Consider the following 489,655-nt stretch of genomic DNA (forward strand, 5'->3'; position numbering starts at 1 on the left):
ACAGTAAACGATTTATTGTTTGTATGGCTCTTAAGATTTATGTAATGCAGGGTTTTAAAATTATTTATTGTTTAGGGTGTGCTTTGACGCTCGAAGACATTTTGTCTGTTTAGTAATGTTTCAAATTCTGGGGCAATTATTTATTGTATATTGTTCCGGGGTAACAGCAGTTTGCTGTTGTCATGCAATTGTTAAATAAAATCTGTTGGTGAGTAAAGCCAGAATTTCTACATCTACATCTACATTTATACTCCGCAAGCCACCCAACGGTGTGTGACGGAGGGCACTTTACATGTCACTGCCATTACCTCCTTTCTTGTTCCAGTCACGTATGGTTCGCGGGAAGAACGACTGTCTGAAAGCCTCCGTGCGCGCTCTAATCTCTCTGATTTTACATTCGTGATCTCCTCGGGAGGTATAAGTAGGGGGAAGCAATATATTCGATACCTCATCCAGAAACGCACCCTCTCGAAACCTGGACAGCAAGCTATACCGTAATGCAGAGCGCCTCTCTTGCAGAGTCTGCCACTTGAGTTTGCTAAACATCTCCGTAACGCTATCACGCTTACCAAATGACCCTGTGACGAAACGCGCCGCTCGTCTTTGGATCTTCTCTATCTCCTCCGTCAACCCGATCTGGTACGGATCCCACACTGATGAGCAATACTCAAGTATAGGTCGAACGAGTGTTTTGTAAGCCACCTCCTTTGTTGATGGACTACATTTTCTAAGGACTCTCCCAATGAATATCAACCTGGTACCCACCTTACCAACAATTAACTTTATATGATCATTCCACTTCAAATCGTTCCGCACGCATACTCCCAGATATTTTACAGAATTAACTGCTACCAGTGTTTGTTCCGCTATCATATAATCATACAATAAAGGAACTTTCTTTCTATGTATTCGCAATACATTACATTTGTCTATGTTAAGGGTCAGTTGCCACTCCCTGCACCAAGTGCCTATCCGCTGCAGATCTTCCTGCATTTCGCTACAATTTCCTAATGCTGCAACTTCTCTGTATACTACAGCATCATCCGCGAAAAGCCGCATGGAACTTCCGACACTATCTACTAGGTCATTTATATATATTGTGAAAAGCAATGGTCTCATAACACTCCCCTGTGGCACGCCAGAGGTTACTTTAACGTCTGTAGACGTCTCTCCGTTGAGAACAACATGCTGTGTTCTGTTTGCTAAAAACTCTTCAATCCAGCCACACAGCTGGTCTGATATTCCGTATGCTCTTACTTTGTTTATCAGGCGACAGTGCGGAACTGTATCGAACGCCTTCCAGAGGTCAAGGAAAATGGCATCTACCTGGGAGCCTGTATCTAATATTTTCTGGGTCTTATGAACAAATAAAGCGAGTTGGGTCTCAGACGATCGCTGTTTCCGGAATCCATTTTGATTCCTACAAAGTAGATTCTGGGTTTCCAGAAATGAGATGATACGCGAGCAAAAAACACGTTCTAAAATTCTACAACAGATCGATGTCAGAGATAAAGGCCTATAGTTATGCGCATCTGCTCGACGGCCCTTCTTGAAAACTGGAGCTACCTGCGCTCTATTCCAATCATTTGGAACCTTCCGTTCCTCTAGAGACTTGCGGTAAACGGCTGCTAGAAAGGGGGGGGGGGGAGTTCTTTCGCATACTCTGTGTAGAATCGAATTGGTATCCCGTCAGGTCCAGTGGATTTTCCTCTGTTGTGTTTGATTGGTAATCATTGCCTTGTCTTTATTGAGCTGAATTACCTATGAGCGTGTGTCCCACGTCTCAGGTGAGAAAAGCTTTCCCTAAAGTCTGTGGGGAAACTGCTCGAAATTCTAAAGTGCCAAAATCTGTCGCATCATTGCGAATAGAGGAATTTCGAGTACCTGAAGCGACGAAAGTGAGCAGCAGGGTGGTCTAGGTGGTGACGACGGAGATGAAGCCGGAGACGACGGTCAGGTCTAGGGTGAGCGCCCCCAGTAGCGTGGAGGCGGGGCGGCGGACAGACACCTGCAACGCCAGCAGCCGCGCCTCCCTTTGCGCCGCGCCGCCCCCACTCTGCCCCCTCAGCAGCAACTGACAGCATAGCCGCGCAGTGCGGCCGCTCTCTGACGTCACCAGCTGCGTGGGCACCACCAATAACGCCAGAGTGGTCAGGCTTAACGTCAGGCCGAACCAGAACTGCCACACACATTCAGTGTCACCAGCGCACTTCGGCTTCGTTGCGATAGAGTACACCGTTTCCACTGTACACGACGATATGTTTGCCAGCGACAGTATCAAGACATTTTCGTGAACAGATGTTACCACCACGGACAACTCGCACAGTGATGCGTACGCTCGAGCTACTCGTCGCACTGAGGACGGCGGGAAACCGGAGCCTGTGAGTGCCGTATGTGACGTGACACTCGGGTCTCGGCGTACATCTGGTATCATCCTTCTACGGAGCGTCCTGCCCCGTTCGCTTAACATGCTGACCAAACACAGATTCAGTAACGACAATCTGTGTCGTATAATCAGTTGCAGATTTGCAAATCTTACCATTGTCATTATAACTGTTCCAAATGCGTTCAAGCTTAAAAACGTCTTTAATGTGTTACATAAGCTAACATCTCCATTTAACATGACGCTGAACAATGAACAATAAATGGCGAGTAATGAGTAGAGCTGAAACCTCACGAACTTTTCTGGTGATGTTCTCACCGCTCCTAGATGGTCCACCAACGACCGGTCAATCGACGCTAACAACTGGAGTATTGTTCTGTACTTTCTCACACTGAGAATTAGATCGGAAACCACTGAAATTACTGTCGTTAGTGATTGCAGCAAAATTCGTATGTACATAATGATATCCATTGCAGAATATTCTAGAGACAGGAAGAAAAAGTATGACGATGCGCAGGCAGAAAACATCTGTATTGTACCAGAGACGGCTGCAACGACAAAACCCGGTCCCGACCGCTGAATAGTTGCTGTCCCTGTATCAACCGAAAACGGCATCAGACCAAATATTTGGCATGCGACGTGAAATGGCTTGCTGGCCAAGAGGTGCTGCCTAGTCAGCTCTGTCACAGAGGTGCCGAAACCGTTTCCTGGCGACATCTGAAAAGAAAGAATAATTTTACAGGAAAGAATGTCTCCATTTGTTTCTTATTACTTTGGACATGAGAGAAATGCATACTTATGCGTGACAATGTCTATGCAAAACCGGCAGTGTGTTGACTGTAAGAGAGTTTTTATTGATACTATATTCCTTTACACACACCTAATATCAGCGAAGACACTTCTTGCTATTAAAAGTGTTTCTGAAATTGAATATACCTAATTCATTCTAAACAGACTTGTCTTGAACTTATACGATATCAGCATTCGATTTTTCAGTCGTTAATAAAGTCAAATTTTCACTTATATTATAAATGTAACAGTACACAAATGAAAAAAGTTACCACGATGAAGACGTAATAAGTAATGACTGTTTCTCCTCGGTGACTGAAACACTTTGGCATCAGAGTGGAAAGACAACTATCACACTTTTTGCAACAATCTTTGAATTGCAATTTGGGATATTTTTGTACTAAATCTAGACTTTGAAAGATGGTAACAATGCTCTTCACCTAGAGATATGGGAATCTTACCAATTACTTAAGCTTTTGTGACAGGATGAATTATTTAAGCTTTTGTGACAGGTTGTTCGGAAATTCCCATTACAAGCTTCTAGTACTTGTAAAGGGGAGTGAGTACACAATATTTTGAATGGGAAGCCATGTCGGGAAACGTGATATTTCCGTTCTGTGACGGTTTCAATCCAGATGTTTAACTTATCCATATCTGCTACAAGAATTTAATTAGGCATGACGCAGTACAGTTATTAGGTAACAATTCGAAAGAAACATAACAAAACATCCATTTATCATTGAAGCACATTTGTCTGTACTAACACTTAAACATTACGTGTTTACATTGTTCCAAGACACAAAAGAAACCAGCATACCGTACGTACAGAACAATACTGATGCATTACAACAGCTCAGTGTGGCGACCACCACCACATTGTACCCACGAAGCAGGATCTGGTACACACACTCCATCCCACCTGGTGTCTCTTCATTTTATACTACAGCGGCCAGAAATGGTGCCAGCAGGTCTCTACAGGAGTCTCCCAGTAATGCAGCCGTTAAATGACATCAGATGACCGCGTGACGTAGTATGGTTCAAATGGCTCTGAGCACTATGGGACTCAACATCTTAGGTCATAAGTCCCCTAGAACTTAGAACTACTTAAACCTAACTAACCTAAGGACATCACACACACCCATGCCCGAGGCAGGATTCGAACCTGCGACCGTAGCAGTCCCGCGGTTCCGGACTGCAGCGCCAGAACCGCTAGACCACCGCGGCCGGCCGTGACGTAGTACACATCACCCTGTCTATCCTTTTGCATACCAGGACAAGCAACTGACAAGCAACTCTGACACTTATCGTTTTCCATCAATATACTTGGACGCTTTAGAACAGAAACGGTACGCTACCGGACATAGGTTCCTACTCATAATATTACGTTCTCGCTCCACCCTAGAAGCCCTAGAAGTTTGCAGCGGGAACTACCGAGCACTCTGCAGCATTCTTCTGTAGCACCACATTTCGAAAGCTTCTATTCTCTTCTCGTCCAAACTATTTATCGTCCACGTTTCACTTCCATACATGGCTACACTCCATACAAATACTTTCAGAAACGATTTCCTGACACTTAAACCTATACTCGATATTAACAAATTTCTCATCTTCAGAAACGCTTTTCTTGCCATTGCCAGTCTACATTTTATATCCTCCCTACTTCGACCACCATCAGTTATTTTGTTCCCCAAATAGCAAAACTCCTTTACTACTTTAAGTGTCTCATTTCCTAATCTAATTCACGCAGCATCACCCGACTTAATTCGACTACATTCCATTATCCTAGTTTTGCTTTTGTTGATGTTCATCTTATATCCTCCTTTCAAGACCTTATCCATTCCGTTCAACTGCTCTTCCAAGTCCTTTGCTGTCTCTGCACAGAATTACAATGTCATCGGCGAACCTCAAAGTTTTTATTCTTCTCCATGGATTTTAATACCTACTCCGAATGTTTCTTAGGTTTCCTTTACTGCTTGCTCAATATACAGATTGAATAACATCGGGGAGAGGTTACAACCCAGTCTCACTCCCTTCCCAACCACTACTTCCCTTTCATGCCCCTCGACTCTTATAACTGCCATCTGGTTTCTGCACATATTGTAAATACCCTTTCGCTCCCTGTATTTTAGCCCTACCACCTTCAGAATTTGAAGGATAGTATTCCAGTCAACATTGTCAAAAGCTTCCTGTAAAAATCCTAGGAACGTAGGTGTGCCTTTCCTTAATCTTTCTTCTAAGGTGAATCATAAGGTCAGAATTGCCTCACGTGTTCCAATATTTTTACGGAATCCAAACTGATCTTCCCCGAAGTCGGCTTCTATCAGTTTTCCCATTCGTCTGTAAAGAATTCACGTTAGTATTTTGCAGCTGTGACTTATTAAACTGATAGTTCGGTAATTTTCACATCTGTCAACACCTGCTTTCTTTGGGATTGGAATTATTACATTCTTCTTGAAGTCTGAGGGTATTTCGCCTGTTTCATACATCTTGCTCACCAGATGGTAGAGTTTTGTCAGGACTGGCTCTCCCAAGGCCGTCAGTAGTTCCAATGGAATGTTGTCTACTCCGGGGGCCTTGTTTCGACTCAGGTCTTTCATTGCTCTGTCAAACTCTTCACACAGTATCGTATCTCCCATTTCATCTTCATCTACATCCTCTTCCATTTCCATAATATTGTCCTCAAGTACATTGCCCTTGTATAGACCCTCTATATACTCCTTCCACCTTTCTGCTTTCCCTTCTTTGCTTAGAACTGGGTTTCCATCTGAGCTCTTGATGTTCATACAAGTGGTTCTCTTATCTCCAAAGGTCTCTTTAATTTTCCTGTAGGCAGTATCTATCTTACCCCTAGTGAGATAAGCCTCTACATCCTTACATTTGTCCTCTAGCCATCCCTGCTTAGCCATTCTGCACTTCCTGTCGATCTCATTTTTGAGACGTTTGTATTCCTTTTTGCCTGCTTCATTTACTGCATTTTTATATTTTCTCCTTTCATCAATTAAATTCAATATTTCTTCTGTTACCCAAGGATTTCCACTAGCCCTCGTCTTTTTACCTACTTGATCCTCTGCTGCCTTCACTATTTCATCCCTCAAAGTTACTCATTCTTCTTCTACTGTATTTCTTTCCCCCATTCCTGTCAATTGTTCCCTTAGGCTCTCCCTGAAACTCTGTACAACCTCTGGTTTAGTCAGTTTATCCAGGTCCCATCTCCTTAAATTCCCAACTTTTTGCAGTTTCTTCAGTTTTAATCTACAGTTCATAACCAATAGATTGTGGTCAGAGTCCACATCTGCCACTGGAAATGTCTTACAATTTAGAAACTGGTTCCTAAATATCTGTGTTACCATTATATAATCTATCTGACACCTTCTAGTATCTCCAGGCTTCTTCCATATATACAACCTTCTTTTATGATTCTTGAACCAAGTGTTAGCTATGATTAAGTTATGCTCTGTCCAAAATTCTACCGGGCGGCTTCCTCTTTCATTTCTTATCCCCAATCCATATTCACCTACTATGTTTCCTTCTCTCCCTTTTCCTACTCTCGAATTCCAATCAACCACGACTATTAAATTTTCGTCTCCCTTCACTACCTCAATAATTTCTTTTATCTCATCATCCGGTCTTATGAGATTTCCATTCCCTAGTATTAATAACAAAACTGCGAAATTTCATAGTATCACAGAAATAAGTGTTGCATGGAACATCAAATGGCCATCTGGGTCCATTCACTAGGCAGTTATTGCTTGCAAAGTAATACAACCAGAACATTAGGACGACCTACCGAAAAGCCAAAAAGTCCACCTTTGGCATGGATAACAGCGGCGACTTGCCATGGAATGGAAGCAGTCAACAACACATATGAACTCACAAGTCACCTGATTCCCGTGAATTACGGAGAGAGTGGACGGACGATGAGCTCAGACGCCACGTTCAATCACATCCCAGATGTGTTCGATCGAGTTCACATCTTCCGAGTTGGGGGGCCAGTACATCAACTGGAAGTCGTGACTGTGTTCCTCCAACCATTCCACTCACTCCTGCCCTTGTGGTAGGACGCATTATCTTTTTGAAAAATGCCACTTATGTCGGAAACATGATCGTCATGAAGGGGCGTACGTGGTCTGCAGTAAGTGTACGACACGCCTGGGCCGTCATTGTGCTTTGCGCGAGCTGAACGGCACCAACATAAAAATGGCTCTGAGCACTATGGGACTTAACATCTATGGTCATCAGTCCCCTAGAACTTAGAACTACTTAAACCTAACTAACCTAAGGACAGCACACAACCATCACGAGGCAGAGAATCGAACCCAGGAACCCGGGCATGGGAAGCGAGAACGCTACCGCACGACCACGAGATGCGGGCAGGCACCAACATATGCCACGTGAGTCTTACCCAGAATATGATGGAGCCTCCGTCCCACAGTACAGGTGTCAAGGAGCTGTTTCCCTGAAAGATGACGGATTCGGGCTCTCCCAACTGCACGATGAAGTAGGTATCGGGATTCATCATACCACGCAACTCCCTGCCACTGCGTCAACGTCCAGTACCGATGGTCATGCGCCCATTTCAGCCGTAATTGCCGATGTCGTGATGTTAACATCGGCACATGCAAGAGTGGTAGGCTGAGCAGACCCATCGTTAGGAGTTTTCGGTGCAATGTCCTTTCAGGCACACTTTGCCCAGCATTAAAGTCTGATGTTAGTTCCGCCATAGTTCGGAGCCTGTCCTATTTTACCAGTCTGCCAGCATACCGCGTGAGCCGTGGTAAAATTTGCTGTTTTTAGAGTGCGCCGCAGCGCGTTGTGTGAAGCAGTCGCCCTCCGTTTCTGGCGATGGCACCGCTGTGGCAATCGCAGTTTTGTTGTCTCCCTCTGGTGGATTTAAGGGGCGCTATGAGCTTGCCAGTGGCAGTTGGTCAGTCGGAGTGAGTCTGGGTCAGTCACTTGTCACCCGTTGCTGGTCTGTCTCTCGTTCGCATTTGTGCGGCAGTTAGTGTCTGTCAGTCGTTCGGAGTGCTAGTATGTCTGTCGTTTGGATCAAACTTTAAAGCCGGCAAAATGAGAGTCTTGCCACTCCACCAGTAACAGAACTCAGCTAGTGGTAGCCCGGTCGGGGCTGAGTTCCTGCATCTGAGTCTGCGCGTTAGGCAGCCAGTTTGCTCGAGTTGCTCGGGCAACGGTCATTGGCGGTTGGATCGGTCGGTTGGGCTGTCGCGCACTGAGACACCAGACGACTTGTCCACCTTGAGCGTCGGCGCATGTGAGGTCCCCACGTGAGTCCAGTGGCCCGCGCCGTATTGCGAGGGGTAGTGGCTTCGCGGTCGACACGAGAGCAGCAGGAGTCAACCCACGACATCGGTCTGGCCGGTGCGAGCTGCAACGCCGTGAGACGGGAGATCGGCGCGCCTTCCTGCGTCCGTTGAAGCGGCTGGCAGCGGACGGTTCGGGAGAGCGTTGGGGGTGCTGTGCCAGGTCTTCGCCAGAAATCGCAGTTTATTAGAAGTTAAGTGATTGGAGATATGTTGTTTCATTTACTTGTTAAATTCTACTTGTTTTCTTGGTGAGGTCTCCAGCCGCTTTGTTTTGGGGTCGTCCCACCATTCTTCTCCGTTTGCCCACCAGCGGGAAGGTCGTTATTAATGAATTGGGTGGTCCATTTTTCCCTTGTGGAGTAGGGGCGGGTTAGAGCAACCTGCGGTTCGGGTTGTTCTGCAATCTCCCTGTCAATCTGCCATACGTTAATAGCTGCCTCTGTCATGTTTGTCGGATTCAGTGTTAACGAATTTATTGCTTGAAGGGTGACGGCCGAATTCCTGAAATATGTTTTTATCTTGCCTATCATCTTGAGACGCGGTATATGTGTAATGTAGAGTATGTTTGGCTAACCTAGTATATTTTATTTAAGACTGTATTTCATGGGTTTTTATGTAAATGGTTATTTTAGTATATAAAGTTGCCACCCTTCCACCGTAAGAGTTTCTTTTTAATAAAATCATGTTGCATCTTTGGTGGCAAGTTAATCTTTTAATGTTAGTGTTTTGTACCATTTCCATTCCTCCTACGGGGTGCATAGTTTATGTGCTTGTGTGAGTTGTTAAAATATTTTTAGTTTAAAGTAATCTGGTGTGTTGCAGATTTGCACCGGTGTAGTCTTTCAGAAGTTGTTGTGAGCGGTCGTGACTACGGCCGTGTCAAAAGGGAGCGGCAAGGTTCTCAGCCCGAAAGCTCCTACTGTCAAAAATTTATTCCTTCTGCCTCTGAATAAATTGTAACTTGATATTTAGAGGGTGCTTTCTGATTATAATTTTAAATCTCTTTCTTAAAAAAGTGCTTTTAGGAATAAAATTTCCATTTGTTGAAAGAAATTTGATTTGTTTTCATCAGTTACCCACTGGCAACTACTTGCACGCTCACATAGTGTGATTAAATGTAGTAATGTTCTTGATGAATCGCTACTAAATAAAGTAAATTCCTAAGAAAAAGTTTTGAAAGTAAATTCACGGTTCACAGCGTCCGACATCTCTAATAAGTGGTGGCCGCCAAACCCCACGATGTCTGGACGTGGTTTCACTTAGCTCTCGCCACGTGTTGAAAACACTCACCACAGCACTCCTCGAACACCCGATAAGTCGTGCAGTTTTAGAAATGCACGTGCGGAGCCTGCGGGCCATCACAATCTTCCCACTGTCAAAATGAGATAGATCGCGCAACTTCACCTTTCTACAGACGGGCAGAAGACTCACTGATACTACATGCACCGTGCGTGCGTCTGACAAGCAGTCACTCCTCGCCAGGTGACACTGCTATCGCCTGGACGGTTTTATATCGATAGTGAATGTTCTAGGTGATCAGTGTAAGCCGAAACAGAACTGAAACTGACAGTATGTTGTCATAACAGTATGTACACTCAAACTGATAATTAACCGAACTAAACAGTTTGGCGGAACAATCACGAAAAGTAATTATCTAGAAAACATATTAATTGATCCAATATTATATTGCAATAAAGATTATGAAAGTCGAATACATATTGTTTGTGCCGGTGGAATCTAGGATACTTATAGCTTCGTCAGTACAAAACAGTACAAGAGAAACTACAGTTTCCTAGGGACTGTCTCTGATTTCGTTTCGATGTAATTACGAATGCACAGCCACTTACTTTCAGGACGCTTAGCCTCCACGATATACGAGGTGCATTCAAAGGCCTCCGATATTTTTTCTAATTAACTACTCACCGGAAATCGATGAAACTGGCGTTACTTCTCGACGTAATCGCCCTGCAGACGTACACATTTTTCACAACGCTGACGCCATCATTCCATGGCAGCGGCGAAGGCTTCTTTAGGAGTCTGTTTTGACCACTGGAAAATCGCTGAGGCAATAGCAGCACGGCTGGTGAATCTGCGGCCACGGAGAGTGTCTTTCATTGTTGGAAAAAGCCAAAAGTCACTAGGAGCCAGGTCAGGTGAGTAGGGAGCATGAAGAATCACTTCAAAGTTGTTATCACGAAGAAACTGTTACGTAACCTTAGCTCGATGTACAGGTGCGTTGTCTTGGTGAAACAGCACACGCGCAGCCCTTCCCGGACGTTTTTGTTGCAGTGCAGGAAGGAATTTGTTCTTCAAAACATTTTCGTAGGCTGCACCTGTTACCGTAGTGCCCTTTGGAACGCAATGGGTAAGGATTACGCCCTCGCTGTCCCAGAACATGGACACCATCATTTTTTCAACACTGGCGGTTACCCGAAATTTTTTGGTGGCGGTGAATCTGTGTGCTTCCATTGAGCTGACTGGCGCTTTGTTTCTGGATTGAAAAATGGCATCCACGTCTCATCCATTGTCACAACCGACGAAAAGAAAGTCCTATTCGTGCTGTCGTTGCGCGTCAACATCGCTTGGTAACATGCCACACGGGCAGCCGTGTGGTCGTCCGTCAGCATTCGTGGCACCCACCTGGATGACATTTTTCGCATTTTCAGGTCGTCATGCAGGATTGTGTGCACAGAACCCACAGAAATGCCAACTCTGGAGGCGATCGGTTCAACAGTCATTCGGCGATCCCCCAAAACAATTCTCTCCACTTTCTCGATCGTTTCGTCAGACCGGCTTGTGCGAGCCTGAGGTTGTTTTGGTTTGTTGTCACACGATGTTCTGCCTTCATTAAACTGTCGCACCCACGAACGCACTTTCCACACATCCATAACTCCATCACCACATGTCTCCTTCAACTGTCGATGAATTTCAATTGGTTTCACACCACGCAAATTCAGAAAACGAATGATTGCACGCTGTTCAAGTAAGGAAAACGTCGCCATTTTAAGTATTTAAAACAGTTCTCATTCTCGCCGCTGGCGGTAAAATTCCATCTGCCATACGGTGCTGCCATCTGTGGGACGTATTGACAATGAACGCGGCCTCATTTTAAAACAATGCGCATGTTTCTATCTCTTTCCAGTCCAGAGAAAAAAATCGGAGGCCTTAGAACTTGAATGCACCTCGTAGTTCATTTCTACTAGAATTAGTTTCTCTCCATTCGTAATTGTACTTAAACTCACCAAGCGTGCCGGCCGGGGTGGCCGAACGGTTCTAGGCGCTACAGTGTGGAACCGCGCGACCGCTACGGTCGCAGGTTCGAATCCTGCGTCGGGCATGGATGTGTGTGATGTCTTTAGGTTAGTTAGGTTTAAGTAGTTCTAAGTTCTAGGGGACTGATGACCCCAGAAGTTAAGTCCCATAGTGCTCAGAGCAATTTTTTTTTTTCACCCAGTGTCGTTGCATTGAAAACTTAACCAAGCAGAATGGACTCGTTAGAGCGCAGTTGACTGATAACTTCTCTGGACGTCAGATGAGTTTAACAGGTGAATGAAGTGCACCTGTTCTTCAAGGACGCAACATTGGCAGGTGGGTCAGTGTCCATATAGGGTCAATGACCGCTGTAAACTGCCATCTGCTGAAACAGACCTTAACGTACCTCGTCAATTAGGGATTGCCATTCCATATTCTCTCAGAGTCGACTGATGTATTTTTGTTGAGTTTGGCACCAACATGAGTGTTAGAATCATAGAAAAAATTAATCTCACTGCTAGAGGATGTTGGAAAAGTTAGAGTGATAATAATGTCTAATTGTACAGACACACAACGACGAACTTACATTTAACCATTATCGATGTTAACACTGATACTGTTTGTGGTGTTGGAATTTAGGATAGTTGTGTCTTCGTCAGTACAAAATAGTACAAGAGAAACTACAGCTTCATGACCTACTCACCAATAATTACGGTATTGTACACTGCTGCAAAATTCTCTCTATAGATATTCCCTACATTGCTCAGCTGTCTAACGGTTATGTATCTTCTTGAAAACGAAGTTGAACACATGGGGACAACACTGCAACGTTTCAGCACACGTACAGAAAACAGACATGCCTATGAAAATGAAATGAAAATGGTCAAATGTTCAATTATGCTATGAAGTTGCTATCTTTGAAGCATTCACTTACGATCCGTATGGTTCTATCATAACAGCGTGACGGCTTCAACAACTGACTGTTAGGACTGAAGGCCAGGCATATCTCTTAACGCGTAGGGAGCTTTCGGTAGTATTAACTGGGTAATCGATGCAATCTACCCGTAGCTTTCCGCTTAATGACTCACAGCTTAGACATTCACAGAGTGCCGGCGAAATCGTAAAAGATGTTTATGTCGGAAATAAAAGACTCGGCACTGTAACCAGTCATTTGTTTCGCCCGTTGAATGGCAGGCAAGGAACTTTAATTAAGATTATTAAACGGAAGGTTGGGCCCGAAGCGAAGCGGACTGCGATTGGCTGGCGAAGTGGCGTCACCATAGGAGCAAAGCGAGACAGCGGCACAAATAACTACTTGTAAATTCAGTAAGTTCTCAGAAAATTACTTAAAACATTTGATTTACCTGGTTAGGTGTTAGTGGTAGATGAAGAGCGCCAGTGGCGGAATTTTTGCTTTTGTGCTCTTGCTGCTGCCTTTTTCACTGTCAGCTTCATATTTAGGAAGCGTATGCGAATGAAAAGTCTTGTTGTAACGTATAGTTCAATATTTTCGGGTGAAAAATCAGCATGTTGGTTTGTACAACAGCGCAGATAGTATTTACTACGCTACTGACCATTAAAATTGCTACACCAAGAATAAATGCAGAATATATATTCATTGGACAAATATATTATACTAGAACTGACATGTGATTACATTTTCACGCAATTTGGGTGCATAGATCCTGAGGAATCAGTACCCAGAACAATCACGGCTAGCCGTAATAACGGCCTAGATACGCCTGGGCATTGAGTCAAACAAAGCTTGGATGGCGTGTACAGGTACAGCTGCCCATGCAGCTTCAACACGATACCACAGTTCATCAAGAGTAGTGACCGGCGTGTTGTGACGAGCCAGTTGCTCGGCCACCATTGACCAGACGTTTTCAGTTGGTGAGAGATCTGGGAATGTGCTGGCCAGGGCAGCGTTCGAACATTTTCTGTATCCAGAGAGGCCCGTACAGGACCTGGAACATGCGGTCGTGCATTATCCTGCTGAAATGTAGGGTTTCGTAGGGATCGAATGAAGGGTAGAGCCACGGGTCGTAACACATCTCAAATGTAACGTCCACTGTTCAAAGTGCCGTCAATGCGAACAAGAGGTGACCGAGACGTGTAACCAATGGCACCCCATACCATCACGCCGGGTGATACGCCAGTATGGTGATGACGAATACACGATTCCAATGTGCGTTCACCGCGATGTCGCCAAACACGGATGCGACCATCACGATGCTGTAAACAGATCCTGGATTCATCCGAAAAAATGACGTTTTGCCATTTGTGCACCCAGGTTCGTCGTTGAGTACACCATCGCAGGCGCTCCTGTCTGTGATGCAGCATCATGGGTAATCGCAGCCATGGTCTCCGAACTGATAGTACGTGCTGCTGCAAGCGTCGTCGAACTGTTCGTACAGATAGTTGTCATCTTGCAATCGTCCCCATCTGTTGACTCAGGGATCGAGAAGTGGCTGCACGATCCGTTACAGCCATGCGGATAAGATGCCTGTCATCTCGACTGCTAGTGATTCGAGGCCGTTGGGATCCAGCACGGCGTTCCGTATTACCCTCCTGAACCCATCAATTCCATATTCTGCTAACAGTCATTGGATCTCGAGCAACGCGAGCAGCAATGTCGCGATACGATAAACCGCAATCGCGATAGGCTACAATCCGACCTTTAACAAAGTCGGAAACGTGATGGTACGCATTTCTCCTCTTTACAAGAGGCCAACAAGTTTCACCAGGCAACGCCGGTCAACTGCTGTTTGTGTATGAGAAATCGGCTGGAAACTTTCCTCATATCAGCACGTGGTAGGTGTCTCCACCGCCGCCAACCTCGTGTAAATGCTCTGAAAAGCTAATCATTTGCAAATCGGTTAAATTTCGCGTCTGTAGCACGTCATCTTCGTGGTGTACCAATTTTAATGGTCAGTAGTGTATATTTCTTCCTTCGAATATATCACAGTAAGTGGAGAGGTCGGAAGAACCAGTTGCTTTGCCCGGCAGATCTCCAGCTATTAACCGCCGGATTTCTACCTTTAGGGCCGTCTGAGGGAGCTCGTGCGAGGTGTTGCAACTGGGAACGTAGCACAACTACAGCAGCGAACTGAAAATGGCTGCCTAACCATTCACAATGAGATGAACGGATCTTGCAACATTCCGAGAGCTGAAACAAGTCGAGCACGTCACTGCCTTCGTCTACATGGACATCATTTTAAACTTGTCCTGAGGTAAACGTGCAATACGTAGCTGAGATGAATTTCGGGGCCCTTTCGTGTCGTCGCTTTCTGAAAAGAATTAATTTTGTGTTCTTTGTGTCGTACTTGTGATCGCTACTCTGCTGCATAACTCTGAAATAAAACAATTTCAGACAAAACTTTAACGATTCACTCTTATTTTGACGCATACATTACATCCAAGAAGTGTGTACAGTTACTTTTGTATATTAGAGTTACATGGCCTACGTCCGTTCTAATGTTCATTAGAATATTGCGTAAAATTTCGTAGGACTCGGTGAACAACTTTCGGAGATTTAATTTACTGAAGAAACAAACATTTACAGTTTTATATAGATATCGACAATAATTATTATCTATTTATATATTATATGTAGCAGTCTAGTAAGTATGGAGAAGCACGTGCCTACTTGAATGAAACATTTTCTCGAAATTACAAAGCAATCGGGAAGAACTTTCGGAGATATACGTTTTGGAATGAACGAACAGTTACTTTTCTATTAACATAAATTAAAGAAACTTATACATAATGCAAGGTTGATTTATACTGAGAGATTATTATTTCAATGTGTCAGGGATAAATCGTGTTTTTAATATCCTTCCACTGGCGTTTTACATAGAAGTGTAAAAGGGGAATTAATACTTTTATTTTCAGTTAGTGAATCACTCGACAGTAATTTGTCATAGAACAATGTAATGACATAGAGAAGACGTCTGAGAGATTCCTTATTTTAGTTTGTTAGAATTAGCTAGTGCGTTAGTGCTGGAAGGACAAGGGTATTTTACCGACGTAGAGGTAGTTACAAGCCATCCGGTGTGGCCGAGAGCTTCCAGGCGCTCCAGTTTGGAACCGCGCGACCGCTACGGTCGCAGGTTCGAATCCTGCCTCGGGCATGGATGTGTGTGATGTCCTTAGGTTAGTTAGGTTTAAGTAGTTCTAAGTTCTAGGGGACTGATGACCTCAGATGTTAAGTCCCATAGTGCTCAGAACCATTTGAACCATTTTGAGATAGTTACTGTCTGTTTTTTTGAGAACTCTTAACACTGCAGCGCGTCAGCCATCGTGAATAATTTAATGATTATAATGAATCCACCTCGATTGCACATAGAAACCGGTCGTTAACCTAGGTTTCGGCGTGAATAACCATGCCTTCTTCGGAACACACTAAAACTACAAACTGCCTAAAGAGGTGTGGTCCAACATCAATACAGAACGCCCAAAAGGACAAAAAACTCGCAAAAAATGTAAAATAAACGGTACGTGTGTTCTATGTGAACAGCTGCACTTAGCTCAAACTTCAGAACCGTGCTTCCTCACCCCAGACAGCGTTCAGTGGGCTGCGGTCTCTCAGGTAAACTGAGTTTCGTAACACGTCTCCAGCTGGACGACCACCAAAAAGGATAGTGGAGAACATTCAAATGTCTTGGTGGAGCCGACTCTTAAGTCGGCCACACGCGTAACTGCATGCTTGACAAGCACGCATCCACAAGCGTGCTTCAGCAGACTTGCCTGAGCGTGTATAGGACAAGCCTCACGATTGTCCCAGGCGGTTACAATGACGTCGATAGTGTTCTGAGTGCTGCAGGGCGGGTTGTATACATCGCAGGATGTTGCGACATCACAGGTATGTTCATTAACCGGACCGCTCGCGGAGTATGCTGAGAAAAATAATAGTTCCACATTGTGACCAAGGTGAAAATGTGGCGCTTTAGGCGGTGAAAAGTTTCATGTTTTGACATCACTGTGGTGTTTGTCGCTTGGCGACGCGTGTTGGTTTCTTTTGTGAAGTGACCGTTGGTGTAACGGGTACAGAAGTTTGTAGTTTTCCATACGAAACGCAATGACTATTGAGGAGCGTGCACTTCTGGTAAAGATGTTTTATAAGAACGTCAGCAATAGCAGCGCTGCATTGCGGGAATATCGCCGACAGAAACAGCTGTAAAGAGTGTCAATAAATTGACTGAAGAATATAATCAAGAAATTTGAAGAAACAGGTAAATTAGCTGGTGCAGCAAGCAGACTGAGGCGGCCATTCTCATGACAGTTATTGATGAAGTTGTTGCAGCTGTAACCGCTGTACAATTGATGAAACTGTTGTAGCTATACGGCAGTGCATCAGATTCTGCAGGCAGTGCACGAGCTGTGTCACGGGAACTGTCTGTCCTCTGGTCAACAGTTAGAAAGCTTTTTCGGCGCATTTTACGCTGGTATCTCTACAAAATTGAGAATGTGCACCAAATGAAGCCCTATAGTGGGCTACAGCCCACTGACTTCGGCTTTCGTTTTTCTTTCACGCGTGGAAATGGATCACAAGCGGCTGGGGAATATTCTTTCGACGGACGAGGCAGATTTTGCTCTGAATTGTGCCATGAAGGCACAGAACTGCAGCATTTGGGATTCTACTCCGCCACATGTTGTGCAGGAACATCTACTGTGTTCACCTTATGTGACTGTGGGGTGTGGTTTTCATAAGCTCCTTCAATTTCGGTAACTTTTCCTTGGAGGAAAAGACACGTCGTGGGTCTGTTAGGTATACAGTCACATCGATGCGCTATAAGGACCTCTTTGTGCAACATGTGATTCCAGCGCTGCAGGACCACAACGGTGTCCAGACCGCTATTTTCATGCAAGACGGAGAGACACCATTTGTCGCTTTCCAGGTGAAAACCTTCGGTAAAGACCGCATCATCTCCAGGCAATTTCAACATGTGCGGCCTTCCAGATCCGCCGACCCAAATCCATGTGACTTCTTCTGTGGGGATATCTGAAATACACTCCTGGAAATTGAAATAAGAGCACCGTGAATTCATTGTCCCAGGAAGGGGAAACTTTATTGACACATTCCTGGGGTCAGATACATCACATGATCACACTGACAGAACCACAGGCACATAGACACAGGCAACAGAGCATGCACAATGTCGGCACTAGTACAGTGTATATCCACCTTTCGCAGCAATGCAGGCTGCTATTCTCCCATGGAGACGATCGTAGAGATGCTGGATGTAGTCCTGTGGAACGGCTTGCCATGCCATTTCCACCTGGCGCCTCAGTTGGACCAGCGTTCGTGCTGGACGTGCAGACCGCGTGAGACGACGCTTCATCCAGTCCCAAACATGCTCAATGGGGGACAGATCCGGAGATCTTGCTGGCCAGGGTAGTTGACTTACACCTTCTAGAGCACGTTGGGTGGCACGGGATACATGCGGACGTGCATTGTCCTGTTGGAACAGCAAGTTCCCTTGCCGGTCTAGGAATGGTAGAACGATGGGTTTGATGACGGTTTGGATGTACCGTGCACTAATTCAGTGTCCCCTCGACGATCACCAGTGGTGTACGGCCAGTGTAGGAGATCGCTCCCCACACCATGATGCCGGGTGTTGGCCCTGTGTGCCTCGGTCGTATGCAGTCCTGATTGTGGCGCTCACCTGCACGGCGCCAAACACGCATACGACCATCATTGGCACCAAGGCAGAAGCGACTCTCATCGCTGAAGACGACACGTCTCCATTCGTCCCTCCATTCACGCCTGTCGCGACACCACTGGAGGTGGGCTGCACGATGTTGGGGCGTGAGCGGAAGAAGGCCTAACGGTGTGCGGGACCGTAGCCCAGCTTCATGGAGACGGTTGCGAATGGTCCTCGCCGATACCCCAGGAGCAACAGTGTCCCTAATTTGCTGGGAAGTGGCGGTGCGGTCCCCTACGGCACTGCGTAGGATCCTACGGTCTTGGCGTGCATCGGTGCGTCGCTGCGGTCCGGTCCCAGGTCGACGGGCACGTGCACCTTCCGCCGACCACTGGCGACAACATCGATATACTGTGGAGACCTCACGCCCCACGTGTTGAGCAATTCGGCGGTACGTCCACCCGGCCTCCCGCATGCCCACTATACGCCCTCGCTCAAAGTCCGTCAACTGCACATACGGTTCACGTCCACGCTGTCGCGGCATGCTACCAGTGTTAAAGACTGCGATGGAGCTCCGTATGCCACGGCAAACTGGCTGACACTGACGGCGGCGGTGCACAAATGCTGCGCAGCTAGCGCCATTCGACGGCCAACACCGCGGTTCCTGGTGTGTCCGCAGTGCCGTGCGTGTGATCATTGCTTGTACAGCCCTCTCGCAGTGTCCGGAGCAAGTATGGTGGGTCTGACACACCGGTGTCAATGTGTTCTTTTTTCCATTTCCAGGAGTGTATATCTATTCGGGATATATCCAGACTCTGCCTGATCTGAATAGTATCCGATGAAATATCGCTCTGATTGCGCTGGATACGCTGCGAGCAATTGTTGTCTGTGCCGTGTTATAGATGCAGCACGTTGCTGAGTAGGCAGATCGTATTGAACACTCTTTGTAAATTGTGACCATACCCTACTAAACGTGACAGAATCACCGTTATCAAGTATTCGATCGTTCCTCCTCTTTTTCTGCACCCACATCACATTCTGTCTGCTTACAGTGTCGAGCGGGAAGGCGCGCCGGTCCCCAACACGAATCCGCCCGGCGGATTAGTGTCAAGGTCCGGTGTGCCAGCCAGCCTGTGGATGGTTTTGAAGGCGGTTTTCCATCTACCTCGGCGAATGTGGGCTGGTTCCCCTTATTCTGCCTTAGTTACACTGTGTCGGCGATTGCTGCGCAAACACCATTTCCACGTATGCATACACCATCATTAGTCCACCACGCAAACATTTGGGATTACACTCGTCTGGTGTAAGACTTTCGCGGGGGGGGGGGGGGGGGGCTTCCCCTGGGGCCGAACCGCACAATAACCCTGGGTTCGGTGTGGGACGGCGGTGGGGTGGGTGGACTGCTGTGGCCTGTTAGGTGTTCTACGGTGGGATGAAGCCTCTCCGTCGTTTCTAGGTCCGCAGTTTAATACATACATACATACATACATACATACATGGTCGTCGACCGTCGCCCTGATGTCCTGCAAATCGTGATTACCGAAAATATAGGATGGCACCTAGAACTCAGAAAGATGGCATGATGTCACGTTAGGTCACGATCCACAAACAAAGAAACACATGCAATACATTGGGTTTGAAAATTGTAAATAGTTTCTTCCCACGTAGATGGATACATAAGTAAACGTGGTAGAGTCTTTCAAGAGATTTGAGAACATCATACAAAAGAAGAATTCTAGACTTGGGGTGAGTGGCATTAGCGTATACAGAAGCCCACAAGGTAGCCCCGACCACTTCTTGCTTGGAGCAAAAGTTTGTCTTTCCACCATAGGGGTAAAGGGTCCCTCAGGCAGATATGCTCCTATTAAATTTCTGGATGCTGCTAAATAGTTGGCGAAAATGGAAATGCTGAAGAGAAATATCAATAAATCAAAATATGCAAGGCACCATATGAAGGGGTCAGCAAAGCGATGAAAGAAGACTAAGCGCAGCGTGGTAGACGGAGAACATGGGCAGAAAGATAAAAGTGAAGGAGCAAATGTATAACGGTTGAATGAAGACGAGAGAGACGAAGGATAGAGCAAAGTATATGGAAATAAACAGGGAGGTTAAAAAGAAATTATTAATAGCAAAAAATGTGGGAAAGAGGATTTGGACAGACCGATGTGAAAAGACAGATAAGGGGGATAAAAGATAGAAGAAGTCCGTAAAACAGTGAAGTGTTTAAGAAGAGACGTGAAAAAGGGGATATATATAACATTAAAGAATAAGAAAATCATTTCAATACACTACAAACGGAAGAGAGAATCGGGTATGAGGTCATAAAACTGGATTTCGATGATGAAGCATTTGTGGTAAACATAGACCCAATAACTACAGTAGAAGTTAGAAGATCTGTGAAAGATCTGGAAAATGGAAAATCTTCCAGACCAGGAAACATGCCAAAAGAATTGGTGGAATATGTACTGAATGTGTGTGTTATGGGTACCATTGAGCAAGTTGTTTAATGCGTGCATGTTACAGGGAGAAGAAGTGCCCAAGGAATGGACTTTGGAATTTCCAATTTATAAGAAGGGTAGTAAGAAGGTATGTGGATATTATCGTGGAATCAGTATTACAACTTCTATTGGTAGATTGTACAGTCAAGTCCTAAAGGACAGAATAGAGGGACTGTCATGGATGTTTATCAGGAAAGTACACTGGTGTCCAAAATTAAAGAAACAAATGGAATTTTTGCAAGATTGCGCGTATTTTACCGTCAAACAGTATAAATAGGTGACAGAAGTAGAAACAATGTAAAGAATACAGAATGTAAAAAACTACAACATGCGTAATGGTAGACAATAATGATCTTTGTTTTTCTTCCAACTGAACGGATTTGCACACGCATTCTGACAACTGGTTAATGCGCTCAGTATGAAGTGTGACCACCTCTGGCAGCAATACAGGCCCGACAGCGGCGAGACATGCAGTGAACGATGTCATCAATCTCTTATTGAGGCAGTAACGCCCAGTCTTCCTACAGAGCTGCTCGGAAGTTTAGGGGAGTGGTTGGTGGATGCTGACGCGATGGAACCCGTCTCCACAGTGCATCCCAGACATGATCTATGGGATTCAAATCGGGAGGGTGAGAAGGCCACGCCATGGGTGCAATATCTTCCAAGAAAACATCAACCACCCGTGCTCTGCAAGGTCGAGCATTATTGTGCACCAACACGAAGTCTGGGCCCACGGCACCTTGCAACAGCCGTACATGAGGTCCCAAGATCTCGTCACGTTATCTGACAGCAGCTAAACCTTACCCATTCACCCGCACAATTTCATGAAGAGCTATTCGAGTGATCAGCATAATAGCTGCGCACACCTTTAGGGATCTTCCTCGGTCTCTTTCCACAACGTTTGGGTCCACCTTCCCCCCACATTCGAATCCGTCGAGAATCACTCTCCAGACGAAATTGGGATTCATCTGAGAGAAGAACTAAGGCCTACTGTTCGACCGTCCAGGTGGAATGTTGACGACCCCACTCTAGATGCTCCCCTCTGTGAAGACGCGTCACAGATACAGCTAGTCTCGGACAGTAAAGGCCACTCTGCCGAAGTCTTCTCTGCACCGTTTGCCTCAATACAACGAGTCTTGTGGATGCTGCGAGGTCAGATGCTAGTTGCCGTGCAGTATTAAGGCGGTACCGTTGTATCCTTACAGCCAAATAATGGTCTCTCTTTCTGATGTTACAGATGGTCAGCCCTGCCCTGGTCTTTTGGATACGGTTTCGATCTCTACAAACTGTCGCCACATCCAAGAAACAACAGAACGATTCCAGAATGAGATTTTCACTCTGCAGCGGAGTGTGCGCTGATATGAAACTTCCTGGAAGATTGAAACTGTGCGCCGGACCTTTGCCTTTCGCGGGCAAGTGTTCTACCAACTGAGCTACCAAAGCACGACTCACGCCCCGTCCTCACAGCTTTACTTCTGCCAGTACCTCGTCTACTACCTTCCATACTTGACAGAAGCTCTCCTGCGAACCTTGCGGAAGTAGCACTCCTGAAAGAAAGGATATAGCGGAGACATGACAGCCGCAGCCTAGGGGGATGATTCCAGAATGAGATTTTCACTCTGCAGTGGAGTGTGCGCCGATATGAAACTTCCTGCGAAAGGCAAAGGTCCCGAGTTCGAGTCTCGGTCCGGCACACGGTTTTAATCTGCCAGGAAGTTTCACAACAGAACGATTCATTTATGCCATCGCACCAGTACAGCTTCCGACTGTCTTCCTCCCATGCCCCCTATGCCCCGCCACTGCAGAGTCTGGCAAGTGTCTTCTCTGTGCCATGCTGCACAGTCTGTGGCTGCCTACACAGTGATTGTGGCTTAAGGACCAACTTGTAAACACTACCCTATTTGATGGTTGCCCTGACGTCACCGCGGGGTGCTTGTCCGTTGACCAGAATGCGATCTTCCGTGCAGAGCACGATGTTACGGACATCTGTTGACAGTTAGTAGAATTATACCGTGAGTTAGACACAGGAAGGGGAAATGGTGGCTTGTTGCTTTAATTTTGGACACCACTGTAGGTTCCGGAGGGGAAGATCTTGTAAAGAGAGCCTTTTTACTTCAACACACAACTAATGGCAAAGAGACAGGATAGGAACCTGAGTAGCCATTTAGTGTTCATAGATCTCGAGGAGGCGTATGGCACTGTATCGCTGAAGGAGCTGTTTGAAGTCTTGAGTCATAAGTATACGAGGTGTGGCTAGAAAAAAACCGGACTAGTACTGGTGAAACAATAAAACGAATGCAATCAGGCTGAAAGTCGCGTGGTCTGTCACGTGACTCTCGCTCCGCCTACTGCTCGAGTTTCATCTGCCTCCTGCACTCAGTCTGCCCATGGCGTCTGTTTTAAGTAGTTGACGTTTTGTCTGTGCGTCGGAAAATGTTGAGTGTACAGAAAGAACAGCGTGTTAACATCAAATTTTGTTTCAAACTAGGAAAATCTGCAAGTGAAACGTTTGTAATGTTACAACAAGTGTACGGCGATGATTGTTTATCGCGAACACAAGTGTTTGAGTGGTTTAAACGATTTAAAGATGGGCGCAAAGACACCAGTGATGACACTCGCACTGGCAGACCATTGTCAGCAAAAACTGATGCAAACATTGAAAAAATCGGTAAACTTGTTCGACAAGATCGCCGTTTAACAATCAGAGCAGTGTCTGAGTTAACAGGAGTTGACAAGGAAAGTGTTAGGCAGATTCTTCATGAAAATTTCAACATGAACAAAGTGTGTTCAAAAATGGTTCCAAAGTGTCTCACAATTGAACAGAAGGAACGCCGAAGAATGATTTGTTCTGACATCCAGGAAAACATTGAAAGTGATCCCACCTTCTTACAAAATGTTATTACTTGCGATGAATCGTGGTTTTTTACTTACGATCCCGAAACTAAACGCCAATCGATGCATTGGAAAACTCCTGGTTCTCCACGACAAAAAAAACCACGAATGTCAAAATCGAAATTCAAGGCAATGATGATTGTTTTTTTTGACATCAAAGGGATTGTGCACATTGATTGGGTACCAGAGGGACAAACAGTGAATCAGCATTACTACATTAGCGTCCTGGCTACCCTACGTGAGCGAGTACGGAGAAAACGGAACGATTTGTGGAGAAAAAAGTCATGGATCCTTCACTAAGACAATGCCCCAGCTCACAGTGCGTTGTCAGTGAAGACGTTTTTGGCAAAACACAACATTCCCATCTTAGATCATCCACCCTACTCACCTGATTTGGCCCCCTGTGACTTTTTTCTTTTCCCTAAAGTCAAGTCAGCTTTGAAAGGAACTAGATTTGAGACTGTTGAAGCAGTAAAAGAAAAAGCGACGGAAGTAATGTATGGACTTACCGAAAATGATCTGCAGCATTGCTATGAACACTGGAAAATTCGTATGGAGCGGTGTAGAGACCGAGGAGGAGAGTACATTGAAGGAGATAACATGAAATTGTAAATAATTGTAAATAAATGTTTTTTTTCCAGCATCAGTCCGGTTTTTTTCTAGCCGCACCTCGTACAATAGAAGAAGTATACAAGTTTGGAGAGTGTGTAATCAAAGTCGGGAATAAAATTTCGTCACAGCTCTTCAGAATTACAAAGGGATTATAACAGAGATGCTATTTATCCACTACATTGGTTAAAACACACGTCCAGAAAGCCTTCAACCTGTTGAGCAGGAAATGTTGGAGATAGGGGATTTGGGTATCAAATTATCAATATTTGTACACTTTGTACTTCACAGATAGTTAGGTAAGAGTGTCCAGTGAAGATGATATCCGCATTATGCTAAGAAAATTATTAAAAGAATATGACAGGTGGGGCTTGAAAGTAAATTCTCAAAAGACTGAATGCCTAAGCAGTGGAGAAAATGTAGGAAACTTAACATTAGAAGGCCAGCACACCAAGGCTTGTAAAAAACTTCATGTTTGAGTAGTGTCCTATCGCAGAAAGTAATTGCGATACACAACAATGAGGCCCGCATCTCGTGGTCGTGCGGTAGCGTTCTCGCTTCCCACGCCCGGGTTCCCGGGTTCGATTCCCGGCGGGGTCAGGGATTTTCTCTGCCTCGTGATGGCTGGGTGTTGTGTGCTGTCCTTAGGTTAGTTAGGTTTAAGTAGTTCTAAGTTCTAGGGGACTTACTACCACAGCAGTTGAGTCCCATAGTGCTCAGAGCCATTTGAACCACAACAATGAGTAGCCACGGGAAAACAGGTACCCAGAACTTAAAACCTTTGTTATGCTCTTCTAAGGTAATTTGGAAAGTAAAGAAGATGCTCTATAGAAGTATAGTGGAGCCTGTAACGAACTATGGATGCGACTACTGGGAGCTAGCAAAAGAAAATTGAAACAAACTGAGAGTTGTAGAAATAGACTGGATAAGAAGATTGTGTATAATATCTCAGCGAGGCCACGTAAGAAATACAACGATTAGGCAAATGACACAAACTCAAGAGAGCGTCACAGATAAAACAGAAGGGCAGTTCGCCTAGTACGGACTGAACGCCGGCCTGGGTGGCCGAGCGGTTCTAGGCGCTACAGTCTGGAACCGCGCGACCGCTACAGTCGCAGGTTAGAATCCTGCCTCGGGCATGGGTATGTGTGATGTCCTTACGTTAGTTAGGTTTAAGTAGTTCTAAGTTCTAGGGGACTGATGAACTCAGATGTTAAGTCCCATAGTGCTCAGAGCCATTTGAACCATTTTAACGGACTGAACCGTGATTTATTTTCAAAGAATATTCTTAAGAATTTATTTTATTTACTAGCGATTCATCAAGAACATTAACACATTTAATCACACTATGTAAGCATGGAAGTAGTTGCCAGGGAGTAACTGATGAAATCATAACCAACTTCCTTTTAACAAATGGGAATTTTATTCACTTTAATAGTGCCTAAAAGCTTTTTTTTAAAAGAAACAGATTTAATATTGTAATCAGAAAGCACCCTCGAAATATCAAAGTTACAATTTATTCAGAGGCAGAAAGAAACAAATTTTGACTGTATGATCTTTCGGGCAGAGAACCTTGCCGCTCCCATTTGACACGGCCGTAGTTACGACCGCTCACAACAGGCTCTGAAAGACTACACTGGTGCAAATCTGCAACACACGAGATAACTTTAAACTAAGAGTTTTAACAATTTACACAAGCACACAAACTATGCACCCCCATAGGACGGATGGAAATGGCACAAAACACTAACAATTAAAATATTAACCTTGTCACCGAAGGTGCAACTTAATTTTAACTTCTAAGAAAAGTCTTACGGTGAAAAGTTGGTAAGTTTATATACTAAAATGATCATTTAAAAAAAAGTCCATGAAAAGCAATCTTATATAAAATTCTACAAGGTTGGCCAAACAATATTTAAGATGCTCTACAGTACACAGATACCGCCACTCAAAAACATAGGCAATAATATCAAAGTTTCCAAAGATCAAAACATATTTCAGGTATTAGGCCGTTACACTCCAAGCAATAAATTCGTTAACACACCAAATCAGACAAACATGACAGAGGCAGCTACTAACGTAGGGTAGATTGATAGGGAGATTACCGAACAACCCGAACCGCAGGTTGCTCTAACCCGCCCCTACTCCACAAGGGAAAAACGGACAACCCAATTGATAAACACCCACCTTTCCGCGGGTGGAAAACGGAGAAGAATGGTGGGACGACCTCAAAGCAAAACGGCGGGTGACCTCCACCAAGAAAACAAGTAGAATTTAACAAGAGTAAATCAAACAACATATCACCAATTGCTTAACTTCTAATAAACTGCCATTTCTCAAAAACACCTGGCGCAGCACCCCCAAATCGCTCCCCCGAACCGTCCGCTGCCAGCCGCTTCAACGGACGCAGGAAGGCGCGCCGATCTCCCGTCTCAAGGCGTCGCAGCTCGCACCGACCAGGCCGACGTCGTGGGTTGAGTCCTGTTGCTCTCGTGTCGGCCGCGAAGCCACTACCCTTCGTTATACGGCGCGGCCACTGGACTCACGTGGCGACCTCACATGCGCCGACGCTCAAGGCGGACAAGTCATCTTGTGACCAACCAATCGATCCAACCGCCAATGACCGTTGCCTGAGCAAACTCGAGCAGACTGGCGGCCTAATGCGCAGACTCAGATGCAGGAACTAAGCCCCGACCGGGCGACCACTCGCTGAGTTCTCTTACTGGCGGAGTGCAAAGACTCATTTTGCCGGCTTTAAGGGTTGATCCGAACGACAGACATACTAGCACTCCGAACGACAGACAGACACTAACTGCCTTACAAATGCGGACGAGAGACAGACTAGCAAGCTGGAGATGAGAGACTGACCCAGACTGACCACTGGCGATTTTTTTTTTTTTTTTGGTTGGTGGTGCTGAAGTCTGATCAGCTTCGTTGATTTTTACTTCTGTAGGGAATGGAGGGGTAAAACTTTTCTCTTTATTTATTTATTCTTCTTTCAGCTTTAGTTTGGGCACACAGAAGGGTCCTTTAACTCGCTGCTTTTGGTGTGTGTTTGAAAACATGTGTGTAGAAGTGCTAAAGGACTATATGTCCTTAAATTATAGAGAATTACGTAGGGATATCATTTACGGAGGCTCAAATACTATCGCCTTCGGTACTTTATATTTGTGGTTGCGTAAGGGTTCTACCGTACCTACTGTGGTGAGTTGTGGTGTACTGTCACGTATCATGTCCAACTTCCGAAATAAGGTTCGTGCCTTCTCCTTGACCTTGTCTGAGAGGTAAGATTCGCTTAAGGCTCGATGAATGTCATGATTTCGGATCCACCATTGGGCTCCTGTGATCCATCGTAGGTATCTGCTTTGTACAACCTGTAACTTCTTGTAGTTAGTGGCAGACGTAGTACCCCAAGAGGTCGATCCATACAAAATAGATGGTTCGACTGTGGCATGGTACAACTGGAGTTTCGTGCGTTGGCTGAGGTATGAGATCTTCAGAAGTGGGAGGAGAGCTCCCAGCATTTTGAGGCCAGACGTCTTCTTCTCCATAATGTGATGACTATACAACCGTTTGGCGTCCAGATGCACTCCCAGGGGTTTTACAGTTGTTGCCCAGGGGAGTGGCTGGTCTGATATCCGTAGGCGTTCATTGACGATGGGTCTCTGACGTGTGAAGACAATAACTTTGGTTTTCTTTGCATTGACCGTTATTTTGTTCATGTGGGTCCAGTGGTCCACTAAATCTAGTTGGCGCTGCATCCGTGTGACGAGGTGGTCCATTCTGGTGCCTGCAGTCAGGAGCGCTGTGTCGTCGGCATAGAAACTGGCAGTAACATGTGGCACCATCGGGAGGTCGTTAATATATAAATTAAACAGCAGTGGAGATATGACCGATCCTTGTGGAAGTCCTTCAAGGACAGGCCGTGTTGTTGAATTCTTGTCATCAATGCGAACATATAATCTGCGATCCTGAAGAAAATTGTCGAGAACTTTTAAATAGCAGTCTGGTAGGGGAGTGGTACGTCGGAGCTTGACGATCAAGTTGCGTCGCCACACTTTATCGTAAGCCTTCTCTATATCGAGAAAGACTCCAACAGTATGTCGTTTCTTGTTGAAATTGTCTTGGATAGATTCCGTGATGCGCAGTAGTAACTCAGCCGATAGCTTCGCCTGGGAGCCAAACTGCTCTGGTCGGATGATGTTGTGTGCCACAAGGATGTCCAGCATGCGTTTCAGTATGACACGTTCCAGTACCTTTCCCAGCGTCGGCAGTAAACTTATGGGTCCGTAGCTGTCAGGGTGTGAGAGATCCTTGCCCGGTTTTGGTATTGGCACTATTCTGGCAATCTTCCATGCCTCTGGGAAGTATCCGACCACTGGCGAGCTCATAGCGCCCCTTAAATGCACGTGAACAGGCAACCTTTCGGCTTTCCCACCAGAGGGAGACACCAAAGCTGCGATTGCCACAGCGGCGCCACCGCAAGAAATGGAGGGCGACTGCTTCACACTACGCGGCGCGCTCTTCAAAACAGCAATTTTTACCACGGCTTACGGACATAGAATGCGAATGATAGATGGCAAAGGAGATCTTGATGGACCGTCCTCAGAGAAGAAGGAGAGGAGGAAAGACCGAAGGTTGCCTGGTTAGGTGGGATAAAGGAGGCCATAGGAAAAGGAGAAATATAAGAAGACGACGAAGCACGGGAAGATAAATACCGATGACGAGAGATATGTGGGATGGGGCGCCAGCTGCAGGAACCCACAGGAGAGAGTATGTGTGTTGTGTATGGAACCACAACTGTTCCACGAAATTGGATCAAGAAACAAACGAACCGGGAACAATAGTCTAATGACGTCATGTGGGTAGCAACATCTGGCGTACTAGATCCGTTATAATGACAGAGGAAAATGATACGGCGATTGACTACACAACCGTAAAAAATCAAGAACGCAGACCACCTGACATCGATAAAGTTAATGCAATATTAAAGTTACTGAGATCCCATATTGCCCCTAGCAAGAATGCAAGGTAATTCGTTACGAGCCCAAAACCGCATACAAATGCACTGCCTACAATGGAAACTTAGCAACCGTTCCACGGGGAAAAAAAGAACAATGGCGGAACAAAATGACCAGTTTCTTGCTACAAACGAAAGACGAATGGAGACTTGCGAAGAAACTATGTGGCCAGAAGGTACCGAAATTCCCTCTGCGTGCTCCACGCCTTTTTGCGGACCCTCTGACCACATCAGACACCTTTGCCACGACGTTTTGGGAAGCGAATACCATTCATAAGAGAACGGCTCATGGTTGTAGAAAGAGCATATCAACCCACTACCAACCAAACAGCTGAGTGAATTTGTACCGACGCTCGAATTGTCCCACCAAAAATCAACCACAACATCCGAAATGAGAACCATTGTCAAATTATTCAAAGGTATCGTGAAGGGGAGTACTGCAGAGCCTCCCACCTTAGATGAAGCAATACGACCAGAACAATTTGGATTCCGGTCGAAGGTCTCCACAGAACCGTAAACGTGAGTACACCACTGTCATTGTCTTTCTGGACACTGAGCGTTCTTGCGGCCAACTTGCTCAGGAAAATCCACGTGTCCATGAATATGGCAGACAATTACAACAGGCGTCTCACAGTCCTTACCGAATGACAACACCTAGACACTAAAATTCCTATCGCTGGCCTGTCACAAGAATCAGGGCTGTCTCTTCTCCTGATTGCTTTTTATATGAGCGACATACACAGAGCAGTACAGATGCAAAGCGCCCACCTCACCCATGATACCACCTTGCAGGCCAACAGAATCCGCCTACTCCGACGACAACTCGATCTAACACTCTCTTCCCTGGGGAACCACTGGGAATTGATCAAGGTGGCCCACAGGAATTAAACAATGCAATTGTGCAACTTCTGAGAGGTTCCATGCCCTCTTTTGCATTTCGCCTCTCATTTTCATCTACACTCCTGGAAATGGAAAAAAGAACACATTGACACCGGTGTGTCAGACCCACCATACTTGCTCCGGACACTGCGAGAGGGCTGCACAAGCAATGATCACACGCACGGCACAGCGGACACACCAGGAACCGCGGTGTTGGCCGTCGAATGGCGCTAGCTGCGCAGCATTTGTGCACCGCCGCCGTCAGTGTCAGCCAGTTTGCCGTGGCATACGGAGCTCCATCGCAGTCTTTAACACTGGTAGCATGCCGCGACAGCGTGGACGTGAACCGTATGTGCAGTTGACGGACTCTGAGCGAGGGCGTATAGTGGGCATGCGGGAGGCCGGGTGGACGTACCGCCGAATTGCTCAACACGTGGGGCGTGAGATCTCCACAGTACATCGATGTTGTCGCCAGTGGTCGGCGGAAGGTGCACGTGCCCGTCGACCTGGGACCGGACCGCAGCGACGCACGGATGCACGCCAAGACCGTAGGATCCTACGCAGTGCCGTAGGGGACCGCACCGCCACTTCCCAGCAAATTAGGGACACTGTTGCTCCTGGGGTATCGGCGAGGACCATTCGCAACCGTCTCCATGAAGCTGGGCTACAGTCCCGCACACCGTTAGGCCGTCTTCCGCTCACGCCCCAACATCGTGCAGCCCGCCTCCAGTGGTGTCGCGACAGGCGTGAATGGAGGGACGAATGGAGACGTGTCGTCTTCAGCGATGAGAGTCGCTTCTGCCTTGGTGCCAATGATGGTCGTATGCGTGTTTGGCGCCGTGCAGGTCAGCGCCACAATCAGGACTGCATACGACCGAGGCACACAGGGCCAACGCCCGGCATCATGGTGTGGGGAGCGATCTCCTACACTGGCCGTACACCACTGGTGATCGTCGAGGGGACACTGAATAGTGCACGGTACATCCAAACCGTCATCGAACCCATCGTTCTACCATTCCTAGACCGGCAAGGGAACTTGCTGTTCCAACAGGACAATGCACGTCCGCATGTATCCCGTGCCACCCAACGTGCTCTAGAAGGTGTAAGTCAACTACCCTGGCCAGCAAGATCTCCGGATCTGTCCCCCATTGAGCATGTTTGGGACTGGATGAAGCGTCGTCTCACGCGGTCTGCACGTCCAGCACGAACGCTGGTCCAACTGAGGCGCCAGGTGGAAATGGCATGGCAAGCCGTTCCGCAGGACTACATCCAGCATCTCTACGATCGTCTCCATGGGAGAATAGCAGCCTGCATTGCTGCGAAAGGTGGATATACACTGTACTAGTGGCGACATTGTGCATGCTCTGTTGCCTGTGTCTATGTGCCTGTGGTTCTGTCAGTGATCATGTGATGTATCTGACCCCAGGAATGTGTCAATAAAGTTTCCCCTTCCTGGGACAATGAATTCACGGTGTTCTTATTTCAATTTCCAGGAGTGTATGTCTGGAGTACAGCATTGGATGGTGGTGAAACATGGACTGTGAGAAAACCGAAACAGAAGAGAATCGAAGCAGTTGAGATGTTGTGCAACAGAAGAATGTTGAAAATTAGGTGGACTGATAAAGTAAGGGGTGAGGAGGTTCTGTGCTGAATAGGAGAAGAAAGGAATATGTGGAAAACGCTGATAAGGGGAAGGGACAGGATTATAGGACATCTGTCAAGACATGAGGGAATGACTTCCATGCTACTAGAGGGAGCTGTAGAGGGCGAAAACTGCAGAGGACAGAGATTGGAATACATCCAGCAAATAATTGAGGAGGTAGGTTGCAAGTTCTACTCTGAGATGAAGAGGTTGGCACAGGAGAGGAAATCGTGCCGGATAGCATCAAACCATTCAGAAGATACACGAAAAAAAAAATTCTTTTTCCAAACACTGCTGAATATTCCTCCTAAATAAATGAGGATGCTGTAGGAAAGTTCTTTCTCCTCTCTCAGTATCAAAGGGACGTAATAATAGTTCGTTCGTCAGACATGTTACAACTGTGGATCTGGTACATACTACTGAATCAAGACTGGGAGACATGGTTGTTATTTACAGTTTCTAAAACCATCAAAAATTTTGCCTCTCCCGTAGATTTTTACTGGTATGTTAAGAATATTGGGGGGGGGGGGGGGGGGGGAATCTAGTGTGAGTAATTCTGATAATCCAAAGGAGAGGCCTGACTGTTGGTTGATAGATATCTAAAGGCTGTAACGTGTCGTCCAGGCGTATATTGGGAGGTTGAAAGGATAGCGAACCTGTATGACCAAAACTGCTTCCTTCTTTAGCCGGAATGTTGTTTTCCGTCATCGATACAAATAATCGTCATCCTGTATTTCGCATACAAAAGATCACACGTGAAGGAGAGAAGTGGTAAATACTATGACAGACGGATGTGAGATCTGAAACACAACATTCCAGGGAGTCAAGGAGGATATGGGTGACGTGTAGAGTCACACATATTGCTAAATAAAATATGGCGTTTCAGTCTTCGATCGCTATTCTTTATTTTCAGTTACCGGTTTCGGGCTAGCCGCCCATCTTCAGATCATATATTGTAGTTACAGAGTAACTTGTCCGTACAGAACACTTGGTTCGCTGTCATAACTTTAGTTATGGTAAGGAGAAATGCCTAAATAACACCTCCTGCAAGAAGACTATGTCCGTACGTGAATCATAAATGAACTGACGCAGCGAAGCTAATTGCAATTCTGATTCCACACGGTTAACATTTAAGAACAGGAGGGATGTTGGAGATAACTTCTTCGCCACTCACCGTACCACGGACGGGAGGTGTCGTAGCATCGAGACGAGCAGGGGACACAGTCGATACGGAGGAGGTTGGCGCAGAAGGCACAGCCAAATCCTAACCATCATCATTCGAGTGCGACGTCGCATGTTTGTCACCGTTACATGTTCTGTCCTGGGGCAGTAGGATTCTGAACCTGTCGCAAGGGGAAAGACGGAAATTCATTGACACGATTATCAGAATTGACTGTTTGTTCACTATAATCCGAAGGAGAAGTAGGTCCGACGGTGGTAGTGGAAGGAACAAGATCAGCAACCGTCAATTTGCGACGATGCACTAATGATGGCTTTAATACAAAAACACCCCGCGGACAATTACACCGAACGTGCTCTTTCATTACATAGGAAGCAGGTTCCCTCTTGACGAGTATAGATGACATGGACGCGGTAACCACATACTTGTAAATGTGATGGTATATTGCGATTGACGTGCATTTCCACGGAATGAATTCCACTATAATACTGTAATCTGTGGTGAGTAGACCAGCATTCACGACGGACGTTTTTCACGTTACCATAAGGAGTCAATATGTCCAACTTCCGTTGGGAGGTTCGACACTTGAACATTGGTATATTCGAATTCAGCATCTGCGAGTGACACCATACTAACGGAATTCTTGAACGGGACTTGAGAACCATGTCGCGACAGTAATCTTTCAACATAAAGGGGACCCGTAAATTTCACGTAAAACACGTACTCGTCTGCATCAAAATAAGCGGTGTGGACCTGATCAGAGTTCACGTGAATTGCATCGACGACCGAGTGGTGGATTACTAGAGACACGGGCTGCACGTTTCGCGTTGTTTTATCGAAAGTAAAGCTCAAAGTACCTTTTTCGTAGAACACACGTGGAAACCGTGGTAGCCATAGAGGAGCGGCCGACGCCGCTTGAAGCAGACGAACAAAAACAGACAGGGGCTACGACTCACTCGGCAGGCAGAACAACACTAACGAGGAAAACTTCACACAAGCGACGCTGCGGCAAGTGACATAAACAAGAACCTTTCCGTTCGGCGGTCGAAGCGTAACTGCACTTGCACACAATACACGGGACACAGTGTCATCGCAAATGCACGCGCTATCTGGACACACCTCACGGCCGATATACATTCCCAGCGAACGCCACCTGTCCACAGTCCCTGTACATTATACTCCTGTTCGCTACTCCGAGATCCCCAATGGAGGCGAGACGTGTGATGTTTAAAGCTTTCCCGGCGTACTGATTGTTCCATAAAAACACGGGAGAACTGCCGGATATCAGTAACTTCCTGCCACGATATTTCGGCGCAGAGTCTTCTGGCCATCTTCAGGTGAATGCCACTGTAGTAGTACTGGCGAGTACGCTTTTTTTTTCCTTTATTGTGTTTCAATTCCCCATCGGGGCGGGCTGGCAGCAGCATAGGCGCTGCTCTTCAGCCGAAAGCCAGTACAAAACAATAGAAGACATTGAAAAACAGCAATGGAGAGAATAAGGTGAACATAGATATAAAAAAAAGGGGGAACAGCATGGAAGACAAAACAAAACAAAACGGGGTGACTGTAAAATGGAGATAACAAAAAAAAACTGTTTAAAAGTAGCGCATATAAAAAGCCACACACGGCGACGGTTAAAAGAACACAAGGCACAGTATGACAGGAGCATAAAAGTAGCGACGGATGGCATAGAACATAACGTAACACTGACGGCGAATCTCAAGGCAGGACACAATTAAAATCACATCTCTTGACGCACACGAGGAACAGCACGAAACACAACACTGATGTGGCACACTGATGATGAGCAATACAGAGGATCTGCCAGGCGCTAGGAGATGAGGGAGACCTGGAGAAGGGAGGGAGTGGAAGAGACGGGGGAGGTGAGCAGGGGGCGCACGGGAGAGGGCCAGGTAGAGTGAGAAGGAGAGAGGCAGGTATGGGGTGCAGGGTCTCAGGGGTGGGGGGACGGAGGGAAATCCGCTCTGGGAGAAGAAGGAAAGAGGAAAGGGGGCCCTGGGGAGGGGGGGGGGGAACAAGGCCAAGTTATAGTTGGAAGGAAGGGTAGATGTCACGGCGAAGTTCGTCATCCGGGAGGGGGAGGCGTTGGAAATTGCCCTGATGAAGGAGATGGAGGGTGTGGAGGTGGAGAGAGGGAGGGATACAGCGATAGAGGCGCGGCAACGGGCGGGGGGTGGAGAGGAAGGTGGAAACCAGAGGGTGGGGGGGATCAAGTCTGCGAACAATGTAGAGGATGCGGAGATGTTGGAGGAACAGGAGGAGGTGGGGGAAGGGGATCAGTTCATACAGGAGCCGTGTGGGGGAAGGAAGGCGGATACGGAAGGCAAGGCGGAGCGCATGGCGTTCAAGGATTTGGAGGGCCTTGTAAAAGCGGGTGGGGGCGGAAATCCAGGCCACGCTGGCATAACAGAGGATAGGACGGATGAGGGATTTGTAGGCGTGGCGGATGGTAGAAGAATGCAATCCCCTGGTCCGGCCAGACAGGAGTTTCAGAAGGCGGAGGCGGGAATGGGCTTTCTGCTGGATGGTCAGGAGATGAGGGGTCCAGGTGAGGTGTCGGTTAAGGGTGAGGCCAAGGTATTTCAGGGTGGGGGTGAGTTGGATAGGACGACCATAAAGGGTGAGGTAGAAATCATGGAGGCGAAAGGAGCGAGTGGTGCGACCTATGATGATTGCCTGGGTTTTGGAGGGGTTGAGACGGAGGAACCACTGGTTACACCAAGTGGTGAACTGGTTAAGGTGGGTTTGGAGGGTATGTTGAGACCGTTGAAGGGTAGGATAGAGAGCAAGGAAGGCGGTGTCATCAGCATACTGGAGGGGGTGGCTTGGGCATATCAGCTGTATACAAGAGATAAAGGAGAGGGGAGAGGACTGAACCCTGGGGGACGCCAGCTGTGGGATAAAAGATACGGGAATTGGTGTTGTGGAGGGTGACATAGGAAGGACGGTGCGAGAGGAAGGAAGCGACCAGATGGACAAAATTGATAGGCAGGGCGTAGGTTTGGAGTTTAAAGAGGAGACCTGGATGCCATACACGGTCATAGGCATTTTGGAGGTCAAGGGAAACAAAAATGGCGGAGCGGTGGGAGTTGAGCTGGAGGGACAGAAGGTGAACAAGGTGGAGGAGTTGGTCGTCAGCAGAGAAGGAGGGTTGGAAGCCACACTGGGTAAGGGGGAGGAGGTGGTGTTGAAAAAGGTGCTGATGGATACGGCGGGAGAGGATGGATTCAAGGACCTTACTGAAGACGGAGGTGAGGCAGATGGGACGATAGGAAGAGGCCGCAGAAGGGGGTTTGTTGGGTTTGAGGAATAAGAGGATGTGGGAGGTCTTCCACAGGTCAGGGTAGAAGCCAGTAGAGAGGACGACATTATAGAGATGGGCGAGGACAGTCAGGAAGGAATAGGGGCTTTCTCGAAGGTGACGGTAGGTGACACAGTCGTGACCAGGGGCTGTGTTGCGTTTGGACCGGAGGATAAGTTTAATGTCTTGTGCCGTGATGGGAGTGTTTATGTTGGAGGGGGGCAACTGCCCCAAGTACTGGAGACTAGGAGCAAGTGGAGCGACTGAGGTATCGGCACGTTCCATGACGGTGGGGAAAAGAGAATAATCAAAGTGGGGATCATCGGGGATGGAGAAGACCTCGGAAAGGTGGGAAGCGAAGTGGTTGGCCTTACTGAGGTTGTCAGGAAGGGGGCGATCGTTATGGAGAAGGGGGTAGCTGGGAGCAGAAAGGGAACCAGTAAGACGTTGGAAGGCGGACCAGTACTTGGAGGAGTTGATAGGGAGGGTGGCGTTGAGTCATGTGCAGGTCTGGCGCCAGTCTCGGCGTTTCGTTGCTGTAATAAGGTTCCGTACGTGTCGCTGTATTTGCCGGTGGCGTTGGAGTGTATCCCTGTCACGAGTGCGCAGGAAGGAGCGATAGAGGCGGCGGGATTCGTGGAGGAGGAGGACAGCCCGCGGAGGGAGAGTGGGACGGTGTGGTTGGATGGTCTTAGTAGGAACATGGGCCTCCACGGCGTCAGTAATTACCTTCGGAAGGAAGGAAGAGGCGTGGATGATGTCGTCAGGATGGCGATAGGTAAGAGGGTGGCTTTCGACCTGGGTGGAGATGAAATCCCGGTAGGCATCCCAGTTGGCATGGCGATAGTCATGGACGACCTTGGGAGGGGGTGCAAGGTGCGGAGCCGGAGGGGGGCGGTGAGCAGACGTTATGGTGAGAAGGACAGGAAGGTGATCGCTACCTGTGGGGTCAAGGACGGCGACAGTGATACGCCCAAGGAGGTTGGCGGAGGCAATGACAACATCAGGGGTGGTGTTACTTTCGGGTCGGGTGTGCTGGGGAAGGGGAACAAGGTCACCTTGGATCGTGGAGAGGAACTGATGCCACTGCCGAAGGGCAGCAGGAGTGCGGCTATGAATGTTGAGGTCGGCGGCAATCACATAGGTGGAGAAGGTGCGGTCAATATGTGAGACGAAGTCATAAGGAAGATGAGCAGTGGAGCGGACATAGATCGTGGCACAGGTAATGGTGAGGGAGGGGAAGAAGACGCTAAGGATAAGGTGTTCAGTGGGGTCATTGAGGAGAGGTTGTGGCCAGACGGGGATATGCTTAAGGTGGCCAATCGCGACTCCACCCTGCGCACGAGGACCAGGAGCGTCAGTGCGGTGGAGGATATAGGGGGAGGTGCGGATAGAATGGTGAGGCTGGAGAAAGGTTTCGTTCAAGAGGAAGGTGTCGACCTGGTGGTGGGAGAGGGTGTGCATGAGGAGGTATTTGTTGGAGCAGAAGGAGCAGATGTTCTAGAAGAGGATGCGAGGCTCGTGCCGCGCCATGACGGGAAGGAGGGGGGGAAGAGAGGGAAGGGAAGAGACTTAAACTAGGGTGTCGAGACGGGTGAAGGTGAAGTGGGCTTGGTTGTGGGAGTAAGTGGCGAAGGTGTTCAGGTGGAAAACGGAGCAAGCAGCAAGGGATATTTGGTGGAAGGTGTGGGGGCGCTGAAAAGGGTGAATGTTTTGGAGGACAACGGTAATGAACCGGATGACGTCCTCGGCTGTGGGGGGTGGACGGAGGGAATTGTTGGGATGGACAGGGGGATCGACGGGACGAACTGGGACTGTAAGTTCAGGGGTGGCTGGAGGGGGTTTAGCTTTACACTTGTGGGAGTAAGTGGGATGGGGGCCATTGCAGGTATTACAGGAAGGAGGAGCATCGAGGTTGGGGCAGTTCTTAAGAAAGTGGGAGGCCTTGCAATGGGGACAGGTGGGGGGTTTCTGCAGTTGGGAGTCAGGTGGTCATTGTACATCAGGCACCGCTGGCAACGGTAGGATTGGGGAGGGGATTTGGAGGATTCAACAGGGTGGCGACGGTGGTATATCAGGGCACCCTGGGTGAAGAGATGGTCTATGGACGGGGCGGACTCAGAGAATACCTGCATGAGGTAGGTAGGGCCAGAGGCATTGTGGATACGGCGGGCCGAGCGGATTTCCAAGTCCGGGTGGGAGTTCAGTTCGACCAACACCTCATCCTGGGCTGAGCTTGGTGATCACAGCGGTGTAGGTGGGGGGGCGACGGGGAGGCTGGGGCTGACGAGGAGTGGAAGCGGAAAGGAAGGGTGTCAGAGAGGCGTGGGGGCCAAATATAACTCGTGGAAGTTTTTGCAGGAGGTCTGTGTGAAAGGATGGGGACGGGGACTTGATAAGGACTGAGTCCCTGCGGGGAATGAGTTGGGAGATGGGAGCACCAGGCAAGTACTTTCGTATTTCCTTGGTGAGGGTACGAGCATCGAGGAACTTAGGATCGGAAGTTGACAGGACAAAGGTGTGGAGGGTGGGGGCCAAGGGATGGTTGGCAGGAGGAGGGGTGGTGTCCATGGTGACGGCAGGGGGAGGGGGAGGTGGTGTTGATTTTTTGTGGGAAGTGGCGGGAGCAGAGTCGGGAAGGACGCGCTTTTGGGGTTTTTTGGAGACAGGAGGCTGGGAGGAGGGGAGAGGGACGGGGAGGAGAGGGAGGTGGCGGGTGGCAGATCCCAGTGGCGTAGTGGAGGCACCGGGAGAAGCAGCTGGTTCAGTGGTGGCGATGGTGGCTCGGCGCGACATGATGCGTGCAGGAGACGCAGAAGACGAAGCGACGGGGTCGGCTAGAGACGGGAAGCCAACCACCTGAGGGGCGGCAGCAGAGGCGGCAACAGAGGCGTACGTGAGGGCAGGGGTAGGAGTGGGAGCTGTTGAGGATGTAGAGGATGGAGGAAGGGTGTAGAGGTGCGGGTATACAGCAGGGGAGGAGATAGGGGCATGGGTAAGTGGGGGAAGGGAAGGGGAGGTGAAAGGAGGGAGGCCAGGGGCGGCACTCCAGGAAGTGACTGTGGGAGAGGGGGAGGGGGAGGTGTAGATGACGGTAGAGGTGGGAGTACTCATTGCAGACGAACGGCAGCGAACAGACGGACGGACACCAGGCGGCAGCGGCAGGCGGCGGCGAGCACCGGCAGGCGGCGAGCACCGGCAGGCGGCGAGCACCGGCAGGCGGCGAGCACCGGCAGGCGGCGACGGCGAGGACCGGCAGGTGGCGACCAGGCGGCGGCGGCGAGCACCGGCAGGCGGCGACCAAACGGCGGTGAGGACCGGCAGGCGGCGACCAGGCGGCGACGGCGAGGACCGGCAGGCGGCGACCAGGCGGCGGCGGCGAGCACCGGCAGGCGGCGACGGCGAGGACCGGCAGGCGGCGACCAGGCGGCGGCGGCGAGCACCGGCAGGCGGCGGCGGCGAGGACCGGCAGGCGGCGACCAGGCGGCGGCGGCGAGCACCGGCAGGCGGCGACGGCGAGGACCGGCAGGCGGCGACCAGGCGGCGACGGCGAGCACCGGCAGGCGGCGACCAAACGGCGGCGAGGACCGGCAGGCAGCGACCAGGCGGCGACGGCGAGGACCGGCAGGCGGCGACCAGGCGGCGACGGCGAGCACCGGCAGGCGGCGACCAAACGGCGGCGAGGACCGGCAGGTGGCGACCAGGCGGCGACGGCGAGGACCGGCAGGCGGCGACCAGGCGGCGGCGGCGAGCACTGGCAGGCGGCGACGACGAGGACCGGCAGGCGGCGACCAGGCGGCGGTGGCGAGCACCGGCAGGCGGCGACGGCGAGGACCGGCAGGCGGCGACCAGGCGGCGGCGGCGAGCACCGGCAGGCGGCGACCAGGCGGCGGCGGCGAGCACCGGCAGGCGGCGACGGCGAGGACCGGCAGGCGGCGACCAAACGGCGGCGAGGACCGGCAGGCGGCGACCAGGCGGCGGTGGCGAGCAGCGGCAGGCGGCGACGGCGAGGACCGGCAGGCGGCGACCAGGCAGCAATGGCGAGCACCGGCAGGCGGCGACCAAACGGCGGCGAGGACCGGCAGGCGGCGACCAGGCGGCGGCGGCGAGCACCGGCAGGCGGCGGTGGCGAGGACCGGCAGGCGGCGACCAGGCGGCGGCGGCAAGCACCGGCAGGCGGCGACCAAACGGCGGCGAGGACCGGCAGGCGGCGACGGCGAGGACCGGCAGGCGGCGACCAGGCGGCGGGGGCGAGCACCGGCAGGCGGCGACCAGGCGGCGGCGGTGAGCACCGGCAGGCGGCGACCAGGCGGCGGCGGCGAGCACCGGCAGGCGGCGACGGCGAGGACCGGCAGGCAGCGACCAGGCGGCGGCGGCGAGCACCGGCAGGCGGCGACCAGGCGGCGGCGGCGAGCACCGGCAGGCGGCGACGGCGAGGACCGGCAGGCGGCTACCAAACGGCGGCGAGGACCGGCAGGCAGCGACCAGGCGGCGGTGGCGAGCACCGGCAGGCGGCGACGGCGAGGACCGGCAGGCGGCGACCAGGCGGCAATGGCGAGCACCGGCAGGCGGCGACCAAACGGCGGCGAGGACCGGCAGGCGGCGACCAGGCGGCGGCGGCGAGCACCGGCAGGCGGCGGCGGCGAGGACCGGCAGGCGGCGACCAGGCGGCGGCGGCGAGCACCGGCAGGCGGCGACCAGGCAGCGGCGGCGAGCACCGGCAGGCGGCGACGGCGAGGACCAGCAGGCGGCGACCAGGCGGCGGCGGCGAGCACCGGCAGGCGGCGACCAGGCGGCGGCGGCGAGCACCGGCAGGCGGCGACGGCGAGGACCGGCAGGCGGCGACCAGGCGGCGGCGGCGAGCACCGGCAGGCGGCGACCAGGTGGCGGCGGCGAGCACCGGCAGGCGGCGACGGCGAGGAGCGGCAGGCGGCGACCAAACGGCGGCGAGGACCGGCAGGCGGCAACCAGGCGGCGGTGGCGAGCACCGGCAGGCGGCGACGGCGAGGACCGGCAGGCGGCGACCAGGCGGCAAGGGCGAGCACCGGCAGGCCGCGACGGCGAGGATGCAGGCGGCGACCAGGCGGCGGCGGCAAGCACCGGCAGGCGGCGACCAAATGGCGGCGAGGACCGGCAGGCGGCGACCAGGCGGCGGCGGCGAGCACCGGCAGGCGGCGACGGCGAGGACCAGCAGGCGGCGACCAGGCGGCGGCGGCGAGCACCGGCAGGCGGCGACCAGGCGGCGGCGGCGAGCACCGGCAGGCGGCGACCAGGCAGCGGCGGCGAGCACCGGCAGGCGGCGACGGCGAGGACCGGCAGGCGGCGACCAGGCGGCAATGGCGAGCACCGGCAGGCGGCGACCAAACGGCGGCGAGGACCGGCAGGCGGCGACCAGGCGGCGGCGGCGAGCACCGGCAGGCGGCGGCGGCGAGGACCGGCAGGCGGCGACCAGGCGGCGGCGGCGAGCACCGGAAGGCGGCGACCAGGCGGCGGCGGCGAGCACCGGCAGGCGGCGACGGCGAGGACCGGCAGGCGGCGACCAGGCGGCGGCGGCGAGCCCGGCAGGCGGCGACGGCGAGGACCGGCAGGCGGCGACCAGGCGGCGGCGGCGAGCACCGGCAGGCGGCGACCAGGCGGCGGCGGCGAGCACCGGCAGGCGGCGACGGCGAGGGCCGGCATGGGGCGACCAGGCGGGGGCGGCGAGCACCGACAGGCGGCGACGGCGAGGACCGGCAGGCGGCGACCAGGCGGCAATGGCGAGCACCGGCAGGCGGCGACCAAACGGCGGCGAGGACCGGCAGGCGGCGACCAGGCGGCGGCGGCGAGCACCGGCAGGCGGCGGCGGCGAACACCGGCAGGCGGCGACCAGGCGGCGGCGGCGAGCACCGGCAGGCGGCGACGGCGAGGGCCGGCAGGCGGCGACCAGGCGGCAATGGCGAGCACCGGCAAGCGGCGACCAAACGGCGGCGAGGACCGGCAGGCGGCGACCAGGCGGCGGCGGCGAGCACCGGCAGGCGGCGGCGGCGAGCACCGGCAGGCGGCGACCAGGCGGCGGCGGCGAGCACCGGCAGGCGGCGACGGCGAGGGCCGGCATGGGGCGACCAGGCGGGGGCGGCGAGCACCGGCAGGCGGCGGCGGCGAGGACCGGCAGGCGGCGACCAGGCGGCGGCGGCGAGCACCGGCAGGCGGCGGCGGCGAGGACCGGCAGGCGGCGACCAGGCGGCGGCGGCAAGCACCGGCAGGCGGCGACGGCGAGGACCGGCAGGCGGCGACCAGGCGGCGGCGGCGAGCACCGGCAGGCGGCGACCAGGCGGCGGCGGCGAGCACCGGCAGGCGGCGACGGCGAGGGCCGGCATGGGGCGACCAGGCGGGGGCGGCGAGCACCAGCAGGCGGCGGCGGCGAGGACCGGCAGGCGGCGACCAGGCGGCGGCGGCGAGCACCGGCAGGCGGCGGCGGCGAGGACCGGCAGGCGGCGACCAGGCGGCGGCGGCAAGCACCGGCAGGCGGCGACGGCGAGGACCGGCAGGCGGCAACCAGGCGGCGGCTACAGCGTGCAACAGTGATGGCGAACAGACGGCAAGGCAAGAAAACGGTGGGGATCTTCCACGTCGAAGGTGCACCCTGAGAGTAGCCCAGGCAGTGAAACTCTTCAATGAAGAAGTGAGGGAATCCAACCATCGGATGGCGAGTACGCGCTGAGCTCCGCTATTTAAAGCCTTCTGGGGTGACATTGCGTATGCGCTGCTCAGCGCGCGTGTTCATAACGGCTCCGTGCGCTGCGCCTCGCGCCCTCCACTGCGAAAGCCTGGCGTATCGGTGTGAGGTCGATTTCCATCTTTGTGCAGATAACTACGTCGACTACGGAGTTTCTCTATAATAGGATTCCAAGCAGAGTTCAGCTGATAACCGCTATCTCGATTGATGAGAGTCTCGTTGTCAGACAATCTTATTTCCACAGATTCATTGATAATCGAGCTTCAAAAGTTTGATGTATGGACCAAAATTTTTGTGTCGTCGTAATTCACGGAATGGTCTGTGGAAGTACAATGTTCGGCGATTGCAGACTTGGTGGGTTGGAGAAGGCGAGTATGCCGTTGGTGTTCCACAATGCGTTCCTGCACAGTTCGTGTTGTTTGCCCTATATATGATTTGCCGCATTCACATGGAATTTTGTAAACACCTGGTTTACGCAGGCCCAGGTCGTCTTTAACAGATCCCACCAGTGATGAAATTTTGGAAGGAGGGCGAAAGATGACTCTCACTTGATACTTTCTCAATATTCTGCCTATCTGTGAAGAAATATTCCTAATAAATGGTAGATAAACAGTCGACCTGAAGGCCTCTTCCTCTTCCATGTTCCGTCGTTTGTAGGTCTTCATCACTCTGTTCACTTGCCTAGGTGAAAAGCCATTCTTCAAAAATACTTTTTGCAGGTGTTTCAGTTCCGCTTGAAGACTGTCGGCGTCAGAGATAGTATGGGCACGGTGGACCGAGGTTTTGAAACGCCCATTGTTTGTGCTGGATGGTGGCAACTAGTAGCTTGTAGATACAGGTCTGTATGAGTGGGCCTTCTGTACACCAAGTAACCAAGTGTGCCATCACTCTTCCGTCGCACCAAGACGTCTAAAAATGGCAGACAACCATCTCTCTCTATCTCCATGGTAAATTTTATCTTTTCATGTATGGAGTTCATGTGACGTAAAAATTCTTGGAGACGGTCCAGACCATGAGGCCACACTATAAAAGTGTCGTCAACGTACCGCCAAAATACTGTCTGTTTAAAAGTGGCAGAGTTGAGTGCTCTCTCCTCAAAATCCTCCATAAAAAGATTGGCCACCAGGGGAGACAAAGGACTCCCCATGGCGACACCATCAGATTGTTCGTAAAATTCGTTGTTAAATATAAAATATGTAGAGGAGAGAGTGTGCTCAAACAACGCTGTAATGTCTGCACCAAACATATTGCCAATGAGGTGTAGTGAGTCCACCAGAGGTACCTTTGTGAACAGTGAAACCACATCAAAACTGACCAATAAATCACTACTTTGCAGTTGTAGTGACTGAAGTCGACTGATAAAATCACCAGAATTCTTTATGTGATGTGCACACTTGCCTATCATTGGTTTGAGCAAAGATGCCAAGAATTTTGCTAGGTCGTAGGTGGCTGCCCCAATGTTACTCACAATTGGACGTAATGGCACATTTTCCTTGTGGATCTTAGGCAGTCCATATAGCCTAGGTGGAACTGAACTGTTTGGTTTCAGTCTCTTGATGAACTCCTTCGGTAAACTATTTGATAAAAGGCCAGACGTATTTGTGCATTCGCACTGAAGAAGGTGGATCCATTGCCCAGCTAGACTTATGAACTATATGAATGCGTGGTGACTGTTCATTCAGAAATGCCCGAAAGAACAGATAGGATAGGTGGCGCTCGGTGGGAAGTTGGATCGGCCGTGAGGCCTGCCGATAGTCCGTGCAGTAGCGATAACTCTGTCTACCGGATAGCGCAGTGGTTACCGAACCCATCTAATAAGTAGGAGATCTCCGCTTCGAATCCCGGTCCGGCATATGTTTCCGCTCGTTGCTGCTTATTCCGGTTAATGTCCTGCTCCAGATGCAGCTGACAGCTGTGATCCCCATTCAATTTCCACTCAGCATATTTGTGACTTAGTAATTTGTTTGCTGTCTCACAGTTCCGCCGTCTACCTCAGAACACCTAAACCTAATTCGGTGTGTGCGAGCCGTTCTACCCAGATGACCCGTACACATCATCTGGCGACGAGAATTCCGAACTCACTGCGCTGCATCATTTCCTGTGTCACTTTGCTATTCCTTGCTTGTTTGTTCGTTAACTTTTAGGGCATGTGCAAATTTTCTCTTACAGATTGGTACTCTATTTAATATCTGTGCTACCAAGGTAGCTTTAGGATTTCTTGTGTGCCTGCAATAGCATTTATTTACCATGCCAAACCCAGCGCTCCAAACCCCTCATTTGTCTGCCTCACAATCAGCGGTGCCACAAACGTAAATGCCTCCGGCACCACCGCTCCATCTGCACTGAAGCGCCAATAAAACTGGTGTAGGCATGCGTATTCAAATATAGAGATATGTAAACAGGCAGAATTCGGCTCTGCTGCCAGCAAAGCCTATATACGACAACAAGTGTCTGGCGCAGTTGTTAGATTGGATACTGCTGCTGCAATGTAACGTTAGCCAGATTTAAGTGAGGCTGAACGTGGTGTTATAATCGGCGCACGAGCGATGGGACACAGCATCCCAGAGGTAGCAATGAAATGGGGATTTTCCCGTACGGCCATTTCACGAGTGTACCGTGAATATCAGGAATACGGTAAAACATCCAGTCTCAGACATCGCTGCGGCCGGAAAAAGATCCCGCAATAACGGGACCTACGACAGCAGAAGAGAATCGTTCAGCTTGACAGAAGTGCAACCCTTCAGCAGATTGCTACAGATTTCAATGCTGGACCATCAACAAGTGTCACAGTGCGAACCATTCAACGAAACATCATCGATATGGGCTTTCGAAGCCGAAGGCCCACTCGTGTACCCTTGATGACTGCAGGACACAAAGCTTTACACCTCGATTGGGCTCATCAACATCGACATTGGACTGTTGATGACTGGAAATATGTTGCCTGTTCGGACGAGTCTCGTTTCAAATTGTATCAAGCGGATGCCCGTGTACGGGTATATGTCAGCAGGGGACTGTTCAAGCAGGTGGGGGCTCTGTAATGCGGTGGGGCGTGTGCAGTTAGTGATGTGAGACCCTGATATTTCTAGTTACGACTCTGACAGGTGATACGTACGTAAGCATCCTGCCCGATCATCTGCAACCATTCATGTTGTTGTTATGGTCTTCAGTCCAGAGACTGGTTTGATGTAGCTCTCGATACTACTCTATCCTGTACAAGCCTCTTCATCTCCAAGAAACTAATGCAACCTACATCCTTCTAAATTTGCTTACTGTAATCATCTCTTGGTCTCCCTCTACGATTTTTACCCTCCACGCTGCCCTCCAGTACTAGATTTGTGATCCCTTGATGCCTCAGAACGTGCCCTACCAACCGATCCTTTCTTCTAGTTAAGTTGTGTCACAAATTCCTCTTTTCCCCAATTCTATTTAGTACCTCCCCATTAGATACGTAATCTACCCATCTAATCTTCGGCATTGTTCTGTAGCACCACTTTTCAAAAGCGTCTGTTCTCTTCTTGTCTAAACTATTTATCGTCCACGTTTCACTCCCATAGATGGATATATTCGATACAAGTACATACAGAAAATATTTCCTGACACTTAAATCTATGTTCGATGTTAACAATTTCTCTTCTTCAGAAACGCGTTCCTTGCCATTGGCAGTCTACATTTCACATCATCTCTACTACGACCATCATCAGTTATTTTGCTCCCCAAATAGCAAAACTCATCTACTACTTTAAGAGTCTCATTTCCTAACCTAATACCCTCAGCATCACCTGATTTAATTCGACTACATTCCATTATCTTCGTTTTGCATTTGTTGATGTTCATCTTATATTCTCCTTTCAAGACACTGTTCAACTGTTCTTCCACGTCCTTTGCAGTCTGTGACAAAATTGCAACGTCATCGGCAAACCTCAAAATTTTTATTTCTTCTCCACCGATTTTAATTCCTACTCCAAATTTTTCTTTCGTTTCCTTTACTGCTTGCCCAATATATAGACTGAATAACATCATCCCTGCCTCACTTCCTTCCCAACCACTGCTTCCCTTTCATGCCCCTTGATTCTGGTTTCTGAACAAATTGTAAACAGATTTTCGCTCCCTGTGTTTGACCGCTGCCACCTTCAGTGTTTGAAGGAGAGTATTCCAGTCAACATTGTCAAAAGTTTCTCTTAGTCAACAAATGCTAGAACCGTAGCTTTGCCTTTCATTAATCTATCTTCTAGCGTAAGTCGTAGGGTCAGTTTTGCCTTATGTGTTCTAACATTTCTACACAATCCAAACTGTCCTTCCCCGAGGTCAGCTTCTACCAGTTTTTCCATTCGTCTGTAATGAATTCGAGGTAGTATTTTGCAGTCTTGATTTATTAAACTGATAGTTCGGTAATTTTCACACCTGTCAACACCTGCTTTCTTTGAGACTGTCATTATTATATTCTTCTTGAAGTCTGAGGGTATTTCACCTGTCTCATAGATCTTGTTCACCAGCAGAATTTTGTAATGGCTGGTTCTCCCCAGGCTATTAGTAGCTCTAATGGAATGTTGTCTATTCGTGGGGCCTTTTTTCGGCTTAAGTCTTTCAGTGCTCTGTCAAATTCTTCACGCACTATCATATCTCCCATTTCATCTTCATCTACGTCCCCTTCCAACGATAATATTGCCCTCAAGTACATCGCCCGTATATAGACCTCCTACATACTCCTTCCACCTTCCACCTTCTTTGCTTAGAACTGGTTTTCCATCTGAGCTCTTGATATTCATACAAGCGGTTCTCTTTTCTCCAAAGGTCACTTTAATTTTTCTGTAGGCAGTATCTATTTGTCCTCTATCCATCCCTATGTAGCCATTTTACACTTCCTGTCGATCTAATTTTTGAGGCATTTGTATTCAATTTTGCCTGCGTCATTTAGTGTATTTTTAAGTTTTCTCCTTTCATCAATTAAGTTCAATATCTCTTGCGTTACCCAAGGATTTATACTAGCCCTCGTCTTTTTACCTACTTGATCCTCTGCGACCTTCACTACTCCATCTCTCAAAGCTATCCTTTCTTCTTCTACTGTATTTCTTTCCGCCGTTCTTGTCAATCGTTCCCAAATGCTCTCTCTGAAACTCTGTACAACCTCTGGTTCTTTCGGTTCATCCAGGTCCAATCTCTGTAAGTTCCCCCTTTTTCAGTTTCTTTAGTTTTGATCTACAGTTCATAGTCAATAGATTGTGGAGAGAGTCCACATCTGCCCCTGGAAATGGCTTACAATTCTAAACCTGGTTCCTAAATCTCTGTCTTACCATTATATAACCTGTCTGAAACCTTCCAGTGTCTCCAGGTCTCTTTCACGTATACAACCTTCTTTAATGATTCTTAAAACAAGTGTTAGCTAGTAGTAAAGGAGTTTTACTCTGTGCAAAATTCTACCAGGCGTCTTCCTCTTTTTCCTTACCCCCAGTCCATATTCACCTACTACTTTTCCTTCTCTTCCTTTTTCTACTATAGAATTCCAGTCCCCCATGACTATTAAATTTTCGTCTCCCTTCACTACCAGAATAATTTCTTTTATCTCAACATACGTAATGGAATAAAGTCGAATTAAATCGGGTGATGCTGAGGGAATTAGATCAGGAAATGAGACAAAGTAGTAAAGGAGTTTTGCTATCTGGGGAGCAAAATAACTGATGATGGTCGAAGTAGAGAGGATATAAAATGTAGACTGGCAATGGCAAGGAAAGCGTTTCTGAAGACGTGAAATTTGTTATCATCGAGTATTGATTTAAGTATCTGGAAGTCGTTTCTGAAAGTATTTTGTAAGGGGTCCGTAGGCCCTTACTGTAGGTTTGCACTCGGCACAGGTCGACAGAGCAAACTATCGATAGTGTGTCGGGTTGCGAGAGCGAATGAGTCAGTAGGTTCCCGTGTGGCGGGCCGAGCTGTGCGGAAGCCAGCAGTGGCAGTAATTCAAGGTTCACCGACAAAGGGAGTGGCCATCGCCGCGGTTTAACCCCTTTGTGTTAATATAATACGGGAAAGTGATAAAGTATAGTTACGAGAGTGATCAGTGATACTTCTGAGCCGTTATTTGAGATTTCGCGTCTACCGCGCCGGCATCATTTGGATTGCAGTGATTGTATTTGGCGTGTGACGATAATGAATAAGGAAGGAGCCTGTGCTGAGATTAGCCGTAATTAGAAGTGTATGACGAAGGCAGTGGCTGTCTCCTTCTACTTGTGTTTTTTGAGACGAATATAGATTTTGATTAGCGAAGCTGTGTTGGTGTTCTCCTTGTTACCAGACATTTCATTATTACAGCATTGAGAAGGACAAAATGGAATGTAACAACTCCGTAGCAGTCCATTCCGATTGCCAGCCCCATTAGGTACACGGTCACATTAATTAATAATTATTTGGGCTGCTATCAGATCCCGATCGAGCGGGAACGTAAAATAATCGGACGTGTTACACCCTTGGCGACCGTGACAGGACTAGTGCAATTTTCGGACGAACAGTAAAGAACAATAGGTAATTTTATCTTGCTTAACGCAAGAAAATATTTTTTCAATTTGGATCGAGGCAGAGTATAAACTTTGAAATCGCGACAAGGAACAGTGCATTATTGAACAATACGAAGTAATAGCATCTTGCGATTGTGACTAAACTTTTTTTCTCGCCATATTTGATAAGAACAATAGTGTCGATAAACTGTGTTATAATGTGCAAATGCGTAAATCCGCACGAAAAACTGTGAAAAGTGAACACCAAAGAAAGACACGTGTGAACATTATACAAGCAAAACGAACTAAGAATTCGTGACGAAAGCTTTTACAGGAGTGTTTAATAATGACATGATGACTGAAATTGTTTTTTGAGTAGTGAAAATCGGGCAGCTTCTTGTGGACCCATAAACTGTTATGCAGACGACAATATATTGTGGCGACGCAATTGGTGAGTGACGTCACGCCGACCCGTGTAGCAGCGGCGCCAAAGAGCTTCGATCCGCGAGGTGATTTCACACGTCATCCCAGCTACCTGTCCAAGGAGTAGCTTAGTCGCAGACGCACTACACCGAGCGCCGACCCGTCATCTAGCGGCCGGACTACAAACTACGCCCGCCTGCAGCGTCACAGAGCGGACGGCTGAGAACTACGACGTCCCGCCGCAGCGAGCAACGCGACTACACGCGGCTCCAGCGGCAGTACAGCGCCACGCCCATTTCAAACGTCAAAACATCGCGACTCGTGGTAACGTCGGTTCGTGAGTGAAGACGACTGGTTGGCATAACATTTAATTGCAGTGTGCAATCTTTGCAGTAAATAAACAATTTTTTTACTGGTTTTTTACATTAGGGAAAGTGCTCAATTATAGTAATTTCTGAAAAGTTTGCGAGATATACTCTGAAATATACCATACTTATTTAAGCATACTGTGTTGTTTAAATGGTAATTATACAGGTATGCTCATTGTCTTTGGGGAGTTTACATTGATAGATTCTATGAATGGTGTGATTTATCTTACTTAAAACATTTTGCATAAACTGTGTATGTGAAAATTGATATTTGAAGTTATTAGGTTTGAGGGTTGTTCTGTTCGGTACTCATGCGTATTGTATCAAGTTGAGATTAACTGAGAATACTGCAGGTACTGTTTAATTAGTTCATGGTAATTAGGAGTGTTTTGGGTTACTAGAGGTTATTTTATATTACTTGCCTATACATTAAAAATCAGCCAAACATGTCTACTGAAGATAAGCAGGTTTGTGAGGCAGTAGTGGAAAGGAAAGGGATAGAACAGGAAGACAGAGATGATTCAGGAATCAGTGATTGTGGATTGTCATTAGATAGCCCATTAGCACATTCAACTAGTTATCCCGAGATACCGGAACAAACGACGAGAGCTAGGTCAGTTTCAGAGGATGCAGATAGATGGTTGATGTTGGTAGACTTGATAAAGAAAACTACCGCATCATTAAAGGAGGATTCACAAGAAACTACCGAATCATTAGAGAAAGGTTTACAAGAAACAAGAGAATCACTAAAGGGTTTACAAGAAACTACCGCATCATTAAAGGAAGATCTACAAGAAACTAGAGAAAGGGGAGAAATGTACGACGCATCACTAAAGGAAACTATAGCACAAGAGATCAAAACATCGCAAATGAAGATAGAATATAATCTGAAGAAGGAGATGCAAGAGCTACAAGAACAGTTGAAGATGGACATCAACGAAAGAGAGAGTAAGCTACAGAAGAGTATAGACCAAGTCCAGGGAGACGTGGAGAAGATGGAAGGAAAGTTGACAAAAAAGATAGACGACGATGTTGAAGAAGCTAAAGCCGAATTGGGAGAAAGGATCACCGAGGTGACGCAGATGCAGAAACAATGCAATGATGCGGTTAAGGGAATAGGAGATAGGCAAAACCAACTAGCTGTCAATCTGAAAAATGCTATAGCTGTGCAACGAGAAGAGGATAACAAAAGGGTAATATTGGAGGTCAGGCAATTAAAGCAGGGAATACAGCAATTGGAGGGCAAGACAGAAGAAATTGATAAACGAATTAGCAGTGCCACTTTAACCGTTGGGGAAGGTAAAGTCGTTACCTTAATGAGCAGTGATAATCGGTACGTCCAAAATAGTGCAGGGCAGAAATTTAGACCGAAAGGAGGGTTGCACCCGATGATATTTATGAAATGGTTAAAAGGAGTTTTACCAGCACATCTTACAGACTCGGACAAGATTCAATTTGCAATAGGTAGAATGGAAGGTGAAGCCTTCACTTGGGGAGTCAGGAAGAAGGAAGGGACTACTAGTTTTGATCAATTTGAAGGAGAATTCTTGAAGAAATACTGGTCCAAAAGTCATCAGTGTGCAGCAATTGAGGACCTACTACACCGCAAGTCACTTAGTACATGGAGAGGAACGTTGAGAGAGTTTGCCGAACATTTGTGGGAATTGAACGAGACCTTGGAACAACCCCTGAGCGATGACGTAATGATATCTGCAATAAAAAGAAGATTGAGCCGGAAAATGCAAGAAACTGTATCCGGGAGCCTAATTAAAGATAGGGAGGCCTTGATGGAGATACTGGAACAATTGGAGTCTGTTCGATCACAGGAACACAATCAAGCTAATGATCAAAACCGAGGGGGAAGTAATGACCCAAGGAATCATTTTGGTAATTCGTCTAATTATAGAGGAAGAGGTGGTGGCCATAGGTACAGGAACCATGGTGATGAACGGCAATGGAGAAATGATTGGAGAAAGAGTGAAGGACCAAGATATCATGAGAGAGGATGGGATAGGCGAATGAATGACACAGTGCATATAGAAGAGGCGGAGAGACCGGAAAACTGAGTGGCACTCCAGATGAGGTCCGGTCAGGAGTGAGAACTACAAGGACCAGAGTAAACCTACTAAGACACGACAATGGTGGAGATCTGAGAGAAGATCTACTGGAGGAAAGCAGTAGGGTTCCCAGAGAACCCATGTTACCCATGATAGGGATCAAACTATGTGGACTGAATATCGAGGCATTAGTAGATACAGGCAGTGAAGCATGTGCAATATCCAAGAGGTTATATGAACAAGTACTAAAAACAAATAATAGCTTACCTAGTTTCCCGGTGAGTGGAGTGAGAATTGTGAATGCGTTGGGTGCAAGGAGTAAACCTATTAAGGAACAAGTGTTGATTACATTCGAGATAGAGGAAGAAGAATACGAAGCAACATTTTTGGTGGTGGCTGGATTGAACACATCAGTTATTTTAGGGATAGATTGGTTGAATGAAGTTGATGCAGTAGTGAGTTTCGATGAAGGTACTATCAAGGCCAAAGGAAGAAAGGGAGAAGAGAAGAGGTTAAAGTTTGCTGAGGGGAGTGCAATCGAAGAAGAGGAGGAATTCAGAAGAATAAATTTGTGTCATGAAGAGGAACCCACCATGGGATACGGGGAAGAGGAACTGGAAGAAGAAGTGTTGATATACCTTGAAGGATTAGCACGAGAGGATAGATATAAAGAGGATAAGGTCAGGAAAAAGTTGGAGGAGATGACACACCTAGATGAGGGGACTAAGAGGAAATTAGCCACAGTATTATACAGGCGTTGTAAGGTATTTTCTCAACGGCCAGGTATCATGAAAGGGGTGGAGTGTAAGCTAAAGATAAAGAACCATAAACCGTTCAATATAAAACAGTATTCCATTTCCCAGGCGAAACGAAAAGCAGTAGATGAAGAGATACAGAGGATGATGGACCTTGGTGTTATAGAAAGGGCCAACAGTCAATATAACAACCCCCTATTTGTTGTTGATAAGAAGGATGGAAAGGTGAGGATAGTTCTGGATGCACAAACAGTGAATAAAATCATCGAGCCAGAGCGGGACAAACCTGAGACTATAGAAGAACTGATTCAAAAATTCCGAGGAGCAAAAGTGCTTAGTAGTATCGACTTAACTGCTGGTTACTGGCAACTACCATTGGCCACAGAGTCCCACCAGTATACAGCATTTACTTATGGAGGGAGGTGCTATCAATTTAGGGTGTTGCCATTTGGGCTTAATGTGTCAGTGTCTGAATTCATAAGAGCTATGGATAAGGTACTAGGTGAGGAGTTACTTAAAAAGGTCACCGTCTACGTGGATGACCTCTTGATAGCAAGCGAATCATGGGAAGAACATTTAAATAGATTGGATGCAATCTTGGCAGCTTTCGAAACCGCGGGGTAACTGTAAACCTGGACAAGTCGGAATTTGGCAAATCAAAGATAAAATTCCTGGGCCATATAATATCAGAGGAAGGTATCTATCCTGATCGTAGTAAAATGGAGGCTATTAGAAATTTTCCGGCCCCCCATAGTAAGAAGCAGTTGCGAGCATTCTTTGGGGTTTGTGAGTTTTATAGAAAATTTGTCAAAGGATCTGTACTTAATGCTCCGAATATGAGGGAATTCACCAAGGCGAGGATGCCGTGGCATTGGAGTGCAGAGTGCCAAACCGAGTTTGAGAATATCAGGGAAGCACTATATAGTGCAGACATATTGTACCACCCGGATTTTTCCAAGGATTTTTATTTAGGAGCAGACAGCTCTGACTATGGACTAGGAATACATCTGTACCAGATGGAGAGGAGCGGAAATGGTGAGACTGTAAGAACGATAGCGTTCGGTAGCAGAAGTTTAAATGCTTGGGAGAGGAAATACTCGATTACTGAAAGGGAGGCATTGGCAATTGTGTGGGGATTTAAGCGTTTCCGGTATTATTTGGCCGGGAGGCATGTGAAAGTAGTGACTAACCATAAGGCTCTTACATTTCTGACGACAAGCAAGTTGAGGCATAGCAGACTAACGCGATGGGCCCTGGCATTACAGGACTATGGCTTCGAGATAATTTATGAACCAGGGGCAACACATATAATACCTGATGCTTTATCAAGATTACCAGCAGACTCGAGAGGAATGTTGGTGGACAGGCCAGAAGGAGAAGGAGTTAGAATTAACCTGATGAAGGGAGTACAGTATGAAGAATTCATAAGGAAGTTCCTAAAGAATGTGCGCAGGGAACAGAACGAGGATGAGAAATTAAAGACAATTAAAAACAAATACAGGTGTGCAGGAGAGGAAAGAATTCGCACATTTTATTATATTCACAATGGAATACTTTATAAAAGAAACAAGGAGAGTGAGGAGAACTGGAAACTCTGTGTGTCTGAGCATGTGGTAGGAAAGTTAATTTGGTATACGCACTATGGTAATGCGCATTATGGACCGAAGAAGTGTCTGGAAAAGTTGAAGGTAGATTGTGCATTCAACAACATGGGAAGGCGTATACGCAAGATACTAAGTACATGTGACACCTGTCAAAAATCTAAAACGACTACAGTACAGCACAAAGGATATATGCATCCAATTGTACCAACAGCAATTAAGGACATAGTTGCAGTGGATCTTTTTGGGCCACTTCCTGCCTCACGAGGGAATTACACACAAATCTTAGTAGTGGAAGAACTGGTTTCCAAATACATAAAATTTTACCCGTTGAAGAAAGCCACTAGTAGAGCCATCATTAACCATTTTGAAAAAGACTATTTTCAAAAGGTGTGTATTCCTAAGCGAATTTTGAGTGATAATGGGTCACAATTTAGGTCAAAGGAGTGGACAGAGATGCTAAATGAGCACAGAATAGAACAAATTGCCATTTCTAGATATAGGCCAGCTTCTAATCCAGCAGAACGAACCATGAAGGAATTGAACCGTTTATGCCGAACATACTGTCATAGGAAGCATGGTTCATGGAAAGAATATCTGGAAGAATTTGAGCAGGTCAGGAATCACCTCCCACATGATTCTACAGGGTTTGCACCATGCGAAGTATTGCTCAATCAAGAACTCGAAAGTATTTTTCGTGAGTTGCTAGTCTACCTACCAGGAAGTTCATTGACCTGGGAAAGGAAATTGGAGCTAGTGGAATTAAGTATGAAGGAGAAGGCTAGGAAAAAACAGGAAAGACATGACAAGCTAGTGAGACCGATAACTTACCGAGTGGGAGACTTGGTACTAGTAAAGGTTCATGCAAAATCAAAGAAAATAAACTCTGAAATACATAAATTCAACCACGTTTATAAGGGACCATACAGGATTATAAAAATTGGTCATCCTAACACTGTGGAGTTGGAATATGCACGGACGAAGAGAGTGCATGGTAAGGAACATGTGCAAAACATAAAAAGGTACTACTCACACGAGAACAGGAATAACCCAGATGAGGAAGGGGAACTCGATTAGGTCGAGTGTCTGAAATGAGAGTGTTCAAGCTCCTTGATGTAGTGGGATAATACATGTTTAGAACATTTTAGTTGTTAAACAGACATTTAAAAAAGAGAAATGTTTATTTACCTCGTGTTTTATGATGTATTATAATTAGAATTGCATATTTCATATCGACGATTATCTGAGAATGGGTATAAAACCTGTAATAACTATTTTGTAGTATAGTAATTCATATATCATGTGTTCAGGTAATAATTTTTGATTGTAAGTTGTGTGTTTCATTCAACATTGGACTATAGAGGACTATTGCTGTTTGATATAAAAATTGTAATTTGGACAATGCCATGATTATGAGATGTAATAACCTTTTGTAGAAATTATTGTGGAGGCAGCCCACTACCGGAGTCGAGGGATTATTTGGTGAATTGTAATTTCATTAATTAATTTGCACTATGTGTTTTGTTCAGATGTAGTAATGTCAAATTCCCTTGCCGATTCTTTTACGCCGGAGGCTTCAAAGAAGTTTTCGAGCGCGGGTATGTAAGGGGTCCGTAGGCCCTTACTGTAGGTTTGCACTCGGCACAGGTCGACAGAGCAAACTATCGATAGTGTGTCGGGTTGCGAGAGCGAATGAGTCAGTAGGTTCCCGTGTGGCGGGCCGAGCTGTGCGGAAGCCAGCAGTGGCAGTAATTCAAGGTTCACCGACAAAGGGAGTGGCCATCGCCGCGGTTTAACCCCTTTGTGTTAATATAATACGGGAAAGTGATAAAGTATAGTTACGAGAGTGATCAGTGATACTTCTGAGCCGTTATTTGAGATTTCGCGTCTACCGCGTCGGCATCATTTGGATTGCAGTGATTGTATTTGGCGTGTGACGATAATGAATAAGGAAGGAGCCTGTGCTGAGATTAGCCGTAATTAGAAGTGTATGACGAAGGCAGTGGCTGTCTCCTTCTACTTGTGTTTTTTGAGACGAATATAGATTTTGATTAGCGAAGCTGTGTTGGTGTTCTCCTTGTTACCAGACATTTCATTATTACAGCATTGAGAAGGACAAAATGGAATGTAACAACTCCGTAGTAGTCCATTCCGATTGCCAGCCCCATTAGGTACACGGTCACATTAATTAATAATTATTTGGGCTGCTATCAGATCCTGATCGAGCGGGAACGTAAAATAATCGGACGTGTTACAATTTGTATGGAGAGTAGCCATGTATGGAAGTGAAACATGGACGATAAATAGTTTAGACAAGAAGAGAATAGAAGCTTTCCAAATTGTGGTGCTACAGAAGAATGCTGAAGATTAGATGGATAGATCACATAACTAATGAGAAAGTATTGAATAGAATTGAGGAGAAGAGGAGTTTGTGGCACAACGTGACTAGAAGAAGGGATCGGTCGGTAGGACATGTTCTGAGGCATCAAGGGATCACCAATTTGGTACTGGAGGGCAGTGTGGAGGGTAAAAATCATAGAGGTCGACCAAGAGATGAATACACTAAGCAGATTCAGAAGGATGTAGGCTGCAGTAGGTACTGGGAGATGAAGAAGCTTGCACAGGACAGAGTAGCATGGAGAGCTGCATCAAACTAGTCTCATGACTGAAGACCACAACAACAATAACATTTCTTCAATCTGTTCGTCATCTGTGGAGCTAGTTGGCATATATACTTGTCATACTGCGGAAGCGTGGGCTTCGTGTCTATCCTGACTACAATAATGCGTTCACTATGCTGTTTGTAGCAGCTTCCCTGGGCTCCTATTTTTTATTCATTATTAAACCTACTCCTGCTTTACCTCTGTGTGATATTGTATTTATGACCCTGTATTCACCTGACCAGAAGTCTTGTTCCTCCTGCTACTGAACTTCACTAATTCCCACTATATCTATCCTTAATCTATCTTTTTCCCTTTCTAAATTTTCTAACCTACCTGCACGATTAAGAGAGCTGACATTCCACGATCCGATCCGCAGAACGCGAGTTTTGTTTCTCCTGATAGGACGTCCTCCTGAATAGTCCCCGCCCGGAGATCCGGATGGGGGATTATTTTACCTCTTACCTCCTGGATATTTTACACAAGAGGACACCATCATCATTTAACCGTACAGTAAAGCTGCATGCGCTCGGGAAAAATTACGGCTGCAGTTTCCCCTTGCTTTCAGCCGTTCGCAGTACCAGCACACAAGGTCGTATTGGTTAACGTTACAATACCAGATCAGTCAGCTGCCCCTGCAGCTACTGAAAAGGCTGCTGCCCCTCTTCCAGAACCACTCGTTTGTCTGGCCTCTCAACAGGTACCCATAGATTGTGGTTGCACCTACGATACGGCTATCTGTATCGCTGAGGCACGCAAATCTTCCCACCAACTGGGAGGGGGGTGGCATTCTTTCATGTCCATTGTGCATTCTGACGGACTTAGGCAATTTCGACAGGACAATGCGACACCCCACACATACAGAATTGCTACAGAGTGGCTCCAGGAGCACTCGTCTGAGTTTAAACACTTCCGCTGGCCACCAAACTCTCCAGACATTGAAAGCATATCTAGGATGTCTTGCAACGTGCTGTTCAGAAGAGACCTCCACTCCCTCGTAATTTTACGGAATTGTGGGCGGCCCTGCAGGTTTCATAGTGTCAGTTCCCTCCTGCAGCACTTCAGACATTAGTCGAACCACGCCACACCGTTTTGTGGCACTTATACACGCTCACGGGGGTCCTACATGATATTAGGCAGGCGTACCAATGTAAACGAGTTTGTTCAGTTAGAGATGCAGTAAATGAACCAGCTTACAGAACTGATGAAGGGGTTCATCCAAATGCAGATGGTAGCATATGAGATTCGGAATGAGACCGCATCACCAATTGCACCACCACAAGCAGCACAGGCTTCGCTGCTGCCTACATTTCGACAATTTGAAGAAGGAATGGAAAACTGGTCGGAATATTTGCCACAATTTGTAGCGCTCCTGGTCGCCCACGAAATGCAAGTTACTGTGAAGCAGTCTTCTTTTCTATCCACCGTTGATGCCGTTTACCACATTTGTGCGAAGTTATTCCCTACTATGACATCAGAACTAGTTAGCTATGAGGAGCCTATTCAAGCACTGAACAAATATTACAACGATAAGATCAATGTGGAGGCTGCCTGTGGTGTGCGTACTGTAAGACCTTCACTACACACACCATCAGATTATTTGACTTGTCGCTCTAGCGAGGTAGGCGAGTGTCAGCAATATGTCTCGTGGTCTTATCGTGGCGTGTTTATCTTCTGCCGTTAGGTCAGACGATAGAAATGCCACTTGCACGCTTAGAGTAGCAGATTGACGGTGACCAACTTTAAACAGAACTTGATTAATTTTCACACACATTTATTAAAATAATAACTTGATTCTGGATGCTATTTACAATTGACAATCTGAAGTTCCTTTGATCTTGGTACGTTAATCTTATTCTCACATATCTCTGATACTTGACAGAGTGTCTATCTTCATAGCTATGTACAGGAATATGATAATCTTATCAGGCGCAGACTGAAACTTGACTATAGACTAATGCAGACTGACTAATCGGAGGTCTGTACACTCGTTATTATACCTCGCGCGTTCAGGTATCACTGTGCGAGTGTGATCCGCGAGGAGAAAAGGTTCTACGTTAGCAACAATCTCATTGGCTGCGTTAAATATTAATACGCAGATCGGCGGAAGCAGAATTTGGTCCGTCTCTAAGACAGCGCCATCTCGTAGTGTGGAGACGGACGAGCGTTGCGCCTGTGCTGTTGTGCTTAGCGGGGCGCGCTCTAGTGGGAAAGTTGTGTACGCGCTGTCTACGCGGGACTATATACACAACACTGCCGCATGTAAATTTTGGAGGCTCAAGGAACAACCAGGTCAAACCTATAGGCAGTAGGTGAAAGATATGCAGGGGCTCATAAGGCAGTGCCAGTTCAAGTGGGAATGAGGAAAATTTTATAGTGACTTGACGATTCGTGACGCTATTACATAAAACATGGCAGATAGTTAAATCCGTGGACAGATTTTAAAATATCCTGACGTCACGCTGCAGCAGATTTTGCAGATTTTCAAGATTCGTGAGGTAGTTTTCAAGCAGGCAACATTTATAGCGAAGCCTCAAGAGATAACATTGCGAGGCAGCATGAACAGCCCACTTCGAAGGCATCACACAGCGGCCCAGTCGGGTATGCCATAGATGGCCACCCAAGCAACCTGGCCGGAAATCTACCGGTGTGAAATCTTGCCCGCACTGTTTCAGATCTCACAAATGTGACCTGTGCCTTACACTGTTTGTCTGCAGGTGACAAAGACTTCCGCTCAGAACAAACGCCAAAATAAGTCGAACTTTCAAGTGAATGTTGTTTATTCTGAGCTGAGCTGTGATGCTAGTGTAGAACGTAACAGTGAAAACGTGCAATACAAAGAACCAGTTGTTTCTTCAGCGCAACGCCACTCCAATAAATTTTGTGTGGACCTCGTTAATGCTGACCAAAGTGTACAGTCTCAGTTAGACACGGTTACTCGAGTGTAATTGCTAAATCACAATATGTACGATCCGCTTCGCAAACCCACGTTACAGAAGTCAACAACTATGCTGACAGCCTAGAATGGATACGATATTCTACATTAGAATATAGTAGCTTTCTTGCCGACTATCAAAATTTGCTGAAGACGGTATCATTCCAGGTTCTGCGTTGACAGGACAGTGCTAATATTTTTGGCTTGGATTTGTTTGGATTGCGTATTGTAGACAATATTCTAGGAGTTACTTCCGTTTGACTCAAGGGCCAGCGTTGCTCAGTTGTGTGACGAATTTAAAAAGTTGTTTGCTTAAGGGTCCGGTAAAGCTACCAATTTTGTTGCTCATGTGACGTTGTGAGACAATGCACTGACCCGCTTTTGCAGGGCTCGCGAGGTACCATACGCGCTCCGAGAACACGTTGCAAAGGAACTTGCATAATGGCAGGAACAAGGCGTCATTGCACCCATCACGGCTAGTTTGTGGTCATATCCGCTACTTTTCGTGAATGTTGAGGACCTGCACGGACAGTGGATCCTCAGACAGTAGTTGATCCACTCCCACTGCCGTGACCTGATGAGTTATGGACGGATTAGGAGCGGGTCGCTACTTCTCCATAATCGATTTGCGCAATGCCTACCTGCAGATTCCACTATCTGAACCGCCACAGGAAGTGTTTTTGATTGATACACACGCTTGCCTTTCGGTAGAGCATCTGCACCAGCGATCTTTCAACGCCAGCTGGAACACTTAACTGCATCTGTGGCTCCATGTAAAATTTACTTGTGTGACGTTGTGGTTTCAGGCTGCACGGCCGAAGAGCACCTCAGTAATTCGTGTAGCCTATTCAGAGTGTTGTCAGATGCAGGACTCAAATGTAACAAAGACAGTTGTGTCTTTTTCCAGAATGAATTTGAGTACTTAGGCCATATGAATCAGTTCCCGAAGTTTTCATCCAACGCAATTGCACCTGCGGACTATTCGTGGCCTCGAATCTCCAAGAAATGTCTCCGAAATGCAATCAGTACCGGGGAAGGTAACCTACTACATCTGCTTCATTCGTCATGCACCTCAAATCGCGGCGCCCTTATGATGTCTTCGGAGCAAGAATGTATCTTTGGTATAGTCCCACGAAAGTGACATTGCCTTTCAGAAATTGGAAGTCGCTTTGTTCAGCGATCATTGTCTGGTCCATTTCGAACCTGGAAAAACAGTTGGCCATGGACGCATCGTCGTTCAGCACTGGCATGATACTTTCAAACAGAACTGGTTCTGCAGACAGACCAATAGCTTTTGGCTCCAAACTTCCCAACGAGGCTCAGACCAATTATTCGCAGATAGAGGAGGAGGATCTTGCAATCATTTATGGAGTGACAAATTTTACCAATACCTGTATGGAAGGAAATTCTACTTAGTCACTTACCACAAGCCACTGCAGTCACTTTTCAACCCCGCAAAGCCTATTCCAAACTGCACTGGTGGGCTCTTATTGCCCTGCATTATCAGTACAAGACAATTTACAAACCCACATCGAAGCATACCAATGCAGTCACACACTCGCATCTTCCCGCCAAACCGGATGCAGACTTTGAAACATCGAAGCAGCAAGTTGTAATATCGATGCATAGGAGTTGGATGCTCTGTGCCAGTTCCCCTTAGATCACTGGAAGATCGTCCAGTCAGTGGAAGTGGACCAGGACTTGTCATATTTTGTTGCACAACGTGTGCACAGGTTGGTCTTGCTCAGTGAAATAAATCACTAGCCCGGCGATTCGCCGATACTTTGCATGTCAGCATGACTTGTCAGTGGTATGAGGTGTTATTTTTCTATGCACTGAATCAGAACAATCGCGTGTGGTGATCCCAATGGCTCTCCAGAGACATGTTACACAGCTTGCTCCACCAGGGTCACTGAGGCGTGGTCCGCGCGAAACTATCAGCTCGCAGACCCTGCACTTAGTTCGGCATGGACGCTCAAACAGAACAGACGGTGGGACAGTGCCATAATTGCGCAGAACACCACCAACCCCTCATCAACGTTTCTTTGACTGGCCAAAACATCAAGCACCTTGGCAGCGCCTTCATTTGGACTTTTCCGGACCCGACTCGAATGTTAGTTGGCTGATTGTCGTCGACACATATAGCAAGTTTCCTCCTGTCATGCCCGTGAATTCAACACGTTTCACACTCCAGTCTTTGCAGTCCATATTTTCCTTCGACGGTCTTCCAGAGTTGCTAGTGACTGACAGTAGACATCAATTTGTGTTGGCGAATTTGACGATTTTTGTGCAACCAATGATATTCGTCACATCACCAGTGCGCCCTTTCACCCTCAATCAAACGGAGAAGCGGAGGACTTCGTGTACACTTTCAAAAGGCGGATGGACAAGCTACGCATCCACCACACACAGGAACAAGTTTTACTGCTCTTCCTCTCGATTTACCACTCCCATCCCATCCCCACAACGGCCCTTAGCAGCGGAGTTGCTCCGTGGACGGCGTCACCAGGCACTGATTCAGCTGCTCCACTCACACGGGCAATATACAAAACTAACCAACAAATTTTTTTTTCAGACAGTACGGCAGACGGAAACCTGGGAGCACGGTAGTATTGTAAAATCATTGGGCAGACCCATCTTTCTTGTAATTTGTGTGATCCTGCTGCTGAGTCTTTGTTTACAGATTTATTGCCTCCCCAGATGATGCAGCCTGCACTCGATCCGGCGACCTGCGGTCCTGTGTCGCCACTACCTCACCCCGACCCCGAGGACCTGCACCCGTTGCCTCAGCCAGCACCAGCTGGACAACAGACGTCCTTCAATGATGGTCCACTCTACGCTGCAGCCTACCAAGGCGCTGCCATTCCACATCCTGACTCCATTGCAGGTGAACGCTATGAAGACTGCGCTCCACTGTCAGATGCAGAGGTGTGCCCTCCACTTCATTCTGGGGCAGTCACAAGCGAAAGCTGGGGCACGAGCGTGGTCTTGGCACCAGCTTCAGATTCGGCTCCTGTTCTCTCATTGCTTGCTGCATCCCCCCCCCCCCCCATCAGCAGCAGTCGACACTACACGATGTTCCTGAAGAGGTTCCTGAGAGGAGGAGTGTTATTTCCTCGCCAACGGACGCGACAGTAGCTGGCGTACTGAGACAGTTTCAGCTGGCACCACAGGTGATGAAAAGTTCAGTGCCACGCACAACTCTGGACCAATCAGCAACCTCCGCGCCGCCGACAATGAGATGGGCTTCCTTGTTGTGAGAAGTGGAGGCCAGTTCATTTTCAGCATTGGTGTGTGACAATTCGAGAGTAGAGTTCCAGGGTCGCTATTCGTAGCTACAGTTTGTAGTGGAGATCAGCCTGTGAGACAAAGTCTACCAGTGGAGTCGCCTGTGGACTGCACATATGGACAGGTGTTTACTACAGTGATTGACAGTGTGGTGCCCAGGATGGACAGAGCCATTCTTAACACTGTATTCAGTGGAAGTTCGTGGCAGATTAAAACTGTGAGCTTGACCGAGACTCGAACTCGGGACCTTTGCCTTTTGCGGGCAAGTGTTCTACCAACTGAGCTACCCAAGCACGACTCACGACCCCTCTTCACAGCTTCAATTCTACCAGGACCTCGTCTCGTACCTTCCAAAGTCTCGGTCCGGCACACAGTTTTAATCTGTCAGGAAGTTTCATATCAGCGCACACTCCACTGCAGAGTGAAAATCTCATACTGTATTCAGTAATGCACACATCGACAGGCCACTACTTGTTTGTATCTGTTCGCAAACACATCCAGTGAGTTGCTGTACAACTTTAGTTAAGTACTTACAGCGCAATAAAGTGTATATTTGTGTGTAACTATTCGTTTGCACTGTTATAGTTCCTCCGTCCACCTCAGAGCATTTAAAATGTGTGCGAGCAGGTCTACCCAGACGACCCATACGCATCATTAGAGCCTGCAGTAGACTGAAATTACTAAAATTACTAATTGGCCAATCTTGGATTTAGTACTCCTATAGTATCCTACACACCTACAAATCCTGTGTGCATCTGACTACATTTAAGCACAGTTTGACAGGCACCAATGCGTCTATTGTGCAACGGTACCATCTATTAGTATTTTAAAGATATTCTGCTGTTGCTTGATCAATAAATGACCTCTGTAGGCTACTGACAGCCAATTGCTATCCTTTTACATGAGAATAAAATCACTTATACATTTATTCATATGTGGACTGACAAAAACACCACCTGAAAAGAATAAGGTGGGAACTTGGAAGGTACACCTTAGTCATTTGGCGATGTGACTTACATTATTCTTATAAAATTGACCATAACATACAGCTGTGACTCCTCATATACATAATACTCGGGCAGTAAAAGTTAATAATGCACACTAAAATAATTGTAAAACATCTATTGATTAGTACTGAAGAAAATCATCAAATGGGACCATTAGCATGACCACGGTAAAGAAATCGGAAAATTAAAGTAATTTTTTTATTAGAATAATTATTACAAGAAAACCTAACATAAATTAATACAACATGTACCTTATGCCACATTTAATAGAATTACATTTGGCTCTACTCCTGAATTGGCAATATTAAGAAAATAAATAAATATTTCCAATTGTTTTGTGCATGAAAACAATGTTTTACTAACTCCCAGTCACAGGTTAAACATTTCATGAGTATGTAACCTATTCTAAATATTGAGCTCAGCCTAATTGTCACTCTGCTACATGGTTCATCAAAAAAGCTAATCAGCTACACTGCCACTAGATACGTGCCAAGCTGTAAGAAAAGGGAAGCAGTAACACCTTACCTCAGATGACAGCAGAATCCATTTAGAGGAGCAACATGTGCTTGTCAAAGTCCCTTTAAAAACATGGCTTGCTCTCTCAGAATCAACATTGCAGCCATTCTTGGTATCAATACCAGTATCATGCAATTCTTCTCTTCAACAGAGAGGCAACAGAATCATCAGACCACAGTTGGTCTGATAGAAATAACTTCTAAGTGGTGTCTTCTGGGTTAGCACTGCCTGCTCTCACCAACTCACAGTAACATGCAGTTCTTGAACAAAACTGCTCAGCACTGACTTACTCACAATAAAATTCACAATAAGATTCACTGCACTACATAGCAATCCAACTTAGGACTGCACTCATCTGACAAAAAGCTGACTGCCTCAGTACAGCTGCTTCCATACAACTGCCTCCATACTCCACTAGCCAATCTAACACCTACCGTCATCTCCATGGTATCTATATTTTTCTATGGGAAGAATGTCAAAATTTCTGCAGTGCATCTTAAATATATGTTTTAATCCTCTAGTCCTTAGAAATTAAATTTCATCAACAAAGAAACACAATGGTATTGCTGTTGTCATACAAACACCAACAACTTTCATCCTTTTTATACTTTTTAAAACCATTTGTAAACTTTTCATATTTTAATGATATTTGTTTCCATCTTTGTTATGCTTTCAACATCTCTTGTTGGCTGGAGAATAGAATGTTGTACTGCTGACAACCTACCACCATCCCATCCTAAACGGAGTGAGGGGAATAAAACAATGATCAAGAAATTTAAATACAAATTCTTCACCCTTTAAATATACTCACATGATTTTCTTTACTATTTCTTTGTTAGCTTTTGGTTCAGTTTAATATATGCAGTTTTCTTTAATGAAAAGATGTAATTCAGTAAATTACCACAGTATCACCATTGTGATTAACATTGGTGTGGTGATAATCAAAATTACTACATTTCATGAAAAAGATACTTACACATCAAGGTTTGTGGTAAAATTATGAAAAATATAAATGGCTTGAATTGCAATACAACATTCTTAAGTCATGCATGGGAGACATCCGTTTTTGCCACTGTACAACAAGAAAGTAAACTAATCACATTATGCCTGTTGAGAACTCAGTAGGGACATTTTAATATCAAGAGAGGACGAAAAGAAACAGCAGTTACTGTTTGGACTGTGATAAAACGCTTATGAAGTGTCAGAATATGATCTGACATTTTTTTACAATAGGGTTTCTTGTGTTGCAGCTTTTTTAAATGTTTGAAGGAAATGAATTTGAAATGATATTAACTTTTGAATATTAAATGTTGTCAGCACACTTGCAGATACAAAATAATAAAAAAATACATAAATGAAAATTATTATTGATGAAAATCTGACAGCTTTCCCATTCTTTTTTGTGAACATTAGTAGTAAATAAAAATACACTGTTTATTAAAGTCATTGTGAAAGTTTTCTTATTTATTTTAATTTTTCAGTAATATATTTGTTGTCAAATAAATGTCTTCAAAATTTTTGTTAACATAGAGTTAATAATTATTGAAGTTTTGGAGTTTCTGTCCAATAGTATATTGGAAGTAACAAACAATTGATCAGTTTTATCATTTTCCCAAAAAAACTGATATGTCAAGAAAAATATACAGGGATGTGAGAAATTCCTGGGTAGGCTCCTATATTGTGAGATGAGGTAATTTTTGGTTGTATTCATATGCATTATGATTAGTAAATGTCTAGGACTTTTTAAACACAAATCTGGGTGAATGAAGTTGCAATTACTATAGTGTGACTACAGAAATATTCCCTAATTTTTGGATTGGTGGAAGTTACTTTACCAGTTAGAATATCGCCTGATTCAAATGGTTTGTTTTATCACCGTGTATCCTGTAACGAATTCCTATAGTTTTTACTTATATTGTACTACTGCATTGAGGGTCGTGTTTCTTGTGATGCAAAAGTGGAACTTGTCCTTTGGCTTTTTTAGCTTCATACAAAATTTCAATAAAATGTCAATTTTACATAAAACTGACTGATGTTAACATTTACATTATACTCTATCACACTGCTAATTGAAAAAAATAACGTAGTTACATATCAACAGGACAACTAGTGCGAGAAAATCTTCCATTGTGAACAGCAAGCAATCATCTGGCTCTATTGGGCATCTCCATTCTCGAAACAGCTGAGTGTCTCTTGACCAGAATATATGTAGCTTTAGAGTGCACGTGGGTTGTTGTTGAGTGCAGATATTAATCCAACTAGTACCTTACAACTAGTTTCAGGTGTTTTCAGTAACATCAGCATTGCAACATCAATACTTCAACATTAGTACTGAAACAGTATCAGTAATTTCATCATTAACTACACAGTGATAAGGATGGTACTGCTGAAAATGTAAAAGGAGAGGTGCTTGTTACGAATTTGTTTCTGGGGAACACCTTAACAATAACTGACAGTTTGCTTATAAGTATTAACACTACATGCAGTGGGAAGCTTCACGTATCACAAGTTTCTGACGGGACATAACTGAACACATTTACATTTGAAGGAACACTAGAGTAATTGTAAGGTAACATTTCCTTTAATTTCACTTTGAAGAAAGAATTAAAAACAGTTATTTTGATACATATAATATTTACACACACAAAATATGCCAAGGGTCTGCAGACTGGTTATTTGTGTTCCACAGACATTGTTGTTCTCTTTCTAATGGTAGCACGATGACCAAAGGTAGGTTCCAGCATTGATGCATCATGTCTGTGGAAAAGAAAATATCAACTCAAAAACGCAGTAAACTTCAGAAAACATGTGGTGTAAAAAGTTGTGGAAAAAAAGTCTGTCCAGAGATAAAATTTTAAAGTTGTCTTGCACTACAAAGTACCACTGCAGTGTCTATGCATTAGGAATGAAGAAGGTGCTTAAGAAAACAAATGTATTAATGCAACACAATAATACTTTGCAACACAAGTCACAAGACTGAAAGCTATACACATAATAAAATAAAATTTTCGAATGTTCTCCTTCAATGGCTTTCAAATTTTGGCACTCATGCATTTGATTAAGTGTGTATTTTTGTTTTGTACACCTACTGGAGCGCCACCTGTTGAAAGTTAATCCAAACATATACACATATATAACAGGGAACCATTGTTAGCAAAAATTTGTTAGTAAATTTTTAGACAATACTCCAATACGAATTCGCATATATATTTGCTAACAACTTTTCCCCATACATATATATGGGGAAACGTTGTTAGCAAAAATTTCGAATAGTTCTTGACTTACTTCCAATTTTTGCATGATACTCTAATAAACATTCAGGCAGACATAGGATATATACTTCTATAATATAAATACGAGCCGCTGATGGTCTCAAAAGTAGCGACAGCAGCTTCAGTTTCTAAGTCACAACATCAGCCCTGAGCGACTTTCGCACCCGATACGGGAGGCAGAAGCACTGTGGGACCAGATCGAGCCCAACATTCGGCAATCGCTTCCCGCGTGGGGTGGCGTGTGATAGGGTAGTGGGACAAAGAGCATAAAGAAGATACGATGTGCAAAGACGTTCCACGACAATTAGCACTTGAAGATGATGGCACGGTGTGTTGTTGAAAGATCACATTTACAGTACCTGGCTGGAAACGTGAGAGCAACACAAACAGCGGATGCACCAGGAAAACTTTAAGTCACTCAATAAATATATCGCCAGCAGAAAGAAGTTGCCTCCAGTCATTTTTAAACTTTATTTGCTACATGTGAGACATTCCCATCTCCTGTGTCTTCACATTCAGGTGCATGGTAGCGAAATTACACACATGTGTTTACTGAAACACATTTTTCGGTACATAAAATAATCTTAAATGGATTCTTAAAGATTAAACATTACTTAATTATTCATTATGTACATCTTAAAATTCTGTACAATATCCAATTACAAGTATCAGTACACCCCCATGTAATGTGGAACTGACCGCTAGATGTCACACGTGTTGGACCCATCTACATATCTGGAGACGAGGAGTAATGTCTTGTCAAGAGAGAAGGGGAAACGGAAGTAGAGTACAGTGGCTTCAAACGTGGATCACCCATCGGATGTCACCTGAGTAACATATCCAAGAGCGACATTTCAACCCTTCTACATCCGTTAAACTCGAGTGTTGCTACTGTGATTGTGAAGTGGAAACATGAAGAAACAATGAAAGCCAAACCAAGACCAGGCATTCCTCGCATACTGACAGATGGGGACTGCCGAGCATTGCATAGTGTGGATGTGAAAATCGCGTAAATTCAGTGAAAGGAATGACTCATGAGTTCCACTTGCTACCAGCAGTCCAAACAGCACAATGACTCTGAGTAAGGCGTTAAAAATAATGGGTTACACAATGGTCTAGCAGCTCTGAATAAGCCACATTTATGCAATCAATGCTAAGCGACACTTGAGGTTGTATAAAGACATTGGATGACTGGAAACGAGTGACCTGGAGTGATGAAACACGCTATACCATGTTGTAATCCAATGGGAAGATTTGCGTTTGGCAAATGCCTTGAGAAAATCACCAGCCATCATATGCGGAGACAATAGTGAAGTACCGGGGGGTGGTGTGACGATATGAGGGAGTTTTTTGAGGTTATAGCATGCTCCTCTTACACTACTGGCCACTGAAATTGTTATACCAAGAAGAAATGCAGATGATAAATGGGTATTCATTGGACAAATACATTATACTACAACATACATGTAATTACATTATCACGCAATTTGGGTGCACAGATCCTGAGAAATCAGTACCCAGAACAATCAGCTCTGGCCGTAATAACGACCTTGATACGCCTGGGCATTGAGCCAAACAGAGCTTGGATGGAATGTACAAGTACAGCTGCCCACGCAGCTTCAACACGATACCACAGTTCATCAAGAGTAGTGACTGGCGTATTGGGACCAGCCAGTTGATTGGCCACCATTGACCGAACGTTTTCAGTTGGTGAGAGATCTGGAGAATGTGCTGGCCAGGGCAGCAGTCGAACATTTACTGTATCCAGATAGGCCCGTACAGGACCTGCAACATGCTGTCGTGCATTATCCTGCTGAAATGTAGGGTTTCACAGGGATCGAAAGAAGGGTAGAGCCACGGGTCGTAACACATCTGAAACGTAACGTCCACTGTTCAAAGTGCCGTCAATGCAAACAAGAGGTGACCGAGACGTGTAACCAATGGCACCCCATACCATCACGCCGGGTGATACGCCAGTATGGCAGTGACGAATACACGCTTCCAATGTGCGTTCACCGCGATGTCGCCAAACACGGATGCGACCATCATGATGCTGTAAACAGAAACTCGATTCATCCGAAAAAAATGACGTTTTGCCATTCGTGCACCCAGGTTTGTCGTTGAGTACACCATCGCAGGTGCTCCTGTCTGTGATGCAGCGTCAAGGGTAACCGCAGCTATGGTCTCTGAGCTGATAGTCCATGCCACTGCAAACGTCGTCGAACTGTTCGTGCAGATGGTTGTTGTCTTGCAAACGCCCCATTTGTTGACTCAGGGATCGAGACGTGGCTACACGATCCATTACAGCCATGGGGATAAGGTGCCTGTCATCTCGACTGCTAGTGATACGAGGCCGTTGGGATCCAGCACCGCGTTCCGTATTACCCTCCTCAACCCAACGATTCGATATTCTGCTAACAGTCATTGGATCTCGACCAACTCGAGCAGCAATGTCGCGATATGATCAACCGCAATCGCGATAGGCTACAATCTGACCTTTATCAAAGTTTGTAACGTGATGGTACGCATTTCACCTCCTTACACGAGGCATCACAACAACGTTTCACCAGGCAACGCCGTTCAACTGCTGTTTGTTTATGAGAAATCGGTTGGAAACTTTTCACATGTCAGCACGTTGTAGGTGTCGCCACCGGCGCCAACCTTGTGTGAATGCTCTGAAAAGCTAATAATTTGCATATCACAGCATCTTTTTCCTGTCGGTTAAATTTCGCGTCTGTAGCACGTCATCTTCGTGGTGTAGCAATTTTAATGGCCAGTAGTGTATTACACTTAACAAAACGATAAGTGGACAAGTATATGGCCACATGTTAAAACATTCTGTACTGCAAACAATGGAGAAACAATTCAAAGATGATGACTGTTTTTATCAACATGACGAAGCACCCCATCATAAAGAAGGATCTGCAAGGCAGATATTTGTGGACACTAACATTTCTGAAATCGACTGCCCTGCCCAGAGTCCTGACCTGAACGCAACAGAACAACTTTGGGATGAGTTAGTATGCTGCTAAATCTACACAGCAAGAAACAACTCGATTTGCCAGCTTTTGGTTTATTAAGGAAATTACAATAAACCTCTAACTGTAACACACTCTTAAAAACCAGAAAACAATAAGGATCCCTTCTGCAGATCAATAAAATAACAACTAATTCCTATAATCATTGATTCTATACCTGTACAACTGTTCCACATCGAAGTCGGCTGTTAGCATCTGGTAGATAGCCTAACATGATGGAAGCAACATATCACAATCATTGCGGAAGAGAGAGTGATCGAAGTGCACACCGATGAACCGGCCGATCTTCTCCACACTGGTTGAGTCAAGAACTACGTGCTGAATAGCTGGGCGCCAGCTTTTCTAGCGCTGGGCAGAAGGACATTTCCAGTACTATTTGCACGCATGTGATCACCAGGAAACAGTTCGTTGATCGTTGCATCCCATTCCTCTGCTGCTGGTTGATGCCCTCTGATGGATGTTGGCCGCACCTATGTGTTTGTTGTCGACTGTGGTACTTGCTTGTAAACACTCCTGCATCTGTCAGAATTTGCAGCGGAGTCGGCAACCCGCATCGAAGATCTGTCTGCGGAGATGCCGCTGCAGTAGGCGTCTATGGTGACTGCAGCTCCAGACCACATCGTGCAACATCACTACCTTCTCTGCTTTCGGATCCTGAGGAGCAATGGGCTGCCATTCCTTCACAGATAATAATACCCGGGAAAGTCATAAGGGGAAGGGTGGACACACCCAGTAGCAGTGACTGCTAATAGGTGGCCGGATACTTTTCATCAGATAGTGTATGTGAGTTTGTTGGACAGGACGTCTTATAAATGAGCTCATGCATACCTTTCTAAACAATAGTTTAGCATGGAAATGGCTGTTAGTATTGGCTGGTGGGTATTATGAGTCTGTTGGTGTTTCTGGTATCTGCCATAAAAAGCAGATGCATGCAGTGTTTGAAATAAATTGCAGATATAATTTCGCCATTTGCTACAACCTTCCCCATGAACCATGGACCGTGCCCTTGGTGGGAAGGCTTGCGTGTCTCAGCGATACAGATGGCTGTACCGTAGGTGCAACCACAACGGAGGGGTATCTGTTGAGAGGCCAGACAAACGTGTGGTTCCTGAAGAGGGGCAGCAGCCTTTTCAGTAGTTGCAGGGGCAACAGTCTGGATGATTGACTGACCTGACTTGCATCATTAACCAAAACGGCCTTGCTGTGCTGGTACTGCGAACGGCTGAAAGCAAGGGGAAACTACGGCCGTAATTTTTCCTGAGTGCGTGCAGCTTTACTGTATGGATAAATGATGATGGCGTCCTCTTGGGTAAAATATTCCGGAGGTAAAATAGTCCCCCATTCGTATCTCCGAGCGGGGACTACTCAAGAGGATGTCGTTATCAGGAAAAAGAAAACTGGCGTTCTACGGATCGGAGTGTGGAATGTCAGATCCCTTAACCGGGCAGTTAGATTAGAAAACTTAAAAAGGGAAATGGATAGGTTAAAGTTAGATATAGTGGGAATTAGTGAAGTTCGGTGGCAGGAGGAACAAGACTTCTGGTCAGGTGAATACAGGGTTATAAACACAAAATCAAATAGGGGTAATGCAGGAGTAGGATTAATAATGAATAAAAAAATAGGAGTGCAGGTAAGCTACTACAAACAGCATAGTGAACGCATTATTGTGGCCAAGATAGACACGAAGCCCACACCTACTACACTAGTACAAGTTTATATGCCAATTAACTCTGCAGATGACGAAGAAATTGAAGAAATGTATGATGAGATAAAAGAAATTATTCAGGTAGTGAAGGGAGACGAAAATTTAATAGTCATGGGTGACTGTAATTCGAGGGTGGGAAAAGGGAGAGAAGGAAACATAGTAGGTGAATATGGATTGGGGCTAAGAAATGAAAGAGGCAGCCACCTGGTAGAGTTTTGCACAGAGCATAACTTAATCATAGCTAACACTTGGTTCAAGAATCATGAAAGAAGGTTGTATACATGGAAGAATCCTGGAGATACTAGAAGGTATCAGATAGATTATATAATGGTAAGACAGAGATTTAGGAACCAGGTTTTAAATTGTAAGACATTTCCAGGGGCAGATGTGGACTCTGACCACAATCTATTGGTTATGTAGATGAAAACTGAAGAAACTGCAAAAAGGTGGGAATTTAAGGAGACGGGACCAGGATAAACAGAGTAAACCAGAGGTTGTACAGAGTTTCAGGGAGAGCATAAGGGAACAATTGACAGGAATGGGGGAAAGAAGTACAGTAGAAGAAGAATGGGTAGCTCTCAGGGATGAAGTAGTGAAGGCAGCAGAGGATCAAGTAGGTAAAAAGACGAGGGCTAGTGGAACTCCTTGGGTAACAGAAGAAATATTGAACTTAATTGACGAAAGGAGAAAATATAAAAATGCAGTAAATGAAGCAGGCAAAAAGGAATATAGACGTCTCAAAAATGAAATCGACAGGAAGTGCAAAATGGCTAAGCAGGGATGGCTAGAGGACAAATGTAAGGATGTAGAGGCTTATCTCACTAGGGGTAGGATAGATATTGCCTACAGGAAAATTAAAGAGACCTTTGGAGATAAGAGAACCACTTGTATGAATATCAAGAGCTCAGATGGAAACCCAGTTCTAAGCAAAGAAGGAAAAGCAGAAAGGTGGAAGGAGTACATAGAGGGTCTATACAAGGGCGATGTACTTGAGGACAATATTTTGGAAATGTAAGAGGATGTAGATGAAGAAGAAATGGGAGATACGATACTGCGAGAAGAGTTTGACAGAGCACTGAAAGACCTGAGTCGAAACAAGGCCCCGGGAGTAGACAACATTCCATTAGAACAACTTATGGTCTTGGGAGAGCCAGTCCTGACAAAACTCTACCACCTGGTGAGCAAGATGTATGAGACAGGTGAAATACCCTCAGACTTCAAGAAGAATATAATAATTCCAATCCCAAAGAAAGCAGGTGTTGACAGATGTGAAAATTACCGAACTATCAGTTTAATAAGTCACAGCTGCAGAATACTAACGCGAATTCTTTACAGACGAATGGAAAAACTAGTAGAAGCCGACCTCGGGGAAAATCAGTTTGGATTCCGTAGAAATATTGGAACACGTGAGGCAATACTGATCTTACGACTTATCTTAGAAGAAAGATTAAGGAAAGGCAAACGTACGTTTCTAGCATTTGTAGACTTAGAGAAAGCTTTTGACAATGTTGACTGGAATACTCTCTTTCAAATGCTGAAGGTGGCAGGGGTAAAATACAGGGAGCGAAAGGCTATTTACAATTTGTACAGAAACCAGATGGCAGTTATAAGAGGCGAGGGGCATGAAAGGGAAGCTGTGGTTGGGAAGGGAGTGAGACAGGGTTGTAGCCTCTCCCCGATGTTATTCAATCTGTATTTTGAGGAAGCAGTAAAGGAAACGAAAGAAAAATTTGGAGTAGGAATTAAAATCGGTGGAGAAGAAATAAAAATTTTGAGGTTTGCCGATGACATTGCAATTTTGTCAGATACTGCAAAGGACGTGAAAGAGCAGTTGAACGGAATGGACAGTGACTTGAAAGGAGGGTATAAGATGAACATCAACAAATGCAAAACGAGGATAATGGAATGTAGTCGAATTAAATCAGGTGATGCCGAGGGTATTAGGTTAGGAAATGAGACTCTTAAAGTAGTAGATGAGTTTTGCTATTTGGGGAGCAAAATAACTGATGATGGTCGGAGAGGATGTGAAATGTAGACTGCCAATGGCAAGGAAAGCGTTTCTGAAGAAGAGAAATTGTTAACATCGAGCATAGATTTAAGTGTCAGGAAATATTTTCTGTGTGTACCTGTATCGAATGTAGCCATCTATGGGAGTGAAACGTGGACGATAAATAGTTTAGACAAGAAGAGAATAGAAGCTATCGAAATGTGGTGCTACAGAAGAAAGCTGAAGATTAGATGGGTAGATCACATAACTAATGATGAAGTATTGAATAGAATTGGGAAGAAGAGGAGTATGTGGCACAACTTGACAAAAAGAAGGACCCAGTTAGTAGGACATATTCTGAGGCATCAAGGGATCACCAATTTAGTACTGGAGGGCAGCGTGGAGGGTAAAAATCGTAGAGGGAGACCAAGAGATGAATACACTGATTCAGAAGGATGTGGGTTGCAGTAAGTATTGGGAGATGAAGAAGCTTGCACAGGATAGGGTAGCATGGAGAGCTGCATCAAACCAGTCTCAGGACTGAAGACCACAACAAACAGAGTGATATAGCTGTTGAGTTTGTGGGATAAGTAAATTTTATTTGTTTCTGGGATTCGAATGGTGTAACTTTCAGTGTAGATTTATACTTTTCGAGATAGGAAGTAATATTATCATACTAGGATGAATAATGAAGTAGCATAATGTTGACTGTACAGTAATAATGAAAATAAGCTCACTCATGGCCGTTTCTGTTTCCATCATGTTTAATGTGCAGTGTCAGTCGGGCAGTACAGAATATACCAAAGTTGGGTGGAATAGGCCATATAGGTAATTTTTTGTTTTTTTGTTTTTAAGGCACAGTATTAAGGTTGAAGAAGATGCTTGACAGTGAGGGCTGAGGAGATTGGTTTGAGACTACAATGAAGCAAGTTGTTTCAAGTGTTTTGGAAGGTGAAATGACTGAAACGGCTGCTGCCAATAGTGGTAATGTTCCAACAACTACAATGCAAAGGGAATTAAAATCATCATAGCGAATCAGCAGACATCTATGACACCTCAAGATAGGGTTCTTAAAACTGATATTGAAGAAAGTTAGAAATCAAAGATTAAAGCACTGTTTTAGAGGCCAGGTTAAAGCCGCTAGCTAGAACTGAATGTCAAAAGTTGGCTCACAATTTGGCGGAAAATTTAAACATCCCTTAAGAATTTAACATCGAAAAGAAATTGGCAGTAAAAATTTCTATCAAAACTTAATGAAGAACCATCCAGAACTGTCTTACAGAAAACTTTACTCCACAAGTTTAATGCATTGTATCAGGTTCGATGAAACACAAGCTGAGAGGTTTTTCAATCAGCTGCTTTTTTTAGTATCTTGTATTTTTGATACACAAACAGATTAATTTGTCTGTGATGCACAAAAATGTCCTTTTTGTTTAAAGACCTATGTTTTGTTGTATGGGCCATACTACCCACACTGTTCTTAAAACCTTGAATTGTATGTCTTACAAAATCTTTTCCCTCTGTGTGTCAGTTTCATGAGAAATATTTTTCTCACCATGTACACAAAAAAAAAATAGTTCAAGTGAAGGTTTTACGTTGTTCGAAGCAGTAACAGAAGTTTCATACCAATTTTGGCTTATGTGGCCCTGCTGTTTGCCTATAATTAGAATACATTTTAACACATGCAAATGAGTCAAAGAACAAACCGTATACATAGCTATCTCAGCAACAAGGACATGCTATATACAAGCAGGAGCATTTTGAATGCTGGTAAAATCTGCTCTTAAAGTTTCATTTAATTCTCACCACATAAGATGACTTGCTGTTCCTGCAGCTAAGTTTGTAAATACCGCTGCCCTCCATCACGGTGAGAGTATTCATCAACATTGATGAATAAACGCATTTTTCTGAATCCCATTGCAATTTTCTGCACAATTGCTTCTAAAGGTATAAACATATCTATGTATTGCTTACAGTGTTTAGTGCAGATTTAATTTCTGAATGCAATCTCAGTCTTAATGGACAATTCGACTGTGAACGGTCCGAACCCGGTAGCTGAGGGGTCAGCACGACAGAGTGTCAATCCTATGGGCTCCGGTTCGATTCCCGGCTGGGTCGGAGATTTTCCCCACTCAGGGACTGGGTGTTGTGTTGTCCTCATCATTATCATCTCATCCCCATCGACGTGCAAGTCACCGAAGTGGCGTCAAATCAAAAAACTTGCACCCGCCGAAGAGTCTACCCGACGGCAGGCCCTAGTCACACGATGACTGTAAACTTTGTCGGTAGCTCCTGGTTCCTGACAGAGCTTTGAGAGTCTGTTTCATACAGGCGTGCTTTGTTTTAATGTGGTGAAGAGTGTGTCTTATCCTTGCTTCTGGCAACACCATTCCACTGAAGATGTAAGTCAGTTCCTGGGCAGATGTGTCACACAGTGTAAGACAGATTCTACAGAATATTACACAACTTCTCATTCAGTCTTCCTCTGTTTGTAAGCCCAGCACACACCTTTGAGCTATTCTGATCTTCCCTTTCGGTGGATTCGTTCTTTGACCATCTTGCAACCATGCTAGGATGCACTGGTCATAAACTGTTTTAATGATAATCACTTGCGCCCCCAATCTGAAGCCCACTGAAGCTTGCCATCCCAGTTTGACGTAACGCAACATTTGAGGTCGTACATCGCCTCCCATGTTAACAAGCTGGCCATAATGGATGTAACAACATTTTCTCACAGGGCTGTTGCTACTTTTAAATTATGTCCAAAAGATGAGTTACAGCAAGAAATGGTTGCTTTTACTCCTCTGTGCAGGCTGTTGTCTGGACCTGTCATTGTGAGCCCTATGGGAGCATTACGCAGGCGGATGCATTGTACTGATAGATTCATCACTTTAAAATGATCCTTAAAACTTACTAAATATATTTTCCAGGCTTTGTTTGTGTCGATCCTGAAGTGTTTGCCAGTTCAGTTCTTTCAACATCGCAATGACACTCTCCCGCAAGTCAAACAAATTTGTGAACGTTCGTGCTGTCCTTCTCTGTACACATTCAATATCCCCTGTTAGTCCCATCTGGTACGCGTTCCCTTACCATTGAGCAGTATCCTAGGATGGGCCACATGCTAGTTCTGTAAGCAGCCTTATTTGTATTGTATTTCCCTGGTATCCTACCAATCAAGCCTGCCGCCTGCTTTACCCATGACTGAGTTTACATGATCCTTCCATTTCATATCCTTACAAAGTGTTACACCCAAGTATTTGTCTGAGTTGAATGGTTCCCACTAAGACTCATTGATGTGTAATGATAGGATACTACTTTCATCCATTTTGTGAAGAGTAAAATTTTACATTTCTCAACATTTAAAGCAAGTTGCCCATCTTTACACCACTTTGAATCCTACCAACGTTAGACTGAATATTTACGCAGCTCTTTCCAGGCAGTACTTCATTACAGGTAGCTGTATCATCTGCAGAAAGCCTGAGGTTAATATTAATATTGTCTCCAAGGTCATTCATATAAAACATGGGCAGTAAGAGTCCCAAAACACTTCCCTGTGGAACTCCTGAAGTAACCTTTACATCTCTGAAAGACTCTCCATCCAAAGTAACATGCTTCGTCCTCTCTACCAAGAAATCCTCAGTCCAGTCACAAATTTCGTCTAATACAACATACGACCGTACTTTGGATGATAATTGGGTGTGTGGGTGGTACTGTGTCAAATGCTTTTCAGAAGTCAGTAAAGATTGGATTGCCTGACTACCTTGGCCAATGACTTTGTGTGACAAAACTATAGAGTCTACACAAAACATGCTTGATTTCCAAATGTGTGGGCAGAGAAAGTTACAAATGTGGAGTCACTGCTGGTTATGAACAAAGATTTAGAAATTCTCAATACCATCAAGAGAAAAAAAACTGAAATACTTTGGTCATATAATGTGCAATAACAAATACAACCTGATGCAACTAACACTTCAAAAAAAGATTAATGGCTGACTTGCTCCATCACGTAGAAGTTTATTCTGGCTCAAGAGCTTAAGCCAGTGGTTTGGACTGAACACAGAATCGCTGTCCTGAAAAGCAATGGACTAACGACCGATCATGCTACTGGTCTCGAGTATTCTTGGGGGATAATGCATCTGCAGAAGAAAAATTAGAAAAAAGAGCTTTGAGACATAGATAGTTGAGCTTTGTGGCCTTACATAAAGAAACTCAAAAAGTTTTGTGTACCCTTTTTTCCAAACGATTTTTTTTTTCAGATGCTGTAGAAGTACTGAAACCTCACGACAGAGCTCAATGCGCGGCGTGATATGCAGAAACGGAGTCACCCATTGGTGCCAAAAGAAATTACTGACATGTATTTCAAAGGCAGCCACCAGACCTTAAGATGATCAGGCTTGGTGTGGAAAGCTCACAGCCACTGGGAGTGTAAACAGAGAATCAGGTACTGGCAGAAAACGCACATCTGTTGAAATGGTACAGCAGATCAGGGAGACCTTCGAAAGAAGCCCATCAAACTCAGTTTGCCGAGAATAAGGAGGGCTAAGCATCCCTCGCTGAGTAGTTCACAAGGTGTTGCATCAATGATTTCGCTTTCACGTTGGTAAAGCCCAAACTGCGCAAGCACTGAAGCGGAACGACTTTTAGCTTCACCGCGAATTTACTACCAACTGACTGAGCATGTGATCTCAGGCAATAGCTCCTCTGGATTTCTTCCTGTGATGTTACGTGAAAGACATTGAGTAGGCATTGCCTGTACGTCATCTTGGCGAAGCTCGCAGAAAGATTGTGGATATAACAGCCTCCAACACCCAGCCATGCTTGTGTTGAGATGGAGTATCGTCTAGACATTTTACAGTTTACAAAAGGAGCCCACGTGGATGTATATTAATTTTTGGTACAAAGCTGTTTGTGTTGCTTTATATGATGCTGTAAACTGCATGTATTTATGTCGTACATTTTTTTATTGCACTGGTTCTTTCATGTGGACACAATATAGTTTCATTAAATCAACTACTTCTGTAATCTCGGGGAACGACAGATTTCTTGTTGGTTTACATTTAACGAAATTGTTTCTATCCGCCGCTTCCACATCACACATGCTGCGGCGTCATGGCAGCGTGTACTTGTTAACCTGAAATGTCAATAAGTGATTTTTTTTTTAAATTAAGCTCCACATTTTCAGGGGGGAGGGGAGGGGGGAAGTTATCCAGTTTGACCGAGCCAGGTGGTGCAATGGTTAGCGCACTGGACTCGCATTCGCGAGGACGACGGTTCAAATTCGCAACCCACCACCCAGATTTGGGTTTTCTGTAATTTCCCTAAATCATTCCAGGCAGATTGCGATGTGATTCCTTTGAAAATGCACCGCTGATATCCTTTCCCATCCTCCTGTAATGCGAGCTCGTACTCCGTGTCTAATGGCAGCGGTGTCGACGGTACGTTTAATCTTCCTTCCCTTCCTTTAGTTTGCAGACTTTTAATACATAGTTCTGCAATTTTGAAAACATAATTTAAAAAAAGAAAACTAGGTCGGAAGTATTCTGTTATAATTAGAACCAATATTCTCACTTAGAATACGCTATTATGTTTTATCACTGGAAGACGATGGGAGCCAATTTGCCACCGCCCGAGACCCCAGAAACATCTTTCTGTTGTTTCCCGTTCATCGTCCGATAAATGTGGAGACTCTACCCTTATAACATGTTGGTGGCCGACTTGCAGTCTATATGTTTACAAAAGGAAAATTAGAATTTAACATCCCGTTGACACCGAGTGCACAAGTTCAAACTGATGGGGAAGGAAATCGGTCGTGCCCTTCCAAAGGAACCCGTCATTTTCCCGGACTGATTTAATCACAGATAATCTGAATCTGGATGGATGGACGCAGATTTGAGCCGTCATCCTTCCGAATGCAGGTTCATTTATGTTTACCGAGTCCTTTTCTGGCAGCTAGAGGGCGATAATTTTCAACGCGTTGTTTTGGTGATCAGTGCATTAGTAATGCAGCGGACCGTCAAAGTGACACTTTACATAACTTGGTAATACATTAAATTGCAGTTCCCGGAGGAAAATGTGTACTTTAGATTCTCCACATTTTTGTTTGTATCTGCAGTCTCGGTGTAGTGGTTCCGATCTGGTTTCTTCGATTGAAAAAGTTCAAAATTGTAAGTCTTCCTGCCGAGATACATAACTGATTACTGCACCTATATATGCTAACACCGTAAGTTGCATACGGGGGACTATGTTGGACAAACTGCAGGAGTAATACCATCTGCCTCCACTCGATGGATTGCTGACTGTTTGATAAGAGACCGGCTTACATTGTATCTTTTAATGCTGCCTCATTGCGCCATTAGCAATAATCTCCGTAAATAGGGGGATTTTAACATTGCTATTTTTTGTAACAGTGAAATTCAGTGCAGCTTTTGAGATTCCTACTACTTTCACTGCAATAATGACCCAAACATTCGCTTTAAGAAAAAGGAATGTCATGAGATATTACAGAATTAATGCTAGACCAGTCAACATCCACAAATCAGTCTGAGGACCGCAAGTATAATCACAGTACCTCAAACACCACAGATGTGAGACATAATTTCACTGTCTTTCCATCAAGTCTTTTCATGTGAAGTTTCCCAAATCAAGATTATCGTTTATATCACTCTGACTTACAGAAATATAGCAAGTCCATTTGGTAATGAGTAGCGCATCACCTTTAAAAGCATCGCGCCTGATAGTGAAATGTGTTCACATATGGCTGATTGATGACTACTTCCATGGCGCGTTTTGATGATACCTCAGCCACCTACATCGACATTCGTTATATTAACCTTCGTAACATTTTGCAACTTAATGTTTACTATATCATATTGCAGCTATAAAGAAGAGAATCGTTCAGCGTGACAGAAGTACAACCCTTCTGCAAACTGCGGCATATTTCAGTGGTGGGCCAGCAACAAGTGTCAGCGTGTGAACCATTCAACGAAATATCATCGCTATGGGCTTGGGCTTTCAGAGCTGAAGGTCAACTCGTGTACCCTTGACGTCTACGACACAAAGCTTTACACCTCGCTTGGGCCCGCCAATACCAACATTGGACTGTTGATGACTGGAAACATGTTTCCTGGTCGGACAAGTCTCGTTTCAGATCGAGCGGATGGACATGTACGGAGACAACTTCAAGAATCCAGGGACCCTGCATATCAGCAGGGGACTGTTCAAGCTGGTGGAGGCTCTGTAATGGTGTGGGACATGTGCAGTTGGAGTGATATGGGACCCCTGATACATCTAGATGCGACTCTGACAGGTGGCACGTACGTAAGCATCCTGTCTGATCACCTGCGTCCATTCATGTCCATCGTGCATTCCGACGGACTTGGGCAATTCCAGCAGGACAGTGCGACACAAAACACGTCCAGAATTGCTACGGAGTAGCTCCAGGAACACTCTTCTGAGTTTAAACACTTCCGCTGGCCACAAGACATGAACATTATTGAGCATATCCGGGATGCCTTGTGCTGCTGAGATCTTGACCGCCTCGTACTCTTACGGATTTATGGACATCCCTACAGGATTCATGGTGTCAGTTCCCCCCAGAACTACTTCAGACATTAGTCGAGTCCATGCCACGTTGTGTTGCGGCACTTCTGCCAGCTCGCGAGGGCTCTACATGATATTAGGAACGTGTGCCAGTTTCTTTGGCTTTTCGGTGTGTATCACGTTATGTACCATCTGTAGCATAAAATAATTCGTAATCTGCTTGATTTGAAACTAAGTGAATAAAATATTTGTAGTAAACCGAAAAATGCTTTTAGTTCAGATAAATGAGCTTCATACCAAACATTTGGATCGTTTTCAGGTTTTTCTTTGTTTACTTTTACTTTATTCCATTTCAATATCATACTCAAAATATCGTCAGTTATAAGCAGATTCCAAATTGTGAGAGGATCTTGATGGTTACCTACTTGAGTAGGTGGTCGTACTGTCGGAAAATGGATGATGATGTGCTGCAGAACACGAGATCGCTTTAGAAGAGACTTTGACGACCAGCGACATTTGTTTCGACCAAATACGTTTCTAGCAGAGTGTTTAGCTGCAACTTGTCTCTACATTTCCGTCCTCATCATTCTCATCACTTGCTGCATTCAAGGAATTTGCAGGTGGCAAAACAAGTTCTTCTTCGTTTTCATACTGTTCCGATTGATAATTATGTTCCCTTTCAATGTCGTTGGCACGTCTGATCCACCATTATGTCCTAAACTGTCCTCAACCCATTTTAAAACAGTACCCTCGAAGTCAGGATCTCTAACACGAACAGTAGACGAAGACCTGGCTACTGAATTCACAACGCAAAAATTCCAGGTGCGGTCTCAGAGACCGCTAGCTCGAAAGAAGCAGTAATGGTATAGGTCCACGTCACGTTCAAGGGGTCACTGACGTAGGAAACAACAGCAGCTTCGGGAAAGAACAACCAGACAACGCTGCAATCACCTGCCCCACCCCTATTCATTAGCAACAGAGTAACAATAAACGCTAGCGGTGTGCGAGACCGCACTTGGGACGACAAGGGTTGAACCTTGTTCGCGGAATAGTCTTAGTGGGGGACGACACACGTAACTTATTTTCTGCTGTCCACTTGTATATAACGGAACATAAATATTCACTACACAAACTCCTATACATTACAAAATTTAATATTAATAAAACGAATCTTTTTTACCATTAAACTCAGTGAGTATTTGGGTAGATGTGCTCGCCGCTTTAACTAGCATAAATCGTCCAGCTTATCTGATGAACACGAGGAAGTGCGCTGACTTTGTGCCGTGCGAACAGCTTCTGCAGGCTCAAAGAACATGGCTATCAAGTAGTACACTGCAGCAAGTACCAGCAGAGACGCTAATATTCTGCGAGCCACGAACATCATGTTGTCGGTGTCCAGATAATCCATCACGGCGTATCTGGCGGCTTCAACAGCATTCATATATTTGTCACTGCAACAAACGATCATTATATAGTATTAGATCGTCGAAAACTGGTAAATAGGTTCTATGTAAACCTACGTAATTATTTAATGTTTCTCTTAAATACGATACTCAAAAACAAGAATGATCAACAGAAAAATCCTTAGTGAAATAAATTATAAGCTTCGAGCCAAGTTATACATAATTTAAATTATAGTCTAGAATCTTATTAACAACAACATTAGAAATAGAGCGTACAGCCTCAGCTGCCCAGTAACAGGGGAAAAAACTGACCATGATTTAACAATACCCTCCTGTTGCTATTGAACTGCAGATCATGTATAGAAATAATATGGCAACAAGTGGGGGAATTCCTCCGTACAACTTTTCAACACAAATGATCACAAATTTTAATGTGTCGAGTGCTAGCTTGTGAGCCAGTGAGTTTAGTCTCACATGGATTTTTATTTATTATGTCGTCTGCATGAGGAGCTACTCAAAAGGAACGCGTTTGTGACGCGAATTGTGATCGAGTCGCTTGAAAGACACTTCCTGTGTGATTCAGTGTAATGTCACACAGTGCACTGCCAGGTAGAAAGTCGCAAGTGACGGTATTGTAACCAGTTCCAGGTGAGTTAACGCCCCGATCACCAGATTAATTACAGTTCCTCGTCTGCGAGAAACCATGTGCGCTTTCACGCCACCTAGTGAACAAGCTGTTAATAATAAACATCTCTGACGCGATCTGAAATGCACGTTGACGCGTTTTTCTTTCTCTGATTTGCTCCAAACTCAACCGTCAGCAGATACGTCAAAATTACTATATTTAACAAGAACGTAACATCGGATAAAGGTAGTCACTGGAAGTCAGTTCACAACGCAGTAACTCACAATCGTTATGCTGCTGGAAACACGTTAGTGGGTTAAAAATGCCGTTCATTACCATACTCAAATTGCTTTAGCTGTATTCAAATGGTTCAAATGGCTCTGAGCACTATGGGACTTAACATCTATGGTCATCAGTCCCCTAGAACTTAGAACTACTTAAACCTAACTAACCTAAGGACAGCACACAACACCCAGCCATCACGAGGCAGAGAAAATCCCTGACCCCGCCGGGAATCGAACCCGGGAACCCGGGCGTGGGAAGCGAGAGCGCTACCGCACGACCACGAGATGCGGGCTTAGCTGTATTAGTGGGGCATATGATCAGAGGTAAACTGTGGAAATTATCATACCTGATTTGGGAACGTAAGAGTAATACCGATATGCAAAAAATCACGTGCCACCAGTCTTCTGTAACACCTCATCGAATAATCGGAAATATCCGTTCAAATTGAATTCACTCTGCAAATTTAAAATTTTTGCGGGTTTCTTTTTTCCCGTAAATATCTTCAACTCTTCTAGCGTATTTAACAACGACCCTTTACCTGCTGTGTGATTTACGCCTATGATATCACGAATTTATACCATGCTTTGCTTGGGTGCGTTTTAGTGTTTTTCTTACACCGTAAGTTTGAACTAGTGTTACAATATTCCTTACAGCGTACATGATGGTCTTCCCATCTCTCGATGGCCAACTGTCTGACGAGTTTCGTATCGAAAATATTTCATAACGAATTTTGTTAAAAGTAACCAGACTGAAAAGAGTAAATACTTTATCACTACAGTATAGTTTTAATTAGAGGGAATAAATAGCTGTTGGATGAAGTAATCTATAAGCTTAACCAGTTGTACCCATTAACCACGTTTAAGCTTAGACATGAATCGAAAGGCAGTATCAGCTTTTTCGATGTATCCTTTAGCACATCGGAGAGGAAACAAAAGTGCTATCGACAGGGGATGTTAAATTGATTCCATATATTTAAATTTCCAGAAGGCTTTCGGCACCGTTCCTCACAAGCGTCTTCTAACTAAACTGCGTGCCTACGGAATATCGCCTCACTTGTGCGACTGGATTCGTGATTTCCTGTCAGAAAGGTCACAGTTCGTAGTAATAGACGGAAAGTCATCGAGTAGAACAGAAGTAATATCCAGCGTTCCCCAAGGCAGTGTTATAGGCCTTCTATTGTTCCTGATCTATATTAACGACATAGGAGACAATCTGAGTAGCCGTCTTCGATTCTTTGCAGATGATGCTGTCATTTACCGTCTTGTAAAGTCATCAGATGATCAAAACGACTTGCAAAATGATTGAGATAAGATAACTGTATGGTGCGAAAAGTGGCAATTGACCCTGAATAAGGAAAAGTGTGAAGTTATTCACATGGGTACTAAAAGAAATCAGCTAAATTTCGATTACGCGATAGCTCACACAAATCTGAAGGCTGTAAATTCAACTAAGTACTTAGGGATTACAATTACAAATAACCTAAATTGGAACGATCACATAGATAATATTGTGGGTAGATATTGGCGGAACACCTAGACGGTGCAACAGGTCTACTAAAGAGACTGCTTACACCACGCTTGTCCGCCCTATTCTGGAGTATTGCTGTGCGGTGTGGGATATGCATCAGGTGGGACTGACGGATGACATTGAAAACGTACATAGAAGGGCAGCTCGTTTTGTATTATTGCGAAATAGGGGAGAGAGTGTCACAGACATGAAATACATGAATTGGAGTGGCAATCATTAAAACAAAGGCGTTTTTCGTTGCGACGGGATCTTCTCATGAAATTTCAATCACCAGTTTTCTCCTCCGATTGGGAAAACATCCTGTTGGCACCCACTTACATAGGGATAAATGATCATCACGATAAAATAGGAGAAATCAGGGCTCGCACAGAAAAATTTAAGTGCTCGTTTTTCCCGCGTGCCGTTCGAGAGTGGAACGGTAGAGGGACAGCTTGAAAGTGGTTAATTGAACCCTCTGCCAGGCACTTTATTGTGAATAGCAGAGTAATCACGTAGATGTAGATGTACGAATGCGTCCTAAAAAGTATTGCTATGAATTTTTGTATGAAAACTCTTAAAGCATTTTAAATAAAACAAACATTATTAACATTATACACATTTATTCCTCATATTTACATATCTGAAGCTCTCTGGCGCTAGAGACCTCCCATCTGCAGCATGTAACATCGCGGTCGATGGGTGAAAAGCAGCGTGCTGTAATCGAGGTTCGAGTTGTAAGAGTTCGTCCGCACAAGGACCAAGGAGAACCATCTCCTTCAGCACGACAATGCCATACCAGTCACGGGCGCTTCGACATCTGCCACAGTCCGACACTTTGGCTTCACTTTCATCAATCATCCTCCTCCATACAATCCCGATGTGGCCCCACTCGATTTTCACGTAATGTGCACTACCCTTCTGTGAAATGTGTAAACTTCGTTTTGTATGTTATCGCATATGGTTCAAATGGCTCTGAGCACTATGGGGCTTAACTTCTAAGGTCATCAGTCCCCTACAACTTAGAACTACTTAAACCTAACCAACCTAAGGACATCACACACATCCAAGCCCGAGGCAGGATTCGAACCTGCGACCGTAGCAGTCGCGCTGTGTTAGCGTATATTTTAACTATTTGTGCATCGTATTTTCTGAAGTAGAAGATGGGGAACAGCCTAGCATTTGGCTAAGCGAGCGTGGGAAACTGCCCAAAAACCACACTCAAGCGCCGGCCGGGGTGGCCGAGCGGTTCTAGGCGCTACAGACTGGAACCGCGCGACCGGTACGGTCGCAGGTTCGAATCCTGCCTCGGGCATGGATGTGTCTGATGTCCTAAGTTAGGTTTAAGTAGTTCTAAGTTCTAAGGGACCTTAGAAGTTAAGTCCCATAGTGCTCAGAGCCATACTCAACCTTGCCACTGCACAAGCCACGGTCGTTAATCCGCACCACAGATTCGATATGTGTGTGATGCACTTTCCTGTTTCAGAAGCTAGCATGCTTCGCATTAGTGTGTCGATCCAAAGGAACCCGATGGTAGTCTGCGTGGCGACTGACTGTGCTGTCCGGCGCAGCACAGGTGCACAGTGAGAATGGTTGATCCATCAGACGGTGAAGTAGTACTGTAGCACCAACAGCGTCTCATACACATGTCACCTGCTCTGCATCATTTTTCAAATAATTTTATAGAAACTATTAGGTAAAAAAAATTAATTCTTTCGTTTCTTATAGCTTTATGATGAACTACCGACCTTTTCGTTAATGGTGATAGCTACTGCGATACTACCAAATTAAGTAAGCCACAGACGAAATTGAATAATTTACAATAAGTTTGCGTTTAGTACATGCTACGCCTTAAATTACTGCATCTGAAATGAGTCAATGAGTCACTGTATTTTTCTTTGGACTTGGGAGGAAGTCTTGGTAAATGGTAGCAAACAAAGAGCAGAGTACGCTACTGGCCATTAAAATTGCTACACCAAGAAGAAATGCAGATGATAAACGGGTAGTCATTTGACAAATATATTATACTAGAGCTGACATGTGATAACATTTTCACGCAATTTGGGTGCACAGATCCTCAGAAATCAGTACCCAGAGCTACCACCTCTGGTCGTAATAACGGCCTTGATACGCATGGGCATTGAGTCTAACAGGGATTGCATGGCGTGTACAGGTACAGCTGCCCATGCAGCTTCAACACGATACCACAGTTCATCAAGAGTAGTGACTGGCGTATTGTGACGAGCCAGTTGCTCGGCCACCATTGACCAGACGTTTTCAATTGGTGAGAGATCTGGAGAATGTGCTGGCCAGGGCAGCAGTCGAACATTTTCTGTATCCAGAAAGGCCCGTACAGGAACTGCAACATGCGGTCGTGCATTATCCTGCTGACACGTAGGGTTTCGCAGGGATCGAATGAAGGACAGAGCCACGGGTCGTAACAGATCTGAAATGTAACGTCCACTGTTCAAAGTGCCGTCAATGTGAACAAGAGGTGACCGACACGTGTAACCAATGGCACCCCATACCATCACGCCGGATGATACGTCAGTACGGCGATGACGAATACACGCTTCCAATGTGCGTTCACCGCAATGTCGCCAAACACGGATGCGACCATCATGATTCTGTAAACAGAACCTGGATTCATCCGAAAAAATCACGTTTTGCCATTCCTGCACCCAGATTCGTCGTTGAGTACACCATCGCAGGCGCTCCTGCCTGTGATGCAGCATCAAGCGTAACCGCAGCCATGGTCTCTGAGCTGATAGTCCATGCTGCTGCAAACGTCGTTGAACTGTTCGTGCAGATGGTTGTTGTCTTGCAAACGTCCCCGTCTGTTGACTCAGGGATGGAGACGTGGCTGCACCATCCGTTACAGCCATGTGGATAAGATTCCTGTCATATCGACTGCTAGTCATACGAGGCCGTTGGGATCCAAGATGGCGTTCCGTATTACCCTCCTGAACCCACTGATCCCATATTCTCCTAACAGTTACTGGATCTCGACCAACGCGAGCAGCAATGTCACGATACGATAAACCGCAATCGCGATAGGCTACAATCCGACCTTTATCAAAGTCGGAAACGTGATGGTACGCATTTCTCCTCCTTACACGAGGCATCACAACAACGTTTCACCAGGCAACGCCGGTAAACTGCTGTTTGTGTATGAGAAATCGGTTGGAAACTTTCCTCATGTCAGCACGTTGTAGGTGTCGCCACCGGTGCCAACCTTGTGTGCATGCTCAGAAAAGCTAATCATTTGCATATCACAGCATCTTCTTCCTGTCTGTTAAATTTCGCGTCTGTAGTACGTCATCTTCGTGGTGTAGCAATTTTAATGGCCAGTTGTGTATTTAAGAGTGTGCTTAATATACTTTCATACATATATCTCTATAGAACTAACTACAGATATTTTTCAAAGACGTAACGCTTATTTAGCACTATAGATAGCTGGTGAAATGAGAAATTGTATGGGGGTGTATAGTGCCGTAAAATGCGCAGGAATTTATACATTGCGGCAAATGCCCAGTATAAATATCTGGGCAAATGCCCAAATCATAAATGACCAGGCATTTATGCATTTTAAAGATTAATTAATAAGCTGCGCTTGTAAAAAGTTAAGCTGATATCTTGTATTGGGAAGGTGTTTAGCAACAATGCTTCTCTATTGGTTGGATAACTAAGTTGAAAAAGCTGCTGAAGATATAAGGGAGAGTTAGTAGAGGAAATAAACTGGACTACAAACGTAGCTTTTTACGTCTTTAATGAGTTTAGTTCTTTAGTTAGTGCACAATAAAAGAAAATGAAAATTCGAGCTTCAAAGTAACATTTTGGAATAAAGCATATTATATTAATTAGCTAGTCTGTAGTTAGTACTTTAGATTATGCTTTCCTACTGCAAAAATATTAAGAAATTGTTCTCAGTTTCTTGATCTTCATAAGTGGAAGAAGAATCATCAAATTCTGACTCTGCCTCAAATTATCCTGAACCTAATTCCTCACTGGCTACTGGGTTTCTTTCCATTTTGTCTTTGTTTGGACTCCTTCGGTGTGGGTTTTTCCTTGGGATCAACAGGCTTAGTTTGTGCTGCTTCTACATCCATCAGCTACCAGTTATACGAGAGGCAGGTTAGTTTCGGAAGTCTTTCTGATGTCAACCTCTTTCTTTTTTTACCGTGGATCCAACAAAAAGTGCTGAAGGAACACACTGAAGCAGCAGATATAACTTGTGCGCCCAGAATTTTTACAGCAACTTCTGCCAATTCACAAGTTCATCTTAAGCCTCACCACCACAGTAAACGATTTACATGATGATTTTTGTCTTTTTGAGGGTGACGACCCACTTCTTTCCATACAAATTGTCTGGACCAAATAAGATGAATAATATTTGGTCCAGTGTTCTTTGCTATGGCACAAAAGATTCTTATTCAGCCATGCATCTCAATAGGCTTCAGGTTGTTACCTTCTACTGCCAGATCAAGAAGATTTGCTGCAAGGTGGATATAAGACACATCGAATTCCTTCGTAGCTCAGAATTTTGAGGAAATTGACTTTTCTTCGGCAGACTGCAATGGAGAGGACAGTAGTTTCTTGATGAGTACTTCTTGCAACTTATTGAACTATGTGGCTATTTTGTGAACTTGAGGCTCATTTAACTCTAAAGCTGAAATCAAATGCATGATTGGATTGATGATCTCTATCATTTTCTCAACTCTCACCCAGGAAACATCAACATCCAAGAACCTCTCTCTCATTTAAGGCTGCACGTGTGATTGCACCTTTTTGTTTACAACTGAGATTTGTACAACAACTTTTTTTTAAATGCAAACTTTCAAGACCAAAGAAATGGCTGCGCCATCTTCTCTTTCCTGGAAACCTCAGTGTAATCCTTACTTTGAATTTTTTTCAGCTGTTATTTTATAGGGCTTTTCCTTTGAAGAAGTTTCTGAGTCACTGTACCTAACTCAAGCACTTTTCTTCAAATCCTGAGGGCACTTGAAACACTTTTGCATATGATTTTTCATGTTGTTGAAATGTGATTGTATACCATAAAAATTTACAAGATACTCGTTTTCCTTTTAAACTGAAAAAGTTCCCAACAGGTCTTTTTTCGTACTCATCTTGCAATTGTTCAGTAACCTATTTTCTATAACACTCTAAGTAACACACAGACGAGGTTATGTTGCTTTTCACTCAGTCACACAAACTAGGATGACTGTTAGACAGACCAGTGTGTCCAGTTCCTGTTTAATAAATAACCAACAGAACTGCATGAATTACCTGAAATTACCAGCTATTCAGTCAAAATTTCATCTACTATTTGCAATAATAGCAAAAGCACTAATATTTACTCAAGATAACTGGGAATAAAGTGAAAAACGTTTATCCATAAAGATTTTAATTAGGGATGTCGCATGTCCCATTTACAATTCCGGGATTCCCAGAATTGCCAAATCTGTAGGAATCGACTAGTATCGGAATCTAACATTTCCAGCATATTGGGCATTGATTCTTTCTTATTAAACCTTTTTTATGTTAGTGTTCTCATTTTATCTTCGCAGCAGTGCAGCCCATATGAAAGCACATAAAGGTAGGAGCAGGATAGAAAACTCTGTGTCGGAAGATACTATGCTTTTTGCAACTGCTGGAGAGAAGGAATGCTGATTGGACATTGTTTTCTTTTTTTTTTTTTGATCAGATATTTGCACATAAATGTAATTTGAAGTACAGAGGAGGTACAATTTGTAATCGCAATTTTCTAAGAATAAAAAATTTCTCTTGTGAAAAGGAAGGTAAATATCGTCTACGAACTTTTATTCTATGTTGGATCCCCGGACCTTCATAAAACGATTAGTGTGTTTAGAAATATGGTGCATAGTGATTTCTTCGCAAATTAACAATACTGGGCAAATCTGCTACTATCACGATCCGAACGACGCGCAATATTTCGCCGTCAGCTTCTGTTTTCAAGACGTTACCTAAGCGACCAGTCTGTTAATCAGAAGACATCACACTGCGGATGTGGTTCAACCTTCTCACTCTGAAAAGTGTTTCCAGAAAATCTTACGGCGACTGTGTGTACTTTAGCTGTCAAGAGAGACGGAATCTTCAGCGCGAGTCGTAACAGTATTCTCCGACATCGCCTACGAATAAAAAATCTTAGACAGGTAAAATTTTTTTAAATGTATGCACCAGGCAAAAAAATAAAAATAAAGTTTCAATGCAGTACCTGTTTTACATGTTTCAAAATCAAAAGTCATGTTAATTAATTTTTTCTTTATGAAAGAGCAGTTCATTATACAACTGTTTAGCCGGCCGCGGTGGTCTAGCGGTTCTAGGCGCTCAGTCCGGAACCGTGTGACTGCTACGGTCGCAGGTTCGAATCCTGCCTCGGGCATGGATGTGTGTGATGTCCTTAGGTTAGTTAGGTTTAAGTAGTTCTGTGGATTGATGACCACAGATGTTAAGTCCCATAGTGCTCAGAGCCATTTGAACAACTGTTTAATACATTCAGTAATAATTTTGCTATCAATAACCATTCTTCAATAACACTCAGAGATTTGACATGGATTAAAAAGTGTGTTAGACTACAAAGTAGTGACGTACAGACAATGTTTTTCACATTGGCTTATCACTGCAGAGCTGTTCAATTAAGAGTTTGTGTGTGTGTGTGTGTGTGTGTGTGTGTGTGTGTATGAATGTAAGAGAGAATGCTACTAAACAAAACCATGCTTCTCTCTTCTTTCCCTTCGTTCTTAGTAATAAATGCAATGAATGATATACATAGGTGTAAGTATAAACATTTACTAACTTTTAATATTGGGCGTACTGCCCCATGCCTTATTTTAGTTGGTTAATTATACATTCTAGCAGCAAAAACCTTAAAAAATTCTTTGTTATATTTACCCAGATTTTCACACCAACAGGTGGTGCTGGCTGCATTGACTTTATGATAGTCTGTATATTTAGTGTATCATTGTGAACACATTCTCACAGTTGATTGTGTGCTGTTGACGTGTTGTTAAAGTGGTGCAACACTTCGAAGCCCATCATTTTCCTAAATTTAACATACCTGAATTTGCTGAGTTAATGAAAATTTGTTATTCAGTAATTTTTTAGGTATACTAATGTTTTCACCTAATGAAAGAACTGAAAAAATTACTCTCATCTTTTACATTTTAATTAGAGAAATATTTCGGACTGTGTCATAAAAATTTAATTTTGTTCAATTTACTGGATTTATACATTGCTTATTTAAATTAATTTTTAACCTTTTCTCTATATTGTTATGTGTTTATTTGTGTTAAGGGTGTTTTTTAAGGCTGTCATAATTAAAAAAGGGAGCTTAAACATGAAAATTATTGTTTCCAGATTCAGGGACTTCACACCAGTGAGAAGTCTAACAACAAGACTGGTCAGACATAGGGGGTAAACCAAAAACTATTAGTCTTTTGATTAACAGAGATGATGGTAATGTTACTAACAGGAACAGAGTAGGACAACCAATAAGACTCACACCAAACACTAAAGACAAAATCAGACATATAGCAAAGAACAGAACTGACATCGGTAGTTAGGCAGTTGACAGATTTCTAAGATGGCTACCAGCAAAGACAGAAGACCACTGGTGGGATAACTGTAAAAGATTTTGTTCGCAAACAGTGCTTGGAAAGAACATGCTTATGTCTACCCGACAAAACAAAAGTTGTTGAAAAAATATTGTTCATCATTGGACATTTTGTAGAAGAACAATGTCTCATGGTTTCTGTGATGCCAAAAGTGAAGTAATATCCTAAGGCCTGTAGATCAGATGTGACCCAGACTACAGAATGCAGTGTTCAACGAACCTCATCCATGCAACACAGACCTTATTGCATGTGTTTGATAGGAACTCAACTCATTCCTGGAATGACAACAATGCTTGCAGGAGTTTTGACAGATGAGTTGAAAAATTTCTGCATAATCGGAATTCCATACAAAATACTTAAAAAAGCAAAAAGATGACTGTCCAAACGACTCATTGAAATGTGGAAACGAATTTTTATTAAAAAAAAATTATGAAATAAAAATATCCTTAAAGAACATTACAGAGATTCCATCAACCAAATATATATAGTAATTCTCATTCAGACAGTATTACTGTTTTGTAGATCTAAAGCTGAGAACACACTGATCTGCAGCAATCTACTTGTCCAGGTGAAAATCGAAAACCAGTATCTCTGACAAGCTGTAAGACATTTGAATGGAAAAGGTTCACTCCTTCACTCTCTACAGGAATAGGCACAAAATGTTGGCGTGCTATTTGCTGTGAATTTTCTTTTATTTAATTTTTTTGTGTTTTATAGATTGCTGAAGTGCAGAAAGAAAATCATTTAGTAAGATTCAGTTCCAACTATTCACTAGCAAAACTTAAGTTGCAGCACAAGAGACAACTTATTTTTACCCAACATTTTAAATTTTTCTCCTTTCAGAGAGGTGTCTTCAGTGATGAAGTTTCAGTAACATACTTCTGTCCTAACAATAATAAATTGTACTTCTTTTTTCGAAACATAACAGAGTTTACACTACTTAACTTTAGTTTTAATTGTGGTAAATGCTAAATCACTGTCTTTGATTAAACAAGTAACTGAGGACAAGACAGGTTAATAACTTATAGAACAGCTCATTGTTGGTTTGAAACAATTTGTAATCTCTTCACCATGTTATTGTATATCCAGACAATTTCTCTTTTGACCGGCTATTGCTAGCCCGTAAAAAACATGGTTCTATTGAAAATCTGTGAATACTTTTATTGTTATGTATTTGCAAAAATGCTTTTACCTTTATGTGTTACCATTTGCCAAAAACTCAATGTGATAGCTTGAACCATTTATGAAATGTGATAGATATTATGAATAATTCACTACAGCCATAATGTTTGTGCGCACAGGTGGAAGTGAGTGTGATAAATAAGATCCATTTCGTCAGATTGGACAAAGAAACAGACCTTCTCTGAAGTCTATCTCTAATGATCTCATTGTTGATGAGATGTTAAATCCTAATATTCCTTTCTTCTTTCTTTCAAGTTTGCAAAAAAAAATGATGTTGGTTACATTTTGTGTATAGCAACTTATATCCTAATGTGCACAAAACACTAACTCAAAAGAATGGCTCTGAGCACTATGGGACTTAACATCTGTGATCATCAGACCCCTAGAACTACTTAAACCTAACTAACCTAAGGACATCACACATATCCATGCCCGAGGCAGGATTCAAACCTGCGACCGTAGTGGTCATGCGGTTCCAGACTGAAGCACCTAGAACCGCATGGCCACACTGGTCAGCACACAAACTCACAGCGGCTTCTATTTTTTGTTACAAACTATTCGAGTTTTCTACTGTCACTCACTTACTTTCGTAGTATAGCAGTAACTATGAGCAGTAACACAATGAGAGGCAGTTTACCATGAAGCTGACATATAAGGGTATAAGTAACAAAAGAATTCGTTTTATAACAAATAGTTTCTGTAAAATCGTTTGCGAAAGACTGAAGATCAGTTGACGGGCACCAGGCTCGAGTTTGGCCACCTGCTGTGTGGCCGGTGCTTGTAAACTGTAGTTAGTGCTGCCACGCAACTGGTGCTGTGTGTTGCCCCATGGGATAACACGGGGATATTCTTCATGCTGTTTCATGCGACCTCCTGGTTCTATACTATGCCACATGAACCAGTCTCAACACTGAGATGCATACATCTCATCTATCTCATATATCCCTTGACTCCGTCATTGTTCTTTGCCACTCGATATCTGTTTGCAAATGTTGGAAGTCATTCTATCCCTGTATTTTCATTGGCCGCTGTGCACCTGTGTCCTTCCCATGCCCTTGTCCTACAAGTTCACCCACTGACTAATATGAGTGAACGTGAGTTCTCATGAGAGTAGCCAGTATCTGTTTGCTAGGGCAGTCTTGCGTATAGTGGCAGCTTATGTGGAGAGGCAGAGAGGTTTAGCTGGGCCATCAGAGCTGGTGTATAGCAGGTAGCTGTTGTTACATTGGCAGCCAGGTCCCATGGGTATCTCTGGTGGGTACACCCCACCACAGCGTGAACATACGCAGTTAGTGCTCAGTCTGTGCTATATACACTTTGCTGGAAGAACTGGGTGAAAATGGGCATATTTTAGGAGTCTGTAGATGGAGTTGTTTGAATTAATTAGTCGTAAAATTTAACCACTTTTATTTCAGTTTTTTGTATATTATGGGAAAATCATGTTAATTATCGTAGTAGTAATTTCGTGTGTGCATTTAGCGTTGTTTTTGCATTTTTGGTAGTGCATACATTGTGTGTGTGTTAGGTTCACATGTGGCAGAGTAGAACAAATTTTACTCTCCCACTTAGTTTGATGGAGTCATTCTCAGGGTATAAAATAAATTCAATGAATGTAATAGGAAGTAGTGTGGAGCTGAATTTTATATTTTTCACGAGTTTTATGTACTTGTAAATCAACCGCTTCATTGAGATACAATGCTACGTGGTTGGTCGTCGGATTTATGTCCATCCCTTGTTAACTTTTGATAAATCTTCACACGTTCAGTGCGTAAGTGATGTCTGTAGAAAATTCCAGACTTAAATTGGTTTTCTTTGTGCAAATAATGGTATGTTCCACCATGTGTTGCTCAGAATGCAGCGTACTGTAATTCTTTATTCATCATTACATCAATCTGCAGAGAAGAATGAATCTTATAGGCCAAACGACTTTTCATTACTTGAACTTGTGTAATTTAACAGATTTCAGCAGTTTGCAGGCTTGCTCAAATTGATTTTATTCCTTCATTAATTTTTCAGCAAACGCTTACACTTTCAGTGTTCATGTGACACTTGTGTGCAATACTAAATTTAATTTCAATTTTATCATGGAAAATATGGCATTTCTTTGTGTGGATAGTGGCATGTTTCGACCATGAGTTGCTCAAAACACACTGAAATTCATTTCTCTATTGTTCATTGGATAGACTGGAATCCACAAGTTACAGTGAATGTCTATACAGGAGGATCTTTTTCTTGACTTCTACTTTCTGTAACTCAATGAATTTTTCGTGGTTTGCGCCCTCTTCAGGGTTGATTTACTATTCTTTCAGCTGAATAAGTAGTGGGCTTGATTTAACTATGAAGCAGGGAGCAGGCCAATGAGTTATACTGATCAGTGCACTTTCATTGTGTATATTTGATCCATCCTTAACTTGTTTAATTAATAAACCATTCAAAACACAATTTCTGTGTAACAGTCCTGTCCCTATCCTTAATATATTTGTGTCGAGGAATGAGATGAAACATGTTATTAGTAAAGTATGGCATGATATTCTGTTTCTCTGGTGGAAGAAATTGAGGAATGTAAAGTTGTCAGCTGCATTTTTCTAGCACAATTGTCAGATTCAAGTCATACATGTTGGACAGTAAATCACTTATCCAAGTAACGAGAATTAATACGTGAAAATGACAGTTTGGTTGATAATGAGACTAAAAAATAAATATGTTATGCATCATTAATCTTAGAAAAGTAAATGATACAGGAATTTTTATGTTGCTAATCTTGTCTAGAGTGGGACACTTAGTTGGTGGATGCTAAAAATACTTTGTGTTGTTTAAACTTATGAAGATGAGGTTCTATTGCTTGTCATTTTTTGAACTGACACCTTCTGCCAAAATCATACCTTCGTAATTATCTCTAATCTTTTTTTGGCTGACGATCTCAGGATACGCTGTTTTATTCAGAGTAGTAAGTGTTTAATTGTATACAATTTTATCATTGTTTTAGTTTAATGGAAGTAGTGCATTAATAAGATAATGTGTACTTACTAGTTTAAATACATCTGCTTGAGAACAGACACATTTTTAATTGGTTCTGCATCAGGTGTAGTGGTCCCGTCAGCATCATCACAGCAAGGATGCTTCAGACTGAAACAAAAAAACAAAATAAAATGGAGATGCACATCATTTCTTAATTATGAGATGAGAAAAAGGATAAGGATATGATGCTTGCTTTCCCTGTGGGGAACTTGTTCTGGTCGTTAACTCAGTGGATTAAGTGTTCTACATACCAAATGTGTAACTGTATGGTGTAGTGTCGTGATAGTGAGGTTGATGACATGAGAATAGTGAGAGGATGAAATCTACTGTTGACAAAAAGGGTACCACCTGACCCCCTGTTTGTGCTGAAAAATAGTTCATTAGTAGTTGGGAAGTGGGAAAGCACACATAGATGCTGTTGTTGCTGTACCATTATCAACAGGGTGATTCACCCTCTCTCTATGAGTTGCCATGGTCAGTACCATGTGGTATGGAATGGTACAGATGTATGTATGACTAATGTGCTCAACATTCAGATCATGTATGTACCCGATAACTTAGTTTGAGATGAATATGACCAAAACATTTCTAATTGCATTCTAAAACTAATCTGCACCTGAAATCAGATGTACGAGGGAAGTTCAATAAGTAATGCAACACATTTTTTTTCTGAAACAGGGGTTGTTTTATTCAGCATTGAAATACACCAGGTTATTCCCCAATCTTTTAGCTACACAACACTATTTTTCAACGTAATCTCCATTCAATGCTACGGCCTTACGCCACCTTGAAATGAGGGCCTGTATGCCTGCACGGTACCATTCCACTGGTCGATGCCGGAGCCAACGTCGTACTGCATCAATAACTTCTTCATCATCCGCGTAGTGCCTCCCACGGATTGCGTCCTTCATTGGGCCAAACATATGGAAATCCGACGGTGCGAGATCGGGGCTGTAGGGTGCATGAGGAAGAACAGTCCACTGAAGTTTTGTGAGCTCCTCTCGGGTGCGAAGACTTGTGTGAGGTCTTGCGTTGTCATGAAGAAGGAGAAGTTCGTTCTGATTTTTGTGCCTACGAACACGCTGAAGTCGTTTCTTCAATTTCTGAAGAGTAGCACAATACACTTCAGAGTTGATCGTTTGACCATGGGGAAGGACATCGAACAGAATAACCCCTTCAGCGTCCCAGAAGACTGTAACCATGACTTTACCGGCTGAGGGTATGGCTTTAAACTTTTTCTTCGTAGGGGAGTGGGTGTGGCGCCACTCCATTGATTGCCGTTTTGTTTCAGGTTCGAAGTGATGAACCCATGTTTCATCGCCTGTAACAATCTTTGACAAGAAATTGTCACCCTCAGCCACATGACGAGCAAACAATTCCGCACAGATGGTTCTCCTTTGCTCTTTATGGTGTTCGGTTAGACAACGAGGGACCCAGCGGGAACAAACCTTTGAATATCCCAACTGGTGAACAATTGTGACAGCACTACCAACAGAGATGTCAAGTTGAGCACTGAGTTGTTTGATGGTGATCCGTCGATCATCTCGAACGAGTGTGTTCGCACGCTCCGCCATTGCAGGAGTCACAGCTGTGCACGGCCGGCCCGCACGCGGGAGATAGACAGTCTTGCTTGACCTTGCGGCGATGATGACACACGCTTTGCCCAACGACTCACCGTGCTTTTGTCCACTGCCAGATCACCGTAGACATTCTGCAAGCGCCTATGAATATCTGAGATGCCCTGGTTTTCCGCCAAAAGAAACTCGATAACTGCCCGTTGTTTGCAACGCACATCCGTTACAGACGCCATTTTAACGGCTCCGTACAGCGCTGCCACCTGTCGGAAGTCAATGAAACTATACGAGACGAAGCGGGAATGTTTGAAAATATTCCACAAGAAATTTCCGGTTTTTTCAACCAAAATTGGCCGAGAAAAAAAAGTGTTGCATTACTTATTGAACTGCCCTCGTAGTCTGCAGCATTAAAAGGTCAGTATCATCTAGATGCACATAATACATAAACACAAGAAAATATTGTACACCAAAAATCAATGCAGAAGGTTTGTCAAAATAAAAAATGCTATAACACAGAGCACAATCTTCTCATCAACACTGTTCAAGATGTAAGCTATGTACTGTTAACATGTGGTATACAGAAATGTGTACACTGTGAAATGGTGCATCCACTTGTCTCAGCAAGCACATGTACATCACAGAAGACTGCCTCACCCAGAGACATGATAGCATTACTGTTTTCCACATTAGTGGCCAAAGGAAGGAACATTGCGACTGGACCATTGGCGTCAGCGCCATCTGAGCGTGTTGTTTCTTAAACGTAGCACTTGTCCATGCCACTGGCTAGTAATCTTCTTGCTGTATGGCAAGGTGGCTGCATGTACAGCTACAGTAAACTGTGCTACGTATTCTCTGTACAGGCTTCACCTGTGACCTTATTTTCCCAAGTTCGCACATGGCGTCTGACTCAGCAGAATGACGTCCCTTTCCCCTGCCTCTTCGGGCAGAGAGGCGTTTTACGTATTTTCCGACGGCACGTAAAACGTCTGTCTGAAGGGGCTGTAGGGAATAGAAGACGATGAGGGACACAGTGGCAATGTTACGTCTCCTGTGCTGCACTTCAGTCAGCATTATATACGGGTCTTCCTTTGGGTATCCTCGCCTGAGTAATTTTAATGTCCGCCGCAGAGCATGGAATTGGATCTCAGTTGCTTGGCAGAGGCGTTCACAGCCGCGAGCGCTGGTAGCATCAGCGTGCCGCGGCGCCACACACCATCCTGCTATCCAGCACACCGATCTGCTGCCCAATTGGAGCTCGCAGCTGCCCTGTGATCTCCGTCGTCCAGCGACAAGGGACTGGTTTTGGTCTCTTGATGTCCGCTTTCACTACGTTTCAAGTTTTCTCTCTCCTCATTCCTTTTTGGACTTTGTTGATCTGTAGTGTCGAGTGCACATGTTCGTTTTCTTGTTGTTTGTCTCTCTGTTCGCACTCGGCGAGTCGTTGTCGATGGCCCCAAGCTGGTTGCTGTAGCCTCCAAGTTCCCGATATTTCATCGAATTTAGGTAACAACGTGCATCACAAGTAGCAAATTCGCTTCGTAAGTGACTCTTGAGGCAACGTCCAGAGTATACCACAGAGTAATCGTTGGTATCCCTTCTTTAGATCATCAGTGTAACCTACAACAAAATTACGGTGTTCAGATAAAATTTGAAGAGCCGGCATTTGAAAACGTGGTTTGCTCTATAACTGTTACCTCGACTGATAAGTTAACTGCTGTAACATTGTCATCATCAAGTCCTGGTAAGATATGCTTCGATGGAATCCCAACATCAACGTTTGCGTTAGATACATAAATATGTACTCAATTAGAGAGTAAGCAATGTTGTGGCACATCTCTTCCGCTCGCCTGCCGATACACTGAATCTTTGACAGTGTCATGACCAGAAACTAATGGTTGTCGATGCAGCATTTTTTCTGCTAAGCACCCACTATGGCGGTTTCCTTTTGGGGGATACCTTATCTGAGTCGTAAGGCAGCTGGGAAAGTATTAGGTTTAAGACAAGTCGTGGTTAGATTCTCTTTCAGCAGTGCCAGTGTCAGCAGGATCGGGCAGGAGAGCAGGATGGTCAATGGTGGAGAATCACCACGTCGTTCACTGAAGTGGTTATAAGCATCTGTATTTTTTTATTATTTTATTTCTGTATTTTTTATTATAAGCATCTGTATTTTTTTTTTTTTTTTTTTAGAACACATAGACAAGTAGAGCTCTCCACAACTGCCCATATGGACCCTATGACGAAGATGCGCATATATTACACTGGTGTGCAAGACTTCTACGTCTACATAATTACTCTGCAAATCGCATTTAAGTGCCTGGCAGAGGGTTCATCGAACCACCTTCACTCTAATTCTCTGTTATACCACTCTCGAAGCGCGCGGAGAAAAAGAACACCTATATCTTTTCGTGGCGCTCTGATTTTTACTGTGATGATCGTTTCTCTCTATGTAGTTCGGCGTCAATAAAATATTTTCGCGTTTTGAGAAGGAAGTTGGTGATTGAAATTTCGTAACAAGGTCCCGCCGCAACGTGAAAGGCCTTTGCTTTAATGACTTCCACCTCAAATCCAGTATCATGTCCGTGACACAGCCCTTCTCTCAACTTTCTCGATGTAATGAACTTTCTCCTATTTTCTGTGTGTTCTCTACAATTTAAGATGTAATTGTAATTCCTAGGTATGTAATTGAATTTAAGGACTTTAGATTTGATCGATTTATCGTGCGACCGAAGTTTAACGGATTCCTTTCAGCACTCATATGGCTGACGTCACACTTTTCATTATTTACCGTCGATTCACAATTTTCACACCATACAGATATCTTTTCTAAATTGTTTTGCAATTTGTTCTGATCTTCTGCTGACTTCACTACACGATAAACGACAGCATCATCTGAAAACACCGTAACACGATTGCTAGATTGGCTCCTAGGGATACGGAACATAGGGATACGGAACAGTAGAATGCCTATTACACTGCCTTGGGGAACGCCAGAAATCACTTACCCGATGACTTTCTGTCAATTACTACGAATTGTGGCATCTGACATGATATCACGAATCCAATCGCATAACTGAGACGCAATCTCGTTTCAAGCAACTTCAGAGGTACGGTGCATAAGCCTTATGGAAATCTAAAATATGGAATCAATTTCAGATCCATTGTCGATAGCACTCAACATTTCGTGTGAGTAAAGAGCTACTTGTGCCTCACAAGGACGATGTTACCTAAATTCATCTTGACTGTGTGTCAATAGACCGCTTTCTTCGAGGTAATTCATAATGGTAGAACACGACATATGTTCAAAAATATAGAAGTTAATGATATGAGCCTGTAATTTAGTGGATTACCCTACTACCTTCCTTGAATATTGGTGTGATCTGTGCAAGTTTCCAGTCGTCGAGTGATCGGTTCTATGTGATTGTAAAGTATGAAGCTATTGCAGAACCATACGCCGTAAGGAACCTAATTGGATACAATATGGACTGGAAGACATCCTTTTAATAAGTCATTTAAGTTGCTTTAGTACTCCGAGAATATCTAGTTCTAAGTTACTCATGCTGGCGGGTGTTCTTGACTGCAATTCCAGAATATTTACTCCGATATTTAAGGACGAAGATAACTTTTGCATTACGTGTGACTGTCAAGCAACATAGCTCTACAAAACTTGGACCATACATAAAAACAGCTGCTACAGCATAGAACAGAGGGTAACTGAAGGAAATACGCAATGAGACGAAAAGGAATGACACTTTTATTCAAAGACTATAGTAACACAGACGTCTCCGCAATTTATAACGATGCCCCAGGACGTTAGAGACGACAGGACATGTTTCTTAATATGGTGTTAATCACTACGGACGACGTGGTAACATACCAGCCACATGTCTGGTAAGGAGTTACTGTGACGGGGCGTTTCATTCCTCCACCAGCACGGTTGACAACTGTGGATGGTGGATGGTGTACGTGCTCCCCAAAGCTTCCCACTCTAGCTCGATGGAATTTCAGTCGGGAGAACAGCGTGGCAGTCCATTCGCCTAATATCCTCTCATTTCAAGAGCTTTCGACCTTCGCTGTTCGATGTTGTCATTTACTGTCATCCACAAAAACCGGCCGTGGTGGCCAAGCGGTTAAAGGCGCTACAGTCTGGAACCGCGCGGCCGCTACGGTCGCAGGTTCGAATCCTGCCTCGGGCGTGGATGTGTGTGATGTCCTTAGGTTCGTTAGGTTTAAGTAGTTCTAAGTTCTAGGGGACTGATGAGCTTAGAAGTTAAGTCCCATAGTGCTCAGAGCCATTTCATCCACAAAAATTAAGTTGGGTTCGAATGCACCCCTGAAAGACGGACGTGAGGAAGGAGTGCAGTGGGAACGAAGTTTTTCGCTACGGCACTTATATATAAAACATTCTTGGTATTCAGGAGACGAGATACTGGCAGAAGTGAAGCTGTGAGACCGGGCGTGAGTCGTGCTTCGGTAGCTCAGATGGTAGAGCACTTGCCCGCGAAAGGCAAAGGTCCCGAGTTCGAGTTTCGGTCAGGCACACAGTTTTAATCTGCAAGGAAGTTTCATTCTTGGTATTCTTGCCGCGTCAGTTCTGGATAAAATCTCGAGCTTTCGTCATCGGCAGGAGCTGGCTGTCTTCACTGCTGCTGTGGTAGCACTTTTCTGTAGCCCGTGGACGGCTTCTGATTGGTCGGGTTATGATTGGTCGGCGATTACGTACTGCTGTCGCAGACGGTGTCGATGTGAGCGCCGGTGGCGCCACCGATTCCGTTGGAAGGAACGTCTCTGCTGCTTCTCTGCATCAAGTGCTCGTTTCCATGCACAGCTTAGATGGTATGCGCTATCGTGGTTAAAGTTATTTTGGCTCATTCTTATTTAAACAGCCTCCCTAATAACAGAATCCCAGTACGTGGAGGCATGGGACAGAATTTTTGTTTCATAGAACAATATTTTATGTTTGTTCGTGAGGCTATACTCCGCAATTACCGTCTTCTCCAGTTCTCTATTTTTAATATGGCGTTGGTGTTCTGCATAGCGGTCGGAAACGGTACGAATGGTCTGACCTATATAAGTGCTTCCACACTCTCAGGGTGTACTATAAACTCCAGGGACCCTGAAGCCGAGATTGTCCTTAACAGGGCGCATCATCTCCTTACTTTTCTTAGAAGGACGAAAAATCGGTCTTATACCTCGTCTACGCAGGACTCTTCCTATTTTGCTGGAAATCGCGCCACAAAAAGGAAGAACGTTGGCATAGAGCAAAAACTGTTTCTGACGCGGACCACATAAGGTCCGAAATTAACCATTTGAAGTACGTGTTCCGAATGAATGGCTATAGTGCACGCGATGTAAAGGCAGCGTTCTCCAAAAACATGAAACGTGAAAATGCTGCACACCCATACGATGAAACACCGATTGCGGTTCTTCCAACGGAAGCAGTGGCGCCTCCGGCTCACACATCGACACCGTTTGCGACAGCAGTACGTAATCGCCGACCAATCATAAGCCGACCAATCAGAAGCCGTCCACGGGCTATATAGAGGCTACCACAGCAGCAGTGAAGACAGTCAGCTCCTGACGATGACAATAGAGGTAATCGTCGGAAACTCGAGATTTTATCCAGAACTGACGCGGCAAGAATACCGAGAATGTTTTATATATAAGGAGTGCAGTGTTTACAGTGACGCTGACAGATGAATGTACTGTGTTCAAAGATTTGTGATGTTGGCAAGAGCATCGGGACTGGACCAAAGAGGACTGAGTTCGAATTCTTTTCGTGAACGAGAGCTAATTCAGACTTCACAGTGATTTTGGATGTACCCTCGTATGGCAAGAGCTAGAAATACGTAATGCATCCAGCAACACTGTCGAACATGGTGGTTTTGGTGATACAGGCTTTACAATGGAAGGCATAGTAGTGCTTCGGCGTACTGATCTCCAAATCTTTGGACACAGTACACGGTGGCACTGTAGTCTTTCTCCATGTGCGTCTCTTCGGGGATGCATTCGGCCTAGACTTCACTTTCATCGACGAAAATCGTCGACCGCTTCGAACAACGTAGGCAAGGGAGCTCTTGGAACGAGAGGATATTCGGCAAATGGAATGGTCCGGCTGTTCCCCGACTTACAGTCCATCGAACACGTGTGGGATGATTTAGAGAAACGTATTGCAGCCTGTCCAGATCCACCAACGACCAACCAGGTGTGGAGGAATGGGACGGCCTACCACAACAACTTCTTACCAACCTCGTGGCTAGCATGGGAACGCGTTTCACGGTATGCATTGCTATCTGTCGTTAACACACGCCCTATTATGAACCGTGTCCTGCCCCTTGTAATGTACAGGAAATCATCATAAATAGCGGTGACTTCGGTGCGATTATTATCTTTGAATGAAAGTGTCATTTCTGTTTATCTCACGGTATATTTCTTTCAGTTACGATCTGTTAATATAGTGTTGTAGTTCTATCTATGTATGGTACTCATCTAGTAAAACAGAAGTGATTTCAGGCGTTCCCCAAGGTAGTGTTATAGGCCCTTTACTGTTCCTTATCTATATAAACGGTTTGGGAGACAACCTGAGCAGCCGTCTTCGGTTGTTTGCAGATGACGCTGTCGTTTATCGACTAATAAAGTCATCAGAAGATCAAAACGAACTGAAAAACGATTTGGAAAAGATATCTGAATGATGCGAAAAGTGGCAGTTGACCCTAACTAACGAAAAGTGTGAGGTCATCTACATGAGTACTAAAAGGAACTCGTTAAACTTCGGTTACACGATAAATCAGTCTAATCTAAAAGCCGAAAATTCAACTAAATACCTAGGTATTACAATTACGAACAACTTAAATCCGAAAGAACACAGAGAAAATGTTGTGGGGGAAGGTCAACCAAAGGCTGCGTTTTATTGGCAGGACACTTAGAAAATGTAACAGACCTACTACGGAGTCTGCCTAACAACGCTTGCCCGTCCTCTTTTCGAATACTGCTGCGCGGTGTGGGATCCTTACCAGATATGACTGACGGAGTACATCGAAAAAGTTCAAAGAAAGGCAGCACGCTTTGTATTACTGCGAAATATGGAAGAGAGTGTCACAGAAATGATACAGGATTTGGGCTGGACATCATTAAAAGAAAGGCGTTTTTCGTTGCGATGGAATCTTCTCACAAAATTGCAATCACCAACTTTCTCTTCCCAATGCGAAAATATTTTGCTGACACCGACCTACGTAGGGCGGAACGATCACAACGATAAAATAAGGGAAATCAGAGCTCGTACGGAAAGATATAGTTGTTCATTCTTTCCGCGCACTATACGAGATTGGAATAATAGAGAATTGTGAAGGTGGTTCGATGAAACCTCTGCCAGGCATTTAAATGTGATTTGTAGAGTATCCATGTAGATGTAGATGGTCTAAGTTTCAGCGAGCTATATTTTTTGGCAGTGACACACCATTGAAAGATCGTTTCTTCCTCATTTTTTGCTGACCACTGTGTATTATACGCCTTAAAATCACCGACAAAACTGGTTGGAGTAATGGAATATGGTCAATGAGATTCTCTGCACCTAGAGATTTATTGGGTTGCCATTAAATGTCGCAGAGCCGCACATTACGTGCTGTGAGCAACTTCGTAACTACTGCTTGGACAGTTGTGGCGAGACAGACAGAGGTCGTGCGGCATGTGTCATTTTTGGGGAACAAATGCACAAAATATGAACACAATTTTCAAACTCCAGAAAAGAGCCATAATAATAATAACCAATAATAGTAGTCGAGCTCATTGTAAAGATCTGTTCAAAACACTGGGTATTTTAACTTCACCATGTGAATACATTTACCAGTCAGTTGTACACATCAAAAATAACATGGTAATTACTGCACAAACAGCTCTGTCCATGACCATGTAACAAGAGCTACACTCAACTTACATTTGCCCAGAAAAAATAAACATAAAACTCAAAACAGCGCATTCTACCAAGGAATGAAACTGTACGATAAATTACCAAAAGAGATTAAATAAATTGCAAAAATACGCTTGTTTAAAAGGGCAACTAAAAAGTACCTGTTATTCAATACATTTTATAATTGAAGCATTACTTAGCTAAAACAGAGTAGGGGTTTGATGAAAAATGTTATACAAATAAATAATAATAACAATAATGAGTATAAAATATCCAACAATCCATATAATGCCTTCACTTTATGTTTTTTCCTTCTTTTTTCCTTCAAGAAATACTTATCCCCAAGCTATGCATAGCACAATACTAACACTTCTTCCTTTTTCTGAGCTCAACATCTCACTCATTGTGGAAGGATGCTGACTCAGTTTTTCAGGATAACAAATGGGAAGTTGCGGTACAGAAAATGGCCCAGAGATCACCAATGTGTGTGTGTGTGTGTGTGTGTGTGTAGTGAGTGAAGTATTATTAAACAATGTGTGTATAGTGTGTGCAGTGACTGGTAGTGAGATATGACTGAACAGTGTGGCGTTACATTATGTAATAAGTTCTTTGTAAAAAAAGTATTGTATATCAGGAATAAATCTAATGATTGTCTCGAACTAGAAGTCTGTAAATATTATACCTCATTTTTAACTGGTCTAAACTTGTAAATACTTTGACATGTCCAATATCCTTGTAAAAAGAGATCTAAGGATGAATAAAACTACCTCTACTACTAACATAGGCTGGCAATGAGGCCATTTTTCTAATGGTTTCATATCCTCCACACGTGCTCTGAGCCGATTCACATTTCACTGTTGTCAAAGGGCCGTTTCTCAGACAAGTTTCCGTCGAGAGCAGGAGCCATTTGTAAATGAAGTGTCTGTCCTCCTTTTCACTTCAACAAGTTGACGAATCTAAAAAGGAGGAAAACAGACAGTTCCCTCAAACAGAAGTCAGTGTGCACCACAGCGTCTTTATTATCTGAGACCTGCATTGATACAAGCATTCGCCCACGGCTTTACTTGACTGCGCCGCGCGGGATTAGCCGAGCGGTCTAAGGCGCCGCAGTCATGGACTGTTCGGCTGGTCCCGGCAGAGGTACGATTCCTCCCTCGGGCATGGGTGTGTGTGTTTGTCCTTAGGATAATTTAGGTTAAGTAGTGTGTAAGCTTAGGGACTAATGACCTTATCAGTTAAGTCCCATAAGATTTCACACACATTTGAACATTTTTTTACTTGACTGCCACCATGAAAGAGACTGTGAATGCTGAGTGCTGGAGACACGTTGTCGTATTTTCTGCATCTGATAACAATCTCAAGTGCACCTCCAATTTCTGTCTCGATGCCTCCCGCTATAAATACACTACCTGCATTTGTCATTAGCACACCCTTTGGATGTGCACTTAGATTTGCAGTAAACATCTCACTGCTCTCTGTTTTGGGTTTTACTCCACATTCCGTCTCCACAGCTGAAAGATCAGCGCGACTGACTGCCATACAGGGGGATCGGGTTCGATTCCCAATACTGCTTGTGACCTTTTGCCTTGGTGGGAGGACGGTGCACTCAGCCTCGTGAGGCCGACTGAAGGGCTGCTTGACCGAGCCGTACCGGCTCCGACGTCAAGAAACCTGACAACAGGCGGGAGAGCGGAGTGCTGACCACGTGCCCCTCCATACTGCCTGCGATGACGCCACTGGCACAGGATGACACGAAGGTACGAAGGTCGGTCGAGATCGACTGCACCGTCCACGGCCAAAACGCGGAACTTTGCCTCTGGCTTATGATCATGTAAAGGGTGACAATTATTGAACTATATGAAAAAAGCGTAAATTAGGTACAAACTACGGCGTGCACACTGTTCAACATGAAAACGTCATTACAGATATTAGGATTTGGGTTATGACATGTTCGATATGCCTGCCATCATTGGTGACGATATGGTGCAGAAGAATAGCGAAATTCTGCATGCCCCGCTGAAGTGTCGGAACATCGATGATGTCGATGACCCTGAATGGCTGTTTTCAGCTCAGTAATGCTTTTTGGCTTATTGCTTGTCTTTAATATAGCCCAAAACATGGAGACGCATGTGTTCAGATCCTGAGACTTCGGCGGCCAATTGAGGCCCATGCCAGTAGCCTCTGGGTACCAGAACGCGGTTCCCAAATGCTCCTCCAGGTCATAAAACACTCTCGGTGCCTCGACGGCGTCGATCTCAGTCTTGCATGAACCACATCTTATCGAAATCTACATCTACATCTACATCTGCATGTACATCCGTACTCCGCAAGCCACCTGACGGTGTATGGCGAAGGGTACTTTGAGTACCTGTATCGGTTCTCCCTTCTATTCCAGTCTCTTATTGTTCGTGGAAAGAAAGATTGTCGGTATGCCTCTGTGTGGGCTATAATCTCTCTGATTTTATACTCATGGTCTCTTCGCGAGATATACGTAGGAGGGAGCAATATACTGCTTGACTCCTCGGTCGGTATGTTCTCGAAACTGATCGTCTCTCCTGCAAAGTCTTCCACTGGAGTTTACCTGTCATCTCCGTAACGCTTGTAAGTAGGCTGTTTATGTTTTCTTATTGGCAAAGTTACATAGCGCTCTGTATGAAAATCACTGGCTGTGCTGTGTGCAGTCTGTGGCTAGTTTGCATTGTTGTCTGCCATTGTAGTGTTGGGCAGCTGGATGTGAACAGCGCGTAGCGTTGCGCAGTTGGAGGTGAGCCGCCAGTAGTGGTGGATGTGAGGAGAGAGATGGCGGAGTTTTGAAATTTGTAATACTGGATATCAGAACTGCTATATACATTATGACTTTTGAGCCCTATTGCGGTAAATACATTGTTTGTTCTCTATCAAAATCTTTCATTTGCTAACTATGGCTTCCGTAGTTTGAATCTTTTATTTAGCTGGCAGTAGTGGCGCTCGCTGTATTGCAGTAGTTCGAGTAACGAAGATTTTTGTGAGGTAAGTGATTTGTGAAAGGTATAGGTTAGTGTTAGTCAGGGCCATTCTTTTGTAGGGATTATTGAAAGTCAGATTGCGTTGCACTAAAAAATATTATGTGTCAGTTTAAGCACAGTCGTGTATAATTGTTCAAAAGGGGACGTTTCACGCTTTCACGATTACCAAATGATCCCGTAACGAAGCGCGCTGCTCTCCGTTGGATCCTCTCCATCCCCTCTATAAACCCTATCTGGTACAAATCTGCGCCACTTTGGATAATAGGGATGACATCATCTTCCAAAACCTTCAAGTATTATACGGTAGTCACTGTACCACCAAGGAATACCACACTGATTATTCCGTGACTGGACAATGGACACCACACACTCACCCGTTGAGTGTTAAGAGACTTCCCGATCACGAAATGCAGATTCTCAGAACCCAAATGCGTCAATTTTTCTTATTGACGAACCCATCCAAATGAAAGTGGTCGACAACAATAACGAGCGTGCGCATGCGCTTACTGATTCCCATCATGGCCCGCAGCCAACCATGTAGTTTGAACGTCCTAACGCAAACCGTTCATGAGTTACGTAGATTTTGTTTCATAAAGTTCAATAACTGTCACACTGTAAGTCCACTGGCTTTTCAGAAGCGCTTCAGAGCCTTTGACTTTGTTGCGAATGGTCGAGTAAGTCATCACTATGATGTTGGTAATCTCATCCAAGAGGGGATGGGAAGGGGCACGTCTTTGGATCTCACAGTAAAACTCTGGGGTCTTCGGCAGCTCTCATTGTCTGAACTGAATGGTGAATCCTCTAATCAGGTAAAAGTCTTGTGCGCATCCCACGCACATACTCTGCTACATGAGCAACCCCTGATGAGAGCAGCTCTGATATACACTACTGGCCATTAAAATTGCTACACCACCAAGATGATATGCTACAGGCGCGAAATTTAACAGACAGGAAGAAGATGCTGTGATATGCAAATGATTAGCTTTTCAGGGCATGAACACAAGGTTGGCGCCGGTGACGACACCGACAACGTGCTGACATGAGGAAAGTTTCCAACCGATTTCTCATACACAAACAGCAGTTGACCGGCGTTGCCTGGTGAAACGTTGTTGTGATGCCTCGTGTAAGGAGGAGAAATGCGTACCATCACGTTTCCGACTTTGATAAAGGTCGGATTGTAACCCATCGCGATTGCGGTTTATCGTATCGCGACATTGCTGCTCGCGTTGGTCGAGATCCAATGACTGTTAGCAGAATATGGAATCGGTGCGTTCAGGAGGGTAATACGGAACGTCGTGCTGGATCCCAACGGCCTCTTATCACTAGCAGTCGAGATGACAGGCATCTTATCCGCAGGGCTGTAACGGATCGTGCAGCCACGTCTCAATCCTTGAGTCAACAGATGGGGACGTATGCAAGACAACCTTCTGCACGAACGGTTCGACGACGTTTGCAGCAGCATGGACTGTCAGCTCGGACACCATGGCTGCGTTTACCCTTGACGCTGCATCACAGACAGGAGCGCCTGCGATGGTGTACTCAACGACGAACCTGGGTACACGAATGCAAAACGTCATTTTTTCGGATGAATCCAGTTTCTGTTTACAGCATCATGATGGTCGCATAAGTGTCTGGCGACATCGCGGTGAACGCACATTGGAAGCGTGTATTCGTCATCGCCATACTGGCGTATCACCCGGCGTGATGGTACGGAGTGCCATTGGTTACACGTCTCGGTCACCTCTTGTTCGCATTGACGGTACTTTAAACAGTGGACGTTACATTTCAGATGTGTTACGACCCGTGGCTCTACCCTTCATTCGATCCCTGTGAAACCCTGTATTTCAGCAGGATAATGCACGACCGCATGTTGCAGGTCCTGTACGGGCCTTTCTGGATACGGAAAATGTTCGACTGCTGCCCTGGCCAGCACATTCTCCAGATCTCTACGTCTGGTCAATGGTGGCTGAGCAACTGGCTCGTCACAATACGCCAGTCACTACTCTTGATGAACTGTGGTATCGTGTTGAAGCTGCATGGGCAGCTGTACCTGTACACACCATCCAAGCTCTGTTTGACTCAATGCCCAGGCGTATGAATGCCGTTATTACGGACAGAGGTTGTTGTTCTGGGTACTAGGCCACCAGCGGACAAGACTGCAGGCTGCAAGTTCCTCGGAAATTTTGTAAGCAAGACTGGTCTTCGTCACTCACGTCTGCCAGTCGCTGCAGTTATCAATGTCCGACCTCGGGACTCAGACGACGGGCAGCATTCTCTCCATCTGCCTACCGGAACTGCGTCTCTGCACGAGGCCCCCAGCTACACGCAAGGTGGTTCTTACTGTCCCTTGCCGTCGTTTCCTTTTCGCCAAAAATTCAAACTTACGACGATTAAAAGAGACGTACCGTATAAAAGTACGCAGCATCATTGAGAACAAAAATAAACGACGGGGACTGGACAGGATACAGAGCGCCAACATGCCACTGACCAAACGAGACCGTGGACTGGGGCTTCATATCAGTCCTCAATAGCCTTTTTTCAGTGCACCACGATTATCCATTATTACACAGAATTTTATGACGGAAACATCTCTTATCAATGAACTGGCAAAATATTAAGGTGGATTGCATATTGTGTAATGAGAAAAAATTTTGATCCGATCATAGTTTCGTAAAGAGAAACCATTCTGTAATTCTTCACGCTACCGACCTGTTGACATCTTCAGGTATTCTACCAGCACTGTTTATGCAAGATCATTGGATATTCTTCAAATGGTTCGAATGGCTATGAGCACTATGGGACTTAACATCTGAGGTCATCAGTCCCCTACACTTATAACCACTTAAACCTAACTAATCTAATGACATCACACACATCCATGCCCGAGGCAGGATTCGAACCTGCGACCGTAGCAGCATCGCGGTTCTGGACTAAAGCGCCCAGAATCGCTTGGCAACAACGACTGGCATTGGATATTCTGCCAGATATTAACATCGTTCATGCACCAAGATTTCAGGTATTCTGCCGGATATCAGCATCGTTCAAGCACTGAAGTGTCGGGCATCCTGCTGAATATCAGGGTCGTTCACGCACAGATGTCGGGTATTCTACCGAATATCAGGTACGTTCACATATGAGGTGTCAGGTATTCTGCAGGATATCAGCACCATTTGTGCAATGAGAAGTTGGATGTTCTGCTGGATATCGACGCCATTCACGCACTAAGTGCTGGGTATTCTGCTGAGTGTCAGCATCGTTCATTACAGATGTGACGTTTTCTGTCAGATATCAGCATCGTTCAAGCCCTGAGGTGTCTGGTATTCGTCCGGATATCAGCGTCGTTTATGCACCATGTGCCGAATACCAGCATGGTTCATGCACAGACGCCACGTGTCCTGCCAGATAACAGCGTCGTTCATGCACAGACGTCAAGCATTCAGTCAGATATCAGCATCGTTCGCGCACTGAGGTGTCACGAGTTGGGTTGACGATCGTGCAGCATACTCGATGTGGTGTCACCGCCAGACACCACACTTGCTAGGTGGTAGCTTAAATCGGCCGCGGTCCATTAGTACATGTTGGACCCGCGTGTCGCCACCGTCAGTACTTGCAAACCTAGCGCCACCACATGGCAGGTCTAGAGAGGCGGACTAGCACTCGCCCCAGTTGTACGACGACATTGCTAGCGACTAGACGTACGAAGCCTTCCTCTCATTTGCCGAGAGACAGTTAGAATAGCCTTCAGCTAAGTTAATGGCTACGACCTAGCAAGGCGCCATTTGTAACATTGCGTGTATCTTAATGAGTCTCACTTGTATCATCAAGATTGCTGTATACCAAAGGATGCATAAAAGTTGTGTTCTAGTAGCTACGTTCTTTTCTTTATCGCATTCACTAATTATCCCATTCCAGAAATCACGCCAGTCGGCGTGTGTGTACGCGTGCCTTTCTATCGGCTACCCGTCACTGTGGACTGGCTGCCTTGACAGTCCACAACATTGGCGACGAGGATGGGATAGAGACTTTCGCGTTCGTATTGTATTAATTTGCTTGTGACATGGCTTCGCCACATTCTCCAGATGTACTGTCCGAATTTTATCGCTTGCAGAATCAGCAGACGCAGGCGTTATTGGATGCCCTTGGACAGCTCGTCCAGGGTCAACGTGCGCTGCAAAACGATGCGGCCGCCGCCGCTTCATCGCTACCGCAGCCACAACACGCAGTTGCACCGCAGTTTCGCCAGTTTGATCAAACCCACGAGTCTTGGACTGAATGGTCCCGCCAGTTTGGATTTCATCTCGCCGCCTACAGAATTCAAGGTAACGAGCGGCAGCCTCACTTATTGTCTTGTGTCGGCGTGCAAACGTACCGTGTGATAGTGAAATTGTTTCCCCGACGCGACGTAGCAACTCTGTCCTACGAAGAAATTGTGTCGGCTTTAGATGCCTATTTCAAAGAAACAGTTAATGTAGTTGCAAAAAGGTATACGTTCTTTCGTACAAAGCGTACGGCCGGTCAAACTAATAGGGAGTGGGTTGCAACTTTACAAGGCCTTACTAGGGACTGCGCATTTGAATGTGACTGTGGCCTTCCTTATTCAGATACAATGGTGCGTGATGCAATAGCACAGAACGTTTCTGATGTTCGCATAAGAGAACAGATTTTGAAACTAGTTAATCCCTCCCTTCAACAAGTGATAGACATATTGGATAGGCAAGACACACTTGACTTTGCTCAGGAATCATTTGCAACTTCGCCAGCTGTGTGTCGCATTAACCGGCCCGCCGGGCGCGCTGCAAGGAACTGTAAACAGCCTTCGCGCACGTCCGCACAAACATGTGTCCAGCGAAAGCGAGCAAATGCAGTGCTGAAATCATGCCCGCGGTGTGCAACTCGACATTCGCGTGAGAATTGCCCGTCACGCCAAGCTATTTGCTTTTTCTGTAATAAGAAAGGACATGTTCAAAGTGTTTGCCAGAAAAAGCTTAGATCGGACGCTACCACCCATTCCAGGCCATTTGCTTCGCGCCGGAATCGAACCAAGGACACTCAGGCTCTGGAACCGTCGCCCATGGACATTCATGTAGTTAATGCCACTCCGCCCAGTGTTCCTCTCTCTAACTGTGACAGTGTTCGTCCCGCAAAAAGTGTGCGTCGACGTCGATGGCAATCCCGTCACGTCGCAAGTCAATCTGTCCCAGTGTCTGTTCAAGTTGCACAAAACAGTCGCTCTTGTCGTCAGCAGGACAATAAACTTTTTGTAGATTTGGACTTTGCCGGACAAGTGATACCATTCCAGCTCGATACCGGAGCTGCAGTTTCATTGCTCAATTACGCCACGTACAAACAACTGGGCGCACCGCCGTTGCGTGCCGCAAAAGTTCAGCTCACTAGTTATTCAGGACAGCATATCCCTGTGTTAGGACAGTGCAGCCTTCTTGCAACATATAAGGGACAAACAAAACTTGTGTCATTTTACGTTCTTCGTTCTTCTGCTGCAGTGAACTTGTTTGGTTTAGATTTATTTCAGTTGTTTAACTTGTCAATAGTGAATCAGGTCCTATCAGTGAACCAGACTGTGCCTTCCGCCAGTGTTGCTCGACTATGTGAGGAATTTGCAGACATTTTTGCACCGGGCCTTGGTTGCGCTAAGAACTATGAAGCACATTTGGAACTAAAAGTCAACGCGCAACCGAAATTTTTCAGAGCGCGCAATGTTCCCCACGCATTGCGTGATGAGGTCGCAAGAACATTAAACGATCTAGAATCACAAGGTGTCATTGAACGTGTGCAGGCTTCTCTCTGGGGCTCACCCTTAGTAATTTTGCAAAAACCTTCCGGCAAATTGAGACTTTGCGTGGACTTCAAAGCAACAGTGAATCCACAACTAGTGACTGCTACTTTTCCTTTGCCCCGCCCGGAAGATCTTTTTGACAAACTATTTGTGCGTCGGTCCCTACTGCAGCAAACTATCTGGACGATATAGTGATCTCCGGAAAGACAGAAGCGGAACATTTACAAAATCTCCGAACATTATTTCAGGTCTTGCGACAGAATGGTCTTCGCTTGAGGAAGGACAAATGTGTGTTTTTTGCTCGTGACTTGCCATATCTGGGCCATGTACTTAATGCCCAAGGCATACATCCGAGTCCAGAGCACCTCCGTGCCATACAGGACTTGCCTTCACCGCAAAAATTGAAGCAGCTACAGAGTGTGTTGGGAAAAGTTAATTATTATCATAAATTTCTTCCTCATGCCTCTTCCATTTCAGCTCCGCTTCATCGCTTACGCCGTAAAGGTGTTCCGTTCGTCTAGTCGACGGAATGCGAACGCGCCTTTCGCCAATTGAAATCGGCGTTGCTTTCAAATACTTGCCTTACGCCATTCGATCCCCGGAAACCCCTTTTGTTGATGGTAGATGCATCGGATTTCGGGATCGGTGCTGTGCTTGCACACCACGATGGTTCGCATGATCGCCCTATTGCCTTTGCGTCCAAATTGCTCTCGTCAGCGCAAAGAAATTATTCCCAGATAGAGAAGGAAGCTTTGGCTCTCGTGTTTGGTGTTGCAAAGGTTCACGATTTCTTGTATGGTCGTCACTTTACCATCATCACAGAGCACAAACTTTTGACATCGCTTTTTCATCCGAACAAGCCTGTACCTCCACGTACAGCGCAGAAATTCATTCGCTGGTCTATTTTCCTCTCGCAGTACCGCTACGGTATCTTGTATCGGTCCACTGCTAAGCACGGAAACGCAGATGCGTTGTCCCGTTTGCCAGTTGCTGAGGATAAAGCATTCGATTCTTCCGAACTTGCTTGCATGTTCATTGATACGGAAACTGATGACGTGGTCGAATCGTTTCCGATTGATTTTCGTCGTGTAGCTACAGCAACAGCTGCTGACCCTGTCCTTGCTACCGTTTTGCGTTTTGTTGCTACGCAATGGCCCTTGTCAAAGTCCCGGATCGAGGATCCGATGGTTCGCCGATTTTTTGCTCACAAGGAGACTTTTTGTACGACGTGGTGTTTTGTTGTTGCGTTCTGATAATGATCAGTCTAGGGTCGTGGTCCCACATTCGTTACAGTCCTCTGTCTTAAAGCTTCTCCACCACGGACATTGGGGTATAGTGCGTACGAAACAACTTGCTCGTCAGCACTGTACTTGGTTCGGCATCGATGCTGCGATTACGAATATGTGTTCTTCTTGCATGGCGTGTGCCGAACAACAATCCGCACCGCCGCGGAAATTCTTTGTATGGCCGAAAGCCACTTCCCCTTGGCAACGCTTACACATAGATTTTGCTGGTCCATTCTGGAATGCTCGATGGTTGGTTGTTGTCGATTCCTTCAGTAATTTTCCTTTTGTTGTCCGGATGTCTTCCACGACGTCATCTGCCACCATCCAAGCGTTGTCTGCTATCTTTTGCATTGAAGGTCTTCCACAGACTATTGTTTCCGACAATGGCCCACAATTCATGTCCGCAGAATTTCAGTCATTCTGCAAGGCCAATGGTATTCAACATCTGACGTCCGCGCCGTTTTCGCCTCAGTCAAACGGTGCCGCTGAACGTTTGGTCCGGACTTTCAAGTCCCAGATGTTGAAGTTGAAAGAGTCGCATTCTCGGGAGGACGCGTTGTTGCTCTTTTTGTCTTCGTATCGCTCTCAGCCCCGCGATGGTCGCTCGCCGGCTGAGTTGCTTCACGGTCGTCCTCATCGAACCTTGATGTCTTTGCTGCATCCGCCGCATCAGGTTCCTGTGCAGCGGCAGACTCCTGCTTTTGCTCCGGGCGACGTGGTATTTTATCGTAACTATCGCGGTTCACGGCGTTGGCTCGCAGGGCGCATTCTTCGCTGCCTCGGCCGCGCGATGTATTTGGTTATGGGGGCCTCTGGTGAGGTGCGTCGGCATCTCAATCAGCTGCGCCTCTGTCGTCGCCTGGGTTCTGCCGCTCCCCGTCTGCTTTCAGCGACGGAGCCGTCCGGTCAGCGCCCTGGGGACCCATCTACTGGCTCGCCTCATCCCCAGGTGTTACCGACGATGCCTTCGGTTTTGCCTCATGGCGTCGCGCAGCCGCCGCCGCCGCCGGCGCAGCCTGCAGAGGACGCTTCGCTGCAGCCGCCATCCGCCTCCCTGGGTCACGCGCCGCCGATCGCTTCCCGTGACCAGCTGTCCTCCGCCATGGAACTCTTGCCCGCTCCGGACCACATGGCGTCATCGCGCGTCGGATACCCCGACGCAATGGAGGTCGATCCTTCGGCCACTCATGTCTCATTACGGGCGCATACGCCGCATGTTGACGTGCACCCTGGAGTAGGTTTCCAGGCGTTTCCTAGCTCCCCTCGGACCGAATGGCCGGGTGCGGGTGGCACAGCCTCGCCTGTTGTTAGGCTCCCCACCTCCTCGCATACGTCAACATGGGGCCCTCCCCACGGCGGGCGGAAGCCTTATAACACGACCGTTCGCCGATTTGCGGGGGAGGAATGTGGTGTCACCGCCAGACACCACACTTGCTAGGTGGTAGCTTAAATCGGCCGCGGTCCATTAGTACATGTTGGACCCGCGTGTCGCCACAGTCAGTACTTGCAAACCTAGCGCCACCACATGGCAGGTCTAGAGAGGCGGACTAGCACTCGCCCCAGTTGTACGACGACATTGCTAGCGACTAGACGTACGAAGCCTTCCTCTCATTTGCCGAGAGACAGTTAGAATAGCCTTCAGCTAAGTTAATGGCTACGACCTAGCAAGGCGCCATTTGTAACATTGCGTGTATCTTAATGAGTCTCACTTGTATCATCAAGATTGCTGTATACCAAAGGATGCATAAAAGTTAAGTGTTCTAGTAGCTACGTTCTTTTCTTTATCGCATTCACTAATTATCCCGTTCCAGAAATCACGCCAGTCGGCGTGTGTGTACGCGTGCCTTTCTATCGGCTACCCGTCACTGTGGACTGGCTGCCTTGACAGTCCACAACACTCGACACCTCAGGTTGTCAGAAATCATTATCTTAATTCCCCACCGAGCGAGGTGGCGCAGTGGCTAGCACACTGGACTCGCATTCGGGACGACGGTTCAATCCCGCGTCCGGCCATCCTGATTTAGGTTTTCCGTGATTTCCCTAAATCGCTCCAGGCAAATGCCGGGATGGTTCCTTTGAAAGGGCACGGCAGACTTCCTTTCCCGTCCTTCCCTAATCCAATGAGACCCATGACCTCGCTGTCTGGTCTCCACCCCTAAACAACCCAACCCTTAATTCCCCAACAGATGAGCGAATCAAGCAGTTTGTTTACCTTCGTTGATGACGAAAAGGAAAAGTATTTTGCTTCTTCAACAGATAATAGCATCATGCAAAGTCTTCCTACAAATCAAGAAGTATATCATGTACATAGTAACACGTTTTGCAAATTCAATAATCCTCCATGTCAAGTGAGTTGATGGATACTGAAATGATCTGAGCCAGAAATCTATTTTAATTTCCACAACGCAGTTATGCAACCGGCAGGAATTCTTCACATTTAAAAACGAGCTGTACGACAAAAAAATTGGTTCAAATGGCTCTGAGCACTATGGGACTTAACTGCTCAGGTCATCAGTCCCCTAGAACTTAGAACTACTTAAACCTAACTAACCTAAGGACATCACACACATCCATGCCCGAGGCAGGATTCGAACCTGCGACCGTAGCGGCCACGCAGTTCCAAACTGAAGCGCTTAGAACCGCACGGCCACACCGGCCGGCAGCTGTACGACAATCTCAGATCGCTGACATATGTCAAATTTTATTAATCTGACGCATAAATAGCTGTCTTCTTCTGAGTATGCAACCGTCAGTACTCCAACAGCATAGCTGTAGAGAAAAACCAAGGAAGTCATCACGTCCTGTAGACACCTATACCTTTAACATTTTTTGCTTACTTACGTTAAAACAACATTGAAGGGATGTAACAACACATCCAATCTTAAATTTAGAATATTCATTACTCTGTATACTTCTGCGGAAACATATTTTCCTGTAAGATTTCACGGAAAATATTTATGGGATTTGAAGTCAGATTTAAAAATGTTTATTCTAAGACAATAATTCCTGTCTGAATAACTCTAAGTCATTTGCCATAGATATTTTTGTGCAACACTTCAAAATCATTCGTACAACACATACAATTTTTTTCAGTCCACATATATAATAGGTAAAAATTTTAACTATGATAGGACATACCCATAATTATTATTTCCTTCTGGCTCCACATTCTCCAGCTCGAGTCTACTGCTGCAACTTTCTCGTCTTGATTCACTAATTTCCTGTATGTTGTCCATAAAGGTATTTGTTGTATTCCTTAAAAAAAGAAGTGCAATCAGTAAGCTGCTTTAGTGGGTGAAAATTAAATTACATGAATTAAGCATATTCAAAGTTGCTCTAATGGTGCGTAATCCTTGTCAAAATGCAAATAGTGTTTTGTGATATCTGTTTTAACCTGCATTTGTTATGTGATAAAACATTTTACATGGACTGCCTTCCTGCATTGCGCTGAACTTTAGATCATGGTGAAGAAAAATTAACCAGTCCTGGAGGCTTTAGAGATGTGGGCGCGGTGGAGGATCAAAATATACGTTGGATGTACAGAGTGAAAAAAGTTGAGGTACAGAAAAGAATGTGAGAGCAGAGCACTTGTGTAAGAACACGAAAGTGAGATTGAATAGATCATAGTGTATAAAGTAAGAAGTAGAAGGGGCAGTCAAGCGAAAACGAGACAAATGGGAAAAGTAAGTAAACTGTTTATTAAAGTAATCCCCAATCCCATAGTGAGACAAGACGATCGATGGCGCAATGGAAAAATATTTGAGGTTGCCTATGGAACAATGATTGTACACAGGCTTGCATATCCTGGTCCGAAACAAATCGACAGCAACCAATGTCTTTCTTCAGGGCTTCAAAAGTGTGCAGATCGCATGGGGAGCGATCGGGACTTTACGGGGAACGTCTATTGATTCCCAGCGAAACTTTTGCAGCATACAAACTGCCTGCTGGCTTCCGTCTCGGGTTCTTCGGCCGATGTTCGTCTGATGATTTTTCTGACGTTTCGCCAGCATGAGTGGTCGGCACTGTCAAAGCTGCACTGTCCACTGCCGGTGGTGGTCTGGAGCCGAGCTCGCGGCCGCAGACTATAGGTACCTGGCTCGTCAACGTCCAAAGGCATCTCCGCGGTCGTTGTGGTTGTCCTGTCGCTACCTGCAACGGTCGTTCGCTGCAGCACGGGAAGCCAGGATCCGTTCATCTTGCGGCTTTCTTCTTTCTTGTTGGAGCTATTCTCGTGATTGTGTATTTCTATAGCTTCTCCGAACAAGCGGTTGCGATAGCTCTTCTCTACAGCCAGAACTTCCGTGTCGGCGAATTTTACTACGTGGTCGGTCTCACACAGTGCTTGCTCTGCCACGGCCAATTTCTCCACCTGCCCCAACCTGCCGTGCCTCTTATGTTCTGAGATCCTGGTGCTGACTGATCGTCCAGTCATTCCAACACAAAACTTTTCCGCAAATGCATGGTATGAGGTATATTTCCGACACTGCAAGTGGGTCCCTTTTCTCCTTTGTCGATTTGAGACACTTTTTGATCTTCTTTGTCGGTTCGTAGTAGTCTGCAGGTATCAAGAGGATAACCGCACCGGAAATGACCGCGAAGAAGTCCTTGAACGTTGGCGCGCCAGGTAGCTATAGTCTGCGGTCGCGAGCTCGGCTCCAGATCACCACCAGCAACGGAGGGTGAAATTTTGACAATGCCAGCCACTCGTACTGGCGAAGCGCTAGAAAATCATCAGACGAACGTCGCCGAAGAACCCGATACAGAAGCCAACACGCAGTTTGTCAACAAGCCTGACCACGAAAGCCTAACAATTTTGTTCAAAAAATGGTTCAAATGGCTCTGAGCACTATGGGACTCAATTGCTGTGGTCATAAGTCCCCTAGAACTTAGAACTACTTAAACCTAACTAACCTAAGGATAGCACACAACACCCAGCCATCACGAGGCAGAGAAAATCAACAATTTTGTTCTGCAGCGCAATCGAAGCAATCTCGGTAACTTGTGGCCCTATATTTTTGGAGTCCTAAACAAAGACAAAGAGGTCGACGTCCGGATAAAGCATGGCTCCGTAGGCAACTCCAAATATTTTTTCATTGAAAGTATCGATCGCCTTGACTCACAGACGGATAAGTGTTGTTATGTTACGGTGAATAGTTTTGAAAGAATTAAGATTAGATACTTTTCCTGTATGTGTCTCGCTTTCATTTGCCTGCCTCTTACAATAACGGTCTTGGAAGCGTATGTGCAAAGGGACAGGAGATTGCGCAGGAAGAGATTTTAGATTCTGGATGATGTTCTGGAGGGCGGCATACACACAGCATCACTAAGAAGGAAGCAATGGACAGCTTGACTCTGACCTGCTAGCACAGCAGAAAACTGCTGGCTTGTTTTAATTGACCTCTCTTAAAAAATAAAGGACCTTATTCCGTCCTATTGCTGAAGATACAAATGACATTAAGTTTTGGGCTGAGAGATTTTCACCGCCTCGTAACTGACAGTTTTGAGTACACAAATTGCCACTTTTGAAAGTTGACGTTTAGTTAGAGCCCGCCCTAGTGGCCTACTTGTCTTCATCCAACTTATTTAACCTCCAACATAAAGCTACTTGAGAACTGTTTCATCCATCTCTTTGACTTCTTTTACACTGTAATTGTGTATGATTTACAATGCGTTTTCCCAGTACATTCCAGCGGTCAAGCATAGTATATCCACTTCATGGACGCACACTGGATGAACTTAATATAACGGATAGCAAAACATTGCCTCACTTGCTCTACGACAGCATTCGCAACTTTTGACATCCTGAGGCTTTATTATTATATCATTAAGAGCCAATCTGAACAATAGTTGGAAGACCTCCATCACATGTGACACTGAAATGCTATTGTGCAGCTGTCACAGTTTTGATGCGTAACAGCTATTTTGGATAAACTACAGTTACGATCACGTGATACATTAGTGTGTTGCTGTGTGAGTTAAGGCCAGTCACAAATAACGTTGTTGTATGTAGGGAAATCATAATGGCAGTAAATAGTAATTAAAAAGTGCAAGGAATAGTAGCTCAACTTTAACAAATGTCACATATTGCTTATAAGAAGCCATGGAAACTCATTATCGTCTGATTGTTGCATTGTCGATCAATTCTCGCAAACAAAAACAAGAATGAAATACCAACTGGTTTTTTTTTTTTTTTTTTTTTTACGGACTTGTAGTCCGGGGTGATATGTTACAATACAGCATCACCGGTCTATTGCGGTCTAACTGTGTTGGTGAGGCAGCAAATTTCCACAGGGCAGTGACTGCGTCACTGCAATTCACTTTGGAGGTGTGGCGGTGGGACTTGTAGTCATGTACCACCCTCTGACGGTGATAGTACTACATGAGTCAGGCAGAAAATTTTGCCTAACATGGGCAGGTGAAGGTGTGGAGGTGGGACTCGTAGCCCCGTACGGTGCTTTTGCATAGTACCAACTGGTATGCAGCCAGAGAGATTTAGCGTGGAAGACACATAAAAGTAACTGCGGGAATGGCAGATGTCTACTTCAGATTCGTTGAAGAAATCATATAAGAAATTTAATTAATTCAAGAAAGAGATGGGTTGCAAAACTTTCATTTTGATCAGCCTCGAGTTTTATTCACCAGAATGATACTCTCACCAGGCAAAGTTAATAAAGGGAGGAAAAGATTAAAGGATATACTTACTGCGTCATATGTTCTTTTGGTCAGCGACAAGTCATCTTGTAGACGCTCAACCGAGTGACAGATGTTACAAGAGAGGCATTATGCATCACGGTTCCAATTAGAATGCCACAGCAGTTAATTTCGTCTATATCTGACAAAATAACTGTGATGGTAGAATTAGATTCTTTTGAGAATATACAGCGTTACTTGAAGACAGTCAACCAGCACACAGTTTGCCAGTCAGAGAGGAGGGGGTGGTGTAATAGTAGTGTTGTACTCCTCTTTGTCAGACACAATCGCGTGGCTTGAAGAGCTTGCGTCAATGGACCTACATTTAAGCAATGCGTAAAAGTCTAGCGTATGGAATCATGAAAACTGTCTTGCAATTTGCGTCTCTCTCGTGATTCAGTTCTCGGGATATGTTTCTGTAATTTATTTATTTCCCCATTTCCCCTTTCAGATTTTGGTTTCTTGTCTGCTCTGCGCACCCGCCAGCCTTGCTACAGTTAATCATTCTAGGTTCAGTGGTTGTTAAGAAGATGCACGCGTTGTGGACCAGATAATGTAAATTAGTAATATACGCCTTAAATAAGTGTAAATCAACGCTGTTATTTCATTTCCTTCTGCAAATTTCCATACAGGTAATGAGTAATATATGAAGAAATTGATAATTTTATGGTAACGGATAGTTACACTTGTAAACTGAAACACAACTTTTACTCACTCAAATGTGTCGAGGTTTTCGGACGAGCCCCAGCTGGTGGTGGAGGGACTGCTCGGAGCCGCAGACGGAGTCAGCGAGGTGCGTCTCGGGAAAGAACCGGAGCGAGACAGCAGCCTAGGGCTGGTGCTGCCGCCGTCCTGCAATTGTTTCACAATGGCTGTGTAGCGACAGACAGCTGCTGGTGTGCACAATATCAAATTTCTAGTCCCACATTTTTTGTTAATATTGACAATATTTCCCATATGCGCTATAACACTCACCGTCCAAGAGTGAGATTCTACTGTGCAAATCAGTGGCGGCTGCTGTTTAAGAGCACGTGAAAACGCTAACTTTTGACACCTTGCGGACTGGTTGGTTATTTAACTTTGAATGCTGTTTAAATGTAAAGTACAGGGTGTTTCAAAAATGACCGGTATATTTGAAACGGCAATAAAAACTAAACGAGCAGCGATAGAAATACACCGTTTGTTGCAATATGCTTGGGACAACAGTACATTTTCAGGCAGACAAACTTTCGAAATTACAATAGTTACAATTTTCAACAACAGATGGCGCTGCGGTCTGGGAAACTGTAGTACGATATTTTCCACATATCCACCATGCGTAGCAATAATATGGCGTAGTCTCTAAATGAAATTACCCGAAACCTTTGACAACGTGTCTGGCGGAATGGCTTCACATGCAGATGAGATGTACTGCTTCAGTTGTTCAATTGTTTCTGGATTCTGGCGGTACACCTGGTCTTTCAAGTGTCCCCACAGAAAGAAGTCACAGGGGTTCATGTCTGGCGAATAGGGAGGCCAATCCACGCCGCCTCCTGTATGTTTCGGATAGCCCAAAGCAATCACACGATCATCGAAATATTCATTCGGGAAATTAAAGACGTCGGCCGTGCGATGTGGCCGGGCACCATCTTGCATAAACCACGAGGTGTTCGCAGTGTCGTCTAAGGCAGTTTGTACCGCCACAAATTCACGAAGAATGACCAGATAGCGTGATGCAGTAATCGTTTCGGATCTGAAAAATGGGCCAATGATTCCTTTGGAAGAAATGGCGGCCCAGACCAGTACTTTTTGAGGATGCAGGGACGATGGGACTGCAACATGGGGCTTTTCGGTTCCCCATATGCGCCAGTTCTGTTTATTGACGAAGCCGTCCAGGTAAAAATAAGCTTCGTCAGTAAACCAAATGCTGCCCACATGCATATCGCCGTCATCAATCCTGTGCACTATATCGTTAGCGAATGTCTCTCGTGCAGCAATGGTAGCGGCGCTGAGGGGTTGCCGCGTTTGAATTTTGTATGGATAGAGGTGTAAACTCTGGCGCATGAGACGATACGTGGACGTTGGCGTCATTTGGACCGCAGCTGCAACACGGCGAACGGAAACCCGAGGCCGCTGTTGGATCACCTGCTGCAGTACCTGCGCGTTGCCCTCTGTGGTTGCCGTACGCGTTCGCCCTACCTTTCCAGCACGTTCATCCGTCACGTTCCCAGTCCGTTGAAATTTTTCAAACAGATCCTTTATTGTATCGCTTTTCGGTCCTTTGGTTACATTAAACCTCCGTTGAAAACTTCGTCTTGTTGCAACAACACTGTGTTCTAGGCGGTGGAATTCCAACACCAGAAAAATCCTCTGTTCCAAGGAATAAACCATGTTGTCTACAGCACACTTGCACGTTGTGAACAGCACACGCTTACAGCAGAAAGACGACGTACAGAATGGCGCACCCACAGACTGCGTTGTCTTCTATATCTTTCACATCACTTGCAGCGCCATCTGTTGTTGAAAATTGTAACTACTGTAATTTCGAAAGTTTGTCCGCCTGAAAATGTACTGTTGTCCCAAGCATATTGCAACAAACGGTGTATTTCTATCGCTGCTCGTTTAGTTTTTATTGCCCTTTCAAATATACCGGTCATTTTTGAAACACCCTGTAGATGCGGCAGTCTGAAAAACACGGCACTAAATCTACCTCGCTGTGCTATATACTGCTCGTCTTAGACTCGGTGAAATTTGGCATCAGGATCGCGAGCACACCTTCACTTGTGCAAGTTTTAAGGTGTTTCTGCGCATGCGCAACTAGCGCGATGTAATGGCCTTATGGGCCACATATAAGGGGCATTCAAATGAAACCTGGACACTAGCGTAAAATAACGGTAACGATTTTATTAACTCAGAAACGTAGTTATACATGGTATACTTACTCAAAAATAATTGCCAAAACTGGTGGCACGTTTATCCCATTGCGACACTACTCAGTCGATACCATTCTTGAAGAAGCTAGTAGGCTGTTGTCGGATCCAGACCTGGACCCAGTCACACACCTAATCGTCCGCTGCGAATCGACGTCCGCGAATAGCATGTTTTAGGGATCCAAACACATGAAAGTCACACGGTGAAAGGTCGGGACTGTATGGTGGATGCTCCAGCGTGTGACGTCACGATGAGCCTGTCCAGGACGAACATGGTCTTCCAGTGACTCGCGCCCCTCAAGGAATCGTTTGCGCCATTCCACGACACTTGAACGACTGAGTCTGTACTCTCCGTACACAGCCTTCATCCGTCGATACATTTCACAGCCTCCAAGTCCCTCCGCCGCAAAAAATTGAATCACTCCTCGTTGTTCCTGCTTACTCACCTGCATGTTAGGTAGTGGGCGATAACTTGTATGACCACCTTCTCTTCGGCGGAACAACAGTGGCGCAATGCAACATCAAACGATGTGCACGCGTCAGCCTCTCTACCTATAGATGGCGCTACCATACCCGCAGTTAAGTGGTGCCACCTTACAAGTAAGGCAAAGGCAGACGCAGTGACCAGATTTCATTTGAATGAACCTCATACATACAGCTTTGACAAACAATGTGCACGGTTCACGGCTTGCATTGCTAGCCCTTACCGCTCAACTACAAGTTTACGTCAGTGCCACCAAGTGGTAGCACACTGCAGCAGACTTTTTCTACGTTTGCCATAAATCCCGCTAGGCGATAGCACACTCCGCAGATATGCGAATGCACTGGCTATATAGTAAAATTAGATCGCTCATCAGTGTATGTTACTGTTAAACTTGTAGAAAAACCTACTTTGTGGGATTCTGAATGAGATATAGTGCATTAAGTCTTGGATTTTACCCTAGAGTAATGCATTTGAGGCGCTGAGAACCATGAAGTACATCATCGTCGATTGTTAGATTGTAGCATTTATTCACGCTTCTGACATCAGCTGATATTATGGTGGGTCAGGTTTATCTCTACTGTAGGCTGACATTGTACGTATATCTGAACATTCACGAAAGCTGTCTCACAGGTTCTCTGATATTCACTTAATGATGGGGGTCGAAGACGGTGTGCCTTTGGCGCTTATGCCTTTCAGCGCCTCATTTGTATTCTAGTGAAGTGACCTTGTTGGTAGGCAGTACTACCTGAATTTAATCATTTCCGGAAACAGCAGTTTGTGTTTGGAGTTGGTTGTCTACAGCGCAGGAAACGCCTTTCCTGTGGAGTGTCAACATGAACTCTGTTGAACGTATGTTAAGCGCTAACAGAAAAGAAAATTAACCGGAAGAAATGTGTGTGCATTCCTAAGGGACCAAACTGCTAAGGTCATCGGTCAGTAGACTTACACACTACTTAAACTAACTTAAACTAATTTGTGCTAAGAACAACACACACACACACACACACACACACACACACACAAAAGCCCGAGGGAGGACTCGGACTTCTGGCGGGAGGGGCCACGCAATCCGTGATATGGCGCCTCAAACCGCGCGGCCACCCGGCCCTGCTAACCACAAGAGTTATCCACAAAGACAACAGGGCATTCCACACGAAATCCGTTGTCTGAGAAAGTGACGAAATCAAATAAGCGTGACTAAAAGCGAACGTTGAATAAAGAAGTGTGTAATAAGCGCAAGTTGTTATGTGGGTGCAACGTAACAATGCATGATTTTCAGCCTAGAATTTAATTCGTTAACTAATTCATGAACTAGGGATCTTGCACATTTGTCCGAAAGAATAAAAAAGCACGAAAACTCCCACTGACATAAAAATACAAAACGAAGAGTAGGGAAAGCTTAAACATTATTTCGGTCTTGCCCTAAACTTTACTTAATGATGTACGAAACAACAAAATTCCACAAAAACAATTCCTCCTTTTTTCAGACAATTTATGCATGCTATAATTATTATTATTGTATTTGAAGTAAAATGTTTAGCCTTTGCGGATGATATGGCATTGATAACTGAAAACCGAACAGACGCAACAGTTATGCTTGATGTGTTACACGAGATTGCTGAAAAGACTAGGCTAAAAATATCCTACGAAAAAACCGAGTATATAGAACACAAACATAATGCAGAAAAGTTTATGAAAACAAAGTATGGAAAAATTAAAAAAGTTGATAGATTCAAATACCTGGGGGAGTGGATCCAAGCCAATGGACTGGATAACACAACAAATAAAGAAAGAATAAAAAAGTTGGAATTTGCATATAAATTAACACAAAACTACTACAATAAGAAATCAATATCCATACAAGCAAAGATTAAACATTATAATTCAGTTATTAGGACACAAGCAACATATGGATCAGAGTGCCTAACACTGAATAAGAAAGGCGAATTAAGAGAACTAGAAAAAAGAGAGAGAAAAATATTAAGAAAAATTCTAGGTCCTGAGAAAAACAAGGAAAACAGGTGGATTAAAAGGAGAAATGAAGACCTATACAAAAATACAGAAAAGATCACAGATACAATGAGGAAGAGACGGCTAAAATTTTATGGACATTTAAAAAGAATGGAAGAAACACGAATTACAAAGAAAATTTTTAATTACGTTAGTAAGCTGAAAAACACCGTAGGATGGATAAAGCAGTAAAGAAGCCAACAAAATAGGTGTTACAGAAGAAATAATACGTGACAGGAATAACTTTAGGCTACTTATAGAAAACGCAAACTGTGAAGAAGATGCGCCAAAACCTCGACCCAAGAGAGTGTGGACAGATGAGCAGAGACGAGCAGTTGGCGAGAAAATGAAGAAGTACTGGGAAGAACGGAAGAAAAAGAAAAACCATAAGTCTTAAGTTGTATGCGGTCCATAGCTGGCCAAATTCATAATTTAAAAAAAAATTATTATTATTATTATTACTGACAGAGGTTGAAGTATAAATACGTTGATAGTCATAACTATTATATAGCAGATGCTATTAATTTCGCTCTCTCATATTTATCTGAATTTAAAAATTTGTGAAAGCCCAGAATGTACAGCTACGAGCCGCCACTGTCTGCAGTTTACTTATAAGTGCCTGGCAGAGGGTTCATCGAGCCCCTTTCAAGCTTTTTCGCTACCGTTCCACTCTCGCACAGCGAGAGGGAGAAACGAACACTGAAATGGTTTCGTGCGAACCCTGATATCTGTTATTTTATTATGATGATCATTTCTACCTTTGTAGGTGGGTGCCAAAAAATACTTTCACACGCTAAGGAGAAAGTTGGTGATTGTAATTTCGTGAGAAGATCCTGTTGCGACAAGAAACGCCTTTGTTTTAGTGATTGCCACCCCAACTCGCGTATCATATCCGTAGCACACTGTACCTTATTTCGCGAAAATACAGCACGAGCTGCACTTCTCCGAACTTTTTCGATGTCCTCCGTCAATCCTATCTGATGCGAATCCCACACCGCACGGCAATACTCCAGAACAGGACCAACAAGTGGAGCGTAGACCTGTTACATTTTCTAAGAGTTCTGCCAATAAATCGCAGTCTTTAGTGTGCTTTGTCCACAATATTATTTATATGACAGTTCCAGTTAAAGTTATTCGTAATTGTATTCCCTAAGAATTTAGTGGTATTTACAGCCTTTAGATTTGTGTGACTTTTCGTATAACGGAAATTTAGCGGATTCCATTTAGTACTCAAGTGGATGACTCCATACTTTTTATTGTTTAGAGTCAATCGCCACTCTTCGCAGCACACAGATATCTTATCTAAATCATTCTGCAATTCGTTTTGATCGTGTGACGACTTTACAAGACAGAATCATTTGAAAACAATTTGAGAAGGAAGGCTGCTCAGATTGCCTCCTAAATTGTTTATGTAATCAGGAACAACTGATGGCCTATAACACTTCCTTTGCGAACGCCAGATATTGTTTCTGTTTTACTGGATGAATGAACTGTTACCTTTCTAAAAGGAGACCACGAAGTACACAATTCCATAGGCACGTAATTTGATTGGAAGTCGCCTTTGACGAATAGTGTCGACGGAAATTCCTCGAAATCTAAAAACGTGGAATCAATTTGACAACCCTTGTCCATAGCAGTCATTACTTCGTGAGAGTAAAGAGCTCGTTGTGTTTCACAAGAACGACATTTTCTGAATGAGTGCTCACTATGTGCCAATAGACCGTTACCTTCGAGATAATTCATAATGATCGAACACAATATATGTTCGAATGTCCTACAGCAATTCTACGTTACTGCTACAGGTCGGTAATTCACTGGATTACTCTTCTTTCCTTTTTCGGTATTGGTATGACTTGTGTAACATTCCAATTTTTGAGGCGGATCTTTCTACAAGTGAATGCATCTACTCTGAATATGTAAGAGTACGACGATGTGGAGATCTCTTCTCAACAGCACGTTGAAAGGCATCCAAGATACGTTCAATAATGTTCATGTCTGGGGAGTTTGGTGGGCGACGGAAGTGTTTAAAATCAGGAGAGTGTTCCTGGAGCCACTCTGTAGGGAATACGGACGTGTGGGTGTCGCGTTGTCCTGTTACAATTGCACCAAGTCCGTCGGAATGCACAGTAGGTACGAATGGATGCAGGTGATCAGACAGGATCCTTACGTACGTGTTACCTCTCAGAGTCGTATCTAGACGTATCAGGGGTTCTATATCACTCAATGTACACATGCCCAACACCATTTCAGAGTCTCCACCAGCTTCAACAGTCCACTACTGACGCGCAGGGTCCATGGATTCATGAGACCTTCTCCATACCCGTACACGTCCATCCGCTCGATACAATTTGAAACTAGACTCGTCCCACCAGGCAACGTGTTTCCAGTCATCAACAGTCCAATGTCAGTGCTGGCGGACCCAGGCGAGGAATAAAGCTTTGTGACGTGCAGCCATCAAGGGTACACGAGTGGGCCTTCGGCTCCGAAAGCGTATCGATGATGTTTCGTTGACTGGTTCGTAAGCTGACACGTGTTGATGGCCCAGCACTGAAATCTGCAGCAATCTGCGGAAGGGTTGCACTTCTGTCACGCTGAATGATTCTCTTTAGTCCTCGTTGCATCCGTTCTTGCAGAATCTTTTTCCGGACGCAGCGATGTCGGAGATTTGATGTTTCACCGGTTTCCTGATATTCACGTTACACTCATGAAATGGTTGCACGGAAAAATCGCCACTTCAGCACTACCTCGGAGACGTTGCGTCGCATCTCTCGTGCGCCGACTGTAACACCACGTTCAAACTCAAATCTCGATGATCTGCCATTATAGCAGCAGTTACCAAACTAACAACTGCGGCACGCACTTGCTGTCTTGTATAGGCGCTGCCGACCGCAGCGCCGTATTCTGGCCCTTTACATATCGCTGTATTTAAATACGCATTCCTATGCCAGTTTTTTTGGCGCTTCAGTGTATATGAGTCCCAAGTATGGAGCTATTGTATGAGCATACTCTAAAAGTAGCCATGCTACTACACAATTTGTACGAGGGGCCATGCCTTTATTAAGTGATTCACACTGCTTTGGTACACCGAGGATATCTGCTTCTAAGTTACTTGCGTTAGCAGTTGTCCTTGATTCTTCTTCTGTGATTGAAACCACGTTTAGTAACTCTGCTTTATTGGCACCGTCATCAGTGACATCACACCTGTTGGTGTCCACCACCCGCCGCACCGCAGCGGTCAACGTCTGGCGTACCCTCCAAGTCACCCGTCCGACCGTCGGCGACATCGCCTCAGTTGCCTTGATGTATTGCAACGCGTGGAACATCTTAACATCGACGTTGTTTCCAAACTGGCGCTCATAACAGACGTCCATCCGGTGTCGCAGGCGACTGCTACTTCCTAACGGCTGGTAACATTTTTAAGGTCAAATACTATACACTCACCATACCCGGGAACTTCGTATTAACAGTATCACTACCCTACTGGCATAAAACGCCAGTAAGCAGTAACAATAATTTGTACACAACTAACGACAAACTACCACATAAAAGATGTAGTACAGTGATTACAACGCCATCCTTTTTGTGGTGTCACCGCCAGACACCACACTTGCTAGGTGGTAGCCTTTAAATCGGCCGCGGTCCGCTAGTATACGACGGACCCGCGTGTCGCCACTGTCAGTGATTGCAGACCGAGCGCCGCCACACGGCAGGTCTAGAGAGACGTCCTAGCACTCGCCCCAGTTGTACAGACGACTTTGCTAGCGATTCTATACTGACAAACTACGCTCTCATTTGCCGAGACGATAGTTAGCACTTTTCACTCGAGCAAATTAATTTTTCAGGGTATAAACTATGCATATTTGAGGTTTGAAATAAACCTGGGATTTCATTCCATAGGTTTCGAGCTACGAGATCCCAGTTATGGTATTTTCACTCTCAGGGTCCCACAAACTCACTCTTTCTTGGACTAAACTTATCAGTTGCGCACGCTCCATATTTCGTGTGCGACAACGTCGGTCGATTTTACAGAAGAAAACAAACAGATTTAACTTTCACCCTTTGTCGTCCGAAGTCTGTACGTTCGGGAGATAAGATCGGCTAAAGTGTGACCGCGGGCATAGTGGCACACTGACTTAAAAAGATCGGCCGTCTTCGGCAGATGTCGGTCATCGGCGGAATGCACGGATATCGGAGTGTAGGCACCGCGACCGCAGCCTTATATATGAACACCGTGAACAGACAGTGGTCCGGCTCAGGGAACTCATTCGTGCCCTCACGCAAGAACTCTTGGATGTTTTCACGCCGTCCACCATCTACCTGCCGATGTCTGTAGGACACGGTGCGTTTCTGTTCGCTCATCTGTCTGTCTTCTTCGTGGATTTTAGCCGCGTACCCCCCCCCCCCCCCCCTCCGTGGATTTTAGCCACGTACACCCCGACGTTCCACGCATGCTCTCTCCACCCTCCTCCCACATGTCTGAAAGATTTCTACGTTGAATTATCGCGCGGCGTACCTTGCAACAACGTTGAGATCAAGTGTCCGTTAACTAACTTGTCCGCGGTATGGCGTCCACTTTACAAGCTGTATCTTCCGACATCAGTTCTGAGCAACATGGTACCACATCGTCACTTACCAGCGTTTACATGTGATTGGTTTATGCTACACCCGTCACCCGATAGACGATCACAAAGATTACATAACCTGCACCAGTGGTCGTGTAGTTTGGATGTTGTGGCGGAAAATGGTCGCCTGTTTCCTCCACACCCTCGATCCGTGGTCGAACCGCGCGCTTTCGTTCATTCACCCAGAGGATGTGTGTTTCCTTGCAGGCAAGAGTCAAGTGATAGTCTGGGTCAAAGGATGGATGGTCGACTATCTTTATGGAGTCAAATCGCAGCTGGTCTTTGGACCCAACTACACAATGCACATCACTGAACGACATAGACGTTACTGCTAGGACTGTTGATATTATAAAAAATATCGGCAGTGCTTTTTGCCGATGACCTGATGTTATGGGGAAATTGCGAGAAGGAGGTGCAAGAGCAGTTAGATGCATGGGAGGTAACGGCAGCACAATATGGAATGCATTTCTCTGCAAAGAAAAGTAAAATAATCGTCACAACAAGGAAGAAGAATAGGCCAAATGTGGATATAACTTGTGGAGGGGAAAAACTACAAGTGGTAGAGAACTTCAAGTAGCTGGGAAGCGTGATTGAAAGTAAGGGGAGAAACGCAATGGAAATAAATGAAAGGTGCAGGAAAGCAGCGCAGTTCTATAAATGCATTAGGGGGCTTATTTGGTGCAAGGAGGTGCCACAGAAATCCAAGGGAATTATATACCGAACCTACTTTGTCCCCATATTGGCATACGGAAGTGAGACATGGGTAATGCACGAAAGCGACAAAAGTAGAATACAGGCTAGTGAAATGAAGTTCCAGAGGAGCAGGTTGGGTGTAACAAGACGAGACAGATTGCGAAATGTGTATGTGAGGGAAAGACTAAAGGAAGAACCAGTACAGGACAGGATAGAAAAATCAAGACTGCAGTGGTATGGACACATGAAGAGAATGGACGAGGGAAGAATTCCAAAGAGTTTGATCTGCAACTGGAGGGGAAGAGGCCCAGAGGAAGACCAAGGGATAGATGGGTGAAGGGAGTGAAGGAATGTGTGATGAGAAGAGGAGAGAACTGGACGAAGGTGGAAAAGGGGGAATGGTGGAAAGACAGAACACGATGGAGAGGCTTGTGTTCCCGACAGACCCAGCCAGTGGCTGGAAACTGTCCAAGATGATGATGATCGGCAGTCGGATATATCGATATTTAAGAAATATTGGTACCGGCCTTCTGTACACCGATAAGAAGCATCGATACAGTGACTGAAAAAATATCGACGAGTCGGCCTACAAGAATATCGGTTGCACATTGTAAATATACTGCCAATTTTAGAGCTGTATATTTAAGTGTTTATTTATTATTAGATATTCTGTACATCAACAAGCCAGCAGCCTACTTATCCCCCTTTAGAGCAAGAATTGAAAGGAAAACGATGCACGTTCACGCTTGGCGATAACCACTTTGCTAACAACGGTAACTGTAGGTAAGTGGCGCAATGAAAGGTGTCCAATGGAATCGTCGTTCGGTTTCTTCACATATAGGATTTGTAAGGAACACTTCATATCGACTTCCCTGTTTTTTTCATTTCTGAAAACACCAGCGAATTAGAAGCAGTAGTGTCACAATTGGGCAGTGAAGTTAATCGTTGCAGTTTTTGTTGGTAGCGCCGAGCGCAGATTATGTCAGCATTTCCCCTCACACGTCACTGCCCACCGCAAAGATCGATCTCGTCATTTTGATTTTAGTTCATCAATTTCAGCACCTTTCTTTTTTTTTATTTATCGAGTTGAGCCTCTATGGACTGCGTGGTAAAAACCAATTTCATTTTAGTGTCTAGGTCTTGTTCTTGTTCCAGCTCTGACTTCCTGTCAGTATCTTCTGAGCCCATCAAGAAGTGCCTGTTTATGCTCTTCAGACAAAGATCCTCTCCGTCTATTGGACGTTGATGCCATTTTAAAATCTTGGTAGTTGTTCACCAATCTTCTAAATTTGTTCCTGTCAGGAATTTCTCTCTCTGAGATACCAATCTGCCTAAGATATTTTTGACATTCTTCGAACCATCTCGGCCTTGTTAGATTGGATGAAACTCCATACTCTTTGCGTTAGTCAATCATCGTCCATCCTCATGAGATGACAGTAAAATAACAATCGTCTCTTCTTAATGGATGCTGTGATAGCTTCTGTCTTGCTGTACAAGTCCTCATTTTCTCTCACTCGCCATTGTCCATCAACCCATCTATTACCTAGGATTTTCCTTAATATCCTACGCTTTCGCTTTCCCAGCCGCTCAGCTTGACCTTGTTTATTCATGGTCAAAGTTTCGGACGCATATGAGCCCTCAGTTTTTACAACTGTATTAGATACCTGAAATTCATGGTGTCTTGAGTCTCTCAATTTACTAATTATGGCACACTGTGGATTTCGAGTGAACTTTTCAGATGTTGACCATCTCGTCACTTTGGTATTTCCGCAGAAAACCATTCATAACATGGATTGACAGACTGTGGCCGTGTTTTTTGATGGGGAGAAAGTGTACGACACCTGGCCCCTATACCCATACACTTTTTGTTATAGATAATCTTTGTCAGTTGGTATGCCTGGTCTAACGTCCTCATCCTGACATTAATTGCTTCTTCTTCTAATCCATTCTCCTGGATGACTTCATCGAGATACCTGAAATTCTTAACTCGCCCGATTTTTCCCAGATTGGTGATCATCTATTCAGGTCCATCGCAGATGTTCGTCATATATTTTGTCTTTTGAACAGAGATCTGGAGTCCAACTTTTTCAGCAACTCTTTTTTTAAGAATGGCAATGTGAAGATATAGCACACCAGTAGCGTTAAAAATTGTTTTTTTAATGCAACTGGTATGTTATTTCTTCACATCGGATATATTGTTATTCCAATCACACTGCGACCTCCAGCCCCCCCCCCCTCACCCCCCCCCCCCCCCCCCCAGTGCACTCGGAGTTCTTCTTTGTGTCGCATGTACTTCCTTCACACAGTGAAAGACTGGACATCAAAAAGTAATAAGACTCCTTCACGCAATAAATTATGATCTACATCTACATCTACATCTACATCCATACTCCGCAAGCCACCTGACGGTGTGTGGCGGAGGGTACCTTGAGTACCTCTATCGGTTCTCCCTTCTATTCCAGTCTCGTATTGTTCGTGGAAAGAAGGATTATCGGTACGCCTCTGTGTGGGCTCTAATCTCTCTGATTTTATCCTCATGGTCTCTTCGCGAGATATACGTAGGAGGGAGCAATATACTGCTTGACTCTTCGGTGAAGGTATGTTCTCGAAACTTTAACAAAAGCCCGTACCGAGCTACTGAGCGTCTCTCCTGGAGAGTCTTCCACTGGAGTTTATCTATCATCTCCGTAACGCTTTCGCGATTACTAAATGATCCTGTAACGAAGCTCGCTGCTCTCCGTTGGATCTTCTCTATATCTTCTATCAACCCTATCTGGTACGGATCCCACACTGCTGAGCAGTATTCAAGCAGTGGGCGAACAAGCGTACTGTAACCTACTTCCTTTGTTTTCGGATTGCATTTCCTTAGGATTCTTCCAATGAATCTCAGTCTGGCATCTGCTTTACCGACGATCAACATTATATGATCATTCCATTTTAAATCACTCCTAATGCGTACTCCCAGATAATTTATGGTATTAACTGCTTCCAGTTGCTGACCTTCTATTTTGTAGCTAAATGATAAAGGATCTGTCTTTCTGTGTATTCGCAGCACATTACACTTGTCTACATTGAGATTCAATTGCCATTCCCTGCACCATGCGTCAATTCGCTGCAGATCCTCCTGCATTTCAGTACAATTTTCCATTGTTACAACCTCTCGATACACCACAGCATCATCTGCAAAAAGCCTCAGTGAACTTGCGATGTCATCTGCTACAATTTAAAAAGAACAGTTTCAAACATTTACTAAAAATTGTGAAAAAATATTATATGAAATAAAAAAGTTTGCACTCGATATTGCCATTTTGATATCGCTACATCTGTGAAAAAATACTGCCGGTATATATGTATCTTTTCGAAAGAATATCGATATTTTATCAACAGGCCTAGTTACTGCCCATTTTTCACCAATTACCTCCGCGGGGTTTTGCGCGATCCCTCGCTCAGCTGGAATGTGCCTGGTGCGTTTAGCCCGACTGCTGTCGATAGGGAGTCACAACCGGTTCGAGAACATTTTTCCTCATAAGCGACATATAATTTATCGCCCCCCACCCTGTTTTTCACGCCATAAGACAAGAGATGCCGTCCCGTGGTCTCATGGTAAAACTTTTAAAAATAAATCTAAATCTAGTGACGACGCAATTGTCTGTAGACGCTGTGTACAAATTTTGCAGTGGGGACGCCTCTGGCGTCCTCTTCGATCTGAGCCCCAAGCGGCCGCTCGTGTTGCCTGGACCTTAAACCGACTCTGGGCGCACTTACAGAACCTCGTCACGATTCTTCCATTGTCTTTGTATTCCATCTCCACTATGTCCGAACAACAACGCTTTGATTCACTCCGAGACGCCTGGATACTTCCATTGTTGAGAGCCCTCACTGGCACAAAGTAGCAATGCGGACGCGACCAAACCGCGATATTGGTTGAACTACAGACAACGCGAGCCGCGTACCTCCTTCCTGGTGAAATGACTGGAACTGTTGGGCTTGTCGGACCCGCTCCTTCTAATAGGCGCTGCTCGTGCATGGTTGTTCAGATCTTTGGATGGGTTTTGTGACGTCTCTGAACAGTTAAGGGACTGTGTCTGTGACACAATATCCATAGTCAACGTCTGTCTTCAGGAGTTCTGAGAACCGGGGTGATGCAAAACTTTTTTGATGTGTGTATTATGAATTACCTCGAAGACAAGGGTCTATTGACACACAGTCACCACGGATTTAGAATAATGCGTTCTTGCGAAACAACTAGCTCTTTATACACACTAAGTGTTGAGTGCTGTTGGCAAGGGATTTCAAATTAATTCCGTATTTCTAGATTTGCAAAAGGATTTTCATATTGTACGACAGAAGCCGCTTGTTGTGAAACTGCGTGCCTATGGATTATCGTCTCAGTTATGTGACTGGATTCGTGATTTCCTGTCAGAGAGGTCAGAGTAACTGATGGAAAGTCATCGAGTAAAGCAGAAGTGATTTATGGCAGCGATATAGGCGCACTTCTATTCCTTATCTATATAAACGATTTAGGAGACAATCTGAGCAGCGACCTTAGGTTGTTTGCAGACGATGCTGTCGTTAATCGTCTAGTAAAGTCATCAGAAGATAAAAACAAATTGTGAAACAATTTAGAAAAGATATCTGTATGGTGCAAAAATTGGCAATTGACTCTACATTATGAAAAGTGAGACTTCTTCCGCTTGACAGCTAAAAGTAATCCATTAAACTTCGGTTACGCGATAAATCAGTCAAATCTGAAGGCTGTAAATTCAATTATATACCTAGGAATTATAATTAAGAACAAATTAATTTGGAAACAACACATAGAAAATGTTGTGGGCAAGGCAAACCAAAGACTGCATTTTACTGGTAGAAAACTTAGGAGATGCAACAGATCTAGTAGAGAGGCTGCCTACACTACACTTGTCCATCCTCTTTTGGAGTACTGCTGCACGGTCTGGGATCCTTCTCATATAGGTTTAATAGACTACATCGAGAAAGTTCCAAGAAGAGCAGCACGTTTCGTACTATCCCGATATGGGAAAGAGGGTGTCACTGACATGATACAGGATTTGGGACGGACATCATTAAAACAAAGGCGGTTCTCTTTGCGGCGTGATCTTGTCACGAACTTTCAATCACCAACTTTCCCCTCCGAATGTGTAGATATATTTCTGACGCCGACCTAGATAGGGAGAAACGATCATCATAACAAAGTACAGGAATTCAGAGCTCGCGCGGACAGATAAAGGTGTTCGGTTCTTCCGCGCGCTGTTCGAGATTGGAATAATGGGGAATTATTATGGTGATTCGATGAATCCTAAGTGTGATGTGCAGAGTATCCATGTAGATGCAGACGAGGATTTTTTTTTTAGCACTCAAAAGTCTTTTAAGTCTGGTAATGCTTGCACGGATAACACTTTCATAAACAGATCAAGTAAGAACTGCCGTTGATGGTTCTCAAGTTGCAGAAAAGCAAGCGATATCATCTCAAACTGCATCGTGGTACCAATAAGCTCTGGTTTGTCAACTGACTTTTGGGTTGGTGGATAACTTATAAGGGGCATTGAAAGGAAGACCGAGGTCCACGCATGTCTCTCTTCAGGTCGTCTAAGACGTGAAAAGCACGAAGTGGAGGATTGGGGCTGCACGTCAGATTGTCAGTGCAGGGGCGGACGTTGCCGTCCGACAGGATGATTCCGTCAGGCAGCATTCCTCAGCGTTTTGACTTTACGGTGCGTCACAGTTTCTGCAAAGTGTCTTCGGCAAAGTGGTTCCACCCTCGAACAACTCGACGAGCAGAAGGCCCCTAGAGTCGAAGGAGGTCCTCATGACTTACCGCAGGCCCGAATCTACCGGGCGGCAATTTCAGGGGGCGCCAAATTCATATTCTTGAAGGAAAAAACCTTGTTTCACAAAGCGCCTGGCATCCTGCACATGTTGGTCTATCGATTATGCATATGATTTTGAAACTCACCGCCGTTGGTTTTTGAAGATTTCTGAACACATTCTAAGTTGATTTCTGAACGAATCATAAGCTGATTTTTTTAATGTGTGCATAGTGCACGTGATGTCTCTGCCAGGGGAATCCCCGCCGCATCAAGAAATAAAAAACTGTCCCGCAGACAAAAGCGGACGGGGCTATAGCAGACGAGCCGAGTAAACGTGAACGGGTGAATACCAATCGCTGTTTGTTTATGTGACTGATTGGGTGTTAGAATGATACGCGTTGTTATAATTACTAGCGAAATACATAGATTCAGACTATCAGAGTGGAAGTAAACTACTAACAGGGATAAGAGGTAAAAAAGACTTCATCTTCTCAGTGTATCCAAGAAAATGAAATTTTGACAGAAGTTTTTGGCAGATCGCTGCCTTACTAATGGCTAGTCGCACAGTCCCCGGTTAGAAAATCGCGCGAAAAACGCGTTGTACAAACACGTAATAATTGGCCCTGAGCACTATGGGACTTAACATCTCAGGTCATCAGTCCCCTAGAACTTAGAACTACTTAAACCTAACTAACCTAAGGACATCACACACATCCACGCCCGAGGCAGGATTCGAACCTGCGACCGTAGCGGTCGCGCGGTTCCAGACTGTAGCGCCTAGAACCGCTCGGTCACACCGGCCGGCTCACGTAATAAATCCCAGCCGGGGAATAAACACAGGATAACTGAAAAAGTGATTCTGGCAGTGTTAGTGAAGTTAACTGGAGAGTAAGTTGGGGCAATGGTAGGAATAGTTACAGGCTTAGTGATGACAAGATTGTTTCTTAGAACGTGGAAGGAGAAGAAACTGGAACATCACACAAATTACATGGAAGAATATGACGATTCCAAATTTGTATAAAAATTTCGTACTACTACTTCCCGAGCTCATGCTTGAGAAATTGGAGAATATGAATGAAATGTGAAACTACTTCCTGACAGACAACTCTTTGCTTACACGCGAACTAATAGGCATTTGATTGGTACTTCGTGAATTATATTCTGTCATCTTATTTATGTAAATGAAGTATGTAAAAATGATAGTCTCGCTTATTTGGCGTGTGTTACAGTTACTGCAATATTTGAAAGGCCTATTTCGTTTTATGTAGCAGACAGTGACAAAATAGACATAATCAAACCGTGATACCACAACAGTCTTGGATACTATTGGTATTAACAGCTTTTTAGTATGAGTCAGAGACATTTTGATTTTTCATGCCGTGCGGGTTTATCCGAGCGGTCTTAGGCGCTGCAGTCATGGACTGTGCGGCTGGTCCCGGCGGAGGTTCGAGTCCTCCCTCGGGCATGGGTGTGTGTGTGTGTTTGCCCTTTAATTTAGGTTAAGTAGTGTGTAAGCTTAGGGACTGATGACCTTAGCAGTTAAGTCCCATACGATTTCACACACATTTGAACATTTGAACATTTTTCATGTAGCAAAACGTTTGACGAACTTTGATGAGGTAATAGATTCTTTCGCAGACAGGACAGCACGCCTTGTAAAGCTGTAGCAATATTAGAGAGAAAAAAATGATGGGACCTAAGGATAGAAGAAATGTGTACTGTCTTGCTTGTTTCTTGTCTTTACTGGTTTTATGTTTCCTACATGTAATTTTATGTCGCACAAAAGAGAATGTTATTAGCTGATATGCAATAAGGAGTGCAGATTTTCTGAATAGTTCTTATTCTCCCAATTACAATGTACCCACCCAGTATTAATACTGTGGGGGAGCGGGGGGGGGGGGGGGCGGTGGTCTAGCGGTTCTAGACGCTCAGTCCTCCGGAACCGCGCGACTGCTACGGTCGCAGGTTCGAATCCTGCCTCGGGCATGGATATGTGTGATGTCCTTAGGTTAGTTAGGTTTAAGTAGTTCTAAGTTCTAGGGGACTGATGACCACAGATGTTAAGTCCCATAGTGCTCAGAGCCATTTTTTTTGGAGGGGGAGGGGGGGGCATGACGTGAAACGGGCCGACTTGGAGTAGGAGAATCACCGCAAGACATTTTAATTTCCACTGTCCTGAATATAGTTTTGATGCCTTCCACAGAGCGAAATACAGTGACGCGTGATAGAAGAATACTGTGTGAAGAGGCACACTTAAGACCAAATAACATATCTTACATTTCCTCGAACATATGTGTTTTATACAACAAAATCTACAGAAATATGTACGCTACAAAATGAACATATTTCTGAAAAATCGATTTTTTTTTACATTTTTGTTGTCTTATCTCAAAAGCTCGAAGTGGCAGGGGGGGGGGGGGGAGGGGGGAGCTGGAGGGTACGGGATCGCCACTATCAAGTTTTTGCCGTTGTTGGGAAGTATCGTGAATCCGGGGCTGCCTGACTGGAACTTGTGTGAGAGAGATTGGATTTCTTTGGTGGGGCAGATGTCGGGTGTTTCTTTCCACTGTTGCCTTTGCCTCGGGCTGTCAGAAAGCTGTCGTCCGGAATCATGCTGTTGCACGGTAATGCTCGCCTCCACACTGCCACTTGAACGAAGTCTGCGATCTCTTTGCGGAACACTGCTCTGTACAGCCCAAATGTTATACCGCGTGATTTTCATTCCTTTGGCGATCTGAAGAAGGACGTGCATGGACGTCAGGGAAGTCCAAGTGTGGACGCGGTTGCGGAACCTCCAGCGACCGACCGCGTTCTACAAAAGAGGAATTAATCATCTCGTCTGCCAGCAGGATAAATGTCTTAATGTGCGTGGTGATTAGATTTGAATAGAACCATTCCACGGTCTCGTTGTACTGGGTATTAAGTTTTCATCCGACTGCATCTCATATTTCTAAGAACTTTTCCTTGAAAATTACATAAAGGTCGAAATCGTCCGATTGCGCAATTAATAAAGAACATTACAGCCTACTACGGACCATGTTTTCATTTATGAATTTTTTGGTGGCTGTAGACCCACTAAAAAAATTTATATTATTTTTATGAGACACAATGGGATTTATAAGCTACTTCCAGCATCTCTCATTTCATGAAAAATTTCCATATTAAGTCATAAATATATTGTACCAAAACGAAAAGAAAAAAATAATGCAGCTATATCAATAATATATTTAACAACACAGAGTAGTACCAACACTTTTTCCTTTACATTTACAACATCAGTTGCGAACAAAAATCCAGAATAGAATGTAACAATATGATGAAAAAGATAGTTGCTACTCACCATATAGCGGGATAATGAGCCGAAAAAAGGCGCAACAAAATGATTCAAATGGTTCAAATGGCTCTGAGCACTATGGGACTTAACATCTGTGGTCATAAGTCCCCTAGAACTTAGAACTACTAAAACCTAACTAACCTAAGGACATCACACACATCCATGCACGAGGCAGGATTCGAACCTGAGACCGTAGCGGTCGTGCGGTTCCAGACTGTAGCGCCTTTAACCGCTCGGCCACTTCGGCCGGCAACAAAATGACTGTCGGGTATTTAGCTTTCGGCCAACAAGGTCCTCGTCAAAAATACACACACCCACATACACACACACACACAGACACACACACACACACACTCAAACAAACGCAACTCACACACACGCATGTCCGCTGGCTCCAGCTGCCAGAGACTGTGATCACGTGTGTGTGAGTTGCGTTTGCGTGAGTGTGAGTGTGTGTGTGTGTGTGTTGTCTATTTTTGACAAACGCCTTGTTGGCCGAAAGCTAACATTCCGACAGTCATTTTGTTGCGCCTTCTACTCATTATCTCCGCTATACGGTGAGCAGCAACTATCCTTTTCATTTGTTGTTACAAAATCAATTTCCTCTTCCTAAGGTCAGTGTCCTGTTTCAAATTTATATTACTGTACATACCATATACAAAGGAGAAATGCTGATGGACGCCCTGGAAGGTTCTATGTAGTTAGCAGCTGCTCGAGGAATTGCCGCTATGCTAGCCCTCCGCTTCGATCCCTGTAGGAAAAGAAATAAGAAATGTACCAGCATATCCATACAGCTTCTTTCTACAGTTGGATACTAGGTGCAATAATTCTCGTCTTGCTGACAGCAGATCTGAGAGGTGGCGAAATTCGCCAGTGTTTTACACGGAAAGCTATTAGGTGATTCCAAGTTATGCTTCCTGAAAGTTATCAAATGTCAATATCGTCAGTTTAATATCAGAACAGTATCAGCCCTATCAGCCGGTAAATATTGTCGGATGTTGTAGTAAGTGTTTCGTTCTCCACTACACCCATGTTTATGTAAACAATACAAACTACTGTGGAAGGTCCACAAACCATTTTCAAGGAAACTGCCTTTGCAGTTGTACTCTACTGACCCCTTCAACAGCTTTACATCAAATGTCAACAGAATTCTGTGTTTTGGTTTCATGAGTTTCGAGAGATATTCAAAAAAGCAACTGAAAGAAAAGGAGGTGCAGCATAAAAATTTCCATCGCGCTATTTCAACAACGCACAAAATAAGATAAATGGAACATTTTAGAATCTATATAAGAACAGATTTCATATCCTATGAAGAATTGGGAAGACTCTTGGGTAGTATAAGTTTGCCATTTCCTGTCGTTTTGTTGAAATTAGTATAGCAAGGAAGTGTAGATACCAGTTCAAACCGAGCAGCATGGCACCGCAGTAAGCCAGACACACGACTCGTATCCGGAAGAACGATGGTTCAAATCCCCGCTACGGTATGGCACTGCCTGTGTGGCAGCCAAGTGCGTTGCAGTGTTCCTTCGGACTTGCATGAACTGAATCTCCGAAGAAACAGGCACTGTAGCGACCACAACCGTTATAAAATTCATGAAATGTATCCGCAGTTGCGAATATGGACAACCATTAGCTATAAAATGGAATGACGACAGTGAAAATTTGTGCCGGGGGACCCGAACTCGGAATTCCCGCTTCTTGCGATTGACCGCCTTACCATTAGGCTATCAGGGGATTACGCACGACCAAAACCAAAACCAAAACCAAAATTCTATATGCCATATACTACAGAATAGAGTCCCTTTCGTTCGCAGTTCTACTGTATTACTGCGAGAGGTCGGAAATTACTGAACATCTGTGGTGAAAGATCGATATGCCATCAGATGCATATGTTATGTAGGCGTGGTTTGTGTTCTTTCAGATCTGCATCTGACATTACTGAGAATCTGAACTGCAAGGTCGGTATGCCATCGGACAGAAATATTATATAGGTAGAGTGTTTGTTCCTTTGGACATGCATGTTACGTTATTAAGCTTCTGCACTGAAAGACCTATACGCCGTCAGGCACATACAGGGTGTCCCAGCTATCTTGTCCACCCAAAATATCTGTGGAACAATAACAGCTATTGGAAAACGACTTTCACCGGTATCAATGGGGCCCATGAATGTACATATTTGGAAACATTCTAAAACGAAAGCATATGTGTTTTTTAACACAAACTTATGTTTTTTTTAAATGGACCTCCTATATTTTTTCTTCAGCAATCCATAGCATGACAAAGCACATACACAATGGCGTTGATTGCGTCGCAATATTCCCATTACATCCCGAGATATTAAGACGCGAAGTTGACGCTTGAAACACCCGACATGCGCTGCTAGCGCACGTCCTGAGGCTCAGGCGTGAACCTCATGCTGCCCGTAATCGCGATGTGATTGACATGCGTAATCACACTTCCATACTTATCAAGAGGTCCGAAACGAATAATACGGGCTGCTGCCATCCTGCTGCGATTACGCTTGAAACACCCGACATGCGCTGCTAGCGCACGTCCTGAGGCTCAGGCGTGAACCTCATGCTGCCCGTAATCGCGATGTGATTGACATGCGTAATCACACTTCCATACTTATCAAGAGGTCCGAAACGAATAATACGGTCTGCTGCCATCCTGCTGCGATTACGGGCAGCATGGGGTTCACGCCTGAGCCTCAGGACGTGCGCTAGCACCGCATGTCGGGTGTTTCAAGCGTCAACTTCGCGTCTCAATATCTCGGGATGTAATGGGAATATTGAGATGCAATCAACGCCATTGTGTATGTGCTTTGTCATGCTATGGATTTCTGAAGAAAAAATATGGGAGGTCAATTTAAAAAACATAAGTTTGTGTTAAAAAACACATATGCTTTCGTTTTAGAATGTTTCCAAATATGTACATTCATGGGCCCCAGCCGTACATTGATACCGGTGAAAGTCGTTTTCCAATAGCTGTTATTGTTCCAGAGATATTTTGGGTGGACAAGATAGCTGGGACACCCTGTATATGATATAGGTATGATGTTCTTTCAGACATGCATCTGACATTATAGAGCTTTTGCACACAAAGACTGATATGCTGTCAGGGGCATATATTATATAGTTATGGTGTCTGTTCTTTCAGGCATGCATTGACACCATAGAGCATCTACATTGAAAGATCGATATGCAATTAGGTATATATATTATACAGGTATGGTGTCTGTTTTTTTTTGGACAAGCATCTGACACTATTGAGCCTACGCACTGAAAGATCGATATGCCGTCAGGCACATATATCGCATAGGTATTGTGCCTGTTCCTTTGGACATGCATCTGACATTATTTAACCTCTGCACTGAAATATCTACATGCCATCAGATACATATATGATACAGATATGGTGTCCGTTCTGTCGAACATGCATCTGACATTAGAGAGCATCTGCACTGAAATATATACTTACTGTGAGGCACATATATTATATAGGTATGGGGTCTATGGAGTCTGTTATTTCGGACATTGATGTGACATTACTGAGCATGTATGTCCAAAAGGACAAACACCATACTTACACAATATATCTTAATGGCGGTACATAGATCTTTCAGTGCAGATGCGGCACAATGTCCGACTTCTTGCGGAAGTATAGTAGGGCAAGTGAAAAGAAATAACGGACAGGGGATACTACTCTGTAATGTGCAGCAGATGGAGATTTGAATCCGACAAGAGACATGTTTAGATACCCGAAGCGGTCAAGGCTAACGCTTGGATGCAGTGGGAAGTCTGGATTCGAATTCTGGTTCAGCACAAATTTTCATCTGTCGCCACTGACTTATTTTAATGCCCCCATTGCAGTGAAACTCGGAAACTTCTTTCATGAAGTATCCAATGCCAATATCGTAGACGGGATCTTAAGTCCTAAGGTTCCTTTCTCCTTTCATTCCTTTCTTCTTCTTATTATTATTTTTGTTTAAGCATCTTGGAAAGAAATATCTTTATTTGCACATGATTTTTTTTGTTAAAGACATGAGCAGGAAAACAAGCAACTGCTGTGAACATCGACACTTTAGGTAAGCCGGCCTACTTACAGTCTTAACCATTCCAGGCAGGGCTTGCAGGGACCTCAAGCGCACTGTCCGTGCCACAGTCTCCTCGGCGTCAGTTAAGTCATCACTTTGGTTCTTCGATCGTCTGAAAACAAAGATTAAACTTTTCATTACATGATTCTGTACGTATAACACCTCAAAATTACTCTAAAAGTTCCCATTATTTAGTATGGTATCATGTATTTTGCATCTCAAGAAGTTGAAAAAAATTCCTCTGAAAAAATATTGCATATGGTTTGCTATGTTCCAAGCCAATAATTCTCTAGACACGCTGTCACTTCTGTCTAAGTTACTCTTCTAAATTTTTCTTTCCTTAAACCTGCACTGCGCATTGACTGCTTACAGCGCCGGTAAAACAGAGTATTTGCACTTTTAAATGAGCATGAAAGTATTGGAACAGCGCTTTTACGTAACTTGTGTGTGTCAAAACACACACGGGCCATTATTTTAAGGAATGTGTATTGCTTTCATGGATTCACAATGATCTATGCCACTTTCAGTCTTCAGTGAGCAAAAGGTACTTGGCTTTCATCGATTATGACAAGTCATTCAACCGTGTAACCTGGAGTAAATTATGCGAACAATGGAAACTACAGATGACACTATAATTTGAGCTGAATAATTCGACTCCATTATAAGAGGTCAGCCGAGTTATCGGAAATCAAAGAGTTAAACAGGGATGGCCAGTGTCACACCAGTGTCATACATTCTGGCTAACAAATAGAAGGGGCGAGGAAACTAAATAAATCTTAATCGGGTGAGGTTATATGTTATTTTACTTTACTGGCTATAATATCAAGTTCTAAGCAAAGAAGGGAAAGCAGAAAGGTGGAAGGAGTATATAGAGGGTCTATACAAGGTACTTGAGGGCAATATTATGGAAATGGAAGAGGATGAAGATGAAATGGATGATACGCCGTGAAGAGTTTGACAGAGCACTGAAAGACCTAAGTCGAAACAAGGCCCCGGGAGTAAGCAACATTCCATTAGAACTACTGACAGCCTTGGGAGAGCCAGTCCTGACAAAACTCTACCATCTGATGAGCAAAATGTATGAGACAGGCGAAATACCTTCGGACTTCAAGAAGAATACAATAATTCCAATCCCAAAGAAAGCAGGTGTTGGCAGATGTGAAAATTACCGAACTATCAGTTTAATAAGTCACGGCTGCAAAACATTAACGCGAATTCTTTACAGACGAATGGTAGAAGCTGACCTCGGGGAAGATCAGTTTGGATTCCGTAGAAATATTGGAACACCTGAGGCAATACTGACCCTACGACTTATCTTATAAGCTAGATTAAGAAAAGGCAAACCTACGTTTCTACACTTAGAGAAAGCTTTTGACAATGTTGACTGGAATACTCTCTTTCAAATTCTGAAGGTGGCAGGGGTAAAATACAGAGAGCGAAAGGCTATTTACAATTTGTACAGAAACCAGATAGCAGTTATAAGAGTCGAGGGACATGAAGGGGAAGCATTGGTTGGGAAGGGAGTAAGAGAGTGTTGTAGCCTTTCCCCGATGTTATTCAGTCCGTATATTGAGCAAGCAATGTAGGAAACAAAAGAAAAATTCGGAGTAGGAATTAAAATCCATGGAGGAGAAATAAAAACTTTAAAGTTCGCCGATGACATTGTAATCGTGTCAGAGAGAGCAAAGGACTTGGAAGAGCAGTTGAACAGAATGCACAGTGTCTTGAAAGGAGGATATAAAATGAACGTCAACAAAAGCAATACGAGGGTAATGGAATGTAGTCGAGTTAACTCGGGTGATGCTGAGGGAATTAGATTAGGGAATGAGAAACTTTAAAGGAGTTTTGCTATTTGGGGAGCAAAATAACTGATGATGGTCGAAGTAGAGAGGATATTAAAAATAGACTGGCAATGGCAAGGAAAGCATTTCTGAAGAAGAGAAATTTGTTAACATCGAGTATAGATTTAAGTGTCAGGAAGTCGCTTCTAAGAGTATTTGTGTGGAGTGTAGCCATGTATGGAAGTGAAACATGGACGATACATAGTTTCGACAAGAAGAGAATAGAAGCTTTTGAAATGTGGTTCTACAGAAGAATGCTGAAAATTAGGTGGGTAGAACACATAACTAATGAGGAGGTATTGAATAAAATTGGGGAGAAGAGGAGTTTGTGGCACAACTTGACTAGAAGAAGGGATCGATTGGTAGGACATGTTCTGAGGCGTCAACGGATCCCCAATTTAGTATTGGAGGGCAGCGTGGAGGGTAAAAATCATAGAGGGAGACCAAGAGATGAATGCACTAAGCAGATTCAGAAGGATGTAGGCTTCAGTGGGTACTGGGAGATGAAGCAGCTTGCACAGGATAGTGTAGCACGGAGAGCTGCATCAAACCAGTCTCTGGACTGAAGACGACAACAACAACAACAATATCAAGTCAAATGTGCAAAGAGCTTGGGCAGCATGTGTTCTGGCGTAACGACAAGCGCCAGCAAGACGGTGAAGAACGGAAGAGCAGAGAGGGCTGTGAGACGACGTCAGCCAATGACGCTGACTAGGACGACACCACGACGGGAGCGACCTCTACACGAAGAGAGTATGAGTGCCGCGCCGCCTAGCCGCGACCGGACTGGAAGACCGGCCGTCATACAAACGCTATAGCAATGACTTATGAACTACACTCCTGGAAATTGAAATAAGAACGCCGTGAATTCATTGTCCCAGGTAGGGGAAACGTTATTGACACATTCCTGGGGTCAGATACATCACATGATCACATTGACAGAACCACAGGCACATAGACACAGGCAACAGAGCATGCACAATGTCGCCACTAGTACAGTGTATATCCACCTTTCGCAGCAATGCAGGCTGCTCTTCTCCCATGGAGACGATCGTAGAGATGCTGGATGTAGTCCTGTGGAACGGCTTGCCATGCCATTTCCACCTGGCGCCTCAGTTGGACCAGCGTTCGTGCTGGACGTGCAGACCGCGTGAGACGACGCTTCATCCAATCCCAAACATGCTCAATGGGGGACAGATCCGGAGATCTTGCTGGCCAGGGTAGTTGACTTACACCTTCTAGAGCACGTTGGGTGGCACGGGATACATGCGGACGTGCATTGTCCTGTTGGAACAGCAAGTTCTCTAGCCGGTCTAGGAATGGTAGAACGATGGGTTCGATGACGGTTTGGATGTACCGTGCACTATTCAGTGTCCCCTCGACGATCACCAGTGGTGTACGGCCAGCGTAGGAGATCGCTCCCCACACCATGATGCCGGGTGTTGGCCCTGTGTGCCTCGGTCATATGCAGTCCTGATTGTGGCGCTCACCTGCACGGCGCCAAACACGCATACGACCATCATTGGCACCAAGGCAGAAGCGACTCTCATCGCTGAAGACGACACGTCTCCATTCGTCCCTCCATTCACGCCTGTCGCGACACCACTGGAGGCGGGCTGCACGATGTTGGGGCGTGAGCGGAAGACGGCCTAACGGTGTGCGGGACCGTAGCCCAGCTTCATGGAGACGGTTGCGAATGGTCCTCGCCGATACCCCAGGAGCAACAGTGTCCCTAATTTGCTGGGAAGTGGCGGTGCGGTCCCCTACGGCACTGCGTAGGATCCTACGGTCTTGGCGTGCATCCGTGCGTCGCTGCGGTCCGGTCCCAGGTCGACGGGCACGTGCACCTTCCGCCGACCACTGGCGACAACATCGATGTACTGTGGAGACCTCACGCCCCACGTGTTGAGCAATTCGGCGGTACGTCCACCCGGCCTCCCGCATGCCCACTATACGCCCTCGCTCAAAGTCCGTCAACTGCACATACGGTTCACGTCCACGCTGTCGCGGCATGCTACCAGTGTTAAAGACTGCGATGGAGCTCCGTATGCCACGGCAAACTGGCTGACACTGACGGCGGCGGTGCACAAATGCTGCGCAGCTAGCGCCATTCGACGGCCAACACCGCGGTTCCTGGTGTGTCCGCTGTGCCGTGCGTGTGATCATTGCTTGTACAGCCCTCTCGCAGTGTCCGGAGCAAGTATGGTGGGTCTGACACACCGGTGTCAATGTGTTCTTTTTTCCATTTCCAGGAGTGTATTTTGTTTTGCTTGTATTTAACTTGTATGTACCGAAGGACACTGATTATTTTGCATCTCGCCAGTTACTTGCGACACACCTTTGTGAATACACAAGTATTGTCAATTTAACTTACTGTAATAAACTCCATTAATATGACTTGCTTTAACTGTTGTCTCGCGAGCCGGGAAACAGCTTGCTAGGCACGCTTTATTACACGAGTGGGCAGGATACTGCTCTGAGCACTATGGGACTTTACATCTGTGGTCATAAGTCCCCTAGAACTTAGGGATACTTACACCTAACTAACCTAAGGACATCACACACATCCATGCCCGACTCAGGATTAGAACCTACGACCTTAGCGGATCTCGCGATTCCAGACTGTAGCGCCTAGAACCTCTCGGCCACCCCGGCCGGGTAGTCTGTATGACGTTGCACCTCTAGTGGTCCCGATGCATGCACTCATTCGGTTGCGAAGAGCGTCGTGAAGCCTTTGTATCCTCACCTCAGGAGAGCTGGCCCCCACAACAACTGTAACTCGTCCTGTATCCTGGAAACCGACAGTAGGACGAAAGTGACGTCCGAGCTGGTCCAACACATGATCTGTCGCAGACAGATATAGGTGTCTTGATGGAATGGGAGTATGTCAGCATCAGGCAGACATTCCATAGGGTCACGTGCCTTGTGCAGACGAGTATTGTCGTGGTGAAAAATGGCACCACAGTACCGTCGCACGAGAGTCGACGCAAGAGGACGCAGGGAGTCTGTGACGTACCTGTGCGCCAGGAGTAACACCACTACGTATCTCCAGAACAACGGAACAATGGGACTACTTCCCAGGTCAGCGCCATACTATGCCCTGGGTAGCGCAGAACCACCACGATTCATCACCTAAAACAATGTGACGCTAGTCGACAGCAGTGTGCGCTTCCCAGTCAAGAGAGAACACCAAATGTAGCCGTTGTGGTCGAGGCTCAAGATAAAGACAGGCCGTGGTGCGTACGTCACAGCACGTGTCACTGCAGGTGTTACAAGTCTCAGCAGCCGTCTCTGGCTGGGAGCGAGTAACTATTTCAACTATTCTCAACTGCGTGTTTAAATGCATACAAGTACTCGATAGTACACGACAAGATTAAGATGTTTAGCGGATACCGTTTCAATTAAATATTGATTTCCCGTGAGTCCTGCAGGGAGCCGAACGTTCACGAAGTGTGGCGGACAAGCCTACTAGTGTGACGTCACAACTTCGTTGCAGGGCCTGTGTACGAGGTGCATTCAAGTTCTAAGGCCTCCGATTGTTTTTATCCAGACTGAAAAGAGATAGAAACATGCGCATTGTTTTAAAATGAGGCTGCGTTCATTGTCAATACGTCCCAGAGATGGCAGCACCGTACGGCAGATGGAATTTTACCGCCAGCGGCGAGAATGAGAACTGTTTTACATACTTAAAATGGCGACGTTTTCCATACTTGAACAGCGTGCAATCATTCGTTTTCTGAATTTGCGTGGTGTGAAACCAATTGAAATTAATCAACAGTTGAAGGAGACATGTGGTGATGGAGTCATGGATGTGTCGAAAGTGCGTTCGTGGGTGCGACAGTTTAATGATGGCAGAACATTGTGTGACAACAAACCGAAACAACCTCGGGCTCGCACAAGCCGGTCTGATGACATGATCGGGAAAGTGGAGAGAATTGTTTTGGGGGATCGCCGAATGACTGTTGAACAGATCGCCTCCAGAGTTGGCATTTCTGTGGGTTCTGTGCACACAATCCTGCATGACGACCTGAAAATGCGAAAAGTGCCATCCAGGTGGGTGTCACGAATGTTCACGGACGACCACATGGCTGCCCGTGTGGCATGTTGCCGAGCAATGTTGACGCGCAACGACAGCATGAATGGGACTTTCTTTTCGTCGGTTGTGACAATGGATGAGACGTGGATGCCATTTTTCAATCCAAGAACAAAGCGCCAGTCAGCTCAATGGAAGCCCACAGATTCACCGCCACCAAAAAAACTTCGGGTAACCGCCAGTGCTGAAAAAATGATGGTGTCCATGTTCTGGGACAGCGAGGGCGTAATCCTTACCCATTGCGTTCCAAAGGTCATTACGGTAACAGGTGCATCCTACGAAAATGTTTTGAAGAACAAATCCCTTCCTGCACTGCAACAAAAACGTCCGGGAAGGGCTGCGCATGTGCTGTTTCACCAAGACAACGCACCCGCACATCGAGCTAACGTTACGCAACAGTTTCTTCGTGGTAACAACTTTCAAGTGATTCCTCATGCTCCCTACTCACCTGACCTGGCTCCTAGTGACTTTTGGGTTTTTCCAACAATGAAAGACATTCTCCGTGGCCGCACATTCACCAGCCGTGCGGCTATTGCCTCAGCGATTTTCCAGTGGTCAAAACAGACTCCTAAAGAAGCCTTCGCCGCTGCCATGGAATCATGGCGTCAGCATTGTGAAAAATGTGTACGTCTGCAGGGCGATTACGTCGAGAAGTAACGCCAGTTTCATCGATTTCGGGTGAGTAGTTAATTAGAAAAAATATCGGAGGCCTTAGAACTTGAATGCACCTCGTATCTCGTTGGCCCTGATTGTGGTTTTAACGACAGCCTGTGCATGGGGCTGAAATCCCCGAGTCCGGCTGCTCTGGTCGCCGACCAATAACGTAGGATAACACAGCATGTTGCAGGGATTACATTACATGTCCTCAGATGGCAGGCGCTAGTGTAAACGGATTGAGATATGATTGATGCAGGATCCCCCCTTGTCATAGCCATGTGCGATCAACCGGAACCTTGTCCTGCCTGCCCTTAAGTTCCCATGCAGTCCAATATCGGGCAACTACCGCATCCGAATGCTCCACAGGCCTGGTTATTGCACGATTCGACGAGCTGGACAAGTGGAGAGCCACAATGTGACCCTTTTGAAACCCTGGTCACATGTGAGTACACGGTGTGTCTGTGTTCTTCACAGTGATCACTCGACAATATCTGACGCTTTTCACGCCTTCGTATACCCTACCATGCCAGTTTACACATGATTAACACTAATGCATTATGGCCGGCCGTTGTGGCCGAGCGGTTCTAAGCGCTTCAGTCCGGAACCGCCCTGCTGCTACGGCCGCAGGCTCGAATCCTGCCTCGGGCATGGATGAGTGTGATGTCCTTAGGTTAGTTAGGTTTAAGTAGTTCTAAGTCTAGGGGACTGATGACCTCAGATGTTAAGTCCCATAGTGCTTAGAGCCATTTGAACCGTTTTTAATATATTATGGCGGCCATTATGTCACAGACATTTGTAACTCTGACCATTTACTTGTCCGTCAATGGTGTGTACGTGTACGAAGTTACGCTGTCATATTATCATAGCTTTTGGCTGCTTCAATACTTTTTTTCAGGGATGCGGGACTGGTGTAACAAAAAATTAAAATTTAAAATGCCTATTTATTTCTGCATGACAAAGTTATGTTTAGCTATTTGTGAGACCACGAACAATTTGAAGTGAATAATCTGTGAAAGAAAGCCACAGATTTTAAATTGTTGACATTAAAAGATTATTAAAAAGGGAGAATCTAGAAATCAACACAAAGCAAGTTTCACGACGTGAAAGCAATCCTTGATGTACCGTTGTTGATATTCCACTTATAACAGCGTTTCAAGGTATTATCCATTTTGTCCTACTGTCTGTGAACAGAATTACAATGTCATCGGACAATCTCAAAGGTTTTTCTGTCTAATTCACAGAGGAGAACAACATGTTTCTGCTTAGTAGATAAGTTCAGAAGAAAACAAATACAAAATAAGCTTAGAATCGCCGAATGGAACCAAAAACGAGACTGGCGCAAATGATGCAAATGGCTCTGAGCACTATGCGACTTAACTTCTGAGGTCATCAGTCGCCTAGAACTTATAACTAATTAAACCTAACTAACCTAAAGACATCACACACATCCTGTTATATCCTAGCCAGTAATGCCAACAGAGCCCGCTGCCAAAAGGTTGGCAGCATCAAAGTCCGGACGCCGTCCGCATAAGCAGCGCCAGCGATACAGGAAATCGCCGCAAGTCTGCGCGCGCCACCGCTGGCTTCTGGCTTCTTAAGCGCTGGAGTCGCGAGCGCTAGGACAGTTCTGTATTCGCCGCTCAGTTGTATACTCGCCACCGATTTGTGTACTTGCTAGTCAGTTGTGTGTTCATCGCAGCAGAGTTGTTGTTTGTCGTCAGCCGACGCTGACCTAGCCGCTCCGACTCGAACTAGACAGACACGGAGTTCACTACTGTGTTTCTGTATCTTCGTTAATAAAGATAAGTACCGACTTTTATTTAATCAGAGTGTTTGGGTTTTCATCTTTCTGTTCACTGTTCCAGCGGACCGGTCGGCCCGCTATTAAAAGTGTGGCGGTGACTTCGTAAGCCGTTTCTACAGCGAAGTGTTTGTCGCTACGAACGCCGCCACAAAACTGGCGACGAGGATGGGATTACTGGCTAGGATATAACACATCCATACCCGAGGCAGAATTCGAACCTGCGACCGTAGCGGTCGCTCGGCTCCAGACTGTAGCGCCTAGAACCGCACGGCCACTCTGGTCGTCAAAACGAGGCTGACACCGTTTATATCAAAACACAAAGAACGTGTTCAGGGAATGATGGCGCTAAGCCACTGCATCCTGTTCTCATAGATTGAACGAATTCCTCTCTTCTCTGGCCTTATCGTTGAGGAAGTTTGATTAAAGCGAGTCAAACGCTTTCTCGAAACCCATACATGCCGGACCAAGTGGTAGCTTATACTTGTAAGTAGGCTGTTTAGGTTTTCAAGTTGGTAACGCCACGTAGCGCTCTATATGAAAATCACTGACTGTGCTGTGTGAAATCTGTGGCTGGTTTGCATTGTTGGAATATTTGCTATGGTAGTGTTGGGCAGTTGGATGTGAACAGCGCGTAGCGTTACGCAGTTGGAGGTGAGCCGCCAGCAGTAGTGGATGTGGGGAGAGAGATGGCGGAGTTTTGAGAGCGGATGATCTGGACGTGTGTCCATCAGAAGAGTAAATTTGTAAGACTGGATGTCATGAACTGATATATATATTTTGACTTTTGAACACTATTGAGGTAAATACATTGTTTTTTCTCTATCAAAATCTTTCATTTGCTAAGTATGCCTATCAGTAGTTAGTGCCTTCAGTAGTTAGAATCTTTTATTTAGCTGGCAGTATTGGTGCTCGCTGTATTGCAGTAGTTCGAGTAACGAAGATTTTTGTGAGGTAAGTGATTCATGAAAGGTTTAGGTTATTGTTAGTCAGAGCCATTCTTTTGTAGGGATTATTGAAAGTCAGATTGCATTGTGCTAAAAATATTGTGCGTCAGTTTAGTGATGATCAGAATAAGTAAAGAGAAAACTGTCTGAGTACGTTCAGTTTTGCTCATCTGTTTGAAAATCAAATAACGTAAGAGGTTTATCAGCACAGTCATTTATAATTTTTCTAAAGGGACCTTTCACACTCACTGCTCTGTCGTGTAACATCGTTCATGAATTGCAAGTGAATCTTTGCGCTACATCTCCTTAGAAAACCTATTTGCCTCTTTTGCCTAATAATAAGCAATTTTTTTCTATGCAACCGGTGTTATCTGTAATGATTATTTGTGCGTTTGACTCGGATTCAACTTGACCTCTACTGTCAAGTGTACAGAAAAACTGTGTTCATCCAATGCTTTAGAGAGTACTACAAAACAAATACTGGAAAGGCACAGCTTCTGTTCTATTTCTTAATAATCCAGGGATATGCAGGAGACTCCACATGAATAAAATTACTCTCAGCAGTTTCTGACCACGAACTGGCAGAACGACAGAGCAATACGTGTTAACGGAAGCCACTGCTCACCTGCCTTCATTCTGGCGGTGACCTCATCAGTTCGTCTCTAGTCAGGTAAGCTTCAACAACGGCTGAAGTAGATTAATAGAGAACGACTGACATCAGGCTTCAAATTCAAGTAGGGCAACACTAAAGTAATGTATAATAAACAAAAATCAAAATGAAAGTAGCGCAAATCAACAATGACCAGTTGGTGGGGTTTTGTATTTATGGCAGCTGAAGGCAGCAATTGCTTGGGCAGCTACGCAAACAAACTGGACGTGAGCTCCCGAGGCCCACCGCACGGCTTCCATGGAGACGAGGCGCACGCCAGAGCTTAAGTCTTGGTGTTGATTTAGTACTTATGTACCGCATTTTTAATGTGACTACGCCTATTCAGGCTGTTTTAGTTTTATTTCTAGACCATGCCCTCTTAGACAAATTATAGATTCAGGTATATCTTCTGAAGAAGGCTCAATTATTTGGGCTGAAACCTAGGTAAAGGTTGGTTTCATTACCGCAAGCGAGGCTGATAGTTTCTTACATATTCTTATATATTGGCTTATAGTGCTTTTCGTAAACTGGTCAGGGTTCCCACAGCGAAAATTCCAACTGATCTGAATCTGGAAGTGTGCTTTAGGAGTATGGACAATTTTTGGTGGCTGTGACACTAACAATTTGAATACGAAACACGGAAGGATACTCACAGAGAGGCAGAAAGATATGTGATGGGAATTACCAGGTCATTTATTCATTTATTTATTTACTCTAGGCCACTTCATGGATGACAAAATGGTTCAAATGGCTCTGAGCACTATGGGACTCAACATCTTAGGTCATAAGTCCCCTAGAACTTAGAACTACTTAAACCTAACTAACCTAAGGACATCACACACACCCATGCCCGAGGCAGGATTCGAACCTGCGACCGTAGCAGTCCCGCTGTTCCGGACTGCACTGCCAGAACCGCACGGCCACCGCGGCCGGCATGGATGACAAAAATGGGCCGTTAAATACAGTATTACATTTATGTGAATCATTATGATGATCCATTTTTTTCCGAATACTTAACTACGTTCGCGGCCTCTATCATATCATACTGCACGACGTAACTAAACGACCACTTTTTCCAGACGCTGTAATTGTCTCCCCTTGCTGTACACATTTGAAATTTGGCTTAAAGGTGCCTGCTACCTTCCTCTGTAATGGTGCTAAGGCGAGGTGACCTGCTAGGTCACCCTCGGGCTCCGCTGCGCTTCAAACAGGAACATTTCGACACTTTTGCGAAAAATATACCAGAGCTTATAAATTCTTGGGAGCTGTAAGACAGGTTAATGAGATGACACTGACGATACATATCATCATCGTCCTGCCCAACACTATCGTGGAGGTAGCACATGATGGGCCGGTCGTCATACCCATTCTTATGCACATTTCATCCCTTCTTTCGACCCTCTGCGATGGTGGTCAGAACCGCGAATCCCAAAGTTGACATCCCACACTTTAGTAATGGATGGCCGAGGAAAACATTCCAGTCACGCCACCGCTCTGGATCGACACGAAGAGTTCTCAGAGACCGCATGAAGTGCGTCAATGAAACAACCCCTCTCCTTGGGCTGTTGATTGCTACACATTTCGATGTCGAAAACGAAATTTTGCAGTTTGATGAGCAACAGGACGGCTTTCTTGACACTGCTGACACCCCCTGCCCCCGCTTCTCTAGCGACATCGTGGGACAGCAACCCCACCGAACGTGAACGAGGCCCTGTGGAGTGCAGTGTGACTGCAGTTTTCGCTCTGGTGCACACAGTGGAACCAACAGGGACTATTCAAAACCATTCGACGAAATTTGAACGCAGTCTGAAGCAGCGAAGGGTGTTTACGCTTTTTCAGCCCCTCTGTATCACGATCACGCCCTCCTGTGGCAGGTTATGGGAGGGAGGGAGGGGGGGATGTTGGCACATTGACACACACGCGTGAATCCGCCGGACACCTCTCTGATTCCATCGGTCCACTAGCAAGGGCTGGAGCAAAAGGTGTGCTCGCCCCTGTACAGGTAGATCTTGAAAATACTCAACAAAGGATGCTGCGTGGCACATAGGTGTTGCTAAAGTGGGTGGTCTTAGAGATATCCTTTGCCGATTTATTTATGCATGCATTAATGTTGCATCTCTGCGTTCACGCCGCAGCGAGGCGTGAAACAGGAAGGCTGAAAAAGTATAAGTGGACTTTGGTGCTGCGGATGACGTTCAAATTTAGTTCAATGCTTCAAACCCCCCCGCTGATCGAATGTCTATCAAAATGAAGAAATTCGCGCATTTGATCGGTTCTCGTGTCGCTGAGGAAAAGCGACTACAGGATTGAGTATTTTGTGAAAGTTTCAGCTTTGTGAGAGGTTGATTTTTAGGACATTCATGTCTACATAAGGTTTGCGTTGCTTGTTTCGTGCAGATTACGAGACATCATTGTGAGCACTTCTTTACAAGAAGCCTACTGAACGACTGAATCTGTTAACTCGCTAGCAGCCATGGGTCAGTGACTGTTTAGCACGTTTAAAATGTCAGGTCAGATTAAATACCTTGTGACTGCTTTCGGCTGTGCACTTGTAACACAGACGTTAGTAACACTACATAACGATGTCGGAATATTACACTACTGGCCATTAAAATTGCTACACCAAGAAGAAACGCAGATGATAAACGGGTATTCATTGGACAAATATGTTATACTAGAACTGACATGTAATTATATTTTCACGCAATTTGGGTGCATAGATCCTGAGAAATCAGTACCCAGAACAACCACCTCTGGCCGTAATAACTGCCTTAATACGCCTGGGTATTGAGTCAAACAGAGCTTGGATGGCGTGTACAGGTACAGCTGCCCGTGCAGCTTCAACACGATACCACAGTTCATCAAGAGTAGTCACTGGCGTATTGTGACGAGCCAGTTGCTCGGCCACCATTGACCAAACATTTTCAGTTGGTGAGAGATCTGGAGAACGTGCTGGCCAGGGCATCAGTCGAACATTTTCTGTATGCAGAACATGCGGTCGTGCATTATTCTGCTGAAATGTAGGGTTTCGCAGGGATCGAATGAAGGGTAGAGCCACGGGTCGTAACACATCTGAAATGTAACGTCTACTGTTCACACTGCCGTCAATGCGAATAAGAGGTGACCGAGCCGTGTAATCAATGGCACCCCATACCATCGCTACAGGTGATACGCCAATTTGGCGATGACGAATACGTGCTTCCAGTGTGCGTTCACCGTGATGTCGCCAAATACGGATGCAACCATCATTATGCTGTAATCAGAACCTGGATTCATCCGAAAAAATGACGTTTTGCCATTCGTGTACCCAGGTTCGTCATTGAGTACACCATCGCAGGCACTCCTGTCTGTGATGGAGCGTCAAGGGTAACCGTTGCCACGATCTCCCAGCTGATAGTCCATGCTGCTGCAAACGTTTTCGAACTGTTCGTGCAGTTGGTTGTTGTCTTGCAAACGTCCCCATCTGTTGACTGAGGGATCGAGACGTGGCTGCATGATCCGTTACAGCCATGCGGATAAGATGCCTGTCGTCTCGACTGCTAGTGATACGAGGCCGTTGGGATCCAGCACGGCGTTCCGTATTACCCTCCTGAACCCACCGAATCCATATTCTGCTAACAGTCACTGGATCTCGACCAACGCGAGCAGCAATGTCGCGATACGATAAACCGCAATCGCGATAGGCTACAGTCCGACCTTTATCAAAGTCGGAAACGTGATGGTACGCATTTCTCCTCCTTACACGAGGCATCACAATAACGTTTCACCAGGCAACGCCGGTCAACTGCTGTTTGTGTATGAGAAATCGGTTGGAAACTTTCCTCATGTCAGTACGTTGTAGGTGTCGCCACCAGCGCCAACCTTGTGTGAATGCTCTGAAAAGCTAATCATTTGCATATCACAGCATCTTCTTTCTGTCGGTTAAATTTCGCGTCTATAGCACGTACACTTTGTGGTGTAGCAAATTTAATGGCCAATAGTGTAAATACGGACTTGATAGCCATTTTCCGTGTTTTAAAGACAACAATTAAACGGAAATTTTAGACTTTTCCCAGACGAGTCAGGCAAGAATCCCGAACGATCGATAGTTTAATTAACTTCCAGCTACTGCCCGTGGACAGGAGTTATGTGTCTTTTGCGTGGTAGGTATCTGGTCGAGTTTTCGTCAACGCTGCTTTTGTCAGCTAAACCAATACCTGCCATCGCAGAGTGAAGGGGCAGACAACCTGAAACCTCTCCAGGTTAGTAAACGTATTAAGGAAAGTGAGAGCACAGCCCGGCCTGCTGAAAGTTCTTGCCCATTGCTGTAGTTGATCGTGATCGACCACCTCCTCTCCTTCGGCCAGCATTGCCTGTCGTTCTGAACGTTCCCCATGCACGAGAAACAACGCTGTGAGCAGGACCAAACTCCTGGGCCACCTCGTCACACCTCGTCGTTATTACGGGTTCCTCCTCATTCATCATCGTGTGAAGTCATTCCAAATATTTCCTCCAGGGCAATGTTAATGAAGGGCAGCACCACAGCGCACCGTAACCTCTCGCTTATAGACTCACACTGCCTATTCCCGCCCCTTCGACAGCCTTGTGTTGCAGGGCTCGCCTCATTTGGCGCTATAAGTCAAGCTCACCTCACGCCATGCGACAATATGCTTTATGTGCAAGACTGATTCAAATGGTTCAAATGGCTCTGAGCACTATCAGACTTAACATCTTAGGTCATCAGTCCCCTAGAACTTAGAACTACTTAAACCTAACTAACCTAAGGACATCACACACATCCATGCCCGAGGCAGGATTCGAACCTGCGACCGTAGCAGTCCCGCGGTTCCGGACTGCAGCGCCTAGAACCGCACGGCCACCGCGGCCGGCTGCAAGACTGGATCTCTGGCAACATGCTGTCACACTTTTATTTCCACAGAGTAGTTAATGTACTATGTTGCTTCACCTATCTCGTCCTGAACTTTTGCAGAGCTGTGTACTTTCCACAGCGAAATGTCTGGCTGTAATAAAAAAAAAAACAATAACAGAACGATTATAATAGTAAATTGTGCCTTACACGCAAAGGAGGAAAAATAAAAAGCAAAAGTCTTGCAAAATTTGGCTCGTTTGAGAGTGGTAGCGCTGAAGTAATTCAGAAGTACTGCCTTCTGCTTACAGTACTAGTAACGTCGTCTTACAATAACAACTTGCAACTTCAACATGCAAAAGCAGTATCATCATATACTTCGGATAACAGACTCGTCTTCTAATTTCAATAGCAGTATAATTTCCTAACTTCAGTAACAATATCGGCATTTACTTGAAAAACCAATATCGTCTTATACTTGCAATGACATTATTGTCTTCTACTTGCAATAATGGTAGAATCTTAACATGGCCTGTAAGTTTCATTCGAGCCTACTCTATGTGTTCTATGAAACGCTCCAGTAGAGAATGGACTTACTTCTTGCCTTCTTCGTCTTGCTTCCCCTGGATCCTCTTGAGGTTTTCGACATACTGCAGCATCACCTCCACAGCCTTGGACACTCGGCTCTCCTGCTGTATTGCGCCGAGACTCTGAAATCAGAAGGACACATCTCGATTCTGCGTCAGTAGGTACAGAGAAAGCTTTCAAAATCGTTGACTCTAACACACTCTTTGAAATTCTGAAGCTAAAATGCGTAAAATACCTGCAGTGAAAGATCGTCTACAACATGTAAAGAAAAGACACTGCAGTTACGAGGGTTGGAACTTCAATAGTGGCAACTATTTATTTACAGCTCGTACAAAATAGATACGTGTTTCGAAGTTTTACTGACCTTCAAAGTAGTCACCGTTGCCAGCGATGTGGAACTCGTAGAATACTCTTAGCAGTGCTAGTTGTGTTGACAGTTCGAGCGGCGTGGTCTACTGCCCGACGAATTTGTAGCAGTTCTGAAGCGAGTGCCGTGAAGTGTTTCCCTCAGTTTAGAAATCTTGTTGAGCTCACGAGGGCTTAAGTCAGGGGAGTGCAGTAGGTGGTATAGCACTTAGCAGCCGCATCAATCAAACAAATCACTTGCACCGTACGTGCTTGAGCATTGTCCTGCAAAATGATGGTCAGGTTCTGCAGAAAGTGTCATCACTTCTGCCCGCATCTCGTGGTCGTGCGGTAGCGTTCTCGCTTCCCACGCCCGGGTTCCCGGGTTCGATTCCCGGCGGGGTCAGGGATTTTCTCTGCCTCGTGATGGCTGGGTGTTGTGTGATGTCCTTAGGTTAGTTAGGTTTAAGTAGTTCTAAGTTCTAGGGGACTGATGACCATAGATGTTAAGTCCCATAGTGCTCAGAGCCATTTGAACCATTTTTTTTGTCATCACTTCCGTCTCTTCGTTGTTCATTTTTGGAACACAAACTTCGACCAGCTCAAGCACGTACAGTGCAAGCTGTTAAGTGATTTTTTTTTGATTGATGGGGCTGCTAAGTACTATACCACCTACTGCACTCCCCTGACTTAGCCCTCGTGAGTTCAACTCGATTTCTAAACTGAAGGAAACACTTCACGGCACTGACTTCAGAACTGCTACAAATTCGTCGGGCAATAGACTGCACCGCTCGAATTGTCAACACAAGTGGCACTGCTAAGAGTATCCTACGACTTCCACATCGCTGGCAACGGTTTATACACAATACTGGTGACTACTTTGAAGGTCACTAAACTTTGAAACTCGTATCTATTTTGTACGCGTTGTAAATAAATAGTTGCCACTATTAAAGTTCCAACCCTCGTATAATATTCGAAAGGCATGAAAAAGGCATGAAAGAGAAGCAGTGGTTGGGAACGGAGTGAGACAATGTTGCAGCCCATCTTCACACTATTCAGCATGTACAATGAACAAGCTGTGAATGACATCAAGGAGCAATTTGGGAAGGTAAATTAAAGTTCAGAGAGAAGAATTAAAGACTTTCACGTTTGCTGATTAAATTGTAATTCTCTCAGTGACAGTAAAAGTCTGTGCAGAGCAGCTGAACGGAATTCGCAGTGGGTTGAAAAGAAGTTATAACATCAGTAAGTCATAGAAATGTAAATGAATGCAAATATTTTCAACATTTCGCGGCCCTGTCAGCAGTAAATATTGATTTTAATTTTAAAAACCAACAGCCTCAGTTGCAATGTTTACCTAGATTTCAGTCGGGATAACCCAACCTTCTTCAGAATAAAAGTAGCTACCATTTGTCCATAGTGGACATCGTCAAGCTAAAACTACAAATCCATACATTATCGTCAGATTGTGAAAACTTATGTGATACTGCCTCGGCCCCACTTCGCGACCGCGATGCGGCAGCCACGAGTGCCGCGGTACAGAGCGAACGTGATTCACGGAATCATGCAAACAAAGTAGACAGCAGGAGCGTGGGCTTACCTCTGAAGACCTCGCCACCCAGTCCACGGCCATCCTCAAAATGTCGACTTGCTCTTTCACTTTTGTTACTATTTCGATTGATGTGGAATCCTTACATAAGTGGGACAGATTCTGTAACAAATAAACAATCCGAAAATGATACGAGTACATTTCTGCAAAGCCCAATTAAAATAAACTATAAACAGGTCCTACCAAAAGTCTAGTTTAAAATAAACATAAATAAATCATAAAGTATCTATACTATTTGTCGAAAAAAATCTACATAAATGAATTCTAAATTCTGTGAAGTATAAGGGGCGGTCAAATGAAAACGAGATAGATGCAGAAAAGTAAGTAAACCCTTTTTTATTTCAAAAACGACAACCAAAATTGTCAACACATTTATCTCACTGTGACACAGGACGATCCTCATCCTCCACACAGTAGGTGGGGAAAGAGGACCCTACCGTTATCCTTTCAGCCGGCGATATTCTCAAAGTGCAGCTGCAGCATTACTGTTGTTTTGATAGTAGAGCTTCTGTTCCTTTTGTCCAAGCTCATGTTGACATGCCAATAAGTGCACTACGAGTGGTCAGGTGTGTGAGACTAGGAATCACGATGACTGATCAAATGGTTCAAATGGCTCTGAGCGCTATGGGACTTAACATCTATGGTCATCAGTCCCCTAGAACTTAGAACTACTTAAACCTAACTAACCTAAGGACAGCACACAACACCCAGCCATCACGAGGCAGAGAAAATCCCTGACCCCGCCGGGAATCGAACCCGGGAACCCGGGAGTGGGAAGCGAGAACGCTACCGCACGACCACAAGATGCGGGCTGATGACTGATCACAGCACCTGGTGGTCATAGTTGGAACTGGACAGTGGGTCTGTGACGCACGGAAATCCTATAACCCATATTCTGGGAATCAATGCTACCAATTTTGGTACTCGTACAGTAATTAGTTTCCGTGTTATAACGTTTTATATAGGGAAAGTTTAACTATAACTGTTGTGTCCTATCTACTCGTCGCTATGGGATGCCTAGGAAACCTCTTTTCTCGGATCACTAGACAACAATTCAAGCATATCGTGTTAATGCAGTTTATTACAAAAGGAAATACAGAAATGTTGCAGGCAAAACGGTGACAGATTAAATAATCAATCTCTTCAGCATATACAATGCCTATCACAAATGAAATTATATAGTTCCTAAGTCACTGCTGTAGAGCTCGTAGAACGGCTATAGTCTCCAACTGGGCTGCGGCCAGGCGGCGCGTCGTTTATGTTCTCTTCGCCTAGAGGCCGCTGCTGTCTCGGCGACTTAACTTTTTTTTTTTAAGGAACCATGGAAATCATGCACCCCTTACTCTCGAAACTAATGTTACAAAGTTTGGCACTCGTAAAGTATCTAGTTTCTGTGTTTCAACGTGTTATATCGAGAAAGTTTAACTATAACTGTTGTGTGCTGCCTACTTGTTGCTATGGGATGCCTACGAGGGCAGGGGTCGACACTCGAGGCCTGGCCATCCCGCCACCATGCCCAATCAACGTGTTCTAGGATCGAAGGATCAGGAAGAGGATGTAGCGGTGTAACATGTCGTGGTCTCCTGACCTTCATTGCTTACATATTCCGCTCTCACAATCATATTCCGCACATCAAGATGCTTCATTAGAACCCAAACTCGATAAGATAAAGTCAATGTTGTATGAATTCATGTAAACGATATACAAATAACAAGTAAATCGCCAGTGTGCACCGAGGTTGAAATACTCGAGGCTGGCGTACACGCACACATTCAAGACACGACGGTCACAAAAGCTTTTAGTTCGGGAGAGGCAAACCGCACGCCAGGACGCTGGTCCCTTCAGAGGACGAGTCAACCTACCTATGTCGGCCAGCGACTGCCCATAGAGCAGACAGTGTTTGCCCGAGTGAAAGGGAGAACGACCCCATGTTCGGCTTAACAACAAATTCCGCTACATTGTGTGGAGGCGCCCAGCCTATCCATTCTTTACAAACATAGCACGCAGTTTCACAGGTTTTCACAAGGAGACAGCAAACGCCAAAAGCCGATACTACAGATTTCCGGATTTGTTGCCTTAAACGAAACGTCATTCTCCCATTTTAGAAGAGCAATGCTGATTGGCAGACAATATTCCTGACGTCTTGAGCTGAAGATATACCCCTTCACGTCCTGGGTGGAGAGGGACCGTTCTGTTGTCGCTCTTGGAGTGAGGGAGCGAGAACACCTAACGAGAGCATGTGCGCTCGTACGTGTACTCAAAGAGCGAGTAACAAGTCTCTCCTCAGTACTTCACTGGGAGAGAACCTCTGTCGAGAGAGAATCGGAGTGCGACTCTATATTTAGTCCTTGCGATTAAGCTTTGTTCACTATGTTGGCCAACACATTTATTGTGCGGTGTGAACGGACAGAGTTATAGTTAAACGCCTGCGAGCGAATTTTTGAGTGGCATCGTGGTGGACTGGTTATCTGACCAGTGTACAATGCCATTAGTTAGACTAGGGGCGAATAGGAGAGTTTGATTGGCAAAGGTGAATCCAGATAGAACAAGAGTTATCTTATTTGTCAGCAGCGAGCGGCGCAGACAACAGTCATCGCTGCTTACGATATTGTGTGCTACAGCTCTTGCGAGCCCCATATTTCCTCCACAACAGTACACTTCACTGCATTTCACACGCGACAGCCTCGACCGTACCTAGCAACATACTAACGGATAAGTATTCAAGTTGAGTAGGTGTGGTTCTCAGCCATTGTGCCAAGTCAATAACAATCTTAAACTTTGTATAGAAATTTCATTAGCGAATCCTATCCTTAAGAGGTAACTTCACATTCCGAAAAGACCCCAAAAATAACTTGTTCAGTTCATAACTAAAAGTGCCATTGTGATTTCCCAGAGCTTTTGCGAAAAAAAAAATAATTTTCGTTAGTTTCAAGTTTTTTCTTACACTAACTAGCACTTTTCCAGTACCCAAGTATCCCACTAGTTACATAAGAAATTTTGTGAATTTTTGTGGCATTTCCTTATAGTGGACGACTGCAGAAGATATTTATTGCTGAAAGTTTTTTCAGGCATTTCTGTTCAGAATGTTAGGAGCGTTTGTGTGACTTCTGTAGTAGTGTGGCGGGGGAAATTGCATCTTGCAGGAGCCACAGGGTAAAGGGTACATCTCAAATTAATCCATTGCGCAGAATGACAGAATAGCACCCGTTCGCTCACAGCGGGTTTGTTTATGTTGAGTTATTTATTTATTTATTCAATTTTTATATTTTGTTTAAATTTTTTCTTTTTATTTTTGTATTGTATTTATGGATTCATTTTTGTTTCATTACAAAAAAGATCCTACAATTACCGTAGCCACGTGTCGGAGTCGCCTTCTCGTCTGTTGGTAGGGGTCCCCCTATTCCGTCTGTAGAGGATCAATATGCTCGAGGATTCTTCTTCATTTTCAGCGTCTCATACCCGGAACGACCCAGTGAGCAGCAGGATCCGCAAATAATGAACCTAAATAATTTGCGAAAAGGGTTGTGTACTTCGGGTGGCGGCTGAAAGCTGCATGTGTCGTCATCACTAGGGACTAATAGTCGAGTGTGCCTTTGTGAGCATCGGAAAATATGTAGTAAAGGGCCATGCCTTTTAGCCATTTAACGGCATTCGTCCTGGACGATGGAAAGTATACGCCGTGGGGGCGCAATATATCATCCGGGGAGATAGACTCCGGCAATCGCCGCAAGAGTAATGCCAGCATGTGCTGCGTCAGTACCTGACACTCGCCGGTCGCGGTGCAACGCAGGCGGTGTGCATCCGAGTAAACGACTGAGCATGTCGGGGTCGTCCGTCAGGTGAATGGAATGTAGCTTCTGACGAGTAACGAACTTTCCGTTCACAACCACGGTCGGCCGGAGTGGCCGAGCGGTTCTAGGCGCTACAGTCTGGAACCGCGCGAACGCTACGGTCGCAGGTTCGAATCATTCCTCGGGCATGGATGTGTGTGATGTCCTTAGGTTAGTTAGGTTTAAGTAGTTCTAATTTATAGGGGACAGAAGACCTCAGAAGTAGTTCTAATTTCTAGGGGACTGAAGACCTCAGAAGTTAAGTCCCATAGTGCTCAGAGCCATTTGAACCATTTTGAACCACAACCACGTACCATATTGTGTACTACAGAGGTCAGCGTACTATTTGCTGACGTCTTCTTCACAGCCCTCCCTCCCCGCCTTAACGTTCCTGACCGCCGTGCCGGCGCTTGACTTTACGCCGGAACAACAACCACCCGGAATTACTGGACAACAAAAATGAGCTGTGGGTCGTGATTTTTCGATTAAGCTTTCGGCGAGTAAGGGATATTTACTCTTTATCCGATAGGCGGATCTTCGATTGTTGTCGCCGGAAGGCAGGCGGAAGATGGACGCAATAGAAGTGCGCATGCGTGGGCAGAACTCTCTCTGGCGAGAATGCTCTTATGCCCGTTACACACGGCGAACGAACTTGTAATCGACTGACAACCAGTTGTGTGAATGGCGGCCGTCTATCGTGTGAACGGTCTTACTATGACGATCGCTTTAGTAGTGACGGGCGATAATTCTAGGGCCAGTTCTACATTCGGTATTAGTGGCCTCATTGCGCAAGGCCTGTTGTCACGTCTCTGCTGAATGCTGAATGTACCTTATTGCTTTCTGGTGCACTTATCGAATGTTGAGTTTTGTTTCTGTTTATGGTCGTTTCGTTATCACAAGGAACTTTCTGAGCAAGCGAGTACAGTGCACTTTTCGTAAATACTCGTATTTTCACGCAAGTTTTTAAATATTTGTAAGTTTTATAAATAATTAATGATACGCTATTGTGAAATCACGACTTTGTCACTGTTCTGCTAGTAGCGGTACACTGTGTTTAATTTGATCATTTAAAAACGCTGCGACTAGATCTTGTACGAATTTATAGTTTGGGCCTAGCACCTCTGGAGCGCTTCAGTACACTGTAATTTTCCTTGAACACTTTCGTTCGTTGTGTAAAAAGGACTTTAGAGCGGTAACAAGCGGTATTGGGGAAATGCAAAGGCTCAATCTAGATATAGTAGGGGTCAGTGAAGTTGAGAGCCCTTGCTGGCACAAAGTAACAATACGGACGCGATCGAACCGCGGTATTGACTGTCTAGGCATGGTTGAACTACACACAACACGACCCGTGTACCTCCTTCCTGGTGGAATGACTGGAACTGATCGGCTGTCGGACGTGCTCCATCTAATACGATCTGTTCGTGGATGGTTGTTTATATCTTTAGCGGGTTTAGTGACATCTCTGAACAGTATACGGGACTGTGTCTGTGATACATTATCCACAGTCAACGTGTATCTTCAGGAGTTCTGGGAACCGGCGCCAGTTATGGTCAACTTGTGTCGCTGATATCGACACTCGTCTGCTCCTGTATCTCTGACTGTTCCGGCTTTGGTTTTCCGGCTTGGCGTGTGGCCGAGTGCTCTGTCTCCGGTCGGCGTTCAACGAGGCAACATATTTCGAAAGGCAGGCCCTCGTCTGTATCCGCTGTGCCGGAGCCTCGCCGCCTTTGCCGTTTTGCCGTGCGCCGGGTGGATGGCGCTGATTAGTCGGCGCGTTTGCCTGCGAAACGGTGGCGGGTTCGTCATCTCATGCTGGACATCTTCTCATCGCGTAACTGGAAGCATTAAGTAATGTATGATTCTTATTCTGCTGTTAAACTGTGAAGATTTGGGAAACTTATGTTGACATGTTGTACGGAACTTAGGAAGTCTAAGACTTCGAAGTGGTGTTTTTGCGGAGCAGACTCTGATTCAAGTTTTACTGATTCTTTTAAAGGTTCCTTGTAGTGTTAATTTGATGCAGTATGTTAATTAGTGTGGTCTTTGCCCAGGTTTGGTTTTAGACTTTATTTCATAAGAAGGGCAAGTCAGTTTCACTTGGTCCACTGATAAGCTTTAAAAGCCCTTTGGTAGGATCAGACATTGTCACATGAGCCTGCCCGTCTTACTCTCACGCCCTCTTTGGGTCCTGTACTAATGTAGTATTCCTTTGTGTGTATTTGGTCTGTCATTGTGTACACTAACTTTAGTTTTAGTTTTTTACAGATTTCGGAAGCGCTCTTTCTGGTCTGGCCGGCTGTCAGTTTGCCTTGGCGCGCGGACCCGGCCGTTGCGTCCCTGGCAGTGGTGTGGGCGTCCTACTTGACAGCAACCTCACTGTGGGTCCATGTGGAGCCTCGGCCAACTGGGCAACTCGGTTAAACATTCTATTATTGCTGTATTTCAGTTGGTGTTGTTAACGTTTCTCGTGAATATGTTTGTAAGACAACTTCATCCAGTCGTTTTTTAAGAGCTGACCTTTTCATCTATTGATGCAGCTAGCAACTGATCTAAATAAAAGTTTTTAAGATTCTGAATTTTTGAGTAGCAGTAAGCAATACATCCTGAGGAAGACGCCTTGCAACAGTCGACGAAACGTCGGAATTTTACAGATGACAATGCGGCCTCAAACTCAGAAGAACTTTATTGACTGTGACAACGGCCGTGGAAGCCTACGTTTACGTTTACATTGTGAATTTGCTTGCTTTTACATTTGTTAAATTCATTAACTTAACGGGTGTAAATAATTTAGAATTTTAAGTAGAAGCTTCTGCCATTTGCGAAAGCCAGTCGTATTTTATCTTAAGAGGACAAAGGTACGAATTAAAATTTTATGTTGTTATTCTGATAATGAAATTTGTTCTTTAGTTGAAACTGAAATTATGTACTAACCACGAGTTTGTCCACCAGCAACGATCCCTAGCTTCCTAGGAGCTTTGAGTAGCTGTGGTTGGCAGTGCCACAGCTCAACTGGTAGCAGAACTGATAAAGGGGGGCGGGGGGGGGTTCTTTTCCTACCTTTAGTGTTGGACAAAGCTTATAATAATATTTATTTCAAGTTTCTGCTACCAGTCACTTGTTATTTTATGCTTAATCTAACATAATGCAACGCGTTTCGAACATGTTCTGTTCATCTTCAGGCGTTTATACAACCATACATACATACATATAGAGAATGTTACTTAAAAATAAACATTCTTAAACTAGATTAATCTAGAACTCTTTGTCCATTGTTTCTTACTATAGCTGCTGGTGTGGCATTTGGGGGGAAGGAGGGGGCAGTGTATGGCTAGAAATCGAAATCAGTGATGTCTTTTGCTGGTTTTCTTCTTTGTGGTTGACTCTGTCTGTCACAGCCTGTGCTGCAGATAGATTTGCATCAGTTATGTGTTACGAAAATAGTGTGAAAGGCTTTTATATGACAGTTGATCACTTACAATTTCAGCAAGCAACAAGATGATGAAATTGTAAGTGATCAACTGTCATATAAAAGCCTTTCACACTATTTTCGTAACACATAACTTTATAATATTTCCATACCTGTAAGTTGTAATTGCAGCGAGTTCTTAAACATCCTTAATTATTGCCATTCATGGCGAGTAACGCCTTCAACCATGATCGCAGTGTTTTTTTTTGTTTTTTTTTTAACATTATCTGTATCTGTATCTGTATTTTATGCTGATTCGCTAAATTGTAACGCACTGAAAACACTATTATTTACACAGTTATATCCCTTCACTAATAACGTGTGGTATTTTATTTATTGTTGAGTCTGGAATTACTGTTTTAAAAATAAATGTGTGGAACTGTAAAAGACAACCAACAGTAACTGATTACGGCCACGTCCACAATCGTAACTGAATCCTGCCTTCGCTTGATTAGCAGGTCTCAAAGACAGCTTGGGTTGACTGTTTAACGTGGTTGATCCCCATTTGTAGAGTAAAACTTACATAATACATTGGGTGACCAAAGCCATGGGACACCTCTTAATATCCTGTCGGACCTCCTATGGCCCGGAACAGTGCAGCCGCTAGACGTAGCATGGGCTCAAAAACCGACGGAAATCCCCGTCCAGAAATACTGAGCAATGCTGCCTCATAGCTGTCAATAATTGCGAAAGTAGTAGCCCATTACAAACAGTATTGTAAGGTTCTTAAAAAACTTATTAGGAAGGCAAAAAGTATGTGGTATGCAGATAGAATAGCTAAGTCTCAGGATAAAATTAAAACCATATGGTCAGTCGTAAAGGAAGTCGCTGGTCTGCAGAGACAGGTCGAAGATATAGAATCAGTGCGTAGTGGGAATGTCTGTGTTACTGATAAGTCGCATATATGTACAGTATTTAATAATCACTTTCTGAATATAGCAGGTGAACTAAATAGAAACCTAGTCCCAACAAGGGAATCATATAGCGCTCGTAGAAAAAAGTGTTCCGAGACTGTTACCTGAAATGCTCCTCCATGATACTGACAAGAGGGAGATTGAGTTAATAATTAAATCACTAAAGACCAAAAACTCTCATGGATATGACGGGGTATCTAGCAGAATACTGAAGTATTGTATATTGTATATTGTATAGCCCAGTACTTAGCCATATCTGTAACTTTTCCTTTAGGAGTGGTTGGTTTCCTGACCGATTAAAGTACTCGGTAGTGAAGCCACTTTATAAAAAGGGAGACAGGGATAATGTTGATAATTATAGACCTATTTCTATGCCATCGGTGTTTGCTAAAGTTATCGAGAGGGTTGTATATACAAGGTTACTGCAGCATTTAAATTCACATAATTCGCTGTCAAATGTACAGTTTGGTTTTAGAAATGGCTTAACAACTGAAAATGCTATAGTCTCTTTTCTCTGTGAGGTTTTGGACGGATTAAATAAAAGGTTGCGAACGTTAGGTATTTTCTTTGATTTAACGAAGGCTTTCGACTGTGTTGACCACAAAATATTACTGCAGAAGTTGGAACATTATGGAGTAAGGGGAGTAGCTTACAATTGGTTCGCCTCTTACTTTAAGAACAGAAAGCAGAAGGTAATTCTCCGCAATATTGAGAGTGGTAATGATGTTCAGTCCCAATGGGGCACTGTTAAATGGGGCGTTCCCCAAGGATCGGTGCTGGGGCCACTGTTGTTTCTTATTTATATAAATGATATGCCTTCTAGTATTACAGGTGATTCAAAAATATTTCTGTTTGCTGATGACACCAGCTTGGTAGTGAAGGATCTTGTGTGTAATATGGAAACATTGTCAAATAATGTAGTTCATGAAATAAGTTCGTGGCTTGTGGAAAATAATTTGATGCTAAATCACAGTAAGACTCAGTTTTTACAGTTTCTAACTCACAATTCAACGAGAACTGATATTTTAATCAGACAGAATGGGCATGTTATAAGCGAGACGGAACAATTCAAGTTCCTAGGCGTACGAATAGATAGTAAGCTGTTGTGGAAAGCCCATGTTCAGGATCTTGTTCAGAAACTAAATGCCGCTTTATTTACCATTAGAACAGTATCTGAAATAAGTGACATTTCAACACGAAAAGTAGTCTACTTCGCATATTTTCATGGTATTATTTTTTGGGGTAATTCTTCTGATTCAAAAAGGGTATTTTTGGCTCAAAAACGGGCTGTTCGAGCTATGTGTGGTGTAAGTTCTAGAACCTCTTGTCGACCCCTATTCAATAGTCTGGGAATTCTGACATTGCCCTCACAGTATATATTTTCTTTAATGTCGTTTGCTGTTAGCAATATTAGCTTATTCCCAAGAGTTAGCGGCTTTCACTCAGTTAATACAAGGCAGAAATCAAATCTGCATGTGGAATGCACTTCCCTGACTCTTGTGCAGAAAGGAGTGCAGTATTCTGCTGCATCCATTTTCAATAAGCTACCACAAGAACTCAAAAATTTTAGCAGTAGCCCAAACGCTTTTAAGTCTAAACTGAAGAGTTTCCTCATGGGTCACTCCTTCTATTCTGTCGAGGAGCTCCTGGAAGAGCTAAAAAAGTAAGCAAATTCCAGTGCTACATTCTTGATTTTCTTTATTTAAACTAATGACGTGTCGCCTGAATATGTTTCTTATATTTCATTTTATCTGTTTCTACAATCGTGTTATAATTTCATGTATTGACTCGTTCCATGACCATGGAGACTTCTCCTTAATGTGGTCCTACGGAACAATACATAAATAAATAAAAAAAAAATAAAAGTATTGCCGGTGCAGAATTTTGTGCACCAACTGACCTGTCGATTATATTCCATAAATGGTCAGTAGAATTCATCTCGGGCGATCTGGGAGGCCAAAGCGCTCGCTTCAATTGTCCATAATAGTCTCTAAACCATCTTTGGTTAGGAACATGGAGTCCATGAATGGCTGCAAATGGTCTCCGCCGACCGTTGTGGCCGTGCGGTTCTAGGCGCTTCAGTCTGGAACCGCGTGACCGGTACGGTCGCAGGTTCGAATCCTGCCTCGGGCATGGATGTGTGTGCTGTCCTTAGGTTAGTTAGGTTTAATTAGTTGTAAGTTCTAGGCGACTGATGACCTCAGAAGTTAAGTCGCATAGTGCTCAGAGCCATTTGAGCCAAGTGGTCTCGAGGTAGGCGAACATAATCATTTCAAGTCAATTATCGGTTCAGTTGGACCAGAGGACCCAGTTCATTCCATGTAAACACAGTTCACATCACTATGGAGACACCACCAGTTTGAACAGTGCCCTGTTGACAACTTCGGTGCATGGCTTCGTGGGGTCTGCGCCACATTCGAACCCTACCATCAGCTCTTACCAACTGAAATCGGGCCTCCTCTAGGACACGGTTTTCCAGTCGTTTAGGGTCCAACAGGTATGGTGACGAACCCAGGAAAGGCACTGCAGGCGATTTCGTGCTGTCAGCAAAGACAATAGCGCCGGTTGTCTGCTGCCGTAGTCCATTAACTCCAAATTTCGTCGCACTATCTGAATCGATACGTTCCTCATACGTCGCACATTGATTTCTGCGGTTATTCCACGTCGTGTTGCTTGTCTGTTAGCACTGATAACTATACGCAAACGCCGCTGCTCTCCGTTGTCAAGTGAAGGCCGACGGCCACTGCGTTGTCTGTGGTGATGAGAAGTAATGCCAGAAATACTTTGTATTCTCAGCACTCTCTTGACGCTTGGAGTATTATATTCCCTGTAGACTTACGAAACTGAGTATCCCACACGTCTAGCTCCAACTACCATTCTGCAAACTCTGTTAATTCCCGCGGTGCGACTATAATCACGTCGGACACTTTCTCACATGAATGACCAAACTACAAATGACAGATCCGCCAATGCACTGCCCGCTTATGCCTAATTACTTGATACTACCTCCGTCTGTAAATGTGCATATGTCCCATGAGGCCGGCCGGTGTGGCCGTGCGGTTCTAGGCGCTTCAGTCTCGAACCGCGTGACCGCTACGGTCGCAGGTTCGAATCCTGCCTCGGGCATGGATGTGTGTGATGTCCTTAGGTTAGTTAGGTTTAAGTAGTTGTAAGTTCTACGGGACTGATGACCACAGATGTTAAGTCGCATAGTGCTCAGAGCCATTTGTCCCATGAGTTTTGTCGCCTCGGTGAATATTTTTGTGTCAAATCACCAACTCAGGAGTGAACAACATTATTGTTAACCACCATATATATTTTATAAACTGCAATCACGGGAAACTTTTATGCCTTGCTTGGCTAAAGAACGTGGTATTACCAGGCAGAAGACGACTACAGAATGGATCGTTTAGAGAATCCCTGTGCAAGACTGTTTAGGTGCGTACACGATAACTTGTATCATTCTTCTCAGCTACTCTGTTATGAAATATAATTACATTACATTGCAATTACTGGTAATTCCCCACCACTATCGATGTCGTAATCTACATCTACATACATACTCCGCAATCCACCATACGCTGCGTGGCGGAGGGTAGGTACCTCGTACCACAACTAGCATCTTCTCTCCCTGTTCCACTCCCAAACAGAACGAGATAAAAATGACTGCCTATATGCCTCTCTACGAGCCCTAATCTCTCTTATCTTTGTGGTCTTTCCGCGAAACATAAGTTGGCGGCAGTAAAATTGTACTGCAGTCAGCCTCAAATGCTGGTTCTCTAAATTTCCTCAGTAGCGATTCACGAAAAGAACGCCTCCTTTCCTCTAGAGACTCCCACCCGAGTTCCTGAAGCATTTCCGTAACACTCGCGTGACGATCAAACCTACCAGTAACAAATCTAGCAGCCCGCCTCTGAATTGCCTCTATGTCCTCCCTCAATCCGACCTGATAGGGATCCCAAACGCTCGAGCAGTACTCAAGAATAGGTCGTATTACTGTTTTATAAGCGGTCTCCTTTACAGACGAACCACGTCTTCCCAAAATTCTACCAATAAACCGAAGACGACTATCCGCTTTACCCACAACTGCCATTACATGCTTGTCCCACTTCATATCGCTCTGCAATGTTACACCCAAATATTTAATCGACGTGACTGAGTCAAGCGCTACACTACTAATGGCGTATTCAAACATTACGGCATTCTTTTTCCTATTCATCTGAATTGATTTACATTTATCTATATTTAGAGTTAGCTGCCATTCTTTACACCAATCACAAATCACATTATGTTGTCTGTTTTGCGTGTATTAAAAGAATTTTACCGTCTCTGCAAATCACCAATGTCGTGCTGTCACGGTTTCTCGCACTTGTCAGAGATCAAGTCGGCAGGTTCCGATAAATGTTACTACAGGTGGGAAAAACTAAAATGGTCAGCAAAATTTGTCACGAAACACAAATTCTGCCCTGGGTGCGGATGGTGAACGAGGTATTTTCTGTTTCCTATCTTGAGGCTGCATGACAAATTTTGCAGGCCAGTTTACTTTTTCTCACCATACAGAAGCCAAAAGCGAAGACAACCACTTGAAAACCCCTGGACAGTTGTTGTCAGGAGGTTGTTTGCCTCACCTGGATGGCGGCACGCAGGTTGTTCTCCTCTTGGATCATGTTGAGCTCCGCCTGGTCCCTCCAGCGCTTCTGCAGAGCGACACGTTCCTCAAGCGTGAGCTTGTCTGTTTTGAACGCAATAGAGATTGCAGTGAAGCGATTCTATAAACAACAACCACATAGTACGTGTCTGTAATAACACAGCTGACACTGTTTTAGTTTAAAACTAAATTAGTCGACACTGCGTTAAATAACTAACTTAGCCAGTTATAAAGTATTATTTGTTGCTTCTGTTTCACAGTTGTATAAATGACTTAACGTAACACGTTAACCTGGTGTTCAATTTATTCTTGATTGTGCGAGCGGTTTAGCTGAAAGGTCATTTTCCAGCACCTGTTCTACGCACACCATTGATACAGGAAAATTTCAGGTGTACAGAAAGTTTGAAAATTGTAGTAAAAATACAAGCAACAGTTACAGTTTTGTAATACCAGCAAGATTTGAATAATTTGCATACATTAAAACAAAACAATGTTTAATATGTAATATTGATAAAAATATTTATTCATTCAGAGGCAGATGCATGGAGTGTCAGTTACACGCAACTATCCAAGGAACACATAAGATTAAACGGCAATCATGAGAAACTGTTAGCCTTACTAATTTTTAAATGCCGTAGACTTATTTCCAATCAAGTGGACGTCACGATTAATATTACCTATGTAACAAGATGTCATGAAAATTTTTCAGTTCGAGTTGTTCGTCGAAATGTAATTCTATTCTTGTGCCTTACGTAAAACCTTAACCCGCATACGAAATTCAGATGAACTGCACAAGACATGCAGTGCACCACGGAATATGAAAGAAGAATGTAAACTCTTTCGATGCTAGTATCCGTAGTGAAAATAGGACTTATGCACTTAATGTTTTCCGGAAACAGGTCACATTTAATGGGATATGGGATAATTCAGCATACCTCATGTCAGCTTATAACACAAAGACGTGTTTTTAATGCAATGTTAGATATAATACACTGTTTACTACAATCCGATAAGAACAATGAAATAGAACTGAATATGTTGACAGACAGATCCATGGAAAATTGATACAGCTCCGAAATAGATGATGAAATAACTGAATTTCATTCATCATAATCAATGTTTTAGTAAGCTTGCAACTGTGTAATTCATGATATATCCAATGAAAAATTGCAACAGTTAATTACGTTTTCATGATTAGTACAAAGTGTTTCAAGGTTTTATCCTCATATTCAAGTGCATTTGTTTACAAGATTTTTTGTGATGTTTGGCTGTGTGATTTTCTACTTCTTTTGCATTATACTTCTCTTTTTTAGGTTCTACGGCAATCGAAAGACTGGACAAATGAACCTTGGAATTTCTTTATATACTAAGGTTAGAGACAGTATTTTTTGGTTTTCTATTAATGAGTACTGCACCTCCTCTATTACGCATACGATTATAAACACACACGAATCATCACTAAGAATATTTCTTATTGTAATCAAAATATGCTTCAGAGATATTGTGACAGTATGGTTTCACACAGGTTTTGTATACAACCAGAGATGTTACATTTTCTGTTGGTTACATTTATATGCTTAAACTTGTCAATTAAAAAATTTATTTTACCATTATTAACTACTGAATTATCGATTGTCATTATATTTTGCTGTAGATGATGTGTAGTCTATGGGGTAATGTACGTATTTGTGGAAATTATTACAGTTCTCATATACAGTCGAACATTTGACAAAATTAATTGATTCAATATCTAGTTTGTGACCTGGAAAATTTTTTCCTTGCTTTTTGTCATGTATAAAAATTTACAGCTCCTCCATTAAATACACTGTATGTGATTTTGGGATTTGCTGGAGTGTCTTTACAGCTTCTTATATGGTTTTCAATGGGTGCCTATTGTTTTTTATGTGTGTTGCTATTGCTGATACCAAAAATCACATACAGTGGATTTAAAGGAAGAGTTAGAAATTTTTTTAGTACGCCACAAAACTAAGGATAAAAATTTCTCAGCAAAACTCTAGATAGTGAGTCAGTTAATTTTTCCAAATATTTCTCCCACATATGATAAATGTAGTAATTTCCATAAATATTTGCACTACCTCATAGAACCTACTCAACACTACAACAAAAAAAAGAAACACAATGTATAATTCAGAATTCCATAACGCTAAAATAAATTTTCTAATTGGCATTTTTACGTTTATAATGTAATCCGCAGAAATTCTAACATCTCTGACAAACTCTGTGTGAAACCACAATGTTATAATTCTCTGAAGCATATTTTGATTACAAAAACAAGCTGTGTAAGTGATGGTTTGTGTATGTGTTGTAATCTGTGTAATGGAGGAGGTCCAATATACTTGTAAGCAGAAAAACAAAAAGGCTATCTCTAATGTTAATATAAAAAAACATTCCAAGATTCAGATGTCCGATTTTCCGATTGCAGTAAAACCTCAAAAAGACAATTATAGTGAAAGAGAACCAGAAAATCACATATGGAAACGTCGAAACAAATATTTATGTAAATTTATGCTCTTGAAAATGAAAATAAATGCTGGAAACACGATGTTCTAAGCATGAAAAAAAAGGTAACTGGTGCATTTTTTTATTATTTAAAACAACAGAGAAATAACGTTAAAAAATGAAGAGAAAAAACAGAAACCAAAATATGTTGTCACATCATACACTGTACAAATATCCCATAAGAAGTAAAACGGGAATACAAATTGATTTTTGGAATAGAAATCAAATTCATTCCAGCACAGGACATAAATCCGACCCTATACCCCACTACCACCAATGGGACAGTGAACGACTGCAATAAGCATGACATACGTCAAACGGATAGAAAAATATGCACATGCTGGAAAGAACAACGTAACATCTACAACAGCAATCCATCGACATTAGCTAAGTATTTAACAGATGAAAATCATTTAGCAAATAAAACGGAAAATAGTGTTGTTATATTACATGAAGCACAGAAAGATAGGTATAGGGATCTTATGCAAGAGATATAAATTTTTCCACGTTATGCAGAAGACTCAAATTTCATTCTGAATTAACAACTCGAACTGAAAAATTATAGATTAGATTTTTCGTAACATCTTGTTACAAAGGTCTTCGGAGCCAAATACGTCATTTGCAGATAAGAAATGTTTAATGCTAGTGATTATCTGCCGTTTTGTTTTGTGCATTTCTTTGACAGGTGTCTGCAATTGACACTCCGTGCATCTGACTCTACATTACTAAACGTTCTTTATAAATCTTATATTTGTGACACCATGATTTTTATCTATGTACGTTGATTCCTGATGTTAATAAAAGTCTGTATGTATCACTATTTTTTTTATTTAAATTTTCAAGCATCCTTTTCAGCTGAAATTTTAATGATCATGATATGCATACAACAGGTACTGGAGAATGGTCTTTGAACGAAACCAGCCCCATAATAAGGAATAAATTGAACAGCAGCTTAAGTTGTTTCACGTTTCTACAATATATTATTTAATTATGCAACAATCATTTGTTTACACAGTCTTGGAAAATTTACAAAATGACAACTATGTTCTACTTACGGTTGAAAACTTTACTTTTTAGTCCATTACTGGCCGTTTTCAATTGTAAAGTCACTATCACACGATACATGAAGTGCACGAACGCAACACGATAACAAATTGGATACATGGGATAGCCGGAAAATGTAAACACCTACAAGCAACCGTGCATGTTGCTATAAGTCAGTCAACAGCGATCGTAGGATACCACTGAATGTAAAGTGTCCTCGTTCGTGTCAAAGCACACATTATAGGAGCAGAACAACGTTGTCATTTGAAAAATTATTTGTATATTTTATTGAAATATTTAACTCTTAGTTCAGTTAGACCTATGTGATAATGCCACTGCGTAGCATTACACGTCATACAATATCCAGAACATTTAAAATAATACGATCTAAATATTAGAACATTAGACCACGAAATTCCAGAATGATAAAGACAATAAGACACTAAAACAATAACAATAAACGTAATAATAAAAATAAGGTACATACTTCAAATAAATGTGCTCCTTTTACAAATGATAACGGTTAGCACGAAAATGTGAAGCCGTCAGAATACCTCATTCCTAAGAACTATCCTAACGTGAGCCATTAATGATTCGGGAAGAAAACATGCAATAGTAAAATAAGAGTGGCTGGAAAATGAAGAGAAGTCTGTTGCTTCGTTACATGAGCACCATTCGTACTTTTAAATTTATTTTAATAACTTACAATAACTTGACAGAACGGACACGAGGTACTCATACATGAATAAGACTGTTGACTGTTCCATTCACTGTTCCTAGCTCTGTCCCCTGACAGGTATCACATACAAAATATATAAAATTACAAAATTGCCGTCATCGACTATTATTATAGTCTATGGCGGAAATTTCACAGTTTTTTCAGGTCTGGTGAATCTCTAGCCAGTCCAAGTCGTAGTATTTTTGGGAAACCTTGTAAGGTAAATGTAAATGTGTAACTAAGGCCTCCCGTCAAGTAGACCGTTCGCCGGGTGCAAGTCTTTCGATTTGACGCCACTTCGGCGACTTGCGCGTCGATGGGGATGAAATGATGATTAGGACAACACAACACACAGTCCCTGAGCGGAGAAAATCTCCGACCCAGCTGGGAATCGAACCAGGGCCCTTAGGATTGACATTCTGTCGCGCTGGCCACTCAGCTACCGGGGACGAAGACCTTGTAAGGTTACTGTAAGATAAAAAAAAATGCTACCTCCACATATCGGAATATTTAAGCACTAGTGGTCAGTTGAGGAAGCATTCGCAACAAAGTCTTGGAGTTCGAAGCGCTCCTAAAAAACAATGTATCTCACGTAATAATAGGCACAGATACCATACTAAGTAAGATTTTTGATAATATCTGTGTATCTAAAGGATAGGCTAATGGGATGTGGTGTATTCGTTGCAAGAAACATGAAACTCATATCCATCGAAACAGGAATTGAAGTTACATGCGAGTCGTTTGATCAAGACATAGTATCAGATGTAGAAAAAGTTTATAATTGCATCCTTCCATTGAATACCAGACTGATCCACAGATGTAATCGGAAACTTTACGGAAACTCTTTGTCACTAATACGTATGGTACCCAATTATACTATCATCACTGACGAAGACTTTAATCATCTAACATTCCGTTGACAAACTCTCTTTGGTGCGCACGACAAGACAGCCTGCGAAACAATACTAAATATCTTTCCAGAAGACTCTCTAGAGACAAATATATTAGATCTAATGGCGATCTAATGGTGAAAATGACTTGCTCGCATTAATGATGATCGCAATAAAAATTTGGGTCGTAAGTAAAATCTATGAACGCTACAGATAATTCAATACCTTCCCTTGCTGACAGTACGGGTAATGTAACTGATGATGATAAACAGAAGGCCGAAATTCTAAACCTAGCTTTCAAAAACGCGTTTACCGTAGAGGACTGCAGCACCATTCCCCCTTTCAGTTATCGAACAAACGAAAGGATGGCTGAGATAGTGTTTAGTGTACCTGGAATTGTAAAACGGTTAAGATCTTTAGAGGCCAGGAAGGGATGTGGCCCAGGCAGTATCCCCGTAAGATTTTATGTTGACTATGCTACACATATAGCACCATTCTTATCCATCATCTATCAGAGATCATTGTAACAGCGGAAAGTTCCACGGGACTCGAAGAAGGCCCAGGTCATAGCAATCTATAAAAAGAGTAGAAAATCGGATGCACGTAATTACCGGCCAATTTCACTGACATCGATTGTTGTAGAATTATGGGACATATTTTGTGTTCAGACACAATGACCTTTCTAGACTCTGAGAAACTAGTATACAATACGGGAGAAACAACGTATAGAAAGATCTGTCAGAAAGAAAAAAATGACTCAAGGCAGCAAGGGCAGAAATTTAGAACTCAGTTTTCAACAGTTTCTTCAGAAAGGATAATTCTCGCACCACTGCAGAAATGAGCGTCGTAGATGTTAGTGTTATTAGCGTACAGAAACAGTTAAAATTGAGCAAGGCCCCAACTCCAAATGGAATCCCCGTCAGAGTCGACAGAGTCTGCAGACGTGTCATCCGCTCTTTTGACCAGTGTTCCACAGAAACCGCAAAAATTGTAGTGTCCTATATCAACAGTAAAAATAAATCAGTTGGTATCATCAACTCAAACAAGCACCTGGCTGGTTTGATACTGAACGTACATACGAATAACGACTGGTGTGTGTAACTCGACAGAGAACGTCCCAGAAATTGTGAATCTTCAGGTTTTCGCGGCGCAAAGACTGCTCCATTAAGTTTCGGGAATGCAGCCGCATGAATTCTGCTTCTTCTTCTAATTTTCGGCTGTATACCTTTCAGCCATCTTCAGAGAGAGCCGTACGACTGACGCTCCAGCGCTCGCTCCATCCTTTTAAACTCGCGGACCGCGCCACTGCGCATGCGGCCACAGATAAACAAGGCGCCAGTGATGTTGATCGGCGGCAAAGACGTACAATACAGGTATGCATGAGTTACGTCTGTGGCTGCGCATTCGATCCATGCTGGGAGGTCGATGTATTACTGGGAGCTGAACTGTAGCGACGTCTTTGTAAGTTCAATATTGAAAGTGCCGGATTCCATGATTTATCTAATGTGAAACCGCTGTCTCCATTAATTAAATTCTTCGTCAAGCGGATTTCAATGGCCTCTTTTACTACGGAGTCCCAGAAAGATGAAACAGAAGTCAGAATTTCGACATTTTCATATACCATAGAGTGACCAGAATCAATACAATGCTCTGCCACAGCCGATTTACTGGGTTGTAAGAGCCGAGTGTCATGCAGTATATCGGAAACTGAGCCATACGGACTTATATTTACATGCAAATAGCTGTCACCATCCTTCGCAGACGAGTAGTGTTCTAAGAACTTTGGTACACCGAGCACACGTCATATCTGATGAAAGTAGTTTAAAAGACGAACTTTTACATCTGAAGAGAGTTTTTGAGGACAACGGGTATTCTCCACAACAGATACGTAAGGCACTACAAATAAAACCTAAGGTGTCCGTAAGGAATGCAGAAGATGACGAGGAAACATTTAAATCCGTGGCTGTCCTGCCGTATGTGGGAAGCCTTTCATCCAAAATAGGACGGATCCTCACTAAACATAAAGTAAAAGTGATTTTTCGTCCACCGGCGAAGATGGCTCCACTCCTGGGTTCCGTTAAAGATGACTTACTACTCCGCAAGCCTGGAGTTTACAAGATACCATGTGAATGTGGCCTTTCATATATCGGACAAACGAATCGTACAGTCCAAGAGAGGTGTACGGAACATCGCAGATACACTCGGCTCTTACAACCCAGTAAATCGGCTGTGGCAGAGCATTCTGTTTCATCTTTCTGGGACTCCGTAGTAAAAGAGGCCATTGAAATACGCTTGACGAAGAATTTAATTAATAGAGACAGCGGTTTCACATTAGATAAATCATGGAATCCGGCACTTTCAATATTGAACTTACAAAGACGTCGCTACAGTTCAGCTCCCAGTAATACATCGACCTCCCAGCATGGATCGAATGCGCAGCCACAGACGTAACTCATGCATACCTGTATTGTACGTCTTTGCCGCCGATCAACATCACTGGCGCCTTGTTTATCTGTGGCCGCATGCGCAGTGGCGCGGTCCGCGAGTTTAAAAGGATGGAGCGAGCGCTGGAGCGTCAGTCGTACGGCTCTCTCTGAAGATGGCTGAAAGGTATACAGCCGAAATATTAGAAGAAGTGGCAGAATTCATGCGGCTGCATTCCCGTAACTTAATGGAGCCGTCCCAGAAACTGTGCAAGACCTGGGCTGACAGGCATTTGAAATCCGACGCCTACTGTTCTGCGAAAGCTTATATTAAGTGGGGAATTTGGAGATGCTAGGGCGTCCTGCACATACATTGTGTGTGTTGGGTGTACGTCAAGCTCCGTCTCGATTTGACAGCCGAAACACATTCAGATTTCGGGAACTATGTAAAAATTTCAAATCCATTGAAAGCTCGTTCTGACAGGTGTGAAGGCAACCGAACCAATAGTTTAGTAAGTTATGGTTGCAAAGTACTGACATGAATTATTTACAGAAGAATGGAAAGACTTGTAAACGCTGATCTCGGGGAAGATCAACTTGGGTTCTTAGAAGTTGGACAGAAGTATTTCAACCCAAATGTTGCGACAAACTTTTAGGGGATTGAGGATTACCTACAACTCGTAGCCACAAATGTAGTTGTTAAGTGGTAGCAGAGGTCGCAGCTCGGAAAGGAAACAAGAGAATGGTTCTGTTTGACACTGTTATTGGAAACAATGGGTGCACATGCTGCACAATACGAATACAACTGAGTTATTCCATGTCAAATTGTTTAACTTAGGAAAGTTTCCCTGCTCGACCATCACGGATTTCGAAGAAATATTATGTGAACATTCGCACATGTCCCCGATGAACACTGGTAAAGTTTAACGTTCGTCGAAGCCATACTGGCCGAGATATAGTCACTTGCTTGGCTCCTTGCGTGACCCTGAGCCGAGAGAGCGTGAATTTTTGGCGGATCTGGGCTGTTATATCTCGGACAATATTTTGTTGAACAAAATGAAATTTGGCCGTCTTGTAAAATCGTACGCTTTCACTTAAGAATAATAATGAAAGGAATTTTATGAACCATATTCAGCCAGGAAATTTTAGACAAACTCGCCCGAAAAATCGGCGCCTGTTAAACTTCCGAAGTTTGGCCTCTTATATCTAAGGACTTAGGGTATGACGAATTTGAACCTGGGCTTGTAGTAATCTAGCAATACAAGGTTCTCAGATATAAAGTTTCGTTTATGTTCCACTATCCAATACTGAATAAATTAAGTAAGAAAATTGAAGATTTTGTAAAAATCTCAAAAAAGCGGTATTTTCGATCTGATTTTGCAAAAACACTGTGTTCTATAAAACTGTTACCTGTGATCATTAGAAATACCGTTGTTTTAACCACGTAACAAGTGTACTTTATTATCCTAGAAGGGCTAACAATGCTAGGTAATTTGAATCAAAGTTAGGTACGAAATTCGCGGTATGAGAAAAATGTTCACTTTGGGTTCCGTTATCTCATAAATACGCGCTAAACATGAAATTGAAGACACAATTTCACCGTAGCACAAGGATGTGGAATACAAATTTCATTCGCCTACAGTTTTCCAATAATGTGCAAATTCGTCGAAAAACGACGCGTTTTTGTGAAAAGTGGAAAATAGTGTATATTCGACATTTCTTTTATAAATATCTCTTCTTAATAAAGCTTCAAAACCAGTCTCGTCCGAAACAATATGTTGTAACCCCCTACGGAACAGTAAGTTTACTTTCCACCATGAGCTAACAATGCTACATAAATTGAGGCAAACAAGTCTGAAAAATCGCGCTGTTTTAACTTTGGCTTCTTTTATGTCCTCGATTAAATGAACGATAAACATGAAACTTTGTACACAACAAGTTAACATCATAAAAGTTTCCCATATAAAATATCATGCACGTACTGCTTTCTAACTTTCTACAAAATCAATTCTAACTTGATTTTCGTAAAACATCACCAAAAATAGATCACATTTTATTTGTTTTTAGAAAATCTGTTTCCCATAATTCATTTCAAATTAATCGCAGCTGGAAGTGCATGTTTTTAAGCATTCAAAAAAAATCACGTTCTATTTTTCCAAAATACAGCAACAATCAATCAAAATGACTCAAATTTGAGGGAATGTACCACGGGTAAAGGCTAGGTTGCAGCAACCAGTTGCCAGTGTTTCGTTGCATGAGGTTATCTCACTATTTTGCGTCGGTGCCTGGTGACTCTGTCACGAATGGTTCGAGAACATGAACTGGCAACCCCATCGCCGTAGAGGTCACGCCCGATGGCCGAGCAATAACAGCCACTGGTGTGTTTCTTCATCCAGGTTCCCAACCGTCTAATTTGGTTTCTTAACTTAGGCTCTAAAGCCTTGTTGTACTACTTGTCTGCTGACAAAGCCATTTGCTAAATACCTTACCTACAATTCTCAAATCTCTAGGAGTATCTCTCACAGGCAGCAAGCAAAAATTAATATCAATTTTGATTTTAAACTCCTCAGTATCGCAACATTATTAATGTATCAACGGAACAAAACGATGCACTGATACAATTTATGAATTCTCAAGGCCCAAATCTTTCATTTTCTTGGCTCGACAGACAGGATGCTTGTACCAGAACAACACCTCATATCCACGCTCTCTGTTTATTTACTATTATCATCTGCCTAACAGTATCAATTTTCAGAAAAGAAGCAGCAGAAAGTGGCTCAAAAGAATCGAAAAATGTAAACAGCAAAACTGATACTACTTTTTCTTACCGCCTATAAGAAATGATCCTACAGATCTGAGGATCGGAGATAAGGTACTTAGCAAATGGCTTTGTTAGCAGATAGGCACCACCGAAAATCTTTGGAATTTAAATAAAGAAACCAAATTAAAGGCTTGGGAACCTGAATGAGCAAACCCCACCCGTCGGTGGTATGGTACAGCTACTGGCCCGGCCGGGGTGGCCGAGCGGTTCTAGCCGCTACAGTCTGGACCCGCGCGAACACTACAGTCGCAGGTTCGTATCCTGCCTCGGGCATGGATGTATGTGATGTCCTTAGGTTAGTTAGGTTTAAGTAGTTCTAAGTTCTAGGGGACTGATGATCTCGGAAGTTGAGTCCCATAGTGCTCAGAGCCATTTGAACCATTTTTGAACAGCTACTGGGCGTGACTCCTACTGTGATGGGGTCGCCGATTCATGTTCCTCAACTGGGAATGGCAATGTCACATTACGCCAACGCAATAATACAACGAGATATTACTAGTCAATTTAAAAATAAAAACCACATGCAACGAACCACGGACAAGTTGCTGCAACGTAGCCTCTTTTATGGTACGTTCCCTCAAATTTGCCCGTCATTTTCAGGTATCGTCACCGCACTTTGGAAAATCGAACGTGACTTTCAGCATGCTTGTTAACGTTTTCTTTCAAACTGTGATTAGTTTTAAATCAATTATGGAAAACAGATTTTCTGAAAGAAAATTGAATGTGATCTGTTTTTGTATTGTTGAACTAATTTTGTAGAAGTTTAGAAATCTGTACTTGAATGATATTTTATAACGGAAAGCACTCTCTTGATAAATTATTGTCTAAAGTCCAATATTTATCATGCTTTTAATCAACGAGATATAAGAAGCCAAAAATTATATCTTTACTCGCTGCGCGATTTTTCCGGATAGTTTATTTACATTTATGTACCACCGTTAGCCCATGTTGGAAATTTTACCCACTGTTCTAGAGTAGGTTAAAATACGTTGTTTCGGCTGAGACTTATTTTGAAGCTTTAATGTAAAACGGTATTTGTAAATGAAGTATCGAATATACACTAGTTTCACCTTTTCACAAAAATAGTCATTTTTTCGATGAAAATAGTAGGCGAATGAAATTTTGTATCCCACATGCTCCTGCTACCGAACTACTGTGTGTTATTTTCATGTTCAGTGTGCGTTTACTCTATGAGATAAAGCACTTCAAAGCTTACATTTTTTTTATACCGTGATTTTCGCACCTGACATTAATTCAAATTATCTAACATTGTTAGACCGTCTAGGATAATCAAATACACATTTTTACGTGGTTAAAACCATGGTATTTTTAATCTTAAAAGTTTTATAAAACACAGCTTTTTTGAAAAATCAAGTCGAAAATACCGCTTTTTTTCTTTTTATAAAAACCTTCAATTTTTAACTTCATTTATTCAGTATTGGAAAGTGGTACATAAATGAAACTACATATTTGAGTACCTTCTGTTGTTAGATTACTATGAGCCCGGTTTCACGTTCGTCATATCTTAAGTCCCTTGGATATCAGAAGCCAGACTGAAATTTTTCCGGGCGCCGACTTTTTTCGTTTTTTTTTGTATAAAATTTTCTGGCTTAATATAGCTCGCAAAATTCTTTTCGTTATTATTCTTAATAGAAAGCGTACAATTGTACCAGATGGCCAAATTTAATTTCTTTCAACAAAATGTTGTCCGATATATAACAGCTCAAATTCGTCAGAAATTCACGTTCTTTCTGCCCAAGGTCGCGCATGGGGCCAAATAAGAGACTATATCTCGGCCTGTGTTGCTTCGACGAACGTTAAACTTTACCAGTGTTTATTGGGGACATGTGCGAATGTTCACATAAAATTTCGTCGAAATCGGTGATGGTCGAGCAGGGAGGCTTGGATGAACTGATGCTGGAAGTTAGCACCATCACACGCCACGAATGCCCGACACGGACGGAGCATTGACTGCGGACACCCTCCAACACACCGGACCGAGCGAGGTGAGGCAGTGATTAGTACATTTCACTCGCATTCGGGAGCACGACGGTTGAAATCCGCGTCCAGCCATCCAGATTTAGGTTGTCTGTCAAATCCCTAAATTGCTCCAGAAAAATGCCGGTATAGTTCCTTTGAAAGAGCATGGCCGATTTCCTTTCCCACCCTTGACACAGTCCGGGCTTGTGCTCCGTCTCTAACGACCTCGACGTCGACGGGACGTTAAATCCAATCTTCTACATCTACATCTACATCTACATCCATACTCCGCAAGCCACCTGACGGTGTGTGGCGGAGGGTACCTTGAGTACCTCTATCGGTTCTCCCTTCTATTCCAGTCTCGTATTGTTCGTGGAAAGAAGGATTGTCGGTATGCCTCTGTGTGGGCTCTAATCTCTCTGATTTTATCCTCATGGTCTCTTCGCGAGATATACGTAGGAGGGAGCAATATACTGCTTGACTCTTCGGTGAAGGTATGTTCTCGAAACTTTGACAAAAGCCCGTACCGAGCTACTGAGCGTCTCTCCTGCAGAGTCTTCCACTGGAGTTTATCTATCATCCCCGTAACGCTTTCGCGATTACTAAATGATCCTGTAACGAAGCGCGCTGCTCTCCGTTGGATCTTCTCTATATCTTCTATCAACCCTATCTGGTACGGATCCCACACTGCTGAGCAGTATTCAAGCAGTGGGCGAACAAGCGTACTGTAACCTACTTCCTTTGTTTTCGGATTGAATTTCCTTAGGATTCTTCCAATGAACCTCAGTCTGGCATCTGCTTTAGCGACGATCAACATTATATGATCATTCCATTTTAAATCACTCCTAATGCGTACTCCCAGATAATTTATTGAATTAACTGCTTCCAGTTGCTGACCTGCTATTTTGTAGCTAAATGATAAAGGATCTATCTTTCTGTGTATTCGCAGCACATTACACTTGTCTACATTGAGATTCAATTGCCATTCCCTGCACCAAGCGTCAATTCGCTGCAGATCCTCCTGCATTTCAGTACAATTTTCCATTGTTACAACTTCTCGATACACCACAGCATCAACTGCAAAAAGCCTCAGTGAACTTCCGATGTCATCCACCAGGTCATTTATGTATATTGTGAATAGCAACGGTCCTATGACACTCCCCTGCGGCACACCTGAAATCACTCTTACTTCGGAGGACTTCTCTCCATTGAGAATGACATGCTGCGTCCTGTTATCTAGAAACTCCTCAATCCAATCACACAATTGGTCTGATAGTCCATATGCTCTTACTTTGTTCATTAAACGACTGTGGGGAACTGTATCGAACGCCTTGCGGAAGTCAAGAAACACGGCATCTACCTGTGAACCCGTGTCTATGGCCCTCTGAGTCTCGTGGACGAATAGCGCGAGCTGGGTTTCACATGACCGTCTTTTTCGAAACCCAAATCTTCCGGGCTGTTACACCGGCGGTTTCTTTTGACTTTAGCAGCTGCGCAGACGATTCTTTCGGCTAAATGCATTCCAGACTCCACGGGGTCGCGATACATGAGAGCTTTTATGGCTCCCCACAGAAAGAAATCACCGGGTGGTGAGCGTAGAGGCCAGGGAACCGGTCCACCTCGCCCAAACCGTCGATGGCGGCATGACCTGTTCACATGACTACACACGTCCGGTACAACATGAGTAGGCACCTCATCATGTCTGAACCACATGCTGCGCCCTTACATTTGCTGGAACATCTTCAGTAGAGCCGGGAAGAACCTTCCAGAAAGGACTGAAAATTCGCTGCGGTCAATCGGAATGGTAGAAGGAACAGCAAGACTAACCAATCGCCGACCAAACCCGCCCACACGTTAACCGTGGAGCGATGTCGTGCCGCGTGGTGCCACACACCGTGGGGATTTCCTGCCGACCGCAAATGATCACTGTGGTGATCGACTACGCCACCCTTTGGACACGAGGGCGACGTAAGGACTCTGCGTTCAAAACACGGCGGACACTGCTAAGAGACATCCAAGTATCAGAGGTAACTGCGAAGAAAGAGCAATGGACTCCTAAGCGGATGGCCCGTGTTCGTGTACAGTACCACCTAGCCGTGTGTGACGCCGTTGGCAGCCATGCATTGCTACGCTATTCTCAATCCTTACGATGTGCTCCGTCTCCCCTAGAAGTTCGTCGCAACATTTCTGGGTCACGCTGTAAATTAAAAAAAAAATTCTTTGACAATGTGAAATGGACTTCTGTCCTCGAAACGTAGCAGTGTTGAAATACACGGAACGAAAGGTTATTGAAAGAAAATTGGAAATTTGTTGTAAGGTCTTATGGGACCAAACTGCTGAGGTCATCGGTCCCTAAGCCTACACGCTACTTAATCTAACTTACGCTACGGACAAAACACGCACCGATGCCCTAGGGAGGACTCGAACCTCCGACGTGGGGAGCAGCACGGACCGTGATAAGACGCGTCGAACCGCGCGGCTACCCCGCGCGGCGTTATTTAAAGGTTGTACTGAAACGAGACTACAGTTATAAGAGATCATGGACAAGAGACCGAAGCAGTAGTTGAGAAAGGAGTGGGACAGGGTTTCAGACTTTCCCAAGCGTTATTGCCGGCCAGAGTGGCCGTGCGGTTCCAGGCGCTACAGTCTGGAACCGAGCGACCGCTACGGTCGCAGGTTCGAATCCTGCCTCGGGCATGGATGTGTGTGATGTCCTTAGGTTAGTTAGGTTTCATTAGTTCTAAGTTCTAGGCGACTGATGACCTCAGAAGTTAAGTCGCATAGTACTCAGAGCCATTTGAACCATTTTGAACCCAAGCGTTATTCAGTCTGGATATTCTTCTAAATGAGGAGAAAGCCAAGGAGAAATTTTGGTAAGGGAATTAACTTTCTAGAACATGAAATGAAAACGCTGAGGTTTGCCGATGATATTGTAACTGCGTTAGAGACGGCCAAGGACTTTGAAGAGCAGTTTAACGGAATGGATAACGACTTGTAAAGCGATTTTAAAATGATCCTGAATAAAAGTAGGAAATGGGTAATGGTACATACTCAAATTAAATCAAGCGATATTCAAGAAATGTTTTAGGCAATGAGAGGCTAAATGTCGTAGATGAGTTTTTACTATTTGGGCAAAAAAATATCTGAATATCGCCTAAGGAGAAAAGATATAAAACGCAGACTGAGAATAGCAAGAAAATTATTTCTGAAAAAGAGGAATTTGTTAACGTCTAATGCAAATTTAAATGGTGGGAAGTGTTTTCTGAAGGTATTTGTATGGAACGTAACATCTTACTGAACTGAAACGTGGAAGATAGACGATTCAGACAAGAAGGCGATAGAAGCTTTTGAAATGTAGTGATGCAGACGTACGCTCGAGGGTAGATGGTTAGATCGAATGATAAACGATGAGACACATTGAATCGAAATGGAGAATACAGACATTAGTGGCACAACTTGACTAAAAGAAGGGATCGCTTGATAGGATTCATACAGAGGCATCAAGAAATTATCAGTTTCGTAATGGACCGAAGTGTGAGGGGTAAGAATTGTAGAAAGGGGCCAGTAAGCAGCTTCGAATGATCGTACATTGCAGTAGTTATGCAAAGATAAGGGAGCCGGCATGTATGCAGTAGCATGTGGAACTACATCAAACCAGTGTTCGCACAGAAAACAACAACAACAACGATCCATGGCAGAGAGGCATCTGTATACAACTCAAACTGCTCTAACAGTTCAGATGGCTTTCCTGTGAGTGCTGCGGTCTGTTATGAGCATTCATGGGACTCGTTTTGAGCGCACCTTTCAGTATCCAGGAGTTTCAGTCATAACACACGTACTTCCAGTGGTCACCGATAGCTGTAGAGCCGGCTGTCGATTTATAATTCGCCTGTCTGCACATACAATAGTCGATATCAGTGCAAAGGCAGGGTTCGTATGAAAGTAACATACAATGGCTGAAGCATACATGTATCGAATTTATTTTGAAAGCAGTAGACACAAACGGCATAAACAACCATGATGGGATTACGTAGTTCCTTTTGTAAAACGAGTAACAAAAAAGGCGTTTGTATATCCTGGATGGAAATTTTTACAAAGTCACACCACCCCCGTTCTTTTAATACATTGTTAGTCTTTAATCCAACCTCTACTCTTCCTAATTACCTCAAGTATTCCCTTTGGCATTGATTTTATTAGTGTCTCTAGTTCTTGCAGTGAAATTGCCGTCCAATCTTCTCGTATCTCTCTTTTTTAGCTCATATACGGCCCCAAATTGCCTTCTATGCCAAGTATTGCCCAAATGGTCTTCAAATCCAGGCTACGTGTAGGCCAATGCAAGACATTGATATATTTATCTTCAGACTACTTTCTTGTTGTGCAGGAAGATGTACAGTTGCATTACCTTGTTGACAAGTTAGACTTTTGTCCCCTAGGTTCGTTCTCACACGTTCTAATCCATTCTGTCTCTAACATCACAGCGTGCGTGTTAGAGCTGATTCTAGTGTTCACCCAAGCAATGAGTGATTTACTTTCAGTGTAGAAGACTGCCCAAATCCTAAGACTTCTACCACCACAATTTCTGCTCGTGCGTATCTGCTGCCCTGTTCTCAGATCATGGCGATCATACTGAAATCCTTCCGGACCATCAAAATTAAACTTCTTTTCATCACTGTAGATCACTTTATCCCATTCTCAAATCCATGACATACATTTTTCAACAAATGCCAACCTAGCCCGTTTATGAATGGGAGTTAGAGCAGGTTTCTGCAGTCTTTTCTTTTCCAATGCAATATACAGGGTGATTCAAAAAGAATACCACAACTTTAAAAATGTGTATTTAATGAAAGAAAAATAATATAACCTTCTGTTATACATCATTACAAAGAGTATTTAAAAAAGTTTTTTCACTCAAAAACAAGTTCAGAGATGTTCAATATGGCCCCCTCCAGACACTCGAGCAATATCAACACGATACTCCAACTCGTTCCACACTCTCTGTAGCATATCAGGCGTAACAGTTTGGATAGTTGCTGTTATTTCTCGTTTCAAATCATCAATGGAGGCTGGGAGAGGTGGCCGAAACACCATATCCTTAACATATCCCCATAAGAAAAAATCGCAGGGGGTAAGAACAGGGCTTCTTGGAGGCCAGTGATGAAGTGCTCTGTCACGGGCTGCCTGGCGGCCGATCCATCGCCTCGGGTAGTTGACGTTCAGGTAGTTACGGACAGATAAGTGCCAATGTGGTGGCGCTCCATCCTGCTGAAATATGAATTGTTGTGCTTCTTGTTCGAGCTGAGGGAACAGCCAATTCTCTAACATCTCCAGATACTGTAGTCCAGTTACAGTAGCACCTTCGAAGAAAAAGGGACCAAAAACTTTATTGGCTGAAATGGTACAGAAAACGTTTACCTTAGGCGAGTCACGTTCATACTGAGTTGTTTCCCGCGGATTCTCGTCGATTCACTTCTGCCGTACTCAATAACACAAAAAGCTTTCTGTTGAGCGGTCGCCATCTTAGCATCAACTGACGCTGACGCCTAGTCAACAGCGCCTCAAGCGAACAAATGTACAACTAAATGAAACTTTATAGCTCCCTTAATTCGCCGACAGATAGTGCTTAGCTCTGCCTTTTGTCGTTGCAGAGTTTTAAATTCCTAAAGTTGTGGTATTCTTTTTGAATCACCCTGTATTTCCATTTGACAAAATTTATCGTACATGTCTGGGAGTACTGGCAACTGTAAAACAGCAATAACCTGACAAGAACATCAGTTTCTGGTCCATGATTTGCACCCCGTTCTGTCCATATTGTGCGCCGAATCTAACGAAATTATAAATCACTGTACTTGAGCGGTTTAACTTGGTGATTTGACGACTAGAGAGTCCCATTTCCTTCCACATACCGATTTTTGCTTTTTCATCACTTGATAACTCTTTTTCGCGTGGCTGTGTCACAATCGAGGTTTACGTATGCAATACGCACAGTCACTGATGGTGTCTGTTTCCTATGTGTAGAAAAAGCACCTAAGCACGCAGCATCACCGCAGAGAGCCGACTGCCTTTATGCTGAGTTCCATCCTCTAGCAGTTGAACAGCTGATGTATACTAACTGACATCAAATATGACATCATTTCACCGCATCAGGATGTCAAAAGCAGACTAGCATTGGCAAAAAGGGCCTTCCTGGCCAAGAGAAGTCTAGTAGTATCAAACATAGGCCTTAATTTGAGGAAGAAACTTCTGAGAATAAACGTTTCGAGCACAGCATCGTATGGTAGTGAAACATGGACTGTGGGAAAACCGGAACAGAAGAGAATCGAGGCATTTTAGATGTGGTGCTACAGAGGAATGTTGATAATTAGGTGGGCTGACAAGTTAAGGAATGAGGAGGTTCCGTGCAGAATCAGAGAGTAAAGGAATAAATGGGAAACACTGACAAGAAGGGACAGGATGATAGGACATCTGCTAAGACATGAGGGAATGACTTCCATGGTACTAGGGGGAGCTGTAGAGGGCAAAAACTGTAGAGGAAGACAGACATTGGAATACATCCAGCAGACAATTGAGGACGTAGGTTGCAAGTGCTACAGGACGGACGGGCTTCATCCAACCAGTCAGAAGTCTGACGACTCAAAACAAAAATTGTCAGCCATTAGCAACAAGGGGAAGGCCTCAGCCACAACCAACCGACTCGGCTCATGTGTGGGAGGTCGCTTGTGCACAACCTAAAACGAAAGACTCCAATATATTTTGGCTGAACAACCCACGGTTTTGAGAAAACTACCCCAGAAGTTCATGACGCGCAATCGACTCAGAACTGACGGGATCGACTGATAACTGAAACTTGAGCAGTTTTCATCAATATCTATGGGGTCAGCGAATGCATATTTCCTAGAAATCGAGGAAAGAATCTTTTTCGACTTATGTTTGTATGCCCATAAGGTGATGTATGGAAACGGAGCGGAATATCTGTGTTCCATTCCCAGTTCTAACCTATAGTTTTTTATTTATATGACTCTCCGTTTGAAATTGGTAATAATAGGCGGGCTAATTAGATAAGTAAATCATTTAGGAATAATAACAGAGTAGACAAATTTTTCAAACGATCTGGTTAGTAAAGTATTAAAAACATAATCCTAGTCGACTTACAATGTCTGTTTCAGTCATTCTGTTACACGTTCTCAATTTTCCTAGAACAAGTAGATAGATGGTACTTCTCATATAAACATTCCAAGCAGATATACTCGCGACACCAAGAACATCTAACGAATGCAATCTTCATGCAACTACATCGTTCTTTCTGAAGATTTGAAAAAAAACAGGCTTGCTTTACATTGTAAAATATTTCTTTTTCGAGATTTAATTTTGATGCATACCATATCATTATCTGAAAAATCGGTGCTGAAAGTTGATCAAGAATTACACTGTGAATCGTTATTGCACCCGCTCGGTTGTCCAATTCCAGCTGGGTTTCCACAAGCACAAAGTAATTTTGAAGCCTCGAAATCAGGTAAAGTACTTGGTGATAAACATGAAAATCCTATGGTGGCACACAGATTTGCAGTTTGGCGCTATTATTTATACCGTGGCAAGTCGGTACACCTTCGTTATCCATAAACATTCTGTTACACACAATTAGTTCGTCCACGCCAGGAATCTAATACCAGACAGAACTCGTTAGCAGCAAAAGTTTCTTATATGTTCCCAACGTATGTTTTGTGAATTGAATTCTCCTATTTCCCGGGTTTGGAGCAAGCAAAGTAAACATTTTGTAACGAGTCGGTTAAACGACTGACCTCTTCTATCCCCCCACGACGAAATTGATCATTAGTTTCTTATAAACAAGGGAAAACTTTGGGCAACAATTTTCCAGACGCTGTGACGCAATATTGCACCGTGTACGAATGTGTTATTTTATGCACACTAACAGCTGTGATAAGGGCTAGTTTCTCTCGACTATGTGATAACGTGCGTCGAATGCTCGTGTTTGCGGCAGTCTTACCGAGAATTATTTTTACACTACAAGGCTTAAAAATTTAATTCTTTATTAATCCAAGCCGTTTAAGTTATTTACTTGCTTGCTCTGTTGTTATTCGTCATTGATTTACTAACCTTATTGGTACCATACTATATTGGTACCAGTTTCGATGTTGAAAAAATATAAATAAAAACTGCAACTGGGAGTAAGACACAGATTCTCTGCCTCCCAGCCTTGGTCGCCAGCCAGTGGTGCTTTAGTTTAACAGCGCGTACCTTATAGGTTCATAAGCGGCAATCGAAAAAGCTTCTTTCCTCGATTTCTAGGAAAATATGATTTTTCTGATCCTATATACGTTGATGAAGAATGCTCAGTTTTCAATTATCCGTCGGTCCCGGCAATTCTCAGTCTATCTTGCGCGTCATGAACTTCAGGGGCAGATTTCTCAAAAAGTGGGAGGTGGGTGAGAGTGGGGTGATGTTGAACGAAAATATCTTATATTCATTTTAAGTTGTACAAAAGCGATCTTAAAACTATGAGCCGAATCGGATGGACGTTTCATAAGCCTTCCAGTTGTTAGCAGTAGCTGCTAGTGCTGTTACGAATATATCGTGTTTTCGGCACAGGGGTTACAGGCAGATTGTTGAATCCACTGCTAGTGTAACAACTACGCTGGAACATGGTAGGTGGGAAACAAGAGGAAAGGAAAACTGCACCAGAGGAACATTTTGGTTGTTTGTCGGAACAACAGCAGCATCTTCGATCCTGTGATTATACAGTACGGGACATATCGACCTGGAATCTCCTCCCATACCCAGTGTACGCGAGTGGACTAAGCGTCAGCACAGAGAGCCTGTTAGAGGTCGCCGGCTACTTGCCAGGTAGACGTTGTCACGGTAACGAGCGGGTCAGTGGAGGACTGTTGCCTCTCAGATGGAGCGCATGTCCGGCTCGTCACACACTTAGGGATTCTGCAGTTACATTTTAGTTACTGGATTTACTGCTTAAGCTGGATGCTGGGATGATTTCTTCGCAGACGACATGGCCGATAAACTCACCCATCCTCCCCCAACCTGAGCTTGCGCTAGTCTTTGATGACAGCGTCATGAACTGGACGTTAAGCCCTAATCGTCCTTCCTTCGTCCCTTCCTGTCGTTGCTCTGTATGCACAAAAGGCGCTCAACGTGCTAACGACCATCCCAACCATTAACTTAGTCCCTTCCCTACCCGTATTCATAACTTTCTGTGTCATATTACGCTGAGGTGAGAGAAGTCACTGGTTAGCGATATGCACAGATACTGTAGGTGGTAGTATCGAGTTCAAAAGGTACAGAAGGGCAGTGCGTTGGCTGAGCTGTCATTTTTATTCAGGTGATTAGTGAGCAAAAGTTTCTGACATGATTATGGCCATACGACGGCAATTAACAGACTTTGAACCTGGAATGATAGTTGGAGTTAGACTCAAAGGACATTCCAGTTCGGAAATCGTTAAGGAATTCAGTATTCCGAGACCCACAGAGCCACGAGAGTGTCGAGAATACAAGATTTCAGGCATTACCTCTCACCACGGACAACGCAGCCGGGGATAGCCTTCAAAAAAATGGTTCAAATGGCTCTCAGCACTATGGGACTTAACATCTGAGGTCATCAGTCCCCTAGAACTTAGAAATACTTAAACCTAACTAACCTAAGGACATCACACACATCCAAGTCCTAGGCAGGATTCGAACCTCCGACCGTAGCGGTCGCGCGGTTCCACACTGAAGCGCCTAGAACTGCTCGACCACTCCGGCCGCCGGATAGCCTTCACTTAACGACCGAGAGCAGCAGCGTTTGCGTAGAGTTGTCAGTGCTAACAGACAAGCAACACTGCGTGAAATAAGTGCAGAAAACAATGAGGGACGTACGACGAACGTATCTGTTAGGACAGTACGCGAAATTTGGCGTTTATGGCTATGCCAGAAGACGATCTACATCTACATCTACATCTACATTTATACTCCGCAAGCCACCCAACGGTGTGTGGCGGCGGGCACTTTACGTGCCACTGTCATTACCTCCCTTTCCTGTTCCAGTCGCGTATGGTTCGCGGGAAGAACGACTGTCTGAAAGCCTCCGTGCGCGCTCTAATATCTCTAATTTTACAGTCGTGATCTCCTCTGGAGGTATAAGTTGGGGGAAGCAATATAATCGATACCTCATCCAGAAACGCACCCTCTCGAAACCTGGACAGCAAGCTACACCGTGATGCAGAGTATCTCTCTTGCAGAGTCTGCCATTTGAGTTTGCTAAACATCTCCATAACGCTATCACGCTTACCAAATGACCCTGTTACGAAACACGCCACTCTTCCGATCTGGTACGGATCCCACACTGATGCGCAATACTCAAGTATAGGTCGAACGAGTGTTTTGTAAGCCACCTCCTTTGTTGATGGACTACATTTTCTAAGGACTCTCCCAAATCTCATCCTGGTACCCGCCTTACCAACAATTAATTTTATATGATCATTCCACTTCAAATCGTTCCGCACGCATACTCCCAGATATTTTACAGAAGTAACTGCTACCAGTGTTTGTTCCGCTATCATATAATCATACAATAAAGGATCCTTCTTTCTATGTATTCGCAATACATTACATTTGTCTTTGTTAAGGGTCAGTTGCCACTCCCTGCACCAAGTGCGTATCCGCTGCAGATCTTCCTGCATTTCGCTACAATTTTCTAATGCTGCAACTTCTCTGTATATTACAGCATCATCAGCGAAAAGCCGCATGGAACTTCCGACACTATCTACCAGGTCATTTATATATATTGTGAAAAGCAATGGTCCCATAACGACGACGCGAATACCTTTGCTATGCCTTTAGTACCTTTGCTAAGAGCAGAACATCGCCTGCAGCGCCTCCCCTAGGCTCATGACCATATTGCTTGCACCCAAGACGACTGGAAAACCGTAGCATGGTCAGATAAATCCTGATTTCAGTTGGTAAGATCTCACTGTAGGGTTCGAATGTGGTGCGGACACCACGAAGCCATGGACACAAGTTGTCAACAAGGCAGTGTGCAACTGGTGGTGGCTCCATAATGACGTGGACTGTAATTACACGGAATGGACTGAGTCCAACTGAACCGATCATTGATTAGAAATGTTAACGTTCGCCTACTTGGAGAACATTTGCAGCCATTCATGGAATTCATGGAATTTTTATTGATGACAGTGGGCCATGTCACAAGGGCACAAGTGTTCGAGACTGGTTTTGAGTACATTATGGACAGTTCGTGCGGATGATTTGGCCGCCCAGATCGCGCAGCTTGAATCCCATCGAACATTTATGGGACATAATCGCGAGCTTATTTTATGCACAAAATTCTGCACCGGCAACAGGTTCGTAATTACGGACAGCTATAGATTTCTGCTAAGGGCATCCAACGACTTTTTGAGTACGCGTAATGTCGAGTTGGTGCACTGTGCCGGGCAAAAAGTAGGTCGTACATCGTATTAGGAGGTATCCCACGACCTTTGTCACCTCAGTGTGTAACTGTTATTTACATGGCAAAAGGAAGATAGATTCATAAAGTGTGTGGTGTCGCGGTGAAGATGCGTGGGCGTTGTTTGATGCCATAATATACAGAGGACTCTTTGCGTACGCTTGTATGCTTAAGGCGTACGGGTCTGGCTAGATTACTCACCAGCATTACCTTTCCCCAGTCTCTGTGAAGCACCCCCACACCACACTCATCTGAACGATTCTTACCTCTATGTCCTGGTCACTTGGTGGTTCCCTGCGAAAGAGAAGAAAAGAAATGTTAGTATGCATTCAATGTTTTTCCTAATTACCTGTAAACCGAGCAAATTAAAAATTATTTATCACACTTGGCTCCAGGTATCTGTTCCCTTAACCGGAAGTAAAATCACTTTTGATGTGCAACCACAAGATTTTCACGTTTCTCTCAGAATTACACCTTTTCAGATGCGTCACAACCGCCGTTTTGCCTCATTCGTCGGGTAAACGAACCAGACTTAAACTGCATAAAAATTTACGCTATCATAAAAAGAATGAAGGAGAATATCGGCAAAGATTCAAGTTAGTAATATCGTATTTCGCCTATACAGTGTGTATCATAATTAATCCCGAAAACGCGTAGAGTTGAAAGTACATGACACTAGAAGCAAAAAAGTCTCAGTAAACAAAGGTTGTAAAACTAATACGTTAACAGTTATGAGCATTTCTTCATCTTCGATGCTGTAAAACAAATTTCTTTCTACTGCAAGCTCTTTCCTTTCCATATTTTCGGAGCAGGTAGTATGTTCCAAAGCAAGAAAAAATGTCCAGTAAACGTGGGCTCTCACGTACGTACCTTCACAGCTGTGAGCACTTGTTCAGCAAAAGAGACCTGTTTCTCATTAGCGAAGATGAAGAAGCGCTCACAGCTCCTAACATGTGCGTTTTAGACCCCTGTTTACTAAGACTTATCCTTCTAGTGTCGTCTAGTTTGACCCATATGCGTTTATGCCGTTAATGCACCCTGCGTAATGAAAGTCGTCGCTGAATACTGCGGATAAATACTAGCTACAAACCAAACAGGAAGCAAGCGATTGGGCTCATTACTTAAATACGGGACACACACTCACGAAGAGCGAGATTCGTATTTCAGTTTTTGTATCGAGCAGCGCGATGGTTCGTGGGACAACAACTCTTTGTTTGTCCCGTTCTTCTCCCACCATCCTTGAGGTCGATCTAAGAAGACCTAGATCTAAACAACACGTCAATGTCTTTCCTTCAAAAATAGCTAAATGAATTGACCCGCAAGACTCAAGTCACGGACCACGTATAACTGACGCAGACTTGGGAGACACTATGTGAAATCAAACCAGTATTCTATGTATGTGACATTCAGAAAGCAACGGATCGAGGTACACAGTGGGATGTTATTGCGCTTTCAAATCACTTTCATGCATTACTTTGCCCAGAATTTTATAGAGAAAATTTGCTCATTCGGAACATGAGGGCCCGTCTAGCAAACGATTACAATGGAAGATATTCAATAGCTTAGGGATATGATACAAACACGAAAGATTAGAATTACAGAACTGTAAATCCACTTTGATTGCGAGAATTCAGTGCGATGTGTAGCCACCACGTGGTGCAACCATAGACTCTATATGTCGTGGCGTGTAATCGAAGAGAGCCTGGATATGCTGCGGGGAACACATGCCACACGGTTTGTAGGCGAATCTACAGAGCTTCGATAGTGGCTGCAGGAGGACCAGAACGAACAACTTGCCGACCGACCGAATCCCGTACAAGATCAATGGCCGACAAGTCTGCCGCACGTGAAGACCATGGAAGCTGTTGTGGCGTAGCAAGACAGCCACGCCACTCGGAAGTAGCCGAAAGGCACGCGTACACACACGCCGACTGGCGTGAAGTCTGGAACAGGATACTTTGTGAATGCTATAGAGAAAAGTACGTATCTAAGTTAATACTCAACTTTAATGCATCCTTGTGGTACATCGCTCTTGACTATACAAATTAGACTCTCTCCAGATATGGTTAATGGCACCTTGCTAGGTCGTAGCCATGGACTTAGCTGAAGGCTATTCTAACTGTCTCTCGGCAAATAAGAGAAAGGCTTCGTCAGTGTAGTCGCTAGCAAAGTCGTCGTACAACTGGGGCGAGTGCTAGTCCGCCTCTCTAGACCTGCCATGTGGTGGCGCTAGGTCTGCAAGTACTGACAGTGGCGACACGCGGGTCCGACATGTACTAATGGACCGCGGCCGATTTAAAGCTACCACCTAGCAAGTGTGGTGTCTGGCGGTGACACCACAGAAGCAGTGATATTTGTCGTTCTTGGAAGAAGGCTCGCATATTCTTAACATATGATCGAGCATTCTCCTGCTGAAATATGGCGTGCCAAGTTTCTTGCGGGAGAGGCACTCCCACGGACTCTAAAAGTTCCATCATGTAGCGGTTATTGTTCTTATAGCCAATGGCATCCCAACCCATCACACCTGTCGTCTGTCCGCTATGCCGCTCAACAATGCACTCAGTCCGATTGCGTTCACCGCGATAGCCGTCTAACACGTACGTAACTCTCACTTCATCGCTATAGGGCAAACTGAAGTGGGACCCGTCCAGAAACGCTACGTTTTGGTCAGTGGAAACCAACGCGATAGCGTATCACCTGTCCAACCCTCAGCAGATGGCGTCGCACTGTCGACGCAGACGTATTCACAACCGTCGCAGTGCTCCAATGCTGAGAAAACATTTTGGACGGCGTTATGCTGCCTGTTATGGCAGGCGGACAATATGGCATCCATCTACTTGCTCCTTACACGCATCACCGGCGTAGTAGCGTGCCCTGTCGGAGTAATAATGTCACGGTACGACAAACCCATTTCCCAGACATCAATCATTCTGCCCCGTTCGAGCTCAACTCACACGCTGAAATTGCGCCTTTTGACGATACGAGCTCAAAATGGGAGGGAGGGGGAAGGGGAGAAGGTTCCGATTTAATCATAACAGATCTGCCGCCCCGGTCGACACGATTAGGTGTCAGTCAGTGAGTCAGTGTTGATATTCTGCCACGTATATAAAGCCGGTGTTATTGTGTTCAACACGGACTTGTATCAAATCTTTTAAAACGCCTATGTTAAGTAGCATGTTGACAAGTCTCAACGTACGTGCGAGCAAGAAATTAATCGTCTGTGGGCGGAAGCTAAGCTCAAGTTTGCCGAAAAAAAATTTCTTAGTGATCATATAAAACAAGAGACTGAAAACCTACGTAATTACGCGGTCCGAAGGAAGGTACAAACAACGCAAAGTTGGTAAAGATAACTGACATTTAATGTACATAACATATCACTAAAAGGTCAATTTTTTAGGGATCAATCAAAACAGTTGTTACAATTTTCGTGGAGCGTTCTTGTCCGTCTGTCTCTTGTTGTCTGTCCGTCTGAATTCTACTCAGGATAGGCATGTGCAAAATAAATCGTTTTTAATCATGTGTTCAAAAGATTCTTTCTTACATTTTCCAAATACAACATGGTTTAAAACAAATAAAAATATTTCATTTTTAAGTGTTTTTATCCGACTACGGGGTAAACCTCACGTGAGGGGGATGGTGGATGTCCCATCACTTTTGAACAAATTCCACCAAGGGTAGAGGGGTTGTCCAAATTAAAAAAAAAAAAGTCAGCCCTTGCACGCTTCTACTTCTTTTGATCGACTGAACATGGCGGAATACCAATCTGTCACGCCATCTCTCTGCAATATTAATCACTTATTATGGTTCCACTGTTTTACACATCCACCAATTTTGAAGTCATTCAAAAAATCCTTTCAGGGGGTTGCAAATTTCACAGCAATGTGAGAATCTGTCAACTGCGCAACAGTCGGTCACTCTCGCAATCTTAGGGAAGCGGCAGACCTTGCAAACGTTAGGTGGCTGATAGTCGTGAAAACCGACTGTCTGCAGTATCCTGCAGGGCACAGCGGCTGCGCGCGGTACAGTGGTGGCATTTGGGTTGCCTAAGAGTCAGGCGTTTAGTGGCGAGACGATGAATGGCCGAAGCAGTAGTTGTGGTCTGACCTACAGAGGACCTCTGCCGCCCTACTTTGCACCACCGGCCATATCACACAGGAATTCCTTCGTTAAAAGAAAGGACTGTCATTACAACGTTCTAAACTATTTGTTACCCTTCCACCTTATCAAATACAACATGATAATGATCGCACAATATAGAGACCTTCGGAGAATTAGCTTCACTGTACAGCTATAGTTGTACTACTAATACAACACGTCGTTCAGTTGTTAAAATCAATGCCTGAAACTGTAATTAGCTGGTGCGTTTCCCCACACAGTGTAATGAAGGAAATTCTGCCTTCCGTCGCATGACATATACACTCCTGGAAATGGAAAAAAGAACACATTGACACCGGTGTGTCAGACCCACCATACTTGCTCCGGACACTGCGAGAGGGCTGTACAAGCAATGATCACACGCACGGCACAGCGGACACACCAGGAACCGCGGTGTTGGCCGTCGAATGGCGCTAGCTGCGCAGCATTTGTGCACCGCCGCCGTCAGTGTCAGCCAGTTTGCCGTGGCATACGGAGCTCCATCGCAGTCTTTAACACTGGTAGCATGCCGCGACAGCGTGGACGTGAACCGTATGTGCAGTTGACGGACTTTGAGCGAGGGCGTATAGTGGGCATGCGGGAGGCCGGGTGGACGTACCGCCGAATTGCTCAACACGTGGGGCGTGAGGTCTCCACAGTACATCGATGTTGTCGCCAGTGGTCGGCGGAAGGTGCACGTGCCCGTCGACCTGGGGCCGGACCGCAGCGACGCACGGATGCACGCCAAGACCGTAGGATCCTACACAGTGCCGTAGGGGACCGCACCGCCACTTCCCAGCAAATTAGGGACACTGTTGCTCCTGGGGTATCGGCGAGGACCATTCGCAACCGTCTCCATGAAGCTGGGCTACGGTCCCGCACACCGTTAGGCCGTCTTCCGCTCACGCCCCAACATCGTGCAGCCCGCCTCCAGTGGTGTCGCGACAGGCGTGAATGGAGGGACGAATGGAGACGTGTCGTCTTCAGCGATGAGAGTCGCTTCTGCCTTGATGCCAATGATGGTCGTATGCGTGTTTGGCGCCGTGCAGGTGAGCGCCACAATCAGGACTGCATACGACCGAGGCACACAGGGCCAACACCCGGCATCATGGTGTGGGGAGCGATCTCCTACACTGGCCGTACACCACTGGTGATCGTCGAGGGGACACTGAATAGTGCACGGTACATCCAAACCGTCATCGAACCCATCCATTCCTAGACCGGCAAGGGAACTTGCTGTTCCAACAGGACAATGCACGTCCGCATGTATCCCGTGCCACCCAACGTTCTCTAGAAGGTGTAAGTCAACTACCCTGGCCAGCAAGATCTCCGGATCTGTCCCCCATTGAGCATGTTTGGGACTGGATGAAGCGTCGTCTCACGCGGTCTGCACGTCCAGCACGAACGCTGGTCCAACTGAGGCGCCAGGTGGAAATGGCATGGCAAGCCGTTCCACAGGACTACATCCAGCATCTCTACGATCGTCTCCATGGGAGAATAGCAGCCTGCATTGCTGCGAAAGGTGGATATACACTGTACTAGTGCCGACATTGTGCATGCTCTGTTGCCTGTGTCTATGCGCCTGTGGTTCTGTCAGTGTGATCATGTGATGTATCTGACCCCAGGAATGTGTCAATAAAGTTTCCCCTTCCTGGGACAATGAATTCACGGTGTTCTTATTTCAATTTCCAGGAGTGTATGTTGGACAGCGCGCGCGGTCTGTATGTGTCCGTGATCTAAAGACACAGTTTTTCACGTGCAGAGGAACGAACCACGCCAGTCAGTCGTACACTCTCTTTCAAATCATCACATCTGGTCCCAAGTGAGGTCGTTTGTTCTGCCGCATCGTTTGTGTGTGGCACCGAGCAGAAAATGTTGAGCTAAAGTAACACTCACAACTGCCTAACACTAACACTGAATATGATAGAAGCAGTATTTTACTCTTATTCTCGTTTTCCGAGTATTCACCCATTTAGTGGCCATTCGACGACCACAGTAATCTTCTTCCTCCCAAAGATCAACAATTTTCAAACGAACACCAGCAGAAGCAGACCAAGAGTTAGGCACAATAGCCAAATGAATAGTACCTCCCGTCTCCGTCACCACCATGCCATCTCTGGAAAAATCAAAATCACCACACGATACTATCAGCGAACATGCGCGCTCTCCCGTATATGGTTCCTTACTGCCATAAAACAATAAACGAAAGAGTTTTCTTCGAACAGGTGCAAAATATCTGACGGTTAGTGGGAAGACAACCGTTGATCCGTCAATTAGAAATGAAGAAACAGTCGTGGCAGCATTTTACACATTTCATACAATTTTTAATGATCTACTAATAATTGCTTGTGGTGGACAGTATTATTCCCATGAATTTTCTAATATTTAACTGCTTTTAATACGTTAGTGTGATAGTTATTTTGATACATTTTTTCCGTTCATGTAGACTTGTAGACAACAACGGATCACTTGATTGGTACGAGGATTTACCTGCGCCAAAGACTGCGATGAAACAACTGTAAAGAATTCCAGTTCCTCATTGGTACACCCACTTGCAACGTACCGACGTATATCAATCACTGACTCGTGATGTGTAAAGGCTTTTACTGTGTTTCCGTCCTTCTCATTATTGATGGTAACCATTTATTCGGACTAACGTACTGTACATTGTCATATCCACAGGTAAACAATAATTATTGCACACATCACCTCTAGCCACCATTCTTGAACAAACTTTAAATGATTGACGTCACACAGCTGAAATCCACAGACATGTTTTTAAACTTTTTTTTTAAAGGAGATCGGATCGCTTTTCACTGTAAAGCTATTTATTCATAAATTTACTATAATTTCGATTATCAAGTGGCGTACAGAGAAAATTGTGCATCAGCACATGTGTATGTGTACTTTTTTTAATGACATTATATTCTCCATCGTCTATAATATTTATTACAATATCCACGTTACCACATTCGCCCTTAGGTCACTTTCAAGTGGATAAAGAAGCAGATGTCAACACTGATACAGTAATAAAGAAGACGTGGGACTCTATGGCTGATGTCTGCATTCGTCACAAAGGCTCACATCCTCTTTATTCATTTTATTAATGTGGGTAACTGTTCGGTTTTCAGCACTTTCAAGCACCTGAAAATGACGTAGGGTCGAATTTGCTATCGTGGAAATCGTAATAAATAGTATACTTCATTGTGAGTATGATGTAATTCAGAAAGTGTGCGAGGTTAAGATCACAAAAGAAATACAGCTGAAAAGTACCTATTTTTGAAGGAATGTATTTCTGAAGATATGAGCATATATATATATATATATATATATATATATATATATATATATATATATATGCACGGAATACCAAAAAAATTTTTATTTCAAAAATTGTGTGTTACAATCATATCTGATGCACTCATCACCAAAAAAGTACTTATATGGATGCAAGAAAAAGATCAATTAACTGTCTCAAATTTTTTATCAAAAATCATGTATTACATATGTACGTACGGAATTTCAAAAATTTTTTTTGCAATAAAAGATGGAATTAGTAACAAATTTTTCTCAACAAATCATATTTTTTTTATTTTGCACAGATATACACTCCTGGAAATTGAAATAAGAACACCGTGAATTCATTGTCCCAGGAAGGGGAAACTTTATTGACACATTCCTGGGGTCAGATACATCACATGATCACACTGACAGAACCACAGGCGCATAGACACAGGCAACAGAGCATGCACAATGTCGGCACTAGTACAGTGTATATCCACCTTTCGCAGCAATGCAGGCTGCTATTCTCCCATGGAGACGATCGTAGAGATGCTGGATGTAGTCCTGTGGAACGGCTTGCCATGCCATTTCCACCTGGCGCCTCAGTTGGACCAGCGTTCGTGCTGGACGTGCAGACCGCGTGAGACGACGCTTCATCCAGTCCCAAACATGCTCAATGGGGGACAGATCCGGAGATCTTGCTGGCCAGGGTAGTTGACTTACACCTTCTAGAGAACGTTGGGTGGCACGGGATACATGCGGACGTGCATTGTCCTGTTGGAACAGCAAGTTCCCTTGCCGGTCTAGGAATGGATGGGTTCGATGACGGTTTGGATGTACCGTGCACTATTCAGTGTCCCCTCGACGATCACCAGTGGTGTACGGCCAGTGTAGGAGATCGCTCCCCACACCATGATGCCGGGTGTTGGCCCTGTGTGCCTCGGTCGTATGCAGTCCTGATTGTGGCGCTCACCTGCACGGCGCCAAACACGCATACGACCATCATTGGCACCAAGGCAGAAGCGACTCTCATCGCTGAAGACGACACGTCTCCATTCGTCCCTCCATTCACGCCTGTCGCGACACCACTGGAGGCGGGCTGCACGATGTTGGGGCGTGAGCGGAAGACGGCCTAACGGTGTGCGGGACCGTAGCCCAGCTTCATGGAGACGGTTGCGAATGGTCCTCGCCGATACCCCAGGAGCAACAGTGTCCCTAATTTGCTGGGAAGTGGCGGTGCGGTCCCCTACGGCACTGTGTAGGATCCTACGGTCTTGGCGTGCATCCGTGCGTCGCTGCGGTCCGGTCCCAGGTCGACGGGCACGTGCACCTTCCGCCGACCACTGGCGACAACATCGATGTACTGTGGAGACCTCACGCCCCACGTGTTGAGCAATTCGGCGGTACGTCCACCCGGCCTCCCGCATGCCCACTATACGCCCTCGCTCAAAGTCCGTCAACTGCACATACGGTTCACGTCCACGCTGTCGCGGCATGCTACCAGTGTTAAAGACTGCGATGGAGCTCCGTATGCCACGGCAAACTGGCTGACACTGACGGCGGCGGTGCACAAATGCTGCGCAGCTAGCGCCATTCGACGGCCAACACCGCGGTTCCTGGTGTGTCCGCTGTGCCGTGCGTGTGATCATTGCTTGTACAGCCCTCTCGCAGTGTCCGGAGCAAGTATGGTGGGTCTGACACACCGGTGTCAATGTGTTCTTTTTTCCATTTCCAGGAGTGTACATTAAAGCTCGAATCACAGGTTAGATAAAAACAGCTACCGCAAGTTAATATCCAGTTAGGATAGATTTTTCGAACATGTTCAATGAAATTGTGGAATGGGTTTTCCGTTTTCCCCAAAACGTTGACGTCAGAGAAATTCCGCCACGTAGTTATTCAGCATAGCACGGTGAGTTCCGAAACGCCTTTTATTTTTTTTCTTTAGCTTTTTGCCAGACTGACTCCACGTGATTCGTGGTTACGTTTGTAAAGGGATCGAGAAAATAAAGTGAATGATTAACGCTCAGATGATTGTAGCCCAAGTTACCTATTGTGTTGTAAGCTTGCCACAAATCAGAAACTACTGTGGTTCCAGGCAAAACATACTGTTGCAAAATTGGCAGCAAATGCGTAGCATCATGTCGTGGCACTGCAACCATAAAGCTTTGGTTTGTCTCAACGTCGTAACCACCAAAGACCCATTGCTCCCGCACCGTATGACGTCGATGGTACTTTCTCCTGACGAAGCAGCTCTCGTCTATTTCAACAGTAGGGCCAGGGCCGCCCAAAACTATTGGCTCAATTAAGGAATATTCATGGCAGATATCCCTACAAAATTGGCACCAATCGACCACAGTGTGCTCACTGCCACTTTTGAGCTCGCTCATTAAAAACTTTTGCTTATTGAATTCTAAAGCCCACATTTAAGACAGTCGCAAAATTTTATGAATGTCTAAATGACTGCCAGCAAAAAATGACATTTTCCTGATTGAACATTTCTTTCTACAGTCTCTGCCAACGGAGCAGCGCCAAATTTCGCCAGCTTTCCCTGCAGTTTTCTCCAGCTTCATCTCGTTGTATCCAACACAATTCCCATTTTCACACACCATATCGTTCTTCAAAAGACCTTGTTGCCTAGCCCATTGTATAGAGCTTTCGGTGTTCTCCGTAACATGGTATAAATCTTCCATTACAAGGTCACTCAAATCTGGAAAATTTCTCGCCATTTTGGCACACACAGTAATATACGATACTTCAAAACAGACAGCCTCAACAGAAAAATATAGGTTGCTGGGCGCATTGATCAAGATACATAACTGTGAGCAACAGGGACATATACCATATGAAACAGTATACAAAGCCAACAATAGCTATCATGGTTAGGATAGTGAAGATACTCCTGCATCGTTTTCAATTGGAAATGTTCGATTACCCACAATACGGCCCGTAATTGTCTCGCTCTGAGTTTCACCTCTGCGCACATGAACCGCTGGCTATGATGACAACATTTTGGCACAAACAGCGAGCTTTAGGCCAGCGCAGAGAATTGGCGGAAAGCACTGGCGGCTGCCTTCTATAACTAGGGTGTTGGAAAGTTGATACAACGCTACGAAAAATTTCTAAATCGTATCGGCGACTATGGATATAAGTGTAACTGGAAGTTGTAGCTAACTGTTGCAAATGAAACAGTTTTGATTTTCATTGTGGTTTCCATTTCGCGACCTATCGTCCCTTACTTTCCCAATGGCCCTCGTAGTCTGGACATGGCAAGAAAAGCGTTTCTGAAGATTGATTTAAGAGCTAGGAAGTCTTTTCTGAAGGTATTTGTATGGAGGGTAGCCATGTACGGAAGTAAAACATGGACGATAAACAATTTAGACAAGAAGAGAATAGAAGCTTTTAAAATGTGGTGCTGCAGAGGAATGGTAAAGATTGGATGGGTAGATCACCTATCTAATTAGGATGAAATTTGGACGTTAATATTTCTTTGGAAAGTTGCTCACTGATTCTGTTGTGTTATGCATACAAAAACTCTGAGTCTGAGATATTACTATCGCGAGTGGCACCAGGCGAACAGTTCTTGAGCGTAGTTGGACGCAACCTGCGGTGGAGAGATCACGCGACAGAGGAGGTAGCAGCCTGCCGTGACCGTGCTCGTGGAGCAGAAGGAGACTTTAGGGGTTTTGGAGGGATTTTGTCAGATTTGTATATGCTTGTATTGAGGGGAATATTCGTATTTTTGTTGTGGCGAGACACGTGATTATTGATTATAGACACAGTGAAATAATTAAAGTTGTTACTAATTAAACTGTCGAGGAAAAGGAAGGTCGGAGTAAAGTTTGTTGGTGTTTAAAGTGTCAGTTTTCATAGTATAGTAAATTAAAAGTTTTTATTGGTTTCTTTAATTTTTTACACCGCTTAAGGCTTGTTGGCCAAATCCCTGCTGATCATTCAGTTTACATATTTTTTTAAAAAAGTCAATAGTTGTCTCAGTAGTTGTGACCATGCATTGGACTCTACATGGACCGCAGTATTGATTTTGTATTAGTTTAGCATGTTGCCGGGTGCAGAATAATCACGCAGGTGCAGCGGAAAGGCGAGCTAAGTTGCTTTTTGCCATGCAGGAGCATTATTGTATTAATTATTAGGGGATGTTAGAAAATAATTTTATAATCACAGTCAGATGCGAGAGAATTGGATTCCTCATGATTTAGAGGAAGAGTGATAAATTTCTGTTTTTTTTTTTTTTCTTTCTTATCTCAATCGGAATGCTAATATCGTCAGAGGTGGAGTTTTACCCATCTCCGTACGTCTTTCACCAGAAAAATAATAATTACTAATGTTGAAGAAAACAGTTTTCAAGGAGATACTGAATAGAATTAGGAAGACGGGAAGATGTGGCACACCTTGACTAAACGAAGGGATCGGTTGTAGCACACACTCTGAGACGCCATGGGATTGTAATATCTCTTTATATTCGATGAATTATTCTGATACAATTCTACCCTTGAATGACGTTTACTAATTTTCTACTTCATACTCGCAGAATCCATGCGTAAAGTAGTTTCATTTAATTGCTATGCCATGAGCGCATAATTATTCTTTGTAGTCCTCTCTCTAGTGGTTGTTAGAAAAAAGCTTCCGAGATTGTCTTCGTGCCGATTAGCCTGAGCATTGTTTGAAGAATTGTAATCGGAATACTGATATTTATGATAAAAGATAACTGATACGAAATTGTACGATTAATATATATATATATATATATATATATATATATATATATATATATATATATATATATATATATATAATGATATTCATCGATATATTGCGTAGTTGTTAATCAGAAGGGAACTTCCGAAAGACTGGATACGAACCTCCATTTAATAATCCAAGAGCTCCATTACTTATTCGGAAGGTTAAGCTTGATCAAAGCCAAATATCCGCTTGATCTGAGGTTTCCCGACTGATTATACAACGCTCCCAAAAATACGAGGCATTTTATTTGTACAGATTAGCAAACTGCCGCAAAGCACGAGCCTGCAGAGAAGAAGAATCATCGCCTTATTTCATTCTAACAAGTAAAATTTCTGAATCATTTTGAGTGACTGAGTTATGACTGTGTTTCCTATTATGAATGATTGATTGCTCGAACGAATTGAGAACTACATAACTACATAATTACGTAGACATGAGGAAAAATTACAACATCACCAATGTAGGATTTGAGGGAAGTGTGGGGGGTAAAAATGGTAGAGAGATATCACGAGATGAATACAGCGAGCAGATACAGAAGGATGTAAGTTGCAGCAGGTGTCTGAAGATGAGAAGGCTTGGACGGGACAGAGTATCGTGGAGAGCTGCATCAAACCACTCTCCGGACCGAAGACTACAACGAAAATGCAACAAGTTTCACACTCAAAGGCGGCCATAATGTCCTCAAAAATATTAAGTGACTCTGTCTCAAGCTAAAAGCCATCTACTCTCTTTCCTTCTGTGTTTAATTTTCTTGGTACAGATTGAAAACAGCTTTGGCAGCTAATTAACAAGTGCCTCTTTGGTCACAGCCGTGCTCGTTCATTGAAACCTCCTCACTGCCAGCAGGCAGGGCCGGGGATGAAAGGACTCTCCAAATTCGTACCGACTGCCCTGATCCTGTTTGACGGCCTCGGGAACTATTCATAAAACGCCACTGTAGGGGTGCAATACAGCCAGTGCACTAACGATACACAGAGAACGCTGTGGCCGAGCGGTTCTAGCCGCTTCAGTCCGGAACCGCGCTGCTGCTACGGTCGCGAATCCTGCCGCGGGCATGGATGTGTGTGATGTCCTTAGGTTAGTTAGGTTTAAGTAGTTGTAAGTCTAGGGGGCTGATGACCTCAGATGTTAAGTCCCATAGTGCTCAGAGCCATCTGAACCATTTGAACACAGAGAACAGAGCACTAATGGAACTGTACTAAATGCTCGTCTCTGGGAGTGCGGTCCTGAGCTTCGGTCAGTGAAACTGTGAAACAAAGCGAACATTTGCCTCGCGGGAGGCGAGAAGAATGGCGGAACCCCGTGTGCGGGGACAGCAGGCGCGGCCCGCACTATCGGACGGAAGCTGCGGTCTGCCTGCGGCGGGAAGCGCTGTCACAGCCTGTACTCGGCCGCCATGGCACGCAACCGACTGGCGGTCGCAAACAACGCGTGACGACCGTCTGCCTCATCTCTGCGGTTCGATGGAGTTGTCTAGCGCTATCCAGAAACGCCAGTCTTTATAGCGGAATTCTGCGTTAGTCATTAGTTTTACAGAAATAAATTTAAACTGTATGACACTCGTTGAAGTCTGTTCTACTGGAATATTAGTCACGTACATTTTACAGTGTCAAAGATCTTTTTTCCTTGCTGTAGACTGAAAGTTTATGCCTTTTTTAATTCCCGATATTAGGTTGATGCACAACTTTGTAGCGTTTTCTTTTTCCATGTTGGTATTCCGGTTGCTATGTGTTTATTTATCGATTGTAATTTCTATTTATAGTTGACTGTTGCGTTGCTGTTTGAGTTTAAATATTTTCATTTTGTCTTCTGGAAACGGTGAGTGGAACTGTGGACGCTAGAAAATGGAGTGCCAAGTCGAGAGATCGGAACACTTCTGACATATTCTTCTGTTTTAGTTCAGTAGAGGGTGACGGCAATGGAGGCATCCAGAAATATTTGCGCCGTATGGGGAAAATGCTATTGGACAGAGCTCGGAAAGAAAATGGTTTTGTCGTTTTGAGGAGTGCCTCTCCACGTTCAGGGACTGATAGAGATCGTTTAAATGCAATAAGCCATAATGATCCATGCCAGTGTCCTCAAAAATTGGCAAATGTGATGAACTATGATCATTCCACCATCGTGTGACATTTGCATTCATTGGGGAAGGTTCTAAAATCAGGTGTAAGGGTACCGCATGCTCTAAGCCAAAATCATAAAAAATCAGCAGGCGGCCGGGCGTGCATCTCTGCTGCAAAACGATTTAGAAAAGATATCGGAATGGTACGAAAAGTGGCAGTTGACCCTAAATAACGAAAAGTGAGAGGTTATCCACATGAGTACTAAAGGGAACTCGTTAAACTTCGGTTACACGATAAATCAGTCTAATCTAAAAGCCGTAAATTCAACTAAATACCTAGGTATTACAATTACGTACAACTTAAATTGGAAAGAACACATAGAAAATGTTGTGGGGAAGGCTAAACAAAGACTGCGCTTTATTGGCAGGACACTTAGAAAATGTAACAGACCTACTAAGGACTACGCTTGTCCGTCCTCTTTTAGAATACTGCTGCGCGGTGTGGGATCCTCACCAGGTAGGACTGAAGGAGTACATCGAAAAAGTTCAAAGAAAGGCAGCACGTTTTCTATTACCACGAAATATGGGAGAGAGTGTCACAGACATGACACGGAATTTGGGCTGGAAGTCATTAGAAGAAAGGCGTTTTTCGTTCCGACCAAATCTTCTCACGAAATTCCAATCACCAACTTTCTCCTCCGAATGGGAAACTATTTTGTTGACACGGCCCTACATAGGGCGGAACGATCACCACAATAAAATAAGGGAAATTATAGCTCGTACGGAAAGATATAGGTGTTCATTCTTTTCGCGCGCTATACGACATTGGAATAATAGAGAAGTGTGAAGGTGGTTCGATGAACCCTCTTCCAGGCACTTAAATGTGGTTTGCAGAATATCCATGTAGATGTAGATGTAGTGCTGCAGGGAATAGTGGGGGGTGAAAAGCGCTGAGGCAGACCAAGAGATGAATACAGTAAGCAGATTCAGAAAGATATAGGTTGCAGTAATTACTCGGAGATGAAGAGTGTTGCACAGGATAGAGTAGCATGGAGAGCTGCATCAAATCAGTCTTTGGACTGAAGACCACAATAACACATACACCTTACGGTGTGTGGCCGAGGACACTACCTCCTTTACCGTTCCATTCGCAAATGGTGCGTCAGAAGAACGAACATCGATAAACCTCCGTACAACTGCTAATTTTTCTATATTTTTCGTCGTGGTCATTTCACGAACTGCGTGTGAAAAGAAGTAATATGTTATTACAGTCTTCTTGCTCGACATGCTCTCGTAATCTCAACAGTAAAACTTAGCGTGATGTACAAAGCCTCTCTTGTGGATCTGCAAGTGGAGTTTGTTGAGAACCTCCGTAATGTTCTCCCGCTGAGTAAAACATCCCGTGTCGAAATGTGCCGCTCCTTGTTGGATCGTCCGTATTTCTTGTGTAATACAACCTGGCACAGCTCCCAGACTGAGGAGCAGTATTCAAGAATCAGTTATACGTTTTTTAAGGCTCACCCTTCGTGGATGAACTACATTACCTTAGAATTCTTCCGAAGAATCTCAGACTGGGACCTGATTTTCCTACGATTAGTTTTACGTGGCCATTGTACTGCACGTCATTCCAAACGCTTAACCTTAGGTACTTTACAGGTGGTACAGTTTCCACCAATTTGTTACAAATTTTTGCGCAATATTTTGCCTTTAATACGTTCCTGGTCAACTTACAGTCCTTACATCAGTAATCCATCGTGCCCTACAGTGTCCTGATGTTGCAATCTTCCTACATGCTTTGTTTCTGTAGTTGCAATGTCATTCACTGACAGTAGATTTGAATGCTGAAATATATAAGGGTACAAAGGCTTACAATTCAGTCAGACTTCAGTGGAATGACTGTTCCATAGTGTCGAGCCCTGGCCACTATGAAAGTCTGTAAATGTTAGGCCGTGTCCTACGTGAGCGACAGAAACGAGCGACAGCTAGCGACTTCTGGAGACACTCCAGCGACACGCAGCAGCATCGGGCGCAAAGCTTGGGCGTCCTGCGTGCGAGCGACCATGTCGCGCTACAAGATGGCTGCTTAGAGCCAACCAGCTATTTCTATAAAAAGGGCGTCCCTAACCTGTAGAATACTGTAGCTGGAGAGTAAGGCTACAGAATTAGGTTTACTCAAGAAAATAAAGCGAAAAGGAATGCTGTGCATGAAATTTACAAAGGGAGGAATCTCCATGGAGAATTTCATAAATATAATCAACTTTGAAAATCACCAGACAAATTTTTCGAGTACACGTGAATTAGCAGAGGAGCATTCGACTATCTCATCAATAAATTAAATACGAATGCTTTTTATGTGATCAAGAACTTTTAATAGCCAACAAATGCGGAGGAATGACTAATACATGACTAACTACGCTGAATACAAACATAAGTACACAAACTGACACCTGTTAACAAAAGCTAGATGTATTGTAGGGATAGTGTATCGGTTCATGATCATGTGTTAGGCAAGGTCGAGGGTTCAATTCTGGACTGTTGTTATATTTTTACTGTCCCAATTACAATTCTTTATACTAAGTTTTATGTATACCGTTTACAATGCATCGTTAAGAATGTTTTTAAGATCTTGCCAAAGAACTTGATCTTCACACCTATCCCAGTATATCACGCACATTTAATTCCTAATAAATTACAATGAATCATGAAATTTTACAGATATTTGATGTTGCGAACGTATTCATCAGCAGTCAATGTTAAAGCCAAGCATTTCAAGTACTCTAATTAGTCTGTAGAAGTAAAGCTTACAAAAAGGCAAACGTATTGTGTAATGATTTGTCTAAAAGTATGAAATAAAAATATTATGGAAACATTTGGTGCACCTCATTATCTTTTCATAATTTCGAGCATCATTCAAAGGCATGTACAACATTTCTCTGATTTACTTATTTCCTTTACACAAGTCATTTCATAAAATATTTGACTGATTTCTTTCATTTTATAATTTCAAGTTTTATTCAGAAAGCAAGACCTTACTGACTCCTTGTTTGCCTTCCTAACATACTTCATTCGAAGGAAGCCTTTTTGACATCTAAATACTGCACCAGTGTGTCTTTTTCTGTGCAAAATACCTAGCTCTTGAGCAGATGAAATTTTTGACACTTCATTTACAGCAGCTTTTCGTGAAATATTTCGATTTTTCCTCAGCTTATTAATTAAGCTTTCGTTAATTACCGTGATTACTTTCAAGCAGTTAAATATTTTCATGTCAAACTAGACCTCATGCTGGTCATTTTGATACCCCATTTACCTGTTTCTCTCCCTTTGTTTGGCTATGAAAATTTGGACAAAACCTCATGGTGTAAGTTATAGGGTCTTGTTTTCGCTCTGCTCCTGCGTTTACAAAAACCTATCGAGTGTTAATCACACGATAAAATAGTTTTTTTCTGTGTGCTGTCATTTCCAAATTCGTCGTTTCGATATCTTGAACCTTTTATGACATGCGACGATTTTTACAACCACTTGATTCCCGAAGCGCAGGAAAGGTTCGGACGCACTGCGAGCGACCCGTCCGCAGATATAACAACCAATAACTCAAGAATCAAAAGAGATAAATTTCCGGTTTCAACTTTAAATACAATTTAGCTATATTGGTTACATTTCATACGCAATAATGTATGGTGTTACATGAACTATATGGGAAGTATACACAATGTGATTTTACCTGTGCAAATTCTTCAAAATTTCGTGCAGCCACGTACTCAGTTTCGTGCAGCACAGTAACTATTACGAATAAAGAAAATAAATTCAGACCTTTATCGTTTAAAGATATCAAGCTACAGGTTGCGAAAGAATCAAATTTTTTCACCGAATAGTTTTCTTAAAATCGGATATTAAGTAATTCATAGCTGCCGTCGTGCCCGCTCCACTGCTTTGCCCAGAAGACACGTGGCTGTCGGTCTCTGTCGCGCGTGCTGCAGCGACAAGATTCGGCGGGAGACAGGCAGCGACACAGGTGTCGCTCAAGTAGGACACTTCCATAACTACACCTGCGGTTGTGTTTTGTCGTCTGAAGCTGTCGTGCGCTGTCGCTCATTTCTGTTGCTCACGTAGGACACGGCCTTATTCAGCTGGCAAACACTCAGAATGGGTTCTGTGCATCGACATTTGAATTTAAGTGGACTCGCCGCTGGAGCTCCGCAGAGGGGATGCTTGCCTCTCATTGGCAGCGAAGTAATCGTTCCTAGCTGCGTTGTCGTGGCGCGGTGGCGGCTGTAGGAAAAGCGGCGGCTAAGTCGCGGCGCACGTATTTGCAAGTGCGATCGACCGTATGGCGGCACAATAGTATAGTAGTGGCATTCATTCTGGATGTTGTGGGTTGGCAGGAGAACCAACACCGGGTATGAGAGGAAGCCGAAAGGCACGCCTTTTAGCTCACGCAGGCTGGCGTGAGGTCTGGAACAGGACAAGGAAATTAGACTTTAGAAAAACGGACGTAGCTGGTGGAATACTTAACTTTAATCCATTAATGATGAGCGTCGCTATTGACTGTACATGATTCATAATATCAATAGTAACTGAACATGGCGCCTTGCTAGGTCGTAGCAAATGACGTAGCTGAAGGCTATGCTAACTATCGTCTCGGCAAATGAGAGCGTATTTTGTCAGAGAACCATCGCTAGCAAAGTCGGTTGTACAACTGGAGCGAGTGCTAGGAAGTCTCTCTAGACCTGCCGTGTGGCGGCGCTCGGTCTGCAATCACTGATAGTGGCGACACGCGGGTCCGACGTATACTGACGGACCGCGGCCGATTTAAAGGCTACCACCTAGCAAGTGTGGTGTCTGGCAGTGACACCATACTGGACACGTTGAAACGTCCATTCCCTGTTAACATCACGAGATGTAAGTAAGCTTTGGTGTCCTAAGTTAATACATGATGCTTTTATTTTTTGTTTATGGTATGTCCTAATGAGAATTTATCATTTTCAGAGGATGTGATGTTACATTTGTGTTAAAAATGAATAAAGGGACTTAAATAACAACGATTAAAAAACCTTATTGTTTAACCGACTTGCATAGCTGATTGTAATTTTTCTGCTCCGACAAATCAGTCAATCTAAGCGTGTTATTATCACTTAGAAAAAGCATTCCGATCATTGTTGTAAGTGCAATAGCAGCAGTACATTGTTGTTGTTGAAGTGTAAGGTTCCATTAGTGTGAGCTGAGTTGAGACAGCTGATAGATTGAAAATGTTGTCTCCTGTACCAACACGTGCTGACTGGTCGCCAAGTGAATCGAGCAAGGCAGTAACAATATCTATGAAGAAGGTTATACATATGTAGAAACAGCCAAAAAGGTTGAGTGGGAATGCTAAAATATCTGGTGTGAGGTAAGTCTGCAACTGGTATGAACAAACTGGGCCATTCAAACCTACTCCAGGAACCAGCAGAAAACCAATACTGACTAATCGAGACTGTTTTAGAATCTGCGGTCTTTCTCTGCAAGATCATTGGCGTACTGCAAAAGAGGTTGAAGGTCTGATCGAATTGTCAGACACTATCTTTGCGAAAATGGTTTTTGAGCAAAGAGAGGACCAGCCCACTCTGCGCTGTTGCCAAATGTATTCAAGATGGCAGCCATAGATATGGCAACATCGCACTGATGTCATAGCGGGAAATTCTAATTTTGGCAGGAAATAGGTCAAGCGGGCTACCACCACTAAGCTGACTCCACCCCCTTCCGCTTCCCTACCCCCACTTCTCTCCTCCATCTGTAAATTGGTGAGAAAAGGACGCAGTCTGTGCTGGGTTGCCAGATATGATTTATTTTGTATGCAGTGCGGTATATTGCTATTTAAACAATTTGAGTTGCCATTGATTGAGCACTATACAATAACTCCATCCAGTGTGTTCACCTTGAGGTCTGGAGCCCAACTGACCTAGTTCACAACACTGCCACCAGAGGGCGCTGTTGACCCTCCCGTAACATAATCTTACCTGAACAAAACGCAGAAAGAGAAATGCGAACAGTGATCACTAGCACTCGGGAACAGACACAAGCAGACTGGACTAGTGTCATTTCGAGCGATGAGATTAAAATCAGCATCTTTGGAAGTGATGGAGCTAAGTTCGTTCAGTGTCAACCAGGCAAAGACTTATTGCATCACTGAGCCAGTGCCACTATCAAGCATCCCATCAGTCTTGTGGTGTGGGTCAGTGTGGCAATTCATAGCACTGGATGTCTGGCAGTGGTACAGGACAACATTACCGCAAAAAGGTACTAAGAAGAAGAGTAAGCATTGAAATTGCTTCCCTCTATCCGCAATTTGTTTGAAGGTAACAGCAACCAGTGCATCTTACAGCAAGACAGAGCACCACATCATACCGCGAAAATCAATAAGAAATGGTTCAATGATCATCAAATTAGGCTGCTGACTTGGCCTGGCAACAGTTTCGACCTGAATCCAATTGGGAACTGGTGGTCAAGACTTAAAATCATGGTTTCACGACGGAATCCCAGTAACAAGAGAGAGCTCCTAGAGGTCATCTCAGTTCATGGTTCAGAATGATCAAACTAGAAGATCTCCGACATTTGGTGGACTCAATACAGTGCAGAGTAGGGGCAATGATTAAATCAGAACGATATCCCGCAAAATACTAAGAAATATTGCAATAATTTCTGCGCCAAGTAACTTGTAACATTCTGAAATTGTTGGGCTGTGAGTATTTTGGCTGACTTTAGTTACATTTTTATATCTGAATTTTAATTTTCAAATAGTGTATATTGAGTCATGTATTCTTAACATTTCCAGAGAATTATGTTGTGTATTTCGACTAAAATAAATTCCTGAATGCAATATTCAATGAATCTCTACGAAGTGTCCATAACTAATGCCACTACTGTAGGTCATTCATATTTATATTGCGGACAGTAACGGTCCTTACAACACTCCCTTGAGTACTCCAGAAGTCGTCTTTACATCTTACGCAATTCTCCTAGCTGTGGCGTCAGAGTCTCGTGGAATTTTTTGACTGACTTCATATTCACCATTGACTGTACATGTGTTCCAGTATCCACTACTGCAATTTCGACTTCTTGGTTATTACCAAATCATAAAAATAACGCGTAAAGTGACGGATAGGACGAAAACGCGTGAAATTAACTCGTGCTTACTGCACACATCAGTAACGAACAAATTACGGTGTTTGTTGCTGATATGCGCAGTCGTGTCGTGTGAGCAGGGCCTCCCATCGGGTAGACCGTTCGCCAGGTGCAAGTCTTTCGATTTGACGCCACTTCGGCGACTTGCGCGTCAATGGGGATGAAATGATGATGAGAAAGACAACACCCAGGCCATGAGCGGAAAAAATCTCCGACGCAGCCGGGAAACGAACCCGGGCCCTTAGGATTGACATTCTGTCACGCTAACCACTCAGTTACCGGGGGCGAACACATGTGCAGTAATCACATGTAATAAATGTAGTCTGTGGCGAATATGAAGTCATCCAAATGACCTTTGCATCTGTCAATTTAGTCTCGTTAAGAACAACTCGGTGATCGCCGTGAGCTAGCAAGTCCTGTAGTCAGTCGTAAATCAGGCCTGACACTCGCTTAAGTCGTTTATTGTTCAGTAAACTACAGTTCGGAAACGTTTGGAATACTGTCAGGATGTCGAGGAATACTGCAGTAGCTTTGGCCCCATTATCAATGCCGCTTTGAATTTCATGGTCGAAAAGAGCGAGTTTTGTTTCGCAGGATCTCTGTTCACGGAACCCACACAGATTATTGTTTGGGACCCGTCCAGACTGACGAACGCCTTAACACTCTTCTTCTGGGATTCGCCTCACGAATAAACGACCCTGGAGCAGGCGCGGAAGGAAAAGACTGATTTTTATTTGAGAGATCTTCGTTCTCCAAGAACGTCGCAATGTGTGAACACAGAAGATGTTCCACAATTTTTCAACAGACTGACGTCAGCATTATGGGATTGTAATTAAACACATCTATCCCGACGATCCTACTCAAAAACGGCAAAGAGTGGCGTTTCTCTTCCATCACTCGTAACGCATCGTAACGTGACGATAAACAGCCTATAGAGGAACCGTACGTTATTTCTGAGACTCACATTGATACCTCATCTAGTCCACAGTCCTACTAATGTTGAGCGGTTTCATCTGACTGAAATTGAAGTAGTAGTTTCTGTGAATTCATATCAGTACACGCTATACTCGACAACCGGAATAAACTAAACTAATAACTGGTTCCTTTTTCCAATCCATCGACTCAGATGATACAGTTGCTGAACAGTTCAAAGAAAAGATATCTTGAGTATCATCTCAAATAGGTACCCAATTCATACAGATGAAGTTGGTGCTGTATTCAATCTACCCTAGATATGTTGGCAAAAATACATGTTAATAGCCGGTAGTAGGTATAAAACATCGTGCGACACTGTACTAAATGCTTTCTCCAAAAATTAATCAGAGAAATTTGTTCAGGAGCCCACTCGAAGTATAAATGATTGCGGTTACATACCTCCTAGCAACAAACAATCCCGAACAAATAGGGAGCATCATGACGGATACAGGGATTAATGACTAAAAAGTCTTTGTAGTGAGATATGAATATCGAACCATCCAGACCCGTTATAATTAAACGCAAAATATACTATTTTAGAAAAGCACATAAACGTTCGCTTGACGCCTTCCTAAAAGAGACTCTCTATTCCTTCTGGACTACGTAAGCGTGCGAGTGGCTCCAATTCTAAGAAATAATATCGACAGGAATTGAGAGACTTATACCAAATAAGTTAATAAGAGACGGAACTCATGCCCCATACTACACTAAACGGGTCAGAACACTGTCGCAGAAGCCACGAAGAAAGCATGCCAAATTTTAAAAAATACGTAAAAACTCACCAAAACTGACTAAAGTTTTACGGAAGCTCCAAATTGAGACGGATTTCAATGCGAGATGCTATTAACAGTATCTACAACGAAACTTTGTCTCGAAATCTTTCAGAAAATCCAGAAAGATTCTGGTCGTACGTAAAGTGGCAAGACACAATCAGTAGAGCGCTACAGGCATTAGACTGTTTGCCGATGACGCTGTAGTCTACAGGAAAATTGTATCACACGGTAGTTGTGAACAAACAAATAAGGATTTGCAGAAAATAAACGCGTGGTGTAATAACTGGCGGTTATCTCTCAATATTAGTAAGTGTAACGTACTGCGTATAACAAGGCGAAAATCCCCATTAATGTACGAGTACAAAATAAATGCCCAGTCTTTGGAAACGGTAACATCCATCAAGTATCTGGGTGTGACTATTCGAAATGATCTCAAATGGAATGATCAGATTACACAAGTAAAAGGTAAGGCGAACTCTAGATTGCGGTTTATTGATAGAATCCTGAAGCGATGCAGTCCTTCAACAAAGGAAATAGCTTACAATACATTAGTTCGTCCAGTCTTATTGTTCGTCTGTATGGGACCCTTACCAGTTGGGCCTGATTCAAGAGATTGAGAAGGTCCAAAGAAGAGCGGCAAGATTCGCGACTGGTACATTTAGCCATCGCGAGAGCGTTACAAGTCTCATAGAAAGTTTGAAGTGGGACACACTTGCAGATAGACGACGCGCTAAACGGAAGGGGCTGCTCACAAAATTCCGAAATCCGATCTTCACGGAGGATGTACAGTATATATCATTACCACCAACTTCCAAATCGCGCAATGATCACCATTTTAAGATAAGGGAAATTAGAGCTCGTACTGAGGCGTTCAGACAGTCTTTTTTCCTTGCGCGATCCGCGAGTGGAACAGAGGGGGGGGGGGGGGGGGGAATATGACGCGCGAATTGTGCCCACGGCCCCACACACCACTTGGTGGCTAGCGGGGTATACATGTAGATAATGTTACCGATGACAGTACCACTAAAGTGGAGTTACTAAATATCGTTTTCTGAAATACCTTCGCCAAAGAAGACGAAGTAAATATTCCAACATTCGAATGAAGAGCTACTAACAACATGAGTAGCTTGTAAGTAAATATCCCCGGTGTTGCGGAGCAACTCAAATCAATTAATAAAGACGAGTCTTCCGGTCCAGAATGTATTTTACGTAGGATACCTCCATAGTAAGCTGATACAACAGCTAGAGACTTAGCAATCGAATACAACTGATCCCTTGACGAAACGTGTGTACGTAAAGAAAGATGCACAGATGACACTATTACTGAAGTAATCCTCTGAATTACTGGTCCATATCACTGACGCCAATTTTCAGAAGGATTTTTCAACATATACCGTCTTAGAACATTATGAGTTTCCTCAATAGTCAGAACGGATTCAGAAAAATATTTAGTTCTTATGCAACACAACCAGCTTTTTTGTTTTCATGAAGTAATGGGTATTATCGACAAGGGATCTCAGATTGATTCCGTATTTCTAGATATCCAAAAGTATTTTGATGCCGTTCCACCAAGTGGATGCTAATGAAATTGAGTGCCTGTGGACTATCGTCTCAATTGTGTTACTGGATTCATGATTCCCTACCAAAAGTGTCACAGTTCGTAGTAATAGACGGAAACTCATTGAATAAATCAGATGTAACTTCTGGCATTCTCCAAGGATGTGTTATAGGCCGTCTGCTATTCCCAGTCTATATAACTACGCTCCCTCTATGAACCATGGACCTTGCTGTTGGTGGGGAGGCTTGCGTGCCTCAACGATACAGATAGCCGCGCCATAGCTGCAATTACAACGGAGGGGTATCTGTTGAGAGGCCAGGGCAAACGTGTGGTTCCTGAAGAGGGGCAGCAGCCTTTTCAGTAGTTGCAGGGGCAAACCAAAACGGTCTTGCTGTGCTGGTACTGCGAACGGCTGAAAGCAAGGGGAAACTACAGCCTCATTTTTCCCAAGGGCATGCAGCTTTTCTGTATGGTTAAATGATGACGGCGTTCTCTTGGGTAAAATATTCCGGAGGTAAAATAGTCCCCCATTCGGATCTCCGGGCGGGGACTACTCAAGAGGACGTCGTTATCAGGAGAAAGAAAAAAGGCGTTCTACGGATCGGAGCGTGGAATGTCAGATCCCTTAATCCGGCAGGTAGGTTAGAAAATTTAAAAAGGGAAATGGATAGGTTACAGTTAGATATAGCGGGAATTAGTGAAATTCGGTGGCAGGAGGAAGAAGACTTTTAGTCAGGTGAATACCGGGCTATAAATACAAAATCAAATAGGGGTAATGCGGGAGTAGGTTGAATAATGAATAGAAAAACACGAGTGAGGGTAAGCTACTACAAACAGAATAGTGAACGCATTATTGTGGCCAAGACAGACACGAAGCCCACGCCTACTACAGTAGTACAAGTTTATATGTCAACTGGCTCTGCAGATGACGAAGAAATTGAAGAAATGTATGATGAGATAAAAGAAATTATTCAAATAGTGAAGGGAGACGAAAATTTAATAGTCATGGGTGACTGGAATTCTATAGTAGGAAAAGGAAGAGAAGGAAACATAGTAGGTGAATGTGGATTGGGGGCAAGAAATGAAAGAGAAAGCCGCCTGGTAGAATTTTGCACAGAGCATAACTTAATCATAGCTAACACTTGGTTCAAAAATCATAAAAGAAGGTTGTATACATGGAAGAAGCCTGGAGATACTGACAGATTTTAGATAGATTATATAATGGTAAGACAGAGATTTAGGAACCAGGTTTTAAATTGTAAGACATTTCCTGGGGCAGTTGTAGACTCTGACCACAATCTATTGGTTATGAACTGTAGATTAAAACTGAAGAAACTGCAAATATATGGGAATTTAAGGAGATGGGACCTGGATAAACTGACTAAACCAGAGGTTGTACACAGTTTCAGGCAGAGCATACGTGAACAATTGACAGGAATGGGGGAAAGAAATACGTAGAAGAAGAATGGTTAGCTTTGAGGGATGAAGTAGTGAAGGCAGCAGAGGATCAAGTAGGTAAAAAGACGAGGGCTAGTAGAAATCCTCGGGTGACAGACGAAGTATTGAATTTAATTGATGAAAGGAGAAAATATAAAAATGCAGCAATTGAAGCAGACAAAAAGGAATACAAACGTCTCAAAAATGAGATCGACAGGAAGTGCAAAATGGCTAAGCAGGAATGGCTAGAGGACAAATTTAGGGATGTAGAGGCTTATCTCACTAGGGGTAAAATAGATACTGCCTACAGGAAAATTAAAGAGACATTTGGAGAAAAGAGAACCACTTGTATGAACATCAAGAGCTCAGCTGGAAACCCAGTTCTAAGCAAAGAAGGGAAAGCAGAAAGGTGGAAGGAGTATATAGAGGGTCTATACAAGGGCGATGTACTTGAGGACAATATTATGGAAATGGGAGAGGATGTAGATGAAGATGAAATGGGAGATATGATACTGCATGAAGAGTTTGACAGAGCACTGAAAGACCTGAGTCGAAACAAGGCCCCCGGAGTAGACAACATTCCATTAGAACTACTGACAGCCTTGGGAGAGCCAGTCCTGACAAAACTCTACCATCTGGTGAGCAAAATATATGAGACAGGCGAAATACCCTCAGACTTCAAGAAGAATATAATAATTCCAATCCCAGAGAAAGCAGGTGTTGACAGATGTGAAAATTACCGAAATATCAGTTTAATATGTCACGGCTGCAAAATACTAACGCGAAATCTTTACAGAAGAATGGAGAAACTGGTAGAAGCCGACCTCGGGGAAGATCAGTTTGGATTTCGTAGAAATATTGGAACACGTGAGGTAAAACTAACCCTACGACATATCTTAGAAGCTAGATGAAGAAAAGGCAAACCTACGTTTCTGGCATTTGTAGACTTAGAGAAAGCTTTTGACAATGTTGACTGGAGTACTCTCTTTCAAATTCTGAAGATGGCAGGGGTAAAATACAGGGAGCGAAAGGCTATTTACAATTTGTATAGAAACCAGATGGCAATTACAAGAGTCGAGGGACATGAAAGGGAAGCAGTGGTTGGGAAGGGAGTGAGACAGGGTTGTAGCCTCTCCCCGATATTATTCAATCTTTATATTGAGCAAGTAATGAAGGAAACAAAAGAAAAATTCGGAGTAGGTATTAAAATCCATGGAGAAGAAATAAAAACTTTAAGGTTCGCCGATGACACTGTAATTCTGTCAGAGACAGCAAAGGACTTGGAAGAGCAGTTGAACGGGATGGACAGTGTCTTGAAAGGAGGATATCAGATGAACATCAACAAAAGCAAAACGAGGATATGTAGTCGAGTTAACTCGGGTGATGCTGAGGGAATTAGATTAGGGAATGAGACTCTTCAAGTAGTAAAGGAGTTTTACTATTTGGGGAGCAAAATAAATGATGATGGTCGAAGTAGAGAGGATATAAAATGTAGACTGGCAATGGCAAGGAAAGCGTTTCCGAAGAAGAGAAATTTGTTCACATCGAGTATAGATTGAAGTGTCAGGAAGTCGTTTCTGAGAGTATTTGTATGGAGTGTAGCCATGTATGGAAGTGAAACATGGAAGATAAATAGTTTGGACAAGAAGAGAATAGAAGCTTTCGAAATGTGGTGCTACAGAAGAATACTGAAGATTAGATGGGTAGATCACATAACTAATGAGGAGGTATTGAATAGAATTGGGGAGAAGAGGAGTTTGTGGCACAACTTGACTAGAAGAAGGGATCGGTTGGTAGGACATGTTCTGAGGCATCAAGAGATCACCATTTTAGTATTGGAGGGCAGCGTGGAGGGTAAAAAACGTAGAGGGAGACCAAGAGATGAATACACTACGCAGATGCAGAGCGATGTTGGCTGCCGTACGTACTGGGAGATGAAGCAGCTTGCACAGGATAGATTAGCATGGAGAGCTGCATCAAACCAGTCTCAGGACTGAAGACCACAACAACAACAACATAACTATGCTTAGGAGACAATTTGAGCAGCCATCTAGGATTGTTTGCAGATGCTGCTGCCATTTACCGTTTTGTTAAGCCAGCAGAAGATCAAAACCTATTGGAGAATAATTTAGGTAAAATATCTGTATGTGAGAAGTGTGGGGTCATCCACATTATAACTAACAGCAATCCGTTAAATTTCGGTTACAGGATACGTCACACAAATTCAAACGCTATCAACTCAACTGAATACCTGGGAATAACAGTTACAAACAACTTGAACTAGAATGACAACGCAGGTAATGTTGCGGGGGAGGAGGGCCAAGGACTCCTTGTCATCAGCTGAATTCTCAGAAGATGCGACAGTTCTGCTAAAGAGAATACCAACACTACGCTTGTTCGCCCTCTGCCAGAGTATTGCTGTGCGGTGTGGAATCCTTACCTGACAGGACTGACGGAGGACATGCGAACAAGTTCAAAGAAAGGCAGCTCGTTTTGTATAGAAATTTCAATCTCCAACTTTCTCCTCCTGATGCAAAAATATTTTGTTGAAGCCCACCTTCATAGAAAGGAATAATCATTTTACTACTATAAGAGCAATGACGAGTCCTCACGATGAATTTTAAGTTTTCGTTTTTCCCTCGCGCCATTCGAGACTGGACCGGTAGAGAAATAATAGACACATCAAAAAAAGGTTTGCATCACCTTGGTTCCGAGAGCTGCGGAACCTGTACGGAAAATTGGAATAAAGGTCAACAAAAACATCATTTCCGCCCTATTTATTGTTCGTGGAAACCACACAGCGTATGTTGTACCATTATACAGCGTGACCTTCAGAGGTGGTGGTCCAGATTGCTATACATACCGGTACCTCTACTACCTAGTAGTACGTCCTCTTGCATTGATGCATGCCTGTATTCGTCGTGGCATACTATCCACAAGTTCATCAAGGCACTGTTGGTCCAGATTGTACCAACGGCGATTCGGCGTAAATGGCTCAGAGTGCTTGGTGGGTCACGTCGTCGATCTCAGGCATGTTCGACAGAGTTCGTGTCTGGAGAACATGCTGGCCACTCTGGTCGAGCGATGTCGTTAACCTGAAGGAAGTCATTCACAAGATGTGCACCATGGGGGTGCGAACTGTCGTCCATGAAGACGAATGCCTCGCCAATATGCTGCTCATATGGCTGCACTATCAGTCGGAGGATAGCATTCACGTATCGTACAGCCATTACGGCGCCTTATGTAACCACTACCGGCGTACGTCAGCCCCACATAATGCAACCCCAAAACAGCAGACAACCTCCACCTTACTGCACTCGTTGGACAGTGTGCCTAAGACGTTCAGCCTGACTTGGTTGCCTCCAAACACGTCTCTGACGATTGTCTGGTTGAAAGCATATGCGACACTCATCGGTGAAGAGAACGTGATGCCAATTTTGAGCGGTCCATTCGGCATGTTGTTGGGCCCATCTCTACGGCGCTGCATGGTGTCGTGGTTGTGTAGATGGACCTCGCCTTGGACGTCGGGAGTGAAGTTATGCATCATGCAGCCAAGTATGCACAGATTGACAGATTGATGTCCTGTGGCTGCACGAAAAGCATTATTCAACATGGTGGCGTTGCTGTCAGGGTTCCTCCGAGCCATAATCCGTAGGCAGCGGTCATCCACTGCAGTAGTAGCCCATGGGCGGACTGAGCGAGGCACGTCATCGACAGTTTCTGTCTCTCTCTGTATCTCCATGTCCGAACAACAGCGCTTTGGTTTGCTCCGAGACGCCTGGACGCTTCCTTTATTGAGAGACCTTCCTCGCACAAAGTAACAATGCGCACGCGATCGAACCGCGGTATAAACCGTCTAGGTCTGGTTGAACTACAGACAACACGAGCCGGTACCTCTTTCCTGGTGGAATGACTGGAACTGATCGGCTGTCGGACCACCTCCGTCTAATAGACGCTGCTCATGCATTGCTGTTCACATCTTTGGCGGGTTTAGTGATGGTTAAAATGGCTCTAAGCACTATGGGACTTAACATATCAGGTCATCAGTCCCCTAGACATAGAACTACTTAAACCTAACTAACCTAAGGACATCACACATATCCATGCCCGAGGCAGGATTCGAACCTGCGACCGTAGCAGCAGCGGGGTTTCTGACTGAAGCGCAAAGAACCGGTCGGCCACATCGGCCGGCGCGGGTATAGCGACATCTCTGAACAGTCAAAGGGACTGTGTCTGTGATACAATATTCACAGTCAAAGTCTATCTTCAGGAGTTATGGGAACAGGGGTGATGCAAAAGTTTTTTCGATGTGTGTAGTATGACAGTTGTTCGAGGACCCCTCCATCAGGCACTAAAGTGTGAAAAACTTTCGCGTAAATACGTAGCCTATTCGGAAAGTAAGGTCGGATCAGTCGCAAAATGGAAACCACTGTGAAAATCAAAATTGTTTTATTTGTAACAGTTAGCTACACCTTCTAGTTACTTTTCTACATAGTCGCCGCTCCGATTTAGACATTTATCGTAGCGTTGTACCAACTTTACAATACCCCCGTCATAGAAGGCAGCCGCCTGTGCTTCCTGCCAATTCTCTGCACTGGCGTACAGCTCGTTGTTCGTGCCAGAACACTGTCTTCGTAGCCAGCGGTTCATATGAGAAGAGATGAAACTCAGGGAGAGTCAATTAATTAAGGGCTCCATTGTGGATGATCATACTCTTCTCATCGAAAACGCTGCAGGAGCATCTTCACTGCGCCTGCAGAGTGCGGCCGAGAATTGTCATGCAGAAAGAAACGTACGACAGCTATGTTATGTGGGTTGCATGACACCAGGCGAAATCTCTCACCAGGCCCTCGTACTTAGCGAGAGACACTATTGTTCTAAGCATCTTTACGCGCTCACAGTGTACTCAGAACTGAAAAGAGCGACGTGACGCGGTCGACGGGAATACTAGAGAGACAGTGCCCAACGCATCTGTGCAAAGCTTCATCGGATTTTCACTGAGGTTTCCATTTCGCATCCCATCGGACTTGCTTCCCGAAAGCCCTCGTACTGACTTCCTTTAGACTGCCCATTCAGACAGACTTTGCTCTCATCTTCAGGTCTTCAAACATTTTCTCACAAAAAGTGTTCATTAAGAGTTGTAATCTCATGCCAAGTTGTCATATTAGTGGTAAACGTAGCAAATTACGCGAAGCTTTGTCAGAAATAAAACGTTTATAATCAAAACGCCCCTTGCGCAAGTGGCCATGTCCGTATATGTAGCGCTCACAGATGACTGTTGGCGTCTTAGGACTACATATACGGTCATGGCCATGCGCCCAAGGTAATTTTTGGTTGTAAACGTCTTATTTCTGAGAAATTTTTGCATATTGTGCTTGATTTTATGCACTAACATGACAACTTGGAATGAGGTTCCAACTCACAATGAACATCTACATCTATAAGTACATCGTACTCCGCAATTCACGTAATGGTGTGTGGCGGAGGGTACTACCCTGTTCCACTCGCTAATAGCACGTGGGAAGAATGATTGTCGGTAAGCCTCTGTGTTGGCTCTCATTTCTCGAATTTTCTCCCCATGATCATTACGCGAGAAGTATTTAGGGGGAAGAGTTACGTTGTCCGACCCTTTCCGGAAAGTCCTCTCTCGAAATTTCAATAGTATATGTCTTCGTGACGCACTACGCCTCTCTTGTAACGTCTGCCAATGGAGTTTGTTGAGCATCTCCGTGCCGATTAAACGATCCCGTGACGAAACGTGCCGCTCTTCGTTGGATTTTTTTAAACTCTTCTATCAGTCCTATCTGGTAGGGATCCCAGAGAGATGAACAATAAGAATGGGCGAACAAGCGCCTTATATGCCATTTCTTTCGTGGATGAGTTACATTTCCTTACGATTCTTCCTATGAATCTGAGTCTGGTATCTGCTTTTCCCACTATTTGTTTTATGTGGTCGATCACCATATTTTCTCCTAGGTATTTTATGGCAAATACTAGTTCCATTGGGTTGTAATCAATAGTGAAGCTATACAGAGGTGGATTTCTTTTCCTGTGTGTGCGCAATATGTTACATTTATTTCCGTTCAGGCTCAACTGTCAGAGCCTGCACCATTCATTAATTCTCTGAAGGTCGTTACGCAAATCGTTACTATCTTCTGGCGTTGCTACTTTGTTATAGACAACCGCATCATCTGCGAACAGCCTTAGAGAGCATCTGACGCTTTCCACTATATCATGTATACAGGGCGGCCCATTGATAGTGACTGGGCCAAATATCTCACGAAACAAGCATCAAACGAAAAAACTACAAAGAACGAAACTCGTCTAGCTTGAAGGGGGAAACCAGATGGCGCTATGGTTGGCCCGCTAGATGGCGCTGCCATAGCTCAAATGGATATCAACTGCGTTTTTTTTAAAATAGGAACCCCATTTTTTATTACACATTCGTGTAGTACGTAAAGAAATATGAATGTTTTGGTTGGACCACTTTTTTCGCTTTGTGATAGATGGCGCTGTAATAGTCACAAACGTATAAGTACGTGGTATCACGTAACATTCCGCCAGTGCGGACGGAATTTGCTTCGTGATACATTACCCGTGTTAAAATGGACCGCTTACCAATTGCGGAAAAGGTCGATATCGTGTTGATGTATGGCTATTGTGATCAAATTGCCGAACGGGCGTGTGCTATGTATGCTGCTCGGTATTCTGGACGATATCATCCAAGTGTCCGGACCGTTCGCCGGATAGTTACGTTATTTAGGGAAACAGGAAGTGTTCAGCCACATGTGAAACGTCAACCTCGACTTGCAACAAATGATGATGCCCAAGTAAGTGTTTTAGCTGCTGTCGCGGCTAATCCGCACATCAGTAGCAGACAAACTGCGCGAGAATCGGGAATCTCAAAGAAGTCGGAGTTCAGAATGCTGCATCAACATCGATTGCACCCGTACCATATTTCTATGCACCAGAAATTGCATGGCGACGACTTTGAACGGTGTGTACAGTTCTGCCACTGGGCACGAGAGAAATTACGGGACGATGACAGATTTCTTGCACGCGTTCTATTTAGCGAGTAAGCGTCATTCACCAACAGCGGTAACGTAAACCTTCATAATATGCACTATTGAGCAACGGAAAATCCACGTTGGCTGCGGCAAGTGGAACATCAGCGACCTTGGCGGGTTAATGTATGGTGCAGCATTATGGGAGGAAGGATAATTGGCCTCCATTTTATCGATGGTAATCTAAATGGTGCACTGTATGCCGTTTCCTACGTAATGTTCTACCGATATTACTACAACACGTTTCACTGCATGACAGAATGGCGATGTACTTCCAGCATGATGGATGTCCGGCACATGGCTCGCGTCCAGTTGAAGCGGTATTGAATAGCATATTTCATGATAGGTGGATTGGTCATCGAAGCACATTCACCGGATCTGACGTTCCCTGATTTCTTTCTGTGGGGAAAGTTGAAGGATATTTGCCATCGTGATCCACCGAAAACGCCTGACAACATGCGTCAGCGCATTGTCAGTGCATGTGCGAACATTACGGAAGGCGAACTACTCGCTGTTGAGAGGAATGTCGTTACACGTATTGACAAATGCATTGAGGTTGACGGACATCATTTTGAGCATTTATCGCATTAATGTGGTATTTACAGGTAATTACGCTGTAACAACATGCGTTCTCAGAAATGGTAAGTTCACGAGCTACATGTATCACATTGGAGCAACCGAAATAAAATGTTCAAAAGTACCTACGTTCTGTATTTTAATTTAAAAAACCTACCTGTTACCAACTGTTCGTCTAAAATTGTGAGCCATACGTTTGTGACTATTACAGCGCCATCTATCACGGAGCGAAAAAAGTGGTCCAACTAAAAGATTCATATTTCTTTAGATGCTACACGAATATGTAATAAAAATGGGGGTTGATATTTAAAAAAAACGCAGTTTATATCCGTTTGACCTATGGCAGCGCCATGTAGCGGGCCAATCATAGCGCCCTCTGGTGTCCCCCCTTCAAGCTAGACAAGTTTCGTTCTTTGCAGTTTTTTCGTTTGACGCTTATTTCGTGAGATATTTGGCCCGGTCACGATCAATGGACCACCCTGTATACAGGGTGGTCAGAAAATGTGTGAAATGCTTGTAGGGATGTTACAGGGCAGGTTGTACTGAGACATAAATGTTAAGAAATTCGATACGTTGCTCCGTTTCCATGTTATTTAGCAAAGAATTTATCCAATCGGGGCGTCGCGCGCTCACACTCAAGCGGCCTGCCACGGGCGGTGTTGCGCAACGAGTGCTTTGTCCCGTCAGCTGAAACTTGAATTTACGCGCGCGACGATCTGATTGGCTAACTTCAATGCTAAATAACTCGGAAACGGCGCAACGTATCGAATTTTTTCTGCAACATCCCCACAAGCGTTTCAGACATTTTCTGACCACACTGTACATTGTAAACACTAATGGTCCTATCACACTTCCTTGGAGGACGTCGGAAATTACCTTTACATCTATCGATTTTGCAAGGAAGTCTTGATTTCAGTCGCGAATCTGCTCCGATACTCGATAAGCTCGTATTTTGTTTATTAAACATCAGTGAGGAACGGTGTCAAATGCCTTCCTGAAGTCAAGGAACACGGCATCAACCTTAGCGCCATTGTATGAGGCACTGTGTATCTCATGGAGGAACAGAGCGAGCTAAGTTTCGCAGGGTCTCTGTCTGCGAAATCCTTGTTGATTTTTGTAGAGGAGATTTTCCTTCTCCAAGAACGTCATAAAAATGTTCCATAATCCTACAACAGATTGAGGTCGACAATATAGGTCTTTAATTGTTGCGGATCTGTCCTACGGTCCTTCTTAAAAACGGGAAAGTCCATCGCTTTCTTCATTTAGCTAGGTACCCTTCGTTACTCAAGGGATCTCGATGTATTACTCCTAGAAGTGGAGTAAGTTCTTTCGCATATGTTGTTGTTGTTGTTGTGGTCTTCAGTCCAGAGACTGGTTTCATGCAGCTCTCCATGATACTCTATCCTGTGCAAGCTACTTCATCTCCCAGTACCTACTGCAACCTACACCCTTCTGAATGTTTTTAGTGTATTCATCTCTTCGTCTCCCTCTGCGATTTTTACCCTCCACGCTGCCATCAATTACTAAATTGGTGATCCCTTGATGCCTCAGAATATGCGCTACCAACCGATGCCTTCTTCTAGTCAAGTTGTGCCATAAATTTCTCTTCTCTCCAAATCTATTCAATACCTCCTCATTGGTTATGTCATCTACTTCAGCATTCTTCTGTAGCACCACATTTCGAAAGCTTCTGCTCTCTTCTTGTCTAAACTATTTATAGTCCACGTTTCACTTCCATACATGGCTACACTCCATAAAAATACTTTCAGAAACTACTTCCTGACACTTAAATCTATACTCGATGTTAACAAATTTCTCTTCTTTAGAAACGCTTTCCTTGCCATTGCCAGTCTACATTTTATATCCTCTCTACTTCGACCATCATCAGTTATTTTGCTCCCCAAATAGCAAAACTCCTTTAATACTTTAAGTGTCTCATTTCCTAATCTAATTCCCTCGGCATCACCCGACTTAATTCGACTACATTCCATTATCCTCATTTTGCTTTTGTTGATGTTCATCTTATATCCTCCTTTCAAGACACTGTCCATTCCGTTCAACTGCTCTTCCAAGTCCTTTGCTGTCTCTGACAGAATTACATTCTTTTGCATAATCTTTGTATAATCTTATAGGTACCTCTTCTGGTCCTGACGCCTTTCCACTACTACTGTTGTAGTTGGTTTTCTATTACGCGATCGGCTATCTAAATATTTGTCATTTAGACTGTCGTACGAAGGGACCGTGTTACGATCTTGCGCGGTGAAACAATTTTGCAATACCGAATTCAGTATTTGGGCCTTCTCTCTGTCATCTTGCGTTTCGGCGCCGGTGTGGTCGCTGAGTAAATTAATAGGTGTACACTTTTTGTAACAAAATTTTTGAAGATTGTGATATTCGTCGGTGTGGCCGACAGTATGTTATTTTTCTAGAACCTCGCCTTGACACAGCTTGATACACATAAGTAGCATATGGTACGAAAGTGGAGTGAGGTACAAGTGACGGATGGTACAGAATGTACCAATCCCGTGGGAGAGTCCGCCAATTGTACTCATCTTGATTCTGATTGGTCGGCACGTTCGGGTGATAGGTGCCAAAACGCCTGATTTCTCTTATTAATTATTTATAAACTTTTCATTGTATTTAACCCATTTTTTAGTATGACATCTCTCATGGTTACCGTACGAGCCTATCGTTTTTGTTTATTAAATTTCACTAGTTTTGAGAAACATAAACGATATTGCAGCCGAAGTGCTTCGGACACCTTCGGATCGCTTTGGCGCACCAGGGAGACGAAGTACTTCGGCTGTGCTAGTCAGTCTGTTTCGGCCGTTCTGGAGGGCCGGACACGTACCTCCGTTTCGGGCGTTCTGGAGGGTAGCACACATATCTCAGTACCGTGCTTTACTTAGATGTGAATATGTAATAGTCACTATGTTTCGGGTGCTCTTCAGAGCCGGACGTGTTGTACTCTATATCGGGCGTAACTTTGTTGTAAGTTCGTAATACTCACTCTCTCGAGTACGCACCGGAGAGCCGGACATGTCTATTATACTTCGGAAGTTGGATGGACCATACAATTAAGAAAGCTGTGTCGAGTGTTGCAAAAGACAGTGGAAATGTGTGAATGTTTGAATAGTAACCAAACAGGATACAGTATTAAGAAGTGTCGCCTACCATCGTTGACAGTACTACAGATCTTGCCCTCTGTAGATACAGAGACTAACCTGGGCAAGCGGCATTCCACAAAAAGCACAGTCACAGGTTCGAACTGACAGCATACCGGCCTCCGCCGAAGAAGATCCCACGACCATCGACCTGTCTTCTGCGCTAGGGAGACAACTTTCGAAGACGATAGGTCGGTGGAAACAAAGCTCAGAGACTGCAGACTCTGTCGCAACTTTTTGTCAAAAATGAAGTATTTATGCGACCTTTGCTGTAGGAAGTTTCTTCGCCACGTAAAACTGATCGCTCCTTCTCATTTCTCACCACGAGAAAATTCAAACTTAGTTGCAGAGCAGTCGTGTAAATGTACAGTGATAGATATAAGTATTCATACACTAGAGCGTGGAAAAGTAAACTGCCTTTATTGACAATACGAAACCAAAAACACTAACTGGGTATGTACTATACACATTGGCCAGTCACCAATGCAGTTATGCTGGTATATAGAACGAGAATGAACAGGACTTTACAAAACAAAATACAAAAACGTCTGCCAAGTTCTCTACTGCACTGCGAATTAAGTATTCACACACCAACAGAAAAAGACGCTTCTAACAAATCCAGAACATGTTTAATACTTCGTATGCATACCCTTCCGATGTATTATTTCTCGCAACCTCCGTGGCACGGAATGGACCAATTTTCTTGTAGTTTCCGACGTGATACCTTCCCATTCTCGAAGGAGAGCAAAGAGGCCTTACTACGGATGTCGTGTTTTCTCACTCGTGTTTCCAGCTCACTCCACAAGTGTTCGATGGGATTCAGGTCCGGACTCTGTGCTGGTGTTTTAAGAGTGTGTGGAGTGTTGTAGAGCAATCACAGCCGAACAATTTGCGCCGTATGTTTGGCATCATTGTCCTGTTGGAAGTAATTTCTAGGGAGACCCCGGGCTTCAACACTCTGCTGTAAGTTCTGTTTGAGAATGTTCATATACACAAATCTGTCCATGGTACCTTCCACAAACACTAATTTTCCGACACCGGAGTGTGGGGCGGCAGGTGGAATAATAGAATAAATGTTTTGTATTTATGCTATTGTTTGCTGTTCTCAGCACTGGCTCTCTGTCTACAATATTCGCAACCAGAAAGTGATTAGCAAAACGTGAAGCCTGTAATTAGAATTCCTAGTGCCCACTTCATCTGAGAAATACATTTATAGCTACAGCTTATAGCTCTGAGGAATTAGGATATTGTCTGGGATTCATAATCAAAAACCATTCTCTCTAAAATGTTCACTATATTCTGAAAGTCACAGACCAAAATGAATCCACACAATCCAACTACCAGAGCAGTTCAGAGTCTAATGCACTGATGCAACTATAACTGTTCAAATTAAATGTTTAAGTGAATGCTCGCCATAATTTGATGATAATGTTCATCAAACGCCATGCTAATAATGGTAGAATGTCTGTCCTGCGGCGGCATGTGAAAATACGACATACGCAAACTAAAGATAGATCATTAATGTCATCCCAAAATTAACACTTCACTCGAAAACGATTTCATGGTTACGCATATCCCGAGTAACTTGTTACTGCATCTGAGGCTGTTTATATCAACGATACCGACGCGATGCGACTCCCGGCACAGGTGGTGCGCTAATCAGCGTCTGGAGAGAACTGGGGCCTTCCTTTTCTCGTGCAGCGTTCTTACATATAAAGCCGCGGTGCGGACGGCTAAGCGAACGCCTGATCAAATCTGCTCTCCCGACTAGCCGCTGAGCTAATAATGCACCACTTTAAGTTATCGAATAAATCATTGCTTCCTTTGCTGATGGCCGGTGAAGCTTTCAATTTAATTGTGCAATCAGCACACAAGTAAGTAATCATAATAAAAGTCTGACGTGGCTACGTCAAATATTTTGGGCGAGAGAATTACTTTAATTACACTACACGCAGTAGACGAGCTCTGAACTTGCTCTTTGGAGATACGCTATAGCTATAGTTTTATAGTTATTCAGTTGAAACTTCTCACATCTTTATGATTATAACGGATCACCCTTCTACTTAAATTTAAACATCCTAGCTTTATTTATTCGCCTACTTAATCTATCTTGCTTCCTTAATTTTTAAGATAAAAACCAGAAAATCATGAATTTCAACTAAAATTTTAATATGTGAGATCCAGAATACTGTTTCTAATAAATTATTATGCAAAAGGAATCTAAATATAAATTTTTAAGTTTCTAGCACTTTTCTGTTGCGCCAATGATTTTTTACAGAAAAACGTCCAAATTTCGAAAATGGTTAAAGTTATTGAACTGATATTCAACACATATTGATTTAGTATTACTCCTGACATGCTAGAAACGTTTCAGGTTATTTACTTGATTTTTAAAGTATTGCGCAACATTTATGACGTCAGAGCTAGTTACAGCGGACTGGCTGGCACACAATGGAAAGACTGATGTGAATTTTATACGGCGTGAGTAGGCAGCTTCCCTGCAGGAGGCTGACATACAGCCCCATACCACCACTCCACCACCTCCGTGCTTCACCGTGGGTTGAATGTTGTTTCGGTCGAAGTCTGGATTCGTTCTTCTCCAGACCAAGATCAAAAAAATGGTTCAAATGGCTCTGAGCACTATGGGACTTAACAGCTATGGTCATCAGTCCCCTAGAACTTAGAACTACTTAAACCTAACTAACCTAAGGACAGCACACAACACCCAGTCATCACGAGGCAGAGAAAACCCTGACCCCGCCGGGAATCGAACCCGGGAACCCGGGCGTGATCAAGATCCTACCATCATTGTGCACAATATTAAATTTGCTTTCATCATAAACAATACAGTATCCCAGAAGTCTGCTGTCTTGTATACATGCTATCTCGCGAATTCCATCCGCCACTTCCTGTTCTTTTTGCTGATGTAGGGCTTTCGTCTCGGGCCCCTGGCTCTGTAGCCCGAACGATTGAGAATGGTACGAACTGTCCTTGGAGTGATGTTCTTTCGGAAGTGGTCATGTACATATGCGGCTAGTGCCGACACTTTTCCCGGTTTTTCTTGACGACTCTTATTAGCATTCTGGTCTCTCTTGTTGTAAGCTTCTGTGGACGACCGTGTCGTTCACTGTTTATTACTACATGTCTGTCCTTATATCGCTTAATGATAGATTGCACAGTCGCTGGGCTTCGTCCTGTGACGTTCGCAATTTCGGCATACGACTTGTGTTGAAGATATTGGGCGACAACGATGTTTCGTTTCTCAATGGTCGTTTCCTTCCCCTTGCGGCCCATTTGCTGTTCCACGGTACCAACGTCCGACGTGCTGTTGCTTCACGTCCGCCAAACGACTACACAAGTGTGGCATGCACTCCGGGGCTGCGTCAGCCGTTTGTTTGGTTGAAAGTAGTCTGCTGTATGAATACACTTTGCACTGTCGTAGACCGTGCGGAGTGTAACAGATTTTATTTTCCCAGAATACATTCATGGCATATGGGAAGCTTCATTACCAAGAACATGGTTATCTGACGCTACATCATCGCACTTATTCGTATCAGAGCTGAGGTTGATTTACTATCCCAACACACCATCGTAGTTTGTCACCACCTACTGTATAGAAACTTATTTCCATGACTGTTCATGTGGAATTTGCATCCTCGCGTACACGTTATCTCGGTCATCTGGCACATCTTTTAGAAGTACCAGTGCGTGCTGGCGACACACGGCGCAGCCGTGGAGCTTTGGCGGTGCCCCGGCTGGCGTGTTTGGACCGATCAGCGTAGGTCAGCGGGCGAGCCGCCCCGTATTGAAGCGAGGCGCGCCGGCTAACAGATGTGTTTGCTCCCGATTGCCCTGGGAGGCGCGGTCGTTGCGCAAGGCGCCGAGCAGCTGCTTCTGTTTCTGCTGATGCTGCTGCTTTTGCAGGCGGTGCGCGCGTCTCCAGCAGCAGTGGCGGTGACTGGCGGCCAACACGCTCACTACAACCACCTGTCACCCTTACCTGCTGCAGCCGCGCCACCTCTGTTTCCCAACATCGAGAAGCGTCCAAGAATTACTAACAAGGGAACCTCCCCATCGCACCCCCTCAGATTTAGTTATAAGTTGGCACAGTGGATAGGCCTTGAAAAACTGAGCACAGATCAATCGAGAAAACAGGAAGAAGTTGTATGGAACTTTGAAAAAAATAAGCAAAATATACAAACTGAGTAGTCCATGCCCAAGATAGGCAACATCAAGGACAATGTGAGCTTAGGAGCACCATGTCCCGGGGTTAGCGTGAGCAGCTGTGGAACAAGACGTCCTTGGTTCAAGTCTTCCCTCGAGCGAAAACTTTAATTTTTTTTATTTTCAGACAATTGTCAAAGTTCAGGCACTGACACATAGTCAACTTCGCTCTCCAAAATTCCATGACATGTTCATATTTGCTTGGACATATGCAGGATTTGACGGTCTACACACGGAAACATTTGAAAACGTAAAAAACATATGTTTTGACAGAGCACAGGGAAGACTGTGCGACTGTGGAACTGTTGCATTCATTTGTTGCAGTTTATGTGACAAACTCTTATGTTTTCATCACTTTTTTGGGAGTGATTATCACATCTACAAGAAAACCTAAATCGGGCAAGATAGAAGAATCTTTTTACCCATTCGCCAAGTGTACAAGTTAGGTGGGTCGACAACATATTCCTGTCATCTGACGCACATGGCGTCACCAGTGTCGTATAGAATATATCAGACGTGTTTTCCTGTGGATGAACCGGTTGACTTGTGACCTTCCGATCAAATATCTTCTGTTCCCATTGGAGAGGCACGTCCTTTCGTCTACTAATGGTTCAAATGGCTCTGAGCACTATGGGACTCAACTTCTGAGGTCATTAGTCCCCTAGAACTTACAACTAGTTAAACGTAACTAACCTAAGGACATCACACACATCCATGCCCGAGACAGGATTCGAACCTGCGACCGTAGCGGTCTCGCGGTTCCAGACTGCAGCGCTTACAACCGCACGGCCACTTCAGCCGGCTTTTCGTCTACTAATCGCACGGTTTTGCGGTGCGGTCGCAAAACACAGACACTAAACTTATTACAGTAAACAGAGACGTCAATGAACGAACGGACAGATCATAACTTTGCGAAAATAAGGAAAGTAAACTTTCCACTAGAACCAAGGACCTCTCGTTCCGCAGCTGCTCACGCTAACCACGGGACCACGGCGCTCCTGAGCTCATACTATCCTTGATGTTGCCTATCTTGCGCATGGACTACTCAGTTTGTATATTTTGCTTATTTTTTTCATAGTTCCACGCAACTTCTTCCTGTTTTCTTGATTGATCTGTGTTCAGTTTTTCAAGGCCTATCCACTGTACCAACTTATAACTAAATCTGAGAGGGGTGCGATGGGGAGGTTCCCTTGTAAGTTAAACTTTGCTATCAATCTCACTAAAATTAAAAACTAAAATCAACAGCAAATGGATCAACATTAAGGGCAGAAAGTTGAACCGATCCCTCACCTTCAAAGATCATTGCACAGACATAAAAATGGAAGTTTTTACGAGGAATAATATTATTCGAAAACTGACAGGCAACAAGTGGAGAGCACATCTGCCCTTCGTTTGTGCTCCTCCGCTGCAGAATACGCAGCAAGAACTCCAGCCATGACAAACAAGTAAATATTGCATTGACTGACATAGGATGCATTGTGACAGGCCGCCTGCGGGCAACCCCGGTTAACTAAATCTACTAACTCTTGGGCGTAGCGCCTCCAGATATCTGAAGGAGTTCTGTAGCTGAAATGGAGAGAAAGAAGCAGGAGACAGACCCAAGACATCTCCTGTTTGAACACGAACACCAGTCACTAAGAGTGGAACCGAGAGAAAGTTTCCTGTAGACAACACAGCCAATTCCGACACCACCTGCAGTGCGTAGAATACAACTCTGGCATAGTTCATCATCAGAGGAATATTGGGATGACCCCAAAGAACAAATTGCTGCAAATCACCACCTCCCATACGAGACATGGAAGGTCCTCAACCGACTGAGAACTGCAGTATCTCAGTGTCAGGTAAACATGAAGAAATGGGGATACATTTCAGAGGACGACCCATGTGAGTGTGGTGAAGTCAAGACCATCAGCACCTACTCAATCGCATGGAACTGGCAGAATCTGTCACGATGGACAGTCTGGTTGTCGCCAATGGTAAGGCAGTTCGTAGAGCGGAGTTCTGGGCAACACGCAGAATATAATCACGTATATATATTTTGTAATATCATACATGGTATTCAACAATACCTGTATTATATAGGTAAATAAATAAAGGCTAGAAAAGGAATTCTATAGTTAAATGCAGAGGAGAAAGTTGATAGGTGGAAAGGGTATAACAGTGAAGGTTTCTACGAGAAGGAGAAAAGTCTGATGACGTGATACAAGAAGAACTGGGGATCGATGTGGAGGTTATACGGGATTCAATCGAACACAGTTTAACAGACTTCAAATAAGGCGGAAAGCATAGATAACATTTTTTCGGAGCGTCTAAAATCAGAGACGGTAGTACTACCGAAAGGAGTATTCAAGCTAGACTGGAAATATACCACACGACTTTCGGAAAAGTATTATCCACACAGTCACAGAAATAGGAAGGCCAGATAAGTGCTAGAATTACTGCACAATCAGCTTAACATCTCTCTCAAGAAAGTGGCTGACAAGAATCACATACAGAAGAAGCGAAAATAAAATTGAGGATCGCTTGGATGGCAATCGATTTGGCTTTCGGAAAAGTAAAGCCACCAGAGTAGCAGTTCTGAATTTGTACTTGATAATAGAAACCAGACTCACAAAAAATCAATATACGTTCACTGGATTTATCGATCTAGAAAAAGCGTTCGACAACGTGGAATGCTTCTAAAGTTCGAAATTCTCAGAAAAAGGGGTGCAAGCTACACACAAAGGCGCTTAATATAGAGATAGTGGTCCTCCTAACGGAGCACAAAAAAGATGAATGTGCTCCTGCTTAAAAGGTGATACCAGCTGCATCATTCTAAGCTCCTCAGCACCTTTAAAAATTTCCCCAAAAGTTTTGGCTTGCGAACGTATTCGCGCTCTTTTTTAACCCGCAACGCAACTGTCACACCCACATGCTCCCCTAACTGCAACTCTCTCATACCTATTAGTCCATCGCTGTAAGCCATTCATACCCATCAAGTCCCAGTTGCCCTTTCACACACACACTCATTCAGCCCAACTCATTGTTATTACCTCTTTGCGTCTCTCTTGTTATGTCTTCCTTGCACGCTATGCTGTTCTTTAGTGGATGTAGGAGAGAGGAACAGATGCCGTTTGTGAACAGAGAATCCAGATATTAATTTATTCTACATTTAATACCAAAAGTTAAAAATAATACGTAACTTTGTTGCTGACTTAGCAGCGTCAGCTGCTGGCAGTAGATTTGATTGTGCAAATACACTATGTGATCAAAAGTATCCGGACTCCCCCAAAAACATACGTTCTTCATATTAGATGCATTGTGCTACCACCTACTGCCAGGTACTCCATATCAGGGACCTCAGTAATCATAATGGGGTGCTCCCCGGAACTCGAACGCGGTTAGGTGATTGGGTGTCACTTGTGTCATACATTTGTACGCGAGATTTCGACGCTCCTAAACATCCTAGGCCCACTGTTTCCGATGTGATAGTGAAGTGGAAACATGGAGGGATACGTACAGCACAAAGGCGTACAGGCCGACCTCGTATGTTGACTGACAGAGACCCCCGACAGTTGAAGAGGGTCGTAATGTGTAATAGGCGGACATCTATCCAGACCATCACACACGAATCCCAGTCTGCATCAGGATACACTGCAAGTACTATGACAGGAGGGAGGTGCGAAAACTTGGATTTCACGGTCGAGCGGCTGCTCATAAGCAACACATCACGCCGGTAAATGCCAAACGACGCGTCGCTTGGTGTGAGGAGGGTAAACATTGGACGACTAAACAGTGGAAAAAACGTTCTGTGGAGTGACGAATCACGGTACACAATGTGCGGTCCGATAGCTGGGTGTGGGTATGGTGAATGCTAACTGAACGTCATCTGCCAGCGTGTGTGGTGCCAACAATAAAATTCCTAGGCGGTGGTGTTATATTGTGGTCGTGTTTTTCATGGAGGGGGCTTGCACCCCTTGTTGTTTTCCATGGCAGTATCACAGCACATGCCTACAGTGATGATTTAAGCACGTTATTACTTCTCACTGGTCAAGACCAATTCGGGGATGGCGGCTGCGTCTTTCAACACGATCGAACACTGAACGTCATCTGCCAGCGTGTGTGGTGCCAGCAGTAAAATTCAGAGGTGGTGGTGTTATGGTGTGTGAAGACCAATTCGGGGATGGCGACTGCATCTTTCAACACGATCGAGCACCTGTTCATAATGCACGGCCTGTGGTGGAGTGGTTACACGACAATAACATCCCTGTAATGGGCTGACCTGCACAGAGTCCTGACCTGAATCCTAACAGCTTTGGGATGTTTTTGAAAGCCGATTTCGTGCCAGGCCTCACTGGCCGACATCCATACCTCTCCTCAGTGCAGAACTCCGTTAAGAATGGGCTTCCATTCCCCAAGGAACCTTCGAGCACCTAATTGAACATATGCCTGCGAGAGTGGAAGCTGTCATCAAGGCTAAGGGTGGGCCAACGCCTGTTGAATTACGGCATTACCGATGGAGCGCGCCACGAACATGTATTTTCAGCCAGGAGTCCGGATACTTTTGATCACATAGTGTATACACAGATGCAAAAGATTTATAAATCTGTCACTCTTCAATACAGTGTCTATTCAGAAGATGTAGAGCCCTGGCCACTACTGAAACCTGTAAATGTTATTCAGCTGGCCAACATACAAAGTGGGATCAGTGCATCAATGTTCGAACTTAAGTACACCCGCGGCTGGAGCTCCGGCAGTGGCGTTATCATCCGCGGCAGCGCCCTAGTGCTACTGTGGCGGCTGTAGAAACCTGGCGGCGCAATTGGCGGCTCGCGTATTTGTAAGTGCGGTCGACCTGATAGCGGCAGGAGCGCATCTCTTGTCACCATCTCATGTCCCACAGCCACAGTGTCCTTCGTTCTGCTACTGTTTGCTCTCCTGTCCTCTTCCTCTCTCCTGCTACCACCACTATCTCATTTATTCTTTCCCACTGCTGCTGTCTTTTCTCACTCCTCGTTCTCTTTTCATAGCCTCTCTTCCTCATTATCACTGGTTGTAACCAACTTCCACTTTCTCCTACTCTTTATTCCTCCTCACTGTCACTATCTCCTTCACCCATTTCCTACCACTGTTCTATCAGTATCAACTACGTTCCACTGCCACTGTGTCCCTATCTGTTGCACACTGCCATTGTCACCTTCCCTCTTTCTGTAGCATAAGCACTGTCTACTATCCCGCGCGACCGCTACGGTCGCAGGTTCGAATCCTGCCTCGGACATGGATGTTTGTGATGTCCTTAGGTTAGTTTGGTTTAAGTAGTTCTAAGTTCTAGGGGACTGGAGACCTCAGAAGTTAAGTCTCATAGTGCTCAGAGCCATTTGAACCATTTTTTTTTTGTCTATTATCTTCCAGTATGTATTACTTTTCCGTCTCTTCTCATTGTCACAGTCTCCTTCTGGGGACAAAAAAAAAAGCTAATATATTCGCATGCCAAATTTTTTGGAAAATTTTAAGTGCTAGGGAAGGTAGAAGAAGGCAGCTGGTACCCAACCTTTCAGTCAGAGCATTTTAAACGGGGCGTATTCGCCTATTTTGTCCCCCAATAGGAGCATTTTCCCGCTGGTTCTCTTCTTTTGCCCGTCACAGCAGGGCAAGTCACTCACATGAAAAGAACTTTATGGGTCAGTAAATTTTGATAGTTTAGTTACCTGAAACTGAAATAACGCAAAACTAATTTTACACCTCAGGCCAGATTTTACGTGCACAAAAATGTTGCGTGTGTTTCAGTACTACTACATGGTGTCCCCAGCACCCTACTCATGATAATGGAGACAATTTAAAAAATACTTCCCTTTGTCACGTCACTTTATAAACTACGTTTTCGCCTCAAACCGAATTTTACGTGCGTTTTTTTTACGTGTACAAGCAGTATATCTCGGAAACGAATAAAGATATGAAGAAAGTTTCCACGATTGTTCGAGATACCGATTATAGGAATATACCGGGTGATCAAAAAGTCAGTATAAATTTGAAAACTGAATAAATCACGGAATAAAGTAGATAGAGAGGTACAAATTGACACACATGCTTGGAATGACATGGGGTTTTATTAGAACCAAAAAAATACAAAAGTTCAAAAAATGTCCAACAGATGGCGCTTCATCTAATCAGAATAGCAATAATTAGCATAACAAAGTAAGACAAAGCAAAGATGACGTTCTTTACAGGAAATGCTCATTATGTCCACCATCATTCCTTAACAATAGCTGTAGTCGAGGAATAATGTTGTGAACAGCACTGTAAAGCTTGTCCGGAGTTATGGTGAGGCATTGGCGTCGGATGTTGTCTTTAAGCATCCCTAGAGATATCGGTCGATCACGATACACTTGCGACTTCAGGTAACCCCAAAGCCAATAATCGCACGGACTGAGGTCTGGGGACCTGGGAGGTCAAGCATGACAAAAGTGGCGGCTCAGCATACGATCATCGCCAAACGACACGCACCTATCGGACATTTTGTGAACTCTGTTTTTTTGGTTCTAATAAAACCCCATTTCATTCCAAGCATGTGTGTCAATTTTTATCTCTCTATCTACATTATTCAGTGGTTTATTAAGTTTTCAAGTTTATACTGACTTTTTGATCACCCAGTATAAATAAAAGCTACAGCCTTTTCCGTGCGTAGCCATCTCTGAATTCGCGGCTCGGTTTTTGTGCCCAAAAACCATGATTTTGAGGTGTCTCTCGATAATAGATAAAGATTTTTGAAAACGGGAAGATGCCACTTCTCAATAAAAGACTATAGAAAAAATCCTAAAAATTATAGTAATTTTCTGAGGTTAATTATTTAGATCCTGCTGATGACGGTGAAAAAACGGTGAAAAGCTCTTTTATCGGGCTTTGTCAGGAAACACCCATAACCTAAATGGTGCCTCCATTATCATTTAACACGCACCGTAGAAGAACCAACCGATTAGCTCCATTAGCCTACGCTGGAGGAAGAGTGTAAGACTCAAAAATTCACCCGTACTTTGGGACAGTTGCAATAAGGCGATCCTTCTGATGAGCATAAAAATGGTCAGAAGCTCAAGGGCTATCCAAAACACTTCACCTTACCTTTCTGTCGCCAACAGAACCCGAGGTATGTGGTCCGGAAAAATCCTGTTTTTATGCGAGGAGTTTTGGGACATATTGGTAGCTCATGCTGTTGTACGATGTGTGGGGGAACCAAGAGGGAAAAACAAGAATGGAAGACGAAGAACGTAGTGCTCTGATTTGAAAGGGTGTAAGACAGGGATGCAGTCTTTCTGTCGCAGAAAGTGATTTTCAAATAACCTTGACCACGGTTTCGACGGATCTAAACTCGTCTTCTTCAGAAGGGCACACAAACTTCACATTAGCAATTTACTCATTAAAAGCTGTCTCCACATAACAGTTATTGGCAACGGTCTGTATGTCCATATGTAAAAGTTAAGGCCACTAGAATCAAGTGCTTGTCTCATTAGTAGAAACAATCACTTAGAATAACATTGCATGTTACTATGTACATGCAGACTAACATGGTCTTGTTATTCTAAGTGACTGTTTTTACTAATGAGACAAGCACTTGATTCTGGTGGCCTTAATTTTTACATATGGTCATACAGACCGCTGCCGATAAATGTTATGTGCAGACAGCTTTTAATGATTGATTGCTAATGTGAAGTCTGTCTGTTCGTCTGAAGAGGATGGGTTTAGATTCGTCGAAATCGTAGTCAAGGTTACTTGAAAACGACCCTTTTTTGCACCTGGTTGGCTGTCCTTTGTTGCTGCTGTTCTGTAACCGCTGTTGTAGTGCAGCCATTTTTAAAATACTGTTGCAGTCTTTCGTCGCTAGTGTTCAATCTGAACACTGACTTCGCAACGCAACCACCCTTCCCTGCTGCGCTGATAGCACACAGCCGGCTTTACAAGGTCGGCAGCCGAACGTTAGCGTGAGACAGGTAGGCCCACGAAGAACACCAATTGTGTGATTGGATTGAGGAGTTCCTAGATAACAGAACGCAGCATGTCATTCTCAATGGAGAGAAGTCTTCCGAAGTAAGAGTGATTTCAGGTGTGCCGCAGGGGAGTGTCGTAGGACCGTTGCTATTCACAATATACATAAATGACCTTGTGCATAACATAGGAAGTTCACTGAGGCTTTTTGCGAATGATGCTGTGGTACATCGAGAGGTTGTAACAATGGAAAATTGTACTGAAATGCAGGAGGATCTGCAGCGAATTGACGCATGGTGCAGGGAATGGCAATTGAATCTCAATGTAGACAAGTGTAATGTGCTGCGAACACATAGAAAGAAAGATCCCTTATCATTTAGCTACAATATAGCAGGTCAGCAACTGGAAGCAGTTAATTCCATAAATTATCTGGGAATACGCATTAGGTGTGATTTAAAATGGAATGATCATATGAAGTTGATCGTCGGTAAAGCACATGCCAGACTGAGATTCATTGGAAGAATCCTAAGGAAATGCAATCAGAAAACAAAGGAAGTAGCCAGAAGTTTCACAAAGGAAGTAGGTTACAGTACGCTGGTTCGCTCACTGCTTGAATACTGCTCACCAGTGTGGGATCCGTACCAGATAGGGTTGATAGAAGAGATAGAGAAGATCCAACGGAGAGCAGCGCTCTTCGTTACAGGATCATTTAGTAATCGCGAAATTTTTACGGAGATGATACATAAACTCCAGTGGAAGACTCTGCAGGAGAGACGCTCAGTAGCTCGGTACGGGCTTTTGTTGACGTTTCGAGAACGTACCTTCACCGAGGAGTGAAGCAGTATATTGCTCCCTCCTACGTATGTCTCGCGAAGAGACCATGAGGATAAAATCAGAGAGATCAGAGCCCACACAGAGGCATACCGACAATCCTTCTTTCCACGAATACGAGACTGGACTAGAAGGGAGAACCGATAGAGATACTCAAGGTACCCTCCGCCACACACCGTCAGGTGGCTTGCGGAGTATGGATGTAGATGTAGATGTAGAAGAACGTCTCCGCCCATCCCAAATCACCGGCACGGTGGCGCTGCGACTTCTTGCGGCGGCGACGCACACTACAACTTGGCGCCACGTTTCCACTGAGCTCAACGGAATACTGCACTGGCTTGTTGCACGTGGTTGTGCCAAAGAACATAACGTCAAAACATTCCACATTGCGTTACAAATGGCGCCGTATACACAGTAAGTCGACGGGACGGAGCGGAAGGTCACCGTCAAGCATTCTCGGGAAGAAAGCTATGGCGTTGTGATACTGGCAGGGCATATCGGGAAGTTATCCTGTTCTCCCTGCGTTCACTAACGCTATATTTGTCCTCTAACTGTTCTTGAACAAAAGCGCTAAATATCTGAAAGTTATGAAAATAATTTAGGTTTTGCACTAATTGGACAAATAAAAACTCTACACTGTGCTTAGATAAGAACACAAATGAAACAATATTCATTAGGTATCTAGTTTTAACGGAAAAAATACAAGGTGTACAACTTTGCTTCCGCCGTTTTTTCCCCAACATTCGAGGGTTTAATGAAACAAATTGGTTACACATGTATCATTCAAAGTATTTTCCATCGCTGGCCACTACTTTATCCCATCTTTCGGGCAGTGTACGAATCCCGTATCGAAAAAATTGTTTATCTTTTGAAGCGGTCCACGATCCAATTTGTGACTTCTTCATGAGATCGGAAGCGCTGGTCAGTCAGGCCATGCGCCATTGACCTAAGCAGGTGATAGTCAGAGTGAACAATGTCTGGACAATACGGCGGGTGGGGTAGGACTTCCCATTTTATCATTTCTAAGTACGTTTTGACCTCTTTTGCAGCGTGGGGTGGAGCATTGACATGCTGCAAACTCACTTTATCGTGCCTCTCGCTATATTGCGGCCGTTTGTCTTTTAATGCTCTGCTCAAACGCATTAATTGCGTTCGATAACGAGCACCTGTGATTGTTTCACTTGGTTTTCACAACTCATAGTACACGACGCCGATCTGGTCCCACCAAATGCATAGCATGATCTTGGAGACGTGAATATTCGGTTTGGCCGTCAACGTGAAAGCATGGCCGGGATGTCCCCATGATGTTTTGCGTTTATGGTTACCGTAATGAACCCATTTTTTGTCCCCGGTCACAATGCGATGCAGAAATCCGTTTTTGCCTCTGAAGCAAGTGTTCACAAATACACAAACGCCATTCAACGTCTCTTGGTTTCAGCTCACACGGGACCCTAGTTACTTCTTTCTGACTCATGTCCATACCCTTGAGACGTTTTGAAATGGCTTGCTGTTTCACTCCCACTAATCGTGCCAATTCTTCTTGAGTTCGGCGCGAGTCTTCACTCAGCAATGTCTCCAATTCTGTTTCTTCGAAAACATTCCCTCTTCCACCACCATGCCGGTCTACGACGTTAAAATCACCGTTCTTGAAGCGTTGAAACCACTCACGACACATTCTTTCACTAATAGCGTCCTTTCCATACGTACTTGAGAGCATTGTATGAGACTCAACCGCTGTTTTCTTCATACTGAAATAGAACAGTAACACCTCGCGCAAATGACTAGAATTAGGCTCGGAAACCGACATTTTCAATCAAGAACAACTTTATGATGCAGACACAAATCGACTAATATTTGAATGAGGTTTGACCGAGGTCCAAGCTAACTGCGTGACGTCTGCGATCTGTTTCTTTCGACTGCTACTTCCCGTTGTCGCCACCAATTGGCAAACGGTGGAAGCAAAGTTGTACACCATGTATCAGCTCTAATAATTACAAAAAATACAGTCGATTCGACTTTATTTGGTAGTTAAAAAACAGATAGTATATAAAGGCTCTATGTATTACCTTTTCAGTATTGTTTCATGGATTCTATATATACAGAATGATTTTTTCCACCGTGTACAAACACTAGGGATTGATCGATGAGAGTAGAAGGCAAAAAAAGGTCTAACTGATGTTCGGAAATTGAATAGTTTCCATTGTTCAATCACACTGCGGTCTAATATCCGCTGTACCATGCAGCCACAGTTACAGTGCGTGCTGAGAATGGTTTCCATGTGCCTCAACGCATGCTTGTATACACCGTAGCATGTTCTGTCTCACACGTTCACATCAGTCAGGCTGCATCCGAACAAAGGCAGAATGAATACGCTGCTCCAGTGTCTCCACATCTGGAATGGGCTCGGCATACACGATACTTTTGAGATGGTCCCGTAACGAGAAACCGCACGGGTTGAGATCCGGTGAACGAGCAGACCATGCAACTGGACCCCTTCTTCCGATCCATCGACCGGGAAAGACACGATTGAGTTGCGTCCGGACGTAACGGGGAAGTGGGCTTGAGTACTATCAAGCAGCAGCCACATAACCCTTCGAATTATCAATGGCACTTCTCCCAGCAGGGAAAGCAAACCACCCGCAAGAAACTCCAATAGTTCCGATCTGTTTGGCGACGTGGAAGCAAGACTGGTCCCAAAGTACGGTCGCCAGTTATCCTGGCACACACATTTCGACTGCATTGATGCTGATGATTCCCTGTAACCATACCTTGGGGGTTCTGCATATTATCCCACAGATGGCTGTTATGAAAGTAGAAGATACCACTCCACGTATGGGCAGCCTCATCTGTGAATAGGAATCGTGGTTGCCTGGTGAAGAAACCAGTGACAAAACTGCTCCAGATGTGAAAAGTCTGACGGTAGTAAGCCGTGCACACGCTGTGAGTGATAAGGGTAGTGACAATTGTCATGGAGAACGGTACACACGGTCATGTGGCGAACCCTGTACTGGCGGGCCAACTGCCTGGTACTGACACGGCAGTCGCCTTTCACAGTGTTAATCACATTTTCCTCCAAGTCAGTGTCCGAACATTTTGGGTACGTACTTCACGATTTTCTGCCTTCTCAGACAAACGGCGAAACACTGTTGAATGCCGTGCTTGCTGTCGGCGGAGATAGGTCTCCAGATACAACCTGAAACACCCTGCTAACCCCGCAGGACAGGACATGTTGGAATTGTGGAAAGGGGCTAAAATGAGCAGCTGTCAGTTACACTCGAACACATATAACTTTATTTATTTGATCAATCATTACAATACAAATTCTTGAACTTAGTTATCAGCTGAATACGCCACAGTATCTTATGTCTTAAGGGCACTTTAATTTTAAAAAAAGGCTAAAAGCCATTAACTCAAAGTGCAGACGCCAAAAAGAATATTTAGACGGCAGAAGGCCTCACGTTAAGTAACTGCTACAATTTGGCTGAAGGCCCAAAAGTCTAACACTTGACAAGCAACAACCTTAATTAAAGACTGCTGAAGCCCCATGATTTAAGACTCAAAAAAAAAAAAAAAAAAAGAGGCAGAAGGCCTTCTCTTCAATTACGCTGAAGGCCTCAAACAGTTTCATGCTTGAAAGACAAAGATCCTTAATTTAAAAACTGCTGAAGGCCCCATGACTTCAAACTCAAGGGAAAATAAATTTAAACAACAAAGCCTTATCTTAAATTAGGCTGAAGGCCCCAAACAATCTAGCACTTGAGTCCGCCGCTCGTGGTCTCGCGGTAGCGTTCTCGCTTCCCGAGCACAGGGTCCCGGGTTCGATTCCCGGCGGGGTCAGGGATTTTCACCTGCCTCGAGATGACTGGGTGTTTGTGTTGTCCTCATCATTTCATCATCATCCAGGAAAGTGGCGAAATTGGACTGAGCAAAGGTTGGGAAATTGTACGGGCGCTGATAACCACGCAGTTGAACGCCCCACAAACCAAACATCAATCTAGCACTTGACAAGCAAGGAACATTAATTTTAAGCCGGCCAGAGTGGCCGAGCGGTTCTAGGCGCTACAGTCTGGAACCGCGCGACCACTACGGTCGCAGGTTCTAATCCTGCCTCGGGCATGGATGTATGTGATGTCCTTAGGTTAGGTTTAAGTAGTTCTAAGTTCTAGGGGACTGATGATCTCAGAAATTAAGTCCCGTAGCCATTTGCACGATTTTTAATTTTAAAATGGCTGAAGGCCCATGACTTAAAACAAAACAAAAACAATTTTTAGTAGGCAGAAGGCCCAAGGCCTTATCTTTAAGCAATATATTAATCAGACTAAAGGCCCAAACACTCTAACACTTGACAAGCAAGAAACTTTAATTTTAAAATGGCTGAAGGCGTTGGGCGAGTCATGGCTGTCCGGACCTCACTGCAACCGCGCCCTGACAACTTCTGCCAGGTCCTAAGTCAAACACTACCAGGTCCGAACTGCTCTGCTAGCGCCTCCCAACTCACTGGCAGATCCGAACTAACTTCGAACACATGACAACCGGGAAGTAATAGCAGTCAGCAAAGATAATACGCCAGGGCTTATATCGATAAGCGCTGCTGCTGCCACTCACGGGCAGGCAAGGTGGCAAGTCAGTGACACCAGTAATTGAAATTAACATAACTAGGTGGTAGTACAGTAAAAACAGAATGTCAAATGAGATATGGCACGAACACGAGCCACTCACGGCTCACAACCTTGCTGCCCACCGCCCGTTTCCATTTGCCTTTCCGTGGTCTAGGGGTAGCGTCTTTGATTCATAACCAATCCGTCTTCGGTCCCGGGTTCGATCCTCGCCACTGCCTAAATTTTGATAAATAATCAGAATTGACGGCATAAGAAGTCAGCCTTATTCTGCTAACGGCTTTGTCTAAGAGGGCGGAGGAGCGGAGAGAGGTTCAGGGCACTCTCTTGTCCTAGGGGTGGGAAATTGCCCTAAAGGCGGAAGAATCAACAATTATCAACGACATGAGGATGCAGAAGTCAATAGAAACCACTGCATCAAAGACACGTAACGTGTATCCACAGAACATGTGGCCTGTAATTGAAGAAGTGTCATGATGATCTCTCCATTGGCAAAAGATTCCGGAATAGTCCCCCATTCGGATCTCCGGGAGGGGACTGCCAAGGGGGAGGTTACCATGAGAAAAAGATTGAATAATCAACAAAAGGATAACGTTCTACGAGTCGGGGCGTGGAATGTCAGAAGCTTGAACGTGGTGGGGAAACTAGAAAATGTGAAAAGGGAAATGCAAAGGCTCAATCTAGATATAGCAGGGGTCAGTAAAGTGAAGTGGAAGGAAGACAAGGATTTCTGGTCAGATTAGTATCGGGTAATATCAACAGCAGCAGAAAATGGTATAACAGGTGCAGGATTCGTTATGAATAGGAAGGTAGGGCAGAGGGTGTGTTGCTGTGAACAGTTCAGTGAACGGGTTGTTCTAATCAGAATCGACAGCAGACCAACACCGACAACGATAGTTCAGGTATACATGCCGACGTCGCAAGCTGAAGATAAACAGATAAAGTGTATGAGGATATTGAAAGGGTAATGCAGTATGTAAAGGGGGACGAAAGTCTAATAGTCATGGGCGACTGGAATGCAGTTGTAGGGGAAAGAGTAGAAGAAAAGGTTACAGGAGAATATGGGCTTGGGACAAGGAATGAAAGAGGAGAAAGATTAATTGAGTTCTGTAACAAGTTTCAGCTACTAATAGCGAATACCCTGTTCAAGAATCACAAGAGGAGGAGGTATACTTGGAAAAGGCCGGGACATACGGGAAGATTTCAATTAGATTACATCATGGTCAGACAGAGATTCCGAAATCACATACTGGATTGTAAGGCGTACCCAGGAGCAGATATAGACTATGATCACAATATAGTAGTGATAAAGAGTAGGCTGAAGTTCAAGACATTAGTCAGGAAGAATCAATACGCAAAGAAGTGGGATACGGAAGTACTAAGGAATGACGAGATACGTTTGAAGTTCTCTAACGCTATAGATAAAGCAATAAGGAATAGCGCAGTAGGCAGTACAGTTGAAGAGGAATGGACAGCTCTAAAAAGGGTCATCACAGAAGTTGGGAAGGAAAACATAGGTACAAAGAAGGTAGCTGCGAAGAAACCATGGGTAACAGAAGAAATACTTCAGCTGATTGATGAAAGGAGGAAGTACAAACATGTTCCGGGAAAATCAGGAATACAGAAATACAAGTCGACGAGGAGTGAAATAAATAGGAAGTGCAGGGAAGCTAAGACGAAATGGCTGCAGGAAAAATGTGAAGACATCGAAAAAAATATGATTGTCGGAAGGACAGACTCAGCATACAGGAAAGTCAAAACAACCTTTGGTGACATTAAAAGCAACGGTGGTAACTGTGGTGTCACCGCCAGACACCACACTTGCTAGGTGGTAGCTTTTAAATCGGCCGCGGTCCGCTAGTATACGACGGACACGCGTGTCGCCACTGTCAGTGATGGCAGACCGAGCGCCGCCACACGGCAGGTCTAGAGAGACGTCCTAGCTCTCGCCCCAGTTGTACAGACGACTTGCTAGCGAAGCTACACTGACAAATACGCTCTCATTTGCCGAGACGATAGTTAGCATAGCCTTCAGCTACGTCATTTGCTACGACCTAGCAAGGCGCCATTTATCCTTTGCTATGTATCTGATGAAGCATGAACCATCTGACCGATTTACACCAATTATGGAATAAAGTTAAGTATTACTTCAACTACGTACTTTATTTGCTACTATAATTTCCGTTAACTGTTCCAGACCTCACGCCAGTCTGCGTGAGCTTGCACGCGTGCATTTCGGCCTCCTCTAGTAACACGGTGTTGGCTCTTCTGCCAACACTACAGTAACATTAAGAGTGCAACGGGAATTCCACTGTTAAATGCAGAGGAGAGAGCAGATAGGTGGAAAGAATACATTGAAAGCCTCTATGAGGGTGAAGATTTGTCTGATGTGATAGAAGAAGAAACAGGAGTCGATTTAGAAAAGATAGGGGAACCAGTATTAGAATCGGAATTTAAAAGAGCTTTGGGGGACTTACGGTCAAATAAGGGAGAAGGGATAGATAACATTCAATCAGAATTTCTAAAATCATTGGGGGAAGTGGCAACAAAACGACTATTCACGTTGGTGTGTAGGATATATGAGTCTGACGATATACCATCTGACTTTCGGAAAAGCGTCATCCACACAATTCGAAGACGGCAAGAGCTGACAAGTGCGAGAATTATCGCACAATCAGCTTAACAGCTCATGCATCGAAGCTGCTTACAAGAATAATATACAGAAGAATGGGAAAGAAAATTGAGAATGTGCTAGGTGACGATCAGTTTGGCTTTAGGAAAAGTAAAGGGACGAGAGAGGCAATTCTGACGTTATGGCTAATAATGGAAGCAAGGCTAAAGAAAAATCAAGACACTTTCATAGGATTTGTCGACCTGGAAAAAGCGTTCGACAATATAAAATGGTGCAAGCTGTTCGAGATTCTGAAAAAAGTAGGGGTAAGCTATAGGGAGAGACGGGTCATATACAATATGTACAACAACCAAGAGGGAATAATAAGAGTGGACGATCAAGAACCAAGTGCTCGTATTAAGAAGGGTGTAAGACAAGGCTGTAGCCTTTCGCCCTTACTCTTCAATCTGTACATCGAGGAAGCAATGATGGAAATAAAAGAAAGGTTCAGGAGTGGAATTAAAATACAAGGTGAAAGGATATCAATGATACGATTCGCTGATGACATTGCTATCATGGGTGAAAGTGAAGAAGAATTAAATGATCTGCTGAACGGAATGAACAGTCTAATGAGTATACAGTATGGTTTGAGTGTAAATCGGAGAAAGACGAAGGTAATGAGAAGTAGTAGAAATGAGAACAGCGAGAAATTTAACATCAGGGTTGATGGTCACGTAGTCAATGAAGTTAAGGAATTCTGCTACCTAGGCAGTAAAATAACCAATGACGGACGGAGCAAGGAGGACAACAAAAGCAGACTCGCTATGGCAAAAAAGGCATTTCTGGCCAAGAGAAGTCTACTAATATCAAATACCGGCCTTAATTTGAGGAAGAAATTTCTGAGGATGTACGTCTGGAGTACAGCATTGTATGGTAGTGAAACATGGACTGTGGGAAAACCGGAACAGAAGAGAATCGAAGCATTTGAGATGTGGTGCTATAGACGAATGTTGAAAATTAGGTGGACTGATAAGGTAAGGAATGAGGAGGTTCTACGCAGAATCGGAGAGGAAATGAATATGTGGAAAACACTGATAAGGAGAAGGGACAGGATGATAGGACATCTGCTAAGACATGAGGGAATGACTTCCATGGTACTAGAGGGAGCTGTAGAGGGCAAAAACTGTAGAGGAAGACAGAGATTGGAATACGTCAAGCAAATAATTGAGGACGTAGGTCGCAAGTGCTACTCTGAGATGAAGAGGTTAGCACAGGAAAGGAATTCGTGGCGGGCCGCATCAAACCAGTCAGTAGACTGATGACAAAAAAAAAAAAAAAAAAAAAAAAAGAAAGTAAGCACGATGTCGGAGCAAGCTCTCGATTCGGATATGGAACCATTGTGTACAATGGTGTATCGTATCGACTACAAGGTGAGTCAGCAAGAGAAGTGAATCAGACAGAACATTTCCAATTACTACGGCAGTAGAGGGTGCTATGGCATGACCTATGTGTTGTGACTTGGCAATAGAGCCAAGTCACTATGCGAGGATGCCGAAAGGCACGCGTTAAGCTCACGCAGACTGGCGTGAGGTCTGGAACAGTTAACGGAAATTATAGTAGCAAATAAAGTACGTAGTTGAAGTAATACTTAACTTTATTCCATAATTGGAGAACATCGCTCTTGATATCACATAAGTGCAATCTCAATATACACTGGTAATGGCGCCTTGCTAGGTCGTAGCAAATGACGTAGCTGAAGGCTATGCTAACTATCGTCTCGGCAAATGAGAGCATAATTTGTCAGTGAACCATCGCTAGCAAAGTCGGCTGTACAACTGGGGCGAGTGCTAGGACGACTCTCTAGACCTGCCGTGTGGCGGCGCTCGGTCTGCAATCACTGACAGTGGCGACACGCGGGTCCGACGTATACTAGCGGACCGCGGCCGATTTAAAGGCTACCACCTAGCAAGTGTGGTGTCTGGCGGTGACACCACACTACCCTCTAGGAGGAAAGCATACACACTGTAACTATGGCTATATATTAAGGCGCTTATTAGTCCGCAGTCTCCGTAAAGAAGCACGAGCTCTTCAATATGGGGTCTTCCAGCGTCGATCCAGGCATGGCATCGTCGCTCAGTGTTCAGTCGCAGCGACAGTTCTTGCCAGGAGATCGTCTTCAGTCTCGACATGGCTCCACAAGGGTGGCATCAAGTGATCGTGCTGGCCACGAAACAGAACTTCCTCTTCATATCCGGTTTTAAGGGTCAGTCCGATCCACGTGTTCACGGAGCCTCAGTCCAATGTGACGTGCAGCTCCATCATGGTGGAACCACACCCGTTGGCGAATAACACGTGCCCATTGACGAATAACATGTGCTGGTCCGGACTGACTGCCCTACAAACTTAGCAACAACACTACTGGCACATGCATTCCACAGTCAGAGATCTAAGAACTATTCTCACTTATAACTTTCGACTCGACCAGGGTCTCTTACCTCAGAATGATACATTTACCTTTGTCCATCATCCCTGAAAGTCTATATAATATGAACACAGTATCACTCTGTGTAAATATCGTTGTTTTGAAATGTTTTGCCGTCAGTTTTGGTATTGTTGCACTTACCAGCAGCGTTAAGAATTTGCTTTAAGATTATCTTTTGGTCTAAAACTCCAACATTGTTAGTTCGTTAATTTTGGCACGACGTTCGGAGTCTTTGTATAACTTGTGCTGTCATGTCTTTCAGTGTACAGTTCTGGGTTAAGCGAAGTGACGTTCTGTTAGTCTGAATATTCATCCTTACGGCGGTGACGTCTCTTTATGTTCCGTTACGTTCTTTTGGACCCAGCGTGAATCGACCGCTGTTCTGTCTCTGATGAACACCACTGCTCATTTTTCGCCGTTAAAGTCCGTCTCAAGCGCTGCTAGCTCCGCCACTGAAAAGAAAAATGCCCCTGCGTCCTGAAGACAGATGCGCGGGATTTGTTTACTGGGCGTCTTTTGAGTCGCGGTCGAAAGTGCTGAAAACCAAAGTCCCGCTCCTTTTCAAAACACTCTATATTTAACGACGTCGTGCGGGGGCGTCACACAGAAATAGCCAGCACTCTCGCGTTCACAAGAAAGCGGTTGGCGGTCGTTTGGAAAATCTTGCCTTCCAGGAAATGGCACTACTTCGTTAGAATTCCATTGTTCGCCAGTCACTCTACGAAACGTCGCTCGCAAGTTCCCCGAGCGTCCGTCCACATCGACGTCACAAACTAAAGGAGCCAACAATGGGTGGCGAGGAAAGCAGGCGCGCTCTGTTGCACGGAACGATAAACATGCAGCTTCCACTTGAAGGAGACGTATTTCGAGATCGCTCCACTAGCTCTCGGTTTTCCGAGCATGTATCCAGTTCTTGCACAGGCTGCTGTTGCTATGCGGCATCGGAGCTGTGGTAAGGAGTGGTATATGGGTCAAAACTTTCGCAAACTCGTCCCTCCACCCGGCCTAAAACAATAAATAAATAAATAAAAATAAAAATAAAAAAATTAAAAAAAATCCGCTGATACTGGGCGAGACTTCTAGTCAGTCGTTCGATGTCCAGTTCGTACGTCTCTTTTGACAACTCGTTGCTAAGAAACGCTCTTTCCTGAAGATTCCAGTGCGGTGGTGAATCGTACTGTTGAAAAATGTAATTTTAGGTGTGCTCATCTATTTATGGTGAAACATTCACTTAGAAAAATATATAAATGACACTGCTGGAAAACCTCTACATTATTTGATTTGCAAACAGCTGAGCAAAACTGAACGTACTCAGACATTTCTCTCTTTACTTATTCTGATAAACACTACACTGACACAATATTTTTTAGCGCAACGCAATCTGACTTTCAATAATCCATACAAAAGAATGGCCCTGACTAACAATAACCTATACCTTTCATGAATCACTTACATCACAAATATCTTCGTTAGTCCTACCAAAGGCGTACCCAGGGTCTGAACTAGGGGTGGGGGGTGGGGGGGGGTGGGGGGACAGGTCATACTAGTCTCAGGAAACAAGGACTCGAGACAACATACAGCACTTCTTATTAAATAAAACAGTAAACCAGTCAAAAACTGCTTTTAATAAACATTTTAAATACAAGAACGCACTTGTACAATCCGAGAAAACATGCAGAATTTCTTATTAAATAAAACAGTAAACTAGTAAAAAAACTGCGAATATCTTCTAGGGGGGGTGGGGGAGGGACAGCTGCCCCCCCCCCCTGCCCCTCGCTGGGTATGCCCATGAGTCCTACTACTGCAATACAGAGAGCGCCAATACTGCCAGCTAAGTAAAAGATTCTAACTACAGAAGGCACTAACTGGTGATAGGCACAGTTAGTAAATGAAAGACTTTGATGGAGAACAAACAATGTATTTACCTTAATAGTGTTCAAAAGTCATATTAGTTCATGACATCCAGTCTTACAAATTTCCTTTTACTGACGGACACACGTCCAGATCGCCCGCTCTCAAAACTCTGCCATCTCTCTCCCCACATCCACCACTGCTGGCGGCTCACCTCCAACTGCGCAACGCTACGTGCTGTTCACATACAACTGCCCAACACTACAACAGCAAATATTCCAACAATGCAAACCAGCCACAGACTTCACGCAGCACAGTCAGTGATTTTGATATAGAGCGCTATGTGGCGTTACCAACATAAAAACCTAAACAGCCTACTGAACATAGCGTTACCAACACAAAAACCTAAACTGCCTACTTACAATGGAACTAGCCAACTCTGCAACATATGCAGGTACTTGACTCCAGTTAGCGAGATAGCTGCGCCACATGAACCAGGAACTTACAACCGGCGGAATCTTTTAGTTTTCACGTGTAAGCGAAACATTCCCCAAGATTAATACACTCCTGGAAATTGAAATAAGAACACCGTGAATTCATTGTCCCAGGAAGGGGAAACTTTATTGACACATTCCTGGGGTCAGATACATCACATGATCACACTGACAGAACCACAGGCACATAGACACAGGCAACAGAGCATGCACAATGTCGGCACTAGTACAGTGTATATCCACCTTTCGCAGCAATGCAGGCTGCTATTCTCCCATGGAGACGATCGTAGAGATGCTGGATGTAGTCCTGTGGAACGGCTTGCCATGCCATTTCCACCTGGCGCCTCAGTTGGACCAGCGTTCGTGCTGGACGTGCAGACCGCGTGAGACGACGCTTCATCCAGTCCCAAACATGTTCAATGGGGGACAGATCCGGAGATCTTGCTGGCCAGGGTAGTTGACTTACACCTTCTAGAGCACGTTGGGTGGCACGGGATACATGCGGACGTGCATTGTCCTGTTGGAACAGCAAGTTCCCTTGCCGGTCTAGGAATGGTAGAACGATGGGTTCGATGACGGTTTGGATGTACCGTGCACTATTCAGTGTCCCCTCGACGATCACCAGTGGTGTACGGCCAGTGTAGGAGATCGCTCCCCACACCATGATGCCGTGTGTTGGCCCTGTGTGCCTCGGTCGTATGCAGTCCTGATTGTGGCGCTCACCTGCACGGCGCCAAACACGCATACGACCATCATTGGCACCAAGGCAGAAGCGACTCTCATCGCTGAAGACGACACGTCTCCATTCGTCCCTCCATTCACGCCTGTCGCGACACCACTGGAGGCGGGCTGCACGATGTTGGGGTGTGAGCGGAAGACGGCCTAACGGTGTGCGGGACCGTAGCCCAGCTTCATGGAGACGGTTGCGAATGGTCCTCGCCGATACCCCAGGAGCAACAGTGTCCCTAATTTGCTGGGAAGTGGCGGTGCGGTCCCCTACGGCACTGCGTAGGATCCTACGGTCTTGGCGTGCATCCGTGCGTCGCTGCGGTCCGGTCCCAGGTCGACGGGCACGTGCACCTTCCGCCGACCACTGGCGACAACATCGATGTACTGTGGAGACCTCACGCCCCACGTGTTGAGCAATTCGGCGGTACGTCCACCCGGCCTCCCGCATGCCCACTATACGCCCTCGCTCAAAGTCCGTCAACTGCACATACGGTTCACGTCCACGCTGTCGCGGCATGCTACCAGTGTTAAAGACTGCGATGGAGCTCCGTATGCCACGGCAAACTGGCTGACACTGACGGCGGCGGTGCACAAATGCTGCGCAGCTAGCGCCATTCGACGGCCAACACCGCGGTTCCTTGAGTGTCCGCTGTGCCGTGCGTGTGATCATTGCTTGTACAGCCCTCTCGCAGTGTCCGGAGCAAGTATGGTGGGTCTGACACAACGCTGTCAATGTGTTCTTTTTTCCATTTCCAGGAGTGTATTTTCCATCATGTATAAGCTACAAAACTGCGAACTAGAAATATTTAGCTTTGTTGTTCTATAGCCGTCCATAATTACGAACGTGTTGCCGGTACAGCTTATTGTGAATAAACTGATCTCTCGATTATGTCCCATTACTGTCCGATGGGATTTATCTTGGGCTATCTGCGTGGCCAAATCATTTGCTCGAATTGTCCATAATCTTCTTCAAATCAATCGCGAACAATTGCGGCTCGGTGACATGGCGCAATATCATCCATAAAAATTCCATCGTAGTTTGCTGCAAATGGTCTCCATGTATCACAGCATAGCTATTTCCAGTCGATAATGGGTTCTATAAGAACAAAAGACCCAGTCTGTTCCGTGTAAATACAGCCCACACCATTTTGGAGCTACCACCAGCTTGCACAGTGCCTTGTTGACAAAGTGGGTCCATGGATTAGAGGGTCTGCGCCACATCGAACCATATCATCAACTCTTACCAACTGAAATCGGTACTCATCTGACCAGACCACGATTTTCCGGTCGTTTAGGGTCCAACCGATATGGGCATGAGCCCAGGCGAGACGCTGCAAGCAATGTCGTCCTTGTGTTGCTTGTCTATTAGCACTGACGTCTAAGCGAAGTCGGCGCTATCGGTCGGACTGCATGGTCCGTGGTGAGAGGTAATGCCTGAAATTTGGTATCCTCGGCATTTTCGTGACACTGTGGAACTCAGAACACTGAATTCCCAAACGATTTCCGAACGGAATGTCCCATGCCTCTAGCTCCAACTAGCATTCCGCATTCGAAGCCTGTCCCTTCCCGTCGTGAGGTCATAATCACGTCGGAAACCTCTTGACATGAACCACCTGAATACAAATGACAGCTTCGCCAATGCACTGCCCTTTTATTCCTTGTGTACGCGAATTACCGCAATCTATATATTTACACATCGCTATCCCAAGACACAGTGTATAGTAAGATAGTCGACAGTGCGACAAAAAAAAAAAAAAAAAAAAAAAAAAAAAAAAAAAAAAAAAAAAAAAAAAAGAAAACTAATTGGGCATGATTGTTTGTGTTGTTCTTAGCGTAAGTTAAATGGTTCAAATGGCTCTGAGCACTATGGGACTCAACATCTTAGGTCATAAGTCCCCTAGAACTTAGAACTACTTAAACCTAACTAACCTAAGGACATCACACACACCCATGCCCGAGGCAGGATTCGAACCTGCGACCGTAGCAGTCCCGCGGTTCCGGACTGCAGCGCCAGAACCACTAGACCACCGCGGCCGGCCTTAGCGTAAGTTAGATTAAGTTAGTTTAAGTAGTGTGTAAGTAAGTCTAGGGACCGATGACCTCAGTAGTTTGGTCCCTTAGGAATTCACATACATTTGAACATTTTGAACAAAGCTAATTAAAATCATAACTATACATTTCATTACAGACGAAGAGAGTACAGACGAAATTAGATACTGAAGAAGTCTCCAACGGAGTATCAACACCAGTTGTCAAAATAAACAATAAAATATTACAGGAACGGATTCACCTCGATGCTCTAACACATCACACCTCTTCTAACTGCAACATAACTCTTTCTTGTTTCGTTCCGTGTTTTATTTTTTCCGTCATGTATCCGTTACCACTTATCAGGCGCACACTGAGCAATTTTTTTCTCTGCCATCGCCTCCTGTACAGTTGTCTTAGAATAAATGAAGAGAACATACCCGTCTTCCCCTGGTGGATGTCGAGCTGTACCGACGCAAAAAGGACAGCAGCGATCACGTTTTCGTAATAGATTTTCCTGAATGAACGGCGAGTCACAAAAGACGCTAGCGGCAACTGTATTAACTATCAACTGGTTCAATTGTTTTACACTAATTTTAGTAGCGCAACGCTGAAACAGAGCGTATCCAACGAGAGAAGAAAAAGATTTCTTTCGCCAGTTGAAAAAGTGGTTCAAATGGCTCTGAGCACTATGGAACTTAACATCTGAGGTCATCAGTCCCCTAGAACATAGAACTATTAAACATAACTAACCTAAGGACATCACACACATCCATGCCCGAGGCAGGATTCGAACCTGCGACCGTAGCGGTCGCGCGGTTCCAGACTGAAGCGCCCAGAACCGCTCGGCCACACAGGCCGGCTTCGCCAGTTAGAATTGAAGATGTGATGTGAGAATGCACTTTTTCACATTATGAAAAATGTAGATGGTTACTTCGAAGAGTTACAGAAGCCGCCAAATGAGTTGAAATTCTACTACAACGGGAAAATGTAATAAGTAATGAAACTAGAAACCAAAGAAGGGTTGTTCGGTGCGAAGCTTCGACTCTTTGGAGCATCGTTGGATAGCAGAATCGGTCACAGGAAGTACAAAAAGTATCACCATCCGTCTACTTGACCCTGAGTGGCGGTCAGTGGTAGGTTTAGAGCATGGTTCCCAAATGGTTCAAATGGCTCTGAACACTATGGGACTCAACTGATGAGGTCATAAGTCCCCTAGAACTTAGAACTACTTAAACCTAACTAACCTAAGGACATCACACACACCCATGACCGAGGCAGGATTCGAACCTGCGACCGTAGCGGTCGCGCGGTTCCAGATTGTAGCGCCTAGAACCGCTCGGCCAATCCGGCCAGCCATGGTTCCCAACCTGGGAGTAATTACCCCCTGAGGGTAAAATGGAATTTTCTGAGGGGTAAAAACTAAACGATTCGATTCTGTTTCAGTCACTAAATTATTTTCAAATTATTGTCACAATTTTGTAAGACTGACCTTATAAGTTATCAACAAATACTTTTCCTCTGTTAGTTGCATTAATGCGTTGGAGGTTACAGGTTCCTCACATAGTCCACCACACTACACACGTATTTTGTGCATCGACGATGAGAAAGTGAGACATATATGTAACAAATGTTAAATATTTCAAGAAAATGTCTTGTCCAACCTATAGATAGTACCTGCAGTAGTTCACAAATTGCTTCGTTATTCGCTTCGGAACAGATGAATAAATTAATTGACAGCACAACACAGCAGTAACTACATAAGGACTACTATAGTGTTGTACATAGTGCTGTTACTATTATTATTACTATTCGTGGCTGTGGTCAGACACAACGAATTAGCAGCCTGAAGTCTTCCAGTTTCTGCCAGTTCAGAAGTCAGGAATGCTGCTATCAAATGATTGATGAACAATAAGTATAGTGCAACATTTTAACTTTGTCGATTGCTAATGGGGTTGCTACGTGCAGGTCAAGCAAGTGCCGCAGTGGGAAGGAGTAATGCACGGAAAGTATATTTTGTAACAAGTGTCTACCCTCGCTGTAGGTAGTTAGCTTCCTTATCTGGGAAGTAGTTGTGAGCAGTATTTACGATACACCATGTATTCCGTCCTCATTCATTCTAAGCGCACACACATATATGACCTGGACTCACGACCATATCGGTTGGGCCCTAAACGACCGGAAAACCATATAATTCGTCTTTCATCATTTTAAAAATAAGTGATCCAAGAAAAGAGAAAAGCATTTCATTCTGCAGTTTAGTTAGGTGCTAAAGTTGGTGATAATGTTGGGTAGTGTGCGTGGGGTGGGGAGGAACTCACTAACGCCTAATTGCATTCATGCACACAGGGGTAACCATCTGAGAAAGATTGGAAACCAATGTTCTAAAGGCACTGCACACGAGCAGCACGAAACAGGGAGAAATCAGTATGTGATACCCACCCCCTAATCAACAAATTAGAGGCGCTGTCTTCCACTGAAACTGGTACTGAACCACTGAGACACACCTTTTGGGTAGCCCGCTGTTTTCTGTGTCATTGTGCATTAAGTTCAAAAGGGCATGGGGTCTATTATCGGTCGCCAGTTTGAACACACAGAGAATAATTGTACTCCTTAAGGAAATGGCAGCAAGAGATGGGAAGGATGACTTTATGTACTCTTTCTGTATGCCTGGAGGCCTCTTTCAACATATTCAGGCTGTTCCACCAGTCACTGAGGGGAGAAGGTGCAACCAACTGCAAATTTTGGCAGACCTGGTAACGAATGATGCCTATCGTCTCGGCTCCAAGGTCATACTTGGCTCATTCCAGCGACTGGCATACAAGGTTGAGAAGATAAGGACGCCCGCTCCCTCTTATTTTTGTAGAATCCTGTTGCATCCTGCCTTGACGTCAAATCTGTGGGGTCTAGGAAGCCTGCCTTCTCGGACCACTAGACAACATTCAAACAAATCGTGTTAATGAGTTTTACTATGAAATAAACAATGACAAAACTTTGACAATAACACAGAATTGTCACAAGCAAAGGGCGACATGCAAATACGAAATCTCTTCAGTATACAGGGTGGTCCATTGATCGTGACCGGGCCAAATATCACACGAATTATGCATCAAACGAAAAACTACAAAGAACGAAACTAGCCTAGCTTGAAGGGGGAAACCAGATGGCGCTATGTTTGGCCCGCTAGATGGAGCTGCCATAGGTCAAACGGATATCGACTGCGTTTTTTTAAATAGGAACCCCCATATTTTTATTACTTATTCGTGTAGTACGTAAAGAAATATGAATGTTTTAGTTGGATCACTTTTTCCGCTTTGTGATAGATGGCGCTGTAATAGTCACAAACGTATAAGTACGTTGTATCACGTAACATTCCGCCAGTGCGGACGGTATTTGCTTCGTGATACATTACCCGTGATAAAATGGACCGTTTAACAATTGCGGAAAAGGTCGATGTCGTGTTGATGTATGGCTATTGTGATCAAAATGCCCAACGGGCGTGTGCTACGTATGCTGCTCGGTATCCTGGACGACATCATCAAAGTGCCTGGACCGTTCGCCGGATAGCTACATCATTTAAGGAAACAGGAAGTGTTTAGCCGCATGTGAAACGACAGCCACGACCTGCAACGAATGATGCTGCCCAAGTAGGTGTTTTAGCTGCTGTCGCGGCTAATCCGCACATCAGTAGCAGACAAATTGCGCGAGAATCAGGAATCTCAAAAACGTCGGTGTTGAGAATGCTACATCAACATCGATTGCATCCGTACCATATTTCTATGCACCAGGAGTTGCATGGCGACGCCTTTGAATGTCGTATACAGTTCTGCCACTGGGAACGAGAGAAATTACGGGATGATGACAGATTTTTTGCACGCTCTCTATTTAGCGACGAAGCGTCATTTACCTACAGCGGTAACCTAAAGCGGCATAATATTCACTATTGGGCAACGGAAAATCCACGATGGCTGCGACAATAGGAACATCAGCGACCTTAGCGCGTTAATGTATGGTGCGGCATTATGGGAGGAAGGATAATAGGCCCCCATTTTATCGATGACAATCTAAATGGTGCAGTGTATGCTGATTTCCTACGTAATGTTACTACAAGATGTTTCACTGCATGATAGAATGGCGATGTACTTCCAATATGATGGACGTCCGGCACATAGCTCGCATGCGGTTAAACGGTATTGAATAGCATATTTCATGACAGGTGGATTGGTCTTCGAAGCCCGTACGTTCACCGGATCTGACGTCCGCGGGTTTCTTTCTGTGGGGAAAGTTGAAGGATATTTGCTATCGTGATCCATCCACAACGCCTGACAACATGCGTCAGCTCATTGTCAATGCATGTGCGAACATTACGGAAGGCGAACTATTTGCTGTTGAAAGGAATGTCGTTACACGAATTGCCAAATGCATTGAGGTTGACGGACATCATTTTGAGCATTCATTGCATTAATGTGGTACGTACAGGTAACCACGCTGTAACAGCATGTGTTTTCAGAAATGATGAGTTAACAAAGGTACATGTATCATATGTTCAAACGTACCTACGTTCTGTATTTTAATTTAAATAAACCTACCTGTTACCAACTGTTCGTCTAAAATTGTGAGCCATCTGTTTGTGACTATTACAGCGCCATCTATCACAAAGCGAAAAAAGTGGTCCAACTAAAACATTCATATTTCTTTACGTACTACGCGAATATGTAATAAAAAATGGGGGCTCCTATTTAAAAAAACGCAGTTGATATCCGTTTGACCTATGGCGGTGAGCATGGTTTCAGTATTTTTACAGTAAGGTGACTCCTCATATTACAAAACAGAATACTCAGTTCAGAAATGCTATACGTGCACAAGACAGAATCATCATAACACTGCGTCAACCACAGACTTAATTAAAAGTACGAAACAGATGAAGCACTTTTTAACTTGTGGAATCCACAATTCAAAGATAAACAAAGTAGAATGGAGAGTTTAGAATTTTTATTTTAGCCGTCCGGCCATTCAGATCTAGGTTTTCCGTGGTTTTCCTACTAGATTCCAAAACTGTTTCCTGGTTACCCTCGCCTCATTGTCCCATCTACTCAATGGGACCGTTGGGGGAGTGTACACCCAAGAAGTTTGGAGTAGATGCAGTGGTGCGAAACAATTCGCGTCAACGACATGCAAAAGCTTTCTTTAAAACCTGACCAATGAAAAGATTGTATTTCCATTTCTATGCTCGTAGTACGTAACTGCAAATGTTTCGTAGAAGACCCGCTGTAATCGCTGTATGACGATTAAGATGCCAGATACCGTACCACGCACACTACTTTTAGCAAATAAAAACAAATATGCCTCAACCCAGAACCGAACCCTCCACCTACTCCATGCTAACGTGAAACGCTATCTACTGCACCAGGGTGCAGGTAGTTATCGTACACGTGATTACAGTGTTGCCAGACTGAAAATGTTTAACGTCCGTTTATTGCCCGAAATATGCGCAGGACGAAATTTTGTGACTGACATTTTTGAATTGTCCGTATGTGAGGAGTCGCTCTGCGAAGTCCGAGTGCGCGAATTTTTCTTCGCCCTGTATTTTTATGACTATAAAATCTGCTGTACAATTACATGTAATGTAAGTTTCATTGAATTTTTACTTATGCAACTAGCCGTTTTTCTTCTTTATAACTTGCGAGATTACGGAATGTCGTTCACATTTTTCGTGCTACACTGAAATTTGATGTTTTTATCACTTGACACTTACGTAGGATTTATGTTTCACGTTTAGCATGTTGCCAGTTACATAGATGAGACAGATTCCCTGTCTTGTAATTATAACTTCATTCCCTTGTTATCTGTAAAGTTTTAAAATTGCTTGGTTTAAGATGTTTTGTCTTGAGTTACTTAGGCAGGTTTAGAACCCGGCTCGCTCTCCATAAAGCTTTGAACTTCATGCTGCCCTAGTTTTGTTGTCCATAATACTAATGCATGTCATTGCGCCACTGTTGCTAATTATGACGTTTTCCAATGGACACTCAACTCGTTTTTACGATTTGAACCGTGGGTCATCTTAAATGCACCAACACATTACCTCTACAACAGTGTTAAGGAGTTTGTTGTATGTTCACTTTTACTACTGGTGTTGGTTTTCCTTGCACATTTTGTTCAGCTGCTACACATTTTAGTTTTTTCTACTGTACTATGCAAAAAATTTTCTTGTTTTTTTTTCTTTTTTTTTTCTTTCTTCCTCTACCTGTTTACAGATCTGATGGTCGTTGCTGAAAGCGACCTAAACTAGTAATCCTGCTGTAACTGTGAAACATGAACTGCGCTCTACGGTCGCAGGTTCGAATCCTGCCTCGGGAATGGATGTGTGTGATGTCCTTAGGTTAGTTAGGTTTAAGTAGTTCTAAGCTCTAGGGGACTGATGACCTCCGAAGTTAAGTCCCATAGTGCTCAGAGCCATTTGAACCATTTGAGCCATAAACTGCGGTCTAGGCAATAAAAGCTTTTATATACTAAACATTTTTATTCGATAAATATGCTGTACTACATTTCTTTCTATACATACTTTAAACAGCTTCATCCCTTGCTCGTAAAATTTATACAGGCGGGTTAGTACAATAAGATTTAAATCAGAATTCGGAACATCATTAAAATTTCTTCAGATGACAAATATGAACATGTTTGCAGAAATATTTTTTAACTACTGTTTCGTAAACTTATTAACCAAAACTAGTCACCGACCCGATTCATTAAGAAACGAACGCCCGTCGGATTCAATGTGATGAATATTTGAAGATGCAAAACCCCAATTATATCTTCGTTTATTAGTTTCACATTACTCAGCCACAAACTAATGAAAAAGTCAGCACCAATATTGGGTGGTTATGATTCAGTGTTTATGATAGCGTATCTCCTGAAATGTGTCGTACAACGACACAAGTTTGCAGCTTTTCGTGGTATGTGTGGATACTGTCTGCAAAATGTATGGTGAACAGACTAAATCGTAAAGAAATAATAAATTAAAACATCTTAATTAAATGTACTTCATACATGAAAGAAGTACTCAGTAAGGGTCCCGTTTGACAGAAACATGAGTAATACCTCTGAAGCTTGGAACCTTTCCATATCGGCCTGATGCATGAACAGGGAACAAAATAGTAATCGATAAACCTGCTCTCTTTCATTTTGTAGTGGAGCGTATTAGCGAGAAAAATGTGTCAGAAAGGTTGCAAATTATATGTAAAGTTTGTTGGAAGTTGCAAAGAGCTCTTATTGTCTAATACTGGATGAGTGTAGTCTACGTAATCTGCGCGCCATTGTTAACTCTGCCTAAAGGCACATGCACAGTTTCTAAATGTAATACTTGATTTATCGTGTTAAACGCTGAACTTAAAATTATAACACAACTCTTAATGTGTACATTCGACTGCATTTTTAATCGAAATTATTGGTATCAGTCTTCCGAGTGGTTTTGTGCGGCCCAGCACGGGATTCCTCCTCCACCATGGCAACTTTTCCACCTCAGACTGGCACTTGTTGCTACCTACGTTCTCAGTTACTTGCTGGATGTAATCCATGTACTGCAGTCTCCTTCTTTCTCTACAGTTTCATAGCTCTGGGTGATATGGCCTCTTTTTAGCCAGCCCAATTCCCGCCGTAGCGTCGTCAACGTCCAGTTCTCACGCCTTCAGCTTTGGCCTCTCCCCACCGCCCGCCAATCATGAGTCAGCTAAGGGCAGACAGCGGCCGCTGGATCATCTGCCGTCCTTCTCTACAGCAGCGTGTCAACGAGCAATGGAACGGGCCGCGCTGCTTCGGCGAGCCAGCCGCAATGGCAACATTGTGTTTCAAGCGGTCAAGGCGTCGCCTCCTAATTTTTAACGCAGTATAGCGATTTCAGTAAGGAGAATATACGATGTTATTTTTATAATGAGAATGTCGCATTGCGATGTCACGGTGAATCGACGTTTCAGCACTTTTGTATGTTACGAGCTTAGTACAGACAAGACTTCGCAATTTATTTGTATTATTCCCTTGTATTTGCGAATGTAGCTTTGTAATTTAGATGCATATTATTGACAGAAATCTAAAAGAACAGCCTGTATGCAACTGCGACAATTACGAAGAGAAATTTTTAAACAGACAACTGCTTCACGATACACACTCAGTAATATTTTTGTCATCACAGATACTTCCGTTTCCTCAACAGCTACTGCTAATCTTATAGTACTTCGAAGGCGAAGTGATTGAAGGGTCCAAAAACGAGTCTCACGTATTCGACAACCTTCCGCAAAATCTTAGATGGCTCTGAGCACTATGGGACTCAACTGCTGAGGTCATTAGTCCCCTAGAACTTAGAACTAGTTAAACCTAACTAACCTAAGAACATCACAAACATCCATGCCCGAGGCAGGATTCGAACCTGCGACCAAAGCGGTCTTGCGGTTCCAGACTGCAGCGCCTTTAACCGCACGGCCACTTCGGCCGGCAATCTTAGATGTCTCATTATGGAGTCTAACAGCGTATTAAATAGTATTCGGTTGGAAAACTCTGCCGTCCGTGGTGGCCGAGCGGTTCTAGGCGCTACAGACTGGACCCGCCCGACCACTACGGTCGCAGGTTCGAATCCTGCCTCGGGCATGGATGTGTGTGATGTCCTTAGGTTAGTTAGGTTTAAGAAGTTCTAAGTTCTAGGGGACTGATGACCTCAGAAGTTAAGTCCCATAGTGCTCAGAGCCATTTGAACCATTTGGAAAACTCTTCCACTTGGTTGAAGAGTATGTTCTATGATCTAGAGCTGTCACTCGCAGCATAACTGAAGTACTGCACTATGACATTATGTTACACACAAAGATATGATATTACGTTGCATGCAAAGAAAATGCACTTGTCTCAGCATCCAGCCCGTGGAATCAGGAGACTGATCTCATATAAGCAAGAAAAAGTATTCACCAAACGTGAACGTCAGATTGGTGAATATAGTGAAAGATACTGGTAAAAGTTAGGGTCTACGACCGTCGCTGTCAGAAGATACGGATTCTTCAGATGATCAGGACAGGTCACTGACAAGTCTAAAAACTATAGCTCAGAGGAGAGTGGTTCTAAATGCAGTGAGTAAAATGAGGTACAAGGAATGTTTTTCGAATGGGATATAACGAAACAAAGTGAAGTAACCCGAAACATTAAACGCTGGACGTTTGCGAATCTCTTCCAGCCCCACGAGCAACCCAAATGTGTGTGTGGTGTGTGTGTGAAATCTTACGGGACTTAACGCCTAAGGTCATCAGTCCCTAACCTTACACACTACTTATCCTAAATTATCCTAAGGACACACACACACACACCCATGCCCGAGGGAGGACTCGAACCTGCGCCGGGACCAGCTGTGTATGTGGTTAAGGGCGCTAAAAAGCGCGGTATAATATGGAAGTCGCAGATGTACAAGTACATTACTATATCAAACATGCTCAGAGATCGAGGATTTATTTCTGTTACTCAATATGGATAAGACTTTCGTAACAAAGAGCCTTTCATGTTCAACATCATGTAAATAAAAACCTCAAGACTGAATATTTATTTGTTCTTAATATCTCACAGTGAACGGTTTATAAGTGCGACGGTTCCACAGCCAGTGTTAATTTCAATAAATTCCTATAGGACATTCGGCCGAGTCATTTTGAAATTACAACTGACGTTTCGACCGTCACTGCAGCGATCAACTTCAGGGCGACTAACTGTTGGTTCTTGCAGATGGTGTTTCCCTATATACCTCTCTATACCTGTTGTCACGTGGCAACCTACTTCTTTTCGCCGAACGTCATTGGACAGATCAAAGTTAAGATGCCTGTGGAGGGGTCGCAGTACGACAGGCTATTGTCTGTGTTACTCTAGCAGGCGATTGGCAGACAACAGCCAATCGGCAGCTTGCACCCGGGGGCGATGTTTCCCTGCAGCAAGACGTCGACGGCGCACGGCAGTTGTTTCGTGGCCGCGTGTTTACGCTGGTGAGGCCGGGTCTTGAGCAGCCGCCAGCTGGCGAACACTCGCTGCCCGTTCGACTGGAATCTCAGACAGCCAGGTCGTCTGCAACATGTAGCCACTCTAGTAGTGCTGTTGGGGAGTGCAATTACTTAAATAACCTCCCTTGTATTCCACTGCTGAATCCGCGGCTGCCTGGCAAGCACAGTGAATTCTTGGAAACTGATGGCCGAACCACAGCCCAGGTGCTCTTCGGCTATTGCTAATTTGCTGTGTTGCCTCAGTCTTACGTAGCTATGGTGCTCAGACACATGGATGTAATTGTTCTAGCAGTTTCAGCAATAAAATCGGATTTCGTGAGCAACGGCGGCGCTGAAATGCATCGACAGAATCCTTCGTGGGCCTCAGTATATTTCGGATCTTGTGCAGTTTTGTCGCCCTGAAGAGGGCCGCCTCAAGGGAGGTCGAAACTTAGGTTTCAATACACTACTGGCCATTAAAATTGCTACACCAAGAAGAAATGCAGATGATAAACAGACATTCATTGGACAAATATATTATATTAGAACTGACATGTGATTACATTTTCACGCAATTTGGGTGCATAGATCCTGAGAAATCAGTACCCAGAACAACCACCTCTGGCCGTAATAACGGCCTTGACACGCCTGGTCACTGAGTAAAACAGAGTTTTGATGGCGTGTACAGGTACAGCTGCCCATGCAGCTTCAACACGATACCACAGTTCATCAAGAGTAGTGACTGGCGTATTGTGACGAACGAGTTGCTCGGCCACCATTGACCAGACGTTTTAATTGGTGAGAGATCTGGAGAATGTGCTGGCCAGGGCAGCAGTCGAACTTTTTCTGTATCCAGAAAGGCCCGTACAGGACCTGCAACATGCGGTCGTGCATTATCCTGCTGAAATGTAGGGTTTCGCAGTGATGGAATGAAGGGTAGAGCCACGGGTCGTAAAACATCTGAAATGTAACGTCCACTGTTCAAAGCGCCGTCAGTGCGAACAAGAGGTGACTGTGACGTGTAACCAATGGCACCCCATACCATCACGCCGGGTGATACGCCAGTATGGCGATGACGAATACACGCTTCCAATGTGCTTTCACTTCGATGTCGCCAAACACGGATGCGACCATCAGGATGCTGTACACAGAACCTGGATTCATCCGAAAAAATGACATTTTGCCATTCGTGCACCCACGTTCGTCGTTGAGTAGACCATCGTAGGCGCTCCTGTCTGTGATGCAGCGTCAAGGGTAACTGCAGCCATGGTCTCCGAGCTGACGTCGTCGAACTGTTCGTACAGATGGTTGTCGTCTTGCAAACGTCCCCATCTGTTGAGTCAGGGATCGAGACGTGGCTGCACGATCCGTTACAGTCATGCGGATAAGATGCCTGTCATCTCGACTGTTAGTGATACGAGGCCGTTGAGATCCAGCACGGCGTTCCGTATTACCCTCCTGAACCCACCGATTCCATATTCTGCTAACAGTCATTGGATCTCGGCCAACGAGTGCAGCAATGTCGCGATACGATAAACCGCAATCGCGATAGGCTACAATTCGACCTTTATGAAAGTTGGAAACGTGATGGTACGCATTTCTCTTCCTTACACGTGGCATCACAACAACGTTTCACTACGCAACGCCGGTCAACTGCTGTTTGTGTATGAGAAATCGGTTGGAGACTTTCCTCATGTCAGCGCGTTGTAGGTGTCACCACCGAAGGCAGTCTTGTGTGAATGCTCTGAAAAGCTAATCATTTGCGTATCACAGCATCTTCTTCCTGTCGGTTAAATTTCGCACGTCATCTTCGTGGTGTAGAAATTTTAATGACCAGTAGTGCAGTTTCTAAATTACGCAGAGTGGTAGTCGAAAGTTAAGCACTTTGTTTATATTTGACGAAATACGCAATGTAAACAGCGAATTTATTTCTAAGTACATGTTACAGTATTCAGAGGAAGTGGAGACTGTAACGGGAAGAGGTTCAGACTCTCTGAACTCGTCTGGACTCGACAGAATGGGTTGTCCCACCTCAACGGTCATATCGACATGTTGTAGTAATGACTAACCTACATACCTGTCTAACATGAAATCTTCACGGGTTGTCAGCCGAGTAGCATCTTCAGGCGAAGATGATGGAGACGCATTCCATCAGAACGTTGCTACGAGACGACGATGCTACTCGTCTGACAACGCGTGAAGACTTCGTATATGAAATTCGCCGAGAAAGCCTGCACTCGCATATAACATACCTCTACGGGGAGGATATACATCGCAGTTACAAGACTTCGCTTGAAGATGATGGAGACGCATTCCATCGAAACGTTGCTACGAGACGACGATGCTACTTGTCTGACAACCCGTGAAGACTTCGTATATGAAATTTGGCTAGAAAGCCTGCACTCGCATATAACATACCTCTACGGGGAGGATTTACATCGCAGTTACAAGACTTCGCTTGAAGATGATGGAGACGCATTCCACCGAAACGTTGCTACGAGACGACGATGCTACTCGGCTGACAACCCGTGAGGACTTCGTATATGAAATTCGCCGAGAAAGCCTGCACTCGCATATAACATACCTCTACGCGGAGGATATACATCGCAGTTACAAGACTTCGCTTGAAGATGATGGAGACGCATTCCACCGAAATGTTGGTACGAGACGACGATGCTACTCGGCTGACAACCGGTGAAGACTTCATATATGAAACTTGGCGAGAAAGCCTGCACTCGCATACATAACTGCCGTTTGTCGAGTTTATAATGTAAACTACCGTGCACATAAGCGGTTTTTGCCAGTAATGTACAGTGGAAATAAATCCCTCCTTTGTGCCTCACACGCACAGTGGAGCGCAGCCGAGTACGGTACCTGAGGCGCAGCGCAGCCACGACATCGGCCAGCGAGTAGCTCATCCTGGCGGCGTCGGCCCTCATGGCGGCTGGCCGCGGACTGCCACTCCGCCACGGCGGGCGCGCGGCCGCGGCTGCCTCGCCTCACGTCACGCCCGCCGCCATCTTTGCCGTGGCGTGGCGCGGCGCGGTCGGCGCCGACAGACGCCGCAGACAAACACCACCCGGCGACACAGACACACGCGTCCAGCGCCTCAGTTCTCTGCGAAATTTACCCGGCGGCTTCCAGGAATCTTTGCACCTCAGTCCCCTGACCATCTCTGTTCGCGTCGTTTCTCTCTCCATGCGTGTTCCGTTTAAAGAATCGTTGAACTAAAAAAAATCGATACAGACTTCACCAAGCTCCGACATGTTCTCTCATCTACATATGTATACTCTAAAGTCGACCCTAGACGGTCAACAACTGTTGTTGATGTGGTCTTCAGTCCTGAGACTGGTTTGATGCAGCTCTCCATGCTGCCCGCATCGTCGTGCGGTAGCGTTCTCGCTTCCCACGCCCGGGTTCCCGGGTTCGATTCCCGGCGGGGTCAGGGATTTTCTCTGCCTCGTGATGGCTGGGTGTTGTGTGCTGTCCTTAGGTTAGTTAGGTTTAAGTAGTTCTAAGCTCTAGGGGACTTATGACCACAGCAGTTGAGTCCCATAGTGCTCAGAGCCATTTGAACCATTTTTAGCTCTCCATGCTACTCTATCCTGTGCAAGCTTCTTCATCTGCCAGTACCTACTGCAGTCTACATCCTTCTGAATCTGCTTAGTGTATTCATCTCTTGGTCTCCCTCTACGATTTTTACCCTCCACGCTGCCCTCCAATAGTAAATTGGTGATCCTTTGATGCCTCAGAACATGTCATACCAACCGGTCCTTTCTTCTTTTCAAGTTGTGCCACAAACTCCTTTTCTCCCCAATTCTATTCAATACCTCCTCATCAGTTATGTCATCTAATCTTCAGCATTCTTCTGTAGCACCACATTTCAAAAGCTTCTATTCTCCTCTTGTCTAAACTATTTATTGTCCATGTTTCACTTCCATACATGGCTACACTCCATACAAATACTTTCAGAAACGACTTCTTGACACTTAAATCTATACTCGATGTTAACAAATTTCTCTTCTTCAGAACCGCTTTCCTTGCCATTGCCAGTCTACATTTTATATCCTCTCTACTTCGACCATCATCAGCTATTTTGCTCCCCAGATACCAAAATTCATCCTCTACTTCGTCTCATTTCCTAATGTAATTCCCTCAACATCACCCGACTTAATTCGACTACATTCAATTATTCTCGTTTTGCTTTTGCTAATGTTCATCTTATATCCTTCTTTCAAGACACTGTCCATTCCGTCCAACTGCTCTTCCAAGTCCTTTGCTGTTTCTGACAGAATTAGAATGTCATCGCCGAACCTCATAGTTTTTACTTTTTCTCCATGCATTTTAATACCTACTCCGAACTTTTCTTTCGCTTCCTTTGCTGCTTGCTCAATATACAGATTGAATAGCATCGGGGAGACGCTACAACCCTGTCTGACTCCCTTCCCAGCCACTGCTTCCCTTTCATATCCCTCGACTCTTATAACTGCCATCTGCTTTCTGTACAAATTGTAAATAGCCTTTCGCTCCCTGGTTTTTACCCCTGCCACCTTCATAATTTGAAAGAGGGTATTCCAGTGAACATTGTCAAAAGCTTTCTCTAAGTCTACAAATGCTACAAATGTAGGTTTGGCTTTCCCTAATCTTTCTTCTAAGATAAGTCGTAGGATCAGTATTGCCTCACGTGTTCCAAGATGTCTACGGAATCCAAACTGATCTTCCCCGAGGTCGGCTTCTACCAGTTTTTCCATTCGTCTGTAAAGAATTCGCGTTAGTATTTTGCAGCTGTGACTTATTAAACTGATAGTTCGGTAATTTTCACATCTGTGAACACCTGCTTTCTTTGGGATTGGAATCATTATATTCTTCTTGAAGTCCGAGGGAATTTCGCCTGTCTCAAACATCTTGCTCGTCAGATGGTAGAGTTTTGTCAGGACTACAGACAAAATTTCTTCTCTGCGCGTTACACTGACCGTCAAGGAGAGAGAGGTTGCTCTGCTGGAAGGGATGGAGGACGAAACAAAACCTCATGAGAGGATGTGTGATGTTGCCTCACTGACTACAATATCGAGTCAGATTCACACAGAAAAGATCGCACATCATTAAGATGCTGCACCCCCTCTGGCCTGGAAGGATGCAGTGATTTGGGTGAGAAAGGTGTCATAAGGGAGCGTTGTATGCTCTTACGAGCCAAGCCGAACAACAACTTTTGAAACTAGTCCTTCTCATCCTGCCTGCAGGCACTGGTATGGAGTTGGCATCCGAACAGGTTCCACACACGTTCCGTCGCTGACAGATATGCGGATATTGGTGTCTACGGGAATACCTCGACATCATCAAAATGGCTCTGAGCACTATGGGACTTAACTGCTGAGGTTATCAGTCCCCTAGATCTTAGAACTACTTAAGGGGCTCCGGAACGCCCTATACTTGCAATGTTAAAATAACGCTTATAAATTACATCTTTCCTCACGAAGTATTTGAGGTAGGAAGTTGAAAATTTTACAGATTGTTTATTGGAATATGGGCTACAACTTTACACAGGGATTTTACAAAATTTTAGTTCAGTTATTAAAGATGATTTTTTTCAATTGTAATGAAAATTCACAACATTTTTTTGCAATTTTTTATTTATATATTCAAAAATATACAGTTTTTTTGGAAAAAGGCTGTGTTAAATTATGCAGAATGTACTGTGTAACATTTACTGAAAGTTTGAAACAAATATGTTTGGAAGATCCTTAGAAAACATGTAATTAGTATGAGAAAATAAAAGTTTTGGGAATCGAGCGACAAAGATTGGATTAACCTTTTAGTGCATTCCAGGTCCATAGGATGGATTATCTTCATCCTCTGCAAACTCCTCCTCCAGCTTCGTCTTGTTCCTCCTCCTGTTTACTCTTGCTTGTATTTCTAGACTCTTTACAGCCCTGTCTGCAGCCCGAAGGCGTTCCTTGTCTAAAGCAAGCATCGCTCGTACCATGTTAGAACCTATCTTCATTCCCATATTTCTAAATACCTTGCACCTTACAATGTTGCCATCATTGAAAGTCGCAACAGCAACTTTACTTTCACTCATTATTATACTTCAACAAAACAGAGACTCAAGAAACAGAATTAATTACGAATATTTTCGAGATAACGACAGAGTAAATAAACATGAAACAATCGACAATCAAACCAGCGATATATATTGAACCATCACAGGTTAGTCACAACACATACTTTATCTCACATCACTAAAATGTACCTGATGAACACGGACGTTAATAATAACACCATTTGACAGCAGTTTAACAGCGCCACAGTGGGTCACGCCCATGTAGAACACATTTCAAAAAAAATTTAAAAATAGTTGTAGTCTTCGGAATTGAATAAATTATATATCTATTAAAAGGTAATAGTCTGCAGATTCAGAAAACGCAAAAAAGTAAAAATTGAACTTTTCATGATTTTGAGCCTTTCCGGAGCCCCTTGAACCTAACTGACCTAAAGACATCACACACATCCATGCCCGAGGCAGGATTCGAACCTGCGGCCGTAGCGGTCACGCGGATCCAGACTGTAGTGCCTAGAACCGCTCGTCCACTCCGGCCGGCCTCGACATCATCCAGACAGCTGACACTCACGAGTGCGATGTATAGGAGAGCAATGGCCTGTTGAAAAATGGCACCGCGATACTGTCGCATTAGAGGTGACACATGATGAAGCAGGATATCTGTGACCAATCTCTGGGCCGTCAGATACTATCTACCAACCACTGCGTGAAGTCATACTCGATGGCTCCACACATTATGAGGCCAGGACATAACAGCGTTGCGCTCCTCCAAAACATTGGACGAAGGACATCTCTCCCCAGATCGCCGGCATATACGCCGACGGTGGTCATCTACGGTTGTACAAAACCACGATTCACCCCTGAACGCAATGTGACGCCATTCGTTAGCAGTGCATGCTTCCCAGTCATGACACCACTCCAAATACAGCCGTTTGCCATTATGAAGTACTGAGCGAGGTGGTGCAGTGGTTAGACACTGGATTCGCATTCGGGAGGACGACGGTTCAATCCCGCGTCCGGTCATCCTGATTTAGGTTTTCCGTGGTTTCCCTAAATCGCTCCAGGCAAATGCCGGGATGGTTCCTCTGAAAGGGCACGGTCGACTTCCTTCCCTAATCCGATGACGATGACCTCGCTGTCTGGTTTCCTTCCCCAAACAACCCAACCCAACCCCATTGTGAAGTGCGTGGCGCACGCACGATACGGCGAACCTTCCTTGAGGTGGTCAGACGTGTTCGACCGGAACCTTCACGACGAGTCTGTCCGCCTTCACCTTCCCACGGAATCCAAGATTGGTCTACGACGTACGAATGCTCCATAAATCGCGATACCGTACCATTCGACCAGCCGGCCAAATGGAGCCCCATGGTAAGTACCTTCTTAAACTCATGAAACGTATTCGCAGTTGCGAATATGGACTATCATCAGCTGTATAATGGAAGGACGACTATGAAAATTCCGTGCCGGCCCGGGAATCGTACGCGGGAATTTCCCGCTTGGTTCGATTCCCGATCTGGTTCGAATTTTCATTGTTGCCATTTCATTCTACAGCTGTTCGTAGTGCATATTCGCAACTGCGACTACATTTCATGTATCTCATCACCGCTGCTGTAGTCGCCGCAGTGCTCGTTCCTTCGGACATGCATGTACGTCCGAAGAAACATTACATCGTAATTGCGAATAACACAGGAACTGCAATATCGCCTTTTTAAACTCTGTCAGGTGCTGATAACGGTGTCCCAAACGAGTACAACGGCATGTCCATCTCCTTCATAGTGATCACTCAACATTTGACGCTCGCCACGCGTCTTACAGATCCTACCGGGGCTGGTAACAACACGAACAACATTAATCCCCTCCCATCCGAGGGCCGTTCTGCCTCTAACATAGAACTTTAACTCTGACCAAAGTCGTGTACGTGTACGAAGTTACTTTGATGTCTGACCATGTTTTCCGAATGATTCAGTTTTTGCATTTAATAAAGAAAAAAAAATTCCATTTTTCACACTGTCCCAGACGATTTGGTACAGCCCGTAAAACACGTTCCAGGAAAAAAGAAGAAGAAAATTACGCTCAGGCCCAGAGGACGGCTCCATTCCGACCGACCGCCGTGTCCTCCTCTGCCATATGGCGTCGTTCGGATGTGGTATATTACCGGGTTTGCAGAATTTGCAGCCGCTGTTTCTCATTCGAGTACCTAGTTTCCCACGCGGCCTCAGAGGGTAAGTGCACAGCAGGTTTACAGTGTTGACACTACGAATAAAAATTCCCATGACTTCTCAGAACTGAACTCGGGTCGTCTGTGCGGTTACGACGGTAGTCGATAACGTCGCGCCAGCGGCGCGTCCAACCAGCAGCATCAACGGCGGCGAACCGGACTAGACTCGAGGCGCACCTGTTGTGGCGTGTTTACTCCAGTCACAGCAGGCGATGAGAGCAGTAAACACAAATATCATTTTATATTAAATAAAGTGTTTTGTATCTGACTGTGTTACTGAATTGATTTTTCTCTGTGTTCACTTTCGTGTAGCTGGAGGCGGACTTCCTAGTCTGTTGCGTTTGTGGTTTGCAATGAATTATTGTGTGTGGAACATCCCTGTTGCGTTTCACTCTAGTATTATTTGCTGACCCAGTGTTAGTTCACTGAGAGAAGCTCCCGATTCTCTAGGGCGGCCACTACGTACAATTATCTGTATTACGAAATGGCTAAAGCCTAAAACAGTCTCCTGGCTCCGGCTACAGGTTCATCAATATCTGCATCTACTTAGATACTCCATAAGCCACCGTACGGTGCGTGGCGGAGGGTACGGTGTACCACTACTAGTCACCTCCTTTCCTTTTCCACTTGCAAATAGACAGGGGGAAAAATGACTTTCTATATTTCTCCGTGTGAGGCCTAATTTCTCGTGCAGGGTAACAATTATTGAACTATATGAAAAAATGTAAATTAGTTACGAACTAAGGCTTGCACACACTTTATTTAACATGTAAACGTGACTACAGATATTCGGATTTAGGTTATGACATATTCGAAATGCCTGCCATCATTGACGATGATGCGGCGCCGACGAATGGCGAAATTCTACATGACCCGCTGAAGTGTTGGAAATTCAGTGCTGTCGATGACATTCTGAATCGCTGTTTTCAGCTCAGCAATGATTTTGAGGTTATTGCTGTACACGTTATCTTCAAGATAGCCACACAAAAACGACTCGCAAGTGTTCAGATCCGGAGAACATGGCCGCCAATTGAGGCCCATGCCAGTGGCCTCTGGGTACCCCAGAGCCAGAACGCAATCCCCAGATCAGAGTTCAGTAATTGCAGATCAAAATTATAGTATATCAGCAAGTAGTTTAACGTCTAAGTACAGCAAAGCCACGGAAGCTCCGTCATGGAGAAGCAGTGACGTTAAACTCTTGTGATGAAAAACCTATAAAACGGCCTGATCGTCATTATTGCCGCCTTTTTTGCTTGATTGTTTCGTTAAAGGGCGGGGAACCCGTGTCAGTCAGTGAGACAATATTAGATAGGACTTTATCGTGTTAATATTTACGATAAACTGTTAGAAAATGTACGATCTCTGACTGTTGGTAGCAACGGAGTATTAAGGGGATTTTAGGACTTCAGTGCTAGATTGGAACTTTATGGACATATAGACGACAGAAACTCAAATTATCTACTGTTACGAGTGAATTCAGAGGTACCGATATTCAGATATTGACGTGTGGACTTTTGAAAGTTGAGAGGTGGTATGAGCCCCCTCTCATATTTCTATCTTACGATTCTCCTCTCTAATTGCATGCGGTGGAAAGTTGCTATTTTTTCACACGCAGACTTCCCACGCAGCGTCTCTCGACACCCGGGTGGTCCAGTGACAGGCGGGCTCTGCTGATTTTGAAAGGGTAAGCCTACGGGTTTCCAGACGCCGACATTGTCAAGAGACACGCCCGCAGGAGCCTGAAGGAGCGGCTGGGCTAGAGATTCCGTTACTTTGCAGAAACTTGGCGAAAACACTTTCTGGCGGGCTACCAGCGAGGCGTGGGAATGACTTGTGTACTCAGGCAGTTGTGGCTGGAAAATTCCCGCGCTTTCTGCAAAATAGTAACTGTGATTGGCTTGCTCAGGGCATAGCTCCATGACGTAGCAAAATAAGCGAAGAAATTGGCGCCAAGAATCTCCATTGGTGGAATGGTAGTGTTCCGGCAATAGAGTGGAATTTTCCGCCGGTTTTCGAGTTGCTGATTGGAACGGTTAACAACGGCCACTGTCGTGGGGGCGGGAATGTTCTGTGTTCGGTTTTGTACGGGTGCTCTTGTGGGGTAGTCGACTCTCGCCTTTCGGTCGGAGTAGGTTACAAGAATGAGCTCTCGCTGCTCTGGTCAGCCTGCTTCCGTTGGCTGTCTAATATATGTTTATTTAATTGTAACTGCTTGACGAAGTTGCTGAAGTTTCGACTTCAACGTAACTTTCCGAGTACGGTTGGCAATTGAGCGTTCTGCGTACAAGAGGCCTATGTTGTCTGTCTTGAGCAGTTTTGGCTAAAGTTGACTGTATCGGAGTTACTGTGTGACTTCGCTTCTTAAAAACAATCACTGTACCGTCAGTGATTGTGTGGCGAGCCTTCTTCGTCTCCCTCAGAGGCGCATTTGTATTGCTAGGAAGTCTTTAGTCTGGAACAACCAGACCAGGACAATTTGTTTCGGGCTATAGTCGCGACATTATCATCACCACGACGGGACGTCGAAGCAACCAGCCATCGCTTCCAGTACGCCAGATCGTGTCCTTGCAGCTAAGAAGACAGCTTGGTAATGTACGTCCACAGCACCGGCAAAGCAGGCATTTTTGCTAGGCGATAATCAGAGCTCAGCAGAGCGCGCCTGTTTGTCTTTTCGAACTTTGTTCTCTCTTGGGTGTTCATTGTCTGAGTTCTCACTGATGTAGCAGCAATTAATGTTGGGTTAGCTGTGTGTCTCCCTTAAGATTTGAGTTGCTAGGAATTGGCTCCACATACCACTTCGTCATAAACGTCACAATCTAGTTTAGGGACAACTTCACCTTCACAGCGTTTATTTGAGTATCCAATTTGAGCCAATTTGATGTATTGTAAATGTTTCATGTGTTTTTGTTTATTATTTTGTGTTTAGTCTTAATAAATCATATTGTTATTTTGGACAGAACTTTCATTCTGTTAATCGGTAGAGCAACCCTACCATCTCTCACTACGTTAATGAAACCTTCCTTTATTTAACTTATTTATCAAATTAAATTATTGCAGGTGCCATCATCCATCACCATCTTAATCCTTGAATATAGAGTGAAAGTGAAATACAAGAGTGTTGTACTTATTTCATTTACCTAGTACTAATCAGTGAAGGTTTTACGGAACCAAAGTTATTCTGTAGTAAGTCAGCACCATCAAGCGGAAAGCGTAGGCATTAACTAACACGCTAATTGAACGTTTACGTGTTTTACGGACTGCTTAATATGAACTTTTGTGACTCTTTGACGTCCCCACTCCCTCCGAAAGGTGGCGCAGGCTGTCTTAATCATAAAAGAAGAGAGTTTTACCCGTGCAAATTACTAAATAAAAGCTATATTTACAAGACTCGCAGTAATAGCAAAACACAAGGTGCGCACCTCATCGGAAAGTCGTCGCTGTCAAGTCGGGAAGTAAAGCCGGAAAACCTACAGACGATACGTATCTACGAGCAGACGTCGACGTGGAGTACCTAAAAAGGGAACCACAAGAGATTTGGAGATGCTTCAAAATGCTCCTCTAGTACATCACACACTCTCCTGTATCGATGGGGTCGAGCTCCGCCTTGCATGAAGCACATCTTGTCGAAATCAGGGCCACTATGGATAATGGGGATGAAATCAACTTCCAAAACATTCCCGTACCGTTCGGTAGTCACCGTGCCATCAAGGAATATCGTACCGACTATTCCGTGCCTGGACACCGCACACCACAGAGTCACTCGTCGAGGGTGAACAGACTTATCGAGCGCGAAATGCGCGTTCTCAAAACCCAAAACCGCCAATTTTTCTTATTGGCGAGCCCACCCAAATGAATGTGGGCTTCGTCGCTAAACCAAACCATGCATGCACTTCCTAATTGCTATCAGGCTCCGCGGCCAACAGTGCACTTTGAACTTCCTAACAAACCGTTCAGAAGTTATGACGCTTTTATTTCATATAGTTCAGTAATTGTCACCCTGTATCTTATCTTCGTGGTCCTTAGGCGTAATGTGTGTTGGCGGCAGTAGGATTGTTCGGTAGTCATGTTCAAATGCCGGTTCTCAAAATTCACTCGATGGCGTTTCTCGAAAAGAACGTCGCTTTCCCTCCAGGGATTTCCATCTGAGTTTCCGAAGCATCTTCGTAACACGTGTTGTTCGAGCCCACTGGTAACAAATCTAGCAGTCCGCCTCTGAAGTGCTTCGATGTCTATCTGATGGCTCCCAGGAGCAACAGAAATCTGATTTCCAATATTCAGTATAATTATTTAATGAATTTAAAAATTTTCAATGCTGTCATAATTAGGAGATGTTACCGTACGTGAAAGGTTTAACAAATTACTACTTGTGTACAGTGGCGGCTGATGCAAGATTTTACCTTACTTTACTTTTTCCTGTCCGGTGAGGCTTATTTCCTTTTGACTTACAAAGTTAGTAATCTGAACTAAAATGAATGTATTAATTTTACGTACATAAATTGAACTGTTTACTTATATTTAAAACTTTATAATAAACAGTTTACCTCTGCTAGGAATAAAATTAAATTTAAAAAATGTTAACAACAGAGAGAATCGAACATCTACGCAACAAATTGCCGGTCCACGTACTACACCACTTTTCTTCTGATGCCGGCCGCGGTGCTCTAGCGGTTCTAGGCGCGCAGTCCGGAACCGCGCGACTGCTACGGTCGCAGGTTCGAATCCTGCCTCGGGCATGGATGTGTGTGATGTCCTTAGGTTAGTTAGGTTTAAGTAGTTGTAAGTTCTAGGGGACTGATGACCACAGATGCTAAGTCCCATAGTGCTCAGAGCCATTTTTTTTCTTATGATGACATGACAAAAATTGCACATAGATTTCAACTGCACTCTTATGGTAATCTATTTTTTTTTGGTATTGTTTTTAAGGAATAGGACGTGACGACAAGTGGTATGACATAAATGGTGTAACAAATAATGGACACAAACTCTCAGTAGAAAACAATAATGGACCGCGTCCCTCTTAGTGGACGCATTCTTAGCCGGTCGCATTATCTCTCGCTGGAGTCTGGCACGTCTTCGCGTGTGATGGCGGATCCTCTCCACTGTCCTCATCCTTTCTTGTTTTGAATCATCACGTGTACATTCCAACTGGGTGGGAAATCAAACAGTGCTATGTTCCATATCTCGAATCTTGCAATATCAATTACTGATGTTCTTGTACTAAGGCCATAAACGTCTAGTACATTCATACCGGCCTCTCGGTAACGGTGAAGTACAGTCAGACCCCGAATCCGAGTCACCGCGTTGGTGTTCGTTCAGGGAGAGCAGCAGCCACGGTTCGACTGCTTGCAGCACCACCCGGAGTAGGAAGCGATCGATTTTTTGGACAAAACACGACAGTGCCGCAGAAGGCCTGCGTGCCAGGTGATGTTCATCTGTGTCTATAACATAGCACTGTGGGCACAGTGGCGTCATGTGAATTGTATGTATCGTGGAACGTGTCACATGTTTCCCATTTACAACCCCATACCGCAGCGTCTCCGTAACACAGTGTAGGTGGTGCACTGTACGCCATACCAGCGGCCATGTCACTGTCGGCCGCATGTCTCTGCGGCATTGCTCGGCCGTTCTCGAGTCAATACTCGATACACAGGGTGAAAAGTATTTAAACCGACAAACTCTAAGAGGTTGTAGGTGACATCAAAACAAATATTTTTCTCTAAATCATTTTTTCCTATGAGGATTATTTAAATCGGTGGAGGCCATATTACGCTCTTTAGTTGTTAAAGGCCGTATTGCGCTCTTCAGTTGTTAGTGGGCGTATTACGCTCTTCAGTTGTAGGCACCTGCTGTCCGCCAGTGTAGTAGTGCATTGTCTCTGTTCACTAATGGGGCCATTCACCTGGAGTGAGTACACTCGTATGGTTGGTGCGTACTACGTAGCGCACCACAGCGGACGAGCTGCACAGCGGGTTTATCGACATCAGTACCCTAATCGCCGTATCCCGCATCATACGACCTTTGCTGCTGTGTACCAACATCTGCGTGAGACCGGGTCATTTAGCAGATTACCTGGACAGGGACGCCGTCGCACGGTAAGAACGCTGCAATTTGAGGAAGCTCTTGCAGCACGTGGAGCGGGATCCTTCAATCAGCACTCGTGCAATTGCACGTAACATTGGGACGAATCAGACGGATGTAAAAACAGTCCTTCGAGTGCAATTTTTACGTCCATTTCACTTACAGCGTGTCCACAACCTGGAACCAGTTGATTATCCATCCAGAGCACAATTTTCGCGGTGGTACCTGGAACAGTGTGAAATGTACCCTACATTCCCATCCTCTGAGTTATTTACCAATGAAGCAACGTTCGGGCGTGATGGAGTCTTCAACATGCACAGTTCGCATGTTTGGAGTGAGGATAACCCACATGCCACACTTACTAGCGCTCATCAAGTGCGGTTCTTCGTTCATGTGCGGGTCGGTGTTGTTGAGCACTGTTTAATTGGGCCTTATCTGCTACCTAAGCCATTAAATGGCAGGCACTATTACAATTTTCTCGCCAGAGCATTGCCAGAATTGCTGGAAGACGTCGCGCTCCCTACAATACAACGCACGTGGTTCCAACATGACGGGGCGCCGGCACATTTCAGTCGTCATGTGCGTCGATTCCTGGACCGACAGTTCCCAGAAACGTGGATTGGCAGAGGTGGTCCTGTACCATGGCCTGCTCGATCCCCAGATATTTCCCCTCTGGACTTTTTTGTGTGGGGAGAGATGCACAACCTTGTTTACCCAACTCCTTTGGCATCAGAAGAGGATCTGGTTGCTCGGATAGTAGCAGCAGCAGTAACAATTCAGGATACTCCTGGGGTTTTTGCCCATGTCAGACAGAACATGATCCAACAGTTTAACCTTTGTTTACGTGTCAATGGAGGCATTTTTGAAAATCTACTGTAATTGAAATTGGGTTGTGTTAATGTGTTGTCTCTTGGTCATAAAAAATGGTATATTGTTTGTTGGTTTAGTTCATTTGCCACCAGAGAAATCGTCCTCTACCGGTTTAAATATTCCTCATTGGAAAAAATGACATTAGGGAAAAATAATTGTTTTTATGTCCCCTACAACCTCCCAGAGTTTGTCAGTTTAAATACTTTTCACTCTGTACATCGCGTGCCGTTGCCGTCCTGGTAGCCGGTAGTTGCGTGCGTACATAAATGTGTTCCACAAAAAAGATTCGTATGTGGGCAAGTGACGTAGAGATGAGAGCCACCACTAACGGCGCTAGACGAGAGGGCGGTGCCAGTGTCCATATCCTGATCATCGTGTTTGCGTGGATGCCACTGCTCTTTCGTAGACATGAAATGCCCCAAGGCCTCCACGCCTACTAGGAAGAGTGAGGGTTCCATTTCCGACTTTAAAAAACGTCCCTGTGCCCACAAATTATCCTAAAATCCCCACGATTCTGCGCGCCAAAACCACCGAGACTGGAAGTACTTGGTAGGGATGCGAGAAGCTAGATAAGTGCTGACAAAGATGACACGTTGGATCACGTCCAGTGTCCTTGTGACTTCGAACATTCGTACGAATCATTTCCAGAACATGTCTATAGGAGAGGGCCACTGGGAGTTGAACGCATGTAGTGAAGATTCTGTGTTGGCAGAAGAGCCAACACCGTGTTACGAGTGGAGGCCGAAATGTACGCGTTTTAGCTCACGCAGGCTGGCTTGAGAAGGGAAGAACTATACTGACGGGAGGTCTAGAACATGACAAGGAATGAGAATTCAGAAAGCGGACGTAATTAGTTTCATACTTAACTTTAATCCATTAATGATGAATGTCGCTCTTGACGGTACATGATTCACAATATTATCTGTTCAGAATACAATCTTGAAGAATATGGCGCCTTGCTAGCAAATGACGTAGCTGAAGGCTATGCTAAACGGGCGTCTCTGCAAATGAGAGCGTATGTAAACAGTGAACCATTGCTAGCAAAGTCGGCTGTACGACTGGGCTGAGTGCTAGGAAGTCTCTCTAGACTAGACGTGCCGTGTGGCGGCGCTCGGTCTGCAATCACTGATAGTGGCGAGACGCGGGTCCGACGTATGCTAACGGACAGCGGCCGATTTAAAAGCTACCACCTAGCAAGTGTGGTGTCTGGCGGTGACACCACAGAAGATAATTATCAAGAGTTTCCTCTTGTCTGTCGTCTGAAATGTGCCCAATGTTCATTGCTCCTGACTTCGACGTGTTCATTCGACTACCTGTAGCTGTGCCACACATATTAATCCAATGCAAAGCCAGTCTTGTCTCGTCGTGTGACCGTACCAAAAACAGCAGGCCATCCGGGTATGTTATGCAGATAAACTTGTGGTGCCTTATCGTCATTCCTTGGGGCCGGTTCCTGTACCTGCAGAGCGGTGGCTAATGAGCGACAGCATAAAGTATCGCCGATAGCGCACACCCCTGTCTGACCGACCGCAACATGGTGATGAGTCCCATCATGCGTCCATTGACGAGCGCTTTCGAGGGGGCGCACGGAGAAGTCGTGTCACGATGGTGACAAAAGTCTGTGGAAGCTTGATGTGCGTTACCACTTCCACTATGTAGGCGTCGCTCACGCTGTCAAAGGACGAACAAAATCTATCGACACCAGAAGATTCCGGAAACGACAGTGCGATCACATCCCGTAGCTGCTGAATGCCTTTTGTATATTGCTATCCCCTCCCACTCCGTGCTTGGTCGAGTGATATCACTTGCGCAGTACGCGTTTGAAACGCTCTGCGAGTACCCTGGTGTAGTTCTTGTAGTCCGAATTAAGAAGGGTAGGCCTGTATCCCTATGCCGCCGGATGGTTCGAGGATAGGGACGATTATTTCTTCAACAAAGGTGGGTGGAAATGGTGCTTTGGGAGACACCAATTTGCAGTATTGGTAGACTATGGCGGAGTCGTGAGACCTTCATATGTCCTATAAAACTCTAACAGAAATCAGTCGTCCCACAGTGACTTGTTCGATGCTCCCTTATCGAGTGCTTCCATTACGTCGTCCTCTGTGACTTCCCCGCTAACGCTCGCTCGGCCATCGCATCAAGGCACGTGGATAGCGCCCGCAGGACATCATGGAAGGCGGTCTCGTCGTGTTCCACTTCGTCGTAGTGGTAACAAAGGCGTAGGCGACCATCCGGCAGTACGACCGCCTCTAATAAATCTCTGAGACTACGTTGTTTTCTCCGATAAAGCGATACATAGATGGCGATTCTCCAAGGACTCGTTCAAAGGACCTTTTGCGGACTGCGACCCCCTCCAGATAGAGTCGCGTAACGGTAATTATTTGGACCTGCGTATGTTTTATGACCGCACTACGAGCTGTACGCTTGCACAGAAAGTTCGCGGAACATCGTAAAGTTAAATTCCATCGTGTGGCGCTTCTGCTTCGTCTGTTCCCTTCCGTACTCAGTTAAGGCTTGGCGCAATGCAGGCTTAACGCATTCCAGCCGCCATCGTAACGTAGACGAGAAAGTCGGGAGGCGTTTGCTTCAATTAAGCGTCGGCAGTCAGGTTCCCTGAGGTGTGGTGTATTCAATTTCCAAGCACCGCAGCTCCGCCACACCACCTGACGACGTACGGAGACCGTGCGTATGTACGCTGTATGATCTGAGAAAACAACGGACCACAATTCTGCGTCGAGTATGGTAGATTCGAGACTGTGTGTGACGTAAATTGATCGAGGAAACTAGCAGAATGACTTGGAACATTTTTACAGCCGCGTCTGTCGCCGTGTATTGTCTCAGGCGTATCGTTTAGATTCTTGTCCTATACCAGTTGCCACAGCTCCTGCCGTGAACTATATTTTGGGTATTGATCTTTTGGTGCGAGCACGCAGTTGAAGTCGCCTCTGAATAATTCATGTTCGTAGCGGCCTGAGTAATAGTGGCGCCATCTCCTCTGCGTAAAATCGGGATCGACCGCGTCTTATGTCGGACCCCATCGAGGCATAGATATTAATGATCCGTACCCCTGGCACTATTAGCGCCGGTCCTCGCGCTGGCAGTCGCGTAAAATTGTTCCGTTGTCGTCTATAGTGGATGTATGGTATCCATCGATATCGGGAAAGCTCTCAACACATACTTTCTGCAGAAGGACGATGTCGGCGACTGATACACGCATCATATTGTAACCTCCCTCTTACTAATCGGCCTATCCTGCTTGCGATATAAAATATATGACCGTGGATCGCTGTATGCCTAACGGATTTTTTCTAATTGTATAAGGCTATCTTTCCCGAAGAAATGAGACCGATAAGTAGGAGGAAAATGCACAACCGACCATTCTGATGGAAAGTCTACTAAAAATAAAAGTAATTAAACCTAACAGGGCTATAATTTGGAAAATGAATGTTATTTTGTGCATTCACTCACGAACAACACTGGGCAGAAAGGGGTACTACTGAAACTTCCTGGCAGATTAAAACTGTGTGCCGGACCGAGACTCGAACTCGGGACCTTTGCCTTTCCCGGGCACTTGCCCGCGAAAGGCAAAGGTCCCGAGTTCGAGTCTCGGTTCAAATGGCTCTGAGCACTATGGGACTCAACTGCTGTGGTCATCAGTCCCCTAGAACTTAGAACTACTTAAACCTAACTAACCTAAGGACATCACACACACCCATGCCCGAGGCAGGATTCGAACCTGCGACCGTAGCAGCAGCGCGGCTCCGGACTGGAGTGCCTAGAACCGCACGGCCACCGCGGCCGGCTCGAGTCTCGGTCCGGCACACAGTTTTAATCTGCCAGGAAGTTTCATATCAGCGCACACTCCGCTGCAGAGTGAAAATCTCGTTCTGGAGGGGTACCACTGATCGAAAAGTTACACTAATGAAGAAGTAATTAACGGTCGCCAGCCCAATAGGGCAATTTACATCCAGGATCCTGTACAAGATGATGGGAAAGAAAAACATGTATTATTAAACACTGACGTGGTAACTAAAGGTTGCCACGTGTTTCTTTTTACGCTAATTTTAAGCGAGTATGTAATGATAAAGGAAACTGAGAAGTCGCTCTTGCGTTATGTTTGGCATTAAATTTTGAAAAAGGCAATCGAGTAATGATTTGAAAATATGCAATTAAACTGTACACGTTAGTACTGAACTTCGTTTTTCTGGTGCGTGGCGTTGCGCAGTAGGAGGTGAGCCTATTAAGGTAAATACATTGTTTGTTCTCTATTAAAATCTTTCATTTGCTAACTACGCCTATCAGTAGTTAGTGCCTTCAGTAGTTAGAATCTTTTATTTAGCTGGCAGTATTGGCGCTAGCAGTATTGCAGTAGTTCGATTAATGAAAATTTTTGTGAGGTAAGTGAGTCATGAAAGTTATAGGTTATTGTTAGGCAGGGCCATTCTTTTGTAGGGATTGTTGAAAGTCAGATTGCGTTGCGCTAAAAATATTGTGTGTCAGTTTAGTGTTGAACAGAAAAATTAATTAATATCTGAGTACGTTCAGTTCTGCTCAACTGTTTGAAAATCAAATAACGTAAGAGGTTTATCAGCACAGTCATTCATTAATTTTTCTAAGGGGACGTTTCAAATGGAACGTCAACGGACTTCTACCTAAATGTACATACAGTGAAGCAATGTCCATACTTATTAAAAGAAAGCATTTAAATTACAAATATTTACATACATTTAAAAACAGGTGCCATGCATCCTGCATTTTCGGTGTTACAATGTCTCGTGTTAATTGCAAATTGGCATGCTTTCTAATTGTATTAACGTTAATGAAGGGTGTCCTATATGTCTCCCGCTGCCCCTCAGTGCGTATGGCTCACATGAATGCATGCTGTCGGTCGGAGAATTAGTGTCTGCTCAACCATCTGCGTCTTCCACGTGGCTAACATCCGGTGGACGCCGCGCCCACCATTGCGGCTGTAACAGTGTCACATTCATCGTCCCAGTTTCAGTGGTGTGGTTCTCCCGTCGGGCAGATCGAGGGCAAAGATGTTGCTGTGGTGGATGGAGGGACTCCTACGGGTGAATCTCCGACTGATGGTTCTGCAGTCAGCCCCTACCTCGTGTGATTCGCTTCGTACTGCTGTGAGGGAGGAAGAAATCTCCCGTTGCGTATCTGGATTCACCGTGTCGTACGCGACTCCATCTGCTGTGGAGTTCATTAAGCAGGTGTCCGGCGGCGCTATTCGTCGTTTCAAGCGGCGCTTCGGCGATGGTTGTTGACGTGTCTCCGTCTCTGTGTCTGCGTACAGAAGCAACTTCCGCGTTCAGGGGCGAAAATAGCTGTTCGCACTACTATGGGATCAATTTACATACGTCCTACCGATTCCAGATCAGAAGATAGTTGACGATCAGTTTGGCTTTAGGAAAGGTAAGGGCACCAGAGAGGCAGTTCTGACGTTGCAGTTGATAATGGAAGCAAGACTATTGAAAAATCAAGACATGTTCATACGATTTGTCGACCTGGAAAAAGCGTTCGACAATGTAAAATGGTGCAAGACGTTCGAAATTCTGAGAAACATGGGGTTAATCTATGTTGTTGTTGTTGTGGTCTTCAGTCCTGAGACTGGTTTGATGCAGCTCTCCATGCTACTCTATCCTGTGCAAGGTTCTTCATCTCCCATTACGTACTGCAACCTACATCCTTCTGAATCTGCTTAGTGTATTCATTTCTTGGTCTCCCTCTACGAGTTTTACCCTCCACGCTGCTCTCCAATACTAAATTGGTGATCCCTTAATGCCTCAGAACATGTCCTACCAACCGATCCCTTCTTCTAGTCAAGTTGTGCCACAAACTTCTCTTCTCCCCAATCCTATTCAATACTTCCTCATTAGTTTTGTGATGTACCCATCTAATCTTCAACATTCTTCTGTAGCACCACATTTCGAAAGCTTCTATTCTCTTCTTGTCCAAACTATTTATCGTCCATGTTTCACTTCCATACATGGCTACACTCCATACAAATACTTTCAGAAATGACTTCCAGACACTTAAATCTATACTCGATGTTAACAAATTTCTCTTCTTCAGAAACGCTTTCCTTGCCATTGGCAGTCTACATTTTATATCCTCTCTACTTCGACCATCATCCGTTATTTTGCTCCCCAAATAGCAAAACTCTTTTACTACTTTAAGTGTCTCATTTCCTAATCTAATTCCCTCAGCATCACCGGACTTAATTCGACTACATTCCATTATCCTCGTTTTGCTTTTGTTGATGTTCATCTTATATCCTCCTTTCAAGACACTGTCCATTCCGTTCAACTGCTCTTCCAAGTCCTTTGCTGTCTCTGACAGAATTACAATGTCATCGGCGAACCTCAAAGTTTTTATTTCTTCTCCATGGATTTTAATACATACTCCGAATTTTTCTTTTGTTTCCTTTACTGCTTGCTGAATATACAGATTGAATAACATCGGGCAGAGGCTACAACCCTGTCTCACTCCCTTCTCACTCCCTTCCCAACCACTGCTTCCGTTTCATGCCCCTCGACTCTTATAACTGCCTTCTGCTTTCTGTACAAATTGTAAATAGCCTTTCGCTCCCTGTATTTTACCCCTACCACCTTTAGAATTTGAAAGAGAGTATTCCAGTCAACATTGTCAAAAGCTTTCTCTAAGTCTACAAATGCTAGAAACGTAGGTTTGCCTTTCCTTAATCTTTCTTCTAAGATAAGTCGTAAGATCAGTATTGCCTCACGTGTTCCAGTGTTTCTACGGAATCCAAACTGATCTTCCCCGAGGTCGGCTTCTACTAGTTTTTCCATTCGTCTGTAAAGAATTCGTGTTAGTATTTTGCAGCTGTGGCTTATTAAACTGATTGTTCGGTAATTTTCACATCTGTCGACACCTGCTTTCTTTGGGATTGGAATTATTATATTCTTCTTGAAGTCTGAGGGTATTTCGCCTGTTTCATACATCTTGCTCACCAGATGGTAGAGTTTTGACAGGACTGGCTCTCCCAAGGCCGTCAGTAGTTCCAATGGAATGTTGTCTACTCCGGGGGCCTTGTTTCGACTCAGGTCTTTCAGTGCTCTGTCAAACTCTTCACGCAGTATCGTATCTCCCATCTCATCTTCATCTACATCCTCTTCCATTTCCAAAATATTGTCCTCAAGTACATCGCTCTTGTATAGACCCTCTATATACTGCTTCCACCTTTCTGCTTTCCCTTCTGTGCTTAGAACTGGGTTTCCATCTGAGGTCTTGATGTTCATACAAGTGGTTCTCTTATCTCCAAAGGTCTCTTTAATTTTCCTGTAGGCAGTATCTATCTTACCCCTAGTGAGATAAGCCTCTACATCCTTACATTTGTCCTCTAGCCATCCCTGTTTAGCCATTTTGTTAATCTACAGCGTGAGACAAATAATATACAATACGTACAAGAAATTGAAATTGAAATTTTTGGTAAGTTCCTGTGGGGTCAAACTGGTGAGGTCATCGGTCCCTAGGCTTACACACTACTTAAACTAACTTACGCTAAGGACAACACACACATCCATGCCCGGGGGAGGACTCGAACCTCCGAAGGGAGCACTGCGCGGACCGTGGCGAAGCGCCTCAGACCGCGCGGGGTAGCAGTACGAGAGCCAAGAGGGAATAATACGAGTGGGCGACCGAGAACGAAGAGCTCGGATTAAAATGGGTGTAAGACAGGGACGTAGTCTTTCGCTCCTACTGTTCAATATGTACATCGAAGAGTCAATGATGGAAATAAAATAAATGTTCAGAAGTGGAATTAAAATTCTAGATGAAAGTACGATTCGCTGATGACATTGCTATCCTGAATGAAAGTGAAGACGAATTGCATCATCTTCCGAACGGAATGAACAGTCTAACGAGTACAGAATATGGATTCAGAGTAAATCGAAGAAAGACGAAGGTAATGAGAAGCAGCAGAAATCAGAACAGCTAGAAACTTAACATGAGGATTGATGGTCACGAAGTAGATGAAGTTACGGAGTTCTGCTACCTAGGCAGTAAAATAACCAGTGACGGACGGAGCAAGGAGGACATCAAAAGCAGACTGGCAATGACAAAAAGTCTACTGGAATCAAACATAGGCCTTAATTTGAGGAGGAAGTTTCTGACAATGTACGTTTGCAGCACAGCATTGTATGGTTGTGAAACAAGGACTGTGGGAAAATCGGAACAGAAGCGAATATTGTGAGATGTGGAGCTACAGACGAATGTTGAAAATTAGGTGGGCTGGAATAAAGAGGTTCTGCGCAGAATCGGAGAGGAAAGGAATATGTGGGAAACACTGACAATGAGGAGGGACAGGATGATAGGACATCTGTTAAGACAATAGGGACTTACTTCCGTGGTACTAGAGGGAGCTGTAGTGTGCAAAAACAGTAGAGGAGAACAGAGATTGGATTATATCCAGGAACTAGGTTGGCACAGGAGAGGAATACATGGGGGAGGAGGGGGGGGGGGTAGGGCAGCATCAAACCAGCCTGACGACTCAAAAACCAATAACGATCTATCCTCGTTGGTCACTGGTGTCGCCGGCAGCGGAATGGCCGGAGTGTAGGTTGTTTCTGCCGGGGCTGTGGCCTCTCCTGTCGGTGGTTGCCGCAACTGTTAGGAAGGTCTTTGGGATGGCGTCTGTTCAGAGCGCATCGTCAGCGGCGACGGCGCGGGCACAGGCACCGCTTCACCACTTGAGACTTCCCCAATCATCTGCTGCATACATTCTGAACGGACGTAGCCTTCCATCCTGCGTCCTGAGCATGTTTTGGTTTGTATGTCACAGACGACTACTGCTCTGCGTTCGCTGATGAACAAATAGGACTTCTCACAGCCCCTCATATTTAATGGTAACATGGCCCAGTGGGTAACCTGTCAAAAACTGAACACAGATCAAGCATGAAAACATAAAGAAGGTGAACTGAACTATGAAAACAAAGAAAAAAAAACAAAGAGTGAATGGTCCACGAAAAAGAAGTGCAATAAAGAGCAGTATGAAGCAGCCGTTGTGGGTAAGTGGCAATGGTATCAAATTGCCAAGCGGGCGAGCCGTGTTCCAAACTCCGTCCTGCCATTTTTTTCCCCACGACAGTCCATCCGCCCAATGAAATGTCTGCTCTCTTTCTGTAGTCCTGGCAGTTGCCATACTATATATTAGTTATAGACTATCAGTCATGTGGTTTTAATACGTTACAGTCGCAAGTAGATGTGACGAATAGTGAGAACAGGCGATATCTTACATAGACGTCTCACAGAAATAAAAAACAGCAAATAAATGCGTGTGAACCATGTTACAAACAAAGGAATTCAAGGGTCAAGAGTTTCAAAACGGGACGCAACTTCAAAATCGTTAAAAATATACACTCCTGGAAATTGAAATAAGAACACCGTGAATTCATTGTCCCAGGAAGGGGAAACTTTATTGACACATTCCTGGGGTCAGATACATCACATGATCACACTGACAGAACCACAGGCACATAGACACAGGCAACAGAGCATGCACAATGTCGGCACTAGTACAGTGTATATCCACCTTTCGCAGCAATGCAGGCTGCTATTCTCCCATGGAGACGATCGTAGAGATGCTGGATGTAGTCCTGTGGAACGGCTTGCCATGCCATTTCCACCTGGCGCCTCAGTTGGACCAGCGTTCGTGCTGGACGTGCAGACCGCGTGAGACGACGCTTCATCCAGTCCCAAACATGTTCAATGGGGGACAGATCCGGAGATCTTGCTGGCCAGGGTAGTTGACTTACACCTTCTAGAGCACGTTGGGTGGCACGGGATACATGCGGACGTGCATTGTCCTGTTGGAACAGCAAGTTCCCTTGCCGGTCTAGGAATGGTAGAACGATGGGTTCGATGACGGTTTGGATGAACCGTGCACTATTCAGTGTCCCCTCGACGATCACCAGTGGTGTACGGCCAGTGTAGGAGATCGCTCCCCACACCATGATGCCGGGTGTTGGCCCTGTATGCCTCGGTCGTATGCAGTCCTGATTGTGGCGCTCAACTGCACGGCGCCAAACACGCATACGACCATCATTGGCACCAAGGCAGAAGCGACTCTCATCGCTGAAGACGACACGTCTCCATTCGTCCCTCCATTCACGCCTGTCGCGACACCACTGGAGGCGGGCTGCACGATGTTGGGGCGTGAGCGGAAGACGGCCTAACGGTGTGCGGGACCGTAGCCCAGCTTCATGGAGACGGTTGCGAATGGTCCTCGCCGATACCCCAGGAGCAACAGTGTCCCTAATTTGCTGGGAAGTGGCGGTGCGGTCCCCTACGGCACTGCGTACGATCCTACGGTCTTGGCGTGGCATCCGTGCGTCGCTGCGGTCCGGTCCCAGGTCGACGGGCACGTGCACCTTCCGCCGACCACTGGCGACAACATCGATGTACTGTGGAGACCTCACGCCCCACGTGTTGAGCAATTCGGCGGTACGTCCACCCGGCCTCCCGCATGCCCACTATACGACCTCGCTCAAAGTCCGTCAACTTCACATACGGTTCACGTCCACGCTGTCGCGGCATGCTACCAGTGTTAAAGACTGCGATGGAGCTCCGTATGCCACGGCAAACTGGCTGACACTGACGGCGGCGGTGCACAAATGCTGCGCAGCTAGCGCCATTCGACGGCCAACACCGCGGTTCCTGGTGTGTCCGCTGTGCCGTGCGTGTAATCATTGCTTGTACAGCCCTCTCGCAGTGTCCGGAGCAAGTATGGTGGGTCTGACACACCGGTGTCAATGTGTTCTTTTTTCCATTTCCAGGAGTGTATGTTTTGACAGAGAACAGACAAACAGTGTGATTGTGAAACTGTTCCGTTCATTTGTTGTAGCTTACGTGACAAACTGTTATGTTTTAATCATTTCCTTGATAGTGACAGATTCACATTCATACGAACACTTAAATCGGACAAGGAGGCATATCTCACTGACTTTCCAATCGTACAAAGTAGGTGCATTGATAAGAGATTCCTGTCATATGACACACGTACTGTCACTAATGCCATGTATATGACACATCTGATGTGTTTTGTGGTCGAGAATTCGGTTGATTTGTCGCCTTTTTATCAAAACTTTGGGGTTCCCATTCGAAAGCCACTTCCTTTGGGCTGCTAATAGAGTAACTGTGCAGAATCAACTGTCATTATAGGTCCCTTCCTTACACCTCGCTGTTGGGAACGGACATTACATCACGACACAGACACAAATTTGAATACAGCGAACAACGTAAAAAAAAAAAAAAAAAAAGGTGGCTCGAGGGAGATTTGAACACGGCTCGCCCGCTATGCAGACCAACACCGTAAACAAAACACTTAATCAAGATGCCATTTCTCTGCCCCATTGGCTTATACTGCACTTCTTGTTCTTGGGCCACTCACTGTCTGTATTTTGCTTTTTCTTTCACAGTCCAGTACACCTTCTTCCTGTTTCCATGCTTGATATATGTTATGTTTTTGAAGCGCTGTCCACTGGACCCTCTTACCACTAAATCCGAGGGAGGTGCAATACGGAGTCTCCCTTGTTAGCTGGCCGCACGCGAAGACGAATGTTTGCTGGGACGGCAGCCTAGCGTGCTCTGTCGGAGAAATGGGCCACAATGTATAGAGGAATTTCTCATCGATAAAATATGGAAGATGTCATGCAACATCGGCACAGAATCGATGACGGAAAAACGATTAAGAAACAGGTCGAAAGATAGAAAACAAAAAAGACATGAAAGTGCTCAGCGTCACTGCCTGCACCGCAGAAGGATCCGCGTTGGACTCCCGGTACCTACTCAGGATTTTTTAAAGGTAGCCTTGCGAGTCCGAATGAGGAGCTGCTTGAATAAAGACATCATCATCAGGATTCACGAACGGGCAGTGAAGGTGGAGTTCAAAAATGGTTCAAATGGCTCTGAGCACAGTGGGACTTAACTTCTGAGGTCATCAGTCCCCTAGAACTTAGAACTACTTAAACCTAACTAACATAAGGACATCACACACATCCATGCCCGTGGCAGGATTCGAACCTGAGACCGTAGCGGTCGCGCGGTTCCAGACTGTAGCGCCTAGAACCGCTCGGCCACTCCGGCCGGCGAAAGTGGAGTGATCGGCAATGTGCTGATCGCGAGTGCCGCAGTCATAGATCGGTCCTTGTACTGCTCCGTAGGCAGCCGTTGGTCATTCAGAATAGGCATAAGACCTAATCTCTGGGTGTTGACTGCGTTTTTTATATTTAGTTCTTTAGTACTAACTCGGAAAAAAAAAATGGTTCTGAGCACTATGGGACTTAACTTCTAAGGTCATCAGTCGCCAAGAACTTAGAACTACCTAAACCTAACTAACCTAAGGACGTTACACACATTCATGCCCGAGGCAGGATTCGAACCTGCGACCGTGGCGGTCGCGCGGTTCCAGACTGTTGCGCCTAGAACCGCTCGGCCACCCCAACCGGTGAAGGTGGAGTGATTGGCAATGTGCTGATCACGAAAGCCGCTGTCATAGATCGCTCCTTGTAGTGCCCCGTAGGCAGCCGTTGGTCATTCAGAATAGGCATAAGACCTAATCTCTGGGTGGTGACTGCGTTGTTTATATTTAGTGCTTTAGTACTAACTCGAAAAAAAAATGGTTCTGAGCACTATGGGACTTAACTTCTAAGGTCATCAGTCCCCTAGAACTTAGAACTACCTAAACCTAACCAACCTAAGGACATCACACACATCCATGCCCGAGGCAGGATTCGAACTTGCGACCGTAGCGGTCGCGCGGTTCCAGACTGTAGCGCCTAAAACCGCTCGGTACTAACTCGACTCGCAGCGCATTTTACAGACGTATATCACTGAAAGTACCTGCAAAATTATGGCACTGTACGACACATACATGGGCCGATCACATTAATGTGACCACCGGCTACGTTCGACAGTGCAGGAGTTTATCAGACTTCCGAAAGGGCATGATCATTGGCTTTCGGGGCAAAGGTGAAACTGTTTCCGAAACGTTTAATTTTCTAAGCTGTTTGTGGTGTTACCGCCAGACACCACACTTGCTAGGTGGTAGCCTTTAAATCGGCCGCGGTCCGTTAGTATACGTCGGACCCGCGTGTCGCCACTATCAGTGATTGCAGACCGAGCGCCGCCACACGGCAGTTCTAGAGAGACTTCCTAGCACTCGCCCCAGTTGTACAGCCGACTTTGCTAGCGATGGTTCACTGACAAATTACGCTCTCATTTGCCGAGACGATAGTTAGCATAGCCTTCAGCTACGTCATTTGCTACGACCTAGCAAGGCGCCATTACCAGTTACTATTGATGCTGTAAAACATGTACCGTCAAGAGCGATGTTCACCATTTATGGATTAAAGTTAAGTATTCCTCAGATACGTCCTTTTTTTGCTAGTCTCATTTCCTTGACCTGTTCTAGACCTCACGCCAGCCTGCGTGAGCTAAAACGCGTGCCTTTCGGCTTCCTCTCATAGTGGGTTGGCTCTCTTGCCAATCCACAACACTGTTCGCGTGCCGCAGTGGTTAAAGTATACCGTGCATGGTACAGTGGCGCATTCCAAAACGGGCACAGGGGCCGCTGTAGTGCACCACGGGCAACAGATGACTGGGGTGAACGATGGCTGTGGAGACGTGTACTCGCGAATAGACGTGCAACTGTTCGATAATTGATAGCCCAGGTGAACCAAGGGGCAACCAACAGTCCCCCCTCAACGACCGTTCAGCGAACGTTACTGCTTTGGGCCACCGCAGTAGGCACCTGGCTAATGCCCCAGTGCTGACTGCTGTTCATCAGCTGGAATGTGCACCACAGTACCGCAGCTGGACGTTCACTGAGTTGCGACAGCTGGCCTTTCCGGATGAACCACGTTTTATGCTCCACCGCTCAAAGCAACCACCGTACAACAATCGTCGGAAGGGTCCAGGCCAGAATGAAGCGTTAAGGCCTGGGGGAATGTTATTGTGGCATTCCGTGGGTGATCTCGTCATTGTGTCAGCCACAGTTGATCAACACAAGTATTTATCTATCCTTGGGGACATGTCCATCACTACATGCTGTTTGCTTTTTCTTTGGCACGATGGCATCTATGAGCAGGGCAATGCAGCGAGTCACACGGCACCGGGACTAGTTTACCGTATTCCCCTGGCCACGAAACTCCCTGGATTTAAACCCAATTCAGAATCTTTGGGACCACATCGGTCGATCTGTTCGCACCACGGACCTTCAACAGAGAAACCTACCACAGCTGGCCAGGCACTGGAGTCCACATCCTCGTCAGCACCGTCCAGAACTTCACTGCACGTTTCGCAACTGTCTCGCTGCATAAATGCGGTTATTCAGGCTTTTGACAGGTGGACACATTAACGAGACTGGACAACGTAGTTCAGTAGATTATGACGTCATAAACATTGAGGTGCCTGAAAAACTACAATGTCTTGAACCATAGAGGCCTCATATGTCTAGCCTCAAATATTCAACGCATTAACTCGTTTGTAAAGCAACCAGACGTCTCAGGCTGTTTTATTCATTGGAGTTCGACTCTTTAAAGAGTCGGTGTGGGTGAGTCACTGGCGGATATGATCTAGAATACTGCAACCATTTGGCTTGACAGATACTGCTCTATAATTTTGTGCATATTTTCTTTTACGCCTCTACATCTAGAGTCACGGCATTTCCCAGAGTGTAACGGGAAATACTTCTGGTCCCCTCACATTCCCCTGCCTCCACGTTATATTCACCAGTGGTGCCTAAAAAGGATGATTCTCATTAAACTTCCATATGACGTCTAATTTATTTGACGTTATCGTCGCGTTCATATCGTGAGAGGAATGTGGGAGGATTTAGTATGTTGGCCGTGTCTTGTGACAACGAGAACTCTCGGAATTTCAGCAAAAAACGTCTCCCTGGTGAACAACGCCTGCCTTGTAGTGTCCGCCACTGTGGTTTGTTGACCGCCACCGTTAAGATTACAGGACGATCCCGTGAAGAAACACGCCGCTCTTCGTTATACACGGTGTTGGGAGTATAACTGCAGATATTTCTAACGATGACTGGGGACTGTGTGTTGAACAAGATGACATCAGTATTTACTTCATTTGCAGAAAAATTATTATAGCAATTAATAACAGTATGTTTTTAGGTTGGTTAGTACCACCAAAGTACGAAAGGCACAAGCAGACCATGAAAGCTTATTTTCCACTGAATCACGTGTTGAAGTGTGGCTGTGTGGACGCAGACGGTTAGTTTATACTGACAGGAGTAGTCCGCTTAGTGGTGCGTTTACGACCGTGGAGAAAACGTTAGGTAGTAAATCGTGTGACAGGTTTGTGGGAAAATTGGTAAACGCAGAGAAAAAAAACTAACACACGAAAGTTGGTACATATTAATGTACCAATGATCACAATATCTGTGCCTATACTCGTAATACCCTGTATCTTCTCTTACATTAATCGTCCCTGATAAGGGTACCAGGATGATGAGCAATGATCAAGTATCGGTTGAACAAATCTTTCTTAAGTCACTTCTTTCGTGGATGAATTGCATTTCCTTAACACTCTGCCAATAAACCTCTGTCTAGCATCCACCTATCTTACAAACTGTTTTACGTTGTCCCTCTGCTCTCTGCGATTACAACTAGGTATTTTATGGTAGTTACTGTCTCCATTAATTTAGCGACAGTAGTGTAATAGAACAATAGAGGATAACTCAGCCCATTTACGAGCGACATGTTGCATTTATTTACGTTTCCTCTCAAAGAGACAGTCATATGCTCCTTTTCCTTGCAAGTGAGACAGTTGATTATTATGACTAAGAAAAACCTAATTCCGCAGTTTATTCAATAAAAAATCTAACATGAATTACGTGCCAATTTGGACCCTCATTCCGTTTTCCGATATTTTTTTTAATTCCGCGAGGGCTAATTTCAGTGGCATCCATCTTTCAGATTGTAGAACGGTGTGGTACGCTAAGAGAACCATCAAGAAGAATTTATTTTTTAATTCAAAATTTAATATTTCGCTTATTTCTACCTCCTGTCTTTATTTTCAAGACTGTATTCAAGGAACGTTTTGATCCATTATAAAATGGGCACTTTGGGTGTTTTGATAGAGACTCCTCATTTTACTAAATTACATAGCTGTCTACGTCGTTTAGTGCAGGCCATAACGTAGCTGTAAACCAAGAGCTCTGTTTTCATTTCTACATATTTACGAAAGGCTGCCCAAATAAACACGGCGAAAAACGAAAAAATGAAAAGCCCTTAATATGTTGTCTGATTTACTGCAGATTAAATATAACACGTAATACATACTGATAGTAAACTTTCCTTTAGTAAACTTTCCTTTTCGGACTCATCAAAAGATTAGTTGTCAAACAGCTGTTTAGTCTACTGGAAGCTTTCTCGGCGATAGTTACTCTCCTATTTTTTTTCCTATATTTTCAGTAAACATCTCCAACCGCCCCAGATACGAAAGTTGACCAACTGGTTGTATGTCTTCAATGTTAATTTTCATTGTTTTGTATTTGATGTACCAGCTGTATCGAAAAGTGAAGGCCGCTCGGTCAAAAAGCGAAATAAAAAATAATATTCTCTCGTAAAAGCTGTTAGTGACAATTTTCGTTTCCCACAAACTTGCTTCACTTTTCTACGTAACCGCCGTTTATTTCGCAGTAGTCTTCGTGACATTCCACAACCTCCTGCATAGAAATTCTCCACCTGTCAGCTTTATCAGTTGACAACGGCGATTCTGAAAAGGTGGAGTCACTTTCCCAGCTATGTGGCCTGAAATCGAGCCCCCACTGCCGAACAACATGCCATGGTCGTGACTAAAACGTCGGATTCATAGCGTACTAAAGCCATGACTCGACTTTCTCCTCAGAAACACGATGGGATAGATTAGGGACGGAAAGAGATGGCACAACATTACTTAAATAAGAGTCGAACACAGATGTTCTAAAGCATGTCCATTTTCATAAAGACCCACAAATACATTAACAATGAGGCTCACAAAGCGAACAGGGTAAGAAGATACTGAAATAGGTGGCAAAAGTGCCTGGACACCAGAAAGTTATTACTGGACCAGTAGACAACGCTCGATCAATCAAGGAAAAGCACACACCTAAATGACAGGAGCACAAAAGAACCGTACATAATATAAAAATGAATGTAACGTTATAAAAGTATTATAAAATGAATGTGTGTATCTATACATGTATATATGTTTCACGTCTCTTTCTAAACCACTCGGCCGATTTGAACTGAACTTGGTACGCATATCAATTACTGTCTGTAAATCGTCGCTGTGGCTATAAGAACCGCACTTATCAGAGCTCTAGGGTGGGGGTGAAAAATTAGTGTAGCGAATACCCGTAAGTTATTCATCTAGTATCTGAGAATGAAAGCAATTAGTGACTTGCAACAGAGTATATGCATAATTTCAAAACCTTACAAACTTTTTCTCGCTGACAACCCGCACAAAATGATGAAAGGATAAAGGTTCATTGCTTACTAAATTTTCGCTGTTCATGCAGTAAAACTGCCGCATGAAGTATGGTTCAAATGGCTCTGAGCACAGTGGGACTTAACTACTGAGGTCATCAGTCCCCCAGAACTTAGAACTACTTAAACATAATTAACCTAAGGACATCACACACATCCATCCCCGAGGCAGCATTCGAACTTGCGACCGTAGCGGTCGCGCGGTTCCAGACTGGAGCGCCTAGAACCGCTCGGCCATGAAGTATGACGTTTCAACTTATTACTTCTTTACCACTAACTGTATTCGTAACACAAACTACGTATAGTATTCATACACACCGTTAAATGCACCTACGAAAATATATCACTGTAGAACAAGTAGTCGAAAAGGTATGACGTCGTAAACACCGAGATGCATGAAACTCTGCCGCATCATGACTGAGGTTTTATGTTACATCCTTATTACGAACTCTACCCGCAACTTTTTCGCCAACAGTAGCCACATATGTCACTGGATATACCTGTAACGTTATACCCTTGTACGACACATAGTTCAGAAGATACGCCATAAACACTGAGCTGCGTATTTAAATGAAAATGAAAGGCGATATGCGCGAGATATACAGGTGAAATATGTGTACAATTACGTGTAAAATACACTCCTGGAAATTGAAATAAGAACACCGTGAATTCATTGTCCCAGGAAGGGGAAACTTTATTGACACATTCCTGGGGTCAGATACATCACATGATCACACTGACAGAACCACAGGCACATAGACACAGGCAACAGAGCATGCACAATGTCGGCACTAGTACAGTGTATATCCACCTTTCGCAGCAATGCAGGCTGCTATTCTCCCATGGAGACGATCGTAGAGATGCTGGATGTAGTCCTGTGGAACGGCTTGCCATGCCATTTCCACCTGGCGCCTCAGTTGGACCAGCGTTCGTGCTGGACGTGCAGACCGCGTGAGACGACGCTTCATCCAGTCCCAAACATGCTCAATGGGGGACAGATCCGGAGATCTTGCTGGCCAGGGTAGTTGACTTACACCTTCTAGAGCACGTTGGGTGGCACGGGATACATGCGGACGTGCATTGTCCTGTTGGAACAGCAAGTTCCCTTGCCGGTCTAGGAATGGTAGAACGATGGGTTCGATGACGGTTTGGATGTACCGTGCACTATTCAGTGTCCCCTCGGCGATCACCAGTGGTGTACGGCCAGTGTAGGAGATCGCTCCCCACACCATGATGCCGGGTGTTGGCCCTGTGTGCCTCGGTCGTATGCAGTCCTGATTGTGGCGCTCACCTGCACGGCGCCAAACACGCATACGACCATCATTGGCACCAAGGCAGAAGCGACTCTCATCGCTGAAGACGACACGTCTCCATTCGTCCCTCCATTCACGCCTGTCGCGACACCACTGGAGGCGGGCTGCACGATGTTGGGGCGTGAGCGGAAGACGGCCTAACGGTGTGCGGGACCGTAGCCCAGCTTCATGGAGACGGTTGCGAATGGTCCTCGCCGATACCCCAGGAGCAACAGTGTCCCTAATTTGCTGGGAAGTGGCGGTGCGGTCCCCTACGGCACTGCGTACGATCCTACGGTCTTGGCGTGCATCCGTGCGTCGCTGCGGTCCGGTCCCAGGTCGACGGGCACGTGCACCTTCCGCCGACCACTGGCGACAACATCGATGTACTGTGGAGACCTCACGCCCCACGTGTTGAGCAATTCGGCGGTACGTCCACCCGGCCTCCCGCATGCCCACTATACGCCCTCGCTCAAAGTCCGTCAACTGCACATACGGTTCACGTCCACGCTGTCGCGGCATGCTACCAGTGTTAAAGACTGCGATGGAGCTCCGTATGCCACGGCAAACTGGCTGACACTGACGGCGGCGGTGCACAAATGCTGCGCAGCTAGCGCCATTCGACGGCCAACACCGCGGTTCCTGGTGTGTCCGCTGTGCCGTGCGTGTGATCATTGCTTGTACAGCCCTCTCGCAGTGTCCGGAGCAAGTATGGTGGGTCTGACACACCGGTGTCAATGTGTTCTTTTTTCCATTTCCAGGAGTGTATGTTAAATATGTGTGAACATTATTTGACATGTGAGTACGTTGGCAAAGCCAGGGGTAAAAAGCTCACCCTTGGCACCCGAAACCATTTCAATCTAATTTGGTTTACATCAAACAATGGAAAATCCAGGATGGAGTGTAACAATATTATGAGAAGGGAAGTTGCTACTCACCATATAGCGGAGATGCTGATTCCAAGATAGGCACAACAAAAAGACTCTCACAATTAAAGTTTCCGGCCACTGTCCTTCGTCAACAATAGACACACATACGCACACACACTCACACACACACACACACACACACACACACACACACACACACACACACACACACACACGTGTAATTTTGAGGATCCGTCCTTCTAACCTTCTTATATACAGGCGTCACCTGCGCATTTTTCCAGTCGCTCGGAACTTTACGTTGGGCAAGAGATTCGCGATAAATGCAAGCTAAGTAAGGAGCCAATGCACTAGATTTCTCTCTGTAAAACCGAATTGGAATCCCATCGGGTCCGGGCGATTTACTTATTTTCAACCCATTCAGCTGCTTCACAACCCCAGGGATGCCCAGGCTGTTATTCCCATGCTGTTGCCATTTCATCGACGGGAAGGTTAAGCGCTTTTCCAGCAGGATAATGCACGTTCACATACACCAAAGAGCTCACAAGAAATGCCTGGCCAGCAAGATCGCCAGATCTCTCACTAATTGAAAACGTATGGGACATGCTGAAGCAGGAACCTGCTCCTTCCCCAGAGCAGCAAAAGGTGCAACGTGTTTAGGATAATCGATCGAAGGATGGTGTTCGGCCTCTTTACGATCGTTTTCGTGCGAGAATACGCGCCTACGTTGCCACCAGAGGGCGGTACACTGTGTATGATGCCGCACTGCAGGCTGTTAACGAAGGTACGAGCATACGGAATAAGTTCACAGATATGAGACTGTCTCGGAGACTTCTCAAGTAATAGAACCAAATATGTTGTCCTCGACGGCGAGTGTGCCGTCAGGAGGTGCAAGACGACTTAAGGGGCTCCGGAAAGGCTCAAAATCATGAAAAGTTCAATTTTTACTTTTTTGCGTTTTCTGAATCTGCAGACTATTACCTTTTAATAGATACATAATTTATTCAATTCTGAAGACTACAACAATTAAAAAATTTTTTTTTGAAATGTGTTCTACATGGGCGTGACTCACTGTGGCGCTGTTAAACTGCTGTCAAATGGTGTTATTATTAACGTCCGTGTTCATCAGGTACATTTTAGTGATGTGAGATAAAGTATGTGTTGTGGCTAACCTGTGATGGTTCAATATATATCGCTGGTGTGATTGTCGATTGTTTCATGTTTATTTACTCTGTCGTTATCTCGAAAATATTCGTAATTAATTCTGTTTCTTGAGTCTCTGTTTTGTTGAAGTATAATAATGAATAAAATTAAAGTTATTAGAAATCCTCTGAAGGATGGCAACATTGTAAGGTGCAAGGTATTTAGAAATACGGGAATGAAGATAGGTTCTAACATGGTACGAGCGATGCTTGCTTTAGACAAGGAACGCCTTCGGGCTGCAGACAGGGCTGTAAAGAGTCTAGAAATACAAGCAAGAGTAAACAGGAGGAGGAACAAGAGGAAGCTGGAGGAGGAGTTTGCAGAGCATGAAGATAATCCATCCTATGGACCTGGAATGCACTAAAAAGTTAATCCAATCTTTGTCGCTCGATTCCCAAAACTTTTATTTTCTCTTACTAATTACATGTTATCTAAGGATCTTCCAAACATATTTGTTTCAAACTTTCAGTAAATGTTACACAGTACCTTCTGCATAATTTAACACAGCCTTTTTCCAAAAAACTGTATATATTTGAATATATAAATAAAAAATGGCAAAAAAATGTTGTGAATTTTCATTACAATTGAAAAAAAATCATCTTTAATAACTGAACTGAAATTTTGTAAAATCCCTGTGTTAAGTTGTAGCCCATATTCCAATAAATAATCTGTAAAAAGTTCAACTTCCTACCTCAAATAATTTGTGAGGAAAGATGTAATTTATAAGCGTTATTTTAACATTGCAAGTATAGGGCGTTCCGGATCCCCTTAAACAAAATTTCCAGTTGCTATGATGAGTGGCAGCTGGCCCTACATGTGGGTAAATGTAAGTTAATGCGGATGAGTAGGAAGATCAAACCTGTAATGTTCGGATACAGTATTACTAGTGTCCTGCTTGACACAGTCAGGTCGTTTAAACATCTGGGCGTACCGCTGCAAAGGGGTATGAGATGGAATGAGCGTGTGAGAGCTGTGGTGGATAAAGCGATTGGTCGACTTCGGTTTATTGGGAGAATTGTAGGAAAGAGTGGTTCACCTGTAAAGAAGACCGAATATAGGATGCTGGTACGACCTATTTTTGAATCTGCTCGAGTGTTTGGGATCCGTACCAGGTCGGATTGCAGTTAACACATCGAAGCAATTCAGAGTCGGGCTGGTAGATTTGTTACCGGTAGGTTCGAACAACACGGCTGTTGCTTCTGGAAGTCAAATGAAAATCCCTGGGGGGAAGGGGAAGTTCTTCCCGAGAAACACTATTGAAAAAACTTAGAGAACCGGCATTTGAAGCTAAGTGCCGAATGATTCTAATGCCGCAAACATACGCTGCGTGTAAGGACCACAAAGATAAAATACGAGAAATTAGGGGTAGCAGTCGTTTTCCTCTCTCCATTTGCGAGTAGAACAGGAAATGAAATGACAAGTAGTGGTACAGAGAGCCCTCCGCCACGGTGGCTTGCGGAGTATCTATGTAGATGTAGACTTTTTGGGCACATTTTACTGTAACGTATGTGTTTCATGAAGAAACCATGGGTAACAGAAGAAATACTTCAGTTGATTGATGAAAGGAGGAAGTACAAACATGTTCCGGGAAAATCAGGAATACAGAAATACAAGTCGCCGAGGAATGAAATAAATACGAAGTGCAGGGAAGCTAAGACGAAATGGCTGCAGGAAAAATGTGAAGACATCGAAAAAGATATGATTGTCGGAAGGACAGACTCAGCATACACGAAAGTCAAAACAACCTTTGGTGACATTATAAGCAACGGTGGTAACATTAAGAGTGCAACGGGAATTCCACTGTTAAATGCAGAGGAGAGAGCAGATAAGTGGAAAGAATACATTGAAAGCCTCTATGAGGGTGAAGATTTGTCTGATGTGATAGAAGAAGAAACAGGAGTCGATTTAGAAGAGATAGGGGATCCAGTGTTAGAATCGGAATTTAAAAGAGCTTTGGAGGACTTACGGTCAAATAAGGCAGAAGGGATAGATAACATTCCATCAGAATTTCTAAAATCATTGGGGGAAGTGGCAACAAAACGACTATTCACGTTGGTGTGTAGAATATATGAGTCTGGCGATGTACCATCTGACTTTCGGAAAAGCATCATCCACACAACTCCGAAGACGGCAAGAGCTGGCAAGTGCGAGAATTATCGCACAATCAGCTTAACAGCTCACGCATCGAAGCTGCTTACAAGAATAATATACAGATGAATGGAAAAGAAAATTGAGAATGCGCTAGGTGACGATCAGTTTGGTTTTAGGAAAAGTAAAGGGACGAGAGAGGCAATTCTGACGTTACGGCTAATAATGGAAGCAAGGCTAAAGAAAAATCAAGACACTTTCATAGGATTTGTCGACTTGGAAAAAGCGTTCGACAATATAAAATGGTGCAAGCTGTTCGAGATTCTGAAAAAAGTAGGGGTAAGCTATAGGGAGAGACGGGTCATATACAATATGTACAACAACCAAGAGGGAATAATAAGAGTGGACGATCAAGAACGAAGTGCTATTATTAAGAAGGGTGTAAGACAAGGCTGTAGCCTTTCGCCGCTACTCTTCAATCTGTACATCGAGGAAGCAATGATGGAAATAAAAGAAAGGTTCAGGAGTGGAATTAAGATACAAGGTGAAAGGATATCAATGATACGATTTGCTGAGTGAAAGTGAAGAAGAATTAAATGATCTGCTGAACGGAATGAACAGTCTAATGAGTACACAGTATGGTTTGAGAGTAAATCGGAGAAAGACGAAGGTAATGAGAAGTAGTAGAAATGAGAACAGCGAGAAACTTAACATCAGGATGATGGTCACCAAGTCAATCAAGTTAAGGAATTCTGCTACCTAGGCAGTAAATTAACCAATGACGGACGGAGCAACGAGGACATCAAAAGCAGACTCGCTATGGCAAAAAAGGCATTTCTGGCCAAGAGAAGTCTACTAATATCAAATACCGGCCTTAATTTGAGGAAGAAATTTCTGAGGATGTACGTCTGGAGTACAGCATTGTATGGTAGTGAAACATGGACTGTGGGAAAACCGGAACAGAAGAGAATCGAAGCATTTGAGATGTGGTGCTATAGACGAATGTTGAAAGTTAGGTGGACTGATAAGGTAAGGAATGAGGAGGTTCTACGCAGAATCGGAGAGGAAAGGAATATGTGGAAAACACTGATAAGGAGAAGGGACAGGATGATAGGACATCTGCTAAGACATGAGGAAATGACTTCCATGGTACTAGAGGGAGCTGTAGAGGGCGAAAACTGTAGAGGAAGACAGAGATTGGAATACGTCAAGCAAATAATTGAGGACGTAGGTTGCAAGTGCTACTCTGAGATGAAGAGGTTAGCACAGGAAAGGAATTCGTGGCGGCCCGCATCAAACCAGTCAGTAGGGAAAAAAAAACAAAAAAAAAAGTGTTTCATTTTGTTTGAATTTGTTATAATAATACTCCTACAACGATAAACGATAAACTACCTATCACATCACTTGTCGATAAAATGACCTTACCTTGGGGATGTTCCATTTTTCTTTTCCAGCAGTGTAATTTGCCACCCCTGGAGAGTCTGGTATCACAGCAATCCCCGGAAGGAATCTCCTTGAATACCAAAGGCCGTGCTGTCGTATGAGCTCCTCCCATGGAACTACTAGGGATGTTCTTTACTGCTGAGTGTCTCGTCATCTCCAAATCCTTGTTCACGGAGCCTTTGTATCGAGTACAAGAAGAGACAACAGGCGCTAAGTGCGTGACTGCACGGCGGTTGTTTGAAAAGTTCTGAACAGATATGCCGAACTTTATCCTTGTTACGGCAGCGGCTGCGGTTGCTGTCTGTTGTGGAAGAAGGCTGTGCCGCGCCCTCGCCTTCCGTGCTGTTTATTTTCGTTTCGACGGCACGCCTCTTTTTAGTAATCTAGCGGATTGTTTCCACAGGCAATATTTCGTTCTACAGCGGAGTATTCACTCTTTTGAAAAACATTTTGCCAGCGGGTCCGAAACTCAGTTTTAATCTGCCAGGAACATTCAGATCCTGTTCTCGCCTTCTCTCTTGCCTTGTCAAGTACAAAAATTGTGGCATCGGAACAGTTTTGGGAAATTGTCTTCTGCTCAGACATTCTGTCGCCGGTTTTCTATAAGAGGCATTTAAACGAAACCCGGTCACTAGTGTAAAGTAACGGTAACGATTTTATTAACTCAAAAATGTAGTTATACATAGTACACTTACTCAAAAATAATCGCCAAAACTGTTGGCACATTCGAGTATTGCGCTGTTCGGCGGTCAGTTGGTGGGGAACCCACTACGCACAGATTTTTCGAAAGTTGAAGTGTTGATGCATTATGGCGTGGGCGGTGCCCTTGCTAATATCCAGTAACCATGGATCTCGTCCAGCCGGCCGGTGTGGCCGTGCGGTTCTAGGCGCTTCAGTCTGGAGCCGCTTGACCGCTACGGCCGCAGGTTCGAATCCTGCCTCGGGCATGGATGTGTGTGATGTCCTTAGGTTAGTTAGGTTTAAGTAGTTCTAACTTCTAGGGGACTGAGGACCACAGACGTTAAGTCCCATAGTGTTCAGAGCCATTTGAACCATTTGATCTCGTCCACGGCGGTTCTGCAGTTGTCCAAAACGAAAGCATTCACTTCCGCAACAATTTACGGTGTGATGTCACGATGAGCCTGTCCAGGACGAGCATCGTCTTCCAGTGACTCGCGCCCCTCCAGGAATCGTTTGCGCCATTCCACGACACTTGAACGACTCATTCTGTACTCGCCGTACACAACCTTCATCCGTCGATAGATTTCACGGCCTCTAACTCCCTCTGCCGCCAAAAATCGAATCACTCCTCGTGGTTCCCGCTCACTCGCCTGCATGTTCGGTAGTAGACGATAACTTGTGTGACCACTTTCTATTCGGCGTGAAACCACACTGGGACTATGCAACATCAAACGGTGCACATACCAATACCAATAGGTGGCGCCACCATACTCGCAGTTACGTGGCGCCACCTTACGAGTAAGGCAATGGCAGACGCACCCTCCAGGTTTCATTTGAATGAACCTCATAAGTTTCCTTGTTATTTTGTCTGCGGCTTTACTCACGTCTATTAAAACTCTGCATTCCCCATACGTCTTTCCCTTCTTCTTAGCTCGAGCTGCGCTACATGTGAGATAAAATTTTACGTACAGGTACCTGTCCCTCAGAGTCATGTCTAGAACAATACAAGCGTGTAAACCAGTGTCGGCGTGCTCGTCCAGTTTTCTCTCTATTCCTAGTTTCTGTGCCATCTGTCACTTAACGGATTCATTCGACATGCTCTCAAAGACATTTCCGAATAATTCTGTTGAATTCAGAATTTTCTATCATTCTGCTGTGATCGTTTACTTGGGAACCACTGTTTCTGCGTCAACGTCTGAATAATACCATTCACGATGCTCAGTTTAATCTCATATACGTCCATATACTTCAATACATTTCTCATAACCTACACTTCTGCCTTCCTGTCTAAGAACCCTATTACTTTCTAGCAAAGTAAGTACTTTTCATTCTGGATCACTACAATCGTTTAAGACTGTTATATCCGGTACTATTCCTTTTTGCATTTCTTGTTTTTATTTCTTTTTCTTTCTTTATTTCTTTGTTTTTTTTCTGCGTAATATGTAGTCCCATTATTTTAGTAGGCTATATACGAACGAAATCCCATATTTATATTTAAATGTCTTGACCGCAAAGTTTTTTAAATAGAATTTTCGGTTTCAGCTATGCAGTAGTCATCTTCAAAAGTAAAACAAATTACATTCAAGGTATTAAATTAAGAGATGGAAAACAAATGCTAGAAGCTACAACAGAAACACAATATACCTTGTGGTGTCACCGCCAGACACCACAGTTGCTAGGTGGTAGCCTTTAAATCGGCCGCGGTCCGTTAGTATACCGCGGACCCGCGTGTCGCCACTATCAGTGATTGCAGACCGAGCGCCGCCACACGGCAGGTCTAGTCTAGAGAGACTCCCTAGCACTCGCCCCAGTTGCACAGCCGACTTTGCCAGCGATGGTTCACTGTCTACATACGCTCTCATTTGCCGAGACGACAGTTTAGCATAGCCTTCAGCTATGTCATTTGCTACGACCTAGCAAGGCGCCATATTCAGTAATTAGAATGAATTCTGAACAGATAATATTGTGAATCATGTACCGTCAAGTTAAGTATGAAACTAATTACGTCCGCTTTCTGAATTCTCATTCCTTGTCATGTTCCTGACCTCACGTCAGTATAGTTCTTCCCTCCTCAAGCCATCCTGCGTGAGCTAAAACGCGTGCATTTCGGCCTCCTCTAGTAACACGGTGTTGGCTCTTCTGCCATACCTCTCATTTTGCTGCCCTGCAATAAGTCTTAACATGTAAAAATAATACGAGTCGAAATTGCTATGCATGCTTCAACCAGTTATATACACGACGCAACGCTTTCATGTGAGTCGTTGATGCATGCATAACGTACAAATAATTACACAAAGTAATTAATACGAGGTTCATTTAAAAGTATAGTTCTTTAAAATATTCTCAGCTGTACATTACAAACAAGGCAAAGCTATCTTTAAAAAAAAAAGAAAAAAAAGAACTGTTCTAATCAAAGCATGAACTGGAATTTGAGAAGCAGGGCAATGTGCATATTCTCGAAGCTCCCTCCGTCTTCTTCCTTTCAGATTAATTTTAGAGCCGTCACATCGTATTCAATTTTAGACTGATTTCTGTGATCAGTTTCATTTTTCGAATATTTTGTTTAATTCTGAACAGCTTTAAACCCTCAGAAGACGAGTACATTCTTCATGTCGTTAAACATTTTTTTTAAATCTGTCTTTCTAATTTACAACCAAGAATATTTTACAGAACTTTACTTTTAAATGAACTTCCTTTTAATTACTTTGTGCAATTATTCATGCGTTATGTATGCATCAACGTCCTCTAGGATAGCTTTGCATGCTGTTGAAGCACACATGGCACTTTTGACTCGTTCCATTTTTACATGTTGTTCTTGTTGCAATGCAACAGAAATACATCACGTTTTTGTTATAATTACTGTTGTTTGGTTTTAATCTCTTTATGCAGTAGTTCCTAAAGTAATTTCTTTTGCTTATGTTAGAGCTTTTGAAGATGGCTATTCAAGAAATTTTGCGAACAAGACACTTAAGTAAAGAATACATGCACCACGATCGTTCTCCAGATTGCTATCTTATGCCTAATTCTGTTGAACGTAACTCCTTTGATATTATCAATCAGTTCGTTTCTTCCTCTTATTTATCTTCTCTAGCATTGGAAGAGAGAGAGGTGAGGAATGATCATGTACTTGAGAAAAAGAAACGTCTACAGCCGTCCTTACACTTTTATTTATTTTGTAGCTATTAGTTTCGGCGCTTCAATGCACCATCTTCAGTCTGTAGTTGACGCTGAAGGCATTGACAGGACCCCGACATATACGGCATCAGTGGCCAACTATCTGAAAACTGATGCGGTATATATAGGGATCGTGTCAACCCCTTCAGCATCAGCTGCAGACTGAAGATGGCACAATGAAGCGCCAAAACTGGTAGCCACAAAATAAGTAAAATCATAAGGACGGCTGTAGACGTTTCGTTTTCTCACAATAGTAAACGGCCGCCGTCCCCAGGACCGCCTGTCAAAAGGATGGACATACAAAAACTTGATCATCCACAGTGTTTGTAAGCTCTGATAACAGTCGTGCGTGCAGAACAAATTTTAAATTTGAGTTTATAGCGTGTTATGCAAAACGCGAATCGCATGTCGTGTAAGAAAATTCTGATGGTTTTCGTACACAGACGGAGCCTAAACCTAAAAAAGCACAATGAAATATTTTTGTTAGTTAACTTGTTTACAGCTGCCGTCTTTGTATCACTATATCTACTTTTTCTTTTTGTTTTGCCAGTTGACGTGCCTTGCTAGCCCTGCCAAGTTCCGTGCCCCGGAGGTTTCCCTCTGCGGCTCGGCATTACTCCCAGCACACAGTTGCGACGCCGCAGCTATCTAATCGGCGGCCACATCCTCTGCGACGGAGCTTGCACGGCGACACCACGTGACTTCCTGTTGTTTGCACTCACCCTTCCCTTCCACACGGCTGCACATGCCCCCTGCAGAAGTCTCCTGGGCCACCGGCGTCTCTGACTGACAAGTGGCCGAGTTATTTACACGGAAGAAAAAGAAACATCAGGAGTGCAGACTAGGGATGTAGGCAAATGGTCGATACATCGACATTTTTTCCATGAAATAATAGTACATGTCGACTATATTTTTTTCACCGGTATATCGATATCAATATCGCATGCCAATTATACAGGGTGAGTCACCTAACGTTACCGCTGGATATATTTCGTAAACCACATCAAATACTGACGAATCGATTCCACAGACCGAACGTGAGGAGAGCGGCTAGTGTAATTGGTTAATACAAACCATAAAAAAAATGCACGGAAGTATGTTTTTTAACACAAACCTACGTTTTTTTAAATGGAACCCCGTTAATTTTGTTAGCACAACTGAACATATAAACAAATACGTAATCAGTGCCGTTTGTTGCATTGTAAAATGTTAATTACATCCGGAGATATTGTAACCTAAAGTTGACGCTTGAGTACCACTCCTCCGTTGTTCGATCGTGTGTATCGGAGAGCACCGAATTACGTAGGGATCCAAAGGGAACGGTAATGGACCTTAGGTACAGAAGAGACTGGAACAGGACATTACGTCCACATGCTAACACCTTTTTATTAGTCTTTTTCACCGACGCACATGTACAGTCGTGGACAAAACGAGCGAGACCCCTCGCCTTTTCGTTATGCTGATCCGCACGGCTTTAAAGTCTGCTACACAGCATAACCGGCAAGGCGACGAAGTGCTACCAACATACTATGCACAGGCGTGAAATTGACAAACTATCTGAACTTTTTTAGGCTGTTTTCAATAATTTGTAAGACTATATTAATGCTGATTAGTGTGTTAAATACAACACGTAAATATAAGACAGAATGAAGGAAGAAACGCTAACTGGTATGAACTGTACCAATAAAAATGAATTTCAACTTATCGAGATAACATAACTGTTTTAGTAAGACAAAGAACGCCGGATCGTTACGAATTAGCAAAATATTATCCGCTTTCGGCCGCGAAACGGTCTGTGTCAACGTTCAGACCAGTCCTACTGGATTACCGTTGCTGACCTACCATGAAAGTGTGCAAATTTAGCGATGCGTGAAGATTCATAACGAAACTCAGTTAAAAATCATTCAGTGCCACACTTAAGTCAATTACATTATTGACAGAAGCGGAAAAAGTAGGCAGTAACATGTATGAAATTCTACAAGAGTGTCATATTGACATGCACAGGGCGGCAGTACAGAATAAAGGTAGCGATAAAAAGTATTGAGGGCGCGAGAATTTCTTAAAATTGCTTTACTGATATTCTACCTGCCTCCATCGAGATTAGAACCGAAAACAAACCAGACCTTCCTTTCACTACGCTAGCAGACAACCCAGGCAAACAGCCCTCTATTATTACCCCAGACATGAATAAGCCGGCAATTTCGCAATGAAAATGGTAAAATGATCTACAGATTCTGTTCCATAGAGCTTTCTGGGCTCAAAAACATGAATTTTCTTCCTTTATGTCACCGCTTATGTGATAATCATTCGGGATGTTTATCGAAATAACAAAATACTCTTATTAGAGGGTAAATTTAGTGGGATAATTCTGCACCACCTCAGGAAATAAACGGCTACATAGCTGCCAAACATATTCTACACTGTTTCGAATTCTCCACTAGACTCGCCACAGCCAGAAAACGTTCATTAGCCTAAGTGTTTCTTAAGCTACCTAGCAATGGGAATGTTCGCACTTCTAAAACACGGTAGCATTAATACTGGGATGTGAATTACAACGTGTATAGGCAAATGGATTCTATTTGCATTCCTGTAAACGTGATTTGGATCGAAAGCGTAGCTACGATTAATATGCTGATGTATCGACTACAACTAGAACATTTTGAATAAAGAGTAGGGGGTGTTATTTATGCGGCTCTCATCTTCAGTAGCTGTCGTAGCTGTTTTCGTTGTTAGGATTTCGTCTCCTAAACTGGTAAAAACGGAACCCTACTAGCCTCACTTTCTTGACCGTCTATCGGTCTACCCAACCTTTCAAACCCGTTTACCTCCAGAACGGGTAGACATAATAAGCGGAAATGTATCGCACTTCTTGCGGTAACCGGTCCCTTGGTGGTGTAAAAAAGTGAGCTTCTATGTCAACGCAATCTAAAGATACGGCCGTTTATGTAAAGAAAATTTACGCGAAAGGTCAAAAAATGGCTTCAAGAACTATGCGACCAAACTGCTTATGTCATCAGCCCCTAGACCTAGAACTACTTAAACCTAGCTAGCCTAAGGACATCACAGTCCGCATCGACTACTCAGTTTGTATATTTTGCTTTTTTTTTCATAGTTCCACACAACTTCTTCCTGTTTTCTCGATTGATCTGTGTTCAGTTTTTCAAGGCCTATCCACTGCGCCAACTTATAGGGAGGTTCCCTTGTTAGCTATGAAACAACTGTAGCGAAACGGAGCATCCTCGTTATCCATGTGATGGATAAGACGACTAATTCGCATCATAAATGTCAGTGTAAGCATCAATTTATGTTGGAACGTGCTTCCTGGACCAAATAACATACGTTTCCTGCGTCTTCAATACGAATCATGAAGCAAATGTAATTTAAAGGACATAAAAATATCGAGTGATTTTACTAACATAATTATAAACCACCCACGAACATAAATCGATGATCACATAGTTGTAAAAAAGTAGTCTACAGTATTGCCATTGTCCATTAGACTAGCAGCAGGAAGAAAACGTACGCTCAGCTGTGATGAGATATCTTGCACTGACGAAGCTCGCGCTTCGAAGACACCACAGCATCGTCTGCCACCATTTCATGGGAAACGAAATATCTCAAGTGTACAGCCTTAGACATAAAAACACCGCCGGCGCAAGCAACGTGCGATCCGCGATATGACGCCGTTGAAAGCACGGCTAACCCGCGCCGGAAAGCTGTTAATATCATCTGATGTTGCTAACAAGTTATTTACTTCTGGTGAATGATTTTCTGCGCAGTTCATTTAAGATAGAATAACTGAAATATATTTGATGTTACGGAAGACGAAGGATGCCTAATTCATTTCCCTCTCTTTACTTATGATGTTACATTCGCAATCTGAGCATACGTATTATCCATAACCACACTTTAGCGCCACACAGATACGTGAATGAAACACATTGGAGTACAGTTTTAGACATAAAAACTGACCGCCGGCCGCCTGCCACAGAGACTAAGTCCGAGTCTATTCACTTAACGTAGCCAATAAAACTGACCGGCCATCTGCACAATATGGCAACACTGTAAGATGCGGAAGCGTTAGGAGGAAGTGTTGTCTACTTCCGAGTTTTTCTCGGATTGTGTGAGCCCGTGGTCTAGTGCTAGCCGGCACGGTAGCTCAGCGTGTTCGGTCAGAGAGCCGGTTGGCCTCTGTAATAAAAAAACTGAGTGGAAGGATCAACCACCGAACTTGAACAGTAAGTCCTGCGACGTCCGCAACGACCAAACACAACGATCAATAATGAACAATAAGAAAAAAAAAGAAAAGAAAAAATGGTAATCGTCATGCATTCTAAGTTTATGGTCGCCTGTTCGTGTCCAACTATTTTTTTTACCACATTTCGGTCTAAAGTTATGATTCTGATTGAGCATTGAAGATAATTCGCTTAACATTCTACCCACCAGCAACGACAAGTATTCCAGAAACAATTCCGCAGGACAGCTCGTGGCTGCGCCGCGATCATAACAGCTTCCGTTCGAGCCTTTCCTTGCGCTGCAGCGGCTACAGGCCACCGGCCCGACGCCACCCGCCGCCTGAAATCCGGCGCCGCCCATGTGAACGCGGCGCCGCGTTGTCAGTGTATGTATCAACCGTCATTTTCGAATTTGAAGTTCTAGTTATCATCTTGCAGTTAAGCACTGGATTTTGCATACTTGAAAATCATGAACTACAGTTAAGCATTGTAAAATTGAGTCGCAAGTGGAAAAAGGTGTAACATCTGCAACACAACGTTTACTTTTGGTATAACAGAGGGGTGAATGCAGAGGAGGCAGCTAGAAAGATTTCAACTGTGTTTGGAGCGAGTGCTTTTGGTAAAAATACGCCAGAAAAAGATATTCGTGTTTCAACAAAGATCGTTCTGGCATGAATGATTTTCCACATTAAGGAAGTCTCGACTACTGATAGATGTGATAGATTACTATTTAACCATCATGCGATGTTTGCATTCAACAGGCAAAGTTCAGAAGTCTGGTGTAGGAGTACTGCATGATCTAATTCGAAACAACAAAAATCAATGGAGTGACTATTATTGAACGTCATCAGGACACTCATCGACCATTCCTATGCAGTAGTGTTACTGGTGACGTATTTTGTTGCCTTTATTGTCAACTTCCTAAGAAGAAATAAAGGCTGTGCCCCATCAAAAGACGTAAACTCGAGGAAAGAGTAACGTGAACATGATATTTTACATCTGATAATTCCAAAAGTGTGTTTTGGGCTACGAATTCTGCCCCCAGGGTGTGTGCAACACAGCTGGCATTTGTTGCCACAACTGAGACACCTTTCTTTCGCAGTGTAAGAAAATCGAGCAACAAAACTACATCACCTGTGCTACTGTATGACAACGCACTATGTTGATTTGAGAAACAAAACAATCCAGGAGATTGATAGAAAAGTCGTCTGTCAGGCACTTGTATTGATAGGGAAGTCCTCTCTCAAGCACTTGTCCCTCTCGTCATATATTTGTAAAATTTTACCTTTCCTGGTCTTGATCGATCAACCGTCAAGGCAATTCATTTCTAGACGGAAATACTCTTAAAACTACTCTGGTTTAATGACATCGTTAGAACCAGTAGGTTTCTACAGGCGTAGAATTTGTAAACAACTTAAGCATTGTCAGATCGTTTTAGATATCGTGAAAGAAAATTCTGCTGCTGATTAATTTCTCTTTGATAATTACTGTTGCGTTTAGTAAACTAATGGAAAATGCAATTAAAATATTCACTGTACTAATACAAATTAAATTCAGCTTCCTACAGAAACATCACGACGGCAGTCTATCTTAATAAATCATTAAGTGTCTGTGAGACGATTGAACCTATTTTAACACGAATTAGTAGGATATTACCAACTTTTGACTTCGAAAAGATCTGTATTTATTTCATTTCCTGTACCATTCGCAAGTATTATGAAAATGTGACATTTCATAGGTAAAATTATGTATTCACAACAACAAAAAATATGTCGGTAGAAAACAAAAGTGGCATTATGAATTTGGCAGTACCGTAAGGTTTTCGCTCTGACACTAAGAGTTACTGAAAGTAGGAAGACGAATTTTGCTCGAGCGTTGTCTTACGATTCCCTTATTGAGTTTTTATCAGCCTGCTTGTAGCTGAGCTACAAAAGAATTAAAAATCTGGCTTTCAGCGAGTCGCGAATGGCGAACGAAAGCAGCTTGCACCTGTTAGCTAAGCATGTTACCTGTGAACTGGTTTTTTCCTAAACTGGGAAGACGTCCATTTGTGGTTGAATTGTTGGCAAATGTCAGTCAGACGTGTGCCGTTGGTCTAAGCGTTTCGGTGTGTTGAATTTGTACCAAAGATTTTTCTACAGGTTTTTTCTGCCCAAATAGAGAATTGAAGTTTCCCATTAGTATTTTCACGTCATCCTGGTGAATTTTGCTCATAGTATTTTCGACTTGGTTCCAGAATTTTTCCCATGCACTTCTAAGCGCTACAGTCTGGAACCGAGCGACCGCTACGGTCGCAGGTTCGAATCCTGCCTCGGGTATGGATGAGTGTGATGTCCTTAGGTTAGTTAGGTTTAATTAGTTCTAAGTTCTAGGCGACTGATGACCTCAGAAGTTAAGTCGCATAGTGCTCAGAGCCATTTGAACCATTTTGAACCAGAATTTTTCGACATTTTCGGTGTTTTTCTTATTTTCGATGTTGGTGGGGACACGTGCATTGATGAGTGTATATTTTTTACTGGGGCTCTGAAGGAGCATAGTACCTAAGCTTACACACTACTTAACCTAAATTATCCTAAGGACAAACACACAAACTCATGCCTGAGGGAGGACTCGAACCTCCGCCGGGATCAGCCACACAGCCCATGACTGGAGTGCCTTCGACCGCTCGGCTAATCCCGCGCGGCTACTAAAAGTATACTCGTCCACAAAACCCATGTGGACAATTATCTGATAATCGGTCAGGCTTCGCTTTGTGGCAGCTCTTTAGCATACAAGTCCATTTACTTTCAGGCTCCTCCTTACAATTCCTCCAATGCAAGGTAATTGAAAAATCCCATCCACTCGACGTCAACTGAGGAACTGACTGGTGCATGTGTTGTTCAACACACAGTAGTTGTCAGCCTCACTAGAATCAATGACTGTGTGTGTGTGTGTGTGTGTGTGTGTGTGTGTGTGTGTGTTTTCGTTTTCATGCACAATCTGAATCAATACTATTAACATTAGAGATAAAACCAACAATAAATAATTCATCAAATATGACTGTAAAGTATTTTAATGCCATGGGAAGTTAGTAACTGAATTTTCACCCAACCCACGTCCAGCATATTACGTTAAGTAAGATATATTAACTCCATAGTATCGTTAGCAGAGACAGTGCGCTCTTGTTGTCGCGGCTCGCGACAAGCGCAGCGATCAGCAGTGCCCAATGCCGCCGCGATTTGTTTATGTTGGCTGAGCGTGGACACTGCAGCAGACGCTTCGCCATAAACAGAAAGAAATCACCTTGTCTCTGACCGCAGTGAGCGGATATCACTGCCTGCGTGTTCTTATAGTAACCAACGTGAGACTCTACTCACAGGAGCCATGGAGCAATTGCAATGGGTATCATGTCATTAGTCATCAGAATATTAACCAGTGATGAAATGTCCACTCTATATGAATCCCAAGAAAATAGGAACCTTCTCACAAAGGAATGTGAGGTGATATCAAAATTTATCCAATATACAAAAATTAACTGCAGGGCTTTCATGTATGCAGTAGTAGCACACAAGGAAATATTATGTCTTGGAAGCGTATATTTCATTTCCTCTTCTCATTTTAACGCCCTTGTTTTAGTATGAAGTGGGAAAATAAACACGAAAAACTCAAGTTCCTGAGAAGCATATAAGTCATTTCCTCTTCTCATATCATAACTTTTGTTTTAGTATGAGGTAAAAAAATAAACAGTTTAGGGTTCTGAAACATAATATGACACCAGATTCTTATCGTAGGCGCTATCGGAAACGCAAAAAGCAGGGAGCTGTCCATTGTTTTGTCCAAAAGTCTGTTTCCTTTCATGCATTACTCACGTTAGGAGATTCTTATTTAAGGACTTGTGGGCATCAAGTTCTTCAGCAGAACAAGCCTTATGTAATTGTGCTAATTACGGTATGGAAAAAATGCAACAAAGACGAGTTCCCCTGGAGCACATGTCTGTATTCAGCAATGACCGCCAGCTGCCACAACACTTCACAGAATCCTTGCGGCGGGCAACACAACTGTGCGTGCACTTCAGACTTCATTCAGTAAGACGTCAGGAGATGGATGGAAACGTCAAATTAACGTTTCTTTCCGAGTCGTATTCAACCCAGAATGAGGTGTTATTAAGGTAGTTGAACGTTCTAGCAATTACACTTATATAATTCCAATATGAGTATTCAGATAGCCAAAACAACCCGTTAGTGCGAAACCATCTGGAACTGCATTAACATCAAACTGCAAGAACTTGAGACAATACGTGGACTCTTCTCTTCGCTAGGTGACCTATTACTGATATTTAGGATTCTCACCTGCCTAGGCGTAATGGAAACGGAACTTCAGAGGCGCTTTCCGCTATTCTTGACAAACATGAGAAACTTGTAATCACTGCGAGTTAAAACTGCGTGATGATAATGGTTCAGGTTGTCAGTAGTTGTGGTGGTGTTATGCTGTCAAACTGCTTACGGCAACGTTAATGGTGGCGCACATAATTTAGCGCTGACTACCTACCTAAGTAAAGATAGTGTTGTGGCGTCGTCGCTTGTCTTTATTTGGCCTCAGCTTGAGTAATCCGATTTAACGAACATAGTACTACATTCGCGGGCTGCTAATGATACAGTATGACTACAGGGATCATCGTGCGGGTATTACATTAACTAACCTAAGGACATCAGACACATCCATGTCGGAGACTGGAGTCGAACCTGAGACCGTAGCTCTCGCGCGGTTCCAGACTGTAGCGCCTAGAACCACTCGGCCACCCTGGCCGGCATACTTGTATACTGACCACTCGTTATTTGACTAAATATTAACTACAGTCTAATTCGCATGTATATGGCATGGGTTAGCTCCGGCACGAAGGTATGACTAAGGATTGGCTTCCGTTGGAGTCCCGTTATTTTGATGGCAAGACTAATGTTCGCAAATCACCTCTATTGCCTCAAAAAACAATTGCATCTTAAATATCGAAGGACCGACGTCCGCGCTGTCACAGCGCGTTGAAATACAGCAACGACAGCAGATGAAAATTTGTGACCGACTGAGCTTCGAACCTAGACCTGCTGCTTACTAGACAGACGTTCTGACCACTGCACTATTACTTTTTTTAAAAGTTTGAGAAGAATTTCAGCACCAGGTAGGCGGAGGCAAAGAGGGCAGGGGTCGAAAATCCGAGGCCTGGCCACAGTGCCTCCCCCATACCTGTCACTGAGCAGCTGCATTATTCACATGTATTCCATGTTTGCACTCATATATTCCTTTAAATTGTTGAATAAAATTGAAGTAGTAGTTAAGGTAAAATAAATTACAGATTGTCGCCTCCAATCGCGTGCGATCCTTGTGGAACATAACTTATAACAGTGAACAGGGTGACGGAAAAATAAATAACAACCATTCATTCAGAAATATATTCACAATTTAAGTTATTATGCACTGGATGCATATGAAGTCTGTAAGGAAGCCATATATTTTTCAACAAATGGAAGAAGTTTCGGAGCCGGAGGGGGTTTGCCAAATTAGAACAGTTGTGATTTAAGAACCGACGTAAAAGAATATTCCAGGAATAAAAAAAAGTGAAAGAATAGTATTCTGCTTCTAATCAATAAAACTGTCCATCTCTTTGTAGCCCACATAAAGCAATAGATAAAATTTTTTTAAAACATTCCTTATATTTGTTATTCTTCTTCAGCTTAAAATGTTCTTCTGCAATATAAAACATGCACTCTTCTAAGTTCTAAGTTTTGTTTATTACGACGTACAACACAAACTGTCCCAGAAGCCACGAATAACTGTTATTCTTTGCGGACGGGTAACATTTCCAGTCAGGTTTAAAGCTTCAGTTATCGGTATATGACTTTCTGCGGTTCTGTGGATAGTGCTAATTTCTTCGTAGTTCAGTTCCAAATTCTGTTTCTATTTTCACATAAGAAGATGTGCGCTACAGTTTCTAGAAGCCCACATTTGTCGCAGTATGAAGATGGTCTCAATTTGATTTTTCATAATCGTTCCGCTGAGGGTATGGTTTCGTTTACAACGTCGCACCATACGGCACTGACTCTAGTTGGTATAATTTTATTGTTGATATTTTTCCAGACGTTTCTCCAGTTTTTTGTAGGTTAATTCACCGGAATTGGTTTGTGTAGACGATGTCTGGTAATATAATCATAGACGGTTCTAGTGTTGGTTTGTGCTGGTGGAAGTCTTATACAGCTCCAATCGCCATAGTACTTTCGGACGTAATCTAGGCTGGCGTGCTACATTAACAGGAGCGTTCCTATCTCCAGGATCTAGCGAGAGGAACAGAAGTTTCGTGATGCTTGTCTTAGTGGCATGTATTAGTTTAAAGGCACGTCTTTAATTCCAAGTCCTCTGTTTTGCCTGTGCAAAGTCGCCGTGTGGAAGGGTACTTTGAAGATATTTTGATTCCACACATACCAAGAGGCTACAGCTAATATTTTACGTGCAGTGACCTGCAGTATCGGTAAGACAGCTGTGACATGATAAATTTTGCTACGTATGTATGTATTTATAAACTGAACTTTCTGCAGTCACTCTAACGATCGCATATCATGGTCCTTCAACACGGTTCCGATGACATTAAGTTTCCGCTCCCAACTGTTCGTGGCCATTCGCTTGGGGTTCGCCCTTAACCACAATCCGAGATGGAGACTCACTTCAGTTACACCTAACCAGTGCGCACTTATTGCACTATTGTAGGAACCGAGATGCAGTATTTTGGATTTAAAATTTTGTAAATTTGTGGTGAGAACGTATGGGACCAAGTAAGCTTACACACTACTTAATCTAACTTAAACTATGGACAATGCCGGAGGGAGGACTCGAAGCTCCGACGGTGGGCACTGTCGGGACACAGCAACCAACCTCTCTGCAGCACATATCTACACACGCTCCTCATCAGACGCGAATTCCCATCTTTGCCGTATACCACATGTGCGGTACTCCCCCCTCCCTCCCCCACCCCCCTCCTCGCCGACCATTATTCCACTCGCTCGCGGCCACACTGTGTTCCCGCGAGGGTTCGGACGATGTCGTGCGTCAGGGTTCGGACGATGCCGTGCGTCTAGCACTGAAAACTTTAGATGACCCGTCGAGAGCCAAATAATTATACAGGATGTTTCAGGAGAAATAGTAATTATTGTAGGAGATGGTAGTATAGACAAATTGCAGAAACAATGACATATAACATGTGTCCAATTTTTATTGAACATACATATAGCTGGGTTGTAATGTATCTAGAGGTAGCCCTAGATGGAAAAATATTATGAACACCTCACATAAATAATTTGTTCCACTGCGAAAGACAATCTTATAAGCACTAGAAGCTGCTGTAGGGTAAAATTGGGTCTAAACCCAGTACTTACTGGATATACACCTCTGTAAAAAGACCATTGGTAATTTATAGGCCTATAATATGAACAAAGTCGAACAGAAGGTGGCTGCTAGGGAGTCTGGCAAAGTGCAGAGACTGATCTGCTTTCACAAACAGATGGAATTAGCAGGACATCCACTCTTGGGATTGATATTACGCTAGACATGCCAGCCTTACACCTGTGGCTTAAAATGGAGACAGCGGCAGGGACATAAAGGCTAAAAATTGGAAATAGCTGGATATAGTTAGAATATACGGAATCCCAAATTAGTATGGCGCTGGCTCGGGAAATGCCGACTAACTATACAATAACTTGTAGCTGTTCAATAAACCCTGCCATGTAACAGTTGGAGGCAGGGAGCAGTGGAAGAACGAACCACTAAACCGTGCAGGAGACATAATATAGTGGTTTGCTGAGAGGTCGAGAACAGATGAATGTACTGGGTCTGGTGTACTGCCTAGAATCTCTTTAGGGAAGATGGCCACAGTATTACATGACATCTTCTATCAGCAAGTGCACGGAGGAGAATTAGAGTAGACCCTACAAAAATCGTAGCATCCACTTTTATTCAGACAGCCAAGCAGCTCTGAAATCTCTATCAGCCCGTACAACTAGATCGAAGGTCGTTGCAGAAAGAACAGACATCACACATATATCCATATACAGGGTGTTTCAGGAGGAATAGTAGATATTTTAGCAGGTGGTAGTACAGACGAAATGCATAAAAAAATTCCATATAAATGCGTCCACTTTTTATTGAGGACAGAGATACAGCTGTTAGTATACTCTTTGACATAAAACTCGACCGGCGGCCGGCCGCTTCAGAGACTCCAGGCTGATTACGCCTGTGGTCTAGCGGTAGCGTGCGTTGTTTCTGTTCATAATGTCAGTGGATCGAGAGCAGCTGGCATAAAATATTTTTATAGCCTCTTCTGTCTGAATGCTGAAGACGTGAATGTAATGGTAGCGCAGATTCAATCTATTTCGCTTTGTGACACACCGATATCAAAATTTTATCTAGTAACGATTTTGCGGCAGATTTCCTGCAGACTGTCCTCCTCTGGACGCCGTATGCGGCAAAGCTCCGGGATCCATTTGCTGGCCACTGGCAGCGGCCGTGGCGACAGCAGCGGCGCTGCACTCCCCCGTTCTTTATCGAAAGCGCCTGCTACCGCTCATCGCTTTTGATGATTTAAAACGCTTTATTATTAAATGTTGCTCCACAGAAAATTTCTACAATTTCCATTCACGCTCAAAAGCAACGGAGACAGACGCCCTGATTAGTAGGCGGGTAATCGGCAAGAGCTGAGTATGGCCCGAAATTAATTTTATAGACTGGGACGAAATTAAACCACCTCACTACATTCGATGAATTTATAAATGCTTCATACCTCGTTTCTTTTCCTTTCAAACTTAATTATTTGTGCAACTTTTGGTCAATGTTTGGATGTTTTCGTCAAGCCAGAGTGAGCGTCTGTGGTGTAAAGTGTATTACAGTTCTTGTTTCATTCCTTATGGTAAGTCTATGCGATAAACTGTGTGAATACCTTGCAATGCATGCTCTGTAGCAGTGCAGGCACACTGCACATTTGGAGTTCCATGTACGGGTTCATGAAGTATTTATTGTTGATCGGAAGTGATAGTTAAGGTCATCAGATTTCAACCAGAAAAATTTGTCGTTTTGAAGGTTTCAGAGAACGGAAAGGAATTGCTAACGCCGGTGTTAGAAAACGTCTACAGTTAAATGCTATTGCAAAAATTTAGAAGATGGGAACTATATTAATGAACAGGTGCACTTCATAAACAACCTTCCGACATGTTAGACCTATATGACGAACAAAGCTCAAATTTATATCGTTGACAGTCGGTTTGAATCTTTTCAGGACCTATTTTACAGTGAAGCACCTTGGAATTTGCAAAGCAGAAATCCATGATATTAATTTACTAAGTCGAAATCGGACGAAGATTGATGTTTAAAGGCATTCTTCAGATTTCGCATAAGAAATTTTTACTAGCAGTTTGCAACTCCATTAATTAAAATGGAAAATAAAAGGTTGTAGTCAGCGGCTTCTACCGTGATTCGAACTTATAGTACAAGCACTGCAACGCACAAGGGAACCTCTGAGCTAACGACACACTGGCGGCCAGAGGCGGACTATAGTCACTGCGATGTTGCCTGAGCCTCAAAACACAACCTTAAACACACAAACAGAGGAGGTGGAGATTACTGTTTTAACGTCCCGTCGACAACGATGTCATTAGAGACGGAGCACAAGCTCGGATTAGGGAAGGATGGGGAAGGAAATCGGCCGTGCCCTTCCTAAGGAACCATCCCGGCATTTTCCTGAAGCGATTTAGGGAAATCATTGAAAACCTAAATCAGGATGGCCGGGCGCGGGATTCCACCGTCGTCCTCCCGAATGCACACACAAACAGGTGTTACTTATGTGAAGAACGCCGTTCTTGGAGTCCAGAAATTAAATATACTTTCTAATTGTGTCATCTTGCAGTGGATTATATCGTACGAGTCTTCGATGTGGAAAACGAATGTCAAGTGAATTTAGCGAGGTAACGCCGACCTACACCCGGAAGTAAATGCACTATCAGAGTGTTGACAAATACTTGCTACGACGCTGCCATTTCTCGGCTCTCTGACGAGGCAGCTCTTCAGCGAAATGCTTGCCGTGATTCTCCGATACGGTTCTTCAGAGTGGAGACGCGCGCGCACGTTTGGTTTTTATGCGGCGTTCTCCCCTGATGGTTTCTGACTTCGCCTTGTGGGCTATGTATACATATGAGACATTCAATTATCATTAGTCCAGAATGATACAAGTTTCAGCTTCCGGCGTGGAAGAAGGCTGTTGACGCCGACATTATATCATTTCAACGTAGGGAAAGCAAAACGGATCATTCAATGTTTCTCATTCAACATAAAGCATGTGAGATAAATTTCCGTAACGTTCATAATCATCTAAAAATACAAACGAAGTAAAAATACACCGGAAGCTTATTCGAATTGAATATAATGTAAGATACCAAACGCTTTGCACCTCGATGTCGAATTTATCCACTTGCAATCGTTTGCAGCATGCACATAGAATGTCATGATTACCACGAGAATGAAGAAATATGTTGGTAAGGATGGAAGCAAGAAGAGACGCAATCAACAAATATTCTATTCCACATTGCATTCATTTCATTTGACACGTAAGAAGAGGTATGGCGGGAATTTACTTTCGTTAACACGAAAGATATGCCGCACATATTGATAACGAGGAAGTCTGCGTCTTCATACGTTTCCTCCTTGAAATCTGTATGCTCTATTATATACTAAGTAGCCCGATCATTGTTTCAGTAATGTTACCCTCTTGTTTGACCCCGTAACGATGAACAGATTCCAAATGCATGTCTCTGCGTGAAAGTAGCTGTTCGAACCCTTCCTGGGTTGTTTTTTGTGTTTTATTGCTTGGAATTCCTGAAGCAGACCACTGTGCCTTCCCCCCTCGTGGGTTAGGTCTCAAAACTAAACCGCTTTGTATCCAATGGCATAATTTATTCATACAGCATCAGCATAAGACTCTTCCGAGTGAGAGAATGACAATAACAATCGTAACAAGAACAAGCAAATAATGAATGATGTTTCTTCCAACGCAGAACGAGAATGGCTTTAAATATAAAAATCTATATCTATATCCATATCTATTGATCTTTGAGTTGGCACAATGCAAATATATTCTTAGCATTTAGTTACTGAATTTAGTTCTGGATGTTTGCAGAGAAAAGGAAAAGTCGGTACTTCTCGCTAGTGTAATATAATGTGAACCAGCAACTACCCTTTCCTTAGAACACGACTCAAGCAGGTCCTCAAGCAGGCACTGCTGCATTCTGTTCCCTGACATTGCTCTGATGACGGTTAATGCAGATAGTTCCGATTATGAAATACGAAACGTATTGTAGGTTAGTTCCTAGGATAGTAACATTGAATTTGCGTTGTAGATGGCACATGAACGTGATGACTATCCATATTACTCATCAATATAAAAAGACAATATTTTGTGAATTTAGCGGGATTACTCAAAATGAATTCTGAAATTGGGTGACTGACCGCACAGGTGCTAAACGTCGTCAAGAGTATACGATGTCCTAATCGCATTAGGAATATGAAGATCGTCTTCGACAGCTCGCAACTTTCACATTGCTATCTCCACCCTACTCCAGACAGCTCTCGGTGGAGTTGCACTACGTTGCCGATGTTATGGAAGGCCTTCAAACCGACAACAGACCACATATTGAAAAATACAAGCGAATTCTCTTGCATCGTAAGCTTATTGTAACTAATCTAAAAATTATTGGAGAGGAACATTGTCCTATTCAAAAAAAGTAAAATGTTACACACTGTTGACGTCAAACGGACATCATCTATGTCCTGTCTTGTGTCCTACTCATCTATAATATCAAGTGTACTATGAAAATGATTATATATAATGGATTATAAGGTAATGCATTGATACCAGATGGTGGGGGCCGGCCGATGTGGCCGTGCGGTTCTAGGCGCTTCAGTCTGGAACCGCGTGACCGCTACGGTCGCAGGTTCGAATCCTGCCTCGGGCATGGATGTGTGTGATGTCCTTAGGTTAGTTAGGTTTAAGTAGTTCTAAGTTCTAGGGGACTGATGACCTTAGAAGTTAAGTCCCATAGTGCTCAGAGCCATTTGAACCATTTGAACTATTTAACACAAAATGACATTAAAAATTTAAGTTATTCACGAGCAGCTAGTTGAGAATATGTATGAACATTAAATGACACGACGAACCGTCTTGTTCTGCATATGGATTCAAACCCAGCTCATGCAGACTAAGCAAAGATTTCGTGACTGACGGAAACTAACAGTCATTCCTGATTAGGCATACAGAGAGTGATATACCTCGATTTTAGACAGTATCAGTTAGCAAATATCAACTTTAAATTGCATAACGCAAACACTTTTAACAGACGCGAATTCCTACCCAGCATCTATTGTCCCTGTTAACGAACTACGAGAGATGTTAAATATTGCTTCTTCACAAGTAACTTACTTGAAATGCCGTGAGGTAAAGCTGTGTGTTGGACACGGATTCGAACCCGGAACCTAATCGGATTGCCATCGAAGCACAGTCAAATGTGACATATCGGAATTTCGCGGCAGTAACTAGATGTTTTAACTGAAATGACGAGACGAAACATTAATTTTTTCCTTCCCAGGACTCCAACCCGGCACCTATCGCTGTTATATTCTAGAGAAAACTAACGTTAAATATGGGTTTGTTGCACCAGCAGTGACATGTGAGCATGTTTGAACTGAAATAATATGACGAAGAGTTCAGCGCTCACTGGGAATAGAGCCCCACACATATCGTTGTTGACTACACACAAAGAGACGTCAGCTACCGAATTTTTCTCCACCAGCTGCTCAGAATAGCATCTTGAACTTACAGTCATCTCGCAAATAGTTCTATGTCTCACTGGGAGTTAAAAACGTCGGATATCGTTAGTGTTGACAGCGAATGAAAACACATTAAAAATCAAAATTATTATCCACCAGCAGATAGGTGTTCTCATGCTAGAGCTTGATTATACATAATTAAATATTTAGTGCGTGGCCAGGATTCGATCCCATTCACGCATAATATGTGAAGGTGTTGAGGAATCTGCAGTTTTGAACAAACAACAAATTGTAGTCGAGCTGTATTGCCACGAAGGGATCAAATATCGCGTTAAGGGCGGTCTGAGTTGCATTCCCAGTTCAGAACCAATTTTATCGACATACAGAAGCTCAAACAAAAGATGGAATAAGTATCCTGTGACCATACATAGCTTTTGTGTCGTCACTTGAAATAAATAACTAGTATAAGAAAGGTTCCTGGTGATAGAGTTTCTACATGTCGCCACTCCAGACTTTATTGTGGTTCAACCTACCGTCTACTTGGTAAAGAAGGAATATCATCTTTAATGTGAATTTTCAGACCACGCAGCCATTATATCTCCTTCACTTGGTGTAGCCAGGAGAGAATGGAATATGTCTCTCCCTATCTAAAATCATTGACAGAAGTGGGAATCGAACCCAGACCATAGGTATAACAACCTACCATCCGTCCAACAGACCACGAAATCCTCTTCTCTGCGAGTCATTTTTCTATCGTAACACAGTTGCGCCACACTGGATGAGAATTCTGACACACAGGCTCCCTGTAGTAATTTGCAGCATGTTCAGTAAATTCATTTACTTGGTTGACCGAATCACCATGAACTAGCTGCCTCGGCTACCCAGTGCATACATTCGACTATTTTGTAATCACAGAAATAAAATCACGTTACTGCCACCTACACACAACTGCCAACATTGTAGGATGCAGAAGTTTAAATAGGAAGTGTTCCTTTCCACTTGAGCTATTCTATTGCGCTATCTGTTACTAGAAAACGTCGTTCAGCCCAAAAGAAAAGCTGTAACTGTTTGTCTCTCAGAAGTCAAGACCTGGCCATATGCATAATCTCACAGTGCTGTGGAATCCAAAAGTTCTGGAGGAATAGTTGCCGAGCTCTGGAGCTGTTGTAGCTACGTGTCAGCTTGTAGCATAGATAAGATGTCGCGAGTTCGAATACATTCAGTGCTACATTTTTTAAAACGCAATTCTGCTCTCTGCTGAAGTTATCAATCTAATGGAACTTTGAACATAATTCCCTTCACTTCTCAACCCAAAGTAGTCGCATGTGGAAAAAGGACTAACTACTGTGACATTTTGTTCTATTCAGGTTTAATAGACAGCAGGCAGCAGATGCATCTCGAAGATGTGCAGGGAGAGCGCATCGTGCCATAATATGTCAGAAAGTATTTTCTACATTAGCCGTCGTGTGGTAGTGATATTTGATTCTTCTTCAAACTTTGATTGACAGCTTTAACTCAGAACAAATTTTCTACATGCATGTAATCAATAAACTGCATGTGCATTGTCAGACTGTCATAGGTAACACAGAGAATTCGCATATATCATTGATGATTAATTTCTCTCTCATATTTACTATTGTTTTAACAACACTAAAGGAAACCTTACGAAAATTGTGCACTGTATTATAAGAAATGAAATAAAACTAACCATGATAACCTTACGACGAAAGTATCTGTGCACAAGCATGCCTCTATCGACACGAATTAATAAAATTCTACTCACTTAGATTTTGATTGGGTCTGTGTTTAATTGGTATGCTGTGTCATACTCAAGAGGTATGCAAATGTGGCATTTCATAAATATAGTTACGTATTCCTAGAAACCCAAAATTAGCTTGTCAGCAGCGGAAAGAGGCGTTACCTGTTGTGCAGCATTGTAAGTTTTTCAACATTGCACTATGAGCTGAAAGCATTTTCTTGCGATTTCCTTATTGATGTTTGATCTGACTGCTTGTAGCTCTTTCACAGAAGGGATAGAAACGTTTCAGTCAGTGAGACTGGAACTGCGAACCGTAACAGACGCTGTTTCACAGGTCAGCACGTTACCACAGAGCTGGCGAGGAGGTATGGGTCTCAGCTTCCTATTACGACGGCAATAGTAACTAGATCTCGTAAACCACTATTTAAAGGTCGAGATTAGTTGCGATTTCCACCTGCAACGACTTTCCTGGGCTGAAAACCGTAAATTTTCAGTCTTTTGTTACCCTTCAAGCTATAATAACTCAGATTATTCAATGGAAATGACAGGTAAAATCAAGTGAACTTTGAGGCTTAATTCCGTGCACACCAGGAAGTAACTTGTCGATCACAGAGTTGCCAAACATACGTTGCCTTGTTGCCAAATCTCAGTTACAGTACCAGCAGGAAGAAGACGAACCGATGTGATCCTACAGCGGTCTGGGAAGTGACCATAGCTGGTGTCTCCAAGTCGCGGCTGCTACGGCCTGGAATACGTAATGCGTCTGATTCGCTTTCTGTAACTAGGTTTAGGGACTGGAGCGTAGTTACTAATAATACTCAGAACTGACTGCAAACTGAGCATCATAAATCAGTAACTCTCATTATTGTTTTTATATTTCTTTCGTAAGTGCACTCAAAACTAAGAAAGGCATTCACAGGCGTTTTCGTGCCTCGCCGATAGTCGAGCACACCATACAAATAAAAATAAAAAAGAATGTGAGTGTGTGTGTGTGTGTGTGTGTGTGTGTGTGTGTGAGAGAGAGAGAGAGAGAGAGAGAGAGAGAATAAAAAGCAATGAGAGAGAGTGTAAAAAATTGTTGTAAAGAAATTGAATCATGGTATTTAAAGAAATCTTTCATTAAAATGACACGTTCCACATCATTACGAAATGTCGTATTCATGATCTATGGAACAAGAGTTAATCTAATGTAATCTAATCTAATCTAATCACATCATATTGATGATTAGCCATGAAGAGTCATGAATTACCGAAAGTTTTGCCAATACCAGTAACCAAATCTAAACTTGAAAATAAAAGACGACAATTTTTGTAATAAACCGTGACTCCTATCAAGACCCTTTCATCCCTGTTATCTAACCACGAAAGATGTCTGATACACCTCCATTCTGAAGTAACAAAGTGTGCATGCATTTAAAGATGAAGTGCATGATGTGAAGTTCTGTGACGGAGATACGAACCCAACACGTAATCCGATTGTTAACTAAGAAAAATCAAATGTTACGTATCGGTTTTTCTTACGAGCCGCTAGGTGTCTGAATCTAAAATAAGGATACAAACTTTTGTGTCTAAGCGACAATCGAACTGCACACCTACCGTGCATCCACGAATATAGCTTAAGTATCAGTTGCTTACTCATGAACAGTAAGATGTGTGCGTGTTTGACCAGAAATAACGACACCTGTTGCGATTGTTGGCAACACATGAACAGACATTGAAATTGCGCGTTAATTTTCACTAGCAGGTGGGTGTGCACTTGATCAAGCGAGAAATGAAATTATGAATATTTCTGTACTGGATCAGGTTTCAGACCCACATACTTACCTTTGGAGGAGACCTAGAGAAGATTGCAGTCTTGGGAAAAGGAACGAAATGACTGAACTATACTGTTCCGAGAGATTCAGATCCTCGAAAGAGGAGATACGAATTCGAATCACAGTCCAGCACCAAATTTTTAAACGTCCCTAGTTCAATCAAGTACAAGTAAAATAAGAGCCCTGTCCCTTTAAATGGCTATCGGTTCATCAAATAAAATAAAATTTTCTAATGTAAGTAAGCTTACTGGCGACTGTATTTCTTTTTACCATGACTTCCGCTGTGTCATTTCCCAACGTAAACCGGCTCTGCCCAGTTGGTAATGAAGGAACGTGATGTTTAATGCGGATTCTGGATTATAACGTCTTTCTCTTGAGGTTACCAGAGGTAAAATAAATCTGTTTGTGCCTCTTAAAAGTAAATGCTTGAACCCACGCATTGCACCAGTGATAGCTCGTTCCACCAGACCATTGTGGCCACATTACCCAGCCCCAGGAGTGTGCTGTAACGGATGATGTGCTTAGCTTACAAAATTAGTCACGGTGGAAAAAATGCGAGTCTGTTAAATGGTCAAGTAGAAGCAAGCTTCTGACGCAGAGATTATGCTATTCTCATGTCAGCAGGATGTAAAGACTCTTCTAGGCATCATAGGCTGGATGTGAAGCCATTTTGATTTTTCACAAATTCAGCAAATTTCTTAGTTCGAGAAAATCCACTGTGAACTGTGAAGTTGCCGGATAATTCGATTATTACTGTTATTATTAATATCATTTTATTCATTCTGCTACTGTAACACAAGTGCTTGAACATCATTTAGTGCCTTTTGGTCACTATAGAAGTAGTTTCCCAAGAACAGGTTCTTTCCCTGTCTACGGAATCCTTTTCATGTTAATATCAAACACCAGCAATTACTCGTAGATTACATTAAAACTAAAGTAATTGACGAAGACGTTACTTGGTAAAAAAAACGCACTGCCTTTTTTCATTTACTTTCGCCTAGAAATGGCTATCGAGTACTGACAAACCAAAAGGCAAGAGATCTTACTGCCTTCCGATATATGTTGCTATTAGTTCTTCCACATGATTTGGTCGACATGACCTGTTTCAAGTAGTGTATGACAGACAGTGTTTTAGAAAATCTATTGTTTCCCTTTGCAATAAACAGAAGTATTTTCATTCTAAGCTGTCCAAGTACAAAATTTTCGCAATATTAGTGCAAATTTAATATTCGCTTCTATAATGTATAAAAGTATTTCACAGTCGCAAAACTCGCATTCGAAACGTTGACCTTACACTTAGTCGCTGACCATAAATTCTAGCTTAGAGTGACACCAGTTTAAATAACCTAATGTAGCGAAGACTGTTTGCCAGTGCTCTTTCTCACCGGAAAATACTCAATTGACTCATTTGGCTCCATAAGTACACTGTAACAGTAATTTCTGTGTGAAATTTGTCAGTAAGCTTTCGCCTTCCAACCGGCAAAATACGGAAGAGTACGGCCGGTAAACAATTCACAAACCACGATTTAGTGCCGATAAGACGATTTCTTTAAACATTGTCGAAGCTGAGGGAAACTAGTTTATGCTTAAATCGTCTTAAGCAGCAACGTTCACAGATATCTCAAATAGGAAAAAGCTGAATATCCAGGTACGAAGGTTGTAAAACAAACTTCCCACAGTTTGTGTCAGGTTGATCTTTTCGTCTGATAACACTGCTTAAGTATTTTGTCTAGGAGGTATCACAAGTAGTATCCCTGTAGCTGTGGGACTCATTGGTTGAAAACGAGTTTAACACCAGTGGGTACAGTGCTGCTATATTTTCAGAATTATTATCAACCTAAGTCTGAGTTCATCCACAAACTGAGGCGTATTTATAATATTGAAGCTAGACTGTGTATCCTTGTCTTTCTTGAGTGGTCATTGGAAGGCGTTTACACACACGTATACAATACTATGAATACTTCGAACGCTATGGTTAACGTTGCTCTCATAAACTACTTTTTTTGTAAATTCTTCTGGGTCTTAAGCGTGCAATATGTGTTGTAGATACAGTCTCAGACCAAAAAATTGACCGCCGAGTCGTTCACGTAAGGTGGACAATACAGTCATGCTCCTCTCAGAATTCTATGCCTGGCAATATGCTCGATCTAGCAACATGTAGACTGCGGCACTTCCCAGAGGAAGTCTTGACTCCAGTCTTAGTACATTACTCTTGACTACGACCGTAGTCTTGAGGTTAAACGCGAGACCAGCTAATATGATATTGTAGATTCGCTTGAATTACACTCATAGCTTCAGCACCGAGAGGAAAGGGGCGATAAAAATGTTGTCGATATGTGCTTTCGGTCGCCAGTAGTCATATTAGCTGGTCTCGCGTTTTACCTCAAGACTACGGTCGTGTTCCATCAGCGGTATGAATAAAATGATATTAATAATAACAGTAATAATCGAATTATCCGGCAACTTCACAGTTCACAGTGGATTTTCTCGAACTAAGAAATTTGCTGAATTTGTGAAAAATCAAAATGGCTTCACATCCAGCCTATGATGCCTAGAAGAGTCTTTACATCCTGCTGACATGAGAATAGCATAATCTCTGCGTCAGAAGCTTGCTTCTACTTGACCATTTAACAGACTCGCATTTTTTCCACCGTGACTAATTTTGTAAGCTAAGCACATCATCCGTTACAGCACACTCCTGGGGCTGGGTAATGTGGCCACAATGGTCTGGTGGAACGAGCTATCACTGGTGCAATGCGTGGGTTCAAGCATTTACTTTTAAGAGGCACAAACAGGTTTATTTTACCTCTGGTAACCTCAAGAGAAAGACGTTATAATCCAGAATCCGCATTAAACATCACGTTCCTTCATTACCAACTGGGCAGAGCCGGTTTACGTTGGGAAATGACACAGCGGAAGTCATGGTAAAAAGAAATACAGTCGCCAGTAAGCTTACTTACATTAGAAAATTTTATTTTATTTGATGAACCGATAGCCATTTAAAGGGACAGGGCTCTTATTTTACTTGTACTTGATTGAACTAGGGACGTTTAAAAATTTGGTGCTGGACTGTGATTCGAATTCGTATCTCCTCTTTCGAGGATCTGAATCTCTCGGAACAGTATAGTTCAGTCATTTCGTTCCTTTTCCCAAGACTGCAATCTTCTCTAGGTCTCCTCCAAAGGTAAGTATGTGGGTCTGAAACCTGATCCAGTACAAAAATATTCATAATTTCATTTCTCGCTTGATCAAGTGCACACCCACCTGCTAGTGAAAATTAACGCGCAATTTCAATGTCTGTTCATGTGTTGCCAACAATCGCAACAGGTGTCGTTATTTCTGGTCAAACACGCACACATCTTACTGTTCATGAGTAAGCAACTGATACTTAAGCTATATTCGTGGATGCACGGTAGGTGTGCAGTTCGATTGTCGCTTAGACACAAAAGTTTGTATCCTTATTTTAGATTCAGACACCTAGCGGCTCGTAAGAAAAACCGATACGTAACATTTGATTTTTCTTAGTTAACAATCGGATTACGTGTTGGGTTCGTATCTCCGTCACAGAACTTCACATCATGCACTTCATCTTTAAATGCATGCAGCACACTTTGTTACTTCAGAATGGAGGTATATCAGACATCTTTCGTGGTTAGATAACAGGGATGAAAGGGTCTTGATAGGAGTCACGGTTTATTACAAAAATTGTCGTCTTTTATTTTCAAGTTTAGATTTGGTTACTGGTATTGGCAAAACTTTCGGTAATTCATGACTCTTCATGGCTAATCATCAATATGATGTGATTAGATTAGATTAGATTACATTAGATTAACTCTTGTTCCATAGATCATGAATACGACATTTCGTAATGATGTGGAACGTGTCATTTTAATGAAAGATTTCTTTAAATACCATGATTCAATTTCTTTACAACAATTTTTTACACTCTCTCTCATTGCTTTTTATTTCTCTCTCTCTCTCTCTCTCTCTCTCTCTCTCTCACACACACACACACACACACACACACACACTCACATTCTTTTTTATTTTTATTTGTATGGTGTGCTCGACTATCGGCGAGGCACGAAAACGCCTGTGAATGCCTTTCTTAGTTTTGAGTGCACTTACGAAAGAAATATAAAAACAATAATGAGAGTTACTGATTTATGATGCTCAGTTTGCAGTCAGTTCTGAGTATTATTAGTAACTACGCTCCAGTCCCTAAACCTAGTTACAGAAAGCGAATCAGACGCATTACGTATTCCAGGCCGTAGCAGCCGCGACTTGGAGACACCAGCTATGGTCACTTCCCAGACCGCTGTAGGATCACATCGGTTCGTCTTCTTCCTGCTGGTACTGTAACTGAGATTTGGCAACAAGGCAACGTATGTTTGGCAACTCTGTGATCGACAAGTTACTTCCTGGTGTGCACGGAATTAAGCCTCAAAGTTCACTTGATTTTACCTGTCATTTCCATTGAATAATCTGAGTTATTATAGCTTGAAGGGTAACAAAAGACTGAAAATTTACGGTTTTCAGCCCAGGAAAGTCGTTGCAGGTGGAAATCGCAACTAATCTCGACCTTTAAATAGTGGTTTACGAGATCTAGTTACTATTGCCGTCGTAATAGGAAGCTGAGACCCATACCTCCTCGCCAGCTCTGTGGTAACGTGCTGACCTGTGAAACAGCGTCTGTTACGGTTCGCAGTTCCAGTCTCACTGACTGAAACGTTTTTATCCCTTCTGTGAAAGAGCTACAAGCAGTCAGCTCATAGTGCAATGTTGAAAAACTTACAATGCTGCACAACAGGTAACGCCTCTTTCCGCTGCTGACAAGCTAATTTTGGGTTTCTAGGAATACGTAACTATATTTATGAAATGCCACATTTGCATACCTCTTGAGTATAACACAGCATACCAATTAAACACAGACCCAATCAAAATCTAAGAGAGTAGAATTTTATTAATTCGTGTCGATAGAGGCATGCTTGTGTACAGATACTTTCGTCGTAAGGTTATCATGGTTAGTTTTATTTCACTTCTTATAATACAGTGCACAATTTTCGTAAGGTTTCCTTTAGTGTTGTTAAAACAATATTAAATATGAGAGAGAAATTAATCATCAATGATATATGCGAATTCTCTGATGTTACCTATGACAGTCTGACAATGCACATGCAGTTTATTGATTACATGCATGTAGAAAATTTGTTCTGAGTTAAAGCTGTCAATCAAAGTTTGAAGAAGAATCAAATATCACTACCACACGACGGCTAATGTAGAAAATACTTTTCTGACATATTATGGCACGATGCGCTCTCCCTGCACATCTTCGAGATGCATCTGCTGCCTGCTGTCTATTAAACCTGAATAGAACAAAATGTCACAGTAGTTAGTCCTTTTTCCACATGCGACTACTTTGGGTTGAGAAGTGAAGGGAATTATGTTCAAAGTTCCATTAGATTGATAACTTCAGCAGAGAGCAGAATTGCGTTTTAAAAAATGTAGTACTGAATGTATTCGAACTCGCGACATCTTATCTATGCTACAAGCTGACACGTAGCTACAACAGCTCCAGAGCTCGGCAACTATTCCTCCAGAACTTTTGGATTCCACAGCACTGTGAGATTATGCATATGGCCAGGTCTTGACTTCTGAGAGACAAACAGTTACAGCTTTTCTTTTGGACTCAACGACGTTTTCTAGTAACAGATAGCGCAATAGAATAGCTCAAGTGGAAAGGAACACTTCCTATTTAAACTTCTGCATCCTACAATGTTGGCAGTTGTGTGTAGGTGGCAGTAACGTGATTTTATTTCTGTGATTACAAAATAGTCGAATGTATGCACTGGGTAGCCGAGGCAGCTAGTTCATGGTGATTCGGTCAACCAAGTAAATGAATTTACTGAACATGCTGCAAATTACTACAGGGAGCCTGTGTGTCAGAATTCTCATCCAGTGTGGCGCAACTGTGTTACGATAGAAAAATGGCTCGCAGAGAAGAGGATTTCGTGGTCTGTTGGACGGATGGTAGGTTGTTATACCTATGGTCTGGGTTCGATTCCCACTTCTGTCAATGATTTTAGATAGGGAGAGACATATTCCATTCTCTCCTGCCTACACCAAGTGAAGGAGATATAATGGCTGCGTGGTCTGAAAATTCACATTAAAGATGATATTCCTTCTTTACCAAGTAGACGGTAGGTTGAACCACAATAAAGTCTGGAGTGGCGACATGTAGAAACTCTATCACCAGGAACCTTTCTTATACTAGTTATTTATTTCAAGTGACGACACAAACGCTATGTATGGTCACAGGATACTTATTCCATCTTTTGTTTGAGCTTCTGTATGTCGATAAAATTGGTTCTGAACTGGGAATGCAACTCAGACCGCCCTTAACGCGATATTTGATCCCTTCGTGGCAATACAGCTCGACTACAATTTGTTGTTTGTTCAAAACTGCAGATTCCTCAACACCTTCACATATTATGCGTGAATGGGATCGAATCCTGGCCACGCACTAAATATTTAATTATGTATTATCAAGCTCTAGCATGAGAACACCTATCTGCTGGTGGATAATAATTTTGATTTTTAATGTATTTTCATTCGCTGTCAACACTAACGATATCCGACGTTTTTAACTCCCAGTGAGACATAGAACTATTTGCGAGATGACTGTAAGTTCAAGATGCTATTCTGAGCAGCTGGTGGAGAAAAATTCGGTAGCTGACGTCTCTTTGTGTGTAGTCAACAACGATATGTGTGGGGCTCTATTCCCAGTGAGCGCTGAACTCTTCGTCATATTATTTCAGTTCAAACATGCTCACATATCACTGCTGGTGCAACAAACCCATATTTAACGTTAGTTTTCTCTAGAATATAACAGCGATAGGTGCCGGGTTGGAGTCCTGGGAAGGAAAAAATTAATGTTTCGTCTCGTCATTTCAGTTAAAACATCTAGTTACTGCCGCGAAATTCCGATATGTCACATTTGACTGTGCTTCGATGGCAATCCGATTAGGTTCCGGGTTCGAATCCGTGTCCAACACACAGCTTTACCTCACGGCATTTCAAGTAAGTTACTTGTGAAGAAGCAATATTTAACATCTCTCGTAGTTCGTTAACAGGGACAATAGATGCTGGGCAGGAATTCGCGTCTGTTAAAAGTGTTTGCGTTATGCAATTTAAAGTTGATATTTGCTAACTGATACTGTCTAAAATCGGGGTATATCACTCTCTGTATGCCTAATCAGGAATGACTGTTAGTTTCCGTCAGTCACGAAATCTTTGCTTAGTCTGCATGAGCTGGGTTTGAATCCATATGCAGAACAAGACGGTTCGTCGTGTCATTTAATGTTCATACATATTCTCAACTAGCTGCTCGTGAATAACTTAAATTTTTAATGTCATTTTGTGTTAAATAGTTCAAATGGTTCAAATGGCTCTGAGCACTATGGGACTTAACTTCTAAGGTCATCAGTCCCCTAGAACTTAGAACTACTTAAACCTAACTAACCTAAGGACATCACACACATCCATGCCCGAGGCAGGATTCGAACCTGCGACCGTAGCGGTCACGCGGTTCCAGACTGAAGCGCCTAGAACCGCACGGCCACATCGGCCGGCCCCCACCATCTGGTATCAATGCATTACCTTATAATCCATTATATATAATCATTTTCATAGTACACTTGATATTATAGATGAGTAGGACACAAGACAGGACATAGATGATGTCCGTTTGACGTCAACAGTGTGTAACATTTTACTTTTTTTGAATAGGACAATGTTCCTCTCCAATAATTTTTAGATTAGTTACAATAAGCTTACGATGCAAGAGAATTCGCTTGTATTTTTCAATATGTGGTCTGTTGTCGGTTTGAAGGCCTTCCATAACATCGGCAACGTAGTGCAACTCCACCGAGAGCTGTCTGGAGTAGGGTGGAGATAGCAATGTGAAAGTTGCGAGCTGTCGAAGACGATCTTCATATTCCTAATGCGATTAGGACATCGTATACTCTTGACGACGTTTAGCACCTGTGCGGTCAGTCACCCAATTTCAGAATTCATTTTGAGTAATCCCGCTAAATTCACAAAATATTGTCTTTTTATATTGATGAGTAATATGGATAGTCATCACGTTCATGTGCCATCTACAACGCAAATTCAATGTTACTATCCTAGGAACTAACCTACAATACGTTTCGTATTTCATAATCGGAACTATCTGCATTAACCGTCATCAGAGCAATGTCAGGGAACAGAATGCAGCAGTGCCTGCTTGAGGACCTGCTTGAGTCGTGTTCTAAGGAAAGGGTAGTTGCTGGTTCACATTATATTACACTAGCGAGAAGTACCGACTTTTCCTTTTCTCTGCAAACATCCAGAACTAAATTCAGTAACTAAATGCTAAGAATATATTTGCATTGTGCCAACTCAAAGATCAATAGATATGGATATAGATATAGATTTTTATATTTAAAGCCATTCTCGTTCTGCGTTGGAAGAAACATCATTCATTATTTGCTTGTTCTTGTTACGATTGTTATTGTCATTCTCTCACTCGGAAGAGTCTTATGCTGATGCTGTATGAATAAATTATGCCATTGGATACAAAGCGGTTTAGTTTTGAGACCTAACCCACGAGGGGGGAAGGCACAGTGGTCTGCTTCAGGAATTCCAAGCAATAAAACACAAAAAACAACCCAGGAAGGGTTCGAACAGCTACTTTCACGCAGAGACATGCATTTGGAATCTGTTCATCGTTACGGGGTCAAACAAGAGGGTAACATTACTGAAACAATGATCGGGCTACTTAGTATATAATAGAGCATACAGATTTCAAGGAGGAAACGTATGAAGACGCAGACTTCCTCGTTATCAATATGTGCGGCATATCTTTCGTGTTAACGAAAGTAAATTCCCGCCATACCTCTTCTTACGTGTCAAATGAAATGAATGCAATGTGGAATAGAATATTTGTTGATTGCGTCTCTTCTTGCTTCCATCCTTACCAACATATTTCTTCATTCTCGTGGTAATCATGACATTCTATGTGCATGCTGCAAACGATTGCAAGTGGATAAATTCGACATCGAGGTGCAAAGCGTTTGGTATCTTACATTATATTCAATTCGAATAAGCTTCCGGTGTATTTTTACTTCGTTTGTATTTTTAGATGATTATGAACGTTACGGAAATTTATCTCACATGCTTTATGTTGAATGAGAAACATTGAATGATCCGTTTTGCTTTCCCTACGTTGAAATGATATAATGTCGGCGTCAACAGCCTTCTTCCACGCCGGAAGCTGAAACTTGTATCATTCTGGACTAATGATAATTGAATGTCTCATATGTATACATAGCCCACAAGGCGAAGTCAGAAACCATCAGGGGAGAACGCCGCATAAAAACCAAACGTGCGCGCGCGTCTCCACTCTGAAGAACCGTATCGGAGAATCACGGCAAGCATTTCGCTGAAGAGCTGCCTCGTCAGAGAGCCGAGAAATGGCAGCGTCGTAGCAAGTATTTGTCAACACTCTGATAGTGCATTTACTTCCGGGTGTAGGTCGGCGTTACCTCGCTAAATTCACTTGACATTCGTTTTCCACATCGAAGACTCGTACGATATAATCCACTGCAAGATGACACAATTAGAAAGTATATTTAATTTCTGGACTCCAAGAACGGCGTTCTTCACATAAGTAACACCTGTTTGTGTGTGCATTCGGGAGGACGACGGTGGAATCCCGCGCCCGGCCATCCTGATTTAGGTTTTCAATGATTTCCCTAAATCGCTTCAGGAAAATGCCGGGATGGTTCCTTAGGAAGGGCACGGCCGATTTCCTTCCCCATCCTTCCCTAATCCGAGCTTGTGCTCCGTCTCTAATGACATCGTTGTCGACGGGACGTTAAAACAGTAATCTCCACCTCCTCTGTTTGTGTGTTTAAGGTTGTGTTTTGAGGCTCAGGCAACATCGCAGTGACTATAGTCCGCCTCTGGCCGCCAGTGTGTCGTTAGCTCAGAGGTTCCCTTGTGCGTTGCAGTGCTTGTACTATAAGTTCGAATCACGGTAGAAGCCGCTGACTACAACCTTTTATTTTCCATTTTAATTAATGGAGTTGCAAACTGCTAGTAAAAATTTCTTATGCGAAATCTGAAGAATGCCTTTAAACATCAATCTTCGTCCGATTTCGACTTAGTAAATTAATATCATGGATTTCTGCTTTGCAAATTCCAAGGTGCTTCACTGTAAAATAGGTCCTGAAAAGATTCAAACCGACTGTCAACGATATAAATTTGAGCTTTGTTCGTCATATAGGTCTAACATGTCGGAAGGTTGTTTATGAAGTGCACCTGTTCATTAATATAGTTCCCATCTTCTAAATTTTTGCAATAGCATTTAACTGTAGACGTTTTCTAACACCGGCGTTAGCAATTCCTTTCCGTTCTCTGAAACCTTCAAAACGACAAATTTTTCTGGTTGAAATCTGATGACCTTAACTATCACTTCCGATCAACAATAAATACTTCATGAACCCGTACATGGAACTCCAAATGTGCAGTGTGCCTGCACTGCTACAGAGCATGCATTGCAAGGTATTCACACAGTTTATCGCATAGACTTACCATAAGGAATGAAACAAGAACTGTAATACACTTTACACCACAGACGCTCACTCTGGCTTGACGAAAACATCCAAACATTGACCAAAAGTTGCACAAATAATTAAGTTTGAAAGGAAAAGAAACGAGGTATGAAGCATTTATAAATTCATCGAATGTAGTGAGGTGGTTTAATTTCGTCCCAGTCTATAAAATTAATTTCGGGCCATACTCAGCTCTTGCCGATTACCCGCCTACTAATCAGGGCGTCTGTCTCCGTTGCTTTTGAGCGTGAATGGAAATTGTAGAAATTTTCTGTGGAGCAACATTTAATAATAAAGCGTTTTAAATCATCAAAAGCGATGAGCGGTAGCAGGCGCTTTCGATAAAGAACGGGGGAGTGCAGCGCCGCTGCTGTCGCCACGGCCGCTGCCAGTAGCCAGCAAATGGATCCCGGAGCTTTGCCGCATACGGCGTCCAGAGGAGGACAGTCTGCAGGAAATCTGCCGCAAAATCGTTACTAGATAAAATTTTGATATCGGTGTGTCACAAAGCGAAATAGATTGAATCTGCGCTACCATTACATTCACGTCTTCAGCATTCAGACAGAAGAGGCTATAAAAATATTTTATGCCAGCTGCTCTCGATCCACTGACATTATGAACAGAAACAACGCACGCTACCGCTAGACCACAGGCGTAATCAGCCTGGAGTCTCTCTATCTTGGGACAACTTTTCCTCCAGGAAGTGCCGCAGTCTACAGTGTTGCCAGATTGTGCAGATAACCGGACTTAGCGAGTTGGCCAGTTTTTTTGTCCCATGTCGCGATCGGCGCGGACTTAGCCTCTGAAGCGGCCGGCCGCCGGTCGAGTTTTATGGCAAAGATTGTACGTAACCCTAACAAACTCAAATCAAAGGCAAATGGGGACGTTCAAAGTTGATTTTCAAAAATTTCCCCACTAACTTCAATGCACATTTGACTTCTCTTGATAACACCACGTCTAGATCTTCTGAGGTCGTCTTTGCGTTCTTTTATGAGGGCTGCACTATTCATAATCCGAACGATCAAATCGGCTCTTGGGTTTACTTTTTCTTTGTAGACTTCGCCTTTAACCATCCCCACAGGCAAAAATCCAAAGAGAGAACGTCCAGGGACCTTGAAGGCCAAGAAAAGTGCCCATATCTAATGATCCATCTTCCAGAAAATGTTAGGTTTGGATAATGTGTCACCTGACGCCTAGAATTTGCAGGAGCCCCGTCATGCTGGAGGAACATAGGCATTCCTGTAGCCAAATAAACCTCTTCCAATAACACTGGAAGTCATTTTCAAGGAAATGTAGACAACTGGGTCCTGTAAGGACCAACATACGAAACATAAATGCATTGAACCCAGCTGTATGTACGAAATAAAAATTGGACACATGTAATATGGCATTTTTTCTGCAACTTGTCTATACTACCACCTCCTACAATATTTATTATTCCTCCTGAAACTTCCTGTATAATTATTTGGGTCTCCGCGGCTCATCTAAAGTTTTCTGTTCTAGGAAGAAATTAGCACTATCCACAGAACCGCAGAAAGTCATGTACCGATAACTGAAGCTTTAAACCTGACTGGAAATGTTACCCGTCCGCAAAGAATAACAGTTATTCGTGGCTTCTGGGACAGTTTGTGTTGTACGTCGTAATAAACAAAACTTAGAACTTAGAAGAGTGCACGTTTTATATTGCAGAAGAACATTTTAAGCTGAAGAAGAATAACAAATATAAGGAATGTTTTAAAAAAATTTTATCTATTGCTTTATGTGGGCTACAAAGAGATGGACAGTTTTATTGATTAGAAGCAGAATACTATTCTTTCACTTTTTTTATTCCTGGAATATTCTTTTACGTCGGTTCTTAAATAACAACTGTTCTAATTTGGCAAACCCCCTCCGGCTCCGAAACTTCTTCCATTTGTTGAAAAATATATGGCTTCATTACAGACTTCATATGCATCCAGTGCATAATAACTTAAATTGTGAATATATTTCTGAATGAATGTTTGTTATTTATTTTTCCGTCACCCTGTTCACTGTTATAAGTTATGTTCCACAAGGATCGCACACGATTGGAGGCGACAATCTGTAATTTATTTTACCTTAATTACTACTTCAATTTTGTTCAACAATTTCAAGGAATATATGAGTGCAAACATGGAATACATGTGAATAATGCAGCTGCTCAGTGACAGGTATGGGGGAGGCACTGTGGCCAGACCTCGACATGGATGTGTCTGATGTCCTTAGGTTACTTAGGTTTAAGTAGTTCTAAGTTCTAGCGGACTGACCACCTCAGATGTTAAGTCCCATAGCACTCAGAACCATTTGAACCATTTTTGACGTATACAAGCATTTACAAACAGAAGAAGCAGGATTGCAGCGAACTGGTCACTTAACCAAGTGCAACATAGAGTACCTGTGTAATGAGTCATTCCAGCTGCATAGCTGAGGGTAACATTTTTTAAGCAATTCATTGCAGAATTAATGTAATACCCGCACGATGATCTCTGTAGTCATACTGTATCATTAGCAGCCCGCGAATGTAGTACTATGTTCGTTAAATCGGATTACTCAAGCTGAGGCCAAATAAAGACAAGCGACGACGCCACAACACTATCTTTACTTAGGTAGGTAGTCAGCGCTAAATTATGTGCGCCACCATTAACGTTGCCGTAAGCAGTTTGACAGCATAACACCACCACAACTACTGACAACCTGAACCATTATCATCACGCAGTTTTAACTCGCAGTGATTACAAGTTTCTCATGTTTGTCAAGAATAGCGGAAAGCGCCTCTGAAGTTCCGTTTCCATTACGCCTAGGCAGGTGAGAATCCTAAATATCAGTAATAGGTCACCTAGCGAAGAGAAGAGTCCACGTATTGTCTCAAGTTCTTGCAGTTTGATGTTAATGCAGTTCCAGATGGTTTCGCACTAACGGGTTGTTTTGGCTATCTGAATACTCATATTGGAATTATATAAGTGTAATTGCTAGAACGTTCAACTACCTTAATAACACCTCATTCTGGGTTGAATACGACTCGGAAAGAAACGTTAATTTGACGTTTCCATCCATCTCCTGACGTCTTACTGAATGAAGTCTGAAGTGCACGCACAGTTGTGTTGCCCGCCGCAAGGATTCTGTGAAGTGTTGTGGCAGCTGGCGGTCATTGCTGAATACAGACATGTGCTCCAGGGGAACTCGTCTTTGTTGCATTTTTTCCATACCGTAATTAGCACAATTACATAAGGCTTGTTCTGCTGAAGAACTTGATGCCCACAAGTCCTTAAATAAGAATCTCCTAACGTGAGTAATGCATGAAAGGAAACAGACTTTTGGACAAAACAATGGACAGCTCCCTGCTTTTTGCGTTTCCGATAGCGCCTACGATAAGAATCTGGTGTCATATTATGTTTCAGAACCCTAAACTGTTTATTTTTTTACCTCATACTAAAACAAAAGTTATGATATGAGAAGAGGAAATGACTTATATGCTTCTCAGGAACTAGAGTTTTTCGTGTTTATTTTCCCACTTCATACTAAAACAAGGGCGTTAAAATGAGAAGAGGAAATGAAATATACGCTTCCAAGACATAATATTTCCTTGTGTGCTACTACTGCATACATGAAAGCCCTGCAGTTAATTTTTGTATGTTGGATAAATTTTGATATCACCTCACATTCCTTTGTGAGAAGGTTCCTATTTTCTTGGGATTCATATAGAGTGGACATTTCATCACTGGTTAATATTCTGAAGACTAATGATATGATACCCATTGCAATTGCTCCATGGCTCCTGTGAGTAGAGTCTCGCATTGGTTACTATAAGAACACGCAGGCAGTGATATCCGCTCACTGCGGTCAGAGACAAGGTGATTTCTTTCTGTTTATGGCGAAGCGTCTGCTGCAGTGTCCACGCTCAGCCAACATAAACAAATCGCGGCGGCATTGGGCACTGCTGATCGCTGCGCTTGTCGCGAGCCGCGACAACAAGAGCGCACTGTCTCTGCTAACGATACTATGGAGTTAATACATCTTACTTAACGTAATATGCAGGACGTGGGTTGGGTGAAAATTCAGTTAGTAACTTCCCATGGCATTAAAATACTTTACAGTCATATTTGATGAATTATTTATTGTTGGTTGTCTCTCTAATGTTAATAGTATTGATTCAGATTGTGCATGAACACGAAAACACACACACACACACACACACACACACACACACACACACGCAGACACACAGTCGTTGATTCTAGTGAGGCTGACAACTACTGTGTGTTGAACAACACATGCACCAGTCAGTTCCTCAGTTGGCGTCGAGTGGATGAGTTTTTTCAATTACCTTGCACTGCAAGAATTGTAAGGAGGAGCCTGAAAGTAAATGGTCTTGTATGCTAAAGAGCTGCCACAAAGCAAATCTTGACCGATTATCAGATAATTGTCCACATGGGTTTTGTGGACGAGTATACTTTAAGTAGCCGCGCGGGATTAGCCGAGCGGTCTAGGGCGCTGCAGTCATGGGCTGCGTGGCTGATCTCGGCGGAGGTTCGAGTCCTCTCTCAGGCATGAGTGTGTGTGTTTGTCCTTCGGATAATTTAGGTTAAGTAGTGTGTAAGCTTAGGTACTGATGACCTTAGCAGTTGAGTCCCATAAGACTTCACACACATTTGAACATTTTTTTATACTTTTTGTAACCAACCCACCCACGATCATTACGTAAGATTTCTGGAAGGCTTAGGGAATTGATTTCATTAAGTCGTCGACAGTGTAGCGTGATGGTTTACTTCCCAACATATGTTTTCTATATTTGTCCAAAGGTCGCTTGCTTTTGTAGATCCACGTGGCAATGGCCTTGTTACCTCTGCCCACATATTCTCTATCTGGTTGATGTTTGGTGATCGTGGAACAAACGGCAACAGCTTTATCCTCTCTTGGGCCTGAAACCAATCACGCACTGCTCTGCTATGATGGATGGGGCTCTGCTCCTGTAAATAAACTATTATCTCGTTAGTCCATGTATTTATATTTAAATAACGTATTTGTAATAAGCACATTGCATTATTATTTTCCACAGTGTTTAAGAATTCAGGCCCTGTCAGAGGTAAGTGATCTATATTCAACAGTCCGATTAAGAATGTGATTTGCCCAGTCTATCACATGATGAGAGTCGTAGTCAGATATCCACATTAAGACTGCCTAGCTGAATCCGATTAGAACTATCTGGTATCGAAACGAAATTACAGAAATCGGATAATTTGAACGTCTGTATTGCAACAATGCTGCGCACATAAATTCCTATGATGGAGTAACAGGTAGCAAGTGGCTAAGAAAAAGTGAGAAACATGTCTTCTAGCCGCAATGTAACGTAATTATAACCCACATTTATGTGATGGAAATACTGAATCGAACAATACACATCTATTTCAGTGGTGGGAAGATACACCATATCGGATTTGCTGATGACATAATGACAATAATAATAATAATAATAATCGCGTGTGGCGGATAGGGGAAACACTCCCCCATATGGGTGGTACCGAGGAAATCAAATACTAGGGGTGAACCAAATACTAACTCAATCCTGAACAGCTACCAAATCCGTTGAACCCAAAATCCAGACACGTCTGAGTGAAATTCACCGCTACTCTGGTCACCGTCTCTTAGCCTTATGAGCTTGGCTGAAAATATTTGCTTTCAAAGGCTTCAACACCCTCTGGTCCTGTCCAGTCCTCGTATCACCCAAGCCAAACCAATGAAACACAAGCAAACATGAACTATGCAAGCAAAGTCAACTTTACCCCAGGTGGTACACAACCCGGCTGTCGACAGGCGGCAGTTGGATTTTCGGATTCTGGGGAGTCCAGGTTAGCACGGCAGAGAATATCGAAGATCTCTGGTAAATTTCCCTACAAGGAAGAAACATACATTTAAAAGTAAACATCGATACAATGATCCAAACACGAAAACTAAATAATCTCACAAAAGAAATCCACCGACAAAAAATTCTCATCCTTGCTCTTCAAGAACCACGACTAACTGACAATGAAACCTTGCATTAGGGAAACCATTGCGTTTTCAAAAGCAAAATACAACAAAAGGTAGCGAAAGGCGTACCAATCTTCGGCATTGCATTTCTCGAACACAGATCTATCATCAACTCTGTCAAAGAAATCACACCCATCAACAATGAAAAGGTTCAAATGACTCTGAGCACTATGGGACTTAACACCGGAAGTCATCAGTCCCCTGGAACTTAGAACTAATTAAACCTAACTTAACCTAAGGACATCACACACTTCCATGCCCGAGGCTGGATTCGAACCATCGACCGTAGCAGTCGCGCGGTTCCGAACTGAAGCGCCTAGAACCGCTCGGCCACCGTGGCCGGCCCATCAACAAGCGACTTATGACTATGCTCATTCAGAGCCACAGTAAAAAATATACACTCATCAATGCACGTGTCCCCACCAACATCGAAAATAAGAAAAACTCCGAAAATGTCGAAAAATTTTGGAACACACTCGAAAATACTATGAGCAAATTTCACCAGGATGACGTGAAAATACTAGTGGGATACTTCAACTCTCTATTTGGGACAGAAGAAACCTGTAGAAAAATCATTGGCACAAATTCAACACACCGTAACACTTAGACCAACGCCACACGTCTGACTGACATTTGCCAACAATTCAACGACAAAAGGACGTCTTCCCAATTTAGGAAAAAACCAGTTCCCAGGTAACATGCTTAGCTAACAGGTGCAAGCTGCTTTCGTTCGCCATTCGCGACTCGCTGAAAGCCAGATTTTTAATTCTTTTGTAGCACAGCTACAAGCAGGCTGATAAAAACTCAATAAGGGAATCGTAAGACAACGCTCGAGCAAAATTCGTCTTCCTACTTTCAGTAACTCTTAGTGTCAGAGCGAAAACCTTACGGTACTGCCAAATTCATAATGCCACTTTTGTTTTCTACCGACATATTTTTTGTTGTTGTGAATACATAATTTTACCTATGAAATGTCACATTTTCATAATACTTGCGAATGGTACAGGAAATGAAATAAATACAGATCTTTTCGAAGTCAAAAGTTGGTAATATCCTACTAATTCGTGTTAAAATAGGTTCAATCGTCTCACAGACACTTAATGATTTATTAAGATAGACTGCCGTCGAGATGTTTCTGTAGGAAGCTGAATTTAATTTGTATTAGTACAGTGAATATTTTAATTGCATTTTCCATTAGTTTACTAAACGCAACAGTAATTATCAAAGAGATATTAATCAGCAGCAGAATTTTCTTTCACGATATCTAAAACGATCTGACAATGCTAAAGTTGTTTACAAATTCTACGCCTGTAGAAACCTACTGGTTCTAACGATGTCATTAAACCAGAGTAGTTTTAAGAGTATTTCCGTCTAGAAATGAATTGCCTTGACGGTTGATCGAACAAGACCGGGAAAGGTAAAATTTTACAAATATATGACGAGAGGGACAAGTGCTTGAGAGAGGACTTCCCTATCAATACAAGTGCCTGACAGACGACTTTTCTATCAATCTCCTGGATTGTTTTGTTTCTCAAATCAACATAGTGCGTTAACATACAGTAGCACAGGTGATGTAGTTTTGTTGCTCGATTTTCTTACACTCCGACCGAAAGGAATGGTCGATGAGTGACCTGATGACGTTCAATAATAGTCACTACGTTGATTTTTGTTGTTTCGAATTAGAGCATGCAGTACTCCTACACCAGACTTCTGAACTTTGCCTGTTGAATGCAAATGTCGCGTGATGGTTAAATGGTAATCTATCACATATATCAGTAGTCGAGACTTCCTTAATGTGGAAAATCATTCATGCCAGAACGATCTTTGTTGAAACACGAATATCTTTTTCTGGCGTATTTTTACCAAAAGCACTCGCTCTAAACATAGTTAAAATCTTTCTAGCTGCCTCCTCTGCGTTCACCCCTCTGTTATACCAAAAATAAACGTTGTGTTTCAGGTGTTACACCTTTTTCCACTTGCGACTCAATTTTACAATGCTTAACTGTAGTTCATGATTTTCAAGTATGCAAAATCCAGTGCTTAACTGCAAGATGATAGCTAGAACTTCAAATTCGAAAATGACGGTTGATACATACACTGACAGCGTGGCGCCGCGTTCACATGGGCGGCGCCGGATTTCAGGCGGCGGGTGGCGTCTGGCCGGTGGCCGGTAGCCGCTGCATTGTGAGGAAACGCTCGAGCGTAAGCTGTTATGATCGCGGCGCAGCCACGAGCTGTCCTGCGGAGTTGTTTCTGGAATACTTGTCATTGCTGGTGGGTAGAATGTTAAGCGAATTATCTTCGATGCTCAATCAGAATCATAACTTTAGACCGAAATGTGGAAAAAAAAAGACTGTTGGACACGAACAGGAGACCATAAGCTTAGAATGCATGACGATTACCATTTTTTCTTTTCTTTTTTTTTATTGTTCATTATCGATCGTTGTGTTTGGTCATTGCGGACGTCGCAGGACATCCTGTTCAAGTTCGGTGGTTGATCCTTCCACTCAGTTTTTTTATTACTGAGGCCAACTGGCTCTCTGACCGAACACGCTGAGCTACCGTGCCGGCTAGCACTAGACCACGGGCTCACACAATCCGAGAACATCTCGGAAGTAGACAACACTTCCTCCTAACGCTTCCGCATCTTACAGTGTTGCCAGATTGTGCAGATGGCCGGTCAGTTTTATTGGCTACGTTAAGTGAATAGACTCGGACTTAGTCTCTGTGGCAGGCGGCCAGCGGTCAGTTTTTATGTCTAAAACTGTACTCCAATGTGTTTCATTCACGTATCTGTGTGGCGCTAAAGTGTGGTTATGGATAATACATATGCTCAGATTGCGAATGTAACATAATAAGTAAAGAGAGGGAAATGAATTAGGCACCCTTCGTCTTCCGTAACATCAAATATATTTTAGTTATTCTGTCTTAAATGAACTGCGCAGAAAATCATTCACCAGAAGTAAATAACTTGTTAGCAACATCAGACGATATTAACAGCTTTCCGCGCGGGTTAGCCGTGCTTTCAACGGCGTCATATCGTGGATCGCACGTCTGCTTGCGCCGTCAGTTCGAATCCTTCCTCGGGCGTGGATGTGTGTTAAGTTAGGTTGGTTTAAGTAGTTATAGGGCTAGGGACTGATGACGTAAGCAGTTTGGTCGCATAGTTCTTGGAGCCATTTTTTGACCTTTCACGTAAATTTTTTTTTCATAAACGGCCGTATCTTTAGATTGCGTTGACATAGAAGCTCACTTTTTTACACCACCAAGGGACCGGTTACCACAAGAAATGCGATACATTTCCGCTTATTATGTCTACCCGTTCTGGAGGTAAACGGGTTTTAAAGTTTGGGTAGACCGATAGACGGTCAAGAAAGTGAGACTTGTAGGGTCCCGTTTTTACCGGTTTAGGTGACGAAATCCTAACAACGAAAACAGCTACGACAGATACTGAAGATGAGGGCTGCATAAATAACACCCCCTACTCTTTATTCGAAATGTTCTAGGTGCAGTCGATACATCAGCATATTAATCGTAGCTACGCTTTCGATCCAAATCACGTTTACAGGAATGCAAATAGAATCCATTTGCCTATACACGTGGTAGTTCACATCCCAGTATTAATGCTACCGCGTTTTAGAAGTGCCAAGATTCCCATTGCTAGCTAGCTTAAGAAACACTGAGGCTAATGAATGTTTTGCGGCTGTGGCGAGTCTAGTGGAGAATTCGAAACTGTGTAGAATACGTTTGGCAGCTGTGGAGCCGTTTATTTCTTGGGGTGGTGCAGAAATATCCTACTAAATTTACTCTCTAATAACAGTATTTTGCTATTTCGATAAACATCCCGAATGGTTGTCACATAAGCGGTGACATAAAGGAAGAAAATTCATGTTTTTGAGTCCAGAAAGCTCTATGCAACAGAAACTGCAGATCAATATGCCATTTTCATTGCGAAATTGGTGGCTTATTCATGTCTGGGGTAATAATAGAGGTTTGCATGGGTTGTCTGCTAGCGTAGTGAAAGGAAGGTCTGGTTTGTTTTCGGTTCTAATCTCGATGGAGGCAGGTAGAATATCAGTAAAGCAATTTTAAGAAATTTTCGCGGCCCCAATACGTTTTATCGCTACCTTTATTCTGTACTGGCGCCCTGTGCATGTCAATATGACACTTTTGTAGAATTTCATACATGTTACTGCCTACTTTTTCCGCTTCTGTCAATAATGGATTTGACTTAAGTGTGGCACTGAATGATTTTTAACTGAATTTCGTTATGAATCTTCACGCATTGTTAAATTTGCACATCCTCATGGTAGGTCAGCAACGGTAATCCAGTATGACTGGTCTGAACGTTGACACAGACCGTTTCGCGGCCGAAAGCGGATAATATTTTGCTAATTCGTAACGATCCGGCGTTCTTTGTATTACTAAAACAATTATGTTATCTCGATAAGTTGAAATTCATTTTTATGGGTACAGTTCATACCAATTAGCGTTTCTTCTTTCAGTTCTGTCTTATATTTACGTGTTGTATTTAACACACTAATCAGCATTAATATAGTCTTACAAATTATTGAAAACAGCCTAAAAAAGTTCAGATAGTTTGTCAATTTCACGCCTGTGCATAGTATGTTGGTAGCACTTCGTCGCCTTGCCTGTTATGCTGTGTAGCAGACTTTAAAGCCGTGCGGATCAGCATAACGAAAAGGCGAGGGGTCTCGCTCGTTTTGTCCACGACTGTACATTACCATGAGGGGTGAGGAAACGTACACACGTGGTTTCCGTTTTCAATTACGAAGTGGAATAGAGTGTGTCCACTGGAAACGCGTCGACGTATGTGGTATCAGCATGATGGTGCACCTGCAAATTCCGCAATTAACACTAGGCTGACCATTGACAGGATGTTCGATGGGCGTTTAGGACGTGGAGGACGCATAAATTGGCCAGCCCGTTCTCCTGATCTTACACCTCTGGACTTCTTTCTGTGGGGTACGTTAAAGGAGAATGTGTACCGTGATGTGCCTACAACCCCAGAGGATATGAAACAACGTATTGTGGCAGCCTGCGGCGACATGACACCAGATGTACTGCGGCGTGTACGACATTCATTACGCCAGAGATTGCAATTGTGTGCAGCAAATGATGGCCACCACATTGAACATCTATTGGCCTGACAAGTAGGGACACACTCTATTCCACTCCGTAATTGAAAACGGAAACCACGTGTGTACGTTTATCTCACTCCTCATGGTAATGTACATGTGCGTCAGTGAAAAAGACTAATAAAAAGGTGTTAGCATGTGGACGTAATGTCCTGTTCCAGTCTCTTCTGTACGTGACGTCCATCACCGTTCCCTTTGGATCCCTACGTAATTCGGTGCTCTCCGATACACACGATCGAACAACGGAGGAGTGGTACTCAAGCGTCAACTTTAGGTTACAATATCTCCGGATGTAATTAACATTTTACAATGCAACAAACGGCACTGATTACGTATTTGTTTATATGTTCAGCTGTGCTAACAAAACTAACGGGGTTCCATTTAAAAAAAACGTAGGTTTATGTTAAAAAACATACTTCCGTGCATTTTTTATGGTTTGTATTAACCAATTACACTAGCCCCTCTCCTCACGTTCGATCTGTGGAATCGATTCGTCAGTATTTGATGTGGTTTACAAAATATATCCAGCGGTAATGTTAGGTGACTCACCCTGTATATACTTTTCGTAATTTTCGATAAATATTTGAATTTGTTCTTTTGAAATTTTTAACGCAACTAGTGTGCTATATCTTCACGTCGGCATTCTTCAAATACAGTAGCTGAAACTGATGAACAAAATCTAAATAACAAGATTGGTCTTTGCGGTGGATGGAGACGCGTAAGGGGGAAATGCGGACGTAATCGGCGCTACCAAAATAAACTGCAACGTTTAACTTCACCACGTCATTTTGACACTACAACTGCTAGGTCGTTGGCGTTTGCAGAAATGAAAAAAACAGGGAAGTGTTCCAGACAAATCCGGTATCTAACGAAACCGAACGACGGACTCATCAGACACTTTTTATTGTGCCACTTACAGTTACCATTGTTACCAAAATGGTAATCGCCAAGCGTCAAAATGCATCGTTTTCCTTTCAATTCTTGATGTAAAAGGGGGAAAAGCAGATTGCTAGCTTGTTGATGTACAGAATATAATAAATCAATACTTGAATATACAGCTCTAAAACTGGCAGTATATTTACAACGTGCAGCCAATATTTCTTTATGTCAGTACGTCGGTACGTTTTCCGTCGATATATCGATCACTTCTTTCGATACATCGATAACGCATATTGAATTTCCTGTAAATATCGATTCATCGGATTCGCAACACTTTTAAATGTATCAACGGTCTTAGTCCAGTCTTCCCAATTCTGTCTTATTGCTAGCTGCAAGTTTCTCATAGGTCAGTGACGGTATGGAGGGGACGAAGTTGCAGAAGCTTTTGCCGTCCAATAACGCAAAACCCACTTACAGGAGAGTCCAAAGAAAGGTAGAAGCCGACATCACCAAATAAAGTTAGGGTTCCAGAGAAGTGTAAAAACATGTTAGTCAATATTGGCTATACGACTTACATCAGAAGACTGAACACCACTGTAGATTAACCCTCAATCGGTGCTGTGGGGTATGAGGATACCCCCTCCAAAATTCCAATGCGTGTAACGTCAGAATTTTACGTACTGCACACTTCCGCTTGTCGGTAGCTTTCGTTCAGATTGTTATGAGCAACTATAGTGAGCAGTCGTAGTTGCGAGCTGCTGTTATTTTGACTTGGTAAGTATTATAACTTGGGAGTATTATAACTTGGGGGATGAGGCCACCCCACCACACAGTTTACGTGTCTAAATCAGTAATTTTAATCACTTAATATTTTGCATTTCTTACAGAAATATGCCTCAGTTGGTTAACAAGGCCAGAGTGGGTGTTTCTAATACAGGTTTTCAGACTGTTAGCACTCAGTGGTTACATGTGGAAGATATAGAAAGCAGTGATGCTGAAACTGCCAGCGAAAGTGATCCTGAAAGTAACAGTGAACACGATACGGAATCATAACTGGATATATCAGATAGTGATGAGTGTGAACGAGTTAGAGGAGAAACAAAACAGAACACTTTCTATGGAAGCAACCGCTTTAAGTGGTCAACAGTGGAACCTAAGAGAAATGTTCGAACGCCTGCTCACAATATTATAGTACATCTTCCATGACTCACAAGGAATGCACAACATCGTGGCCATTCTTGTACGCCACTGCAGGTATGGGAATGCGTTTTTTCAGAAGACATGCTAACTGAAGTTGTAACACACAAAAATGAGAAAATCAAACAATATACAAGGAGATATGCTGATGAAACCAGAACAGAATTGAGAGATGTTTCACTGATAGAAATGAAGGCCTTTATTGGATAACTCTACTGTACTGCAATTTTCAAATCCAATAAAGAGAATCTTGAATCACTCTTTGCTACAGATGGTACCCGTCACAATATATATCGCTGCACAATGTCATCGAAACCAATGTTAGTTCGGCTAACTTAGTGTTCCGGTTACCTGTCCTGGCCACTGACGTAAATTCAGGCAGTGTTCTTTTGACCGAAGTTAACTATTACTGTGTTTCAAATTCAAGTGTACCAGCGGAATTTTCTGCCTAGTGTTCCTGTTATCTGCCCTGGCCACTAACGTAATTTCAGGCAGCGTCCTTTCCTCACCTGTTATCACGGTCCAATATGGTGTGTAATTTTGACAGATAATGCGTACTCCATTGTGGATTATCACGTTTGTAACATTGCCGGTTTGAGTTCTCATGTACTGATTGACAGGAAGCAAGTTGTTGTGTCAGTCGGTCCATGGCTGTCCCCTAAGGGTTCCTATTCGGTATCTTTCCACCATTGTGCCGATCGTTTCGGTGCTCAATACCACCGAACGTTCTAGTACTCGAATTAGAGTCTCTGCATTATTCAGTATGCATTTCGATAGCGATACCGTTCGGATCTAGAGAACCGAAGCGCTGTTGTCGGTTCGTGCCGCACAAGCCAATCAAAAGCAAGCAGCCACAGATCCGCGCATGCGTACTGCAGCGCGCACAGCGCTACGAACACAAAGCGACTAGCAGACGACACAGGCGCGCTATTCTTCCAAATACCGAAAATTGCGTTCACGTTGCCATACCGCATGACGCCTCATGCCATCGAGCTGACGTACCCGCCTTCATCGTCTTTGCCTCCTCCTTAACAGTATCAGGCGCAGTATATCCAGTTCCATGATTCTCAGCTGAAATGCATAGAAATTTTTACAGTTTCCCTGACCGCATGTTTCCATGCATGCATAATAACTACAGCTTATTTGACTGTATTCTTCAGATTAAGTAAATGCCGCATTATGTCATCTTATTCTCATTCACACTGACATCGTGTTTTGGATTTTACGTTTCGGAAAATGAGTTAGGAATAGTGTGTAGTACCACATTGTACTAATACATCTATAAAAACACCCGAAAAATTGATTCTGAGAGTTTCAAAGAATAAGAAGATAAACAGAATGTGGTTATAACACGCTCCTAAAGATCCAAATTATTAAGTAGCCCACTTCCCTATACGATGCGTCAACGATTTGGGTCTTAAAAACAAAATTGAAAAAAAAAGAAAAACGCCTTTTCGAGATCTCCTGCAGTTCGTCGAAGTTTATAACAAGCATCTCATCAATGAAAATGTTTCGTGTATGGTGCTACAGTCTAAAAATATTACGGCAGAGATCTTTCATCTCTATTTACTGTGGTTGAGGATTCGATCGCAGATAAATATTTGTGACAAGCAAGATTATGAAGATGACTGCTGCTAGTTACATTCCCAGTAATTTAAGTTGTGCTCTTAGATTCCTGTCTAACAGCATACTCGGAAATCGCTACATATTCGGAAAAAATGGTGAATTATTTCTGACAAGAAAAATATAAAGGTCACTGTCGGTTGTTTCACTCACAGCAATTTCATCTCCAACGATTTCATATTTCGTATTTTAAACACACAGAAATCACCAAATCATTACCGAGGAAGTGCGCTCTTACATGTAAGTAATAACGAATATTGCAGAAAAAACTTAACTTACACGAATAACAATGTCTCAGAACGTGTTGCATATATGAAGAGGAAAAAAAAAATTTTTTTGCGTCCATCCATGCGCGAACCCGTGACCTTTGAAATCGCATTCCCGCGTGCTAGCCACTTTTTTTTGTTTTGATCTCATTTTATTCTATATTGTTCGTAGAATTTGTTCGTTACGGGCGTCCGATAACACCCTTTAAGGCTGTTCTTTGATCCATTCACTCAGTTTATTTATTACGGAGGTTAGCTAAACCCCCTGACCGAACACGCTGAGCTACCGTGCCGGCTTCCACTTGGCCAGGCCAAGCAACAGCAGCACTGTGTTCGTTTGTTGTAGTATTCAACTACAGGGACGTAGGCTGACTTCGATGCCAAACGGTGCTCCGTAAGTCATAAATGAGTGATAGTTTGGAAGGTTTCCAATATCACACTTCACGCAATTGCTTTTCCATTGTTACTTGAAAGTTGTAAACACGTTTCGATAATTACTAACTAACCTATTTGTGGGAAAAAAGTACACAAAGGCACTAGTAACATTAGTTCACACTCATGTAATACACCTAAGCAGAGCCGATGTCTTGATAGTTAATGATCTTTAAACTCTTATTTGCACAAAAATAACACGTATTTTGAGAGCGTATTGACCGAAAATGTTTTTTTATGTAATCACAGTAACAACCTAACCTAACCACATTTCTAACAAAGGAAAATAGTATATTACGAACTCACTTTCCAACTGGATGCGTCCTCTGGTGATTCCTTAGTAACAAAATCACTAAATCCACAGCTAAAACCGCTAAATATGTTTAAAATAACAAATTATAGGTGTCCATATACCACAGCTCACCGATCGACAGGGCCACACCGAAAACCAAAACCGCTCGGTACAATTGTCGTAAAATCGATGGGAGGACCGTTCGGTAACAAGTCTTAGAAGCTTAGTGAATAAGATATTTCGATAAAAAACCGAAAATGACGTTACTACCGAGACTAACCTACTACAACGATCGGTATGAACGATACAGAACAGGGCCCCTGGTTGCGTTCTGACGGATCAAGTATAGTTGGGCTCACCACCTGTCTCGCCTAAGTGAGAAGGCCCTGGAGGCCTTCTGAGTGCCACAGGTGTTCAATTATCTGTTGTCAGCTATTTTAAATTTTGGGCTTATGGTTGTTTTGTTTTCTAGAAATTTTGCAAAATTAATTATTAAATTTGTCTTTCAAGCTTAAGCACTGTAGCCTTCTACCTCTAAAGATTATGGGAATGTGTTGCATCTTGCATGTGTTGACTTTTGGGGTTTTAAATTATTTTATTGCTATCTTAATTGAATTTTTGATTTTTTTAAGATTTCTTGTTGGCCTTCTGCCTTTAAAGGTCTATGGTAATATATTCTAAATTTTTGGAATATAGTTGTGGCCCTCAGCCATTTGTATAGCACTTTGCGTATGTCATTTTTGTATTATTGCTATCTTAATTGGATTTTTATCTTGTTAACATTTCTTGTTTGGGGGCCTTCAGCCGTGAAAGAGTTGCATTCGGTAAAGATTCGGCTATGTGCCTCTTTGGTTGTAAAGGTTATTGAATTACAATAAATGACAATTACAACCAGAAACTGACCTCAACCCTTGGCCCTTTCCACAATCCTATTACCTGTTCTGTCCAGCGGGTTTAGCGGGCGTTTCACGTGCAGTGGTTTTAAAGTGTCGTCGTTCTGGGCTGTTTTAGTACTGTGGCCAATCTAACTTGTGCTTATGACTTCAGTGTATTTTCCGTGCTACACAAATCGCCAACTGTGGGCTCAAATGGTTCAAATGGCTCTGAGCACTATGGGACTCAACATCTTAGGTCATAAGTCCCCTAGAACTTAGAACTACTTAAACCTAACTAACCTAAGGACATCACACACACCCATGCCCAAGGAAGGATTCGAACCTGCGACCGTAGCAGTCCCGCGGTTCCGGACTGCAGCGCCAGAACCGCTAGACCACCGCGGCCGGCTCGACAATTGTGCTTTTATCCTTATGTGGACATTTTTTTTTACTGTTCCACAATGAACGTCTCTGTGTACGTGTATATTTTTATGTTCTTATGTCCCCCGTTATCACCTTTTACTTGCTTCGTTTTTATCTTCTTATTGAATGTATCACACGGCTGAAAAGCGGTGGAAGGTACCGCTGCCATCTCTCCCATGCCCATACGGGGCAGGGAATGAAATCATAGTAAAGGAAAAAAACAGTTCCCCCAGCACGAAAACTGAATACCTCTGTGACAGTGAAACATTCATCTCGACAGTGATTTTGATTTCTTGCTGGAACAATTTCATTTCCTTTGACGGCCGAGTTACTACTTTGCCGTCATCAGCGCCGCGTGGAAATGAAAGGAAGGCAGATGATAAAAGGAGCCGCGAGAGTCCACTGATGAAATGAAACGCGCGCCGCTGCTCGTTCAGCGTCGGGCGGCCGAAGCGGTGAGCAGCCAGGCGTGTGGATACAGAACTCACACAATATCCAAATAACGCCAGGGTTGGAGTGAAACAGCTCTTCTGCGGTGTAGTATGCAGTGTCACTTAAAAGGAATGTTTTTTAAGATGACTTGTAGGCTTGCAGACTGAAAAGCCTGGAACTTTCGAAAATCTTTCAAATCATGTCTACAGTGTACAGAAAGTCGCGAAGTGCTGTCATTCTGAACGACTGGATGAAGACAATGCGCGTTTGACCTCCTTTTGCCCGTCGTAGTGCAGCAATTCTACATCTACATCTACATCCATACTCCGCAAGCCACCTGTCGGTGTGTGGCGAAGGGTACCTTCAGTACCTCTATCGGTTCTCCCTTCTATTCCAGTCTCGTATTGTTCGTGGAAAGAGAGATTGTCGGTATGCCTCTGTGTGGGCTCTAACCTCTCTGATTTTATCCTCATGGTCTCTCCGCGAGATATACGTAGGAGGGAGCAATATACTGCTTGACTCCTCTGTGAAGCAATTTTCTCGAAACTTCAAAAAAAGCCCGTACCGAGCTCGCAGAGTCTTCCACTGGAGTCTATCATCTCTGTAAAGCTTTCGCAATTACTAAATGATGCTGTAACGAAGCGCGCTGCTCTCCTTAGGATCTTCTCTATCTCTTCTATCAACCCTATCTGGTACGGACCCCACACCGTGAGCAGTATTCAAGCAGTGGGCGAACAAGTGTACTGTAATCTACTTCCTTTCTTTTCGGACTGCATTTCCTTAGGATTCTTCCAATGAATCTCAGTCTGGCATCTGCCTTGCCGACGATTAATTTTATACGGTCATTCCTTTTTAAATCACTCCTAATGCCTACTCCCAGATAATTTATGGAATGAATTGCATCCAGTTGCTGACCTGCTATATTGCAGCTAAATGATAAAGGATCTTTCTTTCTATGTATTCGCAGCACATTACACTTGTCTACATTGAGATTCAATTGCCATTCCCTGCACCATGCGTCAATTCGCTGCAGATCCTCCTCCATTTCAGTACAATTTTCCATTGTTAGAACCTCTCTATATACCACGGAATCATCCGCAAAAAGCCTCAATGAACTTCCGATGTCATCCACAAGGTCATTTGTGTATATTGTGAATAGAAACACTTCCCTACGGCACACCTGAAATCACTCTTACTCCGGAAGACTTATCTTCATTGAGAATGAAATGCTCCGTCCTGTTATCTAGGAACTCTTCAATCCAATCACACGATTGGTCTGATAGTCCATATGCTCTTACTTTGTTCATTAAACGACTGAGGGGGAACTGTATCAAACGCCTTGCGGAAGTCAAGAAACACGGCATCCACCTGGGAACCCGTGTCTATGGCCCTCTGAGTCTCGTGGACGAATAGCGCGAGCTTGGTTTCACACGATCGTCTTATTAGAAACCCATGCTGATTCCTACAGAGTATATTTCTAGTCTCCAGACAAGTCATTATACTCGAACATATTACGTGTTCCAAAATTCTACAACTTATCGACGTTAGAGATATAGGTCTATAGTTCTTCACATCTGTTCGACGTCCCTTCTTGAAAACGGGAACGACCTGTGCCCTTTTCCAATCTTTTGGAACACTACGCTCTTCAAGAGACCTTGCAAGAAGGGGGGGGGGGGGGGGGGAAGTTCCTTCGCGTACTCTGTGTAAAATCGAACTGGTATCCCATCAGGTCGAGCGGCCTTTCCTCTTTTGAGCGATTTTAATTTAATTCGATGTGACATGGACTCAACAAGTCTTTGTAAATTTCCTGCAGAAACATTTAGCCATGCTGTCTCTGTAGCCGTCCATAACAGCGAAAGTGTAGTGGATGCAGGGTTTTGTACACGAACTGACCTCTAGATTATCTCCTATAAATGTTCGATGAGATTCGTGTCGGAAGATCTGAGAGGCCAATCCCTTCGCTCGAATTGTCCAGAATATTCTTCAAACCAAATTCGAACAGTTGTGGCCCAGTGACATGGCGCGTTGTCATTCATATTTTTTTATGGCTGCAAATGGTCTCCAAGTAGACGCACATCCACAGGACCCTCTCGACTCCATGTAAATACAGTCCACATCGCTACAGAGCTACGACCAGTTTGCAAAATGCCCTGTTGACAACTGGGGTCCATGGCTTCGCGGGATCTGCGCAACGTTCGAACCCCACCACCATCTCTCACGGACTGAAATCGGGACACATCCGACCAGGCCACGGTTTTCCAGCCGTTTAGTTTTCAACTGATGTGCTCACGAGCCTACACTACAGGCCATTAAAATTGCTACACCACGAAGATGACGTGCTACAGACGTGAAATTTAACCGACACGAAGAAGATGCTGTGATATGCAAATGATTAGCTTTTCAGAGCATTCACAGAAGTTTGGCGCCGGTGGCGACACCTACAACGTGCTGACATGAGGAAAAATTCCAACCGATTTCTCATACACAAACACCAGTTGATCGGCGTTGCCTGGTGAATCGTTGTTGTGATGCCTCGTGTAAGGAGAAGAAATGCGTACCATGACGTTTCCGACTTTGACAAAGGTCGGATTGTAGCCTATCGCGATTGCGGTTTATCGTATCGCGACATTGTTGCTCGTGTTGGTCGAGATCCAATGACTGTTAGCAGAATATGGAATCGGTTGGTTCAGGAGGAACGCTTTGCTGGATCCCTACGGCCTCGTATCACTAGCAGTCGAGATGACAGGCATCTTATCCGCATGGCTGTAACGAATCGTGCAGCCACGTCTCGATTCCTGGCTCAACAGATGGGGACGTTTGCAAGACAACAGCCATCTGCACGAACAGTTCGACGACGTTTGCAGCAGCATAGACTATCAGCTCGGACACCATGACTGCGGTTACCCTGGACGCTGCATCACAAACAGGAGCGCCTCGATGGTGTACTCAATGACGAACCTAGGTGCACGAATGCCAAAACGTCATTTTTTCGGATGAATGCAGGTTCTGTTTACAGCATCATGATGGTCGCATCCGTGTTTGGCGACATCGCGGTGAATGCACATTGGAATCGTGTATTCGTTATCGCCATAGTGGCGTATCACCTTCTTGGGAATGACCTGTGCCCTTTTCCAATCTTTTGGAACACTACACTCTTCAAGAGACCTTGCAAGAAGGGGGGGGGGGGGGGAGGGGTGGCAAGTTCCTTCGCGTACTCTGTGTAAAATCTAACTGGTATCCCATCAGGTCCAGCGGCCTTTCCTCTTTTGAGCGATTTTAGTTTAATTCGATGTGACATGAACTCAACAAGTCTTTGGAAATTTCCTGCAGAAACATTTATCCATGCTGTCTCTGTATCCGTCCATAACAGCGAAAGTGTAGTGGATGCAGTGTTTTGTTCACGACAGGTACCATTGGTTACCTGTCTCGGTCACCTCTTGTTCGCATTGACGACACTTTGAACAGTGGACGTTACATTTTAGATGTGTTACGACCCGTGGCTCTACCCGTCATACGATCCCTGTAAAACCCTACATTTCAGCAGGATAACGCACAACCGCATGTTGCAGGTCCTGGATATAGAAAATGTTCGGCTGCTGCCCTGGTCAGCACATTCTCCATATCTCTCACCAATTGAAAACGTCTGGTCAATGGTGGCCGAGCAACTGGCTCGTCACAATACAACAGTCACTCCTCTTGATGAACTGTGGTATCGTGTTGAAGCTGCATGGACAGCTGTACCTGTACACGCCATCCAAGCTCTGTTTGACTCAATGCCCAGGTACATCAAGGCCGTTATTAAGGCCAGAGGTCGTAGTTCTGGGTACTGATTTCTCATGATCTATGCACCCAAATTGCGTGAAAATGTAATCACATGTCAGTTCTAGTATAATACACTCCTGGAAATTGAAATAAGAACACCGTGAATTCATTGTCCCAGGAAGGGGAAACTTTATTGACACATTCCTGGGGTCAGATACATCACATGATCACACTGACAGAACCACAGGCACATAGACACAGGCAACAGAGCATGCACAATGTCGGCACTAGTACAGTGTATATCCACCTTTCGCAGCAATGCAGGCTGCTATTCTCCCATGGAGACGATCGTAGAGATGCTGGATGTAGTCCTGTGGAACGGCTTGCCATGCCATTTCCACCTGGCGCCTCAGTTGGACCAGCGTTCGTGCTGGACGTGCAGACCGCGTGAGACGACGCTTCATCCAGTCCCAAACATGCTCCATGGGGGACAGATCCGGAGATCTTGCTGGCCAGGGATACATGCGGACGTGCATTGTCCTGTTGGAACAGCAAGCTCCCTTGCCGGTCTAGGAATGGTAGAACGATGGGTTCGATGACGGTTTGGATGTACCGTGCACTATTCAGTGTCCCCTCGACGATCACCAGTGGTGTACAGCCAGTGTAGGAGATCGCTCCCCACACCATGATGCCGGGTGTTGGCCCTGTGTGCCTCGGTCGTATGCAGTCCTGATTGTGGCGCTCACCTGCACGGCGCCAAACACGCATACGACCATCATTGGCACCAAGGCAGAAGCGACTCTCATCGCTGAAGACGACACGTCTCCATTCGGCCCTCCATTCACGCCTGTCGCGACACCACTGGAGGCAGGCTGCACGATGTTGGGGCGTGAGCGGAAGACGGCCTAACGGTGTGCGGGACCGTAGCCCAGCTTCATGGAGACGGTTGCAAATGGTCCTCGCCGATACCCCAGGAGCAACAGTGTCCCTAATTTGCTGGGAAATGGCGGTGCGGTCCCCTACGGCACTGCGTAGGATCCTACGGTCTTGGCGTGCATCCGTGCGTCGCTGCGGTCCGGTCCCAGGTCGACGGGCACGTGCACCTTCCGCCGACCACTGGCGACAACATCGATGTACTGTGGAGACCTCACGCCCCACGTGTTGAGCAATTCGGCGGTACGTCCACCCGGCCTCCCGCATGCCCACTATACGCCCTCGCTCAAAGTCCGTCAACTGCACATACGGTTCACGTCCACGCTGTCGCGGCATGCTACCAGTGTTAAAGACTGCTATGGAGCTCCGTATGCCACGGCAAACTGGCTGACACTGACGGCGGCGGTGCACAAATGCTGCGCAGCTAGCGCCATTCGACGGCCAACACCGCGGTTCCTGGTGTGTCCGCTGTGCCGTGCGTGTGATCATTGCTTGTACAGCCCTCTCGCAGTGTCCGGAGCACGTATGGTGGGTCTGACACACCGGTGTCAATGTGTTCTTTTTTCCATTTCCAGGAGTGTATTAATGCTTGAAATGTGGTATTTTCGGTACAGTCTTCACATTATGGATAGCGGAATATTGAATTCCGTAACAAATTCCGAAATGTAATGTCCCGTGCGTCTAGCTCCGACTTCCAGCCCGTGTTCAAAGTATGTTAATTTCGTCGAGCGCCCATAATCATATCGGAAACCTTTTCACACGAACCACCTGAGTACAAATTACAGTTCCGCCAATGCACTGCGCTTTTATACCTTGTGTACCTGACACTACCGCTATCTGTATGTGCGCATATCGCTATCCCACGACTTCTGTCACCTGAGTACACACAGCTCCTAACTTTACATCTGCATCTAAATCTGCGTGATTGCTATTCACAAAAAAAAGTGCCTGGCGGAGGGTTCAATGAACCACCTTCAAGCTGCCTCTCTACCGTTCCACTCTCGACCGGCGCAGGGGAAAAACGAGCACTTAAATTTTTCCGTGCGAGCCCTGATTTCACTTATTTTATCGTGATGATCATTTCTTCCTATGTAGGTGGGTACCTACAGAATGTTTACGCAATCGGAGGAGAAAACTGGTGATTGAAATTTCATGAGAAGATCCGGTCGCAACAAAAAACGCCTTTGTTTTAATGATTGCCACTCCAATTGGCGTATCATGTCCCCTACTTCGCGATAATACAAAACGAGCTGCCCTTCTTTGTACTTTTTCGATGTCATCCATCAGTCCCACCTGACGCAGATCCCACACCGCACAGTAATACTGCAGGATAGGACGGACAAGCGTGGTGTAAGCACTCTCTTCAGTAGACCTGTTGCACCTTCTAAGTGTTCTGCCAATGAATCGCAGTCTTTGGTTTGCTCCACCCACAATATTATCTATGTGATCGTTCCAGTTTACGTTATTTGTAATTGTAATCCCTAAGTATTTAGTTGAATTTACAGCCTTCAGATTTGTGTGACTTATCGCGTATTCGAAATTTAGCTGATTTCTTTTAGTACTCATGTGAATAACTTCACACTTTTCCTTATTCAGGGTCCATTGCCACTTTTCGCACCATATAGATATCTTATCTAAATCATTCTGCACGTCCTTTTGATCATCTGATGACTTCACAAGACGGTAATTGACAGCATCATCTGCAAACAATCTAAGACGGCTACTCAGATTGTCTCCTATGTCGTCGATATAGATCAGGAACAATAGAGGGTCTATAGCACTCCCTTGGGGAACGCCGGATATTACTTCTGTTTTACTCGATGACTTTCCGTCTATTACTAGGAACTGTGACCTTTCTGACAGGAAATCACGAATCCAGTCGTACAACTGAGGCGATACTCCGTAGGCACGCAGTTTGATTAGAAGACGTTTGTGAGGAACGGTGTCGAAAGCCTTCTGGAAATCTAAAAACATGGAATCAATTTGACATCCCTTGTCGATAGCACTTATTACTTCATGAGTATAAAGAGCTACTTGTATTTCACAAGAACGATATTTTCTGAAACCGTGCTATGTGTCAATAAATCGTTTTTTTTTTTTCGAGGTAGTTCATAATGTTCGAATACAGTATATGTTCCAAAACCCTAGTGCAAATCGACGTTAGTGATATAGGCCTGTAATTCAGCGGATTACTCCTACTTCCCTTTTTGGGTATTGGTGTGACTTGAGCAATTTTCCAGTCTTTAGATACGGATCTTTCTGTGAGCAAGTGGCTGTATATAACTGCTAAATATGGAGCTATTTTATCAGCATACGCTGAGAGGAACCAGGTTATACAGGTTGTTATAAATGATTGAGGCGATATCACAAATCCAGTGTAGCTACATTAATTGACATATTGTGACAAAACTCAAAACCCGTATAGAGAAACTCAATAAGTTTTGTATTGTTGCAACCGCGCTTCAGATTTTTGCTGAGAGATGGCAGCGGTGAACAGTTCGGCAAGATGGCGACAGGCGTCGAAAAAGCGTACGTTGTGCTTCGGATGTATTCACATCATCTACAGTAACCAAACAACGACACTTCACGACGAAGTTCAGCAAAGATCTTCCAACCGCATTCGGCAACGGTAGGCGCTGTTTAAAGCATCAAGATGCCTCCGCATGGGGAAATCGAAGGGTCGGCCTGCAGTGAATGAAAAAACGGTTCACCACGTGCAGGCGAGTTTCGTACGTAGCTCGCACAAGTCGACGAGCAGAGCAAGCAGAGAGGTGCATGCTTCCAGCATGAGTATAACATATGAAGACATGCAGATCGAAGAGGTTGACAGTGTTAAATTTCTGGGATTACCACTCGATAATAAATTCAGTTGGGAAGGGCATACCACAGAATTGCTCAAGCGCCTAAACAAGTCTGTATTTGCCGTGCTGGGGCAACCCATTAAACCGAGCAAAAGTTTTTAGGGTGCAAAAGCGTGTGGTAAGAATCATTTGTGGAGTAAATTCAAGAACATCTTGTAGAAACCTGTTCAAGGAACTTTGTATTCCAACCACTGCTTCTCAGTATATTTATTCATTAATGAAATTTATTGCAAGTAATACATCTCTATTTCCAACCAATAGCTCAGTACACAGTATCAATACTAGGAATAAGAAGAATCTACATAAAGGTCTAAAATCACTTACCTTGGTCCAAAAAGGGGTCCAACATTCAGGAACACACATTTTTAATAAATTGCCAGCAACCATTAAAAACTTGGTTCCAGATAAAGCACGGTTTAAACAGAGTTTGAAAGACTTTTTGATAGGCAACTCCTTCTACTCCATAGATGAACATCTTAACAGAGACTGTTAGGTCAGCTTAAGTAAAAATATCTGTTAGATTTCATTTTTGATAAAACTTCGTTGCAACAGTCAAGATTAGATATTTTGCATATGATAAATTTATTAATAGTGGATAATAGTGCTTCACTCTGACAGTGTGTTGTAAGAGGTCCATGATTAAGGAATTTGTTGCTAGCGCAGTCGAGCAGATGTAATTTCGATGGATTACTCCTGCGCTGCCTGCGATATGTAAGCTATAAGAGAATCTCAGACCAAAGAGCAGTGTTATATGCAGTAGGAACTGTGTATGAAACGTCCCCTTAGAAAAATTTATACATGACTGTGCTTAAACTGACACACAATATTTTTAGCGCAACGCAATCTGACTTTCAGAAATCCGTACAAAGGAATGGCCCTGATTAACATTAACCTGTACCTTTCACAAATCACTTACCTCACAAAAATCTTCGTTACTCGAACTACTGCAATGCAGCGAGCGCCACTACTGCCAGCTAAATAAAAGATTCAAACTACGGAAGGCACTAAATACTGATAGGCATAGTTAGCAAATGAAATATTTTAATAGAGAACAAACAATGTATTTACCATAATATTCATAATTGACATCCAGTCTTACAAATTTCAAAACTCCGCCATCTCTCTCCCCACATCCACCACTGCTGGCGGCTCACCTCCAACTGCGCAACGCTACGCGCTGTTCACATCCAGCTGCCGCTGCCAAACACTACAATGGCAGACAACAATGCAAACTAGCCACAGACTGCACACAGCACAGCCAGTGATTTTCGTACAGAGCGCTACGTAACGTTGCCAATAAGAAAACATAAACAGCCTACTTACATGTGTAGCAGTAGGACTAAGTAGTTGCTAGCAGTCTGATGTATGGAGTTGGCTGGGCCGGTCGTGTGGAGCGATGGCGGTGCCTGAGCGTTGTAGTATAAGGTAAAAGCAGCCTCAAGTCCCATGTAAATGGTTTTAAAAAGAAATCTCTTAATAATAATCTTTCTTATAAAAATTAAGTTTTGACAATCATTCAACTCAATTTAAAGATTTTACTAATTTCTCCAATCTATGGTCATCCTGATTATTGTAAAGAAAAATCAGTTGTTTCCTTTTATACATCTATCGGCCAGCATTGCACTGGGCTACGCCAGAAAAATTTCTTACAGGAGCAGATATATACGAGTTATCTGGCGGCCTTATTGCGGTAAGAACTTTCACTTTATTCAGAATGATCTTTCAGGGCCATGACGCAGCACTGCTGACGTCCAAATTTACCAGTTTAGATTCACAGTCAGTTAATTATTGAAAGGTTATAAGTAAGCCACAATTTTATTGAGAGATTAGTCACATTGTATTAGTGGTAGGCTACGGAAATTTTTCTGTTGGAAGGTTACAGTGTTAATTCTGTAAATATTAGTTGTCCCGGTTTACTGCATTGTATTAGCTTATTTTCGACTATATCCTGATCAAGGTAGTAAGAATTATATTCAAATGTTTTATGTTTTTATGTAATACATTCTGACATGTTCCATACCCACGAGAATCATCTCATTTTTTGGGTCTATGGAACGAAAACTGAATCTAATCTACAACAACAGGACATTTTAAAGGTCTTAAGGAAATGGCTGAGGCTGAAGCCTCGCCTCTTGCAATTGCTACAAGCCTTGACCCCTAATATCGAAGTAAGACGCTTTTAAATTTCGGCCACAGTTGCAACAGCTTATACTAGAGAACTGGTCTTGTTAGACATTCTTGTTAAGTGACGAAGCAACATTTTTTTGTGAATGGCACATTGAATAAGCAGAATATGTGAATTTGGGTGGCCGAGCGGTTCTAGACGCTACAGTCTGGAACCGCGCGACGGCTACGGTCTCAGGTTCGAATCCTGCCTCGGGCATGGATGTGTGTGATGTCCTTAGGTTAGTTATGTTTAAGTAGTTCTATTTTCTAGGGGATTGATGACCTGAGAAGTTAAGTCCCACAGTGCTCAGAGCCATTTGAACCATTTTTTTGTGAATTTGGAGGACAGATAATCCTCACGCTATCCTGTGGAACATTCGAGATTCACCAAAAGTCAAGGTGTTTTGTTCAGTCTGACAGTTTAAAGTTTACGGTCTCCGTTTTTTATGCGATAACATCGTTGCAGGACACGCTGGAAAACTGGCTCATGCCACAACTGGAGACCAACAGTGTGGGCTTCATCTACCAATAAATTTGGAGGTCCACCCCACTTCCATCATGATGTTCGTGAATTCTTAAACAGCAAATTGAGAAATCAATGGATCAGTCTCGGTCATGGCCGCCATGCTTTTCCGACCTAAGGCCATGCGACTTTTTCGTGTGGGGTGGCTGAAGTTCAAGACATTAGTCAAGAAGAATCAATACGCAAAGAAGTGGGATACGGAAGTACTAAGGAATGACGAGATACGTTTGAAGTTCTCTAACGCTATAGATACAGCAATAAGGAATAGCGCAGTAGGCAGTACAGTTGAAGAGGAGTGGACATCTCTAAAAAGGGCCATCACAGAAGTTGGGAAGGAAACATAGGTACAAAGAAGGTAGCTGCGAACAAACCATGGGTAACAGAAGAAATACTTCAGTTGATTGCTGAAAGGAGGAAGTACAAACATGTTCCGGGAAAATCAGGAATACAGAAATACAAGTCGCTGAGGAATGAAATAAATAGGAAGTGCAGGGAAGCTAAGACGAAATGGCTGCAGGAAATATGTGAAGACATCGAAAAAGATATGATTGTCGGAAGGACAGACTCAGCATACAGGAAAGTGCAAACAACCTTTGGTGACATTAAAAGCAACGGTGGTAACATTAAGAGTGCAACGGGAATTCCACTGTTAAATGCAGAGGAGAGAGCAGATAGGTGGAAAGAATACATTGAAAGCCTCTATGAGGGTGAAGATTTGTCTGATGTGATAGAAGAAGAAACAGGACTCGATTTAGAAGAGATAGGGGATCCAGTATTAGAATCGGAATTTAAAAGATCTTTGGAGAACTTACGGTCAAATAAGGCAGAAGGGATAGATAACATTCCATCAGAATTTCTAAAATCATTGGGGGAAGTGGCAACAAAACGACTATTCACGTTGGTGTGTAGAATATATGAGTCTGGCGATATACCATCTGACTTTCGGAAAAGCATCATCCACACAATTCCGAAGACGGCAAGAGCTGACAAGTGCGAGAGTTATCGCACAATCAGCTTAACAGCTCATGCATCGAAGCTGCTTACAAGAATAATATACAGAAGAATGGAAAAGAAAATTGAGAATGTGCTAGGTGACGATCAGTTTGGCTTTAGGAAAAGTAAAGGGACGAGAGAGGCAATTCTGACGTTACGGCTAATAATGGAAGCAAGGCTAAGGAAAAATCAAGACACTTTCATAGGATTTGGAAAAAGCGTTCGACAATATAAAATGGTGCAAGCTGTTCGAGATTCTGAAAAAAGTAGGGGTAAGCTATATGGAGAGACGGGTCATATACAATATGTACAACAACCAAGAGGGAATAATAAGAGTGGACGATCAAGAACGAAGTGCTCGTATTAAGAAGGGTGTAAGACAAGGCTGTAGCCTTTCGCCCCTACTCTTCAATCTGTACATCGAGGAAACAATGATGTAAATAAAAGAAAGGTTCAAGAGTGGAATTAAAACACAAGGTGAAAGGATATCAATGATACGATTCGCTGATGACATTACTATCGTGAGTGAAAGTGAAGAAGAATTAAATGATCTGCTGAACGGAATGAACAGTCTAATGAGTACACAGTATGGTTTGAGAGTAAATCGGAGAAAGACGAAGGTAATGAGAAGTAGTAGAAATGAGAACAGCCAGAAACTTAACATCAGGATTGATGGTCACGAAGTCAATGAAGTTAAGGAATTCTGCTACCTAGGCAGTAAATTAACCAATGACGGACGGAGCAAGGAGGACATCAAAAGCAGACTCGCTATGGCAAAAAAGGCATTTCTGCCCAAGAGAAGTCTACTAATATGAAATACCTGCCTTAATTTGAGGAAGAAATTTCTGAGGATGTACGTCTGGAGTACAGCATTGTATGGTAGTGAAACATGGACTGTGGGAAAACCGGAACAGAAGAGAATCGAAGCATTTGAGATGTGGTGCTATAGACGAATGTTGAAAATTAGGTGGACTGATAAGGTAAAGAATGAGGAGGTTCTGTGCAGAATCGGAGAGGGAAGGAATATGTGGAAAACACTGATAAGGAGAAGGGACAGGATGATAGGACATCTGCTAAGACATGAGGAAATGACTTCCATGGTACTAGAGGGAGCTGTAGAGGGCGAAAACTGTAGAGGAAGACAGAGATTGGAATACGTCAAGCAAATAATTGAGGACGCAGGTTGCAAGTGCTACTCTGAGATGAAGAGGTTAGCACAGGAAAGGAATTCGTGGCGGGCTGCATCAAACCAGTCAGTAGACTGATGACAAAAAAAAAAAAACGTAAAAGATTCAATGTTTACGCCTCCTCCAACAACAAACCTACCAGAAGCCCGATCGCGCATCAAAAGTGCTTTTGAACAGAGAAATAGGAACATGCTACGCCAAACGTGGGAAGAACTTCACTATTGACTTGGTATCTGCAGAATCAATAGGGGAGCACATATGGAGGACTTCCTGTTGTACCTCGGGTAGTCACAACAGTACTTCGTGGACTAGGAAGCAGGAGACAGCCAGGGTAGCTGGGCACACTACAGAATATCAATAGACGACGACGTATTTGAATAATCAAACACATTTATGTATGTTCTGAGAAGCAGCCATGTACAATGTAACAATCATTTCCAATCTCTGAAGAAAGTGTTTTGTCAACACGACAGTAAACAATTTTTCGAGCTGCGCTGGTTCTCGCAGACCTAACTTACCACGACGTCGGCAGCCGCTGTCCCGTGGAGCTGAACTTTCAAACGGAGGAGACCATGACACCACTTTCAACATGTCAAAAAAAAGTTCTTGAGTTTTTCTATGTGGGTTCAAAGCCGTGTGACAATATGCCAAATAATACAGTTACAGCAAATCAGTGAAATCGTTTGTAATAACTTTGTACTGGACTTACCTTTAACGTAAGATTATACCGCTTAATGAGTAGATTACGACAGATTTTTAAATTCTTAAATTCGGTAAATAACAATGTGAAATCGTCATTTTCTCTGTTTTGCGTCGTTCCTCAATTGCTTCAAAATTCATGGCAGTACGTTCCGTCTATGCAACTAACTGAAGGCAGTTTGTTTATTTCCATATGCGTGTGGCTTTCATGTGCGAAGCATCTTCAGTGGCCTGTAATACATGTTTCTTTTTCTACATATGATTAATATATTATGTGTTATTATATTATATGTAATTATGTTACATTTTGCCATATTTTTCTCTTCTCAGCTTTTTTAGCACAAATTTCGTGCGGTGAAATTATCGTTCGGTATTACTTACGATTTCCAGCGCTGTTAGGACATGTGTGTGGTCCTGGAGATGTGTTCATTACTCTTAAAGCTCATACTGGACGATTTCCAAGAAATTCATACATAGTAGAATGTTATATTATGTACGAGGGCAGTTCAATAAGTAATGCAACATATTTTTTTTCTCGGCCAATTTTGGTTGAAAAAACCGGAAATTTCTTGTGGAATATTTTCAAACATTCCTGCTTCGTCTCGTATAGTTTCATTGACTTCCGACAGGTGGCAGCGCTGTACGGAGCTGTTAAAATGGCGTCTGTAACGGATGTGCGTTGCAAACAACGGGCAGTGATCCAGTTTCTTTTGGCGGAAAACCAGGGCATCTCAGATATTCATAGGGGCTTGCAGAATGTCTACGGTGATCTGGCAGTGGACAAAAGCACGGTGAGTCGTTGGGCAAAGCGTGTGTCATCATCGCCGCAAGGTCAAGCAAGACTGTCTGATCTCCCGCGTGCGGGCCGGCCGTGCACAGCTGTGACTCCTGCAATGGCGGAGCGCGCGAACACACTCGTTCGAGATGATCGACGGATCACCATCAAACAACCCAGTGCTTAACTTGACATCTCTGTTGGTAGTGCTGTCACAATTGTTCACCAGTTGGGATATTCAAAGGTTTGTTCCCGCTGGGTCCCTCGTTGTCTAACCGAACACCATAAAGAGCAAAGGAGAACCATCTGTCCGGAATTGCTTGCTCGTCATGTGGCTGAGGGTGACAATTTCTTGTCAAAGATTGTTACAGGCGATGAAACATGGGTTCATCACTTCGAACCTGAAACAAAACGGCAATCAATGGAGTGGCGCCACACCCACTCCCCTACCAAAAAAAAGTTTAAAGCCATACCCTCAGCCGGTAAAGTCAGGGTTACAGTCTTCTGGGACGCTGGAGGGGTTATTCTGTTCGATGTCCTTCCCCATGGTCAAACGATCAACTCTGAAGTGTATTTTGCTACTCTTCAGGAATTGAAGAAACGACTTCAGCGTGTTCGTAGGCACAAAAATCTGAACGAACTTCTCCTTCTTCATGACAACGCAAGACCTCACACAAGTCTTCGCACCCGAGAGGAGCTCACAAAACTTCAGTGGACTGCTCTTCCTCATGCACCCTACAGCCCCGATCTCGCACCGTCGGATTTCCATATGTTTGGCCCAATGAAGGACGCAATCCGTGGGAGGCACTACGCGGATGATGGTGAAGTTATTGATGCAGTACGACGTTGGCTCCGACATAGACCAGTGGAATGGTACCGTGCAGGCATACAGGCCCTCATTTCAAGGTGGCGTAAGGCCGTAGCATTGAATGGAGATTACGTTGAAAAATAGTGTTGTGTAGCTAAAAGATTGGGGAATAACCTGGTGTATTTCAATGCTGAATAAAGCAACCCCTGTTTCAGAAAGAAAATGTGTTGCATTATTTATTGAACTGCCCTCGTACATCTTGAATTATCAGCATTTATTACGTAAGCGACGTGTTGTAGCAAATGTGGGTGAAAAACGCCGGAAATCGGCCAGTTGGAGCATGGAGACTAATGAACATATCTCCAGGGCGACACACCATGCGCTATCACCGCTGGAAATCGTAACACCGAACGATTTCACCTTACGAAATTTGTGCTACAAAAGCTTATTCTAACCTGAAAAACAACAGGAAAACATGGTAAAATGTAATACAATAACATATTGCAACTACCACATAATGTATGTATCACATGTGTAAAAATAAACATGTATTACACGCGACTGAAGGTGTTTCACAAATAAAAGATGCCAAACGCGTATGACGATAAACAAACTGCCTTCAATTAGTTGCACAGGCGGAACATACCTCCATGAATACGTGAAATATGCTAATCAAATTCTTGTTCCCCCTTGTTAGATAGGCAACCTGCAGCTGTGGCTGGGTGACCAGCGGACAAATGGTTCAAATGGCTCTGAGCACTATGGGACTTAACATCTGAAGTCATCAGTCCCCTATAACTTGGAACTACTTAAACCTAACTAACCTAAGCACACACATCCATTCCCGAGGCAGGATTCGAACCTGCGACCGTAGCGGTTTCGCGGTTCCAGAGTGAAGCGCCTAGAACTACTCGGCCACTCCGGCCGGCCTCCCAGCGGACAGTACGAGGCTTTAAGCTGTTAAGTAATACAAGCTGTTAGTTTTTGTAAATGTCGTTGTCTTTTTTCAAAGGAATCATCCTAGTAATCACCTTAAATGATCGTGGATTAATACGTCATACCTAAATCAAACGGCAAGACGCAGGTGATAAACCTGTTCCTCCCGAATGCAAAATCAGAGCTTCAATAACTGCGCCAATTCGTTAGATTTCGATTCGACGTCATTCGCACAGTTTTAAGATTTGGTGCGCCAACGCAACCCTAGCTAGCAGTTGGCGGCTGGCTGCTCAAAAGCTGCGTTCACTGTCGACATAAAGTGCGTATACCGTCGCGACACTCTTTTCTTTTTCGTGACAAGCAGCCACGAACTTACCTTCTACGTTTCCCTACAAAGTGCGGCGTTCGTAGTTCTGATGTCCTCATTCCGTCGAATTTACATTACGCACACCACTGCGAAATTGTATCGCATAGTCCAGTAAATGAAAACCAAAAGACGTCGAATAGGGTAAAAAAAACTCGTGTGGTCGAATTTTTTTGCACAGTGGTAGCAGGGACTGTCATGCCGGCCGCGATGGTCTTGCGGTTCTAGGCGCTCAGTCCGGAACCGCGCGACTGCTACGGTCGCAGGTTCGAATCCTGCCTCGGGCATGGATGTGTGTGATGTCCTTAGGTTAGTTAGGTTTAAGTAGTTCTAAGTTCTAGGGGACTGATGACCACAGATGTTAAGTCCCATAGTGCTCAGAGCCATTTGGGACTGTCATGAACAACATGTTGAAGATCGCCACCAGTGGAGTCTGAGCGTGGAGAAGGTCACTTTCTTATGTGTTTGTGGAATAAGCGGAAAATGCGGTTTCTAGCGAAAATGTTTCCCAGTACGTAATTACACTCCCCCTAGCAGTGTCGAACAGTGTGCAGCGAGATTTACGTAGATTCTGTGCACATGTGTTTCTTGCGATAGTATTAGTACTACATCACACATGTATTCCATATAGTGTTAGCAAACTTTATGAAAAATAAACATCGCCTGCCATGTCCACGCAGAGCGTCACAATTGATTCGTAAGACGCACTGTATAGGGTCAGTATAACTGTGTGAAACTGTGGTGTCACCGCCAGACACCACACTTGCTAGGTGGTAGCCTTTAAATCGGCCGCGGTCCGTTAGTATACGTCGGACCCGCGTGTCGCCACTATCAGTGATTGCAGACCGAGTGCCGCCGCACGGCAGGTCTAGAGAGACTTCCTAGCACTCGCCCCAGTTGTACAGCCGACTTTGCTAGCCTTCAGCTACGTCATTTGCTACGACCTAGCAAGGCGCCATTACCAGTTACTATTGATGCTGTATAACATGTACCGTCAAGAGCGATGTTCACCAATTATGGATTAAAGTTAAGTATTCCAGAAGATACGTACGTTTTTTGCTAGTCTCAATTCCTTGTCCTGTTCCAGACCTCACGCCAGCCTGCGTGAGTTTAAACGCGTGCCTTTCGGCTTCCTTATAGTGGGTTGGCTGTCTTGCCAATCCACAACAGAAACAGTCTGTAGCTGCTTCTTGCGATGTAGTGCGGTACAGAGAGTGGAGAATCAGATGTTCACTCGTCAGTTTGCCACCTACAACCTTGGCCAACAGTACTAAGCACCCCAGCTAACTTTAACCGTTATGAAAAATAAGAAAATTAAATAAATATAAACAATTTGTTCTAATTTATAATTTTTATTAGTAACACAATATCAATTTGTTGTGGGCCAACCTTGGCCCTTATTCTTTTAGGTACATAGTACACCAGTTTTTTACAACCTTCGGCACTTCTGGCGTTTCACTCGAGGCGCAGATGGTCTTTTAATTCTTCGTTCGACTTAATTGTGTGCTGCCTGACATCGCGCTTCAAAAAAGGAAAAGTTCAGGTTCAGTGACTGGGCAGGCCAGTCCAGAAGCTCGATGTTATTTTCCCGAAGCCAAGTCACTGTGCGGACGGATTTATGGCAAGTTGCGTTATCGTGCTGGAATTTAACGCGTCCATGTTTGTGACAAAAAGGTTTTGAAAGAGGACAGTAAATAAGATTTTAGGACGTCTAGGTGCTTTGCGGGATCCATGCGGCTTTCACATACTACCATTTGTCCCACTCCTGCAGCACTCACGTAGCCCCAAATCATAGCGCTCCCTCCCCTATGTTTTACGGTGGGTACCAAACACTCTGGGTTACATCCCTCGCCCATCGGGCGACGGACATGCGTCACAGCCGGTGTACGAAACATCTGAAATGTGAAGAAATATTGTAGGGAATTCTTTCATGAGTTTTTAAATTAATACATTTTCTTTGCTACCCAAATCTGTATGTGTTGTTAGAGCATCAAGTTGACAAACTTACATGAATGTTTGCTTCGTCAGACCACACGATATTTGACCAATCTTGTTCGGAGAACGCTTAGCTTTTAGAGCCCAGTCATAACCTGTCTTTCCATTTTCGTCAGAGAGCTATGGCTTCTTCTTGGCTTTACAGCCTCTTAGACCAGCTTCCTGAAGTCGGCTACAAGTGGTGCGAGCAGATATTGTTTTGTTAATACTTTCAGACAACTCAGTAGCGAGGTCTAAAGTGTTTTTTTCCTACTTTTTAACGACTCTCTTACTATCATTTAGTCTTCACGGTCTGTTCCGATCTGCTTGGTTCTGGGCCTAATAGCTTGCGACCCGGTCTTGGCGAATCGCTCAATAGCATACTGAACAGATCGGCGTGAACATTTCATAGTTTACGAAATCTCCAGCTGCGGTTTCCCCTGCTGACGCAAAATCTTTATCTGTACTCGTTTTTCTAAACTAAATTCGTTTCTTTCATACATAACGCGGCAGTAACACTGTCACAGATCTAAACAGGAAAAAGACACTAGATTAGTGATAAGCCTCCACAAGGATCGAATGTAGCGAACTGATTAGTACACAGAAAAATTTTCAAATGACAAATTTTACTAGACCGGATGTTTTATTAACGGCTTTACGATGGACCATTGTTTTTGGCCTTTTTCGATGCCGAAAACTACTATTTAAACGTTAGGATTTATTTACTGTTATGTATATGGCACACACGCCATGTTTCTAGGGTGCTCAATACAGGTGGCTAAGGGTGTATAAGGGAGGTCAGTTTTCAACCACAATCTGGCGACCCGCCTTACCTCGCACTTGTACCCTCCACCCCCACCATCTCTAACCCCGTACACCCCCCACCCCAACCCACCACCCCTCCCAGAGCACAATACGTCCCCCAATACGGCTCGACTGCGCTTACATGTAGTACACTTAATATTTGTTCTTAACCCACTTCATAGTCCACAGAGCCATTTGAACCATCTGAACCACGAACGGCACCAGTGTAATGTCTTCAAATGGTTCAAATGGCTCTCAGCACTATGGGACTTAACATCTGAGGTCATCAGTCCCCTAGAACTTAGAACTACTTAAACCTAACTAAGCCAAGGACATCACACACATCCATGCCCGAGGCAGGATTCGAACCTGCGACCGTAGCAGTCGTGCGGTTCCGGACTGATGAGCCTAGAACCGCTCGGCCACAGCGGCCGGCTAATGTCCTCAATACGTTGCAAGTGTCAGTCGTCAACAGAATAGTTTTCTGCATAGTTGTAAGTGCATTCCGGCGGAGCTAAGTCAAATACAACGACGGCAAATTGCTGGTGCTCATATGGCTTGCGCTTCCGTTATCAAGGCAGCCGAAGCGCTTCGTGTTTCAAGAGGAACCGTATCAGAGATTTATACCGAATACAGGGAAAACGGAAAACATTATCCGCTAAGTCACAACGCGGACGAAAGCGTGTCTCGAGTGATCGTGACGGACGGTTATTGAAGAAGGTTTGTGAGGAAAAGCGAAATAACGACAGCTGCAAAAGCCATTGCAAAACTGAATGTCGCAGTCGTGAACACTGTCCACACCGTAACAACACGAAAGGAACTCCATAGGAGGGGAATTGCACACAGATCTGAATTCCAAAACCATTCACTAGTGGTGTTAATACCCGTAACAGCGACACGCACTGCCGCAGCCGCAAAACGTGAACTATGGGGCGGTGGGTAGGGTAGTTTCTGTTGTGTCTAGACAAGACAGTCTAGACACAGGGTGAGGTTACCGAAGGGGCACGCGTCAACTCACGCCGACTGGCGTGAAAACTGGAACAGGATAAGTTATGAATGCACTAAGGAAAAGTACGTAGCTTAGGGTATACTTAACTTTTATTCCATCATTGTGGTACATCGCTCTTGACTATACAAATTAGACTCTCTCCAGATATGGTTAATGGCACCTTGCTAGGTCGTAGCCATGGACTTAGCTGAAGGCTATTCTAACTGTCTCTCGGCAAATGAGAGAAAGGCTTCGTCAGTGTAGTCGCTAGCAAAGTCGTCGTACAACTGGGGCGAGTGCTAGTACGTCTTTCTAGACCTGCCATGTGGTGGCGCTAGGTCTGCAAGTACTGACAGTGGCGACACGCGGGTCCGACATGTACTAATGGACCGCGGCCGATTTAAAGCTACCACCTAGCAAGTGCGGTGTCTGGCGGTGACACCACAGTTTCCAACGTCTGGCCGAGTTTACGTCTCAAGAGTGAAACAAGGCGGGGTTTCGGAGATGATTTGGATATCCATATCGTAGTATTCCATGAACCCCATGGTTATTCTCAAGGTCGCATTACTGCCAAGGGGAACCGCGAGACCGCTACGGCCGCAGGTTCAAATCCTGCCTCGGGCATGGATGTGTGTGATGTCCTTAGGTTAGTTAGGTTTAACTAGTTCTAAGTTCTAGGGGACTAATGACCTCAGAAGTTGACTCCCACAGTGCTCAGAGCCATTTGAACCATTTGAAATGCCAAGGGTTATGTGCCTATTTCCGCTGACCATGTGCACCCCATATACACTACTGGCCATTAAAATTGCTAACCACGAAGATGACGTGCTACAGAAGCGAAATTTAACCGACAGGAAGAAGATGCTGTGATATGGAAATGATTAGCTTTTCAGAACTTTCACACAAGATTGGCGCCGATGGCGGCACCTACAACGTGCTGACATGAGGAAAGTTTCCAACCAATTTCTCATACACAAACAGCAGTTGACTGGCGTTGCCTGGTGAAAAGTTGTTGTGGTGCCTCGTGTAAGGAGGAGAAATGCGTACCATCACGTTTCCGACTTAGATAAAGGTCAGATTGTAGCCTATCGCGATTGCAGTTTATCATATCGCGACATTGCTGCTCGCGTTGGTCGAGATCCAATGACTGTTAGCAGAATATGAAATCGGTGGGTTCAGGAGGGTAATACGGAACGCCGTGATGGATCCCAACGGCTTCGTATGATTAGCAGTCGAGATGACAGGTATCTTTTCCGCATGGCTGTAACGGATCGTGCAACCACCGCTCGATCCCCGAGTCACCAGATGGGGACGTTTGCAAGACAACAACTATGCGCACGACTCTTCGACAACGTTTCCAGCAGCATGGACTGTCAGCTCGGAGACCATGGTTGCGGTTACCCTTGACGCTGCATCACAGACAGGAGCGCCTGCGATGGCGTACTCAACGACGAACCTGGGTGCACGAATGCCAAAACGTCATTTTATCCGATGAATCCAGATTCTGTTTACAGCATCATGCTGGTCGCATTCGTGTCTGGCGACATCGCGGTGAACGCACATTGGAAGCGTGTATTCGTCATCGCCATACTGGCGTATCACCCGGCGTGATGGTATGGGGTGCCATTGGTTACACGTCTCGGTCACCTCTTGTTCCCATTGACGGCACTTTGAACAGTGGACGTTACGTTTCAGATGTTTTACGAGCCGTGGCTCTACCGTTCATTCGATCCCTGCGAAACCCTACATTTCAGCAGGATAATGCACGACCGCATGTTGCAGGTCCTGTACGGGCCTTTCAGGATACAGAAAACGTTCGACTGCTTCCCTGGCCAGCACATTCTGCAGATCTCTCACCAACTGAAAACGTTTGGTCAATGGTGGCCGAGCAACTGGCTCGTCACAATACGCCAGTCACTACTCTAGATAAACTGTGGTATCGGGCAGTTGTACCTGTACACGCCATCCAAGCTCTGTTTGACTCAATGCCCAGGCATATCAAGGCCGTTATTACGACCAGAGGTGGTTGTTCTGGGTAGTGATTTCTCAGGATCTATGCACCCAAACTGCGTGAAAATGTAATCACATGTCACTTCCAGCATAATATATTTGCCCAATGAATACCCGTTTATCATCTGCATTTCTTCTTGGTGTAGCAATTTTAATGGCCAGTCGTGTATAATGTTTGCTTCGCAATGGTGATGATACGCTCCAAGACGACAAGGCCCCTGTTCGCACAACTCGCACCGTCTTGGACTGCTTTTGTGAGCACAAGGATGAAATTTCGTATCTAACCTGGCCACCATATTCACTGGAAAAATGGTTCAAATGGCTCTGAGCACTATGGGACTTAACATCTGTGGTCATCAGTCCCCTAGAACTTAGAACTAATTAAACCTAACTAACCTAAGGACATCACACACATCCTTGCCCGAGGCAGTATTCGAACCTGCGACCGTAGCAGTCGCGCGGCTCCGAACTGAGCGCCTAGTACCGCGAGACCACCGCGGTCGGCCCATATTCACTCTATCTCATTATCATTGAGCCTTTGTGGTCCACTTTGGACAGGTGAGGAGAGTGCGTGATCGCCATCCACTTCCATCATCGTTACCTGAACTTGCCACTACGAACGGTATAACTTTCCTTGAGAACTGTAGATGACCTGTATTTTGTCCACTCCGAGGCGGCCGGAATTTTTTTTTTTTATGCCAACGGTTTTTGGGCCTGACAATGTATTGAGTTTTTGGTGTTTTCATATTTTTATCCATCCGCTGAAAGTACCACAAAGGCCTAATTATGGTTATCATACCAGTAAGAGGTGCGTTGTGTTCTGATTAACCTCTAGACAACGTGTAATAAAGGCGTTAAGTCGAACGGGTAATTTGCGATACGGTACGACCGTATATTTGCCAACTGGTTTGCCGCAGCGGTAAAACCGGTTTCCGTCAGATCGCCGAACTTAAGCCCTGTCGGGCTCGGCTAGCACTCGGATTTGGTCACCGTCCAGGTCTGCCGAATGCTGTTTGCAAGCGGGGTGCTCTCAGCCCTTCTGAGGTCAATTGAGGAGCTATTTGATTGAGACGTAGCGACACCGGTCACGAAAACTAACAACGGCCGGGAGAGCTGTGTGCTGACCACGTGCTAACCCGTATCTGCATTCGGTGACGCCTAAGGATGACACGGCGGCCGGTCGCTACCGTTGGGACTTCAAGGCCTGTTCGGACGGTATTTGTTATGACCGTATATTTACGAGAGATGTGCTAAATATATTCTGTACTGTCAATCAGTCAGTTGAATGTGCACATACTTCGAAAAATTTTCACCTGCAGATGAAACTTATCTTCGTCAGTTTTGTGTCATTACCTTCGCACTGTACAGACCTCCAAACGACTGGCTTGAACTATACAGAACAGGAAAGTGTACTACTACTACTTGTGGCACTCAAAGTATCCGGCATTAATACACTCCTGGAAATGGAAAAAAGAACACATTGACACCGGTGTGTCAGACCCACCATACTTGCTCCGGACACTGCGAGAGGGCTGTACAAGCAATGATCACACGCACGGCACAGCGGACACACCAGGAACCGCGGTGTTGGCCGTCGAATGGCGCTAGCTGCGCAGCATTTGTGCACCGCCGCCGTCAGTGTCAGCCAGTTTGCCGTGGCATACGGAGCTCCATCGCAGTCTTTAACACTGGTAGCATGCCGCGACAGCGTGGACGTGAACCGTATGTGCAGTTGACGGACTTTGAGCGAGGGCGTATAGTGGGCATGCGGGAGGCCGGGTGGACGTACCGCCGAATTGCTCAACACGTGGGGCGTGAGGTCTCCACAGTACATCGATGTTGTCGCCAGAGGTCGGCGGAAGGTGCACGTGCCCGTCGACCTGGGACCGGACCGCTGCGACGCACGGATGCACGCCAAGACCGTAGGATCCTACGCAGTGCCGTAGGGGACCGCACCGCCACTTCCCAGCAAATTAGGGACACTGTTGCTCCTGGGGTATCGGCGAGGACCATTCGCAACCGTCTCCAGGAAGCTGGGCTACGGTCCCGCACACCGTTAGGCCGTCTTCCGCTCACGCCCCAACATCGTGCAGCCCGCCTCCAGTGGTGTCGCGACAGGCGTGAATGGAGGGACGAATGGAGACGTGTCGTCTTCAGCGATGAGAGTCGCTTCTGCCTTGGTGCCAATGATGGTCGTATGCGTGTTTGGCGCCGTGCAGGTGAGCGCCACAATCAGGACTGCATACGACCGAGGCACACAGGGCCAACACCCGGCATCATGGTGCGGGGAGCGATCTCCTACACTGGCCGTACACCACTGGTGATCGTCGAGGGGACACTGAATAGTGCACGGTACATCCAAACCGTCATCGAACCCATCGTTCTACCATTCCTAGACCGGCAAGGGAACTTGCTGTTCCAACAGGACAATGCACGTCCGCATGTATCCCGTGCCACCCAACGTGCTCTAGAAGGTGTAAGTCAACTACCCTGGCCAGCAAGATCTCCGGATCTGTCCCCCATTGAGCATGTTTGGGACTGGATGAAGCGTCGTCTCACGCGGTCTGCACGTCCAGCACGAACGCTGGTCCAACTGAGGCGCCAGGTGGAAATGGCATGGCAAGCCGTTCCACAGGACTACATCCAGCATCTCTACGATCGTCTCCATGGGAGAATAGCAGCCTGCATTGCTGCGAAAGGTGGATATACACTGTACTAGCGCCGACATTGTGCATGCTCTGTTGCCTGTGTCTATGTGCCTGTGGTTCTGTCAGTGTGATCATGTGATGTATCTGACCCCAGGAATGTGTCAATAAAGTTTCCCCTTCCTGGGACAATGAATTCACGGTGTTCTTATTTCAATTTCCAGGAGTGTATTTTAGTTTCCCTAGGATCAACAAAGCCGGCCGATGTGGCCGACCGGTTCCAGGCGCTTCAGTCTGGAACTGCGAGACCGCTAAGTTCGCAGGTTCGAATCCTGTCTCGGTCATGGGGACTGATGACCTCAGATGTTAAGTCCCATAGAGCTCAGTGCCATTTGAACCATTTGATGAACAAAGATGAAATATATTGTAAGAATTTACAAATCCCGTTCTTTTCATTCTCTCGTACTTGAAAGCCGTTTCGCATTGCTGCCGTAGCATCTATACCTATTATAAATTGAAGTCACTCCCTGTGGTTTTTTTTTTTTTTTTCTGGTGTGCCGTCTAATCACAGGAACAGTCTGCAAGGATTTTGATACGGTTTTCATAATAGATACATGGGTTCTCAAGGAAGGTATGTGTGTATAATTTATTACCGATATGCTAGATAAGTCGTCAGGCCGTAGCATACTTAGTGCTACACAAGCGAACCCGGGGCCGGTTGCTACTAATTTGTAAAAATAGAGACGCATCAACATGATAAACCGTACTGTAAAAAGTTAAATATAGCGGTGCCTATTCCTCTGCGACATCTGTGCCGTGGTATTTGTCGCAAACAATCGGAATGGCCTTGCATTTGTGTCCATTCCAGATAAAGAAAGCAAATCAACAAAATACCAGTGAAGTATGTGAACAAAATGCGAATTCAAAACGTCGAGGGTCCTTACGGGCAAACGACTAAAAACTGATTTCACAGATATTTCTAAGCAATTCTCTTCTTCAGCGATCTATTAAGGTTTTCAAGCCAGTTCTTTTTAAACTACAAATAATAACGTTTTGTTCACAAATCAAACGCAATACGTTGCCGACCACTATGTACGTACAGATTACAATTAATATGAGCTGCTGAATGATCATTCGTAATAATTATTACGCTATTAAAATTCTTCGAAGATTTTTCCCCCTAACAGGTCAGTTCGACGCGGTATATTTTGGGTTTGTTGAACAAACTGCAAATTATTTCCATCACATGACTCATTCCTAATCGTATATACGATATTTAACAGAAAATTCCTGTTTCATTGGTATTATTGGAACACTGTAGTCAGTATTACAAGGTAAAGTAGACCGTTTTTACTAGCTTATTTTACAGCACTATAGTAGTGGTTCAAATCAAATGGCTCTGAGCACTATGGGACTGAGGTCATCAGCCCCCTAGAACCTAGAACTTCTTAAACCTAACTAACCTAAGGACATCACACACATCCATGCCCGAGGCAGGATTCGAACCTGCTACCGTAGCGGTCGCGCGATTCCAGACTGTAGCGCCTAGAGCCGCTCGGCCACCGCGGCCGGCTATAGTAGTGGTGCTGAGCCCTATAGCTGTAATGCTAAGTAATTTGAATAACGTTGTAGTGAGCAGCCAAGACCTACATTAAGGAAATTCTATACAGGGAGTCATTCCGTGTCGGATACTGAGGTAGTTTTTCCCTAATCCCGTAAGTACAGGGTGACAATAATTGAACTATATAAAATAAAATCGCCATGACTTCTGAACAGTTTGCATTAGGACTTTCAAACTGCACGGTTGGGCGCGGGGCATGATGGTAATTGGAATGCGCATTATGGTTTGGTTTAGCGCCGATGTCCATTTTCGTTTCGATTGGTTCGTCAATAAGCAAAATTGGCGCATTTGGGGGACTGAGAATCCGCATTTGGCGATCGAGAAGTCTCTTCACGCTCAACGAGTGACAGTGTGGTGTGCAGTGTCCACTCGCGGAATAATTGGTGCGTTGTTCCTTGACGGCACGGTGACCATCGACCGGTACATGAAGGTCTTGGAAGATGATTTCATCCCCATTCTCCAAAGTGATCCTGATTTCGACAAGATGTGGTTCATGCAAGACGAAGCACGACCCCATTGTTGCAGGACAGTGTGTGATGTCCTGGAGGAGCGCTTTGAGGACCGCATTCTGGCTCTGGGGTACCCAGAGACCGTTGGCATGGGCCACGATTGGCCGCCATATTCTCCGGATCTGAAAATATGCGACTCCTTTTTTTGGGGCCATATTAAAGACAAGGTGTACAGCAATAACCTCAAAACTATTGCTGAGCTGAAAACAGCCATTCAGGAGATCATCAACGACATCGATGTTCCGACACTTCCGCGGGTCATGAAGAATTCCGCTATTCATCTGCGCCACATCGTCGCCAATGATGCCAGGCATATCGAACATGTCATAATCTAAATTCTAATATCTGAAGTGACGTTTACATGTTAAATAAAGTGTGTGCACGCAGTAGTTTGTAAGGAATTTACGTCTTTTTCCATGTAGTTCAATAATTGTCACCCTAAATACACGTCAAGCTCATTTTTAACGAAACTCTTGGCTTGGTTGTTCAGCGAAGAGAAGTCGCAAATTTTGTATACCTCTGCAACTAAATCGTCAAGTTCAGTTGATGCTTTTTTCTTAGGTGTCAAGATCTGGCTCACAGCAAGAGCTGTGACGCCTCCATGACGGATAAGAGTGACGTGCTAACGGTAGGTGTCCTGTACTCACCGGAGCTCGGCTAGCAGCTCAGGCGGCAGGTGGGGGAAGAACACGCCGGCTGGAGCCTCCAGCGAGGGCCGGCGGGGTGGTGGTGCGGCTCCTGGAGCCTCCAGCTGAGGCGCCTCTCCTTGCTGCTGGAACAGACAGACCCACTCAGCGTCAGCAACCAGATTCTCTGTCCCACATTCGCTGCTTCATTACAATAATTACCGCGGTAAACAACATTTGTATCTTGTCTGTAATGTGGTTTGCACCACGTGCCATCGTTCCTTTGCCCTAGAATGAAAAATATTCATTCTTAAACTCCACCTTTGATCTTCTTCTTGGTCTTCGCTTAATGTTCCATCTTCACTGAAGCCTTCTGTTCCTCGGTCTTTCTACAACTCATCTTCCTATTGGTTTATAACTACACTGACGGAAAAAATCGCAACACCAAGAAGGAGTTGTGCAACATAAAAAGAAGTTTCCAGAATGAGATTTTCACTCTGCAGCGGAGTGTGCGCTGATATGAAACTTTCTGGCAGATTAAAACTGTGTGCCCGACCGAGACTCGAACTCGGGACCTTTGCCTTTCGCGGGCAAGTGCTCTACCAACTGAGCTGCCAGGAAGTTTCAAATCAGCGCACACTCCGCTGCAGAGTGAAAATCTCATTCTGGAAACATCCCCCAGGCTGTGGCTAAGCCATGTCTCCGCAATATCCTTTCTTTCAGGAGTGCTAGTTCTGCAAGGTTCGCAGGAGAGCTTCTGTAAAGTTTGGAAGGTAGGAGACGAGGTACTGGCAGAAGTAAAGCTGTGAGTACCGGGCGTGAGTCGTGCTTCGGTAGTTCAGTTGGTAGAGCACTTGCCCGCGAAAGGCAAAGGACCCGAGTTCGAGTCTCGGTCGGGCACACAGTTTTAATCTGCCAGGAAGTTTCATAAAAAGAAGTTGGTAGGCGTGTTTCTAAATCTGAAAGATGATGTCTATTGAAACATCGCGCCACACGCATGGCAGTGGCGCTAGTAGCGCCACTATGAGGGTGCAAATCAGGTTTTCCTTTCAATACACCCTGTAACGGTCGTGAGCGTTAGTTACCTTTGACATTTGACATCGTGAATTGATATTAGTCAAAAATGCCTTTCAAGCTACGAAGAAGCCATACTCAACAACTACTGAGTTTGAACGAGGTCTTGTAACAGGGTTGCGAGAAGCTGAATGTTCCTTCTGCGATACTGCAGAAAGATTTAATAATTGGCAACCAATGTTGTACAATAGCAATAAAGTCATGAGATGTTCAGTTGATTCTTTTATTAGAACATGCTACGCGTTTCGGGATTACACCCATCTAAAGACATCACAACCAGGCGTACAGCCTTGACAACTCAAATAATGTGTCGAATAACATATGACTGCGACACAAGTACTCTGCTCTGCTTCAAGACTGCTTGTGTTATTCGACACTTTTTTTTAGTTGTCAAGGCTGTACGCCTGGTTGGTTAGGAAGGAGTTGAAGTTTGTGATGTCTGAAGATGGGTGTAATCCCGAAACGCGTAACATGTTTTAATAAAAGAGTTAATTGAACATCTCGTGACTTTATAGCGATTGTACAGCATTGGTTGCCAGTTATTAACATAAAAATGATCGCAGGCCTCAGACGGCATTTTATGTCCGGTGCATCACTACAGAAAGACTTGGCAGGAATGTAGTCACTAATGTTACTGCTGGCAGAGGTGGTCACGGGAATGTACGGTCGCAAGAAGACCGAGCTCAGAATGGCCACGTGGTATTGCCGAGAGAGAAGACCATCGTGTTCGACGTATGGCTCTGGCACATCGTATTCCATCTATAGCAGCACTTTGAGCAGCCGTCTGCACCGCAGTGACACAACAAACTGTTACAAATCGGTTACTTCAAGCACAGCTCCGAGCCAGATGCCCATAGCGTGCATTCCACTGACCCCAGAACGCCGCCATTTGTGACTTCAGTCGCGTCAAGACAGAGGCCATTGGAGAGCAGGATAGAGGTCTGTTGTGTTTTCTGATAAAAGCTTTTTCTACCTAGGTGCTAATGATACCAGTTAGGAGACCAGTTGAGGCCCTGCAAGACTGCAACCAACTTATCTGCATGTTAGACACACTGGACTTACACCTGCAGTTATGATCTGGGGTGCGATTTTGTATGACATCAGCACACCCGTGGCTATCCCAAGCACGCTGACTGCAAATATGTACGTCATTCTGGTGATTCGACCTGTAGTACTATCATTCATGAACAGCATTTTAGGGGGTGTTTTCCAACGGGATAACGCTCGTCCACACACCACTGTTGTAACGCAACATGTTCTGCAGGTTGACTACATGTTGGCTTGACCTGCTCGATCACCAGGTCTGTCTCTAATCGAGCACATATGGAACATCATCGGACGGCAACTCTAGCGTCACCCACAAACAGCATTAATCGTCCCTGTATTGACCGACCAAGTACAACAGGCATGGAACGCCATCCCACAAACTGACCTATGGCGCCTGTAAAACACAATGCATGCATGTTTGCATGCCTGAATTCAACATTCTGGTGGTTACACGGGTTATTAATGAACCAGCGTTTCATATTTGCTGTGGCTAATTCTGCGCGTACTCTGAAATATGTTACCTAGGCAAATGTATTCTCTAAAATGCATTACCCTACATTAATTATTTTTTGATATTGCGATTTTTTCCATCATTTTAATTTCTTCTTTAATCAATTTGTCTTTCACCGTCTGCTGATACGTTGTTTCCATTTTATGCAGTCTTCGTCTATTTTTTAATACACACAGTATATGTATTAATTTCTTCTCGTGTAATGTTGTTTTTTATTTGATGCCTGACATCCTTCAACTTTCCTTAAAAATTTCATGTCCACCTACTACAGTCCTCTTTTGTATTACTTATTGTCCATGACTTCCTTCCATGTAGGGTGTATGAAAACATGTATCATAAACTTAAGGAGTTCATTCTTGACGCCAAGAAATTAGAAAATGTTATTAGTGAATGTGGGTTCGAGATTCCTTCGCTAGGGAGAAATGGTTTATTATTCACGGCACAAAAATGACACGTTTACCAAATATATTTACATTTACAGAAACTGCTCAAAGCGAGCACCGCCTGCTGCTTCCAAGCATCTCCTGAGCCTGCGTTCTGTACTTTGCTGTACGTTGCGGAAAACTTCCGGTGTGTTCCATCTTTGGTCAAATCCATTTGTAATACGGTCCCTCAGAACATCACCATTGGTAATGGGTGTTAATTGCACTGACAAGGGAACCTCCCCATCGCACCCCCCTCAGATTTAGTTATAAGTTGGCACAGTGGATAAGCCTTGAAAAACTGAACACAGATCAATCGAGAAAACAGGAAGAAGTTCTGTGGAACTGTGAAAAAAATTAGTAAAATATACAAACTGAGTAGTCCATGCGAAGGTAGGCAACATCAAGGAGATTGTGAGCTCAGGAGCGCCGTGGTCCTGTGGTTAGCGAGAGCAGCTACGGAACGAGAGGTCCTAGGTTCAAGTCTTCCCTCAAGTGAAAAGTTTAATTTTTTATTTTCAGTTTATGTGACAAACTCTTATGTTTTCATCACTTTTTTGCGAGTGATTATCACATCCACAAGAAAACCTAAATGGGGCAAGGTAGAAGAATCTTTTTACCCATGTACAAGTTAGGTGGGTCGACAACATATTCCTGTCATGTGACGCACATGCCGTCACCAGTGTCGTATAGAATATATCAGACGTGTTTTACTGTGGAGGAATCGGTTGACCTATGACCTTGCGATCAAATGTTTTCGGTTCCCGTTGGAGAGGCACGTCCTTTCGTCTACTAATCGCACGGTTTTGCGGTGCGGTCGCAAAACACAGACACTAAACTTATTGCAATGAACAGAGACGTCAATCAAGGGACGGACAGATCATCACTTTTCGAAAATAAAGAAAGTAAAATTTTCAGGCGAGGGAAGACTTGAACCAAGGACCTCTCGTTCCGCAGCTACCCACGCTAACCACGGGACCACGGCGCTCCTGAGCTCACATTTTCCATGACATTGCTTTTTTTCATAGTTCCACACAACTTCTTCCTGTTTTCTCGATTGATCTGTGTTCAGTTTTTCAAGGCCTATCCACTGTGTCAACTTATAGCTAAATCTGAAGGGGGTGCGATGGGGAGGTTCCCTTGTGAGGATTTTAAATGGCCCACAGAAAAAGAAATGTCATTGCATTCAAATCTGGCGTTCGGGCAGGATCCCCCTCGACCAGTCCACCTGTGAGCGAACTCTTCATCGAGATACTCGCGAACTATCCGTGTAAAGGGAGTTGCAGTATCAACGGTCAGGAACTACGTCGGCTGGATGACGTCTGGAGACAGACCAACAAGTAAGTGAAACCACTCGTGTCCGAGACACTATAGCTACGTCTGTCCAGCAAGACGTTCCGGGAGGAATCAGAGGCCAATGAACTGATAACCCATAGATATGTGAGTGGCTCGAAGACTTTTTGACTAATAGAACCCAGTACGTTGTCCTCGGCGGCGAGTGTTCCTCGGAGACAAGAGTGTTCTCAGGAGTGCACCAGGGAAGAGCGACAGGACCACTCTTATGCACTGTATATATCAGTGATCTAGCGGACAGGGTGAACAGCAGTTTACGTCTGTTTACTGAAGACGCTGTCGTGTACGGGAAGGTTTCGTCCTTGATTGAATGTAGGGGGATGGAAAAGACTTACACAGAATTTCTAGTTGGTGTAATGAGTGCCAGCCTGGTCTAAACGTAGAAAAATGTAAGTTAATTCTGATTAGTAAATATCCACATGTATCACTGTAAAGCCATATAAAATAGAATGGGCACATCAGGTTGGTAGTTGGGAAGGCGAATACTCAACTTCGTTCTATTGGGAGAATTGTGGGATAATGTAATTAATTTGTAAAAGAGACGTTGTTTACAATTCTAGTGCAACCAGTTCTTGAGTACTGCTCGAGTGTTTGGGACGCCTACCAGATCGGATTAAAGGAATAAATCGCAAAATTTCAGAGGGGTGCTGCTAGATTTGTTACCGGAAAGTTCGATGAGCGCGCAAGTATTACAGAGATGCTTTGTGAACTGAAATGGGAATCCATGGAGGTAAGACGAGGCTTTTTTGCGACTGCGGAAATTTAGAGGGCCGGTATTTAGGGTCCACTGCAGATCGGTCTTAGCCGCCAACGTACAGCACATTTCTGGTAAGGACCACGAAGATAAGGTGAGAGGAACTAGGACTTTTTCGGAGGCTTATAGACACTCGTTTTCCCCTCACTCTTTTTGCCAGTGGCACGGGAAAGGAAATGACTAGTGGTAAAAGTTACCCACTTCCATGCACCGTACGGTGGCTTGCGGCGTATATATGTAGATGCAGATGTAGATTCCATCACAAGCGTTGAGGATGAACCTCAGTTGGCGTCTCTCTTGTCGCACTTCATGAGGTTTTTCACACTCTCAGACGTGATTGTTATTATAATTGACGATCCCATCACGTGAAATGTTAGGCCTTATCAGTGAATAAGGTACAAGGCAATAACTGCAGAATCACAGCTCGCTACCCTAACATGCGGTGACGGGAAGTTATTCTCGGCTGAAAGTCTACGTCACGTAATCCTTGCACCCGTTGAAGGTGAAACGGGAACAGATGATTTCCATGCAGAATGCTCCAGATCGTCATGTGATTAACGCTTTCCCTCCTCGCAATTCTCCCTGTACTAGTTTGTCTACTTTCATCCACAGTGCGAAGACCCCGTTCTTCAAGTTAAGTACATCGCAACTCTCTTCTCGAACGAACCTCTCTCGCAAGTAGTGCAAACGTTCTTTCTCAAGATAACTGTCTCCCAGAATAACGTTCAGCGTAAAGTTAACGTGCTGCGTCCTCTTTTCACATCTGCTATCCCTTAAACGCAGCGCATACCGTCATTTTGGACACTGAAGACGTCGTTGCGACATGTCGTAACTGAACTTACTTTATAACAGAACAAGAGACAATCAGATAAAACAAAACAAGTGACATGAGCAACTGTAATAAGAATCTCAGCAAAAATAAGCGTCTGGTGTAAATCACACAACCAGGAGTAGTTAGAGGGAGTTCGTTTCACACCACTCTCACAAAGGATTTTAGGATCCATGTTCATAAGAATTTTCTGTAATGTTTTGATGTCAAGAGCATATCCCCAAGGTTTCTGACACATGTTTCTAAGTACCCTGCCTTACAGAACAGAGGTAGGCATCACTTTGTAAAAATTTCACTTTGCATCCTCCCTTCTCTTGTCACCAAATGTTCTGTGTATTGTTCCACATACCATTTGAAACTCGTTCAATTTATTATTGACATCGTTTTCATGTTCACAGCTGATATTGCAGCCTAACAGCTGAAAATGTAACACCTATTCTAGTGATGTTCCTCTAGCACTGTTTTGGAGCGAACTGGGAGTTAGCCTTCGAAAGCCACTACTTTGGTCTCTTCACAGAAAGTTTTAGACAATGGTTCTAGCATACACTGGTGTACAGAATTAAAGCAACAAACTGCTATTTCCCGTCCTGTGTCTAATTCACGATATAATCACACAAACTGCCAACAGACGTCAGTGCGATCGTGTTCTACACGGAACACGCAATTCCGATCCACGGACAACCAGGGCATCTATTAAGCGGGCTATTGTTTGCCTGGTAGTCTAAAAAATGGTTCAAATGGCTCTGAGCACTATGGGACTCAACTGCGGAGGTCATTAGTCCCCTAGAACTTAGAACTAGTTAAACCTAACTAACCTAAGAACATCACAAACATCCATGCCCGAGGCAGGATTCGAACCTGCGACCGTAGCGGCCTTGCGGTTCCAGACTGCAGCGCCTTTAACCGCACGGCCACTTCGGCCGGCGCCTGGTAGTCTCACATCCACAATCGCTGTGTACGCAGTCACAGACGGTGCAGTACGGCACATAGAAGACGCCTACAGAATCTCTGCTGTGGAGGGCTGTAGGAGGAGTGGAAGCAGGAGAGTCGCTAACTAATGTGGCCCGGTGGCTTAATGTGAATCGTTGTGTTGTTTCTCGGATGAGGCGACAGTTTACAGAGACCCGAACTGTATCCAGGAAACCAGGACACAGCCGACTACGTGTGAGATGAGAAACAGTGGACTGTTACTTGGCCTTAAGGGGAGCCGGAGGTGCCTATGCTGCCCATGTTAAAATCACTAAGTTTGAGGAACATTTATGAATAAACTACCAAATGGAAAAATTTGAATTTTTTTTTACATATAGAGTGATTTAGTATTGCAGTTATGACAGAGGGATTTTGGAGTATCTTTTCTAGTTTCCTTCCAATTATTTTTTTTATTAATGACCCAATTTTTTTACGAATAATTGCTTTATAATTAAACTGAAATGAAAGTACTTAACATATTGCCAAATGGCTGTGTTACAATGAAAGTTTGACCACTAGGAGTGCTGTATAAAAATTTCATCACTCTAGCTTGAGTGGATTTTGAGAAAATGTTCCTTATATTCGAAAAATTCTAATTTACGGGAAATGGCTATCAAAGTTTCTCAATACATTCCTGCACTATAGGATGGATTATCAGGGTCTTCTTCTTCATCCTCCAAAAGCTTCCTCTTCTGTCTTCTTTTCTGGCCTGTTGTTCCATCATACTTCATATGCCTTTCTCTTCTTTCTGCTCCTCTTATCCTTCCTCTGTAAATATTTCTTAGTGCTCGTACAGTGTTCACCCGGCTGTAAATCCTAATGCCTTCAGAACTGCACACTTCACACTGTTCCCTTGGTTGTAGGTTGCTATTGCATCATAAATGCCAAAGTGCAGTGTTTTTATGCTTACAAACACCCTTTTAGGAATCACATTCCAAATCAAATTGTTTACGCTCTCATTAGGATTCTGCGTCTTTCTGTGTAGACATTTGTGTAACAATTCTGGCTGTGCTAAGTCATGAAAAATTGGTTTTATTGCATTTATCACAGCTGCTGGCAAACCATGATTATATTTGCAGCAGGAATCTTTTGGGCACAGGCTGTGTTGAGGGTATTCATTGGAAGAGGCAGTATGAAGGAACAATGCCCACACTGCTTTTCGCATGTCACTAACATTACTAGTATGCCCATAGTATCTCTGTAGACGTTCAATCACCTCATCAGTAAGCCTGCCTCTCCCTCCTATTGTCTTTCCATCACTGAGCTTACTTGAACCCAAAGTTTGTTTGAGCCTTCGAAGCCGTGCATCCATACGCTTTTGCACATGCCCAATGCATTACAACTTTTCAACTACAAATTCATTTCCATATGGTTTCAGTTCCTCTATAGTCTTGAAACCTTTGGAGTCACCATTCCCAAGGTAGTATTTGCTAGAAGATGTCACAGGGATATGGCCGGCCATGTGTTGCTTAGCAGAAGAACGCACTGTTTCAGTAATTGTAGTATGGCAACGGTATTAGTGTTAATTTTCTTTTCCCTACATTCTTCCTCTTCTTATATACACGGTTACTAAAACGTGGCATCGTAACCAGAACAACGCTTTACACAAGAAGTGTAATACTACCAACAACAGGCGCAACACTGAACTAATTCGAAACGGTAAACAGCAAAGAGACGATGTTCCGCGCTCTTAGCGCTTCATTTGTCACAGAAAACAATGTAGCCAACCCTTGCACACTCGCTGTATGCGTAACATAAGGCGCTGAATGCGTAACAGGCCGAGAAAATCCCAAGCAGTTCGCCAGGAAGTCACGAGAGGGTGTTAGATGCATTCAGCGGCCGCCCATTTCCTCTGCAGGCGTGGGGGAAAATGGTAATAACTCCACTTCTAGGGCGAGTAGAACAATAATTCAAAGTTTATATTAAAGAGGAATGTTCCAATTAATTTTCGGCAGCAAAAGAAATCGTAATTTTTTGGATTTGACCACCTCCGGCTCCCCTTAAGGGCACGACGGTACCGCCTTAGTACAGCACTGCAACTGGTCTCTGACCTCGCAGCATCCTCTGGACGTGTTGTATCGATGCACATGGTGTACACATGGCTGCAGTAGAGTGGCCTTTATTGTTGGAGTCCTGCTGTTTGTTTACCTCTGGCGTGTCTTCACAGAAGGAACGTCTAGAGTACGGCCGTCAACATGTCACCACGGCGGTCGTACGGTGGGCCAATGTTCTTTCCACAGGTGAGACCCGATTTGGTCTGGAGAGCGATTCTCGACGGATTCGCATGTGGAGGCACGTGTAACACAATTTCGGGACTCAAACATTGTGAGAAGAGACAGAATTGACGAGATCCCTAATGTTGTGGGCAGGGGTTATGGTGACCACTCGAACACCTCTTCATGAAATACAGCATCAGGTGAATCAGCAAGATGTAACTGCTGTGAGGTACCATGAGGAGATCCTGGGATCTCATGCGCGGTTGTTACGAGACGCTGTGGGCCCAGACTTCGTATTCATGGACGATAAGGCTCGACCTCGTAGAACATGGGTGGTTGATGTTTTTTTGGAAACGAAAGATATCTCACACATGGAGTAGCTTCCGCCCTCTCCCGATCTGAATCCCATGGAGACGTCTAGGATGCAGTATCAAGACAGATTACATTACATCAGCATCCACCATCACTCTCGAAGACTTGTGGGCAGCTCTGTGGGAAGAATGGGCGTTATTGCCTTAACAAGAGATTGATGACAGCATTGCTGCGCGGGATTAGCCGAGCGGTCTTGGGCGCTGCAATCATGGACTGTGCGGCGGGTCCAGGCGGAGTTTAGAGTCCTCCCGCGGGCATGCGTGTGTCTGTTGGTCGTTAGGACGATTTAGGTTAAGTAATGTGTAAGCTTAGGGACTGATGACCTTAGCAGTTAAGTCCCATAAGATTTCACACAGATTTGAACATTTTTTGATGACACATTCACAGCGTGTCCCGTTTTCCAGCTTGTATTGTTGCCAGAGATGATCACACCCCATACTTTGTAAATTAACCCGTTATCAGAATGTGTTCAAATCCATTAAGTTGGAAAAATACGACGAACATTTTTGTCCACCGTTACGCATGTTGCGGTCGTTTGCGTTCAGTGTTCATTACATTGTTTCTACTTTACTTTCACATGTTTGTACTGTTTTATGGCAAAATAAACGCAACCTTGCAAAATTTCCGTTCGTTGCTTTAATTTTGGACACCAGTGTATTTGCTGTAGCCAATGATCACTTCCCGTCTTCTGAATACTTCTACACAAATCTGTGTGTGTCCTGGTATCATTCTGTCACATTGTTTAGCTTCGTGTTTGCACTGCGTAACACTGTGCAAGATCAATTCAGATAACTTGTAAGACAAACAGTAAAAAATGAAAACTGTCACTTCTACACAAAAACATGTTTTGTCCACTGAATGGTAATTTGTGTTTTTATAAGACAAAAAAATCCTGAGATTTCGCTGCATATTAGATAACACAAAGGAATAAAAATAAAAACAGTAACCAAAAGAAAACTCGCTTCGTCCTTATAAAATTTCAAACCGATAAAAATATTAGTTTTTTTCTTAGAAGCTCATCAGATACCAATTTTCGCTTAAGAAAGCATGAAAATAACATGAGAAACACTCTCTGCGATTTTTCCCTTGACAGTAATGAAATTATATTTGTTTTAATATGCACGTAATAAAAATGATTAAACCTTTACCTTTTATTCGCTGGTGATAGGCTTACTCGAAAAAGTACTTTTCGGGCTTTCGCTGTTGCAAATCACTAAATAAACATGTGAGATTTGTCTGCAGCCTCCCTTACAAACTAAGCGGAGGTGCCTACTTTGAACTACAGATCCTCTGAGATGAATTCACGTCCACTATAAGATCTCTCGCAGCTACCTTAGAGACAGCGAATGTCATCATGATTCGGACAGCTAATCTTATATTGGATAAGACGCTTTCATCACGGTATTTAGCAGTGAATGCGACATGTACGAAAGATGTGTAATAGACAGACATCAATCCAGAACATCACACAGGAATTACAAACTGTATAAGGATCCACTGCAAGTACCATGACAGTTAAGCGGGAGGTGAGAAACCTTGGATTTCATGGTTGAGTGGCTGCTCATAAGCCACACATCACGCCGATAAATGCCAAACGACGCCTCGCTTGCTGTAAGGAGCGTAAACATTGGACGGTTGAACAGTGGAAAAACGTTGTGTGTGTGGTGTCACCGCCAGACACCAAACTTGCTAGGTGGTAGCCTTTAAATCGGCCGCGGTCCGTTAGTATACGTCGGACCCGCGTTTCGCCACTATCAGTGATTCCAGAGCGAGCGCCGCCACACGGCAGGTCTAGAGAGACTTCCTAGCACTCGCCCCAGTTGTACAACCAACTTTGCTAGCGATGGTTCACTGACAAAATACGCTCTCATTTGCCGAGACAATAGTTAGCATAGCCTTCAGCTACATCATTTGCTACGACCTAGCAAGGCGCCATTACCAGTTACTATTGATACTGTAAAACATGTACCATCAAGAGCGACGCTCATCATTAATGGATTAAAGTTAAGTATTCCACCAGCTACGTCCGTTTTTCTAAAGTCTAATTTCCTTGCCCTGTTCCAGACCTAATGCCAGCCTGCGTGAGCTAAAACGCGTGCCTTTTGGCTTCCTCTAGTACCCCGTGTTGGCTCTCCTGCCAACCCACAACATTGGCGACGAGGCCACACCGCGTTCGTAACTATACTGCCCTGATTTACTTGTGTAATGGTTTCGCCACCATCTCCAGATGTACTGTCCGAATTTTATCGCTTACAGAATCAGCAGACGCAGGCCTTACTGGATGCCCTTGGACAGCTTGTCCAGGGTCAACGTGCAATGCCAAACGACGCGGCAGCCGCCGCTCCACCGCTAACGCAGCCACAACACGCAGTTGCACCAACTTTTCGTCCTTTTGATGCTGCACTGGAAAGCTGGACGGAGTGGTCACGCCAATTTGGATTCCATCTCGCCGCCTACAGAATTCAAGGTAACGAGCGGCAGCCTTTTTTATTGTCCTCCGTAGGGGTGCACACATACCGTGTGATAGTCAAATTATTTCCCCAACGCGACGTAGCAACTCTGTCCTACGACGAAATTTTGTCTGCATTAGATGCATATTTCAAAGACTCAGTCAATGTAGTTGCGAAACGGTATACCTTCTTTCGTACAAAACGTACGGCAGGTCAGACTAATCGGGAGTGGGTTGCAACATTGCAAGGCCTTACTAGGGATTGTGCTTTTGAGTGTCAATGTGGACTCCCTTATTCAGATACTATGGTACATGATGCAATTGCACAGAACATTTCTGATGTTCGTATAAGGGAACAGATTTTGAAACTAGTCAATCCCTCCCTTCAACAAGTGATGGACATATTGGATCGGCAGGACACACTTGACTTTGCTCAGGAATCACTTGAAACTTCACCACCAGTGTGTCAGGTTAACTGGCCCACCGGGCGAGCTGCACGGAACAGTAAACAGTCCTCGCGCCCGGCCGGGCCACTGCCACCAGGCTCTCAGCCATGTGTACCGCGCCGGCAAGCAAATGCAGTGCTAAAATCATAGCTGCGGTGTGCCACTAGACATTTGCGTGAGCATTGCCCGTCACGCCAGGCTATTTGCTTTTTCTGTAATAAAAAAGGACATGTTCAGAGTGTTTGCCAGAAAAAGCTCCGATTGGAAACTCAAAATCATTCCAATCCCTTTGCTTCATGCCGGAATCGGAATCGAACCAAGGATACTCCAGCTCGCGACACTTCGCCCATGGAAATTCATCTAGTTCATGCCACTCCACCCAGTGCCACTCTCTCTAACAGTAACTGTGTTCATCCCACTAATAGTGTGCGTCTACATCGCAGGAACTCCCGTCAAGTCGCAAGTGATTCTGTACCAGTGTCAGTTCACATTGCACGAGACAGTCGCTCTTGTTGTCAGCAGGACAACAGACTTTTTGTGGACTTGGACATTAACGGCAAAGTGATACCATTCCAGCTCGATACCGGGGCTGCAGTTTCACTGATCAATCAAGGCATTTACAAACTGCTGGGCACACCTCCGTTGCGTGCCACAACTGTTAAGTTAACTAGCGATTTGGGTCACAAGATACCTGTGTTAGGACAGTGCAGCCTTCTTGCAACATACAGGGGACAAACATAACTTGTGTCATTTTACGTCCTTCGTTCTTCTGCAGTGAACTTGTTTGGTTTCGATTTATTTCAGTTGTTTAACTTGTCTATAGTAAACCAGGGCCTATCAGTGAACCAGACTGTGCCTTCAGACAGTGTTTCTCGTCTATGTGAAGAATTTGCAGACATTTTTGCACCGGGACTCGGTTGCGCTAAGAACTATAAAGCACATTTGGAACTGAAAGTAAACGCGCAACCAAAATTTTTCAGAGCGCGCAATGTTCCCCACGCATTGTGTGGTGAGGTCGCAACACCATTACACGATTTGGAATCACAAGGTGTAATTGAACGTGTGCAGGCTTCTCTCTGGGCATCACCCTTAGTAATTTTGCCAAAACCTTCCGGAAAATTGAGACTTTGTGTGGACTTCAAGGCAACAGTGAATCCACAACTAGTGACTGCAACTTTTCCTTTACCCTGCCCGGGAGATCTTTTTGACGAACTGTGCCCGGGTAAATATTTTTCGAAGTTGGACCTAGCAGATGCGTACTTGCAAATACCGGTGGACGAAGAATCCCAGCGCGTTTTGGTGGTTAACACGCATCTTGGTTTGTATCGATTCAAACGACTGCCATTCGGGTGTGCATCCGCCCCTGCATTGTTTAAGCAATATCTACAAACTGTTGTGCGTCGGTCCCTACTGCAGAAAACTATCTGGACGATATTGTGATCTCTGGAAAGACGGAAGAAGAACATTTAGCCAATCTCAGAACATTATTTCAGGTCTTGCGACAAAATGGTCTTCGCTTGCGGAAGGACAAATGTGTGTTTTTTGCTCGTGACTTACCCTATCTGGGACATGTACTCAATGCCCAAGGCATACATCCCAGTCCAGAGCACCTCCGTGCCATACAAGACTTGCCTTCGTCGCAGAATTTGAAGCAGCTACAGAGTGTGCTGGGCAAAATTCACTATTACCATCGCTATGTTCCCCACGCCTCTTCCATTTCAGCTCCGCTTCATCGCTTACGCTGTAAAGGTGTTCCGTTCATCTGGACGACGGAATGCGACCTGGCCTTTCGCCAGTTTAAATCTGCGTTGCTTTCCAATACTTGCCTTACGCCATTCGATCCACGGAAGCCCCTTTTGTTGATGGTGGATGCATCGGATTTCGGGATCGGTGCTGTGCTTGCGCACAAAGATGGTTCGCATGATCGCCCTATTGCCTTTGCATCCAAGTTGCTCTCGTCTGCGCAAAGGAATTATTCACAGATCGAGAAAGAAGCTTTGGCTCTCGTATTTGGTGTTACAAAGTTTCATGATTTCTTGTATGGTCGTCACTTTACCATCATCACAGACCACAAACCTTAGACATCGCTTTTTCATCCGACCAAGCCTGTACCTCCACGTACAGCGCAGAAATTCATTCGCTGGTCTATTTTCCTCTCGCAGTACCGCTACGATATCTTGTATCGGTCCACTGCTAAGCACGGAAACGCCGATGCGTTGTCCTGTTTGCCTGTTGCTGAGGATAGAGCATTCGATTCCTCCGAACTTGCTTGTATGCTCATTGATGCGGAAACCGATGACGTGGTCGTTTCCGATTGATTTTCGTCGTGTAGCTACAGCCACAGCTGCCGACCCTGTCCTGGCTACCGTTCTGCATTTCGTTGCTACTCAATGGCCCTTGCCAAAGTCACGGATCGGGGATCCGTTGGTTCGCCGATTTTTTGCTCACAAGGAGAGACTTTTTGTACGACGTGGTGTTTTGCTGTTGCGTTCTGATAATGATCAGTCCAGGGTCGTGGTCCCACGTTCGTTACAGTCCTCAGTCTTACGGCTTCTCCACCAAGGACATTGGGGTATAGTGAGAACGAAACAACTTGCTCGTCAGCACTGTACTTGGTTCGGAATCGATGCCGCGATTACGAATATGTGCTCTTCTTGCATGGTGTGTGCCGAACAACAATCAGCACCACCACGGAAATTCTTTGCATGGCCAAAAGCCACTTCCCATTGGCAACGCTTACACATCGATTTTGCTGGTCCATTCTTGAATTCTCGATGGTTGGTTGTGGTAGATTCATTCAGTAATTTTCCTTTTGTTGTCTGGATGTCTTCCACGACGTCATCTGCCACCATCCAAGCGTTATCCGCTATCTTTTGCATTGAAGGTCTTCCTCAGACTATTGTTTCCGACAATGGCCCACAATTCGTGTCCGCAGAATTTCAGTCATTCTGAAAGGCCAATGGTATTCAACATCTGACGTCCGCGCCGTTTCCGCCACAGTCAAACGGTGCCGCCGAACGATTGGTCAGGACTTTCAAGTCACAGATGTTGAAGTTGAAAGAGTCGCATTCTCGGGAGGACGCGTTATTGCTCTTTTTGTCCTCGTATCGCTCTCAGCCCCGAGATGGTCGCTCGCCGGCTGAGTTGCTCCACGGTCGCCCTCATCGAACCTTGATGTCTGCTACATCCGCCGCATCAGGTACCTGTGCAGCGGCAGACACCTGCTTTTGCCCCAGGCGACGTTGTCTACTACCGCAACTATCGAGGTTCACGGCGTTGGCTCGAAGGGCGCATTCTTCGCTGCCTCGGCCGCGCTATGTATCTGGTTTTGGGGGCCTCTGGTGAGGTGCGTCGGCAGCTCAATCAGCTGCGCCTCTCTCGTCGCACGGGAGCTGCCGTTCCCCGTCTGCTTTCAGCGACAGTGCTGTCCGGTCAGCGCCCTGGGGACCCATCTACTGGCTCGCCTCAGCCCCAGGTGTTACCGACGCTGCCTTCCATTTTGCCCCATGGCGACGCGCCGCCGCCGCCGCCGCCGCCTCCGCCTGTTCTCCCGCCGGCGACGCCCGCAGTGGACACGTCGCTGCAACCGCCGGGCGCCTCCCTGGGCCACGCGCCGCCGATCGCTTCCCGTGACCAGTTGTCCACCGCCATGGAACTATTGCCCGCTCGGGACCATATGTCGCCTTCGCCCGTCGGGTGCCCCGGCCCGATGGAAGTAGACGATTCGGCCCCTCCTGTCTCTCTACGGGCACATACACCGCATGTTGGAGTGCACCCTGGAGCAGGTTTTCAGGCGTTTCCTCGCTCCCCTCGGACCGAATGGCCGGGTGCGGGTGGCACAGCCTCGCCTGTTGTTAGGCTCCCCACCTCGTCGCATACGTCAACATGGGGTCCTCCCCACGGCGGGCGGAAGCCTTATGCCACAACCGTGCACCGATTTGCGGGGGAGGAATGTGGTGTCACCGCCAGACACCAAACTTGCTAGGTGGTAGCCTTTAAATCGGCCGCGGTCTGTTAGTATATGTCGGACCAGCGTGTCGCCACTATCAGTGATTGCAGACCGAGCGCCGCCACACGGCAGGTCTAGAGAGTCTTCCTAGCACTCGCCCCAGTTGTACAGCCGACTTTGCTAGCGATGGTTCACTGACAAAATACGCTCTCATTTGCCGAGACGATAGTTAGCATAGCCTTCAGCTACGTCATTTGCTACGACCTAGCAAGGCGCCATTACCAGTTACTATTGATGCTATAAAACATGTACCGTCAAGAGCGATGTTCACCAATTATGGATTAAAGTTAAGTATTCCAGCAGCTACGTCCTTTTTTTGCTAGTATAATTACCTTGTCCTGTTCCAGACCTCACGCCAGCCTGCGTGAGCTTAAACGCGTGCCTTTCGGCTTCCTAATAGTGGGTTGGCTGTCTTGCCAATCCACAACACTTCACATTTGCAGAAGGGTGGTCACTGCTCGAAACTAGAAATTTTGAGATAATGAGACAGCGATCAAAACACTGCATTTAAGTGTACCTTCTAGAAACAAGAATCGGCGATCACTCCCTACTGACAAGTATGTCCAGTTTTGATGAGCGTAACATACAGTATGTGTTCAAAAGTATCCGGACACCTGGCTGAAAATGACTTACAACTTCGTGACGCCCTCCATCGGTAATGCTGGAATTCAATATGGTGTTGGCCCACCCTTAGCCTTGATGACAGCTTCCACTCTCGCAGGCATACGTTCAGTCAGGTGTTGGAACGTTTCTTGGGGAATGGCAGCTCATTCTTGACATAGTGCTGCACTGAGGAGAGGTATCGATGTCGGTCGGTGAGGCCTGGCACGAAGTCGGCGTTCCAAAACATCCCAAAAGTGTTTTATAGGATTCAGGTCAGGACTCTGCGCAGGCCAGTCCATTACAGGGATGTTATTGTCGTGTAACCACTCCGCCACAGGCCGTGCATTACGGCAAGTGCTCGATCGTGTTGAAAGATGCAATCGCCATCCCCGAATTGCTCTTCAACTGTGGGAAGCAAGAAGATGCTTTAAACATCAGTGTAGGCCTGTGCTGTGACAGTTCCACGCAAAACAACAAGGGGTGCAAGCCCCCTCCATGAGAAACACGACCACACCACAACGACACCGCCTCCTAATTTTACTGTTGGCACTGCACACACTGGCAGATGACTTTCAGTGGGCATTCGCCATACCCACACTTTTGCACCGTGATTCGTCAATCCACACTGTTGTGGGTTGGCAGGAGAGCCAACACCCGGTACTAGAGGAAGCCGAAAGGCACGCGTTTTAGCTCACGCAGGCTGGCGTGAGGTCTGGAACAGGGCAAGGAAATTAGACTTTAGAAAAACGGACGTAGCTGGTGGAATACTTAACTTTAATCCATTAATGATGAGCGTCGCTCATGACGGTACATGTTTTACAGTATAAGTAGTAACTGGTAACGGCGCCTTGCTAGGTCGTAGCAAATGACGTAGCTGAAGGCTATGCTAACTATCGTCTCGGCAAATGAGAGCGTATTTTGTCAGTGAACCATCGCTAGAAAAGTCGGCTGTACAACTGGGGCGAGTGCCAGGACGTGTCTCTAGACCTGCCGTGTGGCGGCGCTCGGTCTGCAATCACTGATAGTGGCGACACGCGGGTCCGACGTATACTAACGGACCGCGGCCGATTTAAAGGCTACCACCTAGCAAGTGTGGTGTCTGACGGTGACACCACATGAAGAACATTAAACTGAATTGTAGCTGGATTCTAATCTTGTGTTTATGATATTACAAACCTTAAAGAAAATTCTATCTATTTACTTTCTTGAGTAGGCAACGAACCACTTTCGGTGATCTTTTCCAGTGAATGCCTCCTCTGACACGACAAATAATTGTCTCAGCTAGAAAAGCTGTAATGGAAACAAGCAGCTTTAAACATGTCGACCCACTGCAAAGATTATTTTCACGTTCCAGGTCTACCTACCAAATGAGTAAAAGTCACTGAAGAAAAACTCCAATGTAGGTTCACTTTCAAGTACAAACTTACGCAACCAAGGGCGTTCTAGTTTTTAGTTTTCAACATAAATCACGAAAGAACACGGTCTGCACTACGTCACTCGGTCTTAAAACAGCACAATTGCGCTCTGGTAGCCAGTTTAAGGAATCCTACCTGGCCTGATACAGAATATTTTCTTTGCAAGTCTTCACTTCGGAATACCGGTTCTCAGTTACAATTGCACAATTGCACAATTGTACGGAATCTGAGTTATTCGAAATCAAGTCACAGTTTATACATAACGTTTCCCAAACTTCATTTACCCAGCCTTCATTACGTTTTTTAGTTAGCACTTTCCGATACTCCACAATCTTTTACATGTCACTGTTGCTCAAAATTAAAACTTTTTTTTTCCACACAACTCAGTGCTAACACGAGAGGGCGAAATATTTTGTAATGGCCGACTCCCAAGGTAGCAAACGAGCTTTGAGCTTTCGATTTAGGTCCATACAACCCCACTTTGTCCTCCTTGGACCAATCCCATTCCGAAGATTCCTTAGTCCAACTTGTTAAATAATAATATCCATAAAATGAATAAAAGCAAATTATTATTTTCATCAACTGTCTGAAGTACTAAAAATCAAATAAAAAACAGTCTCGATCGCGTTTTCAGCCACACTGGCTGCTGGAGGCGGCAGACGGAGTGAGATCCTTAAAGGTAAGGTTGTCAACTCCGTCTGCCGCCACCAGAGGCGGTAGTGAAGGTCAAAAGCATGAAGATCGTCTGACGAAACGGCCGAAACCGGTTGCTAACAAAAAAATTATCTGAAAATGCGATCGAGATTGTTTTTTATTTGATTTTTAGTATTTTATACCGATCATTGCGCTGCAGAATGCATTCTAAAGTTTTAAATTCTCTGAAGAATTGAGCAAGGCTTTGTGATTCGTAGCTGGCTGCTTCACAGTTCGTATCCTCCTCTACGTACATGGCTCACAACACACTACAGATCCACATCGCCAAGGTCTTATATACTGTGTTCATCATAAGAATAACCCCGATGTAAACATGATACCATGTATTTTTCCCACGTCTAGCTCCTTCTTTATCCGAATTTGAGAAATACGTTTCAGTTCTGGAACTGTCATCTGCTATGTTCATAACATGTCGATCAACAACAGAATCCACGAAACCACCGAGGCCCCACAATTTCTCCTGTTCTTTTATGACGTGCTGTTCCATATCCCGCCAGCGTTCGGCGTTGACATGTGAAACAGCGGCGTGCGTTGGTTCCAGTACGACTGGCAGCTTAACAGTCTTGTTATTCCTCGCAGTAAATCCCTTAATTTGGCTCCAGGTCAGTTCTGTTGGGTTCATATTGTAAAAGTACAGCAAAAATGTAGCATTTGTATGTGGTGTTGGTGCTGTGAAAATGATTGTTTTTCATGTTTCTACGACACTTACCACTCTGGTTCGCGTGGGACTTTATGTGTAGTTTAAAATAATGAACACAGTCCAGATAAAGAATATTTGGTTTTTAATTTTGTCCTAAAAATTAAATTGTTAAGTTTTCTTAATTCAGGCAACCTTTATTAACAACCTCTCGTAAAATATCGATAATTAGGTAACTAAGAATTTATATTTGAAATAAAAACAGGGATTCCGCGTGTAATATGTAATTAGAAACAAGAAGATAAGCATTATTCATAGATGATGAATTTTACAATGTAGGTATTTTTGAACCAGAGATCCATAAATTGCACCAGATTATCAATCCCCAACGCCACCGATGCCCATATACATCCAGTGCGTGAATTTGGATGTCAACAGTATCAAATACAGTCCCTCGGAGAACTGCAAAGCCGATTTTATGTGTAAATTTATGAAAACCATTAATGACAACCTATTTCTCGGCACTTTTTAACTATGTTCCACACGTGTGTTTCACTGCGGAGCAGAAAGCAGCCTCAGCCATTTTCATACTGCGTATTAACAGCGCGACAATCAGACCACAACAGTGCAGAGACTGACTGCACACGATTTTTGAAATAAAAACCACACAGCTAAAGTATGATTAAGAGAAACATTTAATGGCTGTTAAAGTTTCATTTAACGTAACGTAGTAATAAGATATCTAATACATACGTAGGACCTACTTCCAAGAGCGGAACAACACCAGTGTACGTGTGCTACGGGTTCTGACCAATCATCGTGTTTGTGTTTTGTTCGCATCAGGTTTATTCTTATGATGAACAGAGTATAGCTACCTTAAAATTCTATATGGGCAGTTCACGTTGCTGTGCTATACCATTCTTGTAGTTACAGTGCAACTTGTCCTAACAGAAACACTATCAGTTTCACTGTCGTATAGCAAAACCCTACTTGTATGCTGTCGCTTTGTATTAAAATCTTAACCCTTCATTACTGCGGTTAGCTAACGTATCATTATTAGTGTGGCGAACCTCAAAAATTTCTTATTTGGAAATAAAACAAGTTTTTGGTCCAAGCTTTAGTTCAAATGGATCTGAGCACTATGGAACTTAACTTCTGCGGTCATCAGTCCCCTAGAACTTAGAACTACTTAAACCTAACTAACCTAAGGACATCACACACATCCATGCCCGAGGCAGGATTCGAACCTGCGACCGTAGCGGTAGCGCGGTTCCAGCCTGTAGTGCCTAGAACCGCTCGGCCACCTCGGCCGGCTCCAAGCTTTAGTGAAAATATTATTTATGAACATTGACAAGATACATCAGTTACAAAACTTTTGATTTTCCATAGCACCGTTATTTTCTTAAAGTTCTGAACACTTTTGTAATTTTCAACCGTAATGGTCACAGTATGAAACATATGAGAAATGATACACTTACTTAATAATAAGTACACTTACGGAATGAACGGTAAAATGGCACACAGACTAAGGCAGAAAACCAACATGTGCAAAAAATTAGAAATGTAATAATTTCTGGATGTATAAAATTAAATGCGCAGTATATAATAAATATTATATACGCCAAAAACTTTGAAGTGCCCTTTAAAGGGCATTGTGGGCACAATAATAGGCCGGTATTTGAGGCGCACATACATGCAGCAAACATTAACTTCATACAGTAGGAAAACAGATAGAAATACTGCAGAAAGCTCCAAATAGTTTTTACTTGAATGTGCTAGAAGAACTTGAGTTATGCCCGCCGGCTAAAAACTCCGTGAAAACTTTAACGAACAAAGTAATTTTGCACGCCGTAGTATTATGAAATTTTCAAGGATATGGTTTAGACTATTTTAACGCACCGTTATAGCATGGGATGGGACGAGACGGGACATTATACCACGCCCGTGGCGCGCTGACAACGTCGGGTCTGACAACACGAAGTGACGGAGGAAGCGGAACCTCAGCCTGGTGCTACCTCTGTACTTGACGCTTACGCTGCTGCCTCTGTGATTGATGCAAAGAATCGAGGACAGATCTTAAAAGTTTTTTAACTGTTTCGCTACAATAACATACATCGTGGAATACTCCCGCTTCAGCCTCTATAGATTCATGAAGTTTCCAGTACACGTAGCATTGAAAATGGCGTCGCAGATATTCATAAGTACTTGCAACATATCTACGGAAAACTGACAGTGAAAAAAAGAACGGTGAGTCGTTGGACGAGGTACTGTCATCATCGCAACAAAGTCGCGCTAATCTGGCCGACCTCGCGCGTGCCGGCCGCCCGAACGGAGCTGTGACTCATGCAAATTTGGAACGTCCGGACACTCTCATTTTACAACTTCTCTTTCTCCATGACAACACAAGGCCTGACACAAGTCTGACCACGCGCGAGGAACTCACAAAACGTCTTTGGAGTGCCCTTCTTCATCCGCCCTACAGCCCAGATATTGCACCTTCCGATTTCCACTGTTGGCCACTCTGCGGGAAGCAATACGTCGATGTTGGCGAGGTTATTGATGCAGCAAGACGCTGGCTCAAACGTCGACCAATAGAAATGGTACCATACAAGCGTACAGGCCCTCCCAGTCAGATGGCGTAAGACCGTCGTATTTAGAGGAGATTATGTTGAAAAATATGGTTTTGAAGCCAAAAGAGAATGCTATGGTCTACTGGAATCCTCAATAAACCCAACCTACTGTCAGCAAAAAAAGTGTTGCAATACATTCTGAACACCCCCTCGTGTGTTTGTCAAGCTAGGAAATCTATATTTAATCAGTAAGAAACCCGCCTCCACTCTCCTCTAGCCCCCCTCCCCCCCTTGGCTCAACCCCCACCCCCGACTCTCTAAAGAACCTAACTTCAGCCATAAGCTAGTTTTCCACTTATCATGCGCACATCATTAAACACAGACTTTCTTTCCGACATTTTGTATCTAAGCTCGTAACTTAATTTGATGTGAAAGAGACACCTCCGTCTCGAAGAAACAACAGAACTTTAACCTCAACCCCCATAGCAAGTATAATCACGAAGGCTAGCAGAAGCAACACCAAGAAACATAGTGCGGAAGACAGAACATACCGGTTAAATACATGGTAGATAACTTCCTAGTGATGTTGCCAGATTAGATTAGATTAGATTAGATTAGTTTTTCGTTCCATAGATCCGTGCTGAGGAGATCCTCGTGGATGTGGAACATGTCATTTTTAAGCTGAAATAACAATACTAATAGTATGAATATGTACAACACATCATTTGTTTCTATTAAAAAATTCGTCAGTGGAGTAGAAGGAGTTGGCCACTAGTAAGTCGTTCAGGCTCCTTTTAAACTGATCTTTATTTGTAACTAAATTTTTTATGTTTGCTGGCAAATTAGTGAAGATGAGTGTTCCTCAGTAGTGGACCCCTTTTTGAACTAAAGTAAGTGCTTTTAAGTCCTTGCGCAGACCATTTTTGTTCCTGGTATTGTATGTATGAACTGAGCTGTTTGTTGGAAAAATAGATATATTATTTAGGACAAATTTCATTGAGGAGTAAATAAACTGAGAGGCAGTAGTTAGTATACCCAGTTCTTTGAAGAGGTTCGTTCAGGACGTCCGTGAATTTACTCCACAAATAATACGTATTACACGCTTTTGGACTCTGGAAACTTTTGTTTGACTTGAAGAGTTACCCCAAAATATTATACCATATGACATTATGGAATGAAAGGAGGCAAAGTATGCAAGCTTTTTCATTTTTATGTCGCCTACGTCAGCTAACACTCGAATTGCGAATACAGATTTGTTAAGGCGTTTCTGCAGTTCTGTGATGTGCTCCTCCCAACTGAATTTATTATCAAGTTGTAATCCCAGGAATTTAAGACTGTCAACCACTTCTATCTGCTCTTCTTCATACTTTATGCATATGCTGGGTGCAAACCTCTTACAGGTTCTGAATTGCATATAGTCAGTCTTTTCGAAGTTTAATGTCAGTGAGTTGGCTTTAAACCATTTATTAATATCATTAGCAGATATTTCTAAAACTACACTCGAAATACTATTTATTGCAATACTTTTGTCATCTGCAAACAAAACCAACTCTGCTTCTGGCAGTGTAACTGATGACAGATCATTAAGGTACACAAGAAAAAGCAATGGCCCTAAGATGGATTCTTGTGGGACACCACATGTAATTTCTTCCCATTCTGATGATGACTGATGACCAAAATAAATTTGCCAAATAAGAGACATTTATCACAAGTATTACAGTTGTGTTTATTTATGATTAATTACTATGACAACTGATTTCCTCTGTTCAGAACTCACCTTTATTTCTCGGAGCCAAACAAGGACATTTCGCGGATTCTTATGAAATCCAAACAATCGTACGCCGCCGTACCAGCACCGGCGCCTAACGGCAAGTCATGACACTAGCGTTAAGTAACAATGCAAATCCTCCAGCGCAGTCCGAACACCAGTCCTATATAAACTTTGTTAGCCATATGGTAAATACACTGAGGTGACGGTCACGTGATACTTCCCAGTATCGTGTCGAACCCTCGTTTTCCCGGCGTAGTGCAGCAATTGGACGTGGCATGGACTCAGCAAGTCGTTAGAAGTCCCCTGTAGAATCATTGAGCCATGCATCGTCTATAGCCGTCCATAAGCGCGAAGTGTTGCCGGTGCAGCGTTTTGTGCACGAATTGACCTCCCGATGACGTCTCACAAACGTTCGATGGGTGTCCAAATCACTCAAATTGTCCAGAGTGTCCTTCAAACCAATCGCGAACGATTGTGGCCCAGTGACATGGTGTATTGTAATGCACAAAAATTCCATCATTCTTTGGGTACTTGAAATCCATGAAAGTCTCAAAGCAGCCGAACATAACCATTTCCAATCAGTGAAAACAGCGCACATTATTACAGAGCCACCGTCAGCTTGCACAGTGCCTTGTTGACAACTTACGCCCATGGCTTCGTGTCGTCTGCACCACACTCGAGCCCCACAATCAGCACTTACCAATAAATGGAGACTCATCTGACCAGGCCATCGTTTTCAGTCGTCTAGGGTCCGACAGATATGGTCACCAGCCCAGGAGAATCGCTGCTGGCGATGTCACGCCGTTAGAGAAGGCACTCGTGTCGGTCGTCTGCTGCCACAGCCTAGTAACGCCGAATTTCGCCGAACTGTCCGCCGTACTTTCTACGAGGTGCATTCGAATTCTAAGGCCTCCGATTTTTTTTCTCTGGACAGGAAAGAGATAGAAACATGCGCATTGTTTTAAAATGAGGCCGCGTTCATTGTCAATACGTCCCAGAGATGGCAGCACCGTACGGCAGATGGAATTTTACCGCCAGCGGCGAGAATGAGAACTGTTTCAAATACTTAAAATGGCGACGATTTCCTTACTTGAACAGTGTGCAATCATTCGTTTTCTGAATTTGCGTGGTGTGAAACCAATTGAAATTCATCGACAGTTGAAGGAGACATGTGGTGGTGGAGTTATGGATGTGTCGAAAGTGCATTCGCTGCAGAGTGAAAATCTCATTCTGGGACAACATGGCTGCCCGTGTGGCATGTTGCCAAGCAATGTTGACGTGCAACGACAGCATGAATGGGACGTTCTTTTCGTCGGTTGTGACAATGGATGAGACGTGGATGCCATTTTTCAATCCAGAAACAAAGCGCCAGTCAGCTCGATGGAAGCACACAGATTCACCGCCACCAAAAAAAACTTCGGGTAACCGCCAGTGCTGAAAAAATGATGGTGTCCATGTTCTGGGACAGCGAGGGCGTAATCCTTACCCATTGCGTTCCAAAGGGCACTACGGTAACAGCTGCATCCTACGAAAATGTTTTGAAGAACAAATCCCTTCCTGCACTGCAACAAAAACGTCCGGGAAGGGCTGCGCATGTGCTGTTTCACCAAGGCAACGCACCTGCACATCGAGCTAACGTTACGCAACAGTTTCTTCGTGATAACAACTTTGAAGTGATTCCTCATGCTCCCTACTCACCTGACCTGGCTCCTAGTGACTTTTGGCTTTTTCCAACAATGAAAGACACTCTCCGTGGCCGCACATTCACCAGCCGTGCTGCTATTGCCTCAGCGATTTTCCAGTGGTCAAAACAGACTCCTAAAGAAGCCTTCGCCGCTGCCATGGAATCATGGCGTCAGCGTTGTGAAAAATGTGTACGTCTGCAGGGCGATTACGTCGAGAAGTAACGCCAGTTTCATCGATTTCGGGTGAGTAGTTAATTAGAAAAAAAATCGGAGGCCTTAGAACTTGAATGCACCTCGTACATTGATATCTGAGCATATTTCACGCAACGTTGCTTGTCTGTTCGCACTGACAACTCCAAGCAAACGCTGCTGCTCTCGGTCGTTAAGTGAAGGCAATCGGCCACTCCGTTGTCTACGGTAAGAGGTAATGCCTGAAATTTCCTATTCTGGGCACACTCTTGATACTGTGGATCTCGGAATATTGAATTCCCTAACGATGTGCGAAACGGAATGTCCGATGCGTCTAGCTCAAACTGCCATTCCAACTTCAAAGTTTGGCAATTTCCGTGGTGCGACATAACCATGTCGTTAGCGTTCTCACATGAATCACCTTAGTACAGATGAGAGCTCCGCCAATGCATTGCCCTTCTGTACCTCGTATACGCGGTAATACCGCCACCTGTATATGTGCATTTCCTGAGTTATGTGTCGGACAATGACATAATTTTGCAGGTACATCCAGGGGTATACGTGAATACAGTCTGCAGAATGTGTATATGTGTTGCGAATGGACATTGTAGTAACAGTCTAATATATTGAACCGTCATGCTGATGCTCAAGTTTTTACCTCATGAACAGCGAAAAATGTAGAAACCGATAAACTTTTTTCTTTCATTATTATGTCAGAAAAAGTTCAGGAAAGTGGTGAAATTATGTGTAAAGTTTCTTACAAATCGCTAACTGCCCTTATTCTCAAATAATAGATGAACAGTGTGGGTAGTTTGTGGCCCGTGATGTACACTGCCTCAAGGCGTGCACACAGTTCCTAGCTTTAACGCTTCACTTTTTGTATTAAACTTTTAACTTGAAATTAAACCTCTTAATGAGTAGATTTAAATGGTACACTGAAAATCTAATTTTTGTTGTCTCTGGAAGCCATTAGATACACAACATGCAACGGGACACTGGTGACCATTTCAGATATTTATTAGTACAGATGAAACATCCCCTTAGAAAAATTAGTGACTTACTGTGCTGATAAATCTCTTACATTATTTGATTTTCAACCAGATGAGCAAAACTGAACGTACTCAGACATTTCTCTCTTTACTTATTCTGATCATCACTAAACTGACACACAATATTTTTAGCGCAACGCAAACTGACTTTCAATAATCCCCACAAAAGAATGGCCCTGACTAACAATAATCTATACTTTTCATGATTCACTTACCTCACAAAGACCCTCGTTACTCGAACTGCAATACAGCGAGCGCCAATACTGCCAGCAAAATAAAAGATTCTATCTACTGATAGGCACTATCTACTGATAGGCATACTTAGCAAATGAAAGATTTTGATAGAGAACAAACAACCTTAATAATGTTCAAAAGTCATTATATATATATATATATATATATATATATATATATATATATATATATATATATATATATATATATATATATATATATATATCAGTTTATGATATCCAATATTACAAATTTACTCTTTCTGATGTACACACGTCCAGATCGTCAAAATTCTGCCTTCTCTCTTCCCAAATCCACCACTGCTGGCGGCTCACCTCTAACTGCCCAACGGTACTCGCTGTTCACATCCAACTCCCCAACACTACAATAGTGAATATTCCAACAATGCCAACCAGCCACAGACTGTACACAGCACAGCCAGTGATTTTCATACAGAGCGTTACGTGGCGTTACCAACATAAATACCTAAACAGCCTACTTACACAGATGCTCGGGAATGCTCCATGTTGGAATTATTTCACTTTCTTTAATCCGTTAGTTGTTGAGGGTACTCATTGAAACTATAGGCTTTTTACATCAATCAAATTTCTTTTAAATTTCAGTATATGGCAATGAAAATGATAATGTTTCCTGGTTACTCTGCAACTACGAGAATGGTGTTACAATATTTGTATTATAAATAAAAATTCTTCCAGCTTTATAATATTGTAAATATGCGATTAGAACCCAACTGTCATTTACTTCTATATTTTTTAACAGGCCTGCAGATGGTCGAAACTGCCCCAAATTCGGTAATTTTGAAGAAGGCAAAACTGCGATCGACAAACTGAAAGTAAGCCTATTTATTTTATTATGTGTTTTTCTGAATGAAAAGATCAAAGTTGTCACTGTCTCTTGGAAAATATGATGGGACTCTAGAGTAAAGACATGGGAGTAACCATCATATTTAGAGGGAACACTGAAGATACCTTCAGATTGGTGAGATATCTGGAGTCGATGAATATTCCCGTCTGTCCAGTTCCAGACCTCACGCCAGCCTGCGTGAGCTTAAACGCGTGCCTTTCGGCTTCCTCCTAGTGGCTTGGCTGTCTTGCCAAGCCACAACAACTGTCTCTTGGAAAATATGATGGGACTCTAGAGTAAAGACATGGGAGCAACCATTATATTTAGAGGAAACACTGAAGATAGCTTCAGATTGGTGAGATATCTGGAGTCGATGAATATTCCCCTCTTTAGTTTCTACCGCATGGCGTTGGGAATTTCTGTGTCCTCCACTAAGAACGCTTAAGTTGACGAGGGGAGTTCAGTTCTTAGATAAGTAGTGGCGCAAATAAATTGGATCTTTTTCTTCTTTCAACACTGCTTTCTTGTTGCCTCTGCCCAACAACATGGAAACATAGTCGAATTTAAATTTCATTAGATTGGAGTATAAGCTGTTAACAGCAGAATACTCTGTCTGATCCCCATCATACTCTTGTAACCAACTGCATTATGTTGACAAAAAGTTGGATCTTTCTGAAGAGATACGCAATATGTCTTGTCCAACATAAGTCCTACAATTTTATTTTTTACGCATATGAGGTCAGTTATTTTAAGGAAAAATTTGCCTTTGCCATAAACGAAGTTGCAGGACAAACCAATCTCTACGATCTTTGAGATAATATGGGTATCGTAACATATACATATGCATATGCGTGACTAACGCACTGTCTTTTCTAATATTTTTTCTTTTGTGCGTCTAAAGTAAGAGGCGTAAAATTATCTAATGTAGAGCAATCTTTTCGAAAATCATCCTGATTTGCTGGCAGTATGTTGTTATTCCGAGATACCACTTAAGTACATTTTTTTATGAATCGTGCGAAAGATTTCTTAATGCACAGCGCGATCGTATGGTTCTATAGGGGATGGCAGACGCAAGATACTTCCCAAATTTCAGAATAGGCATGATTATCTCTTCAGTCTAGTCTTCGGGAAATGAGTCGCATGACAGTGTTGTATTATAAAATCCGAGCAGACACTCTTTTTGGATTTCTAACGAACTCCTGAGGATTGTGTAACAAGTATAGTCCACTTGTGACGAAGCATTCGCTGTGAGAACTGTGGCAATCAAAGTTTCTTCCTTTGCAAACAACGAGCAGAAAAAGTTGTTTTACACTTCCAATGGAGCACCGTCTCCATATATCTGTGGCGTTAGTAACTATTAATGCCGTTCGTTTTGCTTCCAACACAAGCTTGACTTAGGAATTTATTTTCTCGCATTGTAAGAATTTAATGAGTGGTCGTTTTTCACTATATTCTCTCAATACTTTCTTCTTCTTGGCACTATAGTTCTCGAACATACTGCACCCCAGCAACTGTTTGGATTTTCCTTTGCTTTCTTCTATAATTTCTTGGCGGGGAAAGTTTCGTGAGCAGCCTCGTGACATGTTACGAGCTCATAAATTAGGTGCTGCGTGCTTGTCTTGGGTTGTTTCCATTGCGCTTCTGTTGCTCTTCATTTCCCACTTATCTGTACTACATTGTTTGAAGCTGCAGTTACTTGTACTTTAATTTAGATGAGAGATGATTTGACCCCAATATGCCATTATGAGCTTTCCATTGGGCTAAGGTAGCCACTTCTACCGCCATCAGTGCTCTGTACTATATAGGGTGTGGGAGATCTAAGTGATTGAGGACAGTGTAGTAAACAACATCAAATCAGTATTTATTTCCCTTGCAGACCAATAATTATAGCTATTAAGTGTAGTATGTTTTTAGTACAGTTAGTACCCCCAAGTACACGTGGCAAGAGCAAGCCATTAATGCTTTATTTTTTCCTGGGCGGCAGGTCAGGTGTTGAAGTGTGGACGCGTGGACACAAAACGGTTAATGTATGCTGACAGGCGTAGACCAGTTATTGGTGCAACTACGACTCTGCAGAAAACATCAGGTAGTTATTATGTGACGTGTTTGCGGGAAGACTCTTAGACACACAGAAAAAGAAAAATTAAGACGCTGAAGTGAGTACATATTTAGGTACTAACAAGCATAATATCTGCACTTAAACACCTATCATTCAGTGTAGATATGGTGGGTTTTCTGTCATTAGGTAGAATGGTCTCCAATTATCTCTTCCAGTTATCTCCTATGTACGACTGGAACTCCCCCCCCCCCCCACACCCCCTCCCCCGTACAGTGATAAACAAAACTTTGTGACAACTGCCCATCGAGAGGTCGAATGCTGCCTAGTCGCCTACTGGGAACGTGACGCTTTAAGGAAAGTTAAGCTGACCAGAGACGAATAGATAATTTATTCTAGTGACTACATGGGCCGAAAATGGGGAAATCCACGGACGTAAGTGACTTTGTCAAAACGGAGATTGTTATAGCTCGGTGTATTAGACCGAGCAAGTCGGAAACGGCGAAGCTGGTCGGCTGTTCCCGTGCTACTGTCATGACCATATACGGAAAGTGGTTGAAGCAGTACGAAACCACTAGTAGGTAACAGGATGTTGGACATCCACACCTCGCCACAGTATGTGAATGTCGGAGCCTTGCCCGCTCCGTAAAGCAGGACAGGCGGTGATCTGTGGCAGATGCTCAGCACTGGTGCAAACACAAGCTTTTCGGAGCACACCGTTCAGCACACGTTACTGAACATGTGGCTCTGCAGCAGCCGAACCCTACGCGCTGCCAGGTTGACCCAGCGACATCGTCAATTACGATTGCTGTGACCGCGGGATCATCGAGATTGGACAGTGGAACAATAGAAACGTGTCTCCTGGTCGAATGAATCGTGATTGCTGTTAGATCATATTCATAGTCATATACGGGCCATCGAGCAGGTATAATCCCAGTCGAAACATCCAACTTTCCAGGCCGATGGAAGCTGTATTGCGCAATGTGGGACGCTCATGTTAGTGCCCACGGGACCTGTGGTAGTAATCGTAGTCACTGTGAGAACTGTGGATTAGGCGAAGACTATTGCGGACTGGATGCATCCCTTTACGCTTCATACGAGGGCAGTTCAATAAGTAATGCAACATATTTTTTTCTGAAACAGGGGTTGTTTTATTCAGCATTGAAATACACCAGGTTATTCCCCAATCTTTTAGCTACACAACACTATTTTTCAATGTAATCTCCATTCAATGCTGCGGCCTTATGCCACCTTGAAATGAGGGCCTGTATGCCTGCACGGTACCATTCCACTGGTCGATGTCGGAGCCAACTCCATTGATTGCCGTTTTGTTTCAGGTTCGAAGTGATGAACCCATGTTTCATCGCCTGTAACAATCTTTGACAAGAAATTGTCACCCTCAGCCACATGACGAGCAAGCAATTCCGCACAGATGGTTCTCCTTTGCTCTTTATGGTGTTCGGTTAGACAACGAGGTGCCCAGCGGGAACAAACCTTTGAATATCCCAACTGGTGAACATTTGTGACAGCACTACCAACAAAGATGTCAAGTTGAGCACTGAGTTGTTTGATGGTGATCCGTCGATCATCTCGAACGAGTGTGTTCGCACGCTCCGCCATTGCAGGAGTCACAGCTGTGCACGGCCAGCCCGCACGCGGGAGATCAGACAGTCTTGCTTGACCTTGCGGCGATGATGACACACGCTTTGCCCAACGACTCACCGTGCTTTTGTCCACTGCCAGATCACCGTAGACATTCTGCAAGCTCCTATGAATATCTGAGATGCCCTGGTTTTCCGCCAAAAGAAACTCGATCACTGCCCGTTGTTTGCAACGCACATCCGTTACAGACGCCATTTTAACAGCTCCGTACAGCGCTGCCACCTGTCGGAAGTCAATGAAACTATACGAGACGAAGCGGGAATGTTTGAAAATATTCCCCAAGAAATTTCCGGTTTTTTCAACCAAAATTGGCCGAGAAAAAAAATGTGTTGCATTACTTATTGAACTGCCCTCGTATCTTCATTGACATCTTCCAGCAGGATAACTGTCGGTGCTACAAGGCCAGAATCGTGCTGCAGTGGTTTAAGGAGCATGACAGTGAACTCACATTCATGTCTTGGCTACCAAATTTGCTTGATCAGTGGAACACATGGGGTACGTTGTTGGGCGGTCACTTACAGGACCTGCGCGGTAAATGCGTAGACGCAGAATCAGTGCACTACTTCAAAGGCAGACCAACATGCTACTAATCAAGTAATCACAATATTTTGGTTCATAAATGTAGAATTATGTGGATTAAAGTCACCGCATACAAGGTACAGTGGCTATTTCTGGCTAAAAACATTTCTCTACCTTCTGCCTAGGATTATACACTGCAGCGCCAACGAAACTGGTACAGGAATTCGTATTCAAATACAGAGCTATGTAAACAGGCAGAATACGGCGCTGCGTTCGGCAACGCCTATATAAGACAACAAATGTCTGGCGCAATTGTTAGATCGGTTACTGCACGCTATAAAGATTTGAGTGAGTTTGAACGAGAGATGGGACACAGCATCTCTGAGGTAGCTATGAAGTGGGGATTTTCCTGTACGACCGTTTCACGAGTGTACAGTGGATATCTAGTGTGGTGTGCGTACTGTAAGACCTTCGGTACACACACCATCAGATTATTTGACTTGTCGCTCTAACGAAGTATGCGAGTGTCAGCAATATGTCTCGTGGTCTTATTGTGGCGTGTTTATTTTCTGCCGTTAGGTCAGACGATAGAAATGCCACTTGCACGTTTAGAGAAGCAGATTGACGGTACCAACTTTAAACAGAACTTGATTAATTTTCACACACATTTATTAAAATAATAACAAGCATAAACATTACGTAACTTGATTCTGGATGCTATTTACAATTGACAATCTGAAGTTCCTTTGGTCTTGGTACGTTAATCTTATTCTCACATATCTCTGATACTTGACAAGGTGTCTATACATTAATCTTCATGGCTATGTACAGGAATATGATAATCTTATTAGGTGGAGACTGAAACTTGACTATAGACTGGTACAGACTAATGCAGACTGGTACAGACAGGTGCAGACTAATGCAGACTGGTACAGACAGGTGCAGATAAATACAGACTGACTAATCAGAGGTCTGTACACTCGTTGTAATACCTCTCACGTTCAGGTATCACTGCGCGAGTGTGATCCACGAGGAGAAAAGGTTCTACCTTAGCAGCAATCTCATTGGCTGCGTTACATATTAATACGTGGATCGGCGGAAGTAGAATTTGGTCCGTCTCTAAGGCAGCGTCATCTCGTAGGGCGGAGACGGACGAGCGCTGCGCCTGCGCTGTTGTCCTTAGCGGGGCGCGCTCTCGTGGGGAAGTTGTGTACGCGCTGACTACGCGGAAATATGTACACAACATCAAGAATTCGGTAAAACATCAAATCTCCGACATCGCTGTGGCCGGAAAAAGATACTGGACCAATGACGACTGAAGAGAATCGTTCAACGTGACAGAAGTGCAACCAATCCGCAAGTTGTTGCAGATTTCAATGCTGGGCTGTCATCAAGTGTCAGCGTACAAATCATTCAACGAAACATCATCGCCATTGGAATTTCGGAGACGAAGGCACACTCGTGTACCCTTGACGACTGCACGACACAAAGCTTTACGCCTTACTTAGGCCCCTCAACACCGACATTGGACTGTTGATGACTGGAAACATGTTGCCTGGTTGGGCGTGTCTCATTTGAAACTGTATCGAGCGGATGGACGTGTACGGGTATGGAGACAATCTCATGAATCCATGGACCTTTCATGTGAGGATGGCACTGTTCAAGCTGTTGGAGGCTCTGTATTGGTGTGGGGTGGGGGCAGTTCAATTTATATGGGACCCCTAATACGTCAAGATACGACTCTGACAGGTTACCCGTACGTAAGCATCCTGTCTCATCACCTGCATCCATTCGTGTCCATCGTGCATTCCGACGGACTTCTGGATTTGCAGCAGGACAGTGCGACACCCCATATGTCCAGAATTGGTACAGAGTGGCTCCAGGAACACACTTATGAGTTTAAACACCTCCGCTGACCATCAACCTCCCATTATTGAGCATATCTGGGATGCCTTCCAGTGTGTTATTCAGAAGATATCCAACCTCTCGTAATCATGGATTTATGGACAGCCCTGCAGAATTCATGATGTCAATTCCCTAGCTCTTTTGTGTATAACAGAGCATGTAAAAATTAAATTCATACACCTACGGCACTGTAGCATAACTTACATAACGACAGAATGCTATAAAAATTAAATTCATACAGTTACGTCACTACAGCATAACATCCATAACGACAGAATACTATGAATACTTTGAATAATGAGGCTGTAGCGAACAAAAATCAGGGAAGAGAACCGCGGACGCACACCAGGAAGCGAACGTAAGCCAACAGCCGCGTCTGAGATCAACCTATTTCACACGACGGCGCATCACGAAAATAAACACGGAAACTCGGCAAGCCAGTACACTTCATGCAAACAGAGGAGGCCATTCGCATGCGCAAGCGAGGGGAAGTGGTACTGCAGTGTCAGGGGTCAGAGGCTGCACGAGCGTCGATAAGAAAATGTAAGCGTGTTTATTTTACAAACATAGCCATGTGAAACTTACGATTTGGTCGTAAACAGTAGCTTCACTGTTAATAAGTTCGCAGTTCTTTAATTGCGGACACAATTGCGCCCTACAAATAATACAGTTCGTCGTTTGAGACAATACCATGGATCTCTCAATGTCACTGTTTCCACACACACACACTCACACACACACACACAAAACGTATTTATAAAACGCTCCACCCTACGTTTCTTCAGTTCCATTGCCATGTCAGTTGATTCATTTTCAAGTTTACTTGCGCAATCAGTATTCCTTCAGTCACTATCACTATTACTACAATTCCCACATTTATGATTATCTCTACCTTTTGTGTGTGCTGTCCTTAGGTCAGTTAGGTTTAAGTAGTTCTAAGTTCTAGGGTACTGCTGACCTCAGATGTTAAGTCCCATAGTACTCCCATTTGAACCACTAGAATTCTCTTCAATTTTACTTATGTGCTCACAGTGTTTCTTCCGGTCTTCTTTCGTTAATGAAGAAATTTGTTCATCTATAAGATGAACACTATTTGTTTATGGTTCATCTAAATTTTTTATAATTTTTTGCTTTAAAATTTTTAAAGAAAAGTGTGCTACAGTGGAGTTTGAAGTTCTTTGCATTGTGTGTGAGCAATGTATGTAAAATACTATGTAAACTGATTATTACGTTAAATAATTTTCTGGTGATATTTTGTATTTAAAAATACTTGTATGTACAGGGTGTTTCAAAAATGACCGGTATATTTGAAACGGCAATAAAAACTAAACGAGCAGCGATAGAAATACACCGTTTGTTGCAATGTGCTTGGGACAACAGTACATTTTCAGGCGGACAAATTTTCGAAATTACAGTAGTTACAATTTTCAACAACAGATGGCGCTGCAAGTGATGTGAAAGATATAGAAGACAACGCAGTCTGTGGGTGCGCCATTCTGTACGTCGTCTTTCTGCTGTAAGCGTGTGCTGTTCACAACGTGCAAGTGTGCTGTAGACAACATGGTTTATTCTTTAGAACAGAGGATTTTTCTGGTGTTGGAATTCCACCGCCTAGAACACAGTGTTGTTGCAACAAGACGAAGTTTTCAACGGAGGTTTAATGCAACCAAAGGACCGAAAAGCGATACAATAAAGGATCTGTTTGAAAAATTTCAACAGACTGGGAATGTGACGGATGAACGTGCTGGAAAGGTAGGGCGACCGCGTACGGCAACCACAGAGGGCAACGCGCAGCTAGTGCAGCAGGTGATCCGACAGCGGCCTCGGGTTTCCGTTCGCCGTGTTGCAGCTTCGGTCCAAATGACTCCAACGTCCACGTATCGTCTCATGCGCCAGAGTTTACACCTCCATCCATACAAAATTCAAACGTGGCAACCCCTCAGCGCCACTACCATTGCTGCACGAGAGACATTCGCTAACGATATAGTGCACAGGATTGATGACGGCGATATGCATGTGGGCAGCATTTGGTTTACTGACGAAGCTTATTTTTACCTGGATGGCTTCGTCAATAAACAGAACTGGCGCATATGGGGAACCGAAAAGCTCCATGTTGCAGTCCCATCGTCCCTGCATCCTCAAAAAGGACTGGTCTGGGCCGCCATTTCTTCCAAAGGAATCATTGGCCCATTTTTCAGATCCGAAACGATTACTGCATCACGCTATCTGGACATTCTTCGTGAATTTGTGGCGGTAAAAACTGCCTTAGACGACACTGCGAACACCTCGTGGTTTATGCAAGATGGTGCCCGGCCACATCGCACGGCCGACGTCTTTAATTTCCTGAATGAATATTTCGATGATCGTGTGATTGCTTTGGGCTATCCGAAACATACAGGAGGCGGCGTGGATTGGCCTCCCTATTCGCCAGACATGAACCCCTATGACTTCTTTCTGTGGGGACACTTGAAAGACCAGGTGTACCGCCAGAATGCAGAAACAATTGAACAGCTGAAGCAGTACATCTCATCTGCATGTGAAGCCATTCCGCCAGACACGTTGTCAAAGGTTTCGGGTAATTTCATTCAGAGACTACGCCATATTATTGCTACGCATGGTGGATATGTGGAAAATATCGTACTATAGAGTTTCCCAGACCGCAGCGCCATCTGTTGTTGAAAATTGTAACTACTGTAATTTCTAAAGTTTGTCTGCCTGAAAATGTACTGTTGTCCCAAGCATATTTCAACAAACGGTGTATTTATATCGCTGCTCGTTTAGTTTTTATTGCCGTTTCAAATATACCGGTCATTTTTGAAACACCCTGTATATACTGTTCATGTTGACGTAAATTTTACAATTGTAAGAAATGGTCAGGCTTAGAGTAAGAAACCGGTGTTATGTAAAAGCCAGTGCCTTTTTGTTTGAAACGAAAGTGGCTCTGAAGAGTGGGAAACATGGCAAGGGCGAAATGGCGCGCTACCCAGAGTAAGCGCGGGAAGTTAAGTCACACAGTCTGTAGGCAGCAGTGATTCAGGCAACACCCTCGTGGAGCAGGAGAAGCTTTGCCTGCAAATTTGCACAAAGATGTCTCGGATGAAGACTGAAAACGGCTTACGGCACAGCTGCGAGTTGTTTCGCTACTGTAGGTAAAATTGAACGACGCCAGGTAGAGAATTTTGAGCCTCTACAGCAAGATACTTGCAGGCCGTACTGTGGGTATTGTAGCCGCCATAATTGTTCGCCACACTCAAGCCTACAGCTACCAGATAAGATTTTTTTGGTATTTTACTTTTGTACAGCGTGACCCATTAACTTAAACTGTGTTTCATTAGTGAATAATCATTCTTGAACTTTAAAGAAACTGGTTCCTACCTGGTGCTTGATTGATCCGTGTATCCTGTTTTACAGACTTATGAAGTGCCAAGTTAATATAAAGAGGCGCCATTTAAACTGTTTTTGAGTAAATCATGAGATGTATGTGTCATGGACTAAATCCTGTAGTAATTAAATTACGTCTCAGTAGTGGAAAAATGTAAACTGAATAGAGTGAATTTAAATGTAATTTGCATCATAAAGTTAAAGAGTTCATAAATATTTTCATCTTGAGCAATAGTTAAAGAAGGGTTGTCTTAGTTGTTTCACTGAAAGGCGTAATGAAAATTTTAGTTAGAGTAATAAGACGTCCATGCTTTAGTACATTACAGATAAATAAAGTCAAACTATTCTTGTTGTAAAAGTTTTTTTAACTATTGAAAAGTGTTATAGTAAAAGTTTGCTTACGTAAAATTCAGTCAGAGTCAAGCAAAGTTACTAGAATCTGTTAAATGAACTTGGAACTGAGTTGTCCTAGCTTCAAAATAATACTATTCATACTGCGTTTCTTTCTAACCGTTGGGTAAGGTGTTGGGAAAAGAATAGAATAGTCTGATTTACTTATACATGAGACACAACACACGGGCAAATCCTGTAGAAAGGCTAACTCTATTGATTATCTTTTCCTATTAACAGGACTATCCTCTGATAATGTACTTTATTTGAAAACTGAACTAAATTTAGTAAGAGGGTCATACAGGGCAACATAGAGACAGGTAAAAGCATACTAAATTACAATAGTAGTGTTAGGGTTATACGTTGATAACGTGCCAATTCTGAATGTCACATTACGTTTAGAAACGCCGTTCTTGACTCTTGTCGTGTCAGCTGTAAAGTATTCAATTCTGGGTGACGTAGAGGAAATTGTAACGCAATATAACCATGTTCGGTTAAAATACTGTCTTATTTTATAAGTGATATGGCGTGTTCATTTTGAACTGTGAATACAACTGAGGTCACAGCATGTCCCTGTAGAAAGAAATTTCCTTTGCTGTTAACCAGGACATCAATTCTAACCTCGCGGAGTTTGAAGCTGAAGCACTAAGCAGTTTCTTATTGGGAAAGTGGCGTTTTATCTATAACGAGGACAAAATGAAGTGTTAGGTAAGGTACTTACCTTCCCCTTACCACTTTCATAATTTGAGAAGTCCATATCATTGTGAAAATTCCATGTTTTCTGGACAGATTTAAACCTAACGTAGCCATTCCTTGCAAAATCGTCTTCCGCGCCAGCATGGGTGGTGTTAATTGTGCTTCTTTTCGAGACAAGTTCCAACAGACCCTATAGTGAACTGTCATTCCATCGTTACGATGCTGTGAGACAAGTGCGAACCTATGTCTCGTCCATACAGAGTGTTCGACGACACTCGTGTCAGCACTATCGCCCCATTTTTAAGGAAGCAATATGTTTTGCCCTGACACTACTTTGTTCTTGGAGAACTTTTCGTTAATTCGCCGTCTTCTTCCTCCTAAAACCTAGAGTGCGACATGTTGTGAATTGGCAAGACAGCCAACCCACTATGAGGAAGCCGAAAGGCACGCGTTTAAGCTCACGCAAGCTGGCGTGAGGTCTGGAACAGGACAAGGAATTGAGACTAGCAAAAAACGTACGTAGCTTCTGGAATACTTAACTTTAATCCATAATTGGTGAACATAGCTCTTGACGGTACATGTTTTACAGCATCAATAGTAACTGGTAATGGCGCCTTGCTAGGTCGTAGCAAATGACGTAGCTGAAGGCTATGCTAACTATCGTCTCGGCAAATGAGAGCGTAATTTGTCAGTGAACCATCGCCAGCAAAGTCGGCTGTACAACTGGGGTGAGTGCTAGGAAGTCTCTCTAGACCTGCCGTGTGGCGGCGCTCGGTCTGCAATCACTGATAGTGGCGACACGTGGGTCCGACGTATACTAACGGACCGCGGCCGATTGAAAAGCTACCACCTAGCAAGTGTGGTGTCTGGCGGTGACACCACACGACAGATTACACGATGTGTCTTTGTACATCCTTCAAAAATTTATTAAAATCTATATGAACTTCCGTTTGACCTGGGTCTTCTTTCACTTTAATATAGAAAGTATTCACAACACAGTGATTGACTTACGCATTTAAATTGTCTAAATTGGTCTCCCAAGATCTTGTGGCTTTTCTTATGAAGTATTGATGATTCACCTACCTAGTCTTTTCAGTTCTGTCTGGATTCGCCGAAAGGAAGGGAACGATAGCTTCGGCCACTCGTTTCAATGTGGATTTTAGTTTGAATGGAACAGCTAACACAGCTTCTTTCTTCATAAGTGGTAGACACCAGTGACTACCTCGGTGTTTGACCATGAACAACTTTTCCCTTTTACTTTTCACTGACATCTGACATCTCCAACTTCGAATGTGTTCTCCCAGAGTATTGATAAAGCGCTCCACTTGACTCGATGGCAACAGGTACGACGCTGGCGATCGAGTGATCGGGATGTACTGCGCATCTTGTTTACGGTGTTCACGTCTTGTTTGCAGTGCACGTCGCTCAACTCGCGATCATTTTCAGCGACTTGTACAGGCAACAATATGAAACCCATACAGGGTTATTACAAATGATTGAAGCGATTTCACAGCTCTACAATAACTTTATTATTTGAGATATTTTCACAATGCTTTGCACACACATACAAAAACTCAAAAAGTTTTTTTAGGCGTTCACAAATGTTCGATATGTGCCTCTTTAGTGATTCGGCAGACATCAAGCCGATAACCAAGTTCCTCCCACACTCGGCGCAGCATGTCCCCATCAATGAGTTCGAAAGCACCGTTGATGCCAGCTCGCAGTTCTTGCACGTTTCTTGGTAGAAGAGGTTTAAACACTTAATCTTTCACATAACCCCACAGAAAGAAATCGCATAGGGTTAAGTCGGGAGAGCGTGGAGGCCATGACATGAATTGCTGATCATGATCTCCACCACGACCGATCCATCGGTTTTCCAATCTCCTGTTTATGAAATGCCGAACATCATGATGGAAGTGCGGTGGAGCACCATCCTGTTGAAAGATGAAGTCGACGCTGTCGGTCTCCAGTTGTGGCATGAGCCAATTTTCCAGCATGTCCAGATACACGTGTCCTGTAACGTTTTTTTCGCAGAAGAAAAAGGGGCCGTAAACTTTATACCGTGAGATTGCACAAAACACATTAACTTTTGGTGAATTGCGAATTTGCTGCACGAATGCGTGAGGATTCTCTACCGCCCAGATTCGCACATTGTGTCTGTTCACTTCACCATTAAGAAAAAAATGTTGCTTCATCACTGAAAACAAGTTTCGCACTGAACGCATCCTCTTCCATGAGCTGTTGCAACCGCACCGAAAATTCAAAGCGTTTGACTTTGTCATCGGGTGTCAGGGCTTGTAGCAGTTGTAAACGGTAAGGCTTCTGCTTTAGCCTTTTCCGTAAGATTTTCCAAACCGTCGGCTGTGGTACGTTTAGCTCCCTGCTTGCTTTATTCGTCGACTTCCGCGGGCTACGCGTGAAACTTGCCCGCACGCGTTCAACCGTTTCTTCGCTCACTGTAGGCCGACCCGTTGATACCCCCTTACAGAGGTATCCAGAAGCTTTAAACTGCGCATACCGTCGCCGAATTGAGTTAGCAGTTGGTGTATCTTTGTTGAACTTCGTCCTGAAGTGTCGTTGCACTGTTATGACTGACTGATGTGAGTGCATTTCAAGCACAACAAACTGTTTCTCGGCTCCTGTCGCCATTTTGTCTCACTGCGCTCTCGAGCGCTCTGGCGGCAGAAACCTGAAGTGCGGCTTCAGCCGAACAAAACTTTATGAGTTTTTCTACGTATCTGTAGTGTGTCGTGACCATATGTCAATGAATGGAGCTACAGTGAATTTATGAAATCGCTTCAATCATTTGTAATAGCCCTGTATATTGCTTCACCTTACAGGGTAAACGTTGCTAAAACCGAAGGAATAAATGATCACAGTTTAATATTTTCAGTTTATTATTCACTAAAAATGAGCAAAGAAAATCAAGGGGAGGCGAAAATATACAACTGTGAAAAATCAGAAATAGCATAAAATACCTTACAAAACGGGAGACTCTATGAATTTTTACAGTGGTATTAGGATCGGCAGTATCCGATGAAGAAAGTATGTTGCAAGCAGTGCTGTTTTTCTGGGGGAACGCTGGGGGATGCGTACCCCTAAACGTTTTCGTCGACAAAGTAATTTTTGTACGATGTTGAGAACTTGAAGAGTGCCAAAGATTTATTTCAAGGACGTAAATTTTTTATTTCACTTTTTCGTGTTGGTAATCGCAATAAGAACGATACCAGTGCAATTTTTGGTGGGAAAAGCGATGCCATTGACTGTTTCAAGCTTTTATAAGCTGCGGCAACCGTTCTCGACAACTGCATCACTGGCAGCCAGTTCGACAAGCATGTAGTGCCTTCGCCCGCTAATAGTGGGCGATGGTAGTACTAAACGGATATGCGTACGCTCAAAGGCCGAGATACCGACAGATGTCTCTGCGGTCCCGCTACCATGATGATGTTGATGACGTCATGGATAAAACCTGTGGTGTCACCGCCAGACACCACACTTGCTACGTGGTAGCCTTTAAATCGGCCGCGGTCCGTTAGTATACGTCGGACCCTCGTGTCGCCACTATCAGTGATTGCAGACCGAGCGCCGCCACACGGCAGGTCTAGTCTAGAGAGACTCCCTAGCACTCGCCTCAGTTGGAGAGCCGACTTTGCTAGCGATGGTTCACTGTCTACACACGCTCTCATTTGCAGAGACGCCAGTTTAGCATAGCCTTCAGCTACGTCATTTGCTACGACCTAGCAAGGCGCCATATTCAGTAATTAGAATGATTTCTGAACAGATAATATTGTGAATCATGTACCGGCAAGGGCGACATTCATCATTAATGGATTAAAATTAAGTATCAAACTAATTACGTCCGCTTTCTGAATTCTCATTCCTTGTCATGTTCCAGACCTCACGTCAGTATAGTTCTTCCCTCCTCACGCCAGCCTGCGTGAGCTAAAACGTGTCCCTTTTGGCCTCCACTAGTAACACGGTGTTGGCTCTTCGCCAACACAACAAAACCAACGTGTGGTATCCCATGCTTCAGTTATAAGTAATTTTCGCTGCATTATATCCAATGTCGGAATACCCTCAAACTTTTTTTTTTAGAAAAAAAGCACTGGTTGCAAAAATTATACAGGATCTAAGTATCTGTTACAGCACTCATGGTTTAATCTAATTCAAATATGGTGTTCCTACATACAATGTTACAGGAAAAGACAACATGGATAGCAGGGGTGGTCCAAGGATTCCTGTTGAGAGGCATATTTCGATCACTGTATTGGCTGTACAAATACCGAACTGGAGGATTTCGAGATCATTCTACATAAACAGCTTTTGGTCAATCACTGGCTACTGCCAGCCCAGATTTACACTGAAGAGCCAAAGAAACTGGTGAGCCGTGGTGCGTCTTTTCTGGCACACCAGCTCTTTGGCAGCACTATCGATTACCCGGCTGTACTACGATCTTTGCCCCTGTTGTGATCTGGCGGCAGGTATTTGCGGTAGGAGAGTTGGTCGCCGGACTCTACGAGGCGCTAGGACGTGATTGAGGGGACGAAGGAGCAAACACGCGGGCTCGGGCAACGGTGGCGCGGCCGGTCTGCCTTGCAAGAAGGTCGCGAGTTTGTGGCGGACCTGTCTGATGTCAGCTTCGGGCGCTGCTCGTCGCATTGCTTTGGTGCCTGTTTTCTCGGAGAGACCCATCCCTCCAGACCATCTCGAACAACGCTCTCCATCGTACGTGTAAATGGTGTTGGTACCTTCGTTTCGTCAAACGATTTTCGTTGGAGCGAGTGAACTTGTTGGTCGATTGGCAGCCGGCAGAGACTGTGAGACTGTATGCAGACCAGCAGTTACTATTTGCTTTAAAATCCGCTGGTTGGATGACTATTAAAAGGCAGATTAGTACAAAGGCGTGCGTGTGATTTTGGGTTTATTGCCATCAAGCGAACTCCCTGACTCCCTGGTATATACCTGTAAAAAAAAAAAAAAAAAAAAAATGCTTACTGAATGCTCTCACTCAGCAGTAATTGGTATGTGTATTTTATTGTTCATCAAGTTCAAGTTCTTAACGTATATTGATTGATGTTTGGTTTGTGTTTGCCGTGTCTTTTGCGGTCTGTTTGTGTTCCAGTTTTTGCAGGTTAGGGTGCGTGGGTGCGGCGCCACGTCCCGCTTCGGTGCGCAGACTCCCGGCTGGGCCCTGGCATGTAGGTGTTGTTTGGATGGCTGGTCTGCTGTTTCCGGAATTTAAGTCACCCTTGAACCGGGCAGCCTGGGTTCACTGCCCGTTTGATAAATAAAACCTATTCCATGTGTTGTTTGTTTCTACTTTTTAAAAAAAGGGTTTTACATTCGTTGAATATAAATTGTTATTATAGTTACGTGTTGTGCTGGTTGGTTTTTTGGGGGTTCTAAACGAACTGATACTTTTGATAAATTACCTTCATATTGTAAATTTTTTTCTAAAAAAAGTTTGTGCCTTTTTTTTAAATCAGCTTCATACCGTAATTTATTTGAAATCTCTGTGGCTCATCTCTTTAAGTCTATTGGTAATTGTTATCTGCTGTCTTGCTTGAGAAGCAAGATATCTGTAATATTTTATAAGAAGATGCCCATGCTGGTTGTCTCTTACCTGCTTTGAATAAACAATGAATTTGATAGTTGCTGTTTAAGAAGTGACATTACAGGTGCCTTGACCTTCCATCCTAGGTGTATCTCTCATCCCCAATTCCTAAGCTACAACTGGTGTACCTGCCTACAGGTAATATCGTGTAGACCCCCGCAGGTACACCGAAGTACCTCAACACGACGTGACATGGACTCGACTAATCTGAAGTAGTTCTGGAGGGAACTGACACCATGAATCCAACAGGACTGCCCATAAATCCGTAAGAGTACGAAGGGATGGACATCTCTTCTGAACAGCACGTCGCAAGGTATCCCAAATATGCACAATAATGTTCATGTCTGGGGAGATTTGTTGCCAGCGGAAGTACTTAAACTCAGAAGAGTGTTCCTGGAGACACTCTGCAGCAATTCTGGCCATATCGGGTGTCGCATTGTCCTCCTGACCAAGTCCGTCGAAATGCGTACCGGACATGAATGGGAGCAGGTGATCAGACAGGATGGTTACGTATTTGTCACGTGTCAGAGTTGTATCTAAACGTATCAGGCGACTCATATCGCTCCAACTGCACACACCCCACACAACTACGGAGCCTTCATAAGATTGAACAGTTCCCTGTTGACATGCAGGGTCTGTGGATTTATGAGGTTGTCTCCATACCCGTACACTTTCATCCGCTCGATTCAGTTTTAAAAGAGACTCGTCCGACCAGACAACATGTGTGCAATCATCAAAGTCTGGCTTGACGGGCCCAGGCAAGGCGTAAAGAATTGTGTCGTTCAGCCTCCAAGGGTACATGTTGTAACGGCGACCGGAACAGTCGCGGGGTAGACGCAACGGAAAACGCGGCGGGACCCGCGGAGCGACCCAGGAACAACACAACGGAGAGTACGGACACGACAAACGAAGGACCTTACGACAACAACAAGAGCGAGACAACGGAGTCAAGAAAACCGAACTAGACAACCACGTCCACTCGTAAATAAAACACGAAAGTAAATACGCGGTCTAAGGCTAGGCGATATGTCCAGAGACGTACGCAATGTTAGATGACTGGCTGAGCTTTTTTTTTTTTTTCTTTATTGAATTTCGATTCCCCCAGAAGGGGGCGGGCTGGCAGCAGCTTAGTATGCCGCTCTTCAGCCTACAGACTTTGTTTTAAAAAGGTGAAGATAGTATATAATAAAAAAGAGGCGATAAAATCGGAGACTTAAAGGGTAACATGGCGAAAAAATCGTGGAACTTAAAACACAGAACAAAGGGATGATCATGCTAATAAAATACATATGAAGAAGACAGGTAAAATAATAGACAGACAATTAAAAAACACGGCGACAGTCTCGTTTCTGTTCGCAAAAGACATAAAATTCACACCCAGCGACAGCATGGTTTCTGTTCACAACACTTGGAAAGACGAAACAACACTGAACATTCACTGGAACACTGCACTAAAATATGACATACCACAGCCGAGAGCAGGTGGGGGGGGGGGGGACTGGACAGATGATGGGAAAACAAAAAAGGGGGAAGGAGAGAAAAAGCGAAGGGGGGAGGGGGTAAAGGAGCCAATGGAGGATGAGGACCCATAAGAGGGGTGGGGGGTGCTGGGCAGACGCAACACTGAGTAGCGAAGGCAGAGGACAGGAATACAAAAGGACTTTGGGGGGGGGGGGAGAAGGGAGGTAGGGAGAGGTTAGGTGGGGAGAAACACAGGACGGAAGGGGGGGAAGAGGGAGCCCAGGGAAAGGACGGAGGAAAGAGGAGGGGGGATGAGGATCATAGTAGGGATAAATGGAGGGAGAGAGGGTACCATCCGGGAGGGGGAGTTGATGGAAGCTACCTCGGGAGAGATGGAGGGTAGGGGGGGACACAACAGTGAAGGTGTGGCAGGGGGTGGGGACAGGAGAGGAGAGGAGCAACCAGGGGGTGAGGGGGATTAAGGATTAAGGCGGCGGGAGGTGTCGAGTATGTGGAGATGTTTGAAGAATAGGAGTAGATGGGGGAAAGGAATGAGATCATAGAGGATCTGTGTGGGGGATGGGAGGCGTATACGGAAGGTGAGGCGGAGTGCATGATGCTCAAGGATCTGAAGGGACTTATAGAATTTGGGGGGGGGGGGGCAGAATCCAGGCGGGACTGGCATAACAGATGATGGGATGGATTAAGGATTTGTAGAGGTGACAGTCAGTGGTGAGGCCAAGGTAGGTGAGGGTGAGGGAGAGGCAGACAGGATGGGTGCAGACAGTAAGAGAGAAATCCAGGAACCGGAAGGAGTGAGTGGTACGACTGACGATGATTGCCTGGGTCTTGGAAGGATTGATTTTCAGGAGCCACTGGTTACACCATGTGGCAAAAAGGTCAAGGTGATTCTGGAGAAGGCACTGGGACCGTTGGAGGGTAGGAGCGAGGGCGAGGAATGCAGTGTCATTGGCATATAGCAAGAGGTGTACTGTATGGGGGGGGGGGGGGTTGGGGTTGGGGCATATCTGCGGTGTACATTAGGTTGAGGAGAGGGGAGAGGACAGAGGCCCGGGGCACACCTGCAGAGGGGTAGAAGGTGTGGGAATTGGCATTATGGATGGTAACATATGAGAGGCGTTGGGAGAGGAAGGAGGCCATCAGACAGATGTAGGTGACAGGAAGGGTGTAGATTTGGAGTTTAAACAGGAGACTGGGATGCCAGACACGGTCATAGGCCTTTTCGAGGTCGAGGGAGACAAAAATGGCAGAGCGACGGGAGTTAAGCTGGAGGGAGAGGAGATAAATGAGGCATAGGAGTTGGTCATTGGCAGAGAAGGAAGGTCGAAAGCCACATTGGGTGTCGGGGAGGAGGTGGTTTGGGTGGAGGTGGTGATGGATGCGCCGGATAAGGATGGATTCCAAGAGCTTGCTGAACACCGATGTGAGACAGATAGGACGATAGGAAGAGGCATCAGATGGAGGCTTGTTGGGTTTGGAGAACATCAGGATACAGGAGGTTTTCCACAGGTCGGGGTAGAAGTCGGTGGCAAGGACTGAAAGGAAGGAGGGAGGACAGTGTTTGAGGCGGCAGTAGGTAACGCGGTTATGGCCGGGAGCAGTGTTGCATTTAGTGCGGAGTGTGAGGCTGATGTCCTGTGTAGTGATGGGAGTGTTAAGTTCAGATGGTGGTGTGTGGCCCAAGTACTGGAAGCTATGAGCAAGGGGAGGAACAGAGGTATTCATACGGTCCATGACGTCAGGGAATAATCAAATTAGGGATCATCTGGTATGGAAAAGCATTGGAGAGGTAAGAGGCAAAGTGGTTGGCCTTACTGAGGTTGTCAGGAAAGGGACAGTCATCAAGGAGGAGAGGGTACTGGGGGGTGGGGGGGTTCCCAGTAAGGCGGTGGAAAGCAGACAAATATTTGGAAGAGTTTATTGGGAGTGTGGTTATATGAGTTGTGTACATGTCTGGCACCAGGCGCGGCGTTTCTTCGCAGTAAGCAGGTTGCGGATGTGTCGTCGTAATTGCCGGTGGCGGGTAAGTGTGTCCCGGTCACGAGTGCAGAGAAAAGAGCGGTAGAGGCGGCGGGACTCTCGAAGGAGAAGGACGGCCTGTGGAGGCAGGACGAGGCGGTGAGGGTGTATGGCTTTGGTGGGGATATGGGTGGCGACGGTGTCAGACAAGGTCTGGTGCAGGAAGGAAGGCAGCAGTGAGAGAGATGTTATCAGGAGATCGGAGGGTAAGGTCGTGGCCTTCAACCTGGGTGTGAATGGAGTCCCGGTAGGCATCCCAGTTGGCACGGGAGTAATCGTGGACAAGTTTAGGAGGGATGTCGGAGCGAGGATGGCGACCATCAACGATAGTGAGGAGGACGGGAGCATGGTCACTGCCAATGACAATGAGATCAAGGACATCTGCGGTGATGCGCCCACTGGCTGAGCTTTTGAGCTTTTTTTTTTTTTCCTTTATTGAATTTCAATTCCCCCCGAAGGGGGCGGTCTTGCAGCAGCTTAGTATGCCGCTCTTCAGCCTACTGACTTTGTGAGAAATATGAAGAGAATAAATAATAAAAAACAGGCGATAAAATCGGAGACTTAAAGAGTAACATGGCGAAAAGAAATCGTGGAACTTAAAACAAAGAACAGAGGGATGATGATGCTAATAAAATACACATGAAGCAGACAGGTAAAACAATAGACAGACAATTAAAAAAAACACAGCGACAGTCTGGATTCTGTTCACAAAAGACATAAAATTCACACCTAGCGACAGCATGGTTTCTGTTCGCAACACGAGAAAGACGAACAACACTGAAGAGTCACTGGAACAGTTGGCAAATGTGACATACCACAGCCGAGAGCAGGTGGGGGGACACTGGACAGATGATGGGAAAACAAAAAAGGGGGGAAAGGAGAGTAAAAGCGAAGGGGGGAACCGGGAAAGGAGCTGATGGAGGATGAGGACCCATAAGAGGGGTGGGTGGCAGACGTGACAGGGAGTGGGGTAGGCAGGGGTGGGGAATACAAAAGGACTTGGGGGGGGGGAGAAAGGAGGTAGGGAGAGGTTTAGTGGGGAGAAAACAGGACGTAAGGGCGAAAGAGGGAGCCCAGGGAAAGGAGAGAGGAAAGGAGGGGGAGTGAGGATCAGAGTTGATAGGAGGGATAAATGGAGGGAGAGAGGGCATCGTCCGGGAGGGGTAGTTGATGGAAGCCACCTTGGGAAAGGAGATTTAGGGTGTAGAGATGGAGGGTAGGGGGGACACAAAGGTGAAGACGTAGCAGGGGGCGGAGATGGGAGAGGAGAGGAGCAACCAGGGGGTGAGGGGGTTCAAGACGGCGGGAGGTGTAGAGGATGCGGATATGTTCGAGGAATAGGAGCAGATGGGGGAAAGGAATGAGATCATAGAGGATCCGCGTGGGGGACGGGAGGCGTATACGGAAGGCGAGGTGGAGTGCATGACGCTCAAGGATCTGGAGGGACTTATAGAATTTGGGGGGGGGGGAGGGGCAGATATCCGGGCAGGACTGGCATAACAGAGGATGGGATGGATTAAGGATTTGTAGGTGTGGAGGATGGTAGAGGGGTGCAACCCCCACATCCGGCCAGAGAGGAGTTTGAGGAATCGGAGGCGGTTGTGGGCTTTGGATTGGATGGAGCGGAGATGAGGGATCCAGATGAGGTGACGGTCAATGGTGAGGCCAAGGAAGGTGAGGGTGGGGGTGAGGCGGACAGGACATGCGCAGACAGTAAGGGAGAAATCCAGGAGCCGGAAGGAGCGAGTGGTACGACCTACGATGATTGCCTGGGTCTTGGAAGGATTGAGTTTCAGGAGCCACTGGTTACACCATGCAGCAAAAAGGTCAAGATGATTCTGGAGAAGGCGTTGGGACCGTTGGAGGGTAGGAGCGAGGGCGAGGAATGCGGTGTCATCAGCATATTGCAAGAGGTGTACTGGAGGGCTGGCTGAGTGAGAGGCAGGCGCTTAAGTACTCTGTCAGGGACGCCGCTATTGGCGGCTGCAGCCACGTGTTCCACTGTGGCGCCCTCACGCTAAAAGTGGGCCAGGAGGCGCGCGCCGCCACAGCTTACGGCGCGATAGTGCAGAGACTGAAACGTCCCCTTAGAAAAATTTATACATGACTGTGCTTAAACTGACACACAATATTTTTAGCGCAACGCAATCTGACTATCAAAGATCCCTGCAAAAGAATGGCCCTGAGTAACATTAAACTATACTTTTCAGAAATCACTTACCTCACAAAAATCTTCATTACTCGAACTACTGCAATACAGCGAGCGCTACTACTGCCAGCTAAATAAAAGATTCAAACTACGGAAGGCACTAACTACTGATAGGGATAGTTAGCAAATGAAAGATATTAATAGAGAACAAACAATGTATTTACCTTAATAGTCATAATATATATAGCAGTTCATGACAAATTACAAAACTCCGCCATCTCTCTCCCCACATCCACCGCTGCTGGCGGCTCACCTCCAACTGCGCAACGCTACGCGCTGTTCACATCCAGCTGCCGCTGCCTAACACTACAATGGCAGACAACAATGCAAACTAGCCACAGGCTGCACACAGCACAGCCAGTGATTTTGATACAGAGCGCTACGTAACGTTGCCAATAAGAAAATATAAACAACCTACTTACATAGCCCCCATGCTCACCCAAAAAAATTTTACAAAATATTTTTTGGCAGTGGCCAATAATGATTTGAAAAAATTTTTCATAATTACAATAACAAAGATATCAAATGCACACACTTATTTATACAATGTTGGTCAAAAGCTAAAATTTTCTCACAGTCCATAAAGACAGTCCTAAACATTCATCATAATAGTAATTACAGTTTTTTTTCACAAAGTCTCATTAGTAAAAAAATTGCACACAGAAGTAGTAGATTTCCATGCAGTCTTGAAGAAGTAGTGTTGTCCTTCCAATGGAAAGACAGTGCTGACTCTTGACATGCTGACAGGTAATGGGCCACAACAGAGCAAACCCACAGCAGAGTCATTCGACGTTTTGAAGAGGATTGGTAGGTAGGTCATCACAGAGTAGACCCACTGTAGTCCTGGTAGAGATTGTGGTATTGGTGGGCCACCAGAGGTGCAGACCCACTGTAGTCCTGGTAGAGATTGTGGTATTGGTGGGCCACCAGAGGTGCAGACCCACTGCAGTCCTTGTAGAAATAATGGTATTGGTGGGTCATCAAAGATGCAGACCCACTGTAGTCCTTGTGGAGACGGCCAGCAGCCATCTGTTGCGACTGTGCAGGTGCACATTCACCATCGAAGAGTCTTGCGGAGAATATAGCAAGTCCATAAACCACCACTTGTCCACTCACAAAAAAATTTGTTTGAAACGTCCTTAGAACCAGCAATGCTGTTATCCAGTCCCTTACTGAATTATTAACACACGTGCCAACACTAACAGTCCCAACTTCTCACATATTGTCCATATACTATGACCAACAGAAACGTGTGCAGTGAAATGTAACTTACAAGTTATTTAATTTGATGGACTGGTGTCAATTACAATATTATAACATGAGAATACAATTACAAAGGTACAAAATACATCATTAAAAACATAACAATACAGATAACATTTGTAGTAACACAGGCTTTACAAAAGAATAGAAATAAACATATACATCAGTGTTACAGGAATTATGACATAAGTAAATACATAAAGATCAGAATAACTTTTGAAACATCACCTTCACATATGAGCAACAAAACAGAATAAATAATGTCTCAACATCTTTACAAAGTAAATAACATAGTATTAGAAAAACTCTACAACATAGCTCTCATCAGCTAAACACATAAAGACAGGAAAAACACAAATACACAAGGGTACACAAACACATAGTGGGATGACACAAAAGGAAAAGACAGGGTTTGTTTTACTGCAGTATTTTGCATGGAGATCTCCCTTTGTTCATCATTATTCCCAAAAGTACTATCTAAGCCTGCTTTCTCTGTTCACATCCTCTTTCAAAAATAGTTTTTCTCCACTGTGCACTACTTTTTTTGGCCAAACTATTTTCTTATAGCTTCTTACTGCATTTCTTCCAATTCATCATAGTTAGTTTCTTATATAGTCTACTCCTTCTTAAGCTAACTTAAATCTACTGAGCTCAGATGCTAAACTAAGGGACGAGGCAATGCAGCAGCGCAAAACGATTAACACAAACATCAATGACAAAAAAATTCAAATTGGCAAAGCAATTGCAATATTACAACTAATATAAGGCGCTGTGCAGCAAACAAGAAAACTAAAGCATTAGTAAAACTGGCTTAACAGAATAATACAAAGTCAAATTCAATAACACTATGCCTGGCAAACAGCAGCAACTTATACCTAGACATGACATAGCTCAAGCAGAAAAAATATTACAGTAAAAACAACAATGCAGACAAGGGAAATGTCTATTCACATCTTAATGTCTATGTAATTAAAGTGGTGCACCACAACAACTTATTGTAAAAAGAAATATTACCATGTACTTGAAAAGAAAATTATGTGTCCAGTTACTGTTACTAGTCCCTTCTTATTGTTCTTTCCTTTCCAAGTGCTCCTTTTTTAAAGAATGTGGATTACAAAATTATTATTTAATAGATCTGTTGACAGAAAGTGTTCACATTAGCAAATGCATTTTATTTTATAAAAGCAATGCTGCAACACAGCTGGAAACCAGATATCAAATGAAATAAGCAACTATGTACAAAGTAAAGCATAAGAACATCATTCAGTAGTCATAAGGCATTTCATAAGTTAGTAGAAATTCTCTCAACTCTCGTAGAAAGACGCTTGTCGTAATCAGGTGTGCAGATGTACGAATATTTCCAATCAATTCATAAGCATTTCGGTAATTAGCACAAAATACGAGTAATCATATGTTTTCAAGTAATGAGCGTGTAATATTTGCGATGCTTTCTACAAAGGAATGTCAATAGCGAGGATAAGGGCCTCCCCTTTTTCTTTCTACCTGTGCCTCTGGAAAGGCCCTCTCTAATGGCTTTTTTTTTCAGGCGTCTGACGCAGCTGTGCCCACGATGCATTACGTGCAGGTGGTCACTTAACTTTCTTACGGAAATATTTACGACAGCAGTTTCCGCTACAGTGACAGTCTCATATACAAAATTTCACAGGTCGAGAATTTACGTTGCAAATGTGTAGAAACAAACTCCTATGAATATAACAACACAGTACAGACAAAATACAATTTCGTAAGTGTGAAGTTATCCAACGGTGTAATTACGTAAACATCTGTCACTGCCGTAGTAAAAAAATTTGTCTCTCTCAGTTAAATGATCAGATAGCTGTGTAATTTATGTGTTAGAGAAATATGGTACCAATGTGTAAAGTTGTGTAAGCAAATACCATATTAGCTAGGGCTCCTTGTGCTTGCCAAACACATGGTACACAAAGTAAGCGTGTACCCCCCTGAGGATTATTGTAATTATACCCTCAGGTGTTACAGATTACAGCTATGGAATGAAATGTATCACAGAAAACTTTCTTTGTAATTCAAAATTCTTTAAAAATAAATGTTTTAAGTACAAAATTAATCACTCAAATACGTGTCCTGTAGCGCTAAATGTGCGTCTTGCTGTAAGATAATCTCTGTGGAAGTGTCGTAGTTATTGTCCTCCGAAAGCTAAGTTCTGCAGAAGCCAGTGTACTTACCTTATGATAAACAAAATTGAAATGTTTTGCGTATAGATATCTTAGTTATTATGCTTATTGTTCTGATGAAGAAATTACTGTGGTGTAACGTATTGTTGTGCTACGGAAAAGGCTGTCTCATTGTCGCTATACCACAAAAGTTACTATTAAACATGTTTTACTTTCCAGAAGAATTCAGAAAAACTGTGCAGATATAAAACAGATACACCGCAAAAGCAACATTGTAAATTGTCACTCATTAGTAGCGTCGTGATAAAATCGTGTAGCTGTCACATAAACTAACCACTGTCTCATCTGGTATCTCACAGAAAGTACTTTAAATCCAGAATGTATTTTCAAGTAAACCAAAATATTGCATTAGAATCTCATTAGCAGTACCAGATATAATGTTATTTTTCTCGGAGCCAGCCGGCGCACGTGTATGCCTGCGGTGCGAGTCATTGTCTGTCTCTTTGTTGCCGCGCGTCGTTACTGGGATTAGGAGGCCTAACTTCCACAAATTCACCTTGCCGAGAGGGCCCAGCTCTGTTTAAAGCTCGCCAGTTCTGATGGAATTCAGGTCTGTCGTTTTGTCGGTAGTTTACACAGTTTCTTTCATGTCGGTCACGTGGTGGAGAATTTCTCCCTGAATCGTAACTGCGCGCTGAACTGTTGCGTCTGAAATTATTCTGTCTCTCGTGATAATAATTGTTCTGGTTGCCATATTGTCTGTTTCTATGAGTGTCTCTGTCATATTCATTACTACGGAAATGCGATCTCTCTCTGTAACTATTACTCTGCCAGTGGTTGTCATACGGGTGGTGTCTCTTTTGGTCACGATTTACGTGGTAAGAATAGAATTGTCGTGTCCAGTTATTGTTTCTATCGTCACGGAATTGTGACGGATGTGACCTGTAGTGATTGTTTTCCTGTTTTCGCATCCCGCGACTATCTGTGTCAGTTTCTAATTCTTGTAAGAGTCCCTGAAAAGCTTCAATGTCGTCTTTGCAACATCCTGCCAAAATAATATGCCGTAAATGTTCAGGTAATTTGATTAAGCAAATGCGTATGAGTTCTGAGGGGCTGTATGGATTTGACAGGTACTGATTCTTGTGCAACATGTCTTCAAAATATTTCACAAGACTGGAAAATTCAGATTGTTCGAAATGGTTCATCATCATGATGCTATGTTTTACTCGGTCTTGTGTAGCTTGAGACCAATATGCTGAGAGGAAGGCATGGTAAAATTCTCCTTCACTATGACAATCGTGAATGACCAATCGCATTCTTACAGCTGTTTCATTCTCTAAGTAGCCACACATAAATTCTAACCTGTGCTCCAATGACCAGTTGGGAGGAAAACAATGAGAGAATTGATGGAGCCACGCTTGTGGAAGAATGTCGTTGGCAGAATTCTTAAACGTTTTGAATTTACATGTAGTAATGAACAGCTTATAGTCAAAATCATCGTGTCGGCGAGTAGCATATCGGTCATTGTTACGTCGTGTCGGCGGTTCCATCTCAAAATTCGGTGTACCTTGCCAATTCCTTTCATAATTACCGAAATGCCCTGTGTTATTATTTTGTGGCTTTTCCGTATTTCTATGTCCCTCTTCCCGTATTGGGGCGCGAGTGTCCTCTGAAATACGTAATTCTTGTATTACCTGTGTCAACTGATCTTGTACTTCCCGGATTTCTCTTTTGTACTGTGTATTGATTTGATTTTGATTTTGTTTGAATTTTCTTATTTGTTCATACTCTTCTGTGTCAGTGAAGGCTACGGGTCTTGTGTCATTCAGATCATCATCTACCTTTGTAGATAAGTTAGTGACCTGATCCGAAAGTTCGGCTACTTTCTCCGATAGTGTACTTATTTCCTCCATGTGTCTTTCTGAACCAATTTTCAGGGTATCTACTGTGTCCTTTAAATTTTCCTGAGCTTTTGCAAGTTGTGTAGCCGAATCGGTAGATGCAACTGAGTCAGTTTTAGCTTGCAAGGTCTCATGATTTTCATGAACAATAGTTTGCAGTTCTTTTATGGCTGCTTCGTGATTCTGTAATGCATTTTCATGACGCGAAAAAATAGGTTGGAAATGCTCACAAATTTGTGTTTTTACTTCATTACAGATTTTTTGACATTTCGATTCGATGTTATGTAACTCAGTAGTTAAATCTTCACGTGTTTGTTCAAGTGTGGTGTCTAACTTTTGAAGATTTTGTTCCACTGTGTCTAACTTTTTAAGATTTTGTTCCATTGTGTCTAACTTTTGAAGCTTTTGCTGTGTTTGTCTCTGATTTTGTTCCATTGTGTCTAACTTTTGAAGCTTTTGCTGTGTTTGTCTCTGATTTACTTCCATTGTGTCTAACTTTTGAAGATTTTGTCCCATTTGTTGCATTAATTGTAATAACAATGCATTAGTGTCTGGAATCTGTTCCTCTACGCTTTTCGGCAGTGCGTTTGCACCAGTAACATTCACATTTTGATAAACAGAAAATGTGTCTTGACTCATTTGAGAAAACGGTGAGGACCCAAAACCTGAATCTACAGTATTTGTAATATTGTGTTCTGTCATTCCTAATTCCTGAGGCGAGCTGTTGCCGACCGATCGATCGATAATGCTTCCCTGTTCACTACCTGTTTGACTGTCTACACCATTATTTGCCGCCCGCTCCATTTCCCTGTGCACAATTACCAAATTACTACTTCGAATGTCTGTTAATTCACTACCCAGTGGTGCTGATAAGCTACGCTCGTCGTCACTATTATTTCTCAGTTTCCTTTGGAGCCGAGTGTTACGTTTTTCACACGCCATTATTGTCACAATATTTCACACGACAACACAGAAAAACACAATTTGAATAGCAAAAATAGGAGAACACATTAACATAGCACTGAAAATAATATCTAGTTAATTGCAAGCGTAGCTGCGAAATACTTGGTGCATATCTACATGCATGCCACAACTGTTTTACTGTGCAACAATGAAAAACCACAACTACAAAGGAAATTCTCTCTATAATTACGCACTAACAATAAACAAAAGCTACACTAATTACACAAACTACAAGAAAAAATCAGAAGATTCCAGTGAGGTATCCTAGGCTAAGGGTCGACATATGAAACGTCCCCTTAGAAGAATTTATACATGACTGTTCTTAAACTGACACGCAATATTTTTAGCGCAACGCAATCTGACTATCAAAGATCCCTGCAAAAGAATGGCCCTGAGTAACAGTAAACTATACGTTTCACAAATCACTTACCTCACAAAAATCTTCATTACTCGAACTACTGCAATACAGCGAGCGCTACTACTGCCAGCTAAATAAAAGATTCAAACTACGGAAGGCACTAACTACTGATAGGGATAGTTAGCAAATGAAAGATATTAATAGAGAACAAACAATGTATTTACCTTAATAGTCATAATATATATAGCAGTTCATGACAAATTACAAAACTCCGGCATCTCTCTCCCCACATCCACCGCTGCTGGCGGCTCACCTCCAACTGCGCAACGCTACGCGCTGTTCACATCCAGCTGCCGCTGCCTAACACTACAATGGCAGACAACAATGCAAACTAGCCACAGGCTGCACACAGCACAGCCAGTGATTTTCATACAGATCGCTACGTAACGTTGCCAATAAGAAAATATAAACAGCCTACTTACAAGACCTCTAGGGCTCTTCGACGTCCATGACGTCTGGCGGGGATTCAAATTCCGCGGCGTGCGGTACCAGAGTACACGTGTGGGCCTTCGGCTCCAAAAGCCCATATCGATGATGTTTCGTTGAATGATTCGCACAGTGACACTTGCTGATGGCCCAATCTGCAGCAATTTGCAGAAGGGTTGCACTTTGTGACGTTTTTACGATTCTCGATGCCTATACCAGTTTCTTTGGCGCTTGAGTGTAATATGTGTCGTTGTAGGAAGTTGCCTCTAGTTTGGCCTTCTCATATATTCACGGCGTTTTCTGCCCATGGCTAACGATTTTCCTGCCAATAAATACATACAATATACGGCGACGATCAAGTCTGTGATGTGTGTTCTCGATCACATACCGCATTTTTTCTGCCCATTGCAACGCTAAGGTGCCGTAGCGAGGAGATGTCAAACGTTTTCTCCCAAGAAGTATGTAGGGTTGTACAGAGTATCTCATTCCGTGAATACATAGAAACGCCGCCAACGTTCGTGCGTCAATTGTTAACAAACTTATTTGAAATTTTCTGATCATTTTAAGTCCATTCTGCGTGATTCGCTTCGAAAACCTTTGTAATTTTGCAATGATATGAGCCCGTGTTTCCAGAAACAGCCACTTCACATACGCAAATTCATAATGAAAGATCCACTTAATGGTAACATTTAATCGACACCATGGGATAAGATAAACAGCAGTAGTAGTGATTGTCGGTAAATCACTAACATAACGCTACTACTTTTGTTATTAATTCGAATTTGCACGCCTTGTACAACCAAGAAAACGTTGAAGGCATTCTGAACGAAAAGAAGGTACGTAGAATGTGCAGTAGTGTCGACCACCCCTTACAGTTCGTGGGAGGGTTGATGAGGGAAGGACGAGGGTCATCTCTCTGTGGTACCACCCTAGGACGTCTGGCCATATCATGTACAGACACATATACCGTCTCCAATGGAGCAGACTCCTCGTCAAAACATTTTACAACTCTTGGCTGTTGTACATATTGTATATGACCCGTCTCTCCCTATAGCTTACCCCTACTTTTTTCAGAATTTCGAACATCTTGCAGCATTATACATTGTCGAACGCTTTTTCCAGGTCGACAAATCCTATGACGTGTCTTGATTTTTCTTTAGCTTCCATTATTAACGGCAACGTCAAAATTGCCTCTCTCGTGCCCTTACTTTTCCTAAAGTCAAACTGATCGTCATCTAGCGTATCCTACATTTTCTTTTCCATTCTTCTGTATTATATTCTTGTAAGCAACTTGCCTCGCGCAACTTCAGGCGCCATGTCACGGATTGCGCAACCTCTCCTGCCGGAGGTTCTAGTTCTCCCTCGGCCCAGGGTGTGTGTGTTGTTCCTAGCATAAGTCGTTGTCTTCAGTCCTGAGACTGATTTGATGCAGCTCTCCATGCTACTCTATCCTGTGCAAGCTTCTTCATCTACCAGTACCTACTGCAACCTACATCCTTCTGAATCTGCTTAGTGTATTCATCTCTTGGTCTCCCCCTGCGATTTTTACCCTCCACGCTGCCTTCCAATACTAAATTGGTGCCGGCCGCGGTGGCCGTGCGGTTCTGGCGCTGCAGTCCGGAACCGCGGGACTGCTACGGTCGCAGGTTCGAATCCTGCCTCGGGCATGGGTGTGTGTGATGTCCTTAGGTTAGTTAGGTTTAAGTAGTTCTAAGTTCTAGGGGACTTATGACCTAAGATGTTGAGTCCCATAGTACTCAAAGCCATTTGAACCATTTTGAACTAAATTGGTGATCCCTTGATGCCTCAGAACATGTCCTACCAACCGATCCCTTCTTCTGGTCAAGTTGTGCCACAAACTTCTCTTCTCCCCAATCCTATTCAATACTTCCTCATTAGTTATGTGATCTACCCATCTAATCTTCAGCATTCTTCGGTAGCACCACATTTCAAAAGCTTCTATTCTCTTCTTGTCCAAACTATTTACCGTCCATGTTTCACTTCCATACATGGCTACACTCCATACAAATACTTTCAGAAATGACTTCCTGACACTTAAATCTATACTCGATGTTAACAAATTTCTCTTCTTCAGAAACGCTTTCCTTGCCATTGCCAGTCTACATTTTATATTACAATCCAGTATATAAGTTAGGCTAAGTTAGTCTAAGCAGTGTGTTAGCCTATGGAGCGAAGACCTCAGGAGTTTGGTCCCTTAGGAATTCACACACATTTGAACACTGGATGCATGAGCTGTTAAGTTGACTGTGCGATAATTGTCACACTTGTCGGCTCTTGCCTTCTTCGGAATTGTGTGGTTCATGCTTTTCCGAAAGTCAGATAGTATGTCGCCAGACTCATACATTCTACACACCAACGTGAATAGTCGTTTTGTTGCCACTTCAGCCAATGATTTTAGAAATTCTGATGGAACGTTATCTATCCCTTCTACCTTATTTGAACTTAAGTCCTCCAAAGTTCTTTTAAATTCTGATTCTAATACTGAATCCCCTATCTCCTCTAAATCGATTCCTGTTTCTTCTTCTATCACATCAGACAAATCTTCCCCCTCATAGAGGCTTTCAATGTATTCTTCCACCTATCCGCTCTCTCCTGTGCAGGTAACAGTGGAATTCTCGTTGCACTCTTAATGTTATCATCCTTGCTATTAATGTCACCGAAGGCTGTTTTGACTTTCCTGTATGCTGAGTCTGTCTTTCCGACAAAAATTTCTTTTTTCTATGTCTTCACATTTTTCCTGCATCTATTTCGTCTTATCTTCCCTGCACTTCCTATTTATTTCATTCCTCAGCGACTTGTATTCCTGTATTCCTAAGCCTCCTTTCATCGATAAATTGAGGTATTTCTTCTGTTACCCATGATTTCTTCGCAGTTACCTTCTTTGTACCTATGTTTTCCTTCCCAACTTCTGTTATCGCCATTTTTAGGGATGTCCATTCCCCTTCAACTGTACTGCCTGCCGAGCTATTCCTCATTGCTGTATCTATAGCCTAAGGGAACTTCAAGCGTATCTCGTCATTCCTTAGTACTTCCGTATCCCATTTCTTTTCTTATCGATTCTTCATGACTAATGTCTTACACTGCAGCCTACTGTTCATCACTGCTATGATCTGAGTCTATATCTGCTCCTGGGTACGCCTTACAATCCAGTATCTGATTTTGGAATCTCTATCTCACCATGATATAATCTAACTGAAATCTTCCTGTATCACCCGGTCTTTTCCAAGTATACCTCCTCCTCTTGTGATTCTTGAACAGGGTATTCGCTATTACTAGCTGAAAATTGTTACAGAACTCAATTAATCTTTCTCCTTTCTCATTCCTTGTCCCAATCCCATATTCTCTGTAACCTTTTCTCCTACTCCTTCCACTACAACTGCATTCCCGTCCCCCATGACTATTAGATTTTCATCCCCCCATGACTATTAGATTTTCATCCCCCTTTACTTAAAGCATTGACCTTCCAATATCCTCAAACACTTTCTCTATCTCTTCATCTTCAGCTTGCAACGTCGGCATGTAAACCTGAATTGTCGTTGTCAGTGTTGTTTGCTGTCGATTGTGATAAGAACGACCCTGTCACTGAACTGTTCACAGAAACACACTTTCTGCGCTACCTTCCTATTCTAACGAATCCTACTGTTTCTGCTGCTGTTGATATTACCCTATACTGATCTGACCAGAAATCCTTGTCTTCTTTCCACTTCACTTCACTGACCCCTACTATATCTAGATTGAGCCTTTGCATTTCCCTTTTCAGATTTTTTAGTTTCCCTACCACGTTCAAGCTTCCGACATTCCGCTGGCCGGTGTGGCCGAGTGGTTCTAGGCACTTCAGTCTGCAACTGTGCGACCGCTACGGTCGCAGGTTCGACTCTTGCCTCGGGCATGGATATGTGTGATGTCCTTAAGTTAGTTAGGTTTAAGTAGTTCTAAGTTCTGGGGGACTGATGACCTCAGATGTTAAGTCCCATAGTGCTCGGAGCCATTTGAACCATTTTCTTCCGACATTCCACGCTCCCACTCGTAGAACGTTATCCTTCTTTTGATTATTCAATCTTTTTCGCATGGTAACCTCCCCCTTGGCAGTCCCGTATCGGAGATCCGAATGGAGGACTATTCCGGAATCTTTTGCCAATGGATAGATCATCATGGCACTTCTTCACTTACAGGCCACATGTCCTGTGGACACACGTTACGTGTCTTTAATGCAGTGGTTTCCATTTCCTTCTGCATCTTCATGTCCTTGATCATTGCTGATTCTTCCGCCTTTAGGGGCAATTTCCCACCCCTAGGACAAGAGAGTGCCCTGAACCTCTGTCCGCTCATCCGCCCTCTTTGACAAGGCCGTTGGCTGAATGAGGGTGACTTCTTATGCCGGAAGTCTTCGGCCGCCAATGCTGATTATTAATCAAAATTTAAGCAGCGGTGAGATTCGAACCTAGGACCAGAGACGTTTTGATTATGAATAAAAGACGCCATCCCCCTTTTTAATTTTTTTTATCTCATTTTGTTCCTTGCATTTATTCGGGGCATCCGTTCAAGTTCATCGTTGACCTATTCACTCAGTTTTTTTTTATTACAGAGGGAAGCTAATCCTCTGACCAAACACGCTGAGCTACCGTGCCGGTCGGCCGGGGTGGCCGAGCGGTTCTCGGCGCTACAGTCTGGAACCGCGCGACCGCTACGGTCGCAGGTTCGAATCCTGCCTCGGGCATGGATGTGTGTGATGTCCTTAAGTTGGTTACGTTTAATTAGTTCTAAGTTCTAGGGGACTGATGGCCCCAGAAGTTAAGTCCCATAGTGCTCAGATCCAGTTGAACTACCGTGCCGGCTGTCTTAGACCACGGGGTGTTTTATAAGGAGCAGTTTAATCGGTCGGTGGTCGGAAGATCCGGGGTCGGGCGAACCAAAATTCAGAAAGAGAGGCAAAATGCGGTAATGCGAGATTTATTTTTGATTGGTCAGAACTCACTGCACCTTTGAGGGTCCCTCCCGCCAGCCTTCATTCTTACACCGTCGACTCTGCAAGCCTGTCGCTCCGTCTGAGCTGGTATGCTGAGGATTTAGTAAAACTGTTGGATAATCAGCACTTGGCCACTGGCGTCGGTCATTGGTTCCACCGATGACTGATTCTACACCCGCTTCACCCTCCAGCAGCAGTTACTATGGTATCCACAGCTGCGAGACGATGTCTGGGGACTTTAAAGTCATTTTGTGGTAATGCAGTTACTTCAAGATTCACTCTGAAGATTCGTATTTTATCACCACTCAGCAGTTTTCCTTCAACTCCAACCACATGTGAGACGTATTCCCTTCTGTAGCATTACCTGTTTCCAAGTAACATCACGACCATCACTGCGCATTTCGCGATTGTAATTAAATCACTTTTACGATTATCAGTCTCTTTCCCATTCCCCGTTATGTTACGCATGGCAGTGTCCTATTATATTAATGTTGCTACAGGTTGCCATTTGTTTTGTCCATGATTCTGTTGTAATAATATTAATGTTGCACAAGTTGTCATTCCTTTGCCAATCATTTTATTGGAATAAATCAAAATACACTCCTGGAAATTGAAATAAGAACACCGTGAATTCATTGTCCCAGGAAGGGGAAACTTTATTGACACATTCCTGGGGTCAGATACATCACATGATCACACTGACAGAACCACAGGCACATAGACACAGGCAACAGAGCATGCACAATATCGGCACTAGTACAGTGTATATCCACCTTTCGCAGAAATGCAGGCTGCTATTCTCCCATGGAGACGATCGTAGAGATGCTGGATGTAGTCCTGTGGAACGGCTTGCCATGCCATTTCCACCTGGCGCCTCAGTTGGACCAGCGTTCGTGCTGGACGTGCAGACCGCGTGAGACGACGCTTCATCCAGTCCCAAATATGCTCAATGGGGGACAGATCCGGAGATCTTGCTGGCCAGGGTAGTTGACTTACACCTTCTAGAGCACGTTGGGTGGCACGGGATACATGCGGACGTGCATTGTCCTGTTGGAACAGCAAGTTCCCTTGCCGGTCTAGGAATGGTAGAACGATGGGTACGATGACGGTTTGGATGTACCGTGCACTATTCAGTGTCCCCTCGACGATCACCAGTGGTGTACGGCCAGTGTAGGAGATCGCTCCCCACACCATGATGCCGGGTGTTGGCCCTGTGTGCCTCGGTCGTATGCAGTCCTGATTGTGGCGCTCACCTGCACGGCGCCAAACACGCATACGACCATCACTGGCACCAAGGCAGAAGCGACTCTCATCGCTGAAGACGACACGTCTCCATTCATCGCTCCATTCACGCCTGTCGCGACACCACTGGAGGCGGGCTGCACGATGTTGGGGCGTGAGCGGAAGACGGCCTAACGGTGTGCGGGACCGTAGCCCAGCTTCATGGAGACGGTTGCGAATGGTCCTCGCCGATACCCCAGGAGCAACAGTGTCCCTAATTTGCTGGGAAGTGGCGGTGCGGTCCCCTACGGCACTGCGTAGGATCCTACGGTCTTGGCGTGCATCCGTGCGTCGCTGCGGTCCGGTCCCAGGTCGACGGGCACGTGCACCTTCCGCCGACCACTGGCGACAACATCGATGTACTGTGGAGACCTCACGCCCCACGTGTTAAGCAATTCGGCGGTACGTCCACCCGGCCTCCCGCATGCCCACTATACGCCCTCGCTCAAAGTCCGTCAACTGCACATACGGTTCACGTCCACGCTGTCGCGGCATGCTACCAGTGTTAAAGACTGTGATGGAGCTCCGTATGCCACGGCAAACTGGCTGACACTGACGGCGGCGGTGCACAAATGCTGCGCAGCTAGCGCCATTCGACGGCCAACACCGCGGTTCCTGGTGTGTCCGCTGTGCCGTGCGTGTGATCATTGCTTGTACAGCCCTCTCGCAGTGTCCGGAGCAAGTATGGTGGGTCTGACACACCGGTGTCAATGTGTTCTTTTTTCCATTTCCAGGAGTGTAATTTTTAATTCGCGTCTCATATAGTAATCGTAAGTATCCCGTTGTCATTTTATTTTGGAGGTCGTCCTTGCACATTTTTTTAATTGACTCCAATTCACTAACTAGGAGTGTTAGTGTACAGTTTTCAGAACGTCCCAGAGCAACATTCGCTAACAGTTACGTCCGAAATCCCCTATTCACTTATTGAGATTGCAACATCCCTCATTACATCGTCAATGTTCACCATATGTGTGTAAATATACGCAATCGAACAGTTTTCCTTAAACACATTTTCGTGTATTACCAAATGTTTTGTGTCACTTTCCGTTAGCTCTGCTGTGAAACAGTTCCTGCAATTGACTACATACACAATATCAGTTTCCATAATCGGTACATCTACATGTACATGTCTGCTCCGCAGTTCACGGTTAAATGCCTGGCAAAGGGTTCATCGAATCGCCAACAACCTACCATTCCACTCTCCAACAGCAAATGGGTCCAAAGAACACGTACATCTTTCTGTTCGAACTCTGGTTTCTCTTATTTTATTACAATGATCATTTGATGGGCGTCAACAAAATATTTCTCGAATATTTTGAATAGTTCTCTGATATTCAGCCGGGTGGTGTCGTCTAAAAGGCGGGATATTTCGGCAAGCCGACTTGTTGCCATCTTCAGACGTTCCCGATGACAAAGTGGTATCATTTTTACTTATTTATTTATTTTGTGGTAGGTTGCGGTCTTACTGTCTGGGTGTCAGAGTAAAATTTTTCTATCGTACAGTATCACTGCAATGATATCATTGGTGTGCACGTTGAAGGTGTGGCAACGGGGCTTGAAGTCCCAACCACCCTCCAACGGTGGAAGTTCAAGTAGCAGGCAAGGGGGAACACAACTACAAATCTTTTTTTTATTTTTTTTTTATTTTTTTTTATTTTTATTATTTTTTTTTTTTTTTTTTATAGAGATGGGGTCCCTCCACGCCCGCACCAACGTGGTGACCAAACCAAAAGTTCTACTGTCACCTCCGTCAACATGTTAGTTATCTACTAAGTGGATCACAGGATGCTGGGCTGTGATGTTATCCGTGCGTCTGGGTAAGACTACGCATTAACACGGTGCATCAGGTGATAGATAGCGGACGAAACGCGAGTGAGGGTAGCGATTTGAAGAGCAGAGGGAAAAAAGTGCCAAGGCTCGCGCCGTGGGAAAAAAACCTCTGCGACAGTGGAATGGGTACTAAGAGCAGTAGTGGCTTACTAGCTGTGATAGTTCATGCAAGGCTGGATTTGTTAGTATGGGTATCATGCATCATCACCGTGGCAAGCGATGGCGATGTGTCCCAGTTGCTGCAGCCGCTATATTCCTGGAACAATCAAGACCGTTACATAGTAGTGGGAGATCGGCCATAGATCATCTCACTGTGTGGGGGATGTGTGGAGCTTGTCTGCATGCAGTGTACGGTACGGCTTCCCCGCGTGGTGCCAGTTATTCGGCAGTGTATTCCAGCTGGATATCCAGTAATGGCGTCATCTGTTAGTTACCGCCTTTATATCCACGTTCCCTACTCTACCCCCCCCCCCCCGCCTCCCGCCGTCAACGCCGCCGAAGCAGACCTGGTGCATCGGGAGGGGGGGGGGGGGGGACGAAGCACGGCGTCGGTCGTCGATCCACGGCCTCTAGTAATGCCGCGGACGCGGATTTCTGCTCTTGTGGCGACAATTCTTTTTCGTCCTCTCCAACCGTTGTGACGGGAGTGGATCTCTGCGTGGACTGCCCCTGTGCCATAGTCAAGCTCAAGATTGAGTCTCAGGCCTTGGTTAACTGAATCCGCTGTCTTCATTTATTAGCTCGTCCTGCAGTCGGATCTCTAAAGCTTCTTCGAGAATACAATCCCAGAAGGTGTTAGGTTGTTGCAACAACTTGGTCATTTTCTCATCTTTATTAAATTTTATTTTTAAATCTAGCAGCCTATCTCCTCATGACGAAGCAAATCCTACAGTCTGATGCTCAAGAATATGTTTCATCCCTTTTTTTCGGCATCAAGTCGTATGGTGACTGATGTCCGTTACTTCCCTTGCTGAAATTGTTTTTCGTTCTAGTTCTTCGTCTACTGAATAGCTTGTTCGGTAGCCGCAAAGAAAGAGTTTTAATCATTGCAATGTTGGTCACATTTCTCAAATAACACTCAATCCAGGAGCTTGATTCGTTATCCGATTATATGTAGTCAGCCTGATGTATTTGACCTACAAGCACAAACAGATGCTTTAGGTAAAGTGTCCTACACTATAAGCGCGAAACAGCCGGAAAATAAATTGATACTTGTTTTAGATTTACGTCCTCTCACCTACTGCATTCACGCGTCACTGTCTTTCCTGCGTAAAATGTCTCGTTAGCAGCAAACACTCCACACGCCGTTACCAATTAACCTATCTATCGTTTCATCATTGGGTTTTTCGTTAATTCCTTTGCATTCCAAATTACATAACAATATTCCACTAGTAAAAATGTTTTGTTTGTTTATTGACGCAGTGACATTCTTATGACACAGTCATAAACGGTTTCGGCCAACGCATGAACCTGTTTCAATGTATGCCGCCTTTAGGTTTTAATATAAATTTTCTTTTGCATCGTTACAGAATCTGTAGATGGTCATTGTATGGCCGAAACCGGTTATGACGGTGTCATAAGAATGTGATTGCGTCTACAAATAAACAAAAAATTTTACAAAGTAATCACTCACTCCATTGACAAAGTGTCGTTTTTTTTCTAAATTATTCCACAAGGTTAGTAAAATTTCAGACACTTACATCAACCAATCGTAGACAAAGCTCCCTCTTCAAACTTGCGAATATGCAATAAGTGTGTAAAGAAACGTTTATACTGCGATGAAGACGTTAATATTCGAAAAGTGAAGCTGAAGATGTAGCATGAAGATCACAAAGGGCAAGGACAAACAGAGGCAGAGACAGAGAGAGGAAGAGGCGACTCACCTCCGCAGCGCCACGCCCCGCGCTCTGGCCGTCGCTCGGCCCTCCGCAGCCCCCGCCGCCACCGCCGCCCTCGCCGCCGCCCCCGCAGCCTGCGACAGAAGAGGAGGCGCGCGCCGAGGTCAGAGTTACGGCTAGAGCCGGCTGGCATCGAAACGTGTCCTGTTATGCACTAGGCTGCCACAGCCAACCTGCAACCTCCGTGAAGCCGACAGCAATCAGGAAACAACTGGCGGCAACTGGTACAGTTTGTCGCCAGATTAAATTGTCTGCAGATTAAATTACTTAGAGATTAATTCCAGCAGTATTTCGTAGTACGTTCAGAATTACAGCACTCGCAAGAGCCGTTGTTTTAGGAGTGATCTCATGACGGGAATATACTACATTGCTCAACACAATTAAAGGGTCACTTCTTCGTGATTCCGTAACTGTCTCAAATTGCGAAACGTGCCTACAACTCTCCTCGTAACGGTGCAAAAGCTTAGTGCTCTGCGATGTCACCCTAGGACTCGGTGACACTTTAGATAGCAAGGTGTTGACACATGCGCAGAAAGCAGAGCTCGGAAGTTAATGTGACGTGAAAGCCAGTTAATGATGTCACATTGGCGCCAAATTTCACCGTAGTTCTGCCCACTGCCACCGTGTACGTGTCACACGATGGAAATATCGTCACCTCCTGTTACCCACATTTCTCCTCTTCTTTCGACGACTCTGCGATGGAATCCCACCCAAGACGCCCAGAGTTGAAATCACGCGGTTTGTTTATGGGTGGACGGAGAAAACATTTCAGACACACTGCCGCTCAGAACCAGCACGAAATTCCTCCGTGGGGTGGTAATGGGCGCCAATGAAACCACCCCTTCCTTTGGGACGTTGGTTCCCACACATTTCACGGTCGGAAATTACATTTCGCGGTGCGGTCAACAACAGCCTTTGACAACTGCCTGTTGGCGTCTGTCTCGAGTTCTTCGGCCGAAGTTCGCCCGATGATTTTTCTGGCGTTTCGCCTGCACGGGTGGCTGGCATTGTCAAAGTTTCAGCCTGCATTGCTAGTGGTGGGCTGGAGCCGAGATCGCAGGCCGCAGTCTAAATGTACCTGACGAGCCAACATGCAAGGGCAATTCCGCGGTCATTTCCGGCGCATTTCTCCTGTTGCTACCTCCAACGGTCGTTGCTGCAGCACAGGAATCCAGGATGCGTTTACCTTGAGGCTTTCTTCTTCCTCGTTGACGCTGTTCTCGTGTTTCTGCACTTCTGTAGTGTGCTGGTATATGTAAGCTGTCACCAGCACACCAGCCGGCAAAGGTGTAGCGCGAAGATCGATAGTAGGCACTGGATCAAGCGCGCCTCTCACAAGAGAGGCCAAAGACACATTCCCAAGTAACAGACCGCCAACGCGAAGCTAGAATTGAGGCCGCCGTCGCTGACTAGAGGCCTGGACTGACTCACTCTTCTAATCTGGCGACTGTCATTCATGCGCAGAGCGGGTCACTGGTTTCGACAGTGCAGAGCGACCAGATTAGTGCCTACTGTTATATCCTAGCCAGTAATGCCAACCGAGCCCGCTGCCAAAAGGTTGGCAGCGTCAAAGTCCGGACGCCGTCCGCATAAGCAGCGCCAGCGATACAGGAAATCGCCGCAAGTCTGCGCGCGCCACCGCTGGCTTCTGGCTTCTTAAGCGCTGGAGTCGCGAGCGCTAGGACAGTTCTGTATTCGCCGCTCAGTTGTATACTCGCCACCGATTTGTGTACTTGCTAGTCATTTGTGTGTTCATCGCAGCAGAGTTGTTGCTTGTCGTCAGCCGACGCTGACCTAGCCGCTCCGACTCGAACTAGACAGATTTCTGTAGACACGGAGTTCACTACTGTGTTTCTGTATCTTCTTTAATAAAGATAAGTACCGACTTTTATTTAATCAGAGTGTTTGGGTTTTCATCTTTCTGTTCACTGTTCCAGCGGACCGGTCGGCCCGCTATTAAAAGTGTGGCGGTGACTTCGTAAGCCGTTTCTACAGCGAAGTGTTTGTCGCTACGAACGCCGCCACAAAACCTACAGTGGGAATGCCAGAGAGAATAAAGTAGGTAATAGCAAGATTACTGATATTGTCCGCAATACCGAGGAGTTTGTACCACGAACATGGACTCTCTTCAAGTTAAGTAGCAGCTTCATGTAAATAAAAAACCATATTAACCCACAGGTGCATTTGTGTTTTAGAAAGAGGATAGCTCCAACAAGAAAGAAGAAAGCCTCAATGTAAGTGGATCCTAGCTTCCCGTACTGCAGCTAACGACTGTTATACATAGCACGAGGAGAAACGCACCGGAAATGATCGCGGAGAAGCCCTTGGATGTTGGCGCGCCAGGTACATATAGTCTGCGGCCGCGAGCTCGGCTCCAATGCACCATCAGCAATGGAGGCTGAAACTTTGACAATGCCAGCCACTATTGCAGGCGAAACGTCGGAAAAATCATCGAACGAACTTCGGCCGAAGAAACCGAGACAGGAGCGAACAGGCAGTTTGTCAGCAAGTGACCACGAAAGCCTTAACACTTTTGCACATACTTTGCTTTGTCGTTCCGGATGGAACCACTGGGGTTCTTTCCAAACCATTCGACGAAAGAACGTAATTCGAAGCAGCAAAGGGCACTTAGGCTTTTTATTTCCTCCTTTTTCACGCCCTCTTTTGACGGCTTCACGGAGGACAGGATTCGACACTGAAAGATGTATGAATAAAACGGCAAAGGCTCCTTCTGAAATATCCCAATTTGGTAACATCCTTGGTGACACTTGCCCACCTTTAAAGTTGTCCCTCTACAGAGACACCTAGACTCCTGCAGGCAGCTCCATTGCCATATGGCTAGTAGGAGCTACAGCAACGACGTAGTCTGCCTGCAGGTGCCTAGGTGTCTGTCTACAAGTACATTTTTAAAGTGCTATGTACAAAGGTGTACAAACTTCATCAAGTGTGTCACCGAAGTGAATCTTCTTAGAGCGATCCTTATTCACCCACGTTTCAATGTTGCATCTACATCTACATCTACATGGATACTTTGCAAATCACAATCAAGTGGCTGGCATAGGGTTCATCGAACCACCTTCACAATTCTCTATTATTCCAATCTCGTATAGCGCGCGGAAAGAACGAACACCTATATCTTTCCGTAGTATTTCCCTTATTTTATCATGGTGATCGTTTCTCCCTGTATAGTTCGGTGTCAACAAAATATTTTAGCATTCAGAGAAGAAAGTTGGTGATTGGAATGTCGTGAGAAGATTCCATTAGAACGAAAAACGCCTTTCTTTTAATCAATTCCAGACCAAATTCTGTATCATTTCTGTGACACTCTCTACCATATTTCGCGATAATACAAAACGTGTTGATCTTCTTTGAACTTTTTCGATATACTCCGTCAGTCCTATCTGATAAGGATATTCTAATAGAGGACGGACAAGCGTAGTGTAGGCAGTTTCCTTAGTAGATCTGTTACATTTTCTAAGTGTCCTGCCAATAAAACGCAGTCTTTGTTTAGCTTTCCCCCATTTTCTGTCTGTTCCTTCCAACTTAAGTTGTTCGTAATTGTAATTCACCGTCACCACATCAAAGGAAATCGTGAAGAAGTCGAGCTAAAAAAGTATAAGCATCTTTTGCTGCTTAGGATCACTTTCAAATGTTGAATGGCTTTTGAACTGTCGTTAGTGGTTTCATGCTGTATGCCAAAGGAAAACTCATGGTCGCGCTAGGCTCCAAACGGGGCAGATCATGTTGAAGGGGGCTGCACCAGCGTGGTGTCCTTAGAGCAGGGGTGAAAAGCCTGATGGGGTGGGGGGTGGGGGTGTCGAACGTTCTGAAGGTGACCCTATTGCTCATCGCAGTATCAACTGTCGTTCTCCACCGCGAAACGATTGGGAATCAATGACCCAAGGAAATAGGTGGTTTAATTAACGTCCTTTATGCCACCCCCTTAGGCATTTTGGTGTCGATTCTTAGCGGTAATGTGTCCAAAATGCTTTCCGTGGCCGTCCTTGAGAAACCAAGTAAATTCAACCCGGGAGTCGCGATTGTGACTCCATCGCATTGCCGTCAAAAAAAATGTCTGACGTGTAGGTAAGAGGGCTATGACGACGTTCCCATGTTGTGGCACGTCCACGGTGGTGTTGAACAGAATGGTGGTGAACTTCGGTGCCTGTGTGACGTCATGAACGCAGCTTACACCTCACATGAACTTGAGCCGTGGCCTTCTTTTCGCACGTGTTGACGCCTTGGTGTTTCAAGCGTCGCCGAGCCAGAGGGTGACGCCGCAGGCAGCCATAGTGTTGCACCATTACAGAGGAACGTCGTACGTACCTTAGAAGCAAATTTCAGGCTTCTGGTTTGCAATTACAAGATTTCAAAAAAGTGATTCTTTATTTGTATTTTCCAGTGTCGATATAATGGCGGAAATTACAACTGACCTACTTGAATACACTCAAACTAAAATTGGTGGTAGTGACTACCAGAGACATAGTGACATCAGTGATTTAAAATGCGCAAAGGCCAAGTAAAACAAGTTGAAAAATTTGTATATTTGGTAAGCTAGCTAAACAGGCACTATTGTCAAAGTAAAGGAGGAATTCTAATTATTTGTCTCTGGGAAGGAGGATACAGAAGAACTATGATAGACGTTTAGACCAAACAATCTATAAATAAACTGATGAGACGAAACTTTATGACCACTGCCCACTGCGAGGCTGGTTGCCCCTCGATGATGTAGAGGAGGGAGGGGGGGGGGGGGAGAAGGAAATGGAAGTAGGCAAGCTGAGAAAAGAAAATGGGGATATCCGCTGGCATTAGCGACGTTGGCATCTAAGGAAAGATAGACGACAAGGCTTTCGGCGTTCACGCCTCACCACTAAACGTGGAGGTTGGTGGCCTTACCAATCTGTATAACAGGCGATCTGTGCCAAATCTGACGCCAGAGTACAACGCTGGTGGAGGCTCAAGTCATTCGGAGCACACCGTTCGTGCACACTGTTGAACGTGGGACTCAGCAGCAGATGACTTATACGAGTTCCTAGGTTCACCCAAAGGTATAGGCACAGCAACACCGAGATTTATCCGTGGATCAGTGGAAATGTGTCGCCTTGTAGGACGAATAACGTTCCTTGTAACGGCAGGTCGATGACTGTGTCTGGCCATGCCCTCGCCTTGGTGTACGGCTGCCACAGACGCAGGCCACTGGCAGCATTATAATGCTGTGGGGTAGTCACCAGATCCTCCGCGGGACATGTAGTGGTAATACACTCCTGGAAATTGAAATAAGAACACCGTGAATTCATTGTCCCAGGAAGGGGAAACTTTATTGACACATTCCTGGGGTCAGATACATCACATGATCACACTGACAGAACCACAGGCACATAGACACAGGCAACAGAGCATGCACAATGTCGGCACTAGTACAGTGTATATCCACCTTTCGCAGCAATGCAGGCTGCTATTCTCCCATGGAGACGATCGTAGAGATGCTGGATGTAGTCCTGTGGAACGGCTTGCCATGCCATTTCCACCTGGCGCCTCAGTTGGATCAGCGTTCGTGCTGGACGTGCAGACCGCGTGAGACGACGCTTCATCCAGTCCCAAACATGCTCAATGGGGGACAGATCCGGAGATCTTGCTGGCCAGGGTAGTTGACTTACACCTTCTAGAGCACGTTGGGTGGCACGGGATACATGCGGACGTGCATTGTCCTGTTGGAACAGCAAGTTCCCTTGCCGGTCTAGGAATGGTAGAACGATGGGTTCGATGACGGTTTGGATGTACCGTGCACTATTCAGTGTCCCCTCGACGATCACCAGTGGTGTACGACCAGTGTAGGAGATCGCTCCCCACACCATGATGCCGGGTGTTGGCCCTGTGTGCCTCGGTCGTATGCAGTCCTGATTGTGGCGCTCACCTGCACGGCGCCAAACACGCATACGACCATCATTGGCACCAAGGCAGAAGAGACTCTCATCGCTGAAGACGACACGTCTCCATTCGTCCCTCCATTCACGCCTGTCGCGACACCACTGGAGGCGGGCTGCACGATGTTGGGGCGTGAGCGGAAGACGGCCTAACGGTGTGCGGGACCGTAGCCCAGCTTCATGGAGACGGTTGCGAATGGTCCTCGCCGATACCCCAGGAGCAACAGTGTCCCTAATTTGCTGGGAAGTGGCGGTGCGGTCCCCTACGGCACTGCGTAGGATCCTACGGTCTTGGCGTGCATCCGTGCGTCGCTGCCGTCCGGTCCCAGGTCGACGGGCACGTGCACCTTCCGCCGACCACTGGCGACAACATCGATGTACTGTGGAGACCTCACGCCCCACGTGTTGAGCAATTCGGCGGCACGTCCACCCGGCCTCCCGCATGCCCACTATACGCCCTCGCTCAAAGTCCGTCAACTGCACATACGGTTCACGTCCACTCTGTCGCGGCATGCTACCAGTGTTAAAGACTGCGATGGAGCTCCGTATGCCACGGCAAACTGGCTGACACTGACGGCGGCGGTGCACAAATGCTGCGCAGCTAGCGCCATTCGACAGCCAACACCGCGGTTCCTGGTGTGTCCGCTGTGCCGTGCGTGTGATCATTGCTTGTACAGCCCTCTCGCAGTGTCCGGAGCAAGTATGGTGGGTCTGACACACCGGTGTCAATGTGTTCTTTTTTCCATTTCCAGGAGTGTAGAAAGCACCATGACAGCTGAAGACTACAAGAACACTACTGCGGACCACCTGGATCCCTTTGTGGCTGACATCGTCCCTAACGGCGATGTCATCTTCCAAGAGGGTGACTGTCCGAGTCAGATGGCCAGACCTGTAGTACGGTGGTTTGAGGACCGCGATAGCTAAAATAATAAGGCCAGAATCGTGCTACAGTAGTCTGACGAAAACGATAGGTAGCTCACGTTAATGTCCTGGACAGTGTCTTGATAGTAAAATATAAGATGAACCTTAACAAAAGCAAAGCAAGGATAATGGAACGTAGTCGAATTAAATTAAGGGATGCTAAGCTAATTAGACTAGTAAACGAGACAAATGGTTCAAATGGCTCTGAGCGCTATGGGACTCAACTTCTGTGGCCATAAGTCCCCTAGAACTTAGAACTACTTAAACCTAACTAACCTAAGGACATCACACACATCCATGCCAGAGGCAGGATTCGAACCTGCGACCGTAGCGGTCGTGCGATTCCAAACTGTAGCGCCTTTAACCGCTCGGCCACTCCGGCCGGCAGTAAACGAGACACTTAAAGAAGTAGGTGAGTTTTGCCATTTGGACAACAAAATAACTGATGATAGCCCAAGTAGAAAAGACATAAATTGTAGACTACCAGTGGCAAGAAAAGCTTTTCTGAAGAAGAAAAAATCGTTTAACATCGAACATTGGTTTAAGTGTTAGGTAGTTTTTCTGAAGGTGTTTGTATGGATTGTTGCCATGTTTGAAAGTGAAACGCATACAAAAAACTGTTTAGACAAAAAGAGAGCAGAAGCTTTTGAAATGTGGTGCTACAGAACAATGTTTAAGATTAGATGTGTCCATCACGTAACCAATGGGGAAGTGCTGGATAGAGTTGGGGAGACAAATTTGTTGTACAACTTGACGAAAAGGAGGGAGCGGTTGACAAGACACATTCTGAGACATCAAGGGATCACCAGTTTAGTACTGGAGGCAAGTGTGGAGGACGGAGGGGAGAGGGGTAAAATCGGAGAAGCATACCAAGAGGCAAATACACTAAGCAGATTCAGAAAGACGTAGGTTGCAGTAGTTATTCGGAGATGAAGAGGAACGCTAAAGTAGCATGGAGAGCTGCATCGAACCAGTCTTCGGTCTGAAGAAGACGACAGCAAAATGGCTCTGAGCACTATGTCACTTAACTTCTGAGGTCATCAGTCCCCTAGAACTTATAACTACTTAAACCTAACTAACCTAAGGACATCACACACACCCATGCCCGAGGCAGGATTCGAACCTGCGACCGTAGCAGTCGCGCGGTTCCGGACTGACGTGCCTAGAACCGCTCGGCCACCGCGGGCGGCAAGACGACAACAACAACAACAACAGTAATATCTTGGTCAACAAATTCGTCTGATCTTAATCCGATCTAATGTGTGTGGTACTTTATCAAGTGGTAGCTCTGCTGCAGCATACGTTCGGCCAGTAATTTGTGGGAATTGAGTGACCAGTGTGGAGACACCAGGCAGAGTGCGTGCAACGTCAGACGTCCTCTAGCTGCTGAGACAGCGCGGCTGGGGATGCGACAATGGTATCGGTGAGGGGGAAGGGGGGGGGTTCTTGTGAATGGGACAGCACGGTGGCGGAAGATGTAGTTTCGCAGCTGAAACCATCACACAAATGCGTACCTCGCAACTACAGCTAGCGACACTGCAAGCGAACGTATGAACAGATGATGCCAGTATGGCAAATAATTCGACAAGCAAACCATTTATTCTTAAAAACACAATGGAACAGTGGAAGCGATTTATATTCGCCTACTTTGTACACCTTTCTCGCTCTTCTTTCCATGTCAAAATTAGGTTCATTTCCGGAAACACATCGATGTTTACATAATTTTACCTCACTAACATGCAAATGCACTTGCAATTGCCACCGAATCCTGAAACAGTCTACTATTAATCAATTAATTGGGCACATGTGACGGTAGTAGCTTGTGGAAGCTTATGCACGGCATAAAAATAAGTATGATTCCTTCGTCGATATTGTCGAAAATCAGTGCTAATTCTCACTTCACCAGGTGTCGAGGGTCCTACAAAGAATTACATTATTTCATTGAAAAGACCCGCAGTCACTCGTATATCGCTGTAGATGTGCACGTTTGGCATTTTAGGTATCTGGCAAAATAGTCTCCGCTTTGCATGTTTGCATGCTATCATTTGCCTAAAACGTGTTTTGATATTTAGAGCCATTTATGAGATACGGGGGACGATACGAACACCTAACTTCCACCGTATAATTTGCACACACGATCGGAATTGCGTGCCCTTCATCCAATCCATTATCTCGAGACTGACGATGGATACAGATCTTGTCTCGAGTTTAAATAAAAATGAAATATGCAGCAGTATTTGAACTAATACGCACCAAATTCAAACTCGTAGCGATCGCTAGTTTTCATTTCAAGGTATTTGAATTTCGTGCAGTACCTTACTAAGTTTAGAAATATCACAGTAAATATACTCATAAAGGAAATGACATGAAGTTCATCATGAAGCTGACTAATGAGGCTATGATACGCGCGAGAATCTTTTTTAGCGAATGTGTGCTTTAAAATTGTTAGAGAAGAGGAGCTGAGGCGCGCACGCCTGGAGGACGCCTCTTCGGAAGAGAGGGCTGGAGTCGTCCAGCACTGCTGGGTCATGTTACTAGCGCGGGGCTCAGCAGTTCTGTGAAAATTACCGTATTCAGCAAGGACATCAGATAAAATTACTCTTTAAAAGTGAGCTTAAGGCGTAACAACTTGCAATGATTACCTTGGTGGCTACGGTTTCATGGGTTAACATTACTTCATGTACACAGTGGTACAATAAGTGGTGTTCCTTCGGTGTGTGATGTTTAGTTAAGGCTCACCGGCAGGGTGCATGATCAACGCACAACGGTGGACGTTATTGCATCTGATTACGAACTTATAGGCCATATCGTACTGTCATATTTCTGGCTTTAAAAATGGTTCAAATGGCTCTGAGCACTATGGAACTTAACTTCTCAGGTCATCAGTCCCCTGGAACTTAGAACTACTTAAATCTAACTAACCTAAGGACATCACACACATCCATGCCCGAGGCAGGATTCGAACCTGCGACCGTAGCGGTCGCGCAGTTCCAGATTGTAGCGCCTAGAACCGCTTGGCCACTTCGGTCGGCTTCTGGCTTTACAGCCATCTTCTTAGAGCAGTTGAGAAGGCAGCAGTGGAAAGACGACGTAATGTGGTGTGAGGTACCGGTGAAAGATGTTTTGTTCGGTTCGTGCATCATGAGAAAGACCGCCTAAATTGTGGTCCTTCACTGCGATTGGCTGCTGTGTTCGGAAATAGCACGCCAAAATGATAAAATTTTGTTATTATTGTCAGAGAAACCAAACTGTGAATTTACTTGCATTTCATATAAAAGCATCCCTCGATAGGAGGCTATCATTGCATTACTCCAAAAGTGTTAATCACCAACAAAATAATAACAGGTAGACGAAACACTTCGCAGATCTTCGGGTCGTGCTTGACTTGGATGGCGGACAAGAGAGACCAGAACTGGATCGGCATTCTTGGAGAACAGGCATGTTGTTTTCCACGGTCGGTATCAGTTAAGACTTAATTAGCAACGTCTGGTTTGTAAATGTAAGAGCTCGATAGACAGTTAAGGAGAACAGACATGTTTTCTGCCAGGGTCGGTATTTGTTAAGAACTTAATTAGCAATCTGTGATTTCTGGACTTGTAACTGAGAACGAGTTTGACGGTAATTTTTTTATTCTCTGTGAAAGTGTGAAGAATGGAAATTATTTGGGAGGAGCCAAACCCGGCCACCTAATCACCCTGTCACAATTGCAGCTTGCATACGTAAAGGTTTCCAGTAGCAACACAATTACATTTTTCAGTACGTCATACAATTATTAACCAAATTTAAACATTTAGAATGCTCGTTTAGTTGAGTAATTAAAAGGTATAATGTAACGTCAAAGGTTTAACATAATAAGTAGAACACTGGGATTAAAATGTTCTTATATGTCTTGAAGCAACATTACTCAGAACGCGCGAATTGACGACTAAGTATTAATCCAATATTTCAGAATGACACCACTTTGCGACTTGCAACGAACTTTACACATAATTTTGAACCTTTTCGAAGCTATTTTTCCGTGACACCACCCACAAAATATGAAAGAAAAGAAGTTTTTCGCTTACAACATTTTCGTTGTTCATGCAATAAACCTCCAACATCAGGCATGGCGTTTTAATTTATTTATTTCTTCCTTACTACTAATTCTATTCGCAACGCGTTTTGTGGACGGTATCCGCATACCTCCCTGAATGCAAATTCAAAATTCTATCATTTTACGACTGATATTTTACGAGATACGACGTCATAAACATTGTGAAGCGTGAAAAACTAGCTTGTCATAAACTGACCGATTCTTTTGTTTACAAAATCGGCGGTGGCGGTTACTGCTGTGGACGATTATGCTAATACGTGGGTTTCTACATATCAGTGTGGTACAAATGGCTCTGAGCACTATGGGAGTTAACATCTATGGTCATCAGTCCCCTAGAACTTAGAACTACTTAAACCTAACTAACCTAAGGACATCACACAACACCCAGTCATCACGAGGCAGAGAAAATCCCTGACCCCGCCGGGAATCTAACCCGGGAACCCTGGCGCGGGAAGCGAGAACGCTACCGCGCGACCACGAGCTGTGGACACATATCAGTGTGACATCTACGTTCTCAATCAAATGTGATAGCTTTCACAGTTCTGCTTTGATCATTCAGCCGACTTGTAAGCCTAAAGTAAACATCACAAATGCAACGTGCACCGATTCTTGTTTCGCTGTGATACAGAACGGTACTTTTAATGCCCCTAATTTGTTGTCATCAGGGCAAGGATTGAGGCGATTTTAGTCACTACCATTATCTAGTGTTGTTGGTAAATGCAGAAAAACCCTGATGATCCTCGCTTCCACAGATGAAACAATTTACAAAATCAAAATAGTATGCGACCTGTGCTTGTTTTATGTCAGCATTACTTACAACGATTGGTGTGTCCCTGACAGGACACTCCTGAATTGCTTGCCACTTAGTCCTAATAGTTATTATGTGAAGCGATGGACGGCCGGAGTGGCCGAGCGGTTCTAGGCGCTACAGTCTGGAACCGAGCGACCGCTAGGATCGCAGGTTCGAAAACTGCCTCGGGCATGGATGTGTGTGATGTCCTTAGGTTAGTTAGGTTTAAGTAGTTCTAAGTTCTAGGGGACTGATGACCTCAGAAGTTAAGTCCCATAGTGCTCAGAGCCAAGGTAACACGCTTGTCTTCTTTTTTAGGAGGATTTGGAAAACTCCGTCGTAATCCGCAAGTACTTTAGTTCAGTAATGCCGATATCTTCTCCGCACACGAGAAAGCTTGATTAAAAACTAACTGTTCCGGCGTAACGCCAAGCGCCGGCACGACTACGAAGAACTAAGAGCAGAGAGGGCTGTGATACGACGTCAGCCAGTAGTAAGCTGACTGGGGCGACACCACGACAGGAGCGGCATCTACACGAAGGTAATATAAGCGCCGCGCCGCCTAGCCGCGGTGCCGTCGCTGTCACCCCCCGTCCATCTCCTCCAGTTTGCCAATGACACTGCCTTCCTTGCTCTTGCCCCCACCCTGCAGCGCTCCCAAAACCTTCTCCAATCCCATATTGATCGGTTCACCGCTTGGTGCAACCAGTGGTTGCTCAAGGTCAATCCCTCCAAAACCCAGGCGATCATTGTAGGCAAAACCACCCCTTCCTTCCGCCTCCTTGATTTCTATTTTACCATCTATGGCCATCCTATCGCCCTCACTCCCACCCTTAAGTACCTTGGCGTCACCCTCGACCGTCGCCTCTCCTGTACTCCCCATCTCCGGACAATCCAAGCCAAGGCACGCTCCCGACTCCGTCTCCTCAAGGTCCTTTCCGGCCTTACGTGGGATCTGGACCCCTCCACCATCCTCCACACCTATAAATCCCTCATCCGCCCTATCCTTTGTTACGCCCATCTGGCATGGATCTCCGCCCCCCCTACCTTTTATAAATCCCTCCAAATCCTTTAACGCCATGCTCTCCGCCTCGCCTATTGCATCCGTCTCCCCTCCCCCCATGTGGATCCTGTATGATCTCATCCCCTTCCCCCACTTCCTCCTTTTTGCTCGAAAGGATACGGATCCTGTATACCTCCCGCAAACTCGATCCTCATCCGCTTGTCTCACCCATTCTCTCCCACCCCCGCCCGCTGCTGCGCCTTTATTCCCACGTCCCACCCGGTCTCCATCTCTCCACCCTCCTCATCCTCTCCCAAGGTGGCTTCCGCCAGCTCCCCCTCCCTGATGATGTCCTCCTCCCCTTCATCTATCCCTCCTATCAACTTTGATCCTCCCCCCCCACTTCCTGTGTCCTTTCCTTTAGGCACCCTCCCTCCCTTCTCTTTCCTTTTCCCGCATCCCCTCCCTCCTTCCCTCTTCCCCCGGGCTTCCCCTCCCCCTTCCTCCCTTCCCCCTATCTCCCCTGCCCTCCCCTCCCCTCTCCCACCCCCCCTCCTGCTCTCTTAGCAGGTCCCCGGACTCGTCTATGGTTAGTGAACATTTGCGCGCCAGAGATCAACGCCTCGTGTTCTGTGTGTGCCGTCGTTTTGTGCTTAAGTGATTCAGTGTTATTCGTTATGTGCACCTACGTTCACGTGTGACAATTTTCGTCTCTGTCTGTGTCCAAGTGTCTGAACAATTTTATCTTGGACTCTACGCCTGTGAACGGCACCTTGTATTTTACAAAATGTTTGTCTCCGTTTATATGTCCACCATGTTTTTTCTCTAAATGTCTTCATTTGTACATTTGTGTATCTCTGCGGCCAAAGAGCGGCGTCGTATGCTGCTGCAGGCCTGCCTGTCATACAGGTTTCAAAATAAAAATAAAGGAAAAAAAATAACGGCGGTCGCAGTGGAGGAAGAACCGTCATACAAAAGCTACAGCAGAGACTTATGAACTGTATTTCTTCTCTTGTGTTACGAATTGTATATACTGAACAGATTGCTTATGTGTTCTGTCGCCCTTTGCTTGCGACATCTCATTCTACACTTCTCACTGTTCAGAACTGTCTTTTATCTTACTGTAATAAACTTCATTAATACGATTTGCTTGAATTGTTGTCTAGCGATCCGAGAGAGCAGGTTTCCTAGGCACTCTACATTAGACGAAATGGCGTGACAAAACACTAATGTTTCATTTTTGAGCTAGGAAGAAATAAAGGGAGCAGAAACTATTGCACACTTTAGGTTTTTGTTTTTCATTTCAACAGCAGCTCCCGTGCAGCAATGAGAAAAAACGATTTAACCGTGAGTGTTACAATTCTTTGGAAAGGCAGACATGACGTAAGCCCATTGCTGAGAAGCAACGTACGCATTTTCCAACCAGAGTCGTGATATTTAGCGCCAGTTTGATTCTCTGGTACTTCAGTAACGAAAAATTGCCAGTGTCTCGTTCCTACACTTACATCAGATACGTAATTTTAACTTCGCGGGTATATATGAGGTCTGCAGACAGCAAAATATCTTTCATCCGATGTCGAATAGGTAAATTCTGTAATTGTATTGCAATTTTTAATGGTTAATCATATACTTTGATTTGTGACTAGGAGTAATCCACTTAATTACAGGTCCATATCCTTAACGTCGATATCCAGCAGTATTCTGAAACATATATTGTGTTCGAACATTATGAATTACCCGAAGAAAACGGTCTACTGACACATAGTCAACACACAGTTAGAAAATATAGTTCTTGTGAAACACAACTAGCTACTGCTGCTGTACCACACAAGTGGCTTGTAGTAAAATTGCGTGCTTATGGAATATCGTCTCAGTTATGTGACTGGATTCGTGATTTCCTGTCAGAGAGGTCACAGTTCGTAGTAACTGACGGAAGATCATCGAGTAAAACAGAAGTGATTTCTGGCGTTCCCCAAGCTAGTGTTATAGGCCCTTTGCTCTTCCTTATCTATATAAACGATTTCAGAGACAATCTGAGCTGCCGTCTTAGGTTCTTTGCAGATGACACTGTCGTTTATCGACTAGTAAAGTCATCGGAAGATCAAAACAAATTGCAAAACGATCTAGAAAAGATATCTACGATGCGCAAATTGGCAATTGACCCTAAATAACGAAAAGTGTGAGGTCATCCACATGAGTACTAAAAGGAATCCATTAAACTTCGGTTTTACGATAAATCAGTCAAATCTAAAGGCTGTACATTCAACTAAATGCCTAGGAATTACAATTACGAGCAACTTAAATTGCAAGGGACACATAAAAAATGTTAAGGGGGAGGCTAACCAAAAAGTGCGCTTTATTGGCAGGACACTTAGAAAATGTAACAGATCTACTATTGAGACTTCCTACAATACGCTTGTCCGTTCTCTTTTAGAATATTGCTGAGCCGTGTGGGATCCTTACCAGATAGGATTGGCAGAGTACATCGAAAAATTTCAAATAAGGGCAGTACGGTTTGTATTATCGCGATATAGGGGAAAGAGTACCACTGAAATGATACAGGATTTGCGATGGACATCATTAAAACGAAGGCGTTTTTCGTTGCGGAGCAATCTTCTCATGAAAGTCCAATCACCAAGTTTCTCCTCCGAATGCGAAAATATTTTGTTGACGCCGACCTAAATAGGGAGAAACAATCACCAAATCAGAGCTCGTACGGAAAGATGTAGGTGTTCGTTCTTTCCGCGCGCTGTATGAGATTGGAATAATAGAGAATTGCGAAGGTGGTTCGATGAACCCTCTGCCAGACACTTAAATGTGATTCGCAGAGTATCCCTGTATATGTAGATGTATTAAGACACTTCGCTATTATAACAGATGAGAAATGATTCAAATGAAGGATATTTATTTTAGTACGAATTGGGAACATTTCGTGTGACGAAACATTTGTTGCAATGTTTAAATATCTAACATGTCTACCAATATTGAATTTTCGTTAAAGTCGCCTTATCCTACTAGGACTGAGTGGTCAAGAAAGCTGTGCAAATATAATTAGCAGAGAACCTGCTCAACCGAGACGACGGTTTCCAGCTCGAGCGATCATGAAGCCCATTTCATGTCTCAGCTCCCAAAGGAAATATTCTAAGTCTTCGTGGCATTCATAATTACCAATAACACACTTCGTAAGTGCTGTGGATTCGCTGATTCTGGGCTTTCTTTGTTTTACTCTTAGATCCAGCATATTTAAGCAATGCATGACCCTCTTGTTAGCAACTGCGTTATCTATGACGCATGCGACTGCCCCACATTGTGTAAAGCGATTTAAAAATGGAATACGACTCACCCTGAGAATGGCCGATGGGTTGTCAGCCAAAATGTCAGAAAATGAGCTAAAATTATCCCGGATGCACGCTCGAGAAATGACGAAATAAAACTGCATTTCTGGCCTGAAGACTTCTTAGGTGTGACAACACTTTGGCAACTTTACTGTCGATGATGATGATGAAATGATGATGGGTACACACACACACACACACACACACACACACACACACACACACACACATGCACACCACACACACGCACACCACACACACAGTACAGAGCAGAGAAAATTCTTGACCAGGCCGGAAATAAAACCCAGGGCCCTGTGATCGACAGCCAGAAGTGCTAACCACAAGACCATGAGCTAGTGACAACATCAAAATAAGGTTTACATAACCACAAAGGAGTTAATCCACTAGGATAGCATTAGTGAATGCGACGGAAATAAATAAATGACTTCTGATGTTAGCAGGCAGATCTCATTTGGCGGTAGTAGTAGAGCAACAAGGGCATCACCCCACTCTCCACTGTTGCCAGATGTATCCAATATGGCTGCGATGATGTCATCCAAGATGGCGGCATGTAGACTTGGCAACAATGCATGATGTCATCCAATATTTTGGTGGGAACTTTGAATTTTGGTAGGAAGAAGGTCAATTGAGTTACCTGCACTAATCTAACCCCCTTTACCCCAGAAAATGGAGTAATTTCAAATCCGAACAGGACAATGCAACACACCTCTACTAACCTAACAAAATGGCGGAAAAAAAGGTCACTTGGGCTGCTGCTACTAACCTAAGCCATCCGACTGCCACCTCCCCCAGAAAAATGGTGGAAAGCTCAAATTCCAACAAGATAATGCATCACACCACAGTTACCTATACAAACATAAGAAAATGGCGCGAAAGAAAGGACACTTGGACTACCTCCACTAACCTTAGCCAGCCGACCACCACCTCTTCCTAGGGATTGGTGGGAAAAGGACTCACCCTGCACTGGTCCGGTGGAGACAGGAAGGACAATTTATTTAGGGATGGAGTATCTTTATCACAGTGGTACAGAACACATGCTTTAACATGCCACACAGCATACAGACATGCAAGCTACTCCTAAATAACTCATGTAGAATGCTCTACACATGCGCCTGCTAATTGTAAACTGTCAAAATAACGCATTGCACAGCCTACAGACATGCAAACCACTCGTAAATAATTCAGTACATTTACATCCAGAGAGTCAAACAACTTGTAAATTGTCTAAATAATAATACATCTAAAAGACTCTGCAAAAACGCTTGCTAATTGTCAACTGTCGAAATAATGCACCAGTCTTCATTTAAACAATTAGAGACAGCACCACCATCCACTGTGTTCGCCAGAAGATCTGCTCTCCGACTGATCTAGTACACAGTACCACCAACAGAGGGCACTGACGTCCATTCTGTGAACGCAGTCTCATTTCTTCTACTGTATTGGTCAGTTGATGTGACATTCAACTCCATCCATTATGGATAAAATTAAAGGTGTTTGCAGAAGAAAGTGCTAACGCCCATGAGCATATTCTGACTTACCACATGTTATATGATTGACTAAACTCAAAGAACATGTCCTACCAACCGATCCCTTCTTCTAGTCAAATTGTGCAACAAACTCCTCTTCTCCCCAATTCTATTCATTACCTCCTCATTAGTTTTGTGATCTACCCATCTAATCTTCAACATTCTTCTGTAGCACCACATTTCGAAAGTTTCTATTCTCTTCTTGTCCAAACTACACTCCTGGAAATGGAAAAAAGAACACATTGACACCGGTGTGTCAGACCCACCATACTTGCTCCGGACACTGCGAGAGGGCTGTACAAGCAATGATCACACGCACGGCACAGCGGACACACCAGGAACCGCGGTGTTGGCCGTCGAATGGCGCTAGCTGCGCAGCATTTGTGCACCGCCGCCGTCAGTGTCAGCCAGTTTGCCGTGGCATACGGAGCTCCATCGCAGTCTTTAACACTGGTAGCATGCCGCGACAGCGTGGACGTGAACCGTATGTGCAGTTGACGGACTTTGAGCGAGGGCGTATAGTGGGCATGCGGGAGGCCGGGTGGACGTACCGCCGAATTGCTCAACACGTGGGGCGTGAGGTCTCCACAGTACATCGATGTTGTCGCCAGTGGTCGGCGGAAGGTGCACGTGCCTGTCGACCTGGGACCGGACCGCAGCGACGCACGGATGCACGCCAAGACCGTAGGATCCTACGCAGTGCCGTAGGGGACCGCACCGCCACTTCCCAGCAAATTAGGGACACTGTTGCTCCTGGGGTATCGGCGAGGACCATTCGCAACCGTCTCCATGAAGCTGGGCTACGGTCCCGCACACCGTTAGGCCGTCTTCCGCTCACGCCCCAACATCGTGCAGCTCGCCTCCAGTGGTGTTGCGACAGGCGTGAATGGAGGGACGAATGGAGACGTGTCGTCTTCAGCGATGAGAGTCGCTTCTGCCTTGGTGCCAATGATGGTCGTATGCGTGTTTGGCGCCGTGCAGGTGAGCGCCACAATCAGGACTGCATACGACCAAGGCACACAGGGCCAACACCCGGCATCATGGTGTGGGGAGCGATCTCCTACACTGGCCGAACACCACTGGTGATCGTCGAGGGGACACTGAATAGTGCACGGTACATCCAAACCGTCATCGAACCCATCGTTCTACCATTCCTAGACCGGCAAGGGAACTTGCTGATCCAACAGGACAATGCACGTCCGCATGTATCCCGTGCCACCCAACGTGCTCTAAAAGGTGTAAGTCAACTACCCTGGCCAGCAAGATCTCCGGATCTGTCCCCCATTGAGCATGTTTGGGACTGGATGAAGCGTCGTCTCACGCGGTCTGCACGTCCAGCACGAACGCTGGTCCAACTGAGGCGCCAGGTGGAAATGGCATGGCAAGCCGTTCCACAGGACTACATCCAGAATCTCTACGATTGTCTCCATGGGAGAATAGCAGCCTGCATTGCTGCAAAAGGTGGATATACACTGTACTAGTGCCGACATTGTGCATGTTCGGTTGCCTGTGTCTATGTGCCTGTGGTTCTGTCAGTGTGATCATGTGATGTTCATCTTATATCCTCCTTTCAAGACACTGTCCATTCCGTTCAACTGCTCTTCCAAGTCCTTTGCTGTCTCTGATAGAACTACAAAGTCATCGGCGAACCTCACAGTTTTTATTTCTTCTCCCTGGATTTTAATACCTACTCCGAAATTTTCTTTTGTTTCCTTTACTGATTGCTCAATATACAGATTGAATAACATCGGGGAGAGGCTACAATCCTGTCTTACTCCCTTCCCAACCACTGCTTCCCTTTCACAGCTCGCGACCTGCAGCTGGTGTTGCGCCGTAAGGTGCTTGGGGTGTGGTCTGTTCAGTGGCATGGCATGACAGCCCAGAATAAACTGCGGGCTGTCAAGGAGACGACCGATGTGTGGCGCTCCTCCCTGCGGTCTTCTCGCAGGGACTCTGTCATCCTGTGTCGGCTCTGCATCGGGCATACATACCTGACGCACGGCCATCTTTTACGTCAGGAGGATCCCCCCCTGTGTCGGTGTGGATCCAGGCTGACGGTCGCCCACGTTTTATTGGAGTGTCCCCGACTGCGCACCCTTCGGCAGTCTTTTAATCTCCCGGGCACCTTGCCTTTGATTTTATGCGACGATGCCTCCATGGCTGACAGTGTTTTACATTTTATCCGTGCTAGTCCTTTTTATGGTTCCATTTAGAGTGGTCCTGCACCTTTCCCTTTGTGTGTCTCTTGTCCTCGAGTCTCTCATATTTGGTTGCAGCTTTTAGTATGTAGTCGGTTGGTTGACTCTTTCCCTTTTTTGTTGTCGTGGTCAGTCAACCAGTCTCCGGCCATCTTCTTTTCTTCTGTTTCTTTCTGTCTGGTGTTCATCTGTCCTCTTCTTTTCTGTAATGTTCGTTGCCTAATTTGTGTTCTTTAGCACCGGGGGCAGTCTCCTTCCCCTTGGGGTTTTATCTGCTCTGCGACTTTGTCTCGCTTGTTTTTGGAATGGGGGACTGATGACCTTAGCTGTTTAGTCCCCCTTAAACATCCCAACAACCACCACCACCACCAAATTTTTCTTTTGTTTCCTGTACTGCCTGCTCAATATACAGATTGAATAACATCGGGGAGAGGCTACAACTCTGTCTCACTCCCTTCCCAACCACTGCTTCCCTTTCATGCCCCTCGACTCTTATAACTGCCATCTGGTTTCTGTACAAATTGTAAATAGCCTTTCGCTCCCTGTATTTTATCACTGCCACCTTTAGAATTTCAAAGAGAGTATTCCAATCAACATTGTCAAAAGTAGCAATAAAAAATGGCTACAATCCTTCCCTTGCTGACAAGCTTCCAGATAAAATAAAAATAAACACATGTGACATGTCCTTGTTTCCAGCACAAGCATATGAAGGCACCATGAAATATGCTGCTATGCTCTTTCTAGGAAGCCTGTCTTATAAGATACCCAGTCTCCTCGAAAGTCCATAAAACAGATGATGTTTCGTCACAAACAAGAAGCCACAACATCAGTCTTCCACCAATCCCCATAATAAATCTTGGCGTATACTAACTATGATTCCTGTGTAAAATACCAAGCTGGTCAGACAGGCAGAAGTTTTGAGATATGATTCAAAGAGCATATCAATGCGTTTCGCCTAAACCACTTGAGCAAGTTCACCTTTCCTATTCACATTGCTGATGAGGAACATTCTGCACAAAGCTCTTCACTATGCAGACAAGGCAACATTGTGAACATACTTAAAGAAATACAAATATTTAAAAATAAAAGATAATCGCCACACAAGATCCTCAACGAACAAACAGAACTAACAATGTTTCCCTGAAGAATGCCCGCATCTCGTGGTCGTGCGGTAGCGTTCTCGCTTCCCACGCCCGGGTTCCCGGGTTCGATTCCCGGCGGGGTCAGGGATTTTCTCTGCCTCGTGATGGCTGGGTGTTGTGTGCTGTCCTTAGGTTAGTTAGGTTTAAGTAGTTCTAAGCTCTAGGGGACTGATGACCATAGATGTTAAGTCCCATAGTGCTCAGAGCCATTTGAACCATTTGAACCCTGAAGAATTTCCAATTAAGTTACTCTTTCATAGGACACAAAAATGAATTCCGCCAGTTGTTAAAACAAATATATATCCCTTATCTTTCTACTGTAGAAAGATCCCTCATGTTATTCAATCTGTATATTGAACAAGCAGTAAAGGAAACAAAAGAAAAATTCGGAGTAGGAATTAAAATCCATGGAGAAGAAATATAAACTTTGAGGTTCGCCAATGACATTTTAATTCTGTCAAAGACAGCAAAGGACCTTGAAGAGCAGCTGAACGGAATGGAGAGTGTCTTGAAAGGAGGAGATAAGAGGAATATCAATAAAAGCAAAACAAGGACAATGGAATGTAGTCTAAGTCGAGTGATGCATAAAGTAGTAAATGAGTTTTGCTATTTGGGGAGCAAAATAACTGATGATGGTCCAAGTAGAGAGGATATGAAATGTAGACTGGCAATGGCAAGGAAAGCGTTTCTGAAGAAGAGAAATTTGTTATCATCAAGTATAGATTTAAGTGTCAGGAAGTCGTTTCTGAAAGTATTTGTATGGATTATAGCCATGTATGGAAGTGAAACGTGGACAATAAATAGTTTAGACAAGAAGAGAATAGAAGCTTTCGAAGTGTGGTGCTACAGAAGAATGCTGAAGATTAGATGGGTGGATCAAGTAACTAATGAGGAGGTATTGAATAGAATTGGGGAGAAGAGAAATTTGTGGCACAAATTGACTAGAAGAAGGGATCGGTTGTTAGGATATATTCTGAGGCATCAAGGGATCACCAATTTAGTATTGGAGGGCAGCGTGGAGGATAAAAATCGTAGAGGGAGACCAAGAGATGAATACACTAAACAGATTCAGAAAGATGTAGGTTGCAGTAGGTACTGGGAGATGAAGAAGCTTGCACAGGACAGAATAGCATGGAGAGCTGCATCAAACCAGCCTCTGGACTGAAGACCACCACACAACATCTTTCTAATAAATTATTTATGTAACATATGTTAAGTCTGAGAGGTATTGTATTTAAAAATATTATTTCATGTGACTTTTTTAATAATAATTATGTTTAATTAAATGTATCGAAGTTTTTCATATCTTTCATATCATCTGACACTAATGCAAACAATGTATACCTTTGCTTCACAGCATCTATAAAAGCCATCAGTACATGTTAAAAACATGGAATGTATATTAAATCAGCTTCGACGTTGAAAAAGTGTTGATAGTGATGCATTTTTTACTCTGTGATTTCCTTGATGATTTTATAACAATGGAACACGTTTTCTGTGATACTAGTACAGGTTACACGCAGAAGAAAAACTCAATCCTTCGAAGCTAGTAAGACACAATTACTGCAAGTATTGGTTCTAAATACCCATTATGCAGTTTCCAGATTTCATTTATCTTCATTTTCTTTACGAATATTTATCATTTAGTATACTCGTATTTTCACAACAGAGAATCGTGGCAAACGTAGTAATAAACGTCTGATTAGCAGTTCATCTTCTAATACAAACATCCGACGATGAACGAAGTTAGAAAACGGTAATGTAATGGAGAAATAAATGTGTTAAGAAAGGTCTTTAAATTAGTGGTTGGTAGCTGCTTTTATAATATAGTAAATGCCATAAGACCAAGCAATTTATGTAGCAGACAGTATTTTCTAGCAGTGCACCATGGGGTGCGTTAGTAAACTCATCTGATTATGACATACAACTAATAGTTACTAAATTAAGGGTTAGCACTTTTTTCCACAGACCCCATCAATTAATTCAACAGTCAGGTAGGGACAGAGCAGATCGAAGTAATCCAATTCTTCTTACAATACAACATGGACCATCACTCAAGTCTTCCGCTCTTGAGGGACGGTAGTAATAGTAGCAAGTGCAGCTTCGTTTACTAAAGGCAATTTATTTACTCAGTGATTACCCCCACGAAATAACTGAATGTAACCTGCCACCTATCAAAGAAATTTTAATACTTATTTTTTTACAATTTGCGAATGTGTGTATTAATTGTAAAACAAGCTGTTTTGGAAGCGATGATTCATTGAAGAACACGTGCAAGTCCCAACACAGGAGCCGAGAAACTGTTACATTAGAATAGAAAGTTTTGTATCAACAGTGGAGGAAGATACTAAAATACACTGGAAGGTCGTTCGGGAATTCATAGGCCAAAAAACACGACGTTTTATTTCAAAGATTTGAAGACATAGCCCTTTCTAGTTCTTCGAATACCACTGTTGTCGAAGTATATGGCCAGCACCTGATTAATCAGTAGTTGAAACAAAGGCATAGTTTCATTCATGGGCTCAATCATCACTTATTAGAGAAACATAGAAGAGCTTTTGAATGAATATGGTAACCTTGAAGAGGCGAGAGAGAAACGATACAGTTAAGTCACGTAATTTTGCACTTACAACAAAAATTTACATATAAATATATTTTAAAATAAAACTCATGAGTAAGAAAAAATAGATCCACTACTTATTCAGTGCTGGTTCAAATGGCTCTGAGCACTATGGGACTCAACATCTTAGGTCATAAGTCCCCTAGAACTTAGAACTACTTAAACCTAACTAACCTAAGGACATCACACACACCCATGCCCGAGACAGGATTCGAACCTGCGACCGTAGCAGTCCCGCGGTTCCGGACTGCAGCGGCTGAACCGCTAGACCACCGCGGCCGGCTATTCAGTGCTGTTAATACTACGTATATTTCCGTTCCAGAACGAATTTCACTCTGCAGCGGAGTGTGTGCTGATATGAAACTTCCTGACATCTTAAAATTGTGTGCCGGTCTGGGATTCGAACCTGGGACCTTTGCTTCTCGCGTGCAATAACTCTAGTGACTGATTTTCACGTGCATTATTTATATTGACTGAGTTATCTTTTTTTTCCTTTTTTGTGGGCGTTTGTCGCTCGGTTATAGCCCAGCTTTCGCTAGTCAAAATCGCCTTCATCGGCGTCGGCTTCTTCTTCCATTGTGAATTCTTCGTTGTTGTTCAATAGAGGTTGTTAAAAAATAAATTCGCCCTCAGCACGAACAGGTGCCACCAATGTCGGCGGGAGGCCTTGTCGATGTGATTTGTGTGGTGTCACCGCCAGACACCACACTTGCTAGGTGGTAGCATTTAAATCGGCCGCGGTCCGCTAGTATACGTCGGACCCGCGTGTCGCCACTGTCAGTAATTGCAGACCGAGCGCCGCCACACGGCAGGTCTAGAGAGACGTACTAGCACTCGCCCCAGTTGTACAGCCGACTTTGCAAGGAACGGTTCACTGACAACTACGCTCTCATTTGCCGAGACGATAGTTAGCATAGCCTTCAGCTACATTTGCTACGACCTAGCAAGGCGCCGTATGCAATTGATATTGATATTCTATTAATGTATCATCACCAGCGATGTTCTACAAATGTGGATTAAAGTTAAGTATTCCAGAAGCTACGTACTTTTCTTTATAGCATTCATTAGGTATCCTGTTTCAGACCTCACGCCAGCCTGCGTGAGCTTAGCGTGCATTTCGGCCTCCTGTAGATACAAGGTGTTGGCACTTCTGCCAACACTTCATATTTTTTTTTACTTTTCTAGATCTTTATTGTGACAATGGTACACCATATGAAGCTCTTAAAATGCAGTCTACCTGGCATTCACAGTACCAAATCCCTATTATAGCAATTTGACAATCTTTTAGTGAAGCAAAGATTTTAACAACATTGATATGGAATGTGCAGCATTCTCATTTCACAGTGAAAGTAACATTCACTTTCAAAAAGTAAATCATGATGTAATTTATTTGTATTTACCTATCACTGTTATATAAAAATTGCATAAAATATGAAGTTTGGTTTTTGAATTCTGATACAGTTCATACAAACTATAGAAATGCATTGGACAGTTCCAAGTCTTATTTCCACACACATCTATCTGCAGCACAATTTCTTGCTCTACTTAACATTATAGAAGTGACCATAAATAACTACATCCTTTGATACATCCAACTTTAAGCAAACAAGGCACATAAATGTAGCACCTATCATATATTAATTTCTTCTTTGTAGGCAGCTGTAACACTTCAGTTTAGGATAGCCACCAATAAACTCTTGTAGTCACTGGCACAGTCCTC

At 44.3% G+C, this 489,655-nt stretch overlaps 3 protein-coding genes across 3 annotated transcripts; 1 reads left to right on the forward strand and 2 right to left on the reverse strand.

Annotated features, from left to right (window-relative positions):
- Positions 1-3,053: 3,053 nt before the first annotated feature.
- On the reverse strand, positions 3,054-42,113 carry LOC126188789 (basic proline-rich protein-like). The gene is made up of 2 exons (XM_049930402.1): positions 39,767-42,113; positions 3,054-3,100 (listed from the first exon to the last, which is right to left on the reverse strand). The coding sequence occupies exons 1-2, from the start codon at positions 42,111-42,113 to the stop codon at positions 3,054-3,056; spliced, it is 2,394 nt and encodes a 797-aa protein (XP_049786359.1).
- On the forward strand, positions 42,112-63,734 carry LOC126188790 (circumsporozoite protein-like). The gene is made up of 3 exons (XM_049930404.1): positions 42,112-42,642; positions 63,137-63,323; positions 63,610-63,734. Exons 1-3 carry the CDS (start codon positions 42,112-42,114, stop codon positions 63,732-63,734), a joined length of 843 nt encoding a protein of 280 aa, XP_049786361.1.
- Positions 63,735-67,718: 3,984 nt separating this feature from the next.
- LOC126188791 (inositol 1,4,5-triphosphate receptor associated 1-like) lies at positions 67,719-464,495 on the reverse strand. Its single transcript, XM_049930405.1, has 14 exons — positions 464,477-464,495; positions 464,348-464,436; positions 397,149-397,273; positions 203,030-203,057; positions 178,878-179,018; positions 166,031-166,141; positions 164,095-164,207; positions 148,673-148,775; positions 145,220-145,318; positions 125,406-125,542; positions 121,139-121,255; positions 98,448-98,546; positions 83,969-84,239; positions 67,719-68,004 (listed from the first exon to the last, which is right to left on the reverse strand). The coding sequence occupies exons 1-13, from the start codon at positions 464,493-464,495 to the stop codon at positions 84,014-84,016; spliced, it is 1,407 nt and encodes a 468-aa protein (XP_049786362.1). The 3' UTR covers positions 67,719-68,004; positions 83,969-84,013.
- Between the last annotated feature and the right edge of the window lie 25,160 nt (positions 464,496-489,655).

Source organism: Schistocerca cancellata, chromosome 5 (genome assembly GCF_023864275.1).
Source record: "Schistocerca cancellata isolate TAMUIC-IGC-003103 chromosome 5, iqSchCanc2.1, whole genome shotgun sequence".
Classification (NCBI taxonomy): Eukaryota; Metazoa; Arthropoda; class Insecta; order Orthoptera; family Acrididae; genus Schistocerca; species Schistocerca cancellata.

What these genes read in the sequence shown, in the direction of transcription:
- LOC126188790 (XM_049930404.1), top strand. Translation starts at nt 42,112, where the DNA reads ATGGGGCGACCAGGCGGGGGCGGCGAGCACCGACAGGCGGCGACGGCG. An exon ending in GCGGCGGCGAGGACCGGCAG is followed by an intron (nt 42,643 to 63,136) that starts GCGGCGACCAGG and finishes TTGCCTCCCCAG; the next exon opens with ATGATGCAGCCTGCACTCGA. An exon ending in ACATCCTGACTCCATTGCAG is followed by an intron (nt 63,324 to 63,609) that starts GTGAACGCTATG and finishes CTGGCACCACAG; the next exon opens with GTGATGAAAAGTTCAGTGCC.
- LOC126188789 (XM_049930402.1), bottom strand. Translation starts at nt 42,113, where the DNA reads ATGCCGGCCCTCGCCGTCGCCGCCTGCCGGTGCTCGCCGCCGCCGCCT. An exon ending in GTCCTCGCCGTCGCCGCCTG is followed by an intron (nt 3,101 to 39,766) that starts GTCGCCGCCTGC and finishes CTTTCTTTTCAG; the next exon opens with ATGTCGCCAGGAAACGGTTT.
- LOC126188791 (XM_049930405.1), bottom strand. An exon ending in GAGCTGCTAGCCGAGCTCCG is followed by an intron (nt 203,058 to 397,148) that starts GTGAGTACAGGA and finishes TCTCTTTCGCAG; the next exon opens with GGAACCACCAAGTGACCAGG. An exon ending in CAAGACGAAGAAGGCAAGAA is followed by an intron (nt 148,776 to 164,094) that starts GTAAGTCCATTC and finishes CTTTGTTTTCAG; the next exon opens with ACGATCGAAGAACCAAAGTG.